General features: G+C 35.8%; 17 protein-coding genes, 1 non-coding gene and 1 pseudogene across 42 annotated transcripts; 10 read left to right on the top strand and 9 right to left on the bottom strand.

The window, feature by feature from the left end:
* Positions 1–27,419: 27,419 nt before the first annotated feature.
* On the bottom strand, positions 27,420–82,613 carry LOC138331950 (uncharacterized). 2 transcript variants are annotated; one of them, XM_069279846.1, is made up of 2 exons: positions 82,516–82,613; positions 27,420–33,550 (listed from the first exon to the last, which is right to left on the bottom strand). In XM_069279846.1, the coding sequence occupies exon 2, from the start codon at positions 33,406–33,408 to the stop codon at positions 30,799–30,801; it is 2,610 nt and encodes an 869-aa protein (XP_069135947.1). In that variant the 5' UTR covers positions 33,409–33,550; positions 82,516–82,613; the 3' UTR covers positions 27,420–30,798. The 2 variants fall into 2 exon arrangements, with proteins under 2 accessions (XP_069135947.1, XP_069135946.1); XM_069279845.1 differs by lacking the exon at positions 82,516–82,613 and adding an exon at positions 44,634–44,738.
* Positions 44,759–55,491, top strand: LOC138331952 (protein CUSTOS-like). Its single transcript, XM_069279848.1, has 6 exons — positions 44,759–44,917; positions 45,967–46,021; positions 46,146–46,244; positions 46,786–46,847; positions 54,658–54,775; positions 55,211–55,491. The coding sequence occupies exons 1-6, from the start codon at positions 44,794–44,796 to the stop codon at positions 55,473–55,475; spliced, it is 723 nt and encodes a 240-aa protein (XP_069135949.1). The 5' UTR covers positions 44,759–44,793; the 3' UTR covers positions 55,476–55,491.
* On the bottom strand, positions 61,066–62,084 carry LOC138330684 (small ribosomal subunit protein bS6-like). The gene is made up of 2 exons (XM_069278226.1): positions 61,992–62,084; positions 61,066–61,587 (listed from the first exon to the last, which is right to left on the bottom strand). Exons 1-2 carry the CDS (start codon positions 62,082–62,084, stop codon positions 61,066–61,068), a joined length of 615 nt encoding a protein of 204 aa, XP_069134327.1.
* Positions 61,705–75,570, bottom strand: LOC138331946 (transmembrane protein 248-like). The gene is made up of 8 exons (XM_069279841.1): positions 75,429–75,570; positions 67,907–68,087; positions 66,133–66,320; positions 65,478–65,593; positions 64,634–64,781; positions 64,027–64,207; positions 63,468–63,599; positions 61,705–62,727 (listed from the first exon to the last, which is right to left on the bottom strand). The coding sequence occupies exons 2-8, from the start codon at positions 68,066–68,068 to the stop codon at positions 62,710–62,712; spliced, it is 945 nt and encodes a 314-aa protein (XP_069135942.1). The 5' UTR covers positions 68,069–68,087; positions 75,429–75,570; the 3' UTR covers positions 61,705–62,709.
* A 29-nt stretch (positions 82,614–82,642) lies between the features above and the next one.
* Positions 82,643–87,779, top strand: LOC138331951 (protein CUSTOS-like; annotated as a pseudogene).
* Positions 87,780–94,047: 6,268 nt separating this feature from the next.
* LOC138331948 (transmembrane protein 248-like) lies at positions 94,048–109,800 on the bottom strand. Its single transcript, XM_069279843.1, has 8 exons — positions 109,516–109,800; positions 100,011–100,191; positions 98,408–98,595; positions 97,753–97,868; positions 96,909–97,056; positions 96,302–96,482; positions 95,743–95,874; positions 94,048–95,002 (listed from the first exon to the last, which is right to left on the bottom strand). The coding sequence occupies exons 2-8, from the start codon at positions 100,170–100,172 to the stop codon at positions 94,985–94,987; spliced, it is 945 nt and encodes a 314-aa protein (XP_069135944.1). The 5' UTR covers positions 100,173–100,191; positions 109,516–109,800; the 3' UTR covers positions 94,048–94,984.
* A 157-nt stretch (positions 109,801–109,957) lies between these two features.
* On the top strand, positions 109,958–126,067 carry LOC138331947 (max-binding protein MNT-like). Its single transcript, XM_069279842.1, has 8 exons — positions 109,958–110,205; positions 110,494–110,626; positions 110,811–110,852; positions 112,067–112,178; positions 118,870–119,056; positions 120,190–120,261; positions 121,825–122,127; positions 122,564–126,067. Exons 1-8 carry the CDS (start codon positions 110,139–110,141, stop codon positions 123,418–123,420), a joined length of 1,773 nt encoding a protein of 590 aa, XP_069135943.1. The 5' UTR covers positions 109,958–110,138; the 3' UTR covers positions 123,421–126,067.
* A 1,964-nt stretch (positions 126,068–128,031) lies between these two features.
* On the bottom strand, positions 128,032–133,803 carry LOC138331949 (ADP-ribosylation factor-like protein 6-interacting protein 4). Its single transcript, XM_069279844.1, is given in 6 exon segments — positions 128,032–128,466; positions 129,353–129,422; positions 129,954–130,053; positions 132,103–132,214; positions 132,216–132,324; positions 133,459–133,803. Coding segments are annotated over 6 exon segments (681 nt in total). The 5' UTR covers positions 133,689–133,803; the 3' UTR covers positions 128,032–128,406.
* Positions 133,804–134,042: 239 nt separating this feature from the next.
* On the top strand, positions 134,043–159,269 carry LOC138331943 (leucine-rich repeat-containing protein 43-like). Of its 6 annotated transcripts, none has more exons than XM_069279832.1 (17): positions 134,043–134,221; positions 136,674–136,752; positions 137,734–138,038; positions 138,499–138,632; positions 139,569–139,689; positions 140,174–140,291; positions 140,939–141,015; positions 141,619–141,789; positions 142,382–142,423; positions 143,393–143,410; positions 148,117–148,234; positions 148,699–148,931; positions 152,467–152,565; positions 154,005–154,214; positions 154,732–154,782; positions 156,529–156,598; positions 157,008–159,269. In XM_069279832.1, exons 1-17 carry the CDS (start codon positions 134,126–134,128, stop codon positions 157,232–157,234), a joined length of 2,169 nt encoding a protein of 722 aa, XP_069135933.1. In that variant the 5' UTR covers positions 134,043–134,125; the 3' UTR covers positions 157,235–159,269. The 6 variants fall into 6 exon arrangements, with proteins under 6 accessions (XP_069135933.1, XP_069135935.1, XP_069135936.1 ...); XM_069279834.1 differs by lacking the exon at positions 152,467–152,565 and adding an exon at positions 151,095–151,169; XM_069279835.1 differs by lacking the exon at positions 142,382–142,423.
* Positions 159,270–159,721: 452 nt separating this feature from the next.
* Positions 159,722–163,767, bottom strand: LOC138331944 (3-oxoacyl-[acyl-carrier-protein] synthase, mitochondrial-like). Its single transcript, XM_069279838.1, is given in 6 exon segments — positions 159,722–160,600; positions 161,197–161,354; positions 162,102–162,215; positions 162,218–162,301; positions 163,383–163,410; positions 163,413–163,767. Coding segments are annotated over 6 exon segments (1,398 nt in total). The 5' UTR covers positions 163,620–163,767; the 3' UTR covers positions 159,722–159,793.
* A 203-nt stretch (positions 163,768–163,970) lies between these two features.
* On the top strand, positions 163,971–169,098 carry LOC138331945 (SRR1-like protein). Its single transcript, XM_069279839.1, has 7 exons — positions 163,971–164,141; positions 165,583–165,623; positions 166,190–166,344; positions 166,597–166,695; positions 167,794–167,951; positions 168,450–168,495; positions 168,901–169,098. The coding sequence occupies exons 1-7, from the start codon at positions 163,996–163,998 to the stop codon at positions 169,090–169,092; spliced, it is 837 nt and encodes a 278-aa protein (XP_069135940.1). The 5' UTR covers positions 163,971–163,995; the 3' UTR covers positions 169,093–169,098.
* Positions 169,099–174,022: 4,924 nt separating this feature from the next.
* LOC138331942 (calmodulin-4-like) lies at positions 174,023–181,900 on the top strand. The gene is made up of 4 exons (XM_069279830.1): positions 174,023–174,219; positions 175,944–176,082; positions 180,332–180,426; positions 181,095–181,900. Exons 1-4 carry the CDS (start codon positions 174,194–174,196, stop codon positions 181,312–181,314), a joined length of 480 nt encoding a protein of 159 aa, XP_069135931.1. The 5' UTR covers positions 174,023–174,193; the 3' UTR covers positions 181,315–181,900.
* Positions 181,901–183,792: 1,892 nt separating this feature from the next.
* Positions 183,793–282,373, bottom strand: LOC138331939 (unconventional myosin-XVIIIa-like). Of its 6 annotated transcripts, none has more exons than XM_069279811.1 (39): positions 280,883–282,373; positions 229,851–230,048; positions 228,598–228,774; positions 227,942–228,152; positions 227,485–227,627; positions 226,946–227,046; positions 226,308–226,368; positions 225,910–226,054; positions 225,597–225,738; positions 225,145–225,264; positions 224,739–224,931; positions 224,360–224,446; positions 222,721–222,864; positions 220,201–220,342; positions 217,257–217,419; positions 216,577–216,760; positions 215,889–216,099; positions 214,998–215,095; positions 213,699–213,764; positions 208,908–209,036; positions 208,339–208,482; positions 206,563–206,652; positions 205,544–205,663; positions 204,786–204,897; positions 203,482–203,615; positions 193,220–193,374; positions 192,801–192,924; positions 192,335–192,436; positions 191,676–191,777; positions 191,247–191,357; positions 189,699–189,822; positions 189,418–189,545; positions 189,116–189,229; positions 188,682–188,798; positions 188,440–188,523; positions 188,076–188,213; positions 187,458–187,786; positions 186,790–186,953; positions 183,793–186,399 (listed from the first exon to the last, which is right to left on the bottom strand). In XM_069279811.1, exons 1-39 carry the CDS (start codon positions 281,906–281,908, stop codon positions 186,389–186,391), a joined length of 6,144 nt encoding a protein of 2,047 aa, XP_069135912.1. In that variant the 5' UTR covers positions 281,909–282,373; the 3' UTR covers positions 183,793–186,388. The 6 variants fall into 6 exon arrangements, with proteins under 6 accessions (XP_069135912.1, XP_069135913.1, XP_069135916.1 ...); XM_069279812.1 differs by lacking the exon at positions 222,721–222,864 and adding an exon at positions 223,596–223,607 and having other exon boundaries at positions 280,883–282,372; XM_069279815.1 differs by lacking the exon at positions 280,883–282,373 and adding an exon at positions 253,637–255,850.
* Positions 282,374–282,787: 414 nt separating this feature from the next.
* On the top strand, positions 282,788–294,055 carry LOC138331941 (nicotinate-nucleotide pyrophosphorylase [carboxylating]-like). The gene is made up of 3 exons (XM_069279829.1): positions 282,788–283,499; positions 289,140–289,271; positions 289,876–294,055. Exons 1-3 carry the CDS (start codon positions 282,921–282,923, stop codon positions 290,095–290,097), a joined length of 933 nt encoding a protein of 310 aa, XP_069135930.1. The 5' UTR covers positions 282,788–282,920; the 3' UTR covers positions 290,098–294,055.
* Positions 294,056–295,442: 1,387 nt separating this feature from the next.
* LOC138331940 (ataxin-2-like) lies at positions 295,443–327,929 on the bottom strand. Of its 11 annotated transcripts, none has more exons than XM_069279817.1 (23): positions 327,649–327,929; positions 324,894–324,927; positions 321,171–321,221; positions 320,665–320,721; positions 318,062–318,133; positions 315,955–316,138; positions 315,163–315,290; positions 314,489–314,577; positions 313,488–313,679; positions 312,124–312,335; positions 309,251–309,412; positions 308,827–308,876; positions 308,380–308,525; positions 307,835–307,883; positions 307,355–307,547; positions 306,926–306,943; positions 305,335–305,486; positions 305,005–305,188; positions 302,352–302,909; positions 301,714–301,815; positions 301,263–301,304; positions 298,605–298,693; positions 295,443–295,868 (listed from the first exon to the last, which is right to left on the bottom strand). In XM_069279817.1, exons 1-22 carry the CDS (start codon positions 327,699–327,701, stop codon positions 298,638–298,640), a joined length of 2,784 nt encoding a protein of 927 aa, XP_069135918.1. In that variant the 5' UTR covers positions 327,702–327,929; the 3' UTR covers positions 295,443–295,868; positions 298,605–298,637. The 11 variants fall into 11 exon arrangements, with proteins under 11 accessions (XP_069135918.1, XP_069135925.1, XP_069135919.1 ...); XM_069279824.1 differs by having other exon boundaries at positions 305,044–305,188; XM_069279818.1 differs by having other exon boundaries at positions 312,124–312,323.
* Positions 327,930–328,172: 243 nt separating this feature from the next.
* LOC138331938 (TBC1 domain family member 10A-like) lies at positions 328,173–363,314 on the top strand. The gene is made up of 9 exons (XM_069279809.1): positions 328,173–328,943; positions 330,351–330,450; positions 330,813–330,920; positions 352,734–352,833; positions 353,251–353,432; positions 354,006–354,080; positions 354,282–354,396; positions 355,172–355,326; positions 355,927–363,314. The coding sequence occupies exons 1-9, from the start codon at positions 328,747–328,749 to the stop codon at positions 356,056–356,058; spliced, it is 1,164 nt and encodes a 387-aa protein (XP_069135910.1). The 5' UTR covers positions 328,173–328,746; the 3' UTR covers positions 356,059–363,314.
* A 1,453-nt stretch (positions 363,315–364,767) lies between these two features.
* Positions 364,768–423,479, bottom strand: LOC138331937 (probable E3 ubiquitin-protein ligase HECTD4). 3 transcript variants are annotated; one of them, XM_069279806.1, is made up of 62 exons: positions 422,411–423,466; positions 419,839–420,065; positions 417,185–417,293; positions 416,785–416,929; positions 414,909–415,076; positions 414,526–414,709; positions 412,589–412,765; positions 411,892–412,005; positions 411,481–411,624; positions 411,015–411,241; positions 408,256–408,323; positions 407,138–407,304; positions 406,579–406,805; positions 405,684–405,806; positions 405,100–405,156; positions 404,442–404,663; positions 403,839–403,948; positions 402,802–403,003; positions 402,299–402,418; positions 401,541–401,809; positions 401,051–401,215; positions 400,159–400,345; positions 399,563–399,664; positions 395,860–395,948; positions 395,302–395,489; positions 394,131–394,257; positions 393,642–393,777; positions 393,245–393,411; positions 392,654–392,800; positions 392,093–392,280; positions 391,539–391,770; positions 390,598–390,806; positions 390,088–390,268; positions 389,515–389,593; positions 389,094–389,144; positions 388,917–389,056; positions 388,355–388,490; positions 387,654–387,824; positions 387,215–387,382; positions 386,461–386,794; positions 386,021–386,124; positions 385,404–385,565; positions 384,775–384,923; positions 383,981–384,221; positions 383,259–383,517; positions 382,181–382,450; positions 381,651–381,916; positions 380,342–380,920; positions 379,884–380,014; positions 377,595–379,574; positions 377,139–377,225; positions 376,519–376,618; positions 375,989–376,122; positions 373,829–374,019; positions 372,277–372,543; positions 371,509–371,664; positions 369,517–369,680; positions 368,910–369,062; positions 368,412–368,530; positions 367,796–367,991; positions 367,143–367,362; positions 364,768–366,688 (listed from the first exon to the last, which is right to left on the bottom strand). In XM_069279806.1, the coding sequence occupies exons 1-62, from the start codon at positions 423,079–423,081 to the stop codon at positions 366,552–366,554; spliced, it is 12,993 nt and encodes a 4,330-aa protein (XP_069135907.1). In that variant the 5' UTR covers positions 423,082–423,466; the 3' UTR covers positions 364,768–366,551. The 3 variants fall into 3 exon arrangements, with proteins under 3 accessions (XP_069135907.1, XP_069135908.1, XP_069135909.1); XM_069279807.1 differs by lacking the exons at positions 364,768–366,688; positions 367,143–367,362; positions 367,796–367,991; ... (1 more) ...; positions 368,910–369,062; positions 369,517–369,680 and having other exon boundaries at positions 371,381–371,664; positions 386,461–386,551; positions 386,597–386,794; positions 393,642–393,780; positions 422,411–423,475; XM_069279808.1 differs by lacking the exons at positions 364,768–366,688; positions 367,143–367,362; positions 367,796–367,991; ... (3 more) ...; positions 371,509–371,664; positions 372,277–372,543 and adding an exon at positions 372,550–372,854 and having other exon boundaries at positions 386,461–386,551; positions 386,597–386,794; positions 393,642–393,780; positions 422,411–423,479.
* On the top strand, positions 423,460–423,531 carry Trnae-cuc (transfer RNA glutamic acid (anticodon CUC)). The gene has a single exon. It is a non-coding gene; the product is annotated as a tRNA-Glu (tRNA).
* Positions 423,532–458,933: 35,402 nt separating this feature from the next.
* LOC138331936 (potassium channel subfamily K member 18-like) lies at positions 458,934–520,307 on the top strand. Of its 2 annotated transcripts, none has more exons than XM_069279804.1 (3): positions 458,934–459,308; positions 501,130–502,106; positions 519,018–520,307. In XM_069279804.1, exons 2-3 carry the CDS (start codon positions 501,314–501,316, stop codon positions 519,680–519,682), a joined length of 1,458 nt encoding a protein of 485 aa, XP_069135905.1. In that variant the 5' UTR covers positions 458,934–459,308; positions 501,130–501,313; the 3' UTR covers positions 519,683–520,307. The 2 variants fall into 2 exon arrangements, with proteins under 2 accessions (XP_069135905.1, XP_069135906.1); XM_069279805.1 differs by lacking the exon at positions 458,934–459,308 and adding an exon at positions 490,534–491,519.
* The last annotated feature ends 1,536 nt before the right edge of the window (positions 520,308–521,843 follow it).

Below are 521,843 nucleotides of genomic sequence, written 5' to 3'. Positions count from 1 at the left end.
TGACGTCGTTCAGAACGACGTCATAATACATGTTAAACATATCATCACTACACCAACGGGAATTTTAGGAGAATTATAATCTCATTAATTCCCTTTTTATTTTGTATATATAGTTTTAGTCCCGAGCAAATGAAAATATTAATTTCACCTTACAATAATGGATACTAATATATAATTACTGATTTCAACTTACAATAATGGATACGTACTGATTTCACCTTACAATAATGGATAGTTACTGATTTCACCTTACAATAACAGATACGTACTGATTTCACCTTACCGTAAAGGATACTTACTGATTTCACCTAACAATAATGGATACTTACTGATTTCACCTTACAAAAATGGATACTTACTGATTTCACCTTACAATAATGGATATTTACTGATTTCACCTTACAATAATGGATACTTACTGATTTCACATTTACTGATTTCACCTTACAATAATGGATACTTACTGATTTCACATTTACTGATTTCACCTTACAATAATGGATACTTACTGATTTCACATTTACTGATTTCACCTTACAATAATGGATACTTACTGATTTCACCTTACAATAACGGATACTTACTGATTTCACCTTACAAAATGGATACTTACTGATTTCACCTTACAATAATGGATATTTACTGATTTCACATTTACTGATTTCACCTTACAATAATGGGTACTTATTGATTTCACCTTACAATAATGGATACTTACTGATTTCTCCTTACAATAACGGATACTTACTGATTTCACCTTACAATAATGTATACGTACTGATTTCACCTTACAAAAATAGATTCTTACTAATATTTAAAGATGCTCCACCGCCGACAAATGGTATTTTTGTACTGTCAAAAACAGGAGAGGACGATTTAGTATTTTTCTTCATTTACAAAAGTTACTTACTTTACACCATTACCAACATTGAAAAGTATGAGACATTAATGGATTCTCACTAATATTTAAGGTGTTATGTTAATCAACATTAATATGAACTAATGACGTAAAACTTTACACAGGTAGGTGGCCGTTGCCGTTGGTTACCATACTTGCGTTATGGAGAGCCCAGCAATCGTTTGCAGTCATGGTTCAATGTCACAAGACTTTTGGAGGGCTGTTACTTCATTAGGCATCATTCATTTGCTCTGATTATTATATTTTAGAGAAAAAAACTTGAGTACACGAGAGAATAAAACATAATTCAGAACTCTTCAGTCTATAAGTAACAGCAACAAACGGCAGCAACGAATATTATTGAAACCGACTGGATTATATTCACCACAAATGGCCAACGACACCATCAACTCGTCGCTGTATTTTAAGTCTGATAATACTGGATTTTCCTATGAGGGTCTCCTGTTTGTACCCGTTTTACTGGGAACGATCATTGGTGTTCCAGGAAATATGGTGTCTGCACGTTTCCATGGAAAAAATATCAAGAAGAGCATAACCTCGTCGGCGTTGTTCCTCACGGGACTATCTGCGTTAAATACAGTAATTCTTATTATGAACGTCCCATCCGTTACAATGTTTCTCAAGCTGTGTTATATCGACGAGTGCTTAAACCAAGGTTTTGGTCCAACACTACGCTACTGTTGGCTGCGACTGAACGAGTCCTCTGTGTGCCATTTCCGCACAAGACAAGGAGTATTTGCACCCGGCGTTTCGGTATTGTGAGTATAGCACTCATTATCATAATTGGACCCGTCATTCTTTCTACTGTTCTATTTAGCATGCCGCTTGTCTTTGTTCCTTCAAACGATACCGTAACATATTTGAAAATGAAAAGACACACTTTGCTTGATCCAGACGTGTTTGCAGTTTTAACAGCGGGAGTATCTGCATTTCATTTGGGTATTCCAGTAACCGGAATCTCAGTTTTAATGTTCGCTTCGCCAGTGTGATGTTACCAACAATACTCCGACACCATTACAGATGAAGGAATTACGCGCAACAAAACTCGTGATGACTATAACAGTAATATTCATCGTGTGTAATAGTCCCTTGGCTGTAGTGTATTACCTCTTAGCAGGCAAGTACATACCTGTTTCAATGCGACTATTCTTGGTAACCATGCCGCTGTGTCAAATACTGGAGACTCTAAATTACTCGATGGATTTTTTTCGTGTACTACTATGGGAGCAGAAAATTTCAATTGAAAGCTCAGAAAATGTTTCACCAGCTGCGTGACTGTTGTAGACCGACGAAGATAAATCCTGGAGTTACAATGACAACATTATGACTCGAAATCAGAATAGTCTTTTTGTATGTATGATTTAAAAATTATCGCATTTTAGCAATCATCGAAGAAAAAGAAAAGCTATGGCCAGAAAACCATGGTTATCATGTTAAGTGCAGTGTTGTTACGTGTCAATTTGGAACAAAGTCCTAATTTTTAACAACATGATTTTATGTTATAGAAGGGTATTTCGGCATAATCTGAGGCTGATTATTGCTAATTCAATGGTTTTATTACATTTCGATTCAATATTCAACAGAAAAATACATTTTCCGATTGGTTACAATTTGGGACGCGACCAATAGGTTGTCAACGAACAACGTGTGTGCCATCTATTTCGGTATATCGTTCAACAGCACGGGTACCGTAGAATATAAATCCACTGATGATGCCAGATCTTCCAAATCCAGTCAGTATGACACGCATACTTTGGCAGATAAAATGGGCCGGTAACTTGGACGAGAGGTTCAGTGATCCGTCACCAAAAATGGAAAAAAACGTTGTGCAATCAACTGTGAGCCTCCTCCTCCGACGATACATGGTACAAAATAAACGAGAATGGTCTAGGAGGAAGTAAATGATACATATTTTTGGTTACGACCGAATGTTGTAAAGTTTAATGGTGCAATTTGATAAAAATAAAATGCCATTCCTCACATATTGTACTAGCAACTCGTTGTACATATTTGTTTTTAATATAGGCCAGATTTTTGCCTTTGTCTATGAGCTCAGGTAACTCTACCAATGTGCATTCAATTATGGAAAATCCAACATAGACAACGGCAACATAGAATTACCTTTGCCTGTGTTATATGTGATATAGCATTCTTGAACGGAATGCATTAAGCATGCTTTTGGGTTGGACAATCGCTATATGTAAATTTATTTTCACCATGTCCACCGACAGTGATGGAGGGATATTACTTTCTCAATTTAAGCGATATAATAAGTAAATGTTTATTGTATGGCTCAATAAGTCCCGAGTGACGAGAAATCATACAATAACTGACTTACTGCATGCTTAACTTGACTTGGCCATGAAAGTGTCGATTCAGCCCCTTTCATGGCAATGTTATCCTGATTGACCATGAAAGGGGATTATGTGTGGACTCCACTTTGGTGTTAAGATATTTAATGGCCACACTTTTCCTTTGTGATAGGTTGGAAGTATGCAGTAAGGTGACAGGCAATTGTACTGTGAAATCATTTATTTTCGTTTGGCTCAATTTTCGTGGATTCTAAAATATTACAATTTCGTTGGCACTTGAATTCGTGGAGAAGACCTTACACATTACCGTTAAAATATACACAGTCGACACTATCACCTGTATTGTTTGATCTTTCAAGCGGAACTAAGCTCTACCACACAACACAGTTACAATCACAATCTAGAGTCGGTACTCAGCCAGTATTTTTACAGATGTGTCCAACAAACAATTATCGTGTCACATTGATAGAGTCATGATATATTCAATCAATTATATGTTGGTACATGTAGATGAAGTCTATGCAATTCATTCTGAAAACTATCTTTGTTTGAACAATATTTTCCAACTTAGAACTTGTCATGCTTGTCCCCGAAATAGATCTTATGTAGTGAGGTTATAATCATCCTACAATGTATGAACGCATTAACTTACATGGCATTGGTATAGGTATATATATTTTCGTGGGGATGTAAATTCGTTGATTTTGTTAAAAAAAACCGAAAAATTAATGATTTCCGAAAAATTAATGATTTCACAGTATCACCATTTCTGACGTGGTAAAGAAATGACATAAAACTAGACCAATTCAGGCGTTTGATAGAAAGGGTCATGCCAAAGTGATCGCGCGTATATAAAACAGTGATTTCCAGGTCTGTTCAAAACAGTCGATGGCCCAGAACTTCCATCTAAATTGGAGATTTTGAAATTTTCGACCTTTCTAGGGACCATATAGTGATCATCTTGGATTTATCGAGAAAAAAAAAAATAAAAAAAAAAAAAATATTAAAAAAAAAAACATAAAAAAAACCATCATGCATACATGTATCTTCATACCATGTGCATTTTCATTCAAAAATAAGGCATACAGATGCTCCATCGCCGACAGAGCATTAAAACTATTCATCATTTGGACAATAATATTATAAATGGTGTTTTAATCGTGTACGTTTATAATCAACACAAAATTACGTATGAAATATTTTGTTTTGCTTTAAATGTTTGCGCAATCAGTTACTCGTTCCATATAGGACATACATGTAGTTCCATGCATTGTTTTCGGAATGTAGATACCTTAAATACATCAGATGACTCCAATGCTGGCCGGTACCCTCATCAGGTGGATCCTCCTTCCTTAGACATTTCGGCGCTTTCCACGACGTCCTCCAGAGGTGCGCCGGCTGGGTTGACGCCCAACCAGGGACCGGTCCGCTATCGCATCGCTTGATATTATTGCAGGAAGTTGTCTTATTTCTGCCTGTTCATCGCCACGGACAGCGATGTCCGTCTTTCAGCTATTCGTCACCTTGTGGCTAGCACTGTTGCTGGTGACCAATCCACTTCTCCTCCCTCTTCCTCCAGATCCAACTGGAAGCAACTTCTGCCTGCCTGCTAACTGCTGCTATCAGGTTCCTCCGGTCTGCTCCGGTTACCCCTAATAGGCGTAGGGCTCTCCATAATGATTGGCCGGGGAAACCCCTGCATCCGACCTCTATCGGTAAGCACCATGTCTTCCATCCTCGATGTTGGCATTCTTCCACCAGCTGCTGGTATTTCTGCTGCTTTCGTTCGTTGGCCTCCTCAATCCTATCTTCCCATGGTACTGTTAGTTCCACCAAGACTACCTGCTACACAACATCGGCGCTGAAAAGAATTAATAATGCAAAAAAAGTTAAAAAGTAACAAATACATGTATGTCTTTAGGGTTACCCGACCGACCCTATTTTTTATACCCCCAGCTCGCTCACAAAAAAAAATCCATGCCTATCGACCCTATTTTTTTCACCAATGTTACCTTAAAGATGCTCCATCACTGAAAAATGGTATTTTTTCACTATCAAAAACAGGAGCAGACGATTTAGTATTTTTCTTCAGTTACACAAGTTACTTACTTTACACCATTACCGTCGTTGAAAAGTTTGAGTTTCTAATTTTACTTCAAGTTAAAAATATTAAAAATTAATTAATTGCATCCCGAAAAAATTCCGTGGCACTATATCCTATATGGAATGAAGTACTGATTGCGCATGACCCAAAGGCAAAATAAATTATTTCATATTATTTTTTGTGTTCATTAGACTTATGTATACACGATTAAACACTAATTATTGTTCAAATGATGAATATCATTTAAGCTCTGTCGGCGGTGGAGCATCTTTAAACATACATATTTTTGGCCTAACATGTATTTTAAACACTTTTATTTTGAAGTAAAATACTTGAAACTTTTCAACGATGTTAATAGTGTAAAGAAGCAACTTTTGTCTGCTTCTAATGTATAAAACGCATTGACAACTATAAGAGGTAATTGCACTTGTTTATTCACTAAAATCTTCTACAGTGTAAATGTATCCGATCAATACGTCATCTACATGGAAAAGTACATGTATTGCGTATTGTTATGTAAAATGAAAACTACAGGGTAGAAGTATTAGAAAAAAATAACATTTAAAATAGTGAAACGGCATGTGTATACTAGCGTACATGTATAAAGTATAGATTTAAAAAGATTTACTCACAAACAACATTATAAAAACCAGGAGTGTATACATATGCTTGTATAACGGCATTAATGTGGAAACAAGTCCCATTAGGGCAGAAAGATATCTCAATATAATTTTTCAATTAGAATAGTATCCATTTTGCACCAGAACAAAGTTGGTGATCGTGAAAAAAATAATCAGCTTTAACAAGGATGACTTGTGTAATGATTGTTTTAAAATATCACATTTGACTTTGAACTATGGCTTTCTTACATGACATGTAGCTTAAAAGTTTCTTTTGATACGTGATGTTTCCTATTTTGAACTTGAAAGCGAATATAACGAAGTCCAATTCTTCATCTAAACCCACTTTCTTTCGCGGCTATTAAATTTCGTAATTTTCATTTCCATACAAGTATTGAAATGTTAACATTCCCTATCAGTATCAATGATGAAGGTGCTAATTCGAGGTGATAAAATTTCGCACATTTACTTGGGTCGCGAATTTCGCGAAAGTAACTACACGGTATTTTACAGCTTGAAGGCTACTGAATCATGCAAGTTTCATTTTCGTGAGATTAAATTACATTAACTAGGTTGTATGAACACATGTACTATTGGAGATACTATTGGAGAGGAGTTCTTAGGTCCAGACATAACCTTTACATTCTTTACGAACATAGTCGCGTTTGTGGTATCCGAATTCTATAACATATTATGCGTGTACAAGTACGTTCCTTTAGTCAACGTTAAAACAATACCCTTTGTCTATATAAAACCTAGCCGTGTTCATCTTACTCTTACATCAATTAGTTGCTGCAGTCATGCAGTTTGTACAAACATTTGAGATTCATACAAAACTAGATGCGGTCCTGAGGATCATACAAATTTGGATGCGGTCCTGTATACAAAACTAGATGCGGTCCTGTTAACAAAACTAGATGCGGTCCTGTGGACCATATAAAATTAGATGCGGTTCTGTATATAAAACTAGATGCGGTTCTGTGAACAATATAAAACTAAATACGGTTCTGTGAACAATATAAAACTAAATATGACCCGGTGGACGATATAAAATTAGATGTGGTTCTATGGACGATACGAAAGTAGATACGGTCTAGCTGCGATGACGTAGCTCTGAACGACGGACGGACGATTTCTGACAGATGGTCGTCGTCAGAGCTACGATTCCGTCCCATTGAACATCCAGCGGTGAAAATGTTACATTTCGTGTGTGTCATGTAATTTTATAATGAAATTCAACAATATCAAACATTTTTTAACATAAAATGATTATTTATTTACCCACCTCCTAAAAAATTCGACCTTTCTAAGGACCATATAGTGACCATCTTGGATTTACCGGGAAAATAAAAAATCATCATGCATACATGTATTTTCATACCATGTGCATCTTCCTTCAACAACATGCCATAAAGATGCTCCACCGTCGACAGAGCATTAAAAATATTCATCATTTGGACAATATTATAATTGTTGTTTAATCGTGTATGTGTGTAATCAATACAAAAATACATATGAAATATTTTGTTTTGCTTTTGATGTTTGCGCAATCAGTATAAATGACATAAGGGAAGTAACTCTTGGATGTATAAGTGCTACTCGAGCGCACCTTTGTTTCATTTCGCATGCGCACATTATCGCAGATGAAAAATTTCCATACTAGAAAATCAACATTTACTGAGGATAAAACAGCTCTGAACTATGAAACTACCAAGTAACTGACAACTAAATTGATTAAATTTGTGTTCTAGACATAGTTTATACCATTTCCACACTTTTTAGAGCAGACTATTGAGCGAAAAGTGGAAAACTAGAGTCATCGCACGGGGCAATATTTACCGTAACACTTGATTTCAGGTATTTTCTCAAGTTTATAGCTGAACAAAATCCCTCCTAGCTATGGTCATGTGGAAATATCACCATTAAAGAATTTCATGATGATCAGGGAATAATTATAGCAACAGCTAAAAGAAAATTTCCAAAGTGAATTAAAACGGAAGCAATATTATCGAAAAGTGTGCCATTTTGGGTAGCGTGCCAATTTGGGTAACATGACGTTAATATAATTTTAGGCAAAGCCTATCTGAGAGCGCAGCAGTTAGTCCATTCTTTCGTTTTTGCCAGGTAGATCTAAATAAAGGATTTCCAACGGCGAAAGAGTACTCTCCCCTGACCCATCAGTCTTATCGATGTTGACATGTGTTTTGTTTTTATAGCTTATTGGGTGCGCTGAATAACTGTACTGCTAGAAAACCATTTATAGAATTATTAATTATTGGAATAATAGCTTTGCTGAATTACTGGCATTGAGTTTATAACAAGAAAAACAATATTGAACAAAGATTACTTCTACTTTCACTTTCTGCAAAAATACGTGACAGCGGCTACAAATTATATCTCAACGTCATTTAGACTGGTTCCCTTCCCTTAGTTCTCTACTCTCCGCCAGGCTGCGCTCCGCTCACTAGGGACCGGTAGCGAGTAACCATGATGATTTTTTTGATTGGTCAATCTACATATCCGGTTCGCTGGCATCACTTTTTTTAGGCGTGGGAAAACCCTTTACGCACGAAGCGACGGATCTTAAAGTAAAGAATAAATAATTTATTTGAACGATATATAAACAAAAGTAAATAATATCTTAAGTTTTGAAATCATTTCGTGCTAACAGAGTTTAGAGTGTTCATAGGAACGACGTTAATGACGTTATTTTCGTCTTAACGGAAGTAGCCGTCTCCATGATGACATATCATGCGCAGAAATGATGCGCACTAAAATGGCTACCCGAAGCGTACGCAAGGCTGAGGCGGAACCAGTCTAAACGTCATTCGTTGCTTTTAAGCTCACGTAAAACTCAGAAAAAAAAAATGTAATTGTTAGATACAGGTAAGAATAAATTGGAAGGTTTATATTTCACTAATGTTTTCATTTTGATTTTTTCGAAGCGTTACTTGTTTGTAATCACACGAGAGTGTGATTTTGTAATCACGCGAGAGTGTGACTTTGGATACTGTCTTGCGCGATGCTGGATCTTGTGTTGACTTCCTGTTTCCGGTTTGTGAGAAAGTTTTCCAACTCTACATATATTGGATGATTTACATAGAATAACGTTAGTGAGACACCTCTATCACAAGAGTTCGCTTCGCGCTCTCTAGTACCCTTAGTCGCACGAATGCTCGAAAATATCATCCCCATGAAAATATTCAGGTATACGGCAAGTCGGTTACTGATTTATCAATTTTCAGCCATGCGATATAATGCTGATTTCGCCTTACAATAATGGATACTTAACTGATTTCACCTTACATAATGGAAACTTTGGTAGCAGAAAACAGTAGATTTGGACAATCTATGAAATTAAGGCGCATGCCTTAGAAATATAGATATAGTCATTTAACTGTAAAAAATACCTGTACAAAAGTATATATATAATTAATCAGCACAACTTTTGCAATTACAATTTGATATTTTGACACAGATTTGGCCATATTCTGTGCTTATTCATGCATGTGAATACCATGGTAACAACAAAAAAATACCTGAAAAATTGCAAAATATCATGATTTTTAGCCCAAAATTGCAGAAAATTGTACTCAATTTTTTTCTTAAGACCTACCTTAAATTGAGCACTTCTATCACAATGGCAAAATAAGCCAATTTATTTCATAGGTCGATTAGGTGGATTTTTCAATATTTTTGCCTAAACCCGCGCCATGGATTTTCCTTCAAGTAAAGCTAGCATTTCCGGTCAAGACGCACTTCCGGAGGAGCCCAGAATTGTAATCTCTAACCCATTTTTGTTATGTTTATTTTTGAAAAAAATGAAACTTATATCAAACCCTCCATATTGGATGTACCAATTTCAGAATATATTTTATTTTTAATTGTTTATGCATGGCTCAAAACAGGGGCTCCCCACTTAATAAAAATATAGACCGTGGCCAGGCTGTTCTTCTCTGGTTTGCTACCTTATACACCAAGTTATAACTTTCTAAGCTTCTCGAAAACCCAAATATTGTCTTGAACATGATGCGACGAACAAAATGACATATCCGGTTAACGCGTATCTTTAATAGTCACCGAGTACTGCCAATTTCCCTGAATGGTACATTTTGATTGATTTTCCTCTCAAACAAGCAACAAGGGGAGGTAATTTTAAAAATTAAAAGTCCTATAACTCTGTCATTTACTGAAATAAAATGGATTTGAATATTGAATGTGTTATTTTGAGATTCTCTCTATGACATGCAGTGGAAAAAACAAGGATTTCATCAATATTGACCCTGCTGTATGACGTCATAATTACTATGACGTCATCAGTAACCATGACATTATCAGTGTGTATCTATGACGTCATAAATATTCAATGACGTCACAAATAAGGTCAGAAACCCTACTTATACTGTTGCTCTGCAACAGATACACTGATTCTGATGTCTAAATTATGACATGACATCAAGGATTTGGAAATTTCATGAATATGACATTATGGTTTTGTATTCTTACCCTGGAAATAAGCATTTTCATGAATAATCTGTAAAAGTCTCCGCCACCCCTATTTTATCAAAAATAGACTCTTTTTTTCCTCATATAATTAAGAAATTGGTAATAATAGACAATACCGGCCTTGCCGCACACTCAATTTCTGACAAATACATGCATTTTTGAGATCAAGACAAGTTAAATAGTGTTTTTACAGAGAAAATCACAAAATAACACTATTGCTCTAAGTTTCCATGGATACCGGGCAATAAATCAAGTTGAAATAATCAGAATTCATGCAATATGGGTTGTATAACATCCAATAAGTTATAATGAGTTAGTTTTCAAACAAATGAAAGCAAAATGAATTTTAGCCAAATTATTTAACAATAAGCATGTATACATGCCATGAAAATGAGCAAATAAGCCAATTACCTCCCCTTACCCATCCCATGTGAAAATCATGATTTCTCCCCTGTCTATGACCTGTTTTCTTGAGGTTCCCAGCTATAATGAACAGAGGCGCTGCTTATTTACAACCGACAATGCACTTCCTTCGAAAACCTCTTTTTCCATGCAGTATAAGGTAGCAGAAAACAGTAGATTTGGACAATCTATGAAATTAAGGCGCATGCTTTAGAAATATAGATATAGTCATTTAACTGTAAAAAATACCTGTACAAAAGTATATATATAATTAATCAGCACAACTTTTGCAATTACAATTTGATATTTTGACACAGATTTGGCCATATTCTGTGCTTATTCATGCATGTGAATACCATGGTAACAACAAAAAAATACCTGAAAAATTGCAAAATATCATGATTTTTAGCCCAAAATTGCAGAAAATTGTACTCAATTTTTTTCTTAAGACCTACCTTAAATTGAGCACTTCTATCACAATGGCAAAATAAGCCAATTTATTTCATAGGTCGATTAGGTGGATTTTTCAATATTTTTGCCTAAACCCGCGCCATGGATTTTCCTTCAAGTAAAGCTAGCATTTCCGGTCAAGACGCACTTCCGGAGGAGCCCAGAATTGTAATCTCTAACCCATTTTTGTTATGTTTATTTTTGAAAAAAATGAAACTTATATCAAACCCTCCATATTGGATGTACCAATTTCAGAATATATTTTATTTTTAATTGTTTATGCATGGCTCAAAACAGGGGCTCCCCACTTAATAAAAATATAGACCGTGGCCAGGCTGTTCTTCTCTGGTTTGCTACCTTTCTTATTTCACCTTACAATTAAGTGCGTTATTCAATTTGTCTACAATCCTGGGAGAATTATAGGACCATAAATCCCCCAGGAAGGCAATTTAATGCTTATATTTCCGTTTTCTGTTATTTTTAACCAACCTGTAATATACACTGTTATCGCTATTGCCAAATCAAGGTCCCGCTGCCTCCGTCAGTGGAGCTTCTTCTTGTATCGTCATAAGTACCTCCGACGTCAGAAGAATCCCCGACGTCATTTGCAATAAAACATAAGTCCATGGAAATAAACATAAAATCATCTGTACACATCAGACATTTTAATGAATATGACCCATCTTTAGGATATTCAACATTTTAAAATCATAACTACAAATACTGTTGCAAATAATATAGAACAATTGGGGTTTTCCATTCTAGGTAACATGCAAGTACGCACAAAAAATGCGCAATTGCATCATTACGTCATGACGTCGTTCAGAACGACGTCATAATACATGTTAAACATATCATCACTACACCAACGGGAATTTTAGGAGAATTATAATCTCATTAATTCCCTTTTTATTTTGTATATATAGTTTTAGTCCCGAGCAAATGAAAATATTAATTTCACCTTACAATAATGGATACTAATATATAATTACTGATTTCAACTTACAATAATGGATACGTACTGATTTCACCTTACAATAATGGATAGTTACTGATTTCACCTTACAATAACAGATACGTACTGATTTCACCTTACCGTAAAGGATACTTACTGATTTCACCTAACAATAATGGATACTTACTGATTTCACCTTACAAAAATGGATACTTACTGATTTCACCTTACAATAATGGATATTTACTGATTTCACCTTACAATAATGGATATTTACTGATTTCACCTTACAATAATGGATATTTACTGATTTCACATTTACTGATTTCACCTTACAATAATGGATATTTACTGATTTCACATTTACTGATTTCTCCTTACATTAATGGATACTTACTGATTTCACCTTACAATAACGGATACTTACTGATTTCACCTTACAAAATGGATACTTACTGATTTCACCTTACAATAATGGATATTTACTGATTTCACATTTACTGATTTCACCTTACAATAATGGGTACTTATTGATTTCACCTTACAATAATGGATACTTACTGATTTCACCTTACAATAACGGATACTTACTGATTTCACCTTACAATAATGGATACGTACTGATTTCACCTTACAATAATGGATACTTACTAATATTTAAAGATGCTCCACCTCCGACAAATGGTATTTTTTTTGTACTGTCAAAAACAGGAGAGGACGATTTAGTATTTTTCTTCATTTACAAAAGTTACTTACTTTACACCATTACCAACATTGAAAAGTATGAGACATTAATGGATTCTCACTAATATTTAAGGTGTTATGTTAATCAACATTAATATGAACTAATGACGTAAAACTTTACACAGGTAGGTGGCATGTTGCCGTTGGTTACCATACTTGCGTTATGGAGAGCCTAGCAATCGTTTGCAGTCATGGTTCAATGTCACAAGACTTTTGGAGGGCTGTTACTTCATTAGGCATCATTCATTTGCTCTGATTATTATATTTTAGAGAAAAAAACTTGAGTACACGAGAGAATAAAACATAATTCAGAACTCTTCAGTCTATAAGTAACAGCAACAAACGGCAGCAACGAATATTATTGAAACCGACTGGATTATATTCACCACAAATGGCCAACGACACCATCAACTCGTCGCTGTATTTTAAGTCTGATAATACTGGATTTTCCTATGAGGGTCTCCTGTTTGTACCCGTTTTACTGGGAACGATCATTGGTGTTCCAGGAAATATGGTGTCTGCACGTTTCCATGGAAAAAATATAAAGAAGAGCATAACCTCGTCGGCGTTGTTCCTCACGGGACTATCTGCGTTAAATACAGTAATTCTTATTATGAACGTCCCATCCGTTACAATGTTTCTCAAGCTGTGTTATATCGACGAGTGCTTAAACCAAGGTTTTGGTCCAACACTACGCTACTGTTGGCTGCGACTGAACGAGTCCTCTGTGTGCCATTTCCGCACAAGACAAGGAGTATTTGCACCCGGCGTTTCGGTATTGTGAGTATAGCACTCATTATCATAATTGGACCCGTCATTCTTTCTACTGTTCTATTTAGCATGCCGCTTGTCTTTGTTCCTTCAAACGATACCGTAACATATTTGAAAATGAAAAGACACACTTTGCTTGATCCAGACGTGTTTGCAGTTTTAACAGCGGGAGTATCTGCATTTCATTTGGGTATTCCAGTAACCGGAATCTCAGTTTTAATGTTCGCTTCGCCAGTGTGATGTTACCAACAATACTCCGACACCATTACAGATGAAGGAATTACGCGCAACAAAACTCGTGATGACTATAACAGTAATATTCATCGTGTGTAATAGTCCCTTGGCTGTAGTGTATTACCTCTTAGCAGGCAAGTACATACCTGTTTCAATGCGACTATTCTTGGTAATCATGCCGCTGTGTCAAATACTGGAGACTCTAAATTACTCGATGGATTTTTTTCGTGTACTACTATGGGAGCAGAAAATTTCAATTGAAAGCTCAGAAAATGTTTCACCAGCTGCGTGACTGTTGTAGACCGACGAAGATAAATCCTGGAGTTACAATGACAACATTATGACTCGAAATCAGAATAGTCTTTTTGTATGTATGATTTAAAAATTATCGCATTTTAGCAATCATCGAAGAAAAAGAAAAGCTATGGCCAGAAAACCATGGTTATCATGTTAAGTGCAGTGTTGTTACGTGTCAATTTGGAACAAAGTCCTAATTTTTAACAACATGATTTTATGTTATAGAAGGGTATTTCGGCATAATCTGAGGCTGATTATTGCTAATTCAATGGTTTTATTACATTTCGATTCAATATTCAACCGAAAAATACATTTTCCGATTGGTTACAATTTGGGACGCGACCAATAGGTTGTCAACGAACAACGTGTGTGCCATCTATTTCGGTATATCGTTCAACAGCACGGGTACCGTAGAATATAAATCCACTGATGATGCCAGATCTTCCAAATCCAGTCAGTATGACACGCATACTTTGGCAGATAAAATGGGCCGGTAACTTGGACGAGAGATTCAGTGATCCGTCACCCAAAATGGACAAAACGTTGTGCAATCAACTGTGAGCCTCCTCCTCCGACGATATATAGTGCAAAATAGACGAGAATGGTCTAGGAGGAAGTAAATGATACATATTTTTGGTTACGACCGAATGTTGTAAAGTTTAATGGTGCAATTTGATAAAAATAAAATGCCATTCCTCACATATTGTACTAGCAACTCGTTGTACATATTTATTTTTAATATAGGCCAGATTTTTGCCTTTGTCTATGAGCTCAGGTAACTCTACCAATGTGCATTCAATTATGGAAAATCCAACATAGACAACGGCAACATAGAATTACCTTTGCCTGTGTTATATGTGATATAGCATTCTTGAACGGAATGCATTAAGCATGCTTTTGGGTTGGACAATCGCTATATGTAAATTTATTTTCACCATGTCCACCGACAGTGATGGAGGGATATTACTTTCTCAATTTAAGCGATATAACAAGTAAATGTTTATTGTATGGCTCAATAAGTCCCGAGTGACGAGAAATCATACAATAACTGACTTACTGCATGCTTAACTTGACTTGGCCATGAAAGTGTCGATTCAGCCCCTTTCATGGCAATGTTATCCTGATTGACCATGAAAGGGGATTATGTGTGGACTCCACTTTGGTGTTAAGATATTTAATGGCCACACTTTTCCTTTGTGATAGGTTGGAAGTATGCAGTAAGGTGACAGGCAATTGTACTGTGAAATCATTTATTTTCGTTGGGCTCAATTTTCGTGGATTCTAAAATATTACAATTTCGTTGGCACTTGAATTCGTGGAGAAGACCTTACACATTACCGTTAAAATATACACAGTCGACACTATCACCTGTATTGTTTGATCTTTCAAGCGGAACTAAGCTCTACCACACAACACAGTTACAATCACAATCTAGAGTCGGTACTCAGCCAGTATTTTTACAGATGTGTGCAACAAACAATTATCGTGTCACATTGATAGAGTCATGATATACTCAATCAATTATATGTTGGTACATGTAGATGAAGTCTATGAAATTCTGAAAACTATCTTTTTTTGAACAATATTTTCCAACTTTGAACTTGTCATGCTTGTCCCCGAAATAGATCTTATGTAGTGAGGTTATAATCATCCTACAATGTATGAACGCATAAACTTACATGGCATTGGTATAGGTATATATATTTTCGTGGGGATGTAAATTCGTTGATTTTGTTCAAAAAACGAAAAATTAAACCCCCACGAAAATTAATGATTTCACAGTATCACCATTTCTGACGTGGTAAAGAAATGACATAAAACTAGACCAATTCAGGCGTTTGATAGAAAGGGTCATGCCAAAGTGATCGCGCGTATATAAAGCAGTGATTTCCAGGTCTGTTCAAAACAGTCGATGGCCCAGAACTTCCATCTAAATTGGAGATTTTGAAATTTTCGACCTTTCTAGGGACCATATAGTGATCATCTTGGATTTATCGAGAAAAATAATAATAATAAAAAAAAATAATAATAAAAAAAACATAAAAAAACCATCATGCATACATGTATCTTCATACCATGTGCATTTTCATTCAAAAATAAGGCATACAGATGCTCCATCGCCGACAGAGCATTAAAACTATTCATCATTTGGACAATAATATTATAATTGGTGTTTAATCGTGTACGTTTATAATCAACACAAAATTACGTATGAAATATTTTGTTTTGCTTTAAATGTTTGCGCAATCAGTTACTCGTTCCATATAGGACATACATGTAGTTCCATGCATTGTTTTCGGAATGTAGATACCTTAAATACATCAGATGACTCCAATGCTGGCCGGTACCCTCATCAGGTGGATCCTCCTTCCTTAGACATTTCGGCGCTTTCCACGACGTCCTCCAGAGGTGTGCCGGCTGGGTTGACGCCCAACCAGGGACCGGTCCGCTATCGCATCGCTTGATGTTATTGCGGGAAGTTGTCTTATTTCTGCCTGTTCATCGCCACGGACAGCGATGTCCGTCTTTCAGCTATTCGTCACCTTGTGGCTAGCACTGTTGCTGGTGACCAATCCACTTCTCCTCCCTCTTCCTCCAGATCCAACTGGAAGCAACTTCTGCCTGCCTGCTAACTGCTGCTATCAGGTTCCTCCGGTCTGCTCCGGTTACCCTAATAGGCGTAGGGCTCTCCATAATGATTGGCCGGAGAAACCCCTGCATCCGACCTCTATCGGTAAGCACCATGTCTTCCATCCTCGATGTTGGCATTCTTCCACCAGCTGCTGGTATTTCTGCTGCTTTCGTTCGTTGGCCTCCTCAATCCTATCTTCCCATGGTACTGTTAGTTCCACCAAGACTACCTGCTACACAACATCGGCGCTGAAAAGAATTAATAATGCAAAAAAAGTTAAAAGTAACAAATACATATATGTCATTAGGGTTACCCGACCGACCCTATTTTTTATACCCCCAGCTCGCTCACAAAAAAAATCCATGCCTATCGACCCTATTTTTTCACCAATGATACCTTAAACATACATATTTTTGGCCTAACATGTATTTTAAACACTTTTATTTTGAAGTAAAATACTTGAAACTTTTCAACGATGTTAATAGTGTAAAGAAAGCAACTTTTGTCTGCTTCTAGTTTATAAATATGACCATTAGTCGACGACGTAGCACCTTTAAACCATAACTTTGGTATTGTCTCGGCCAGGGGACATAATCTTCGTCACCAAATACTCAAATACACAACTTCTCCACGGTAACGCATTGACAACTATAAGAGGTAATTGCACTTGTTTATTCACTAAAATCTTCTACAGTGTAAATGTATCCGATCAATACGTCATCTACATGGGAAAGTAAATGTATTGCGTATTGTTATGTAAAATGAAAACTACAGGGTAGAAGTATTAGAAAAAATAACATTTAAAATAGTGAAACGGCATGTGTATACTAGCGTACATGTAAAAAGTATAGATTTAAAAAGATTTACTCACAAACAACATTATAAAAACCAGGAGATTCATAAAAAGAACGCTGAAAAACACAAATATCTAACACACACAAACATGAAAAGCAAAATAATTAATACAATAATAATTAGGAATATATACATACGCTTGTATAACGGCATTAATGTGGAAACAAGTCCCATTAGGGCAGAAAGATATCTCAATATCATTTTTCAATTAGAATAGTATCCATTTTGCACCAGAACAAAGTTGGTGATCGTGAAAAAATAATCAGCTTTAACAAGGATGACTTGTGTAATGTTTGTTTTAAATTATCACATTTGACTTTGAACTATGGCTTTCTTACATGACATGTAGCTTAAAAGTTTCTTTTGATACGTGATGTTTCCTATTTTGAACTTGAAAGCGAATATGACGAAGTCCAATTCTTCATCTAAACCCACTTTCTTTCGCGGCTATTAAATTTCGTAATTTTCATTTCCATACAAGTACGCAAATGTTAACATTCCCGGATTTAAAAATTGAATGAAATTTGCTATCAGTATCAATGATGAAGGTGCTAATTCGAGGTGATAAAATTTCGCACATTTACTTGGGTCGCGAATTTCGCGAAAGTAACTACACGGTATTTTACAGCTTGAAGGCTACTGAATCATGCAAGTTTCATTTTCGTGAGATTAAATTACATTAACTAGGTTGTATGAACACATGTACTATTGGAGAGGAGTTCTTAAATGCAATTAGCATTTTTTTGTGAAAAAGATGTAAACAAAGGAACGTTCCGCAGTCCAGACACAACCTTTACATTCTTTACGAACATAGTCGCGTTTGTGGTATCCGAATTCTATAACATATTATGCGTGTACAAGTACGTTCCTTTAGTCAACGTTAAAACAATACCCTTTGTCTATATAAAACCTAGCCGTGTTCATCTTACTCTTACATCAATTAGTTGCTGCAGTCATGCAGTTTGTACAAACATTTGAGATTCATACAAAACTAGATGCGGTCCTGAGGATCATACAAATCTGGATGCGGTCCTGTATACAAAACTAGATGCGGTCCTGTTAACAAAACTAGATGCGGTCCTGTGGACCATATAAAATTAGATGCGGTTCTGTATATAAAACTAGATGCGGTTCTGTGAACAATATAAAACTAAATATGACCCGATGGACGATATAAAATTAGATGTGGTTCTATGGACGATACGAAAGTAGATACGGTCTAGCTGCGATGACGTAGCTCTGAACGACGGACGGAAGATTTCTGACAGATGATTTGATTGATTTAAACATATTTTATTGCAAAATGTGCAATGGGATTGGGCACAAGTTATACAACTTATATAAAGTCCGTTCCCAAAAATAATAAAACATTCAAATTACAGACAAGATGGCATTTACAAGAGAATATATACATAATATATAAAGTTGTATTTGAGATAGAGAGAGAGGGAGAGAGTGAGGGAAGAGCGAGAAAGAGAGAGGTGGGGGAGGGGGAGAGCTATTGTATAACCAGTATGCTCCTCAAGTTTCAACTCGTAATATACTATTATTTTAAAATCTAAAATCTACCCCTCCGATAAAGACGACAGAAGTTCTAAACCACTTTTCTTAACTTTCGACTTCTCAATGTTCATATCATCCTATCTTCGGTTTGTCTTTCTCCTGGTCACTCTAGGCTTTCTTTGAATATTCGTTTCTCTTTTGTCGTCAGTATCGGAGGGTTATACAAATATAATTTAAGTGTAAATACAAAACCAGAAAGATGTTGGGGGTAAGGCAGATATGGGAATATTTGATATTAATAGAAGGACGAAGTTAAAATCTATGAGTATCTTTGATATATTGCTGAGTGTGCATGAAGATTAATTCGTTTTCTTGTGTACTTAAGTTCATATTTCCAAAAAGTAATAAATTGACAGAGAGTGGAATAAATGAGTTTAGCTGTCGAAATAGAATGATTCTTTGGTCACTATATGAATTACAATTAAAAAAGAAATGCTGTGGATCTTCAACTGGGAAACCGCAATGACATTTTTGATCTGTTACAATATTGGCTCTGAATAAATGGCTACGTAATGAACTTGAACGATTTCTTAAGTTTGTATGTATAATGTTTAATTTACGGTCTCCAAAATAAAAAAAGTTGGGTATTACAGGTACGTCTTTGTTCTGGATAGCATGTTTAAAATTAGAGAATGACTCGCTATGTCTTGTGTTTATAGGTAACTGGTTCCATAAACGAACGGTAGACGGGAAAAAAGATATATTTGAAGATTCAAGTCTATTATTAGGAAGTGTGTAATTTTCTGCATTACGAAGAAGGTGTTGGGTGTTATCAGCAACTATAGAAGGAAGGAGTGTTTGTAGATAGGTTGGGGTTAGCCCATGATGTATTTTATAAAAGAGTTGGAGTTTTCTGCGAGACCGTCTGTTAGATAAGGGCTCCCACCCAGTTTCACAGTATATAGAGTTTCTGCTTGAGAACGATGGTAATCCCGTAACAATGCGACCTGCCTCTAATTGTAATTTTTCTAAGATTTCAGCTTCAGCGACCGTACAACCGTCCCACAACTCACAACAATATTCCAATATAGGAAGAATAAAAGTTCTATAAATTTTGCTTAACGTTTGTCTAGAGAGAATGAATTTTAATTTCCGTAGAACACCTAATTGTTTCGTGACAGTTTTACTGATATGGTCTATATGTCTGCCCCACTTACACTCAGAATCAATATACACTCCAAGATGTCGGTGGCTATCAACAAAGTCGATATTTACATTATTAAAAACAATATCAATTACATAATTAAGGTCAATATTCGAAATGAGGATAGCCTGTGTTTTTACTGGATTAAATTTCACTAACCATTTATCGGCCCAAGATTGGATATTCGAAAGATCGTTATTTATTTTTTGTTCTATAACTTGTGGAGATTTGTCAGTGCATAGAAGAGAAGTATCATCAGCGAACAGCTTAGATAGGCTGTCTAAATTATCAGTAATATCATTAAAATAAAGAATAAATAAAAGGGGACCTAAGACAGACCCTTGAGGCACCCCTGCCTTAGTAATTTTAACATTAGATTTAGCATTCCCCAAACATACTTGTTGCGATCTATTCTTAACATAATCAGTTAACCATATCAGTAATTTCCCCGATATACCATAGCTAGTTAATTTTTTTTCCAATCCCTTGTGCCACACTCTGTCAAACGCCTTAGAGATATCACAGAACACTAAACAGGTTGGTTGTCTTTTTTCCAAATTATCACATATATTTTGAAAGATTTCTATGAGTTGATGAGTAGTAGAATGTCCAGGTTGAAAACCAGACTGATATTTATAAATAAGCGAATTATCTAACAAATAATTATGTAAGTACTTTGCGATTAGTCTCTCAAATACTTTACCAATTGTACATAATAATGAAATGGGTCTATAGTTTGAGGGATCTTGTTTTTCACCTTTTTTAAATATAGGAATAAGTAATGCACGTTTCCATTGTGTAGGAAAGGATCCAGTCTCTAATGAGGTACGAAAGATAATGGAAAGAGGGTAGGCTACTGCACTTGCAGTGTTTTTTTAGCATAATGTGACTAATTGAATCGTGTCCTACTGCTTTCCCACTTTTTAATGATTTGAGGATGTCAATTATGGCATTTACGGTAACTGGTACGTCAGATATTATAGAGTCAGTTCTAGGTTCAGCAATAGGAACTTCCACCCCCCTGTCATCAATATTGGATATTGATATAAAGTAGTCGTTTAAAATATTTGCCTTTGTATAGTCATCAATTTCAATAATTCCAGTCGCACTCCGCAAAGGAGGTATACAGTTAGATACATCAGAATTTTTAATAAGTCTGCGGACAAGTTTCCAAAAATTTCTGGGATTTGAATTACTAAAGTTATCGAGGAGACCATTAATGTCCGCATAAAACAATTCTTTTTTTCTTTTCTTTTGATTGTTAACTTTATTGCGCTGTTTTCTAAAGTTATTTAAATTTAACGGAGGCGATTAGATTTATATTTATGAAGTAGTCTATCTCGTTTCCTAATTTCTCGTCTGATGTCCGAGTCAAACCATGGTTTATCATTTGGCCTAATGGTTACTATTTTGGAAGGAATGCACGTGTCTGCTATGCCTAAATATTTATCTGAAAAAACTTGACACATGTCATCTACATTACCTGTTTGAGAAAAAAGTTCAGTCCAGTCAGTCGTCTCTAATTTATTGTTAAAAAGATCAAAATTTGCATCATTATAACACCAAATTTTACGCTTAAAGTTTTTAGTTATCGTTGTGCCTACAGTCAATTCGACACAAGTCGCCTGATGATCAGAGATATCACGATCTATATCAATAGTGTCCGCAAAGGTGTGACTACACGTGTCAGATAGAAGAATAACGTCAAGGAGTGTGTCGCACGTGCGCCCGATTCTAGTCGGTCTGTCTATTACATTGGTGAGGTGGAAGTGATTTATTATGCTTATGAAAGGATGATTTCTGTCTGCTGTAAGAAGGTCAACATTGATATCGCCTACAATGAGTATATGAGAAGTTTCGTTAAATGCTGATTCAAGGGAGAACCGGAAGGAATTCCAAAAAGCGTGTATGCAATTTGGAGGTCTGTATACTGTGCAGAGAAGGTATTTTTTATTTGGAAACTGGATCTCAGTCCACACAACTTCACCTATGTGGAATTCTAAGTCGGCTCTACGACTAGTGCACAGGACATTGGAAGTATATACAATAATCCCCCACCCGAAGCCCCACGGTCTTTACGGAACATATCATACCTATCTAGAAGCATGTCGTCGTCTGCTATCGATATATCGAGGTGAGTCTCAGTAACACATATTATATCACAATCAGATGCTAAATTCTCTAGATATGCTAGCTTATTTCTAAGACTCCGAATGTTAAGATGAAATAAAGATATATCGTTAAAATGTGGGATGGGGCCTGGATTTGGATGAACATCGTTACAGGTGATCAACAATATCTGTATAATCAAGAAGAAGCATGGATTGTCGACAAGGGCAGATAAAGATAACTGAACCATAAGTGTTAATTTGATAACATAGTACTTTAAATTAGAACATATTCCACTTAATAATCTATAAAGATTCATATGTAAAAGGTACTGACTATGTGTTAAAACATAATGTGTACACATGTAAAAACAACCAATCGCCGCTCGGTATGACTCTAGATCATTACCCATTATCAAAAACAAACACAGTTATATGTTGTGAGCGGCGAAAGGTCATGTTATATAAAATATACAAAAATAATATGATTAATACACACTCAGCAGGCAAAGTAGCTACATATAAATGGAAAGGAGAGAGAGAGAAGGGGAGAGAGAGGAGAGAGAGAAGGAGAGAGAGGGGTATAGAAAATGGTAGATAACTGGGTATTTGAGGTTGAGTAAGAGATGGAAGGTGCAATTGCGAAGGGTTTTAACATTAAATGATACAGGTAATATGATAAATAATGTGATATCTATATTGTGTGAATAACACATAATAGCCAATTTCCATATTATACATATTGGCATGAACACAAACACAACATATATCAACATATATTATTGCTTATAGCTCATTACAAGCAGTGAAACTGTGCACATCTTATAAATGATTAAGTAGAATTTCATCTACTAAATTATAAATAATTGATATGCTAAGAAATATTAATATAATATACAAGGAATTTAAAATGTCTACTTTGTTTATAAATGCAGCTCATGTTTACAGTTTTCATATACTTTTTAAATGCTATCTTATCTACAAAAAGAGATTCATAAAAAAAAACAAAAAAAACCTTTAATTTGAATGCAATGAATACCAGTAGACATGGAGTCTATATTTAAACAGATACATGTACATATATTCAACACATTGGACTACATTTTGTGTTCACAATTAATATATAGTCTGCATGTAGAATACCAGTTATTGATTTTGTACTTGAAATATATATATTTTCTATGGTTGAAGTTAAATTTGCTGGTGTTTACACATAAACAACACCTCATTTACCTGTTCTGAGTTTTACATACATATTCATCAATAAGTATTTACATCTGGCACATACATAGCACAAAGCCAAAGTCACTTTGAATCTTCATTAAATATCTTAGTATACTTGAACACTTGCAGATAACTTTGAATTTAATGTATACAAAACATTTTTAGCTTGGATCAACTTATATAATTGTAAGGCAAAATTACTTACACACATTACAGGTGTTTTTCTATAATACAATGTGTAAACACTAATATAAACTACATGTAATGTTAATGATAGGGAAAATATTGTATTAGGAACTTTTATAATATTAAACATGGACAAAGTACTTATGTTGTGAACAGCACATTGTTGATTTGCTGAACAATTTCTTATAAGATTACATTGTAGCTATAGTACAATAATTTTTCGATATAAAAAAAAAAAATATTCAACAACAACTTACAACTCTAAATTCAAATGTAAATGTAGATCATATCTGCTATTTTAAATCAGAGTCTTCAAGTTCATGTTAAGTTCATTTAAGTATATCTTCAAATTCTAACTTAAATGCCTAAATTTGGGTAAAAGGTGCAAATATGAAACATATCAAGCATTTCCTGAAGAAAATGATCACAAGTAACATTGCATATCATCTTAATCATAAACAACTGAGTGTAAGCAATTTTTATAACCATAATTTTGTGAAAATTGTGGGTTACGTGTACAATTTTTTAATAAGAAACTACAATTCTAAATTCTACAAATTTCAAAGTTGGAGTTCTGATCCAAGCTTTAAACGTATACATTGGATGTTTACATAGTATTACAATTGTGAAGGGATGAGTGAATGTACTTGTATAGACTTATAATTGTCTTTTCATACCAATCCTTATAGATACTATTGTACATGTAGTATTACCTTAATATGTGGAGTTCAATGCAAATAACTCCAAATTTAACAAACAGTAAGCTATCAAATTTAATTTGAGTATCTTAATTGGATAAAAATAAAAACATATTTTTACATTCTATACTTGTATATATATATAAATGCCTTTTTTTAACTCTTAAGATTGCAATATTTACATAATTTACACACTAATAAAGGGTAATGACCAAAGATAAATAATAACTTCTTGAAATCTTATTTATCAATTTTCTTTGATTAAATATGATATAAATATACCAATTTTAATCCTATAACTTTGAGAATTCGAACTAATTTCAAATTCAAACTTTAGATTTTCAAGTCGAGATTTATTTTTCCTTTTTATTTATTTTTGATAGAAGAGAGAAAAATATTTATGAATATATACATTGTACATAGTACATGTATGTTTGTATAATTGCATGAACCATTTACAGTACATGTTCTGATAATATATATACACTTTTACAGGGGGTGGGGGTGGGGGGTAATGGAAGTACTTTTGAACATGTAGTCCTTCACTTTTTGGTTTTAATACTACATACAATATAGTTTTTAATTACAATTGGTGAAAAATAATTACATGTACAATTATACACGTATAGCTTATGTATTTCATGTGTTTAGACTAAGTCAGAATAGATTTATTTGTACACATTCCTGAGACAGTTATGGTTCCATAGTATATTTATGAATTCAATATTTGTGCGATTTAAATGAAGTACATTATACACTGAAGGAGACAGTGTACACACTCACTTCAAGTTCGTGGTTTGGATTCAGTTCACAACACTAACTACACATCTGGGCATAGGGATGGGATTACATCATACATGTGACCTCGTGATTTGAGGAGGATTTTCCGTTCCTCGCTGCCTCGTTTGATGAAGATTCTTCCATCACTCGACCAATAGGAAATGATGTCACCTGATGATTTTGCTACTGAGAGGTCTTTCATAATAGCTTGCCTAACTCGCGTGAGATCTTCAGTGATAAATATACGATCTGGATTATCTTTCAGTTGTCTTTTACTTCTGAAGATCTTGTCTTTGATTTTCCAGTTTTTGAACCTGCATATGATTTGGTATTTGTTGTTTCTGGGTGTACCAATAATATGAGAGCGAAATATGTCATCTTCGTCAATATTGACCTTCAGGTGAGTTTTGCAAATATTAACAATAGCTGGATCAGTGTTGGAAATTCCCTCCCCTTCAAGATTCACATTATGAAACCGGAGTGAATTTCTCCTACCATATTGCTCCAATTGCTCAATCTGCCCCTCTAGGTTTCCAACCACATTTTCTAAGTAGTCACACCTATTGGTAAGAGTTTCATTATTTTTCTGAAGTTGTTCTATTTTGTTACATTGCTGTTCAACAGTATCTTTGAGGGGAGCAACGAGATCCTCAACGATTTTCCGAAAGGAATCTTGTAATAGAGGAGTTAAGGCCTTCGCTAAAGGTGAGGCTAAGGCAGGGGCCACGGAATCAGCGAAATCTGGGTTTATAAGAGTACTTTTAATAAGGGTGTTCAAGTCCACTTGTTTACCCTTACCAAGATGGAGTTGGAAAGTGGACGTACATGTAGACTCCGGGTCAGCCATGTCGGGCACAGATTGTCGACGTCTATGGGAAGGACGATTATCACTAGGACTTGGGGTATTGTTATCTGGCTGTAATCTTTTCCTAGAAGGGGTCTCTTCAGATCTGACAGATGGTCGTCTTCAGAGCTACGATTCCGTCCCATTGAACATCCAGCGGTGAAAATGTTACATTTCGTGTGTGTCATGTAATTTTATAATGAAATTCAACAATATCAAACATTTTTTAACATAAAATGATTATTTATTTACCCACCTCCTAAAAAAAATCGACCTTTCTAGGGACCATATAGTGACCATCTTGGATTTACCGGGAAAATAAAAAATCATCATGCATACATGTATTTTCATACCATGTGCATCTTCCTTCAACAATAGGCCATAAAGATGCTCCACCGTCGACAGAGCATTAAAAATATTCATCATTTGGACAATATTATAATTGTTGTTTAATCGTGTATGTGTGTAATTAATACAAAAATACATATGAAATATTTTGTTTTGCTTATAATGTTTGCGCAATCAGTTCCTCGTTCCATATGGGGCGTAGTGCCATTAATTGTTTTCGGAATGCAATTAATTACATGTATTGTAAACACTTTTATTTTGAAGTAAAAAGAAATAGTGTACATCACGTGACAAAATACTTGATTCTGATTGGCTACACACATGGGTACTACATTGTATTTGCAATAGTGCCCGGGGAAGCGGGCGCGGGCACCATTGAATTGTAGCGAAAGTTAACGTAAATCTATTGTGACTACTCCATTACATGACGTCATTTTAACGTTGCACTTCGACCAAGACATGATGATGGCGGACAGGCTGTTGTGTGCGGGTGTGGAAGCAAATGCTGCTTTTCTACAGAAGACTGCTCACTCATGTTGATCTGCTTTTGAATTTTCAGGAAACTGACCATGATTCTCGTATTTCAATCTACTGTACATGTATTTTATATTATCAAGAGTCTAAAAAATTAATTATAAGCATTGAGTAACTACTTTTTAACTTCATCGGGTGATGAAATAATCTTCATCACCAAAAACGCATTGACAACTATAAAATGTAAATTTTACTTGTTTATTCAATAAAGTCATTTACAGTGTAAACGTAACCGATAAATACGCCATCTACATATGGGAAAGCATTGCGTATTGTCAATGTAAAATGATAATCACTGGGTAGAAGTATTAAAACAATAACATTTAAAAAAGTAAAACGGCATGTGTAAATGTACATGTATAAAGTATAGATTTAAAAAGATTTACACACAAACAACAATATAAAACCCTGGAGATTCATAATAATAACGCTGAAAAACAATACCTAGCACACATAAAACATCAATAGCAAATCAAATAATAATTAGGAATATATACATATATATGTATAACAACATAAATGAAGAAACAAATCTCATTTAAGCAGAAAGATATCTCAATATTATTTTCAATTCGAATAGTATCCATTTTGCACCAGAACAAAGTTCGTAATCGTGAAAAAAATATTCAGCTTTAACAAGGATGACCTGTGTAATGTATGTTTTAAAATATCACATTTGCTATTGAACTATCACCTTTCCTACATGACACGTAATGTTTCCTCTTTTGAACTTGAACGTGAATATAACGAAATCCATACTCCATCTAAACCCACTTTCTTTCGCGGCTAATAAATTTCGAATTTCCATTTCCATACAAGTTCGCGAAAATTAACATTCGCGGATTTAAAAATTGAATATAATTTTCTAGCAGTATAAATGATAAAGGTACTAATTCGAGGAGATAAAATTTCGCGCATTTACTTGGGTAACTACACGGTATTTTACAGCTTGAAGGCTACTGAATCATGAAATATCTATTTCCACTTCGTGAGATTAAATTATGTCAACTAGGTTACATAACACTGTGTATACAGAAACATGTAGTGATGGAGAGAAGTTCTTTTTATAATGTAGCAAGCGTTTTTGCCACAAATATATAAATAAAGGCACGTTCCGCAGTCCAAAGAAAACCTTTACATACTTTACGAACCTAGTCGCTTTTCTGGTATCCGAATTCTATAACATTATGTATGTACATGTACGTTCCTTTATTCAACGTTAAAACAATGTCCTTTGTCTGTACAAAACCTTGCCATGTTACTCTGACTCTTACATAAATTAGTTGCTGCAGTCATGCAGTTTTTACAAACATTTGAGATTCATGCAAAACTAGAACAAAATGTAATGTCCGCAATTGCAAGAGGCACAACTAGGGCACTTGTCTGATGTATACAGAAGTTTTCAAGGAGTTGCATTGAACGGTTTTTGATTATAGTCCGGAAAATAATCTCGGGCGGACGTAGCCCAATTTAATATCCCCCGCAAATGAATTTCGCGGGGATGACTAGATGCGGTCCTATGGCTCATACAAAACTAGATGCGGTTCTGTGGACCAAATAAAACTAGATGCGGTCCTATGACCCATATATAAAACTAGATGCGGTCCGGTGGGCCATACAAAACTAGATACGGTCCTATGGCTCATACAAACCTAGATCCGGTCCTATGGCTCATACAAAACTAGACGCGGTCCTGTGGACCATATTGAACTAGATGCGGTCCTGTGGATCATACAAACCTAGATGCGGTCCTGTGGATCATATAAACCTATATGCGAACCTATGACCAATATATATATAAATAGATGCGGTCCTGCGGGCCATACAAAACTAGATAGGTCCTTTGGCTCATACAAACCTAGATGCGGTCCTGTGGACCATATAAACCTAGATGCGGTCCAATGGTGCATACAAAACTAGACGCGGTCCTGTGGACCATATTGAACTAGATGCGGTCCTATGGCTCATACAGCATTAGATGCGGTCCTGTGGACCAAATAAAACTAGATGCGGTCCTGTGGACCAAATAAAACTAGATGCGGCCTGTGGACCATATAAAACCATATAGGTCCTGTGGGTCATATAAAACTAGATGCGGTCCTGTGGACCATATAAAACTAAGATGTGGTCCTATGGACCATATAAAACTAGATGCGGTCCTGTGGACCAAATAAAACTAGATAGGTCCTTTGGACCAAATAAAACTAGATGCGGTCCTGTGGACCATATAAAACTAGATAGATCCTATGGCTCATACAACATTAGATGCGGTCCTATGACTCATACAACACTAGATGCAGTCCTGTGGACCAAATAAAAATAGATGCGGTCCTATGGCTCTTACAACATTAGATGCGGTCCTATGACTCATACAACACTAGATGCAGTCTTGTGGACCAAATAAAGCTATATGCGGTCCTATGACAAATATTTATAAAACTAGATGCGGTCCTGCGGACCATACAAAACTAGATAGGTCCTATGGCTCATACAAACCAAGATGCGGTCCTATGGCTAATACAAAATTAGATGCGGTCCTATGGCTCATACAAAACTAGACGCGGTCCTGTGGACCATATAAAACTAGATGCGGTCCTGTGGACCAAATAAAACTAGATGCGGTCCTGTGGACCATATAAAACTAGATGCGGTCCTGTGGATCATACAAAACTAGATGCGGTCCTGTGGACCATATAAAACTAGTTGTAGTCCTGTGGACCAAATAACACTATATGCGGTCCTGTGGACCATATAAAACTAGATGCGGTCCTGTGGACCATATAAAACTAGATGCAGTCCTGTGGCGTGGACCATATAAAACTAGATGCGGTCCTGTGGATCATACAAAACTAGATAGGTCCTATGGCTCATACAATCCTAGATGCGGTCCTGTGGACCATATAAAACTAGCTGCGGTCCTAAGGCTCATATAAAACTAGATGCGGTCCTGTGGATCATACAAAACTAGATAGGTCCTATGACTCATACAAACCTAGATGCAGTCCTGTGGACCATATAAACCTAGATACGGTCCAATGGTGCATACAAAACTAGATGCGGTCCTATGGACCATATAAAACTAGATACGGTCCTATGGCTCATACAAAACTAGATGCGGTCCTGTGGACCATATAAAACTAGCTGCGGTCCTAAGGCTCATATAAAACTAGATGCGGTCCTGTGGACCATATAAAACTAGATGCGGTCCTGTTGACCATATAAAAACTAGATGCGGTCCTATGGATCATATAAAACTAGATGCGGTCCTGTGGACCATATAAAAACTAGGTGGACCATATAAAACTAGATGCGGTCCTGTGGATCATAAAAAACTAGCTAGGTCCTGTGGATCATATAAAACTAGATGCGGTCCTGTGGACCATATAAAACTAGATGCGGTCCTGTGGACCATATAAAACTAGATGCGGTCCTAAGGCTCATACAAAACTGGATTTGGTCCTGTGGACCATATAAAACAAGGTGTGGTCCTGTGGCTCATACAAAACTTGATGCGGTCCTGCATGTGGGTATGTAAACGACAGAAGCGTTCCTGTGGTTCATATCAAACTTAATTCCGTTCCTGCGGCCCATACAGCAGTCGTTTGAGTAGGTTGAGCTTGCCATCCATTCTCATCTCTCTGTCCCCAGGGTCACGTTGATGATAATCCCCACGAGTGATCGTCGTCGGAACACTTTCCTTCACAATGCTATGATTCACCAACTGAAACAGGATATGACGCATCTTGTCGGTACTCGGGTCGGGTTTGAATGTGTGCAATAAATTTTGACTGGGCATGAAAGCACTTGGGAGATTTCCATTCTCGTATGATTCATGGATTGATCTAAATGTAGTTCGAACCCATTTCGTAACCAGTGACCGTTCTTCTTCAGCTGAACATGATAATGGCAAGGGATAGTCTTCCATTACCTTCATCAAAAAACACTGTTTGATAAAGTAAGAATTAATATTGTGTTTACCAATTATTTTTGCCCTGCTCTTATGTAGAGAGCCATAGTCGAAAAGTATGTGGAGAGGAATGCTTGCATCTCTTTTGACAAGGTGTTTGGCAATCATGTAGCTTTTCCTTATGTATTCTGGAACGGCATTGAAGAGTGCTTTTTCAGCTCTTGAAAACGTTATGCGAAGAAAGTGGCGTGGTACTCCAAACTGCGCATGCTGATAATATGGCACGTCTGCAGGTTTGATGATCATGTGACACCCTGAATTTCTGACGTCGTTATGTAGACGTATCATGTCATCCCGTATCCAACATGGCTGCCAATTCCTGAAATACAACGCAGGAAGGAAATCAATCGCCAACGTTATGACCTTGTCCGGATGTCGCTGCGTGCACGATATTGTTAGAGCAGGACGACCCTTCCACTTTATGAAAAGCCGGGGCAAGTAGTCGAGTCCACTTGATTCCCAGATACTAGGATCGTGCATGATCTCCACAACGATCTGACTGAAGCTGGACATAATCTTTTCGCATTTGATAATTCCTTCGGAGTCAAAAAGGTCGTCATAATTGCCAAGATCTACTCCGGGAATTCGAGCTACCTTTGTGTAGCCAGGTGGGCCATTACCTGTCTCATTGGGGCGACAGACACTGCTAAGGCCATCGAGTTGCAAAAGGAAATCGTATTCATCAGCATCCCCAATCTTCGTTCCTTCGTACGAACTCCCGTTCCCGATCAACTGCCCCGAAAATCTGTCATCTTGTTTCTGCATCATACTAACTACCTTCTCCATGAAGGTCTCTACCACGGCTTTCGATTCGTTAAACATCTTGAGGTTTTTAGTTGGTGACGATCCAGCTTCCCAAATATCCATCAAAAACGTATCAGCGTCTTCTATTGGACGTAACGTTTCGGGAAGCACATCATCAAACGTATCTACCACAATCGGAGACAGAAGTCCCCTAAGCTTTTCTTCATCGCCAAAGACATGGTTTTCTGCAGCAACATCGTCAACTCTGACTTCTCCAGTGGCGCCGTATTTCTTTAATATTTCTTTCGTCTCAACGTGACCTTTCTTCGCTGCATAGTCGAAAGCTGTGAGCCCAAACGAATCGGATAACCCAATTTTATCGAATGTCTCCAGCTTGAGTATTTTCTCAAGTTGGGAAGTTTTCTTCCAGAGTATGACACTATAATGTAAAATGGATCGGCTGAAACAGTCGAACTCATTTGCAAGAAATGGATATTTCGACATGATAGCATCTTCTTCGTCATTCCCATATATGCAGCACAAGTGTAGCAGGTTTCGTCCCATAGAGTCATGTGCATAAACATCCGCTCCCAGATCGATCAAATGGCGTACTAGATACTTGTCATCGGCCACACTTCTGCGACACGCTAAATGGATAGGATGCTCCCCGTACTTTTTAGAAAAGGTCAATATTTCAGGAGCGGCTTTGACAAGTCTGTTTACAATCTCCAACGGAATTGTCGCCAATGCTATCTCCTCTCCCTGGAGGAGAGCATGTAGTGCTGTGTTACCATCGATGTCAGTTATGGAAGGGTCTGCACCATCCTTAAGTAACATATTTATACCAGGTTCGCCCACACCAAGAGCCTGTTGTGCGCATGCTAGCGACAGCGGAGTTTTCAGGAAGGCTGTTTGCCTGTTAACGTCGGCTCCGGCTTGGAGTAATGCTTCCACAATCTGTACCGGCTCTTCTTCTTTATCCCACACACTACATGCATAGTGTAACGGAGTGCCCAAGTCTTCGTCTTCGGCATTTACCAAGGCTTTGTGCTGAAGTAGACATTTCACACGGTCTAGGGGCCGATGTAAAACGGCTTCATGCAATGGAGTCCTCCCTTCTTTGGTTCGCATATTGACAATGTCGCATATTTCGTCTTGGAATCTTGCCTGACATAAAATAAGTTCAGTTACTTCAGCAGATTGAGTCAGATGCAATGCAGTATACCAACCGACATCATGGTGCCTGATGTCCGCGCCTTTTTCAAGAAGCAGACGACAGGAATCTGCATTGTTTGCAAGGGACGCTGATAAGAGTGCAGTCTGCCCTACCTCGTTCTGGGCATTCACATCTGCGCCAGTCTTCAGTAAAGTACGTAACTGCGTGGTGTCTGGCAAAGTTGCTGCCAAGAGTAACTGATCGACAGATGAGGTCTGGTCATATCGACCCTCACTCATTCCCGCCAACATCACGGGTAAGTTTAGGTTACCTTGTCATTAAGTCAAAGACGTGTATTGGTCAGATTACCAAGGCATTAGATTTCCTGATCAGCTTCAAATTGTCGGTTATTTTCGAACTGCGTACCTAGAGGGCGCTTCCTTGTCCGTCATTCTGAAATAGAGAGCATATGTTTTAATGGCTTAAGAAAAGCATATGCTTTGAGGAGACAATCTTTAATAATACCATATATATATATTTATGAAAATCAAAAATCATTACCCCAGACGTAACTACTTCATTTCCACTAATTTTTTTTTTAAATATTTAACTTATACTATAAACGCGTCAGTGCATTCTAACGTTGAGAAGACGGAAGATTATGTCCAATTAGTTATGATGCATGTGATATTTACGCGCCTATATATTTGTGATTAATTTGAATAAATTAACGTATTTTTATACTCATCTATACGATTATGATTTTGGTGATCTTATTAGCTAAACAAGCTACAGTTGGTAGTAGACTAAAGGTTATACCCTTGTGCACACGGAGTGCACAAGATTTAGACTACATGTAGACACGGAGTGCACAAGATTTAGACTACAGGTAGACACGGAGTGCATTACGTGTGAACACGGTGTCCACTACAGGGTCTTCCCCGAACACCAACTCTGGGTAGGGTGGGGTGTTTTCATAGGGGTTAAGGTGTGTTGATAGGGAGTTATAGTCTATCTCAGAATTGTTCTAAGATCACAGGTAAATCTCAGGTAAATCAACTCACCTGGTATGTGATCAGAAAATCAGTAACTGTTCATTATTGTCAACATGCTGCAGAATGGTGAATAAAAACCCGTTACTGTGGCATACTTCAGAAAAAAACTTGCCATGATATTTGAATTGAACGTTAAATTATCAATATTTGAATTGAACGTTAAATTATCAACTTGACTTGTTTTTGTAGACTTTATATACACAAGGACGTATATGAGTCTCACTTATAAATCCTTGATATACACTTGTATATCATTCTTTTCCTTTTTTAAGTTCTTAAAATATTGTACGTAAAAATAGCTTAATTATCCCCTATTAAAACTGATTGCTTATAAAAGATCATGCAGAATTAAATCCACTTCAAACTATATATGTGACGTCTTCAACTTATTGCAGGCTAGTTTTCATTTTCAACTTATTGCAGGCTAGTTTTCATTTTTTTATTACCGGTAAACACAATATGTTGATGATCCCAACCCCGCAAGTTACCTTGACCGTATATTGCGCCATGGTCCAATAATTATAACTTGTCAAACATACAGGTAAGCCACAGTATCCAGCTAACAGGTACCTCAAGGTGACCATCGATAAATGGCCAGAGGGCAGAATGGTTGTCTTCTGTATTTCACGGCCTTTCGAGAATTGACGGATCGCCAGCTGTCAATCAAACCGCACGTAACTTTGTATTTTGTATTGTGTGTGCTACGATGTTTGCCCTGACATTGAATAGAAACACGTGCGTTTGTGAGCACGAGGCGTTTTTTTTTATATTTTAATGTTAGGTATACCCTGATCACAAAAACCGCATGAAAATAATATGTCACCGGGTTAATTTTTCTTCCATGGTTGCTTAAAGATATGTATTAACGACTTAGTATTCCGGATTTTAAGGATTTTTGAATAAATAATATTTCCTCCTTGTAACATCACTCAAGGATTTATAAGTGAGATATATACGTCCCTGCATCACTTAACATATAAAGAATATGCTCGTAACATCTTCATACCTTCAGTAGGTGATATATAATTCATAACTATATCAAATAAGCTGGGTTTTCCACAATAAAACAAAATATCGTTATTTTAAAGTAATTCCGGACCCAATTTTAGTGAAAAATTACATCAAAATAGTCATGTTTTCTTTTTTTCTGGAAAAATGATCTCATGAAAAATCGATTTTTTAGAATTTCCATGAAGATTGGCCTATTTGCAATAAGAAAAGCCAATAAAAACTATACCTCACCGAATTATTTTTCAAAATATGACCGATTTACTTTCTAATACCCTTAAAATTTTAGCCTGAAAACGTTAAAAATAGGCGAATCCGTAGCACTTTTCAACGTTTTTGTATTCATTTACCTTTGTTAGTTTTATATATTCATTATATTATTGTAGTATACAAAATAACATTATAATTGCATATCTTACATATGATTTTATACATCTATTATGTAAAATATAATAAACCAGTTTGCAAGCTACATGTAGGCCTAACCTCAAACTTTCAAAAAGACTCTAATACAGCAGGAAATATATAAGCTTTTTTCTGAGACAAATATTTTGCTCTGTGATATACTGTGTATTAAAACGGATTATTTTCCGTAATAGCATCTTTCAAATCATAAGTAAAGATTTTAACAAAAAATAAAATGAAAATATGTTCCAGCGATTTTAATTCCGTATATTGTTTATCCGTTTCCGGATGAAAATTAGTATACCGGTATGTTACGATTCGTATCTATCGAAGCTCAAAACTCGAATGTTTGCATTTAAAACATCGCTGACTTCCTTCAGCATTGATATATTGTGGGAATTAAGATATATCCTGTAGAAACATAGGTACATAGAATGACGGTCATTCTGATGTTCAGTTACTACTGTAGGCGTAACTGATGCGAAGTTTTTCGTTTTGGGTCCCCGTCAATCCCATGTATTCCATGTGATTGTTTAGCGACCATTATGAGTCTTGAAATTGATTTCATGCACGAATCTTCAAAATTATACTATATTTATCGATTAGCACACAGTTCACACCTTTAGATCGGTAATTACACGTCAAGTAAATCAGAAGTGAGTTATAATAGGTGGGTACGGAGAAATAAAATATGTTTGCCAGGATCCGGAAAGCGACGTTACAAACGTATGACGTCACAGAAGGGACGGTCTACGTTAAGTGTACAATATACTGTACATGTACAGTAGTCGATCAAAATATTTCATTACATATACTACATCTTAGTATATCCATGTATTGATAACACATTTTCAGCTGATTTTGTTACCACGTAACACTCGCGGTTTGTAATAGAAGGTCAGAATCGGATGTTGTTAAATTATCAGAGTTTCTAAAATAAAAATAATTGCGACAAATACAGAATCTAATCAACAACTATTTATGTATCTACAGTTTCAATTGGTAGATGTTGGATATATTTTGACTCTGTCTGATTAATTTATTACCAGGCATGTGACCTGGCATTTAAGCGATCGATCCTTTGATCAGTGTTGATGCTCGCGAGCAACCACATGTCCGATACTAAATTATTTCTTGCTTAAACCAGTGCTTAGAGGTTCCTCAATCGGTTGACAAAATAAAATGTAATTTCTAATGCCGACCTTTAAAGATGCTCCACCGCCGACAGAGCATAAATGATGTTAATCATTTGAACGATAATTGGTGTTTAATCGTGTATATATATGCCTAATTAACACAAAAAAATAATATATAATAATTTATTTCGCTTTTGGTGCATGCGCAATCAGTACTTCATTCCATATAGGATATAGTGCCACGGAATTTTTTCGGGATGCAATTACATTTATGTATTATTTTTCATATTTTTAACTTGAAGTAAAATTAGAAGCTAAAACTTTTCAATGGTGGTTATGGTGTAAAGTAAGTAACTTTTGTAACTGGAGAAAAATACTAAATCGTCTGCTCCTGTTTTTTAATAGTGAAAAAATACCATTTGTCAGCGGTGGAGCATCTTTAAGGTCTATCGACGATTTCTCAAAATTCCGATGCTTTGCAACGCGCCGTGTTCCATGTAGCTAAAGTATACATTTGACAGGGCTTAAAGTGTACACGGAACGGAAAATTATATTTTGATATGTTATTCTGTGTGATCTCCTGACAAGAATGTTGAAAACCGCATCAAAATCGGCCGCTTCAGTACCGAGATACCGCCCTCCGAAGTGCTTGATTTTTACCTGTATATCGACTGCTAATCAGGGTATCGGCTGCTCACCCTGATTTGGGAAATGACAGGATGTGATGTCACGAGGACAACGGCAGTATGAGCTGTGTATGTTTGGTAGTGGGGTTATAGCACAAAGGTGGACATATATATATTCCTGAAATGGGGCTACGATAATTTGACAAATATATATTCAGTTATGATGACGATTTGATCATATAATATGAGGAAATATTGCAACTGAAATAAGGCTAAAATACATATTTAGAATAAGTCTAAAGGCATCACCTTGTGTAAACTTTTATACATGCACGACTCGGTACATTTTTACTAGAGATCTAATCTCTGTTTCAACAAATTACTAAATTATCAAACTTCGGGAATATTCAATTTTCACTATGTAATCTTAAAAGAGACAATTCGGAAAATGATTGTCATATAATTATCCATTTGAATATGTTTCTGTATAAATAAAAATCCACTGCTATGAATTTCAAGAACCAACATAACAAAAAAGAAAATGTGTTGAATGTATTTTATAGTTCAATACACGTAGCCATCATAGACATAAATTGGGGGGGGGGGGGGGGGGGGGGGGGGGGGGGGGGGGAAACAATAAAACCAAATTTTTAGATGGTTTTGAAGTTTCAAAATTAAAGGATACAGAATCTTTAAGTTTGGAAGGGCTAATAACATATGAGGAGGCATCAGTAACTCTTAAAAATATGAAACATAATAAAAGTCCCGGGTCAGACGGGTACACATCAGAGTTTTTCAAATGTTTCTGGAAAAAATTAGGATTTTTTGTTGTCAGATCTATTAATCATGGTTACTTAAATGGTCAGCTTTCAATTACACAACGTCAGGGCATTATTACCTGCATTCCAAAGCCAAACAAATAAAAATATTTCATTAAAAACTGGCGTCCCATTTCTTTATTAAATATTGTTTATAAAATTGCCTCTGGAACAATAGCTAACAGATTTAAAAATATTTTGGATAAAATTATAAATTCAGATCAGACTGGTTTTATTTCTGGCAGATATTTAGGGGAAAACACTAGATTAGTTTATGACATCATGCAATACACTGAGGAATTTGATATCCCTGGAATGCTGTTAATTCTTGATTTTGAAAAAGCTTTTGACTCAGTGTCCTGGAAATTTATAGATGAAACTCTTAAATATTTTAATTTTGGAAACAGTATTAGGAATTGGATAAAAGTTTTACATTGTAATGCTAGCTCTGCAATTAATCAGGGAGGTAATTTGTCTTCTTTTTTTAATATTATGCGCGGTTGTCGTCAAGGCGATCCAATTGCCCCTTATATATTTATTATCTGTGCAGAAGTTTTAGCCATTCGTATTAGAAATAACAGAGATATTGTTGGTATAAATGTAGAAAATTGTAATATTTTAAATTCTCAATATGCTGATGATACATCCTTAATACTTGATGGTACCGAAAATTCATTAAGGGCTGCAGTTATGGAATTAAATAATTATGCAAAAATTTCAGGACTTAAAATTAATACAGGAAAATCTCAGGTTATTTGGATTGGTAGTAAAAAGTATAGCAGTGATACACTAATGCCAGGCTTGAACTTGCAATGGGGGGTTACTAAATTTACACTTCTAGGTATTGAATTTCATGTCGATCTTCACAAAATACCAAAATTGAACTATGATAAAAAAATAATTAAACTCAAAAATCTATTGCAGACATGGAACAGAAGGAAAATTTCACCAATTGGTAGAATCTGTATTATAAAATCTCTTTTGATCTCGCAATTAAATCATCTTTTTATCTCGCTTCCAAATCCGGATGAAGGTTTTGTAAAACAGCTCAACAGTATTCTTTTTAACTATCTATGGAATAGTGGTTCAGATAAAGTTAAGAGAGATGTAATTATACAAAGTTATATGGATGGAGGCTTAAAAATGATCAATCTCACAGCTTTTATAGATTCATTAAAAATTGGGTGGATAAGGAGAATATTTAGATCTAATGGTAAATGGCGTATGATTCTAAACTCTAAAGTTAATTTTCATCATTTGGCGAATTTTGGAAGTGAATACCTTAGTAAGATTTTGACAAATTGTAGAAATGCTTTCTGGAAAGATGTTTTTACAGCATGGTACAAATTAAGATCAAAGGGGAACCAGTTAAAAGCAGAAGAATACTCTGTATTCAAAATTCCAATTTGGTACAACAAAAATATTATTGTTGGAAACAAAACTGTTTGTTACATATCTTGGTTTAGAAAGGGAATCATAACCATACAAGACTTATTAAAAAGTGTTTCTCCATATTCTTTCTTTACATATGATGAATTCTGTAATATATATTATTGTGCGATAAGTAATTATCTTCAGTATCATGGACTTATATCTAGCATTAAAAAGTATCTGAAAAATGTACATGTACCAAATGAAAAATTATTTTACCCAATTATTCCTTTTAGCCTTGAATTAATATTGAAAAATAACCGTGGAGTCCAAGATTTTTACAGAGTTCTAGTTAAAAATGATACGGCTATAACTGGCCAGCATAAATGGAGAACCTCTTTTGACTATGCTCAAGAAATGTGGAAACAAATATACAATATACCCTTCATGTCTACTAATAATACTAAACTTCAATGGCTTCAGTTCAGAATTTCCCATCATATTCTAACAACTAATACATATCTTTGTAAAATTGGTCTTTCAAATAATCCTCACTGTATGTTATGTGCATTAGAAAGGGAGACAATCATACATCTTTTTTGGGAATGCTCTGAAGTTCAGAACTTTTTAGCCAATTTTGAAAACCTTTTGGATATTCTTTTTATTCCTTTTGCTATTAATAAAGAAACTATGCTTTTTGGGAAACTAGATCAAAATTGTATATATCATAGGATTGATAATGAAATTGTTCTTTATATTAAACATTATATTTACAAAACTAGATGCTTACATGGTTCATTAAATGTGACAGCTTTTTTAAACTCTATTAAAGAGTATTACTATATTCAAAAATATATAGCTTTTGGTAAAGGAGAAAAAGAAATTAATAGATTCAATAAAGATTGGCAAAAATGGTTAAAACTAGTGGAACTTGCAAACCCCTGACAGTTTGTCCATATTTTAAATTGAATTAAAATAGTTATTTATACATGTTTTTCCATGTGTCATGCTTGCACTATGTATATATTTGTATAGAGCTGTGAAGTGATATCCATTCTCTGTCCTTTCCCCCCCCCTTTTTTTTTTACTCTCTATCTCTTATGTTAATTGTTTATTTATTAGTTTATATACCATCCCTCTTCATACCTTTATCCCCCTTTACCTTCTTCCCATCTCCCCATCTGTTTTTTTTTCTTACCCCCTGCCCCTTTTTCATAAATAATAATAAAAAACAATGTAAACAATAATAATGTGTATGAGAGAAAAATGCCAGAATGGATGGAAATGGAAGTAATATGTATATATATGTATGTGGCAAATGTAGTCTTTGTTAAAACATTGTTTGGAAAATAAAAAATTAAAAAAAACCAAAACCAAATTTGAGAGTTTTAATTTATCATATAAAATTCATTTATAGCTATAACGTGTTTCTCTTCTCTTTTAAGCTATGTCGACATGTGTTATTTAAAACAATCTTCAAACAGTACATTTATTGATCATATAGATTGTAATTTTTGGTATCATTATAATGATCGATATTGACCAAAATTCACAAAGAATTGGATATCCGAAATCTAGTAACTATAAGATATTTCAAAAATTCTGACATTGTGCATTTATATTTGCATTGTTCTTTCTCGACATGCCATTTGTAATTAATTTTACAGTTTTTGTTATAAAAATACAGATGTACAAATGTATACATGGGTGTTTCTGAAGTATATACATGTAGTGGTTGATACACTTGTTATATGTTACGTACAAACGGTATATTTTACTTTTATTTTTAAACCAAAAATTTATAAGTGTTTACAAATATGACATTCTACAACAATAACATGATGGCCTATCGCTAACTTACCTGTGGACTGATATTTGACACGTGACGTGTGCTAATCAACAAAGCGTGACAGGTCACTAAACACCTTTCTTACGTAATCCCCTCATTAGCCAGGGTTGGTCACGCGTTTCAGTTGCTGCAGTATACAGGTATAGAGATTAACACGGCTAGACATTGAAAATATTCTGATTTTGAAACTTGATATCTGATATTTGGATTAGACATAGACATCTTTAGTTCGTCTGACCCGTGCATGATTTATTGTTCTAGTAAAGACACTATTGAATGAACTTGAGCGAAATATCAACAAGTGTCGTCGGACGTACTGTATTACGACTTTATATGAAAGCTGAATATATTTCGTCAAAAAACAATTAGATCGGAAAATATTACTCCATCTAAATTCTAAATATGTGTTACGGTTATCAAAACTTGATATATAGAATTAAATCACCAACTCACAGTAGAATTAAATGACAAACATATTTCTGGTAATTAAACAATGGTATTAAATGTGTATTAAGTCACACAATCGATTTCAGACATAACACAATTAGTAGATGCATTTGCATATATGCAAAAAAATCTGTTTAGAATCACACCTTAAGTCGTATTCGGGCAGGTTTAATGAAAAAGTCAGAATTTTGTAAAGTCGATTCAAGGATTTATTTGACCAGTAGACATTATACGACCCGGGTTGGGTTTTGAGAACATATACGTCCTTGATATAATATTCATGTATATATGGACCCAAACACCGCGGATATACAACGTACATGGATTATTATGTACATTTTATTGTGTATAATCATTTATCTACGACAGGTACATCAATGTATTTATGGCATAAATCCCTATTTCCATGCATATCCAAAACTCATATCTGTGATTGAGGATAATATTAAATAGGTATCTGACATGTACACAGGTATTTGTGTCTTCAAAATCGATTTTTACAAACGGATGGTTCATATTAGATGGCAGACACCGAATATCGCCACTCTAACTTATGCGAGTAGAGTCGATCCCGTTGTCCTCGTGACGTCACAGGTCAGGGGTCCTGAATCGGGGTCAGTGGCTTGGGGTTTCAGGTGTGTTCTAGAGAAACGGCGCATGATCTCTAATACCGTAATCGCTATGAAACTCGTACTTTCGCCATTCTAAATTTTATCCAATGACGCATTTATCAAGCCTTATATACCAAACCATTCCGTATACACTATTTCACGCACCTTGCCGTTTTGAAAACTATATTCCATACATACATAGTTATCTCTTGGGCGACGATTTGCCATCACTGAAAATCTCTGACTTCACGTAAGTTCATTACTTTATGTGTTCGAATAAGAATTTCATCTATGTCCTGGGTTCAAACTATCCAAAGTAAGATTTATTAGATAAAAAAAATCAATGTTTTAACTGTATAACATAAGCTAAGAAAAACAGTTTTTTACTGGGAAAATGCGGGTTGATGAGACATAACAGCAGTGGTTTACCGTAAGGACCTGTACGCAGTTAATTTGCTTTTATATTAAAGGGGCAATTCAGTCTAAGAAAACATTAAAATTTGTACATATATAAAAAAAAACCCAGTTCTAATGGTAATTAGATCAGTCGGTTTTACTGTGATATGCCTGAAAAGCCCATGGTGGTGACATGTGTGTGAAATGTTCCAACTCTCTCGCTGTCCGCCATTACACACTGTGGTCAAATTTCTTGTATGCCGAACCCTATCCCGTGCTCGTAGAGTAATGCAACTTTTGTCTAGAACTGCTCTAATCGCTCTGACAGTAGTGTGTTTACCTTATTATGTGAATTGTCTTGCCAAAAAATCATTTAGTGGTTATGTAGTTCATTTGTTTAACGTGCGTGACTTTGGCTCGGGTATGGGTACAGCGTCCATATAGTACCTGCTTAATCGTATTGAACAACGATTTGATATTTCAACGATATTAATTAAAATACTTAACAATGTTGAGGAATTTGTCAATGTTTTACGTTATATGTTTCATAAGAAATGTAGAACAATACATTTATGCTATATTTGGCTTCTTGGTTATGTAAAATAATTAGCTTGAGTTAATTGTCTCTTTAACTGTAACTTCTATTAAATGTCCCCTTTTATAAATTAAATTGTATGATAATGTACTGATACATTTTACTTTATATGTATCAATTCGAATAAACATTACAGTGCGAATGATTTCCAGTTATTAACGGCACTTTCATGTGTAGAATATTACGTTTCTGATCGCAATAAATACTAGTATCTGTCAAAGTCTATATAGACTACAGAATAAATATATCTTTTCTCATATCTTCTAACACATCTATCTAGTCTTTCTGTGGTCTGAATGTACTGGATATATTACCTGTACACGATGTCCACCTGCAGTGGACACACGATGTCCACCTGTAGTCTAAATCTTGTGCACTCCGTGTCTACCTGTAGTCTAAACCTCGTGCACTCCGTGTCCACTCGTAGTTCACACCGTGTGCACAATGTGTAACCTTTAGTCTACTACCAACCGTATTCGTGTAACATAATTATTTTACACGTATTATTCTTTTTCAAAATCTTCTCTTACGTTTTTACATTTACCTACCCGCTGAAAATTCTGCAAACAACTTTGAGATCATTGTAAAGATGCTCCACCGCCGACAGAGCATAAATGATATTCATCATTTGAACAGTAATTGGTGTTTAATCGTGTGTATGTATGTCTAATTAGCACAAAAAATGTAATGAAATAATTTATTTTGCCTTTGGTGCATAAGCAATCAGTATTTCATTCCATATAGGATATAGTGACATGGAATTTTTTCGGGATGCAATTAATTATTTTTTATATTTTAACTTAAAGTAAAATTAGAAGCTTAAACTTTTCAATGGTGGTAATGGTGTAAAGTAAGTAACTTTTTTAACTGAAGAAAAATACTAAATCGTCTGCTCATATTTTTGATAGTGAAAAAATACCATTTGTCAGCGGTGGAGCATCTTTAAACTCATGTAGTGATTGAATAAGTCTAAATATAACCACTTTGTTTTTGAACCGCGCACCTCTCGTAAATGAATACACATGTACACAGTTTCATGTGTTATCCAATACGATTTAATCATTTATTGACTTGAAATCAACCATTGGAACGAAGCAGAATTAAATATGCTATTTTTAGATTAAACCATTCTACAATTACCAAAGGTTTTGACGTTCTCCACCAATGCCATGCTTTTAATCGTAATTTGAAACAAATAGCAAAATCACATCAGACTTACGCTAAATTTCTTACGGGATCGATTTCGTATACAGGAGCCCATCTTTGAACTGTCACAAACGGCGTCAAAAGGCATCTGGATACTGTACGTTTATGTCGATACGTTCCGCATTATTAATGACCGGAAGTTCAATCCGAAAGTTTTAAAAATCATTACAAACATGGCCTCCGATTCCGAATCCGACAGCTCGGTTGAGGATGAAAATCAGCGCCAACGTTTGTTAGATGCTGCCGTAGACGTAACAACTATCGTTAAACCAACAAAGTCGAAAGAGGAACCTACCGGTAACTTACTTTTCACTGTCATTGTCGCAGTATTTTATGGAACAGTAGAAGACAGTAGAGACTAAGAACAGCAAGTTACAGCATGGGGCACAAGCATTTATTCGTGTTCTTCTTCTTCATGAAAATTATATGTACATGCTTATACGACTTTTAAAGTACCATAGTATAAATCGTATTCTGTACTGTATGAAGGTTGTAGGCATATATGATTTTACTGCTGGAATACACATAAGTTGTTTTTTATACGAGTTACCTCCCGTCGAACATTTAACTGTAATAAGGTCCCTCTAAAGTACTGAAATATTTTTCTGCAATAATAGACTTTTCGCTTGATTAATGCGTGTGATGCCAGTGAATTTTTGAAATGACCAATATATTTACCACTGTCCTGAATTTTGACCTTTGACCCATATTTAAAAAAAAAAACTTACTCTTTAAAGATGCTCCACCGCCGACAGAGTAGAAATGATATTCATCATTTGAACAATATTTGGTGTTTAATCGTGTAGAAATATGCCAAATTAACACACAAAAAATAATGTAAAATAATTTATTTCGCCTGTGGTGGCGTGCATGTGCAATCAGTACTTCATTCCATTTAGAATATAGTGCCACAGAATTTTTTCGGGATGCAATTTATTATTTTCATGTTTTTAACTTGAAGTAAAAATAGAAGCTCAAACTTTTCATGGGTTGTTATCGTGTAAAGTAAGTAACTTTTGTAACTGAAGAAAAATACTAAATCGTCTGCTCCTGTTTTTGATAGTGAAAAAATACCATTTGTCAGCGGTGGAGCATCTTTAACCATTTCCAACATTTCATGGCTCTTGTCATTGAAACATATTCATTAACCAGTTTCCTTACTTGAATTAATTTCTGTCATTTCAAGTAAAGTGGTATTCATCCCAAGCTTCTCTGTTCTGAAGGCCTCAACAAAAAATTAGTAAATGAAAATATTTATTAAATTAAAACTGAAGATATCAATACTTTATAGTTCTCTATTGTATTTCTTTTACATAACAAAAAAAGTTTGTTTTTTTCTGTTTTAGGCATTCAGTCAGCTAAGCACAGGGAACGGCCCATACCAAATTTACCATCAAAGAGGTAAACTGACTATCCTTGTGGAATTGTTTTGTTTGTTTGAAACCACAAAAAAAAAAAAAACTCGAAATTAACAGGAAAAACATATATATGTTACATATATTAATATAAGACAGGTTTGTTGTAGACCATCTCAGACAGCAGAGCATGAAGAGAAAAATGACCTGAATACAACACCAGAGTTCAAAGCATTTGTAGCCAAGAAATTATCCCAGATGTTGGACCAGTAGGTATCAATATTTCAACAGCCAACAAAGTCTTAAGTAATTTTTCACGTTTCGGTTAGCATACTAATAATAATGTATTGATATGCTGGCAAGGCATGTAAAGTTTCAAAACTTTGCAAAATTGATATCATATCATATGATGTCTTTAAGGACTTTCTCAATGTGATTTAATTTTGCGATTTAGAGTCGCATACAATGTATGTATAATTGTATCGTACATTTGCTTTGGACAACCGCATTGTTAAATAATTAATTAATTCATTTTCATGAAGGCTTGATATCGTTTACTAAAATTTCATTTACACTTCACAGTCAAACCTGCATTAAGACCACCTCTCTGTCTTTCTGTCTATCTTCTTTTGAAATAAGATCACTTTCTCATGAACTCAGATAGTCCATTTCAACAATTTAACCTTTGTGTAAAAAGTTCATGACTATAGAGACCATTTTTGGTCCCTTGGGCAGTCTTTACAGATAGGTTTGACTGTAATTTACATTCACAAGAATTATTCTTGTAATATTCTTTCAATTTATTTGCAGTGAGGTAGAAGAACACCAATCAGAAAATGCAAACTTGAAACCTGTGAGCTATGAGGACACTGGTATGGTTTTATAATCTAACCCTTATTTCTCATCCTCGATACACCAGGGATTACTATCACTGACATTATATCCACCCCTGGACTATCTCATAGTAAAACTGGAGATAACAATGTCGACATAGGTAATTTTTAGTATCCTTGACTTTGATGTACATCAAATCTATTGTATAACGGAACTGTGGTTAACTTTGTTGCTTTGAAGTCGACTGGCACTCTCTCTGTAATTTTCAAAGGAAGTCTCTGCAGGTCCGTGTTTGGTCAATTTTTTAGCCCACCATCATCAGATGGTGGGCTATTCAAATTGCTTTTCGTCCATGGTCGTCCGTCCTTCCGTCCGTTAACAATTCTTGCCATCTCCATTTCTCAGAAAGTACTGAAGGGATCATTCTCAAATTTCATGTGTAGGTTCCCCTAGGGCCCTAGATGTGCATATTGCGTTTTGGAAGGGATTGCCTTTTGGAAGTGATTGGTCAACAAGATGGCTGCCAAGCCGCCATCTTGGATTTTGATAGTGAAAATTTGTCATTGCTATTTCTCAGAAAGTACTGAAGGGATCATTCCTAAATTTCATATGTAGATTCCCCTAGGGCCCTAGTTGTGCATATTGATATTTAGGACTGATTGATCAATAAGATGGCTGACAGACAGCCATCTTGGATTTCGATAGTTGAAGTTTGTTATCACTATTTCTCAGACAGTACTCAAGGGATCATTCTCAAATTTGATATGCAGGTTCCCTTAGGGGCCTAGATGTGCATATTGGATTTTGGGACCGATCGGTCAACAAAATGGCCACCAAGCCACCATCTTGGATTTTGATAGTTAAAGTTTGTCATCACAATTTCTCAGAAACTACTAAAGGAATCATTCTCAAATTTCATATGTAGGTTCCCCTAGGGGCCTAGTTGTACATATTGCGTTTTGGAAGTGATTGGTCAGCAAGATGTCTGACAGGTCGCCATCTTGGATTTTGATAGTTGAAGTTTGTTACCACTATTTCACAAAAAGTACTGAAGAGATCTCTCTCTAATTTCATATCTAGGTTCCCCTAGGGCCTTAGTTTTGCATATTACATTTTGGGACCGAACGGTGACCAAGATGGCCGACATCTTGGGTTTTTGGCGAGGATCACCTCGCCATTGTGATCGTGGTTGCAAAATTCTCTTTCAGTCAATTTCCTCAATATGATTGGCTTAGAACTTGCTCGCAGATACTAGCGCTCCTAACGGCAGTGTATTCAACAACTTTGATTTTACCGGGAATTTTAAATAGCAAATTTTGAATATGAAAGTTACTGAAATAAGCGTATCTGTAATGTTGAAATAGGAGAAGTAGATAACTGCTTTCATATCCTTACCATATACACTATCCAAATGATCTTAGGTTGGAAAATTTTCACTTGAATTGTTTACAATGTATCTCGACTTTCCGTCCCGAAAATGTTGTTAACAATGCATGAAGACGTTTCGTCCCGAAAATGCTTCGCTTCGCCCCACGCGTTTTGTACCTATTAGTGACAATTATCCCGCAACGGAAAAATGAAATCAATGTTTCACCTCAAACATCAAAATTTTTACAATAATGATTTTTGTAATTTGAATCATATTAGTTCGGGAGCAAATAAATCTCAGGACGAAATGGAGATTTGTTTATCACGGCTGCGTTATGCCACATGTACGTGTAAATCCACAATGGAAGAAAGACAACTCTAAGAAAATTTAGGATAAACCTTTTAAACTGATCAAATAGCGCGTGAGAGACGATGAACATTTTCTAAATGTCCAAGCTGGCGTAATTTCCAACTTACGGCAGTTAATAAGGTATGAATATTTACCACATCCATAATTATCGATAATTTTATAAGCACATGTATACATTATCAGATTATATATACATATTAAAGCACGTATAGAGGTTGTCACTAAAAACATTTTAGCCACTTTCATCACATGTAGGCCCACAGGAGCTTGACGTTCTGATAATATATATAAACGTATTCAGTAAACTACGTAATGAACGAAGTATTTTTGGTCCGAATGACAAAAATCATACATAAAATGTTCGTATAACTCGAACTGAGATTTTTTTGGACTACTTCATTTGTAGATCGATGAAAATGCCGATTTCTTCTTCATAATTCTTCCGTAGAACGGCACTTAAAAAGCTGTTTCAATCTACAACAAACGTGGAGAAAACGGTTAAATGTTTAGCAATTATCCTGAGTTATATTTTATCAACAATCATCAGAGATTAGTAATTAAAACTTACATAAACATACTCCCGATTTTCACTTGCATTGTGTGATCACTCGAGCGGAACTAATCTCTACCACCTGGCACAGTCTTACAAAGGGGTGTTCTCTTAACGCCAACATATTTATCAACAACAGGTAGGTGTTGTTTTAGGAAACAATAGGAAGGCAATTATATACTGTTTCATATAAGCTGTCTTTATTTTCACCTGTAAAGTCACTTGAGATTTACCTGTATTTCAATCAGTATCATAGGTAACATTGGTGGGTTTTGGATAAAAATTCCTTCAATATATTCCGTATTATATACAACGTAAATTATTAATCAAAGATAATCAGTGCTTTAATATGCTAAGAATTAATATGGAGCTACATGTGGATTATTAAGAACGATGCATTTTGAGTTCCAGGTGAAATATTTTTTTACAAATCATATCTCAATTTTATCAGAAAAACAGGTTTCTTGATCAGTGTATATTCTAATGTAACAGTATTCTGTTTTGACATAGGAGTTCCAGTAGGGCTACATTCTTAGCCAACTTTCATTTCTTGTGACCGTGCATAGTTGCGCATGATTTCTCTTATCGCATAGACGTACACCGTGAAGTATTTGGTTAGAAAATGAGTGGAGAAAAAACAATATCACAAAAGTTTAAATTAATATTGTCGGAAATTTTGACCTGTTGATTATAGTTTAAGTTGGTAATCTATTGAAGCCGACACAAACACACATATATGATGTTTTATAAACATTGGTAATAATATATCATTGGGGTTTAATGCTCTATATGTATTTTTGATACAAAATATATTTTTAGAAGTCACTTAATAATGTAAAAATACTAAATGAAATGAGATTGAAGACTGTTACTTAGGGTCTTAACTATATTCATTTTAATACACATTATAGATGTTAATGTTGCAATACTGGCAAAATTATTTCAAGTCCATATGTTGAAGGTCTTGTAATTCTCAAAATGTTGCAAACTTTTAGTGCTCAGAATACCAAATTAACAGTTTTCTAATTTTTTCTGTTTAAAGATTATAGTACATATACCAATTTGTATCTAGTAACAATGTTTGACCGAAATTCAACCATAGGAAAGAAATTTATATGTTATTTCTAACATGCACAAAAATATATAATTTTACTGCGCTGTTAACGGACAACAGTTTAATTATTGGTTGCTCTTTTGCTATAATGATATACAAATGAACATGTACATTTACATTATAATGTAACATCACGCTGATCTAGAAATACCATCTTAGGATAAGAAAGCAGGAAAATTATATAATTATGATAAATGATGCATCCTAATGCAACTTTCAAAATATATTGTATGTTCTGTTAACTTAAAAAGGTCAGTCAAGTACAAGTAAAATTTGGAAATCATATTTGACATAAATTCACTTACTCTTTGGTAGGTTATTTACGCAGATGTTACATGTACATGTACTATATATGTATATAAGGTCACTTAACAGACATAAATGGAAGACCTTGTGGAAATATATCACGTTTCAACAGGCAAAAGTATTATATTATTTCAAACTTTTAATCAAATTGGTGTTACACTAAGTTGAAATTGGATAATTCCTTTTTGGATTTTTTCTTTGATATTACTGAATGGTAAAGTTACTTCCATGTGAAATAAGTTTCAAAGAATTTTGCTTGATTTTAGTATCAATCTATTGAAAATCTAATGAGATTTATACCGGAGATTTTAGATATATCAAGGAAATCTTTAAAATTCTTGAAATAAAATCATTGTGAATTTAATTTAATTTCATTCATAGATTCTATTATTATATTTTCATAGATATTAACAGAAACATATATTATGTATATATGTATCTGATATTAAATATGAACACTTATTGAAATGAAAATTAATCAATATACACTTAGATAAGTATCAATACAGGTAACTTTTATAGGTAAATTTACCTGTGGCATTGGGTCTGCCTTTAGGAAAAAGACTATAACCACTGTCACAACAAACTACCCTACAGCTAAATCAAAAATGTTGGCGTTCAGAGATACACCCCTTACAAATGCAATCACACAAAAGCCTACACGATCACTGTTTTTAGTGCGATTACATCTTTGAGTATGAACAATACTAGTTCTTTGAACTTTTTACTCGGCAAAATAAATTTATCACCGTGCCCATGCACACATGCATATGCATATACTTATACTTCTGTGTGCACATTATCAGATACATTATATGACAACTGCTGTATTACAATCAATTTATGAAGGACAAAACTCTAAAGAACAGGAGGACTAAAGAACAACAGAAAATAAATTTCAATAATATTTACTCTAAACTGGTATTGTTATTTATATATAAAAAAAAGTTTAATTATATGATATTAGCCTTTTCGGTAATTTCTCTGTTAATACATTTATTGTTTTCTTATGTTTTACAGAATGTCTACATGCAAGTATCATTTCAATTGGAACCAGTCCAGGAGAAAAAATGTGTGAACAAAATGAAAGAAATCATTTTCAACTGTGGTAGCTTAATACTGTAATAGGTTTTGATATGAAAATAATTACTATCATCATATTCAAATTCCATATATATAATACATTTAATGTTGTAAACATTTTTGATCCAAATAATTACCATCATCATCTTCATTCCATATATACAATACACATTAGTGTTGTGATTTGTGAATTTTACTTTAATATGCATATACTTGGTATTTGTTTATTTTCTATGACATCTACATGCTTGAAATAAAAAGAATAAATAAAACATTAAATTTATAACACAATATGACATTAGTTGTTCATATTTTTAGAAAACATATTAAGATTATTGTTAATAGTACACTAATCATCATCTTCGGCATACTTTATTCAAAATAAATTAGATATTAATTTGCATAACACAGGTTGTCTTATGTTTTCCCTCCTTGACTATCAATCTTCTCTGATCACTCTGAAAATGGTGATTTTACCTTTTTCGGTCGCCACATGAAACTGCCTTAAATCAATTATATCCAATGCAATGAGACAACTGCATTTATTATAACGCTGTAAGGCAATTCTGCAAGATCAGCTTACATTGTTAATTTACATTGAAAATATACATGCACAGTATGGTACCTTATTTATATCTCCTTTCCTATTTTCAATATACCTTGATGACTTGGAATCTTATCTGGCGGAAAAAGAATGTTAATTGTCTGACAACTATTGACAAATTATTTACAGATAATATTGAAATGTATCCCAAACTTTTATCATTTTATATGGCGATGACACTGTTCTACAACAAATGTTAAACGGATTTGAATAATATTGCATTACATTATTGCATTACATGGAAATTATAATCTAATATATCAGAAAGATAAAAGTTGTAATATTCTCAAAACGTAAATTGGCCCAACAACAAGAAGGGTATACATATCTATGTATATTTTTTAACATTAATGGTAGCGTTTTTAAAGAAAAGGAAAAAAAACTGCTGAACAAACAATTAAATCAGTGTCTACTATTTTTAAGAAACAAAAGAATGTATCCCTTCCTGTTGATTTTAAACTGAAAATATTTTAGTCACTTGTAATGCCAGTTTTATTATGCTCATCAGAAGTATGGGGATTTGAAAATACAAATATTGTAGAAAAACTCATTTGTAATTTCCTCAAGTTAAAAAAGTGCATAAAACAATTCATGGTTTATGGCGAGCTAACAAGATACCCAATTGATATTGGAATAAAATGTAGAAGATTACTTTTTGGCATAATGTATACTTAACATGAAAATAGACCAGACGATTTTAGCTCGCCTATTCGAAGAATAGGGGGAGCTAATGTTGTCACCCCGGCGTCGGCGTCAGCGTTGGCGTCCCATTTCACGTTAAAGTTTTTGAGCAAGCTTCTGTTTCGTCAATTGTTTAAGCTTAAGTCATCATAAATGTTTCTGATTTTATTTTCCTAATGTGTATGGATGCTGAATGTGATAATACAACCAATTTTGGGCCCTTTAGGGGTTTTTTGAGTCTGTTAATTTGTCATATTTCACGTTAAAGTTTTTGAGCAAGTTTCTATTTTGTCTATTGTTTAAGCTTAAGTCATCATACATGTTTATGATTTTATTTTCCTAATGTGTATGGATGCTGAACGTGATAATACAACCAATTTGGGGCCCTTTAGGTTTTTTTAGTCTGTTAATCTGTCATATTTCCATGTTTAAATAGTAAATACTTGAACAACAACTTCTTCTGAATAGGCGAGCTTTGCTGTTCTCCGACAGCTCTTGTTTAAATGGCTATAAGATGTTTAAGATATTTTATCAGAGCTAGTTTAAATCATGTTTGGATATATCAATCAACTTGCTGTTTTACAAAAGACTAATTACAAAAACTTGTTAAAAGTAGACCAATTGACCAGTTTATTCAGAAATGGTATGACTATATTGATAAGTCTTCTTGAGGACTGACATATTCTATATTTAAGACATTTTGGCATAGAAAAATATGCCTCTTGTCTGTCTCTGCTGCAAAACAATACTTGTTAACTGATACTTTGGTCCCAGGAACTTAATGAGAATAGCAATTCAGAATGGATATTTTAATTGACATCAAATTAACAAGGAAAAGGTTAAAGATGCTATAAAGTCATTTGGCATATAACACCATAGGAAATATTAGAATGGGCTCCTAAGAGTTTAGTATATGCTTCTTATTTAACACCTTGGTGTCCAAGGAATCCTCAAAAGTCCAAACTGGAAGGAACACTAGCAAACTTTATTTCTTATTGTCCAAAAAATGTTGACTTTAGAAATATATCCTCCAATCATTGAGACCGAGCCATTTAGTACTTTCAGTACTTTGATTATTATTGAAGTTTGTTACAGTTATGTCTTCGAAAGCACTGAAGGGATCTGTCTCAAATTTCATGTGCAGGTTCCCCTAGGGCCCTAGCTGTGCATAATGCATTTTGGGACACATCAGTGAAGAAGATGGCCATCTTGTATTATGATAGTTGGAATTTGTAAACACTTTTTCTAAAAAAGTACTGAAGTGATCTGTCTCAAATTTTATATGTAGTATGTTTGAAAAAAGTTTGAAAAGCAGAGAAAAGATCCCTCTTTCCATTGTCAGACATAGATCATTCTTTGGTGGGCGCCAAGATCCCTCTGGGATCTCTTGTTTTCTCTTGGACTGCCTCATTGAGATAACCTAGGGATGGATATGATGTAATTGATATAACCCCGGGAGTATCGAGGATGTTATTTCTCCATCAATTTCTGAAGTAAAAATGGACATATTAGTCATAGATTTTAATATAACTTACATGAGGCGATAAATGAAGTTTTGTGTGATACTTTGTTAGGAGAAATCAGGCTAAAAACACAGCAAGTTTTAAGAGCATATGTAAGAGTCTGCTTTTCTTCTGAATTGGTTGGAAATACTGTCAGTGATACTTACCAATATAATTGAAGAAATTAATTAATAGAGATTTAACTAAAAACATACTCTACCAACTGTAACTTTAAGAAGCTGTCTATTTCTACACCGTTTGGTATAATAGGCATAAGGCTGTGTGTGGGGTCAAGTCATCGTTTAAAGACAGATTGTAATCCAGAAGATATTCCAATACAAAGGAAGCAAGTCCAAAAGAAAAGAGCCCCTGAGAGCAGTAGTGACTGGTGAGTTAACCTTAGAACGGATATATGTATCGGCCCACTATACTTTTCTGCCTGGTGTAAAATAGAATCTGTGGGTCCTAGTGGAGCACTGCCACAGTGAATCTTTTAGGTTTTCAATTACTTCATGCATTTTATTTATTTTTGTAAAATACAATACAGCTGTACAATGTTATTAAGTATTTGCAAGAAGGGACTACAGTAAAATGCAATTATTTATTACAGGAATGTCTTGAAATATGGTTTGCACTTTACACGTAGATTTCACATAAATTGTTCATGGTATATAGATTCAGAGCAGCATATTGCGAGTATATTGAGTTACCTCCCTTTTCATGATTGATAGGTAGTCTTTGAGATTATATTACATGTAATTATTAATTATTAACTCAAATTAATAATGGGACCAATAGTAATTGATGGTGTTCTCTACTTCAGTTCATCAGAAGACGAAAGATTGGCTGCTGCTGCAGTGTCACATGATTTTATAATCAAACAAAGCAAGGTTTCCATTGGTTCCCAGGACAACCAATCAACTGTTATAAAAGCTACAACAGTGAACATTCTACAAAATGGAAAAGATTTGGAGTCAAATTTAGAGGCTAAAGTTTGCGATCAAACAGCTTCTAAGGGCTGTATACAAGAAAGTGTGTCAAAAAGTAAACATAAGAAAAAGAAGAAAAAGAAAAAAGCAGAAAATTAAAGAAAACTGCTAAAAATTTGTTTGCTTGTTTTCATTTTAAGTTCCCTGCTGGTGACATTGGAAGGGACATCTTCATCTGTCTGTACATATAAGGTTTGTCAGAGCTCTGATGGTTCCATATTTTCATCAATTACCATTAAACTAGACATGTATTTTCAGGTTTACAAGGTCAAGTTCACTGTAACTATATTTAGAACAACATACTCGACAATCTCACAGCTTTATTTTTCATGAAATTTATATCTATATACATTTGTTCATAGAGAGAATTAAAATGTCTTTGGCAAGTTCAAGTGCAGGGTCTTCAAGTCAAAGACCACTTACTATCACTTACTCAGCACTTTAAGTATGATTTCTTCATGGATGTTAATTAAACTTTACATATGAATACAGCATCAACATATTTTTGCAAGAGTTTCTGAGTTATGGGGTTAAAGTAAAGGTTAATGTTATTATACTTAGAAAAACATTTTCAGCATTCTCTTTACTTTATGTTTTCATGGATTGTCATAAAAATTCACATATATACAGTGAGAAACTTTGGTTTTCAGTGTTATTGGGTTGAGGTCAAAGTCATTGTCACTATAGAAAAAAATAAAACATTGGCAACACTATAATCCCTTCATTTTATTGGAATGTTTTCAAACTTCATATGTATAGAGAATCAAAATATCTTGGACAAGGTCGAGTTGTAGGGTGATCAGGTCAAGGTCATTGCATGCCTAGTACCTAGCATCTGCCCAAAGTAGCTCACAACCAGAGATAAAGGGCTTGTGGTGATGTGTCTGAACGAGTGAACTAGTTGGCCACTGAGATCCCATACTAGATCCTTGGTATGGAATATGCTAACAACAAAGTACACAACACAGGACAGTGTTTTCCTGTTAACTTTTATTTGTAATTTGAGTCATCACACATTACTGCATATTGTAACAAAGACATCATCAACAGAATTACAGTAGCAATTCTTATCAACATCAATATCAACCTGAAAATGTACCATGTGGACCAAAATAAGCAAAATATATTCCTTTTGTGTTAGAAACTGACCAACACTTTAACTTAGTTGTATATCAGTACAATATCGTTACAGTGTATATCAAATGGATTGGCGTTCAATACTTGTCAAGCATTCTTGCCGTTGATAGAGAACATTCAAGCGAGAACAAGGAACAATAACTCTATGTAGAGATGATGAACTTCACCAACATGCATTCATAACACAATGAACCTACCAGGTTCAATTCTGGTTCATATGAATTTGAACTGATACGAACATACAATTAATGGTACATTTATGATAAATGCATATTATGTTAAACTTAATTAAGTAGTTGACGATATCTTGACATATATTGGCCAACATAAAATCAAACTAAGAAAAACAAGAGTTGTTCGAGCAGCTTAATCTTTAAATCAATGCCGACGTTGATGCCAAAGTGATTCCATAAGCTGCCCCTCTCTCTTTCATAGACGAGCTGATAAAATGAACAGTAGTGGTACTAACTTTGAAATTTACATTTTTACAAATTACCTGTAATACTACAAATTGTCAGTAACAAAAAGAAAATATAGGCCAGTATAATTCACGCTGCCAAAGTTATTTGAATTAAAATGGTTGAGACCGTGATTGTGTATTTAATATGGATTTCTAATAGTCTTGCCAATACATTGAGTAAAATATTGGGAGGTTTATAATGCAAACTGATAATATCACAATTAATATACTTGCCTATAAATAAACAAATCTAGACTGGAATGTATTCACTACAATAAACTGTACCTACAGTTATGAAATTCTGCGCTGTTTCTGCTTCAAATTTCAATACCATTTCAAAGAACATGTAATATTTTGATGACATATTACATCATCATATGATACTATAATATCCTATGTTTTCTTATTTTGAATATTGGGGCTGCGGTGGCCGAGTGGTTAAGTTGTCTCGACCTATTACCACAAGCCCTCAACCTCTGGGATGTGGGTTTGAATCCCGTGTGGAGCAGTTGCCAGATACTGACCGCTGGTCGGTGGTTTTTCTCCTGGTACTCCGGCTTTCCTCCACCAACAAACATGGCACGTCCTTACATGACCCTGGCTGTTAATAGGACGTTAAACTAATAAAACCAAATTTTGAATATATTTACACAGACTTTGTATTCTGGTATGATATACTTGTAGATGGTTTGTCTGGTTTAATGTGTTGTTAACAGCCACTCTCATTTAATGACATAAGTAGCAGGTTTAGAAGGTGGAAGAGAGGACACCCCCCCCCCCTCCCAAAAAAAAAATAAAAAATATACAAAACACGGACCTGTAATCTTATTGTACAGAAATCTTAAATCAGCAGTATACCAAAATAACATTAGAATCACAAAAGTATATTAACTTCACCGAGATCTGGCTGGAAAACTTATCAGTCATAGTCTTAAATACTATTAATGATATTGGGGCCAGGATTATCTTCAGCTATATGGATTAACAAAATGGTATAACAAAGATCTAGAATACTAAGAACACAACAAAAAGAAAAACTATCATCAATCTATAGCACAACAAAACATTTCATTGAACAAAATAACAAATTTCAAGATGATATCAGATTAGTTACAATTATAAATACACATTTCAACATAGAAGGTTCAAAATTATTGCTGATGTTGATTATACACAAAACATGTGGTAGCGTTACAGAACATTCTTTTTTAAATCTCTTCATTGAAAGGCTTTTGTTTAGGTAAGGAGGTGGATTTAATTTCTATGATGTTACAAAATTATTTATTCAATTTTTAAAAACTTCACTTTAATTTTCAAGACTATTGAACCTTTTAAATTTTGGTACTGACAACCTGATAAGCCAGTTTTACTGGACAAATAATTTACATTCATTTGTATTTACCGGTACATTTATACCTTTTATAAATAACAAGTGCTATCTACTTTATGTTTACATTAAATACAGACAAAATATTCACACATATAAAAAAGATGAAGTCAAAAACATGCTCTTCCTCTGGTACTTTTTAACACCCATGCTCTCCAACAATATAAATACACAAACTTTCCTACGTCTACACATTAACACTTTTTACCAGTCTGTTACATAAAATAATTACAGTGTATTGGAATTGAAGTTGGATGGTCCTGTTAGCTATCAAGAGTTGATAAGTCTTTACCTGGATATATCTGTTTTGTCTACCAGCCAGTGTCATTTTCAGGTTTAAAAGGAAGTCATATATAGGTATATATTAAAGCATAATGCCAATATTACTGAACAGAAATGACATAATACATTTTTAGTGTAAGTTTATCCCCTTCTGATGTATATAGATTTGTTTTGCAAATATTTTAACAAAATTATCTCCCCCTGTATGGGACTGAATTTCCCAGCTTTAGCCAGCTTAATTATTTCCCCCTGTTTGGTACAGAACTTCACAGCATTGACCAACAAAATTATCTCCCCCTGTTTGGTACAGAACTTCCTGGCATTGACCAACAAAATTATGTCCCCATTGTTTGGTACAGAACTTCCTGGCATTGACCAACAAAATTATCTCCCCCTGTTTGGTACAGAATTTCCCAGCATTGACCAACAAAATTATCTCCCCCTGTTTGGTACAGAATTTTCCAGCTAAACTATTTACTCCTGAATTAGAGTAAATTTCACTGTAAGAGTATATATCTCTCCCTAGCTGGAAAAGAAAGCTTATATAAACCTAATTTTTTTTATGATAATTCTAATGTATTAGAAACTCAACATGACACACATTCATATAACAAACATTACTTATTTCCATACATTTCACTATAAAATAATTCTAAAATACAATAACTTACATGGAACATTTAACAGTACATTTCACAATATACATGTGTACCGGTACGAATAATTTCACAATTTTTCAGCAAAATGAGCAACTAGTTATAATGTATGTAATACACAAACAATAATTCGACAAACTGTCTAACATTAACACACATGAAATGCAAGCAAAACAATTTCATTTATAAAACACAAAATTTGTTTATGTGACAATATTATCAGGTCACGAACATAAGTTGCTAATAACTGAATATATCTGTGGAATTAAAGCATCAGAAAAAGTATTTAGAATCAATATTACAATATTGTGAGCTATGGAGACGTCAATATTCAGCATGTCAGATCAAACTTTAAACTTGCTTCCATACAACATAACCTGTATCAACAATGTGCTACAAAGCATGGCAATATCCCTCTCAATAGTACACCTACTACATGCATTCAATGCTTAGACACAGATTGGTGTTGTCCTAGATCAGATTTGAATGTGTTTCTGTAGAAACAGAGAAACTATTGAAAATGGGAGGTCCCCAAAAATAAAAGGCACAAGTATGGCACTAGCCTCATATACATGGACAGAAAGCTTCATGGAGCTAACTTTAATGGTTTCGAGTTATAGCCCGGAAACAAAAGGAAATTGTAATTTTGTACTTTTGACTAAGTTTTCATGATAACAGAAAAACTATTGAAAATGGAAGGTACACTGTTCTAGCTAAGTCATAGCTAGGACACTAGCCCAATATATACATTAAGTTTCAAGCAGCTACATTGCATGGTTTTGGAGTTATAGCCTGAAAAATCATCTCAGATTGTCGACGGAAAGGTCCAAATAGAATTTCCTCCACAAAGATGTTTGAGGGGGATATCACTCTGTGGAGTTAAGGCTCCTGTTGGGTCCATCTAAGTTTATTTATACATCATCATATGATGTGTAAGGTGGGTAAAGCTGTACTGATTCATGTGTCAGTTTAATAAGCAGAACACTGCATAGCAGCTTGCATTTTAGAAGCAAAATAACAATTTTGTGATTTAGCAGGACATAGCATGGTTACAAAAATAACAAGAAGAAATTGGTTAATATGTATCCTCTACATATAGCTACACAGCTATATTAGAATGGGGGTAGTACATGTACAGTTGGTCCTTAATCACAAATAAATCGAATAAGATGTGTGACATATGGTTCATATCAAACCTTATGTGGATCAAATAGGAAGTCTTTTGGTCCTAAAGTGTATACGATTGAATATGATATTGACAAAATAACCCTATGTGCATAGTATAATGTTGTTCGTTACTCCAATGTGGGTCCTCTAGTATATGTGGATTGAAAAGGACGAGTGACATTGATCCTTCGGAATATATGTATACATGTAGATGATATAAGGATATCTGTACCCATATGATTTAAACACAGAACTGTAACACTTACATGTAGACCATGATGTGACCGGTGTATAAATGTACAAGGGATGTATGATTACACTACAATAGCATTTCTTCATTTACCAGGTTCATACTAATCTCCATTTTTACACCCACTACTACTAATACTCACTATCTAGAAACACTACAATATGTTGTACTCAATATTGCTGGTTAGTGAAATAATAATGCCTTAAGAAAATTTCCGAAAAATAGCACTATAAATTGCACGTATCTCCTCGAGATTCACTCAGGCAGTTGTCCAGGTCTTTTCAGAATAATTTCCAACAATAACAATATACATAGTGTTAATATAACACAGATTCATGTCAAGGTTTATCTTATCTCTGCTCAGCATAAGGAATATCGTTACTCCGCTGAGCATAAGGAATATACTTACTCTGCTGAGAATTAGAAATATCTTTACTCCACTCAGCATTAGGAATATCCTTACTCCACTCAGCATTAGGAATATCCTTACTCCGCTGAGAATTAGGAATATCTTTACTCCGCACAGCATTAGGAATATCCTTACTCCGCTGAGCATTAGGAATATCCTTACTCCGCTGAGCATAAGGAATATCCTTACTCCGCTGAGCATAAGGAATATCCTTACTCCACTCAGCATAAGGAATATCCTTACTCCGCTGAGCATAAGGAATATACTTACTCTGCTGAGAATTAGAAATATCTTTACTCCACTCAGCATTAGGAATATCCTTACTCCGCTGAGAATTAGGAATATCTTTACTCCGCACAGCATTAGGAATATCCTTACTCTGCTGAGCATAAGGAATATCCTTACTCCGCTGAGCATAAGGAATATCCTTACTTAGCTGAGCATAAGGAATATCCTTACTCTGCTAAGCATAAGGAATATCTTTACTCAGCACAGCATAAGGAATATCCTTACTCTGCTAAGCATAAGGAATATCCTTGCTCACCTCAGCATAAGGAATATCCTTACTCCTCTCAGCATAAGGAATATCCTTACTCTGCTAAGCATAAGGAATATCCTTACTCCGCTGAGCATAAGGAATATCCTTACTCCTCTCAGCATAAGAAATATCCTTAATCTGCTAAGCATAAGGAATATCCTTACTCTGCTAAGCATAATGCATATCCTTACTCTGCTGAGCATATATAAAAGGAATATCCTTACTGCGCTCAGCATAAGGAATATCCTTACTTTTATATTTAGTTTGTTTGAAATTGGACTGGGCCTCAAACATGAGATGTCCATGTTTAAGCGTTGAGTGTAACACACGTCAGCACTGTAAGCTGGTCCATCACACAGATCCTGATACTGGTATTCAAATGTTGCAACAAGTATCTTTATAAAAGTGTCTGTACGTAGCATTGCCAAGAAAAGTTCAAACGAAGGGGATCAGTAACACTACTGAAGGTGGCTGATTACAAGAAATCAGCCTTTGCACTGGATATATATCCAAGTTAAGGTGATGCATCACATATTTAAATCAAGAAGTCAGTTTCACAATCAGCCCAAGGTTACCTTAGACAATCGTTGTTCCTTTATAGAGGCCGGTAACACATTGAAACAAAACCCAGAACAAAAGATTTCTAAATCTATGTGACTGGTTCATTAAATATCAAATAAATTCAGGTCAAAGTTTGACATGCATCCCGAGCTTTGCTCAAAGGGAATTTTTTCCTCCAGATTAATGTTTTTATGTCTCACAAGGAGTATTGGAGTATTTCTATTGGTAGGTGTCTGATGTATATTCCACTTTAATGTGAGTATCTGTGGTGTTGGGTTTTACACTACGAGGATGCCAATCATATGGCCAGAAGTCTTCATCACAGACATATTTGTTTAACATTAAATTGAAGCCTTACACAGAACACACCCACACATGTCGATGTCAGCTGTATGTATCACAACAATCAGACCTGGAAGGTTGTTAAATACAGAAGTCACAGTACAGAGGACGACTGCTATCAATCTCTGCTAGCTTCTCAGCTTTTCAGGCATAAGAATTCACCTACAATGTAAAAAGAACGTGGCAATTTCTTGGGAAAAAAAAAAAACTTTTTCTAAAATCAATAGGAAATCATGCCTGTTGGTCTTTAATAAAATGTAACAATGCTTGTCATGGTAAAAATGAAAGAAACTAGAAAGAATAAAACAAAATCCTAATTGATCTTTATTCTTTTTTAACTACATGTACCAGTAGTTACTGAGTTGATTTACATACTGCATGACTAAACAAATAAGACTCTCTATTGGAGGTTTTCTGTAATCATATTATCAATTATCTCAAAATAAATCAGCATTTCTAACAAAATATGAACATTTTCCTACCTTATCAACATATCATTTCAACATTTTATTGTTCCAATGTTTTCCCATGTGTTTTAGCCAAAACTATTTTATCCCATACAATTTTTTGTATAAAATCAAAATGTACAATCTGCGCTTTAGTTCCTACTTGTCTATGTCTTATCCTGATCTATTAGATGTATTCATTATCTATCTTCTATCTGGAGCTTTCAAACTAATGCATGACTTGTAGATTGGCCCTCAGTTGTCGATGGGCCGTCAAAACTCAAACAAACAAACAATAAACAAAATAGTAAACATTTATCTGACATTCCCCAATGTATTGGACGTAGGTCCTTACTCTTACACAGTAACTCTTTTCTCTCTTCACACACCAAACCCTGAATTATCTTTAGAAGATCACTTAGACACTCCCCGACACATCAACGCTCTGTGATATACCTCTGAGTAGTTGTGGGTTTTGATCTTGCTTGTCCGCCCCTTGATGATCGCGTAACAGAAGAGCGTGATAAACATCACAAACAGGAAGTAGCTTGTGTGCATCAGGTGAAGATTGATGACGGATCGGTCCTCCTGATGGGTTTAAAGTATTAACAATTACAGACTGCAGGGATTACATGGAATCCATGATACAGGTATCTAAATCAGAAAAACTATAATTCCTTTGGTGCTGACCTGAATACAAGCATCAGACTACTGAACAGCAGAGTAGTTGAAATTTCCATTGTAGAACATAGACATCAATGTTCTTATCATTCAGTCATTATCAAATACAGTAAGCAAACTTATTTTTGCATGCGATTAATATTTTGTATATTTTTTGCAGACAATTAATTTACGAAAAATTGTGACAAAAAATCTGAAATGAAGATCATTCTGAACTCCTACTACAGGGTCTTATTAAGCTTATTGACTGTATGACAGAAGTTTAATGTGCATTGTTTACAAAATTCTTTCTATATATTTATTCATGTCCCTTCCTAATGATATAGTTACTTACCAAAGTAAGCATCATTGTAAACCTGGGGTCCACTTTGTGCTTGACCTTGATGACCGGTGTGTCCAGACACTGTGAGGCTATTGTTGGTAACAAGGTGAACTGGTTGCCCTGGTAACTCTGCATTTTTGTATGCACTTCATTACTGGAGTCATTTGCGTAACTGTAGCATGTGCCAACTTGTCTGTAGATAAAGGAGGTATGAACTGTTTGTTAGAAGATAGGTTATACATGTACAACATGTTCTTGAGACCAGTAATTATAACAGAGTAGCAGAGTTTTGGGAGGCTGCAGTATGTTTTTAATTTTTATGTGTGTAAGCACCAAAGGAATGCCACAGTAGAGTACAATCTCACTGAAGTATACTACTGAAAACTTCCACAAGGCTATCATACATATGGCGCACAAACAGGGCGTTTGGCTTTATAAATATGAAATTTTAACATAGATACTCATCAAGAAATCTACCCATGCGTAACATCATCTGGTTTTCTTTTTTAGACAGTTTTCAGACTAATCTGGCTTTTGGGTTCTTACATGCACCTTAATATACTGAGTTAACCAAAAATGGCAACAAATATATATAACTGAGGACATGTACCAGACTTACCGTGTGCTTGGGAAAAAGGCAGCAGGGGCCTGTAGATTAATACAGGTTAGGATATGTACAGTAGGACAGACACTCCCAGAACACTCAGTGTTGTTCCAGTCAAACGGGAAATTCATGGTCACATTCATCTCCATGTCTGCTGCTGCACCTAGAAAATCAACAAGAAAATACATTGACAAGGTCATCAAAAGGTCACAGAAAGGTCAAAGAAAGTTTAGGACAATAACTTCATGGTTATTACTTAAAAAACATAGTAGGAGAGTTGTATTGTATTTAAAATGTCTGCCTAAAACATCTAACAAATGGTTATGTAATTAGAAATTGTTCGATCACAAAGTCTCATATTCATTAATTCTATTAAAATGTCCCATCATGTATAATTAACTTGCAGCCTTTCCATTACTTCTCAAAGATTCAATATTAAAAGTTGTCCTATATATCAGTTTCATGAAAATTATGTGGTGTGTTGTGGTGCCCAACCATGTATCTTTATCTATCATGTTAGTGCTGAAAAACTTTTCTATTTCAATACAAAGATATACCCAATGTTGACTTCTGACTTTTGGTTCAAAGCTGGTTACTGTAGAATATTTCTGCCTGATTCAGCTTTATTACAGGCTTCAACATAACATCTTTACACTAATTGTGATAGAATAATGTAATAGCAAGGCCATATCCTTCTAATCTGACCTGGAAGTTAATGTCACAGCGTACTGCACACAGGATTTATGGTACATGTATGTGATGTGAATTTTTAAGAGATGCATCCATATATTTTTGGTTATAACTAGCTAGTTTTTGATAGAAACATTTTCAGCAGAGAGCTTAACATATATCTGTATACCTGAAAGTCCAATCTGGCTGCCGGTTACCGTTGACAACAGGAATGTTACATTTTGTGTGATCTCGTTGAAATGTGGAGTTGGTCTCATTTCTACCATCATGGTTAGGGATGTATTACTGAAATGAAGGGATAACATATTCAGCTTTAAATGTTTATAAAGTCAAAGCAAAAAGATATTACCGTATTTGCTGTAATTAACGCCCTTCTGGAGGAGTTGACGTTATATAAATGCCCCCCTCCCATCCCATGGATTTAACCATGTTTTACAACTGTATATATTACATGGAATATAGAAAGAGTTTGGCTGACTTTTTGTAGACTTACATTTTTCGTTACCTAGTAAGCTCCCCTCACCCCCTTGTTAATTTTTTAAGCTGCATAGGCGCTAATTACCACGAATACAGTAAATACTCATTACAAAATTTTGCAAAAAAACAAACAAAACAAAACATTCCAACCTCAATCTAATCAATTCAGGTTGTTTAAGTTTATCTGATCATGCACCATGCTTAACACTTATATTACATCGGTAAATTTTATTCATTGATAAATCATCAATAAAAATATTTACATAGTGGTACACAAAGTTATGCTGATCCATTCCAGTTGTAGTTTAAATTTTCTAAGTGCTTATCTATAATGATACGAGACTTACACAACATTATCCCCTGTCTGCGGTGACCTTTCGGTGGTAGTTGGTGACCCCACCAGCCGGTTACTGATCACATCCAGTTTGTCCGTTAACTTGGAGGATCCAGACGGCACATCATCAGGATATGTAGTAGAGTTTCCGATCATACAAAATTCCAGCTCCGAAAAATTATCAAGAAAACGATTCCAATCCTATTATATAAAAAAAACAATTGATTGAATTATCTTGTTGGCTAATTTCCATTTTTTTAATATAATAATTCCAATCCCATGACAAAAGATAATAACAATTGATTGAATTGTCTTGTTGGCTAAATTTCCAATTTTTTTTTTATAATAATATGGTTTCAATCCTGTGACATAAGATAACAACAATAGATTAAATTATCTCATTGGCTAGATTTCCATTTTTTTTTTATAATAATATGATTTCAATCCTGTAACATAAGATAACATCAGTAGCTTGAATTATCTCATTGGCTAGATTTCCATTTTTTTTTTATAATAATATGATTTCAATCCTGTAACATAAGATAACAACAGTAGCTTGAATTATCTCATTGGCTAGATTTCCATTTTTTTTTTATAATAATATGATTCCAATCCTGTAACATAAGATAACATCAGTAGCTTGAATTATCTCATTGGCTAGATTTCCATTTTTTTTTAATAATAATATGATTCCAATCCTGTGGCATAAGATAACAACAGTAGATTGAATTATTTTGTTGGCTAGATTTTAGAGTTTGAGTTTTGTATGACTGCCTAATATAACCTAGTAATATAATGTGAATATTTGAAAACAATTTAGATAAAAGCTTTTGGAATAACTGTACAAACTAGTTTCCGTATTTGACCAAATAAGTGCCTCCATCCCCCCAACTATTTTGAAGTCTCAATTTCGAATTCATTCACCTCAAATTAAATGAAGACATATGAAAATATGAAAACTAAACTGGTTTCTTTATTTTATTTCTTTTGTAAATTGATTGATTTCTTACTTTCTGCTCTAATATTAGGGTAGTTCAAATTTGGCTCTTTTAAACTCCCCTAATTTTTCCCGATTACTTTTAAAAGTGCCATGGACACAGGTCAAATACAGTAATAACATATAAAACATTACAAAGGAATCGTAAGTCTGAGATATGAGCCTTAAAGAACTCTAACCTAACAGTCAACAGCATGCAATGATCTATATAATGTAATGAACATGAATTTTCAGTAGTGTTGTGTATAAACGACTAAACTTTATAATTGATCATTGGTTAGTATCCAATGACTTATTTAATTTAATTATTGGTTAAGATAATTGATTGAATTTTCTTGTCATTTATGGAAAAGATTTACCGGTAGGAAATGAATAGAATGCAGAAAAAAAATAACCCTTTCTCACCATCATATATTTTGACAAGATATTGAGGGAATAATTAAGTTGGGATATAAATGATTCAATCAGACAATACATAAAATTGGGTTGCACACTATACGCAGGTACATGCCATGACCATGCCACACTCTAGGTCATTATCACGGCAGGCCCTAGTGTGCAGTAACATACATTTTGTACATGTTGTCATGACAGGATATATATAAAGGGTTATGATAAAATACTTGGTTCTTTGACTCAATGCATAATTCAATATAAAATCAAAACATCACTTGAAATTCTATCTTTTTGTCTTGAAAGTCTGTTTGGGAAGCACATGTGTTCATGACCGCTTAATGCCATTATAAGACTTAAATTAATTATTTCTAATACAGTTCACTGGAACACTTACCTTTGTTAAATCAGGATTAATAAGCTGGTCATTGACCTTCACAATATAGGCCAAGGTCAGCAGAACCACTGCACAGCCACCGAGACATATCATGAAAATGACGAGAGGAGGTTTGCTGTATACAAATCCCTTCACGTTTTCAACCAAAGGAGGCGTCATCATGGCATGTGTGAAGTGCAGCCTACAACACAATCATGACATTAGGGATCAATGTATTAATTATTAATGACCCTTGACTATGTCAATTTATAATGATAGGTTAATTTACATCATCTCACATCACAAAAAATCAATCTAGTATCTATTAGCAAACCGCTGCATGTTTAATAAGGTTTGTTTTTGTCCCAAGTCCAGAGAAACACTACCAATCTATTACCAGTACCTGGCAACCCTCTCTGTGGGATTTGAACCCGAAACCCAGATGTTGATTACTAGTGGCATGGTAATATAGCCTTGACCTAAATTGGTTCGGGTTTAAAAGTGACAATGTTTGTCACAGTGACCTAATTTGGTACAGGACAGACCATCATTGATACACGTACATCTTGTCGGACCTAATTTTGGTACAGGACAGGACCTTATTCTCATACAGTACAGGACCTAATTTTGGTACAGGACAGGACCTAATTTTGGTACAGGACAGGACCTTATTTTACGACTCCATACAGTACAGGACCTAATTTTGGTACAGTACAGGACCTAATTTTAGTACAGGACAGGACCTAATTTTGGTACAGGACAGGACCTAATTTTGGTACAGGACAGGACCTAATTTTGGTACAGGACATAGGAAAGGACCTATTTTGGTACAGGACAGGACCTAATTTTGGTACAGGACATGACCCTTATTTTGGTACAGGACAGAACCTTATTTTGGTACAGGACAGGACCTAATTTTGGTACAGGACATGACCTATTTTGGTACAGGACCTAATTTTGTACAGACATGACCGTTATTTTGTACAGGACATGACCTATTTCGCTAGTAAGGCCTTTTGATACACACAGGACCTTTGTCTAAGTGACAGACCTATTTTGTACAGAACTTATTTTGATGAACATTTTGGTACAGACATAATTTTGGTACAAGACGTCGTTGATACTACTTGTCTAAGTGAACCTCTGATGAATAGAAATAGACAGCACCCCTAAGTTACCATACTGATGGTGAATAAGGAAACATTAATAGGATCAGAGTCTATTCTGTAGAGCATTTTGGGCCCCATTCCTCATTGAAAATGGCAATATTGTTTATAAATTGATATCTGAATTATCCAAATTGATACTTCAGATTTGCAGTTTTGATTTTATTTGAACTTTTAACATGTTTATTAGATTTACAATTTCAATTTTTATGACTAGAAATGACTAATTCAAAAGTCCCTGGCCCCCTTTTCAAGCTAAAGAATATAGGCTCCGTGGAGCAATGTGTATCCAAGAGATCTATAACAACATGGACAGGATTGTAGATGATAACAATTTGACATCTCATGCCTTTAAGGGGCTACCTAGTGGTTTAACTGTTCAGATATATTACCGGTACCACTACCTTGACCTCTGGGTTGCAAGGCCAAAAACTGCTGACCTCAGGTCAGTGGTGGGATCTTTCTCTGGGTACTCTGACTTTTCTCTACCTTCAGATCCTGACACATCCTTAAATCACCCTCGCTGTTAATATGACATAGAATAAAATAATTCCAATCACCCCATTCCCATATATCTGTAAGTACATATGCAAGTTATTGTGAGACAACTTGTTTGAGGTTTGTTTAAGTCAGAAAATTTCTAGTCTACTGCCTTACATGTTCATCAAGCAGTGGTGTGTAAAATTTGACCTCATTAGCAAATCAATACTTACCTGGTACTCTAGATCTACGTAGCTGAGAACATTATTCATCAATAATCAATAAGATATTGACACAATGAATTCTGAACATGTATATTTATAGGGTAATACTGTATATACACTGATATACTGAGACAGAATTTTTTTCTAGTATATGTATACATTTATATTCTTCAAGAACCAACTTAAAACTATTACGTACAAACAGCAGAGTTAATTGCTTAAAGTGGTTATATATGTATATATAATGCTGGGCAGATTTATACTCTTTTTTTTTTTTTTTTTTTAAATATTTCAAATAGTACGTAATTGGTTGATTCAGACTATTGATTTAAGATGCTCCACCGCCGACAGAGCATAAAAGATACTTATCCTTTGAACTATAATTGGTATATAATTATGTAAATATAACATATTTTACTTTTGGTGGATGCACAACAATTATTTCATCCATAAAGAGCATAGTGACATAGACTTTTCCAGGACGCAATTAATTATTTTTAATATCTTGAATTTAAATAAGAAGCTCAGACTTTTCAATGGTGGTAATGGTATAAAGTAATTCTTGTAACTGAGGAAAAATTCTAATTTGTCTGATCCTGTTTATGATAGAGGAAAAACACAACTTGTCGGCGGTTAGCATCATTAAGACTACAGGTATTAATCAAATATGAAGGGGAGATAACTACTTAACATATACTGTCTAAGGTCAAAGAGTATATGGTTCGGGTGTTTTGTATTATAGACCTGCAGTGGAGTGATACTTCTGCAATACCCTTCAAGGAAATATGATCCAGGGTTTGCACTGGGTGTTCCATAAATGGGGTTCAATTCTTTGATCATAAAGTGGGGTTCATTGGTATAACTGGCATCGGCTTTCAGAAAAAATGTGGTGTCCTTTTCAATTTCTTTGGTTAAAAATGATATGGGGATTGTGTATGTTATCTGTTAATTACCCTGGCAACTGATATTACAAAATAAACCAAACTAACCACAGATAATTAACTGTCAAAATTTTACAGCAATCAACACAGTAAGTCTCACCTTCCTCCAAAGTTATTGTGATCCAGACCCATCCATTCTTTCACTTTTTTTACCTGATACTGATAAATTGATCGTGAACAGGTAAAATGTTATGAGAGTCAATTTGAAAGTGTTTTAGAATAGCCAATTCACACACAATTATATTAAGCACATATATTAGCCTATGAAACACATCTCCATACATATAGAGCAATATGTATGAATTATTAAATACTGACTAGACAAGCATTGGGTATTACAAAGAGTTCATTGGCGTTGGTGTATAGTGGTTGATATGAACCTATTACATTGTAAAAATACCGAACAGATAGAATACCATATGAAATTTTTTACTGTATATTTTGGAAAGGTGAATCTGACATTTGTAGCAACTGTAAAAGTAAGGCAACTAAAACAATGTATTTTCACCCCAACTGGCCACCAGAATTTACAGCTTCTATTACAGATAATATATGTATTGGCTATGATGCACCACAACACCACCACTACCACCTTTCCCCTATCCACCCCCCCCCCCCCCCCCCCCCCCCCCCCCCCCCCTTGGAGCAGGGTCAGTGATCAGAAGTGTATGCATGGTTTAAAAGACTGCAATATAGTTCAGTATTTATCCTAATATATACATAAATACCATAAATCTTTTGGGATAACAAGAACTATTGTAGTGTTATCTTATGTACTGCATCATATACTGTTTAAGCCATCACAGTTCAGGGGAGATAATCCATTAAAAATATATATATATATTTTAAAAACTTTTTTCCTATATTAATTTAAAGTATATCATAGTGTCATGGAAATGAATTTTTAGAAGTTTTTATTGCTTATTTATAAATGTTCTCAGAAATACAGCAATCTTACTTAAGAATATGATTTAACATTAAAACACTAGCTGTTATAGAAGATTTTAATTCACAACTGTTAATGTGTTTATTGTTCAAGCATGGTCATTGTTTTATTATTCTTTTGAAGCATATGTCATCAAATCTACCTGAGCATAAATTTTCCACTAAATTGAGATATTGTGCAGCAGAATCATTGGACAGGGTCGATCATCGGTGAACATGCAGATAGGGCAATATTGGTAGAGAATCTGACTGGTGTTCTGAGGTCACAAGCAGGTTCAAATCCCAGTCTGGTCACTACAACCTCCTCTCCTGTTACAAACTTGGCACCCAAGTAAAATACCCACAGTGGTGGTATATTAAAGGGTCTCATATATATCTTTGAGGGTGAAGACTTTGAAAAAAAGAGGGATGATCAAGAATATCAGGATTGGACTAGGTTTATCATCTGTGACCAAGTAGAACAGTAGAACATCCAGCTAGTGTTGGTCTGGACACTACATTTACTCCTCTTACATTTGCAAAAAAACACATTTTGTGTGTTACTCACAGGGGGCCAGTTCAATGAAACTGGATGTTGTCATAGATATTTTGTATTTGGTGGATGAACTGATGAATATACCTAACAGTCATGTGATTTTTTCAGAAAATAAATCCGAATACCTCTGACTACACCGATTAAATTATAATTACATTTTAGGGGAAGTCACTCTAATCGCTCTCCACTAGGATGTTGCTTTAGATGTCACAAGTCAGAAAGCGCCGGTAATTTGGGATTAAAATATTGCATTTAACTATATAGACATTGTTTATAAGGGCACAGCCCCTTCCTAGGAAGTGCAAAGCACTTCTAAGGTAACCGATACATGAAAATATAAGAAAAAACACAATCTTCAAAATTCAATCCTACACACTGACAGCTTCAGTTTGCGGCCGCCATTTTTTCATACATTTGGGGAGGTTGTGCGTTGCTCCGGTACTGCTCTCCCCAGTAAATATATATTTAACTAATGCAAATGCATAACAGGAGTGATTAAACATTTTTTTATTATTTTTTAAATAAAAATAATAACACTTTGAAAATTAAAAGCTATAGAATGCAATCAAAATATCCACTAAGGCGAAGACGAGCACAAGGAATCATGACGTCACATAACGTCAACAAATGGCGTTTATTTCTACATTATGTCTTCTACATGAAATAGAAAATAAAATAAACAAGAAGAGCTTTGCTCTTCCTATGCTGTGCATGATTCATATTAAAACATCTGTATGCCACCTTTAAGGCCTAATTACCTTCAGTCATATTATGCTTTTGCATGGCATGTGTGTGATTATGGATTATCGGAAGATTAACGCGTGACTATGACTCTAGGAAAGGTATACTACTTTGAAAAAAATAACTTTAATTGAGGCAGGGGTAAAATTCCTATATATGCGACTGTCGTTCCTTTCTCTGCTTTATAGTAAATATCCCGACGTTTTAATTATTTAACAAATCTCTTATTTTCTGAAAAAAATCACATGACTGTTACGTATATCAGTCCATCCACCAAATACAAAATATACAACATCCAGTTTCATCATGGTTCGTACAGATTTTCAAACCAAAATTCCAGCACTTTTCAAGCACTTTTCCAGCACCTTTTCTAGATTTTCAAGCACTTCTTTTTTCTTCTACATTGGACTCGAAATCAGAATTTTCAGAAAACATGCCTACAATTTTGCAAGCAATTTGTTGGTACAATTTTGTCAGAGTAATTAGATTCAATTACACATTCTTATCAAACAACAAAGTCATCCCAAGTAATGTCTGATTACTGAAATTATGTTAAATTGATTGACAACAGAGCTTTTGTCAGTGTTCTGGGAGCATGAAGTTTCAATTTCCAGCACTTTTCAAGGATTTAAAGAAAAAATTCCAGCACTTTTCCAGCACTGACCCAAAATTCAAGCACTTTTCCAGCACTGACCCCAAATTCCAGCACTTTTCATCTTCTGTACGAACCATGTTCATTGAATCGCTGAATCGCTGAAATGACATCTTTGGTAAGCTTCTGGGCTTGTTTGATGTACGTTGATGCTTTCTTCAACTGGTATAGTACTATACATGCGCGTACTATTTGTTTAAAACTTTCGTTTGCGTTAAAAGGTGTCTATATTTGACACTTAGTAATCGTTCGTTAGTTCCTGTAATATTGATTTTGTACATGTACGGTACATCATGGTGACCCTATTGGGTGTTAAAAATAACCTTTCCATTTAAAATGTTATTGGTTGTTTAACAGTTCATACTACCACTACACAGTTCAGTTGACTAACTCACTAGTTGAAATTTGGTTGGGTGGTTGACCAACAATTTGTTCAGTCTGGATTTGAAGCAATTAAGCGTTGGAGATGTAACCACTTCCTCTGAGAGCGAGTTCCATGTCTTAATTACTCGATTACTGAAGAAATTTTCGGTTGAGTTTAGCCTAAATCGTTTTTTAAAGAGTTTTTTCGAGTGTCCTCTAGTTGCTATACCTGTTAGTTCTCTGAACATAGTTGTTTGATCCAGAATGTCTATTTTGTTTAAAATCTTGTAGACTTGAATCACATCTGCCCTGTTTCTTCTATATTCTAAACTTAGCCTGAGTTTCTTGATACGCTCTGAATACAACAAGTTTTGAATTGATGGTATCCTTTTAGTTGCTCTTCGTTGTACGTTTTCCAGTGTAATTTAATCACCAGATTGACCAGATTGTGGTTGCGTATTCCAAATGGGGACGAATTAAAGTTTTGTATATATATATGTATAGAGTAATAAACATGGACGGACTCATATAGGTGAAGGTGCGGAACACTATTCCCAACATCCTATTCGCTTTTAAGGCTGCTGCATTACATTGTGCTGTGAATTTGAGTTGGTTGTCTATAGTGACTCCAAGATCCTTTTCCATGGTTACTCGAGAGATAGTAGTCGTGTTGCCTTGTGTTGTAAGGGTATAATTATGGTTTCCCAGATTGTTTCCAATTTCCAAGAATTTACATTTGTCTGTGTTTAGGCTCATTAACCATGTCGACGTCCAGTCACACATTTTGTTGATATTTTCTTGCAGTTTTAGAACGGTCATCATCTGATGTGATTTTTGCTGATAGTTTAGTGTCATCTGCAAATAGCTTTATTGTGCAGTCCAGCATATCTGGCATATCGTTAATGTAAATTAGGAATAGGATTGGTCCCAGCACACACCCATGTGGTACGCCACTGGTGACGGGTAGTTCTGTTGATAGTTGACCATTGACTGACACTTTGAACGTTGTTGGCCAGGAATGCAGTTATCCAACTTAGAATTTTTCCCTCCAATATTGTAGCTTCTCAATTTGTGGATAAGAAATCTGTGTGAAACCTTGTCAAACGCTTTACTAAAGTCTAAATATATCACGTCGATGTTACTTCCTGAGTCTAGTCCACTTGCCCCCTGTGGTGTTACTTATTAAATGTAAGTTCAAATGTTTGATTGCTCTAACATCACAAAATTTCTCCCAGCTATTCTATGAACTAAAATATATTTTTCCAATGCATCCATTTGTGACAGGTAAAATATTTAAGATGGAATCTAAAATTCTACCAGGAAGCTGAAAATCAGGTGTACACCTGAATCCAGTAAGCACACTAACTACATATCAGCAACGTGTACAGGGCTGTCATGTCATGATGTTGGTTGGCGATTCCAGGATGAATATACAAGTTGACATGATAGGAACAGAATCACAAGGAGATGTTAAAACTCTAGGACCATATACTCACCAAATTCCAAGTGATGTTGAACGTGCGTTTTGTTACATGTTTCTCCTTTTATATCTTGACATTTTCCACGTAGTAAGAAATCACTGTTGACGCCATTTTTGTAATTGTCTCACGATTTCTCGCGGTAACCTCCGCGATTTCGATGAATGTATGTCATCATCACCAGGGGAAACACCCACTTGGCTATTTACAACAAACACGCACTTGTTTGAAGAAAAATTGTCACGTAATCATCGATTATTTGAAAGGCAAGCCATTTACTTTAATTGCTTATAAATATTTTTCAATATAAGAATATTATTCGCTTCGACTGTGAGCTCTGATATCACATGCAAAGTTATTAACATTGCCAAAACAAAAACCATGTGATTTCCAACGTGGGTAGCATCATGACGTCAAAATCCGCTGTTTTGATTGGTCGAAATTTGACAGGTGCCAATCAAAAACCACGTGGTACTGCAATTATTTCTCGGGGCCAAGTGTTTTGGTCTAGCCACCGCCATCTTATGTTGGTGGCTCGTCAAAACATTGAATGTTCAAAAAATACTGAGGTTGACGATAAAGAAAACGTTCTGTTAGGGTGATTAAGGAACAATCCTGACATCGTTTAGAGCAGATCGGCAAAGGATATGAGCCTGGAAACGCTGTTAGAAGCGGGCCGAATTTTTGGAATGGCGTAACCATTCGAGAACACGTGGTAAGATTAAGCACATGGCCTATTTTTGATGGAAATTCATGTTTTTGACGTTTATTATACCTGTCTAATTTTGTTCTTGTAGCAACGTTTTCCTTTAATGTTTTGTTTAAAAATCATGTTTGCATCAATTTATTTGATAATATGTGGATTATGTGCATTATTCGATAATGTATACACATTTGCTGTCGGGTCTCTCTTTGGAGATAATGCTAATTTGCATATTTATGAGCTAGTTCTACGTGCCGGGAACGCTGTGGCAAACTTGTATTTTGTTTGTTTCTGTTTTCAGTTGACTCTAGTCCTCGAGATCCACATGGTTATTCTGTATTATCTACCAACGTATATCAAACTACTACTTGTATATGTTATTTCCTTTTTAGCTCACCTATGCCCAAAGGGCCAGTGAGCTTATGTCCGTCCATCCATCTGTCGTCCGTCCATCAACATTTCATTTAAATTGCTAATAGTCATTAAGTACTACATGGCCCAGACCCCCTGGGGGCAGGAGGGGCGGGCCCAATAGGGAAATAGAGGTAAATCCTTTAAATCACTATGGTGTGGTGTACTTGTCATACACTGTTTTGCATGGATTGTAACCAAATTTGGCCAGAAACATTCTCTGGTATTTGTATAAATTTTGGCTCTAACCCCCTGGAACAGTATGAACAAAGCCAAATAGGAAAATTAGAGGTAAATACTTTTTTAATTTTCTTCAGGATAGATTCAATGACCTGTATTCAGAACATTTCATAGCTTTACAAACCAGGTAAGTGGTACAGGCCCTCTGGGCCTCTTGTTTTCAAATACATGTATTGAACATTATCAATATACATTTACACAAATGATGGAGGCAAGAAAGGCCCGGGGAATGAATGTGTGTATATATATGTGTGTGTATGAGGGAGTGTGTGCGATTGTGTGTGTTGTGATTTTGAGCATGTACCTTTAGGTGTGAGGGTGTGTTTGTGTGAGCATGCAGTTTAATAAAATTAAAATCACATATTTAGCTGTTATATTTATACCACCACAGAGAATATTTACATGTATATGTTATCTCATACACATATATGTGTGTGTTTACATGTATAATAAAATTGTTCAATGTTCAAATTTCATGTTTTTGTTGATTCAAAACCAGCTGCAGAAAGAAATAAGAGGTACTGTACATGTAAATTTGCATTTCCTTGTACATTTGTTTTTCCTAACTTGCAAACTCTTATTTCATTAATATTGGTGTCAAATTATGTCTTTGGTAAAAATACCAGGGTATTAATTTGTAAAAAAAAATGAATATGTCTTGCAGAAAAAAAATCCTGAAAAAGCATAGTGGAAAATACACTGGAACACCAAAAGACAAATACCAAAAGTAAACACATGTAACAAAAAAGGCCTACAAAAATGTATATATGTACAGTTGGTAGTAGACTAAAGGCCCCCTCAATTACATTGGCATGACAGGCAGCCGTGAAGTGGAGCTAAAATTTCTAAAATTAAAATAATAATGAAAAAAATAAGAATTTAATCAACAACTATATATCTACAGTTTAAATGGGCAGAAGTTGGATTCATTTTGACTCTGTCTGTTTAATTTATTATCAGGCATATGTGACCTAAATTTTAGCGATCGGTCCATTGATCAGTGTTGATGCTCGCAAGCAGCCACATGCCCGATACTAAATTATTGCTTTCTTAGTCAGTGCTTACAGATTCCTCAATCGGTTGACACAATAAAATGTAATTTCTAATGCCGACTTTTAACGTCTATGGATGAATTTTCATATGCAACCCGCCAGGTTCCATGAAGCAAATGCATTACGTATATATATACATTTGACAGGGCTTAACAAATATTTCGCGCACCTTGCCGTTTTGAAAACTTTATTCCATGTAGACATAGTTAAACATTTTATGAAGGACTTCATCTGTTTATGTTTATATGTCCTTGATATTATTATGCCCATCAATATATCCTTTTTTAATCAAAATATTTAGCTGATCAAAATATCTCTTAGGCGACCATTTGCGAACACTGAAAATCTTACTTTGAACGTAAGGTTCGAATTCATCACTTTATGTTTTCTAACAAGAATTTCATCTACGTCCTTGGATCGAACTATCCAAAGTAAGATTGATAAAAAGTCAATGTTTAAACTATATATATATCACTAGCTAAGAAAAATAGGTTTTTTTACTGGGGAAATGCGGACTTTAACTATTTGATGAGACATAACCAGTACGTGATTAACGTAACAACCTGTACGCAGTTAATTTGCTTTTATAACTTCTACTAAACGTCCTTAAATAAAACAAATTGTATGATAATATGTATTGATACATTTTACTTTATATGTATCAATACAAATAAACATTACAGTACGAATGAATTCCAGTAATTAACGGCAATTTTATGTTGCAATAAATATTATGTTTCTGATCGCAATAAATATTTCCATCTGTCAAAGTCCATATTGACTACAGAATAAATATATCTTTTCTCATATCTCTTGTAACACATTATCTAGTCTGTCTGTGGTCTGAATGTAGTGGACATATTACCTGGACACGATGTCCACCTGTAGTGGACACCGTGTCCACATGTAGTGCACTCCGTGTCTACCTGTAGTCTAAATCTTGTGCTTTCCGTGTCTAAACCTCGTGCACTCCGTGTCTACCTGTAGTCTAAATCTCGTGCACTCCGTGTCCACTCGTAGTTCACACCGTGTGCACAATGTGCAACCTTCGTTTAGTCTACTATACCAACTGTACAGCATGCACAATGTATTCATATTCAATAAAATGAAAAGGGAAAAAATGTAATTTGTTGTTAATCACTTATTGTGAAACATCATGCTGTATTGTAGAATTTGTCTATGTGTGAAAAATTATTAGAAAGCTTAAGTGAAAATTGTTTAATAGTGCATTATATTCATAGACGTGTACATTTGTTATGGTGGGCGTGTACCTTTTAAGGTTGTCGGATTTCCGAGCGATAGATTAGTGATAACTGACAAGTCAAATGTATCCCATTTTTCAACATAATACATTAATTATTGTCTCTGGCCGAAATTCTACTGTATGATTGCATCGTAATATATAAGTATATCGCCTAATAGAAAGTCCGGTCCATTCAGGTTTCATTCATTTCATTAGTACCTCCCATCGTCAGATGACCTAGACCTCTGACGTCACCAATAAACACATGTACAGCGTCTCATAACGCGATGTCAAGCTGACAGGAATACTACTTTGCTTTTAGATGGTGTTTCAAGTTCAACTTACCAGCGATTTTATAAAAAAGCTTTTTAGTGTCGTCTGCCTGTAGGCCTGTTGGCATATATACATAATGTCTGGCCATCTCCGCAAGTTGTTTACAAACAACGGTCAAACATCTGTAGACCGATACCGAGGATAGATATTCAAATGTGTCTGCTACAAGGGAGCAAAAGCCACCTGTCGCGAGAAACCTCAATGTGGCGAGGAGTTGAAGAAGCGGAGGAAGGGGATTGCTCCTTCTCGTCTGCCTTTCTAACCTTAGTGTTCCCAAAATGAATAAAATAGTGTCTGCCCTAAAGCGAAATCGGGAAAAAATTCCCTCTTCAGATAAATCTTCCAAAGGGTTAGACCTGTCTGGAATGTCTCTCCCTCTCACTAAATCTTGATGGCGACGACGTTGATGCCTTCTTCGTTGTCTCGCTCTTCTTCTTCGGCCTCCCGCCATATTTACTGAGGTGAGACTAAGTTGTTTTTTTTACTTAAGTTACGTTCCAAGTAGACTTAAGTTTTTTACGTACTTATGATGGTTGTATGACTTAAGTTTTTTCGAGAAATGCAGTTACGGAAACTTAAGTTTAAAAAACGACTTAAGTTTGAATTTAGACTTACTTAAGTTTGTTTCGAGAAATCGGGGCCAACAAGGAAAATAATATAAAGCTAAAAGAGAGTTACTTCCCTTATTCATTTTAACATAGGAAATCTCCATCAAAGTTTAACAAAATATAATAAATAATGATAATAAAGTAAAATAGCATTTTTTTTCTTGTCTTAGATAGATGCTTATAATGAAAGAATAAATACCAGAAGATATGCCGATACCAACATACAAGGCCACTTAATGACCTTGAGATACCAGGTTTTCTGTGCAATTTGACATGTAGATTTACATGTGTATGTACTTATCGGCTTGCCGCTGATAATATCTGTGTATGGTATTCAATATCTCTATTATCTATCATCCTGATGTAAATAGCTGACGATTTACTGTTGCTTCTTTTTGACGACAAAGTTAACATTAATACAAACACAACGCACAAATGAAATTGATAATTTTTGGAGCTACAGGTCCTACTGGCCAGTTTGTCGTAAAACAGGCACTGGGCAAAGGTCACCACGTAGAAAGCTTTTTAGTGTATAAAGGTTGAGTATAATTGTAGTTTTAAGTAGTTTTAATTTGTTAGTCTCTATGATAGGTAGATTAGATCACTAGGATCATTAATTTGGTGTAACAATTAGCATGTCCAATTAGTTTGTAGTTATTGGGTCAGCAGACCAGCAGGGGTTAAATAGAGATGGCGGTTATGGTCAACGCCAGCTGTAAACCGAGCCATTTGTAGACTAGAAAGGGCTGTGGTCAGTCTGAGAGCGCTAATGATGTAGTAATGGTGGTGAGAACATTAGGGCACTGTAGTGGAGATGATATGTAAATAAAGGGGTCAGTAATTGTGTATCTATAGAGCCTAACTAATAAGCTGTCTGTAGTAAGGGTCAGTCATTGAGCTAAGAATGGATAGGGGATTTCCTTGTCTTAGTTTTGGAGTTATTTATATACTTATGCTCTCTGGTGATTCCAATGCCTATCTTTAGCAGAGGATGGAGTTGTGCTGCATGGGTCAGTCTTTAATTTGCATATTCAGTATTGTTCTATCTTTAGTTATGGTATCTAGGTGCTATGTCTAATTTTGGCCAGGGTCACAAAGAGTTCAGGGGCCATCCTATTTTAGGCATGCATGTGTATTCATAGCCATCCTATAAATATATATCCTTAGTTTAGATTGTTTAGTTAAGAATAGCATTTTATAAATATGTATCCTTAGAATAGAGTATCTAGCTAATAATAGTAGTCTAAGAATAGAGATGTAAATTAGAGTCAGTAAAAGGGAAGGAGACACTTGGAGTTGGGCAGTTAGGTTGGAGTTAGCCGAGAGGTATAGCTGTAGTTCTTTGGAGTTCTTTGGAGGTTTGCCGAGCAGTTAGTTGGGAGTTAGCCGAGAGGTATAGCTGTAGTTCTTTGGAGTTCTTTGGAGTTTTGCCGAGCAGCTAGTTGGCAGTTAGTTGAGAGTCAGCCAAGAGATACAGCTGGAGTCATTGGACAGTCAGATGATAGTAGTTAGTGATTAGTTTGTAGTGCGTTTAGATAAATCGGACAGTTGGTTAAAAGGATTAGTTTACGTATGTAGATGTTGCTGTTGAGTGAAAACCCTGAACTTTAGTTTGATTTGATACAACTTGAATAAATGGAAACATATCTCATAAAAGGACTTTGTTTAATATTTTTCGGCGGTGCCTGACAACCTGAACTTGAACTTTATTTATATTTTGGTTACACTAAGAGAGAGAAACGTAACAACTGGTGTCAGAAGTGGGATACTTCTTCAAATTAAAACAAAGAGAGCAAAAACGCAACAATTGGTGTCAGAAGTGGGATACTTCTTCAGGATAAAACAAAGAGCGCAAAAAAAACGTCACAAGTGGGATAAAGCATAGACGCATAACGTAACAAGTGGTGTCAGAAGTGGGATACTTCTTCAAATTAAAACAAAGAGAGCAAAAAACGTAACAACTGGTGTCAGAAGTGGGATACTTCTCCTGAATAAAGCAAAGGGCGCAAAAAACGTAACAAGTGGTGTCAGAAGTGGGATACTTCTTCAGAATAAAACAAAGAGAGCAAGAACGTTACATTTTTTATATTTTTAACTTAAAGTAAAATTAGAAGCTTAAACTTTTCAATGGTGGTAATGGTGTAAAGTAAGTAACTTTTTTAACAGAAGAAAAATACTAAATCGTCTGCTCATATTTTTGATAGTGAAAAAATACCATTTGTCAGCGGTGGAGCATCTTTAAACTCATGTAGTGATTGAATAAGTCTAAATATAACCACTTTGTTTTTGAACCGCGCACCTCTCGTAAATGAATACACATGTACACAGTTTCATGTGTTATCCAATACGATTTAATCATTTATTGACTTGAAATCAACCATTGGAACGAAGCAGAATTAAATATGCTATTTTTAGATTAAACCATTCTACAATTACCAAAGGTTTTGACGTTCTCCACCAATGCCATGCTTTTAATCGTAATTTGAAACAAATAGCAAAATCACATCAGACTTACGCTAAATTTCTTACGGGATCGATTTCGTATACAGGAGCCCATCTTTGAACTGTCACTAACGGCGTCAAAAGGCATCTGGAACTACTGTACGTTTATGTCGATACGTTCCGCATTATTAATGACCGGAAGTTCAATCCGAAAGTTTTAAAAATCATTACAAACATGGCCTCCGATTCCGAATCCGACAGCTCGGTTGAGGATGAAAATCAGCGCCAACGTTTGTTAGATGCTGCCGTAGACGTAACAACTATCGTTAAACCAACAAAGTCGAAAGAGGAACCTACCGGTAACTTACTTTTCACTGTCATTGTCGCAGTATTTTATGGAACAGTAGAAGACAGTAGAGACTAAGAACAGCAAGTTACAGCATGGGACACAAGCATTTATTCGTGTTCTTCTTCTTCATGAAAATTATATGTACATGCTTATACGACTTTTAAAGTACCATAGTATAAATCGTATTCTGTACTGTATGAAGGTTGTAGGCATATATGATTTTACTGCTGGAATACACATAAGTTGTTTTTTATACGAGTTACCTCCCGTCGAACATTTAACTGTAATAAGGTCCCTCTAAAGTACTGAAATATTTTTCTGCAATAATAGACTTTTCGCTTGATAAATGCGTGTGATGCCAGTGAATTTTTGAAATGACCAATATATTTACCACTGTCCTGAATTTTGACCTTTGACCCATATTTAAAAAAAAAAAACTTACTCTTTAAAGATGCTCCACCGCCGACAGAGTAGAAATGATATTCATCATTTGAACAATATTTGGTGTTTAATCGTGTAGAAATATGCCAAATTAACACAAAAAATAATGTAAAAAATTTATTTCGCCTGTGGTGCATGTGCAATCAGTACTTCATTCCATTTAGAATATAGTGCCACAGAAATTTTTTCGGGATGCAATTAATTATTTTTCATGTTTTTAAACTTGAAGTAAAAATAGAAGCTCCAACTTTTCATGGGTTGTTATCGTGTAAAGTAAGTAACTTTTGTAACTGAAGAAATATACTAAATCGTCTGCTCCTGTTTTTGATAGTGAAAAAATACCATTTGTCAGCGGTGGAGCATCTTTAACCATTTCCAACATTTCATGGCTCTTGTCATTGAAACATATTCATTAACCAGTTTCCTTACTTGAATTAATTTCTGTCATTTCAAGTAAAGTGGTATTCATCCCAAGCTTCTCTGTTCTGAAGGCCTCAACAAAAAATTAGTAAATGAAAATATTTATTAAATTAAAACTGAAGATATCAATACTTTATAGTTCTCTATTGTATTTCTTTTACATAACAAAAAAAGTTTGTTTTTTTTCTGTTTTAGGCATTCAGTCAGCTAAGCACAGGGAACGGCCCATACCAAATTTACCATCAAAGAGGTAAACTGACTATCCTTGTGGAATTGTTTTGTTTGTTTGAAACCACAAAAAAAAACCTCGAAATTAACAGGAAAAACATATATATGTTACATATATTAATATAAGACAGGTTTGTTGTAGACCATCTCAGACAGCAGAGCATGAAGAGAAAAAATGACCTGAATACAACACCAGAGTTCAAAGCATTTGTAGCCAAGAAATTATCCCAGATGTTGGACCAGTAGGTATCAATATTTCAACAGCCAACAAAGTCTTAAGTAATTTTCACGTTTCGGTTAACATTCTAATAATAATGTATTGATATGCTGGCAAGGCATGTAAAGTTTTAAAACTTTGCAAAATTGATATCATATGATGTCTTTAAGGACTTTCTCAATGTGATTTAATTTTGCGATTTAGAGTCGCATACAATGTATGTATAATTGTACTGTACATTTGCTTTGGACAACCAACATTGTTAAATAATTAATTAATTCATTTTCATTAAAGGGACAATTCGGTCTAAGAGTACATTTAAACTTGCAACATATTTCGGAAACAAACTAGTTCTAAGGGAAATTAGATTAGTTTGTTTAACTGTGATATGTCAGAAAAGCCCCATGTAGTCAAATGTACGTGAAAAGTTCAATCGCCATTATACATAGCCTTGTATGCCGAACCCTGACCCTTGCCTGTGTAGTAAAGAATTTTTTAGTCTAGAACTACTCAAATCGCTCTACAGTTGTGTTAACATTATTAGATGCATGTTCTTGTCTAAAAATAATAATTTCATCAACTTCAGTGGTTATGTATTGCATTTGTTTAACGTGCGTGAAATTTGACTCGGGTAAGGCTTGATATCATTTACTAAAAATTTCATTTACACTTCACAGTCAAACCTGCATTAAGACCACCTCTCTGTCTTTCTGTCTATCTTCTTTTGAAATAAGAGATCACTTTCTCATGAACTCAGATAGTCCATTTCAACAATTTAACCTTTGTGTAAAAAGTTCATGACTATAGAGACCATTTTTGGTCCCTTGGGCAGTCTTTACAGATAGGTTTGACTGTAATTTACATTCACAAGAATTATTCTTGTAATATTCTTTCAATTTATTTGCAGTGAGGTAGAAGAACACCAATCAGAAAATGCAAACTTGAAACCTGTGAGCTATGAGGACACTGGTATGGTTTTATAATCTAACCCTTATTTCTCATCCTCGATACACCAGGGATTACGATCACTGACATTATATCCACCCCTGGACTATCTCATAGTAAAACTGGAGATAACAATGTCGACATAGGTAATTTTTAGTATCCTTGACTTTGATGTACATCAAATCTATTGTATAACGGAACTGTGGTTAACTTTGTTGCTTTGAAGTCGACTGGCACTCTCTCTGTAATTTTCAAAGGAAGTCTCTGCAGGTCCGTGTTTGGTCAATTTTTTAGCCCACCATCATCAGATGGTGGGCTATTCAAATTGCTTTTCGTCCATGGTCGTCCGTCCTTCCGTCCGTTAACAATTCTTGCCATCTCCATTTCTCAGAAACTACTGAAGGGATCATTCTCAAATTTCATGTGTAGGTTCCCCTAGAGCCCTAGATGTGCATATTGCATTTTGGAAGGGATTGCGTTTTGGAAGTGATTGGTCAACAAGATGGCCGCCAAGCCGCCATCTTGGATTTTGATAGTGAAAGTTTGTCATTGCTATTTCTCAGAAAGTACTGAAGGGATTTTGATAGTGAAAGTTTGTCATTGCTATTTCTCAGAAAGTACTGAAGGGATCATTCCTAAATTTCATATGTAGATTCCCCTAGGGCCCTAGTTGTGCATATTGATATTTAGGACTGATTGATCAATAAGATGGCTGACAGACAGCCATCTTGGATTTCGATAGTTGAAGTTTGTTATCACTATTTCTCAGACAGTACTCAAGGGATCATTCTCAAATTTGATATGCAGGTTCCCTTAGGGGCCTAGATGTGCATATTGGATTTTGGGACCGATCGGTCAACAAAATGGCCACCAAGCCACCATCTTGGATTTTGATAGTTAAAGTTTGTCATCACAATTTCTCAGAAACTACTGAAGGAATCATTCTCAAATTTCATATGTAGGTTCCCCTAGGGGCCTAGTTGTACATATTGCGTTTTGGAAGTGATTGGTCAGCAAGATGTCTGACAGGTCGCCATCTTGGATTTTGATAGTTGAAGTTTGTTACCACTATTTCACAAAAAGTACTGAAGAGATCTCTCTCTAATTTCATATCTAGGTTCCCCTAGGGCCTTAGTTTTGCATATTTACATTTTTGGGACCCGAACGGTGGCCAAGATGGCCGACAGGCCGCCATCTTGGATTTTGATTATTGAAGTTTGTTACAGTTATTTCTTAGAAAGCACTGAAGGGATCTGTCTCAAATTTCATGTGCAGGTTCCCCTAGGGCCCTAGCTGTGCATAATGCATTTTGGGACACATCAGTGAAGAAGATGGCCATCTTGTATTATGATAGTTGGAATTTGTAAACACTTTTTCTAAAAAAGTACTGAAGTGATCTGTCTCAAATTTTATATGTAGTATGTTTGAAAAAAGTTTGAAAAGCAGAGAAAAGATCCCTCTTTCCATTGTCAGACATAGATCATTCTTTGGTGGGCGCCAAGATCCCTCTGGGATCTCTTGTTTTCTCTTGGACTGCCTCATTGAGATAACCTAGGGATGGATATGATGTAATTGATATAACCCCGGGAGTATCGAGGATGTTATTTCTCCATCAATTTCTGAAGTAAAAATGGACATATTAGTCATAGATTTTAATATAACTTACATGAGGCGATAAATGAAGTTTTGTGTGATACTTTGTTAGGAGAAATCAGGCTAAAAACACAGCAAGTTTTAAGAGCATATGTAAGAGTCTGCTTTTCTTCTGAATTGGTTGGAAATACTGTCAGTGATACTTACCAATATAATTGAAGAAATTAATTAATAGAGATTTAACTAAAAACATACTCTACCAACTGTAACTTTAAGAAGCTGTCTATTTCTACACCGTTTGGTATAATAGGCATAAGGCTGTGTGTGGGGTCAAGTCATCGTTTAAAGACAGATTGTAATCCAGAAGATATTCCAATACAAAGGAAGCAAGTCCAAAAGAAAAGAGCCCCTGAGAGCAGTAGTGACTGGTGAGTTAACCTTAGAACGGATATATGTATCGGCCCACTATACTTTTCTGCCTGGTGTAAAATAGAATCTGTGGGTCCTAGTGGAGCACTGCCACAGTGAATCTTTTAGGTTTTCAATTACTTCATGCATTTTATTTATTTTTGTAAAATACAATACAGCTGTACAATGTTATTAAGTATTTGCAAGAAGGGACTACAGTAAAATGCAATTATTTATTACAGGAATGTCTTGAAATATGGTTTGCACTTTACACGTAGATTTCACATAAATTGTTCATGGTATATAGATTCAGAGCAGCATATTGCGAGTATATTGAGTTACCTCCCTTTTCATGATTGATAGGTAGTCTTTGAGATTATATTACATGTAATTATTAATTATTAACTCAAATTAATAATGGGACCAATAGTAATTGATGGTGTTCTCTACTTCAGTTCATCAGAAGACGAAAGATTGGCTGCTGCTGCAGTGTCACATGATTTTATAATCAAACAAAGCAAGGTTTCCATTGGTTCCCAGGACAACCAATCAACTGTTATAAAAGCTACAACAGTGAACATTCTACAAAATGGAAAAGATTTGGAGTCAAATTTAGAGGCTAAAGTTTGCGATCAAACAGCTTCTAAGGGCTGTATACAAGAAAGTGTGTCAAAAAGTAAACATAAGAAAAAGAAGAAAAAGAAAAAAGCAGAAAATTAAAGAAAACTGCTAAAAATTTGTTTGCTTGTTTTCATTTTAAGTTCCCTGCTGGTGACATTGGAAGGGACATCTTCATCTGTCTGTACATATAAGGTTTGTCAGAGCTCTGATGGTTCCATATTTTCATCAATTACCATTAAACTAGACATGTATTTTCAGGTTTACAAGGTCAAGTTCACTGTAACTATATTTAGAACAACATACTCGACAATCTCACAGCTTTATTTTTCATGAAATTTATATGTATATACATTTGTTCATAGAGAGAATTAAAATGTCTTTGGCAAGTTCAAGTGCAGGGTCTTCAAGTCAAAGATCACTTACTCAGCACTTTAAGTATGATTTCTTCATGGATGTTCATTAAACTTTACATATGAATACAGCATCAACATATTTTTGCAAGAGTTTCTGAGTTATGGGGTTAAAGTAAAGGTTAATGTTATTATACTTAGAAAAACATTTTCAGCATTCTCTTTACTTTATTTTTTCATGGATTGTCATAAAAATTCACATATATACAGTGAGAAACTTTGGTTTTCAGTGTTATTGGGTTGAGGTCAAAGTCATTGTCACTATAGAAAAAAATAAAACATTGGTAACACTATAATCCCTTCATTTTATTGGAATGTTTTCAAACTTCATATGTATAGAGAATCAAAATATCTTGGACAAGGTCGAGTTGTAGGGTGATCAGGTCAAGGTCATTGCATGCCTAGTACCTAGCATCTGCCCAAAGTAGCTCACAACCAGAGATAAAGGGCTTGTGGTGATGTGTCTGAACAAGTGAACTAGTTGGCCACTGAGATCCCATACTAGATCCTTGGTATGGAATATGCTAACAACAAAGTAGACACAACACAGGACAGTGTTTTCTGTTAACTTTTATTTGTAATTTGAGTCATCACACAATACTGCATATTGTAACAAAGACATCATCAACAGAATTACAGTAGCAATTCTTATCAACATCAATATCAACCTGAAAATGTAACATGTGGACCAAAATAAGCAAAATATATTCCTTTTGTGTTAGAAACTGACCAACACTTTCACTTAGTTGTATATCAGTACAATATCGTTACAGTGTATATCAAATGGATTGGCGTTCAATACTTGTCAAGCATTCTTGCCGTTGATAGAGAACATTCAAGCGAGAACAAGAAACAATAACTCTAGGTAGAGATGATGAACTTCACCAACATGCATTCATAACACAATGAACCTACCAGGTTCAATTCTGGTTCATATGAATTTGAACTGAAACGAACATACAATTAATGGTACATTTATGATAAATGCATATTATGTTAAACTTAATTAAGTAGTTGACGATATCTTGACATATATTGGCCAACATAAAATCAAACTAAGAAAAACAAGAGTTGTTCGAGCAGCTTAATCTTTAAATCAATGCCGACGTTGATGCCAAAGTGATTCCATAAGCTGCCCCTCTCTCTTTCATAGACGAGCTGATAAAATGAACAGTAGTGGTACTAACTTTGAAATTTACATTTTTACAAATTACCTGTAATACTACAAATTGTCAGGTCAGATGACCTAAATATAGGCCAGTATAATTCACGCTGCCAAAGTTATTTGAATTAAAATGGTTGAGACCGTGATTGTGTATTTAATATGGATTTCTAATAGTCTTGCCATTACATTGAGTAAAATATTGGGAGGTTTATAATGCAAACTGATAATATCACAATTAATATACTTGCCTATAAATAAACAAATCTAGACTGGAATGTATTCACTACAATAAACTGTACCTACAGTTATGAAATTCTGCGCTGTTTCTGCTTCAAATTTCAATACCATTTCAAAGAACATGTAATATTTTGATGACATATTACATCATCATATGATACTATAATATCCTATGTTTTCTTATTTTGAATATTGGGGCTGCGGTGGCCGAGTGGTTAAGTTGTCTCGACCTATTACCACAAGCCCTCAACCTCTGGGATGTGGGTTTGAATCCCGTGTGGAGCAGTTGCCAGATACTGACCGCTGGTCGGTGGTTTTTCTCCTGGTACTCCGGCTTTCCTCCACCAACAAACATGGCACGTCCTTACATGACCCTGGCTGTTAATAGGACGTTAAACTAATAAAACCAAATTTTGAATATATTTACACAGACTTTGTATTCTGGTATGATATACTTGTAGATGGTTTGTCTGGTTTAATGTGTTGTTAACAGCCACTCTCATTTAATGACATAAGTAGCAGGTTTAGAAGGTGGAAGAGAGGACACCCCCCCCCCCTCCCAAAAAAAAAATAAAAAATATACAAAACACGGACCTGTAATCTTATTGTACAGAAATCTTAAATCAGCAGTATACCAAAATAACATTAGAATCACAAAAGTATATTAACTTCACCGAGATCTGGCTGGAAAACTTATCAGTCATAGTCTTAAATACTATTAATGATATTGGGGCCAGGATTATCTTCAGCTATATGGATTAACAAAATGGTATAACAAAGATCTAGAATACTAAGAACACAACAAAAAGAAAAACTATCATCAATCTATAGCACAACAAAACATTTCATTGAACAAAATAACAAATTTCAAGATGATATCAGATTAGTTACAATTATAAATACACATTTCAACATAGAAGGTTCAAAATTATTGCTGATGTTGATTATACACAAAACATGTGGTAGCGTTACAGAACATTCTTTTTTAAATCTCTTCATTGAAAGGCTTTTGTTTAGGTAAGGAGGTGGATTTAATTTCTATGATGTTACAAAATTATTTATTCAATTTTTAAAAACTTCACTTTAATTTTCAAGACTATTGAACCTTTTAAATTTTGGTACTGACAACCTGATAAGCCAGTTTTACTGGACAAATAATTTACATTCATTTGTATTTACCGGTACATTTATACCTTTTATAAATAACAAGTGCTATCTACTTTATGTTTACATTAAATACAGACAAAATATTCACACATAAAAAAAGATGAAGTCAAAAACATGCTCTTCCTCTGGTACTTTTTAACACCCATGCTCTCCAACAATATAAATACACAAACTTTCCTACGTCTACACATTAACACTTTTTACCAGTCTGTTACATAAAATAATTACAGTGTATTGGAATTGAAGTTGGATGGTCCTGTTAGCTATCAAGAGTTGATAAGTCTTTACCTGGATATATTTGTTTTGTCTATCAGCCAGTGTCATTTTCAGGTTTAAAAGGAAGTCATATATAGGTATATATTAAAGCATAATGCCAATATTACTGAACAGAAATGACATAATACATTTTTAGTGTAAGTTTATCCCCTTCTGATGTATATAGATTTGTTTTGCAAATATTTTAACAAAATTATCTCCCCCTGTATGGGACTGAATTTCCCAGCTTTAGCCAGCTTAATTATTTCCCCCTGTTTGGTACAGAACTTCACAGCATTGACCAACAAAATTATCTCCCCCTGTTTGGTACAGAACTTCCTGGCATTGACCAACAAAATTATGTCCCCATTGTTTGGTACAGAACTTCCTGGCATTGACCAACAAAATTATCTCCCCCTATTTGGTACAGAATTTCCCAGCATTGACCAACAAAATTATCTCCCCCTGTTTGGTACAGAATTTTCCAGCTAAACTATTTACTCCTGAATTAGAGTAAATTTCACTGTAAGAGTATATATCTCTCCCTAGCTGGAAAAGAAAGCTTATATAAACCTAATTTTTTTTATGATAATTCTAATGTATTAGAAACTCAACATGACACACATTCATATAACAAACATTACTTATTTCCATACATTTCACTATAAAATAATTCTAAAATACAATAACTTACATGGAACATTTAAGAGTACATTTCACAATATACATGTGTACCGGTACGAATAATTTCACAATTTTTCAGCAAAATGAGCAACTAGTTATAATGTATGTAATACACAAACAATAATTCGACAAACTGTCTAACATTAACACACATGAAATGCAAGCAAAACAATTTCATTTATAAAACACAAAATTTGTTTATGTGACAATATTATCAGGTCACGAACATAAGTTGCTAATAACTGAATATATCTGTGGAATTAAAGCATCAGAAAAAGTATTTAGAATCAATATTACAATATTGTGAGCTATGGAGACGTCAATATTCAGCATGTCAGATCAAACTTTAAACTTGCTTCCATACAACATAACCTGTATCAACAATGTGCTACAAAGCATGGCAATATCCCTCTCAATAGTACACCTACTACATGCATTCAATGCTTAGACACAGATTGGTGTTGTCCTAGATCAGATTTGAATGTGTTTCTGTAGAAACAGAGAAACTATTGAAAATGGGAGGTCCCCAAAAATAAAAGGCACAAGTATGGCACTAGCCTCATATACATGGACAGAAAGCTTCATGGAGCTAACTTTAATGGTTTCGAGTTATAGCCCGGAAACAAAAGGAAATTGTAATTTTGTACTTTTGACTAAGTTTTCATGATAACAGAAAAACTATTGAAAATGGAAGGTACACTGTTCTAGCTAAGTCATAGCTAGGACACTAGCCCAATATATACATTAAGTTTCAAGCAGCTACATTGCATGGTTTTGGAGTTATAGCCTGAAAAATCATCTCAGATTGTCGACGGAAAGGTCCAAATAGAATTTCCTCCACAAAGATGTTTGAGGGGGATATCACTCTGTGGAGTTAAGGCTCCTGTTGGGTCCATCTAAGTTTATTTATACATCATCATATGATGTGTAAGGTGGGTAAAGCTGTACTGATTCATGTGTCAGTTTAATCAGCAGAACACTGCATAGCAGCTTGCATTTTAGAAGATAACAATTTTGTGATTTAGCAGGGCATAGCATGATTACAAAAATAACAAGAAGAAATTGGTTAATATGTATCCTCTACATATAGCTACACAGCTATATTAGAATTGGGGTAGTACATGTACAGTTGGTCCTTAATCACAAATAAATCGAATAAGATGTGTGACATATGGTTCATATCAAACCTTATGTGGATCAAATAGGAAGTCTTTTGGTCCTAAAGTGTATACGATTGAATATGATATTGACAAAATAACCCTATGTGTATAGTATAATGTTGTTCATTACTCCAATGTGGGTCCTCTAGTGTATGTGGATTGAAAAGGACGAGTGACATTGATCCTTCGGAATATATGTATACATGTAGATGATATAAGGATATCTGTACCCATATGATTTAAACACAGAACTGTAACACTTACATGTAGACCATGATGTGACCGGTGTATAAATGTACAAGGGATGTATGATTACACTACAATAGCATTTCTTCATTTACCAGGTTCATACTAATCTCCATTTTTACACCCACTACTACTAATACTCACTATCTAGAAACACTACAATATGTTGTACTCAATATTGCTGGTTAGTGAAATAATAATGCCTTAAGAAAATTTCCGAAAAATAGCACTATAAATTGCACGTATCTCCTCGAGATTCACTCAGGCAGTTGTCCAGGTCTTTTCAGAATAATTTCCAACAATAACAATATACATAGTGTTAATATAACACAGATTCATGTCAAGGTTTATCTTATCTCTGCTCAGCTTAAGGAATATCGTTACTCCGCTGAGCATAAGGAATATACTTATTCTGCTGAGCAAAAGGAATATCCTTACTCTGCTGAGAATTAGAAATATCTTTACTCCACTCAGCATTAGGAATATCCTTACTCCGCTGAGAATTAGGAATATCTTTACTCCGCACAGCATTAGGAATATCCTTACTTAGCTGAGCATTAGGAATATCTTTACTCCGCTCAGCATTAGGAATATCCTTACTCTGCTGAGCATAAGGAATATCCTTACTTCACTCAGCATAAGGAATATCCTTACTCTGCTGAGCATAAGGAATATCCTTACTCTGCTGAGAATTAGAAATATCTTTACTCCACTCAGCATTAGGAATATCCTTACTTAGCTGAGCATTAGGAATATCTTTACTCCGCTCAGCATTAGGAATATCCTTACTCTGCTGAGCATAAGGAATATCCTTACTTCACTCAGCATAAGGAATATCCTTGCTTAGCTGAGCATAAGGAATATCCTTACTTCACTCAGCATAAGGAATATCCTTACTTAGCTGAGCATAAGGAATATCCTTACTCTGCTGAGCATAAGGAATATCCTTACTCTGCTAAGCATAAGGAATATCTTTACTCAGCACAGCATTAGGAATATCCTTACTCTGCTGAGCATAAAGAATATCCTTACTCACCTGAGCATAAGGAATATCCTTACTCCTCTCAGCATAAGGAATATCCTTAATCTGCTGAGCATAAGGAATATCCTTACTCTGCTAAGCATAATGAATATCCTTACTCTGCTGAGCATATATAAAAGGAATATCCTTACTGCGCTCAGCATAAGGAATATCCTTACTTTTATATTTAGTTTGTTTGAAATTGGACTGGGCCTCAAACATGAGATGTCCATGTTTAAGCGTTGAGTGTAACACACGTCAGCACTGTAAGCTGGTCCATCACACAGATCCTGATACTGGTATTCAAATGTTGCAACAAGTATCTTTATAAAAGTGTCTGTACGTAGCATTGCCAAGAAAAGTTCAAACGAAGGGGATCAGTAACACTACTGAAGGTGGCTGATTACAAGAAATCAGCCTTTGCACTGGATATATATCCAAGTTAAGGTGATGCATCACATATTTAAATCAAGAAGTCAGTTTCACAATCAGCCCAAGGTTACCTTAGACAATCGTTGTTCCTTTATAGAGGCCGGTAACACATTGAAACAAAACCCAGAACAAAAGATTTCTAAATCTATGTGACTGGTTCATTAAATATCAAATAAATTCAGGTCAAAGTTTGACATGCATCCCGAGCTTTGCTCAAAGGGAATTTTTTCCTCCAGATTAATGTTTTTATGTCTCACAAGGAGTATTGGAGTATTTCTATTGGTAGGTGTCTGATGTATATTCCACTTTAATGTGAGTATCTGTGGTGTTGGGTTTTACACTACGAGGATGCCAATCATATGGCCAGAAGTCTTCATCACAGACATATTTGTTTAACATTAAATTGAAGCCTTACACAGAACACACCCACACATGTCGATGTCAGCTGTATGTATCACAACAATCAGACCTGGAAGGTTGTTAAATACAGAAGTCACAGTACAGAGGACGACTGCTATCAATCTCTGCTAGCTTCTCAGCTTTTCAGGCATAAGAATTCACCTACAATGTAAAAAGAACGTGGCAATTTCTTGGGAAAAAAAAAAAACTTTTTCTAAAATCAATAGGAAATCATGCCTGTTGGTCTTTAATAAAATGTAACAATGCTTGTCATGGTAAAAATGAAAGAAACTAGAAAGAATAAAACAAAATCCTAATTGATCTTTATTCTTTTTTAACTACATGTACCAGTAGTTACTGAGTTGATTTACATACTGCATGACTAAACAAATAAGACTCTCTATTGGAGGTTTTCTGTAATCATATTATCAATTATCTCAAAATAAATCAGCATTTCTAACAAAATATGAACATTTTCCTACCTTATCAACATATCATTTCAACATTTTATTGTTCCAATGTTTTCCCATGTGTTTTAGCCAAAACTATTTTATCCCATACAATTTTTTGTATAAAATCAAAATGTACAATCTGCGCTTTAGTTCCTACTTGTCTATGTCTTATCCTGATCTATTAGATGTATTCATTATCTATCTTCTATCTGGAGCTTTCAAACTAATGCATGACTTGTAGATTGGCCCTCAGTTGTCGATGGGCCGTCAAAACTCAAACAAACAAACAATAAACAAAATAGTAAACATTTATCTGACATTCCCCAATGTATTGGACGTAGGTCCTTACTCTTACACAGTAACTCTTTTCTCTCTTCACACACCAAACCCTGAATTATCTTTAGAAGATCACTTAGACACTCCCCGACACATCAACGCTCTGTGATATACCTCTGAGTAGTTGTGGGTTTTGATCTTGCTTGTCCGCCCCTTGATGATCGCGTAACAGAAGAGCGTGATAAACATCACAAACAGGAAGTAGCTTGTGTGCATCAGGTGAAGATTGATGACGGATCGGTCCTCCTGATGGGTTTAAAGTATTAACAATTACAGACTGCAGGGATTACATGGAATCCATGATACAGGTATCTAAATCAGAAAAACTATAATTCCTTTGGTGCTGACCTGAATACAAGCATCAGACTACTGAACAGCAGAGTAGTTGAAATTTCCATTGTAGAACATAGACATCAATGTTCTTATCATTCAGTCATTATCAAATACAGTAAGCAAACTTATTTTTGCATGCGATTAATATTTTGTATATTTTTTGCAGACAATTAATTTACGAAAAATTGTGACAAAAAATCTGAAATGAAGATCATTCTGAACTCCTACTACAGGGTCTTATTAAGCTTATTGACTGTATGACAGAAGTTTAATGTGCATTGTTTACAAAATTCTTTCTATATATTTATTCATGTCCCTTCCTAATGATATAGTTACTTACCAAAGTAAGCATCATTGTAAACCTGGGGTCCACTTTGTGCTTGACCTTGATGACCGGTGTGTCCAGACACTGTGAGGCTATTGTTGGTAACAAGGTGAACTGGTTGCCCTGGTAACTCTGCATTTTTGTATGCACTTCATTACTGGAGTCATTTGCGTAACTGTAGCATGTGCCAACTTGTCTGTAGATAAAGGAGGTATGAACTGTTTGTTAGAAGATAGGTTATACATGTACAACATGTTCTTGAGACCAGTAATTATAACAGAGTAGCAGAGTTTTGGGAGGCTGCAGTATGTTTTTAATTTTTATGTGTGTAAGCACCAAAGCAATGCCACGGTAGAGTACAATCTCACTGAAGTATACTACTGAAAACTTCCACAAGGCTATCATACATATGGCGCACAAACAGGGCGTTTGGCTTTATAAATATGAAATTTAAACATAGATACTCATCAAGAAATCTACCCATGCGTAACATCACCTGGTTTCCTTTTTTAGACAGTGGTCAGACTAATCTGGCTTTTGGGTTCTTACATGCACCTTAATATACTGAGTTAACCAAAAATGGCAACAAATATATATAACTGAGGACATGTACCAGACTTACCGTGTGCTTGGGAAAAAGGCAGCAGGGGCCTGTAGATTAATACAGGTTAGGATATGTACAGTAGGACAGACACTCCCAGAACACTCAGTGTTGTTCCAGTCAAACGGGAAATTCATGGTCACATTCATCTCCATGTCTGCTGCTGCACCTAGAAAATCAACAAGAAAATACATTGACAAGGTCATCAAAAGGTCACAGAAAGGTCAAAGAAAGTTTAGGACAATAACTTCATGGTTATTACTTAAAAAACATAGTAGGAGAGTTGTATTGTATTTAAAATGTCTGCCTAAAACATCTAACAAATGGTTATGTAATTAGAAATTGTTCGATCACAAAGTCTCATATTCATTAATTCTATTAAAATGTCCCATCATGTATAATTAACTTGCAGCCTTTCCATTACTTCTCAAAGATTCAATATTAAAAGTTGTCCTATATATCAGTTTCATGAAAATTATGTGGTGTGTTGTGGTGCCCAACCATGTATCTTTATCTATCATGTTAGTGCTGAAAAACTTTTCTATTTCAATACAATGATATACCCAATGTTGACTTCTGACTTTTGGTTCAAAGCTGGTTACTGTAGAATATTTCTGCCTGATTCAGCTTTATTACAGGTTTCAACATAACATCTTTACACTAATTGTGATAGAATAATGTAATAGCAAGGCCATATCCTTCTAATCTGACCTGGAAGTTAATGTCACAGCGTACTGCACACAGGATTTATGGTACATGTATGTGATGTGAATTTTTAAGAGATGCATCCATATATTTTTGGTTATAACTAGCTAGTTTTTGATAGAAACATTTTCAGCAGAGAGCTTAACATATATCTGTATACCTGAAAGTCCAATCTGGCTGCCGGTTACCGTTGACAACAGGAATGTTACATTTTGTGTTATCTCGTTGAAATGTGGAGTTGGTCTCATTTCTACCATCATGGTTAGGGATGTATTACTGAAATGAAGGGATAACATATTCAGCTTTAAATGTTTATAAAGTCAAAGCAAAAAGATATTACCGTATTTGCTGTAATTAACGCCCTTCTGGAGGAGTTGACGTTATATAAATGCCCCCCTCCCATCCCATGGATTTAACCATGTTTTACAACTGTATATATTACATGGAATATAGAAAGAGTTTGGCTGACTTTTTGTAGACTTACATTTTTCGTTACCTAGTAAGCTCCCCTCACCCCCTTGTTAATTTTTTAAGCTGCATAGGCGCTAATTACCACGAATACAGTAAATACTCATTACAAAATTTTGCAAAAAAACAAACAAAACAAAACATTCCAACCTCAATCTAATCAATTCAGGTTGTTTAAGTTTATCTGATCATGCGCCATGCTTAACACTTATATTACATCGGTAAATTTTATTCATTGATAAATCATCAATAAAAATATTTACATAGTGGTACACAAAGTTATGCTGATCTATTCCAGTTGTATTTTAAATTTTCTAAGTGCTTATCTATAATGATACGAGACTTACACAACATTATCCCCTGTCTGCGGTGACCTTTCGGTGGTAGTTGGTGACCCCACCAGCCGGTTACTGATCACATCCAGTTTGTCCGTTAACTTGGAGGATCCAGACGGCACATCATCAGGATATGTAGTAGAGTTTCCGATCATACAAAATTCCAGCTCCGAAAAATTATCAAGAAAACGATTCCAATCCTATTATATAAAAAAAACAATTGATTGAATTATCTTGTTGGCTAATTTCCATTTTTTTAATATAATAATTCCAATCCCATGACAAAAGATAATAACAATTGATTGAATTGTCTTGTTGGCTAAATTTCCAATTTTTTTTTTTATAATAATATGGTTTCAATCCTGTGACATAAGATAACAACAATAGATTAAATTATCTCATTGGCTAGATTTCCATTTTTTTTTTATAATAATATGATTTCAATCCTGTGACATAAGATAACAACAGTAGACTGAATTATCTCATTGGCTAGATTTCCATTTTTATTATAATAATATGATTCCAATCCTGTAACATAAGATAGCAGTAGATTGAATTATTTTGTTGACTAGATTTTAGAGTTTGGGTTTTGTATGACGGCCTAATATAACCTAGTAATATAATGTGAATATTTGAAAACAATTTAGATAAAAGCTTTTGGAATAACTGTACAAACTAGTTTCCGTATTTGACCAAATAAGTGCCTCCATCCCCCCAACTATTTTGAAGTCTCAATTTCGAATTCATTCACCTCAAATTAAATGAAGACATATGAAAATATGAAAACTAAACTGGTTTCTTTATTTGATTTCTTTTGTAAATTGATTGATTTCTTACTTTCTGCTCTAATATTAGGGTAGTTCAAATTTGGCTCTTTTAAACTCCCCTAATTTTTCCCGATTACTTTTAAAAGTGCCATGGACACAGGTCAAATACAGTAATAACATATAAAACATTACAAAGGAATCGTAAGTCTGAGATATGAGCCTTAAAGAACTCTAACCTAACAGTCAACAGCATGCAATGATCTATATAATGTAATGAACATGAATTTTCAGTAGTGTTGTGTATAAACGACTAAACTTTATAATTGATCATTGGTTAGTATCCAATGACTTATTTAATTTAATTATTGGTTAAGATAATTGATTGAATTTTCTTGTCATTTATGGAAAAGATTTACCGGTAGGAAATGAATAGAATGTAGAAAAAAAATAACCCTTTCTCACCATCATATATTTTGACAAGATATTGAGGGAATAATTAAGTTGGGATATAAATGATTCAATCAGACAATACATAAAATTGGGTTGCACACTATACGCAGGTACATGCCATGACCATGCCACACTCTAGGTCATTATCACGGCAGGCCCTAGTGTGCAGTAACATACATTTTGTACATGTTGTCATGACAGGATATATATAAAGGGTTATGATAAAATACTTGGTTCTTTGACTCAATGCATAATTCAATATAAAATCAAAACATCACTTGAAATTCTATCTTTTTGTCTTGAAAGTCTGTTTGGGAAGCACATGTGTTCATGACCGCTTAATGCCATTATAAGACGTTAAATTAATTATTTCTAATACAGTTCAGTTGAACACTTACCTTTGTTAAATCAGGATTAATAAGCTGGTCATTGACCTTCACAATATAGGCCAAGGTCAGCAGAACCACTGCACAGCCACCGAGACATATCATGAAAATGACGAGAGGAGGTTTGCTGTATACAAATCCCTTCACGTTCTCAACCAAAGGAGGCGTCATCATGGCATGTGTGAAGTGCAGCCTACAACACAATCATGACATTGGAAATCAACGTATAAATCATTAATGATCCTTGACTATGTCAATTTACAATGATAGGTTAATTTACATCATATCACATCACAAAAAATCAATCTAGTAACTATTAGCAAACCGCTGCATGTTTGATAAGGTTTGTTTTTATCCTAAGTCCAGAGAAACACTACCAATCTATTACCAGTACCTGGCAACCCTCTCTGTGGGATTTGAACCCGAAACCCAGATGTTGATTACTAGTGGCATGGTAATATAGCCTTGACCTAAATTGGTTCGGGTTTAAAATGACAATGTTTGTCACAGTGACCTAATTTTGATACAGGACAGACCGTCATTGACACACGTACATCTTGTCGGACCTAATTTTGGTACAGGACATGACCTTATTTTGGTACAGGACATGACCTTATTTTGGTACAGGACATGACCTAATTTTGGTACAGGACAGGACCTTATTTTGGTACAGGACAGGACCTTATTTTGGTACAGGACATGACTTTATTTTGGTACAGGACATGTACAGGACCTTATTTTGGTACAGGACATGACCTTATTTTGGTACAGGATATGACCTTATTTTGGTACAGGACATGACCTAATTTTGGTACAGGACAGGACCTAATTTTGGTACAGGACATGACCTTATTTTGGTACAGGACATGACCTTATTTTGGTACAGGACATGACCTTATTTTGGTACAGGACATGACCTTATTTTGGTACAGGACATGACTTTATTTTGGTACAGGACATGACCTAATTTTGGTACAGGACATGACCTAATTTTGGTACAGGACAGACCTTATTTTGGTACAGGACATGACGTTATTTTGGTACAGGACATGACTTTATTTTGGTACAGGACATGACTTTATTTTGGTACAGGACAGGACCTTATTTTGGTACAGGACATGACCTTATTTGTACAGAATGACCTTATTTTGGTACAGGACATGACCTTATTTTGGTACAGGACAGGACCTTATTTTGGTACAGGACATGACTTTATTTTGGTACAGGACAGGACCTTATTTTGGTACAGGACAGGACCTAATTTTGGTACAGGACATGGACATGACCTTATTTTGGTACAGGACATGACTTTATTTTGGTACAGGACATGACCTAATTTTGGTACAGGACATGACCTTATTTTGGTACAGGACATGACCTTATTTTGGTACAGGACAGGACCTTATTTTGGTACAGGACAGGACCTTATTTTGGTACAGGACAATGTACAGGACCTTATTTTGGCACAGGACATGACCTTATTTTGGTACAGGACATGACCTTATTTTGGTACAGGACATGACCTTATTTTGGAACAGGACATGACCTTATTTTGGTACAGGACATGACCTAATTTTGGTACAGGATATGACCTTATTTTGGTACAGGACATGACCTTATTTTGGTACAGGACAGGACCTTATTTTGGTACAGGACATGTACATGACCTTATTTTGGTACAGGACAGGATCTTATTATGGTACAGGACATGTACATGACCTTATTTTGGTACAGGACAGGACCTTATTTTGGTACAGGACATGACCTTATTTTGGTACAGGACAGGACCTTATTTTGGTACAGGACAGGACCTTATTTTGGTACAGGACAGTACCTTATTTTGGTACAGGCCAACCCTTGTTGATACATACTTTGTCTAAGTGAACCTCTGATGAACAGACAGACATAAACAAAGAAATAGACAGCACCCCTTAGTTACCATACCGATGGTGAATAAGGAAACATAAATAGGATCAGAGTCTATTCTGTAGAGCATTTTGGGCCCCATTCCTCATTGAAAATGGCCATATTGTTTTTAAATTGATATCTGAATTATCCAAATTGATACTTCAGATTTGCAGTTTTGATTTTATTTGAAAAATAATGAACTTTTAACATGTTTATTAGATTTACAATTTCAATTTTTATGATTAGAAATGACTAATTCAAAAGTCCCTGGCCCACTTTTCAAGCTAAAGAATATAGGCTCCGTGGAGCAATGTGTATCCAAGAGATCTATAACAACATGGACAGGATTGTAGATGATAACAATTTGACATCTCATGCCTTTAAGGGGCTACCTAGTGGTTTAACTGTTCAGATATATTACCGGTACCACTACCTTGACCTCTGGGTTGCAAGGCCAAAAACTACTGACCTCAGGTCAGTGGTGGGATCTTTCTCTGGGTACTCTGACTTTTCTCTACCTTCAGATCCTGACACATCTTTAAATCACCCTCGCTGTTAATATGACATAGAATAAAATAATTCCAATAACCCCATTCCCATATATCTGTAAGTACATATGCAAGTTATTGTGAGACAACTTGTTTGAGGTGGCCGAGTGGTTAAGATTAGGGCTGTGGATTGTCTAACATGTGGCGATCCGATCCGATCCACGATTCAGGGTTGACGATTCACAGATCGGACCACGAATCACCAGTTAGATACAAGCAAAAGATTCAATTGCAGTAAAACTGTTTTTATTGATAAATCAATAATGGTCTTATATATTGATAAATGTTTGATTGATAATAAAACCAATTTTAGCAGTTTTACATTCCTTATCATTAAGCAATAGAGTTACAGGTGAAGTACAGTAGGATTCAGTCACTGTAACTGTAAAAAAATCAAATCATTTGAATTTTGAAATAACGTTATCTCAAAAATACTACTGCACATCAATTACGGCATGAATCAAAGTCAAACCATCTGTGAACAGGTACACTGTATATACATTATCATGGTAAGTCATAAATCACCATATCAAAACATTTCATTGTTACTTTTATTTTGGTCAAATACAGAAAAACATTGAAATTAAGAAAAAAAAATTCAAATCTATAAGAGTAGTTACAATTTACTTTAGTTCTAGGCATAAAGTTTTTATTTCTAATCAGGTGATTTATGATTTTGACTCATAATTAGCCTACCTTTCGTTTTTGACATGGGGTTCACATCTACAGTACTCAGTTGCCTAATATAATATATTCGTATTTTTACATATTTCCGACCCGTAATGAAAACAAAATCGATAATAATCTTTTACATCTCTAAAAGTCAATAATTATGTTTTATCATTATTATTTTATGAAGAATTCACAACATTGCATCGAAGCGTGGGTACGAAAATAACATGTTGCTAGCTTTACTTCACGCAGCTCATGTGTACTTCCGGTCTACTTCAAAGTGAAAACATCGATGATATTCAGATTTTAGTGTACATTCCTTCATATTTTTGAGCTATGACAGCATTAAAGAAGGTACTATGTTTTTGCTTTTGAAAGATCGCGATCCACAAATATCAGGAGTAACGAATATTTGTATCCGATCTTTCTCAATAATTCGTGAATACTCGAGTACTCGGATACTCGTTACAGCCCTAGTTAAGATGTACCGACATATTACCACATGCCCTCCACCTCTGGGTCGCGAGTTCAAATCCCATGTGGGGCAGTTGCCAGGTACTGACCGCTGGTCGGTGGTTTTTCTCCGGGTACTCCGGCTTTCCTCCACCAACAAACCTGGCACGTCCTTAAATGACCCTGGCTGTTAATAGGACGTTAAACTAATCAAACCAAAAAAGTTTGTTTAAGTCAGAAAATTTCTAGTCCACTGCCTTACATGTTCATCAAGCAGTGGTGTGTAAAATTTGACCTCATTAGCAAATCAATACTTACCTGGTACTCTAGATCTACGTAGCTGAGAACATTATTCATTAATAATCAATAAGATATTGACACAATGAATTCTGAACATGTATATTTATAGGGTAATACTGTATATACACTGATATACTGAGACAGAATTTTTTTCTAGTATATGTATACATGTATATTCTTCAAGAACCAACTTAAAACTATTACGTATAAACAGCAGAGTTAATTGCTTAAAGTGGTTATATATGTATATATAATGCTGGGCAGATTTTTTTTTTTTTTTTTTAAATATTTCAAATAGTACGTAATTGGTTGATTCAGACTATTGATTTAAGATGCTCCACTGACGACAGAGCATAAAAGATACTTATCCTTTGAACTATAATTGGTGTATAATTATGTAAATATAACATGTTTTACTTTTGGTGGATGCACAATAATTATTTCATCCATAAAGAGCATAGTGACATGGACTTTTCCAGGACGCAATTAATTATTTTTAATATCTTGAATTTAAATAAGAAGCTCAGACTTTTCAATGGTGGTAATGGTATAAAGTCATTCTTGTAACAGAGGAAAATTTCTAATTTGTCTGATCCTGTTTATGATAGAGGAAAAACACAACTTGTCAGTGGTTAGCATCTTCAAGACTACAGGTATTAATCAAATATGAAGGGGAGATAACTACTTAACATATACTGTCTAAGGTCAAAGAGTATATGGTTCGGGTGATTTGTATTATAGACCTGCAGTGGAGTGATACTTCTGCAATACCCTTCAAAGAAATATGATCCAGGATTTGCACTGGGTGTTCCATAAATGGGGTTCAATTCTTTGATCATACAGTGGGGTTCATTGGTATAACTGGCATCGGCTTTCAGAAAAAATGTGGTGTCCTTTTCAATTTCTTTGGTTAAAAATGATATGGGGATTGTGTATGTTATCTGTTAATTACCCTGGCAACTGATATTACAAAATAAACCAAACTAACCACAGATAATTAACTGTCAAAATTTTACAGCAATCAACACAGTAAGTCTCACCTTCCTCCAAAGTTATTGTAATCCAGACCCATCCATTCTTTCACTTTTTTTTACCTGATACTGATAAACTGATCGTGAACAGGTAAAATGTTATGAGAGTCAATTTGAAAGTGTTTTAGAATAGCCAATTTACACACAATTATATTTAGCACATATATTAGCCTATGAAACACATCTCCATACATATAGAGCAATATGTATGAATTATTAAATACTGACTAGACAAGCATTGGGTATTACAAAGAGTTCATTGGCGTTGGTGTATAGTGGTTGATATGAACCTATTACATTGTAAAAATACCGAACAGATAGAATACCATATGAAATTTTTACTGTATATTTTGGAAAGGTGAATCTGACATTTGTAGCAACTGTAAAAGTAAGGCAACTAAAACAATGTATTTTCACCCCAACTGGCCACCAGAATTTACAGCTTCTATTACAGATAATATATGTATTGGCTATGACGCACCACAACACCACCACTACCACCTTTCCCCTATCCACCCCCCCCCCCCTTGGAGCAGGGTCAGTGATCAGAAGTGTATGCATGGTTTAAAAGACTGCAATATAGTTCAGTATTTATCATAATATATACATAAATACCATAAATCTTTTGGAATACCAAGAACTATTGTAGTGTTATCTTATGTACTGCATCATATACTGTTTAAGCCATCACAGTTCAGGGGAGATAATCCATTAAAAATATATATATATTTTAAAAACTTTTTTCCTATATTAATTTAAAGTATATCATAGTGTCATGGAAATGAATTTTTAGAAGTTTTTATTGCTTATTTATAAATGTTCTCAGAAATACAGCAATCTTACTTAAGAATATGATTTAACATTAAAACACTAGCTGTTATAGAAGATTTTAATTCACAACTGTTAATGTGTTTATTGTTCAAGCATGGTCATTGTTTTATTATTCTTTTGAAGCATATGTCATCAAATCTACCTGAGCATAAATTTTCCACTAAATTGAGATATTGTGCAGCAGAATCATTGGACAGGGTCGATCATCGGTGAACATGCAGATAGGGCAATATTGGTAGAGAATCTGACTGGTGTTCTGAGGTCACAAGCAGGTTCAAATCCCAGTCTGGTCACTACAACCTCCTCTCCTGTTACAAACTTGGCACCCAAGTAAAATACCCACAGTGGTGGTATATTAAAGGGTCTCATATATATCTTTGAGGGTGAAGACTTTGAAAAAAGAGGGATGATCAAGAATATCAGGATTGGACTAGGTTTATCATCTGTGACCAAGTAGAACAGTAGAACATCCAGCTAGTGTTGGTCTGGACACTACATTTACTCCTCTTACATTTGCAAAAACACATTTTGTGTGTTACTCACAGGGGGCCAGTTCAATGAAACTGGATGTTGTCATAGATATTTTGTATTTGGTGGATGAACTGATGAATATACCTAACAGTCATGTGATTTTTTCAGAAAATAAATCCGAATACCTCTGACTACACCGATTAAATTATAATTACATTTTAGGGGAAGTCACTCTAATCGCTCTCCACTAGGATGTTGCTTTAGATGTCACAAGTCAGAAAGCGCCGGTAATTTGGGATTAAAATATTGCATTTAACTATATAGACATTGTTTATAAGGGCACAGCCCCTTCCTAGGAAGTGCAAAGCACTTCTAAGGTAACCAATACATGAAAGTATAAGAAAAAACACAATCTTCAAAATTCAATCCTACACACTGACAGCTTCAGTTTGCGGCTGCCATTTTTTCATACATTTGGGGAGGTTGTGCGTTGCTCCGGTACTGCTCTCCCCAGTAAATATATATTTAACTAATGCAAATGCATAACAGGAGTGATTAAACATTTTTTTATTATTTTTTAAATAAAAATAATAACACTTTGAAAATTAAAAGCTATAGAATGCAATCAAAATATCCTGTAAGGCGAAGACGAGCACAAGGAATCATGACGTCACATAACGTCAACAAATGGCGTTTATTTCTACATTATGTCTTCTACATGAAATAGAAAATAAAATAAACAAGAAGAGCTTTGCTCTTCCTATGCTGTGCATGATTCATATTAAAACATCTGTATGCCACCTTTAAGGCCTAATTACCTTCAGTCATATTATGCTTTTGCATGGCATGTGTGTGATTATGGATTATTGGAGGATTGACGCGTGACTATGACTCTAGATAACGTATACTATTGTGAAAAAAATAACTTTAATTGCGGCAGGGGTAAAATTCCTATATATGCGACTGTCGTTCCTTTCTCTGCTTTATAGTAAATATCCCGACGTTTTAATTATTTAACAAATCTCTTATTTTCTGAAAAAAATCACATGACTGTTACGTATATCAGTCCATCCACCAAATACAAAATATACATCCAGTTTCATCATGGTTCGTACAGATTTTCAAACCAAAATTCCAGCACTTTTCAAGCACTTTTCCAGCACCTTTTCTAGATTTTCAAGCACTTCTTTTTTCTTCTACATTGGACTCGAAATCAGAATTTTCAGAAAACATGCCTACAATTTTGCAAGCAATTTGTTGGTACAATTTTGTCAGAGTAATTAGATTCAATTACACATTCTTATCAAACAACAAAGTCATCCCAAGTAATGTCTGATTACTGAAATTATGATAAATTGATTGACAACAGAGCTTTTGTCAGTGTTCTGGAAGCATGAAGTTTCAATTCCAGCACTTTTCAAGGATTTAAAGAAAAATTCCAGCACTTTTCCAGCACTGACCCAAAATTCAAGCACTTTTCCAGCACTGACCCCAAATTCCAGCACTTTTCATCTTCTGTACGAACCATGTTCATTGAATCGCTGAATCGCTGAAATGACATCTTTGGTAAGCTTCTGGGCTTGTTTGATGTACGTTGATGCTTTCTTCAACTGGTATAGTACTATACATGCGCGTACTATTTGTTTAAAACTTTCGTTTGCGTTAAAAGGTGTCTATATTTGACACTTAGTAATCGTTCGTTAGTTCCTGTAATATTGATTTTGTACATGTACGGTACATCATGGTGACCCTATTGGGTGTTAAAAATAACCTTTCCATTTAAAATGTTATTGGTTGTTTAACAGTTCATACTACCACTACACAGTTCAGTTGACTAACTCACTAGTTGAAATTTGGTTGGGTGGTTGACCAACAATTTGTTCAGTCTGGATTTGAAGCAATTAAGCGTTGGAGATGTAACCACTTCCTCTGAGAGCGAGTTCCATGTCTTAATTACTCGATTACTGAAGAAATTTTCGGTTGAGTTTAGCCTAAATCGTTTTTTAAAGAGTTTTTTCGAGTGTCCTCTAGTTGCTATACCTGTTAGTTCTCTGAACATAGTTGTTTGATCCAGAATGTCTGTTTTGTTTAAAATCTTGTAGACTTGAATCACATCTGCCCTGTTTCTTCTATATTCTAAACTTAGCCTGAGTTTCTTGATACGCTCTGAATACAACAAGTTTTGAATTGATGGTATCCTTTTAGTTGCTCTTCGTTGTACGTTTTCCAGTGTAATTTAATCACCAGATTGACCAGATTGTGGTTGCGTATTCCAAATGGGGACGAATTAAAGTTTTGTATATATATATGTATAGAGTAATAAACATGGACGGACTCATATAGGTGAAGGTGCGGAACACTATTCCCAACATCCTATTCGCTTTTAAGGCTGCTGCATTACATTGTGCTGTGAATTTGAGTTGGTTGTCTATAGTGACTCCAAGATCCTTTTCCATGGTTACTCGAGAGATAGTAGTCGTGTTGCCTTGTGTTGTAAGGGTGTAATTGTGGTTTCCCAGATTGTTTCCAATTTCCAAGAATTTACATTTGTCTGTGTTTAGGCTCATTAACCATGTCGACGTCCAGTCACACATTTTGTTGATATTTTCTTGCAGTTTAGAACGGTCATCATCTGATGTGATTTTTGCTGATAGTTTAGTGTCATCTGCAAATAGCTTTATTGTGCAGTCCAGCATATCTGGCATATCGTTAACGTAAATTAGGAATAGGATTGGTCCCAGCACACTCCCTTGTGGTACGCCACTGGTGACGGGTAGTTCTGTTGATAGTTGACCATTGACTGTGACACTTTGAACGTTGTTGGCCAGGAATGCAGTTATCCAACTTAGAATTTTCCCTCCAATATTGTAGCTTCTCAATTTGTGGATAAGAAATCTGTGTGAAACCTTGTCAAACGCTTTACTAAAGTCTAAATATATCACGTCGATGTTACTTCCTGAGTCTAGTCCACTTGCCCCCTGTGGTGTTACTTATTAAATTAAGTTCAAATGTTTGATTGCTCTAATATCACAAATTTCTCCCAGCTATTCTATGAACTAAAATATATTTTTCCAATGCATCCATCGTGGCAGGTAAAATATTTAAGATGGAATCTAAAATTCTACCAGGAAGCTGAAAATCAGGTGTACACCTGAATCCAGTAAGCACACTCACTACATATCAGCAACGTGTACAGGGCTGTCATGTCATGATGTTGGGTGGCGATTCCAGGATGAATATACAAGTTGACATGATAGGAACAGAATCACAAGGAGATGTTAAACTCTAGGACCATATACTCACCAAATTCCAAGTGATGTTGAACGTGCGTTTTGTTACATGTTTCTCCTTTATATCTTGACATTTTCCACGTAGTAAGAAATCACTGTTGACGCCATTTTTGTAATTATCTCACGATTTCTCGCGGTAACCTCCGCGATTTCGATGAATGTATGTCATCATCACCAGGGGAAACACCCACTTGGCTATTTACAACAAACACGCACTTGTTTGAAGAAAAATTGTCACGTAATCATCGATTATTTGAAAGCAAGCCATTTACTTTAATTGCTTATAAATATTTTTCAATATAAGAATATTATTCGCTTCGACTGTGAGCTCTGATATCACATGCAAAGTTATTAACATTGCCAAAACAAACCATGTGATTTCCAACGTGGTAGCATCATGACGTCAAAATCCGCTGTTTTGATTGGTCGAAATTTGACAGGTGCCAATCAAAAACCACGTGGTACTGCAATTATTTCTCGGGGCCAAGTGTTTTGGTCTAGCCACCGCCATCTTATGTTGGTGGCTCGTCAAAACATTGAATGTTCAAAAATACTGAGGTTGACGATAAAGAAAACGTTCTGTTAGGGTGATTAAGGAACAATCCTGACATCGTTTAGAGCAGATCGGCAAAGGATATGAGCCTGGAAACGCTGTTAGAAGCGGCCGAATTTTTGGAATGGCGTAACCATTCGAGAACACGTGGTAAGATTAAGCACATGGCCTATTTTTGATGGAAATTCATGTTTTTGACGTTTATTATACCTGTCTAATTTTGTTCTTGTAGCAACGTTTTCCTTTAATGTTTTGTTTAAAATCATGTTTGCATCAATTTATTTGATAATATGTGGATTATGTGCATTATTCGATAATGTATACACATTTGCTGTCGGGTCTCTCTTTGGAGATAATGCTAATTTGCATATTTATGAGCTAGTTCTACGTGCCGGGAACGCTGTGGCAAACTTGTATTTTGTTTGTTTCTGTTTTCAGTTGACTCTAGTCCTCGAGATCCACATGGTTATTCTGTATTATCTACCAACGATTCAGATGGATCTCCCGAATCTAGCAACTCCGGGAAGCTATCGGGGAATGAGGACGGTAAAGACAAGCGTCGATCGGGAGGGTGAGTAAACATGACCGACCTTCAATTTTCACGTGTTCTGTGACGAAACTGAGTCACGTGTTGTTCAACACCGTGTCATGTCGTGGTTTTGTTGTTTTTTGTGATATTGCCTAAAAAAATCACTTTTGCTTTTAACTGCATCTGAGTTCTGTTTTATTTTGAATTGCAATATTTATTTTTGCAGTGCTGGAACGCGTGAAGTCCATAATAAGTTGGAAAAGAACAGGTAATTAATATCATAAAATATAAATAATAAAAATTGCTGGGCATATCTAAGATGTTTTATGTACCTAACTATTTTGAGGGAAATTTCCAACATTTCACTAAAAATAATTTTCAAGAGAAATACTCGTGCCTGTAGGACATTACACCAGTTTTGTCATGATATATTGCGTTTTAATATCATATTGATATTGTAATCTATTTGTGTAACGTAATTATTTTTATTGCATGATTCTTTATTTTTTATTGTCAAAAAATGAAGTTTTGTCAAAGTCTGTTAGTTAAATTATCTTGACCTACTTAGAACAGAATTTTTGTCTACTTAGAACAGAATTTTTGTCTGTAGGTGAAATAATATATTTTCTGGAGAAATATGAAAATTATACAATTACACTGTGTAAAGCTCCATGAGAAGAATATTACCTTATTGGCAGTAATAAGGGCCCAGAGTGCTGAATGATTGTAATGGAAAGGGGGGGGGGGGGGGTGTGTGTCTTATTAGGGAACCAAATTGTAAGATGCAGTGGATGAAAATTAACTCATTCTGTACTCATGGCACATTACTCTGTCGCTAGTAAATATTGATATGCCTTCTCTTCCTTCAATCCTTTTAGATATAATCAAATAAAGGGACATAACTCTTTGTTGTAATATATTTAAGCTTATACAGAGGTTCTGAGATCCTAAATGATGTGAGCGAAGTACATTTTCCAGTCGATTAGTCCAACCTTACGATGATTATTACGTCACAATAATTATTTCAAAATATGACGTCACAATCACCGGAATGTGTTACTAAACTACAGTAAATTGTATTGTACCCACATCATTTTGGTTTCTCAAAAATCCCTAATTAGTTGTTTATATGGAAGTGAGGTAAATCACATTTCGACCTTCAATTTCTTCTTCAGTTTACTTCTCTTGTTAAAAATGTATCATTCCTTGCTGTTATTGCTTATTACCCAGCCTGAACTTTGATTTTGTTTGATTTTCATCTACTTTAATCTCGTTAAATGGACAGTTTTAGTTTGAAAGAACAAATTTATATAAAGGTTCTGGTATATTCTGGACAGTTAAAGTAAAGATGTCACTGTTTTATAAAGCTAAACATAGAAGATCTTCATTATAATATTTCCTGTAAGCCCATGCCGCCAATACATAGCTAGCTGAATGTAATGTTGATGGATCCTCTGTATAATTTTGATTGTTTACTTTCAGGAGAGCTCACTTGAAGGAATGCTTCGAGTTCCTGAAAAATCAAATCCCAACACTTGAAGACAAACGAACCTCCAATTTGAGTATTCTTCGAGGCTCACTTCGTTACATACAGGTAGGAATCACCAGTTGGTTATAATTGATTGGAGTAGGTTTGCCTCTGTTAGAGCTTTTTAATTTCAATTTATTGATTCTGAATTTGTCAAGCCCATGTATGTATAATACTTCTATAAAACAGTTGTTACAGACTTGCAGAAGATTATAATTGACTTCTGTGTAAATAGGTTAAAATCAAAGCATTACTCCTAATATGACACAATAATGACATTTATATATGTATGTTACTATATAGGTGTTTTCTCTCATATCATGCTATGTTATAAAGTAGGGGTGACTATTGCCTACAATTTTAACTATTGCAATACTATTGCTATCGCGGGGAAACACTATTGCGATAGTTAACTATAGTTAACTATCACAGAATACAATTGCAATAGTATTGTGATAGTATTGCACTATGAATTCCATTACAATCCGATCGATGAATTAGTCGCCATGACGTACATCTAGTACAGTGTTGGTTTAGAGTTACTTCCCTTACCTGCTAGCGTCAGTACCAACTCAAACGCAATTAAGATCATGATTGAGAACATTGGCCGTGTTTGCGTTTGGATTGAAAAGCATGAAAAAGTGACTTTTATCGTGACTGTTAGCGTGTTGCTGTATGAAATCTCTGTGAGTACATGATTTTAGTCCAAGTTACAAAAAAATATCTGCCTATTGAAACTATTGATAGTTTAGCATTTGGCGATTGTTATCCACTTTTTGAAATTACCATAGATTGATTGAGTTGAGAAGCATACAATCACAGTATATCAATAGTCCGATGTATTGTTACACCCATATTATATAGTTTGCCCATGGAAGGTAGCTATGTAAGATTAATAGAATCTTACATAGGTCTGTCAAGTGGACAGATCCATGTTTTATTTTTTTCTCTCTCATACTTAGTAGGGAAAATATAAAATTCTCGTTGCTTTCCAGCTTTTTCATAGCGCCAATATCACATGAAAGTAGTTATACGTCAAAATTGATGACGTCATTGACAATGCATAATGTGGTTATGACGCATGTATTGATGACGTCATGTTATTGTCTAGCGCCAGTGAGCTGTCTTACACTCCCCCCCCTGTATAAGATAGAGGTATATTTTCTCAAGCAACCATGTGATATCCCTAATATTGGAGAAAAATCTATTTTACATGGCATTTCACACGCATGGATTAATTTGTGTTAACATGAAGACAATGGTTCAAGCCATCTAGGCCTACCTGTTATGCTGTTAATATAATATTTTGAACATGTATCAGTACCATAAATCATATCCTTTTAGGATATGATATACATTTATATAGTAAAGAAATGTTGATAGTATATATATTGTGAATGTAATTACACGTACGGTTAGTCCAAAATGACCAATCATATCCTGTACTATAGCCTCCAAGTTTCTGTTAACTTACTGATAACAAAACACACAATCACTGATGATTATAGAACTTTGATTGATAGACACAAATTTATGATTTCAAACATACTGTCTAACATGAAAACAACATCAATAGTTAATGTATGGTAACCTACCATCTGAGCGAGAATAGTCTTCTAAACAAGAATCACGTTTAATACGTACAATCCTGTATCACAACAAAGGTCGGACACTTTTCTCGAAATCATGTTCGCTGGATCCCATATAAACAACGGTGAAATAAATGTTGATATAACAAAACAAGCTTCAGAATCAAAACATTGTCTGATCAAGGTGATCGAGAGCAACTCGGATTAACCTTGAGCGACAATAAATGAATGGAATTCTGACGAAAGTCGTGACATCATGTATGAGGCAGTGCTTAGTGCAAACAGTAAAATTTACAGCTACATTTCTTCAAAATGTCAACAATGTTATTCCGTCTTTGCATATAACAGAGTAAGCTCCCTTGCGGGTAGGTATCGATTGTTACGTCATTATTAACAACTCGTATCTTATTATGAACAAAAACAATCTTTTTATATGATAAGCACATGCAATAATTAAATCAAAATGTCCAAGACTACTGCTCCTTCCGCTCCCGAATGTCCCGGCTGCAATTTGTCCTCCCTGAGGTAACAACATGGAGTCAATGGCTAATGAAAATATTGGCAATCAGCGTATTGCAAGCTTTCTCATGACACCCACTTTTTCTTAGATCAATGACTTTAACTTCCACAGATACGTAATTTAAATATATCTCACATCATTTGTCAAGTTCAAAATGTGTACATAATGGCTTCCTTAGAAATCCATGATCTGTTAACGTGTTTAGTCAGCTTACAATGCACTTTCTATGTATGTTACAATTAACAATTAATAAAATCTTTAATTGATAATCAGCGATTAGTTTCATTAATCTAATAGCCTCTGATTATACGACTTATCGTTTTAGCCCTATGCAAAACCTTAGATTTTATAAAGTAAAGTTGCTTAAAGTTATCCAAAACATTGGATGAACTAGTGAAGTAGTCTACACTGGAAAGAAATTCTGTTATCCTATATAGGTAATCTTATGATTTATTCAGTATTTTAATTATTTTTTACAATTTTGTTTCTCTCTCACATTCATAATATTCATTTCTCATAAGTCACACCCTATTCCTGAAGTAGTGGAAAAAAAGCAACAAGAAAATGCCATTGATAATTATGAAATAGCTGTAATTGTGTAAAGTTTGTTAAAACTAGAACTCGAGATGTATACATGAGTGAAACATGCGGAAATAATGTATAGAAAGAGTGTATTGGTCAGAAAGAAGATTTCCCGTGATTCTGTAAAGCAATTTTGCTGTATTTCCAAGAAAATATTTAAGACCAATTCCGGTTAATTCAAGATAAAATAACAAAGGTATAAGCATTACACTGTACTGGAATTCATAATTTAAATAATTCATCAATTCTTTTGAACTGTAGGCTACTTACCCCTGAAAGTTTAAATCTGTTTAAAAAAAAACCCAAAATAAATGTTTATTTTATAATAATCATGCTCCATGGTCAATTATCTGCACGCTACATCTTTATTAGGTCAAATACAGTATTTGATGCATGTTAATAGCTCCTATTATGTATATAATTATACTTTTGTATTTATTATGTCTACTTGTAAAAAGATATATATATCCATTTACATTGTACTGAAATTACCTGGAAGGAGCTTTTAAAATTTATTTTAAATATAATTAAAACAGAAAGAGGAAGTACTGTGACTGCGTTGGTATTATCAGCCACTCGCATGACATTGCGTGGGCAGTGTGAGAATGACTATTAACTCATTCACCCCTGATTTTTCATAATAAACAGGTCGAGTCTTAGATTTGGGAGAGCCTAAATGTGCCTTTATGGGTGAATGAATTGATGTTATAGCTGTAACAGTCTCTCTTAGGCTTTCAACCCAGTCCCAACCCAGGACACACTATCCCAACCCAAGGAGCTTAGAGTTTCAATCCATTCTAACCCCAGGACACACTATCCCAACCTAGGGATTTTAGGTTTTCATTCCATTCCAACCCCAGGACACACTATGCCAACCCAGGGAGCTCAGGATTTCAGTTCAGTCCCACCCCAGGACACACTATCCCAACCCAGGGAGCTCAGGCTTGCTATTCAGTCCCACCCCAGGACACACTATCCCAACCCAGGGAGCTCAGGCTTTCAGTTCAGTCCCACCCCAGGACACACTATCCCAACCCAGGGAGCTCAGGCTTTCAGTTCAGTCCCACCCCAGGACACACTATCCCAACCCAGGGAGCTCAGGCTTTCAGTTCAGTCCCACCCCAGGACACACTATCCCAACCCAGGGAGCTCAGGCTTTCAGTTCAGTCCCACCCCAGGACACACTATCCCAACCCAGGGAGCTCAGACTTGCTATTCAGTCCCAATCATAGAAAACACTGTTCCTTTTGAGGAGCTTTTGTTCTATCCAAAAGAGCACTGTCCAATCCCAGAAAACACTGTCTCACCTCTGTGAGTACCTTCCCATCCCATGTGTCACTGTCCTGTCTCAGAGAGTGCTGTCCTGCCTCCAGGAGCTCTATTCCATTCCAGGGAGCACTGTTGTGTCAAGAGAGCACTTTTCCATCCAGTGAAAATGTAAAACACTTTCCCAACTCAGGAAGCAATGTTCCATCCCAGGGAAGTCTGTCCCATCTCGGGGACAGAATTTTTTTTTTTTTAAAAACTTTATCATGAAACTTGTTGTCATGATTTTAAGCTGTTTGCATACATTAGTCTTAACTGATATCTTAAGACTTTTTGGATGCATGGGTCCAAATTGTATCATACTATTATGTATGTAATTGTGCAAAATTTATAATGAATTTAAATATCTGCCACTGCCAGGGATCAAACTCAGGACCTCTGGATTACTAGTCTGACACTCAAACTTAAGAGAAGATCTCTTTTGCTGAGTGGTATATGTGACGGCTAGTATTGACCAGGGTTAGATGTATCCGAATGCAAGTGACCATTACAGCTCCTGAATAACAGACTATTGTTTAAATTAAAGCTTTTGGATCTGGGTTCTATATTGCACTTACCTTTTTGGAAATATTTGTTTAAAATTATAACTTCCTTATTCTAATATTTGGAGAATCTAATCTTCAAGTGATAGATAAGGATATAACTAAGATATAAAAACAGATCTGATTTATCTGGCAATTTTTGCTTTTATACCTTCCTCATAGCATTTAAAGGTACAATTCAGTCTAAGAGAACATTAAAATTTGTACATTTACCGGAAAACCAGTTCTAATGGAAATTTGATCAGTCGGTTTTACTGTGATATGCCAGAAAAGCCCATAGTGGTGAAATGCGTGTGAAATGTTCAAACTCACTCGTTGTCAGCCATTACACATTGTGGTCGAACATCTTGTATGCCGAACCCTGTCCCTAGCTTGCTCGTAGAGTAATGCTACTTTTGTCTAGAACTGCTCAAATCACACTGACAGTAGTGTGTTTACCTTATTAGGTGAATTGTCTTGTCTAAAAAATCATTATATTACCTCCACAGTGGTTATATGTAGTTCATTTGTTTAACGTGTGTGACTTTGGCTCGGTTATAGGTACAGCTTACATATTGTACCTGCTTAATCGTATTGATCAACGATTTGTGATTGCAACAGTATCAATTAAAATACTTGACAATGACGTGAAATTTGTGAATATTTCATGTTATGTTTCATAAGAAATGTTGAACTATACATTTATGCCATATTTTGCTTCTTGGTTATGTAAAAGAATTAGCCTGAGTGAATTGTCCCTTTAAGCAAGGAACATGGAGATTGAGGGGCCCCATTTTTATGAACATGACTGAATGTAATGAATTATGGTACAGAAAATTACATTTAACACTGTTAAAATTCTATCCAACATCAAAAGTGTGAAAAATGAAAAAAAAAAAAAAAAATGAAATTCATCAAAATTCCATCCAACCTGAAAAGTGAAAAAAATGAAGTTCTTTACGTAAGGCTATATACATTATATTGAATCTGAGGTAACAATACATGATATCCTGTGTGAAAACCTGCAGAGTCCATTGGGGTCTCTGACAGGTTAATACACTGTAATCAGATCTAAAATGCTATTGATTATTAAAGAAACCATCAAATTTCAGGAAATACAGTTCATATTGCACTACCACAGTGTAAAATTTAACAAGTGGTTTTGATTTCAGGACCTCGACCATGTTTCACATCGGCAGTTGTCACTACTTGTATTGTGTGTATAGATATGTGCCGGTGTAAATATAACTGTGTGGGCGGAGCTTACAGCCGTCATACTTGGTAGACTGGTATTTAGGTCATGCATTATCATAATCATACTACACACGATCTGATTTGTACCAGACTGGCACATGGTTGAATCTGATTGGCTGTCTTCAAATGTATATGTCATGTGACCTCAACACATGTTATATACATGATTGTATATATAAATAGGAACACACCATGTTAAGCAAATAAATAAAAGTTGGACAGTGGTATTGAGTGTAATTTTTATTGAGCTTGTTTATGTAAGATAATAGTGTGCAAATGTAAACATGTGTGTATGTATCTGCTTCTTATCAATCTGTTTAGCAATAATAAATATCTATATCTATAGGGATCAAATAACTACAGGAGGGAATTAAAACATAAAAGTATATAAAACATATATATAAAGTAAACAGTCAAACCTGTCTAATAAACACAACCAAAGGGACCATGAAAATGTCTTGATATAACCATGCAAGTGGTATACCTTTACACACTGGTCAAATTATGTTGAAACTGAACATGTGGGACAGAGAGTATATGGTCTTATAAGTAGGTTGTCTTTATATTGGAAAGGTTGCTAAGACAGGTTTGACTGTTTTAAATATATATATACATGGAATATGCAAGTTTTTCCTCAATCTAAATTAGCAAAAGTATTTGATACCATGTCAAAATATTTAATACTGTATGATAATTCAGACTCATAAAAGATTTTTCAAAGGGTAAAGAAACTGTATGTACTTTATTTTGTGTTTTAAATCTTATAGACAATGAAAATTTCCTTGCAAAATAGTGATACTAATTTCATTTATTAGATCATTTATGTAACCATGGAAATTTAGTTCACACACAGCTATGCTCAAGTGTTAGCAGTAGAATGGAACTATAGAGATCATCTTTACCTGTAAATACATTTAAGTTGCATTTTGCTGAGTTTTCCTTATGGCTGTTTTTATTTATTGTAGGCTCTGCGCAGGAAAGAGAAAGAGTATGAGATGGAGATGCAGCGTCTGGCCCGGGAAAAGATCAGTCTGCAGGAGAGGATGAGCATGCTCAAGTCAGAGCTGGTCAGGATGAATATAGAGGTAGACATCAACCAATGGGCAACTATCCCCGATGACCAAGAGAGTAACTCAACGTCTACAGCTACAGGTAAGTCTAGATCTGTTGTCATGGTAACAGTGACCAAATCTTGACCGTATATATGTACAGGTGTACATGTATCAATATACCAAATGCTGTAATCGGCCATTTATAAAAAATGTTGTCATAGTTACCAAATATATTAGCCTCAGCGGCAGGTATGTCTGTTGTCATGGTCACCAATTATCAGCTTCATCAGTAGGTAAGGTTTTTGTCATGGTTCCCGAATCATGTAGTAGTATAAGTATATACCAAATTTGTCATCAGCTACTGGTAGTAGTCATAGTAATCCAATCTTTTCCAAATTTTCTTTGAATAGGAACAATTGTTGTTACTTTGCTAGGAATATTTGTCATGGTTACATCATTTGCTGGCAAAACTGTTGTCATGGTGAATATTGTATTGGTAGCAAAATCATGGCCTTAGTGACGGATAGAAATTTTGTCTTTGTTATCAAATCTTTTTCTTACTCTTGATAACGAAAGCATATCCTCAGAAAGCGAGCAGACTTTTGCCTTTGAAACAAAATCTTGTCCTCATCAACAGATGAGACCATTGTCATGGTTACCTAATCTAGTTTTCAGCCACAGGTAAGAAGTATGATATCAGTCTTGTCCTAATTTGTCATATTTCCTAACTTTGTGTACATTGAACCTGACATTGTCCTCAACCCCTCAACCCAATATTTTTTAAATGTCATGGTAACGTGTGTAACGAAAAAATGATCAAATGAGACTTTGGTAAATATACAATGTTGATAAGTAAGTATGTTTTTTTTATCTGGTACACATTTCAGGGCCCCGTGGTATTGTGTTTGGTGATCAAATTATACCAGTACACATTTCAGGGCCCCGTGGTATTGTGTTTGGTGATCAATTTATACCAGTACACATTTCAGGGCCCCGTGGTATTGTGTTTGGTGATCAAATTATACCAGTACACATTTCAGGTCCCTGTGGTATTGTGTTTGGTGATCAAATTATACTTTACATATTTCAGGTCCCTGTGGTAGTGTGTTTGGTGATCAACTTATACTGGTACACATTTCAGGTCCCTTTGGTATTATGTATGGTGATCAAATTATACTGGTACATATTTCAGGTGCCTACGGTAGTGTGTTAAATCCTATCTCTGTATTTCAGAGCAAGGTAGTCCAATTTGCAGTGAAGATGAATTTGAAGCTGATGAGGAAGTGGCTCGATCACTTATTAGTGGTGAGTATAAAATCAATCTTACCCTTTGACCTCGACCTTGAACCCAGGTGGCCCGAGGCTAAGGGACTAATGCTCTTTGATTTATCCATTCTTCCATATTTATCATCTTGTTTGGGCTGTATTTTCTATTGTAACCATATTTATCATTTGGCCTTCCATAGGTCTTGTCACTGAGTCCCAAATTTTCCTAGATTTGATGACATATTAAATACCACTAAGACCAACATTCTAACCTTAGAGCTACAGTGGACCCGCGATAATCCGGACGCCGGTAGTCCGGAAAACTCACAATCCGAACAGAAATGTCAGGGAACGTATTTCCGTAACCTTATTTATACTCACTAGTCTGGAATTTCGTATTCCGAATCCGGAACTCCATTTTGGGAACGGAATGTCATTTTCGTTAATAAATTCCCGCAATAATCCGGACAATTTGTTGTCGCCACGTGCCGAGAAAATCCAAGGCCAGCTACAGTGTGTACAATACACACAATCACTTGACCTGAACACCTTTCACACGGGTATATGCAGTCATGTTACGGTTCATTGGTTTTCATAGGAGATCAAACTTCAGTGTTGTTATTGAGATACGCAATATATGTTTAGCCTAACGCTTTTAATCATGCAGTTTGAGCTTGGGTACGGGTACGCATGCTGTAGATACCTTACTTGTTTAGCATGCAGAATATATTGCTATGAGTATCGGATACAATAAAGTGAGATAATACTCACAAAATTAATAAGAATTTTAAATGTATGTGAATATATTCGAAGTATAAGAAATAAAGGCTACGGCACATGCCATTTACACGTGTGTGACATTGTGCACGAAGTTGGACGTGAATGGGCGCGTGGTTGTTACACACGTCTGTAAGTCAGAAAGCAAAGACTTGTAGAAATGGTCATTAAAAACTCACATTATACAAAATAACAATTATATGAGTTCATAAAATGTTCACGACTATTTGTTATCATAGTTTTTTATGCCAAGAACGTAGATGATATTGATTCTTTGTTAGGCAATGTGCCGTACGACAGATCAAGAGTGGAATACGTAGCTATACATAGTACACAATTAACAATGGCTTAATTATATATAAGGTTTCGTATTTTGGAAAAGAAATACGTTTATTCAATATTGTTAACGTAATGATATAAAAATACCTATAAAACATAACAAAAGAAGTATTAATTATGATACAAGTATATTACATAAAAGCCTATCATCGATTACAAGGTCAAGGTGAGTAACTTGTACGTGAAAATTTAATTGACTAAGAACACGGAATTCGGCAGTCCAGAAAACTCGTAATCTGGACAGTTTAGGCTGGGAACGAAGGTGTCAGGATTATCGAGGGTCCACTGTATATCAAAGAAAAAACTTGCCAAGGGCCGTGTGTCAAAAGTAGGTCATATTGACCTACATTCACCAACATTCTGTTCTACATAAAACCAGCAGAATTTCCGGTTTTGTTTTATATATATAATTAACAAATTACTTACTCAAAGTGGACAATGTCATGACATACCTTTGAAAGTGCTATTTATGACATTTAATTATAGTTCATGAGGTGAAGATCAACAAGACTGTCCATAAATCACTGCCACATCCAGTTGTGAGCCAACCCTCGATGACGGTTCTTAAGGTCTCCAATCCAAACCCGGTTCCTCCTCGTACCCTTGGCAATAACACAACCAGCAAAGTTCCCATGACAACCTCGTCTGTCTCCGTGGCAACCATTCAGACAACTGGTAGTGTGATCCAACAGACTCTTGCTGCAGCTGTACGCCCTCCAGTCACCCAGATCCTGGCCAGGCAGCTGCTTCAGCGACAACAGAGTGGTACATCCCAAGGGGCAGTGCATGGTAAGGTCATAGGTCAAAGTCAAGTTACAAGTTACCTAATTTTGCGTGTAGTGGTAAATGAGCACATGACACCTATGGCTAAATGAGCATTATTCTTTAATTGTTTACAAATCAAAATGGTCAAGATGAAACATAGAACAAATAATTTCACTCTGTACCCATCAGGGTATAAAGTCTGTCCCATTGCTGATAGTGTTTCAAGCCTTGATGGGATTCACATAGGGCAGTTTGAGCTTCATAAAAAAAATTTTTGGATAATATCCACCTGTGAATCTATTGTTCTGACAGCTGTGATCAATATTCAATTCACAAAGCTACCAATTATAATATTTCGTTTTAAAACTATTAATTTTTTTTTTTTCATCTTTTTTAACATTTAAAAAAAATGTGTGAGTTATTTTCCATTAAACTAATGAAGTTTTCTACTTGTTCGTAGTATCTTCAACTGCAACCACAAGTGCTACCAGTGCAGCCAAGCTTCACCCACAACAGATGAAATCCATTAGCCACATGAGGGCGCCACTTACTCTCGGTTCCTTTGGAGGTCCTGCTAATGCTGCACAGCTAGCTGCCCTGAACAAATTAGCAGGAACAGCAGCATTGTCTATACCCATGACAAGTGCTTCACCCAACCTCACTAAAGCCCTGAACCAGCCCATACTGATGTCACCAAGTTTACAACTCACCACCCCCATGGTGACATCCGTTACCACAGCTTCTTCGCAGATCTCCTCTGCCACCACCATAACTACTGCATCTGCTTCCCTCATGTCATTGGCCATGCAGAATGGCCTAGCAACCTCAGTAGTGACTCCAGTCACGCAATCGACTGTCAACGCAGCCGCCATGAACAGCATTCGCCCGACCATCATCGGAGCAGGACCACATCACACCATCATGACCACGCCGCTGGCAGCGTTGGTGCCCCAGACAGTGCCTAGGACCACCATTAGTGGCCTGTCGGGTATAAGTAACATGGTGGGCCACACATCCATGCAGCAACTCATATCGCTGGCCCAGATGGGGCAGGCTGGTGGGGCCATGCTTTCACCAATGGTCATGTCCCCTAGTGTCCAGCTAGCAGCACCCAACTCAGGACTGTCGCAATCACAGATCAATATGTTGGCCTCACAGCCACTACTACAACAAATCCCCATCTTCTCCCCAGGCCTCCTAAAAGGGGGACAGATGATTGGCCAGCCGGTCGTCAAGCCCTTTGTGGTTGTCACAGTACCAAGTGTCGTGGCAACCACATCAGCTGCCAGTATTCCAGTAACAACAACTAATTCTTAGGCATTTATGAATTGATTTGTATGTCAAGGTGATATTTCAGCAGTATTTGTATTAAGTTTGCTTCATTTTACAGTTTTAAAGTGCTAAAAAGAATAAAACAGAAAATATGCATTGATGGAGATTAGTCTGATTATATTCCTTCATTGCATATCATAGAGTTGTCTGCCCTTGTGGAAAGCTATCGGTTGTGACGTCATCATTGTGTGAACAAAACATTCATTGTTTCCCTGGAAAATGTAAACTTATTCTCACAAACACAGGATGTAACAATGAATACCTACCCTCAAGGACAGATAAGTCTGTCATATGCAAATGTGAAAAAGGCAAAGTTCCTTAACCCAAACTCTGTATATCTATGAAAATGTGACACTAGATGATAACTTACTACCAAAGTGAGATTTTTGTCTACTCTATAGTTCTTAACTTATCTAAACCTTTGTTTCCTAAAAAGCTGAGAAACAGTTGCTTCTGTTTCTTTGTATAGATCAGTTTGACTTCTATTGATGTCTGATGATGTACTCTTTTTGGAATAATTTTGTTGGATGAATTTATTTCTTTATCAGTCTTAAATTTATTTCACTTTTATATATAAATCCCACTGGTTCATTGAGAGTGTATTTATAGGCTATAAGGATTTCAATTTATGTTTTTATCAGAAGGATTTCCACTGTCTTTTTCTGTAAAATGTGTACCATGCTTAAGTTCAAATATTGCTGAAGTATTATTCTCTTTAATTGTCTGTGATGCTTTTTCTCTCAGTAATGTAGGAGAGATTAAATGGTGAATCCACCTGAGGAAACAAGTGTTTTAATGCAGTGCTATTATAGTTAAGTAACAAATATATCATGTAGGCCACTTGTTCATTTGTAGAAATATAAATATATTCTTGTAGAATGACTGGATGTTAGCGGTTGTTTGATTGGATAATATGATTCATTGGATGTTAGTTGGTGTTTAATTGGATGATGGTTTCATTGTATGTTAGCTATTGTTTGATTGGATGGTATGTGCCGATGGATGTTAGCAGTGATGTGATTGGATATGTTTAAGTTTAAAGAACAAATTAAGATTGTTAGATATAATGTTGAAGAGTGTATTATTAGAAATTAAGTGACTGGACCAACTGAATATACAAAGGGTAAAGTAAACAGTGGACATATAAAATTTAATTTTTCCTCTTCTGTCTTTCGTTATACCACATCTGTTAATATAAACTAGTAGAACTCTCCTTAATGATGTTTAGAAAAGAGTAAGATCATTAGAGGCAGAGAAGTCTTTAATGAGTTTTGATACAGATGAATTAATAATATGATTCCTATTCTTACCTAGATATTTACAGTTTAGTAGTAGTAAGTTTGTATTCAATTCAGATGTGGTCATTATTATAGATCAGCCTTAGAGATAAAGGCCAGAATTCCTGGAGAATAAAATTCTGACATTCATTCTGACAGTAAACTTGTAAACATACATAGGGCTATTCTGTATTAGTAACTTTGTTATAACTTTTCAAACTCGAAAAATTAGGTTACCTTTATTTCTTTCAACATTCACTGATATATCATTAGTTTTACCCTAGGGTATGACAGATTGCTTGTGGTAACCTTTTGAAGCAGAAGTTCTGGCAACACACTTATGTGACAACATGAATTCATGCCATGTAACCGTGGGGTGTACTGTCAATGACGTCATCAGTATTGACGTGCAGACGGACCCATGTGCATGCTTCTTTTGAGACTATTATCTCATCCTTTTCTTTTGTATAGTGAAGAAAAATCATTCCTATACCTTAAGATGTGACAAAATCACAACACCTGAATCTTGAACCCTTGACTGGTTTGGCATAGATGAATTAGCCCATAGGTTGTTATTTTGTTGTCTTACTATTAAAGTAGGGAAAGATTCTATTCATCTTTCTAAATATGATAATCTGCAAGCATTACAAAAATGTCTGAATGGTTATCACGTTTTCAAAACTTGAGGTGAAAAAATCAAACTTAATATTAAAGGTTTTTTGGAAGTCAGATTGAATTGGCAGATGTGGCTATTTGCCAGTGAAGGGTAGGTCTTTCAACGCCTTACTTTAAGTGTGAATGCTTGTAAGGAAGTTGTTCACAAGTGTAATTTTTTTCAGTATCCTAATAATTGTACATGTCTAAAACTGTGTAAAAAATGCATGTAATTGTGAAGTTAAAAAATATGTGCTATATGTACAAACCTGTTACAGGGATGGTTTTAGTGTAACAGTACTTCATTTCTCTGTAAAGAAAATTACTGTATGTAGTATTTACCAAGATGTTGCCATGAACAGTGTTGGATATAAAGTAAAACATGTTTATAAATAAGTTTACAACACATTCATGGTTATAATGCAGTGATTTCCATTCCCCATCAAGATTCCTGTAATAATTACGTTGTTTGTAATACCTGTATGTGTATAACAAACAACTTATGATGACATGATTTTGTTGGTTCATTATAACCTTATTTTACTTAATACAATAATGATAGTTCTTGTTACTTTGCTGATACAAATTTTAAATGCTAGTTTAATAAGATAAGTACATACTTGCACACTTTGAAATGCCAAATAAAGAAGATACAGTTTCAATTTTTCCAAAGCATGGTTGTGAGGTTTTAGATATATTTATTTAAAAACAGGCAAACTTCTCATCAATTTAATCTAAAAATCAGTTTTCTGGAAGAGAATCACTAATTCTGTACTGTTAGCATTTTTGTTGAGATTATTAAAATTGTTGACATTAATTTTGATGTTATAATCATTCGTTAATCATTTGCATTTGATACCGGTGAGGAATAACCTCTGGTTTTGAATCTTATGTGCTATCCTCTATGATGGATTAAACTAAAACCTGATAGGTGGTTTGACTTTAACTTTGATCCTTACTTTATTTCATTAATTTTTTTTTAACAAATCTATAACTAAGCTAACCCTAGCAGACTAAGAGAAAGGCAAATTGCTATAACCATTTGGCTCTTAGTACCAGTATGATCCATTTGATTACCAGTATCCTTAATTTGTTACATTGAGGATCTGATAACATCCAATAATAGGAAGTTAATTTGGTATGCAAATATGTTTTTAATACTTTACAAGAAAAATATCAAATAATAAGATCAGTTATTGTTACAAAGTATATTGCTTCTTGTCTGACTAACTCCTGTTGGAGAATAGCTTATTCTCTTACTGATAATTAACTCATGTTAAAGAATAGCTTATTCTCTTACAGATAATTAACTCCAGTTATAGAAAACTTATTCTCTTACAGATAATTAACTCATGTTAAAGAATAACTTATTCTCTTACAGATAATTAACTCCAGTTAAAGAATACTTATTCTCTTACAAATAATTAAAGATGCTCCACCGCCGACATAGCATAAATGACATTCATCATTTGAACAATAATTTGTGTTTTATCGTGTATATATATGTCTAATTAACACACAAAAAAATAATAAAAATAATAATTTATTTTTCCTTTGGTGTATGTGCAATCAGTGCATCATTCCATATAGGATATATTGCTACGGAATTTTTTCAGGATGCAATTAATTATTTTTCATAATTTCATCTTCGTGTAAAATTAGAAGCTCAAACTTTTCAACGGTGGTAATGGTGTAAAGTAAGTGAAGAAAAATGCTAAATCGTCTGCTCCTGTTTTTGATAGTGAAAAAATACCATTTGTCTGCGATGGAGCATCTTTAACCCAGGTTAAAGAATAACTTATGCTCCTACAGATAACTAACTTATGTTAAAGAATAGCTTATACTCCTTCAGATAATTAACTCTTGTTATTGAATAGCTTATTCTCTTACATATAATTTACTCCTGTCAAAGGATAGCTTATTCTCCTACAGATAAGAACCTCCTGTTGTAGAATGGCTTATTCTCTTACAGATAATAACTCCAGTTAAAGAATAGCTTCTTCTCAGACATACATGATATAACTAACTAATGTTAAGGAATAGCTTATTGTCTGACAGATTAGTGAGATTACACCTGTTAAAAAGAATTACTACTCGTAAATTTGACTATTGTTTAAACAAAGTCTCTAACTTTTTGTTAAAGCATTGCTTATTCTTCGACAGATAACTCGGTAATGTTATATATTTGTTACTTCTCCAGTAGTTGTAGTATCTGTAATTTATTAATTTATTAAATTGTTTTATCTCCGTAATTATCATTGCATAGTTGTTGAGAGAGAAAAATACATTTTTTGATATCAGTTCATGTCCGACATGATTGCTGTATTAGAATTATATAGAATTTATTACCAAAGATGAGATATGATTTGTTTTTGTAAATTAAGTCTTTGTGAATAAAATTTCCTACTTTATGTCAGTGTAGTGTTTTCATTACATATTGACAATTAAAGATTTCATGGGATTAATATTTTATCAATAAGCCACAGAACCCCTAAAAAATAAATGACTTGTGATATTCTGATTTAACCATGGCCAAATTATAGATTGATCAAATATCAAAATCAGCAAAATTGAAATGTAGGTTCATACTAAACATGGTTCATGGTTTTCAATTTTGGATACTACCATTCCTGACTATATACAGAAAAAAAACCAATACTTGTACTTGGGTTAAGGATTAAATTTATTTTACTGATTACATTCTATAAATAGCCAACATCATTCAAGGAGGTGAAGAGAAGATGGAAGTGTCAGAAAAAAAAACACCGACCTCTGGTTGATGCCTGGCAACTGACCCATGTGAGTTTTTGACTCACAACCAAAAAGTAGAAGGCTTATGGTACCATTTAGCCACCTTGACCCCATAAAAACAATACACTCAAATAAATAGTCTGTATAATGCTACTAGAAGCTGTTCTAGTAGAAGTGTCTATGTATTCTTACAACACAAAGTCTGTCATAAATTTCATCGTCTATCGTGGAATATTTGAATTCCAATGTTGCAGTGGAATTCGGACAAGGAATGTATAGACAAGATTAATCACTTTGGAAGTAATCCCATTTTGGACTGGAAGAACAAGCCATCTCCCCTTGTGGATTGCTGAAAAATACAAAAATATGTTTTTGAGAGATCTAGTTTAAGAGCACAGAAGAAATGAGAATTTTGTATAGGTTTGTATGCTAGCATTTGTAAATCAGGACAGAGAGAGAGAGTATGGTATAGAGATAGTGAGAAGGATTAGCTATTTATATAACCTAGTAAAAGTGAAATGACTGATAGTGGGAAATACAATGACATGTTATTGTTTAAAGATTTTGGCCTATTTGACCCATGTGATCTTGAATGAAGGTCATTTGAAAATCTTAACAGCCTTTTATCTAAGCATGCTGCCGACACAATATGGGGTTCACGACCACTTGCTTAATATCAAGTCATTGTTAAGATTTTAGCCTATTTGACCCCTGTTACCTTTGATGAAGTTCAAGGTCATTAATTTTAAAAACTTTAGCACAATATGGGATCTCAGGGTCACTTGCTTGATAGCAAGTCTCATTTTAAAAAAGATTTTAGCCTATTTGACCCCTGTTACCTTTGATGAAGTTCAAGGTCATTAATTTTAAAAACTTTAGCACAATATGGGATCTCAGGGTCACTTACTTGATAGCAAGTCTCATTTTAAAAAAGATTTTAGCCTATTTGGCCCCTGTTACCTTCTATGCAGGTTAAGATCATTCCATTGAACAATCTTTGTAGCCATTATGAGGTACGTGCATCAGGGCTTTTAACTTGATGCTTATTAGTCCTTCTTTTAAGGTAACAAGGTAAACCTATTGGTCCAATCATAATGACTTAAGGTGACCAATAAGATATCATTTACCTGGTACCAGCATATGACTTCACCAATTTATCATGGACTGCCCCTAAATGTCTTTTCCATTACCGGGTATTATCCAGTAATCTATTTGAAGTTTTGATAGTAATTTACCTGATTAATCTCTTTATGACGTTCCCTGCTGACAATTTCCTCTATCACTTCACCATCTCCTTTAATTAACCTGTATAAAAGATGGAAAAAGTGTTGGAAGAGTTCCAGAGTTATAAAACACAATCATAAGGTAGGTATAATGTTGTCATATGAACTAGACTATGTTATACCAAAACTGAAGACTCTTTTTACATCAACAGATGAGCAGATAATTTGGTTTTCTGACATACACTGAAAGAATCCAATAACCATACACTGTATGGCTTTGACGTCACTCTCTGTAAATGTTTATAGGAAGTCTCTGCAGACCTATGTATGGGTTTTTTTTCCTGAAATGCCTTCAGTTTTGTTATGACATAGTCATACATTCACAAATATTTTTAATGAAAGACCAGTTTCAGTCGAGTTATTTTCATTGACAAAAGAAACAATAGCCTACTCACCTGTCATCATCAATTGTAAAGGATATGAACCATAGAATATGACGAATGTGACAATCCATTGTCAATATGTTCACAACTTTTATCTTCATGTATGTATCATTTTCGAAAGAACAGACACCAGCTTGATTTTTAACAAATGTGATTCCATTCACTATTACCTATTTCTGCCCGTCTCTGGATCGTAAACCCGACGAACAACACTCTGCTGTTTTTCCCACTCTTCCTTTGTCATGGGCTTCAGTATCCTCGGGGCAGGGCCTGTCGTGTAGAGTTTGAAGTTCAAAACAAATGGATATATCACAGTTTTCAACCTATAGAAGTTTAGGAAATCGAGTCGGGATAATTAACCTCCTTTAATATTCCTGCTTTGCCTATAACAGAGCTATCTGTGAAGGTACGGATGACATTGAGAACAATTTCCAATTGGTTTGGTGGTCTGATGAATGGATAAACTGTTTTTATTTTGTTAAATGTAATTAATAAGTTACAACAACATATGGTGAAGGAGATTGTGCAATGAGCAAATCACAAGACACTTATCACTAAACTACAGCCCCACCCTGGTAAAAGTGAAGGACTTAAAATTATGTTAATCATATGAATGATCTCCTATGGTAATTTTTCACTTCATTGGGAATGGTACCCTTCATCCCTGGATTTGGGAAAACGTACGACAAGATTTGTGAAAAATGATAAAAACACGATTTGACATCAGTTATTGTTCAAATGATAGGTATTGTTTATGTTCTGTCAGCAGTGGAGCAAATATCAGAATAAGATACAGTGGAACTTGGTTGATACGAACTCGGATAATTCGACAACCCTGCTTAATATGAAGTACGTAGATGGTCCCGGCCGAATTCTCTCTTTATCTTTGTTTAGAGAACTCGGATAATTCGAATTCAGAAAACTCGAAAAACTCGGATAATACAAAGTAAATTTGGGGTCAGAATGACAAAAATCACACATTAAATGCTCTTATAACTCGAAATGAGATGTTTTGGACAACGACATCGCCGAAAATGCTGATTACTTTTTCATAAATCTGCTGTAGAATGGCATTTCAAAATATATATCTAGGTTTTCTTTTTATAAAGTTGCAACTACCATCGGCGATTTTAACATTTCTCTTGTTCACATCGTTTTATGACATGGAACTAGTCTATATATTCAAAGTAAAGAGATAGTCAGTAGACATGAGAACTCGCTTAATTCGAACACTCGGATAACTCCAAGTTTTAATCTCGGTCCCTTCGAGTTCGTATTAACCGAGTTCCACTGTAATTCATTTCCAGTTCAGCCATCTGTTGCTATTTCCTGGTAGGCTGTCGCTACACTCTCGTTATCTTGGTCACAGCGTTGGTCATGTTACCTCGGCGGTGCCGACAGGAGGCGCTGTTACATCATACACACATGCGTAAGTCTACATAGGTATTTCATTATAGCTGCAGCGACAAGCGACAACGATTACAAATGTTTTTAACGAAATGTAAACTCCTAGCAATATTACTGAAGTAATTTACATATTGTAAGATTACGTTCAGTATGTACAGTAATTACTGTAGTCAAATCGGACATCAGTGTGGATTAGTTTTTGGCAAGCGTTGAAAAATTATCATGGAGAAATCGAAGACTGAAATGTAACCCAAAAAATACCAAACGTATAATAAGGAAACTGGACTAAACGTACAGAAGCTAAAGGTACTTTACTTTTACCATTTCTGTGAGTTGGCTTTCGGTGATTTTTTAAACAAATAAAATATCATTTAATCTCAAAATGATGAAAAAAAAAATTGGAAGGGTAGGAATGTTGTTTTTTTTCGTGAAAACCATGCTCATTTATCTACAGGAGTTGGTCTACATACTGTTTTGTCAAAGTACGACCGTCTGTATTGCTTGCGACACATTGTACTTCCATACCACACTTCCGAGATGAAACATGTGTAACTAAACTAGATTGTGCTGCAGACAACTTTAGGTGATATCCGGCTGTAATAAAAATGTTTCCTGCAACATGTGACGTAAGAGCGCCACCTGCCGGCACCGTCAAGGTAATATGACCAACACCTGTGACCAAAATATCTAGAGTGTAGCGACAGCCTCCCAGGAAATAGCAACAGATGGCTGATGTAGTGATGAACCGAAACCGTTCACACTATCATTGCGTCGACAGTAAAGCCTTAATTTGACTTTTAAGTTACTTCATTTTTTGTTCCAATTTAAAGCTCAATGAATAGAGGAAAAAAAAGAGAGGTTTTGCCACTGGTAATAAGGACAAAATCGCTCATTAAAGATATGCATTTGTACCTGAACCTGATGGTGTTTTTCCATCGTCTTCTTTATTCTTGTTATCGGCATTACTAGTTATTGTTGAAGATCCTTGGATTTGATTACTATGGATTTCTTGTGTTTTCTTTCTTTGCTTCTTTCATTTTTTTCTTTGCTTTCTTTTTCTTTCTTTTCTTCTTCTTTTTCTTTTCTTTTCTCCTTTTCTTTCTATCTTGTGATGAGGAATCTGATGAACTATCTCTACAAAATAAGTCGGTACATAATAAACACATCATATGCATGCAAATAAGACAATGTAACATATCAAACAATTTAGAATATCAAATGGTTAAGATAAAATTAAGAAATGACTTCAACAACCAGGTACTCTTACTCTAACAGGTGTGTCGGCATGACTTATACATATATAAGTGTTGGTTCAGTCAGTATAAGGTCATTGGTCTATCACTCTATATAGATACTAGTTTAGAATTCATGGTTGGGGTACTAAATTGACAGGATATCCTTTATATTCCAGGGATTATTATTACTGTGTATTATACACCCTTTCACTATGCCATGGCAAATCTGAAGGCTCTGTGTGACAACAGATTGGATTGGATTGTTCATTAATACCTATAAAAGTTTAGCAAAATTTGGTCAACCACCTGTGACCAGGTAGCTCAATCTGTTGAGCATCTGGCTAATGTACAGAGGTCCTGTGTTCGAGTCCTGGTCTGGCTGCTATATATGTCTCTTCTTCTGTTACAAATATATCCCTAACAAATTACTCACGGTGGTGGTATAAAAAATCTGATTAAAATACAGATCCTTATAACCACTCCGTTCAATAGAGAATCTGACAACATCCCATAAGGGTTCATGTTCGGATGATCTTTTACCATGTGTGTTTCAGATCAAAGACATTTTCTAGGCCTACACATTGCTACGTCAATCGATAATGCCATTTCGTCCCAGTATACATATACATATACATTTAGCTAGGTTGTGCACTTTTGGCGAGATGACTATTGACTACGTACATGAAAATAATTCGGACAGCTTTTTCAATTAATTTCGTCCCAGCCAAGATTCTGGCCATTTCTAAAGGTCATCTTGACTTGACCCCTAATGGGATGTTGTCAGATCCTCTTATCAAACGTAGTGATAATAAGGATCTGTATTTTAATCAGATTTGTGGTACATGGGTCTTGTTTGTATCTTTGAGAGTGATAAAGGAGGGGGGTATAAGGGGGGGGGGGGTTGTTGTTACTGATTCAATCATTGGGGACCAGGTAGCTCAATCAGTAGAGATCTGGCTAGTGTTCGGCTGTCCCGGGTTCCAGTCCCGAAAATATTAAAAAATTTGAAAAGTTGTTCTCAGCAAAACAGTACCTTTTCGGACTAGATCTTTTCTTTTTTAACTTTCTCTTCTTTCGACGACTTCTATTATCATCACTCGATGATGACTCTGTACTTGAACTTGAAGTATCGGATGATGAACTAGACGATTCTGAGCTGTCATATCTTGATTTGTGTCTTTTTTTACTTGAAGTTGAACGTTTTCTGTGTTTTCTGGGAGGAGAACTTGAGTGATTTCTTGAGCGCTTTTTAATCACTTCCATTATATTTAGTTACTGAGATCACAATGTATGACAGCAAAGTATATGGACACTAGGTCTAACAATCAATAACATTGCCACGAATCTCAAGAGGGGTGTCCGATGGGCGCAGACATATTGGTTTACACAAAAATCACAGTATAATCAAGCGAAACGCAATCGACGATTTTGTAGAGCGAACTTTGGCATTTAAATGACAGATATAATAACAAGAAATATAATTTGAATTTAAAAAAATATTTAAACATTTGATATGATGATTTTACTCCATGTATCATACAAAAGTTGCAAAAAGTATTGCCTTCGTTCCGTGCGTTTTGCTGAGAAATCTTATTTTTATACTTACGTTGTATCGAAGAGAAACTGTACAGCGTCAAAATGGCGGCCGTGTTGCCAAAACATTCATTTCAGCGAACGTAAAAATGAAAATAAGTTAAAACATGATGGAGGTAGAAACTTTTCCGGCTTATGCTGCCTTTCAAAAGCAATTAAGAACTCTTTGTTTAAAGGAATTCCCATGTGGAGCTGGAAATTGGGTAACTTTACATTTATTTTCGTTAAAAAAAAGCCACAACAGCACGAGCAACTTTCATTCAGAAGAATCAGCATACCAATACAACTACATTATACATTAAAACCGTAACTAATCTACTACTTGTACATGTCTTCAAAATCAGTGAACCAGATAAAGATATTTCAATATTGAAAATAAATATTATTTATATGGTCAATTGCTCTAAATTCGTCAGGGACCAGTTTTCGTCATGTTTACAATTTTGCTTATATCTCATGAACTAATGGATGATTTCATACAGAGTGTCGTCTTCCAAAGCAGATTTGATCAAGGAAGATTTGTCATGCTTAAAAAAGATTGTGAGCTATAGCCAAGTGATTTTATAATAACAATGTAGCAATATACCCAAAAATGAAGGTATTTTCTTAAGTCCATTTTAAATGAAACTTTAAAACACTACTGTCAGCGTTAGACTGTCCACGTGCATTGATCAGCAGTATGTCAACAAAGCAACGGAAGTCACTTGTCTGATTATGTGATTCATAGACCAGATTTTGGTTTATTACAAATTATTTTGGCGATTCAACTTACCCGAAATTTTGGTACGGTACTGTTGAAAACAACGTTTTTCTATGTATACAGAAGTGTTCGCCAATTTCCATGACCAAGAGGTTTAAAGACTTTAAATCGACGTAACAACAAGTAATTTTACAACACTACCGTCAGCGTTATTCCCGGTTCATAGGCGTCTCGCATGGTGTTTAGTAATGTAAAGAGACAGTCACAAATTCTTCTTACATGTAAATCCTTGGACTAATATAGCAATATCAGGAGTCGAATCACAATTTTTCAGAAATCTGAAGTGTCAAAACATATGGCAGATAGGCATTGCTTCAAACTCAAGAGTCAAATTTGATATTTGGCAGTCATAAACATACTTTCAGGGTTCTACTGAATGACCTGTACGCCATCAAAGACATACAAGACCCTTATACTACAATTGTGGGTATTTTAGTTGGGAGCCAATTTTGGAACAGTCCACGTGCATTGATCAGCAGTATGTCAACAAAGCAACGGAAGTCACTTGTCTGATTATGTGATTCATAGACCAGATTTTGGTTTATTACAAATTATTTTGGCGATTCAACTTACCCGAAATTTTGGTACGGTACTGTTGAAAACAACGTTTTTCTATGTATACAGAAGTGTTCGCCAATTTCCATGACCAAGAGGTTTAAAGACTTTAAATCGACGTAACAACAAGTAATTTTACAACACTACCGTCAGCGTTATTCCCGGTTCATAGACGTCTCGCATGGTGTTTAGTAATGTAAAGAGACAGTCACAAATTCTTCTTACATGTAAATCCTTGGACTAATATAGCAATATCAGGAGTCGAATCACAATTTTTCAGAAATCTGAAGTGTCAAAACATATGGCAGATAGGCATTGCTTCAAACTCAAGAGTCAAATTTGATATTTGGCAGTCATAAACATACTTTCAGGGTTCTACTGAATGACCTGTACGCCATCAAAGACATACAAGACCCTTATACTACAATTGTGGGTATTTTAGTTGGGAGCCAATTTTGGAACAGTCCACGTGCATTGATCAGCAGTATGTCAACAAAGCAACGGAAGTCACTTGTCTGATTATGTGATTCATAGACCAGATTTTGGTTTATTACAAATTATTTTGGCGATTCAACTTACCCGAAATTTTGGTACGGTACTGTTGAAAACAACGTTTTTCTATGTATACAGAAGTGTTCGCCACTTTCCATGACCAAGAGGTTTAAAGACTTTAAATCGACGTAACAACAAGTAATTTTACAACACTACCGTCAGCGTTATTCCCGGTTCATAGGCGTCTCGCATGGTGTTTAGTAATGTAAAGAGACAGTCACAAATTCTTCTTACATGTAAATCCTTGGACTAATATAGCAATATCAGGAGTCGAATCACAATTTTTCAGAAATCTGAAGTGTCAAAACATATGGCAGATAGGCATTGCTTCAAACTCAAGAGTCAAATTTGATATTTGGCAGTCATAAACATACTTTCAGGGTTCTACTGAATGACCTGTACGCCATCAAAGACATACAAGACCCTTATACTACAATTGTGGGTATTTTAGTTGGGAGCCAATTTTGGAACAGGAGAGGAGAAAATGTAGTTGGCAGACCCTGATTTGAACTTGGGCCCTTTGAACAGTTGCTGAAAAAAAGGGACCCTTTAAAAGGAAGACTCAAAGATGGATGCCTTCTTTTTATTGAACTGTCTAATTCATTGGTCAACCTATTGCTCCTCCTGCAAAAATTTTACAGTTATTATTTATCTTGCTTGACCTAAAAAAGCGGAAACAAGATTATAATGTCAAAAATAGATGTAACAGCTTATAGAATAAATTGCTTTGGCTAGCAGAACGATATGATATATATTTACCATTGATATCTTTATTATGTTTTTTTCAGAGGGAAACAAAGGCAAAAAGTATTCAGCAGCTGAAAGCAAGTGAAAATGTAGATTCCAAATATTCTATTACGCTGAAAGGTACATAATAAAAAATGTTACAATGGCATGGCGCTAGAATATTTTGTATGTAGTAGCCTGTATCAATTTTCTGTTAGATTATCAAATTTTGATTAAATCATCACAAATCCTTTAAGAATAAAATGAGCATAAAAAGTGGCAAGTCAAAATGAAATTTGTCACAATAAATTCAAATACATAGATAGTCTCATATTTATTAGATATACCGTAAATTGGGACATTTTGGCAGCGGGGAAAATTTGGCGTTTTTTTTATCAAAATAGGGTGGTAAAATTTTGATGCATTAAAATCTAGCGTTTCCCTATGTGATGTAAATTTTGGGGACATAACTTGATTTGATCAAAAGCAAATAAATCTGAAGACTTACTTTATCTATACACATAGATCTTGCAACAATTAAAAAACTGATTAGTTTTGAAGCCTTATTGATTATAAAGACAACCTTCTGAAATATTTTTTTTTTAATGAAAGTGATTAATAATGACATATCTAATTATATTTGCACAAAAAAAGACTTGCACAGGTAACTTTTTTCCGGTTGACAGTACATACCTAAAATGTGTTTATGTAACATGATTAAGTAATTTACCCGAAAGTATATATTCATGTACCTAATAAATGACATGTTGATGTATCGATAGTTATATACAGACAAATAAATACATAGCCAGATTTTGGTGTGTTAAAATTTGGCGCTTCCATGCCAAACACCAAATAAGCCAAAATATGACCACATCCAAAATATCCCAATTTACGGTAGATAATTTCCAGTACATGATATAATAGTTCTTCTTCACTGGACTCAGTAAATCAATTAATTAGTTGAGAAACGTTCATATTTCACATATTTATACTATATCTTTCCAAGTTTCATCAAATCTATTTTTGAAATGGTTTATGTTGGATGCTGATACGTACTACATACATCTGAAAGAATGTGTAAGAATTGTAGTACAAATAATTACAAAATCAAACTTACAGATTATGGTGCTCAACATGAGAAGACAGAGACTCTGGAGGAGTATGTCGGCTCTAAATATTCCCCATGGCACCTGGACTACAGCTGGAGTTCGGAGGCGAAAGGCTTACGTGAAATAGCTGTGAAGTCACCATGGCTTCTGGATGATAACTTCATCATGAACCATTTTCAGACATTAAGAATTGTAGATAAAGGTGTGACAGAAGTTGATGGTGACTTGCTACGCTTTAGGAATCTTAACGAGCTGACACTTAGTGCTAACCACCTCGTTACTGTTAACACTAAATATTTACCATCAAATCTCAAGGTAAGAGGATCTTTTTTATCTCAAACATCTGATAATACTGATTTAACCAATTTATATGTAGATCAAACCTATGTATCATCTACTTTCAGACATTATTTTATCATTATCAGTTGAAAATTACACAAATAAATATTACTTAATTGATAGTTTTTACCAGTTTTGCTGAAGGACAATTTTTAGTATAACATTCTTATTTCAAATTCGCCATATTTGATTAAAAAATTTGATTAAAAATTCAGTGTCCCTCAAATACAAACTGGAAATATAAATTAAAATTTGTGGCTTTGTGCAAAAAGTTTACGAAAGGTCTAATTTTGTCACATAACATTTTCAATCGTATTTAAGTACCCTGGAAGCATGTAGGTTGTACTGTAAGTTAAAACACATGATATATATATTTATATTCAGTTCATGTTACATAAATCCTTCTACGCCTCATTTATAACTTTCTCACCGCTAGGTATTGGAGTTGTGTGCCAATAAGATCAGTGATTTGTCTGCTCTCTGTGTACGGCCTCCTCCGTCAATGATACACTTGGGTCTCGGCTTCAACAAAATATCCTTTATGGGAGACTACCTTACCGGAGATTACTGGTAAGTCAATAAATCATCCACCAAGGAAGATAACCTTACCGGAGATTACTGGGCCGTTTTCGTTTATTCAGAACAACCGGTTGGACCGTTTGTTAAAGTCATTATTTCAAGTATAAATCTTGACGGACCTGCAGTTTTTAATACAGGCCTGTGAGGGCTTTGTCAAGGCTCGTCTGAAAACAATATCAAATCATCAGGTCCGTCTTTAAGTCATAAACGAATAATTTGGTCCAACCAATCAAACCGTATAATTGAAAACGGCCCTGGTAAGTCAATAAACTATCCACTAAGTTAGATAACTTATTACGGTTTGACTGGTTGGTCCTAGTTGTTTGTCTTTGAATCAATGATCTCTACTTGATCAACATAATATAGAGTGACTCTTTTCAATTCAGACTAAGCATGGTGTTGATAGATGTATGGGGATATATAGTTCTGCCACTTTCAACTACCATCTCGTCATTAATGCTCAATAATATAGTTTAATCTGTTGTTATGATTACATAGCCAAAGAAGACACTTGAATTCTACAATATCTACAAGGCTCTGTCACCTCTACATTTTAACGTTTATCCATATTCTTGACAAAGCGCACGTGTCACCAGAATTTCAGTGGTGTAGGGAGGGCAGCAAGATTATGGAGCTGTATTGATGCCTCTCCACAAGTCTTCAGAGTTACAATGAGGTCAACAACCTATGAATAATGACTGATCTGGTGATTTTATATTGTTTTCAGAAGAGCCATGACGAAGTCCCCATATGGTCCATATGGTCCATCAGGATTTATGCTTAAAATAATAAACGGTCCAACCTGTCAACTGTATGAACAAAACCTGGCTGGAAATAACCTCTTTGGCTGTCTGGCTTAAAAAAATCAGTTATTATGATTTATAAATATTTGTTTTATTTCTTGTTTGACACATTTGTTGTTTTTAGGCCTCAGCTGTTGTCCCTAGATTTGAGTCATAATAATCTCACTGACCTTCTAGATGTAGTTAGGAAACTCGGGACACTACCAAAGTTACGGAACCTCATACTGCAGGGAAACCCTCTGTCGGTAAGTGTAACTTCAAATTCAATTTTGTTTATCAGGAACTTTTTCTATGGCTTGAAAATTTAGTTTATGAGCCCATAAGGGAAAATTGGTGTTGTTGTTTGTAACAGCATAATTGAATTTCATTAGAAAAAAAATGTTTCTCTACACACACAATTTTGTGTTAAATTCCATAACATAAAAAAAAAATCTATTCAAGTTAATCCTTAAATATAGACATGCTCCTGATAATACACTAAAAATGTTACGCAGCAGAGAGATTGTACAAAAAATGTATGAAACACATATGACATATTTTACCTTTCTTCATTGCTTAGGTTTAATACACATGTATAGGTACCCATATTTATTTCTTTAATCTACCAGCCTTGATGCTGTCGGTAGGTGCATTTGTTATTTATATAAACCAATACCATTTTAACTATAGGGACAATAAACAAACAATCTATAAATCTAAATGTAAAGCCTTTGTACTGTTGTTAAACAGCTGATTGCTGGTTACCGTGGTTACACAATCGACAGTATGAGGAAATTGAGTGTTCTTGATGACATCATGATATCAGCTGACGAACGCCATCACTACAAAGGCTTGGCTAAGAGGAGAGGTATAGTGTGGAGCTCTATTATCTTGATAACAACTAATATTTTTGCATATAAGAGTTATATGCCATTGAAGTAGGTATTGATTGTGATTGAATAGGGCGTTAGAATTGTACCTGCTGCCAGCCTGCCCTATTGTATCATCATAAAAGGTGACTAAATTTAGGATCTTATCATTTCTCTTCTTCCTAACTGACTTTATCCTTCCTAATGCCTCCCTTGGCACTGTTTCACTTTTGGCCTTGAGTTCAGCATTTCCCCCTGTGAGGAAGGCTCTGGGTTCTACCCCCTGGCCCAGACACACCAAAGTCTTTAAAAGTGGTAGTTTCTGCACCTTCTTAGCGCTCAGCATAATGGGAGTGGAACGACTGGTTCGCCCGTTGTCAGTATAATGTGACCGGGTGGGGTGTGTTGCTTGGTGTCTTCGGCGGCATGCTTCAGTAACAGTTCCACTATACAAGAAGACACAACACGAACATACCCCCAAAACACGCACTTCCCACATACATGCAACACGCAGCATACATGGGAGGCCGTCCTTACATGACCATAGCTGTTAATAGGACGTTAATTAATCAAACAAACAAACAAAAAGTGATTGGATATTTTGTGAGTGAATTTTACAATTTTATTATTATTTTTTATATTGAAGAATACATTCTGGACGAAGCCAAGGTCACACTTCAGGTCAGCTACATCAAAGGTCTGCCTGTCCCTGAGGAGGTCAAGGTCAGTATACAGTGGGAGGTCATGCTATAGACTTAGAAAAGGTCAAGGTCGGTATACTGTGGGAGGTCATGTTATAGACTTAGAAAAAGGCCAAGGTCAGTATACAGTGGGAGGTCATGTTATAGACTTTCTAAAGGTCAAGGTCATTAGATAGTGGAAGGTCATGTTATAGACTTAGTAAAGGTTAAGGTCAGTAGATGGAGGGAGGTCATATTATAGACTTATTAAAGGTCAAGATCAAAATAAAGTGCCAGTTTTGGGAGGCCATCTGGTCATAAATCAAAAGGTCAAGGTCAGTAGATAGTGGGAGTGTATCATGTTATTAGTCTTAGAAAAGCTCCAAGACAAATGATCTGATCGTTTATCTAATATTTTGTTTGATATTAGTTGGACATTTGTTCCTGTTATGGTTGTCAATTCAAATATATAGTTACATTTATTTTGGAGCTAAGACATAGCACTCTAAAAGATAATCATTTACTCCTGCTAATGTCAATCATACATTGAACAAGCTGCTCTCTGATCAATAATATTATTTTATGATATTGTACATAGAAATTTGTTTAAATCACATGATACCTTGATGACATTCTTTCTTTACAGAACCCAGATGAACAGCCTGAATTCCCAATCATCGAGAGGAAATACTATGTGCAATTTATGTTCTTGCATGATACTGCAGGCAAAGGAGATGTACTGGAAGTCTCCCACGATGACCTGGGAGAGTTATCTCCCCTTCCTGGCGAGGAACAATCTGTCTATTCAGAAGAAGCGGTGAGTGATAAGATAATGATTTCCAGTATATATATACAATATGAGGTGTGATGCATGTATCACACCAATTTGATAGACAGCTGGCGAGACGTAGATTCTTTCTTGTATTTCTTGATTGTACAATACATTAGTCTAAAATTTCTGTTTTTGTCTTTGTTTAAAGCATTCTTAAACTGTTTAAAACTTTCCTAATAAATCATTTTTATTTTGTATGTTGATAGAAATATAAAACTATAATGGCAAATGTTTCTCCAATTAGAATGATCAGAAATGGATTCTGCTTAACACTGAACAATTTTTTTTTTCTGCATCAACAAATGATATTGATGATGATCAATGCGAATGTAATGTGATTTGGACACAATTCCAACCCAATCAACTAAACTCATATTACCGTATTTCATGTTGATATGTATCATAAGACAAGGTATCTTAAAATCATCTAAACTCACATTATTATTTCATGTTTTCATATGTATCATGAGACAAGGTATGATAAAGCATTTTACAAATTTCGGATTGTTTAAAACTTTCCAATTTGATTGTATTATAAACCTCCGACATAGTTCTATAATCACACATTGTTAACTAGGTATGGAGGAGTCCTGATCCAGATAATTTTTTCTCTGATGAGGTTGGTTTGGAAATTTCTCTTGAGTCTGAGATGGTGAACAAAGAAAACTAAAAGCTTTTTAACCAGAAACTTTTAATGCTTAATTTAAAGAACTTACTGAATGGAGAATGTTATCTTCTGTGTTTTTTATCAATTGAAGATTAACACGTCAGAAAACTGTATTAACTCTCCATGTTAATGTGGAATTAATTACCGTGTACTCTTAGATAACATGTTAGTAATTAACAGTATGAAAAAAAAGTTTTGTCTGTTTTGTTAGGGTTAACTTTGATAAGTCTCACAGCTTAAACTGTGATGAATTAATCAACACTTATCTCTGAAATTTGTCATGCTTGATACATTTGATGGATATATTCGCTCTGGTATTATCTTGTTTTTGATGATACCGCTAGGTAAACATTATATTTTCAGTAGAGTTATACCTTCGTATACATTTCTGTTTGGATAATTTGAATTTTGATCGAATAACAGTCCACAAAACAACTTGAAATTGGTAGTGAACCAAAAAAGTTGATTTTGATAAAAACTTAGAAATAAAACTGTACTGAGGTGATATATTGGCTAAGCATTTTTATATTAAATCTATCATTAACAAGTCCTACATCTTGGCCATGAGCTTTGAGAATCATGTAAGTCATAGCTTGTTGATTTTCTCTTGGAAACCATGATTCGTTCGTCACCAAAACCAGGCACAGCTGTAGATTACCAATTAGAAATCAAAGACTAACAACCAAAATTTAGAAACAAAAAGTCTAGGATTTGCTTTTGTTCTTCACTCATACACCCCTGTAGACACCTTTGAGCTCTTCTGATTCAAAGACTGGAATAGTTCATTATGAATTTTCAGGGTGAATGGGTTATTGTGAGTGCCGGGATTTTGAAGACTAATGACTGTGTTGTATGACATGTGTGTGAAGTTTTTTTTATTGTTGGTTGTCGTTGATATCTGTTGATGGATTTGCTTTGTAGACAAAAGCTCGCCAAAGGGTAACATTTTCTCCCTTTTTGTTGAGTGTTTCTTTCTCTTCCTGTGTGGTGTTTTTTTATAATTTAAGAAACATGATCGTTATTGAATATTGATCTTTGAAATTTAAATCTTGTTTTTGCTATTGTTTTCTCAATTAAATAAAAAACGTATTAAAACAAATAAAAAACATGATAAATTTGATTTCAATAAGTAATAAACTGTTAACTGGATGTAAAATGAAATATTGAAATAAAAACAGAAATTTACCATAGATGTACGTTCCTCCTCTGCTGATGACTCACTTTATTCACTTAAATCATGCACAAAGTCACGTTTTTTTTGTGAATTTTATTTCAGGGGAAAAAATTGGTAATCACCCTATTTCACTGTTTGAATTCTCTTTCACAATATTTTTAATGTGTTTTTTTTTTTTTAATATTTCATTTGTTGTCATAATTTTCTGATTTTTCTCAACACAATATAGTTTTTTAGTATATTACTATTGATATTTTTCAAACTTAGCTTTATTATGCTATCTGCTGTCTGTGATCTTTTTTGATAGTTTTGTAGATGTATTGATGTAGGTACCTTTTTAGGGTATACCATATAGATACTTCTGAGACAGTAATTCAATGGTTGTTATAGTAGAACAGGGTGAAACTGTTTAAATAAGCTACCTACACTTCAGCACACTTTCTCTCTACACAGGGGTTCAAATCGACTTAGTGGGTTAGGTTTAAATTCTCTCTACACAGGGGTTCAAATCGACTTAGTGGTTTAGGTTTAAATTCTCTCTACACAGGGGTTCAAATCGACTTAGTGGGTTAGGTTTAAATTCTCTCTACACAGGGGTTCAAATCGACTTAGTGGGTTAGGTTTAAATTCTCTCTACACAGGGGTTCAAATCGACTTAGTGGGTTAGGTTTAAATTCTCTCTACACAGGGGTTCAAATCGACTTAGTGGGTTAGGTTTAAATTCTCTCTACACAGGGGTTCAAATCGACTTAGTGGGTTAGGTTTAAATTCTCTCTACACAGGGGTTCAAATCGACTTAGTGGGTTAGGTTTAAATTCTCTCTACACAGGGGTTCAAATCGACTTAGTGGGTTAGGTTTAAATTCTCTCTACACAGGGGTTCAAATCGACTTAGTGGGTTAGGTTTAAATTCTCTCTACACAGGGGTTCAAATCGACTTAGTGGGTTAGGTTTTAATTCTCTCTACACATGGGTTCAAATCGACTTAGTGGGTTAGGTTTAAATTCTCTCTACACAGGGGTTCAAATCGACTTAGTGGGTTAGGTTTAAATTCTCTCTACACAGGGGTTCAAATCGACTTAGTGGGTTAGGTTTAAATTCTCTCTACACAGGGGTTCAAATCGACTTAGTGGGTTAGGTTTAGTATTAGTGGGTTAGGTTTAAATTCTCTCTAGACGGGTTCAAATTGACTTAGTGGGTTAGGTTTAAATTCTCTCTACACAGGGGTTCAAATCGACTTAGGGGGTTAGGTTTAAATTCTCTCTACACAGGGGTTCAAATCGACTTAGTGGGTTAGGTTTAAATTCTCTCTACACAGGGGTTCAAATCGACTTAGTGGGTTTAGGTTTAAATTCTCTCTCTACACAGGGGTTCAAATCGACTTAGTGGGTTAGGTTTAAATTCTCTCTACACAGGGGTTCAAATCGACTTAGTGGGTTAGGTTTAAATTCTCTCTACACAGGGGTTCAAATCGACTTAGTGGGTTAGGTTTAAATTCTCTCTACACAGGGGTTCAAATCGACTTAGTGGGTTAGGTTTAAATTCTCTCTACACAGGGGTTCAAATCGACTTAGTGGGTTAGGTTTAAATTCTCTCTACACAGGGTTCAAATCGACTTAGTGGGTTAGGTTTAAATTCTCTCTACACAGGGTTCAAATCGACTTAGTGGGTTAGGTTTAAATTCTCTCTACACAGGTTCAAATCGACTTAGTGGGTTAGGTTTAAATTCTCTCTACACAGGGGTTCAAATCGACTTAGTGGGTTAGGTTTAAATTCTCTCTACACAGGGGTTCAAATCTTCTACACAGGGTTCAAATAGTGTGGGTTAGGTTTAAATTCTCTCTACACAGGGGTTTAAATCACTTAGTGGGTTAGTGTTTTTAAATTCTCTCTACACAGGGGTTCAAATCGACTTAGTGGGTTAGGTTTAAATTCTCTCTACACAGGGGTTCAAATCGACTTAGTGGGTTAGGTTTAAATTCTCTCTACACAGGGGTTCAAATCGACTTAGTGGGTTAGGTTTAAATTCTCTCTACACAGGGGTTCAAATCGACTTAGTGGGTTAGGTTTAAATTCTCTCTACACAGGGGTTCAAATCGACTTAGTGGTTAGTTTAATTCTCCACACAGGTTCAAATCGACTTAGTGGGTTAGTTTAAATTCTCTCTACACAGGGTTCAAATCGACTTAGTGGGTTAGGTTTAAATTCTCTCTACACAGGGGTTCAAATCGACTTAGTGGGTTAGGTTTAAATTCTCTCTACACAGGGGTCATCGACTTAGTGGGTTAGGTTTAATTCTCTCACACAGGGGTTCAAATCGACTTAGTGGGTTTAGGTTTAAATTCTCTCTACACAGGGGTTCAAATCGACTTAGTGGGTTAGGTTTAAATTCTCTCTACACAGGGGTTCAAATCGACTTAGTGGGTTAGGTTTAAATTCTCTCTACACACAGGGGTTCAAATCGACTTAGTGGGTTAGGTTTAAATTCTCTCTACACAGGGGTTCAAATCGACTTAGTGGGTTAGGTTTAGATTCTCTCTACACAAGGGTTCAAATCGACTTAGTGGGTTAGGTTTAAATTCTCTCTACACAAGGGGTTCAAATCAACTTAGTGGGTTAGGTTTTAAATTCTCTCTACACACAGGGTTCAAATCGACTTAGTGGGTTAGGTTTAAATTCTCTCTACACAGGGTTCAAATCACTTAGTGGGTTAGGTTTAAATTCTCTCACAATTCAAATCGACTTAGTGGGTTAGGTTTAAATTCTCTCTACACAGGGGTTCAAATCGACTTAGTGGGTTAGGTTTCTTCTACACAGGGGTTCAAATCGATTAGTGGTTAGTTTAATTCTCTCTACACAGGGGTTCAAATCGACTTAGTGGGTTAGGTTTAATTCTCTCTACACAGGGTTCAAATCGACTTAGTGGGTTAGGTTTAAATTCTCTCTACACAGGGGTTCAAATCGACTTTGGTTAGGTTTAATTCTTTACAGGGTTCAATGAGGTTTAAATTCTCTCTACACAGGGGTTCAAATCGACTTAGTGGGTTAGGTTTAGGTCAAATCGACTCTCTCTACACAGGGTTCAAATCGACTTAGTGGGTTAGTTTAGATTCTCTCTACACAAGGGTTCAAATCGACTTAGTGGGTTAGGTTAATTCTTCTAACACAACGTACACAAAAATCACTTATGGGTTAGGCTTAGACAAACCGTACAAAAATTCCTCACCTCTGGACTACAGTGGCTAAGTGGTTAGGGTGTCTGATGTTATGTCACTAACTCTTGGTCATAAGGCTGAATGAAGTCTGGCAGCCCTACCTCTGCCATCAAAACCTGACACTGGTTTTAACTGACCGTATAACACAAAAAAAGTAAATAGATAAATCTGTGCATCAGCTGTTTCGGGGATGTCAATGTATATCATTTTAGGAGCCACAGTGGCAGAGTGATTAAGGTGTCCTGATACAATACCACCATCCCTCCACCCTTTTTGTAACATCATCTTTGATTGGCTAAGTCTAAACTTAAGACAGACATAAGATTGTTTCATGATCCTAGAACCAAGTGTGGTGGCAGAATTAGGAATGTGCACCAATGTCAGGTATGTCATTGACATCATCACCCAGCTGTATCATACAATGACAGACATTTTCATCATCTTAATCAATAACATGATGTCTAATTCGTTAACATTTGCTGGTGTAGATATTACTGCTAGTCGTGGATATGTAAGTATTGATGTCCCCACATATGTAGATTACATTTTAAACAATAGTTTTAGCACGTCTCAGTGTTAATGATTGATATTGCAGACTTGCTGACAAGGTGCAGAAATATTGCTGATGCTGAAATTTGACAATATCCTATCTTTACAATTAGAGTAATATTTTCTGTATACTAGTTGCCATTCTTTTTTTTCTTTTTTTTTTTTTTTGCTTACATTTTTTCATTGTTCTTTTTTTTGTTATGTTTAATCATTGTATTGATGACATTAATTCGAGAATAAAAGCATAGCTAATTTGTAAATAGGAAACTAAGTCGTAATAAAAACTATGTTGTAAAAATGACATAACAAAGTCGTTAATTGAGATATTAGGTCTTAATAACATTATAGCTAAGTCTTTAGTACTAGATACTAAATCGTTAAAGCAACATTTTTCTTCAATGTCACCGTAGCATTATTTCAAGTTTTGATATGGTCCCACCGTCCCGCCGACTAATGAGTTTTTAGGTACATGACATTGTTCATGACCTACATGACTTGGGTACATGACTCTTTAGGTACATGTACATGTATATGATATTTTCATAGTAATATGCCCTGATAACATGATAGTTAGATATTAGTATCTACAGCATGTCATATACTACATGTAGATCTTCAGTACCTTGTGTCTGTGTTTTCATTAATTAGGTAGTATGCTGTCTGGTATTTGTAAAATGTTAATATGATTATATTCACAACTAATTACAGATCAGTGCTCTTATGTCAGATGATCCAGAGGAAAACTCGACTCCAGCTGAGGCAGCTAAAAATGTTAACTTCACAGCTGAACCTGAGGTTGTCATAGCAAGAGATCCCACAGAGACAGGTGATTGGATATTATATCAAGGTTATAGGTCAAAGCTAGGGTTCACAGGTTAGAGCGGTCAGTAATTTATAGGTCGAAAGAGTTCACAGGTTATTGGTCAAGTGGGCAGTAGATGGAAGATCACATTGAATTGATAGTTTAGAGAGAGAATATATATGAGAGGTCAGCACCACAGGGGTCAATAAACTATTTGTCTCACAGAACTAGGCCAGTAAAATATAGGTCAAAATTAATAATTGGTCACAGGTATTTGTAGTTCAGAGGCCTCAAAAAATTGGTTGAGTACATATAAGGTCACACGGCTGGTAAGTTAACGATCATAAGGCCTGTGGGTTGTAAGTCATAGGGTCTGTATTTCAGAGGCTAATTTATTTTAAAGTTTAAAAACCATGGTTTCGGTCACTAGAGTTATTGGGGCTGAACTGTATTACCCCCCTTTAATTTGCTTCTGTATGACTTTGTAGCTACGGAACAGGAGAAGGAGTCACCGGCCAAATCGTCCACGCCGAAGTGTGAGGAGCAGGAAAAGGCAGAGGAGGAGACTCAGGAACTACAGCTAGAAGCCATTAAACTAGGGGGCGCCACTTGGGCTGAGGAGGTGGAGATTGATGCGTCACAGCTTGTTGTCCGAGATGAACTTCTCGATCTCCGTAATTTCTTTAAGCAAGGCATGCAGTTTTCTGTCGTGGAAGAAATGGTAAGTCACATGGGTCCTGTTTAATGATTTAAGTACAAAATACAACATACGTGATGTACTATGAATAGTAGGGACTTTGTTGTTGCTTAGGCCAAAAAAAAATAATATGTCTGTTTAGGGTTACCCGATCGACCCTAAGTTGTTACCCTCGACTCTAATTATTTTTCTCACTTTTCTACGAAAAAAAAAATTAAAAGTCAGAATTTTGATCTCAGTTTCCGGTTCCGGCCGTTATTCTAGAGTGAAAGATACTAAAAAAAAAAAAAAATCCTCCCGACCTACTGACTTTATTTTCTCCAATGTAACCCTAAACTGACCTTTTTTTTTTGCCTTATAATTAATAACCATATGGCTAGTAATTTTCTTTGGGTATGATAATTTCACAATTTTGTTGTTGGACATTGTTTTTGGTCAAAAAATCTGATTGATAACAAGCCATAGCTAATAAAAGTAGATAATGTACTAGCTTCTGATTAGACAGATTTTGAAATTTTGATTCATTAATAAAATCTAATTTCTGCATTTTTATGTTAAAATTGCAAGATTTCCAACCCATAAAAATAACTGGCTATTCGGTATATGGTAAAAAGTGTTGCTTGTCTATGGTAAAATTTGATAGCTTCTGTGTTCACAGGTTGCTTGATATATTATATGTCATTTGCTTATTGTAAACTGCAGTATTTTCTGTGTATCAAAGTCAAATTATAATATACAATGTAAATGTCTTTCATATTTTGTTAATCAATAATAACAATAAAATTATAGAAATTCACTCGCTTATTGTAAGCTGGTTATATTTGTAAAACAACGGTACTTGTAATGATGTGGAATTCACCTGCTTATTGTAAATGTATTGTTCCACCAGTTAAAACTGTAATGTGTTGTCAGTGTTTTATGGTAAATTACCTTGCAGACCTTACTAGAACCAGTTCAGTCCCCTAATTTTCCCGGGTCAGCATCGTCCCGAGGGTCACGAAGCTCTCGGAACTCCCGGGGGTCGCGACCTTCGCTCCAATCCTCTGGCAGCAGAAAGGTTCATGTTTTGCTGTGTGGCTCACCTAGATTGTATATAGATTATGGCTCACAGTTATATAGATTTACCGTAGAAATATTCTAGTATTTTGTGTGCTCGAATTCACTTGTAAAAGTGAGTTTGTGTTTTGTTACAGTAGTCAAAATTATCTTTGTTTGTCTATTAAATTCAATTTGTTTGGTTCAAGTGTGGTTATTTCAAAAGTCCCCAATATTATTAGTTTATCGTGAATACTTTACCGATCACCACTTCGAAAATAATATCAAATTATAGCATTACATGGTAAGCTTATAAGTTTGCGATTCTACAAAATTATCAATCTTGTTTTAAATTTTCATTTTGAAAAAAAAAAAAAAAAAACGTTTCCAAAAGGTAGTGGGCCTTTAATGTTTTACCAATCTTTTTATTAATGCATCATTGCTAACCAAAGTTCACTGTCGCTCAAGCGTAGTTCATCAATTTATTTACATATATTAGTTATACTACTTTTACTTGTGTTTATACAAATTACGGTGAGCTATCCAATCCCATGCATGGTCTGCTAGTTTGTTTAAATATTATACATTTGTTTTGTTTTTCAGATTTACTTTTCGTTTTTGTGTCTGGCTGTAGGAAAGTTTTATCTTTAAATCTTGACTAAAGTGTTCCCTTGAAGATTTATTGCTTAAAACCTTATGTCTAATGTTTTACTTTTTGCTGGCATTGACCAACCAATAATGAAACTGATTTTGGTTTTATTTTTTCATTTTTGGTTTTATTTTTTCATTTTTTTTTAGTAAGTCAGATCATGATGATGACATCATTAAAATGTTTTATTTCTGGTCCATCGCTTCATAGACAACAAAGTGCAACCAATGTAAATTGAGTTATAACAAGAATTAAATTATATTGTATTACCTTGATTTAGATTTGTATGAGGGATGTCATATATAGATGATGTAAAAGATGTTCACTCTACTGGAACCCCTGGTTCCATTATCCTAGTCCTATGTTGGTGTGTCCATGTAACTCTTTGATACAGCTGAATTTCCTTTTGTCATGTTTGATGTACATTTCCTGTGTGACACTGTTATTTATTGTGTCAGATTGTGTACCTAGTTGAACAAAGAATTCTGTATTGTACCTTACAGACAGAACTTTTCCCACAATCCCCTGTGGGCACTCCCGTCTCCCAGTCACAGAAATCAACATCATCTGCTAAAAAGGTTCTGTTTCCACAGAGATCTCGCTTTACTTTTGTGATGGAGTTGTGTGGACAATTTTGTTGCTTTATTTTTTGTGTAGATGGTCTCTTTGTGATGTTGTTTTGGTGTAGAGGTGGACATTTTCTGTGGTAGTTTTGGACTGCTTAACAGACGACAGTTTGATCATTAATATGATGTGTTCTTTATTTTAGATGTTGCTTATTTTGCTTGTATTAATTAATCTGCCTCTGTGCTGATCTATATCTAGATTTGGTTTTAGATTATACATTTAGTTAGTATCAACAAACATCTGTTGTTTTGTTCATTTTAAAGGGAAAGAATGTTTTGGTTTTTTAAAATTCTGGATGACATAAAATTTGAATTACTTGAGGAGATTAAAAATATCCTTATATTTAGGCTAAATAATTTTCTATCTTTTTGGCATTTTCTGAGAAGTTAAATGCATGTACATTGTATCCTTTTAAAAAAATCCAATGGACTTTTGGTGATATTTTTTTCAAAATGGGTTTAATTCTTTCCTACTTAAAGTGATGTTGAAACTTTTATACAGTAGTTGGTTGATTTTAGCTCCTTATACCAATTTTCAAATATTCCAAACATTCCTGTCCAATGTTTTAAGACATTTGCAGATGAATGTTATGAACAATTATTAAATTTTATCTTATTTTATCTGTTTACTGGCTTTTCAATACCATATTCCCTGTTCAAGTCACATTTAGAACATACATTTGTTCACACACATATCTCTTCACATGCGATGTTTATAATCAACCAATAGAGCCTATAAGAGGAGTTTTTCAGATCAAAACTTGAAGCTAAAGAAAAATGTATACTTACTAAGCATTCATTGAGAAACAGGCTACCATATTCATCATAATTAGCGCACCTTTCCCTATAAGGGCCCCTTCACTAAAAAGGAGCTGAAATTATATAATCACCCCACTCCCATAGGTTTAGCAATGTTTTACATAATGCCTATTACATCAACATCATATCACATTAAATTGTGAGTCTTTCACACATGAATCACAACGTAGTAGTGTGTCTCAATGGATACAGTGACAGATTCATGTGCAATGAGTTAAAATATGGTTGACCTTTTAGAGGTTTTCTGTGCACAAGTTACATTTTGGATGTCTTATAAGCGTCCCCCTTTGTCATTTAAGATCCTTGGAAGCTAATTACGACAAATACAGTAAATAAATTGACAGAATATCTGTGACCTGAACAGGGTGAAGGGTGAAGGTCGTTGAGGCTAAGGTGTGGAGTGAGCTAGCTAACATTCTGCTAATTACAGGTGATGTGTTTCCCTAAAGAAGATTCACAGTGTAGCACACCAACCAAAAAGGAAAAAGAAAAAGACAAGAAAAAGGACAAAAAAGATGACAAAGCTAAAGTAAGACAGGGGTCAAAGGTCATTTACAAGGTTTAGGAGACTGCAGTTATAAATCAATCAATCAACTGTATATATACAATAATTAGAGTATAATATTCATCACATTTGTATAAGGATCTGCTGAATATCTTGTAACGAGTTGAATATTCTATTGATCATGGCAGATCTGGTAAATCTATTTAAAGTGGAAACACCTTGAGTTATATTAAAGATTACAAGTATTTTGACTTGAAGCTGCAGAGAGGTAAGTATATATGTATACAGTATGTGATATTGATATTTGGTGATTGGTTTTACTTACATTTTTTTACTCTGTGCATGTGTTATAAATACTGAATATATACATTATTACATAATAAGTTATATCTTATTGTTGTATAGGTCAATTTCAGATGATAATTATAACAGTTAGATAATTGTTAATAATGGATGTTTATATGAAAAAAGTCATAGAATATTGTCATGTTTTCAGGCTGTTGCACAATTAAAAAAATATTATAAAAGGTTTTGCAGATATATTGAAAGAACTTGATGAAAACTATAAACGATTGAAGTTATAATGCGTACATTAGACCATCTGTATTTCTGACATTCTAAATGTCCAGATAGCAAATTTTCCTGACTGTCGATTTCCAAATTCTGGCTACCTAAATAGTCAATAATAAGACATTTCTATTTGTTTTCAGGATAATCAGATCAGATCATTGCTAGTCCACTGTATAGTATTTATCTAAAATGATCAATATATCAAACTTGTGTTTACATGTTATTGTTTTAATATTACAGCTACTGTATCATGTAATCTGTAATGTATAGTATACTGCAAACCCACTTATTTAAGTATGAAATTAAATTGTCCAAGACAATAGAAATCCCTGACAATTGCACTTATGAAATGTTATAAACAATTATAGTAGGGCACATGTGAATTTCTGTTTGTAAGTCTGTAAAATAATGAAATTAAATCATATTGAAAAAAAGTTATTACCATATTCAACCTTAAGTGCACCCTATCCCTTTTGTAGCCTCAATTTCACTAACTTTGAATTTTTATTTTTATTGAATACAGACTGAACCATAAATACCATATATTGTATTTTTTTTTTTTAAGGATTAACATGAATAGATTTTTTATGTTATGGAGATATAACACAAAAATCAGAGTTTACTCTAAAAAAAACCCCGCAAAACGGTTTTCATTTTGGGACTCTTTTGTCTATGAAATTATTACGCCGCCATCTCAGCCAATCAGAAGTAACGTTACAAACGGTGACGTCATTTTTTCCTTTATGGGCTGATAAAGTAAATTTTTAAGCCAATGAAAATGCTCGTAATAAGCAAAATTGAATTATTCACTTATGTGATGGCCTACTTTCTGCAACAACTTTGTGAAAGCTGGTCTAAATTTTCTGGTTAATATAAAAGATTTTCATCATCAGGGAGGTGGTGGAAAAGATGACAAAAAGAAAAAAGGGAAGAAGGAGCCAGAGGTGGAAATGAAACGTATGCCACCGACCTATACCACCCTGGCCACGTGGCATCAGCCACTGGAGGAGTTTCTGGAGGGAGAGTACCAGATGACCGCTGTCTATACACAGGGAGGTGTTGAACCAGCGTCCACTATCAAAAGTGTCGACACAGACAAAAAGGTGGGTTACCTCATCAGCCTACAAATCATTAAGTCTGAAAGCAAATCGGAATTATAGTAACTAGATAATAGAATATGAACATGGTTAGAGTCGTATATTAATTACAATATCAGTTTAAGCCAATGGAACTTCTGAAATGTGAATAATTATTTGTGTTTGAAATTTTTTTTTGAAGTTTTGAAGCATATCAATGTACTAAAATCTTTATGTGTATATTGGAGAACTTAAAAGATCTCCCAGGGAAATCTAAACATTCCGACGGTAAGTCTATTATTATTGTCTACAGTTTTTTTGTGTAGTAAAAGTTCTTTCTGATTTGTATTTATATGATAATTATGACACGGTTAACTTTATTTGAAATACATTGTTAGACAACAATACAAGGTAAGTGTTTTATACGCTTCCAGATATCTTACATTAATTCATGACAAACAAAACTCATGATAAAAAACTATAAGCCATTATCTGGTTTTACGTATCAGATGTGATGATTCTGTTTTGCGTTACCACTTTAAAGGAAGATGAGGAGGAAGAAGAGGAGATTGATGAATCGATGAGTGATGATGAAGTATGATCTATATAACTGTGTAATCCCATTAGATACGGCGCTAACACCAACAGCTTAGACTACTGTGTGACTGTATACTGCATGATCACCATACTGTACAACATTATAAACATTCCGAGTGTCGAGCCAATATATATAATGTCACCAGTTGTATTGAAGATTTTGCTGGACACGTCTTTGCTTATGTCAGTATACTTATTATAGTATACTGACGTTTTATTATTGTACATTTATTGTGTGGATGTATCATTTTTGTGTGAATTTGGCACAGTATATCTTCAATATGTATACAAAAAAGGTCTCTTTTTCCAAAGTTTCGGCTCCCTAGCTTTTTGGAGGAAATTTTTTGCAGTTTTGGCAAGTGATTTAAATATATCTGTGATTTTCACAGCTCCAATGTATATGATATAAGTAAGAGATTCTGTTTTATTTCAAATAACAAGAATTGGACAAAGCTATACATGAATTCAATATTTCAATCCACACTCTTTCTGGAAAAGGTTAGAAATATACTCATAATTCCTGATAGCAAGATTTACCTGTTTGATATTTAGAATCTAGTTAACTTTATTTACCGAGGGTAGGTAGGTGATTTTTCTACCAGGCTACAAATATATTTCTATGATTAAGTAATAACTCAATTAATTTCAAAATATCATCATTAATATCCCACTTTAAGGATGTGAATGGTCAGTAAGTCTGCTACTAGCTTTTCTACTATTTGTTACACACAGGGTATTACTATAAAGGATGTTGGTTAGCACTGTATATTCATTTCAAACTCAAAGATTCATTGATCAGAAAATAAAATATAGGGACATTTAATTGATATAAATGAAAACCTTTAAAGAAAAGCCTAACATTAAAAACAATACAGACTCTAATAATAATTTAAAAGCACTAAATAAATTGTTGTATGCATGCAGACATGTGTAGGGTGCATGAAAATTATCAGATTGTTGAAAATACCTGCTAATATCTGGATTAATATTACTTCTAGCTTTCTTAAAATACTATCAAAGCAACACTAAATTTGACACCATATTGTAATATTTCATGAGCATTGTACTTTAATCAAAGAGTCATTGTACCAGGTATTATAATCAAAGAGTATGAAGTACATTTTAGGGTTTACACTGGGTGTTCCATCAATGGGGTTTTTCTTGGATAAAATGGGGTCCTCTAATATAATTGGAAGGCTTCCAGAAAAAGGTGGGGTCTTTTTCATTTTCTATGCTTAAAAAGGATATGGGGACAGCTTCAACGCAAACCCTGCTGATTTACAATGTAAAGTGGCCTCCACCAATTGTAGGTCTCTTGACCACAAATTTTCATTTATATAGAACTCATGAAATGTTATAATTAATCTAAAATGTCCCTGGCTTCAGTACAGGATTATTTTCACTCATAGGGTATTATATAGCTCATCAGATAAGTATATTGTTTACAGTTACAATTTAACTTATGCAATGTTTTGTTCAACAATAAAAGTTGAGACATGTATGTAATATAAGCAAAACTGAGGTTGGGTGTTGCTCTATGTAATCTTCAACGGATGTCTCTGATGGCCTGTAAGTGGTAATTTTTCTTCTCCTGAAATATTTCTTCAGGTTGACTATAACCAAGTCCAGGGTTGGATATAACGATGGTGATAGTAACCCCTGGAGTATCGGGGATGGGTGTTGGGTAATCATAGTTTAAGGATTACTAGTAGGTCTATTGTAATTAGATTCTTTCTCTCTCCAGGCTGGTAAAAAGGATGACAAGAAGAAACCGAATTCTCCAAGGAAAAAAGACGAAGGCAAGGGAGGGAAAGGTAAAAAGAATTCAAATATATCATAGAATTATCTGCCCTTGGCATTAAATATTGCTTATTACACATCCATTTATTTAGATGTGAAAAACGTTTTTTTTTTTTTAACTCAATCTAATAAACAAATTACCATACAATGAATATACCTACCTACAAGGGCTGATAATTCAAAATAATGAAAAATAAGAACAGGGCTGTGACCTGGTATTAATTTCTTGATTTTGAAAGATAAACTTCGATATTTTACACAAAGTCTGGAAAAATTAACATACATAAAATAAAGTTTGTGGAAAAATTTTGCAGCTGTGTTCCAAACTTTTAGCAATAATTTCATCCTTGTGGAGATTTCCATGCCTCTAGTTAAGCTATGACAAACAACTTATCAATGACGACTATTTTCTCACCTTGACAGAGAGTAGGAAAAGCAGTGCAGCCAAGGGGGGTAAAGACGATAAGAAAGGGGGTAAGGGAGCTAAGGGAGCCCCTACTACAGTGGACGAGGAGGGAGATGAACCAGCCCCTCCTCCACCCCTTGAGGTAGAGATTACAGTCAAACTTCATCACTGGAAGACAGCACACGACTCGCTCAAGGACGAAGAGGAGAAAAACAGAGCTCTTCAACAACAGCAACAGGTGTAAATAAATACCCAGGGACTCAAACAATAACAGGTGTAAATAAATACCCAGGGACTCAGTAAATAAATACCCAGGAGCTCAAAAAAACAACAGGTGTAAATAAATACCCAGGGACCCAAGCAACAACAGCAACAGGTGTAATTAAATACCCAGGGACTCAAACAACAACAGCAACAGGTGCAAATAAATACCCAGGGACTCAAACAACAACAACAGGTGTAAATAAATACCCAGGGACTTAAAAACAGCAGCAGACGTAACTAACCACCCCTAGAGCTCAAACAACAAGTGTAACTATCTGTCCCAGGGACTACAACAACAGCAGTTACACCTGGTGCAAATAAACACTCGCAGAGAATATAATCTCTAGCAGTGAAAGTTAGTGCCAGCAATGTACAAAAGAAGCACAGAAGATTAGTTATCTTTGTGAAAATTGTGATTTGTTACTTCTTGTTACTTCTTTTTGGTCAAAGGAGAAATTCTAAAGATGTACCAGTTACATGTGAACTGCAAAGGATGAAGTTGGATGTGGATTAATTTTAACATTTATCTCCTAGACTGGACATCTTCACTGTGTTTCATGTTCTATAGTTACAGTTAAGGTTGAAGATATTGTGTTTCTATCTCCTTTTAAACATAGAAAGGGTTTATTTAAGGAAAAGGAAATAAACGTCGGAGCTAATATATTTATATATTGTTAACTTGATACTATTTATACAAACCAATGTGATAATACTATATGTTTTGATATTGGCCTAATTTGTGTCGTACCATTATGTACGTGTGTGTTGCATGAGTAAAGTCAATGTAGACGTACATTCTTGTAAGTTCTGCTCTATCTATTAGTCGTTTGTTCTACAGTATTGAACAAATTTTAAGGTGCGATTGTTATTGAGCAAAGGTTCAATTTGTTTCCCTTGAAACTATGATCTTATATACATCTGTACAAGTGTATTCAGATCAAAGTTTACATAACTGGCTGTGTTTTCACTCGAATTGTTTATTCGGTCAGGTACTGACTTTCAGAGCTCTTGGTATCTGTAGTATTCTTTGTTTCTGTGATAGAGAATGTAACAGTAACAAACAGACATACAAATGTTATTTCCTGAACAAAACAAACAGTCTAACCATGTTAAGGCAAGGTTGGCGTTACCATGGTAACTTTTTGAGCTGTCCAAGTACACATGAATTAAGTTTACTTGTTAAAAGCTTTGTCAGACCAATATAATACTTTGAATTAAACACAAACCTTTTTTAGTTATACAAGTTCACTTTAACAAGTTCATCTGTGTTTGTTTTCTTGTATAATTATATTTTTAGAACTTTACAAACTGAATTCCTTCAGAGGCAATTTTCTCAAGTCATTTCAACAGAATACTACAAGCGAACTTATATTCTCGCTTGATATTTTTACCTCATTTCTCACAACAATGAGATTTAAAAGTAGCTAAGAAGCCGTTTTATTCACACTAGCCATTTAACATTACGGTCAAACGTCCAGCAGTGCAATGTGGTCAAATAAAGTAAAACCTGCTCGTTAGCAACCATCTCTGTATAAAGACCACCTGGTACCGATTTCTCGAAACAAAAGTGTAAATTTAAGTCAAATTAGTTTTTCTCCTTATGCAACTTAAATAAAAACTTAAGACTTAAGTCAGGTTTGTTTTGAGAAATTGGGGCCTGGTTATTAATTAACAAAACTTTTTTCGGGTCCCAAATGACAAATTCCAACACAATACAACCTGTGTGTAAGGATCACCTGGCTATAGGAACAATCTATTCCGTCCCTGGGGTGATCTTTATAGACAGGTTTGACTGTACATGTATTTCAAAATTATATAAAGCAGAAAATAAAATTGCCACAAACATAAGTTGGTTTACAGAATTTCAATGTGAAGTTTTTTTTCTTAATGTGATATATATAAAGATCTGTGATACACTGCTTATATTGAGGCTTTTAATAGATTAACTTTTTACAATCATATTGATGCCAAATAACTTTTTGTATCCATGGAAATAAACTGTGACATTAATCATATTACCGATAAGTGTTTGTTCTTTCTTGATTCCAAGTCTTTGTTTTAGAATTACTGTTGAGTATTTAGTGGACATATTAAAGTGACAAAACCAAACAAATTTATATTATTAAACAGTCCTTTTTTTGCAAAAAGCAAAGTAATCTTGAAGCTGTTTAAGACCAAAAGTTGTTCATAATCTCAACGATCAGTATTTCAAATAATCTCCAAATACTGTGAACATACCTATTTTAGTGGAATCAAATTTTAGCGGAAATGTGAATATCAGTGAATTATGATTTATTAGCGTGGTATAAATTAGCACTATTTATACCGGAAATACCCTTTTACCGAATTTAGCACTGTACATGAATAAGCACTCCAAGGACAACACAGAAAGTGCTAAAATCAAACTACATACAAAAGAAATAGGTTTACAGTATAGTTTAGCACTTTTGAAGAAATAAACTATTGCTGAATTTTGTTTCCAATTTATTACAAACTAATATATTTGAACACTCCATGCATTAAGTCCAATCTGAAATTGTTAACATGAGTCTTGGTTAAAGCTTCCTATACATAAACTACCATTTGTACCTCCAAATCCAAAAGAGTTTGTTACAGCAAAACGTCTGTCTGACCCTGATGGCCAGTCCACTGAGTTCTGACTTACGTACTTCAGAGGAAGATCAATGTCCGATTCACACAGATTCAATGTGGCTGGTATTTTACCACTAAAGCATGACATCACAGCAAATAAAGCTTCCACACTTCCTGCACTGCCTAACAAATGTCCAGTTGCACCTTTCGTGGAAGAGACCAAAACTTCTGGATTTTTCTCTCCGAAAAGCCGCCAGATGGCGCGACTCTCTGCCAGATCCCCCAATGGTGTAGAGGTAGCATGAGCATTAATGTATCCTATGTCAGTCTCGGAGAGCTCTGCATCATTCAGCGCGGCCTTCATACACCTGTAAGCCCCGGAACCATCCTCCTGTGGAGCAGTCATGTGATTTGCATCACCGGACAAACCGTACCCTAAAATTTCTGCGTAAATGTCTGCACCTCTTGCTAATGCATGTTCAAGCTCCTCTAGCACCAAGATCCCCGATCCTTCGGACATTACAAACCCATCTCTGTCTTTGTCAAAAGGCCTGGAGGCCTTCTGTGGATTGTCGTTATATTTTGTACTCAGTGCCCTCATCCTTGAGAAGCCAGCCACAGATATCTGGTTGGGACTCTCCTCTGATCCACCAGCTACCATAACTTTGGCGTCTCCTCGCTGAATAAACCTGAACGCATCTCCTACAGCATGTAATCCAGTGGTACAGGCCGTGGACACAGCATGGTTAGGACCCTGAGGAAGACAAAATAGGGAGAACATAATGTAGAAAAAGCACTTTTAAAAGGAAGCATCACTGCAAAGAGATTTAAACAGAAATTAATATTGTAGCTGTATTCCGGTTTTCTTTAGCAGTCAAATGAATTAAAACCATGGCAAATGTTACTTTTATTCCCTGCTAGTATCTTCTCAATACAGCATAACATTAAAGTTTTGATTTGTAGAAACTTTCGTTGAATAAAACCAGCAAATTTATTTTACATGTCATTATTGTAATTACCCACAGATTTTTGCAATATGTAACATTGAATTTTGTAAATTATTAAGTTAAAATAAATTTAATTTAAATAAATACAACTGTATCTTTACTAGGAATCAAATCCATGCAAGTTTACTATTTACTAGTATTTATATTCAACAGATAAAGTTAAAGAACTTTCTCTAGTATGTGAAAAGTATATTTGTATCTGGTATTTGATAAGATTACACATATGACACATGACCACAATTAACTGTCACAAGACTAAAAACAAGATGACCACCAAGGACATACTGCATGCCATCATCACAAACGAGCAGTGACTCGTGCGTTTCCGAAGATGATTGCCTACCTGTAAGCCATACTTGACACTGACATTTCCTGCCGTCATGTTGATGAGGATTTTTGGCATGAAGTAGGGACTGACTCGAGAATAGCCTCGATCTCGTAGTGCTAGACCAGTATTGTATACCTCCTCCATACCAACCATTCCCATCCCTATGGCAACGCCTGAAAACATAATTAACATTTGAATATTAAATTATAAAATATGCCAGATGAAATAAAATTTCTTAAAAACAAAAGTTAAACAAAAGTACAATATCGGGAGGGGAAGGGAATCACCCTTGTCTGCCTGAATATCTTTCATAGCAAATCTTATTCAGACAACTCTTCTTCACTGAGAATTAAATTAAGAGTTTAAATAAAGCATGATCAATACAATGGTTATACTTTGAAAACGGCAAATGTCATTTGGTTGTCATTATAGTAACTATAAATAGAAATTTAATAATTAGTATGCATGTCACTGGTTGTGAGGGATGACATAGACAATGGTCCAATTTTTCAAAATTATGAAGGTCTTTTGGTCCATGCCATGGTTTCAAACAAGAGACCCACACACTATACTGGTAGTTAGCCATTGACTTAACATGTTCACAGCCTATTATATCATAGACAAGGTAATTTTAAATAGTACAGTACTTATTTTTTTGTTTGGTTTTCTGTGATTTTTTTATCATTATATCGTCATATAGCTACATATAATTTCAGTAAACCAACTTGGTTTTTTTTTTTGCATTTGATTAAATTTCATGGGTTATCACAAAAAATAACTCACTTCCAATATAATTTTAAAAGGCACATAAAGTCATATAACTCTAAATTACACAAATAAATCACTGTTAAAACTGGCCATGAAAGCTTAATAAGTCTCCACAAGAACAAGTTGGTTTACACACAGTAAGTTAAGTGTACCAGTGGAATTCTTCTCCTCCTCAGTCTTTGGTTTCCACCCGGCGTCTGTTAATGCCTCCTCTACTGCCACAAGAGCGTATGCACATCCCTGGGACAGGATCCGCTGTTCTGAGCAGACATGTAATCTTTAAGGTTCAACTCCCCTGGGTTTTCTCCCCTTGGAACAAATCCTGCTATTTTACAAGGAATACCGTCATATCCTAAACAAAGGAAAGTCAGTTTTAGGTGTACTTTTGGTATCACACTTTCAGTAAAGGGGCTTGTTCCACATGGATTATCTCCCCTTAAGCTTTTTCTATGCTTTGAGTAACTTGATAATTTATGGACTAATAAATGATAAGCTTTAAATCTGCCTTGAATAAATCAAGTTATTCTAGCATGTATTATATTGAACCACACTCTTTGTTTGAAACTACTAAAGGCAGTTGCCCAAAGTATTTTACTGCAGGTCAGCGTTTTTTCTCTGGCATTCTTGCTTCCCTCTACATCCTAAACCTTAAATGTCCCTGGCTGTTAACAAGATGTTAAAAAAGATGAACCCACATTTATGATTAATGTAATCATAGGATGCTAAAACCTGGACCATTCATGTACCAACAAAAGTATACTTGATAAAAATAGTTTTATGTTGTTAGGATGGAAAGGAGGGCAATTTTTACAATGGTTATATCCTGCTGACCATGTATTAATACATCCGCTTATGGGCAGGTGTCATCACAAAAGTAGCCATTTAATCATGCGTACATTTTACACACACCTAAATCCATTGGAATAGGGTAAGAAACTCTTATTTAAAGATGTTCTACTGCCGACAAAGAAATGAGACTATCATTTGAACAATAATTGGTGTTTAATCGTGTACATAGATATTTAATTAGCACAAAAAATAATGCAAAATAATTTATTTTGCTTTTGGTGCATGTGCAATCAATCAGTACATGTACTTCATTCAATATAGATACATTAGTCAGTGCAACAGAATTTTTTCGGCATGCAATTAATTATTTTAAATAGTTTTATCTTGAAGTAAAATTAAAAGCTCAAATTTTTCAATGGTGGTAATGGTGTTTAGTAACCTTTGTATCTGAAGAAATATTTACTTAAAGAATCTGCTCTGTTTTTGAAAGTGAAAAAATACCAACGTGTAAGCGGTGACAGATGAAATATATCATTAAAGAAATAGACTTTTCTGATAAGCAAAAGTAAAATTCCATTCACATACGAAATCAATGAATTATTCATTTTTCAATTTATCAAAATTTATTGAAGGTCGACATGTACCTTGTCCGTTAATTGTACCGATTCCACACACTGGCCTTTGATGATTCTGTCCCACACATGTCTGGTGCCAACACCTAGACATGACACGAGCCCCAAACCAGTCACAACAACCCGTCTTAACTTGACGGTCCGGATATGGTCAGAATTTAGACACTTTTCAGTTGTGTGAAAATTGACTTTGTGAATTTTTGATAGTTTTTGGCTTAGTTTTGTTAGTTTAAGACAAATTGAATTCATTGTTGTCTTAAATTCGTATATTTATCAGGTTTACTTTTGGTTGTCACGATTCACAAATAAAGGAAACACTAATTATCCCAATGCCTTCGTTTCATCGCGTTTTGCACCACGGAGGCTGACATCTTGAAAATTTTACTAAAATTAAAAACGAAAAACGGATAGGAAATGAAGAGGATATCCGGATACGTAATTTTCATCACCAATAACTATTACCCATAAATTATTTATCTCTTATTTTGTAGTAATATTACTGTGAATAAGCAAATTATTCTTATTAGGTTTTTGTCCACATAAGATGCGTGGATTATTTTTTTATTCGTTTCCGGATTTATTTTGACAACCTTCCGCTTCAGTTTTTAGTTTGAGGAAGGAAAAAATGACAGACGACTTTACTGTTGTGAAATCAAAGAGGTCCAGAAAATTAAAGTCAAGGAAAATTACTGGTGTATGTTCGGATCCAGATGTACAGTCACATGAAGGGATAGACATCGCATACACTATGCGGAAAATCACTGAATCAAGGTAAATAGGGAATTAAATTCTGTGAACATGATTTGATCTCGTGAATCAACTAACTTATGCACAGGCGTCGGCTTCTAGTTTGATGAAAATATAATAACATACCCCTACTATTGTTCATATAGTAAGGGTAAGTTATAATATTTTTATCAAACCAGAAGCAAACGCCTGTGATATATGTCATCAATATATAGATATCCCTTTATACTAGATGAACCCTATTTTAAAGTTAGGCGTAGGCACATTGAGGATAAAAATATTTAAAAAAAAAGGTAAATGTTGGCCTATATGTAGATCAACCCATTTGATGCTGTTCTTTTTAAATAAAGGTAGTTTAAAAGAGTATCTTATCTTTAAAAAAACTGTCATTTTATGATTTTAACAAACATATTTAGATACACGTATGTGCATCTAATTTTAGAAGGAAATTATGCTGTAATGTATCTAATGTATTTTAAAGAAATGGAGTATATGTATCTGTATATGATAATATATTTGTATTGAATAAAAAGCATACACATATTATATATAAAATTACTTAAAGATGCTCCACCGACGACAGAGCATAAATGATATTCATCATTTGAACAATAATTGGTGCTTAATCGTGTATATATATGCCTTATTAAAACAAAAAATAACATAACATAATTTTGGTGCATGCGCAGTAATTGCTTCATTCCATATAGGGTATTGTGCAAAGGAATTTTTTCGGGATGCAATTAATTATTTTTCATATTTTTAACTTAAGTAAAATTAGAAGCTCAAACTTTTCAATAGTGGTAATGGTGTAAAGTAAGTAACTTTTGTAACTGAAGAAAAAACTAAATCGGCTGCTCCTGTTTTTGATGGTGAAAAGTGACCATTTGTCATCGGTGGAGCATCTTTAACTAGGAAAATTTACCTTCTATTTCTTGTTTAGTTATACATATTGTTCAAATAGAGTGGCAAAGCCAACTGAACAGCTAGGGTAGTTTTTAGGAGTAATAGATGCATGGCAATGTACAGTCAAACCTGTCTATAAAGATCACCCAAGGGAGCGGGAAAAATGGTCTTTATACACAGGTCAGATCGTGTTAAATTTAACCATTTAGGACCCTGCTAAAATGGTCTTATTAAGCAGGTGGTCTTTATACAGAGGTGGTTGTTAAGGCAGGTTTCACTGAATATCGTGTTACTAGGATATTATGTTTATAGTGTATGATATTTTATAGTGCGATCTCTAGAGATGTTTAAATTTCATATTTCATATTGAGAAGTAAGAACTATCGATGAATATTCAAATATCCTTTCACATTAATATTTATTATCACAGGCTGGGAAATTACATGTATGATAATTTCATGATCACTCTGATCATCATCTGATCTTGATCTCCATCTTGATCTCCATTGAAGATCAAGATATGATTTGTTTTAATGTCTTATTTTTTTTTACTTTCTAGGAATGAGTTGACAAGCTCTGACTTTTATTCATCTGTAAAAGGTAAGTGGTTCTGTGATATTTCAATGTCAGTTATTTGTCATATGAGTCAATAACTCATGATGTAGTCTAAACTTAATTTACCCGGTAGATGAATCTAAATGTGTCTCAGTGGTAAATGAGTTAAGGATCAAATGACATTCTGTATAATGCACATTGTATGTCCAAGATATTTACAATGGATTGGAACCTCTAGAACGGCACTCTAGCAATTGAGATGCCTGGTCATAATTAAGCAATCAACCTGGTCTCCCAATCCTTTTCAAATTTTTGTTGTTGTAATCCACACAATACAGCCTGGTTATAATACCAAATATATTATGAGTAACCCATAAAGCAAAGAAATTTGAATAAAGAAACCATTGGTTTGGATGTTTTTTATCTTTATTTAATTCAAGGTAAGTAAAGTGGGGGCTTCAAGATAGGGGAAGGGGGTAGCTTAGGGACAGGGGTATATATTGGGTTGAATACAGTATAATATTATGTATTATCTTTTGCTCTTCTTGCATATTCATTTTGTCTGGCTGTCTGAAAAGAGTAGAAGATATATAGCAGATTGTTTTTTTTAGATTTGATTGAAAAAGTCTTTCAAAGTGATGGAGAAAAAGATGGTACCAAAGAGCTACCACACCAGGCAGTCTGCTATGGCCTGGGGAATTTCTCAGAATGCATTATAGCAAGATACCAACTCTGTCTTCTGATGGCAATGAGGGAACACCTCAAGGTATGTGGACTTCTCAAAATTGAAAAGAGTTCAGCAAGATTTTACCAGCGTTCAATTCACCAAGAAGATCTGATTTCAAACAAACATATTTATTTTATAAACATTCTACATTCAAAAAAAATAATTTGAAGGGATATAACTCCACCACTAAGAGTTTTGAATCTGGTTATTGCTGCTAGGAAATTATGGTGTTATTAAGATATTTCCAGAAGTGTTATGTGAATATCACCGATATATTTGTGTAATCAACAGATTGATGCAAGGGAGTGCCTACTGTATGATCCAAAGTTCCGGAATGCAGAAATTGAGATCCTAGGGGAACTTGGTTTCAAAGTGATTGACAAAAATGAAGTAAGTTGATGTTCAATGATTACTGATTGATCAGTTTCTTTCTGACACTATGCTCTGATTGGTCAGTTTCTTTCTGACACTATGCTCTGATTGGTCAGTTTCTTTCTGACACTATGCTCTGATTGGTCAGTTTCTTTCTGACACTATGCTCTGATTGGTCAGTTTCTTTCTGACACTATGCTCTGATTGGTCAGTTTCTTTCTGACACTATGCTCTGATTGGTCAGTTTCTTTCTGACACTATGCTCTGATTGGTCAGTTTCTTTCTGACACTATGCTCTGATTGGTCAGTTTCTTTCTGACACTATGCTCTCATTGGTCAGTTTCTTTCTGACACTATGCTCTGATTGATCAGTTTCTTTCCGACACTATGCTCTGATTGGTCAGTTTCTTTCTGACACTATGCTTTGATTGGTCAGTTTCTTTCTGACACTATGCTCTGATTGGTCAGTTTCTTTCTGACACTATGCTTTGATTAGTCAGTTTCTTTCTGACGCTATGCTCTGATTGGTCAGTTTCTTTCTGACACTATGCTCTGATTAGTCAGTCTCTTTCTGACACTATGCTCTGATTGGTCAGTATCTTTGATATGTTTCCATTGGCTATTGTCTTGTTGGTAAGTTCCACTCGTCATCGGTGCAGCACACAGTCACATTTTGATATAGACATTCTGATGACATCATGAAATTGTAATATGATAACTCCGTCTCTATGTTTTTGATTGCATTTTGATAGCTTTACATTTTGTGACAATTATCTTCATCAGGCTTTTGACAGGAAATGATAGGCCAAGAGCCTTGAAAATATGTTTTACTTGCTGAAAGTTGTTTGGCTATGAACCTATTGCATGTACATATAAAACTTGTGTTCACAGGAAGGTGATTGGCCCTGAACCATGTATTTTGTTATATTTTCAAAGAAAGTTGATTGGTCCTAAATTATAAATTTAATATTATGTTTACAGGAAGGTAATTCACCCTGAACCATGTATTTTGTAATATGTTTACAGGAAGGCGATTGGCCCTGAACCATGTATTTAATTATATGTTCACAGTAACTTGATTGGCCCTGAACCATGTATATCATATTACGTTCACAGGAAGGTAAGCGGCCATGTTCCCTGGATACTAGGACGCTGTTTTATATGCCTCACTGTGGAAAAAGTTTATGTAATAATCTTCTATGGGCCAACTGGAGAAAAGAACACTTATCCAACGTGGTTATCATTGGGAATAGTTTCACCAGCATTACTGACAAGTAAGATACTTCTGTTAAATAAACCAAAAAATTTGAAACACACCCCAACTTCATTAATTCCAGGACGGTGATATCTGTTCAAGTTATCTGAGAAGTCAAGTTAATTATTTAAATAGGGACCGAAAAGTTAACTCAGGACCTACAAAATACTTTGAATTAAATGGGATATTTAAATGAAATGAGATTGCGTTACAAGGTTCAACTACCTACAATGGAATAAGCATATTTGTATTCTCTTTATTCCTTCTTTCTATTTGAATGTAGTTTTGAAAGAGCATGATCATACCAAAATAATTAATTGTATTTTTCTTTGTTTTCATATCAAATCTGTCTTTCTGATTTGCCCTTATTTTTTTTGCATACCACTATGAAAAAAATCTGTGAATGGCGCGAAACCCCGATTCTGAAAAAGAATCCCTTGAAAAATCACTAGAATGGTACATTTTATCAAATAGATTATAAAATTAATAATAAGCTTTTTGTGTTCTTTCCTTTAAGCACTCCCAGCAGACTTCTTACGAAAACTGGAGGTTATATTCAGCGTGTATCCTTTCACATTTACCTGGCTAGTTTATTTAGGGATACTTTATTATATTATCTCATCATTGCATATTGCCGAGTTATATGCTCTTGTGACAAGGTATTCAGCACTATTATGTCATATGTCCAAGAACTATGTATTTTTCACAGAAAAGTAAAATGTTTGCCCACAAAAACATGATGCAGCAATCAGCACCTAACCACAAGAGCAGATAATTCTCAGATACAGTATATTCTCTGTGGCCTTGTGCTGAAAAAGTACTAAAATAAAATTGGAATATAGTTTCTAGACTGTACTAAATTTGTTTGGGTAACTTCCAGCTGTTCCAACGAGATTTGTGCCCCCAGAGTGAACAAGTAAACATGTCACTTTTGAACTTGGATGATTTATATCCTTCACTGCTAACAGATATATCCCTATTGTACAGAAGTGCCTTTGCCAACGACTTTTAGATTTACTGACATTTTCAACGATACAGCCATTCATAGTTTCCCAGCCAACCAACTGGAAAATGTTCCTGAGGGATTCTGGGAGAGCCCTCCAGAGCCTTGCTATGAAGAAGAAGATGTAGAATTCATAGCCAATAAAAACCTACTATAACATAAATTGTATGTATATTGTGTTTTCATTAAAGTGTTTGGGAACTACACATGGCTCACGTTTGTCATTACACACTGAGTAAGCGTTACATCAACATGTCAGCAAAGAAGAGAGCAGTTTCAGGCTTTTCAGGTTATCTAGAACATACAAGTGTCCTAAAGCTGATAATTTCACAGCGCTGATAGAGGTGACTTTATAGTTGTTAAAGATTTGGTTTTACCTATGCAAATCGGGGAATCCCACACAAGCTGAGAGATAGCATTGCAGCATTACCAGATCATTGAACACATTGCCAGCATTGTGGAGGAGTCATTTGATGGTAACAGCCTGGCAGGGTTCGTAGAAAGAGCATCGTAACTGATTAAACAGTATCACTTTTTCCTTTGATGATGGAGATGAAGATAAGCATTAAAGCTGCTGAAAGAGTCAAGAGGTCTTAAGATGACCACAGGTGTCTCTCAACCATCAAACATGTTTTATGGATGACCTGACCGTGGACCGTCACAATAACTACCCATGGACAAGTACGATGGGTGCTATCCGTTTGCCCTCATCAGAGTCCAAGAGGAGTAGATCCCATCTATTGTCGGGTCAAGCTAGCGACTGTATGGAAGGATTGACAAGTCGGAATGACCTTGGGAAACCAATAATTGTTTGAATCAGCATGGCGTACGTCTATATTGTTTTGGACTCCTAGTTCTATGAACTTCCATTAACAACTATTGGATTACTGGAGAGAAGCGACAGAGATGAGTATTTATGGCTGGGCGTACAGCTGCCCCTCCAAACTTCACAACAGTAGACCTGTACAGCAAAACATCTTTGTGAGAAATGAATGCAAGGTATAGACTTGTAACATGATTTTGAGGGACAGCAAAGTACAGACAGCCGAATTGGTACAAAAACAGACCAGATATGGTCAGATAGTGCCACTGTAAGCAAACCAGAGAACACATTGGGGCTTCGGGACCTTGTTGGGAACATCAGTGTAAATAGGATGAGGATTGGAAGTCGACCATTTTCACCAGTCGAGCAAAGTAGAAGGCCGAGATAGAAGGAAAAGAGTAATAGGAATGGATTGATCAGAGGGGGAACAACAGCACAAAAGAAGAACAGCCGAGTTCGGCCAAGAAGAATCATATTCTCGCTGTAACTTTATAGAACATATGATCACATGGAACGGCCTGTGTAAGACGGAACCCGTGAAGATCCCTTTCATTCTCAGACCAGTGTATCACATATTGCCATCTACAGCCAATTCGTGTTGATAAGGTCTTGTTGAAAATTAGGTTTGTATCCTGTGCGGCTGCGAAGACCTTGCTAGCACTTATCCTCCCTGGCTCAGAGTGTGTAACTCTCCAACAGAGAAGATACCGTCAGCGAGATCAGATTATGCAAGATCAGATTTAATTGGTATCTTGGAGAAAGAGGTACGGCAGAAGAGGCCAGCAACTCTACAACGGAAACTCATCCACATGCAGTACAGTTTGTTTGAGAGAATAGTCAACCACCTCTACTACCGGTCACTCAAACAACCCCAACCCCAATGGGAGATGAGTGCAAACTTAAACAATTGCTTTGCACTTCCGGATATAGCGCACACCTCAATTATACCACACGTACACAATTATAATGTAATATAATGTGATGGAAATGATGAAATTGATTGCCATGGGAAGAAGAATGTGAGGAGACCATAGGTTTCTGGTCGAGGTTGATGTCGAAGGGTTTCCAGGTCAATCGGCGTGGCGACTGTTACAAAAGGACGGATAAACAGATACTAGGAGCTATGAAAGCAGCTACAATTTAGACCATATCGGACAAGGCAGAAAGGACATCGTGTTGGTTATGGTGCTGACAAGATGAGCAGAACTAGGGACCAAATAAAGCAAGCAGTGACTTTTCACTACTGATGACCCGCCAATCGTCGAATAAGGTTCGAAACGGCCGATCAGTGTTGGAATAAAAGAGTTTCCAGATCTTCATGTCGTGGTTACTTAACGGAAGTAGCAGTTAGGTTCCATCAACAGCTGTGAAATCGGTGAGTTTTCATCATTATTCATTAGCTTAAAAGATGCTACATCGCCGACGAATGGTGTAAGAACAAGAGCAGACAATTAGTATTTTTCTTCAGTAACAAAAGTTGCATACCTTACACTATTATCACCATTGTAAAAATTGAGCTTCTTGTTTTACTTTATGATATAGGTCTATAATATAAGACTCTTTCAAATGTGTATATGATATTCTACCAGAGGGTCACAAAATTTTGTAAATAATTTCTCATACCGACACGTGTAATACTGGCTAGTCTAGGGCAATACACTCATGCCGTCTGAAGCTGTATTTCATTGCTACCCATGCAGTAAAGCCTCGTGACGTCACAGCGTCATCAAACTACTACTTTCTCGGTACAATTTTAACATTTTTTTCAGAAACTATGTTGTATTTACTTTAAAAGATACAAACAACAGGACTTGCGTTGAAAATATCACGCAATTGTTATTTATGGAGAACTTATTTGCAATCACGATTTTTTCGAATTCATTTCAAAATGGCGTAAAGTCGTAGTTGTAAAATTGCACTTAAACGTCGAAGTATAAGAGAAAATACTCTTTCATACGTGGATATGAAGGATAGGGATATTCTACCCTCGCGATCACAAAATGTTGTAAAACCCGAGGCTTGCCGACCCTCGGGTAGAATATCCCTAATCTTCATATCCACATATGAAAGAGTCTTATATAATTACATCCCGAAAACAATCTATGGCACTATGTCCTGTATGGAATGAGGTTCATTATGTACTGATTGCGCAGACAACAAAATTGTATTTAGACATACATATACAATGTACATAGATTATTGTCCAAGTAATAAAAAATATTTATGCTCTGTCGGCGGTGGAGCATCTTTAAGGAAATTCTTTAAATTAAAATTGTCCACGTAAGCATTTCGAATGACGCCATTTTTTCATTAAATACGGATGGTATTTAAAGTAAAAAGATTACCCTTAAGGTCAAAATTATTCATAAATAGTGTAAATAACCTTAAAATATATACAGTGTGTATATTGTATATACATTGTAATGGCAAAAACAGTTTTGCCCTTAAGGTTAAAATATACGACTGGTACGATAATGACAAAAATAAACAATATGATAATATGTGAACTTTATAACAATCCAGACAAATAGTTTCAAAATATTTGACCTGAAGATTAAATCTTTGTCCTAAGGTAAAAACTATGTTGAATGTCATTATGTGACGTCAGATTGGTATACCTCTTGCAGGAAAATGAAATCGACCAATTGATTGGACAACATTAAAACTTGAACGGCTTTTAAGGTGAATAAATGGGTTTTGCCATGTCAGTTGTCATTGTCTTGGAAGTAAGCCTTACTATTTTCCAACGCTAAAACATTTCATCACATTTTAAATAATAATTTCAAATAATAGGAATAGCCCGGGAAAATCGTTGCATACTGTAGAATTGTTATAGATTCTTGATTTCATTTGACTTTCATATGACCGCTAATGATGTTACATTAAATATCAGTTTTCTCGTCTTTCCGTGAAAATCGCGATTCCTTTACCCTCCACCCTCGAAAATTACTGGCTATATGTAGCATATCGCAAAATAATGCACATCAATAAAATGGGTCAGAGATTAATTTTTTAGGGTCCCATTGGAAGTGCGCCTTCACCAGAAAATGCCAGCTTTACTTGAAACAAAATTAATGGCGCGTAAACCTACAAAATGGCTTATTCTTATTTGAATAGAAATCTTCACGTTATGGTAGGGTTAAAGACAGAGAATGTTAACAAGTTTTTGAAATATTGGGCCAAAATAATATTTTTGAATTTTTCAGGTAATTTGTTGTTGTTACCATAGTTTTCACACGAATGAAGAATAAGCGCAGAAGCTAAACAAATCCTTATCCATCATATTGAAATTGCAAATGTAATTCAGGTTAATTATATAATTATATATATTATTTATACTTTTTGTATAGGTAACTGTGATGTTTGGTTAAAGATGCTCCACCGCCGACAAAGCATAAATGATACTCTTCATTTGAACAATAATTGGTGTTTAATCAAATATCTATGTGTCTAATTAACACAAACAGAAAAATAATATTAAATAATTTGTTTTGCTTTTGGTGCATGCGCAATCAGTACTTCATTTCATATAGAACATAGTGCCACGGAATTTTTTCGGGATGCAATTCATCGTTTTTGATTTTGTTATCTTGAAATAAAATTAGAAGCTCACACATTTTATTTGTGGTAATGGTGTAAAATAAGTAACTTTTGTAACTGAAGAAAAATATTAATTCGTCAGTTCCCGTTTTGATAGAGACAAATACTATTTGTCAGCGGTGGAGCATCTTTAAATAAAGATATTTGCATTTCAATTTTCACATAGTATACAACTCTATTGTGAGCTAGCTACTTGCATGATTTTATTTCTGAAAACATATATTCTTTCACGGGTAAAGTACATCAGTAAATCAAACTTAGTGACATCTTTCTTTATACCGTTATTTGATTTTTTTTCTTTCATTATAATATTATCAAGGCTGACAAACACATTTCCCCTAAAACCGTCTGATAAACATCATGTATATAAGTCTATTCAGTGATTATTGATAAGTTTTGTATGTAAATAAATATCAATTAGTTTTAGAGAATTTACCTTGACCTACTTAACAAGCGTAAGACATGCTATACACATCATTGATTACATGTACACAATACAAGCAACATCTGTGCTTTAGTTTCTAAATTGATTTAAAATCTGCTTTATTTTCACAACAGAATATAGACAGATACTTTGACAGGCGAGGTTAAAAATAGGTGAGCTGAGAAGTTGATAATACAGATCTATGTGAGTAGTTGATAGTCTACAGCGGTCATCTGTGTGTATCGTTCGAATACACAGTACTCATCGCATGAATGAATATTCATAAAAAAACGAAATTGTAATATCTATATGAGTGTGTGCTCGGAGGGTGAACCCTCAGTTTTGGATGGGCTCCAGCTAGAGTGCAGTGTATTGAGACCTTGGAGAAGAAGAGAGGTACTTGTATAAACGATGGGGAATATACTACCCAGAAATCAGTAAGTATCATTCTAATGTACAAGTCACACTGTTGTGTGAAAGGATGGTAGTGTATATACAATGTAGGTCATGTTTTCGTGGAGTTTGTAGGGTCAGTCCAGGTTATGTTTACAATGTATACCGTTGCTCTTCATCGTAAACAACGTCCATGTTTATGTACGGCAGTGAGTGGCGGGTGGTGCTTCCTCTGGTCCTAACATCTTTATGTACTACGACATTCTGACGGATAAGCGTAATGATATACATAATGTATTTATCTGTGTTTAAGTCGGGTATATGGGTCAGCTGAAATTCAGGCTCGAGAGCAACGAATTACATTATGTGTTTATATAATGGCACATGGATTATATTAGTTTCTATAGTAGTATGCAACTGGTACATGTACATGTGACTCGCACTGATGATGCAAGACACACGAGTCAGACGAGAACATTCAGTAATCCCAAATGTTATTTGATGTTGACATTGTTTGAAATTGTGAAAAACATTTTCCATATTGTTTTGCCATTTTCCAACGAGACCATTGGTATTTTAATGTTACACTATCAACATGTAATTAACATTTCTGACGAGTCCTAAGCGGCTGGAACAGCTGCATGGTGCGGTTATGCACTCTCAAGAATTATGTAATCACGTGTAGTTTATTAGTTCTAGATAATTTACTTCAGTAAAGAGGCATGCAAACCAGCGCCTAATGTTGGCAATATGTCGATTTTGAGGACTAAATCACACTGATACCTGGTAATTTCAGATAGTATTTCAATTTACGGGACTTTGATTCAAACAAAATATATTTCCATCAGAAGAAGAAATAAAATTATATCAACCTAATATGTAATTCTATTTATTTTCTTGTGTTGTGATAAAGGGGCAGATCGCCTCCAAAATTCTGCAACACTGTTAGAATTACTCATTTGACACATGTTTACTACTTCAAGTAATTCGTATACGTTTGTATGGATCCAATGTTATATGGAATACAACCATTGACATTACTTCTTTCACTCTAATATAAAAGATACTTTTTTTATAAGGATATGCTGATGCACATCACGTTTATATATATATACATATTGCAAAATCTTAAACCATCATGATTAAATTAACCTAATATTTGAGTTACATATATCATCGTTCTTTTTTTGACGGAAGATAAGTTCTTGTGTCTACTCCCTTTGGTAATTGTGCAAGTAAAATAGGTTTGAATTAAAACAAAAATATAATGTGATCCAAAGGCTTGAATTAAAACAAAACTATAATGTGATCCAAAGGTTTGAATTAAAACAAAACTATAATGTGATCCAAAGGTTTGAATTAAAACAAAACTATAATGTGATCCAAAGGTTTGAATTAAAACAAAACTATAATGTGATCCAAAGGTTTGAATTAAAACAAAACTATAATGTGATCCAAAGGTTTGAATTAAAACAAAACTATAATGTGATCCAAAGGTTTGAATTAAAACAAAACTATAATGTGATCCAAAGGTTTGAATTAAAACAAAACTATAATGTGATCCAAAGGTTTGAATTAAAACAAAACTATAATGTGATCCAAAGGTTTGAATTAAAACAAAACTATAATGTGATCCAAAGGTTTGAATTAAAACAAAACTATAATGTGACTATAATGTGATCCAAAGGTTTGAATTAAAACAAAACTATACTGTGATCATTTGAGAACTTAAAAGTCATTATTAACCTGATAATCTGATCTGTTACAGAGGTTGGGAAGGCGACGATCGTTACCTACAGGTCGAGTTTAGACTTATGGACACTGACAAGGACGGGTTGTTGTCAACCGGAGAATTGATTAAACTACTTCTGGCTCTCGGGTTTGGGGGCGACGAGGAAAAGACCGAGGTATATTAACGTACTTATCATGTTATTGGCACGTCTCGTGTATATATCACTTAATTAGTGTCTACGTGTACACGAAGCTTAATTGGTGCAGATATCGTACGTAGCAATGTTGTCAGGGTAAAATTGGATATCTACGAACACTATCTTAATTGGTGTAGATATCGTACGTAGTCATGTTGTCAGGGTAAAATTGGATATCTACGAACACTATCTTAATTGGTGTATATATCGTACGAAGTAATGATGTCGGTGTAAAATTGGAAATCTGAATTGGTGTAGATATCGTTCGTAGTAATGTTGTCGGGGTAAAATTGGATATCTACGAACACAATCCTAGTTGGTGTAGATATCGTTCGTAGTAATGTTGTTAGGGTAAAATTGGATATCTACGAACACAGTCTTAATTGGTGTAGATATCGAACGTAGTCATGTTGTCAGGGCAAAGTTGGATATCTACGAACACAATCTTAATTGGTGTAGATATCGTACGTAGTAATGTTGTCAGGGTAAAGTTGGATATCTACGAACACAATCTTAATTGGTGTAGATATCGCACGGTTGTCAGGGTAAAGTTGGATATCTACGAACACAAATTTAATTGATGTAGATATCGTACCCAGTAATGTTGTCAGGGTAAAGTTGCATATCTACGAACACAGTCTTAATTGGTGTAGATACCATACGTAGTAATGTTGTCAGGGTAAAGTTGGATATCTACGATTACAATCTTAAGGTGAATAGTCGGGCAAAGAAAACCAGTCTAAATGCGTTCATTGGCCTTCCAAAAGTTCTCACATATTAATACGACGGTCAAGTTCTGCTTAGTTTCCCAGTTCTGACCATTAAAGTAAAGAAAAGATGAAAGCATTGAAAGCGAGGCTGCGTGGAAATGTAACCACGGACATAGTGAGCCGGGAGGACGTTTTAGAATTCCCATACTTTAAATTAATTTCTTCGTACGCAGACAGATTTTGACGAGATTTTATTTTTCCATTTCATAAGAAATTAAACTGGATACATTCACACCATTTTTACCGACTTTAGCCATCCTTGCCCGACTGTTCACTTTAATTGGTGTAGATATCGTACTTAGTAATGTTGTCAGGGTAAAGTTGGATATCTACGATTACAATCTTAATTGGCGTAGATATCGTACCCAGTAATGTTGTCAGGGTAAAGTTGCATATCTACGAACACAGTCTTAATTGGTGTAGATATCGTACGTAGTAATGTTGTCAGGGTAAAGTTGGATATCTACGATTACAATCTTAATTGGTGTAGATATCGTACGTAGTAATGTTGTCAGGGTAAAGTTGGATATCTACGAACACAGTCTTAATTGGTGTAGATATCGTACGTAGTCATGTTGTCAGGGTAAAGTTGGATATCTACGAACACAATCTTAATTGGTGTAGATATCGTACGTAGTAATGTTGTCAGGGTAAAGTTGGATATCTACGAACACAATCTTAATTGGTGTAGATATCGTACGTAGTAATGTTGTCAGGGCAAAGTTGATATCTGCGAACACAATCTTAATGTGTTCGTAGATATCGTGGTGTCAGGGTAAAGTTGGATATCTACGAACACAATCTTAATTGGTATAGATATCGTACGTAGTAATGTTGTCAGAGTAAAATTGGATATTGCGAACACATTCTGCGATAGCAAACACAAAATAGAAGAAAAAAATTAAGAAAAACATCCAAAAAAATAACTAATTAACTAACATGTCTACAACCTGTACAATGTCATTTAACAAATAGACAAAAATACCACCATAAGATATGTCTCAAGATATCACGGAAAACATCTTTCACACATTTCTGTACACATATTGCACGAGTTCCCGTGAAAACCAAGCAGTCTTTAGTATATAACTTAACAAAGTTCTACATATAATTCACGTACGAGTTCCACGCTACCTTGTTAGATGCACATTTACTGATATTTTCTGCATTGCTGGCCTAGTTTTGTACACTTTTCGAGGTTTTCTGTATGTGAATGTGTTAAATTGGCATTAACACTAGTTTATAATGCGTTGTAGTGGGATACACACTAGTGTTTCCTGATTGGTGCGTCTTGTGACTTATATTCCTGTACGCCTCTACGAATTCATCACTATCTTGTTCATCTTTCACATTTCCAATATTTCTGTTTGGTTTGGCTTATTCCACTCATCACTGAATAATTTGAATTATTCCATGTACCAGTATTTCTTATTTAACATTGACATTTTCTGCTCATCTCTGTACATCGTATGATCCACCCAATTCATACTGAAAATCCCCTTATTCTACGCGTTACAACGTTCAAATATTCCTGTACAACACTTGCATTCATTCTTTTTCAACCCATGTCACAAGTTCCCGTAAAAAAATCAATTAGAAATATTTCAATATACAACTTCATTACATATTCCTGTACCATTTTCATTCTATCTTGTTCGATGAGATGAGATAGAATCGAAGGACACAAAGTTTTCTACAAACGAAAATAAAACGAACTGAAAATGTAGTGGGCTCAAAAGAAAAGAATTTTCGTGAAACTACGCCCTGGTTGTGTTATTATCATAGGAAATCATGACATTAAATAACAATAATCACAAAACTACATATTAAAACAAGTATGTATATTACGTCAGTCGAAGACGTGGATACAAATAAGACGAGTACTTAACTGATAACAAAGAAACACAACACCAATTGACGCAGTATTATCTTAAGGTCTAGATATATCGCACGTAGCCATGTTGTCAGGGTACGTAAGATTTGATTTATTATATTTACGTCCTATTAATAGCCAGAATCATTTAAAGACCATCTACCTTAATTATAAGCTGGTACATTGTGTCTTGCTTGTGTGAAGTACGAGATGCGCTATTCGTACTGAAGCATGCCGCCCAAGACACCAATTGCAAGCAACACACCCCACCCGGTCACATTATACTGACAACGAGGGAACCGCGTAGCTAAAAACATGTATAGCAAACAATTGAAAATTGAAAAATTGAGCTAACATTCCATCACTGTCCACGGGAACACATTTACAGACATTACAAAGTTATTGAAATAAAATATATTGACAAAATATATCGTTTCATATATTGCTATGATATTTAGTGATGTAGGACATTACTCTTTTTGAAGATCGTTATGTATACTGTTCCTCATGCATATGACTATCCTCGATACTCCAGGGCTTCCGATCACTTACGATCTCTACAGTCGTAAGTGATCGGAAGCCCTAGAGTATCGAGGATGGCATATGACTTCATCATTTCTATCTATAGAACAAACATTGCCCATTGGGTACATTAAAACCCTATTAAAGCTGTTTTAATTGGATGTTTATATGGAAAGTTTCATTGACTTTTTTACATATATCATGAGGATTAGTTAGTCACAGGATACTAATTATAGAACAAGTTAAAGGTTTATATCTATAGGAACCAGTCATCGTCTATCACGTGAACCACCACATGATTATGAACATTTTCCACGTGTTTATGACAGTTGTGGGTTAGTTGAAGTGGAAAGCAAATACATTTAAATTATAAATTTATCAATTGAATGGATTTGAAATCTCAAACAATAAAATTCAAAATAAGATGACAAAGAAAAGAGTAGTGAAATGGCGGGAAATAAGTTTGGTTTGGTTGTTTAAACGTCCTTATTTACAGCCAGGGTCATTCAGGATATCGCGATGTGTCTGGCTTAAGAGGTAGAGAAAAGACGTAGTACTCGGAGAAAAACCACAGATCTCTGATCAGTTTATGTCCCACATTAATTCCACGAACTTGCCACTCAAAGGTGGAGTGATATTGTAAATAAGGATATCCTAACTAACTGATCGGCCCGTGAATACATGGATGAATCCATGGATTTCTTTTAGAAATTATGTTACTCAGAGAAGATTGTTCTTTTTATACATTTGTATAAGTGGAACGTTCCTCATTTTAGTGGCGACTTGTCATGATTACATTTACGTGCACTTGTTACAAATCACAAAGTTATTATAAATTTTGTTTATGCTGAAACGGGTATACCTACCTTTTTACTTTTCATAAATGATCAAACATGTCCTAGCATTTGACAAGGCATAAGTGAATGTACATGTATTTTGTTTCTCTTTTAATTTGAATAACCGAAATGAATGAGATTTCATATAATGAGTACACGTATACTACAACAGACCTTTTTAATAATTATCAAGAATCTAGAAAATAACCTTATACTTTTATTTTAAGTTACTGCTGAAAGAAATGAATAAAGAAAGAGACGACACAATCTCGGAAGATGAATATGTTGAAGCTGTGAAATCCAACGAAGAAATCCTTATCAAGTGAGTACCGAAAGACTTGATCATAAACATCAATTGAGCGAAGATAAAAGTATTTAGTATCTTTGTGAAAAGACTAATAAAATGTTACAGTACGTTTATTCTTTAAAGTAAATATCAATGTTTCTTCTCGAGTGAACGATTTTCGCTGGACAGCACGGAGTTTGCAGAGTGCTGAACAGCCAATACCCTTCTCAAAGGGAGTTATCACTATCTACAGAGAGATCAACATTTTATTATTATTCTCAGTTACTTACGTGTAACATGTGAAAGTGTCTTATCTTGTGTAAGCTAAGAGAAATATTTTCCTTAGCAAATATAGGATATCATAAGCAGACATTTTGCTTTTCACAACTATTGCTGATATGTATAACCTTGTGGAAAGTTATGCAAGGAAATACATGAGGACTTGTCTGAATTTCAAACGGTTGGTCTATCATATGAGCACACCATTGGTTGTACAGTTCCCCGTTCAATTAATTATATTAAACGTTATACGTAAAACGAATTGAAATGATGTTTCATGATTGAGATTATATAACAAAAGTCAAATTTAACAAGTGAATTCCATACAAATTAAATACAAGTCTAAATTTGGTACTTTTGACATGATGCTCGTGTGACTAGTTAACGCTGTATTGCCTTCGACTTCATTTTTTTTATTCCCACAGAACAAGCAAACTACGGGCTATTTTCGGAAGCTTTGACGACACAAACGATGGAAAAGTTTCGAAATCAAAGATTAAAAAGGGACTCCGTGTTATGGAGTATGATGTTGACGAAGCCATGGAGAAGGCAATAGAAGAAACGGACTCTGATAAAGACGGATTTGTTACCTATGACGAGTTCCTCGGAAAACACCTCAAAAACAAAGGATTCATCCCGAAATGATCAGAAGTGCGAAGGTCATCATTCCTTTTACTATATTTTCTAAATGTAATAAGTAACTAATAACAGTTAAATGTTTTTCGAATACAAAACATAATCGAGCGGCGAATTTTCTCTCAGATAAACTTTTCTTAATGTCGTTTCCAACATATTAATTTTGGTATGTTTTGTCGTTTACAATGTGATAAACACGTGCAATTCCCATTGATATTGAATTCATATTCAGATTAACAAAAGGAGGACCGACAAAAAATCTTGTTGGGATGTGGGTTACTATAAATGTATTTGTTTTGGCGCAAAAGCAATCTTGGACAATAAATTACAATGACGATTTCACGAAATGTCCGTAATTGCGATATAAACAATTCAATTATGTTATTACCTTGATCTGTTATTACATTGAGACTATATCTTCAGATTTTCGTTACCTTTATATACGATTCTATTTTGATTTTATACCATTGTAAGCCACAATGTGTCTTATTGTCCTTCATCTAATATATGATTGCTATTTTTATGTAATTTATATCACCATATTATTCATTTCATTATACGTATGTGCATGATCTAATAAAATTTATTGATTGTTTGTTTTCGTTTCATTTCATCCCAAAACTGTATTTTCGAAATCTGTTGCATTGCATGAGTAACCATGTAGTATACACTCAGTCTGGACGTGTGCATTGTATGGGATTATAACCAGTACCACATCTGTAGGTAGGCCTATAAGAGAAGTATGTACCGTTAACGTGAAAATTACGCAAGGTAGAAATTTACGCTTATAACGCGAATGCCTTTTTAGCGCGAAAATTTCTCCTTCGCGTAAGATTTTGTGTCTTTACAAAACTATGTTGTAAAAGTTAAGTCATTTTTATCGCGAAAATAACAACGTCACGAAATGTTTACACATACAAATCGCGAAAATAACAACGTCACGAAATGTTTACACATACAAAAAAATCGCGAAAATATCAATGTCACGAAATGTTAACACATACAAATCGCGAAAATAACAACGTCACGAAATGTTTACACATACAAATCGCGAAAATAACAACGTCACGAAATGTTTACACATACAAATCGCAGAAATAACAACGTCACGAAATGTTTACACATACAAACCGCGAAAATAACAACGTCACGAAATGTTTACACATACAAATCGCGAATCTAAACACTTGAAAATATATCCCCGTTTACAGTATCTCAACAGAAACGTAACTGGTGAACAAGATTCCTGTTACAAGACCAATAGATCAATGAAATTGATATCCAGGAAACGTACTACATATGTATGTAGTTATGATATTAACCACTGAATCCGCACACATCGTATGATAGCTGCAATATTGTAGCTCAAAAGACTTTTTGACAGAAAATGGTGTCGTCTTAGGCTGAGTACGTATATTCGTTCTAATCGTATGACTATACATGTACGATCAGGATCAGTAAGAAAACGTCCGATTAAATTAAGTAAATTGAATTATTGTTGTATTATCGATAAGTGAATACGTATCACATTGTATCTAGAAACGTTAAAGTATTATATAACCCTCTCAGTATAAATACTGAGTGCACTTAACAAAACCACTTAATCGAAGTTCCAAATCATCATCTCGTGAAGAAATGTTCAACACAATGTGACTTGCTTGGCCATAAAGTCTGTTTTGTCATTGTCCTTTTGGGTGGTCTGAGTAATTTTCTGTCGTATTTTTATAATCTGTATTTATATTCATTTTTTATTGCTGTTGTTGTGCCTATTGTATTTTCCTTTTGTTTGGTAAATATCATGGCTGAAATTCTAAGTTAAGGCCACTAAGCATTTCCAGTTCTACCTTAAACAACCAAAGCGTAGTCAAAAGAGGTAGAAATATCAATCGTTTTGATAAGTATGAGGAATTTACGTTGATACATACATACAAACATATTTACATAGGGCATTCTAGAAGGCTCAATATTAATCATTGGTCTCATTTCTTCAATCCAACATGATTATCTAATGAAATACAAGAAGGTTACTAGCTAAATATGTATGCGCCAGCATGGAAACACTAATTAGTTTGCAATATGAACGAGGCAGAAACGTTTATCAGCGGTTCAGCGTGGCTTCAAATGATGTCAAAAATGACGTCTTTTTAACTTTGAATATTGTATAAATGTTATATATACTGATAATCATGTACATGTACGACAATTTCTGGAACATCTGTAAACAGATGGTCGCTCTAAAAAGGAAATACATTGGATGTGTTTTACTTGGACATCGCCAAAATTATCTTTAAATTGTCCGTCATTATAATAACTTCCCAGCTGGTTATTTTCCTATTCCAGGACAGATGCAGATCATACATCAAAGGATCTGAAGCATTTCCAGAAAAAACTCCCAACAATCTGGAAGGTATATTCCTCCGATTTCCATAGACAAAACTCAACTTACAGGTATTCCTCTGATTTACATAGACAAAACTTAACACCAGATTTATAGTATTTTCCTGTTTTATTCAAATGCATATCAAATAATTAACTTTTAAAAGATTTTACACCTGCTAACTAGATGAAGATAATGATATTTAAATAGAATCTATGACTGTAAAGTCCGTTTTAAATGTGTGAAAATGAATGAAATGATATATCTATAATGTATAACACGTTGTGTCCATAACTGTGATGATCAAGTTTGTTACAAGTAATATAACAAGTACAGTATATAATTAACCACCAATCAAAAATATCCTTATCTCAGCTAGGAAACAGACTGAAAAGAAAGGATGTGTTTGATTGGCTGATTTCTTATTCAACTTTAAATGGAATTTATGGTATTTGTTATACAATAATGTATTGTTAAGATAACACAAACCTAGCTTAAATTCTTAAGTATGAGATTTTAGACTTATTCAGATAATGAAACAATACCCATAATTTATAAAACAAATATATATATATATAAACTTCATAATAGCAAATACCCCATTACGTATTGGAAGTCAAAACATAATATATTGTCTCTACGGACCAATTAAAGAATTCAAATTATTTATTCCACTATTTCAATAGATTGGAATTAAATTAGATTGATAAATATTATCAGCATAATCTCATATATATTTATTACTTTATAGTAGCTATAAACCAGCGGATGTAATCGTAATATAAAGCTAGAACATGTAATCAAACCTGAACGATAACAAAGCCTTGACATTTGAACAGTCCAACAAAACATTAATATCGAAAAAAAAGTTTGATAAAATTCTGTTTTCTTTTTACAACAATATATTTCAATTAAAATTAGTTACATTTTTGTGATTAGATGATAAGCAATTATGGAATAGAATAAAACATTTTACTTTCTACTAAAATATATTAATCTTTATAGAAGCTCTGGTTAAATTTGAAAATTATTACAAGCATAAGATCATTTTATCCTCATTAAGTAAATCAAATCTGGCAGCAATGTAAGCATTTCGTCTAAGACTTCAGAATGAGAGAAGTCATGTGAAAGTATCGTCTGAAAGACCAGGAAGACAGCTGACTTGAATGTGTGTAATCAATGAGAAGCCATTCTATTATGTTCCAAATTGGCTTATAATGTGCATGGTTAACTTTGTGATGTATGAAATTGACGTGAAGGTCTATATTCTGTTAATTTGTTTAGAAATAGTAGGCTAGTGTTGATCATGGCAGTAGAAAGTTGGTTCTGACGGAGACAAGCGGTACTAAGATACATGTAACTACATGGTAATTTATATGACGGAGACAAGCGGTACCAAGATACATGTAACTACATGGTAATTTATATGACGGAGACAAGCGGTACTACATACATGTAACTACATGGTAATTTATATATAACTAGACTGGATTTATTATGTTCATAATCACCACATAGTTATTTATTATAAATTATTACAAAAATAATTTGCTCATTTTATACTACAGTTGATTCTTTTATTGTATTGGACCTACATACATGTGTGAATGTACATGTTGGAACATTTATAAATTAACTTGAATGTCTGGTTGAAAGTGGAACATTGAACTATCTAACTAAAACATGCAACAGATGAGAGGCCTAGGAAACAGATTGGTCCCAACTCACCTACAACCTAAATCTACACATAGCACTTATTGACACAGTGAGACTCTTGGAGTCCGGAAATCGTGATTACTAAACACACTATGACAGAGATCAATGTAAAACATGATAATCCGTACGGTGAATCCCAGGAGATGGTGAATCCCAGGGTAGACAATCTCCCAGGTAAACTTTTGACATGTAAGGTAAACTCCCAGATATCTATTTTGTTTGTCTTTGCATCCTTTGTTCGTCTCTGTTTCTTGACGTTGTCACATCCAAAGTTTGCAGGAAAATTCTTATATTCATGTTCAGATTCATGATTGAACTCACACATCCACATGCTATAACAATCTATACTTGAATTGAAGACATGATTTAGATCTACTGGATTAAACTGCCATTTATGGTTTATCAAATATGATTATCCTTTGTAATCATACAATTCATTGAAGTCTTTGTCACTTTTGGCAGTGTTAGAAATATTTTTGATATTAAAACACAACAAATCACATATAGCTTGATTTTAAAGCATAACACGGAATTCTGTCAAGATTGGATGCGTTTGTCCTGTTCAACTCCATGTCCAGTTGATTTGCTGCCACACCAGGATACCAAGGATCGTCACTCCAATTGGAACTTGATCTGATTCAGGAGACATTCTCCTGATCAGACATTAAAATACTCCCCTGAAATGATATCTCGGGACACTGTTACTCATTGGTCAAGAAGCTGGCAAGGAGAACCAATCACAGAATATTGTCTGTACCACATGACCTCCAGTCCAGTGAATATCCAGAGCACTTACAAAGGTAAGATCACCATCTCTTTATCACAGTTAAGTAGCCATTTCCTATGTCAAGGTCAGAAAAAGATACTTCCTGGAGGAGACCTTGAGGATGTTGACCTCCGACCTCTATGCTGACCTTTGACATTTCCCAGTTCACACAAGCTGCGTTGAAGCTGGTAGGTTTGCACATAGCCCTCTGATATTAGTTAGTGTCACGCATGACCTGGAAACAAATAATTAGATATATCAAATTAGCTTCAAAAGATAGGTCTGTTCCAAATTCATACATGACACTGGTTTATATATAATGCTGATATGATCTACATTCAAAATATTCTGTTTCACTTTACAATATTAAGTCTTATTGAAAGATCTTTGTGGTTCTAATGTCAGTATATTTTACAAATTGTTTCTTCTTTTAATCAATTATAGTCTGGATTACTATATTTTTCCGACATTGATAGTAGTTTTTTTCCAATTTCATAAAGGAAGCGTTCTACAGATTGAAAGGGAAAAATCATAATTTTTTTTCCACTTATGAAAGCAAGCTTGTCCAGTGATCTGCTGTATAACTAAACACTTCAGTTCATCAACATGACCGTTAAAGACTTACTTGATGACTCTGACACACTAGGTGAGCGGGGACTTCCTATACTACTGGCCGCGGAATGAGAACTGGAGCGTGGACTGCCAATACCATGGTGACGTATTAATGAGGGAGGCCTGTGATTGGTTAAATACATGGAATCCATATCTGAGTCAGCATCCGAGTCGTCTCTGTAAACAGATAATTTTTTTATCAAAAACGGTTGGATATCTAACCACATCTCCTTGACAAAAAGAGACGCTATCCTCATATTGCTCAGTATTTTAGTTATGATCAAACTGCAATGTAGGTATCTTTTTGAATATCTATGACTGAAATTTCCTTCAAATTACATCCATTCAATTTTTTTAAAGACTTCTATAATAAACATCTCAACAAACTTTGAGTCCTGGAATTGGACAGATATTTCAGTGCATTCTTCCGTAGCAAAGAAACCCTTGCAAGGTCAAAGTTCAGTTCAAACACATGGGTTCCTCTACAACAGGGAATAGTACAGATCAAATTGGACCATTCATGTTTTGAGTGTGCCTTATGGCCCCTGGGAGACTTCATCTATAGATTGTTGATCATGGCAATTAACTGGGTTAGTAGTCTCCCGTCGGCCTTTGAAAATATCCCCCTAACTTAAGTCTCCCGTCGGCCTGTGAAAATATCCCCCTAACTTAATTACTTACTCCTCATCAGAGCCCAGTAAACTATCTCCACTATCCAGGTCCTCCTCTAGTGCAGCTTGTAGGTCAGATATCCTCTTGAAAGCTAATTTTAAGTCCGACTGATTTTGTTCATAATCAGATTCTAACTCTGACACCTTATTCTCCAGTTCTTTGCTCTTTTGTGTACTTTCCATTTCACGTTTCTGTGCGTCAGAGAATTCCTCTCGCTGATCTCGAAGCTGACGTTGAGTTCTTTTTAGTGTTTCGTCTAATTGTTGTTTGGTGACGGTTGTGGTTCGTTTGTCTTCATTTGCCTTTTCCAAAGATTCTTTTGTACGGTTTAGCTGTACCTGAAGGTCAAGGTCATGTTATCTAATGAAACATTAAATACATATTACATCAAGTTTCAAACTTGGAAGATTTCAAGACAAAAGACCAGATAGAAATTTCCTTTCCTTAGAAATACCGACAACAACTGTTGCAATACATTATGTTTACACTTTAAAGAAATATCTTTGAAGTTGAAGGACTATTTTTTGGATCAGTAAATTAATTTTGTTAAATATTTGTTTTGAAATCCCACAGCTTTGTATGCTTATTCTCAAGTAATTTATTTGCTGTTGAAATGACGATACTTACCTCCACTCTGTGTTTAGTGGTCTGCTCAAGGTCAAGTCGATTTTCAAGGTCACGAATCTTGCTCTCCAGACGTTGTACTGTGTTTTTATCCACACTAGTCTCCTCTAGACCTTGGACTTTCATCTGAAGTTCTGATACCTAAGGATTGTATAAAATAGCTATAATATGTAATAATCAACAAAATCTCTAAGTAACATTGTGTCACATGACACAAGAATCTTATCAAGTGACATCAAATACCAGTCACGTAAGCAAAATACTGATTATTTTGCTTTTCCTGTTTTGCAAGATTAAATTTATCAAGAGATGACATTTTACATCAACATGGTCTCAGGCTGATCAAAGGGAAAAAACTCAGACTTACCTCCTGGCGTAATTTATCTTTTTCTGTGGTCAGTTCATCTATCTGTTGGATTTGGTCTGATAATGTAACTTGGTCCACAGATTGCTGAAAACATAACGATATATATAAATCTACAACACACAACTACAGACACATAAATATGAACCAAATGTGACCGAAATGATGATAAGATATCAACAGAACATCTTATTATGAAAGTCCTATCATAACTCTAAGGTAGAATATGAACTCAGTCACCTTACCTGGTGAACAACAGCCTTGTATTTTTTCATGATCTCAGTCATGTCTTCCTCGTTCTCCTCCAGTTGACTCTGTAAGTCTGACTTTTCGCGCATTAGCACCATCGCTTTGTTGTCTCCCTACAAACAAAGGTAATTACTATAAAAAAGTATACCAATCTGGTAATCAAAGGCCCTTTGATAATATTTAGAGTAATCTGACATTGTAGATATTTGATGTTTAAAAATTTGTTCTAATTTTTGATTTATTGGAAAATATCGCTCTTGCTCAACCTTAAAATTGACATTGAGGTGATTGCTCAATAAAATGTTGCTAATGCAATTTTCTTTTTATTCATAGAAGTAGCGAATAAAAAGTTTTCTAAATCATCATTGTGCTAAATATTTATCATTTGAATGCGTTTGAAAAGAACCAACAACACCAGGTAAATACGCACCTCCGTTTTTGATTTAAAAAGGTCGTCTAGCTGTTGTTGGAGATCCTGTATCTCTAGTTCCATGGTCTTCTTGGCTTTAATGGCTGTTGCGGCAGAAAACTCTGAATCTTCAAGCTGTGAATAATACATATATTCTGTTTATCTATTCGAGGAAAATATTGAATTAGAAATTTCGAATAGATTCTTTCTAGGCATAATAATATCATCAGCAAAAGTGAATTTAATTCACAAGAAAGTTAAGACTAAATGTAAACACCTATGTTTATAGTTGTTGCCATAGATACCGTAGCTCCAGTACTAACCCTATTCCTGAGTTGTTTGATGATGGCCTTTGTGCCTTCGGAGCCTCTCATCTTCTGGAGGACGGTCTCAGCGTCACGCAGCAAGGCCTTAGTTTTCCTCAGCTCTAGTCTCAACCGTTTCTCTCCATCTACAAGCCAAGACAGACAAAATAAATTTTCTTAAGAAAACAATGAAGATAGGGTTGGATTAATGTCATGTAACTTCTGACCTTTTGACCACACAATCTATGTTTGCCGAAGTGTTCTTTACATTTGACCTTTAATCCTATATGAACTCTGACCTTTGTCCCGATGAGACTTCTCTGCGTTGATCTCCTGTAGCTGTCTCTCAATGTCCCGTTTTTCTGCCTGCAGTCGTTTCTTGTCTTCATATTCTTCCTCCATCTGGTTCTCCATGTGTTTTAACTGTGGTGGTAAAGTAAAACTGGTAAAACATTTGATACAAACATATACTGTAGTTCTAACTGATTGATCCATAAGTTGAATTGACTGATCCGTGAGTTGATCAATCAAGGCCAATGCTGATCATTAAAACAAACATGGCAACCTTTAATTAAGCACACACTCTGTTTGCCTACTTGCTTTTTAGATAAAAGTTAAATGAAAGTAAAGTTGACAAGATTCCGCATCATGACATCAACTTATGTGACATTTTAGAATGTAATGTACAACACTAAATAAAGTGTGACATTTTAGAATGTAATGTACAACACTAAATAAAGTGTGACATTTTAGAATGTAATGTACAACAATAAATAAACTGTGACATTTTAGAATGTAATGTACAACAATAAATAAACTGTGACATTTTAGAATGTAATGTACAACACTAAATAAACTGTGACATTTTAGAATGTAATGTACAACAATAAATACACTGTGACATTTTAGAATGTAATGTACAACAATAAATACACTGTGACATTTTAGAATGTAATGTACAACAATAAATAAACTGTGACATTTTAGAATGTAATGTACAACAATAAATAAACTGTGACATTTTAGAATGTAATGTACAACACTAAATAAACTGTGACATTTTAGAATGTAATGTACAACACTAAATAAACTGTGACATTTTAGAATGTAATGTACAACAATAAATACACTGTGACATTTTAGAATGTAATGTACAACAATAAATACACTGTGACATTTTAGAATGTAATGTACAACAATAAATAAACTGTGACATTTTAGAATGTAATGTACAACAATAAATAAACTGTGACATTTTAGAATGTAATGTACAACAATAAATAAACTGTGACATTTTAGAATGTAATGTACAACAATAAATAAACTGCGACATTTTAGAATGTAATGTACAACAATAAATAAACTGTGACATTTTAGAATGTAATGTACAACAATAAATAAACTGTGACATTTTAGAATGTAATGTACAACAATAAATAAACTGTGACATTTTAGAATGTAATGTACAACAATAAATAAACTGTGACATTTTAGAATGTAATGTACAACAATAAATAAACTGTGACATTTTAGAATGTAATGTACAACAATAAATAAACAGTCCTATACAATGTATGAACATTATCCTCCCCTGATTTTCACCATTCAGTTCAAATATCCATAAGAATGAAAAGACAAACTCAGTGTAATGACCACTTCATGTTCTCTTGTCTATTCTGTAAATATTAGAGTTATCTGCTCTTGTCAGCAGGTATCTGTTGTAGCATCATATAGTTTGTTGCAGGAGACAAGCTACAAGACACATGACATCCCAATCCATACTTAATCACAAGGGCAGATAACTCTGTAAGAAGTAAATATAGAATTCATCATCTCCTTTTTATTACCTTTTTCTGAGTGGCGTATCTGTTTTCTTGCATTTCTTCTTCCTTCTCTTCAAGTTCTTTTATGTGTGTCTGCCGTAATCGTTCCAGATTCATCTCAAGTCGTGTCTTTGTCTGTAATGGTAACAAAACCTCTGTGTTAAAGCTTTGCAAACCAATACTTATATGATTACTGATTTTCCATTTTTCAATCAAAATTTCCACAAGATATTAACATTTTATTCCTCAAATACTGAGGAATAAAAGTCATGTTTATGAAAACACAAAGCGACCATTATATTGAAACTTGAAATGTCTGTAAACTTCCATATATCAAAGAGGACAACCAGGATAAGTGAGGACGTGATGGGACAGACATTGGCAACACTTACTGCTAGCCCATTTCATAGTTAATGTACAATTCAAAATTGATATTTCTGTTACTATGGTTACCTGTTCCAGTTGCTGTATCTGTCCTGCCTGGTCGTCTAGCTCTTCCTCTTGGTCCTTTACCTTCATCTCCAGCTCATGTTTCACTTTCTTCAGGGTCATCACCTTTAACAGAACCAATATCATGACAATCACAAAGGCTATATGGCAATCAAGTTTCACATGACAAGCTTCACATTGACAAGTTTCACATGACAATCAAGTTTCACATAATAAGCTTCACATTTTAAGATTCACATATTGCATTTCACATTGAAAATTATGTTTCACATGACAATCAAGTTTCACATAACTAGTTTCACATGACAAGCTTCACATTTTAAGATTTACATATTGAGTTTCACATGATAATTAAGTTTCCCATGACAATTACCAATAAGTTTTACTTGACAAGATTCACATGACAATCAAGTTTCACATGAAAATCAAGTTTCACATATCAAGTTTCACACAACAAGTTTCACATGAAAATCAAGTTTCACATATCAAGTTTCACATTACCAATTAAGTTTCACATGACGAAGTTTCACATAACAAGCTTCACATGACAAGTTTCACATGACAAGTTTCATATGACAATCAAGTTTTACATAACAGGTTTGACATGTTGATATTCACATGTTGTGTTTCATATTCTAGATGATTTACCAATCAGTACTAACCTCTTTATCTGTGCCCTTTGTACTGGTAAGACTCATGTCCATCAATTCACGGTCCAAACGAGTTGCCTTTTGTGTCTGTGTATCAAGCTCGAGTTTGATTCTCTGTAAAACCAATCAATACAACATTGATGTTTTCTTCTAATTTTGATAATAAGATCTTTACAACTGATTTTTTCTAACTTTCAAGCTTACTTTAAGCTCTTAGCAGTCTGATATTGGTGTATTGTTTTTTATTGTCAGTAATCTATTAATATCAATGTCTGATCAAAGATTTTCAAAAACCAGTATTCTTATAAATTGATCAGTAAAAGAGATTTTTAATAATGTCTAATGAGAAGAGAAGCAATATTATTTGAAACATACCATGCAATGACCATGAAAAGGTCTGTTTAAGGTCAGTGAATTACACAAAACTCTTTTTCCAAATATTTAACCCTTTATTGTCTAAGGTTACACATTGACTGACCTCTATTTCCTGGTCCTTTGTGTACAGTTCTGTAGTTAGTTGGTCTTTCTCCCGCTGTAATTTCTCCCGACTTGTTCGTTCATCTTTTCCTTCGTCGCTGGCTTTGCTCAGTTCTGAGTCAAACCTGTGATACACACAATAAATAACAACTTTTCAGGTTGTACAAAAATATATAGTTATTTCATTACACTGTCAAACTTTTCTATTGCAACAAGAGAGGAGAAAATGTGAAACCCAGACCAGGATTTGAACCTGGGACCTCTGAACACAAGCCAAATGCTCTATCGCTGAGCTCCATGGCCACCAATGATTGACCCTGTCTATTCCTGCTACATTATAAATATCAACTAAGTGACATATACAAATGGTCCTTTAACATCATATGTACTTAAGCCTATCTGTATTTCTCGTAATCTTACCTGCGCTGTTTGCGCTCCAGTTCATTGTTCCTGGTGATCTGTTCTTCAAGGTGAAGTTTGATGTCTTGCATCTCCGTGGCCAGTCTTGAGGATTTTTTCTTGGCTGCTGTGAGCTGTCGCCTCAGATCTTCTCCATCTTCTAGAGCCTCGTGGATCTGTCAGGAGAGGAAACACAAATAATATTTGAGATGAATCAACGAGCTGTGGAATTAGGAGTAACGATGCATTTCTACAAACGTTTGAAGCCAGCAAGGAAAGGCAAATGATATGGTTCGATGTTGAGTGAACATGCATTAAAAGATGCACAAGAATCCATTAGTAGGACTGATCGTTACAAATGTGGGTAAAGATTATAGCTATATAAACATATCAAAACCAAACAACCATAAAGACAGTTCCCTCACATACCAAGGACTAATAAGTTGGTTTCACTTACTTTTCATTTTACCTGATCCGAACTAAACAGTTTAAGCATGTTATCATGTTAGAAACTATGGTCTAATTGAATATGGAGATCATGAAGGAAAATATAAGCCCATAAATAGGAAAAATAAAATTATCTCTATTTCAATGAATAAAAATACATTTCCAAGAGTGCTTTAAAAGCCTTACTTGTCTCTCAACTCCTAATTAATTTTTTTATTGAAAAATGTCTTTAAATGAAAACTGCATCTGTTTTTTGAAAAGTCAGCACTTCTGTACTCTTTCCTAATATAACTTACAACAAATGTCATAACCTGACATATATACACACACACATGTATGTGACATTCTAATGTTCACCCCAACCAACACAAAAAAATCAACGCATAACATTGCCCAACAGTTACATAGCCATAATATTTATCCCTTGTCCCGTGGGTGATTTTTATAGACATGTTTGTACCTATATCTTTACTTCTACACAGGTATAGTAAAGTACAGTAACTTGATTATCACCAGTTAGCAGATGTCCTTCTCAACATAGATAGTCCTGGTATGTACATCATGAAGGTATATATACTTTCAGGGCTTAAATGTAGAATTACAGACAAATCATCAAATTGGCAACTGCATTTGTTGCAAGGAAAGTGATAGAATGTACAACACATTAACCACTCAACCACCATTGCAGTAATCAGCACCCTGCATACCACTGAGGTTGTAAAACATACTAGTACTAAAGTGAACCCACTAGTCTACCAGTGTAATCTGTAAACAATAGAGTATTTCTATACAAGTGCAGCATCAATAAGCAGATGAAACTAGATAAAAGCTTTGGGCTTAGCGTGACTGTTTAATCTCACTATGAGCAAAGGTAGAGGGTAACTAATTTCCATGCTACATGGAGTTGAGAATTGTTAAATCTTGTTTAGTATTGATGTTTCTGATTCATCTGTACAGTTTGTTGATGTGTGCATCAGTGTAATTATACAAACTTTTGTTTACATGTTCGTCCTATGATCTTTAATGTACCCAAGACGTTGGTTCTAGTCAGATGAAAACATCTTAGTTTTAAAACATCTTAGTTTTACGATTTTTAATCAACCAAGACCAAAGCTGTATGGTTTTGCCATGACAACTTTTGTTTATATATTATCCTAGTGAACTTCAATTCATCCCAGTTGTACACAACCATAACCTTTTGAGCCTATGGGTATAATGATGGATTCCTTTCACCTCTTCTAACCTCTCCAGTCAGTGGGTACCTTTCAGTTTACCAAGCACTTTCATTGCTATAGGCTACACATAATACAATAATCATCCTACTAAACACCCATGTTTCCATATAAGCACCCCCTCAATGTATTTCTTTTTATTTATGGCTTGTATGTGATACTCCAACGTAATGCATTTTCATGTTAGTTCAAAGACTTATAAGGTATTTCAAGAAATATTACGTTTTAAACATATACTTTGACATATTGGATACAGCATTCTCCTAGACATATATCTACACTTCTGGAGAGGGTAAGACATCTTTTGTATCTTACAAACAATATCCTATTAGCTCTTGTAAGTTGTCCAAAACTCTTAAATAGATTAGTTTATAACATCTTTTTCACACTGGTAATAAGTGCAAGAGTTGCGCTGCTTTTATTTTGACAACTAAGATCGACATTTAAACTGTAACTTGTTTAAGCTTCATCGCATCAACTGGAGATGATTGTGTTTTTACACAAACAGGTAAGTATTCTAATTGTATATAAATTGGTCATAATTTGAAGCAAAACTGAACACAAAATTGTCCGTAATGGTCTCTAAGTGCCAAACAAATATTGCTGTAAATTTTTTTAAAACATCCGGCCGGCTGTAAAACAAGCTTCATTTATAAATTATGAACAACTACTCGGTAATTGACCACTTACTGAACTTTTCTCATGGTCACAAACTTGTTGGTTCACTTTGTACAGAATAGTGTACCACAAAACGAGGTTAAATGGGGAGTGAAAAGTTTAGGATCTGTACCTATAAAAGTGAGATGAAGTATTAAATCACACTTGACCGATGTTGGTCACATCAATTTGAGATGCTTGTTGAGTTGGAACACTTTAGTCTGTCTTAATGTCTTATGGAGACCATGGCTATAAACTTTGTCCTCAACTTTGGAAAAGTGACTTGATTTTCTGCAATCTTTAATTCTCCATCATAATCACTCCCCAATCTCTGCGTCCATCTGTTCATCTCCAAGCCCACCCATATCCTCGCCCCAACCCCAACCCCTGTGCCCATCCCAGCCTCTTCTATAAAGGTATCAAGTTTGGCAATCACAAATGTATATATTCCAAGAACATTTAAAGAAACAAATTAATCATCTTACAATAAAGTAACTTTAGCTCCTAATAAAAACAAAAACAAAAAAACCCCCATCTTTTTACTAGTTACTTTCCTTATGTTAACCTGAAGAGGTTTGAGACAATCTTCATGCATATGAGCACTCTAATTACAGCAAAAACGGTAGGTATACTTTATTGTGATACCAATCTGTAAAGATGTTTTCAATAATTTTCAATATCAGTTGAAGTGTTTTGTTTCTATGAGCATGAGTAAATCAATATACAACATCAACATGTAACTTCTCTTCACTATGGGAGCATTAAGACCTGCATGAACTCCTTGTGTATTGTTAACCTCTTCATTACCAGACGAGTTAGACATGTGTACAGTCTCCCTCAAGTGTTTATAGCCTGACTCAGGCTGGTTCTAATTAATGGGACACAGTTAAATAAATCTTAATTGTACAGAGTGTACATGTCAGATTAGAACATAATTTTCAGGTATGCCTCCGGTCTGTCGTGGAGGATACATTAGACATTGTGGTAAACAGAACTAAATCATCAGTAACTGTTCCGTTCAGGCTCTTCCACTTCCTGGCTCCCCCCTTCCCCCTTCTTCAACTTCCTGATTTTCACACACTTTCCTTTCCCATACATACATCCACATACCACCCCTATCCTTTGCCAAGATAATTTTTATTTCATCTGAATCAAAACATTATGATTCTCTAATTTTAAAGATAGTTTGATATGATTTAAATTTATATCATTCACCTTAAGGTTGCATTGCACATTGTCTTTGGGTGATTCAGGTAAACATCATTGAAAATTTCATACTAGTTTGACCTTCAACTTAAGGCCAATGTCAAAATGAGGAAATGATAGTACATGTGCACGACAACTTTGTAAAAATATGTTAATGCTGCAGTATCAAGGAAGCCATAATCACAGTCCCCCTTTTGGATCCCCCTCCCTCTGTCCCCAGGGGTCTGACCATTTATTACCACGACTAGCCCTCCTAAACTTGCATCACCATGCCAGCCCTCAATCAATGACCATAACCCCATGCCCATTTAAACTCTGCCTTTGAAGCGTTTTTATTTTCCCAAGCTGACAGCCTCCTGATTGAACTTTCACTTCTTCCCTATATATCTGAAACCTTACCGACTAGTGAGATATACCAATCGAGCTGTCCCATTAGCAAGCTAAATTCCCTTCAATTTCAGTGTGAGATTATCAGAGCTAGTTAAGGACATATTTATTTCTATAGTATATAGATTAGGGAGCTCCTTAATCACAGAGTGTATATAAGGCCTGTATGTGATAGCTATGTAACAGCTGTACCTATCTATATATATAATTACCATAGCCATGTATAGTTCAATTATACATGTGATAAATATTACAGAGCTTAATAGGATATCAACAACATTCCCAACCTTTTACTACAGTGATTATCTCAATGGCCTGTAAAAGTAATTGATAAAACTTCTGATTACTTACAGAGTGAAAAATCTTATAATTAGAACTGAGTTAATTATTACAAATACCTAGTTAATTGTTATTGGAAAAATTTGAACCCCAATATTGCCTCCCCCGAAAAAACTTTTCTTTGAAATTCCTTACTGATATTTTTTAACTAAAAATGTTAATCAATATCTCAAACATCAGCTTTATAAATATATAGAATTTTGAGCAAAATGAAAAACTGAAAAATTGCTTTTTTACTGCACACAAGAATCATTTTGGTTTGTGCATTATGTTTGAATTAAAGTTATGTCATTTTGAAGAATATTGTCAGGTTTTGTTGCTAAAGGAAAGCCAGAGTTCCAGAGACAAACCACCAACCTACGGAGAATTAAAATACCTGGGAACTATTATATAGTCTGTGGGCTTTGAATTCTAGACTCACATATAGAGGACTATAAGTGCTAAATATATCAGAAACCTCAACCAGGCCCTTGTCTCTAAGGCGGTCTCACTATAAGGCCCAAATAAGGTATTCTTAATTAACATTTAAATACTTGTTCTCTTATTCATATGGCCATAATTAAACTGAAATAACTAACGATAAATCAAATTGTAGAACTGCAAGGATGACATTTGAATATTCCAATTTTCGTAAAAACTCCTGTAGACAAGGCATCGTAAGTGCTATCAGGTTCTATAGGTAAGGGACAGATGGGTTGTGTATTTACTGAATTGGTTTTGTATAAATACCTATATCAATATATAGGTATTCCACACCTTATATAAATAAGTCAGCACTTACAGCTCGGCTGGGTATGTCCTTTTGGGGCTCACGTAATCTTGTCTTTCAATGTAACAATGGACATGTAAATATTCAGGTCTTATATAGGCAGCTAGGCCAATCTCTAGTGAAAATATACATCCTAAAAGTCAGGTATTAAATTAACAATTCCTTGTAAAGTAAAATAGTGATAGAAAATGTATAACCATGGGTATTATTTTAGAGGTCTAGCTTTCCCAATGAAAAGTATCTGTATCAAAATTATAGAATACAAATTAAATAACACCAGCAGACATTTTTAATATAAGTATCGCCCAAAAGCTAAAAGGAATAATGCTTCTGGGCTAAATCATTGATGAATCAGTGAATGAATAATACCCAATAAAATTGGAAGAAAAATGAAGATTTAAACAAGCAACATCAAGGTACCTGTTTTTGAACAGAATGAAAATGTTGTCTGAAATAAAAATCTTATGTTAAAAGATGTTAACTTAGGTACCTGTTTAGTTTATACAAGAATGAAATATTTATCTTATCTTAGTTAGATGTTACATTTCATGTGTAAAAAAATATTGAAGGAAGACATCAATTAAGAAGTCAATTTGAACAGGAAATAGGAAAAAAAATACCAAGACATATATAAGTTAGCAGTGTTACAGTGGGGTCTCACATAATTAAATTTCCCTCTATAATGATGTCAAATGTTGAAACAAATCCCAGACAACCAGATGACAGAGAATGTCTTTGGTAATAATGACATCGACCCATTGGTACTTAAAATACCTGTTTCTCATGCTTAACTTCGTCCTTCATCTTTGACAGTTATAATCCTTTACTGTTCACACAAGTTGCTTTCCTTTTCAATAAGTACATCCAACCAGACCTAGCGCTCTATCACTAGTGGCATAAAGTCAGGTACAACACTGGGGCCCACATAGGGGAAAATCCATGTAGCAGTCAGGGGGTTTATATTCTTATTACATTTCATAATATTAATTCACTGACAAAGGTTACGCTATAATCTCATTATATTTCAATAGATTTTAAAAAAAGTTTTTAACTATTTCTTTTGTTTGTGAAAATTTTCTGTATAACAAATGCAGCCAAATACAACCAATTTTTAATTATTAATTCATTAATTAATTTTGATGGAATTACCCCTAGCTGGCCCCAGCACATTCTGTCAGTGGTGACATAAGAAGACAGCCTGAAGGAGACTGCACATCTTTTGATTACTTAATTCTTCACTCTCTCTCCTGAGACACCTAGTACTTATGTACGTAACTGTCAGTAAACATCCCCAGGACACACCTGTCCACATCTCATTAGGTCAGGTACACCTGTGCAATTAGTGCACCTGAGGTCAGATGGACACGCCAAGCAAGCTTATATTCTGGGCAAAAGATCTTATCAACTCTGGTTTTTTTACCTGTGTAATATTTTAAGCATATTATCAAATACCAGATCTGAAAGCATCAAGCTAAGCTTGTTGAAGATTTTGGCAATGGTTCATTCTCAACATTATAGATAGATATAAAGCATTTTAGAATCATCATAACATGTATCCTTATCAGTATGTAGCGATATATCATTTTTGGTAACTTTTGTTTTACTATAAAATTCTCACTGCAGGTGTTTCTAATCAGACCACACTCACTACAGTAGATGATGATGATAGGGAGGGGGCGGACATAATTACTTCCTCTCCTGAATAGCTGATTGATTTATAGAACGAACTCATCTCTGATACATCAGTTTCACAAATCAGAGAGACACATCACTATACCCCTAGTTACTGATTTGATCAGCAAGTGACTTGTAGACATTAATATTTCACTGAATAACACTTTAGGGTGAACAGACATTGAATGAACTGGTATATCTGAGGAAGCATCCATATCTAGGCAAACACTATTGACTGAACAAACATGCTTGAGTGAACTGACACAGTTTACTGAACAAGCTAGCCTGACACACTTGTTCATAATGAACCAACACGCAACCTGGGTCGCGATGAACCGACCTGGGTGAACCAGCTAACTAAGTGAATTATCATACATATAAGTGAACCAACACACTAACTAGAGTGAACAGTTACACTTGAGTAAACAGATACACATGACTGAACCCCACCGGTGACGATAGATTGATAACAAAATGAATTTAGATGACTTGTGACCTTTAAGTTTATAAAGTAGTTCCTGTTTCTATACATAAATACAGTGTGTGGTCAGCTCTAGGGAATACACAGAACTCCTATTGTAGAGATGATACTGATACAGTGACATTCATTAGAACAATCAGCATTAATTATCTAATCAGCGGGAGTCGTTAGGTACAGCTTTCTCTATATCTGATTAAAGTCAGCAATGGAACCCAATGCCCACACAAACACAGGTAAAAAAATAAACTTTGGTTTAGAGTTCATTTCATGTACTGCTGATTAAAATGTTAAGGTTGACCAGTACAAACCGTTTACTTTTGAATATTTTTTAAACAGAGTGACCTTAGCTACTCGACATAAGACTCTGTAAAGCATCTATATACAGATAAACTCTAGTGCATACTTAGCAGAAGTTAAGTGTGTTAAATTGAATCATTCACTAGGGCATATTACTAAACTGATCACAGCAATACATAAGGCTATATTAAGCAAATGTGTCTATCTATAGCAGTTTCATTTAATGTCTATTTTTTTTATCAATTTTTATCATTTATTGTCCAAAATAGCCAGACTGTGTTGGCCAAATGGATAAGGTATCTGAAAGTTTACCATGAGCCCTCCACCTCTGGGTCATGATTTCAAAACCTACTAACAACGAACAAGTACATACCGAAGTTGGAGGTTGGTGGCAGATGAAAACTGGAGTTCCCAGAATAAAGCCAAAGATCTTTGGTCAATTACTGATAACTGGCCCATGTGGGTCTCAGACTTGGAACCCAGAGGTAGGGAGGCTAATAGTAGGCTGTCAGACAGATACCCTAACTGTTGCACCATCAAATCCCTTTTTGTATATTTTGATTTAGGATAAAAGACAGACACCCTAACTGTTACGCCATCACATTTCTCTTTGTATATTATCATTTCGGATGTCATACAGACACCCTAACCATTACGCCATCACATCTCTCTTTGTATATCACCCTAACTGTTACGCCATCACATCTCTCTTTGTATATTATCAATAAGGATGTCAGACAAACACTCTAACCATTATGTTATGACATCACATCTTTCTTTGTATATTATCATTTAGGATGTCAGACAGACACTCTAACCATTATGTTATGACATCACATATTTCTTTGTATATTATCATTTAGGATGTCAGACAGACACTCTAACCATTACGTCATCAAATCCTTTTTTGTATATTTTCATTCAACTGCTGCTATCTGACACTATGCTGTGTTGCACAACATACCAGTGAGTGAAATCAGACTTTTACAGCTTTAAATTCATGTTTTCTTACTGTAAGTGTGGGAAATGATATAACTAGAAATTCAGATGGTAAAAGAATGTTGAAACAAAGAGCTAATATATATTTTATGTACAGAGTTGAAAACCTCAATGATGTAATACGTCACTTTGAATGAGAAAACAGACATCCCTCGCTCAAAGTCACTTCCTCCAGTTAATTACCTACATGTCAAAAATTTGAAAAAACAAAAAATGTGAGATATCAGCATCCTATCCACATTAATCAGTAAATGATTGAATTTCATTTTCAGTTCAACAAGAAAAAGATGAAATTATGAAAAATATAAACTTTATGCCTACAGTTTTGAAAGTATACAGCACATCAACACAAAAGACCCAAATAGCCTGTTTATCCCCTACTACTTGTAATGGATTAAGCAATCATCCCCTGCTAGCCAACAGAGTGATATATTAGTTCAGCCCATACAGCATGCAGCACACAGATCGTAAACATAGTGACACCTCTACAGAGACATCTAAACATAAAACTGTTGAAGGACAACAAACAACCTTTTACAAGTACCAGACCCACATATATAATACAACACAAACCACAGGACAAACCAAACTTGTCGACTGATGACAACTTTCACCCCTGAATATACATTTGAGCTGTTCTAACACTAAGGCTGGAACAGTTCATTATATGATTATAGGTGTGGACAAACCATATGATTTACAGAACATAAGCAGTCTACAGTTCCATGCATTGTGTGCCACCACTAAACCCTATATGTAGCCTGCGAGTGATGCCACCTCGATGCCAGGCATGGTCACTGATATATTTGACCTTTGTGTATTTGCATGATTTGGCAGCGACACCTTGTGACCATGTGGAGAACTACTGTTTTACAGATTAAAACTCACCTGAACTGACTACAACAGGTATAAAGGATGGGTAAAATATCAGGACTGTAACTCGATGATAATCAGGAGTCAATTCTAAGTAAATGTTAAACTCTCCCATGACTTTAGTCATGATATATCTTTGTGAGGAATGCGTTTATGTAACCTTGAAACTTAATGTTGGTTTGAAAAAAAGTTTTCTCCAAAAATGGTGTGAAAGTCCTATATTATAAACAGCCTTTGTCATTTAAAGATGTGTTAGCATTAGAAGACGGGAAAAGCTGGAATACTGAAGATAAATCAGCAACCTACAATCAATATCTGGCAAGTGCCCTACTAGGATTCAAACTTCAAACCCAGAGGTGGAGGGCTACTGGTAAGTTGTTGGGAATATCTTAACCACCTGGCCACAGCAGCTCTTTGACCTCTGACCTTCTAAGTTAAGGAGGTATATTACCTTCCTTAGTTAAGGAGGTATGTTACCTTTGACCTTTTGGGTTAAGGAGGTATGTTACAGTTTACCTTTTGGCAGTTAAGGAGGTATGCTACCAATTTAATACTACAGTATTAGTTTCATGCTTTTAACTGATGCTGACGAGGAAGGTAATCTGTTTCATTAGCTTTAATGATTTTGAATACACACTAATCTGTTTCATTAGCTTTAACATATGATTACCATGACAACACACTAATCTGTTTCATTAGCTTTAACATATGATTACCATGACAACACACTAATCTGTTTCATTAGCTTTAACATATGATTTCCATGACATTGCTTTATTTGTAGCGTTTACTAGACTTCTACAACTTCACAAAATACCTCAAGCACACATAGGAATGACCTTGACCTTAGTTCCTTCCTCTGAGTGACCTGGACTCACATGCTTCAGCCCCTTTACAGTTTGTATTCCTAAGTACAACTCACCCTCTTTTCCAGGGCCTTCCTTGCGTTGTGTTCCAACTCCATCTCATCTTCGTGTTCTTTACTCATACGTTTTTTGGTAAAGTTGAGTTCGCGGACGATTCTCTCGTATCTCTCTTTGTAGATTGATCCATCACCTTAACAGAAATTAGGGATACACTTAATGGAGAGTAAACTTAACATTATTTTTAACTTCAAATAAGCCTTTATAAGCATTATCTATGAGTAGATATTGTATATGTAGGCCCTAAACAGACATCCAGTCCTTTGCAAGAACCAAACCCTACAGTTCTGCTAGTACTAACGCTATGTTAGACAACAGTTTGTTAAGGTCAAAGATACCAATCCCCTCTTCAGCCCCCCTCAGGAACAGACTACATCACAGACGCCCTTCCCCTGTCACTCATCCAGGAACTGTGCCTGTAACTATTACCATACTTCCTGGAACTTCTAACTGCTCCCTTTCCAGAACTTACCCAGGGATATTCACCATCCCCATTAAGAGGACAGATGACCAACCAACCCTGCCCCTGCCACATCCCCAGCCTCAAATACTAACCTTATCTCCAATACAAGCTAAGCCTGACACCTATCCTTAACACTTCTATCCAAGCCCCAGATACTCATCATCCTTGTCCCCATCTACAGACTAAGCCTGACACCCCCTACCCCTGACACCATTACCCCCACCCCTACCCATTCCCAGCCCCAGATACTCCCCATCCTCATTCCCGTCCATAGACTGGGCCTGCCATCCCTACCCCTGACACCTCTACCCGCCCCACCTCTAACATCCCTCCCCAGTCCCAGATATTCACCATCCTTGCCTATTCAGAGACTGGGTCAGACATCCCTACCCTACCCCCATCCCCGACATCCTTACCCCACCCCAGCCCAAGATACTCACCATCCTTGCCCCATTCAGAGACTGGGTCTGACATCCCTACCCTACCCCCATCCCCGACACCCTTACCCCTCCCCAGCCCACCCCAGAGATACTCACCATCCTTGCCCCATTCAGAGACTGGGTCTGACATCCCTACCCTACCCCCATCCCCGACACCCTTACCCCTCCCCAGCCCCTGCTACTCACCATCCTGATCCCTGTCCAAAGACTGGACCTGCCACCCCTACCCCACTGCTGACACCCCTACCCCACCCTGACACCCCTACCCCCACCCCTGACACCCCATACCCCACTCTGACACCCCTACCCCCACCCCTGACACCCCTACCCCGCCCTGACACCCCTACCCCCACCCCTGACACCCCTACCCCTACAATGCTCCCCAGCCCCTGATACTCACCATCCTCGTCCCCATCCATTTCCCCGTCCAGTGACTGAGCCTGCCACAGATGGACCTGGGTGAGTTCCATCTCAATCTTTTCTCCATGCCGTTTAAGCACTGTATACTTGGACTATAAGTAGAAATATTGCAGTGACTCACTGGTCTTCTATTTTAAAGCAGATCTCCAGCTATTGTTTATATTCAACATCATCACAGGAAGGCTAAGCTAAGATGATTAATCTTTGTATATTTATACAGGTAAATACTTACACATGTTATTTTTACCTAAAAGACTTTGAGTTTATATATGCCTATATATATGTAGATATTTACAACTTATGACATACCTGTACAAATGTAACACACCTGTACACATTTGACATATTGTACAAATCTAACACAACAGTACACATGTAACACACTTGTACATAATTGTCACACCTGTGCAAACCTAACATACATTTACACATTTGACATACTTGTACAAATCTATTGGGGAATACTGTACCTGAACAAATGTAACACAACTGTACACATTAAGACCACAAAAGTACTACTCAACCCATCTTATATATAGACCACTAGGGAAATGAAAATATTGCCCTACTGCAGCCTAGTGGTCCTTACACACAGGTAAAATTTCATTGAAATTGGCCAATTGTGATGCCACTGGAAAATGGTCTTACTAAACAGATGGTCTTTATACAGAGGTTGATTTTAACACAAGTTTTGTTATACCTGTTTACACACAATAATATCATACTAATACAACTTACCTGCAGATCTTTGAGGTCTTTCTCCAGCCTCATCCTCTCGGATGTTTCCGCTTCCAACATTTCCGAGGACTGTGTAGACGCGGAGTGTTCCTCAGCTAAGTCTGCTGTGGCCTCCGCCAGCTACAGAAAGACAGAAATAGGGGATGGTCACCAGGGGCTGGGGAAACTTGGTACTAATGTGGGAGAGCCTTTCTACTAGGAGGATAAAGACTTGGGAAACAGTTGATGGTCATTCATGGTTGAGAAAAGTTTGACACAAAATTAGGATTTTGTAGAAGTTTTTCTGTCAGGAGGATATCCAATAAGGATTAACAAATTGACTGGACAAATCAAAATTGAAGAAAAATTTGCTGATAGAATAATAATGTATCTGGGTTAAATTGATACATAGGGGCAAGACATACAACATAAACAACAATGAAGTCCCTGTGAATGTATGAAGAAATGAAGGATACATTAACCTCTATAGTGTTTGTACCTGCAGCATCTGGCCGACATCAGAGGTAAACAATTAATACATCTGGTGTGTGATCGGGGGAATTGCTGTTTAGTGCACATGGCAGTACATATACACTATACATGGAATTTCACTATCAAGTCAGGATACACAAGTTCCTCTAAACATTTTATACAAAGCTGTGAAACTTTAACTTATGCATGCATGGCAGGAAACAGATTTGCTTTTGATAGTTTCTGTTTCTCAAATGAATCATTAAACTAGAGAGAGCTATGTTATGTTACAACAGGAATGTCATTACGGCAAAATTTATCATTAGGCTCTTTAAGATAGTCATAAAGATGTTTACTTTGGGTTGAGTGTTTTTTTCTTTTCTTAACATGTCATTTGCAGATACATAGTTTTTTTTTAGGATGGAAATGACAGCAAAAATCTTGAGTTCCTGAAAAAATACACCAACCTATAATCAAGTTAAGAATGGTAGAAATAGAAATTTAACCATATTCTCCTAGTATTTCTACAAATTTTACTATTTGTAACACACAGAATTTTAGATACTCACCCTGTTTTCAAGTTTCTCGCTCTGTTGCTTGTATTCATTTCTCTCGCGTTCAATTCTTTCTAGCTTCGTCTTCATTTGCTCCAGTTCAAACTGGAAAACACACGAACAACGGCGATTAGGAAACACAAATATAGCCATGGTACATGGTTAGTCTACAGATTCTTTGCATGGATGGCCATCATCAAAAATAGTCTACTATAATCTACTAATCCAAAATGAAGGCCTCAGCATGGAGCATAGCCATAGAAGTATCCATCTTCGAAAAAAAGTCCGCTACAGTCAACCTTAAATCTGTACAATATCTTGTCAGTCGACCATGAAGAAATACAATGTTTTTGTACCTATGTTTGATGTATGTGTATTGGTGTATTGGTGATGTGTAGATAAGAGGAAGTCACTTCCTACTCGTCTCCTGGTTGTTACTTGTAGTCTTCCTGATCTATAATCAACAGTTACTTTTCATTCAATCCTAGCTGTCACTCTTCCCGATTCTATAGCCAACTTTACTTGTACAATCCAAACAAGACCACAGACAATTAAGGATTTCCACACGTTAAACACCATTTTTAAGCCTGAACCTTTCATTCCTTCCTAAACCATCGGTTCCTTTACATATTATGCACTCTTTGAAGTTCCTGGAACATTCCTTTTAATCAACATTTCTCAAAATCAGATGGTTTCTAAACATTACCATCCATCTATCTAAAGCATTTCTTAACTCATTTCCTTTAACACTATATAATCATATTATATTTTCTTACAATCCTGTCCATAGTAACCAATCATTACAAGACATACTACAACACTACAAATTCCTGCCCAATACCTACCCTGCATCCAGTTTGTAAAATTCAGTCACTTTCTTGAAAAGATTATCATATATTTGTATCCTCTACGTAAGATTTTGCACAATCAATTCTGTACCAGACTCTCAAGAAGTGTTCTGACACACACATGTTTAACCATAGATTACAAAATGTTAAAAAAGTTTCTTATGTGAATTGGTTCTCACAAAAATTTTAAAAAGAGTCCTGTAATATTGTAGGTGATTGGTGTTGACGTCTGCACTAACTGTCACTCTCCCTGCAATGTAACATATTCTAACCTCACACAGCTGTCACAAACTATAAAGCCTGGTCCTGATTCACATCACCTTAACTGTTACCGAGAATGTAAAAACCAAAGTAAACAAAACCTGCATCCCCTAATAAACATTTCCACAACATTACAGTAAATGTCTCAAAGCATTTAGGTATAGACATATTTTCACTGCATCTACATACTGACAAATCTATCCAAGGTCATATTCTTTACACTGTACTTTGAGAAATACTACAACAGTGGATAGGCATTATCAAATTCAACAGAACATTTCAGCAAATTACAGTCCCCTACTAATTATAGTGTAAAAAATAAGAGCCTGGCAAAACTTTTCATAAATAGGGACAAAGTAGACCACCCAGACCTATTTTTTGGTAAAAGCTCATCACCTTATGTATTTGAACCTCTAGAACAGATATATATTTTATGAAGATCAAGGTTGAGTAGTCTATGAGATAGAATATTGGTATAACTTTTTTTTTTCATTTAAGAAGGACAATGATCCAAATGTAGGTCAAAGTGACCTATTTTTGAAACACAACACAATCTGGTCGCTCACCTACTTGCACCAGTACGAAAATTATGAAAGTCTCGTCCCTAGTATTACTAGAAATAAAGCCCAGACAAGATAATGTGTGAAATAATGGAAGGATGTATAAGATATTTGAGACTTACCTCCCTTGATTTGAGCTCTTCCTCTGTTCTGTGAACATCCAATAAAGGTTTGACTTTGGTATATAACCTCCACCACGGCCAATCACGGATCAGCATTAACTTTCGAATATTCTTCTGTATACAGCTGATAGCTATGTGTTTTACCTATCAAAGAAGGGGTTTTGTATTCAACTGAAAAATATCTTAATCTGAAATTAATCCTTTAAAATCTCTATCCGCAGTTTAAAGATGGAATAAATATGAATTTATCTTCATAGAAGCTCATAAAGCAACCAATTTTCTTAAGTTATTTCATTTGTGTAATTAAAAGACAAACAAAAACGAAAAAATATTGTTGCATACAGCAATAATTATTAATTGCATTTAGTTTATTTTTACAACATATATAACCCCCAAAAAATGAAGATTGAATAATGTTTTAATTGAAATCAATATCAATGACATTTCAAGAAATAGTTAAGTGGAATGTATCAGTATAGGAAGTAGGAGATTAGCTTATTACAACAATACATGTACAATTACTATACAGAAGACAGAAAACTAAATAATGTATGGCTTTAATTACTTACCCGTAACTTTTCTAAGTACTTCCTGCCAAGGTATCCACGACAACAAGCCTGTAGCCCAATCACAGTCCCTGTAATCTTCTCATCCCGTGCAGCCTCTAACTGACTCAGAGCACCTGCCCGGAAGAACACCTGTAATTTAAAACAATGATACTCGTTACTATTGACCATTCGAGTCTAAAGGGAAAGTCCTCGTACCTCATCAGCGGCTAGACTGTTGGCTGTAACAGTTCAAAAATCAATTTATTGACTGCATAAATATGAAGTCTTTTCTTATAGCTACAATGACTTGTGTTTACTGGGCTAACTCAAACATCTAACTGTTGTGTTATCAATAATGTAGCAGTTTTAATGCCTTGAGTCACAAATCACCATTGTATGTAGGTACTGTATAACACTATGTAACATGCCATATGTGACCTCCCTAGTAGACCCAGCACTTAGAACAAATGAAACCGATATGGTATACTCTGATCTTTTGAAGTTTTTGTGTCCTGGGATGTCGAGGTTCCTGGTAATGTAAGGTCTGGTTTCATTGGTTTAACATCCAGGGTGAGTTGAATAACTTCTGCATGATATTTACATTTTGACTGTTCACTACTATACGTTACCTTACAGCCAAGGTCATTTAAGGACATGGGGGGGGGGGGGGGGTTGTGTTATGAGTTATGAGAAGACAGATAGCTAGAGTACCCGGATTAAAAACCACCGACCAGCGGTCAGTAGCTGGCAACTGCCCCACATGGGATTCAAACTTACATCACACAGGTGGAGGGCTTGTGGTAATATATCAACCACTCTGCAAACATCAGTAACATTTGACTGACGGAATGTCAGACACTGAAACTACTAAGCCCCCAGTGTGATGAGACAGAGGTTATAAAGAAGGCAGATTGAAGACCTCCTGAGGAGTTAGAAATCACCAACCTGACACCATAATTGTCTCTAAAGTTAACCAGTTCACAAGATTTGGCAGACCTTACGCTACTTCAAGCTTTTCTATGCTCTAGTGTCAGGCTGACGGGGTTTCCCCCTCAACTTTTAGTGCGTCTGCCCTGATTGCCCAATTTATACTTTTGGTAGCTTCTTCGGTTTTATTGTTTTAAAAAAGGTCTGGCAAAAATCACCCATCTTTGAAGCTTTGAGATGTTTACTTTTCATAAAATATGGACAAAAATGGACAATTTTCTTCACAGAGAAAACAATATTTGATCTCCATGGTCTTGAAATGATAAAGCAGTATTGTTGATTTAAGGGGAAGTCGTAAAACTGACAGAAGATCACAAACGAACAGCTGTATCATAAAAACTAATAATAGACTCATCACAATAACACTAAGAATAAAACCAATAAAGAAATGAATACTAAAGTCAAAGACAAATATTGATTTGAAAATTAAATGTTTGAATCTACTGTCTGGATTGTAATCCTACAAAGTATGTAGGCTGGTGGAATATTGCTGTAACAGCATTAAAAGGTTACCTATATAACCATTAAGGATACAAATACAGACGGGATAAAATTACATCAATACAAGATCTTACAATAGGTAGACTCATGAAAGTGGTAAATTTTAAATCATTACCTAAAGCTGACAAGACAGAATATAGTAATAGGCAGTTCATGTAAATTGTAAAATTTGAACCTAACAAGTCAGAAATATCTAGCCATCTTAATACATATTCACAGGGTTTATGGGGTAGGGGAACGACTGAGAGGTTGATGTTTTTAACTTGTAGCTTACTCTTTATAGTTTTTAGGGTGATCGGGCCCCGGTTTCTCGAAACAAAAGTGCAGACTTAAGTCAAAACTTAAGTTTTTCTCCTTATGTAGCTTATATGAAAATTTATGACTTAAATCAGTTTTTGACTTAAGTTTGTTTCGAGTAATCGGGACTGGGTGGTGTATTGGTTAAGACACTCGTCTTTCACCTAGCCGGCTGAGGTTCGAACCCCGGCAAGGTTTTTACAGTCCGGTTTCCTACCACCCTAAGATCTCTCGTGCGCTTTCATCGGGCCATTGAAAGTGATTTGTATAAGTTGTATAACTTGTTTCACAATCGATGTGAAATAAATAAAGTTTATATCTATTATAATCTAGTTACAAAAGTGGAAAAGTTTTGTCTAAAATCTTACACACACAAAAAAAAAATCAACAAAAGATGTATTCATATCTTTTTGCATTATGATAAAGTAAATAATCTTACAGATGTTTCTATACTGTACCGATCAGAGCAGCGTTTGTTTCCTGTACTTATCTAGACATGTATACGTTATATAAATGGTTTTTAAATGAATTTATCAAAGTCTTACACTAACAAAGAAACAGTGAATTACAGAAACACACAGGAAAGAAAGATCATTTTTAGATCAAAGCGGTTTTACATTGCTCTTGGGAAATCAAACAGGTTCTATGATTAATGGTAATGTTTTAAAGCGGTGTAGAATGTAGAATTATTATATACACCCTAGGATAAAAGAGTTCCACTTCCTAAACAGAGGCGTTTGTTTGAATGCCATAGATAAACTCATCTCACAGCCTATTGTACATGATACAGTGGCCAATATTGCCAGGTTTATTATCAGATCTACACTGTGAACCATACAATGATTAAACCCAGAAACATAAACATGATAATTAATAAGTCTATCTAGAATAAACACAATCGTTTACCAATAAGTCTTTCTATTGTAACCTGCTCTATATTATACATAAACTGAAGCAAACAGACCATACGAGTCTCCTCCTTATACCATATTTGACCCAATAAATGCCCAATTTAACGGTACAGGTAGAAATTTAATGGCATACAAGTAGAAATTTACAGAAAGACAGCTAATGATATACAGGTGAAAATTAAAGAAAAGAAGTGTAATGGCATGCATGGAGAAATTTAAATGCACAGATAGAAATTTGATATAATATATTAAGAAATTTAAATGCACAGGTAGAAATTTGATATAATAAAGGTAGAAATCTAATGGCCAGCCTTACTACCTTACCTGCTACAAAGATGCGGAGAGTACACTGTATAGGAACTCCAAAAGGAATATTACGTCTGATGTGGAGAATGGTGAGGAAACTGATCTACCACAGACTACCTACACCAGGCTAGGAATTTATTACTTATATATACAGTTATGGTCAATTAGTAAAGGGGGTCACCGGAGCCCTATATAACACAGCAATACTTTATATATAGTAGTACCAATATGGGTAGAGGAGGTATACATCTCTATAACAAATGGTCCTAGTTACCTTCGAAATATACAGTCCTATCTGTCTATAAAAACCACCCAATGAACAATGAAAAAAGTGTTTTTATCGCCAAATTAAGTAGTCTTTATAAACAGGTCAAATTGTGTTATAAATGGCCAATACGGACCCAGCAAGAAGTGGTCTTTATGCAGAGGTGGTCTTTATACATATGTGGTCTTATTAAGCAGGTGGTCTTTATACAGAGGTGGTCACTAAGGCAGGTTTCACTGTATACGATGTCAAATATTACAAAGTGGAAACCAAACTTACTATCACTAGTGATATAGCAGATGTCAAAATCAACATACTACCTTATTACTCTATTGCAAAAATGTTATGTACAACTTTTTACTCTATGTGTTCATAGGACGAACAGGAATCGCTTGAGATTTGATTTCAGTATAAAGCACAAATAATGTCTGAAGTAAGAAGTCTATACATAGGAGATTGATGAAGTTTTAACTTCAGGTGCTTGAGTTTTACAAGTTTTTGAGAGGTATCTGTAGACTTGGTATGTGTGGTATGTATGGAATGCAGGTGATGAAATGAACAACAGACAGAGAATCTTTGTACTATTAGGATAAATTGTTGGTACAGACGTGAATATCTGTAAATTGGCTGGACAAGGTGACCAAACAGGATGTTAAAGTATATATAGATGGTATTGGTCTGTAAAGTGTCTGGACAAGGTGACCAAACAGGATGTTAAAGTATATATAGATGGTATTGGTCTGTAAAGTGGCTGGACATGGTGACCAAACAAGACTCTATAGTATAGAAGATGCTGATGTATTATGGGGGCTGGATGTTGTGACAAGGAATAGAGGGTCAAATCCTCTTCTGACAAGGTAAGATTTTACTTAATCGTAATTCTTATAATAACCAGTCTGATTAGCTTTACCAGTATCATACTACCTTCAAGGTACCTTTACGACAAGTCTTATGTTTAAGTAACTAATAAATTATTTTACCTGGCTAAACTGACAAGGTAAAACTTCATATGTGACTAAATTGACAAGGTTAAATCCTTACCTGGCTAAACTGACAAGGTTAAACTTCTCACTTGGCTAAACTGATAAGGTAAAACTTCTTACATGGCTAAACTGACAAGGTAAAACTTCTTACATGGCTATACTGACAAGGTGTAAATTCTTACCTAGTGGCTAAATTGACAATGGGGAACTTCTTACCTGGCTAAACTGACCAGGTAAAACTTCTTGCCTGGCTAAATTGACAAGGTAGAAATCATTACCTGGCTAAAATGACATGGTTAAACTTGATACCTGGTTATATTGACAAGGTAAAACATGTTACCTGGCTAAACTGACAAGGTAAAACTTACTTACCTGATTAAACTCACAATACACAAAGAAAAAGATCTTACCTGACTAAACTGACAACACACAAAGAGAAACATCTTACCTGGCTAAACTGACAACACACAAAGAGAAACATCTTACCTGGCTAAACTGACAACACACAAAGAAAAAGATCTTACCTGACTAAACTGACAACACACAAAGAGAAACATCTTACCTGACTAAGACCAATTCTGTAGTTAAGCTTCTCTATTTCCAGATGATCCAAAATAGTATTCACAGCCTGTAAAAAGATAAAATGGTAAAATATATTTACTTGTCGTTAAGATTCATGATCAAACATAGCATTCACTTTTATTTCAATCTGCTAATACAAAATATCAATAACAAATTTTTAAATTCTTATAAAAAGTCAAGTCATTATCCATGAGACACTGAAACAGCATTTTTGTATACATATAACACATTAAATCAATATATGACAGACTTACCTAGCCCTGCTTATGTGAAAAATAAGACAATTTTCAAAATCTAAATGAAATTTTGTGCAGTAAGTGAAGGAGGAAGCCTATAGGTGGAAAACATCTTCCCCAAAAAATAGCTATATTTGACGTCATACTCTGAACATTCACCATGATAAGCAGCACAATTATCTGTATTTTTAAAGATAATTTTATAAAATTCTACCTGCCATGAATATTTGTGTAAAAAGAAGAGAGAGAAAAAGGGAGAAAAACCCTGGCACTTAACTATCCCATTTACCCATAAGAACACATTTGTACTCCTCTAATTCTAAGATGGAACGGTCCGTTATAAACCATGCCTTCTGTAAGAAGTTTAATTATCAGGCTGCAGAATTAAAATTTCTACTTGATTTAATCAGCTGCTGACATACTGGCATGCAGGTTGGTTCTGTTTCTACTGATAACTCTAATCTACTGTATAGCAGATAAAAATTAGGTCAAGCTATAAAAAACATTAATTTAATATTCAAGATGGAAAATTGGTAAACATGCATAACTGCTTATCAGTTTAATAAAAAAATCAGCAAAAGATTAAAATTGATCTAAATTATAAAATATTAAAGAAATTAAGATTTTTGTGTAATAGATAAAGGTCAAACAAGCTGGTTGGTGATTCTGATTTACACCCTATTTTCAGCCAACGTCATTTAAGGATGGCAATACATGAATGCCATATGCTGCTTGTGAATTTTGGAAGACTGCAGTATGCTCATGTTGTGTCTCCTTGTAATAGTGGAAACACTTGCCCTTGTTATAGTGCTATATCACTGAAGTATGTCACCAAAGACACCCGACAGCACACCCCACCTTGTCACATTATACTGACAAAAGACAAAACAGTCGTCCCACTCCCTTCATACTGAACACTAACCAGGTATAATGAGAGGAGAGTCTATGCAATGACTAATAAAAGTTATCCTGTTTTATTCAGTAAAATCTAGTGTTTCTATGGCATGTCTACACTTTTTGGCTGTTTTTTTAGCAATACTTACTAATTTCTCCTCCATGTCGGGTGCTGGGCGACTTGTCGGGTTGAGGAGACCTTCAAATCTGTGACGGAACTCTATCATCCTCATAGAGTCAGGGAATCCTGGAATAGCACAACCAACCATATATATATATAACAAAAAGCCTTGATTTACAGATAATTATCTTAAAATGTATCGCTATCATTACTGTCTCCACTATAATGTCCATTACCAATTCTCTTCTATTTATGTGATCTTACAACATTTGACGTATGACCTAGACATTGTCATCTTTTTCTAACTTTTTCTTTTGAAAGGCAATGCTCTCTATATTTTTCAATTTTATTGTGGTTGCTGTGTACAAACTTCACTTTGACTGCCATGAAATACATGAAGAAATTTCTCATTAAGGAAAACCTCCTTTAGCAGGTACCTCTATATAATATAAAATACACATATACAAGTCACTTTTGATGGCCCGAATGAAAGTATGCAAGGGGTCTTTGAGTGGGAGGATACTGGAATGCCCAGAAGTAACCAACTTGATCAGGCAGGTGACCCATAACCTTTTCACGTCCGGGTCTCCGCCGGCTAGGTGAAAGGTGAGTGGCTTAACCACTACACCACCTGACCACTGTGTAAAGTGACCAACTGCTTAATATGATAATTCTTTTAGGCCCCAACTTATCAACTGCAACAAAATTTGACCTCTTGCTCATAAAGCTTTTTTTTCCTGTGCCTTTTATATGTTTTTTTTTCAGACAGGTCTGACAGTAGCTAATACCTTAATGCTTATAAATCAATATTCCCAATACTAAAGTATGTGATTTTACCTTGACATATAATCCCTTATATGACCTTTTTATCCTGACAAACACTTTACTGACACTGATCTGATGCCATGTAACCCCTTACCTTGTCTATATATCCTGACGGAGTCAAGCACTTCACTGCCCCTGATCTGACTCCGTACTAGAGGTACATTCATGAGTATCTCGTCTGGCGTGCCTGGTTTATCTGTGGGTGAGGGGAGTGGCTTTAACTCCCACAGACCGGCGTTGTGTTGGGGTAGGATGTTATGGACAAAGTGACATTTGGTTTTTCTAATCGTCTCAATGATGGAGTCCTGTCAACAGAAAAGATGTCAGTTATAAGCTGATGGGCAGTTTTAAATTTCTAAATTACTTTGTTTGCGACTTTAGTTAAAGTTGATCACTGTGAAACAGTGAGGACTTCTCATTAATACTATCTCATGTTTGGTTTATTGACTAGCACATCTATAAAAGATGACAACCTTCATTTGGAAAAGAAATCTTTTATCATCTTTACTGTTCTTCTTCTCCCACTTTTCTTTTAATTTATATTTTCAATACCAGTATAATTGGTTTTTTCCTTTTCCTTCCTTTCCCCCCTGTCTTTTAAGCAATTTTGACATGGTCATAGGATTGGCATATTCATTTAAATATTGTATAAGTAATTATTATCACTTTTTGTGATGTTGAAGTTCAGAAAGCTTGAAATCACAAAACATTTTACAGAACAAAACTATCAATATTATGCTGTTCAGTAGAGAAATCCATCCTCACCCCCCTCTCGTACTCACCACTTGGAATTTGACCTGGAGACACAGCGAGCGTTTTTTAATCCCCGCCGTACCAGACATGAATGTCCTCCTCATACTGCCGACACGCCGTAATGATGTGGTACCTTCCATTCCTACGATAGATCCACTGACCATACCAGCCACTGGGGCCTTCACATTGTTAAATAACTGGTTTATACTTTGTCTGAAAATACATTAGAATCCACCATGAGTATCTATAAAGTTATATAGGATACCAGAACTGTAGTTACCTCCCCTTATTTATGTACAAACCCATTCTTTGTAAAGCAAGGCATTTTAGCACATTATTCCTACAATTATTTGTCTGTACATCTTAGGTCAAAATATATGTCACAGTGACCGTACATGACACACTCTTAAGCCCATTGAACCCAGGGCCCAAATCTGAAGTTCTAGTGAGAAGTTGTGAAGAAAACAGCTTGATCTTTGATGTAGGGTAAAGGTAAGAATGTAAGTTATGGTTGGTTGGATGATATTGCTCAACATTCTACAGATTATCTAAAGATGACTGTAGACTAACTTTACAAAACTTCAATCACAGGTTATGATATGTTGTAAAACACATAACAAATATTGTACAAAATAAGGATAAAATGGAAACCTTTCATGCCCTTCCCTTCCCCCCCATATTGAAACATGATGGGACATTTGTGACCTACTTTTTAGAATCCTGTAGAACCTGGGTGGCCACCTTGATCTGTGGGTTTTCGCGACAGACCTTGAGCCAGCCACTAGCGTTGTACTGTACTGGGTTGGTGCCCTGGAAATGGTTCAGTATGAAGGTGTTTCCGAGTGATGACGCTTTCCTCAGAAGGCTGTCCCCTATAAACACACAAACATGTGGTTACTTCTTTTTGGCTAAATTCAGATACTAGAAATGATTTTATGACAAAAAACAAGAGGCCTAAAGGGCCTTAACGGTCATCCGACTACCTTGGCAATAGTAAAATAAATAATATCAGGTGTCACTTTGTCAGGACCATGTCAGGATCCTTTTCAATTTCTTTCAACAAATCTTATTTCAAACAAGAGGCCCAAGGGCCTTAACATATAGGAAATTAATTAGATATAGTGTCATGGTAGCCATCTTCGATTTGGGATCAACCAAAGATGTAACAATACTTTGTCAGGACCATGTCAGGATCATTTCATGCAGGTTTTATCCAGAGCTTGAGAAGAAGCTCAAAATGTGCTTTCAAGATGGCGGCTGTGGTGGCCATCTTGGATTTTGGATCGACCCGAAAAATAACAACACTTTGTCGGGACCATGTCAAGATCATTTCAGGCAAGTTTCAGCCAAATCGCACTGGTAGAACTTGAGAAGAAGTTCAAAATGTGTTTTCAAGATGGCGGCTGTGGCGGCCATCTTGGATTTCAGATCTACCCGAAAAATAAGAACACCTTGTCAGGACCATGTCAGGATCATTTCATGTATGTTTCAGCTAAATCGCACTGGTAGAACTTGAGAAGAAGTTCAAAATGTGAAAAGTTAATGCACAGCGGATGACGACGGACAGAACATGACGACTATAGGTCATCCTGACCCTTCGGGTCAGATGACCTAATAATGCACTTTTTTATGAAATCAGGGTGTGATGGAGCTGATATGAACAATACTATATGCTCACAACCCTCAGCTATTTCATGGCATTAACTCAATCACCCCTCCAATGTTATAACGTAATGGTCTTGTCTTTGATTTAGAAGAGTCTAAATGTGTCTTCAGTGTGAATGAGTTAAAAGGTTGTGGAGGAAAGCTACCATTAGCAAGACTAACAGCTAATATTTCATGACTATGACCCAGGGGATGAGAGCTACTGGTCAGACACATTAACCACTTGGCTTCTTAGAAAGAAATACGTCACCACAATTTTGCAAAACAACAAGAGGCCCAGAGGGCCTGTATCGCTCACCTGGTTTGTAATGCCTAGTAATGTTCTGAATACAGGTTCACTGTTTCTTTTCTGAAGGAATTTGAATATTTACCTCTAATTCCCCTATTGGGCCCCACTCTTTCTGCTCCATCGGGTCAGAGCCAAAATTTATATGAATTCTGTTAACCCCAAGGATGTTTCAGGGCCAAATTTGGTTAAAATCCAAGCAGAACTATATGACTAGTAGCGATTTATAGAATTTACCGCTTTTTCCCATATTGGGCCCTGCCCCTCCTGCCCCCGGGTGTCAGAGCCAAAATTTATACAAACTATATTCCCCTTCCCCCAAGGATGTTTCTGGCCAAATTTGGTTACAATCCATGCAGAACTCTAGGACAAGTAGCGATTTATAGGATTTACCTCTATTTCCCCTATTGGGCCCCGCCCCTCCTGCCCCCAGGGGAATAGAGCCAAAATTTATACAAGTTCTGTTCCCCTTCCCCCAAGGATGTTTCTGGTTAAATTTGGTTACAATCCATGTAGAACTCTATGATTAGTAGCGATTTATAAGATTACCTCTATTTCCCCTATTGGGCCCTGCCCCTCCTGCCCCCGGAGGGTCAGAGCCAAAATTTATACAAGTTCTGTTCCCCTTTAGCCAAGGATGTTTGTGGCCAAATTTGGTTACAATCCATGCAGAACTCTAGGTCAAGTAGCGATTTATAGGATTTACCTCTATTTCCCCTATTGGGCCCCGCCCCTCCTGCCCCCGGGGGACCAGAGCCAAAATTTATACAAGTTCTGTTCCCTTTCCCCAAAGGATGTTTGTGGCCAAATTTGGTTACATTCCATTCAGAGCTCTATGACAAGTAGCGATTTAAAGGATTTACCTCTATTACCCCTATTGGGCCCCGCCCCTCCTGCCCCCGGGGGGTCAGAGCCAAAATTTATACAAGTTCTGTTCCCCTTCCCCCAAGGATGTTTGTGGCCGAATTTGGTTACAATCCATGCAGAACTCTATGACTAGTAGCGATTTAAAGGATTTACCTCTATTTCCCCTATTGGGCCCCGCCCCTCCTGCCCCTGGGGGACCAGAGCCAAAATTTATACAAGTTCTGTTCCCCTTCCCCCAAGGATGTTTGTGGCCAAATTTGGTTACATTCCATTCAGAACTCTATGACTAGTAGCGATTTAAAGGATTTACCTCTATTTCCCCTATTGGGCCCCGCATCTCCTGCCCCCGGGGGGTCAGAGCCAAAATTTATACAAGTTCTGTTCCCCCTCCCCCAAGGATGTTTGTGGCCAAATTTGGTTACAATCCATGCAGAACTCTATGACTAGTAGCGATTTAAAGGAAATGTTGACGGACAGACGGACGACGGACGCCGCGCCATGACATAAGCTCACCGGCCCTTCGGGCCAGGTGAGCTAAAAACCTGACCTGGCATATAAAGACTAAAATTACAATAATAAATTTGATCAATATAACTGATACATTAAACAATTAACAAAAGGGAATCATTATTTTAGAGACACCATACCAAAGTTGACTAATACTATAATTATTTTATCTATGTACACCAGACCAACTGATTTTTGTTTTGCTTTAGAACAAGCCTTATAAGGCCTTCAGCTGCAGATATGTAGGTCTTTCAAGATTTAATCCTAAAAGTCACATTTGATACAGATGAGCAGACCTTTTGTAAAGAAAAAGAAAAGGATCTCTTACTTCTGACTTTTTGCTCGCCATGATTTTTGAAGAATCTGTCCATAAAGGAATCTTCTGTTGCCCCTGGGAAAATGGCTTCTTCATCGAGTATCCATAGTAACCCTTTCTTGTCAGCATCTTTAAGATCTTGTGAGGATGTTCGCTGTAACAGGAAGAGGAGTAAAGGGAGGTAATTCAAGCTCAAAATTAGTTACAATTTCTGTTATAAAGTAATAATAATTCAAGTACAGTATGAAATATGTAAGAAAACATTGAAAGTGAAGTTACAAAAGGCAACACAAATTCTAAATGACAAAGTGGAACAACAACCATTCAAAATAAATAGTCTACTTTAAATCATTCTTATATTTATGACATATGGATTCGTTGAAAAATATATATACTATGCATATAGAAAGATCGAAGTTCAAAGTTTCCATGCAGAAAATTTCTTCTAGCAAATGAAATATACCAACACTAAGTTATTTAGCCGTAGAATGGAAAGCAAACAAAAGCCATTTCTACTAAATAGATCTAGGAAGCACACTGGGATAGAAAGTCGGATAGATCCATGTATTCCTTCCACTGTATAATTACATCTTTATCCAGCTCATATATGTTGCCACACACAGGTCGATGAGAGACAACACAACAATATATGTCAACTACACTTCTATTCATTACACCACTTTAAGTCTTAAGACAAAAACAACTCTACAACACAATTACCCCCTAACTCAACATCCTCCATTAATTTCATGCAAAATATCAGTTTTAGGTCATTTTGTTCAAAGTCTTTTAATAGAAAACAATATTAAAACACAACACACACACTCAAACCCCTCCCCCTACCCTCAAACCCCTCCCTCAATCCTCAACCCTCTTAATAAAACAGCATCATTCACACATTTTTCAACATCAAACAAAAGACACAACAAACACTCAGAACCCCTCGTACAAACAATATTTATATTGTCTTATCGTATTTGGCAGGTGATTAGAATTTGCAAATATAAGTAGCTACAAGTACAATAGAGTCTTTTACCAGTTAATTGCGAAACTGAATCACCGTGAAAATGAAGTTGGGCATGAAACCGAGAAAACCATTTGGTTTATAGCATAATTTACAAACGTACTGTTACAACATCTCAAGTTTAAAATCATCAAATACCCTAATTGTCCCTTTGTTCGTCTACTTATAGTATTTGTTAACCTATCCAATGCCATATGGATTAACAAAACTCAAATTTACTAATTTTCCTTTTTGACCATAACCGTAGGATATTTCCATCACAGATCAAATCACTACCCACAATAATTGGCCACCAAAAGCCTGGACAAACTCAATATACACCAAGGATGAACAGGAACATCATAAACAATGGACACAGTCTTATAAACACAGTTAACCATCACCATGGAAACCGCATCAAAGCTATAACCTTAGTTTTAGGTCACCTTCCGAGTTTTTCCATTTTATATAAAGCAGCAACTGGTGAAGTGTGAAAAGTGTCAAAAAGTTTTGGGTGAAAATTTGAAAGAAAAAAATCTAGTTTTGAGTGTTGTAAAGAATCGTTAAAACATGCTAATTGATTACTCTGAGAAAACACACTGAGGTGAAGCTACAACTAATGGTGGAAACCAATGTGGACTGGGAGATAAAATGACTTTCCACACCTCCCCCCAAAGACACATGACATCCATATTTAAACGTATCCTGATGTTAATATCCTTGGCTTTAAATCTGTGCCATTTCCAGAATCCTGACTCATTTTATTCCACACATTTACTTCATTTTTAATTTCTTATTTGAAGCTTTAAAAGCTTTAACTAAACTGAAACCTAATATTTTCTGTTCTTGTGAGTAGGAAAGACATCAAATCAGTAGGAAAAGCAAACTATTGATAGATCTTTGTATGAAGATTGCATAGAATGAATCAGGATTGCCAGTGATTTCTGAACAGTTGTGTTAGCAGCCATGTACATTTGCATCGTTTGATAATAATAATGCAAAGTTATCTATTGTCTGAGTTTTTCATTTGCTTGTGTGTTAAAATCACATCATTTTCTCACAAATTTCTGACCTTACTCGCAGATATAATTAATGTAACAAAAATATTTCCAAAAAGATCATGTAAATCTACGTTACAATAAGCAATATACAGAATAATACAAATCTATCATTTTCCTCTGAGAATTGCATGAATCAATTTTTCATGTTAAGAAGGAATAATCATAAAAGATATGATATATTTATGCTTGCTAGTATATCATAAAATTTTGCACCAAAATAATTTCTAAGCATAAATGGATTGTTTTAAATAGCAAGGCTGGACAGAGAGTGATAGTAGTTAAAACATCCAGTTATAAAGAAGCATTTCCAACATAATAATGGCCAAAGACAAAATTTTAAATTCTTATGGTTAAAAATAGGAAAATAGTAAAAAACTTAAAAATACCATTTTGACAAACTGGACAGGGCTACAACAACACAACTACAAAGCAAATCAAAAACCTTAACCAAGAAATCACCATGGATACCTCGTCCGTGGCTGAGTGAGCGTGCTCAGCTTTACTGACGTCGGTGCCACCGTGATGGCCACCACTATGATGTGTGGTGCCACCGTGGTGGTGGTGGTGGTGATGGCCGGTACCACTGTGGTGCTTAGTGGCACTGGGACGTGGCTTTAGGACAAATACAAAGAAGTACAGATACAAAATGTGTCTCAAAAATTTACACAAGCTCTAACTTGTAGTATACCGATACAAAAATGTTCAATCATAAATAAGGACATAGAAAGTTAATAGATACAAACATTTTGGAACATTTTATTATTATAACTTTTGCTCACATAGATTTAAACCACAGCATATCTAAAGTGTCTAACTCTCTCCATTTGGTTTATACCGGTAGCTAAAGACTAAAAGAGTTCATAGCATTAAAAAATTTAACATCAGGTGAATGAAAATTCAAGCATCAAATTTTCCTTCATTGTCTCTAATTTGATTTTACACCTCAAGTCAATTAACCTGCTTTCTTTGACATAATTCTATTTCCCGCTTGATTTTTCCTGTTATTTGCAAGGGGAGATAACTAAGAATTAATTGTTGAGTGGCAGGCACATTAAAGCAAGTCATGTATACATATATATACAGATTTATGTTTTCTCAAAGGGTACTGTAAATTACATGGAGTGAGTTAGATGTTAAGATAATAATTTAATTAAAAGAATTTCATAATATGGAGAGAATTATATCTTGTTATAATAGAATATATATCAGTTACAAGAATCTGCATATCATTGTAAATCGTCGAAACAAGATTTAAAAAGAAAAGCTTGCTGTCTTGCATGTTTATAAAGTATGAAAAAGAAATCATTTCCAGCAAAGCAAAGTTATCAATAAAAAATGTATACCCAATTCGCTTTCTGAAAAGTTTTCATAAAGCATTGATGTAATTAAAATTTTTAACAACAAAAAAATGTCTAGAAATGGACTCTGTCCTAGATTCACTCTAAAACGCGTCTGAATATGTTATATTACCCCAATCTTCTACATAAATACAGTTTTAAAAGGTAGTGACCACACAATTGCATGAAAGAGTATAGTGTTTTGATGACAAGGTTTAAAGCAGACAACATCTACAGAAAGAAATATCAAGTAATTAAAGCAGATAGAAAATGATTAAAAATGTTCATAAGTGAACTTTTATATCCCTGGCAACAAATGATCTACATATGTAAACAATCACATCAGTTTCCGTGACAACAGGACATTTATGGAGTAAACTATCTATATAAGTTTCCATAGGTACAAGTCAAGAGTAAATATTCACTAACAGAACAACGTCTGAAATGCCAATATAAAAGCAATCACATAACTTTTACCATGGAATCACAAATACTAAGGTAATATATAGTTGTTACCATGGAAATATCCAACTAAAGTATCAAGTAAAATTATAGGATAGAGTCTACAGTGTTGATGAAGTGACTATGATATAGCTGGGAAATTATATGCATATAATATGATATATATCAAAAGTTCATATTTTACAAACTTTATGTCAAAGAAAAACAAATTTATCTTGCTGACCTCCACTTTCTCAGTAGCTAACAATCTGTCAGATCTACACCCCCATTCCCTCCTTCCCATTCCCCTTCCATGTAGGTGTACTCACCAGTAACTGTTGGGCCTGTTTATCTATGAGGGATACCATGGCTGCAGGACTGGTTGTCACAAACTCAAAATCACAGTCAATGTTTTCCTGTAGTTAAAAAAATAGATAAAGAAACATTTATTGAAACTACAAGATAAACCATATGTTCAAACAATAGGTAAATTCTAGCAATCTACAAGATAGTGTTAGAATAATGTGAAAATCAGGCATCTATACTAGATTACCTAAAAAAACACATGTCTTACCTGTACAAGATCACCTTTTACACCTGTCTTACCTGTACTATATTACCTAATTAACACCTGTCTTACCTGTACCAGATTGCCTAACTTACCCCTGTCTTATCCGTACCAGATTGCCTAACTTACACCTGTCTTACCTGACTATACCGGTCCTGCTGTATTGTAAAGGTGAGATCATGGAACAGCAGCTGAAGTCGTTCTTGTGTATAATTGTGACAGAGATCTTCAAAAGTAGCCCCAGACTGACGCCCACACGTGGTGGGATTCTGGAACCCAGGCGTGTCCACCAAAGTAATGGACGCCGTCGTCCGATACGTCGACGACAGAGATCTGGTGACAAACACATATACAGGTAATCAAGATATGACATTAAGCTATAAAGGAACAAAATCTTACCCAAAGACCTACCTATTTATAAGAGATACAAAGACCTACCTATTTATAAGAGACACAAAGACCTACCTATTTATAAGAGACACGAAGACCTACCTATTTATAAGAGACACAAAGACCTACCTATTTATAAGAGACACAAAGACCTACCTATTTATTAGAGACACAAGTGCGTTGAACACATCCGAGTATAGACCGATGACAAAGCCTTCGAGGGAGTCCATAGCACTCTGGTGGGCCTCGCTGGCTCCTTTGTCTGCTGGACTGTTTCTGTAAAGTTTATAAAGATCAGTGTGATCATAGTAAATTGCAATAGAATCTTCTTAATACTCATATAGTTCACTATAAGCTCATATGAATTTGTTTGATGATCTTATTGAACCTAAAAATTGAAAGTTTGACCTTTCTTTGAAAATTTGACCTTGACCTTATATTTTGAATCTCTTGAATCACTTATAACACAACGACTTCATAGCCTTGTCCACTGTTTAACATTGTGATCTATATGTCACCTTGATATTAACTTATCCTCACACTTCAAAATTATTACTTTAAGTTAAGAGAAGTTCATCATTCACAAAATGAAGATAATATTGACCTACCTTACAGAAGAGTTTCGTGTCAGCGTCCCAGATCCAGCGCTGGCAAAGATTTGTCTAGATAGCTCCTCTACTGGTAACCCTAGCAATGAAGCTGCCTTCTGGGCAGCGGCTGGTCGGGCAAATTGAGGTTTGTTGTTCTGGCCTAAAACAAAACGTGACACTGACATGACCGATGACAAAAATAGTCTTGTACATGTAAGCAATGCTTTATCAAAGCAAAGCTAAATAATGTGTATGTAAAAATTTATAGTACTGATCACATGAAAGGTTTTTCCCCACAAAAATACTTTGTATGTATAAAATGTAGACATACCCCTCACTGCCCCTGCTACACCCAGATGGTATATAGCGGCCAGTACAAAACATAGGGCCTTCCTCTCCTCATCACTGATACCAACTAGGTCCATGGCGTTGTAGATCTTAGCCCACGCACTTGACGCCCGCTGTCGGTCCTCAGACTGTTTTACAACATATTTCTAATATATTCACAATTTCATTTCATAGTTGTAACATACAGTTTACTTAAACCTCTATTCAAACTTTCAGACTTTTGTTAAATCTATGTAAATATGCAATAGACCCTAACACAAATAGTTTCTGTGAATACTTACATTAGTAGAAAGTATACTAATGATATATTTAGTATCTTGAAACAAGATTAAAATAGTAAAAATTGAATTTTGAATTCAATATATATATATTTTAATTTACCCTCTGTAATGGTGTCATGAACAGGTTGGGTTCATTTAGGGAGTTCAAATGAAGCTCATTCCTGTAAAGTAAAACAGACAATTTAGACTTATCTCCCCTTAATCCTATACAACTCGGTTGAATTTAGAAATTCGTAGAAATATAGGGCATGTCATGTTATATTTACTGCACAATTCTTTTAAACATACCTAAGATTTTTGTTTTTGTTTTGACGGATTTTGTCAAAGTTTGGTAAAACACTAAAATGTCACTGTCATGAATACCAGTTTTTTTTAAATGATTTTTCAGCCTAACTTTTTCTTTTTTACTACTATAAGAGCTGCATGAGTTCAGCAAAGCTCACTTCTAACAACCTTTTCTAACATCTACTCGAACACCATGTACATTTTGGTTGATTAGGCCTCTTAAAAATTCTCAAAGCCCTTCATTTTCTCCCTAACAATGATTGCCAAAACCTAAACACTAGATTGCTGCAGAAATGAGTTGGTTCCAATAACATCAATTGAACACTTGTTCTAAAACCTTAACCAATGCAAGTGTTGGAGTGATTTCTTAAGCCTGTCCTGTCTTTGAGTAGACAGCTTAAAACATTTATAGTTTTTAATTTTGCATAAACCGTATCCTTGTGATGTCTTTACCTCAGTGTGGAGTCTATCCCTGCCAACATCTGGTAGAACACATGGAAACTGGGCTCTCCCTCAGGACGACGTACAACCCGCGTCTTCTCAAACAAAAATATCTGAAAATAAAACCAAGATCAATAAGAACCCTAAAATATCATCAAAAGTGCCTAGATTGTGCTGTTCTCAATTATGTCAAAATGTTGTTGATGTATTTTCTTGAGTTCTGAGCTCAACACGATTTGCGCTCTACTAATAACAGAAGTCTTCTCAGAAGATTTTCCAGCCTATAGACGGAAGAGTTTCCAGAAGCAGAAGAGCTACAAATCCAGTGAACAGAAGTTATATTCTAAAAGTAGAAGAGTTCGGCTCTGAGTTTTTATTTTGATTTTTTTTTTTACTTAAATAATAGAAGCAAAAGCTTGCTCACAATGTTGAATCAAACCTTACTTTGAAGCTAGATAAAATGAAAACATAATTCTTTATATAAAAAATAAGAAACCATACAACGTTATACAGTATAACAATATAATATTAAGTTTGAAATCTACCCTCACCTGTACAGAACCTGAGGTGATCTGGCCGGAATGGTCAAAGTCTAGAGTGGTCAGCTGGGCAAACCGACTGGCATTAGTGTTAAGTATGGTCCTACTGTTACCGAAGGCTTCCAGCAGGGTGGACACAGCATGTAATTTATCCACTGGCAACAAAGAAAGCATAATGTGATTTTTTTTATGAAACAATTTACACATATTATACTCATCTCTTAACTTGGCCCTGTGGCCATTGTGCTATAAGTGGTCATTTGGCTATAAAGACCTTATTTTCTATGTCGATTAGGTGGCCATCATAAACAGATTTGGCTGCAGTTTACATGTAAATAAATAAATTGGCTTGATGCTCAATATATATATAGGCCAAAATCACTTTAGATGAAGATCAAACATTGACTATCTTGCCTATGTTTGTAAATTTTAGTATCCAATGAGTTAGCTCCCTTTGCCTATCCCTTACCTGTGAGAATATTATTGACACTGCCCGCGGAGGCCACTAAGTAGTGAAGCACGTGTCTACCATTGGTGGTTTTACCACTACCACTTCGTCCCATGAACACAATCGACTGGTCGTTACGAGAGTTCAACATCTCACGGTAAGCGATTTGTCCCGTGGCGTAGATATGGGGAGGCATATCTTCTTGTTTACAGCCACGGAATACTTGTATTACCTGTTAACGAGAACAAATGATAATTATAGCCACAGTGTACCTTAAATTACCTGTTAACAAAGATAAACAAATTCAACAAAATATACTGTAAACCAACATTATTTTTTGAAATTCGCGATTCAAGCAGATTCGCAAAAGTTTATTTCCAGGAATGAACACCATCAACTTTTAAATTGATAGCAATCTCCATTCATTAGCTTTTTTTTTCTTAAATCTGTGAATGTTAATCATGCGAATTTGTTTTGAAATGGAAATCACAAAATTTAGTAGTCATGAAAGAAAGTTGCTTACAGTACTTCACTTTTGTTTTCTAAAAAAAAATTTTTTGCTTTCAATTCATAGCTCTTAATATTTTTGAAGTGCTGTTAGTTTTTAGTCTATAAAGTAAGCAATATTCTTTCATCATTTACAGAGGGATAGTTGTACGCCAGAACCTCTCACTCACCTTCTCAGAGTAGATGGCCATAGGATGCATGGGGTTCACTACTATCATACACTGACCGGCGTACGTATGGATAAGGTTTCCTCCATACCGCTGACGGAAGGAGTGTAGAGCACTGGACTCGTTCAGGTACCGTAAAGAAGCAAGGTCCTCAGCTCGGTCAAATTGTGGGGGGTTTGCCTGAAATGGTCAAGGACAGGTCACAATGCATAAATCAATAAGCATCAGCAAAATTAAAGTAAAAATATCAAGAATTTGAATTCTCAGATTAATGTACGAAAGTCCAACATGATAACTAACTTCCATTCCATCTGTACACAATATTGTGTAACTCTGGTAACAGTTTTTAAATCTTAATTGACAACAATTCTCGGTATTGCATGTGAATATGTTATAGATGACTCAAACCTCGTTAACATTGACCAGGTGATTGATACAGGTGTGTATTGATTGACACAGACAGGTAAATACCATCACTGTCATAAGGTCAAGGGGATGGTCAAGACAACTGACCATTGGGGTGATAGTTTCAGCCATCTATTTGACAAGTTGCTGACTTGGTAAGTTATAGGTTGATTATAGATACGAATAAAACACACTTCGGAGATATACATCAATATAGATAGGTAAGTAGTCAATATTAATACCATATCTTCTATCGTCTTACTCTCCCTGGCAGTACAAAGTGTTTTGTAAACTTAAATGATTGTATCCTATTTGTTTGTCTTACATATTATGAACAGCCAAAGTCATTCAAAGATATGTTGTGTTAAGGAAATGGAAAAAAAACCCAGAGTACCTAAAGAAAAAAAACATTGACCTAAAATCAGTAACTTGCAACTGTCCTACATGAGATTCGAACCCGAAACACAAGAGCTTGCTGCCTAGTGGTAATAGGTGGGAACACTCACTCTCCATTTCATGGTAGGGGTATAACAATCTAAAAGTTACAGCATGGACAAGAGTAATTGGGGAATGTACAATTAACTATATAGCCAAATATTTACGCAGTGCAATTTTTTCGTGATTTATCAAAAGATAATAATCATATTAAATTTAAGTGGTTTGATGTGGCTTTGAAGGTGTATAAGACTCAATCATTTTGCTGATCAAATTTTCGCGATCATAGCAATGTTCCGTGAAATTGCAAAAAGGATCATACCCGCGAAAATAACCGGTTATACAATATGTGACTTTAGGTCTTCGGGTGAAAGAAACAGTACATATAATTGATTAAGAGAATTCAGTAGACAAACCTTTTCAACATCATCCTCATCTACTTCAAGGATGTCTCCGCCATGATCTAACTTGATTCGGACTCTGCCCTCTGGGAGGGTGGACATGCCGTTGGCGCGTAGTACACAGGCCGAGGCAAATCCTCCCTTGTGGACAAGCCATACTTTCTCTGCCTCCAGCCATGCCTTCTCAGACTGGACCTCAGTTTCTGACCGTGCCTGCAAAACAAAGCGTTGAAATGAATAATTTTGGACACACAAAAAATTCAATCATTTTTTTATTTGTACATAAATTTTACTACTACTGGACTCATTTTAAACAGTTGACCAGCAACCTGTCACTGAATTTGGAAAAGAACAAATGTATCCCTAATATTTCAGAAATGACCTGTTCCAGTCTTAGAATCAGAAGAGTTTAAATGTGTATTTGTGGGGGGAATGATTTAAACTGTTGATCATTAATATATAAAATTAAAATCTTAATTTATTTTACATTGATTATGAAACAAGTTATACAACTTATGCAAATCACTCTCGATGGCCCGGATGTAAGCGCGCGAGGGATCTTAGTGTGGGAGGAAACATGATTGACAAGAGAAAACCCACGTGATCGGGCAGGTGACCCCTAACCTTTTCCCATCCATGCTGGAGATCGAACCCTGGCCGACTAGGTGAAAGGCGAGCGACTTAACCACTACACCACCCGATTGATCATTAAATTTCATACCAAACTAAAATTCTTCGTGCCTAACTAAAATCATGTGATACAATTGTTCAACTCATACTTTTTAAGTTTTTTTTTATGACAGTTGATGACATTTTAGAATGGAAATAATTACCTGTGATTTGATGACTTATCTGATAAGCTCATGAGATCTTGTGTGTGTACATGTGAGAAATATTCAAGTGACCTACACCTGTATTTAGTTTAAACTCATTCCTCCCTGAAATTCCAAAATGGACTATTCCAGACTTAGAACTGGAAGAATCTATTATGCATTTTCAGGGGTGAATGGGTTTAAACACAGGATTTCTACAGAAAGATGGATATCATTGGATCTATAAATACAATTTAACTTTATCCACTGTTGTAATTGATGTTCATTACAATTTTGGATATTTCCCAACTCACAATCCAACCCAGCACAGAACAAACACTTTTGTACAATTTTACTTTTGTATGACTTCGAAAACTGGTCTTTAATGCTTTAAAGTCACGTAATAATCTCACCAATCATGTGTTTTTGGCAAAGCTATTTAAAACGTTGTTTGATTGTTCCATATTACTGGACTTTGATATCCAAAAGGATAAAATCTAAAGTTAGTAGTAAACAGTGTAAATTACAAGGGAAATTATATACCCATTACACAACAAATAGCTTACCTTATTTTGATAAATTATTTTTTTTAAATTTGATCATATCTTGTTTCGACCACTCAAATCCTCAATCAATATGCTGTAAAGTAACTTGAATAATCATAACATTATGTAATCCAACAATTTCAGATGTCAAAGACTATTTTACAGAAAATATACCACGTATCAATTTTATCAAAGATTCTGAGCTTTAGGAATCTCCTTAATTCACACAGAAGTTAAGGAACCTTGAACCTTAGCTATTGCTATGCTTTCTTATGGAGAATTACCAGGTAACGTTTATGACTTTCCTTAAGTTGTGGAATATTTACTAATTAATATAACCCTGACTTCTTAAAACAAACTTACATCAAAAACGGGATTAAATAAAAAAAAATTGACTAAATTATGTAAGGAGAAAACTTAAATTTTAATTGACTTAGTTGATGATTATTGTTTCGAGAAATTGGAGCAAGATCTTATTTTTCTTGTCAAAAATAAGCCCCCAAGGGACTGTTGTACCTTGGTTGTGTACAATCCCTGGTGGGTGGTTTGTATGGATAGGTATCTGTAGACCGTCTGACAGAGTTCCTGGCAGGCCAATACACATTACCCTTCACTAAACACAACCTAAGTATGTATTGGATTGTTTACCCTGGGTCCGTTACAGTGGTCTGGTTATCAGGCTCTCACTTGTAATTACCTGCCTACCTCTCGTTACCGTTATATCATACCTGTAGTAACAGCCTACCTATCTAATACATGGTTATACAATCGTAGTTATCTCCCCTGCTGGTTGGAATGGCGAACGGGTAGTGGGAGGGATTAAATAGCTACTCTGTCCGGCTATCAGGTGAAATTGACATGTTTGATAAAAGACAACTCAATTGAGATGAGAGGAGATAGAGTCCCTCATTTATATCAAGTGGTTTCTCGTGTAAATTTAGAAGTCTGACACCTGTGCAGCTCAAGCTATAAAGTTTTATCTATTTTTATCTGGCGCTTTTAAGCAACGATTTTATAGGGCATTTTGACCAGAAATGTCTTAAAATCTCAAATTGAGACCTACATGTTTCCTTGATATTTCCTAAATATCTCATTAGAAACCACATCTTAAAGGAGGAACACTGGTATAGGACAATGTGACTAAAGAGTTGCTAAATTTGATTCAAAGCATCCAAAAGAATAGCAATATTTCCCAATCCTTGATGATTTTTTTTAATTCAATTGTTTTATTGTCTATTTTCTATCAATATGTAAAATGACAGTGCACTATATGTAATATGCTTATTGAACCTAAATGGCAGCTCCTACAAAATGCCTAACTTTCTGCTGATGTTTGAAATAACAGTGCACAATATGTAAAGGCTCATTGGACCTAAATGGCAGCTCCTGCAGAATGTAATATTATATCCCTGTGTATGATCAGGTATAACCAAACTATATTACAATTGTTAGGCAGTGAAGGTATTCGTTATACCACACATACCTCAGGGCTTTCCTAATTCAATTCCTATCACGGTGATCAACAGTTTATATACAATTAATAGGTACAGATCGACTAAGGAGTTAATGTGTATATCTATTGTTACTAATGGGACTTATCCCATGGGGATCAGGTGAGAATTTTACAGGTAGACGTAAATGCAACTACTGTAAATGACAATGGGAACATAGGTTACATGGATATTATTGTAAACAAAGTCTTTTAGAGGTAAATAAAGGGCAGTGGGGTTAGAAGATACATGGATACCAACTCAGCTAAGATACATAGACATCCAAGTATACCTTACACACTAAGGTGAAAATTAAAACCTTTAAAAGGTGATGAATGTAGTTTATATATGCAACAATGAATAGCTTCGTCATGTATAATTCATATCAATATCTTACTTATCTTATTTTTAAGATCAGTAAATATCATCGTAGTTAAAATATCTCCCCGTAGTGATACTTTTACGATCAGTAAATATCATCGTAGTTAAAATATCTCACCGTGGTTATCACAATCTAAACTTTTCCGTCTGAATGAAAAGTGAATTTCTTGAAGCGAGAACATTGTACATAAGATCACAAAACACCTTTCAATAGCTGATTTACATAGAACTCTCGTCAACCTGTTGAGGTTCACCAGTTTAAGGTATATCTGACACACAATGTCATACAGACCTATACCTTACAATAAATGTCAGGCAGAAAGTATTGACACTAATCTTATTGTCGAAATTACTCTGCAGATTTCACTTTCAAGCCAAATAATGTAGCTGAGATGTAATCTTGTTATTTTCAAACCCTGTACAATGTTTGTTTGTATTTTAAATACTATAAACAGCTCAGATTTAAATTCATAACTGAAGAGCTAAGTCTATGTTTTTATTACCTGCAAAGATACATTTTTTGCCAGTTGCATCAATTTATCACTCTCAAGATCACAACATTATTTTGATAGTGGCATCTTTTTATCACTTTCAAGAGCACAATACTATTTTGATAGTGGCATCTTTTTATCACTCTCAAGAGCACAATACTATTTTGATAGTGGCATCTTTTTATTACCCTCAAGAGCACAATACTATTTTGATAGTGGCATTTTTTATCACTCTCAAGAGCACAATACTATTTTGATAGTGGCATCTTTTTATTACCCTCAAGAGCACAATACTATTTTGATAGTGGCATTTTTTATCACTTTCAAGAGCACAATACTATTTTGATAGTGGCATCTTTTTATTACCCTCAAGAGCACAATACTATTTTGATAGTGGCCTCTTTTTATCACTCTCAAGAGCACAATACTATTTTGATAGTGGCATCTTTTTATCACTCTCAAGAGCACAATACTATTTTGATAGTGGCATCTTTTTATTACCCTCAAGAGCACAATACTATTTTGATAGTGGCATCTTTTTTATCACTTTCAAGAGCACTATACTATTTTGATAGTGGTATCTTTTTATTACCCTCAAGAGCACAATACTATTTTGATAGTGGCATCTTTTTATTACTCTCAAGAGCACAACAACTATTTTGATAGTGGCATCTTTTTATCACTTGCACAACGCTATTTTGATAGTAATAGCTATTGTTTGTCAATCTAGCTCCTAAATGACGTTACACACTTCAGTTTACACAGTATATCGATATGGTAGAAAACTGTATACATAATACCTGCCATCAGAGATTGTGGTGATTTACCACAAAAATAAACAGCTATCTATAAATCATTGAGAGAAAAGTATGATAACATCTTTCTCCTTTATAGTAGTACATAAAGAAATGAAGAGTCACCCCGAAAGTCTTAATACCCCTACTGTAAGTAATACACACAACATAAATACCAAACCCACAGAAAACTGAGATCTACTTCTACAAATGAGATGTCTGGATAATAAGTACGAGCCACAAACTTATAGTGATTAGGTGCCTTAGATTGTAAGTTTGAGTCTCAGATAGGACATATTGCATGAATGCATTGATAAAATTCGCAATTATTTCTTATAGGTAAAATACTGTAATCCAAATTTCTTTTGCATGCGATTTGTTTTTGCGATCAATGTAAATTCATCAAAGTCTCTAGGTGGAAGGTTTTCGGTAAAATGTTGGACACTTTTAATCAACAGTGAATGTATCTAGAAGGACAGGTAAACATTATTTGAAGCTAAGCTGTCAAATGTTAGAGCCAATCATCCATGAATGGACATCATTTTTTCAATATATCCGAATATACTGGTCAAGTTTTTATTTGACGTTCTTGGATAATCTGAAGAACATGAGGCAGGAAATGACCGTTTTGACCCAATTAATGTTAAGGCTGATAACTGACCAGATAGGGTCAGACAGGTGGACACACCTGTTGATGGATTGGTCATTATAGTCCCTATCAGGCCAGTCACTGGACAGTGGTCATCTCCAGGCTATAAATGACTTAATTCACTCAGGTAGACACCAATACACATCCACCATTTCTCTCTCCTTCTTTTATTGTTTATATTTATATAAACTACTGGTCAAATCTGCCCTACTGTATCTACCATCAGATCAGATAAGTTTCCCCTGTTTAAGGACCAATGTCTATACTACCAATAAACCTACCAATTAAGTATTTCTGTGGACAATATACTTAAGCCTGCAGGTCAGAGTTTATTTACAAACTTAGTCAGATTATCTGATATAAGTATTACACCTTTTGAATAAAATCATCAAAGTAACTTGGGGGAAACCCTTTTATAAGGAAAACTTGATGTAAAATTAGACGTTACTTAATTTGAGTCTGATTTTCCTCTTATTTAACATCTAATCCTGCTGTGGTCATTTAGATTTAGGACAGGAAAAATGGTCACTGGCTCACTGAGTCAATATAAGTATTACTGAGCTTTCTGGTACAACTATCACTCAAATTATTTCAATTTCCAAATTCTTATTGACAAGAAGTGTTAAAATGCAATAGGATTGGACATCAAGCATAGTCTATCTTAGTCCTCTGCTTAAACACTATACGTTCACCCAGATTTCAGTTGAATGATAAGGACATATTCTATTTAATGTATACAGGTATACATTTCATACCTACATGTCAGATCTATTTATAGTGATGCAGACAGGTGCACAGGTGACATGTCAGGTATTGCATTAACTAGTCAGATTATACAGCCTACAGGTAACAATGTAACAGGATGCATTCACCTCATACACAAGATATACAATTATAGTACATACTATTATAAACAGGTTGAGAATCTACATGGAGCAAAAAATGTCACTCAAGAAAGTGCATGTTATATAACATTAAATTACTAATTCATGGCTTTGATTAATTGATGTATTTTAGAATACACATTGATTCATTATCAGTGTTGAATCATATAAAGTGGTCCAATACAGTTTGGTATATTGCCTTCCTTGTCTTAAAACTATCCAGTCAGTTCCTGGTTATTTAGCCATGCAAGCATTTCTTTTTATTCTCATAACTTTTAGAATAATTACAACAGTTTAAACCATTTATGATTATGTGGGTTGGCTATATTTTGATTTCTTTTATAAATATAGATAATTCTAATTTTTTAATAATTTGTGTCATGTACAAGTAAAGTGAAAGTAGAGATATTAACCTCTACCATCATAAATCATACTACTATAATATATCATGCATGTAAAGTGAAAGTAGGACCTTAGACAAATTTTTGTGTGTAATGGTATGACCCTAGTTCAAATCTGGAGTATAAATCAACTGAGAACAGGTTGTGATACAAAACATTTGAAGAATGTTGTCCAACTTGCACAGAAAATCCATTTATTTAAAACAAATATTGATTTTAACCTACTTCTGTGAAGAAAGAATTCAATGTGTACTTAAGAACCCCTATGTATGGTGCCACCTTCGACCTGACATATCCGGGGGCTACTGTATATAGGCTTGGCTCGATACATTGTATCACCGATCTAACCACTAATACTGATATATCAGATTCACAACCATTTGTCTGGGCTGACTTATATGTCTTTGTATAATCATATCTATCTCAAAAGAGTTGATTTGTGTACTGAATTCCAGATTTAGGATAGCCTGACACCGCGATTCAGTAAAATATGTGTTGGTGATCCGGGACTTAAGAGATTCCGCGTGGAATACTTTAGCTCATACCACAGCATAGTAAAACCTTATTCTGGTAATATATGATATACTTAAAGCGACTCTCATGGTTGAATATCCTACAACCGACAATTCAAAATATCCCTGTATACCTGTGTAAACCACATCGCTTTGGCAGATTGCCTTCCTTGAGTAAATATAACGTTGTAGAATGGTCATACATGTACAATCGGCACAATTAGTCAAACCTTGCTGTATTAAAATATCTAATGTTATTTATCAGGGGCTCAGAAAAGTTGCTGACTTTTGATTTCACGGCTATAGACTCTCATCTGTAGTGTAATAACAAATTACCTGTAATATTTCATACCTGGGAGGACAGCACATTGGAGCTTTGACCTTTACTTAAAGTCTATGTAATGACAATACTTGATGTATTTCTTTACAAATAAATTCAAATTAAGATTTTCTTTTTCAAAACTAGTCCAATTTTGAACATGACTACATCCAATTTGGTTGTTAAGTTTACCTATTATTGCGGGTACAGGTGAAATTTGATTCGAAATTTACCTGTGCACATCAGGTGTGAAATGATTATAATTGACTGTAGGTAGAGTTATACTCAGTAACATACAGGTGTAACTGGATTTGGAACCAACCTGGTTTTTATCATTAAAACCTAGACAGGTAAACTTTGGTCAGAACGGTACAGGTGTGATTAAGAACATACCTGATTTTATACAGGTGTAATTTTGATAGAACCTACCTGGTTCTTACGGAATGAAATGTGTTTGATTGGCCGATGTTGGCGCTGGGTATGTCCATGTGACATGTCCGGAGCCGATAATCCAAAGTCTAATCCAAATACAACAATTACACTAATTATAACGTCCAATTACTGGTTAGGCACCAGTACAATGGGCCTTCTACACTGGACATTGAGGATTATCTGGTCGTAATCCGTTAATGGCCATTTACTGAACAAGCACTTTTTACCAGTGTATTATTGGTGTGCACTCGACACGTCTCCGTACGGGACAAACAACTACAATTATATGTTAACACAGGCAGACATAACTATGGAATTTCTGCCAAATGTTTTGCACGGATTGTCTCTCAATCTCCGGGTGACAACAATGTGATACACAATAGCCTGAACAGCGATTTAATTTTTGGTAACAATGAATGAACGGCTATCGGCCATCTTCACACATACACAACGTACCATACAGAGATATGTCGTAGGTGCCACACGACATACAGGGGCCACACAACATGCTATCATATAATATAGGTGCCACATAAACATGCAGGGGCCACACAACATGTTATGGTATAATATAGGTGCCAAGTTAACATGTAGGGGCCACAAACATGTATGTATAATATAGGTGCCAAGTTAACATTAGGAGGGGCCACACAACATGTTATGGTATAATATAGGTGCCAAGTTAACATGTAGGGGCCACACAACATGTTATGGTATAATATAGGTGCCAAGTTAACATGTAGGGGCCACACAACATGTTATGGTATAATATAGGTGCCAAGTTAACATGTAGGGGCCACACAACATGTTATGTGTAGGGGCCACACAACATGTTATGGTATAATATAGGTGCCAAGTTAACATGTAGGGGCCACACAACATGTTATGGTATAATATAGGTGCCAAGTTAACATGTAGGGGCCACACAACATGTTATGGTATAATATAGGTGCCAAGTTAACATGTAGGGGCCACACAACATGTTATGGTATAATATAGGTGCCAAGTTAACATGTAGGGGCCACACAATCTATCTTCAGTATAAGAAGATCACCTTGGTAGCCACATTTCATGTTATTGGCAGTAAGACACAGCTAAGGCCATTTTAGTGGGGATTCTGTGTAGTAGCTGGTAGCTACCTCATTGTACAACACAGAGGAGGCCTTATCTTGTCCTACATAGAACTAAACTTTACCGGTAGGCCTGTAATGTAGAAGTGATCTATTTTTAACCAAACGACCTTACACCAGGCTTGTTTCATCCAGGAACAAATATTTCCCTATAAAGAATGTCATTTCCTAAGAAAAATATATGCAAACCTTCTAATGTAGGTTCATATTAAGGCAGATATTTCCTTAATGTACCAACGTTAGTGTCTACGTAACAGGGCCAATTATAATATCACAGATAATCGTTGTGTTATATTACATCAGAGTGATTCATGTACTAAATAAACGTGACTCAGGATGTTAACTGAGTGCTTCATCTCACCGACGCTCTAAACTTTTACAATTTACATTGTATTCTAATGAACATTAAAAACAATGTCTTAATGAATCATTTAACAGAAGAATTTTTTAATGTATCAGGATTAAACTGTAAAACTTTGAAAGAGCTATATAACTATCATAATGGTCATGCATCAAAATGGCAGGACACTTTCCTGTTATAGATGCAACAGGTCCTAGCCTCATGTATTTTTCTTATTTAACTATTATATTTGATGAGCTTAAGTGATAATTAAGCTAGAGAATTGTCTTATAAAATCGTCCAAACTAGCAGCTGTGGACCAGCTCAGGTGCAGGTACAACCGTTGTAGGTAACAAACGTCGTTATCCATGGACATCTACGACCAGGTATAACAATGTAAGGACTGTGCCCCTATCTTAGATCACACTTTTCTAAACCACAAAGATTTCATTTAGTATTTTTCTGTGACCTACAAAGTCCCCCGTGTGTGATGTCCATAACAATGTGGATCCTCCATACTCTCTAACTGTAACGACAGACAAGTACCTGGTCGTACAACACATAATGACAGCCACATTCAGAACTAAACAGGTAACGAACCCACTGACCCATCAGATCTCCGTGGAATGTAGAGAGAAAGTACAGGTGTCACTGTAGCCCACTACATCATTAGAATTCATGGTAAAAAAACAAGAGTTTATACTTATTATAATGATTAAATACTAGAGTCTATAGTATTGTTCTGTATAAACTACTAACAGTCATCATCACCATCATGTAAAACCTGCTTTAGTGACCACCTCTGTATAAAGACCACCTGCTTAATAAGACCACTTCTTTGGGGCCCAAATAACCAATTGTAACACAATATGACCTGTGAGTAAAGACCACTCGACAATAATGACCATTTTGCTCTTTTACTTTTGTTGTATTTCTTGTACATTTTGATACTTTATGCAAATTCATGTACCCGTATTGTAAGCATTTGAAAGAAATGATAGACAACATTTTCGAATGTGTTGCTAAGTACTGTATTCAAATGGCATGATGTCTCTTTTTCTGAAAAGAAGAGAAATTGTAAAACTAAACTTTCACTAATTTCAAAAATATCTAAACCATACTTCTGATATAACCTACCAAAATCTAGTCTCCAAGTCAAGTTATCGATCATGTGAAATAAGTCACAAGCAATTTTCACTCTGACATTACCTGTTGTAGGTCCAAACTGTCCTCTATTTTCGTTATTTCTATGACACGTTCCAACTCGAGAGCACTGCCTCGTCTTGCCAGAGTCTGCGAGTTTAATGGTTTTTCTCCTGAAGAGTTTCGTTTCCGTTGAAGTTTTCGAATGTCTGTTCCAGACTCACGTTCTGTCCTAACTTTCTGTGTAGTCTTCAACTCTGCATTACTTCCTCGTCTCTTAAGACCTGCTGTCTGAGAATTTCTACGATGATTATCAGAACCTGTTTTATCGTCAACACTAGAACGTCGCCTGCCAAACCTGGCCTGAGGGATAGAGGTACCACCTCTAGGAGACGACCGTTCTCCTTCCATGTTTAATTTACTCAGGTATACTCCTGCTGTTTTAGAACCAACATGCACAGTCACAAAGTGAACCTGTGTGGTTCTGAAGGCCTAATACAGACGACAATGTGCAGTAGTGTTTCTTTAACTACAATCTACCATTCTCCATCTACATTACACACACGAAACACAATCATTTATAACCTCCATGGCCCAACCAATCACCCACCAACACTTTCACTTCTAACACTATATATTCCATTCTGGTAATCCCGGGGCAGGTAAAAACTCTCCAGGTAAGATAATCCTTTGCGTTAAGAGGACTCCACAGACTGATAATCTGTTACGGTATTATAATACTCCAAGGTAATGATAGTCTATCCATCTCCACAAATTAACATCCACAGGTATATTATTTACCTGGCCGTACACAATACTCGTTACAGGTAGAACTGGCAGGTGTCTATCTTAAACTGACAGGTAGGTTTGTTGATATCACTGATAGTAGCAGCATCTTACCGAGCTATCTGGCCACTAACGACATCAAACCATGTCCTGTAATTAAAAACCTATGTAAATAAGCTACAGGTGAGCCACCAAAATTGTGCATGAATATGCAGGTATGTATTCCGTGTTGTTTTACCTGCCGGCCAAGGCCCTACCCTACATGTGAATTACAGGGGCTGTGTACATAAACTCTCCGCTTGGATTAATGGTAAATAAAAACCACTTCCAAAATCTGGCAACACCAAACTTGTCGATGAAATCGTCTAAACATCCACTCCAGTTTACGTTGGCCGATGATCGAACAGAAGTGACAATCTGAATGTCTCTCTGACCCAACCAGTAGCTTGCAGAGCAATCTGATAGTTTTATCTATACCTGTATACAATAGTAAGATTTTCACCTGTCCCACGGGTCAGGTGTTACTAGCTATGTCCTCCCCTGTATGGGGGACATACGATACTCTACCTAACTATCAATACCACACCAGGCCAGTCATTGTCCCTATCAATTGAAACGTTTACCTAACATAGATTCTTTGCGGTCGGGAGCAAGGTCACTGTTTTTACATGTGCTTAAGTTTGTAAGCCTCTCTGCCAACACGAGAGACCCTCTACCAACACACGCCCCCCTCTGAGGATGACAAGGTCTCCACGCACCCTCCTGAGGTAGGTCAGTCATCCCTTTTCTGCCCACTGTCCAGCAGGCTTGGTCATTGTCTCAGGCCACTATAAGTTTGGTATTTTCTGGGACTGACCACACAGGAATGGGTCAGTAAGGGTAACTTAATAAAGTGACAAAACACTTGACTATAACACACCCCTCTCGTAAATTTTACCGGTGGATTTACAGCTTGGTAAAAACTTGATTATAGGGGGCCTATACCCACGTACATCGTTATATTGACTTTAAACACCAATCTAGCCTGCTGGATGTATTTGTCCTTGGTCTTTAAGTAGATTCAGAAAATTTGTAATTGAAGGACATCAGGACATTAAAAATCAGAAAATTACATTAATATCTTATAAATAGATAGTATAGAAATAGATGGGCCTTCCATATGACATCAAATGATTTCTAAAAATTGTATGTCATTCTCATTTGAATCGGTGTCTTTTTTTTCTTTCTTTCTTTTTGAAACAGAAGATAATCAAGGTTAAAGAAAGTGATGTGGGAATTGCTATGGTTGTACATCACCCTATGAAGCACTCTATCATTTTATGAGGGCAGACCGACCTCTGGGTTGCATGATGTAATTGGAAAAAGTGCTTAGAGTATAGCCAAAACAGCATTGACCAGTACATTTCTCGTATTTCCATGAGACACTATACTCCATACACAATAATGTAATACACAATTTGATTTATTAGCATTTTTATTAACTAATGGCAAATATTTCAGCTTCCAGGTCGCGTAATAATCCTGATATATTAAGCCAAATGTCAACAACATAAAAACTTTGTGTTTCTTAATTTGGAGAGAGAAATGTTTTTAAAAGTTTTAATGTTGAGGAACTAAGTCAATGAGGCTTCCGCTTGCAAAATAGTGTTCCTTGCATCAACTTTTCAGAACTTTTATAAAATTTCTGACCATTCCCGTTGTCGTTTGAATACTTTTTGAACACCTGTATAAGTAAAATTTTACACCTGTCGAGGAAAATCCCTAAAGTTTGCCTGTGTGTGGTGATAAATCATCATTCACCTGACGTTTGTGTTTATTGTGAAGAAGACAAAACTCCTCCATATCATTTTACTGGTGGTTATTGATGGCAGATTAACTTTTCGGGACTTACATTCCTTATACATCAGGAGCCCACTGGGTCAAGCGTTTAACTCATTCATCCCCCGATGACACATTTAGACTTTTCTAAACAAAGACTAGATCTGTCCATTATGAACTTTCAGGTGTGATTGAGTAAAACAGTCCTAATGTTATAGGTCACAGTGGTCCTGATCCCTTTACATCATGGCTGTCAAAACAGTACGACCTGGAAACATTACTTGCAGATCTACATAACTTTTCTGGTTTTCATAAAGCAAAAACAGTTCTGAAAATGTATGTATTTCATACAGAAGTGTAAAAAGCCCCCTGAAAAATATTTGTTACTGTCACAAAAATGTTTCAAATATGCCTAGCTTGAAAATGCCCAATGGTAAGATATTGCTATTTCAAACTGTTCATAGGTTTTAAAGGTGGAGGAAAGTCGGAATGCCTAAAGAAAAACCACACATCATCAGTACCTTGTAATTGCCCTACGTGGGTTTCGGCATCACAAGCCAAAACAAAAAGTTTAAAGTATACTAGGTAACTTGAAAAACAAAAAGACAATACTGTATCAGAATACTATATATTTGACCTGAGAAGATCTAATTTAATCGTCAACTGAACGACATGCCAACAGAATTAGAACTAGGTATGTTAGGTTACAAGGTGCCCTATCAACACACATCAAGTTCACACAGACCAAGGCAAAGGTATATTACAAGTCCTTAATCTTTATTTTACAACTCTGTAACAAAGATCTACCACCAGGCTAATCTATGGCTAGGTTAAAAAGTTGAATCTCATTAAAGATTATCAGCTGTGCCACTACAGGTACATTCAATTAAGATAACAAAACAATTTATTAAAATATGCTAATTAAGCCGACCCACGAGATAATTTCGTCATAGATCACGACATGGTTTTGTATAACAATGGACTCGAGCTAATGAACCTAATGTTCTGAAATATGCTGAAAAGGCAACCCGCAATCATCCAAACTACAAAAGTCGATCCCAAAATCTCATATTACAGTAATACATACAAACACACACAATGACCAAGAAAACATTTATCTTTTAAACTTATGCACTTATATTTTGAATCAAAGTACTGTAAGGAGGAGTTATTCAAAATCATGTAAAAGACATGTAATTTTTACAATTTCAAAACTATATGGTATTTTGTTAATTAAGATAAAGCATAGAACAGCTTCCTCAAAGTACATGCACATACCGGTATTCTCCAATGATCTTATCCCAAAGGAAGTGTTCAATGCTGCAAATTATGGCAAACATTGCATCAGGTTTCTTAAGTTAACTGTCATGCTTTATATTTTCTAGACGTAATGTTTGAAATAAATTCCATGACAAAATATCTATCAGCAACAGTTTGCCTTTTACTAATACTGCACTAGGCTTTCCCGTCGGTTGTTTTATACTTGAAATACTTCACCAGTCATATATACTGACCTTTTCTACCATCTGTTTTCATAACCATGCCCTTTTAAGTCTTTCGCTAAACTCCTTGGATGTTTCTATACCTTTGTTATTTTTATATATACATTACAAAGATTCATTGTGATTGAAAGAAAATACAATGGTTCAATAGAACGCATTGGTCACTTGCTACCTGGTATTTTCGATCTATTAATGCTACCATCTAAGTATAAGATCCAAAGGACAATGGTCAATATACTGTATAAAAAGTCATGAATATAAAAATACATGTACTAGTTTTTTTTTTTAATTCATACAAGGTCACATATAAGGACAAAGTTGGATTCACTTAAAGAGACATGAACCTAAATAAATTGTAAAATTGAGTAAAATATATATTTAAGACGCATCAGATACCTTACGAAGTAAAATGTATCAAATAATTATAATGGAAATTCCATCTTTCTGTATTTTGAACCGGCCCGGTCGAATTTTGCAGACTGCAGTGTGATAAAAAAAGTAGTGTTGAACTTTAGTGACCTCCCAAATGCACTGCATAAATTAAATGAACGTAAACAAAATGGTGGGTCGAAAACGTGGGTGAAGCTAACACAAACGAATTTCGATAGAAAACAGAGTATATTAAGAAACAGTAACGTGCGCGATTGGGAAAGTAGGTACATATAAATGGATCGCTGTAATGCAAGAGACAGAAGCAACTTTCCAGTTAATACTTGCGTGATGTACATATATGTGCAATTAAGTCAAGAACCTCCCCGTCATATGAAAAGTCTCGTTTGAATTCTGACTTATCATTGAAGTACGCTAAATACAAATTGTTTTATTACTAATATTAACAAATATGGCTTCTACTTCATATGTCAACGATCGTAAATTAGAAAATCGATCAACTTAAAATGTGGAAAACTAATATTCATTATCGTGTCAGCAAGTTTGTTGTTCATTATAATCTCGCTTTCGACCAGCTTTCGTTTTTGTGTTCCCAAAATAGAATATGACTGTCTATTTTTATCATTTTTGGGGTAGGTATTCCCCACATTTTCCTGTCGTTTTAGATTACCAATCATTGTAATAAAATATTCAAGAAACATCTGAAAACCATATCTGAGCATACAGAACAACTTATTTTAGGTTCATGTCCCTTTAATACCAGTCCTCTTAGCTATAATATTGACAGGAAGTTGTTACAAATAGCTTATTTGAACCCCGTGACTTTGACCCCGTGACTTTGAATATAGGTCAATGCATTTGATTCAATTTTTGGACATACTTTAAAGCCCCATTCTTTGTATTAAATTTTACAGTTCTAATAATGTATAAGATCATCTGCACTAATGACAAGAAGTCAGTTCAAAGTATTTGGCTATTTTATTCATGTAACCTTTAGGTAAAGTTTATTCATTATTGTTAAATATCAAAATCAACACAAAGTCATATAATTGGTAAATATATATATATGTAATAATGATACTAATAATCACTGTATTAGTATCCACATGCAAGGTATATCTTTCTCTTCATGATTTTTTTAAATGGCTGTTAAATAGTTGCACTTCTCCAGTAATATTTTGAAAAATATTAAACAATGACTTAATATATCAATCTTAATATTGAATCATGATTCATCAGATGTAAACGGAATAAATTAATAAAATAAACTACCTTTTTTCATTTCATTTTAAGAAACTATTATTTACATTTTACTGACTATCGTTAAAATACAAATCATAAATATCTTTCATCTAGTCGAATTGATGGAAAAAATAATATTATTTCATGTAAGCCAACATTGTGTTTTATATTTCATTTTATTCCATATTTTCTTCTATTTTTTATGTCCAAGAGATAAATACATATACGCTCGTATCTATTCTGTTTTACATTGATTTATTGTACTGTATTTAACTTTTTTATTGGCCATTTGTATTTTTTAAAGTTACCTCCCTTACAATACTGCATGCGTTTCACGGTGATGTTTTTCTTGCTTTCTTGCAGAGCGCTCGATTTTTCTTGATAAGAAATATAAATCACTGATTAATTATCACTCATTGTAATGAAAATTTTTATCAATAAAACATGTATCTGCTTGAACAAGAACGTAGTTACAAATCCTTGGCTTGACTCGGTACACTGTCAAAAGATCGTGGCCATTTCCTCTCAAAATTCGTTCTTTAAGGCCTATGGAAGCTATGATATCTATTTACAATAAGCTAGGTGACTATAGTGTATCACGTTAAATCATATAAATGATTTGGTTTTGTAATCGCAAGGATACATACTGCGGAAGTTAGGATTGTGTTTACTTCATCTCGCACTTCAGCTGAAGAAATATAAACAACCTGATAGAACAGTTACCGTAATGTAAGCTACCGTGATGTAAACGTTGACTATAACTGTTACAAAATAAGTGTAGATATTTAATTTTGGAAAAAATATTGCAGTTTTTCCTCAGTCATGGTTGCAGAAACTGTCGCCGCGCATGCGTCAAGTAGAATGAATACCGGCGATATAAAAACACATTTAGGGTACTGATGAGGTGAATCGGATTGCTTTTGCTAATAATCAAGTTTATTATTTACAATCAGATTCAAATGTTATAAGCAAATAGACTACAATACTAGATCTAGCACTACGCTTGTACTAGACACTGGCCGGTTCACTGTTATAAGTCAGAAGTCAAATATTTATATAATACCGTATTTCCCGGAGAATAAGTTGCGACTTTCCCCCCTTAAATTCGGGATCGCTACCTATACACCAGTGAGACTTATCTGTGGACGAAAACCAAAATCTGACGATGTTTTTGAATTATTTCTACGTCATGATCCACACGTGAAAATCGTAAGTTTTACTCGCCGCTTTAGTAAAGTTATACATCATAAAAAAATCGCCGTAAAAGTGTTTAAAAGATATAATATGTAATGAAAATATAATAAAGATGACAATAATTACGTACCAAATGCATGTTCAATCGTACAATTGTTTAATTCACGGAAAATCGGCCAACTGAAGCGTGGTTGTTTACTATCACAACACAATGGCGGACTGAACTCGCTATCGATTTACTGTGGGTTTGTTATCGAGATAATAATATTTAAACGTCAAAAATGATCAAATATCAAATTAAAGGTTTAATATATTATTTAAATATTATGTTTGGACAAGAAATGTTCGCAGACACCAAGAAAATGGTCTTCTAAATGACTGCTAACTTGCACACGTCTTACACAGTTATATGTCAACAGGTGTATTTCCCGGAATCCTGTCGTCGTGATATCAATGAAATAATCAGCAATCAAGTTATACATGTAAATAACATGTAATATAGAACATAATATCAATTTTATAAGCATCCCACTGTCGTAAAAAGCATCTTTTAATCGATCTCTGCAGCGTCAAACCCCACGAGGTCATATCCGGAAGTTTACAAAAATAAAAGCTTGGGTATTGCATTATGGATCAGCTTACACTCTAAACAAAGTCGATAATACAGTAACTCTTTACACAAAGACATATTTTATACACATGATATATCAAAATAAAGATATAATACACTTCTATGCGAACTGAAGACAGTATCTTAAACCGGCGTATTGAAATGTTAGCGAGAGTAAGCATGAATTCGAACTTGCAAATGTATTACACATGTGTCTTTCCCGGAATCCTGTCCCCGTGATTTTAATGAAATACTCCAATCAACTTTATAAACGGAAATAACGTGTAATATTAAATATAATATCGACAATATAGACATCACACAGTCGTATAAAAATCATTTAATCGATCTCTGCAGTGACAAACACCACGAGGTCATATCCCGAAGTTTGCAAAAATAAGGCTACGGTAATGCATAATGCGATAGGCCTACGCCTTCACGGTCTAAACGAAGTCAAATTTAGGTTACGATGCTAATCTTGATAATACATTAAACTATTACACAACCATATGTTTGATACACAAACTATATCAAAATAGTGATACAATACAATCCTATTCATAATGAAGACTGTATTTTAACCGGCTTACTGACATACGAACGAGAGTAAGCGTGGATTCGTACGGCCGCCATGTTTGTTTACACACAAGTAGGCTTACGTAATGGCAGAGTAAACAACAAACAGCAACATGATCAAATCCATTTTTACTCAAGATATTCACATCATTGTGAGTGTTATTTGTTATTTATTTCTATTAAATTTACAGACAGTTTTAGTTAGTCTAATCAATCGATAATCATTACCGTATACGTACTTCATCAGAGATCCGTCAGAGATCGATCATACAAATGTATGTACTCAAACGTGGGTAACATGAATATTGGGGGAAAATAAATTGATGATCCTGTTGATACATAAAACTAGATAAACCAAATAAAAAAAGTATGTGTAGCAAATGTGAAGCATGCGAGAACAGGCAATCCCTGACAGTTCTTGACCTCTGTGCAATACACAACGTTACAATACACAGTGTAAAAGTTATCTCCCGTAGTTACGAAGATTGCCGATAGGATTACCAAGGTATAGTGTTCCGGTTATATTGAGAAACCTGAGTGATTTTATAATGGAAGGTGTATACACACCTCCATAAAAATCCTTAAAAATTTCATTGAAGCAAAGAAGTCAGTAATTAAATGTATCTTCAAATTATCATAGTGATTCTCATATGAAAATCTCATATGAAAATCTCTTGTCCAATATTTTTACACTGTAAACAAACACTGAGAAGACCTCTATCATCCTTATCACAAAGACTCTTGTAAATGTAGTGGAGCCCTTGTTATCCGAACCATCTAGCCTTTAAGCTGATGAGAAGCCATCCATAGTACTTGTGCACCCTTGTGTGCCATCAGATACAGAGCTGAAGGAGAACCTGTTCAAGTCGAGGTGTTACTACTAACAACCCTTGTGTGCCATCTTATACAGAACTGAAGGAGAACCTGTTCAAGTCGAGGTGTTACTACCAAAAACCTACAAACCAGTTTCACTTTAAAAGTTTTTATCTTGACACCCCTATAACATATGCACTCTTGAGAGTTTCAAACATACTGTTTTGAAATAAAACACTGGTTTTCTTTCTTGTCTCTTGATTCATCCACTTTCATCTAGAAATTGGTTTGGTTTGTTTTGTTTAACATCCTTAACAGCCAGGGTCATTAAGGACATGACTGAGATTAGAACTGCCCCCCCAACCTCCCCTTACACACAAAAAATTTTGAGCTTGCGACCCAGAGAAAGAGCTGGGTTTTTGTCTTTAATAAATCATAGAAAATATTACATTTAATGTAATTTCAGCAGATTCTTGAAGTCAATCCAATCTTTGACCTTATGAACCCACAGTGTCTACTGAATAGGTAAACATACCAATCATGAAACCAAGCTAATGCAATATAATTAGTTAATGACAAATATACTGCAACATAATGATAATATTGGAAATGCTAGTTTCGTATAATAAGAGTCGTTATTAAACCTAATCAATCAGCCTGATGCTAATTTTATATAATTGAGGGTACCTATACTGTATTCTTCACAAATACTACCATACATAAATTAATACAAGAGTCATAACAAGTTAATAACAAGAAAATACTGACAAACATCTTTATTAAGCTTATATATAGATACCAAACATTGCCTTACAGCATACCGATGCTGGCCACCCACGACACTAGTGCTATCAGGGCACCTGCTGCTCTCTAATACCTGTCGTCAATTAACTAATTACTAAACAAGAGGCCCAGAGGGCCTGTATCGCTCACCTGGTTTTTTTGTTAGTAATTATCACAATACTCTGACAATTAGAAAAATAAGCAAAATTGACTCCCAAAGTTTAATTTTGAATCACAACCATACAATGATGCTATTGATACCATACAAATATGCTATCCAATACATAGGTTCAGAGACAAAGTAATTTATATGAAAATAATAGCCTAATTAACCTTTTTGACCTCGCATCTATTGCCGTTTAAGGCCCCGGGTGTCAGCCCTATCATTTGTACAATTTCAAATCCCAACCCTATTAGGATGCTACCATTGCATTATAAGTGCTTTTCCATTCTTAGTTGCAGAGAAGAAGTCGTTTATATGGAAATAGCCAAATTGACCCCTTTTGACCCCACCCTTCAGGCCCCGGGGGGTCAGCCCCATCATTTGCAAAATTTTGAATCCAAACCCTATAAGGATGTAACCATTGCATTATGAGCGCAATCCCATGTTAAGTTGCAGAGAAAAAGTCATTTATATGGAAATTGACCACTTTTGACCCCGCCCCTCAGGCCCCCGGGGGTCAGCCCTATCATTTGCTCAATTTGGAATCCCCAGCCTACAAGGATGCTACCATTGCATTATGGGTGCTATACCATGCTTAGTTGCAGAGAAGAAGTCATTTATATGGAAATAGCCAAAATGACCCCTTTTGACCCCGCCCCTCAGGCCCCCGGGGGGTCAGCCCTATCATTTGCACAATTTTGAATCCCCAGCCTACAAGGATGCTACCAGTGCATTATGGGTGCTATACCATGCTTAGTTTCAGAGAAGAAGTCGTTTATATGGAAATAGCCAAATTGACCCCTTTTGACCCCGCCCCTCAGGGCCGCCGGGGGGTCAACCCCATCATTTGCTCAATTTGGAATCCCCACCCTATAAGGATGCTACCATTGCATAATGGGTGCTATACCACGCTTAGGTGCAGAGAGGAAGTCATTTATATGAAAATAGCCAAATTAACCCCTTTTGACCCCGCCGCTCAGGCCCCCGGGGGGTCAGCCCTATCATTTGCATAATTTTGAATCCCACCCTATAAGGATGCTACCATTGCATTATGGGTGCTATACCATGCTTAGTTTCAGAGAAGTCGTCGTTTATATGGAAATAGCCAAATTGGCCCCTTTTGACCCTGCCCCTCAGGCCCCCGGGGGGTCAGCCCCATTATTTGTACAATTTTGAATCCCCACCCTATAAGGATGCTACCATTGCATTATGGGTGCTATACCATGCTTAGTTTCAGAGAAGTCGTCGTTTATATGGAAATAGCCAAATTGACCCCTTTTGACCCCGCCCCTCAGGCCCCCCGGGGGTCAGCCCCATCATTTGTACAATTTTGAATCCCCACCCTATAATGATACTACAATTGCATTATGAGTGCTATCTCATGCTTAGTTTCAGAGAAGAAGTCGTTTATATGGAAATAGCCAAATTGACCCCATTTGACCCCGCCCCTCAGGCCCCCTGGGGGTCAGCCCCATCATTTGTACAATTTTGAATCCCCACCCTATAAGGATGCTACCATTGCATTATGGGTGCTATCCCATGCTTGGTTTCAGAGAAGAAGTCGTTTATATGGAAATAGCCAAATTGACCCCTTTTGGCCCCGCCCCTCAGGCCCCCGGGGGGTCAGCCCCATCATTTGTACAATTTTCAGTTAGTAGCCCATAAGGATGCTACCAGTCAAATTTTGTTAAAATCCGACCAGCGGTTATGGAGAAGAAGTCGATTGTTGACGGACGCGGACGGACGACGGACGCCGGACGACGGACGCTGCGGTATCCCATAAGCTCACCTCGGTCCTTTGGACCAGGTGAGCTAATTACTAAACAAGTAGATTAACTAATTACTAAACTGTAGGTAAAACAGCTCCAGAGATCTACTTTCCAAGTTTTAGTTTTATTAGTTGAACATCATATTAACAGTCAAGGTAATTTAAGAATATGCCAGATTTACATGGTGGAGGTAAGCCAGAGTACCCAGAGAAAAATCACTGACCAGCAGTCAGTACCAGGCAACTGTCCCACATGGAATAAAAATTCACGACCTAAAGGTGGAGGATATGCTGCATAATGCCTGACACCTTAACAAATCAATCACTATAACCTAAATATGGAAGGCTAGTGATAGAATATCAGACACCTTAACCACTCAGACACTTTAACCACTCAGCCACTGTGACCAAGAGGTGGAAGGCTAGTGATAGAATATCAGACACCTTAACCACTCAGCCACTGTGACCAAGAGGTGGAAGGCTAGTGATAAAATATCAGACACCTTAACCGCTCAGCCACTGTGACCTAGATGTGGTGGGCTAGTTGTACAATGTCGGACACTTTAACCACTCAGCCACTATGACCTAGATGAGGAAGGTTAGCGATGGAATGTCAGACACTTTATTCACTCAGCCACGTGCACTATGACCTAGATATATAGGGCTAGTGGTAAAATGTCAGACACTTTAACCACTCAGCCTTTATGACCTAGATGTGGAGGGCTAGTGGTAAAATATCAAACACTTTAACCACTCAGTCACTGTAACCTAGATGTGTAAGGCTAGAGGTAAAATGTCAGACACGTTAACCACTCAGCCACTGTGACATATAGGTGCTGTGCTAGTGGTAGAATGTCAGACACTTTAACCACTCAGACACTGTGACATATAGGTGGAGGGCTAATGGTAGATTGTCAGACACCTTAACCACTCAGCCACTGTGACATATACAGATGAGGGCTAGTGGTAGAATGTCCTACACCTTAACCACTCAGCCACTGTGACATATACAGATGGAGGGCTAGTGGTAGAATGTCCTACACCTGAACCATTTGGCTATCCTCTCACTCCAACCCCACTCCCAATGAAGAACCCTATTGATAAGTAACATAAGACTTCCTGAGAAGTGTGGATTATATCACTATTACTTCAGAAACAGCATGTACAAACATTTACACATACCATTTGTTATTGTACAAATGCCTGTCATAACTAGCTTTTGTTAAAAAGGTAGCAACGAAAGGCAACACATTTTAGTGCATTAGTTAAGTTTGCAGGTTGTTTTTGTTCCTCACATCCAAACCAACGATTTGCTAAAACCTTACCGCCAGAAAATGATAATTTTTGTTTTAATTCAACGGCAATTTAAAATGTAAAGGTTTATTTGTTTGAATTGACTTATTGGCCATGCTATAGATGATTGAGTATAAAAGCTCTGATCCATTAAGCAAATCTAACAATAAAATATCTTTGTGATTGACATATATTCAAAGCTGACAATGCTGCAAAATATTGGTAAAATATCTATTATACCTAGGTAATAGGTTTTAAACCATATAATATATCTATTGTATTGTATTGCTATGGCTATAATTATTAATTAGCCTTACAAATAATATGTTGCACTGTTAATCTGCCTTATAGTTCGTCCCTAACTATGTTAACATATATATATGAGAACTATAAAACAATGCTGCACCATTACCTGCACATCACACCTGTGCCCCAGGTATAACGACCCAGGTGTAACTGTCCAGGTATGGTGATAGGATACATTAATTGTGTCAGTGATGATGAGGTCAAGTTTAGTCTGACCTTTGACAAATTACTTACCCGCCGTAACCGCTTCGTGTGATTCAAATTCGTTGGATTAGTCTTATGCCGAGGGCTGAATTTACGAGTGATAGTTGTCGACATGGCCAGATTCACTTCACGTAACGCATTCCTCAATTCTCTTTAGTTAGAATTCAGATCAAATTCATAAAACAATAGGTGTAGGAAAGTGTAACATCAAGTGATAGTTGTCGACATGGTCAGTTTCACTTCAGTGAATTCGTGATTCCTTTTAGGTGGAATTCATTTTGAATTTATAAAAACAATTTGTGTATGGCAGTGTAACACATTAATTATTCTAGGTGTTCCCAGGGGCTACCTACTAAAGCTGTGTTGTTTCCGTCACAACGTACGTACCATCCCAGCACTCATTATAAATACACTACAACTATACATCCTTATGAAAGTAAAACACATTTTTATGAAAACGGGTTTTCAATACTATCATCACTGAAAAGCTTTGATATAGCTGGTGTATGCAGAATAGACTCCACAGATAAAATTTGGTTTGTGATTACGACAAAAAAAATATTTCCACAAGTGATCACATTTCATAAATACACATCCAGCGAATAAAAAGATAAACTTCCATGGGCGAATAAATATTCCAGATTTCAAATTTCGTTTCACACTACTAATCGTGATTTTGAAATCAGTTTGTTGCGAGCTTATACAAACAAACTGACATCCGAAACGTACTTCGAAAACGAAAAATCTCCAGACTGATGTTTTAAACTTTCATTACCAATAGGCCTGTTTATCTGCGTGTCGATCAGTAGCTGCAGATGCTGTATTGAAACCTTCCACTTCCATCTGTGTGTAAGTTATACCGACTCATTAAACAAGAAAACCTCTCAAATTGGGCACACTATCAACATACAAGTCAGAAGTGTGGAAGTCTCTCATCACATACCTTACCTGACAGCAAGTTAATGCTCTGTATTAAGTCAGAACAAATTGTTTCCTCACTGTCAAGACTTTAAAAGTGTTTCGTTTTATGTTGTATCACACTTTTCACAGTTTTTATTTCACAAAAATAATGATTAGTCTTCTCCAAATCCAATTTTACAAAAAATTTTACTTTAAAACTCTAAGTTTCCTGAATGACACAACAAATTTTAAACAACTTTTTCACAACTCAAAAGTTTTCCTGACGATACAAGTATGGCTGGTCCTGACCTTATTACAAAAGTAAAATCCCTCTTGTTAAGATGAGCAGATAGATAAGATTTCTGGATACCTCTGTGCACAAAAAGATCTTTAACACCGTTTTAACATCTCAAGTTCCCACGGAAGACTATTCTGTATGGTACAGACTGACCAACACAGATTTCAGAGTAAATACACACTTGAAGATTAGTTTGTTGAACGAGGCTATATCACATAATACCAACAAAAACATTCCGGTTGATCAGGTGTCGTGAAGAAAACTCGCTTCCATCCGAGGGCTTAGGACTATTAGGCACTATGTATAATGAATCCACATCACCGGTTGCCGACTCGGGTGCCCTGGTTTGGGACAATGGTCTCAGTTATTGAGGATAATCTGGACGATATGTGGCCTGAATTCTACACTGGACGTCCTCTAGATGAAATGTCTATGGTATATATGAGGCCTAATTAAATGTAACCGTATCTCCAGGTACCCCTAGTACCTTACCTGCCAGATAATCGTCCTCCAATGAATATTTATATATTTAACTTCTTTTAAATGCACCCTGTATAATTACTTCTGGGGTCCCTGCAGTAGATCTTCCAGTAAGAAATTAACATTCACTGTAAAGCATATGGAAATTTATCATTCTCACCGTACCTTTTTACTGTCCTTCAAATGAAATTTTCAACAACTTTGTCTAGAATCACTGTTCTCAGTTTTCTCTATGTTTTTACAGTTGTAAATTGTCTTTCAAGTGATACTGTTAACAACTATGTCCAGAATCATGTCCAGAACCATTATTGTCACTGCTGTTTACTGTCCTAAACTTCCCAATAAGTTTGTCCAGATTCACCTGCTTTTGATAATAGTAACCAATCCGAGATACAACAGTAAAAATTACAGGTGTGAACAGGTAATAAACAGCTGATTCAAATTCCTGTATTCCTGTATCCAAACAGATCACTGTCCTGTATTCCTGTAACATATGTTAGGAGTCACAGAGAAGTGTCTAGTCACCTAACTCTGGACCAGGACAGGTTCTGACCACTGGGAGTGTAGCAGTGGTCAGAGGAACGGATCTGTATCTGTCACACGACACCTCCACACTACCACACTACCGTGTGTATATACCTGTATGGCAGACTTCACAGCTCACCGCCTCATCATTGTGTTCACCCATCCTGGTCTCCCCTATCAAAGCTATAAATTCCATTCTAAACACAGCCTTTTTTCATGTTATCACTGCCCCATGGCAAATATATACAACATCTATAAAACTTATACAGAGATATATACGGTAAATATTCAAAATATCGCACACATCTATCTCAAGGTATAGCCAAGTCCATTTTTTTTTTAACATAAACCATCACGCTGATGCATGTAAATGATTATTCCTCCAAGGTTTTAAGGAAATAACAGCTGAAACGTACTCCTTTACAGTTGGTACAGGTATATTCCAACACACATAAGTGATTTCATACAGTTTTAACCAGGTTGAGTAAGAACGTCACACATGGAGTTTGTGAATAATGAAGAATTTGAAAACGAAAACCAGGCACCTTCTGTTTACAGGGCGATAGATGTTTAACCTAGAATTAATTGTGTGACTGGATTGTTACGTTTGTGTAAGATAGGTTTTCTCTGTTCCTGATATGCTATTTGTAAGACAGGCCAGAGTTTTCTGTATTCCTTTTTCGATATTTGTATGTCTGTTTAACATATTGTATTTCACCATTGATTTCAATTCTGTCTAAGATTTTATACAAATAACATTATAGGCTTCAATACATTGTTCAATGATCAGAAACAGACCAATACAAAACAGGTTCTCTTTTCTAATGAAGAAAAACATTTCATAGATTTGCTTTTAGACGTAATAACAGCTCTACATTTTTCAGGTAAGTATTTAATACCTATCACAATGAGACACTGTTATGTTTGACCTTGTCTCTGACCTTGACCAAAATTTTCACATTAACCAGTGACCTAATTGAGGACCTTAATGCGTGGATTTTTCAAATGTGGAAATAGTTTATATTCTATATAAGAGATTTATCACCAATGTCTCCAATATCTAGCAAAGTGAACAGAAGGCCTTCAATCTAGACAGACACACTTTGATCATTAAAATCAAATGTAGAGGTTTATTTTTTAATTTTATTGTACCAAAACCAGCCAAGATTGATTGGATAAACTCCTTGTAGGCTTTTAATACCTGGCTATCTTACAGAGCAACAAAGTTATATCAGCACAGACCAGTTCATTTCTCAGTTTCTAAAAGAAACACACAATTCAGTGAACAAAGTACCTCTCCCCTCTGACTTTTAACTTTGCACTATCATCAGTACTCCACTGGTACTCTTACAGATTTTTGTTTATTTATTTCGCCCTTTTTCTTGTATTATGGGGATGGGGTGGCAGGATGAAGTGAAAAGTATCTTGAAAATACAAAATGGTGACTATCTTGTAGACTTTAGGACACAAAACATGATTACATTGTGTGTACCTGGTGCAGCATGTTGTTTGTGAAATATGAGATTTGTATAGCATTTGAGTTAATATCTATAATCTTGTAACATTTCCAACACTTTGATGTCTCTCTATATATAATACAACATTGTCGATGAGAGTATCCAAGTGCAAATGAAAACACAGAAACCGGGGAAATTTGATCCGTCCTGTTTAGGAAACTCTATAGACTGCCAGTCCAGAAGTCAAACCTGTTTGAGAAAATAATCTGAATGTTGCATGTCAAACGCTTTCAAACTTAGGACCTAGCTATGGAGTGTAAATCAAAGATTTCCTGGTGTGTGTTAAGAATTTGTGTCACTCCCCATTCTCACAGAGGAAACACAAAGATGGCCCTTATTAAGGAATTATGGAAACCTTTTAAATACTTCCCACACAATAGTGGATAAGAAGAATGGCGGTGGTGGTATTCAATGGGCCCAATAGTGTACTATCAGTCATATGTAAGGGTTTAATTATATACATAGCCACTTACACAGGCTATTTAAAGTTTCTTCACCATAAATACATAAGAATGAGATAATTTGGCAGCCAGATCAGGTCTGTATTCAATATTTCTCTCAACTCAAGGGTATCAACACAAACACCAAACTCATTCTGATCAATTACAGTACACTTATCATCCAACCTGTACACACCGTTCTCCCCTTAATCTTATCATTAAGCTCTTCTGCCATTCATCATGGACAGGTCCAATGAAATGAAAGGGGAAACAGGTCAACCAACATTACATTTTCCAAATATATATAAGATATTCTAATGTATATAAGACATTCTAAAAACCGGTTACTTAATTGTGTTTGTATAGTTAAGTCAAATATCTAATCAACAAACTTTGACCTCTGAAATTTATGCAACAATACCTAAATCAACTATTTTTACAGCAACATTGCGGTTATGTATACAGAATTTCCTGTTTACAAAAAACCTAAGGGAAACCAAATAAACTTTTTAAACAGAATAGTTCATCAGTTTGATATTCTACATAGATCTATGTTTGTAAAGTAACTGATAAGATTTCTCTTGCTGTTACATCTTCAAACAAACTTACCATATGGATAGCAATGACATTCACATAATCATTAAATGACTTTGATTTTTTTACCTTTTAAACTAATTTAATTAAGAGTTATTTAACACATCTAGCACAGGCTAATAAAGATTTTGTTTATCAATCTGAGTTAAATGACAAAACAACGATAACCTACCCTTTGTCTTCGACTGTACATTCTGGTATCTATAGCTACCATCACATCCCTGTACAAAGGAGGACCTTAGTTATGTGATCTGCATTTAATTTATCAATAAATTCATTACATATAAAATAGGTCAGCATTATGATTGAGAGCTCTTCAATCATCGAAGGTAAATTTCATCAGTTTAGCTGTTCACATTAACCTGTCATGTTAATGGTGAGAAACGTCTTGCTTCTCTAATCAAAGACTCTGATTCATAAGAAATAAATCATCGGATGTTGTATTTATACCACTATGAATAACATACCAGACTCAACCACATATATAATTAAACACTAAAGCTTTATGCTAATTAAATGTCAAGCTAACAAAGTGTGCATAATTTGCATATTAATGTTTTTTGGAGACCCTGACTGTTGATGTACAGGTAAACTTGAACATCACACAATGTGAGATAATGTCACACTGGTGACTACAGTGTGTAGTTGTTACTTAAAGTATTTAATCATTTCGGTGTCTTCATCTCTAAATCATTTTTACAGCGACTTCATGTGGCCTTTAATGTCTAAGGATTTATCAGAACTATTAAACATGATAATGTTATTAACATTATTAAAAGTTTTGCTGTTCCTTGGATATATGCTTTAAAAAAAACACCCAAAAAACATAGTTTTCATGAATTTGAATCCCCATGTAAATATGTAAAATTAATTACCAACATAGCAATATAAATTAAGATTACTGCTATGCCTTTTACTTCATTTCAAAATTCTAGGAATTCAGTCATAATGATAAAGCACCAGTCCCCAGCATTGTTCCAAACAATTGTCTTAAAGGACTTCTGAGTAGCTAAATAATTCAATGACAGAAGATGGCAAAATCAGGTTATAGGAATAAAATATACTTGGAAGAAATAATTTCCATTTTATTAATTCAAGACAAATACCTGGGAACTGATATCAATGTGTTTGCAATATCAAAAGAAAACAGAAAAGACAGGTATATTACAGTCAGATGAAGACATGCAGGGTTGTCTCCCCTTACAGTTGATGCAGAGTTGTGATAGATATAAAGGAGTTATCCCCCTTATGTTGGTATTTTTACCAAGAGTGCAAAGAGCTTTCATACTACACAGAATGGTACTAAATTCAAATAAAACAATTGACTTTGTGTGTGTTGTCCTAGCAACCTATGGTTATACAAGGATTTCCAGACTTAGCGACTGAAGGGAAGTTGGAGTTCCAAGAGAAAATCACCAACGTACAGTCAGTATTACCCATCACTCCCAGTTGAGATTCAATGTAGAAGCAAACATCGTAAGATAATCAGATACACAATACAAATTGCAAAATATGGAGTTTGACAGATAGCTGGCGAACTGGATAATGGTAGAGTGTTTGATACCTGAACTTCTACCCCACAAAAAGTCAAAAATAAAAGCAATCTATGGCCTTAAAATGTAATCTTAATTGTTTTAATCAACAAGCACTATGCAATTTTGAACATATGAATAAGTTTTTGAGACAACCCCTTAACACCTCTCAACATTGTAATGAACAGAATATCACTGTTCAAAGACCTGTTCAAGTGATCATGTTGGAACTGTGCACTGAGGGTAAGGTGTAGTCTCCTGCCAGGCTCGACCTCTGACCTCATCCACTGATCTACCTACAGTCGTTATAGATGTTTCCTCTGAACAAGGAAACTAATTAATCATTCAGTCACAATGGTCTCTAGTTCAACGGTATCAGCACTTGGGAGGTAAAGCTACAACATCTCAAGATTTGTCTGTTTGATTTGTACTTTTATATTTCAATCACAATTTCCATGCTGTGAGAATTACTTTTGATATCAATTGTAGGCTTACAACACCTGAAGTTTTGTCTGTTTGATTTGCACTTTTATATCTTAATCATAGTTTCATGCTGTTACTTTTGATATCTATAAATTGTAGTTTTATTCACAAACAAATGTTTATCATCAAAAGTTTGTATCAATATCATTTTCTACATAAAGAGGTTCTTGGGCCCAGATTTTGTCTGATCTGTATACTTTTAAGAGTACACATCATTACAGAGGTTAACATGTGGTTTTTAATTCTTTTTTTTTTATGCCCACTAAAAGCATAACTTAAAGCACAACAGCATTCACCACAAATATAAATTCAAGCTAGAATTACTTAATGTGTAAAGAAATTAAAGCTGAGGGAGGGGTGTAAACAAACACCATTAGATTAAATAAAATCTTGTTCCTGTAACAAACTACTACCCATTTTTTTAATTGTGTGTATCTATAATTCAGTTAATCCTCCTTCATGAATATTCTTGAGAAATTCCAATAGCGTAACTAATACCTCCCACACATACACTTCATCTTCCTATTAAATTATATGTAGTATTATTTGTAGATGAATTGTGATAGCCATATGGAGTATTTCACCAAATCTTCAGAGCTGCAGACATTTCCTCGTCTGAACTCCAGCCAAAATAAATCATCTTCCTTACACTACTGGCTTAACGACCTTGACTATACGACCTCTTCAGTTCCATGTTGTATCTGCTAAATGTGTTACAGTGCACTATTGTTATTTTAACAGACCCTTCTGTACTAGAACCCAGAGTCCTAACTCTAGTGAACACATCATCATTTGTGTGTGTTATTTATGAGGAGGAACTCTTCATTCAGTAGACATTAAAATCTATTTTTACCCGTGTGGATGGGAGATAATAAATAGGCCACTTTCTGCTATCCTGCTCCCCCTGTGTAACCTGGCATAAAGCGTGATAACACAGCAATCACTACCACAGTAAAATCTAGTGTTTTTAACCACAATCTATTTCCATCCAAAATCAGAAGCCCAGTAAAAGTTCAACAGGGGAGACAACTGTGTATTATATTACATGTTTTGTTTATTTCTGTTAAAGCTAAAGTCTATATATAAGTTCATTAAAAGTTCAACAGCGGAGATAACTATGTATTATATCACAGGTTTTGTTTGTTTTTGTCAAAGCTGAAGTCTATATAAATTCATTAAAAGTTCATGTTTTATTTTTGTTTGAAATCTATAAATTCCCTGTAAGTTCAACTTTAAAACTACATGCCTATTATATTGCATATGCTTGTCAAAGAGAAGCTTCTGTTCATCATTAGTTTGACTTCGGTAGACAACCATTTTTTACCTATATCTAGTTCAGACTATTAGGTAACTGAATATCATTTTATTATGTTTTTACTTCTGATATCAATCTGTGAAAATAAGACTGTAAGATAAATTTCACCACAGGAGAAAGGAAAAGATCATCATCTCCTACATCAATTACAACAAGATTTTACTTCAATGTTGTGCTAAAATCACGTGAGCATTGTCAAGGTCATAAAGACTTCTTACTCTGGCTTCTTCTAACATGTTTAGTTGATAGAAAATTCCTGTAGAGTTAAATCTTCTAAAACCAGTTAACTGTACATAAAATGTAAAATAGTGGATTTTTTTTATCCTACCCAAGTATCCTGTTTCAGCAAATTTTGCTATATACAACAATGCATCATTGCATTACAGGCAATGTATGTAATGGAAATTCTGTGTATTATCAACTAAATTAAAAAAAAATTCTATAAAACCTCGTCATACAGCAGTATTATGACAAGGTGATTTAATGACTCTGTAATTATGTCTAGAGATTTCCATTATACACACCTGACTGGGTTTTAATACACAATGTAATAACGTAGATTCAGCCAGGTACTTTAATTCTGCTTACTATCCTTATAGAGAATGATATTGTTGCTTGGGGAACAAATAATTGTCCTAATACATTTTCTGTGCATAATCAAGCACCCCTGTGATTTCTTAATGAACTGCTCCCGTCTTCAGAATTAGAAAAGTCCATATGTGTTTTCAGGGGTGCATGTTAATAGGTATCAATCTGAACTTGAATTACTTAAACAACAACAATATCCACTACAAAATAAGTGTGCATCAAGGCACACTAGGTATTATACATTTCAATCAGGATTTACTATATTTATAAAAGTTTATTTCTCGAAATAAACTTACCGTAAGTCAAAAACTGACTTGAGTCAGAATTTTTCACATAAGTTGAAGAAGGAGAAAAACTTAAGTTTTGACTCAAGTCTGCATTTTTGTTTCCAGAAACTGGAACCAGGTGATACACAAATATAGCTCCCCCTACAGCATCATAAAACTGAATGAAAATAACATTCTGTAATTGCAGATTATACAATTATGTTCACAATGGTAATGCATGTTTTTTTTGTTGATCTTTAAACCACTTTATTTACAAAACAATTTTGATGTTGATCACAAAATCCTTACACAACATCAGAAGACATACAGATACGAGAATACAGAACACTGTAGCTGACAAGACCAGATAAGGATGTTCAGTATATGTGACAGTGATAGGTTCAAGTACCTTACAATTACACCACTGTGTTAGCTAATGACCTTGAGTAAATGACCTTCATTTACATTAGGTGTACTTGAGTTCTCTTATAAAAGTGAAGTGACTAACCGAGTTTTTTTTATGAAGTTTTACTGTATTCATGTATATGTATATCATAAAACAACTTTTCTGAAAGCTATAATTAAAATTATCTACGTAATGATTATCGTCCCATAGGTTCCTTAGATCAAATGAAAGCATTACTATGAAATTATGATAGATGGCCTTCAAGACATTAATTCTATAAAACTATTTGAAATTAGTGGCTTTTGTTTTTGAGAAGCAAATAAGAGCGAAAGCTTAAATAGTGAAAGTTAAAGTTTATCTGGTGGTGTTTTTTTTTCCAGTTGTCTAAATTAACTCATTCATCCATGAAATTTTATAATGAACTGTTCCAGCTTTAGTTTTTGGAGATTCCAAATGAGTCTTTCGGTGTAAGTGAGTTTATTGAAAACCGAGTAAATCTTTAACATCATCTTTGACCTATGACATCATTGTGTGTAGAACAATTTGAATTTTTTCATACATCATTCAAGTTGAGACATCTGGTATGAATGAACAAATTACAGAAATCTTCGAGTTAAAATAACCATGAAATTTGGTGAAGTTTACCAATAAAACCACAAATATGTAGTTCAGGACTGCTGACAATTGTCAACACAAATTTAACCAAAATTGCTCTCCATCTGAATTTTGATCTAGCCAAATCTAATGAAAACATAAACAGTCTACTGTCTTTTTTTATACTGCTTAGTGATGAAACTAAATCAAAGACACTTTCAGGTGAATACAAAGTGCAGAATAATCAAATTTATGAATACCTAAAGAACGCTTTAAAATGAAGTCGTTACTGCACAGCGAGCATGCTGTGCAAAAAGGATGATAACTCGGTCAAAACAGTTTAGATCCTGAGTCATTATATAACCTGATAAATGTGTAAGGATGGTAAAGTACGAGCTTCATTTATAAACTATTTGAGAATCTGAGCAAGAATTAAGACATAAGTGCAATCTAACAGAAATTTTCAGCAGAATTTTCATACTAGGTTACCTCCCCCTAGTTTGAAGTCGGAATCAGATTTATCATAGAGTAAGAATTAATAAAAAGTAATTTTCTAATAATTTTAACAATCCAGAGACTGGACGGCTGATTAACATTGATAGGAAGAGCATGTCTGACAGAACATTTACTCAGAAAGTGTGTGATACCTACTCAACTGTATTGATTTATTTACATAAAAGCTTTCATTTTTAATACTCAGATGACCGGAAATAACATGATAAATATACAAATTACTTTGTCATCCTCAGCTTCCAATGGGGAAATGGTTGATTTATGTCTTTTAACCTCACAATGATGAAGTGTGAAAAATAAACCTTGTGAATTCAATTCAAGGTTGAACAAAATCTCATAAATAGCCACATTAGGCCAGAAATATATGTCCTAGTTATAGACCAGTCAATCTAGCCATAAAAAATAGCTGAACCTCAAACTAATTGCAACAGAAGCAACTATGCATTTTTCTTACTCCCTGATATGTAGTAAATGATGTATTAAAATTCCCAAATAATCCCAAAAGGGGAAAATTGAAAAATATCAGCTTTTCTAAGACCTATATAGCCTCGCAGATAAGCACTGTAGATTAAGGGGGTAGGGTAATAAAATTATTCTTTCATGGAAAGTATTTATATGTATACAGTATATACTTGCAATATTACAATAAAGATAGATTAAACTTTGTTATGATATTTGTTTCTGTAAAAATCATTTTATTATGAAGGTCAAATAAAGGTCAAAACTGACGAATTGGTGAAAAAATGATGAAAAACCAGCAGTGCTTTCAGATTTACTCTCTTGTAGGTTTATAATGCATTTATATCACTTATACCATTTTCATCTTTGCACAAAAAAAATAAATTCAAACACACTACAAAATATAACCATGGCAACTATATAATGTCCCATTACATTGTTAGCACGCTACTCGGAGTTTACGGAATCACTTTGGTGTCAGTGTCGGCGTCGGTGTTAGAAATCCCATGTTAAGGTTTTGGTTATGTGTTGTAATATATACTGCTATTTTTAACAACTGACATTAATTTCTACAATATACTTGGATTAAAATTGTTATGATAAGTATGGACAAGCATTTAAAGAAGGACAATGCTGGATTTGGATAATTTCAAGAGGCCCAATTGGCCGAAGTAGGCAGGTTAAGGTTTTGGTGCAAGTGATGTAATACTGTCATATGTCAGAACTGACATTTATTTCTGCAATAATTTTGGTTTATAATTGTGGTATATGGACAATGACTTAAAGAGGGAAATGCTGGATTTTGTTAATTTCAAAAGGCTCAATGGACCAAAAGGTTAAATTACATAATGACATTGCTATAATTTTATACTTTGGACAAAGGCATTTCGTTGATGAATGTAGTCTAATACCAAGGTTGTATCTTTCCCAGCCTTTCGCACATAAACTTCGAACATCTTTGTGTTGTCATTGTTTATATAATTGACCTCAGTGGCGTGATAACTAAAATCACATAAAAATGAACATCAACTACAGAATATCTATTTATTAATGACCATATCCACTGTAATTAGCGCCCATTTTTACTCTTTCCACACTCATGGCACATTAATCTGTCACAGTAAACATACATACGCCTTCTTTCCTTTGATTACGCATTAGTACGTAATGATTCACATGTGGAAAACTCGCAAGTTCATGGAATACGATGCCTGTAAGCATCACACAGTTGTACAGTGAACTGCGTTCAAGCGTCCAGAATTGCTTTTTGGATCGTTCAAACTACCAATCACATCGTTAAATTCATTGGATGATGGGGGCATTTATATTAACTTCAGCATTAAGGGAGTGGGACGACTGGTTCACCCGTCAGTATAATGTCTTCGGCGGAATGCTTCAGTGATATAGCACTATAAAAAGGCCAAGACTTCCACTATACAACACGAATATACAACAGTCTCCCAAAGCAATCTAATTAAAATTAGACTTGTAATTCCGCTCCCACTACGATACTCTACGTTACGCTTCAATACAAGATCTAACGATACCCCGTTCGGGGTCACCTCAGCATGACCCCTGGCCTAGATTTGAAGTCCAATGAAAAATTGGCAATGACGTCATACTTCGATTTATGTATTGAAGCGTAACGTAGAGTATCGTAGTGGAAACGGAATTTACAAGTCTAATTTTTTGTCTCCCAAAGCTGCCACCATGCTCTTCATACACACAACACACAGCATACATGGGAGGTCATCCCTACATGATCTTAGCTGTTAATAGGACGTTAATTTAATAAAACAAACAAGCAAGCAAACAAACAAACAGACAAACAAATCAATTCCTCCAGAAGAGGGGAGGGGGCGCCAATTACGGCGAATACAGCATGTATATAAAGAACTAAAATGATTAAGAAGTGGAACCTATATATGACGTCAAATTGTTTAAAATGTAATTAGCGGAGTGATGTGGCAGTATTGTCCTTGTACCAATAGCTTACCTTCAAATAATACAGCCTCATATATGCATGTATATTATGGTTTGTGTCATGGGGATTGGTTGTGGTCTACAACATTACGTTGACGTTGTATAAAGTGATATTCTAAAAAAAAATAAGAACAGTTTATATTTTTGGCGGGAACCCACTGGTTACATTATACGTTGACTTCCATATATACATGTGTGTAGAAAAGCGAAGTTCAATTTTCATCTATACTTTAAAATAAACTTTAATCAAATCTTATTACAATCAGACTTGGGACCAGAGGAAATAATTCGTTATAACAAAAATTTGATATAGAGTTTCTGAAACTATAAGTTAGTTAAAGTCATAGGCCGATTGCACCCCGGATCAACATAGTTATCAAGCTAACTCACTAATTCCGAAGCCAGCAACAATGTCTTCTTTGACAGATTTTCCATTATCGACAATTAATTGTACACTTGTTTGATCGTATTTGATTTTCTATAAATTAACTCCCTCTTTAAACCCCAAGTTTCACTTTAAACAATGCTACATCCAACACTTTCTGGGAAAAAATTGTTATAGAGCAAACATTTTCTTGAAGGGACCACGATATCACTCCTATCAAAAGATAATTCGTTATAAGGAAATCCGCTATACATTTCTCAAAGAAGTATAAATAAAGAGGAGCCATAAACCCAAGATTTGAATTTACTCCGTAATAAATAAAAATGCGTATCAAGCAAATTCGTCTCAGTTAAGGAAGTTTTACTGTATATTGACTTTATTCATCACTGTGTGTATTTGCTACTTATTCAGAGCTACATTTATATGCCCTTTGACATTTGTTTGTTACAATATTTATTTCATTTGCTTGATATTGTTGTTTCTGTTATTAATAAGAAGGTGTAAAAGTCTATAACATGATGACTAGTTTTCACTGTAAAGTCATTTTTCAATATGTATCCATAAAGAACATGTAGAAGTTGATTATCATATACATAGATTAATTGGAAACATACATGTACATCCCCAACCCGGCAAGTTCACTTTTTAATTCTGCTTCTTCCAGTTTCATTTCTAAATATTTCCTCAAATATATAAATGCTCTGATTGGACATTGTTTTACCGTCTTTGTGAATTTGGTAACCGAACTCCGCTAAAAGAGTTTATACAAAAGTTTTACCATACAAATTAATATTTAATTGTGGTTTAAAGGAGCCCCATAGGTCCATTAAATGTCGCAGATTTTAATAAAGCTTAATTAGAGCTTTATGCTCCGTTAACTTTAATGGACGTTTGTGCAACATCATATTTTCTGGAAATGACGTCATCAAGTTAATGACGGTTCAATGAAGGTTTAATCCTCGATTAACTTTTAATAGACGTTTGAACAACTGGCCCCAGATAAATAAATACATGGAACTAACTGACCATTAGTATCTGTTATATGTAGAGCTATGACACGTATTAAGAAATGAAATGGCAATAAAGTAAAATAATTACAAAAATAAAAGAAAATAGTACATATAAAATACACAGTTCAAAACAAAAACAATAATGAGGTCACAAAAATCCAAACCACTCTTCGGAATAAGTATGAAATATTGAATTTTATCGGAAATACAAAATGTATGTGTAAAATGGAAATTTTGATCAATATCGCGCTAGTACAAACAGGCTTCCATACTTTTTTCGTCAATGAAACAGGGTTATCAAAACTGGCAAACTTTTAAAACTTAAATACATCGTAATGACAGAACCATTACTCATTAAAGATAAATTAAAGCATACACTGACAAAAATATCGAAATTCAGATATGTTTTATTTAACATAAATACAATATTATGTCGTCGTCAAATTGTACTTCCGTCGGGTAGGTTACCGTCACCGATCGCTAACCATTTCAACACTTATAGACATCTGTGAAGTACATGGTACTATGTATAATACTACTTAAAATAATCATGAACTTAGCTCACACTATCATAAATCTGCTAATGATGCACGATTGTCAATAATCAGCGCTTTTGTTTATGTGAATTGTCCACTCATGCCAACATTGTAGCTCTTTTCCGCCTCCTTTGTGGAACTCTTCCTATCTACGGCGGCCCATACGGGACACATTTACCGGCGGTGTAGATGGCTTTATAAATAGGTAAAATTAACCACTTTCCCCTTATGGGATTTTTTGGGAATTTTTACCAGTTACTTATAGTCGAAATCTAAAAACATTCCAACAAAAATAATTTCTGTTGCAATTAGTTTGACGTTGAAACCTAGTTTGACTGGTCTAGTTAATCTTTTGACTATCAAAGTCACAAAGACCTGTAGATGACATCTAAATTCTTTTCGGTCAAAGGACCATAAATCAGAAAATCATTCAGGTCAACTAGTTATTTGTTCCACCATATTAGCTAATGACTTATGAGGGACAAAGGGAGATAATCCAGCGTGATATGCTGCTCACCTGGGTGTGACCTCGTTGTACCATTGGGCATGTTACTGTGTTTGTTTACAATGGGACACAATGTAAACAGTCTGTAAACATGTATTGTTACATACTGGTATGTGATTCCATTACACACCTGTACAGAATTTTTGACATTGTCTATAATAATTTGTACTATATATGTTACATTTTGAACACTGCAAAACAATTGATTTTTTAAAGCAGGCTTTAGCAATCCTATTTTTTTGGTACAAATACAATCATAAAAGAATACCTCAAGGTGAATATGACTTATGTCTATATTTTTGTCGACGTCGCTAATTTCGTCTGGACACTTGAAATGGTTGATCTGCCATCAATATCAAAGCAGGAAGAGATGGAATAGGATGGCGTGGTATATTTAACACAATATACCCCCGCCCCTCAACTAAGGGGAATAATTTTCATAAAACTAGGATTTTAACCTGACCTTCTGAACTAGAGACCGAAAAAAAACCTTAAAGTTTGGCAACTTACATTTATCTAACCCATATTCCAGTGCCAGTCAATTAGATATAAATAAATAAATTTTATAAAAATTAAGGAAAAATAAAATCCTACAAATGTTCTAAACTTCCTGAAATAAAATCTTCCACTTTTAATCTATTCTTTCCTTTCAAAGATAAAACATTAATAGCCAGTATGTCTAGAAGGAAACTAGAGAACTCCAGCTCATGTGACTGTTTTCTCTTTTGTGTCTGGTATAACAAAATAAGAATTTGACTTTACAAAAAATATCCTCACAAATCAACTTCCCTGTAATTCAATGAGGTAAACATGTTGTATATCTTTACCAATTCATTGTTGGGGTAGGTGGGGTGTACTATGTAAATGTGTATTTGTATTCACTTTTCTAAACATTTTAAGAAATACAGAACTTAATAATGTGATCTCAACTGTACATTTGACACCACAAAAAATTTCCATGAATTCGGTATGTCTTTAAAGACCTCCAGGTACTGAGGAGAACTTCAGTTTGTCACCTAGTACATATCAAATGTTGAGTACATTTTTATCAATTTACATGTATACCTGTGATCCATGTAACGCTTGATGAGTTACATGTCTACCACCTATATGACTCTGTCGATTTCAGGATTTTGTTAACACTTAAAACTAAGGTAATGGATTATTGTATGATTATTCACTATCAATTGGAATTTACCAGTTTTAAGTTTTCGCATAATTTTGCAAGAGAACTTGAATGCCAATTCAAATGTATGATGAATAATTGCATCAAACATAAATGCATGGTTGTCATCATTAGTCGCAAACGTCATTAGTCGCAAATTTATGTTTTCATGGTAATGTTGAAAAGATTAGGAAAAAAGTAGTTCACAGTTGGCACATGATGAAATTCCATACCATTTAATTTTCATCTAGCCTTAGGTGTAAAGAAATAGTGCTGGAATGGAGGGATGGCAATATGAATCTGTCAACACTCAAAAATAGAGAGCCTCTGTATAAATCATTAACTTAGTCTGTAGAGATGAATATGATTTTTAACCTTTTAAATCTGTATCCTAGATTAACACATGAAACTTTACCAAGTAGGCTGGTATAATTTGTCTCACTGAACATCGGCACAGTGTGTGAAGTCAAGTGTGACATCACCATGAAAGGAATGTTTACGTACATCTTCATCATCACCCTAATTTTTGACCAACAGGTAGCAGGAAGTTGGTCACGCTTGTCTTAATTTGTAATTCAACCACTTACATTCACTTTTTTGTTTGCAATGAAAACACTTAACGAACAATTTGAAGGGTGAAGTATTTGAGTATGTTCTTATCATGAACTTCAATTCCACTAGTGTTTCAAGTATTTCAAGTTTGTTTTTGAGACGGCCCCTTTATGTAATGTATCTATCATACACCTGAGTGACCATGATCTAAACATCCGATACTTCACTGAAAACATTCTTCTAAGTTACATTGTACATTGATGTAAGCTGTAACTAACATTGAAAGAAATTTCTTTCTTCTACATAAAAGAAAGATGAATGAATACAATTTAGCACATTTAAAAAGTTGTAACTGTTGCACATTCAACATACCAGACAAGTATTTTATAATTACCACCCAGGAATTACGACCTGTAGCCTGGTGTTTTACAGATAGGGTCATACATGAAATAATAGTTTTATCTAAAAACAGATTTGATTTTTGCGAGATTATGCCACCTGCAATTATCAATATATAAGCTGAAAATGGAACTTTCTGACATTTCACTTCTCTATCAACTGTTCTTCAAATAATTGCATAACTTTGTATCTGTGTTGAAAAAGCTATATAGAACGGTTGGTTCATAACATTTATGGCTTTATAAGGCTAGGAATCTGAGGTTCTTCGTTTGATTAAGATTTGTTTACATCCTGTTACGGTAATATCTGCATGTAGTCAATAACAAATGTGCTCAGTTTTTTAGGAAATCTTCAACCAAAGACCATTTAGTATCAGTGACAACTCCCTCCCATACAATCAATGGAATGTTGACCGTCTAACCAGTTGTTCAAATGTGTGCCTAAATTTACCTGGTAAATTGATTAAAATCCACCATAAAATTTTGCCCTCATTTGAAAACCTCCCCAAATTGGTAGCTACTTCATTAACCTTCCTAACTTGTCCTTGACATTCTTAAGAAAATATTCAGAGATGTAGCTACCTCTAACCACCTGTGTTAGTATTTATTGCCCTATACCACAACATTATCATATCTCTCCCCCATAAACAAAGGGCTCTTATCTCCCACACATCTATCACCACAGTCACAAACTTCCAATACAGAGGCATCAACATATCACAACTATCTCAAACTTCAAATCCAGATAAAATGACAGCCAGGACATATAATAACTGTTTTTCCACCATTAAACATCTTTCTGTTACTAAGGTTGAAGTTTTCAATGTACAGTACAAATTGAGAGCCATTACACTAGATTTACACATTTTTTATCAGTTCCTGTCTATCGCCACGGTTACAGTAACTACTGGATGTTTGATGAGATAAACAGGTGATGACACAGAAATAGATGTGATAAAGATGTGTAAGATGGAGACCTGTCAGTAGGCTGTGATCATACAGCAGGGAGCAGGGAGGCTGGACAGTGGTGGAATGAAGATTGATATACTGAAGGTCTGAAATGGAGATTGATGAAGGTCTCAGATGAAGACTAAATAAAGGCAGGTCTTAATTTATGGCTTTTTACTTGCTATTTGCAAGTTTTACACATGCCTCAGACACAATTAATTTCACTACATGTTATTTGAAAGAAAAATGAAAATTACATATTTTTTTCAAATTTTGCAAAAAATTTGATGCTGAAGTAGAAGTGAGTCAGAAAGTGTCCCTGAGATGACTGATGAAGGACTGAGATGGAGACAAATGAAGGTCCCATCAATACCAAGGAAACCTTTACAATTACAGATTTATTTATAACTGTAGCATTATCCCTATAGAGAAGCATATAGTCTGAGGAGAGGTCCTTTCCATCTGTTCCTACAATACACTGGGCCTGACAGGACCATATCTGTGAGGAATGTTGAGGGGAGCAGGCCTATAGAAATGGGATGTAATGTTTTATCAGCTAGCCTTTATTTATCTGTTTGAAGGAGTATGGTTTATCTGTATAGAGATTCCAGATTTCAGTGTTAGGTGATAAGGTAGGTGATACATAAAGTCTGGTTCACTGTCCTGTAACACACAAACTCCTGTACACACAAACATCTGGAGTTATCTCCTCCTGGTTCACTGTCCTGTAACACACAAACATCTGGAGTTATCTCCTCCTGCTAAACTCCTGTACTGCACAAACATCTGGAGTTATCTCCTCCTGTAAAACTCCTGTACCACACAAACATCTGGAGTTATCTCCTCCTGTAAAACTCCTGTACCACACAAACATCTGGAGTTATCTCCTACTGTTAAACTCCTGTACCACACAAAAATCTGGAGTTATCTTCTCCTGTTAAACTGCTGTAACACACAACCATCCAGAGTTATCTCCTCTTGTTCAACCTCTTCCAGAGACTCCACAAGAGTATTACACCATTTCTCTCTACACCTTCCAAGAGTAATAACTACATGGAACAATTGTGCAGCAGTAGAAAATTATTCAAAATAAGGCCTTAATGTTTGTACAGTTCTCTCTCGAATGGCTTAAATATTGTAAACCTCTAGCTACTTGCATGATTACAAAATTGTACAATTACTGTAACATAACTGTATTATAGTGAAGTTGTTACTACAGGGGTGTAAAAATTTATTTCAAACCACTAGCCCAGGGCTAGTAGACACCCAAAATTTCACTAGCCCGGCCTAAATATCTACTAGCCCAGCTAAAAAAAAAAAACGAAAAAATTTATAATATTGAAATTCAAATATTTTTAATTGAGTGGGTTTTTTTTTTATTATTTGCATCTACTCTTTTTTTTTTTTAATTCAAATAATCATTAAGATAATCTTTAATCTGTGTTTATTTTAGAACACAATTTTAAGATATTTTTTTTAATCCTGAATCCGGATTCTGGATTCCTGACCTTTGACCCGGATATTAGAATAACCATAACAAATATGGCTGCCTGCTGCAGGCATTGCTTTGCTGCCGACTTTTTGAGGAATAGACTCCAGTTCTTTAACATCATTTTTGTAACTATTAAAATTTACTGATCTGATAGCTGAGATGACTTATTTGATGGTTTGTATATTATTTTTCTAGAACTTGTATTGCAAATTACGTCACTTTCACATGAAATGCTATGCATCACTATTCACTGTGGTGATCGGGAGGCCTACTGTACCTGTCTACAGTCGTCAATAAATTAGACAACATGACTCCAGATTAAGATCTAAAGTTAGATACGAATATTAGATAGAATTGCAATGTTTTAAAGTGTTATTATGACTTAATTTTGATGTTTTTCGAAAAAGTCACTAGCCCCGGCTAGTATGGCTAAAATTTCCACTAGCCCAAGCTGAAAATTTGGTAGCCCCGGGCGTCGGGCTAGTGGATTTTTACACCCCTGTACTATAGACTGAAGACCCTATATAAAGTGACCAGACTTGGATTTCTGTTCAAAATATCTCAACAATCTAGATCAGGTTTCACTTTTCATTTCATTGGTATTTGTCTTTGAATACTATAAGCATTATAATTATAACTGAAAGACTTAAGCAATCTCCAATCATAATCAGTTATACTGTCAATGATTCAACAACACTTTAGTGATATTTAATCAAATTCTATGAAATCTACAATGTAACAATGGTGAAAACATTACATCATCCTAATCTCAAATCTAATCTGTTTTTATCATTGACTTGACCCAGGTTATGAACTGTACCAAATCCTAGTTACAAAGAATTTCTAGTTTCCTACCTCCAATGAACGAAGAGTTCCATGCAAGACTTCTGACTCATGTTATGTATGTACAGAAACTGTGAGAAATTCTAATACTACAGCTATCATGTTGTTCATATTATAAAAAAAAAGATTTAGTGATCAATAATTTTATAAAATCAACATTAAAATGTTGCACTAAATGCGAAAAACCTACACAAGTATTAGGAGTTTAAGGATTGGCTGATGTGAATCATCCCGATAAACTGTAGTGGCACATTTCTGTGTATTTACACTGGACTCTATAGGGGACAGTCAGGACACAGATATCAGTTGTAGTATTTATTATGAATAGTGGACTATTATTCTACATTATATCCAATAGCAGATGGCTAAAATGGCTTATATATCACAGAGAACATGACATACATCCATAGGGGAAAAGGCTTGTCTCAATGCTCAAGAAATAGGAATAAAGAATTGGTCAGCAAAATTAAAACTGATTTTAACCGATTGTAAGTGATTATGTACAATAGATTTATTTCTAGTTTCTTCTGTAACAATTGTTTGTATTACTGTTTGGTTTCATCTAAAATTTCTTTTTAAAATGAAATTTCAACTTCACATGATTAAGATTTTGTGAAGCATACTCCATTTACCAGGATATGTCATAATGTGATTTGGATTGGCTTGGTTTGGTATACTTTCCTTAGTATTAATCAACAGCTAGAGCGCAGAAGTTATCTCCCTTTATAGTACCCTTTCTGTGCATGATTGGTGATCATAGCAAGGCTATTAATTGTCAATTATTGATTTTAATTGGTCCAACACTACATTGTACCAATGCAAGACAAAACTACAAATATAAAGAAAGTAAGGACATTTTTTGATTGAGCATACAATCCTAATACCGATTTGAACAAGGGTTGATTATTGAACATATAAAACATATCAAAGGACTGGAAAACAGCTATAGCTTTCCGTAGGACACGAGTTAATCAATATTAGATTACGAAAATAAAATTTCTAGGTCAGCTGATAATTATCCCTCCTGGTTATACAACAGTTTATGATAAAACATGTGTCATATTGCCTTGTCAACCATATGTACACATTAGTAACGCTGCATATTGGTAATTTATCTCGTGTTGACAGGCAGGTCGCAGTGACCCGGGTCATCTGAGGCGAATGTCTGGAGTATACACGCCATTAGTCTACAGGCCGTCAGCTGTTAATAGCTAATTAGTATGATTGGCAGTTAACTTGTGGTCCTGATGTACCTGTAATTACTGCTGTATAATTACCATGTGTTTTGGATGTTGTTCTGATAGGGTCGGTATGTTCTAGGGCATGCTGAATTAGCAGATAGTCTCTCGATAGTTTATTGTATTTATTGTTCCATGAACACCAATGGTATATAGTCCTATGGTGTAGTAGCTAATGGCTATCTCACCCCTAAAGACACATTTGGATTCTTATAATTTAAAAGATGGGACTGCTCTTGAAGTAATATCAGGGATGACAAGTTCATGTATTTCAGAACAAAAAATATATGGAAGCATTGGAAGGTCATAATAGGTCATCTTAAAAACAGTTAAGACAGAGCACAAGCCTTACATAGTATAAGCCTACCAACAAATAAGAATAGGTTTATTGACAAAACAAACGTATTTTATCCCAAATAAGCTCTGAATTCCGTTCCTGTATCATCTTCTGTAACATCGTTTAAATCAAGTCTGCTAACCCGCTGTTTTGACGTGACCTTCACACGTACGACTAATCAACCAAATCTGGATCGCCAGGGAGCGACATGGCCAAATTTTCGTCAATGAACTTTTTTATTTCCGTGATCAAAAAAAATAAAATAAATCAACAACTCTTATCTTCAATTAGAATATGAATAAAAACATTCTTTTTATATGATAAACACATGCAATAGTAAAATTTAAATGTTCAAGATTACTGCTCCTTCCGCTCCCGAGCGTCCCGGCGGCGATTAGGCCTCCGTGACGTAACAACATGGAGTCGATCGCTAGTGAAAATTGGCGAACAGCGTGTTGCAAGCTTTCTCATGACATCCAGTTTTTCATTGATTAATGACTTTATCTTAAAAACAGTTAAGCTGAAAAGATGTATTGCCCTAAGATTTGATAAATAACAACAGTACAGACCGGTTTATTTCTCAAATGTCCAGACTATGATGAATGAGGACCACCCATCTATGATCTAAGACAGCAATACAACTCAATGACAAAATGAATCATCAATCAAGCTGTAACTTTAACATTTTACTGACTGCAGTCCATTGATATCTCTCTCCTTGGTCTTCAGCATAACTGACAGAGGCCATTGCTAAAGTTACCATGCACAAGCCCTCTGCCTCTCAGGCTCTGGGTCAAGTTTCTGACCCATATATATAGGACAGTTGTCAAGTACTGACCACTGGTCTGTAGATTTTTTCTGAGTACTCCAGCTTTTCTACACCTCATAAACCTGGTCGTGCCAGCCTTTAAATGACCATGGCTGTACATATGTATTCAAGCAAACAAACCATAACTGACAGTACATTGTGTGTAATTACCATTATTCACACTAGGGATGCCAGCCAACATGCTGTAACAATTTGAAGGATATTTTTGTTTTTCATTGGATGAGAAACAAATTAGAAGTGAGTCACCATGCCAAACTAGCCTTATTATACCTAAGTACAACTCTGAGAGTGCCCTATATAGCTACACACTAGTTCAAACTTAACATGCTTAACACATCTCTCTATTGAAAGTAATGCAAGCTGATTGTCTTGGCCCAGATTTTATAAGATAATCTGCAGATGTTCCCAAATGTACATATATAAACCAGAACTTATTTCTCTGCCAGTTGCTGACAAGTTGAAATCTAGATATATATAGAGCTGTCTGGTTTTGACACCATCGTCCTATAAATAGATCATCAAAGATCCCCCAAGCTATCCTCCAAACGCAGATGCACATCTAGGGTTATGCTACACTTAGTTCAAAACGCTCATTAAATTGATCTTGTTTTAAGTGTGTGGTGTGGGAGTCAGTCTGTCATTATACACTATAATTGTAGATCAGACATCGCAAACATAGACTCGCTATGTTTTAAGTGTCCCGTTTTATTACAGCACCCTCGGGCTAGACTCGCCAGCTCAACTGTCAAACCGTAGACAATTACCTCTCGCCAAGGTGACAGAGTACATGTTCCAAGGTGTAGTGGTAGGAGATCATAACAAAATCTAGGTTTCTTCTGTATATAATGTAATACTGAGTAACTTATTAGTTATTACCTCCCTTTGATGTAGTAAACAATATGGTTATCTCCCTTTAACACAAGTTAGCTCCCTTTAATAATATTCCATTACCATATGAACATGATTAATTATTTTGCCTTTTTAATTTTGATTAAAAATTCTGTCTATATTTGTCTTATCCTTAGAGTTATAGGATACCATTTCTAAATTTATATTTACTGGTATACATTTAAAAACTATTTCTGAGCATGGACGCATGACTGAGTATAATCACCACAATGGAACTATCATTTACGGATATAGCATTACCTGGTTGTAAATAACGATGCGAGCCTTGACCATGTTACAGGTATCGGGACGATACCCAAAGGCCGAAATCACTATCTAGGGTACTCAAGGGTAGTCATTCATGAAAATGACCACATCGCTAATGACTGATCAACTAAGCTAGAGACAGACCCAGAGGGCTGTAATAGCAAATGTGTGAAAAATACTGTCACTGATCGTATGGGGTTGATACTGGATAGATCTATCTATAGAGTTAATGTATACATATATATAGAGGTGAAATTGAGCCAATAAAGGAACATTTCGTGATCTAGGCAGGAGACAAAATCTTACTAATATCAATTTGTCAATATTCCTGTTATACCTAAATTACAAATAAACTTTAATGGTAAATAGTTATCACTCAACAGGTACTAGGAAAAATACCCGAAGTCCAATAACCTGAATCATGTATTACTACTATGTAGTACATACCGACCCCTACATTCCAATAACATATAGACCAATAATGCCACAGACCAATAACAGTGACCGCTATATTTGAACAGATTTAACACATATTGTGTATAAGTATGTATCAATTTAAAGGATGTTTTCATTAAGGATAAACTTCCAACAGTCACTTGAATCTATTTAATCTACAGCTCAGTGGGATTGTCCTCGTAAAGTGTAACGATAAAAATTTAACAGTCTAGTCGCTTTAAAAAGAAATACAAACAAATGTGAAAATTTGTTAAACATGTCTACTGTAAAGAAGATTTTAACAAAATTAGATGTTAATTATTCATAACTAAAGGGGAAAGAGATCCACAACCACAAAGATTGGAATTTTAAAGAATTTTCATAACTAATTAGTTAATTATGCATTAAACTAAATAAGATAAAGTAAACTCATAATATATATATATATTCTTCTGGTATTACATAATAGTCATAATTAGCCATATCAATTAATTTTAACAAAATGCTGGGTCATTGATAAAAACGGTTTAGTATATACCTCCTAAAATTAATACATAGTGATATTTTCTTAATTGCATAATAACATCAATGTTTCTTGATTTCAAAGAGAAATAGCTGGGTTTTTTTCTTATTTTTTTAAAAACTTTTTCTTATGCCTTGCAGTACCTGGATGGTTGATGATCATGATTCCTCTTTGAGAGTATAACGATAGATTTTACATAAGAGAATGCTTATGTTTCTGGAGCTCCTGGGTATTTTCCCTTGTTTTTATTTTGTGTGTAATCAAACGGTTGTTCACCTTAATTAATTTCATCAAATCTTATTCAATTTTGATTATTCTTTCATTATCAAGTCTTCTTTTCTATTACATATGTTATTACAGATTTTTCTTTCCTTCGTCAGATCTTATATACTCCCCCCCCCCCCCCAATACACCTACCAACCCCTTCAAGAAAATATTTGGTTTATATATTCCACACCAAATTCAATAAACATTTCTATTTTTATCACTGGTCCAGGAGTTGTGATGAGAATTCTGTTGAAATGCAGAGTGCCTGTTTTAATCTGTTGCCCTAATGATATGCCAACATCCCAAATATATATCAGTCACATAAATATCAGATATATATCATAAACTTGGCGTCTATGTACACACACCCAAACTAACCCTGAACTTCAATGATAATAAAGAGGATTTCATGAGGTTGTATATAAATTCCTTATCAACTTTGGTACATGTGTACCGGGTATAAAGTTTTAAGCTCTTACAAGGTTGATAAACTATTGCATTACGGTCGTTCCCCATAAAGCACAGCTATAGGCAGTCGCACTATACTTTAAAAAAATGTTTTCCATAAAACTTCAATCTTTGCTGTTCATTTAAGTGGCATTCTTATTTTGGCAATTTTTACAGACACTGTAGACAAGTTGCTACTTCCAAACAATAAAATTTGCTCTAAAACGAATTATTTCATGAAAAGCAGTCAACAGATTTGTGAAGAAAAAACAGAGAAAAAATCTTTGAAAAATGGCTATCCTAGGCTGTTTTATATTTGGCCTAAAGCAGTAGTTTCTTTCCGATAACACTGATATTGAGGAACAAAAGATATGACAAATAAAGTAAATACTGTATGAGTCAATATATCAATGATAATAACTTCCTGGCTAAAGTGTCCACAACAGTTTAGTGTTTAGAGCTAAACCTGTTCTGCTGCTAAGTATGCATGTTAACACGATAACTCTGAAAGCTTTTAAACTAATTCAGCAGTACGTTATTTAATTCATTAAAGCTACATTTATCACTAATGGTGTGCACAGGTAGCACACACGATAACATAGGCTATGATAGGCCAGTGTTATAGAATACGGTGTAATACTGTCTGTACCTTGTCCACGACTTGTAACACCTTGTCTACAGGTACGTTGTCCAAGGCTTGTAACACCTGGTGGTACATGTATTACAATCAATACGGTTTTGTTTTGTAGGTTGGTCTATGTTTATATACTGTATCTTACAGCGACATTGATCTCATCTGATCATGACTAATGTTATTTCTGTGATGTCACTCTCAATCTGAACTGTTATCATGTATGGAAAAAGAAAAGCATTGAAAACCTTGTCCTTGAAAATGTTTTGTGAAATTACAAGCTTTACATGGTTCTTTTTTTTCCAGCAATATGGCACATGTATGCGAAAATGTTGTATCAAATTATTCCAGCACAATTATAAAGTACAGTACACTGGATATTTCATAAATGGGATCTTCTCAGATAAAAAAGGGTCCCTCTGTGTAATTTGAATGGATTTTCATAATCAAAATGTGGGGTCTTTTTCATTTTTTTTAAAGGATATGTGGACAACGTTAATACAAACCCTGGCCAAGATCAACATCAAGTGATCTGTTGATTGTCACAGATTGTGTAGCATTTTTGAAACTCATGATAACAAATCCATTTTCAATATTTTAACATAATGAATATAAATTATTGTTGGAACTCGTTGGCTTTGTTGAATCCCAACGCTAAAAAGATTTAAACGAATGCTTGACACTCACCCCTTTCTTGTGTCGAAAGCTCCCACTTCTCTTCAGCGTTCCTCCTTTAACCACCTCGTCCTGTACCTCAATCGTCCCACCGTCGGGTGCGGGACGGACGCTCAGCTCGATCAGCTCCTGGATTGGTTGGACCTTCACAGACAGAGAATCTCCCGATGATCTGATTAATTCCACGATTTCTTCTCGGCTGGTATCTTCGACGTTAACGCCATTGACCTCAATGAGTTTGTCTCCCGGAATGAGTCCAGTTTGTAAGTTACGAACACCACTTCCCGGCTCTGCGAAAATGACGGTGTGCCTGGTTTCTGCATTGTCCCCACCTCCTTTATCTACCAACACAGCTTTCCTTAGAGTAAATCCGAAATCTCCAGCAGGTTGGCGCTTAAGAATTAGCTCCCGTATTCTCGGGGGCTGAGGAGGGACAATAGAAGGCAGCCTTAGTTTTGATTTATAGGACTTCTCGGGTTCTTTAGGGGGCTCCTGGACCGGTACATTTTCGTACGTCTGCTCATTGCCATTGTTTACAATATGTGCTGTCATTTGATTCAATCTTGTATTTTCTTTCAATATAATGGAGCTATCGATGTCCTCTGCAATAGGTCCTGAATGTTTAGGCTTTAAGATGCTCCTTGGTTTCGGTGAAGGCTTAGGTTTGTCTGCTGAACCTTTACTTGGTACACGCTCTGGTTTATGCAAATCAAACTTTCTATCTGTAGGTGGCATCTCTCGTACCGGACTCGGCCTTCCTGAGCTTAGACTACTGTCACTACTATCTCTCGGCACACCATCAGGGGAAGTAGCCCCCTTCATACTACCAGCTTTCTTTGAACGATCTCGGTCACTAAATCTCCGGAAAACCCCTTTCTTAACTTCGTCAAGTCGTTTCAAATCATCTTGTGTCATCGGCTCTCGTTCTTTAGCTTTCTTCTCCTTATCCTTTTTATCTTTCTTTTCCTTTTTCTTGTCATCTTTCTCCCTTTTCTTGTCATCTTTATGCTCTTTATCTTTTTTCATAAAACTGAACATATTTGAGTTTTATGCTTGACAGTTGAAATGGGATGTTTTTATTTATAGCTCAGTTTCAAATTACAGCCACTATAAATTTGTCAGCTGTGAATATTAAGTACGTTCACTTCTTATTTTATGTATATTAATATCAAGGCTAACCGGAAATATCAATACACAAGTGTAGTTATCACTGTCTTTAGCAAAGATCTTCTGTCACAAAATTTTACAATATCACAAAGTGACCGCTGCGATAGAAGATCGAGACGGGAGCGGACCCCGCCTTCTCAAACCTACTTTCGTTTCAACAATGAACAATGCTTCCAGGCTTAGCAAATCCAAAATGAACACATATAGCACGAGGAATCAAATTAAGTCGTTGTCAACAATAATCCTTGTCCCATTTAAATGTCCATATCGTGGCTTGCCCTCTTCCTGTTTCCATCGACCAGCCGCACACCATCCAAAATGGTGACTATTCAGGAAATAACCTCGAGCTGCTTCCGGTTAAAATTCGAGGGGGCATCTCAAAACCAATTTAGATGCACGTGTAACACATACTGCATAGATCTGTACATGTAAACTTGTACAGTTTGGAGTTAGGCCTAGCTATGCTAATGTTGTGTTTGCTTTGGGCAGTTTTCAGTTGTTGTTATTTGATAGAAAGGCAGCCTGAGTAAATATAATGTAATTTCATTTTTTTCAATGTCAAACTTGTAAATTATGTAAAAATAAATCAGAATGAATTCAATTTCTAAAAGAGGCGTTACATAATAGCAAACAATCTTCTGTAGAGCTCTAGTTAAATAAAATATTAAATTATCATTTTGGAGGTCTCTTCGTTTCGTATTTTTTTTGTCAGAAAAGTTCTCTATCAGTATCAGTACATATTGGACCCAAAGGAAACTCCCGAGACATTCCGAGTACCTAAAATTTGGTAAACATCACTTTCCCTGCTCGGTTGCTAACTGTCCGTGAATTATATAACTGTTACTTAAATGGTGATTTGGGTATTTTAGGATCATTCGGTACCATGTCAGCTGCAGATTCCATTTTAAATGGAATCTACAGACCAAACTTGGCTCACATTCTCCACCCGGTAACCTTGCAGCACATGGTCCGGGAATGGCTGAAGGAAGACACCCCAAATTTTGACTACGGTGGATTTGTGGTCGGTGAAAAGGAAGAGACGGCAGTGTTGTTAGTGAAGAGCGCCGGAGTCTTGGCTGGTAAACCTTTCTTTGATGCACTGTTTAAGGAGCTTGACTGCTCTGTTACATGGAGCTGTCAAGAGGGGGATTATGTAGAGCCAGTCAGCAGAGTTGCTACTGTAACGGGCAAAGTGAGACAACTCTTGTTGGGAGAAAGAGTGGCCCTTAACTGTCTTTCCAGAGCCAGTGGTATTGCTAGCGCTGCAAGGCGAATGCGTAAAATTGCTGAGACTGCGGGATGGTCAGGAGAAATCGCAGGAACTCGTAAGACAACGCCGGGTTTTCGACTTGTGGAAAAATATTCTCTGCTAGTCGGCGGAGTGTCCACTCATCGATATGATTTATCGTCAATGATAATGCTGAAAGACAACCATATCTGGACTGCAGGAAATATAACCAAGGTAGACCTTATTATTATATTTTTGCAGTGAAATGTAAGGTTTTACAGTGAGCATAAAAGTGATATACTTCACTTCAGTATCAATTTTGATATTTTCACTCGCTTTTGACCAAATGGAATGCATCTTTGACAGTGAAAATATCATTTTGATTGTTACCTCATCAGTTTATGCGCAACAATGATGTCATATTTTTATGTAGAAATATGACATTATGCTCACAAAAATACAACATGATAACCGCAAGGGCAAATAACTCTGTAAGATACAATGGCAGAATAACCTCCAGAGAAACTAGTAGTAATGGTTTAATTATCTTTCAGGAGAGGCGGTACAATTGCAATTTCAGGGGGTACTTTTCGATACCATCTGTATGCTATCAAATGTAATTTAGCCCAAATCAGGCGGTACCACAGCCAGGTTCAAGCGGCAAAAAGTACCGGGTACCGCCTGTTATTGAAACCCCTGCAGTAAATGGTCTTCAGTAAATGGAAGTGAGAAAAAATGTAATGAATAGAATATTCCTTGTTTCCTGCATCTTCACATGTCAAGACAAGATAATCCATTACACTCCTTGCTGGCCTTGACAGAATGCGCCGTTTTTACAGTGCTTTACTACTGCTGCCATGTGGTGGCAAAAATTTTTCCTACAGTCCTGTTACTGGTCAATGAGGTAAATTCTGACCAATCAGAGCGATCATTTCTTTTTAGAAGCTCTCTTATTTTAGGACTATTTCGCTTCCAGACATCCACGCCAATCAGTGCGAGGGTTTCCCAGGCACCGGAAAAACGGGTCAAGAGGCCAAGGAATCATCGACATATGTCGTTATGGCTTGGTAGGCGAAGGTGCGTATCCTGATGAAGACCAGTAATATTTCATCTCATGAGGTGGAAACTTTAATATTTTTCACTCGTGCTTTGCTTGTATGAAAAAATCAAAGTTTCCAACAGCTCAATCGATGAAATATAACTGAAATTCATCAAGAAACAAGGAATATCCTCTATTTATAATGCCTAGATTATTGTTACATCATTAATATCATAACCAGCATGCTGCTATCGCATTTGTCTGTGGTTCGTGGTCTATATATTCCGCGAACAATTCTAATTATCGCTACCAGTATTTCTCAGAAAGCATTGAAGGTATCTTTGTGTTGGCTTTGCTGCTAAGCCATTGTCCTCATCACTTGTCAGCCAGGTCCATCCATTATGGAGGGTTTCAATCCTGATCCTGCAACCGGATGGGTGATTGATTATTATCTATACTCTCCGATAATTGGTTTCTAATTTTTTTTTCATTTCTGTGCCTCCTCTCTCTGCCTTCTTCCCCACCTTTCCAACGGCAGTCTTCCTTGTCATCTCTGTGATGCCAAGGGTATTCTCTTGACACTTTTGGAGTCTTCGATCACCATGACAAGTCTTGCTTTCTTTGTCTTGAACTTCCCCACAAAAGATGTTAGTGAGAACTGACTTATAGTACTGAGATTTAGTGAGATATAGAGGAGATGAGAAGTATTGAGGAACCCAGAGTCACCTTCGGAGGTGTTTATTTATTCTCTCAAGTCCCTGGACTGTTGGTACTTGGGAAATCTTGTATAACATTAATGGCCAAGGAAGCTGTGAAAGTAGTGTCAAGTCCTTGTTGGAATATCTGCCTTGAACATTCTTGGTAGACCTATCTTGTCGGTGGTCCTTAGTCCTTCACAAAATTTTTGCTCTACCTTGTTGGAGTCCTACAAGCTGTCATCATACTACTTACTAGGAATTGGCACTTTATTAGAGGATTGATCTCATCAATATTGATGGAGTTTCCTCTTCCTGAATGAGAAGACAAAATTGTCTTGACACTTATGCTTCTTTAGGATCCAGCTAAATTTGGCTGACTTAAATTTCATTCTTGGCCAGGATACCCCCCAATGTTTTCAGGATGCACCTAGACTTTGTTGGACAGGGTAATTTCCATGATCTCCAGATCATTTATGAACTCCCTGCTTGGTGGTTGTCTGATGTTGGTTCTAAATTGTGGACCTTGCGTCTCCCTTTTCCCGGCCTCAGGGATCGTGTTCATAGCCATATAATAAACGATAATACAGAAATTGTACAGTCTGTCACAATGCCTTTATCCAATTTCAGCCTTGACAGGCAATCACAGATGAAATCCATGGAAGAAGCTTTAGGTGATTTCTTTCATCTCTGGAATGTAGTGCTGGTCCAGAGCCATCTTCATTATTCTTTGCGGGATGCTACCAATTATGCATATGCCAGGTCAAGTCATACTGATGTCAAGTCTCAATGATTCGCCTTCGCTTCCCTGATCAGTTAACTTAGTCACACATACAGAATGTTCATGTTCAGCAATGATATTTTCCAGAACTACCCTAACCCCTTGATATTTTCCTCCTTTGGAACAAAGAATCCTTCATCAAGTTTCCAGCATGGTCGTATACTCCTTTCCTCCAGACCAATTTCATTTAATACCAAAGTCTGTGTAAAAGCTTTGGACATTTCTTGTACACTTTGTAGGGAATGCCATTTGGCTCAGGTACTGATGCTGCCCTTGCTTTCTTCATCACTTCTGTAAATCTCTTTCAATATTGGATCCCTTACATCCAATCAGCCATATCAACTCTCTCATTTGGTCCTTAAGGCTCATTCTTGCTCTTGTCCCCATGTGTAACCTTCAAATGTTTCTCTACATCTTTATTCTGGCATTAGAGTCTTGTCTTTCAGAATTCTTCTACTTACCTCAGCTCCTTTAGCCGATCCCTTAGACAGTCCCTGAAATGATTAATCTCTTCCTCAGGGGACCATCTGTATCTCCTTTTTAAAGTTAGCAGTTTTCTTTGAACAGATGTTATAACTGCAGTACTTTCTCCAAATCATTGCATCTCGATGGTATACATTAGTCTTTGTCATTGGAACTAGTTTCCACTCCACACTACCAGTGATGTTTCCAGTATCTGCTCTTCTATTCTCATCTAGTGAACTCCATTCCTTGCTGTCCATGGCGGGCCACTTTACCTTGTTCAGTCGTCTTTCTAAAAGAGGATCTTGCTGTGTGGACATTGCTTTGTACAACGCTTGATAAGTTGTGTCATCAAGCTGCTCCCCAGGAGCTGTGAGGTCCTCAGCACTTTGGTGTGCCTCCTGACCGAGATCCTTCTGTGTTTCATCTCCCTTTTTACAAGTGTTGGGAATCGGTTGCAATTTTATGATCAATCATCAGTTTTGTGTAACCAATTGATGATCGATTAAAATCGATTAATATTTCTTTGGTCTCACTCAAGACCGTGTACGTTTTCCAGGAAAATCGTACAAACTTTCTTCTACACGTGTTGCCATAATCTCAGGTCGCTTATGTTTTAACAAATAAAATTATACTCCCCTGAACATTTACATTACTACGTATGCGTATGTGCTCTTCAATTCATTTAGACGCTTAATATTTGAAATGATATGAGGGAAAACACACACAAGCAATTGATTACGACAAGTTTTCTATGACATCTTGCGTGTTTTACTGATCGGCTAATTATACACTTTCGTTTACCATGATGTTGGACAATTCCGACGAAACTCGATTACAGATTTCTTATTTGATTGATTGGTTAAACACCCCAAACCAACGATACCTGATGAACTTGATTAATCGGAACACCACTACTTTTTACGCTTCATGATTGCTTGATGAATTTACAGTCCCTTTATATTCTTCCAACTCTGCCATTTTAATCCTTCTGCTGTTTGGACAAGCCTGATCGTTTCCATTGTATCCGTCTTGTTAGGTCATTCATTTTCTTCCCTCCTTCTCAGAAGACCTCAATTGTGGTTTTATCTAGATTAGAAAAGGTTTTGCCACTATGTTGATTTTATGTAAGGTAGTTTTCCTGTGTGTATTAAATGCTTGAAAGGAAGAGGGAAAGAAAGGAAAGACAGAGAAAAGATACCTCTTTCCAGAATCAAGTCACAGTGACCTATATTTTACCTTTGACCTCCCGTTGAAGAAAAAGCTTGTCTGGCTTTCTCCCCATTATTTTTTAGGCATTGGATCATCATACAGTGTGGTTGGAATATGTAGCAGGATTTACAATAAATTTAATACCTGCCTCTGCTAGGAATCGAACTCGCGACCTCTGGATAACTAGTCTGATGCTCAACCGATCGAGCTAAAGAGAAGTTCTCCCTAGCCGATCAATATATTGCGGCTAGTGTTGACCAGGTTTGAACATTTTTATTATATCATCATGGCCATGCATGATAAACTAGTGTTCCCCTACAAAGTCCTATCTCATATGGGTCAGCAGAATGGTTTCAATTATACACTGTATAGAATTGATTTATATATTTTTAGCCCACCATCATCAGATGGTGGGCTATTCAAATCGCCCTGCGTCCGTGGTCCGTCGTCCGGCGTCCGTGGTCCGTCGTCCAGCGTCCGGCGTCCGTCCGTAAACAATGCTTGTTATCACTATTTTTTAAAAACTGCTGCAGGGATTTTGTTCAAACTTCACATGGAGGGTCCCCTTGGTCCATATTTGTGCCATACAGATTTTGAGGCTGATCGGAAAAACAAGATGGCCGTCAGGCAGCCATCTTTGATTTTGGCAGTTGAAGTTTGTTATCGATATTTCTTGAGAACTACTGAAGGGATTTTGTTCAAACTTCACATGGAGGTTACCCTTGGTCCCTAGTTGTGCCATACAGATTTTGAGGCTGATCCGAAAAACAAGATGGCCGCCAGGCAGCCATCTTTGATTTTGGCAGTTGAAGTTTGTTATCGATATTTCTTGAGAACTACTGAAGGAATTTTGTTCAAACTTCACATGGAAGTTACCCTTGGTCCCTATTTGTGCCATACAGATTTTGAGGCTGAAAGGAAAAACAAGATGGCCACCTGGCGGCCATCTTGGATTTGATAGTTAAGGTTTGATATCCCTATTTCTCAAAAAGCGCTGAAGGGATCTTTCTCAAATTTAATATGTAGGTTCCCCTAGGGCCCTTGTTTTGCATATTGCATTTTGCATCAATCAGTGAACAAGATGGCCGCCAGGCCGCCATCTTGGATTTTGATAGTTAAAGTTTGTTATCCCTATTTCTCAAAAAGTGCTGAAGGGATCTTTCTCAAATTTAGTATGTAGGTTCCCCTAGGGCCCTTGTTTTGCATATTGCATTTTGGGACCAATCAGTGAACAAGATGGCCGCCAGGCCGCCATCTTGGATTTTTATAGTCAAAGTTTGTTATCGCTATTTCTCAGAAAGTATTGAAGGGATCTGTCTCAAATTTCATATGTAGGTTCCCCTAGGGCCCTAGTTGTGCATATTGTGATTTGGGACCGATTGATCAACAAGATGGCCACCAAGGAGTCATCTTGGATTTTGATAGTTGAAGTTTGTTAACGCTATTTCTCAAAAGGTACTGAAGCGATCTGTCTCAAATTTTATATGTAGTATGTTTAAAAAAGTTTAAAAAGTAGAGAAAAGATCCATCTTTCCTTTGTCAGATATAGATCATTCTTTGGTGGGCGCCAAGATCCCTCTGGGATCTCTTGTTGTTTTAGGTGGTGAGTGACGCTCATGATCTGCAGAGTGGGTTCAATTATACACTGTATTGAACTGATTTACATTTATATATTTTTGTTTTAGGCGGTGAGTGACGCTCGTGTTGTCGGAGGATTCTCTACAAAAGTGGAAGTGGAGTGTCGGTCTGTCAAAGACGGGCTAGAGGCTGCAGAGGCAGGATGTGATGTTGTGATGCTTGATAACTTCTCTCCTGAGGTAGGGATTCCATTTTATAGGCTTGCCTTAAAACAAGCAAATCTGAAGAGGTTCATTGGTCTTAACGTTCACCCGACTATTTGTATATATACATCACATTAGAATTAACAGGTAAAATGCGAATAAATATTTGAATAAAATTCAGAGGACCAAATGGGCTGAAAGTGCTCACTGAATCTTTGTCTTTCCATTAAGAGGAATGGTTCTTCAGCAGAATTAATTGAAATTGACCCCTGTGACTTTGAATGAAGCTGTAAGTTATTTATTTGAACATACTTGCAATTGGTAGTCCTTCATCTGACATACTATACAGGCCCAATTTCTGTAACCTGGGCATTTCCTTCATAGAGTAGAAGATGTTTGGAAGAAAAGTTTATAGAAAAGACACATGCCCCACTCAGGTGGACAACAACTGGAGTATCACAAAGAAGGTACCGTTTTGGGTGATCTGACCCAAAATAGTTCCTTCATGTGTTCAGGAATAGTGTACATGTACCAATATTTTATGAGATGGCATGATATGTAAAAAAAACTCTGTCATATTATTTTACCAGTTCTTGCTACCTTATAAATATTTTAACATAATATACTATTTTTGTTGAAGGCTCTTCCTGTCGCTGCCAAGGAGCTGAAAGAGAAATATCCCAACCTAATAGTGGAGGCTAGTGGAGGGATAACAGAGACAACACTGTTATCTTACCTCGATAAACATGTGGACGTCGTGTCCCTTAGTCGGCTTACACAGGGCTACGACACCGTCGACTTCTCACTCAAGATTTTAAAAGATGGAGTCGATCCGAGAAACTTACAGGTGGAGACTGCTTGATCTAAACTGGAATAATAAATTGACATTTCATCTCCTTGATCAAGACCTCCTTATGATAAAGTTGTTATACTACTGTCGGAGATCCATGGTTGATTGAACTATGCTATGATGTACTTTGTCATCAAGTGATAAGTGCAGGGTAGTGTATTTGTTTTTAGCCAACCATCTGATGATGGTGGGCTATTCAAATCGCCTTTCGTACGTGGTTCGTCGTCCGTCTTCCAGACGGCCATCTTGGATTTTGATAATTAAAGAGTAGTTTGATTTGTTACCACTATTTCTCAGAATGTACTGAAGGGATCTTTCTCAAATTTTAGATTTACTATTTAGGTTCCCCTAGGGCTCTAATTGTGCATATTACATTATGGGACTGATCAATTAATAAGAAGGCTGGGTGGGTGCTAAGATACCTCTGGGATCTCTTGTTAGATACACATGTATATGTATATCTAAAATTATCAAGTCATTTAGTTGTTATCACGGAAATGGATCAGGTGCTAATTCTCGTTTAAATGTTCATCAAACTTGAAATATCTGTTAACAATTTTAATTTGTATATGGTTTTTTAAATTTATATTTACTTGTCAAGCAAATGATTGCTAGTCCTCGAATTATAGTATTAATTAGATTTTGAATATTTGATTATAACCAGATCTTTGATTACACTCCGATACTCTACGTTCCAGTATTTGAAAATCTGGGTCGTTTTCATTTATATGGTTTGTAAAAGTAATTGTTTCAGGTGTAAATCCTGACAAATCTTCACTTTTTGATACAGGCCTGTGAGGGCTTTGTCAAGACTCGTCTGAAAAGAATATAAAATCACCAGGTCCGTCTTTAATTCATGAACGAATAACAAGGTCCAACTAGTCAAACTGTATACTAGTAATGGAAAACAGAACTAGTTTTAATCCGATTGTTCCACACCAAAAGGATCTTGGAGAACCTCATTCTTTGATTTGCTATTAAACATGGGTTTCAAATGTTCTGATTGCCATATTTAGTAGTTTTGATTACTATGCATATCAAACAATTCTCACTAAAATGGACCAGGTGTTGTTTCTTTTGAAGCAATTTTCATCAGTATTTTTATCTGACAGACTTGTATGAGAAATGTGAACTGGTCCATGAACATTGAAATTATTGAAGAATATTTAAATTTAATAGACCCATGACTTTGTTAATATACTCAGGGCTACAACAACAGTAATGACTCTGTGATATTGAATATTGTTTTGTTTGCAATTTCTTCAACCTTCTTCTGCTACCAAGGTTTCTGGAGATTTTCTCAGAAACTACCGAGGTTTAAAGGGATGCTGAACAGCATGCCGACATATTGAAAAAAAATTGGTTGCTATGGTAACAAGACATAGGTATGAATAAGATATATACATACCAGAACATATCACCAAGTGCACTTTTTCCATGTAAATACATTCATTTTATCCAAGAAGTAGAGCCAACGTCGTGGTTACTTAACTGGTGGATTGATGGGTCCTCCGCTGTCCAACTCTGATTTGTAGTTTAGTTCCTTATAGTCTACCCGTCGATCTTCCTCTGATGGGTTTGGAGAAGATGCCGAACTGTCAGAATCGCTCAGTGCTAGGTCCTGTTTTAGCTGATCTAAACTACAAATCAGAGTCAACATCCACGTTGTGCCTTGATGAACATGAACAATACTTTTTTTTTTTTTTTTATGTTTTTAAAAAAAGTATAACGTGAAGGACAATTTAGATACTGATATAACTGATAATTTTAGTAGGAAGAGACTATCACATACGTTAGAGTTAATGTTCTTTGTACATTAGAGTTTACCGGCAAGTTCTTGGATGTATTGTACATTACATCATAAGTGTCCGCATTTTGTGTACTTTAGTACCGGTAAGTTAATTTTGATGGCATGGTGTCCTGATGAAGCCCAAACATGGGCGAAACTGGTAGACCACTACCTTCATAAATCTCAAAATCACTCGCCTCCTGCCTATTGAGATTGTCTCTTCCTGAATATACATTCATTTTAGATGTGCAGCATGAAAATTGGCACACTATACACAAATTAAAAGCTGACGAAGTGGAAAAATTCCACACATAAAAATATCCACATTTATAATATTTCAACCATATCTTGATCTACCTACCTATTTTCTATTACTTTGCAGAAACATTTTACGCCTCTATGTGTTACAGATGTTGGTTGTGAATTTTAACTGAAGACGCAATTATTATTCCCATTTTTCTTTGAAATGATACATGTATAAGCAATATCTTGTTCTCGTAGTCTTCAAAACAGTATTGTAATAAGATATAAGCAACAGATGCTTTTTTTTTTTGCCAAAATTACCGGTATCTCCTTTTTAGCCGTTTACAGTGTGTTGTCATTTTGAATTGTGGTTAATCATTCATAAGGTAACTTTTAATTATTTAATTAGTGAAAATTTTATTTCTTTCAATACTACAAATGATGTCCATGTTTTTTACTCAAAATAGGCACAAGCAGACCTTTATTTTTAAAGTTGATGAAAATTTTGTCATTTTTTGATACTGTAAAAACTTGTGTATGGTAACTTGTGCACAGTGTACTTTGCGCAAGTATTTTTTTTTAGCTGAAAATGCTGAAAAAAATCTACTATCAGTTTATTTTATGCAAAAAATTTTTTTGGCAAAAACAATGTCCAGGGAGCCACAAATTGTTTACTCTAATCACTTTTTAAACAAGTGAAAGCTGGAGACTGTTGGCTCAGATTCCCCACAATTAATTAACGTGAGCAAAACTCTTAATTCCTCATAGGCCAGCATAACAGAAGTTAAGAAGATTTGTATACCATAATTTTCTCAACAGCTATCTTGCTTTAAAGAGATTTTGTGTGTGTATGTTCAAGAATTCCTGAAAGTTAAGGCACAATCATTAATTAACTCATGAAACTTATTAAGTTATCAAGGTGTCTTAGTTGAGGTTAAACTGTAAATATGGTAGTGTAGATGTTGAAGATAGTAGAGAACTGACAGCAATAGGGCATCTATAAACAGGTTTATTTGTACAGCATTTGACTTCCCTTTCAATCCACAGGTTTTGTGTCCAATATACAGACACATCCAATATATTATTGTGGATATGAAAACCTGAGGTCCATCCAACCCAGAGATTTTTCCAACACTTTGATATGCAAATGGAAGCTCTTGTTAGTAACACCTGTACATTGTATATACATTGTATGGATAATGATTCAGGCAATTATATGGAAGGTATACTTTAAAATGAAACTGCATGATCAAAATTGGAGACCTAGCCCATGTGTAGGTTTGGGATCTATGATTCCCCTGTCTCGTCTCACAAGGAAAGGAAAGGAGTCTGTAAATAATCCATCTCCTCCAATCACCATCCTTCTGTGTCTAATGACTCATCTTCTTAGTTCCATCAATTGATAATGTCTGTTAATGTTCATCATGGGCAGATGAAAGCGCCTCCTGAACTAATGAGTATTTCGCAGGATCTATTCCCCAAGGAGTTCCATAATTGAGCATTTAAGCTGTGCATGGTCTCCTGTGTTGAAAACACATTCCACTTCTGAAAACTTTTAAAATCAGTGTATAGGCTTTAATTCCGTCTTTGCATATCACAGGTATCTCCCTTGCAAGGGTATCAGTTGTGATGTCATTATATTTTACGAGCAATATTTCTTCAAAAAAATATGATGTTACACTCTCAAACACATGACTTGTATGTTACAAACAGAATCTACCTGCAAGGACAGATAACTCTGTTATATGTAAAGATGGAATAGTGTTATGAAAATGCTTTTGTTTTGCATTTCTGCGAGTTATATATATATATTAGGTATGTATATCCATATTATGGTATATTTTTTTTTATTAATCTTATATGCAATATTATGCAATAGAAACAAGTACTTCTGTTATATATTTTTTAAAGAAATAAATACATTATATTCACAAGTAATTTATGGAGTTGTGTAATTTGTTCTGGAAAAAATGTATGGTGTCTCGCTGCCATCTATACAAACCTGGTACTGTAAACCAACACATTTTTGATAATACCTTACATACTGTTACCTAACAATTTTTTTCCACAGCATTTTAATTTCGTGATTTAGAGTCGTTTGGCTCTGCTTTATATACTTAATCATCAGACAAGGGTTTCATTATCTTTCAGGAGAGGCGGTACAATTGCAATTTCTGGGGTTACTTTCCTATACTATCTGTATGCTATCTAATGTTATATACATGGTAGCCCAAATCAGGCGGTACCACAGCCAGGTTCATACTTTCAATTGACTTTCACAGTATTTTATCTCGCAAAATACGAGAAACTAAATTAAAGCGAAAATTAGTTCATTTACAGTAATTTCAGTGCAATATTTCTGCTATTGAAAATGAAAATTCACATACATTGTAATTTAGATTATTTCATCAAATCTTCAGTTAAACCAAAGTTTGAAAACAAAAACAGTAATATCAAAATGGTTGCTGTGAACCGTCTTTCTTTTGTGCAATTGACATTGGCGAATTTCCAAATCCAAGTAAATTTTTATAAGTTTATTTTGGCAAATTAAAAGCTGTTACATCATATTGAAAAGAATTCCCATCTTTTGCTTTAGCGTGCGAACGAAACTGGCGAAATAAATTTGCGAAAGTTCACATCCACAAATTAATATCAACTACAATGTACATTATATTGATAAGAATTTCCATTCAATTTTTAAATCCATGACTGTTAATCTTAGCAAAATTTATTTGAAATGGAAATTGCAAAATTTAGAAACACAAGAAAATTGGTTTACAGTAAATTGGTTATTATAGAACTATTTCTGTAAAGTTTACCAAACTAAAGCACTTTGAAAGCAGTTTAATTTAATGAGAATATTGATAGCTGATATTCAAGAATGTCATCTTTCTCTAGTACCCTTGTTTGGTTATCCTCTACCAGAATAATCCTAGTTTGCAGTTACAGAAGATTCTGTGTACCTAGTACGATGGAATATCATTTGTACTAGGGAGTTTCATCTTGATCACAGAATCTGTATGTTTTGAAATTGAACACCATATTTCCAAATGTAAACGGCTAAATTAGAATTTTCTACAAATGAAATCCATCACTTTACAATTTTTCTTCATGTTAATACATTGTATTTCTATCTAACTTCAGCTAGCCACATACCTAATTCACCTAGAACTTTTTAATTTTCATATGCTCCACTAGATGAGAAATTTCATAGACATCAACACATTCTAAGGTTTTCATATTCAACAAATAAAACTCCAAATTCTACAGCACAAGACATTATCTTTTTTAAGTTGCTCGACAAAAAATTCAAACACATTCAAGATAGGTTTCTTTTTTTTATTATTTTTTTTAAGTCTTTTTTTTTGGTCTTTTTTTTTAAAGTTTTTTTTTTTCCTTTAGTTTTTTAAGTTTTTTTATTGCCTACAAAAAGTCACTTCTGATTCCTTTTAAAATTTACTTTCTGCAATAGGCAGTTTTTCTTATCTTCCACAGGTTTAACTCGATCCGTGTATCCTTTAGAATTTCCCACAGCTGACCAGCTGTGTACCGCGCTGTATAACCATGATCTGGCTCTGTCGGCCCGCTATCATTGTAGTCTTTATGCTCCATCACAATGCTCGGAGCTGTACAGCCACTTCGTTCATGGCTTTATATATATCTATCTTGTGTACGCTACTGGCTTTACGATGTGGTCAGTCCGTCCTAGGGGGCGCTGGATCACATTACAGCCGTGTCAACGTCGTCACACCTACAACACACAAGTCAGGATTATCGTAAGTTCATTTGTATCTAATGATGTCAAACACTTGACAAAAATACACAGAAGGATATGCTGTTTATGATATATGTTTAAAGATATTTCAATTTTTATTTATATAGGGCTTACTAAGAAGTTTATTTAGTGAAAATACTGTAAAACTGAAAAGTTATCTCCCCTGTAGTAACGCGAAATTCTGGCTCCCATGGTAATAATTAGATTCAGCTACAATTAATTGTAGTGTAAAGATGTCCGATAAAGTGAGTTTACAACAACAAAAAATTTAATTGCTATCTACATGAAAACAACATGCATATATTACAAAAACATACAACAATCCCTTAACAATATTCTTCACTCATTTACCCCTGGGCTAGATTTTGAGCTCTTCTAATTCTACTACTCGGAACAGTCCACAATGAAATTACAGGGGGTGATGATTAAACAGGTCTCAATGTCTAGTTCTTAATGCAATTTATTATTAAAATTATTGGAATTAAATGTTTTCAGTGCAGAATTTTTTCTCAGACTGTTGAGATAAAACTATCAATCTACAGGTTCTGATGGTAAAAATGACCCCTATCTTGTATGAAGATATTGTAGCTTTGTAACTGACTTGGTATTGCTTTTGATTATTATCATTAAGGCTATTTTGGTAAATTCTCCACTAATGTGAAATTCTCAAAGATAGTAATAATCAAAATGTATGAAATACAGTTGCTACCAAATGATGTGTTAATGATTTTGAACAAAATGATACTAAATGATTTTTACTGAAACTAATACACATAAATGGTTACTACAAGGAAATTTGTTACAAAACACAAACTCACATTTATTACAAAAGTTATTTCCCTAGATCACATTTATTACAAAAGTTGTTTCCTTAGATCACATTTATTAAAAAAGTTATTTCCCTAGATCACATTTATTACAAAAGTTATTTCCCTAGATCACATTTATTACAAAAGTTGTTTCCTTAGATCACATTTATTAAAAAAGTTATTTCCCTAGATCACATTTATTACAAAAGTTATTTCCCTAGATCACATTTATTAAAAAAGTTATTTCCCTAGATCACATTTATTACAAAAGTTATTTCCCTAGATCACATTTATTACAAAAGTTGTTTCCTTAGATCACATTTATTACAAAAGTTATTTCCCTAGATCACATTTATTACAAAAGTTATTTCCCTAGATCACATTTATTACAAAAGTTATTTCCCTAGATCACATTTATTACAAAAGTTATTTCCCTAGATCACATTTATTACAAAAGTTTTTCCTAGATCACATTTATTACAAAAGTTATTTCCCTAGATCACATTTATTACAAAAGTTATTTCCCTTAGATCACATTTATTACAAAAGTTATTTCCCTAGATCACATTTATTACAAAAGTTATTTCCCTAGATCACATTTATTACAAAAGTTGTTTCCTTAGATCACATTTATTACAAAAGTTATTTCCCTAGATCACATTTATTACAAAAGTTATTTCCCTAGATCACATTTATTACAAAAGTTATTTCCCTAGATCACATTTATTACAAAAGTTATTTCCCTAGATCACATTTATTACAAAAGTTATTTCCCTAGATCACATTTATTACAAAAGTTATTTCCCTAGATCACATTTATTACAAAAGTTATTTCCCTAGATCACATTTATTACAAAAGTTATTTCCCTAGATCACATTTATTACAAAATTTATTGCCTTAGATCTAGTGTTAAACCAATACTAACTTGTCATTCAGAAAAAATTATCAAAACACAACACTAATGATGCGATACTATAAATCTACAAAGAGCTAAAATACAACAAACAACAACTAAACACTTTCTAGAGTATCCATTTCAGTTAATAGATGATGTAAGGTTTAATAAGCTATCTATTTTAACCAATTTTCAATCAATCTAAATAACAGTCACACAATATTACATCTATCAAGGATGTTCATAATATACTATATTCTGTAATTAGTGCCCTTCTCCCTTTAGGCACTCGTCTTATCTTCTGGAGAAGGCTGAAAAGGCCCCCCATCCCATGAATTAAATGATGTTTTACAACTTGTGATGCTTGTAACATCTGCATTGTATCCCAGGTTACATGAACTAATGAGTCCCGCATTTGAATCAAAATGTAATAATGTGTCTCAAAGGAAAGAAGGCAGTTTAAGAGTTTTATTGACCCCCCCCCCCCCCCACACACACACACCCTTCAGCTCTTTGGTTAGAATTTTTCTAAGCACCCTGGGCGCTAATTACGGCAAACACAGTCCACTGTGTTGTTGTACAATACATCAAATATGTTATTCTGTTTTGGCATATTACAGAATTATCTCCCCTGTGGGTAGGTATCAATTGTGACATATTAATAAAAATTTTGTGAGCCGTAAAATATGATGTTACACTCACTAAAAGACATCACAATTAATACCTACCTGCAAGGGTAGACAACTCTTAAAACGACAAGACAGAATAGGGTTTTATTAATCACTATTAGTTACACATTCACCCCATAATGTAATTGTAAACTGTTCCAGTCTATGGATTGGAAGAGTTTCATTATTTATAAATTTACATTCAAAGGTGAACAATTAAATATAATTTTAATAATAAAGAACTGTTGCAGCAATGAGGTTCCTAGAGACTACTATGAGCACATCACGACAATGACAACAAGCACAAGCCATTCGGGCATGCGGTTACTGGGTACTTACACACAAATTAACACACTATTAAACGGCCCTGTTTTAATGGGTTTGTGGGTAGGACTGTACAGGACCCGGAGGGCCTCCCTGTGAATGAACTGCAAAACAAAGGAAGCAGGCATAGAAACAGGCAAGAAACAATATTCTCAGCTTACATGGGCTACTAAATGCCCTGGTCAGCCCCGAGTAAAATGGGCAGAATGAAAACTCCACAGAAACTCTGATCTCACAGAAAGTTTGTATTCATTTGTTTCTATCAGAAAGTGAACAATATACTGTATTCATTTGTTTCTATCAGAAAGTGAACAATATACTGTATTCTTAAAATTGTTCTTCACATTTGATCAAACCATAGCCATGTTGAAAAGAATGTGCATTTACACTTTTCGACATGATCACCCATGGTCTTTTCTTAGTCGGATCAAGTTATGTCAAGTGAATCTCATGAACAAGCAAATTTGTTTCTTGGGTTCTGCTAGAACTGGAGAATGAAACAAATTGATTTCTTTAACGTAAGATATACCAATGATCTTCATGATACTATCGTGACATTACTAGAAGCACAGTTGTACTGTTATCCAAAAGATGAAATTTGAAAGATGGAGACAAAACTTTTAAAGTGAATAGTCGGGCAAAGAAAACCAGTCTAAATGCGTTCATTGGCCTTCCAAAAGTTCTCACATATTAATACGACGGTCAAGTTCTGTTTAGTTTCCCAGTTCTGACCATTAAAGTAAAGAAAAGTTGAAAGCATTGAAAGCGAGGCTGCGTGGGAATGTAACCACGGACATAGTGAGCCGGGAGGACATTTTAGAATTTCCATACTTTAAATTAATTTCTTCGTACGCAGACAGATTTTGACGAGAGATTTTATTTTTCCATTTCATAAGAAGTTATACTGGATACATTCACACCATTTTTACCGACTTTAGCCATCCTTGCCCGACTGTTCACTTTAAAGACCAAAATTAATGAACAGGAAAAATGGAAATCCATGTTTCATTCCTGGACATGTTTGAAGTTAAGATGTTTTGACAAGACCTTTCTTGATATCAAAGCACAACACGTTGATAAACAATTGGAGAGAGATCAGAGCGATTCTGTGGAGTAAGTAAATTCAAGAAAAGCTGCCATGTGAACGAAACTATCATCAGAATAAAAACAAAATAATTTTATAGCATTATATATATTTAACAACAATTAATTTTCACTCAAGAAATATATAAGAAAGCAATAAACAATAATAGCAGTTATCTTATGCAGATTTAAAACATCACTGATCAAAAAAAAATCTTTTAGCCAAGCAGAAATGGAGTTGACCTCAGAAAAGTGTTAACTTTTGTATATGTTCCATATAACATGTAGCCTACAACATGCATGGAAGAAGCATGTTTTTGTTCACCATGCAAATTAAAATCAACTGTACAAATACTGCAGTTTAATTTTTATACTGAATGATACTGAGAAAGCAAATTACACAAGGTAACTATATATACTATGTGACCTACTACAGCATATTTCATCATCTTCATAGTATCAAGGTAGAGTTATCCCCCTTGAAGTTTACAATATTATTTGTAACTTCTCTTCGGAAAAAAATCAATTTATTAGGCCTTATGAAAACAAGTTAAGAAAAAGATGATATTTACCAATTGCAAGATACTTTGAGGAATCCGATTACAGTAAAAACTAGCACAATCATGTTAAAACAAAAGAGTTTGTTCTAGAAAAGTTCAAAGGCAATCAAGTAAAGTCAAATTCAGTCTTTGTTTGATTTTGAAAAAAGTTATGTTTCATTTTAAATAAAATTAAATGAAATACTACAATGCCTTTTTCATCTTAGAAAGACAGCTTAACAACTATAAATGAATAAAGATAACATACAATTTTCTATAGATATCAAATACATTTTACAAACGTATGAGCAGAGTAAATACCACTCTTTTAATTTCATGCAACAATTTGACCTGATAGTGCAGGTCAACAAGCATGCAGTAACTTGCAGAACTTGGTGATAACGAGTCGGACGACTACTGATTGTGGGGAGCATGCTGGTTCAAAGTTTCACACAAGGACCTCTATCAGTTTGTCACTGACATTGGGGCAAAATACACCAGATAGTCTATCCAAATAAGTATCAAATCTTCTAAACAAAAGGCTGCCGTATTGCTTTGTATCCATTTTACTCAGCAAAAGAACAAAAGCCTGTATGGTTCACATAAATCTTATAAACAATTTAACAAAAGAAGCCTGCATTGCTTCATATATATATATGTACATCATTACAAAAAACGTCCAACATTTGACAAACAAACTAAAGAACATTTGAGAACATAATCTGTTCAAAAGGATTTAGATTCAAATACATTTTTACCATCCAAAATATAAAGATACTTAAAGAGCAAATAAAGAACATAATAAATTCAACAGCTAAGCCAACGCTAAATAAATCCCTTACTTTGTAGTCTATGAAAATAACACACACGAACCCCTAAATTGGCATCAGTCAGCCGTAACACAGCACAACGCCTTGTATTAGTAAGAGAACATTCGGAGGGAGAAACAGCGTGTCCAAACGGGGTCAACAATGAAAAGTATGGAAGTGTTTTCATGGCAGTACAGATTTCCATACATTTCATGATAAATGACGATGCAGTAACAATTTACCGGTTTTGTATATCCATGCCTTTCTTGCCAGGTGTACTGGTACTACAATTTATTTCAAAAACAGCGATGATATTAAATACAGCGTGTCAACGGGCCTGACGTCAAAACTCATAGAGGTCCTCAGTGTACTTCTAGTGTTAATCTTACTACTCAACATGTTATATCTTTTCTCTGCTAACCTTAAAGCATTCAATCTCATTTACACTGTATGAACATTTTTCAGAAATACATTCCCTAAAAATTTCTTCCTTTTTGTTGAATGGTTTCTTGATTCTGTCCTTGTCCAAATTCTAACTTTATGATCATGACATGCAACTTTTCCTTTACAGCCAATAAATACTTCATATCACAAAAACCTATCAGGAAGCTTAATAGTGTAACTAAAATTTTTTTTGTTTTTCTAGATCTTCTTAGACCCCTGAAATCCCTGAATGTAATTATTGACTCTTACCTTGAGGGACAAAGGGCGGCATCTGTTGATGTATGTTGGTATGGTTATTGGCCTGCATGGCTGGCATCCCTGTCGTTTGATAATTCATATGTCCTGCTTGTCCTGATCACAACAAGTATACAAATAAACTCATTTCAATTAAAAATAAAATAATAATAGAAAAAAATAACCATTTTCCTAAGAAATCTGGACAGGATAGGCCAGACATTGGTATCACTATAATATGAGGTCTCTTCTGAAGGAAGAGGCATAACATTTTCATTATTGATGGGTTTTTTTATATCTTTTAAGAAAAGTACAACTTTTATAATAAGAATTTACATGCAGATTATCACAACATTTGGTTTGATGAACCTCATTGATCAGAAAATATATTACATGTATTTCTTACGGAGAAACTAGAACTGTCATCAGAGTAGAAGATTAATACCAAATGCTTTACAAATTTAGTTATAACTCCATTGATAGGGGACATTGCAGAACCCTATATAGTTTAATCGTCTCCACTTTATGTCAGGGTTCTGTGTACCAAATTTTATCAAAATCTGTCAAGTAGCTAGGACGAGTTCACCGGACAAAGCTATGTCTACAGACAGATGAACAGATAGACCAACAACTTGATGGCCCTTTGAACTGACCTGCCATGGGATGAGGAACTGCATGCTGCTGGAACTGGTGGCTGTGGGCCTGTTGCTGAGCCTGCTGTGAGTTCTGTTGTACTTGTGGGTTTGGCATCATCACGATCTGGGCCTGACTGTGCATGTGAGGGGACTGGCCGGGCATGTTATGAGAAGAATTACCGGAGTTATGGCCCTGGTTTAGTCCATATGGCTGGTTGTTCTGCTGGGCATGTGCGTTGGCTGTGTGGGTGTAGTGGTAGGGTGGCATCGTGTGCATGGTCTGAGGAGAGGTGGGATTGTGTGGGCTCGCCTGTAGTGGAGGGTGCTGGAGTCCCATCTGTGGATAGTTAGGGTGAGGTTGTGGTGTGCCCGAGGATGGAGGATGTCCTTGGTTGTGTGACTGGCCCGTAGGACCCTGTTGTTGGACCGGGCTGGGCGCAGGATGATGGGCGTTGGACTGAGGGTTCATCTGATTGCCAGGCTGGTTTTGCTGCGGCCCCATGTGTGCAGGCTGTGGATGCTGTGTGTGTGAAAACTGATGAATGTGTGCTGGCACTGGCCCTGTGGGTGGGTTCACTGAAACGATAGTGGTACAATTATAACAACAACAAACACAGAACAAATGCTTCATCAATTACATGGATACAATAAATAGTTAATTATGAGAAAAAAACTATACATAAACATATCAGTTTGTTAACCAATTTTTCTTTCCATTTCATATGTTCATGGAAATTTAATTTATTCAATATACTGTGCAAAATCTGTAAATTACATTAAAAATTAAAATAACATCTATTTTGTGAATGTTATTGTTTTAGTAAAGAGTTTTGGCCATTACTTATAACACATTGAACTAACACCCCAATATGCCTGTATCGCTCATCTGCTTTCAGGATCAATCAAATAAACTCTACCCTTCATTTAGTCTTAATGACATTTGAAGACATTTAAAGGCACATACCTTAACTGAATTTTTAAACAGACAAATTATATGTTTAACTTTTTATAAGTAGTTTGTCTAATGCTTCCTGTCGTCACACTAATTACTGTACCATAGTTGACTATTACTATGATACACAGCAGAACAGCGAAATAAACCTTTATGGATTAACATATATCTATACAGGAAATCTTGCATTAATTTGGTGTTTTAACTTCATTTTAAACCACAAATACAGGTGTTCAATATCATAAACGAAATATTATTGATAAATTTTTTATTTTTTTGTTTTTTTGGGAAACATAGTGAGCCTTTATACCCGATACTCCACATGTTCTTCATCCAGGATTCCCCCTTAGCCTCTAGCCTGGTAAGACTAGTAGACAACAGACGTTTCACCAAGGAATCAATAATAAATACATAATGGGGTGGTATACTGGTAAATCTAGCTTACGATGCATATACTGTCAAGCGTTTTTCCTTCATTGGGCAAGTAAGTGAAAAACTCTAAAGTAGACAACAATTGGGGTTTCTTTTGACACAGTATGTGTTCTACATTTATCCAAACAACTTTGTATACATTTTTTTACTAATCTGCTTGGAATACAGATCCACATATTCTCACTCCAATAACTTGAGCTCTCGTATGTTTAGAACAAATAATATACGTACCCGACCTACTATACCTTTCGGCCGGGTACGAATTGGTCCCTATGTGTCCTAGTGGAGCACTGCCTCCGAAAATCATTGGGCACAGTTTTCAATACTTTGTTGTAGGTTTCCAATTATTTTATGTGTAGACATGCATTTACAGACATGCAACAAACATAACTACCATTCCTAATATCTACCGTACCGCTCACAAGACGTCAAATTCACAACAAGACCTTCATATGTATTATGTAAAAAATAATACCTCAATGAGAATTTCATATTTTATGAGGTTCAGTTTTATTGCCTAGTAGGTATGCGATATCAAACAAGTACCATTAAATGCAAAGAAACGTTTTATAATGGTTTGCATAATCATTACTTTGCTCCATTAGCAGTAATAGGCACCAATTGTAGCTCTAAAGACAACACCATTTTCTGTCTTAAAGTCTTTTGAGCTACAATATTGCAGCCATCATATGTTCTGATGGTTATTTTTAGATTGACCAATCAAATTACCAAAGCTTGAATCTGCGAAAATGACTTTTGTCTCTAAATCTATCTCGATTCATTTCGTTCCAAGCAGTATTAACTGCAGAGTGAAATTGATTCATTTCATTCCAAGCTGTATTAACTGCAGAGTGAAAAGATGACTTGGTGCAAGCGACATCTTAAACTAGATGATTTGCAATGAAAATGAGACAACAGGGCCAAGTTTCATGAACATTCCTTAACTTTAAGACTTAAAATTCTCCATAGGAGAGCATTACGGAAGTTAAGGAAAACCATTAAAGTTAAGGAAGGCTCTGATGCTTTTTCCTTAACTTCCTAAATGCTTTCCTATGAAGAATTTAAGAAATTCTTTAAGGTTAAGTTAAGGAATGTTCATGAACTGGGCCCAAATGGTGTAAATCTCATCAGAAATATGAGAGGTGAGAATAGGGATCTATATTTCAACCTTACTGGGTTTTTCCCCCCTTATTTCACTAAATCTGTAATGATATCAACCAAACTATCCACCAACCAACAGTACCGTTGCCACTTGACAGTATAAGCTCCACCCTGACTTTGACTTACTATAGATATGGCCTCCACTCTGCCCCGAGTGAGACTTACTAAATATGTGCCCCCCTCCAACACCTGAATGGGACACATTGTTTTGGTCGATGGCCCCCGGGTGGGACGTAGGCACCATGGGTAATGACGTGGGCGTCACCATACGTGGAGGTGCAGCTGATGTGGTGGAAGGCATCTGCATCACCTACAAGGAACAAACATGTCTTAATAACAAGATACACCGAAATGTAGCAAAAAGCAGTATTCTGTCTTTGCATGTTACAAAGTTACCTCCCTTTTTTATTTATCTTGTATCATAAAGACTGACCTAGTTGTGATTTCTTTACTGACCTGACTAATGGGGTAGCCTCCGTGTTGTGTTATCATACTTGGTGGCATCTGTAGGATGATTTGTGGGGGGTGTGTATGGTGTGCCAATAGTGGTTGTCCTGTTGCTTGGGCCGCAGAAATATCTGGTCTGTGACCTTGGATTGACACAACAGCTGGAAAAAGAAAACAAAACAGTTCATTCTAAGTTTCAGATTGATATTCTCTCAAAGTGTATCCTTACTATGCCTTATGTTATACAAAGGCATCAACTGCAGAGAGCATGTGAATGTGTAGCCACTTTCTTGTATGGAAAATCAAAATATGTTTGCAGAACATGCTCATTATACAATATCATTATAGGGTAACTAGATGTCCAAAGATATATTGATTTCAATGAAACAGAAAAAGATGCAAGGTTTCAGTGCAAAGTCAGAATAGTTCAGGTTTTGACTTTGTCTGTTTTTAAAGCAGGACAGAAGAAATCGACTCGCATCGATTTGCAGGGTGGAAGCTTGAGGGTTAATTTTTCTATGTAAAATTGTTGTGACTATATGCATTCCAGAAATAATGTTTTGCTGAACTTTACCGTAAACCAACTCATTTACAAGATGTTTTCATGTCCATCATAATTTCATTATTTGCAATTTAAAATCTCTTGAATTTGTTGCTATTTTTTTTTTTTTTAAACAATGATTTATAAATTTCAATAGCCTGCACATTTCAATAGCCTTTGTACAATCACATGGGAAAATAAGTTGGTTCTTATTATAAAACTATATGCAGGACCTACACTGAAATGAAAGTAACAAGACTCTCCTCATCCAAGAATAATTGCTAAAGTGTTCATATCAACATTAACTTTACTTGATCTGAGTGAAAACATGGAAAGAAAGAAAATAATATTAAAGAAAATATTGAAAATTTATTCAATCTATATTGCATGTAGGTTTCATATAAAAGAAAGCAAAGCCTTCAAATGTTGTGTAAATCCCCTGTATGTTGTTGTCTATTGGTCTTGAAAACCAACATATGATCATTATATATCAAACAAAATGGAAGTGTAAGCCTACTATTCCTTTACAATATTTGTCAAACACAAAATCAAACATCACAATATAATAGACGAGTTTGATATCTTGTTATACAACATCATCAAAGATGTATCGTAAGTCACTGAAGATTGAAAAAGATGTCTGTGAAAAAATTCATAACTGTGAAACAGACTAGAATATAATATTTATTAGAGTTAAAACTGTTTAAACTGATGATAAGAGCCTGAGCAGAGAATATAATCACAAATGTTAGGAAACTTACTACTAGCTCTAAGGCACAGAAAATCAGTTTATAATTGAAGTGCGATATTTGCTGTGTAATTTAATAGATATGAGATATCTGTGTAATACTTAGCAGAGACAGGATGAAAACTGGAACTTAACACTCCAAATAGTATGTATCTATTTTGTGGGAGGGTTATAGCTGTGGCTGGTAGAATTGGGCTCGAAACTCAGAATTTAATCGCTTCTAGTAGAGATTCAAACCACACATTAGGAAATTAGGCACTCTCTTATACAATATCAATCACGCCAAAAACACAAGTGTCTCTTAAGCTCACCTGGAGGTATGTCTCGTCCTGAAATAGCAACGTTTTCTGAAAATTCACTTGGGCACTATAATTCCAACAATTCTCACCCTTAACTTGAAAACCATGGGCGATGGATCACAAATTCAGAGAGAATTTGTAAGTAATTGAATGATGCGTTGAGGTGTATATTGTGTGATATATTTGTCTGCAATCACAGTTTCCATGCAAGCAAGGCATGAACTGTAGTTAACAAATTATTCTATGTAAAATTTCACAAAATTATTATCACAGATCTTTATAGACAAACAATGAGACGAGTCTAGACAGGAAACTTTGTTAGTTTGACAATATAATCGTCAAGACATATATAAATGAATGAGAAACATTGCAGAATATTTTAACAACAGGCTGACCACCAACATGCCAAGGCCACGATGCTTCTACCCGATTACAACGTACCTCGTTTTGCAGGTCGAAGCTGTGGTGATGACGTCGGAACTTGTGTTGGCACCACTGCTGGTGGCAACATGAATGTTGGCTGCTGTTGTTGATGGAACATTCCAGTATGGGCAGTCTGCATGGCAGCTGGCATAGCCATCGGGCTTTGGGTATGAGGCCGAGGTGGCGTTGGGATCTGTTGACGGATCTGTTTCTGTTAAAAAATAATACATGTTCATAGAGACATATACTTCATTGTCTTGTATCTCAACACACTTAATAATTCCTGGCAAAATTCTGTAGTAACATATAAAGATTTTAAGGTAAGACATGCTAACCATGATGTAACAAGTTGCTTTAAGTTCTTATAATGCCTAAAAATGATATATAATGCACTGACTGTCATATTTATTATTTTCCAAACCTCATTTCCAGTACTCATCAAAGGTAATTTCAACATCTAGATTTTACTGAAATCTGCAGTTAAATTCTTATACTTACTGGTTGGAAAACTTGAGCTAGTGGATTGAGTTCTGACTTTTTCACAAGACTACAAAGTTAAACAAGAGCATCTCAATAAAACAGATTTTTGTTCAACAAGTCAATTATTATATTATTATGTAACACCTTGACAATTTAGCAAATTTACACATGATGACTTACACTGATTTACTCATGATGTATTACAAAACTATACTCATCCATGATTCAGCAAGCATAACTCAATTAGTAAAAGTTCAATTAATAATTTCAGAAGTAAAACATGTCTATATCATCAAACTGCACTAATGATGTATAGATGTATTGATAATATGTAATGATGTATGACACATTGGATAAAACAATGATATTCTTCAACAACATTTCATGGGATAGATTAGGTGTTGTAAGAATGCATGATTTTACATTAACATATCTCTTTCAGGGATCAAACCTAGGACCTCTGGATAACTAGTCTGTCACTCAACCGATCCAGCTAAAGAAAAGCCGAGAGGTATCTTGCAGCTATTATTTACCAGGATTATAAAATTATGTTTGATACTAACTCTGAAGATATTTCACTATTCTCTTTCTTTTTCTCTTCTGGTTTGTCCGGTTCATGCGTCGAGGTATCTTCTATTTTTTCTGTAGCCACCTCCGTTGAAACCTCCTGGTTTTCCTTCACATCTTCTCTATCTTTAGATTCTTCTAACTGTTTTGTGGTATAAGTTATCAATCAGAATAATTGTCACTTAATTTTATTCTTTAAGATCCTGTTTTGTGGTAAAAGTCATTAATTAGAATAATTGTTACTTATTCCTAATTTGATCTTCGCTTCATTTGCAGTTATAACTGTAATTATCACTGTAGGTTAATATTATTTCTTGTTTGAAATTGTCATCAAAATATGATCACATAAAATATTCATACCTAATTTCCAAATGACATCTTTGGATTTACAGGAACTTCATATGTATTTTTAATAATACCCAGTACTCCACAATATTACTCACCTTAAATTGTTTCTTAAAACCTTTTAATTCTTCAATTATGGCATCTCTTGCTACAAACATAAAGAATAATAGAGATAAAGTCATGAAATATTCAACACAACCATTCTTCAAATAAAACAGTTCCATCCCAAAAGAAGTGATTTTAAATTTTAGAAAAGGTTTGCTGAAGTAAACCATAGCATAAATTTTGCATTTAGATAAAAAAGGAATTAGCCCCTCAAAAAGTTTCTATAAAACTATACAAGTTTTGTGAACAAAAACTAATAGAAAGTTTGTGCCTAGCACTGAAAACATATCATTTCTTTAGAAATCCAATCTATTAAATTTAAAACATAGATAAACTTGAAAGTCATTATATGTTATGAGGTTTATTTGGCCCTGGTTAACAAACAGCCAAATCTATCATTTAGTACCAATGACTTACCTTTAGGAGTGGAGTTCCTTCTGTCCACTTTGTTTGATACAGGTGACGTATGTACAGGTGGTGGGGGCTGTGCTTGTTGTTGTTGTTTATCTACAGACTCTGGGACTGGACTAGCTTTTGCAGACTGTTCTGAATTTTCGCCCCATTTATTTTCTTCTTTTTCTATGTGCAAAAGACATGTAACATGCATTACTGGTCCCAATGTAACGACACAAAAAGTAGTAGTTAAAATCAAAACTTAAGTCACCTTTGTAACTTTTTGTAATTTTGACTTTGGTCCATTTTTCACTTATGCATTTATATCAAGAAATCACAAAACAAACAAGCTTTTGTATGTAACAAAAAAAGCTGCTCGGAATTCCAGACAAATTTGACCCATGAACATGTTATTGAGCAGTCTTATAAAGAATGCATCAACTTTGTCCAAAACGAAGGTGAAGGCAAAATGAACAAACATATGATACAACAGGCTCAAGCAAGTACAATCAAGCTATCAAAAAGTCATGAAATGATTGTAGTCTAAATAATCAAAGTGACATTAGTCAAGTTCATTGATTTGAATAAGTTTTAGAGTCCTTTATGCCTACACAGAAAGGTCTCAGCACAGTATGGTTATTGCAAACATGTTCATTAAAATGCAAGTCTGTTTGACCCGGACATTCGTTAGCTTGAGTATAGGCAAAGTGCCATGTAACTTTGATGAAATTTAAGGCTAATGATTTGAACAAACTACATAGCAAGTTGTAGTAGTCTAATATTGGTCTCTGGGACTTTAATTTTTTCAAAAGAAATTAAAGTAATTGAAAATTTACTGTTGAACAGCCACTTAATTCCATGGTATTGAACAGTCTATGTTGGGAGTGTGACAGCTGTCAATAAATACCAGTCAGTGATTACCTATATGGTTATGTTTATGTCGATGATTACCTATATGATTATGTTTATGTCGATGATTACCTATATTATTATGTTCATGTCAGTAATTACCTATATGGCTATGTTTATGTCGATGATTACCTATATGGTTATGTTTATGTCAATGATTACCTGTATGATAATGTTTATGTCAATGATTACCTATATGATTATGTTTATGTCAATGATTACCTATATGATTATGTTTATGTCAGTGATTACCTATATGATTATGTTTATGTCAATGATTACCTATATGGTTAGGTTTATGTCAATGATTACCTATATGGTTATGTTTATGTCAATGATTATCTATATGATAATGTTTATGTCAATGATTACCTATATTATTATGTTTATGTCGATGATTACCTGTATGATTATGTTTATGTCAGTGATTACCTATATGGTTATGTTTATGTCGATGATTACCTATATGATTATGTTTATGTCAATTATTACCTATATGACTATGTTCATGTCAATGATTACCTATATGATTATGTTCATGTCAATGATTATCTATATTATTATGTTTATGTCGATGATTACCTATATGGTTATGTTTATGTCGATGATTACCTATATGATTATGTTTATGTCAATGATTACCTATATGACTATGTTCATGTCAATGATTACCTATATGATTATATTCATGTCAATGATTATCTATATTATTATGTTTATGTCGATGATTACCTATATGGTTATGTTTATGTCAATGATTACCTATATGTTTATGGTTATGTCAATGATTACCTATATGGTTATGTCAATGATTACCTATATGACTATGTTCATGTCAATGATTATCTATATTATTATGTTTATGTCGATGATTACCTATATGGTTATGTCAATGATTACCTATATGACTATGTTCATGTCAATGATTATCTATATTATTATGTTTATGTCGATGATTACCTATATGGTTATGTTTATGTCGATGATTACCTATATTATTATGTTTATGTCGATGATTACCTATATGATTATGTTTATGTCAATGATTACCTATATGATTATGTTTATGTCAATGATTACCTATATATGTTTATGTCGATGATTACCTATATGATTATGTTTATGTCGATGATTACCTATATGATTATGTTTATGTCAATGATTACCTATATGATTATGTTTATGTCAATGATTACCTATATGATTATGTTCATGTCGATGATTACCTATATGATTATGGTTATGTCAATGATTACCTATATGATTATGTTTATGTCAATGATTACCTATATGACTATGTTCATGTCAATGATTACCTATATGATTATGTTCATGTCAATGATTATCTATATTATTATGTTTATGTCGATGATTACCTATATGGTTATGTTTATGTCAATGATTACCTATATGATTATGTTCATGTCAATGATTACCTATATGACTATGTTCATGTCAATGATTATCTATATTATTATGTTTATGTCGATGATTACCTATATGGTTATGTTTATGTCAATGATTACCTATATGTTTATGGTTATGTCAATGATTACCTATATGGTTATGTCAATGATTACCTATATGACTATGTTCATGTCAATGATTATCTATAATATTATGTTTATGTCAATGATTATCTATATGATTATGTTTATGTCGATGATTACCTATATGGTTATGTTTATGTCGATGATTACCTATATTATTATGTTTATGTCGATGATTACCTATATGATTATGTTTATGTCAATGATTACCTATATGATTATGGTTATGTCAATGATTACCTATATGTTTATGTCGATGATTACCTATATGATAATGTTTATGTCGATGATTACCTATATGATTATGTTTATGTCAATGATTACCTATATGATTATGGTTATGTCAATGATTACCTATATGTTTATGTCGATGATTACCTATATGATAATGTTCATGTCGATGATTACCTATATGATTATGGTTATGTCAATGATTACCTATATGATTATGTTTAGTTTCTTCTATCACTGGAGGAGGAGGAGGATTATGCACAGGTTGAGGAGGAGATGTAATCCGCTGTGGTAGAGGGCCCCCCCGGTTTGGCAAGCTGTGGTATTGGTGATTCTGTACTGTTCCTCTTGGTATAGTCCTGTTAGGCTGGTGTGGGTGTTGACTTCGTTTGTTTGGAGGTATATATCTGTAAGGAACGCTTTGTTATAAACACACAACCATTAGATCAATGATAATATAGACAGTTATTCATACATAAATGAAAAGCACACTATAAAATTGTATTTCAAGCACTGAAATTGAAACATAGAATAATAAATTTGACATATACTGAAAGAGGAGCCATAAGTTATAATATACTATCAATCTCATTATCTCAATGTTGATAGCAATCATGATTGGTACAATTGTAAATCATAGTTGCGTATACTTGGCCCAGTTTCACCAACATTCCTTCACTTTAAGGAATTTCCTAAATTAAAATTCCCCATAGAAAGGAATTACAGAAATAAGGACAAAATCTTACGTTACAGAACCTTCCATTTGTAATGCTACCCTTTGGAGAATTTTATTTTAAGGAATTCTTTGAAGTTTGAAACTAGGCCCTGACCCCAGGGTACCGGTTATGGGACTAATTCGCGTACCATGTGATAACTGATAATGTTTGTGCGGATCTATTTTTTCTATTGGTTATGGGACTAATTCGCGTACCATGTGATAACTGATAATGTTTGTGCGGATCTATTTTTTCCATTGGTTATGGGACTAATTCGCGTACCATGTGATAACTGATAATGTTTGTGCGGATCTATTTTTTCTATTGGTGATGGAATGACGTTAAAAGACGATATCAAGTACGAAGATAATTTCACCCGGAAGATTACAAAGAGTTACGTTCCATCATCACTGGAAATACTAGACCCACACAAAATGTCATCAAGTATCATGTGGTACATGAATTAGTCCCATTGGATATAAAAACTGAAGTAATATGAACATTGTACAATATGAACTTGTCTAAAAAATTCAGTGTGAATGTTTTTAACATGAAATACCTCAAGAGTAACAAAATTGCTTGGAATTAGATATTCTTCATATGACATCACATCAAAATAATGAGATTAAATTCAACATAACAATATTAAACTGTTATAGCTGAAACTGTTAATTAATGATCATCAATAACACTCTTTATGATAAACAAATTAAAGATATAAAATTTCCTGCTTGTGTACGAGCTGTTTAAATCAAGTAAATCCAAATGCCAGAATATCCTCACAGAACATGATCACAAAACTACACAGGGCTTCATATATAAACACAGTGCAACCAGCTTTCTGTGGTTACTCACTTTCCTGACTGACAGTTATTCTCTTGTGTCCGTTTCACTGAACTAAATTTATCCTCCTCATTCATTTCATCACCATTTTCTAATGCACTTCTAATCTTGTACTGATCACTTTTTTCAATCTCGAGTGCTATTTTTGCTGCTTTTTCTTCCCTCGCTTTGTACTCTGAAGAATCTGTCTTTTCTAGTTGGGTCCTGAAACAGAATTATAGTACACATGTTAGGATTGGCTTTTCTAGTAAGTCCTGATATTGATTTATACATATGTTAGATGAAATCATACACAAATTATTTCTGTGAAGTTATATACTGTATAGGCGGTTCATTTAGTGGGTAAAAAATTTTGCGATTAATTTTTAGCGGTTTTCAAATTTTCGCTATTTGGCTTTAAGGGTATACATAGTTAATTAATTTCTAATTTTTTTGGGGATCAAATTTTTGCAATCCAGGCAAATTCAATCGTGAAAATATCAAAAGTGCGAAAATATTCGCATATACAGTAATCCCGATGTAATTTTGCGATTAAATTTATGTTTGGTTATGTTCATTTCATATGAAATTTTAAGACAATTACTTCAAGGTTTAAACTTTTGTTGACCAAGGTCTGCAAAAACAAGACTTCAAGGACTTACTCCTGGGCCCAGTTTACAAACATTCCTTAACTTTAAGGAATTCCCTACCTTCAACTAACCCATAGGAAAGCTTTACAAAAGTTAAGTACATAATCTCAAGTTAAGGGGCCTTCCTCAAAATCTGTAATGCTTTCTTATGGAGAATTTTAAGTCAGAAAAAATTCTTAAAGTTAAGGAATGTTTGTAAAACTAGGCTAAGAAACATCATGAAATAAACTTGTTTAATATGATCCTGAACTAATTGGATCAATTTCCAATTTCTCAGGGCCATGGTAGACATTAACGATAGATTCTGGAAACATACAACGTCTTTTCCATTTACTTTAAATATTACAACCATTTAATTTGAACAAATCATTTCCTATTACTTACGTGTATAATTTTAATGAATCATCATAAGTTGACTTGCAATGAAACTTCTCTTCATTAGTTCTAAACATTTCATTTGGATCCCAACCATTCTGTAATATAATTAACAGGGAATTCATACAGATGTAAATATACCAAACATGTAAAAGAAGCATGTCAGACATACATTATGGAACAAACTCTATACGATTCGATTGATGTAGTCATCCCACTGGATTCTAACAACATACAAGAATAATATTATTGATCTTAGTGCACACAAGATTTAACGTCTAGACCCAAATTCAGAATCGAGAGAATATTTTCCTTCAATTTTTCATTCATAGCACACACATTATTACATGAATCCATTTGGCACAGACTAAAGGTCAAAATGTAGATCATCAGAGTAACTAGAAAAAGTTTTGTGCATAACAAACTACCTCACAAAAATTAATATTTGATCAAATGAGGAAAATCTGTCAGATACCAGACTAAACTGTAGTCAAACAGTAGTGTTGTAAATTCAGCAGTGCTGAAATCAGTATATTTATGCTGCCTGGTCATTTCTCTGGTGATGGTGACAGTGTACACATCATAAAAGTCATGGAAACGTCACATAAAATATTCATTGGATGTGTAACAATATCCTTACATAAATGTAGTCATAATTGTTTTAGATCACCAAATCAACTTACTGTTGGGTCTCCACCTTCTAGACCCCCTACATCGTCACCATCCCCACCCTCCCACGGCTGTAGCTCACGTAAAGGACTTTCTCCTGACTGTCCGTTGTGTTTACTAATGGCACTGTCTGTAAATGCATCTGTAATATAAAATAAGGATCAGAAATAAAATATGCAATGATTTGTGTTATTATATAGCATTTGATATATATACGCTGAGTCAATATTTTCGGTTTCCTTTATTAAGCATATCTGCGAAGGTTGAATTTTGCTGTTCAATAATTCCCATAATTCTTTGAACTATTATGTACATAAATTAATTTCTGAATATAATGCTTTTGTTTAGAATTTGCAGATTTCAGTGACAGCACCAATAAAGCGAAAATAAACACTTTCAAAACTTAACCGCTGAATAGAAATATCACAGTTTAATATGTCCTAACGATCTACAAGTTTAAGTGAAAAGTCTTATTTTAATAAGATCATGCCGGTTACCACATATTTTCACTTTATATAATTTTCCACCTAAATTAAGTATGGTATACATTGATTCAATACATAATTGAACTTCCACTTCCTCCTTACTGTAAATTCTAAGTGTTGTTAGAAACCTTTCAGGTTCGGATAAATCACAAAGATTATATAATTATACATTAAAATCCAAGATTATTGACTCATTCTTTGAAAATGAGATGGCAGATTTAATATCCGATGGCAGATGATTAAAAGAAATGTTGAAGCCATTTTAAAAAGACTAGTACACCAAAGGTGATAGGACAAACTAGAAGCCAACTAGATTGTCACCTTGGTTGGTACCTTTCACGGAATAGTCCATATCCACATCCATAGCACAAATAGTTAAAATGTCTCCCACACTAAAAAGTATTTTCTCTATAAGTCGTTCCCGCGAGGGTACACTAGATACAGCATTCTGATTATTATTTCCGAGGTCTTCACACTTGTGGGCCATCTCCAGCACGACATCCATCTAAAAGTGAAAACATTACATGAGCAATGGGTGAGCATCAAATCAAACACTACTATCACTCTAGCTAGCAGGTTTCTCTCCAAACTCCAAACACTACTATCACTCTAGCTAGCCAGTTTCTCTCCAAACTTCAAACACTGCTATCACTCTAGCTAGCAGGTTTCTCTCCAAACTCAAAACACTACTATCACTCTAGCTAGCGGGTTTCTCTCCAAACTCTCACATCATTAAAACTTATTCATGCTATGTTTATTTCTTTTGAAAGATGATATTAAATGTAATCCATTTAAGTTTTGATACACATTTTCCTCAGTTCTGGGATTTTTTTATTGTGGCAATTGATAAGCTGATAATAGCAATATATACATACATACTAAGCCAAAAGTATGGAAATGTCATATTTCTTTTCAATTGGATCCAGTGCTTTTTCACATATTTTTTATTTTGATAAGATATGCCATGAATTACAATTAACGTTCTATAGTTTATTTTTGTAATAGATAAATATTTTCCTGTTATCTGGTTGCAAAGACGCCATTCTTTAAAGATGGTAGTTACATTTTGTTGTCATGATTTTGTCATAACAATTTGAGTGTATATATATTCTTATGAAGTTTGAAAACTGAAACACACGACAAAAATGTTTTTATGTCAAAGGAAAATTCAGACTGTTTTCTAGACCAGGTAAATGTCTTTGTTATTGAATGAAAAATCGCAATTAAAATGAAATTTTCAAAAAAGGTGAAAAAGTACTGAATTCAATAGGGAAAATGATATTTCCATACTTATGTCACACTACCTCAGTAGATTAGTAGCTGAGAGTTTAGCAGTGAGAACAATACGATGGTCTATACTGTGACAAATCACTCGCTACTCCTGACAGTGTATCAAGGCTCTAGTAACACTACTGTCCAGATGTCACACAACATTAATGGCTTTCTCACCTAACACATCTCCAAGGATTAACAAATCCAAATTATCACATATACTTGTATACAATCTAACAGGTTGGTACACGTCCATTATATTCTATTTTCTGCCATGACACTTTGCACTATTTTAAAATAAACACATTTTAGACAGATGTTGTATCAGAAGACTTTGTCTTTAATTATAATTATGACCCTGTTAGTCATTTTATAAACTAAGTTGTTAAAATAGCATTTTTTTTTTCAAATGTCAACTTAACCATAAATAACTGATACAAATAGAAATAATTACATCATACAACTTTATGTAGTAAAGGAGTGCTGGGTGATGCTAGAGGTCAAACAACAATAGACATTTCAGTCAATATATATTAGTAACATAGACTTTTATGTCAGAGATTTTCCTTCTAATATCCAGGATCGATGATCTTACAGCATAACAAAAGATCAATATCAAAGCAGTTGGTGAGCTTTATCAACTATAATTCAAAAGTAGCAATGAAAATCAATTACTAAAACCAAGCACATTTGTTCTACATCATGAATATTTATACAAAATTAATGAAATATACCATTAAATAGACTATGAAATTATATGGGTTTTTTTTTCTTCTTTTATCACTGAATCCCATGACAGCTACGTAATATTACTTTCAACCACCGATACAATTACTCTCGTTGAAATACAAGAGAGAACCACAGAGCTACACAGCTACATGTGAAGGTACTAGAGAGAGAGATGCTCTGTTATGTGGAGCATGATAATTAGTTAGCTCCACATGTTGTTGGAGAACCAGGCGCACATTAACTGTACATTATGTATGTAAACATTACACATACCACTACCACATTAAATGATAAACACTTAATGAAATCATTATACACCGATGCATGGTATATTGCACAAATGTCTCAACTTACATCTCTACCAGTAACTGTCTTATATAATTTCTACAATAGAGTTCAGACTTCAACAAATAAATATTGTACTTACCTTAGGACTAAAAGTTTTCAGAATGCCTTCATAAATGCCTCCATTTTTCACTTGTAACCGTACAACACAACCCTGCGATAGAGATAAACTTTTTATAATCATTCCTGTACACATAGGCTGGTAAACATTACTGTCAACGGCTGGGCATACTTATAACTGTAGATATAACAGAAACCACTGATCCCCCAATAAAATCTGGGTGTAGACTCAAAACGTTTTTACCAGTAAGTAGCTGTAAAAATTTATAATACTGTCTCTAAGTTTATAATAGAACAGGTTTGAAAACTCGAATGATAGCATCCAAGTCAGCCAATATTACATATATCACAATTAGTCCTGGACATGAGCCAGATCCAAAATGGCCTGCCAATTAACTTCCTCCCATTTTGAAGTAACTAGGACTTTGGGTTGTATATATATGTTGTGATGGCGGTAGGAGATTTTGTCTGGATAGAGTGTCTATAAGGCTTGTGTAGATAAAAGTTAAACAGTGTGTTCTATATAGTCCCATGGACCAGACAGACCAGGGGGATTTCCCCACTTACAGTCAGTACACCCAGTCTGTATCATCCCATCCCCACAACTGTTTGTGAGCCTAACAGGATCAGGTTTTATGGCTGTAACATCAGTATCTAGACAATGGCTATCAATCAAACCAATCATTTCTTAGAAGACATCTGTCCTCATCATTACCTTCTCAGACCTTTGAAGCCTTACTAGATACATAAGTTCAATACCATCACTAAGCCCTTTGTGGTTTTTATAAGCATGTTTGTGCACAATGGATCAAAACAGATCCCTTTCATGCATTCTGCATCATAACTTTAATTTTTTTATGGATAATACAAGGATTATTTAAGAATTTGAAAATTAAACACTCATCTTTTTTCTTCTTTCCTTATTGATTAAACATATGCATGGTATTTCTGATGGTTGTTGTTTTGATCGACAAAAAAGATTGCTCCTAAAAACTGCACATGATATGGCAAAAACATCTATGAATGTGAGCATGTTTTTGTTTTCTGTAGAACGGGTGCAGAACATGTACTTAAGTCAACTCCACCTCCTATATAAGCAGCCAGGACTGGATGTAATTAGCAATACACAAGTAAGAGATGTCTATAAAACTACACAAATACAGCTACTGGATTTTCTTGTTCATTATCTGTACCTAGACATTCTCTATAACACATGTCTGCATCCGGAAGTAAGGTCATCACATGTTATCATAAATCAATAGAAACCAAGCTCTCAACCACAAGCAGAGTTGTTCAACTTCAAATCTTTATCTCAAGAGGGAAAAATCATCATAAAATTTCACACTTACTTCGTTCATTCATCAATTGTAGTGCCCATATACTAAAGACCTTAAAAGGTTCTTTTTCTTTTTCTTTAAAGTTCTTTAAATACCTCCTATTCCCATTCTTCATAAAACATTTCTATATACCAAGCTAATATAATTTATAAAAATATTTTCTCTTTATTCTTTTTTCTTTTTTAATTTCGTCTTAGCACATTATTTCATTTATTTATTATTATTATCTTCTTTTTTTTGTTTTACATGAAATTATTTCTGGTATGCAATATTGAGAAAATAAAAGTCAAATTTAACAATACAGTCCATCTTACTTTCTGATACCAATAACCACTTTAAATACAAAGAAATGACACTATTGTACCATATCTGGCTTACAAGCAACAGCCTGAGAGGAGGAAGGTTGAGGTGGGTACACCTGTTGTACAACAGATGTGTGAGCCCTTACTACACCATCTATATACTCCCATAAACTCCCAGATCAATGCTAGCTCTACACACAGCCATACTACATGTCTTCATCAACATAACACAATATGGATTTTTCCTATCACAATATTGTACTGCCGGCGCTGGTACTGCTTGGTAAAGCGCTATATTGGTTTTTGTTCAATGGATAGACAAAGACCAATTAAGATTAAAAGTCTGGGCGTTTTTGTAGGACTTTCTAAAGATGGAATGAGGAACAGTCAAAGACATGGTGAATATTTGAAAATTATTATCGAAGTCAGTCATTATTATATCAGATCATTATTATAACAGATATTCCTTCAGACTAAAAGATTTTTAAAAATCTAATTAGATGGGAAATTGATTTGAATGGATGAAGAGGAATTTTGCATAGTACTCAACACCATATACACACTGTTCACAGTCAACAAATGGTGGAAATTCTTCAGTTCTTTTACTAATTGTTTTTTTACACAAACATCATTCCTTTATTTGTAATATTGACAGCTCATTAAATCCAAAATTTTCTCAACTTCAGTAGATTTTAATATGTTTGTTTTGCTCCAGTCAAGTTTGCCTGGTTAGAAAATTACATCTATTTTTAGATGACAAAGGCTGCATATTATCTTCGGATCAATAAAGACTAGAATTTCTGCAGAGGTACCATTATATATAGTAGAGAGTAGAGACGATGTTTTATCTAGCTGAAGGTCGGATGTAGTGTGCTGCTGAAGTGTTGCGAGCCCTTTAGGTTAGAAATTGTCGTCTTCACTGAATCACATCAGAAAGACGAACAGGTGTTAACAGAAAACGGTGATAATCAGAGGAGAATACTTACAATTAATGATGTTGTAAGATGGGTAAATCTAGGGTTGGCAAAAACGCCTTCATTCGTCTGAAAAGAAAGGGAGATATATCAACAGAGTGATTACATGCGTCCTCCTTCTGTGTTTGATGTGATGCTGGCTTGTCACTGGCATGTAGAGCATGTCAGCTCAGCATCACAGCAAATCATACAAAAAACATCATTATAGTCCTTCATGTCAGACAAACACACAAAAGTACACATAATCATCCACAGATCATCATATTTAAACAATATGTTTTCTTTTTTCACAATTTACTGAAACAATTTGCTTATCTTTTCCACCATTTCCAATTACCGAAACATTTAAAAGTAAATTCTTTTCATGTTATTTGCAAAACAAAATTCTTAACGGTTGTTGAAAGATAACATTAATTTCTATGGCAGTGAAAGCCCAATATCTCAAGTTTTCTTAATCTGACATGAAGAACGTGAACACATCCAAGCGTATACAAATCACAAGTTACAAGAATCATTACCTCATCCACTTGTTTTCCTCTGGTCATTGTTCGTGACACAGGCTCCCTGACCTAAGATAACAAAATCAACTTTTTGGCTACTTTCATCCGTTTTCTGTGTATATAGCATGATATATATAATAGTCTTGTCACAACTCAATGCATTTAAAATGTATTCAAGCAGATCTCCCCAGTCTGGCCTGATACAGACTTGACAGTTTGCCAGCAATGGCTGTCAAGCCTGCATGCACAGATCTTGAGCAACTCTACCAGTAACCATAATAACACAATTGCTTAATACTGCAAATATCATTCTGATGTTTTATTAAATATTTCAAATTCTACCAACTGCATATATATCTACACTTTTACTGGCCGTTCACAAAAGTGCTAAAATCAATAATTAGATTAGATATTTTTATTCAATATAAATATTCTCGATGGGCAGTGTTAAGCTAATGTGTACTGGCATGTCTACCGATCATAAAACAGAAAATACACAGGAAAATGAATAATGTTCAGTAAAACTACTGCATGCTGATATGTGAATTGAAGAAGTTTGAAGCTAAGACAACATCTAAATCATGCATATCTGCAACAACAACACCCTAAAATAAGTTTGTTTATAACGATACAGGTGATTACTGTACTATAACCACTACTGCTTCCAAAAATAGTACAAAGCATGTGGTGTTGTCTTTGGGTAGTCAACATCGGGATAGCAACATTCATCTTTGTATACAGACTTGGGCAAAGTGCAAATTCTGCTGATGTCAGCTATCTCGACTTCTTCTACTACTAAGGTATACACAACATAAACAAAGAAAATATCAATACAATAAAGTAGACCTTTCGGGGGATTAGTAGGCCTCTACTATCTTAGATCAGTTACCTTTTATTTTAACAGCCTTATCTCTACAATGTATTCTGTTTGTTTTAGACACCTTTTACAATGATATAACCAGAAATTGTGCACATGACAAATGACATGATATCCTGTCAGTGTCTTAATTTTTTTTTATTTTGAATTTTAGTAAACACAAAATCAAATTTCATAATACATGAACTTTATTCCATGAAAAGTCATTATTATAAATGACAGAAATTAGAGTGTTACAGCCTGCCAACACTGGTTTTTATATGATTTGATGGATAGTGGGTTCTTGGCCCCTCTGTTGGATATCTTAAAGAGAAACGTCAAGTAAAACTTTAATTCCTATCTGCACAATTTCAATAAATTAAAAGAGTGATAAAAGTTTATTAGATTTGAATTGAAAGATTTAATCTCAGCCAGAATAAAGCTTATATCTTATAAATAATCTAGACTTGTGATAAGTTTAATTAAGGCAACATGAATTCAGAAAGAGTACCTGTTTTACATCTATTTTTAGACTAAGCAGGACTTCAGCCAGGAAGTTCAAGTTATCTTTTTTCATTATCATTATCATTTAAATCATTTGATCAACATGTAATTAAGAAACACATATATATAATACCATACTTGTAGCTTATAATTTACTCCAGCATTCATCTCGTAATGCTCATATTGCAGCAACACAAGAATAAACTATCAATAACATACACTCTGCATGGTTTTTTGTTGTTATTGGTTTTTTTAGAGTCAGTATATATCAATTGTTATTTCTATATTGAACTCATATTAGATTATGGTACTATTATAGTTTTACTTTTTCTCTTTTAATATTACAACATTATTTCTTCATAAACAGTAATATACTTATAACAACCTATAATATGTTTAGATAAATTACTTTTCTTTTCTAATTTTCACATATATCATAATTGTCATTTTTTAAGTCTGGCACATAATTGAATGATAATAGATAAGAAAAGAACATTCCTGTTTAAATTCCGGCTTTACTATGATATGATAACATACAGTGGCATTCCCAAAACATCAAGATTTGACTTGATAGCATGTCAGAAGGGACTTGTGGAATATCATGGCAACTTGACAATCATTGATTTTTGTTCATATACAATCAACTGTCCTTAGACTGCACATGGTGGCTGTGGCCCCATGTCTGACACACTATCACATGGGTCCACATCTCTGCACAGTACTCGCTGATCAATACACACACTCAACATTAACTTACACACTGCACTTCACAAACATCATTTGCCTGCTTTTATCATATGAGGTAAATTTCAGTTATGCAAATTTTCACCAAACAATGACTTTGCAAATACAGCAGAGTTTATTTAATGTATTTATTTACATAACCAATTATAATGACTACTACAATTTTTTTACAAAACCTGATCGCTAACATTTTCCCCACAGTGACTGACCAAGGTTGCTGGTCACTATATGTTATTGTTGGCATTGCAGTATACATATATATATATATATATGTACGTTTATGACCCATATCCATTTTGGCCCATCAACCTGCCACTGTGAGGTCATTACTCCTCTACTTAGGGTGACTGACCAGCTAAAAATGACCCTCAAGTAGAAACAAAGAGGGTTCTGACTCTTCAGTGAGATGGTTATCAGATCGGGAGATATGTCAACCCAATTTTTGTACTCGCTGCACTAACAAGAATGCACTTCATACCTTCACTTACAAGAGTCTGATTCATGTAGGAGTGCCCAATTTCTACAGGAATTTTTAACTATCTACAGACACAGATAATAAGTTTATTACCAGTACAGGATCATAAGATCATCTACACCGGACTCAAATATTAAACTTGGTAATTTTTTGGATAAAAGTAACTGTACATGACAGATCCGAATATAAGATATATCGATTTATAATTATAGAATAGATCTTGATCCGCCCAGTGTTTGTCCAGCCTGTTCTTTAATGAATTTAGTGATGTTGCTGAGTGATCACGATATCACAGTGAATTTAGTGTTGCTGTTGAGTGATGATGATGATATCACATTTTTGGTGAGGTAATGATCTTAATAATCTTTTATTATATCGCCCAGTTAAAGAAATCTCCTGACATTCTTGACTGAAGTTAATTGTATTTTATAGAACTTCATCTATGGGTGTGGTTGTAATTTCAATTTCTAATACATGTCAAAATTAAATTTAATGCATTATTTTCTCAAAAAGAATTACACTCAGACTTCTTATTTTCACTATATAAAAGAAAGGTAATTTATTCCATCCCTTTTTCAGTATATCACTATAATTTTTCAGTGTTAGCTTGCTGCATGTAAATGATATTAAATTTCAATTTTTTTCAAACTTTACATTTTGATTATGAAAAAATATTATTGTGTCATCTGTAAAATCCTGTTGATATTACTTCTTTGACTCTTATTATTTCTGTTATATATTCATAAAATATGTTGTAATATCAATACAAGTGAGATTATAAATATTCTCATTTAAATTAATGTTGAAGTGCAATATATAGACATGCAATAATTAAAAGTGTAGCCAGATAAAGGGATAACAAACAGCAAAATATGTAACTGTATGTGACCTTGACATATGAATCAATTTGCATTTAAATATGCACATTTTGCGAGTCATATCTGTATGTTTGAAAAACAAATTAGATTTCTCTAAAGTGTGCGATAACAAAATTCCAAAAGAGAATGATTATAGACAAGTCATAATCAACATGATTTGTTATAGTCAATATGTCACTCATAGAATAGTGTATGCATGGTCACATAAAGATTTAAACTAAGTCTAATTAACCTGTTTTAAAATGTGCAATAAATGCATGCTTTAAGCAAGGAAAAACACTTACAATGTTCTTATCAAATCCTCTTTGTCTTCCACCCCTGCAAAATGCAAAAATACAGTTTAAAATCATTCTTTGGTTTAATCTCATTATTTTATTAGTATCCTAACAACATCACTGTTAATTGATGGATTGTCTCCCTCTATGCCATATATATTGCCTTTGGTGAATGCATTTGATTTTGAGTCTTTCGAAGATAGCAGAATGTGTGTGCTTTGTCTCCTTTTGAAGAGGAAATTCTTGCCAATTTTATAATGCACATTGATCTGACAAAAAATGTGGAACAGCACATTTTGGTCATGTTATTGTAACAACAGACAAACCCATCAGCCCATTCTTCCAGGAGTTGTAGAACCTGTTTCCGGTTTTAACACAACGGTAAACTGACCCATCTTTCCAAACAAAAGTTGAACCCTGGCATTAATGGCAAGAAGACTGTCCTATAGTTAGTATGATGATGTTCAAGCCCAAATCACTGCAGAAAGAATCAAGAGGTTTGGACATGACTTATTTCGTTTACACTTAACATAAAATTAACAGGAAGGACAATGTACATTTATATTATCATTAACTTGGAAGATGGAGGAAATCTGAATTGAAAATCCCAGTCCTATATATGGGGAGTTGACTTCAGTACAGGAGTTACAAACTTTTTGACTCAATGTATTAATTCTGGCCAAAGATACATATGTAAATAATAGGACTATTGTGTCACAGGTAGCTATGACATAATCAATATATGACATTGCAAGAGTGTCTCATGATCAGTGGATGGAAATGTCACATGCGATAAATAGAATCTGACACTAATGTGGCTAGTTTACATAATATGAAATTTATTATACTCATGATATGCCAAAGCTAATTTGAATTTTAACTAACTAAACCCTCAGTCAGTTGAGAGTCAGACCAGTAAATCTGAGGTCAGGGTTTAATCCGTGGTGATGGCACACTCGTCAGAAATCAATCCATGCCTTGTCACATTTCGCGTCATAGACCACTCTTATTGCAAGCTAGAGATGGAGAAGCTTCATTGGAGAGATAGAACCTTGATTGGAGTGTCTTTAGGGGCGGCACATTCAAAAGGTGGAGGGGGAGGGCTATTGTAGTAGGTTTTAATATTGTATATACTTGTAGCAGGTTTCAATTTTTATATATTGATATGGTTGCCTTCTAGCTTCCCTTTAGCTCAGTCGATAGAGCGGTGGACCAGTAAATTCGGGGTCGCAGGTTCGAGTCCGACTGGCGGCACATGTACACTCCAAGTGGAAGTATTGGGGCTTTCTTGGAGAGAGAACACAAGTTGGTTTGTATTGGGTGGCAAACACCTTTGAAAGAGGGGAATAGTGCAGTCATCGTGAAAGTTGTCGGTCCGATGGACATGTCCAGCAAAATTTGATTCGGACCGACCGTCCGGCAGTCATTGAGTACCAGAAGTCGGTGGAAATGGCGTCTGTGAAGTATTATGTATGGCGTCTGTGAAGTATTATGTAGGTGCCAAACCTGGCAAAAATGTAAGCTGCATAAGATAATCATGAAAACATCTGTCTGGATACTAATAGCAGATAGTTCTGTTCTTCAAAAATTCACATTGATGTTCGGTCCGGCAAAATTTTGTTCAGTCCGGCTTACTCACAGTCCTTGCCGGTCCGAATGTCAGGCCATTTTTTTTCAACTTTCGCGATGTGATGTCTGGTAGTGTAGCAGGTTTTAGTGATAAGGTTGCCTTCTAGCTTCACGTAAGCAGAAATTTCCCTTAAGCTCAGTCGGTAGAATGGCGAATCAGTATGTCTGGAGTCGCGGGTTCGAACCCAGCTGGCAGCATACTACTCTCATCTGGTTACATACTGTACAAAGAGTACATGCAGTCACTTTCTAGCTTTATTCTAGGTGGATTTCCTCTTTAGCTCAGCTAGTAAACTAATGACTATTATGGAGTTGCAGGTTCAGTCCTAGCTGGTGTCACACTACTCTCGCCATGTTACACATTCAAACAATGCTCAGCTTCAGCATGGTAAGAGGACATGATAATCCCGAAATTCCTCCTTTTGACTTCAATTATATTTGGATACGGATATATCTCTTGTCAAACACGATTTTTTTCGTAATATCAAACCAAAAGTCAACTAAGATTTAACACATAAAGTTAATGTGAAGTTCGAGATAAAATTCAAGCAATAATTTATTACCAAGACTATAAATATTTACTGTTGATCATGATCATAAGCAAGCATTAATAGCGTAAGACAGTAATTGATGCATGCATCCTCCCAAACTTATGTGACTAACACCAAACTTTATAACTGACTTTAAAATAAATTTGCTTAATGTCATCAGACTTTCATACAGAATTCAGGATCCCTTAAAAGTAAAACTGATGCAGCAAAAAATGACATAAGCTAAATCAGGTTCATGGAGTCCGAACATTTTTTTTTTTTACTCCAACTGACTTGCCAATTGAATATCAATAATTCAATGCGTAATAAAGTTTAAACTTGTGGGACAAACTTTATACCTTAAATGTTAAATTAAGATCATGCTTGATAGATACCAGCTTCATAAGCCTCCTAGATTTTGGAACCCCATCATGGTGCATCATCTTATTGACCCCGATCTAAAAATTCACCTGGAATGAACTCCCGAGAAGTGAGTCTAAACATGTTCGATCAACCTCGTGAGCATTTTCGACAATGGCAAAAGTTTGCATTCGCTTTAAATAATACGCAGATATCATTTCATGTAACAATTGTTATCTACAAACCTTGCTGCACCAGGGGTTTGCCCTCGCTTATTTTTCTTCTGTGTACTCATCATGTAGCCCTTGGAGGACAGGCTGTCAAGAATGTTTGAGAGTGAATAAAGTTGATCAGGTGCGGGTCATACTGACACCGTAACGGTAAACGTTTTGTTTCCTATCTGATGATTGTCCTGAACAACAAAATTATTGTTATATTCACTCGAATGATGGTTAAAACGTCGATTTTACAATATTCACGATCCTACTTCAGAATGTAGAAGGCGCTATGATATCCTGCCAGAGGAGACGGGGACTATTTTTTCACACAGGAAATGGGTTTCTTTTCATTCATTAAAGATTATTATTTTGCCAAATATTAACCCAATAGTGATATTCTAAATTTCTTATTATATTAGCATTTAATAAGTAAATGTAAAACATGTTATAATGTAATATTCATGTACTACTTTCTGTAGCGTGACGTTAATTTGTCATGCGATGTAATTTGGTTCGTGGTCATCACAGGAACCTGCCGCAACACAGCAAACGTGTTATAAGAAAATTCGAAACAAGAAAAATAAATGTGTATATCCCGTTAGGTTTTCGATCATTTAATGATTTTTTTGAACAAATTTAGATGCAAGCTGATGATTAATTATGTAATTTTGACGTAAAATCCGATGGTTTCATATTACTGAGCATGCGCCAGCAAAAAATGGTAAACTTCCGGAATCTAGACTCCCTTCTTCCGGAAAAGAAGTAGAACCTCCCAGGAAATCTGTCAGAAATGGATAATGTGAAACGATATGTAAAACATCATACGATTGATATATATGTTTACTCTGACGATTGTTTGCGAAGGTGGTTGACCATGTAATTATATTTTACGACATATCTTTTTCTCAACATTCCCCTGGATATCAACAAACTTTAGTCCATTGAACTGAGAAAATGACAAATTGTGGTAAAGATAACAGTGATGTTATTTTTCGGTTATGTTGAAAGTGAAAATCACTTGTGATGATGAAAATGGTTTTTAAGTATAGAACTGCCGTTTATGTCTTCAACTTTTAATGTCAATGGTGTACATTTTTTACTTGAATAAGTTTTTAAATCGGAGTTATGGCAAATGCTGACCCGGACCGTGATTTCTCTGAGGATGAAGATGAAGAGGTTGCCATGAATCACCAGGCTACAGCTCCTGTGGAAGAAAATCATGTCCAGCCCAGTCCTGGCTCCAGTAAACAAAATGGAAATGCCATGTCACATGTCGATCGATATGGTTTCATCGGTGGTTCTCAATACACGGACCCTGATGAGTATGTTTATTGTAGAATTCGAAATTTATTTAACAATAGGCGGGAATAAGGCCTAATGCTGCGACTTTGATATACATTGGAGTTATCCTGAACATTATCATTTAGTGAAATAAGCAGTTAATAAATAGAATAATTAGTTAACAACAATAGCATTGAATTTGTATCGACACAATCATCATATTTCAATTCCAATTCAGTGGGTTGCAATGATATTTTTACCTTAAAGATTCACAGTTATTAGAAAATTCTAAAGAAACCCATTGGTAAAACAATGTGTGATTCTTAATAATTTGCAATTAACATTGTCTACTTTTGAAAAACAGAATAATTGTTCTGTAAACAAAAAGTAAGGGGAAATAAACATATACCTAACAAATCACTTAGGTTTTCCATTTAAAACTTTCTGTGTAAAGTGTATTAGTAAATGAAAACCTAAATCTACAATAACTTGTAACACTAATGCTTACAACACTAATAGATATTCATAATTGGGATTTGAGCTTTGCAGAGGATACATTTTCATACTTTATGTGATCTATTGAATATAGACATTGCATAAATATATTGCAAAACTCATGGTTTGAAATTGCTCTAAATGCAATGCAAAATTTAGCTTTATACATTAGATTTGCTATAGACATGCCAATTACCTTGAACACAAATTTTAACTCTAATTTACCAATATCCATAGATTATATACAGTGATTTTTCTCCATATATAATTGGGGTCGGTAAATGACCCCATTCCCAATGACAACCCCCTTATTTTTTCCCAATTACAAAGAAAAACTCCTAAGTCAAATTGCTGAAAAACAAATAAAACTCGGAAATCTCTCCCCTCGTTGTTTAATCTAAAAACAAACTACTCTGAAACTGTTGTGATGGTCGTCACCTTTTGATAAATTGACACAGTTTACTGTTTTACTAAATCTAATCACCATTAATACTATGTTCAGTAATGGGTTACTTTTTCCCAAAAACTGCTCTTTTTGCGATTAAAAATTCCCAATTTGTTACCAAAAAATTTTTCCCAAAACACCATGAAAAATCACTGATATATATAGTATACTAAGACAGGACTGGATTAATGACCAGGTAGCTCATGAAGAACCTATAGATCTGTTTGGAAGGATAAAAAAGTTGAATAAATAAGTAAATTATCATGTTTCTCAGTCTGCGACTTTAAGCACTAGTCTGTTGCCCATGACTTTATGACTTGTAATTTTACAGCCATACTAGTTCCAAATGTAATGAACTAGTCCGATTGGACTAGTGTTTCCTAAACCACTTGAAATTGGTAAATACTATATTTACAAGAGCGTTGGTCAATTGGAATTTTCAACATATTTTGAGTGGATTCTTTATGTGATTATTTCTGTTCTATATAATGAACATTAATAATTTTAGTGAAAGGAGGCTGCCACCAGAAATCTTAAGAAAACGAGAACTGAAATGGTTAGATATGTTTGACGATTGGGAAAAATGGATGAGTAAGCGGTTTAAAAAGGTATGTACTTATAAATTCTACATTCAATTATACAATTATTTCTGACGTCACATTTCCTTAGAAAGTGGACTTTTGAAAATAGAACTTTTGGTGTAGAATATATGGTCTTAAGAGAATGAAAAAAATTGAGGTTTTGTGAAAATATTTGTGATAACTGTGATAAAACTTTAAATTTACACTGATTATGAAACTAGAATTGCAGTACATGTACTTATTATATTCTTATTAGCTCTAAGTTAAAATATTCTTTTTAGCTCTAAGTTGAAATATTCTAGTTACATCCGGTATAATAGAATGGAGCCTTGCTAGTCTAAATTAAAGCTACCGGTAGTCTTCACTAATCCATTATTTTTGTTTTGCAGATAAAAGAGAGATGTCGAAAAGGTATCCCGCCATCTCTACGATCCCGAGCCTGGCAGTACCTGTGTGGTAGTAGGTTTCTTATGGAGAACAATAAAGGCAGGTTTGAGGTAAGAAAACACCTTCTGTTTATCCTAAAATGGCACAAAGAGGGCGGGGATAATCTCAGGAACTATAGAAATTAGTGTACAATTATTTTTAAGGCAAGTCCAGAACACTAATTTTCAAATTTTGATGGATCCCAGTACAAAGAGGTAAAGAGGGTGCTCAAAATTTTGGTGAGTCCCTCAGAGTCCAGGGCTTGTCTGGGTGAGTTTATTTTAAAAACAGTTGAACTACCATTTAAATTTCACCAAAATATTGTATAGTCGGTTATTTTAGTGTGTCAAAATATTTACAATTTAGGCCTAAAACTAGAAAATTGAATTTTAGCAAATCTAAATTCCATAATTTGGCTTTAATTATATAATATAATTCAACCAATTCTTTGTATTTCATTAATAAAAATTTCGTGACCATAGCATGCAAAAATTGCAAAAACAACGGGCTATACATTGTATACAGTAATAAATAGTGAGGTGTCTAGCTCATTTAACTTGCTTGTTATGTTGTGGGCCAGGACAATAGTCCTGATGCTGACTGTGGGGTTTGATGTTTTTCTATCATTTTACATTATAACCTCTTCAATAGTTAAACCAAATCCCAGATACATGTACCTTCTGATTTTGGGCTTGTTGGATGAAGGCCTTAAGGGTGTACAATATTTGATCAAATAATGATCTTGAAATTAAAGGTTCAAGTAGTTAAATCTTGTATTACAAGGTACAGTAAGTGTAGAGATATGATTTATATATGTATCATAATATTTGAGTCGTAATACAATAAATTATCACAATATAGAAGGTATCACAAATTATCAACCCAGACATGTTTCTGAGGCAGCTGACCACACATACCATAACACTGACAGGTCATGTCCATTGGTATAACATTGGCCAAAGATGATAATGTCACTAGCTTATGTCTCCCCATACATTTCAAGAGTACACATACATCAGAATATTAGTTTGAAAGCTTGTGCCCAATTCCGTAGTATATATTATATATATACAAATAAAAGTATGTTTAAATAGAAACAATTCTAGGATGAATAAGAGATGTCTATATTGCAAGCCATATTCAATGTTCTAGGGGTTGCTACCACTCGTAAAATATCCACCCCTGGATAATGTCATATATATAGTATAACTGAAGGCAGTTCAGGAGAGAAAAAAACAACTGACCAATCACAGGCCTGCAGAGACTTCCTTGAAGATTATATTGCAGAGAATGACATCCAAGTTCAAAGTCCCAGAGTGTACCGTTGTTCAATTCTTTTGATGTACATATCAAAATGACTTAACTCTACCTGGTAATCTGTTGCCGCACACAGATTTGTTATGACATATATAATCCAGGGGTGGATATTACAACAGTGAAAGTAACCCCCGGAATATCGAGGATGATTGCAAACATAGAATTTCAGCTGCTGCTGTAATATTACTTTCACAGAAATAGTTACACTATTTCAGACTGCAATTGAAATAGTATTTTAATATTATTTGCATTCTGTTGAGTGTCGGCAGCAATTCAAACACACTGATGATCATAATTTCAGAACAAAATTGGTTCTGTTATCGCACCACCTTAATAGTGATAAGACTGAATTATCAATGTTTATTATTTATCGAATGAACCGACATTTAACAGCAAATGTTACTCTGCTACTATATGTAACCTCTGTGACCTCTATGAGCACTTCATTTTAGTCCAAATAATAGCAAGTATCTGACTATCCAAACTATCAATAGTTTAATTGGCATACTATCGGCAAATGTCACCGACTTGTTGAATTTCTTAATGCTTGATCGTGATCATATTGGTAGACATACCATCATAATATTACAGTGTAATGAAGTGTTACACTCTTAGATCCAATACATTGATTCATTATTGAACAGTAACATCACTTTTAAATAGACAGAAATCATAACAAATTACCTCAACTGAAAATGCTAAGTTCTTTTATTGGGTCTAAATACAAAAGGCAAAATGAACATCTCATTAGAAGATGCAGAATAAAACACCAAAAAACAAGAAATAGCAATCTGAAAGCTTCTTTTATTACAGGAAGTTGCTTTTTCAGACAATATCATGTATCGGGAAAGGTAAATACGCTATTGTAAGAGCAATTTTAGTAGTTAAATATAGATGGAACTGTTGTCTCTTTAAATGATATCTCATTGAAAAAGGCAAAATGAAAAAGGCAAAACCTATTGCATGACATCTTAATTAACACATTGCTAGGAAATCACATATTATAATATTTTTAGCATTCTAGATTTAAAAATTGTCTGTTGGAATGACCTGGACTGTTTTTCAAGGTCATAGTTGGCATCAACAAGGTCTTTGAATAACTTTTTGATAGTAATATAGGCCCTTTGAGCGACTTTGTTAGATGATTGGTATTGATATCAGTATGAGTATACTGAGATGCAGGACTACAGAAATTGATTCACTTAGTCTTCTGGTAGTGGACTTGAATATTAATTGAATGTGAATTCAATAAATATCATTCAAATTATTTAGTTTTGAGTCTACATTTATCACTAATAAATTGAAATAATTTACATGTACTTAATGCAATTTTGACCAGGTAATTAAATAAAGGTGAAATATTCAAGCCAACTGTGCCACTTGCGGAATAGAAAATTGTATACATGTACAGTAACACGTAACTGGTAGAAGATGAGTAATCTACAGGCCCTATGGGCCTTTGATATTTGGTAGGTTTATTCATGTCAGAATATTAATTTACTGCATACACTTTCTGTCTCATTTTGATAACTAGTTCCATTTGACAGTATTGTGTTACCAAAACCAGCATTAATTGATATAATGAGGGTGACTAATGTGTTTTAATTTTAACTCTTTCACCCCTGAAATTTCATAATCGACTGGTCTAGTATTTGATTTAGAAGAGACTAAATATGTCATGAGGGGTGATTTATCTGTACAACTGTGAGCCTCAGCTTGTGGTTTTATCTTTGGTAAAGCTATTTGATTTCTGCATGTGTGAAGGGTAAATGAAATGTGTATTTTAGAATGGCAGTGTAGGTATATACAGTTATCATATACCTATAATATATGCTACATAGCATCATAAGCAAATGTAGATCCAACAAGCTGATAAAAGGAAATCGTTTAGTTATTCTGCAGGCTGGTTTATTTTCTGTTTGTAAATATAGAATTCAGGTGTATATATTTAGATATGTAAGGTTTGATACAGCCAGGTACAAACATTATCAAAGTTCAGGGCACCGTCTTCAAGGAGCTAGTAGAATGGATGGTATAATGGTCAAATTATAGAGTATGATAGACTCTGTTTTGTACCATTTCATTCAACTAAGTTTGAAACAATTTGTTTTTGATTATTGAACTGATCTTAATGCATGATCATAGGCCTCTTAATACCTTATCTTTTCTCTTTTTCCCAATTAGTTTCTTTTTTCTTCACTTTGCTACTTTGTTTCCACTGCCTCGTATGAGGAAGTTTTTAGGTCCTGTCTCCTGGCAGTTGAGACATACCTTTGTCCAACATAAAGGGAGTAATAGATTGACTGGTTTGGCCTATGCTATTATAAACTAATAGGATGAGTTTTGCTGTTCACTACCTTTTGCATTATACTTCAGCAAGATAGCACTAGAAAATGGGTGTGAAACCCTACTATTTTAGCAAGATAGCACTAGAAAATGGGTGTGAAACCCTACTATTTTAGCAAGATAGCACTAGAAAATGGGTGTGAAACCCTACTATTTTAAGGAGATAAAACGCTTCAACATACAGCAGGCTCCCAAAACACAAAAACTCATTATCATTACCCAGAGTAGGAGACGCCATCATTAACTCTTTCACCCCTAGAGACACACTTTAACCCTTCTAATTCAAAGGCTGGGACAGTTCATTGTGGATTTTCAGGGATGAATGTGTTAAATGAACAGAAAGGGTTATTTAACTTATTCATCCCTGAATTCACATTTAGGCTCTTTTTAATCAAAGACTAGCCAGTCCATTAAGAAATTTCAGGGGTGAATGAGTTGAGGATATGTAAGGTTAAGTAGTTACTTAATACCACTGACCTACAAACTTATAACCCAGAGATGGAGGACTCGAGATGGAGGGCTCCAGATGGAGGGCTCGAAGTAAAGTGTTAGATCACCTTAATCACACAGTCATCACCATACCAATAAAAAAGGAGTTTAGATGGCAGGATATTTAGCTCATTAAGTAATTTTATTGGTCAGTATGAGAGTGAAGGTACTGTATGTATGCATATAATTCTCTCATATCTACATGTGTCAGATATACCTAGCTATAGGCATGTCGAAGGCAACATATTTACTGCACAAGCACCTAGATAAGAAAGCCTAATTAGTGATGTCAAAATGATAACAAGATGGTTGATGTAGTCTGGCCTTGACACTCATGGTTTTGAACATGGTATACATATAACAAAACTGTGCTTTCCATCCTGAATTTGATATATGAAAATACATGGTTTTTATCATAGAAACATCAGCAATATTCATGGATATAGAGAACTGCGATTAGATGAGTTATTGTGAAAGTCATGTCATCAATGTCTTTTCCCCGATGACAACAACAGAAACATATTGGTAACCTTGATTCCAAACTTACTGCTGTTTAATAAAATCAATAGATTAAAAAAAAAGCCATTATACATCTTGTACAGCATTGGGATCCAAAGTTTTGTTTGATGGCATTTCTCCAAGCCAATGATAACACCTCTAGTTTGTAGTGTGACTGTAGCATTACTCACTACAATCCGGGTCATTGACTGTGGGGAGAAGGAACCAGGGCTGTTAATTTGTTGAAATATTAAATTACCGGTTCTATTAAGATAATTATATGTGTAAGTCCTGAAAATTTTAGAAACAAGATTAATATCTGATGTCACTGACCTTCAAAGTCAAGGTCGTCATTATATTAGGCTAGACAAGAAATCATTAACACCTAATAAGCTATAACGATCAAGATGTTCTTAAAATTATCACAGTATTTTGTTATTGTTGTTTTTGATATGTTCTGTCTACTGCCAAGAATACACTTATATGGTAAAGATCGTTTCAAAATTAACAATGCTTGAGTTGTGTTTAGATTAATTTTTGATATGATGTCGTGAGTGGCTATATATATCTATTGATCAGCTAAATAAAATTATAGACTCACGTACATTAGTCCTAACCGACAAGAGCCTGATTGATGAAATATGGGCCAAATACAATGTAGTGTTTTTTCGTTGTTGTTTCATTCTGTATCAGAACTCGGGTGACTGCTAACTTGCTAAGGCTGATGAGTCTATTATGGTTGGTTTTTTTGGGGTTTTTTTTTAAAAATGTTTTTAAGTTTTTACCCCGATTCACTAAATGAGACATTGGCTCTTATCATGTTCGGTGTGTTTTGTTTTGCTGGATCACAGGTTTACGACGTGCAAAAAAAAAATACTAAAAATACTGAATTTTAGTATTTATTTATTCTTTTTTTTGACGCGTCGTAATCCTGTGGCTGGATCTTTGTACTTATATATTTTCACTCATGACATAAGATTTATATATTTCATAGTTTCAAAAATTTCTTTTAAAACAGATGTTAGAATGTATAGATTTTTCATTAATCTGTAGAGGAAAGAGATATGTTTTTTTTTATATTTGTATGAGCCACCTGTTTTACCAATGCAGTCGACACGTTGCTGAACTACTTTGATATTTGATATTATATACATATGTGGTATAAGATGACCCAAGTCACATCTCAGATTTACACAAACTCAGATCACCTGTGTAAGCCTGTGACTCACTCTATAGATCAGTATGAAGTGTTAGTGACTCGGTGTTACACCACTCTGGCTTCTGTTGGACAACACAGATGTATAACCTACACTGATGAATAAACATTTTAATTATTGAATTTGTCTCCCAGTAAATGGCTTCTGAAATGTTCCATTTGATCAAGGTGTAGCGACCATTTATTCTCAATGTCAAAGCATGTATTTAATAACTGAAAATTCTATGCTAAACTTAATTGCATGTACTAAAGCTATTATAAGTCACAATACACCTAGGTGTCTATTTGCCTTGCAGATCAACAGCCCAGCGCCGTGTGCCCCTCAATACATGGTGACATGACTCTCCATTCCTAGATAAGATTATGAAACCCTGTTACATTATATGCAGCACAAATCTGTCCCTCGAGACCTGGGTATCTAAATATTACATGTAGGGAATGTTTTAGTAGTGATGTTAGGTTTAGACCGATGAAATCAATGGAAAAGTCCATACCATGAATAGTTATATCAGGTTTTTATACCAATCATTAAGTTGTAATTCGTCCATTTGGTGATAGTATATGACATACCGGTAGTATATCATCCATTTTGTGATAGTATATGACATACCAGTAGTATATCGTCCATTTGGTGATAGTATATGACATACCGGTAGTATATTGTCCATTTGGTGATAGTATATGACATACCGGTAGTATATTGTCCATTTGGTGATAGTATATGACATACCGGTAGTATATCGTCCATTTTGTGATAGTATATGACATACCGGTAGTATATCATCCATTTGGTGATAGTATATGACATACCGGTAGTATATCGTCCATTTGGTGATAGTATATGACATACCGGTAGTATATCGTCCATTTGGTGATAGTATATGACATACCGGTAGTATATTGTCCATTTGGAGATAGTATATGACATACCGTAGTATATCGTCCATTTGGTGATAGTATATGACATACCGGTAGTATATTGTCCATTTTGTGATAGTATATGACATACCGGTAGTATATCGTCCATTTGGTGATAGTATATGACATACCGGTAGTATATCGTCCATTTTGTGATAGTATATGACATACCGGTAGTATATCGTCCATTTTGTGATAGTAGTATATGACATACCGGTAGTATATCGTCCATTTTGTGATAGTATATGACATACCGGTAGTATATCGTCCATTTGGTGATAGTATATGACATACCGGTAGTATATTGTCCATTTGGTGATAGTATATGACATACCGGTAGTATATCGTCCATTTTGTGATAGTATATGACATACCGGTAGTATATCGTCCATTTGGTGATAGTATATGACATACCGGTAGTATATCGTCCATTTGTGATAGTATATGACATACCGATAGTATATTGTCCATTTTGTGATAGTATATGACATACCGGTAGTATATCGTCCATTTTGTGATAGTATATGACATACCGATAGTATATTGTCCATTTTGTGATAGTATATGACATACCGGTAGTATATTGTCCATTTGGTATAGTATATATGACATACCTGTAGTATATTGTCCATTTTTGATAGTATATGACATACCGGTAGTATGTCGTCCATTTGGTGATAGTATATGACATACCGGTAGTATATCGTCCATTTGGAGATAGTATATGACATACCGGTAGTATATCGTCCATTTGGTGATAGTATATGACATACCGTAGTATTCGTCCATTTGTAGTAGTTATGACATACTAGTATATTCCATTTGGTGATAGTATATGACATACGGTAGTATATCGTCCATTTGGAGATAGTATATGACATACCGGTAGTATATCGTTCCATTTGGTGATAGTATATGACATACCGGTAGTATATCGTCCATTTGGTGATAGTATATGACATACCGGTAGTATATCGTCCATTTGGTGATAGTATATGACATACCGGTAGTATATCGTCCATTTGGTGATAGTATATGACATACCGGTAGTATATCGTCCATTTTGTGATAGTATATGACATACCGGTAGTATATTGTCCATTTGGTGATAGTATATGACATACCGGTAGTATATCGTCCATTTGGTGATAGTATATGACATACCGGTAGTATATCGTCCATTTGGTGATAGTATATGACATACCGGTAGTATATCGTCCATTTGGTGATAGTATATGACATACCGGTAGTATATCGTCCATTTGGTGATAGTATATGACATACCGGTAGTATATCGTCCATTTGGTGATAGTATATGACATACCGGTAGTATATCGTCCATTTGGAGATAGTATATGACATACCGGTAGTATATCGTCCATTTGGTGATAGTATATGACATACCGGTAGTATATCGTCCATTTTGTGATAGTATATGACATACCGGTAGTATATCGTCCATTTGGTGATAGTATATGACATACCGGTAGTATATCGTCCATTTGGAGATAGTATATGACATACCGGTAGTATATCGTCCATTTGGTGATAGTATATGACATACCGGTAGTATATCGTCCATTTGGTGATAGTATATGACATACCGGTAGTATATCGTCCATTTGGTGATAGTATATGACATACCGGTAGTATATTGTCCATTTGGTGATAGTATATGACATACCGGTAGTATATCGTCCATTTGGTGATAGTATATGACATACCAGTAGTATATCGTCCATTTGGTGATAGTATATGACATACCTGTAGTATATCGTCCATTTGGTGATAGTATATGACATACCGGTAGTATATATGTCCATTTGGTGATAGTATATGACATACCGGTAGTATATCGTCCATTTGGTGATAGTATATGACATACCGGTAGTATATCGTCCATTTGGTGATAGTATATGACATACCGTAGTATATCGTCCATTTGGTGATAGTATATGACATACCGGTAGTATATCTGTCCATTTGGTGATAGTATATGACATACCGGTAGTATATCGTCCATTTGGTGATAGTATATGACATACCCGTAGTATATTCGTCCATTTGTGATAGTATATGACATACCGGTAGTATATCGTCCATTTGGTGATAGTATATGACATACCGGTAGTATATCGTCCATTTGGTGATAGTATATGACATACCGGTAGTATATCGTCCATTTGGTGATAGTATATGACATACCGGTATATATGTCCATTTGGTAGTATATGACATACCGGTAGTTATGTCCATTTGGTGATAGTATATGACATACCGGTAGTATATCGTCCATTTGGTGATAGTATATGACATACCGGTAGTATATCGTCCATTTGGAGATAGTATATGACATACCGGTAGTATATCTGTCCATTTGGTGATAGTATATGACATACCGTAGTATATCGTCCATTTGGAGATAGTATATGACATACCGGTAGTATATCGTCCATTTGGTGATAGTATATATGACATACCGGTAGTATATCGTCCATTTGGAGATAGTATATGACATACCGTAGTATATCGTCCATTTGGTGATAGTATATGACATACCGGTAGTATATCGTCCATTTGGAGATAGTATATGACATACCGGTAGTATATCGTCCATTTGGATAGTATATATATGACATACCGGTAGTATATCGTCCATTTGGTGAGTAGTATATGACATACCGTAGTATATCGTCCATTTGGTGATAGTATATGACATACCGGTAGTATATCGTCCATTTGGTGATAGTATATGACATACCGGTAGTATATCGTCCATTTGGTGATAGTATATGACATACCGGTAGTATATCGTCCATTTGGTGATAGTATATGACATACCGGTAGTATATTGTCCATTTGGAGATAGTATATGACATACCGGTAGTATATCGTCCATTTGGTGATAGTATATGACATACCGGTAGTATAATTGTCCATTTGTGATAGTATATGACATACCGGTAGTATATTGTCCATTTGGAGATAGTATATGACATACCGGTAGTATATATCGTCCATTTGGTGATAGTATATGACATACCGGTAGTATATCGTCCATTTTGTGATAGTATATGACATACCGGTAGTATATCGTCCATTTGGTGATAGTATATGACATACCGGTAGTATATCGTCCATTTGGAGTATATATGTCCATTTGGTGATAGTATATGACATACCGGTAGTATATCGTCCATTTGGTGATATTTATGACATACCTGTAGTATATGACATACCGTACAGATAGTTTATTACTGTGACCATATGACTGACAGTTTTTTTTGCTGGACCATATACTGACAGTGTTACTGGACATATATGACAGTTGTTACTGTGGACCATATTACAGGACAGTTGTCACTGTGACCATATACTGACAGTTGTTACTGGACCATATACTGACAGTTGTTACTGGACCATATACTGACAGTTGTTACTGGACCATTATACTGACAGTTGTTACTGGACCATATACTGACAGTTGTTACTGGACCATATACACAGTTGTTAGGACCATATACATGACAGTTGTTTACTGGACCATATACTGACAGTTGTTACTGGACCATATAAAGACAGTTGTTACTGGACCATATACTGACAGTTGTTACTGGACCATATACTGACAGTTGTTCACTGGACCATATACCAGACAGTTGTTACTGGACCATATACTGACAGTTGTCACTGGACCATATACAGACAGTTGTCACTACTGGACCATATACAGACAGTTGTTACTGGACCATATACTGACAGTTTGTTACTGGACCATATACAGACAGTTGTTACTGGACCATATACCTGACAGTTGTTACTGGACCATATACCAGACAGTTGTTACTGGGACCATATACTGACAGTTGTTACTGGACCATATACTGACAGTTGTTACTGGACCATATACAGACAGTTGTTACTGGACCCATATACAGACAGTTGTCACTGGACCATATACAGACAGTTGTTACTGGACCATGACAGTTGTTTACCATATACTGACAGTTGTCACTGGACCATATACAGACAGTTGTTACTGGACCATATACTGACAGTTGTTACTGGACCATATACAGACAGTTGTCACTGGACCATATACAGACAGTTGTCACTGGACCAATATACAGACAGTTGTTACTGGACCATATTACTGACCATATACTGGACCATATACAGACAGTTGTCCACTACGGGACCATGACTAGTTTGTTACTGGACCAAATACAGACAGTTGTTACTGGACCATATACTGACAGTTAACTGACTTGTATGTGGACCATATACTGGACAGTTGTCACTGGACACTTATACCGACAGTTGTCACTGGACCATATACAGACAGTTGTCAACTGGACCATATGTCTTCTTGACAGTAATGCACCATACTACTGACAGTTGTTACTGGACCATTACTGTACTGACAGTTGTTACTGACCATATACTGACAGTTGTTACTGGACCATATACAGACAGTTGTCACTGGACCATATACAGGACAGTTGTCACTGGACATTATACAGACAGACAGTTGTTGTACTGGGACCATATACTGACAGTTGTTTACTGGACCATATACTGACAGTTGTTACTGGACCATATACAGACAGTTGTCACTGGACCATATACGACAGTTGTCACTGGATAATGGAATAGACAGTTGTACTACTGGTCCCATATACTGACACAGTTTGTTTTTGTCACTAGGACCATATACAGACAGTTGTCACTGGACCATATACAGACAGTTTGTCACTCGGTACCATGGACTGGACTAAGACCATATACAGACAGTTGTTACTGTAGACCATATACTGACAGTTGTTTTACTGGACCATAATACTGACAGTTGTTACTCTGGACCATAATTACTGAACAGATATGTTACTGAGGACCATATACAGGACAGTTGTTACTGGACCATTTACAGACGTATTCTCAGTACCAGTTTGTCCGAAAGTTGTACAACTGGACCTATATTACATGACCAGTTGTTACTGACTATATACCATATACGCAAATACAAGACAGTTGTTACTCGGACCATTTACTGACAGTTGTTACTGTGACCCTATACATAATGACAGTTGTATACACCATAAACTGACAGTTGTCACACCTGACTATATACTGACAGTTGTCACGACAGAAACGCGACCGTTGACTGGAACGCATATACTGACAGTTGTCTCTGACCCATACACTGTCAGTTTTGGTCACTGGACCATATACTGACAGTTGTTACTGGACCTGAACCATTGTCAAAAATATTCTGACAAATGTTGTTGTTTGGATTCAAAAGTGGACTAATACTGACAGTTGTTGAAGGGTTACCATGGACCATTAAAGGGTTGTCAATTTAACTGATTTCTATATAACGTTGTTACTGGACCATATAATATACTGACAGTTGTTTGACAGTTGACTCATGATCACATACAGTAGTTGTCACTGGATATACAGGACAGTTATCACTGACAGACTGGACCATATACTGACAGTTGTCACTGGGAGTTGTTACTGGACCATATACCGACAGTTGTGACACTTACTGGACCATATACAAGGACCCATATACAGTTGTTATGGGACCATATACTGACAGTTGTCTCTGGACCATATATACAGTTGTTACTGGACCATATACTGGACCATATACTGACAGTTGTTACTGGACCATATACTGACAGTTGTTACTGGACCATATACAGACAGTTGTCACTGGACCATATACAGACAGTTGTTACTGGACCATATACCGACAGTTGTCACTGGACCATATACCGACAGTTGTCACTGGACCATATACAGACAGTTGTTACTGGACCATATACCGACAGTTCTTTCGGACCATATACCAACAGTTGTTACTGGACCATATACAGACAGTTGTTACTGGACCATATACCAGACAGTTGTCACTGGACCATATACAGACAGTTGTCAATTGGCTATATACAGGCAGTTGTCACTTGACCATATACCGACAGTTGTCACTGGACCATATACAGACAGTTGTCACTGGACCATATACAGACAGTTGTCACTGGACCATATACCGACAGTTGTTACTGGACCATATACAGACAGTTGTCACTGGACCATATACAGACAGTTGTCACTGGACCATATACAGACAGTTGTCACTGGACCATATACAGACAGTTGTCACTGGACCATATACAGACAGTTGTCACTGGACCATATACAGACAGTTGTCACTGGACCATATACAGACAGTTGTCACTGGACCATATACCGACAGTTGTCACTGGACCATATACAGACAGTTGTCACTGGACCATATACAGACAGTTGTCACTGGACCATATACAGACAGTTGTCACTGGACCATATACAGACAGTTGTCTCTGGACCATATACAGACAGTTGTCACTGGACCATATACAGACAGTTGTCACTGGTACCCATATACAGACAGTTGTCACTGAGGACCATATACAGAAGTTGTCACGTGGACCATATACAGACAGTTGTCACTTGCCCATATACAGACAGTTGTCACTGGACCTTATACATACAATTATTATTCGGTGCTTTATAGAAACATTTTGACAGGCAGACATCTTTGGTTTTAATCTTTTTGAAAACAGTTTGACATCTGATCTTGATAATAGACAGGTAGATAATTTATCATGATATGGAATAGCTGATAATGATGAGAACAACAACGTAAAGAGGACCAGCATTCCTTTAGTGTCTAGTCAACACAATCACTATGTGAACATTTTATATAACATGATTTTGACAAAAGCATTCAGGTACTGGTTCTTTAATGTGACTAACTTACATTCACAGACAGTACATTCAGACCAACTCTTCCATGTCTATTCACAGACCTTATCATGATCAGTGAAACGTTTGATTCAGCTGTCTGTCTGTGTCCGGGGTCTTGTGACCTTAACTAATTTACATATTTCCATGAATTCTGTATGACGGTAGTGATAGGGTTTGTCAGTAAATACATTTTATCAATAGTTTTATTCTCCATTGATATAGTTACCAAAAATTCAGGAAGTTTCTATGTAACAGCTAAAATTGTAAACTTGATACTTATGAAGGAAACTTCTAGTCACCTACTCCTATTTATTATAATACCATGTAATTAATAAAGAACTGCAATTATATAAGATACCGTATTGGACTCAATGAGCACCTATGGTGTTAAAAAAAAAAGAGAAAAAAAGAAAAGGTGCTTAATAAGACCAAATTATTGCAAACCTGTACAGTTCAATAGTTATGATCTTTATTTATATCCAGGCAATTGAAATTGAAGTCTGAAAAAGGCGGAGGGGCCAGATGCTTATAGGGACATGGGCGCTTATCAGTAATGTAAGAAATTATACACTGGCATGGCTATTTTAGCTTAAGAAATTTACTGTTTTCTGTTATAGCTGATATGAAGTTTGTGGTAATAAAACAAGGAAATTCTGGTGGGGTGTGAAAAATTACTAATAAAAACAATATGGTTTAAGAATTCACTGATTTGACACTAGAATTCACTGGAATTCACTGATTTGACTCTAGACTAGAATTCATTGGAATTCACTGATTTGACACTAGAATTCACTGATTTGACTCTAGACTAGAATTCATTGGAATTCACTGATTTGACATTAGAATTCACTGGAATTCACTGATTTAACACTAGAATTCACTGGAATTCACTGATTTGACACTAGAATTCACTGGAATTCACTGATTTGACACTAGAATTCACTGGAATTCACTGATTTGACTCTAGACTAGAATTCATTGGAATTCACTGATTTGACACTAGAATTCACTGGAATTCACTGATTTGACTTTAGACTAGAATTCATTGGAATTCACTGATTTGACACTAGAATTCACTAAACTAGAATTCACTGATATGGTTGAAGAAATTCAGTCGTATTCACTATATTATTGAATTGTCATATACCTGATAGTAGAGAATTATTTCAATTTTTTGGTTGTGATCTACCATATATATAGCTCAGGAAATGACTTGTATGCACTGCTTACTTGTATTCACTATAACAGTGATCTACCATATGGGTGGACAATTACAGTTGAATTTTAAAGGCGTTATACCGTATATATAACTCAGGAAATGACTCCTATGCATTGCTCAGTCTATTTATACATGGATGTAATAAATCTAAAAATATATAAAATAGATGATTAATAGAAAAGCATACCTAAGAATTTGAGACACTGTATCTCATGTCATGAAATTAATAACTTAGAAACAAGTATTGATGTTTTAATGATTTTATAGCCAAAAATAATATTACTGACATTTCACTTGTGAAAATAAAATGTTATACCACATGAAATATGTAGCGTTCAAAATTGATTATGGCCATAAATTCAGGTAATAATATTTTTCTTTCATTTTATTCTCTTTGAAAAGAAATTTTCTATTAGTTAGCTTCCCACATTGTCTGAAATGGAAACACATGTAGTTGCCATTATTCTGTACCGGAAATATAGGTTGGTTAAATTGGTGTTTGTGTCCTTGTACACGGGGCTATAGTCTGGCTGATTGGTTAAGGTGTTCTATCACTAAGAGCCCTCCACCTGTGGGTTGTGAATTTGAGGCTTATAAGTGTATTATAAAGAACAAGTCATTGGTTGTTGATTTTTCTTGGGGATCTTTCTTTTTCCTCTACCAAATTTTGGCATATACATAATCAAATCTGTCATGAAGGTCGCCAAAGATATACAGAAATAATGTTCTTTACAAACACGTGTCCTTTATACAGACGTCAATTATATAGTAAATGGTGACCCCTATAGACAGGTGTCCTTTATACAGAGGTCAATTTATATAGTAAATGGTGACCCTTATAGACAGGTGTCCTTTTATACAGAGGTCAATTATATAGTAAATGGTGACCCTTATAGACAGGTGTCCTTTATACAGAGGTCATTTATATAGTAAATGGTGACCCTCTTATAGGACAGGTGTCCTTTTATACAGAGGTCATTTATATAGTAAATGGTGACCCTTATAGACAGGTGTCCTTTATACAGAGGTCAGTTATATAGTAAATGGTGACCCCTATAGACAGGTGTCCTTTATACAGAGGTCAGTTTATATAGTAAATGGTGACCCCTATAGACAGGTGTCCTTTATACAGAGGTCATTTATATAGTAAATGGTGACCCTTATAGACAGGTGTCCTTTATACAGAGGTCATTTATATAGTAAATGGTGACCCTTATAGACAGGTGTCCTTTATACAGAGGTCATTTATATAGTAAATGGTGACCCTTATAGACAGGTGTCCTTTATACAGAGGTCAATTATATAGTAAATGGTGACCCTTATAGACAGGTGTCCTTTATACAGAGGTCAGTTATATAGTAAATGGTGACCCTTATAGACAGGTGTCCTTTATACAGAGGTCAGTTATATAGTAAATGGTGACCTTATAGACAGGTGTCCTTTATACAGAGGTCAATTATATATAGTAAATGGTGACCCTTATAGACAGGTGTCCTTTATACAGAGGTCAGTTATATAGTAAATGGTGACAAGTCTTATAGACAGGTGTCCCTTTATACAGAGGTCAGTTATATAGTAAATGGTGACCCTTATAGACAGGTGTCCTTTATACAGAGGTCATTTATATAGTAAATGGTGACCCTTATAGACAGGTGTCCTTTATACAGAGGTCATTTAATATAGTAAATGGTGACCCTTATAGACAGGTGTCCTTTATACAGAGGTCATTTATATAGTAGGTTCCTTATACAGAGTCATTTATATAGTAAATGGTGACCCTTATAGACAGGTGTCCTTTATACAGAGGTCAGTTATATAGTAAATGGTGACCCTTATAGACAGGTGTCCTTTATACAGAGGTCATTTATATAGTAAATGGTGACCCTTATAGACAGGTGTCCTTTATACAGAGGTCATTTATATAGTAAATGGTGACCCTTATAGACAGGTGTCCTTTATACAGAGGTCAGTTATATAGTAAATGGTGACCCTTATAGACAGGTGTCCTTTATACAGAGGTCAGTTATATAGTAAATGGTGACCCTTATAGACAGGTGTCCTTTATACAGAGGTCATTTATATAGTAAATGGTGACCCTTATAGACAGGTGTCCTTTATACAGAGGTCAGTTATATAGTAAATGGTGACCCCTATAGACAGGTGTCCTTTATACAGAGGTCATTTATATAGTAAATGGTGACCCCTATAGACAGGTGTCCTTTATACAGAGGTCAATTATATAGTAAATGGTGACCACTATAGAAAAGTGTCCTTTATACAGAGGTCAATTATATAGTATATGGTGACCCCTATAGACAGGTGTCCTTTATACAGAGGTTAATTATATAGTTAACTGCACCAAATGAGGTTGATCAGTCCGTACATTATAGAAAGTGTCCTTCATACAGAGTACAATTACCGGTATATCTTTTATATTTACTATGTTTCTGACACTTTGTGAGTAGTGATACGCAAACATTTCAAAATGACTGTGAATAATGGGATTTAGCATTCTTTTATCAAACAAATAAATTAAAGAGGTAAAACTAATCATTATAACTGCTGTGGTAAATCAGCTTTAATGTGCCAGAATTGCAGTTGATTTTTCATTCCAAAGATAAATTCTTAGTTAAAGCTGCTGAGTCTATATATAAATATAGAGGCTTAAAAAGATAGTGTAAAATTAGATGCGGTTTTCTGTCGTATATATACTTCTACATATGTGTGATCACACCTTGACGACCTGTATACAATTTGAAGCTCATTACTGCATGGACTATCATACGAGATGGGGTGTATAAATGTTCCCACAGTCACGCTTGATTGAGACAGGTATATACCCTAGTAACTCTATACAGGTGTGTCAGGTGGGGAGGGGTACCTCCAGTCTCGCATTGGTACTTATACCATACCTGTAATGTGTATGTCGTTTAGGAAATCTACAGTGTTGAGTTGTTGCACCAGAAACTTACAAAATCTCTTCAATGTAAATGCACAAAATTAACTTATACTGGTGATATCGAGTGATTCTGCATTAATGCATTTCGAAAATGCTGGCCTGCAGGCAAGGTGTACGATTTTTGCCAATATGATCATGAAAGATTCTGTACTTTGAAACCTCTCTCTTCCTTAATTTTGATACATTTTTGTTTTCAATGTCTGAGTTCTTGACACGCCTGACCTTGAATTGAGCATCAATGCTCCTCAGAAGACAATAGGTACTGTGCCCTGGCCAAGACACACCCTAGTCCATATCAATGCTAGTTCCTGCTCCTGCTAAGAGGAATAAAGATTCGCCCAATGTCGGTAAACAATTGACATGATGATATGTTACATATGTGTATATATATGTAGTGTTTTCAACATTATACCGCAGCAAGATGCAATGAAGTAGATAATAGATCTGTGCTATCACAAAGAAGCAGCACCAAAGTGTAGAGTGTCTACCAGAAAATGCACACCCATCCTGTACATGCATACACTGTATACATAACATGCTCAATCAGTCCTTCAATGACATCAGAATTGTCTGTTCCTACTTAGCATTCAGGAAGTGGGACAACTTGTTCACCAGGTGTCATTATTGGATGATATATTTCTCTGTGACCTGAGCACTATACGATTCAGTGAGATAGCACTATAATGAAGGTCAAAGGTCACACTATCGCAAGGCAAGGAGACACAACACAAACTTACTACACACGTTCCCTTCACACTCCACACACTCACCGCACATGCACCAAACATCCGTTTAAACATCAAATGGATGTCATCCTTGAATGACTGTATATATGTTATACATGTAATTAATAACAGAATGTTCAGCCAAAGAAAAGTAACCTAGACATTTTTTAAATTGAACCATCTACCTCAGCAATATTTATACCAATGCTGTATATAATCATCTTAAAGTGTCGAGTTTACTACATATCTAATTACTTTTATATGTGAGTTATGATATTTTGCTGCACTGTGCAGTCAAGTTAATGTCAGTGAAGTAAGAATGAAAGATAAGAAAGAGAGTCTTCAGGTTTGCAGTGGGTGTTCCATAAATGAGGTCCTTCCCGGATAAAATGGGGTCCCCTATAGTAATTCAAATGGATTATCAGAAAAAAGTGTGGTCGTTTAGATTTTCTATGCTGAAAAAGGATATGGGGGATGGTGTTAATGCAAACACTGTTAAATACATATATATTTACAGTTTGCACTGACATGGGCTCAATAACCATGCTTTCTAGTATTATCATTATCAGTGTATAATGATAGTACAACACATGTACATGCGATGATTTTATTGTTACGGGAATAGTCGATGGCATAGCAACGTTGGGTCATGGGTCAAGAAATTTGTTGACGATGATGGGTGAGAAAAAAATACCCGTATTTTAATAAAAGATTGATATGAAACTGTCATGAGAATAAATAATAATCATTTACATGAAAAACTGTAAACAGAAGGAATAGATTTTTATTTTGTTGAGGTTATGAGGGTAAAATGATTATGGAGCCTGTGTAAATTTCATTTAACCCCAGTTTCCTTAAAGAAATACTTGTATCTCTTATTACTGATATACAGTGACTCTTAACATTTTCCCTCACAAATTAGTATCATAGTGGACAATGTGTGTCCTGTCATACAGTATTGGATAGGGGTTTAACGGTACATCAGAGTATCGATATCTTGTGATTGTATGCCTCTCAACTCGATCAATCGATGGCAAATTCGCAATCGTCGATAGTAAGCCAAGCAATTAATAGTTTCCATAGTCAGATATATTTCTGTAGCATGAACAAAACTGGTGTACTCACTTAGATTTGATACAGTAAGACACAATAAAATATCACTTTTTCCATGCTATCAAGCAAACACCGACATTGTTCTCGATCACGATCATCAGTGTGTTTGAGTTGCTACTGACACTAGTAAGTAAAGGGAAGTAACTCTAAACCAACACTAGATGTACAACATTTAATAGAATTCAAGATGCAATACTGTCACTGGCAATTGTAGTCTGCAATAGTTAAACTATTAATATAATGTTCTTCTCGATAGCAAATATATTATCGCAATGGGTAATAATGTGGGCAATGGTCACCCCTAGTATTAGACCCTAAAGATATTTATTGTCTAATGCAAGTAATGTAATACAGCAATATTACATCAATCTATCAAGCCTACAGTGATGTGTTTTGTATGTCCACAGTGATGTGTTTTGTATGTCCACAGTGATGTGATTTGTATGTCCACAGTGATGTGTTTTGTATGTCCACAGTGATGTGATTTGTATGTCCACAGTGATGTGTTTTGTATGTCCACAGTGATGTGTTTTGTATGTCCACAGTGATGTGTATTGTGTGTCCACAGTGATGTGTTTTGTATGTCCACAGTGATGTGATTTGTATGTCCACAGTGATGTGTTTTGTTTGTCCACAGTGATGTGTTTTGTATGTCCACAGTGATTTGTTTTGTATGTCCAAAGTGATGTGTTTTGTGTGTCCACAGTGATGTGTTTTGTATGTCCACAGTGATGTGTTTTGTATGTCCATAGTGATGTGTTTTGTGTGTCCTCAGTGATGTGTTTTGTATGTCCACAGTGATGTGTTTTGTATGTCCACAGTGATGTGTTTTGTATGTCCACAGTGATGTGTTTTGTATGTCCACAGTGATGTGTTTTGTATGTCCACAGTGATGTGTTTTGTATGTCCACAGTGATGTGTTTTGTATGTCCACAGTGATGTATTTTGTATGTCCACAGTGATGTGATTTGTATGTCCACAGTGATGTGCTTTGTTTGTCCACAATGATGTGTTTTGTATGTCCACAGTGATGTGTTTTGTATGTCCACAGTGATGTGTTTTGTATGTCCACAGTGATGTGTTTTGTATGTCCACAGTGATGTGTTTTGTATGTCCACAGTGATGTGTTTTGTATGTCCACAGTGATGTGTTTTGTATGTCCACAGTGATGTGTTTTGTATGTCCACAGTGATGTGTTTTGTATGTCCACAGTGATGTGTTTTGTGTGTCCACAGTGATGTGTTTTGTATGTCCACAGTGATGTGTTTTGTATGTCCACAGTGATGTGTTTTGTATGTCCACAGTGATGTGTTTTGTGTGTCCACAGTGATGTGTTTTGTGTGTCCACAGTGATGTGTTTTTTATGTCCACAGTGATGTGTTTTGTATGTCCACAGTGATAAGTTTTGTATGTCTACAGTGATGTGTTTTGTATGTCCACAGTGATGTGTTTTGTTTGTCCACAGTGATGTGTTTTGTATGTCCACAGTGATGTGTTTTGTATGTCCACAGTGATGTGTTTTGTATGTCCATAGTGATGTGTTTTTATGTCCACAGTGATATGTTTTTATGTCCACAGTGATGTGTTTTGTATGTCCACAGTGATGTGTTTTGTATGTCCGCAGTGATGTGTTTTGTATGTCCACAGTGATGTGTTTTGTATGTCCACAGTGATGTGTTTTGTATGTCCACAGTGATGTGTTTTGTTTGTCCACAGTGATGTGTTTTGTATGTCCACAGTGATTTGTTTTGTATGTCCACAGTGATATGTTTTGTTTGTCCACAGTGATGTGTTTTGTATGTCCACAGTGATGTGTTTTGTATGTCCACAGTGATGTGTTTTGTATGTCCACAGTGATGTGTTTTGTATGTCCACAGTGATGTGTTTTGTTTGTCCACAGTGATGTGTTTTGTATGTCCACAGTGATGTGTTTTTATGTCCACAGTGATGTGTTTTGTATGTCCACAGTGATGTGTTTTGTATGTCCACAGTGATGTGATTTTATGTCCACAGTGATGTGTTTTGTATGTCCACAGTGATGTGTTTGTATGTCCACAGTGACGTGATTTGTATGTCCACAGTGATGTGTTTTGTATGTCCACAGTGATGTGTTTTGTATGTCCACAGTGATGTGTTTTGTATGTCCACAGTGATGTGTTTTTATGTCCACAGTGATGTGTTTTGTATGTCCACAGTGATGTGTTTTGTATGTCCACATTGACGTGTTTGTATGTCCACAGTGATGTGTTTTGTATGTCCACAGTGATGTGTTTTGTATGTCCACAGAATTACCTACAACAGTCAGGTGACCCCAAATGGATGGATGATATCCAGAAAGACCTTCACCGACAGTTTCCTTTACACGAGATTGCTCACCTCGGTTGGGAAGATTATGTTACAAAATCTTAGCCCTCGACTGAGATAACCCGGCTCGATCACCTCGGTTGGGAGTTAAAAAGATTGTTAGCCCTCGACTGAGATTAACCCGATCTCGATCACTTAATTTTTATTAATCTATCTGAGACTGTATCAACGATTGGGATAAGATGGGGCCTTATATATTCCTTGTAGTTGTTGTCAGGTACAAATCTTTGTTTTTCATGTTCTTGCCTTGTCCTGGTTTTTTTATCATTATTTGATTAGTCAAATGAATTATGACTGTGATGACAAATGCAAAAAATTAAATAGACGAATATGTAAGATCGCATAGCAGGGATGAATACATGTTCAGCAGTATGTCGTGTCATAATGATGATAAATGAAGCAGTATCACTGTATGTATCAATGTTACTTTGTCTCCACAGCCAGGAGGATTTGTTTAAGATCCTGAAGGCATACACCATCCACAACCCTAAAGATGGCTACTGCCAGGCCCAGGCCCCAATCGCCGCAGTTCTGTTGATGCACATGCCTGCTGAACAGGCGTTTTGGTGTCTCGTGTCCATCTGTGAGAAATACCTCCCTGGTTACTTCAGCCCGGGACTGGTACGTACTCAGTAATGTACTACCCTGGTATAAACTGTGTCATTTTCTGTGACAAATGTTATGTTACACTTTTAAATACTGACGTCACAATCAATACGTACCTGCAAGAGCAGATAACTCTGTAATATGATACCAGTAATGGTGAATAGCCACCTGTAACTCAATAATGCAATATCAACACTTCCATGTTATCTAAATATTGATAGATTTCTGCAGAATTTTCTAGTTGATGTCAAGTTTAAAGTCACAATATACATAACTAGCTGCATAGAGTTATAACAGATTGCACTAACCGTAACATTTATAAATGAAATGAATAAGCACACAACAACTATTTATTTTGTCCGGCATTTTCGCGAAAACTTCCGAGAGCGAGACTAATAACTACTTCTGGTCAGAATCCAGAGAGAATACAAAGTAAGAAAAGAGTTAATATTACTACAGCAGTTGTTGAAACTCGATACTTGTAAACATGCCTTCATTTTAAACTGGTCGCCATATAAGTTACGATCATTGCCGGACATATGAAGGAAATATTAACAGATATCAAATCGGATTATTATCACTTTACAGGAGGCTGTACAAGTTGATGGGGATGTGTTGTTTGGACTTGTGAAGAAGACATCTCCGGCGATATATAAACATTTAGTAAGTATTGTCAAGTTACCGAGATTAGTGTGGCTAATGAAACTATTGAGATGCAAGTTAAATAAGAATGTAATACAAAAGTGAGTTGTGATAAAGAATTTAATTTTTGTCCTCATTAAGCTAAACTTTGGAAATATTTTGTATTTGTTTTTAAAGATGTATGAATTAATGCTTTAACATGTTTTGTTTGCTTTATAACAGAAAAAACAGGATGTGATACCAATCCTATATATGACTGAGTGGTTTATGTGTGTGTTCACCCGAACACTTCCCTGGTCCAGTGTACTCCGGGTGTGGGACGTGTTCTTCTGTGAAGGTGAGTCTATGAGTCAAGGTGAGCGAGTATGACATGACAGAATATGACATTTTGTTCACAAACACATGACATAGGTATTGATTGTTGTGTCATGTGTTTGTGAGCATAATGTCATATTTTGCAGAGAAAACAAAATAGTTTGCACTACAAAATTAAAGACGTCCCAATCAATATCTACTATATATCTAGGAATTATAAGCAAAGACAGAATAGACCTGAAGGAAGTTTATAATGTCACATACAGATCACAGTGTTGCTTATTTCACATAGAAATGGTACATTTTAATTGTTATCAGAACAGATTCTTGGTATGTCTTTCAATATGTGAAATATAAAGAAAAGTATATAATACTGGATAAAAATTGAAAAACACTTTCTCTCATCAGACTAATATAAACCATTACTAATTATATAACAATGTCACTTTCAACATGCAAAAAGAAGCCCAAATGAATTACTTAATTGAGAGAGAAAGATAGAGAAAGATTAAGCAAAAAAGAATTCATACATTTATATGTGTAAATAATTTTTATCTGGCATGCTACAATGCTCAGTGCCAAATTTTTCTACCATAACCATGCATTATTGTGACTGACACTAAGTGTTCAAGGGTTAGTAGTGGCTAAGTGGTTAGTTGTCCCTGCTGTCTATCACTGGTTCTCCACCTCTGGGGCACAAATTTTAGATCAAATTGTTTACTTGTCTAGACCAGTAATGACTTTTGTTACACACGCTTTGTTCAGTTTTAAATTAAGTTCTTGCATTTACTATACAGGTGTGAAGGTGTTGTTCCGTGTAGCGTTAGTATTAATCCGGATTTCCCTCGGAGAACCAGGAACACTGTCTAAGTGTCCTTCACTCTATGAAACATTGGAGGCGCTCCGTAGACTTCCACTGCACCAACTGGAGGAGGAGGGATTAATACAGGAAGTAAGTAAAGAGATTGTTATAAAGGGAGGTAACTTTTACAGGGAAAGGCCCAACATGGAAATTATACTTATTGTAATGTATATCAGAATGTATATCTGAAACTAAAAGATTTTTTTTAGATTTTTCTACTGTGATAGGTTGGGAAGATACACTAATAATAATATTCATTCATAATGTAATGTTAAATGTTAAAATATTTTGTTGATAATTGTACTATACCGGATTTGTTTGGAGATGACTAATATAGGCTTTGACTGTTGCCAAATCCATTTGCATATTATTTGCAATAAAATTTGTTGAAATGAAAATGGAAAGGATTCAGGGAGGGGGATTCATATAGACGTTGGCAAAAAAACCTTCTCTTTTCTTCAAGCTACTTTTGACTTCATTATTTCTTTTTATACAAATTGATACCAAAGTGTAATGGGTTTGTGCATTTAAAAAGTGGTTTTGCCATTATGGTGACATATAAAAAGATAAACAGTGGAGTATTGTTAACTCAAGCCTGTCCTATTGTAATTCAAAGTGTTTTTTAATTATTGGTCCTATGTTATATATAATACCATAAGATGTTGAGTTATTCCGTTCTCTCTTTTTTAGACACTAAGATTAAACATTAGTGAGAGAGACATGGAGAAGGAGCACCAAAAACAGATTCAGAGACGCAGAGCTAAGGACAAATCTAAGGACTCGGGCCGCAGCAAATCTAAATCTAGGAAGACAAAGACGTGATAGTGGCTTGTCTCACTCATTCACATCCTCAAACTTCACCACAAGAGGGCAGTGTATTCTGTACCACCAGGGGGCAGTGTTGAAGCTGACACCAGGGGGCAGTGTTGACTTTACCACGAGTGGGCTATACATCACCACCAGGCGGTAGTGTGTTCTGTACCAGCAGGGGGCAGTGTGTACTGTTCCACCAAAAGTTGTATTTTGTTCATAACCAGGAGGCAGTATGATTTTAGGTTCTGGTACAATTGTACACCAATGACACCTGTGAGAGTCCACACGTCTCCTGAGTGATAATCTATGTGTCTCCTGAGTGATAATCTGTGCAAAGTTTAGGGTGGTGATTGGAGTCGCTGCTGACGTTTTATATGACGAGGTCATTCCTCTCAGGAAACAGTTACACAGAGCCATCGGCAGAAAGCTCTCATTTTTGTCTTTATTCTGTGATCATTGTTGCTATTAATGATGAAACTAGCATTTCAAATGACTTGAATGCCATTTTAATTATTCAACTAAAAGGTGAACTTTTACTTTTCAGACAACATGGAAAATTTCTTTGTGGTGCATTTACAATTATGATTTTGAGATACAGCCCATTTGTCATTCCAAATTACATCTGTCATCAAAGCTAAAAAGTATTTGTTATATGATTTTTCCATCGATTTCTATTTTACCATTTTATTTTGTGATTTGATAATGAAACTATTGGACTTGGGGTTATCTTCACAATTTTGTAACACATACTTAAACTTTAGCATCAATTATCACATCTTCAATACATAATTTACCCAGTGTTAACTTTAATAAGATCGGGGAATCAAAAAGCTAATAAAGATAAGTTATCATTTTGTGATAAAAGAGATACTGACACCTCTATGAAACTTTGTTATATGTTTTTTTACTGAACACAGAAAGCAACAATTGCATGTCATTTTAAGAGAAACACATTTTTGGAATGAAGCATTTAGATATCTTGTCAATTTTAAATCACCTGAGGTTTAATGTTTAATAATGATATTTGAACATTCCATGAACAAAAATTGATCATTCTCTATAGAAAAAAAAGTTCAATTGTTTGTCACTATAATTTATATAATTACAGATTTCCCTTCCATCCCGGTTAATTTCCAAACTCATTGTTGTGCTTTGTTGCCTTGATGTGCAGAGTTGTAAATCTGAAACCAGCCAATAAAAACATTTATTCTATGGAGTAACTCAAACAATGTAACAAGGACATTAATTGGTTGATTCAAACTTCAAGCAAAGGTCCTGATTGGTTGGATTTGGTTAAGGTATTCTAGAGGATGTGAATGTTGCTTGTAGGTGCTATATTGTTTGCCTGTTGTTGTAAACGTATTGGTTTTAGCTGATAATGTTAAGGACACCAATACATGTGATTTTAAGTATTTTATTGTGTGAATCATGAAAAATGAATTATTGTATATTTTTATGTCATATCACATGATACATTGATATCTTCTGAAGAAAGCTGACTTTATTTTTGTGATTTTGTAATGAATCATGTGTTTCTGTATGACATCTAATGTAATTGCATTATTTGTGATTGATTTCCATCGTGTCGGTGATCTCTGTGACCTTCAATGACCTTCAGTGACATTTCAAGTTTTGTAACTTACCTTGGTATGTGCGATATATCAAACTAAGTAAACATCAAAATTTTTAAAAGCTTCTTTTTCTATGATTTGATAAATATTGTCAAAATAGTTCAATCAAAATGCCAAATTTCATTTTAGAAAAAAAAAAATCTTTGATAATATTGATTTAATAATAGTTTCATTGAAAAATTCAAATATTCTCATTTCAACCATAAATGATAACAACATTGATTTATATTTACTGTAATGATTGTCTGCTATTCATATTTTCACCAAACTAAGTATAGACCGGTTAGTTAGTTACTGGTTTATTGCCTACATGACTCAGTATAGACTGGATATGAAAGTACATTGTATTCTAGTAAAGGACTTGCTGTCACATTTCACATATCCCTCACCATATCTATTGTTATCTCCCCTTGTTTTTCACATATCACGAGGATGCCTAACCCCTTAACCCCAACGCAACATAAATAATAAAGTGAAATGCTGTAGGCATATACGTTATATTTTCATTAGCAATGATTTTAATGCTTTTCATACCAAAACATAATGCTAAATGCTAATAATTCTAACATTATTGCGAATATTAGTGCCAAATTTAGGATTGTGTTTATATGTTTGATTCCATCTTTATGTTATGATCTTCTAAGCGTGATGTAGTGATTGTTGCTGGATGCATTTATGGGAGAAATGCAAGCAATGTAATGAAAGCAATATAAGCTAATTGGGTAACATTTTAGGTCTGTGCACATTACAGAGTTATCTTTCTTTGCTGGAAGGTATCGATTGTGACATCATTACTTTGTGAGCAAAGCTCTCATTGTTTTCACTGAAAAATATGATGTTATGCTTGTAAACACATGATGTCGCAATCAATATCTACCCACAAGGCCTGATAAGTCTTTAAAATACAAAGAATATTGATGATTTAGGGAGAGCATTGTATGAAGATGGAATAACACACAAAAGGCATTCGTCAAAATAGGTGTAACTTAGTAGATATGGACAGACTTAGGGCCAGTTTCAAGACCATTCATTAACTATAAGGAATTTCTTATCTTAAAATGTTCCATAGGAAAGCATAGCAGAAGTTCAAATTTTTGTCTTAACTTCTCTGATGCTTTCCTATGAAAAATTTCACGTTTTGGAATTCCTTTAAGAATGTGAGTGACACTGGCCCCAGGTGAAATGTACCAGGTATATTGCTACATACTTACATATTCATTGTTATTATCCTTATTTTACTTTAAATTGACAGTTCTTCAGTGAGAAACTGTCGGTGCGTGATAAAATGTATGCTTAGCCTAATACTAACCCTGATTTTGAATTTGCATAATTTAAGTTCAATATGCCAAAAATGATTTCTGTTTTTGTTGTTGATTTTTTTCTGATATCTTTCAGTAATTATTTCAAATCTTCAAAAAAAAATAAGCAAGTTCCTATTAAACAAGATTGCTTTTCTTTCACTCAAGAGGAAATGAATAAATGTAGGTCACAGTGACCTTGGTTCTCTGTCCTTAGAATATAGTACACTGTACATTGTATACATGTTAATTGCTTGGAAACAAGAATTAACTTCAGTAAGTGAGTTGTCTCCAGATTTTAATGATGTTAGAGTGCAATAAGGAGAAAATAATGAAACTTGTTGTGGTGCTTATTTATTCTGTGGAGAAGCACATAGAAGGGAGACTATAGCCCTACTTTTATTGGTTGTGTTACTAGACTGGTCTAACTCTGTCTCACAGAAATGGAAAATTCTGAAAATTCCATGCAAAATGAAGGAAAGACTTATCATAATATACTGTAAGTGTACTTATGTTGGTGCAAACAAAAGCACAGTTCAGTGACCTTTAACAAGTTAGCACAATGCTGAATTAATTAGTGCAATCAACATAGACAATATACAGTAATTCTCATTAGTGTAATCATATTTTTGTGCAACATTTCTTGCACAATTAGCGCTAAGATAAATTAACACTAAAAAACAAATCTGTTTACAATAAACTGATCTCAGTTGTGCTAGTTACTATATTATCTCTAAATAATTACCAAAGATAAAAACAAATGTACTAGAGACGACTTATATTATGTTCTTATTCTAGTATTATAATGTATTTACCGGTAATATTTTATTTGAAATAATTAATAGACTGTCTAAATTGCTTTGATGATTTCCTGGTTGATGAAGGTAGATGTTAAGTACAGTCAAACCTGCATTTGTGACCACCTCTGTATAAAGATCACCTGTTTAATATGGCCACTTTCTCAGGGTCATAAATAGTAAATTTCAAAAGCATTTTGCGCTGAGTATATAGACCACTTAGCTATAAAAACCATTTTTGCTTGGTACCTTGGGTGGTCTTTATAGACAGGTTTTACTCTATCTAGTAAATAGACATGAATGATCATACTTTGCCGATAATCATACTTTGCCTGTAAAATATTTTTTTGGGGGAAAATAAAAACTGTTCCATCATAGAAAAAATATCTAAGTAATACAATGTCATGATTGAAACTTAATCAACTCATTGGTCCTTTCAAGATGATATTTGTCTTACTGCGGCCACTGTCCGGCATGTGTCCTTTGCATCCTGTTATGAATTGACACTAGGCTAGTCTTACATTAATTAACCTATCAAATAAAAGACATTAGCAGCTCTTGTCTTTCAGCTAAAAACACAACTGATATCTGCAAAATAGAGCAGTATAAGCATACTACCGGTAGATAAAAAATTTCTTGTTTGCAAATAGGGCATATTGATATTTGCTGGCTTACTGGTGCTTAGTGGCGGTTCACATGCGATTTAGTGTTCTTAATGTGTAATGTGAATATTGATGTGGTGCTTTATTTTTCATTAAAAGTAGCTTTCATTATTGATATTTTAGCATATGAATCATAGTCTTACCTTCATTTTGATCAATTAAAGGAATACCATATATGGTAATAATACAGACAATTTTATGATAATTAGTCAGTAATTCAATGAAGACGATATTACTTTTTTTAAAAACAGCTTGATATTCACAATAAAGCTGATGAATATCTTAATTGTTAAATTACAGGTAAATTAATTAACATTTATTGTTTTCAATCTGCTGCTGCTTTGAGCTTCAAGGTTTACTGAACAAAAAAATTGTAGAGATATAGAATGTAACTCCTTACTACAAACCTATTATTTATTTATTATTATTGTATATATTTTTGTTCTGATAATGTAAACATGGAATTTTACATGAGGGCATAATTTTTGCTTATTACGCAAAGGTCGCTTGATTGTGGAAATTTTCCTAGTGCATTATATATTTTGCACATGTATAAACTTTGTTGTTAAAAGTATGAAAGTGTATCTATAGCGAAAATGATAACACCGTGAAAGTTTTATGCAAGGAAATTTAGAAATGAAGCTCTCGCGAAAATATCCATGTTTACAGCAGTTTTAATACAAAAACTCACGAATAAATTACCGGTTTAAGAGTAAAATATACACTGTTACAGGTGTATTAAACGAATGCTGTTAAAAACTGCCACAGTACAAAGAGTAGATGTGACTGGTGTTTTAATTACATTGTTAAAACTGTTACATCTGATATCTGAAGTATGTGTGTAATACTGTTGAAAGATACAATGTATTACATGTACAATGTATGGGTTGATGTTATACAATGTATAATGTAGTTGTTACCGCAGTATTGTAAGTATCTATAGCTTTATGTATTATTGTTTGTAAATACCAAGTTGTAATATATTATATACATTGTAATTTGTAATGTTCATGTAATGTACAAATTTTGAATTGATATGTAAATTACTGTACTAACATCATGAATCATTTGAACTCGCATTTCTGAATTACAACTTTTCTGAATTACAACTATGAATGTAATTTATATTACAATCATTTAGATGTAACTGATTCATGACATAAGTCATTCATCCCTGAAAACACATATGAACTCTCCTAATATATAGGCCGGAACAGTTTATTACAAAATGTCAGGGGTGATTGAGGGTATCTGATCCATATTGTCACTTCTTTAAATAGAGGATCTGACAACATCCCTCTACTTCGTTTATGATACCAAGTGTCTCAGCAATGTCACTCACAGCAATCAATTTGTCCAAACATGAAGTAGGGAGAAAATTATTACGACATGTTAGATGATGCATTACAAATCATTTTACACATTCTGAGTTTACCTTCACAAGATTTTCATGTGAAACAATCTCAAAAGGCCACCTATTTAATTTCAACAAATTTTATTGCAAAAATTAAATGGATTTGGCATCAGGCAAAGCCTATTTTAGCCATCTCTAAACCTTCGAACCCTAGGGGGATGTTGTCAGCTATGTCCCCTATTTACCAGTAGCATAGTGAGAATAAGGACAAGGCATCCAGTTGACTCTTGACTTTTGGCAGTTTCAGAAATAACCATTTCTCAGAAATCTGGAGAGTCAAGCCACATGAGTCAAATATGATTTTTGGGAATAAAAAACATGGGTCTACTGGATGCTATTTTAGTGATCTCTAAAACCTATGGAGATGTTGTCGTCAAGGTCCTTTATCTACTAGTAATATAGTTAGAATAAGAATATGTATTTCAATCAAATTGACACATCGCATTTCTAGTTGGCCTGGATAGCATTGCACACATGGCCTTCTTACTGCATTTTCAAAACATTTGACATTATTATAGATGAGTGGTATTTGTGCTGTAATACTGCTGCTGCTGTTGTTATCGTATAATACTGTGATATTTTGTTCCGCTGTAACAGGTTTGTTATACTACACTCTGCATCAGGATTTCTACACAATGATTAAGCTTGGTCACGAAGTACACATTAATATAGCACTATGTATCTCATCCACCCCGAAGGCACATTAAGACTCTTCTAAATCAAAGACTAGACCAGTTCATAATGAAATTTCAGGGGTGAATGAGGTAAATAGTGCAAAAAATAATATGTTATCTTTTATTTTTCAAACAAGATACAAAACTGTCATGAAGAACTACTTTGCCACAAATCTGAGACAGTTAAAGATTGATTGTGCCTTTATTTCATGATTTTCGTGATGCATACAAATATCTTGTATCTTTAGTTTAGTAAGATAATGATTTTCAAGTTCTTGTCAGAATACAACATAATTGAAATGTTTTTAACATTACATTTATATCCACTAGTAAAAATGTTAAAATGAAACAAAATTAGAATGTTTTCAACATTACATTTACATCTGCTAGTACATCAGTCTGTACAGCCATATATAATGGAGCATGTTATTTGTTTTTGAGAGTGTTGTTGTAAAGGGCGTGGAAGGATTGTAATTTTCTCACCATGTCATAGCAACATTTGTGGTATAGGTTTTGTTTATGATGATATGCACTGTTAAACATGTGTCACCACATTTATAGCACTCTGTATACTGACCCTCCAGTATGTCTATCACCCTATTTTCTCGTCCGTGGTTTTCACACGAAGACCAGAGAGACATCGTTGTTGTACTAAATCCCTGTTACACCAAATCTGGACCAATTTCCACCATCATTCCTGTTTTAGTAGACGACGGGACCCATCACGGTTAATCTTCTATCTGATGACGTCACTCTGTACTTTCATATGATTAAATTACCTCAAATCAGTCTTATGGTTTTGTTTTTATTATGAAATTATGTATCAAGGTTGCAGGTCAGTAATACCTGGAGTTCTCATTGATTTGAATACCCTCTTTAATTCAAAGTGTTTTGTTGGTCCCAACTAAACTTTTACTACTATTATATATATATAATTCATAAATGTTGAATACCCTTGTGATGGAATTTAAATAGAAAAAAACAAAACTAAAACAAATCTGCGATCAATCTCCGATCTTGATCGCAGATTTGTTTTTAATTTTTTTTTTCCTATATATATATTGAACTATATTTATACCCCCCGCAATGAAGTTGGGGTATACTGGAATCGGGTTATCCGTCTGTCTGTCTGTAGACACAACTTTGTCTGGCAAACTCCTCCTAAATTACTAGACAGATTCTGATAACATTTGGTACACTGAACCTTGACATAAAGGGGAGTTGAGTTAACTTTATAGGGTTCTGCAATGTTCCCTATTAATGGAGTCATTACAGCAGGGGTATTAGCCATCCACTCTGGCGACAGTTCTAGTTGACACAGAAATGGCACTCAATTTCACTGAAAGCCAACTATCCCTTTCCGAGATTAAGTTTCGCGAATTCAAAATTGAATAGAAAAACATTTGAATTTAATTGTGCAAGAGTTGTGGGAAATATTAGTTCTTGGAGATAAACTTTTACAAATTTTTTTGGATTACTAAATAATTAATCACATGTGAAAGTTGGTTTACAGTGCTTCAATTAAATGTAGACCGAAAAGACGATAACCAGCAGTTTTTTGATATGATTTTCTTTGCAAATTGATTTATTGCTTACTTTGTGCAATAGTTTTCATAAAAGGGTAATTAATTTGGTCCTATTAAATGCCCCCTTAATTATTTAAGAGTCCTGGATGCTTATTGGGTTCACTGAATTGTCATTCACCACAGTGGATAGGTTATTACCTATATACGTATGTTGAAAAGGTCAGAAAAGTATGCTATTATTCAAACCATTCCAGGACAACTTGCATTGTAGAAACATGGTAGATCATGCACTGAAATTTACTCTGACATATCACAGATTCGCATGTCTCAACAGGGTTAAGGTAACCTCTGCTAGCTTTGTTCAAATCAACCACCTTGATCAACAATCAAGGTCCACTACACCTAAGATGAGGTTACAACACCAATAAGAAATGCAAGATTTCCTGCCTAATCTTTCTTAACAGTAAAGATTAATGTTTTGCCGTTAGGCACAGTGAGGATGACAGCGGGAAACATAAGATGACCCATGTTATGAAAATAACATTTGATCTATTTTAATTAAGAATTGTTCAGAAGGTGTAGTATGAAGTGTAAGTTAAATCACTTTTGTGACTACAAAATTATCAATCTTGTTTTACATTCATATTTTAAAAAATTAAAGTCATTTCGGAAAGGTAGTGGGCCTTTAAAGTAAGAATGAAAACAAAAAACAAACATAAAGTTGCAAGATATTTAATACCTTTGATAATGGCAATGCATTACAATGACAACAATGATTTGGGAGATAAATGCTTTAAAATTGTAAACTAAATAGTAGAGGTAAGAAAGAGTAAATGCATCCTCCAAGATTACGAAAATCTTATATCTATAATTACCATCCAGAGATGCCAACAAAGAAAAGGTTTCCATATCAAACTCCCAGAATATCAGAAATGTTATTGAAACTACCTCCCCTGATATCAGTAATTACCTCCCCTTAGTAAAAATATGTATCTAGTTATCTCCACAGATATCTGTAAATAAAACAGTAATATTAAACAAGAACTGATACAAGTTAAAAATACATATTTGTAGTTATCTCCCCTGATACCTGTATGAAATATTCTCATCATGAGGTGACCACCTCTTAATTCAGATGAAAAAAAGGTGAAAATTTAAAGTGAAAATAGAAAACTATCACACCAAATATCAAATTAAAAAGTGCAAATAGCAGATTAGATAATTGCCTCTAAAATAGAAGTCCCATCTCATTGTTACCTGTCACAGCAATGCTAAGGAGGTCGTGTAAACAAGTTAATCATGTGAATAATGTAATATAAATAGAGTGATCTCCCTTCACTATATATTTGTTATACAAATAAATTAATTCTAACGCATCAGTATTATTCTAGTCAATTCACAACTGCTATACAAAGTGTGAACACAAAACATGTTTTAATATACTACATACTCGGGTGTCTAATCAACCATGTCGCACTATCATGTTACGGTTAACGAACCACAGCTCTTGGCCCAGGAGTAAACCTTATACATAGCACAAGGTGTAGGATATATAGGTCGTTGGAGTATTAGCCCCATAAATAGCACAGAAAATATTCTTTCAACCGACTGGAATATTTACTTAACATTCCACAATTGCTTACTAGTCTAGAATAATAAAGTCAAACAAAGCAAGAACAAACAATAATTTATAACAAACAGCAGTCATAAGCATAATAAAAGAAATATTAATAGAACTATTTAACACCATAAATACCAGTGACTCAAGTCATGCTTTTCAAATGCCTCCACTTTGAGTGGTCTAGTTTATTCTCACTGTTAGATCTCCATCACACTTCATTTTTAGAACCCATTTTGTAAGAGATGAACAATGTCTCATAAACTCTCTTTAAATGCAGATCTTGTCATACTCTCTGCACACACATACCATCTCCATCACTTTCTTCATACAGCAAAAATCGTCTTGTCATCACTTTCTTCTCACACAAGAATTGATATGTCATCTCTTTCGTCCTACACAACAATCAATTTGTCATCACTTTCTTCATACACAGAATAAATTATCACTTATTTTAAGGATTGTTCACCACTTTGATTCTTCACAGGAACCCAAAATCCTGTTAGCACTAAAATATTTTTCCCTTCCACAGAACATATTGATAACTCTCCTAAAATATGTATCACAACATTTCTCAGGAAACAGATATACACACTTTTATAATATAAAACATCTATACAGCTATTAAAACTCATTCTACTGAACAATGAATACTAGATATCAGCACGCACAGACCGGGTGGGCAGGGTTAGCCACTGAGAGGATCCTGGTGACAATTTATCGTGTACAACAGTCGAAATTGATTGGAAAAGATTAACCATTGTGGTTATCACGACAGTCTGCTGTAAACAACAGTATGACTGAGTGGGCATGTAGGGTTAACCGCTGAGAGTGTCCTCACGATAAATGATTTCATACAACAGTCGAACTGGGTGGGGAGGGCTAACCACTCAGAGGATCCTCGCGACAGTTGATGGCATACAGCAATCTCTGTGTCATTATTTCCTGTGAGGAATACTGTGGTAGTTTGATCATGAACATACAGGTCTCCACACGTATGTAACGCGAGTCTGGTGAACCTACAACAAAAGAGATAAATAAGAAAGTGGCAGATTTCAGTTGTGGAAACGAGCCATGTGCTAGGGTTTTGTAGAATAAGCCATGTGCTAGCATTTTGTGGAAACAAGTCATGTGCTTGGGTTTTGTGAAAAAGAAAGTTCCCATCAACTAAAATTTCATAATTTTCCATATAAGGGTGAAAATAATCAAACATGAGTCTGTCAAAGAGGTAGGGATATTCTACCTCTCATGAAAGATTATAGCAGGTCAGGACTCGGCAAGCCTCATGCTGTCCAGCCAAAATCTTTGATTGGTTGAGATATCCCTATCTACTTGACAGACCCATAAAGGATTCTATTAATTATAAGAGTAACCCCCTAAATACATTCTATCTAATACTTGTGAACAGCTCAGTCCTTTCTACACGCGGATTTGTCTGTATGACTGGCTGTTGTAACATAACATTACACCTACCTGCGCCATCAGGAGGAGCGATCTTCATCGGGTAGGGAGGTACGTGTGTAGAGTCTGCCCCTCCCTCCTTACACGGACAGGTCTGGGGAATCCTCTCCTGGTTACAGGCAAACTTGATGAAGCGACACAGATCGTCAGGACTTAGACCCTCCAGTGTGTTCCAGAAGTACTCTATATGGGTGTCGGTCTCCATTAGTCCGACCTGATACATGGTATGGGCCTTTGGAGAATAAAATGTTAACACATTAAAATGTTGCTTACTGGGTACATTATTACATATTGGGGTGATATATTCAGTGATAATGTATGATTTGCAGCCAAAAGAAAGTCAGAGTGTTGGACAGATAAAGAATATAAGTTTAGGGATTGAGGTACAGCATCGGACCAGAAGGAGTGGTGATCTATTTATACTTACTCTATTTACCATCATTTACATGTGATATTTGACTTTTCTTTGCAAACTCAGAGCAATATGCAATAATTGAAAGTTTCATAACATCTTAATTCAAATTCTGAAATGTTCGATTTCTAAATTACAAGAGAAAAGCTTACCAGACTAACTCTTACTCCATGTCAATGGAAAGACCAAAAAAGAGTCTATAGCAAGGAAAATGTAAAGCGTTTTATTAAAATATTTGAGACAATAGTTTTACCTTAAGGAAGTCAAGGTCGACGGCTGGGATGCCACAGGTACGTATTTCCATGTCTAGTGGGGACAGGAGAGAAAGGAGCTGTATAGGGATAAGGGAGGCCAGACCACAGTGTAGGGCGAGGACCCTCTCATCACATTCTAACTCCTGCATCCTCAGGTATCTGATCGCATCTATGTATTCCTGACGATTCTCCCAACTACATGGGCAATAGAAAACACATGTCATTATAAAGGAAACATACAGGTAAATCTCTTATGGAATTCTTTTTTATCATTACAAGTATGATGTATACTGATATTGATATAAGATTTGGAAATCATTATTTAAATTGACATGTCTAAACATCTATCCTACCCTAATTTTAGATAAATTTCAAATGCTCAAGTACCGTATTTTCCGGACAATAAACCGCACCTGTGTATAAGCCGCAGAGGCCTTTTTTAAGCCGCATTGATGTATAAGCCGCACTACCGATTTTCAGGTAAAAAAGTAGCGGCTTATACTCCGGAAAATACAGTAAGATATCATCAAAAAAGAGTTGAATTTTCACTTCAAATTTTACTGCAAGTGATTGATCGTTTTAAGCTACTTTGAAATGTAATTAAATGGGACTTACCATACTACGATGTTGTTGCCCCTAGATACTAGCTCCACCTCCTCACCGGTAAGAGAGTTAAACACAAACCTCGGGTACACATCGGCACATAGAGTCTGTAGTTCCGCTTCAGACTCACACTACAAATAGATCCGCAGAAATTATCAAATAATAAAACTTTTCTCCTTCTCTACTCTAGAAGAAGATTTTGGCTGGTCAGCATAAAGCTTGCTGAGTGCTAAACAGCGGAAATAATTCATGAGAGATTTGGCTTCTCATAATACATCGGCTGACAATATGTAGAACTTTTGATAACTGTAGAAAGTTTGATCAACAAGATCAAATTCTGATAAGTACAGTTGTATATTCTCGGAACAAATTCAAACATTAATTTCTCGCACCAATACAGAATTCATTTTGTTTTCTCTCTGATTATTTTCACAGTCTTGAATGTCTTGATACCTTAACCATTTGTTAGAATGCCTTATAAACTTTGTTGGTAATTATAGTTGACCTCACCATTTCAATTTTCTTGATATAGTTGTAGGTGATTTGGTCAGCTTCCTGGAGGTCAGTGACGGGGTCAAGGTTCACGCCCACTAATACCTTCCAGAAACCGGTCAGCAAGTCCATCCCTAGTGGGATGTCGGCCCTCATAGTAATTCCCAGTAACTGTAATACAAATGTAGAGATAAGAGAAAACATAATCGTAAAACATCCATAAAAGCATATTGGTCCTTATTAAAATTCCCAGTGACTGTTATTACATCTGCTTGGCCTGACACACTGAAATGACAATAAATACTTAAGGCTCCCAATGATTTATAAATATATGATGCATATAATTTTACCCAACCTGGAGACTACCCAGACCACTACTCAAGTCATAAAGGTTTTTATCATTTATACAGATTTACTGGTTGGACCTAGTTGTGAGTTTGTGAATTAAAGACGGACCTAGTGATTCTATATTGTTTTCAGACGAGCCTTGCCAAAGCCGTCATTGGCCTGTATCAAAACCGTCAGGATTTAGAATCAAAATAATTACTTTTACAAACAGTCCAACAGGTCCAACCATATAAATAAAAACAGCCTAGGTTTAGCTGTATATATGAGACATTGGTACCTGTCCGAAGAACTGTAGAAGTCTCTCCTCTGGGAAGGTCATGGGGCCCGGTTTGAGGATGTGTTTACCCATGTTGTTACAGCTACTACACGGTACCAACATCCTCACCAGGGATCCTTGTAACTCCTTAGCTACCTGGGACAGGAACTGACGGAACGACCCACCTGTACAAACAATTCAGTCTTGTAACTGCATTTTACTTTACAGCAATATATCAACAACTACCATACAGAAAACAATTTTCATTATCAAGTTTTGTCTATTGGGCCTTCTCAATAATAAAAGTTAGACTTACTTGTAACATGGACCTCTTCCCCAGTGAGCCTCACATTGAAGGAGTAGGTGGGGTCTCCTCCAGAGGCGAGTCGTAGAACTGACTCAAGGATAAAAGTTAGACTTACTTGTAGCATGGACCTCTTCCCCAGTGAGCCTCACATTGAAGGAGTAGGTGGGGTCTCCTCCAGAGGCGAGTCGTAGAACTGACTCAAGGATAAAAGTTAGACTTACTTGTACCATAGACCTCCTCTCCAGTGAGCCTCACATTGAAGGAGTAGGTGGGGTCTCCTCCAGAGGCGAGTCGTACACAGAACTGACTCAAGGATAAAAGTTAGACTTACTTGTACCATGGACCTCTTCCCCAGTGAGCCTCACATTGAAGGAGTAGGTGGGGTCTCCTCCAGAGGCGAGTCATTCACAGAACTGACTCGAAGGTAAAATTTAGACTTACTTGTACCATGGACCTCCTCTCCAGTGAGCCTCACATTGAAGGAGTAGGTGGGGTCTCCTCCAGAGACGAGTCGTAGAACTGACTCAAGATAAAGTTAGACTTAGAACTGTGACTCATTTAGGAGTAGTGGGGTCTCCTCAGAGCGAGTAACAGAACTGACTTAAAAGTTAGACTTACTTGTACCATGGACCTCCTCTCCAGTGAGCCTCACATTGAAGGAGTAGGTGGGGTCTCCTCCAGAGGCGAGTCGTTCACAGAACTGACTCGAGGATAAAAGTTGGACTTACTTGTACCATGGACCTCCTCTCCAGTGAGCCTCACATTGAAGGTAGTGTGGGTCTCCTCCAGAAGGAGTCGCACACAGAACTGACTCGAAGGTAAAATTTAGACTTACTTGTACCATAGACCTCCTCTCCAGTGAGCCTCACATTGAAGGAGTAGGTGGGGTCTCCTCCAGAGGCGAGTCGTAGAACTGACTCAAGAATAAAAGTTAGACTTACTTGTAGCATGGACCTATTCCCCAGTGAGCCTCACATTGAAGGAGTAGGTGGGGTCTCCTCCAGAGGCGAGTCATTCACAGAACTGACTCGAAGGTAAAATTTAGACTTACTTGTACCATGGACCTCCTCTCCAGTGAGCCTCACATTGAAGGAGTAGGTGGGGTCTCCTCCAGAGGCGAGTCATTCACAGAACTGACTCGAAGGTAAAATTTAGACTTACTTGTACCATGGACCTCCTCTCCAGTGAGCCTCACATTGAAGGAGTAGGTGGGGTCTCCTCCAGAGGCGAGTCGTACACAGAACTGACTCGAGGATAAAAGTTAGACTTACTTGTACCATGGACCTCCTCTCCAGTGAGCCTCACATTGAAGGAGTAGGTGGGGTCTCCTCCAGAGGCGAGTCGTAGAACTGACTCAAGAATAAAAGTTAGACTTACTTGTAGCATGGACCTCTTCCCCAGTGAGCCTCACATTGAAGGAGTAGGTGGGGTCTCCTCCAGAGGCGAGTCGCACACAGAACTGACTCGAGGATAAAAGTTAGACTTACTTGTACCATGGACCTCCTCTCCAGTGAGCCTCACATTGAAGGAGTAGGTGGGGTCTCCTCCAGAGGCGAGTCGCACACAGAACTGACTCGAAGGTAAAATTTAGACTTACTTGTACCATAGACCTCCTCTCCAGTGAGCCTCACATTGAAGGAGTAGGTGGGGTCTCCTCCAGAGGCGAGTCGCACACAGAACTGACTCGAGGATAAAAGTAGACTTACTTGTACCATGGACCTCCTCTCCAGTGAGCCTCACATTGAAGGAGTAGGTGGGGTCTCCTCCAGAGGCGAGTCGTACACAGAACTGACTCGAGGGTACAGAAGAGAGTTGCCTGAAGGCCTGACACAACCATGTGGACAGGGACGTCTTCTCCTCACCTGTTATCACAAAAACTCCATGAAACTCTATTTCCATACAGAACAATATCAAGGAATATGTGGTTAATATTCACCCTTCCCATGGATACAATGTTTTACAACTGTGTGATGCTTATAACATCGGCATTGTAATCCATATTATATGAACTTGCGAGTCTTATCATATGTGAATCATGATGTAATAATGCCGATCAAAAAGGTTTTTGTCCACTAACTTAGATTTTCATTAACTAATAAGCACCCTCTTAATTACAATTTTTAAGCACCTTATTACGACCAATACCGACTTATTTAGCAATAAATGGTTTAAATAATTACTTAACTGTTGAAAGGTGTAGCCAATTACAAATGTACTAGATTATGATTCCGGAAGAAAAAAATGGAACAATCTTCTTATGACTTTTATGAAGAAAGAACTTCTTACTTCTTGCCCTATCCAACTAAAGAGTTGTGTAAAACTAGTATCATGATCAAATGATTGAACTGTTTGTTTTATCTTTTCTCATTGAATAAAAATTAACTCTAAACCAATAGCACTTTAAGTTGCAAAAAGTTTTAGATAGTACTTGTATAATTTTCTGTATCACTTCTGTCACCTCTATCCATCCTTACCACTGAATGTTTCTAGAGGGTCCAAAACAATCTCCGGTGCAGCCTGATCAGGTTTCCTTTGTGTCGTGGCATTTAGGACACGGTTGATGAGGTTGACCTTGGAGTCATAAAATATCAGATGTCTGACCTTGGAGAGAAGTGCGGCAGTACTGCGATTACAGGTGTTAGCAGGTCGAAGGTCAACCAAAGGTAGGAAGAATGTCTCCAGTGTGTTGTTAAGGGATTGTAGTAAAGCAAACCGGAGACGAATACTCTCTATAGGTACACCTGCAATATAGAAGAGACAAATACTCTCTATAGGTACACCTGCATATAGAAGAGATGAATACTCTCTATAGGTACACCTGCAATATAGAAGAGACAAATACTCTCTATAGGTTCACCTGCAATATAGAAGAGACGAATACTCTCTATAGGTACACCTGCAATATAGAAGAGATGAATACTCTCTATAGGTACACCTGCAATATAGAAGAGACGAATACTCTCTATAGGTACACCTGCAATATAGAAGAGACGAATACTCTCTATAGGTACACCTGCAATATAGAAGAGACGAATACTCTCTATAGGTACACCTGCAATATAGAAATGTTAATGCTTGAGAAATGCTGTAATTTGGTTATCATTGTAAAAATCTCTGATCACCAGCAATTACTTACAGTTGTAGAAATGTTCAGAAAAACTGTGATTTACAATGAAATTGTTAATTTAAGCATTACTATCATTTAACTTTAAGCATTTAACTTCATAGGTGTATGAAAGAAATTTTGTTTGCAAACTGTGTGAATCCGCGTAGCAGATTCTCACAAAAGTTTGCAAACACAATTTTTCAGACTACTTGATAACATAAAGTATGTTTAAATGTACGATTCTTTTGATTTTCCAATGGATTATTTTTTCTAAATCAATTCTTCATATTATATGACGAAAAAGAATTTGCCAATCAAAGAGTTGGATTTAGTATGAAAACAAATAAAAAAATAATTATATTTAACTATGTCTATTGTTTCATAACTAGAAACATCAAAATTCTGTAAGATGTCAATAGCCAGCCTCTAAATGAAATCAGGACAAGACAAACTAGGGCTTCACTACTGTGTAGTTGCTAATATTCATGAGGTTTTTAATATACTAAATTTGAGGATTCATCCAAATTTGCAAAAATCAAAATCTTGGGAAGTTGATTAGTCAATTAAATGACAATTTCAAAGGCTATTAATATGATTTAAAAATTTTACAACTGTACAGTATACAAGGCTATAGAAAATTATTACGATATAATTTCATATAATTTGACTTACCCTGGAAACAGTCTTACAGACCACTACTGAGATCAGACTCTGATAACTGGACTTCATGAGGGTGTAGACGAGAGGGGGCTACAGACAGTTTCCTACAGAAGGCGTAGGATATAATTTGACTTACCCTGGAGACAGCCTTACAGACCACTACTGAGATCAGACTCTGATAACTGGACTTCGTGAGGATGTAGACCGGAGGGGGCTACAGACAGTTTCCTACAGAAGGCGTAGGATATAATTTGACTTACCCTGGAGACAGCCGTACAGACCACTACTGAGATCAGACTCTGATAACTGGACTTCGTGAGGATGTAGACGGGAGGGGGCTACCGACAGTTTCCTACAGAAGGCGTTGATGTACTGTACCAAGGACGTGTCCATCTCCAGTGACCACTGGGACGCCATCTGCTGGGCCTGACTGACATCTAGACACGCACACCTGGAACAACATCAATCATCTGAGCTTAAATATCTGTCTTTACACAAATATGCTGTAGATAATTCTGTGTGTGGATTTTGTTGCTTTTTCCGCTTTCAAACTGTGCATCTATGATCAAATTAATCACATGTGAAATATGCACGTGTTAATATGTTGACACGTGGATTATATATCCATAGAGAAACAAATAAGTCACCTTTTACTCTTTGTTAACATGGATTCATTTAAGGATGTGCCAATTTTCCAGAAAACCAACCTACGTATGACCAGATTCATACAAACTGCCCTAATTCTGTCTAAAACTTGTGGTCCAGAGCTGAAGTTGAACATACACAAACACAGTCCCTAAACAAAAATTTAACAAGAGGCCCAGAGGGCCTGTATCGCTCACCTGGTTTGTAATGCCAAGTAATGTTCTGAATATAAGTTCATTGTTTCTTTTCTGAAGGAATTTGGATATTTACTTCTAATTCCCCTATTGGGCCCCACTCTTTCTGCTCCAGGGGCTCAAAGCCAAAATTTATACGAATTCTGTTAACCCCAAGGATGTTTTTGGCCAAATTTGGTTACAATCCATGCAGAACTCTAGAACAAGTAGCAATTTTTAGGATTTACCTCTATTTCCCTTATTGGGCCCCACCCTTCCTGCCCCCGGGGGGTCTGAGCCAAAATTTATACGAATTCTGTTAACCCCAAGGATGTTTTTGGCCAAATTTGATTACAATCCATGCAGAACTCTAGAACAAGTAGCAATTTTTAGGATTTACCTCTATTTCCCTTATTGGGCCCCGCCCTTCCTGCCCCCGGGGGGTCTGAGCCAAAATTTTATACAAGTTCTGTTCCCCTTTCCCCAAGGATGTTTCTGGCCAAATTTGGTTACAATCCATGCAGAACTCTAGGACAAGTAGCAATTTATAGGATTTACCTCTATTACCCCTATTGGGCCCCGCCCCTCCTGCCCCCGGGGGGTCAGAGCCAAAATTTATACAAGTTCTGTTCCCCTTCCCCCAAGGATGTTTCTGGCCAAATTTGGTTACAATCCACGCAGAACTCTAGGACAAGTAGCGATTTATATGTTTTACCTCTATTACACCTAGTGGGCCCCGCCCCTCCTGCCCCGGGGGTTCAGAGCCAAAATTTATACAAGTTCTGTTCCCCTTCCCCCAAGGATGTTTCTGGCCAAATTTGGTTAAAATCCACGCAGAACTCTATGACAAGAAGCGATTTATATGTTTTACCTCTATTACCCCTATTGGGCCCCGCCCCTCCTGCCCCCGGGGGGGTCAGAGCCAAAATTTATACAAGGTCTGTTCCCCTTCCCCCAAGGATGTTTCTGCCCAAATTTGGTTACAATCCACGCAGAACTGTAGGACAAGTAGCGATTTATATGTTTTACCTCTATTACCCCTATTGGGCCCCGCCCCTCCTGCCCCCGGGGGGTCAGAGCCAAAATTTATACAAGTTCTGTTCCCCTTCCCCCAAGGATGTTTCTGGCCAAATTTGGTTACAATCCACGCAGAACTCTAGGACAAGTAGCGATTTATATGTTTTACCTCTATTACCCTTATTGGGCCCCGCCCCTCCTGCCCCCGGGTGGTCAGAGCCAAAATTTATACAAGTTCTGTTCCCCTTCCCCCAAGGATGTTTCTGGCCAAATTTGGTTACAATCCACGCAGAACTCTAGGACAAGTAGCGATTTATATGTTTTTACCTCTATTACCCTTATTGGGCCCCGCCCTTCCTGCCCCCGGGGGTTCAGAGCCAAAATTTATACAAGTTCCGCTCCCCTTCCCCCAAGGATGTTTCTGGCCAAATTTGGTTAAAATCCATCCAGAACTTTATGACAAGAAGCGATTTAAAGGAAATGTTGACGGACGGACGACGGACGGACGGACGCCGGACGCCGCGCGCCATGACATAAGCTCACCGGCCCTTCGGGCCAGGTGAGCAAAAATAAAAATTTATTTACCTTTCAAAGTTGAGATCAAATCCACAAGACAAGAATGCCCTCCAGACCGCCCGGATATCCTGCTTGGCCATCTCTAGGACGTACTGGAGGAAGCCGTCCAGTGTCAGGTACTTAGAGTCATCATGTAACCATGGCTACAATACAAAACATGACAAGTATAGGCAAATATTTCAAATTCTAATCAATTCTGTAAGTTGTTTTTTCTTATATTAATACTATGTAATTTTCATAAGGATTTTCACCATTTCGCAGGTCATGACTTTGGTTGTGAAATTTTAAGCCATGTAATTATGAATATTTTAGTGCAATAGGTAAATCACATGTACTCCTATAGCCAGAATGTATGAAATTTTGATTTGCTAACATTAGTATTTCTCCTCAAAATCGTGAAATGTTTGACACATGTAAAGAACTGACCATACAGAATCTTATACTCTATAATGTAAGATTTTGTTTTACTTTGGATTAACAATTAAATAATATAGATCTAAATAAAGAAATCTGAAGTGTGATTGAAGTGATGTACAGACCTTGCTACCCCGGGCAGTAGAGTCTGATGACCCAGCATCCTTGGTGGATTTCTCTGGTCCGTCTTTACCTTTACTCTTCTTATCCTTGTGGTGACTTGTTCTGAAATGTTATTGGTTGCACGTTGATTTGAGCAAACATTTAAACAGTCAAACCTGTCTATAAAGTCATAGTTTGAATGTTGAATAGAGCAAACAAAACATCGAAATGGTTCAGATTTATTGGTACAAAAATCAGTAAAATTTTAAACTAGATATTAGGTAGCAGAAAAATCTATTCAAAAAGAGTTGGAAGCAGTTTTAGGGACTAGTTCAACTTCAAATTTCCAATTCCAATGTTTATAGGGTATAAATGTACTAGAAGTAGTAAGATCAGCAATATCGTCTGTAAGAAATTACCGATATGTATACAGTATATCAAAGTCAGGCAGGACAGGACATCATACAAAGTGACAGGATGCGGTGGACATGGGTAAAAACACGATAACACAGAAACCAATTGTAGATGAACAAACAGACACAATGATTACTATAGGGCTCCCGCAACACAGATACGATACAGGCCCCCGGGCCCTAGTAACAAATTAAACTAAAGCAATATACTATATATATGTTATGCCTACTTTTCCGGGACTCCCATCACCAGCTTTTCTTTAGAAGATCGAGGGGATTTCTTGGCTGACTTTCCTTTCCCATTTTTATCTGGAGACCTGTAAAACATCATCATGATTCTAGAGAATGTGGTTAGAAAAGTTAAAACTTGACAAGTAACAGATAAAGCAGTATTTATTAAATATGTTTGGATTTTTTTAAAATCATTTTCAGCAATGAAGATTAAAAAAATATTCTCTTCATATATGCTAAGAAAGTTGTTTTTTTTCTTTCATAATTCTTCATGTAAAAATGTGAAATCTGATCACACATAAAACTAAATTTGTCTACAGTAAGTGGCTCATGTTCACAACCAAGAAAGAAAATCTCAATGGTAACTTTCAGCAAGGTCTTGTGTCTCTAGCGAACAAAATAAAATAAAAAATTTCAATGATATTTTTCAAAGATTATTATCATTGTACACTTACATTTCCTTATCAGGAGATTTCATCATGCCATAACGACGTAGCACCTGCATCACCTGTTCAGGGAGGGATTTCTTTGGTGGTTTGATGTGATTGAAGAAGACACAGAGCAGATTCTCCGGCATGTTCTGTAGAATCTGGTCCTTACCCAGACAGATAAAGCCCGACTCCTGTTTATACTCCCCGGTACCATGTTTTTGTTCCATGATAAAACAGCTGTGAAAGATCTCGATCAGAGCCAGAGTAGCAGCATCAGAAATCTCCTTCTGGTCTTCGCTGTTAAAGAACATGTTCTGAAGGTAGTGTTCCAAGGCATCGTTGCCGTCGCGCTCGGCCAGGAGGGAGGCATTAACAGTATCTACTGAAAGAATCTCCTCAGGTATATCCTGTACCTCCTCCTGATCTGTTAGTGTAGCCACGACCAGAGATTTACACTTCAGTAGAGCTTTCTGAACCACCTCTACCTTGGCACGAGATAAAACACTTATCACAGCATACCCGCGTACCTGGTCTGGTTTTACACCGCTCACCTCCTTTACCGACATCTCTGGCTTTTCAACGTTATCGTCCTTCTGGTTTGAGGAATCACTAGCACTAGGTAGAGATTCTGCATCAGGCATCTTCCTACCAGGTTGACCCTTTGGTAAGAAAATCTCATCCTTATAAATACCGCCACTAGGTTTACTCGCTCGACGTATAGCACACTTTATCACCTCAGCATCCACTTCACTGTTGATGCCCGTGATGACAAGCAGACGGTTGTGGGCCGAGGGAGAGTTGAGGACCTGAGCAGCATCAGACACTGCTGCCGCTAAGGCCCCTTCACCATGGTTTTCCCTGAAGGCTAGACAACGGAGGATCTGAGAGACAGTCAGAGCTCGATGGAACCATAACATGTCTTCGGGTTTCGTGACCGACTGACTACCTCCGCTGGGACTGGATGTGACGGAAGCAGAACTTGTAGCAGAGGATGACGAATCTGCTGTAGACAGAGAGGACCCACTGGTACTGGAGCAGGAAACTTCACTCTCACTCACTCGAGGACTTCCTCCCGTCCTCTTAGGTACAGCACCGCCTCTTTCCTTGTCACGTTTAGCCTTCAGCTTCTTCTTCTTTGCTGATGAAGTGGGACTACCCAATGAGTGTAATGAACTAGCTCCAGCCTCTGTTGTTAATGATGAGGCACCGAACGCTGACCTTGGATTGTCTTTGTGTTTGACCTCTGCTATGGCAAGATTGACCTCTAGTAATCCCTGGAAGTAGGTGGAGAAGCGACCTTTGTCACTTACACCAATCCCAATACCCTGCCCACTGGAGTGTGTGGCGGAGGGCCAGCCTTTCGTTTCCTCCTCGTACAATCGCTGAAGTTCTGCCTGAAGCTGCACCAGTACCCCTTGGGAGGGGTTCAGGTGAGGGTGGGGTGTCGGGAGGGGGCAGCCATTCGTGCCCTCGCTGTAGTGAAGTATACGAAGAGACTGGGCCAGTAGGTGGAACATGTACTCCTTGATGAGAGCTGGGATGTTACTAGTCCAGAGGTGTCGACACACAAGCTCTATGATATGTCTGAATACCGTCGGAGTAATCACAATGTTATCCACACTCCACATACTCTCATGCATGTCTTTGCCTGCCAGAGATTTGTTACTGACCTCTGAGGCTTTACTGTCCTGTGGCCCACAGCTCTGTGTACCACAACCATACCGGTCTGATATCAGGGTCTCTATATAGGCCACCGCCAGTAGGAACTGTGGGGGCAGGGCATGGATGGTGAGTAGTACCCCCGGGGGTGGGGATACTCCCACTCTGAGATGTATACGATCACATGGTACTATCGCGGGCGTATATTGTTCATTTTGATTGCTAGTGGACGAGGTATCCCTTGGGTAACTGACCACTTCCTGTTTGGTTGCTTGACCAGTCTTCTTGACCCGATGACCGGTATAGGAGAACACTCTCGCCCATGGAGATTTGTAAAGAGATGTACTGAAAAAAGTTTTTAAAAAAATATGTCTGAATATTATACTCAACAAATACAGATATATTCAAATATAATAAAAAATAATCTATTTACATTTTTAAACATAATACTGAATAAAAGAATAAAATACCAGATAAAGAATTAGCTAACCCTCCCCCTCCCCTTTGAAATAATCTTGAGAGTGGGGAGAATCGTCCAGCTAGCCTATTTTTTCCTCGGAGGAAGAAATCAGCTAGCCGCCAATTCTTTTACTGGAAAAACTTTCAGAGGGGGATAGAAATCGCTTCTACACCATCAATTCAACCTGTACTTACTCTTTTTTGGTTGCTTTGAGATCAGTTTTACAGGACACAACCAGACAGGCCGCCCCAGGAAAGTCAATATCTGTGTTAACTTTAACCTCCGTGACAGGGAATTCTTCATACGGAAACATCTCTGGGGACGTCTGCAAAAGTGAATTTATGTATCATCAAGTTCTAACATGGAAAATTAAAACTGGAAAAATCTACACAAAATAGAGAAGCGAAATTAATTCTTTTTCAACCCCTCCCCTTGCTCATATTGTTATGAAATAATGTGGTATCTTTTGAATGGGAAAACAACAAAAAGGTAATACATCAAATTGTAGAAAAAAACACATCATACCAACTTTCAATTATAAAATCATGATGAGAGTCACAATGTCATATGTTAAATTTTTACTTCATAAAATTTATACTAATCACTGTAGACTTAACATATTACAAAAATGTAATTAATAATCATAACTGACCTGTAGACACAAACACAGCTGATTAGTCAGTTCAGTGAGATAATCTTCCCCCTGATTAGCTGCGCGGGCGATGGCCACAGCGAGCTCCCGTTTGAGTTTATCCTCGTCCTGATAGAGAAGTCGCGTTAACAGACATGACTGACTGGACAGACACTGCTGGAGTGACGAGGCCATAGTTAAGGAGGATGCCTTGATAGTACCGTGGGGCTGAGGAGCACACAACAATTCATTAGATAACAGCTGAAGGTTCTCTATATCCAGCTGCTGTAGGAGAGCCGCACTGGCCGCCATCCCCGACCCCAGACTGGCCGAGCAGGACCCTAGCTCCATGGCGGGGGAGTTGCAATGGTCAATGAGTTTGAGGAGAGCAGTCCTACAATACATGCGTACCAGGACTGACTCGCTCCGTAACAGTTCTCTGTGGATGTGAACATTACTGGTGTCCATGATTTGGCCTCCGGTGATCGTAGAGCGCCGCAGCCCCTGGGCGGGACGTTCTAGCATGTCTATTGGGTACCAGAAACGTACAAGCACTCCTTCACTTCTCAGGTAAGTTTCTACCTGTACAAGTTCATTAGACTGAAATAAATATAAAATGAAGATTAGGAGGTTAATTATTTACAATGTTCTGTATACACTTTCACCTGAATTATACACAACATCATATCCATTAAAGATGCTCCACCGCCGACAGAGCATAAATGATATTCATTATTTGAACAATAATTGATGTTTAATCGTGTACATATATGTCTAATTAACACAGAAAATAATATAAAAATAATTTATTTTGCTTTTGGTGCATTCGCAATCAGTACTTTATTCCTTATAGGACATAGTGCCAAGGATTTTTTTCGGGTTGCAAGCCAAGGATTTTTTTCGGGTTGCAATTTATTATTTTTCATATTTTCAACTGGAAGTAAAATTAGAAGCTCAAACTATTCAATGGTGGTAATGGTGTAAATAAGTAACATTTCTAACTGAAGAAAAATTTACTAAAACATCTGCTCCTGTTTTTGACAGTGAAAAAATATCATTTGTCGGCATGGAGACATTTTAAAATTAAATACTGTAACAACAACAAAAAAAAAAAAGATTTCGAATTAGTTTATATTGTAGAGATATACACAAATTTGAATTAAATGTTAGATTAAATAAGTTGTTTTGTGAGGGATTCAACAAACAACTTAAAAACAGAGGAATGATGCTCATATCATGACCATTCTAAATTTTTCTTTCCCTTTTTTACTTGATATTTTCAGATTGATTTTTTTTCTTCATTTTCAACAAACAACTTAATATGACTTACATTATCTACATCTAACACTGTGCCAGTGAGACCAAACGTCCTCAGCATGCTCCTCACAGCAAACTTAGGTAACACAGTAGTCCCCGCTGTACTCGTCTCGGCCGTGTTACGGATCACAACTGCTGTGCCCTTCTTCACTCGCTCTATAGTAAACTTAGCAAGGTCCTCTTTGATATCATCAATGGTTGGTAGGTGTAGGTCCCGTGGGATTCCTCCATTCTCCTCGTACAGAAACTCTACAGTCTGTCGTGCTATGTCGGTCATTCCTGTATATGTACAATGACAACGTTACTTTTTGCCTGACGATATGGTGTTGTGCACGATTGGTTGATTGATTGCTCATTTAAGGACAATCTTCTGTGTGTGCAATGTGATTCATGAGTGAAATATTTGTGTTTTGAAAGACTGTCAAAGTTTATGTTGTGTCTCGTTGTAAAAGAGTAAACTCTTGTCCATTTAATAGTGTTCTCTGAAACCTGTTACCTAAAATACAGAACACCCCACCCAGTCACATATCATTGATAACATACCTAATTGTAGAGCACCTCTGATTTGCTCCAATCCGTCTTTACGTTCAGCCTCATTCCTGAAGCGCCGTCGTATGACAGGGAATACTTTTTGCTCCCATGCCTTGACAAGGAGAGCATAGTGATCCTCTGATCCCTGATCGTCTTCTACAACATCGTCGTCCGACTCATCGTCCTGAGGGGCGGGGTTAGCTCTTTGGTCCGGACCCGTCGTCACAAAGTTATCATAACTACTAAATAACTTGTACTGCAGACAGCCTTCAGCTTCATACTCTACAACACAAACATATTTTTTTTTATCTTATTGATCTTTGGTCCGGACCCGTCGTCACAAAGTTATCATAACTACTAAATAACTTGTACTGCAGACAGCCTTCAGCTTCATACTCTACAACACAAACATATATTTTTTTTTATCTTATTACATAGTCATCATTCTCATACTTATTCATCTCTCATTCAATACTATTATCATTTTAGAAGCATTTTGTCATGTAAATATCTTTAATTCAACATAATATCGCACTGATATTTCCATAATAATAATTAGTTAGATTTTTTTTAACATCACTTCTTCCTTTCATTGTACACATATCTCTTTAATTTTTAATATCATATCTCCCTGTGCCAGTTAGGCCTATCCAAGGCAATTAACTTCTGTATGGTACACAATGTACATGTTTATTATATGTCAGACAATAGGGTAAGAAAGTCTATAGTGACATCACAATGGTTACATAATATCTGATTCAGTGTACATGTCATGTCATTAAAAATGCTGTCCAAAGTTTAATTTGAAACTGGTAATCATTTCATCAAAGTCAATCTCTTTGAATAGGTTTAACACCTCATATAAATTGAACAGTTTTCAATGCAACATTTATTGAACATTTTGTTTTGGAAGTCAGTAATTAAACTGACATCACCATATATTCCTTGATGAAAAACATAAAGCTAAAAATATCAATAAAACATTTCGAAGTTTCCTCCTTTTATATGAAAATCTAAACAAGACAGGACAGAAAAGGACAGACATAATTAATCTTTAACTTTATATGACTAATGAAGGATTCTGTTATACCTTTCTGTGGTTTAGGTACGACGGCCATCTTGGATGGAGGTCCTGTTGGTGATTTGACGACCTCTGCTGTGGTGGCCTCAGGTGTGTTAGGCAGGCTGCTGTCACTCTCGCTGTCAGAGGTGGGGTGGAACGGCAAGTATCCAAAGCTCTCCCTCATCTCCCTTGTTAAATCATCGGCAGCATCTGCTGCATCCCTGTGCTGCTGGCCCTCAGCAAAGGCAAATGGACGTGCTCCAAAGTTAGCACGAATTCTGGTATTCTGTAAGTAATAATTGACAACATTAAAAATGTTATGTGTTTAAATCAAAGGTAAAAACTTCTCTTTCCAAAATGTTCAGTTTACATAGCACATACATACAGGTAGGCATGCCTCGTGCTCACAAATGCACATGTACCTATTCAATGTTGAAGCAAACATTGTAGTATACACAGTACAAAGTCATGTGCAGTACCAGGTTTAACTGACAGCTGGTGTCCTGTGTCAAGAGTTTAAATCGCAGTTGCCAGGTACTGACCGGTGGTTTTTCTCCAGGTACTCCGGCGTTCCTCCATCACCTAAACATGACACCTTCTTAAATGACCCTTGATGTCAAACCAATGAAATTATGGTTTAAAAGTGCATTCCTTGATGACATAATCTGACATTTTTTTTTACCTCTAAACTTTCAGTCGGCAATGTTTAGAGATTATCAATGTATCAAGAAAAATAAGATAATACTAACCTTTTTCTGTATATGAACAACAGGATACATCGCCCCTGATACATCATCCATGAAAGCAGACAGACGCTGACCATTGTGTGTGAAGTAAACTCGGCCCCGGGGTGTCTGCCCGTGGGCAGGGGCATCACCAGTTCTCTCCCAGCCGATTCCTGCTATGTCCCCAGCGTTGAGGAACACGTCCAGTCGAACACTTCGCCACTGAAGGAGGCTGGCACCGTTGTAGTGTACAGCTTTGCCATTACTGGGGAAAAAGTGGTGAAATTGATACAAAGGAACCTATTGATACAATAATTGGGGAAATACACATTACATTTTGTTCTTTGTCGGTTTTTTGTTGTTGTTTTTTTTAGTTTCTAATATCATAAACTTCACTAAGGAATATTGTTGTTTGATGACTGAATTTTGACATTTATAAGACCCATTGACCTACAGTCAGAACCTAACAACAGTGCCTCACATTGGCCTTAAACTTGTGACTTTGACAAAGAAAGGTCAGTGATAGGCACTTCAATCACTTGGTCACTGTGACCCCGGAGAAGGAAGGCTAGTGGTAAAATAAAGGAAGGCTATGGTAAATATCTAACTTCTTATTCATTTCGCAACATTGGCCATTTTCTATTGCTTCTCTTAGCAAAGTGGCAATTTTTTTTTTAATAAACGTTATGGATTATTCACTTTGACAAAATAGTCTATACAAAAAGACTGTCAAAGCCAATATCTAAAGCTGAATGCTGAAAATATTGAAATATATTTTAGTAGCTGAAGCAGATCTAACATAACATGTTGTGACTTACTTAAGACAGAGACAGGTACCAACAGGATTGGTCCAAGCACCGTCTTTCTTTTCCGCAGAAGGAGCAAATCCAAATGATATGATAGCACCTCCTTCTTCCTGGCTGTCTCCAAAGGAACAAACTTCCAACTCCCAGTAAAAAGCTGGTGCCTAGGTAACACAATTCAATGATACAGTTATACAATTCAACCTGCCTTAATGAACCACTTAACCACTGGCTTAATGAGACCACATGACTTTAAAGATCATTTTTCCTTTGTGGTGGTGTTTATAAACAGGTTTGATTGTATGACTTTTTGTGTAATCCTCTATGCCTTGGGTGTCTTTATCAATGTAGCAGAATTGAACTTGGTCGATCATCAGTGACCAGTTAACTCAATCGGTAGACCATCCGGCTAGTGTTTGGAGGCCCCAGGTTTGAGTCCAGGCTTCGATTTCTCGAAACAAAAGTACAGACTTAAGTCAAAACTTAGTTTTTCTCCATATGTAACTTATGTTGATAAAATTGACTGAAGTCAAATTTTGTTGTGCTATTCCATGTATATTTTGAATTAAATATCATTATTTGATTATACTATAAGCAGGGATAATGAACCAATATGTGCCGATGTCACTATATAAGGTTATTACCTGTAGGGGGATTGGTAGGTTGGCGTACAGTAATGTGCCCCGGGGTAGTCCACTGCCAGTGTTAGGGTCACCCAGGAAGGTGATACCGGTCATCCCTGAGGAGAAGACGCATGCTCGGACAGGAGGGTATGTCCTCACGGCATCCCACATCATCTCCTTGTTCTGTGAAAGAAAAGAGTGTTAATTTCAGTAATTCCTATATGCAATGTCTTCAAAACAAGTTCCGTAACGTTAATACAGTAACTGGTTGAATTATCAAAGATAATGACTGCTCCTTATTACTAAGTATTGAAAACTCCCTAAACTAGATATAGTTATTACACGTGGTCAATACACTGTTCAGCAATTTGCTGTATGTTATTTGACCTTGAAGTGATGACACGTAAGGCAAGAATGCTTCTATTTCAATATGCGACAAGTAATTTTGAAGTTGAAGTTTTCAGAATGTTGCATTAACTTTGTATCAAAATGAAATGAAATACAAATGTACTGAAACACTGTTTCAAATAAAAAGTGCTACAACACAAATTTTGTGTGTGATTTTTTTGTAAATTGCAAAGTTTAGAAGTAAACATCTAACAATACAATCTGTTACTGAAATTATGTTATATACTTACTGTCCTAGTGTCCACTTTACTTGGTGGTGGTGGAGGTTTAGCACAGTCACGATACAGAAGTCTCAGACGGGTACAGTGGGACTCTATCACTGGAAGTCGATCACCTTAATAACACAATGTTCATATGGGAAATAGATAATATTGAATCAATTCATACAGGCCAGGTTATGTTTCTCAATTGGAAACACTGAATAAAAAAAGTCAATCACCTGCAGCAGATATGTTCTATATAGCTGTCATTTTCATGATTTCATAGGACATAGCTAGATCTCAAAAATTTGTTCTGCGAATGATTGGCAAAAAGTCCTATCATCTCCATACCAGTTTGTATAAGGCAAGTAAATTTATTCTTGTCAGTGTTGTTTGAATCTTGAGTGTAGAAAGCTCTGTTTTTTTAAAGTTGTAATTTAAAGAAACCTGAGAGAGACCAAAGTCCTCACCTGTACTACAATCCTTGGCGAGAGATTTCAGTACGTCTATGGTGGAGCCACAATGCTGGATGAACTCCTTCGTAAAGTCAATATCTTGTAGGTAGGAAGCCAGCACCATACATGCCCGCGTCTGTAGCTCTTGTAGGTAGGAAGCCAGCACCATACATGCCCGCGTCTGTAGCTCGGCGACAACGCGGCAGGTCTCGTTGTTTAGACTGTTGCCGTCCCCGTTGATTGGTAGGGACTGCTGCATCAGTGATTGGCTGTCGTCCTGGGGTAGTAAAATGGCCTTGATCGCCATGACAACTGCTTCTGTTACTGGGACTTGGTGGGAAGTGTAGATCTGGTAAATATCAAAAACATCACCATAATTATAGAACTTAGAAAATACTAACATATCATGCTCATGTGATTTTGCTTGGTGATTCATATAATTGTCTGTTATTGACTAACTGTCTACTATCTATTCCCTAGTGTTCCCCATGTTTTGTGTATAAATCCCAATAAAAAAATTAAGTCATCCCGAATCAGTCTAGAGTGATACAATCCTTTTGTATATTGGGTCTCATGTTGTTCATAACTAGCTAACTGGCTGTAGTCAAACTACAGAAAAATTTTATATCAATCCTGATTGAATCGAGCAAAAAGACATTTCGATATTCTTATCTCATTTGCTGAAGCTGAATGACAATGACTTTGTGATGTTCATACCTCGTTTCTGATTGGCTGAAGTCTAGTGACAGAGAGTATTTGATATTCTTACCTCATTTCTGATTGGTTGAAGTCGAGTGACAGGGACCTGTATTGTGTCACTGTAGCGTGGTGAATACATCAGGTTAGGGTCGGTGTCCAGCTGTAGTGTAGCCATACCGGTCTGTTCTGATACACTCAGTACTGTACCAGTGGTGTTGTGGATACCAGCCCCGACCACCTGCAGTGAGAAATAAAAACTGTAATGATCATCAACAAAACAAGACTGGTAGCATCCTTCATACCCGTGTTTATTTTCTGAAAACACAAAATGCATTTTTGCATTCGCTTTGAAATCTGAATAAAAAATGTGATATAATACTCAAAATTAGAGCTTACGGGTACATCAAATATGTTGTTTCATCGCCTTGCAATAGGTATGGATACGGAAAGGTATGCATGGCGATGAAATCAAGAGTCTAGAAATCAGAAGTTCTTGGATTATATGTCACCTTTGCATTACATCCTGGTTTGATGATCTCCTTGAAGCCACCGAGAGCACACAGAGCCGCGTTGGCTAGTTTGGCCATAGACATGAGTTGTTTACAGCCGGTCCGAGGAGAGCCCAGGCCGTCCAGACCCGAGTACAACAGAGGCAGACATGTCAGAGAGTTGTTCAACACCTGGTGTAAAAAGGTACCAATTTATCAGAAAATAGGCTCATATTTCATCTTTTCTAAAGCAAAAGGTTTCAGTTAGTTAGGGATAAAAGTAAATTTTGAATCTAAACATTACAACTACCTCTAAACTTAACAATTTTTCAAATTGGTGTCAACCATCTGGTATCTTTCAGATCAATGTCACACATATACATACATATGTCCAGTGCTTTATTAAGGCTTAAGACTAATTGGTTGATGAACAAATAACAGATCTAGTGACTTATGTTGGGTTACAATAAACCTTGGTATTCATTTTTTTTAACATTATAATAACTCTTTGACAAATATGTGTTACCAAATAGACTTCAGGATACAATGAATAGTTCAAGTTAAGTTCTGTTATTTTCTGTAAGTACAGCTTTACAATGTAACTCTATGTTGCTTTACAACAAGCATTTGTATTATTTTTTTAGTATGACAACCTTTTCAGATTTTTTTTTCTATCTTAAAGTCTTCCATTTAACCTCTGTGTGACCTTCAGTAGTACCTACCCTCTGTACAGCCTCTGCCCAGGACTGGGCCGTGTTGGTCTCCGGGGCGGTCAGCAGGCCATGTAGGAGGGCGATCACTTCCGCGGCCATACTATTGGCCACATGTCCACTGATGAACGGTCTCACTGGGTCAGTTCTGGAACAATCGTCAGGAATAAGAAAAAAAAATTTCCATTAAATCATTTTTTCATCTTGTTACTATGAAAAAGAAAACTGTTTGATATTCAACATAATGTCAAAGAAACACATTACCATATAGCCAGTTAATTTTGTGAGTGAACATTTTCACCATTTTGACTTTAGATGAGAAAAATAAACTGAAACAAATTTAAAATTTAAAGATCACGCATAAAGATTACATATGATTTACTCATCCCTTACTGTTCTATGATCACAACATCTCCATAGAAATTGTGAAAATATCAACCCAGCAAAATTTACCAGCTCTCATGTTATTTGTCATGTTAGTTAAAGCACCTTTCAACTTTGGGTTTAAACTAAGATCTGTAGCTGTCTTACAATACCTTAAATAAAACACTGATGAAATTCCACCAATACATACCTTGCTAGCTCTGAATTCCTCTCCCTACACACCACCTCAAACGCTGTCTTTTTCTTGTCCCCCGTAGGAGGCTCTGGTTGTTGCGTGTCTATCGGTGGCCCTGTAGACACTACTAGTCCCATCTGGGCCCACTTGGCTGCCTTCTTTAGGGCACTAGCAGCATCTTCTGTCGGCTGCCTTCTTTAGGGCACTAGCAGCATCTTCTGTCGTCACCTCTGCCTTACCATACTACAAAGTCACAATGATCAGCGATATGTTTGGTATAAATGGATTTAATCAACATTGCCAAATAATGTCAAAGAGAGAAAACAAGATATCAAAATGAATGACTATTTTATCTCGTTGTCTTTCTTAACCTCTTCCTAAACATTAATTATTAATACAAATGAAATATATAAAGCTTTGAATTACTAATTTCACAGGAACCTACTGACATATCAAGAAAATTTGAGAAAGATTTCTTCATTACTATTTTGATAAATAACACTAACAAAATTCTACTACGAGAATTTAAGATAGCTGCATGTTTAAGAAGATATCTGATCCACAGGACCTGTTTGTAGCCAAGTGATTAACAGATGTTGCTGTATAGACCTACCTTAGTCATTTCTCTGTCCATCCGTACAACTCGCTCCATGTTGGCTGTACCACCAATCCTGAACGGTCGATTGTCAGAGCTGAAAGTGATACCATAAGGTTAAACAATGATGTTCATACTTTTTATAACTAATGCTAGATGCTAATTAAAATGACAGCTGTTGCCTGGTATACATATGTCTCCAGATTTAAGCCACTTCACTATCCAGCCACTTTTACTTGCAAATGAAGGTGGCTGGATTAACGAGGTGTTACTGTATTCAATGAATCTAATGAATTATCACGAATTTTCAGTATAGTTAAGGCTGGGGAGAAAACCTATGACTTTGTCCTCCTACAGCATAAAATGGATACCTTTCATGAAGGCCTTGAGATTTCATGCCATGATCTACCTCAAAATTGAATGTATGAACTTTACCTACTAGAAATGAAGCTATAGAGTCGTGACCTACCTGAGAAGTGGTTGTATGACCTAGACCTATACTAATAATGTTTCTATAGAGTCGTGACTTACCTGAGAAGTGGTTGTATGACCTTGACCTACTAATAATGTTTCTGTAAAGTCGTGACTTACCTGAGAAGTGGTTGTATGACCTCGTGAGACAACTGGTCCTCCCGTTTGTGTATAAATACTGACAGTCTGCCAGCCTGTATGTCACTATCCTCTACTTTGTCCTTGTCCAGACCACCATTGGATGTTCCACGATGAAGATTATCGGTGGACGGCCGACGACTACAGATAGTGGCATGGTCACCTGATCAACAAAACATGCAGAAAAGAATTTTAATTGCATGCATTGATTCTAAAACACATATTTGCGAAGTAATAGCTGCACACATGGATCAATCTAGCTAGGTTTTGGTGTAAATTACCTTTTTCAAAAAAGGGGAAGAAAGATAAATACTATCATCTTTATTGAGTCTTTTACAGTTATAAGTTGAAAGATAGTCAATAACAAATGATATCACATAGTTAGACAAAAACATCAGTCTAAGACTGTGCTATCAATCCTAACAAAGTCTGGTTTTAGTGGCAACAGACCAATAAAATTATTATTTCTGATCTTCTACTGTTTTATTTTACCTGGGACAAGAAAATCTCCGAGCTTGGCCAGTAGAAGACTGACGATCTTGGCCGGAGGGTCGGAGATGGACTTGGCCGTACTCCAGTGACTAGAGTAGAGATGTTGACCCCAGGCTGGCAGTTCTACTGTCTCACAGTCCAGTGTACTCATCAGGGGTAGGGCCACACGGCAAAGCTGTAGAATAATCAGGACAAGCTTGGGCGACGGTCTGAAACAAACATCCACAAAATAATATCATCACCAACAATGTAGACCTTCAGTAGTACCTACCCTCTGTACGGCCTCTGTGTGACCTTCAGCTTGAGCAACGGTCTTAAACAAACATCCACAACTTATCAGTATTACAAAATACATTTATTTTATCACAATATCAAATGTTCTGTATTAGGAGAGCATCATCATCTTATAATTCAATATTCTTCATTAACATGAACATCCGTCATCATACTCACTGTAGTACAAAATTTAATTTACTTATTTGTATATTATGATGATAGTTTTTAAAAGTTTTATAATCATTCTCATAACAAAATAATTACAATATACTGTTATGCATCCATCTTAGAATCTTATCACAAAATTTATATGAATATTGATTTTTTAAACAAATAGTCTGAATTCTAGATTTACAGAATATCTGAACTGGAAGTAGAGATTTTTTGTTACAATAAACAACAGCTTGATGATAAACTTCAGTATCTTAATTTGTTGTTTTAACAAGGTACCCATTCAAAATACATGTACAGTCAAATTTAATAACCTCAAACTTGGTGTGACCTGAGCAACACTTGAGTTATTTGAGTACCAAATAACAGGTAATTGAGCAGTGAAAAGTTTAAATACCAGTATCAACAAAATACTTCCAATTATATAAAGTATTCAAACTATAAGAGTTAAAATAAACAAGATTCAACTGATTGTGTGTCTCTAGTAGCCTTACCTCTGGTCGAGTAACAGGGAGAGAAGTTTGGAGACACATGCTGGCTGACTGAGGATGGCCCGCCCCATACGACTACGAGACAGACTGTTGAGGAGACTGAGTACGTCCTGTAGAGCCTCCGTGCCCGCCGCCTCGTTACCTATACACTCTGTGGCACGGGCCAGGTGGTTGGTGAGCAACACGGAGACCTGGCGAGCCAGACCAGAGTGCTCTAACTGTTCCAGGTGTAGACCTATACAAACACAAAATTTTAAATTGTGTCATTACGGAACAAAATATTGTCAAAATTCAGTATCTGAAAGTCAAAATTTCAAGATAATCAAGAAATTGCATGCTCATCATTTGGTTTTGCATGCTGCTACATAAACACACAAAAATACATGCAAAAAGTGTACCAAATCTACCATGGCCATATTAATAGGAATTTCCATTCTATTTTTTATCTATGAATGTCAATCTTCACAAACTTATCTTGAAATATATTAGCCATGAAAGAAATTGGTTTACAGTAGCCCATATCTCTATGTATCTATGTTACCCGTTATAACACTTACCATCTTCTGTCTCCCACATCACACAGCGATTGGCAAGGACCTGAAATCCTGCCCAGGCCATGGCAGAAACTTTCTGATTGGTCGACTGTGTTTCTGTGTTGGAGCTATCTGTCCTGTGATTGGCTAAACTACACAACTTGTCTAACAAATGAACCAAACCAGATCGTACCAAACATTTCTCCTCAGCCCTGGAATGACATTAGTTGACGTATTGTAAAATTGTGGAATTATTTCTGGCGATGAAATTTTCACTTATTTCATATTCTAAAACATTGATTGCTAATTCAACTGTCACTGCTATTGGTTGGAATGCTAGCAATCAAGATTATTTTTTTACTTTTGTAAGATTATTCTGTTTTTGTTTTGAATTATCTACACTAATTCAAAAGTAAGCTTATAAAAAACATTTTCAACTTTGAAACTTTCTAAAATCCTGGTTCAAATTTTTAAACTTATTGTTTACTATGATGTCATTGTATTAAAATCATAAATATTCAGATCTCCCTATAACATCAACAAATTCTTCAATATAGTTTTTATATATACATATAAGTTACATACCTGGTGTAGGGTATGATACACAGCAGACCGATACTGTTACAGCAGGCTATCGGGTAGCGTGCGGCCAGTTGTACGACCGATGTCATGGTCTCAGAGAACGCCTCCCTCACCTGGTTCACCATCCCACCACAAGTTAGCTCCTCAACACTGTCAACAAACATCTTTCTCATGTGAGTGGGTTTTTTTTGTTTGTTTTTTTTTTTTTTGACATTTTATTTTTATTGATTGTTATTATGCTGTATTGTCAAACAACTATTTTTCATGTGCAATATGGGAAGTTTCAAGATACTAAAAGAATGTCCATAAAGTATGATTGATTTACCGTTAAATAGTCCCACATTCCGGTAACTGTGACATCACAAAAATCATTTTTATATATGGCGTCAACTTCACCGAACGGTGGGACTATATGCTGATAAATCATACTTCAACAAATTGTATGTATTAAATTTCCAGTCACAGTGATAAGATTTTGCAAAAATAAACAACCTTGAAAATGTTTTAATTACAAGCCATTAAATTGTAATATTATATTTGTGTGAAAAAGTCTTGAAAGTCATAAAAATGTAAAACCAAGTCGCGTAGACTAACCATGGGCCTCGTTGTAAAACCGCTGTAACAGCAGCTACCAGATGTGTGGCCCCGCCGACCCGCGAGGCTGCGGTCAATAGCTCCTTCATGTGTACCAAGGCCTGTTTACGTGTGTTACCACGGCGCCAGCGAGTCTGAGCAGCAGATAGGAAGTCCTTACTGGAAATCTGTAAATACAAAATCAGGATTATCCATTCACATTCAGAAATATCCTGGCTACTGTATAGTGGCTATATTTCGCGGAGGGAAGAAATAGGCATTAATTTGACATAAGAAAATTTATAATAAAAGAAATCCAACAAAATATCAGTTTTTGAAGCACTATGATTTCATTTGTCTATGTTTTATCAAAGCTTACAGACCCTCGAAAAACTGATATAAATAAACAGATACTGACCGCCTTCTCTGGGTCACTGCCTATAAAGGAGAAGAGCTGATCCACTAGCACCACATGTGGAGGGGTATCCTTGTTATCATCCTCCACTAGTTCCTGTAGTACAGACGCCGGTCCTTTCCTCTGGCCATGTCGCTTCCTACTGAAACAAACGTTGAATCATAGGTTACAGGGCCCAGTTTCATAAATATTTCTTAACTTTAAGGAGTTCCTTAATTTCAATTTCCAAAAGTTTACAAAAGTTAAGTAAAAATCTTTTAAGTTAAGGAGCTTTCTTTAAATCTGTAATGCTTTCATATTGAGAATTTTAAGTTAAGGGATTCCTTAAATTTAAAAAAATGTTGGTGAAACTGGGCCCAAATTTACTTTTATCCCCCCTTCCAATTTCATGGTGAAGGTATATGAATATTTAAAAAGAAATATGTTTCTAAAAGGGAAAGTGTAGTTTTAGAGAAATGAATTATTCCTTTCTACTAATTAATAGGCACTTACCTGCGTATCTTGAGTATATCCAGTACAGATTCATCATATATACTCTCTACGCCAGTGGGGGCGGACATACTCCGTGACAACACATGGGCAGGCTGTACCATATCAGTATCAGATCTCACAACACCTCCTGAAACCACAAATTGGTAAATGACGTCGTGTCTTCTATAAGAATAATACCAGTGACAAATGGCAGGTGGAAGAATGTCAGACAAATTTGCTACCAGTCTGATCAATAGGTTTAGAATGTCAAATATATTGATCACTTGACAAGGGATGTTGTTAAGAGTAGCAAAGCTCGTGGTAACCACCTAGCCATTAGGTAAGGATGGGCCCTCAGAGTGGCAATACAAGTAGATTACCATACATATATACATATACACTTGGTCAAAATAGGCCTAGTAGAAAGGCTAGTTGTAGAATATCATACACATTTTATACTTGATCAGATTAAGCTTTCAGAGTTGAAAGACCTTATAACCTTTGCCAGAGTTTAACTCAATTTGAACTCATCTCAACAGAACTTCTAGCTTATAGACAGGGGATCTTCCAGCCTATAGACACAAGATCTTCCAGCTTATAGACAGGAGATCTTCAAGCTTAGAGACACAAGATCTTCCAGCCTATAGACAGAAGGTCTTCCAGCTTATAGATAGAAGATCTTCCAGCCTATAGACAGATGATCTTCCAGCCTATAGACAGATGATCTTCCAGCCTATAGACAGAAGATCTTCCAGCTTATAGATAGAAGATCTTCCAGCCTATAGACAGAAGATCTTCCAGCCTATAGACAGAAGATCTTCCAGCCTATAGACAGAAGATCTTCCAGCCTATAGACAGATGATCTTCCAGCCTATAGAGAGAAGATCTTCCAGCTTATAGACAGAAGATCTTCCAGCCTATAGACAGAAGATCATCCAGCTTATAGACAGGAGATCTTCCAGCCTATAGACAGAAGATCTTCCAGCTTATAGACAGAAGATCTTCCAGCCTAAAGACAGATGATCTTTCAGCCTATAGACAGATGATCTTCCAGCCTATAGACAGATGATCTTCCAGCCTTTAGACAGACGATCGTCCAGCTTATAAAGAGAAGATCTTCCAGCTTATAGACAGAAGATCTTCCCAAGCAGACACTTCGTCACACCTCTATCTGTAATATGAACAGTCAAACCTGTCTGAGGCAGCTCGGAGTAGTGGGAGACCGTCCTCGTCATCATTTCACTGTAGTGTGGTGTAATGGTCACTTGTAGCAGTAGGTCTAGCCGGGAGAGAATTCCCTTTACAATGTGCTTGGTTCGAACCATACACAACTCTTTAGCGACCACCTCATTTGATCTTACATCATCATCAAATTTGGATCTATGAACAAACATTAATTGGATAATCATTTGATGTTTAGGATCAAATAATGTTGAGTCTTCATTCATTGAATAAAATTTTAATTGATCACTACTCTACTCAAAAACACCATAATACTGAAAATGCTAATCATTTATCTTTTACAAAATAATTTGTTTCCCCACTGGTTTGGGACAGTGCCTTATCAACCTTAAATTGGTAAGAAATATTGTCAAATTAAGAAGGAACTCATTATGAGTAAACTGTAAATTTGAGTAATTTTGATAATTTTTGATAAGTAGTGAATAGGAATGGAGTTCCACATACCCTCAAAAAGACCCTTTAATACAGAAAATTCTTAATACAGCCGCCGTCCCTAGCTCAGACTTACCGTAACACTTTCATGGCCTCCTCTACCTCAGCCGGGTCTAACTGGACGTCCTTGATGAAACACAACATGTTCAGCTCCTTCATGTTACCCTGTAAATAACATCAGATAACTACCCTGTAAATAACATCAGATAACTACCCTGTAAATAACATCAGATAACTACCCTGTAAATAACATCAGATAACTACCCTGTAAATAACATCAGATAACTACCCTGTAAATAACATCAGATAACTACCCTGTAAATAACATCAGATAACTACCCTGTAAATAACATCAGATAACTACCCTGTAAATAACATCAGATAACTACCCCTGTAAATAACATCAGATAACTACCCTGTAAATAACATCAGATAACTACCCTGTAAATAACATCAGATAACTACCCTGTAAATAACATCAGTAAGATTTTGATGTAGCAGCTGATAAATTTCCTCTGTTTAAAGTTGATCGAGCTTGTGCTTCACCTCCTCACAACTTTACTTTTTTCTCTCTACTTACCTCCTGTAGATAATAGTCGTGGACGAATGAAGGAGCCTGCTGACTCTCTACTTACCTCCTGTAGATAATAGTCGTGGACGAATGGAGGAGTCTGCTGACTCTCTACTTACCTCCTGTAGATGATAGACGTGGATGAATGGAGGAGTCTGCTGACTCTCTACTTACCTCCTGTAGATGATAGACGTGGATGAATGAGAGTCTGCTGACTCTACTACTTACCTCCTGTAGATGATAGACGTGGAAGAATGGAGGAGTCTGCTGACTCTCTACTTACCTCCTGTAGATGATAGTCGTGGAAGAATGGAGTAGTCTGCTGACTCTCTACTTACCTCCTGTAGATGATAGTCGTGGACGAATGGAGGAGTCTGCTGACTCTCTACTTACCTCCTGTAGATGATAGTCGTGGAAGAATGGAGGAGCCTGCTGACTCTTACCTCCTGTAGATGATAGTCTACTTACCTCCTGTAGATGATAGTCGTGGAAGAATGGAGGAGCCTGCTGACTCTCTACTTACCTCCTGTAGATGATAGTCGATGGAAGAATGGAGGAGCCTGCTGAGTCTCTCTACTTACCTCCTGTAGATGATAGTCGTGGAAGAATGGAGGAGCCTGCTGACTCTCTACTTACCTCCTGTAGATGATAGTGGTGGACGAATGGAGGAGCCTGCTGACTCTCTACTTACCTCCTGTAGATGATAGTCGTGGAAGAATGGAGGATTCTGCTGACTTGGAAGAATGGAGTAGTCTGCTGACTCTCTACTTACCTCCTGTAGATGATAGTCGTGGAAGAATGGAGGAGTCTGCTGACTCTCTACTTACCTCCTGTAGATGATAATCGTGGAAGAATGGAGTAGTCTGCTGACTCTCTACTTACCTCCTGTAGATGATAGTCCTGGAAGAATGGAGGAGTCTGCTGACTCTCTACTTACCTCCTGTAGATGATAGTCGTGGACGAATGGAGTAGTCTGCTGACTCTCTACTTACCTCCTGTAGATGATAGTCGTGGAAGAATGGAGGAGTCTGCTGACTCTCTACTTACCTCCTGTAGATGATAGTCGTGGAAGAATGGAGGAGTCTGCTGACTCTCTACTTACCTCCTGTAGATGATAGTCCTGGAAGAATGGAGGAGTGACTATACTATACCTCCTGTAGCATGAGTCTTGGACTCTGCTGACTCTCTACTTACCTCCTGTAGATGATAGTCGTGGAAGAATGGAGGAGTCTGCTGACTCTCTACTTACCTCCTGTAGATGATAGTCCTGGAAGAATGGAGGAGTCTGCTGACTCTCTACTTACCTCCTGTAGATGATAGTCCGTGGAAGAATGGAGTAGTCTGCTGACTCCCTACTTACCTCCTGTACGATGATAATCGATGGGACGAATGTAGGAATCTGCTGACTCCCTACTTAACTCTCCTGAAGATGATAGTCGTGGAAGAATGGAGGAGTCTGCTGACTCTCTACTTACCTCCTGTAGATGATAGTCGTGGAAGAATGGAGTAGTCTGCTGACTCTCTACTTACCTCCTGTAGATGATAGTCGTGGAAGAATGGAGTAGTCTGCTGACTCTCTACTTACCTCCTGTAGATGATAGTCGTGGAAGAATGGAGGAGTCTGCTGACTCCCTACTTACCTCCTGTAGATGATAGTCGTGGAAGAATGGAGGAGTCTGCTGACTCTCTACTTACCTCCTGTAGATGATAGTCGTGGAAGAATGGAGAGTCTGCTGACTCCCTACTACCTCCTGTTAGATGATAGTCTGGAAGAATGGAGTAGTCTGCCTGACTCCCTACTTACCCCTGTAGATGATAATCACGGAAGAATGGAGAGTCCTGCTGACTCCCTACTTACCTCCTTAGATGAAGTCCTGCCTGACTCTCTACTTACCTCCTGTATGATAGTCGTGGAAGAATGGAGTAGTCTGCTGACTCTCTACTTACCTCCTGTAGATGATAAGTCGTGGAAGAATGGAGGAGTCTGCTGACTCTCTACTTACCTTACCTGTAGATGATAGTCGTGGAAGAATGGAGGAGTCTGCTGACTCTCTACTTACCTCCTGTAGATGATAGTCGTGGAAGAATGGAGGAGTCTGCTGACTCTCTACTTACCTCCTGTAGATGATAGTCGTGGAAGAATGGAGGAGTCTGCTGACTCTCTACTTACCTCCTGTAGATGATAGTCGTGGAAGAATGGAGGAGTCTGCTGACTCTCTACTTACCTCCTGTAGATGATAGTCGTGGAAGAATGGAGGAGTCTGCTGACTCTCTACTTACCTCCTGTAGATGATAGTCGTGGAAGAATGGAGTAGTCTGCTGACTCTCTACTTACCTCCTGTAGAGATAGTCGTGGAAGAATGAGGAGTCTGCTGACTCTCTACTTACCTCCTGTAGATGATAGTCGTGGAAGAATGGAGGAGTCCTGCTGACTCTCTACTTACCTCTGTAGATGATAGTCGTGGAGAATGGAGGAGTCTGCTGACTCTCTACTTACCTCCTGTAGATGATAGTCGTGGACTGGAGGAGTCTGCTCTCTCTACTTACCTCCTGTAGATGATAGTCCTGGAAGAATGGAGTAGTCTGCTGACTCTCTACTTACCTCCTGTAGATGATAGTCGTGGAAGAATGGAGGAGTCTGCTGACTTTCTACTTACCTCCTGTAGATGATAGTCGTGGAAGAATGGAGGAGTCTGCTGACTCTCTACTTACCTCCTGTAGATGATAGTCGTGGAAGAATGGAGAGTCTACTGACTCTCTACTTACTCCTGTAGATGATAGTCGTGGAAGAATGGAGGAGTCTACTGACTCTCTACTTACCTCCTGTAGATGATAGTCGTGGAAAAAATGGAGGAGACTGCTGACTCTCTACTTACCTCCTGTAGATGATAGTCGCATGGAAGAATGGAGGAGTCTGCTGACTCTCTACTTACCTCCTGTAGATGATAGTCGTGGAAGAATGGAGGAGCCTGCTGACTCTTTACTTACCTCCTGTAGATGATAGTGGTGGAAGAATGGAGGAGCCTGCTGACTCTCTACTTACCTCCTGTAGATGATAGTCGTGGAAGAATGGAGGAGCCTGCTGACTCTCTACTTACCTCCTGTAGATGATAGTCGTGGAAGAATGGAGGAGCCTGCTGACTCTCTACTTACCTCCTGTAGATGATAGTCGTGGAAGAATGGAGGAGCCTGCTGACTCTCTACTTACCTCCTGTAGATGATAATCGTGGAAGAATGGAGGATTCTGCTGACTGTCAGCTTTGTGTTCTTGGACTTCATTATACCATCGCTGTTCTAAGTCAGCCAGACCCTGAAATGATTAACAAATAAGATAATATAAACCAGAAACCCAACAATATATAGTAGAACTGAAGTATGCAGTAAGACAGAAAAGATTGTAGCCTATTGATCCCTGTGACCTTAAATGAAGGTCATTCATATTGAATAAACCTGGTAGCCCTTCATCCCAGCATGCTATAGGCCTATCATCAGTTTCTTAGGGTTTTTAAATATTGACAAGTACTTAAACTATCTTAGCCTATTTAACCCCAGTGACCTTGAATGTAGGCCAATGTCATCCATTTGAACAAACTTGGAAGCCCTTCATTCAAGCATGCTACAGGCCCATTATAAGTACCCTTGGTCATTCATTATAGAGAGAAGTCATTTGAATGAAAAGTTTATGCATAGGAACGGCCTTAAAACATTTCATCCCCATATTCTGTCACTAAATCTCACCTGTAACTGCCTAACGAGTGTGTTAAATCTCACCTGTAACTGCCTAACGAGTGTGTTAAATCTCACCTGTAACTGTCTGACGAGTGTGTTAAATCTACGATACACTTCCTCCACTACCACACAAAGAAGTGCGAACTCGTCGGAGTGTTCCTGTTCCTCTGACATCAGATGGTGGACAGTATCCTCCAGAGACAGGTGTTTTATCACAGTTGAAACAATCCTCTCCTCAAGTTCATCTGCCTGAAGGATCTCTCTGTGAAATACAGTGTTTCAATTAGTGATACTAACCATTTACCTAATATATATTGTACAGTTTATTATTGATGTGGGTCAAAATTTTCTTGATTTTTTTTTTTTTTATTTTCATTTTTTAAAATTTTTTACAATATGACTTTCAGGGTATATATGAGTAAGCCATTTCTGGGTGATCAGGTGGTGTAGTGGTAAAGCCACTTGCCTTTCACTTAGCCAGCCGGAATTCGATCCCCAGCACAAACATGGAAAGGTTAGGGGTCACCTACCCGATCACCTGGGTTTTCTCTGAACACTATGATTTCCTCTCACACTAAGACCCCTAGCACGCTTACATCCAGGCCATCGAAAGTGATTTACATAAGTTGTATAACTTGTTTCGCAATCAATGTGAAATAAATAAAGTTTATATTTTTCAGCCACTTCTAAATATTTCACAATCATAGCAATGATTGCTGAATTTGCAAAAAAAATCATCCCCATAAAAATAAACGGCTAAATGGGAATTGTAACAATGTGAAACAGCTATACAGCTAAACTCCCTTTTTACTCAGTTTAATGACTCAAAACATTCAATCAATAATAATTCATTATGTAATACAATACTTTGGCAAGTCCTGTGTTTCATCACAATTAAAGAGTAATATCCTTTTAAATACTCTTCATACCTACATATGAAATAGACTTGTTATATTGAATAGCCTACCTTATACTTTGTCGTAGTGGAACTTTCTGACGCTTGGAGAGTTTACGGAGATTTTGTAGTACCTCTGAGGGAAGCCTGACCCTTGGGAGTGGGGACTGAGTGTCCACCTCCTTGGGGGAGCTGGAGGGGGACTGGGTCACAACGGAGGGTGATCTCCACACACACCTGTAATAAGGGTATATACAGGTAAGTACAAAACTGGTAAATGTTACACAGGTAAGATAGTTTAAACCAGACATTATCATATAAAATTTGGTAAAAAAATGTCTCATATCGCAAGAATATCTCTTTCAATTTTTTAATAAGAAAAATAAACAATAAAGTATTTAAATATTCTCTTCTTACAAGCAATTACATTTCCATTGACAATCATAATAAAATGTTGAATAACAAAGAGACTAATTAAGCCAATTAACAGTTTCAAACACTTGAACATTAAACAGCAATCAATTTTAAAGTGAATGATAGATTAGATATGATAGAAACAGACCTCTGTAGAAATTTGGATTTGAGTAGATGAGCACAGCTTCCCTCCTCCCGAGACATCTCTGGTCCATGGTACAGTAGCTGGAGCATGGTACAGGCCAGGACAGACAGACCGAGGGCAAGATCAGCAAGGAAGGGGAGACCACTCGATACTTCCTCCGTCGACTCCTGGGCCCGAACCGTCACATGGAACCCCCACATAGCTTTGTCTGGGGTGTTATGTTCACGGCCGCTACGCATCTCAAACGAAAACGTAACACTGTCACCATCAACCTAAATAACAACAATACGTTATTGGTTATGAATAAAAAATATAATATGCATGTAACAGCTTGATTGTGATTATGGTTTGGTTCATTGTACAGACAACAAATAAGTGCTATACACAATAATATTTTAAGGCACAGTTTCAACTTTTCTTATTTACCATCTTTTCAAAAGTATCAACAAAATCAAACAATACATTTAAACATGATTAATTTTTTTTTTTTTAAATATATACATTGGACCGTCTATAATCCAAACATATACTTCAAAATCCAAAACTATACAGACTGTGAATTGTCCAGACTTCCGGATTCTGTTACTAAGTCAATAACCAAATTTGTTACCTGACATTTCCGTCCAGATTGTGAGCTTTCCCAACTACTGGATTTGGATTATCAAAACTTCACTCTATTTTTAAATAAATGTAAATCAGAACATGTAATTGCAGTCAAAAAATGATTCTTGGAAATAATTTGTATATCAAAACCTTTCTACCTTAACAAGGTCTTTAGGCCAGCCTGATCCCAGTACACTTCTGCTACCAAAGCCAAACGTGTTCCCTCCATACTCTGCCACCTTCTTAGAACTGGTCGTTGACCCGGCATACAGCACAAGCTAATTAAAGAAAATCTATTAGCTGTGGCTTTTCAATAGTTACACATCTATTACAGTAGAAACATATTATTATAACACGAATAAATCCAAAATTAAACACATTTTCTTATTTCAGCTGAATTCCTACATTTTTTATCTAAAAATTTCCAAAGTCTAAGCATGAAAGTCCAAATATAGCTTTATTGTAACACTTTTCATTACCTATAGAACAAATATTGCCTTAGAATTTAACCCACCAAGTATGCACTATGCATTTTCAACAGAAATTTTGTTTTTTTTGCAATGATAATCACAAGTATATTTACTGAAATATTGCTTTTTGCTAAAACTTCATAAAAAATTTATAATTCACTTTTTTCATGGGTACCAGTATATCATTTTACCTTGTCATAATCGTATTGTGACGAGCATCGTGGATCAAATCTGAGGTACAGACAGCGAGCCCCAGGGATGTGTACAGTCTCCTTAAACTTGTAGTTATCCCGTACAGGGTGGATACTCTCTAGAGCTTTGCCCGAGGCCCAGGGGGCAGGGATCTTAAGGCCAGCCAAGAAACCCTGTTCTTCTTTGTCCTTTAGATCATTCCTGTGTACAGAGTAGAAACATTCAAAAACATTTCAGAATAAAATTAAACAATGATACTCACATATTGAAAACAATAACAACAAAAAGGCTCAAAAATAGTTTTAATTGATAAGCAATGAAAATGTTCTGAATACTGAGAGGTTGACCAATCAGAATAACTTCAACAATGATATTTATAAGTTGACCAAACAGAATTACTTATACAGTATACAGTGACAGTAACCAATCAGAATGATTTATACAAAATTATAATTACCAACCAAAATGACTTTCACAGTGATATTTATTAGTTGACTAACCATAATGACTTACTCAGTGATATTGACCAATCAGAATGACTTAGTGATATTTATAGGTTGACCTATCAATATGACTTACACATTTATATTGACCAATCAGAATGACTTAGACATTGATATCTATAGGTTGACCAATCAGAATGACTAACACAGTGATTTTTAATAGTTGACCTATCAGAATGACTTACACATTTATATTGACCAATCAGAATGACTTACACAGTGATATTTATTAGTTGACTAACCATAATGACTTACTCAGTGATATTGACCAATCAGAATGACTTACAGTGATATTTATAGGTTGACCTATCAATATGACTTACACATTTAGGTTGACCTATCAATATGACTTACACATTTATACTGACCAATCAGAATGACTTAGACATTGATATCTATAGGTTGACCAATCAGAATGACTAACACAGTGATTTTTAATGGTTGACCTATCAGAATGACTTACACATTTATATTGACCAATCAGAATGACTTACACAGTGATATTTATTGGTTGACCAATCAGAATGACTTACACAGTGATATTTATTGGTTGACCAATCAGATCGATGACTTCTAAGTCAGCCTCCATATACATCTCCTCTTGTATAACAGCCTGCACCTGACTTTTCAACAGAAGGGCCGCCTGAAAGGCAGATTATAAAGTCATAAATCTTCAAACTTACAATTTAGTCTCTTACAGTTTATATATCTATGTTTGATAACAATGTTGACACCATTATGACCTTAAAATCTAAGAACTTGGATTTGGACATTAAAAGTACCATTTAAAGTTTTTATCAAAATTAATATTTAATAAAACAGAAGGAGTCATTCTTTCAAGAATGGTTCATCTCAATACTAGTGCATCAGCTTTTGAAATTCTGTTGCAAAACTTTTTTGCCTAAGTGTAACTACTTTTGGCCAAAAAAAATTACCAAAATCATAGTGTTTTTGCCAATGAAATACATATGACAACTGGTATGAACCATGGGTTTATTTTGTTTAACATCATCTTATCACCCACAGTCATACAAGCACAGCAGGTGAAGGAAAGCCAGAGTACCAAGAGATAAATCACTGACCTACATTCAATATATGGCAACTTTCCCACGTAAGTTTCCTGTACATGTATTTACCTGACTGGTCAGTACAACCAGATGAACAAGCTTGGGCATGAGTGTGTCACCCAGAGACAGCCAGCGTAAGTTAGAGTGTGTCATCGTGGTAAGGAGCACTGGCAGTAAGTGTCCGAGGATGGTCGCCTTGGAGATACGTTCCAGTCCCTGGAGTCGACACTCTAAGTCGTCCTTGTACTGAGTGATGATGGAGTTACAGGTGTCCAGTAGTACCTCTAACACCTGTACAGGTGATAAATTACAGGTAAAATACAGGTAACACCTTAACAGTCAGTTACATTAAATCATAGGAACAGCAAAACATGTTTATAACAAACACACTAACAATGAATTAATGGTTATAACATGATAATTTCCATTCCCCGTCAAGGTTCCTATAAAATATCTGCATTATGTGTATAACAAACTATATTACCCCGTCAAGGTTCCTATAAAATATCTGCATTATGGCATTATAGGCAATGTAAACACAGATAGATCCCCATAGATTGGGAAATTATCTGCTTCTTATTTCATTGAAAAGTTTTACAATCTTAAAGTAATCTTTTTATCACAATTGATTTTCCTTCGTAAACTGATATGTTATTTACATTATGTCCTTTCGGTGTACTTTTTCAGTCAGAAACACATTCAGTCGAATGTTAGGTTATACTCTTACCTGACATGATCCATCAAAAATGTTAGATGCCAGAGTAATTATCATCCTCTGTAACTCCTGTAAATAATAACAAATCATTAGAATATATAATGTAAATACATCAATTTGTCATAAAGTGTTGGTCTGCGTGACTTAAAAAGATAGTGTTAATATAAACACTGTCTATGTTATTCAACTGATGGAACATGCTTCTATGAGTCAGCTGGTAGACATGGATTTTCACTCAAGTGACCCATCAATATATATCAGTATTTTCAGCACCAGAAATTATCACTATAATATTGAAGCATCAATTGCATTGGTAATGTTGCTAATATAATACAACAATTACTTTAAATGTGTGAATTTAATGTTGCGTTAAAAATCCACTTAAATTGTACCAAAATAAGTCTGTTGACAGTAACAAGGTATGATCACTGTAACAAGATAGTAAGTATAATCTAATGTTATGATACCATGGGAACAAAATCTGCGGACAGTTACTCATAATTAGTTCACAATGAGACAGGATGGGACAGGACAGACAATGGGAACACTGAAAACCTGCCCATCACCAGCTAATAATAGCCTGTATGTACACGTACCGTAAGTTCTGTCTCGTATTCAGTCTGACTCTCCTCCCCGTTATCGGGAGGCTTCAGGAGGACGACCTCACGGAGAAGGTGAGACTGTAGAGCCATCATAAAACGCAGACAAGATGAAGCGTGCTACAAGAAAAGCAAACATTCATGATGAAGATTTTGACAAAATTGTTTGATCACTTACAATTGAGGATACTAAAATATTTTGCATAGAAATGAAATTAAGAGGGAAGAAAAGTGTGACATGAAGTCATAAAGAAAAAGCAAATGCTTGAAAGACATAAATCTTTGTCAAAGGATAATGATTACATAAATGACCAATCAGGGCCCAGTTTCATGAACATTCCCTAATTTCAAGGAATTCCTTAACTTAAATTTCTCCATAGGAAAGCATTACAGATTTTAATGAAGGCTCCTTATTTTAATGGGTTTTCCTTAACTTCCGTAATGCTTTCCTATGGAGAATTTTAATTTAAGAAATTCCTAACTGGGCCTAGAAAGGTTACTATTTATTCCGCATGTAAAAAAACTACTTCAATTCAAATGGATAGATAAAATAAGGAAGTATAAAGTAACCACAGGGTTCTCGCTAAGTTTTTTAAAAGGTGGTTGAAAATTAATGATAGGTGGTTGTTGGCCACAGGCCCCTGTTGTGGCCAATATTTATTTCTAAGAAAAATAGCTGGTTGTAAACAAGGAAATAGACGGCTGTTTTTGCGGTCAACCAGCTTTTAAATGAACCTTGAACCAGCATCTTCTAAGTTAATAAATGCCTCTCGCACAATAAAACAAAGCAGGACATTTAGGGAGAGATGTACATGGGTAAAACACTATGCCTCTCTCCCTTTAAATTATATGGCAAGGCATAATGATGGTTCCTTTGTTATATTGGACTCACTGGGACTGCAGCCTGTAGGACCTCAAACTGGGCCTTGTCCAGTGTGACGGAGTCCTGTAACAGTACACACGATTCCTTGACCGCTGTCTTCAGGATGTAGTTGACCAGGTCATCTTTGAGTCGTACATACTTCATCTCGTCCCGGGACAGAGACTGAGCACGCAGTTTTTCTGATAGGTCAATCAGGATCATATTCCTCAGCTTTTCCAGTGATGGATTCTTACCACCTGAACATGTCAAGTGATTAGAACCATTAATTCCATTTGCACAAATATAGATGATTGATCTAACACATCAAGCTTTTTTTTCTTCTTGTTAAAAGCAGGTACTTTGCAATAACCAATTAATTCCGTTACATGTGGAACCAATCTTGTTACATGTGAATTATACTTTAACTGTAAACATAAAATAGGGAGTAGAGAGGTCCAATGTCCTGAAGCTGCTGGTCAGTGAAGGTTCCATGGAGGAATCTGTGGTGAATAGACTTTAGTAAATTATTTGTTATTTAATTATAAACATGATTCTACCAATCACCATCCATAACTGAAGTTACAATTACCATCAGAGAGTAGCTGGAAGAGGAGTTTGTTTTTATCTTCAGGTTCTGGGTAAAGCACATGTAATCCGGACGTCAGCACCTGACAGGCTTCATTCCGGACAGCGGTCATTCTTTGGTCATCTGGACATAACTGTGGATAGTCAGTCAGTAGATGCCATACCAGAGAGCTGTAACACATATATTCAGCATCAGAGGTTTTTTTTAATTATTTTGGGGCATTTTTCCCCAAGAAATGGGACATTATGCTGGTATTAATCACTTTTTCAATCAAAATATATAATTGTCTGTCCAAAACCATTCAAGGGATAATTCACTCAGGCTAATTCTTTTACATAGCCAAGAAGCAAAATATGGCATAAATGTATTGTTCTACATTTCTTATGAAACATATGACATAAATTATTGACAAATACCACGTCAATGTGTAGAATTTTTATTGATACCATTGTAATTACAAATCGTTGATCAATACGATTAAGCAAGTACATATGTACGCTGTACCTACATCTGAGCCAAAATCATGCACGTTAAACAAATGAACTACATACCCCTTGTCGAGGTGATAAAATGATTTTTAGGCAAGACAATTCACCTAATAAGGTAAACACACTACTGTGACAGCGATTTCAGCAGTTCTAGACGAAAGTAGCATTACTCTACCAGCAAGGGACAGGGTTTGGCATACAAAATGTTTGACCACAATTAGAATGGCAGACAGCCAGCGAGTTTGAACATTTCACACGCATTTCCCCACCGTGGGCTTTTCTGGCATATCACAGTAAAACCGACTGATCTAATTTCCATTAGAACTGTGTTTTTTCTGATATATGTACAAATTTGAATGTTCTCTTAGACTGAATTGTCCCTTTAATATGCGAAAAGTTCAAAGCAAAAAATAGCAATTTTATTCAATTGAATTTAGACATCAATCTGAAAAACACTTGACTAATACATGAAAATAACCCTAAATAAATGTTTATAAGGCATGAATCACCACATAGAATATGACTAGAATTTGACAGGATGGACAGTATATATGAGGGTGTTAGGAATGGGTCTCACTACGACATTCATTTTCTGGTTACAACATAATCTTGGAATTAATCCCTAACACATACCTGGCTTTCTGTAATAGCTGTACCTCTCCTTCTCTTTCTCTCTTGAACATGCTGATCTTGAATATTAACTGCAAAATAAAACCCAGAAAACAACTTTAACTTATAGATACATTTTTTAATCAATCTTTATGTTCTGATACTGGTTACCATTACCTGTAGAATGATAGGGTACAGATGATGACCTAGCTGACCATTACCTGTAGAATGATGAGGAACAGATGATGACCTAGCTGACCATTACCTGTAGAACATGAGTGAGTGTAATGATGAGGACAGATGAGACTAGCTGACCATTACCTGTAGAATGTTGGGTACAGATGATGACCTAGCTGACCATTACCTGTAGAATGTGAGGTACAGATGATGACCTAGCTGACCATTACCTGTAGAATGTTGAGGGTACAGATGATGACCTAGCTGACCATTACCTGTAGAATGTTGAGGGTACAGATGATGACCTAGCTGACCATTACCTGTAGAATGATGAGGGTACAGATGATGACCTAGCTGACCATTACCTGTAGAATGATGAGGGAACAGATGATGACCTAGCTGACCATTACCTGTAGAATGATGAGGGTACAGATGATGACCTAGCTGACCATTACCTGTAGAATGATGAGGGTACAGATGATGACCTAGCTGACCATTACCTGTAGAATGTTGAGGGTACAGATGATGACCTAGCTGACCATTACCTGTAGAATGATGAGGGTACGGATGATGACTTAGCTGACCATTACCTGTAGAATGTTGAGGGTACAGATGATGACCTAGCTGACCATTACCTGTAGAATGATGAGGGTACAGATGATGACCTAGCTGACCATTACCTGTAGAATGTTGAGGGTACAGATGATGACCTAGCTGACCATTACCTGTAGAATGATGAGGGTACAGATGATGACCTAGCTGACCATTACCTGTAGAATGTTGAGGGTACAGATGATGACCTAGCTGACCATTACCTGTAGAATGATGAGGGTACAGATGATGACCTAGCTGACCATTACCTGTAGAATGATGAGGGTACAGATGATGACCTAGCTGACCATTACCTGTAGAATGTTGAGGGTACAGATGATGACCTAGCTGACCATTACCTGTAGAATGATGAGGGTACAGATGATGACCTAGCTGACCATTACCTGTAGAATGATGAGGGTACAGATGATGACCTAGCTGACCATTACCTGTAGAACATTGAGGGTACAGATGATGACCTAGCTGACCATTACCTGTAGAACGTTGAGGGTACAGATGATGACCTAGCTGACCATTACCTGTAGAATGTTGAGGGTACAGATGATGACCTAGCTGACCATTACCTGTAGAATGTTGAGGGTACAGATGATGACCTAGCTGACCATTACCTGTAGAATGATGAGGGTACAGATGATGACCTAGCTGACCATTACCTGTAGAATGTTGAGGGTACAGATGATGACCTAGCTGACCATTACCTGTAGAATGATGAGGGTACAGATGATGACCTAGCTGACCATTACCTGTAGAACATTGAGGGTACAGATGATGACCTAGCTGACCATTACCTGTAGAATGTTGAGGGTACAGATGATGACCTAGCTGACCATTACCTGTAGAATGATGAGGGTACAGATGATGACCTAGCTGACCATTACCTGTAGAATGATGAGGGTACAGATGATGACCTAGCTGACCATTACCTGTAGAATGATGAGGGTACAGATGATGACCTAGCTGACCATTACCTGTAGAATGATGAGGGTACAGATGATGACCTAGCTGACCATTCTCTCTAGAATGTTGAGGGTACAGATGATGACCTAGCTGACCATTACCTGTAGAATGTTGAGGGTACAGATGATGACCTAGCTGACCATTACCTGTAGAATGTTGAGGGTACAGATGATGACCTAGCTGACCATTACCTGTAGAATGATGAGGGTACAGATGATGACCTAGCTGACCATTACCTGTAGAATGTTGAGGGTACAGATGATGACCTAGCTGACCATTACCTGTAGAATGTTGAGGGTACAGATGATGACCTAGCTGACCATTACCTGTAGAATGTTGAGGGTACAGATGATGACCTAGCTGACCATTACTGTAGAATGTTGAGGGTACAGTAGCTGCAATATTGTAGCTCAAAAGACTTATAGACAGAAAATTGTGTCGTCTTTAGAGCTACAATTGGTGCCTATAACTGCTAATGGAGCAAAGAAATGATTATGAAAACCGTTTTAAAACGTTTCTTTGCATTTTATCGTACTTGTTTGATATCGCTTACCTACTAGGAAATAAAACTGAACCACATAAAATATGAAATTCTCATCGAAGGATTATTTTTTTACATAATACACATGAAGGTCTTTCTGAAACGAATTTATATGGCAAGTCCACAAATTGTGAATTTGACGTCTTGTGAGCGGTACGGTAGATATTAAGAATGTTAGTTATGTTTGTTTTGGACAAAAATAATATGTAAATGCATGTGTATATGCATAAAAATGATTGGAAACCTACCAAAAAGTATAGAAAACTGTGCCCGAGTGATTTTCGGAGGCAGTGCTCCACTACGACAAATAGGGACCGATTCGTACCCGGCCGAAAGGTATAAGCTTAGTAGGCCGGGTACGTATATTTGTTCTAAGGGTACAGATGATGACCTAGCTGACCATTACCTGTAGAATGATGAGGGTACAGATGATGACCTAGCTGACCATTACCTGTAGAATGTTGAGGGTACAGATGATGACCTAGCTGACCATTACCTGTAGAATGATGAGGGTACAGATGATGACTTGACTGTCCCGTCTCTCTATCGCCCGCTGTAGGATGTGACAGATCCTGGTCATGTGTGTCAGGTCTGCCGGGTGCTGCTGGAGGATGTAGGAGCCGAGAGGTGTGTGGAGAAGGTCGTTGTTGATCTGGTGGAGACACATACTCCCCACGTGGTGCAGGATATGTTTGATCACCACTTCTGTCTGGATGTTGTTTCCTGTAAAGGACATTCATAACCGATAGCCTGATAATATTCCAGGTTAAAAATTTGAACATTAAATCACAATGGCATGGTACGTGAGGTTATTAAGACCACGAATGACTGAACAGATGCAACACCAGATATACTGAGACGGCATTTATAGGGTCAGGAAGAATAACTTAACAATCCACGGGATGGGCGCTGTAGGAAACTACTTTAGATAGGAACTTAAAAGTTTGATGAGAATAACTTACCGTCCGACTGGAGTGGACCGGGAGGAGATATTTTGAGACGTCTATTAATGTGATGAGGTGCCTGATGACCATGGTTGTAGAACTGGTCAACCCAGTCGTTACTGGACATCCATATAGAGTTGTTAGTGACATCGAAACAAAGGCCTACAAAAAATTATAATTTGAAAATAAATTTGATTTTTAATATATACTGATGTATAAACTGCAATGTTACAATCAACAAAATAAGCATTAAACATACATTATGGATCTTAAATACTCTGATAACTTGGTTTCACATCACAGATTAGCATCATGTTTTTTTGTTGTTTTATTTTGCAGACAAGTAGAATACTTCTTGTAGACTTGTGGGTACATTATCTGAAGCTTTTGGACAGAACAAATCCATCTCCGTTAGCGATGACTAATTACCTAGGCCAGCCAGTGGGGCGCCTCTCCCTAGGGAGCAGGTTGGAGCATCTGTTAGATCTATCCTGGTGTTAAACTGTCCATCCTTCACATTGAAACACATGTTACTCGCCAACACTACAAGTAGAGGACAACTCAACTAACAGTCAAATCTATATATCACAGAGAAATTTTTTATTACACTAGTGTACAAATCATGTTAAAATTGGCCATTATGCCATATGGATGTTAAACAGAGATGGTTGCTAAAGCAAGTTTTTCTGTATACAACAAAAGTATTCTTCATCCATATCCAGAATTGCCATCAGACCCAAATCTTTTACAAACTGTTGAGAACTGTCATACATGTTTTGAATGAGGTTACAATAATTACATCTTTAAGCATTGCATTTCAGCATTAATAAGATATTGAATGATATGGAAGCAAACAATTTTTCTGCTAATTGATTTAAAACTGACTATATCATTTTGTATTAAAGCAAATGAATATATATACATGTATACAAAGATATAGTGATATATGAATGAGTTTAAATTGACCAATCGCCAGGCAGTATGTAGCCACGCCTCATGCTCATAAATCTATGTAACTACTCAATGTCCTAACAAATATCATAGCATACACAAAACAAAATGCAAAGTCACATGCAGTACCTGGCTGGTTTGATTGACAGCTGGTGATCCGTCAATTAATACTTACGCCTGAATCCTGAGAGATTGCCACCTGTACCAAACAGGGAGCGCGAGGCAGAACTGTTGCTACTCGACCCTGACATGGGCGTCAGTATCACCAAGGTGCTACCATCACAGTAGACTGGGGCCTTCACTAGTGTCTTCATAGACACACCACAAGACGTACTCCCAACCATCAGGGTAGCTACATAATGTAAAATATAAACATCACAGTCACTACACATTAGACAGAGGCCTTCATAGTCACACCACAGGACGTACTCCCAACCATCAGGGTAGCTACACAATAAATGTAAAATATAAACATCACAGTGACTACACAGTAGACCGAGGCCTTCATAGTCACACCACAGGACGTACTCCCAACCATCAGGGTAGCTACACAATGTAAAATATAAACATCACAGTGACTACACAGTAGACCGAGGCCTTCATAGTCACACCACAGGACGTACTCCCAACCATCAGGGTAGCTACACAATGTAAAATATAAACATCACAGTGACTACACAGTAGACCGAGGCCTTCATAGTCACACCACAGGACGTACTCCCAACCATCAGGGTAGCTACACAATAAATGTAAAATATAAACATCACAGTGACTACACAGTAGACCGAGGCCTTCATAGTCACACCACAGGACGTACTCCCAACCATCAGGGTAGCTACACAATGTAAAATATAAACATCATAAACATCACAGTGACTACACATTTGACAGAGGCCTTCAAATAATACATAATAGTCCCTCATAAACATCTACTTAAAAAACTAAAGGGTTAGGGTATCACTGGAAAAGTACTGAAGTGGATAGAAGACTTCTTATCCAATCTACAGCAACGAGTTGTTATTCATGGTGAAACTTCTGGACTAGTAGATGTGACTAGTGGTGTACCACAAGGTAGTGTCTTAGGTCCTGTTCTATTTCTGATATATATCAATGACCTGCCCGAAGTAGTCCAACATAGCACAATAAAATTATTTGCTGACGACTCTAAAATTTTTAGAAACAATAACAACCCCACCGAGTCTCAAGAACTTCAAGCAGACATAGACAGTGTAGTCACTTGGACTAGAGACTGGAAAATGGCCTTGAACACTAAAAAAATGCAAACACCTCAAAATATAGGCAATCTAGAACAAGACACGCATTATTCCTTCCCACAAAGTGAACAAATCGAGAAGGTACAGTGTGAGAAAGATTTAGGTGTACTTTTCGACAACAAACTTAAATTTAGTCAGCATGTTAGTCAAGCAGTTAACAAAGGAAATCGCATACTGGGTCTAATATTCAGGACATTTGTCTATATAGATATAACTATGTTCTTAACCCTGTACAAAAGCCTAATTAGACCTAACTTAGAATATGCAACCCAGGTATGGTCTCCACTGCTAAAAAAAGATCAGATCGCTCTTGAAAACGTCCAACGTAGAGCCACTAAAAGAGTTCACTCTATTGAAAATTTACCATACCATTCAAGACTTAAAAAGTTGGGACTTCCCACCTTAGAATATAGACATAAAAGGAACGATGCGATTGAAGTCTATAAAATTCTGAATGGTATAGATAAACTAGATAAAGATAAGCTATTTACAATGTCTTCAGCTAATACTAGAGGTAATAGTTTAAAACTCTTTAAGAAACAGAGCAGGACTAAAGTCACACAAAGTATATTTAGTCGGCGAGTGGTAGATTCGTGGAACTCCCTTCCCAACTTCGTAGTAGAAGCCCCTACTCTGAACTCGTTTAAAAACCGACTGAACACTCACTGGAATTCAGTACCATGCAAGTTTTACCCCAGTTTTTATATGGCACAACCGGACAACTATTTAGTAAATGAACAAAACGCGCCACAACTAGCTGGAACCAGCTAACAACGGTGTCTAAGAAGAGGTAACAGGTAACAGGTAACACTTAAAATTCAAAGTATTTGACACTTACAATCATCTTTCCGTCCGGGTGTAGAATCGCCTCCTGTAAGAGCTACAAGTGTGGCTGCTGAAGAGTTCCCTCTAAAGGGACGTAATCTGGATAGTAATGTCTCGTTAATGGATTTCGCACTGCTCTCGTCCTTCTTTAGTAGAGTCACTCGTGCCTGTAGAGGTTTGATGGTGTCTTCCTCTGACTGTAAACAGGTTTATTTGTTTCATCACTGACCATTAACAGGCTTGGTTTTGACAGAGAAGGGACGCCAGAGTACAATTCTGAATTATTCTCCCATTTTATTGTCTTTTTACACAGGCCTTGAGCTATGGAAGTCTGAAATCTTGATATGATTCTTATCTAACATAACTAACCAACATAACTGGAACACATGTACCTACCTGGTGTGAGAAGACATCTAGATATACGTTGAGTCCTTTCACACTTTTATCTGAGGCAAGGCCTGGACACCATAGCCAGTAGAAGTAGGTCGTGTCACTACAAAAGGCTATCGTGGTCTGCGGGCCCTCGTGGAGATACTCCTCTGGTTTAGGTATCGTCTTTATACACTGGTAAACAACATTATATAATCTGTTTAATAAATGACAATCAATGAAACATAAGAAATACTTTCATCATGAAAGACAACAGTGCGTCTTTTCATATCAAAGTATTATCTGCCCATTTGGTTAGGTAAAAATTGTGACGTCATAAGTGTTGGTGCAAAAATTATGTCATTTTCTTTGAAAAATATGGTGTCCACCAAAGAATGATCCATATGTATCTGACAATGGAAAGAGGATATTTTTTTCTGCTTTTCTCTTCTTTTCCCTCTCCTTTTCAAATATTGAATAGACATTGGGTATCTCACTTAACGTTTGCTCACATTTGTTCCAAAATGTATATGCAGACCAAGAAAACCCTACAAGTTTAATTTGAGGAAGCTAGACCTCTTCAGTACATTTTGACAAAAGTGACAAAATCTAAGATGGCTGCTAATCAGTCATGTTGTTTCCTTTTCATATAAAAAATGCAATTGACAATCTATAAGGAGAGAAAGACAAAAAGAGAAACATACATATGAAATTTAAGCATGACCCTTAAAGCATTTTTTAAGAATTGGCAGTAACAAACTCCTACGATCAAAATCCAAAAAGGCTACCTTTTGGCCATTTTGTAGTCCAATTGTTCCAAAATTGCAAGATGCACTACCAGTGTCCAAGAGTAACAATTCTCAGATTTAAACATGACCATAAAAATCCAAGATGGCTGCATATACCAAAATGCAATATGCACAGCTATGGTCCTAGGGGAAACTACATATGAAATTTGACAAAGGTTTCTTTTGTATTTTCTGAAAAAATTGTGGGATTTGTTAACGGAGGGAAGGATGGACAAAAAGGCAATTTGAACAGCCCATGGCCATCATGTGATGATGGTGGGCTAACAATTCTGGAGTACCCAGAGAAAAACATTGACAAGTTGACGACTGGCCCCGCATGGGTTTCAAAAGTGGCAATAAATCAGAGCACCTTAATCATTTGCAGCCCCTAACCTGTACGATATTAATAATATTTACCTGTAACGTGTTGATGTCCATCATTACCAATATATTTACCTGGAACGTGTTGATGTCCATCATTACCAATATATTTACCTGTAACGTGTTGATGTCCATCATTACCAATATATTTACCTGTAAGGTGTTGATGTCCATCATTACCAATATATTTACCTGGAACGTGTTGATGTCCATCATTACCAATATATTTACCTGTAACGTGTTGATGTCTATATTAACCATATTATTACCTGTAAGGTGTTGATGTCCATCATTACCAATATATTTACCTGGAACGTGTTGATGTCCATCATTACCAATATATTTACCTGTAACGTGTTGATGTCTATATTAACCATATTATTACCTGTAAGGTGTTGATGTCCATCATTACCAATATATTTACCTGTAACGTGTTGATGTCCATCATTACCAATATATTTACCTGTAACATGTTGATGTCTATATTAACCATATTATTACCTGTAAGGTGTTGATGTCCATCATTACCAATATATTTACCTGGAACGTGTTGATGTCCATCATTACCAATATATTTACCTGTAAGGTGTTGATGTCCATCATTACCAATATATTTACCTGTAACGTGTTGATGTCCATCATTACCAATATATTTACCTGTAACGTGTTGATGTCTATATTAACCATATTATTACCTGTAAGGTGTTGATGTCCATCATTACCAATATATTTACCTGCAACGTGTTGATGTCTATTAACTGACACATGTTAGTGAGGTTTGCCTCCTGGTCGTATGTCTGAGGTCTGTAGAGTAGTGTACCATTACCAAAGGCAACCTTCCCAGGCCCCAAGTCAGCATTTCTAGCATACACGTATCCCCTACAAATTAAAATGGAGTCAGCATTTACAAATTTTACAAATTATAATGGTAGAATACATCTATATTTAATGCTGATAGCCATATAAGGTAGATTCATATCTATTTAATGAAGCACTTTGTCACACTGGAATAGTTCATAACTATGGGACAAAATGGTTATGAATGAATAGATAAATCATGATCAGCGTTCCTTATTACTAGCTCGTCCTCATTTCAAACAATATTGTTCCTCCCAAACTCTGGATTATAAATACCTCAGTGAGCCATGAAGGCCTGTTCCCATTTTAGCCAGTCCTTTGCCCTGTGAATTTGTTGTGTATAGAAACACTCCATCACAAGTAATGCTACGGCCAACATCACTGTCTGTAATGATAGAAGATAAGTAATGCTTTATGCTAGTAGTAACTATAATTAATATTATAATAGATTTCATTAAAAATATGACTTGCATTAGCTGTTAGTATGTCGTAAACAAGTGTAATACACTCTCTTTTCACCCATGAAAAGAGTTTTGTGTTTATTCGTTTAAAGTGAATAGTCGGGCAAAGAAAACCAGTCTAAATGCGTTAATTGGCCTTCCAAAAGTTCTCACTTATTAATACAAAGGTCAAGTTCTGCTAACGTTGCCCAGTTCTGATCATTGAAATAAAGAAAAATTGAAAGCATTGAAAGCGAGGCTGCATGGAAATGTAACCACGGACATAGTCAGCCGGGAGGACGTTTTAGCATTCATATACTTTAAATTAATTTCTACGTACGCAGATAGATTTTGACGAGAAAGTTTATTTTTCTATTCCATAAGAAATTATACTGGATAGTCCGATACATTCACACCATTTTTATCGACTTTAGCCATCCTTGCCCGACTATTCACTTAAACATCCTATTAAACGCAAGTTGTTAATGGTGTGCAGATAATAATGATGCGTGGTCTGGTAGCACAATTTTAATGCAATTCTCCTTTCACCCATGAAAAAGTAAGGTTGAATGTTTCTGATTCTTACTATTGAAGGAAGAGATATTTATGTTTGTTTTCTCCTTGTAGGCTGGTCATATAGACAACAGTTCTATTTAATTTTATTCAATTATCTTATGATCTATACAAAATAAGCTTAAGAAATACTGATAAATCTGCATTAGCATGCAACCACCTCTATGATTTATAAATCAATGACTACCTGCTTAATACCCAAATGACCCCCATTTCAACACAATTTGATCAGTACTACGTATACATAGATCACTTGTACCTTGATGTAGTAAGGGAACTTAAGCATAACGTATAAAATTGTGTGAAAATATTTTAAATGAAACAAGAGGCCCAGAGGGCCTGTATCGCTCACCTGGTTTTTTGTTAGTAATTATCACAAGAATCTGACAATTAGAAAAATAAGCAAAATTGACTCCCAAAGTTTAATTTTGAATCACAACCATACAATGATGCTATTGATACCATACAAATATGCTATCCAATACATAGGTTCAGAGACAAAGTAATTTATATGAAAATAGTAGCCTAATTGACCTTTTTGACCTCGCATCTATTACCGTTTAAGGCCCCGGGGGTCAGACCTATCATTTGTACAATTTCAAATCCCAACCCTATAAGGATGCTACCATTGCATTATAAGTGCTCTTCCATTCTTAGTTGCAGAGAAGAAGTCGTTTATATGGAAATAGCTAAATTGACCCCTTTTGACCCCACCCTTAAGGCTCCTGGGGGGTCAGCCCCATCATTTGCAAAATTTTGAATCAAACCCTTTAAGGATGTAACCATTGCATTATGAGCGCAATCCCATGTTAAGTTGCAGAGAAAAAGTCATTTATATGGAAATTGACCATTTTTGACCCCGCCCCTCAGGCCCCCGGGGGTCAGCCCTATCATTTGCTCAATTTGGAATCCCCAGCCTACAAGGATGCTACCATTGCATTTGGGGGCTATACCATACTTAGTTGCAGAGAAGAAGTCGTTTATATGGAAATAGCCAAATTGACCCCTTTTGACCCCGCCCCTCAGGCCCCCGGGGGGGGGGGGGGGGGGGGGGTCAGCCCTATCATTTGCACAATTTTGAATCCCCACCCTATAAGGATGCTACCACCATTGCAGTATGGGTGCTATACCATACTTAGTTTCAGAGAAGAAGTCGTTTATATGAAAATAGTCAAATTGGCCCCTTTTGACCCAGCCTCTCAGGCCCCCGGGGGGTCAGCCCCATTATTTGTACAATTTTTGAATCCCCACCCTATAAGGATGATATCATTGCATTATGGGTGCTATCCCATGCTTGGTTTCAGAGAAGAAGTCGTTTATATGGAAATAGCCAAATTGACCCCTTTTGACCCCGCCCCTCAGGCCCCCGGGGGGTCAGCCCCATCATTTGTACAATTTTTAATCCCTACCCTATAACGATACTACCATTGCATTATGAGTGCTATCTCATGCTTAGTTTCAGAGAAGAAGTCGTTTATATGGAAATAGCCAAATTGACCCCATTTGACCCCGCCCCTCAGGCCCCCGGGGGGTCAGCCCCATCATTTGTACAATTTTGAATCCCCACCCTATAAGGATGCTACCATTGCATTATGGGTGCTATCCCATGCTTGGTTTCAGAGAAGAAGTCGTTTATATGGAAATAGCCAAATTGACCCCTTTTGGCCCCGCCCCTCAGGCCCCCGGGGGGTCAGCCCCATCATTTGTACAATTTTCAGTTAGTAGCCCATAAGGATGCTACCAGTCAAATTTTATTGAAATCCGACCAGCGGTTATGGAGAAGAAGTCGATTGTTGACGGACGCCGGACGACGGACGACGGACGACGGACGACGGACGCCGGACGCTGCGGTATCCCATAAGCTCACCTCGGTCCTTTGGACCAGGTGAGCTATCATAAATGTTTTGTGTAACAGACCTTTAGCATCCTTGTTGCCATTAGTGGTAGTCTCCTTATCTGCCCCTCCCAGTAAATCCTCGAATCCCCAACATAAAACGTGTTTAGATCCGAGGATGGCTGTAGGTTGTGTCTGACCGCCCTCTGTGTCCAGCAGTCGGGTAAGAATGTCCACCACAGGTAGACTGTCCAGGTCTGATAACGACTGTAGTAGGTGTACAGTGTGTATAAATGTCTTCAGGTGTCCCCTGCATTATCAAATAAATAAAACTTAATAATATATAAATTATGACATACTAAGTGATGTAATGGAAAATCTTACAACATGCTAATTTATACTATATAGCAAATACATGTACACATTATATACAAATTTGGAATCACTTATTATAATATTATATTCATTTCTTGATGATACTAACATGGAAAAGAAAATTTATGATATTTTAACACAATCATTTAAAATTTACAAGCTTTATGATTTTTTGTGCAAATAGGCCTAGGCCTAGGGCACCCATCTTGCTCCTCTGTTTTTAGCAAAATCAAATGTCAAACCAATATATTTTCTCACAAATCTGACAGCTAATTCAAAGGCAAACCATACATTAAAAGACATTCCTTTTAAAATCCAACATTAAACATGAGTATTGATTGATCAGTCTAATAAATGGAGTAAAGGATTAATATTGTCTTGATACCTATATATGGAAATTAATTTTGATTGCGTATGATGATCATCACAACTGTATGAATTTTTTTTTCATTAAATAACTTTTGCAATTTGTTTTGTCATTAATAATACATTACATAGATGGACAGAAAAAATATAGGGAACACAAAATATTTTGGCACAGGAAAACCAAAACACATCAGTTTCAGTTGATATTTGTTCAGTATTCACATATATAAGTGACATCATTCATACAGCTACATGTGTATATAGCTAGCTGACAAAGATGTATTGTTTCTTCAACAATTAATACTGTACGTATCCTGACACGTACTTACAATAGTTACAGGTATGTCTAGTAATTATATAACTAGAGTAAACTTCTTTGTACATTAGAGCAGATGTACAGGTATGTCTTTGTACATTAGAGCAGATGTACAGGTATGTCTAGTAATTATATAACTGCAGTAAACTTCTTTGTACATTAGAGCAGATGTGGCGACTACTAAACCGGTCCTAGGCAGTCAACCTTGTCACAAACCATGCCGACTATGTCCCCATATGATAATGTGTAAGGAAGCTACCAGCAACACCAACGGGAAGAAAATTAAAATACACGGCAGCATCAATTACAACACTAAAAGTGCCATCTATCTAATACAGTGCCGTAGATGCACAATGCAATATGTTGGCCAAACTTCCAACAGCATCAGGGAACGTTTCAATGCACATTTTGCGGATATCAGGCAGGGAAATAAATTCAAACCAGTATCACGTTACTTTACCATTGGAGATCACAGCCCAAATGACATCACCATTACAGGTCTTACACAAACGGAAACCAACATCAACATCAGTGTCATCAGGCTCCATACCGAGGAATCTTACATTGCTTTCTTAGACACCACAGAACCTTCTGGTCTAGACATTCGAAACTAACAATATGCGCTAATACATAACTTGTCTTCCATGTACAAGGTTTTATCGATAGGACATAATATCCGTGCCTACACGCACAACAGGATTCGTCCTTTATTTCATATTGATATGAACTGACAATTTTATTAGAATGTCATCTTTAGTGGCTTTTTCACATTGCCACTTTGTTTATCTCTTCACTATTGTATTATTTTTTTCTATGTTTCTACACAAAATTAATCATATTAGTTAGCTTATATCTCTTAGATAAAGTTTCTGGTCTTTTTCAGTACTTAGCGGTATTTTTATAAAATGATTAAGGATTAATATTTAGAATATATCTAATTGTACTATTCTATTATATAAAACTGTTTACCAGTACATCTAGATCATTGCCTAGATTTTGTGTACTCTCTATGACGTCAACAATTTCTGTTGTTTACACGCGTATCCATGACGTTACAATTGATTGATTGTTGTACATGTTCTGAGGACGACTCGCTTAGAGTCGAAACATGTCAACAACTATCTAATTAAAAAATCAGCTTACTGGAAGGAACTACCGTGTTGGACTTACTCTTTTATATATTCTTTGTACATTGTGATTTAGTATATGTAGAAGAACAGGGAAAATACACATTCCTGTCGAGTGCCCCGACCAGGAATCGAACCCGGGTCTCCGGCGTGGAAATCTACGGCTGTACCAACTGAGCCAAAGAAGCATGCTCCGTCAGTTGAGTGACAGAGACCGTATTTAACACTATGTACAAGTCACACCGACCTGCTCCTTTTACATATAGATCTGTTAGTTACAATTTATATAAAGATTGCATTATTAACTGAGCTGAGATGACCTAGCTAGCACTCCACTATGTTTGTACTTATCATACCCTCCTGCTTATAATTAAGTGACAATAATCTTTACTATAATTCCTTACTGCAGATCAGTTCAAGCTTTAGTTATATTATATATAACATAAATATTCTCTTTTTAATTTCACATACCTTGCACATGCAAGTGCAACGAGTGCTGCAGCAGTATTTTTACGCTGCATAGCATCTTTAACCAACTGTTTATTGTCAACATCATCATTGTCTTCTCCTAGCCAAGTGCAGAGCAGATTTTCAAGACCTCTCAAGCAATCCCCTGGTTCCTTAAATAAAGTTAGAGGGGCACAGTCTCTGAGGCAATTTAACAGTAGCTCAGCTGTGACTCCACATAAATTCGGATCAACTTTACTTTGAGATTGTAAAAGAGGGATAACTAAGAGGACGCTAATTCGTGTAGAAAACGATGCCTGTTCAGGATCTTTGAAAATGCCTTGTTTCTTCAGAAGAGCTATTGTTTCCTCATGTGTGGAGCTGTCTCGGTCCTGTTGTTCGTCAACCAACACTTGTCTTTGTGCGTTCCAGTATCCCCTCAGAGCATTCAATCGGTATTCCAACAATCTAGAGTATGCATTATTCTGTGTCCCACATACAGCTAGCAATCTATCACTTAATTCCTTTGGTGTTTTCAAATCAAATGTAACAACTTCGTTGTCGCCTTCCGAGGAACTATTTACATCACGAGGAAGTTCGACCAAATCTGTGACCCTGATCAGTCCGTCGTGCAGAAACAGCGTTTCTTCTGTGACGGAAAGCCACTGACAATTGTCCTGAAATATACCCGACATTGTTATTTCAATGTCTTGGTACAATTACATGCCATTTCTACATTTCCTTGATTAGAAATGATCTCACTTTCGACTTTGAAAATATTCTGCTGTCATCTGCGACCATAATGAAAATAAACGTCTGTATCATTAGAAAGCTTAATATATGCCTCGCTTTCAAGCATCACGACGACCTATAGAAAATGCTTAAAATACGAAATACTAAATTTGATGCTTAAACGTAATTATCAACTTTATATTAAAAACATATACGATAAATCGATAAAACATTATTTATTTATATTTCACAGAAAGAGATAATTATGAAATGCTATAGGCTATCTAGTCAAACATGGTTTTACTACTATAAATATTATTTATTTACCCATTATTGACATGTCCCAAGTGGTCTAGTGGTTAGGATTCCGCGCTCTCACCGCGGCGGCCGGGGTTCGATTCCCCGCTTGGGAATGTAATTTTTTTAAAATATTTTTTTTAGTAAATAAATTAGAAAGATGTCACAAAGACGTTTCATGAATAAATAATATATCAATAAATTTTTTTGTTAATTACAGTATTATTTTGTATGAATTTATGAAACTGCATGGTAAAAATTAAATTCTAAAAGAATCGTCTGAAACTGAAAAGGAAACTGACTATGATAGCGATGTCACGTATTTCAATTATGAATGACTCAATTAAAAAAAAAGTTTTTCAAACATGGCTTTTTGTTTCTTGCTTCTCTAATATGTCGAAACCATACACATACTAGAATTAATCGGACATATTTACATGTATAATAAATATATATAATAAATCAATTTGTATTAAATCATGAGTAGAATTTTGAGCACAATACCAGGATGGTGGCAAAAATTTGTCTCTTTAGCTGACTTACCATTTTTTCCTCTTCACGGTTACTTCTCTTCGACCAGCACAGAGAGTGTTGCATTCATATAGTAAGTGTAATTCCGCAGTTAACCGTACGTCCGTTATAAAAGTAATGAAATTTTATTTTTATTTCTGCTTCGTTGAGAATGTGAAATGAGACGGATAATTTTGTATAGACACAAAAAGTATTAGCTTAACGTTAATAATACATTTATCATCACCTTCTGAACAATTCAAATAGATTAAATTTTGATATTCAAAACGCGGGTCGTATCATATTATTATTTTTGTGAGAATAAACTCCGTCTGCATGATTGCATGAACCAGATGGCATTTGTAAAAGACAATGAGCTAGATATGACCTTCATGAGAACTAATAAAGTCTTTATGTGAATAAACCATCTGACCTTTTCAGAAAAGAACAATGCATGACCAATATGGGAATACAACAAGGGAATGTGTGGGAATCAACTAGAAGACCTATGTAAGAATAAAACATCCCAGGGGAACAAAATAATGGTTTTGTGGGAATGAACCGGGTGACTTTTGTGTCAATAAAAACAACAAGGCTCACCAGTATATGTTGAAGCCCATATAAAGTATTTCCCTTAGACCAATACATGGCCTGAGACTTTCATACCGTCGATGTTTTTGGGAATTATCCGAATGACGTTTGTGGGAATAGTCCGGGTGACCTTAGTGGTTATGATCCGGGTTATATTTTGGGGAATAATCCGATGATCGTTGAGGAAATAGTCAGGTGATCTTTGAAGGAATGATCCGATGATCGTTGAGGAAATAGTCAGGTGATCTTTGAAGGAATGATCCGATGTTCGTTGAGGAAATAGTCAGGTGATCTTTGAAGGAATGATCCGATGATCGTTGAGGAAATAGTCAGGTGATCTTTGAAGGAATGATCCGATGATCGTTGAGGAAATAGTCAGGTGATCTTTGAAGGAATGATCCGATGATCGTTGAGGAAATAATCAGGTGATCTTAGAGGGAATCATTCGGGTGACCTTTGAGGGAATGACCCGGGTGACCTTTGAGGCAATGATCCGGATGACCTTTGCGGGAATGACCCGGTGACCTTTGAGGGAATGACCCGGGTGACCTTTGAGGACTTATCCTGCTGACCTTTGGGAAAATTAACCGGGTGACCTTTGAGGAAATGATACGGGTTACCTTTGAGGAAATTATACAGGTGACCTTCGACCTTCAAGGGAATTATTCGGATGACCTTTGAGGGAATTATCCGGATACATGCAATTTTTGAGGGAGTTATCCGTATGAACTTTGAGGGAATTATCCGCGTGACCTCTGAGGAAATGATCTGGGTGACCTTTGTGGGAATGAACCGGATGATCTTTGTGGGAATGAACCGTGTGCGGGAACGAAAACATAGAGAAAACCTGATGATTTTTGTAAGATTGAATCCACTTACTTTTACTGTGCGAATGGGCAATCTAACCAATGTCTAAATGGATCGTTTGACCTTGAGCTTGACATGCCAGAATTATCGTTAAAATTCGGTCGTTGATAAAAGTAGCCGTTTCACTTATTGATGCAGGTTTATTATCTAAATATAAACTGTTATCACGACTGGACCATGTGTACACACTTTTCTTAATGATATTTTGATGTACAAACGCATGATCTGCATCTTGGATGGTCAGATAAGATTTAGTGTTTATTTATAAATTTGACCATTTCGGCCATTTATAGCCGGTTGTAAATCAAGCGAGATAGAGAAAACTGGACTATATTTCCGGATTTATTGACCAATCAGTGACCAGATTCGTCTATCTCATGAGGATGTTTTTGTCTGGTCACGATTTATGACCATCACACGGGTATAAACAGAATCCGATGTTTAACATGCTAAAAGATTTACACCACTGTTTCAGAAGAAACCAGACATATTCAGCAAGAGAAAAACAGGTACCTAAGCAGCATTCTAAATTCTAAGGGAAAAAATAACCATGTTCTTTTAGTCTATAGTTCTTTAAGCCCTGCATATAGTTCTTCACAAGAATGTGATCGAACATCTCCCTCTAGCTACCGTATGGTAAAAAACAAACAATGGAGGTCAGTTTCGTGATGATATAATATTTCAGAAACTGGCCAGTCTAACGCCAAGAATGTTTCATTACACAACATATGTGACATATTTTAAAACAAAACACCACAATCTCCCAGACAAAGAGAGATTGATGTGTTAGCCTAATTTGAACAATTTGTTTGTGATGGTAATTAATTCGAAAGTCACATAAATGTTGACAGACACTTATATCGGATTAAGAAGTTCATGGGAAATAGTTTATGATTCGTTTGTAATAAAATAAAGATTTTTTTTATGAAATAAAAATGAAACTTTTTATCAAAACAGTATACTTTTGTAGTCTTTTATATAGTACAGACAGAATAAAATTACGATAATGTATATACTAAATTCGATGCCAGCTTTTAGTTAGAACTCAATTTTGAAATCTTTAGCCAAGAATATGATCTTCAAATGTGGTATTAATTAGTGAAGGATATCATTAGTGCTTAACTTCCAGTATCCGGTATCTCAGTAATGACCACTATAGGTCAGCCTTCCTAGAGATGGGACGGACATTTGACCCTCATCAATTACTGACCAATCGGACTCCATAAATCATACCCCCATTACTTCCTCTCCCGGCGGACTTGATACTGCCATTAAATCGGGATATATATAGAAAACGTTTGGGTTGAAACCGCACCCTTATCAATGGACATGGATGTATTGGCCTTGGATTTATTTCTGTATTTCATTTATCCGATATCATCGGATGTATGCTTTTAAAAAAGACGCTGTATCTTTAAGTTCAACTTAATTATTGAAATTGTTTGCGAGTTAGAAAGTTATTTTTTCTATCCATTTATTTTAGGGATAGTTTGAATTCAGTTAAGAATAAGGTCTATATTGTTTCAGCTAAATTGATTGATTATAACTTAGTGTGTGATTTTAGGGTGGTGTTGCTTGTGTGATTTGGGAGATTGCGGGGTGTTTGTGTCTCCTTAAGATAGCAGCCCTACAACCTCTAGCTATAACACATCTAGTGCACAGGAATATGTGTTTTAGTTACAGCTTATATAATTATGGACCCACCAGAGTGCACAAAGACTAATTTTAGGCGCTTTAATAGGTGTATAGATAAAACAAAAATGGTTAAAAGTAAAGTTATCTCAGATCCATGTGGTTTGGTGTTATTCATTAAAAGCATGTACTACAAAGACAGACAACACTACCAATGGCATCGGACAAACATGTCGTTAAAACCCACTCCTTTTATGCTGAACATTAAACCAAATCGAGCTACTTTGTTACCATCTTCGATACTCCAGGGGTTACTATTACTGACGTGGATATACAACGTCAGTGCTAGTAACCCATGGAGTATCGAAGATGGTAACAAAGTAGCTCAGTAATATTGAAGATAATCTGATTAAAATACAGCATTCCATTTCATAAAGATCTGACATCAACTCAAATATGGTAACGTTCTGGTGACCTTTCCAATTGGCCAATCGAATTCCTACTTCCAGAACCTTGGAATGAATTTGAGGGGACGATATAGACTACAAGAGCTGCCAGAATAATTTTCGCGTATTAAGACATCTCGCCCAAAGACCGCAACATAGCTAAATGTTTATATGAGCTGGGACGAAATGTCGTTTCCAGTTGATGTAGCTAGGTGGAGAACATTGAACTGGTACATGTACAGGCAGTGCATAGGTTACCAAAACGTTACCCCTAATGGGATTTTGACAGATCCTCTATGCACCGTAGGATAACCCTAAAGGATCTGTTGTATTCAGTATTTTTTTAGGATGATGCAATGGGTTATCATCAATTTGGGGACGTGGAGTAAATACTGTACCTATTGCTGCATTGATATCGTACCAAATTTGTTACAACCAAACTATAAAAATGGTTGAATCATGGGGAAGTGTTGATGTACCTTAGATCTCACGATCGAAGAACTGGAACGGTACGCATGGTTATAACACACATGCACTAGTAGTGTTACATGTAGTGTATATTTAAATTTCACGTAAATTCATGGGTGAAGTCGCGAAAATCAATCGTCACAAACGTAATAAAAAGTTTGTAAAAGTAAACGGCGAAAATAAATTATCATCAAAATTCATTAGGCGATGAAGCGCCAAATTCAACTGCCATGAAGATAAGTTAAAGCATTACATTTTGTATGTACGATTGGCCAACAAAGCGACTCACCTACAAAATGCTGACATAACATCACCGGGGTACCAATCAACGTCATCAGTTGGCTGTATTTTGGATGGCCCGAATTCCGCCATTTTGTATTGCCTCGCCGTTAAGTGTCATCTGTGTTATAACTATTATCTTTTAATTACGATCCTTAGTGTGAAAAAACATATTTCACACGATGTCTTATTTGTTAGATAACCCAGTCCATACGTCATACTCGTGGCCGCTATTCAGAGGTTTAATCACCTATGTGATAGGGAGCAGGTAACAAACCTTTGTTTGTTTGTTAATTTACGTCCTATTAACAGCCAGGGTCATGTAAGGACGGCCTCCCATGCATGTGGTGTGTTGCGTGTATGAAGTGCGCGGTGCGTGTTTTGGGAGATTGCGGTATATTCGTGTTATGTCTTCTTGTATAGTGGAACTCTTGCCCTTTTTATAGTGCTATATCACTGAAGCATGCCGCCGAAGACGCCAAGCAACATACTCCACCCGGTCACTTTATACTGACAAGGGGCCAACCAGTCGTCCAACTACCTGTATGCTGAGCGCGAATTATAAGCAGGAGCAGAAACTACCACTTTTATAGACTTTGGTGTGTGTCGGCCAGGGGACAGTACCCAGAGCCTTCCCCCACTGGGGCGAGCGCACAACAAAAGGCCAAATGTGAGGTGGTGTCAAGGAAGACAATTTCTGTAAAAGGGATAAAACAACAGGCTTACCCTATGCAGGTTCTCTCCCTGGGAAGACATTAGGAAGAAGAAAGTAAGGTATGAAGAAAGAGGCGATAATATCCTAAATTTAGTCGCCTTTTACGATCATGCAATAGCGGCAGCAGGTACAATTCTAACGCCCTACCTGCAGGGCTAGGTAACAAGCCTGGTATTGAACTCGTTCTTTTACACACCGATGGTGGATAAAGATGATAATATATGACACATTTACCGACGAAGCGATACAAAATGGCGGACTTTCATCCAAAATACAACCGATTGATGACCTTGCATCACGTGCTGTACACAGATATTTTCTTCGGCTCCATTGGTCTATACCGAACTTTTTTATGTTACAAGATCACTGATTGGATGAAACAGTTGTCAAATCCATCACATGCCATTGATGCGGCCCATCATTTGAAAGAGACGGACAGAATGTACAGAAACATAGGCATATCTTTATATGACCGCCTCAAATCCCACAACGCGCATATTTGACATACATTCAGAATATTATGCACACCAGGCATAATTCGGTTAAAGAGATAATCATAGATAGAAGAATGTTTGGAGTGGACGGTGCACGTCACTAGTTAGTGAGCGTTCATGTGATGATGAGGTGCTGATGATGTGAGTACAGCGACACCTAGGGGAATGCTCAATGCAAACATGTAAAATTGCCAACCATAGGGAATGAATCAATTGGACATATTACTTTAGTCGCATAGTTAGACGACTAGCTGATATTGACGAGTGGCCGCTGATTAAATTGCCTTTATATACAATGTAGGTAATAAACCCGTTTTAATGAAAGTTGGAGCAGTTGATAATCACTGTGACCCGCATGTAAATGTGATCAGTGTGTGTATATAGGGGAGAATATATATAGCTTTATGCATTTAATTCTTTGTTTTAAAGGGACAATTCACTCAGGCTAATTATAACCAAGAAGCAAAATATGGCATAAATGATTTACATTTCTTATGAAACATATCACATAAAATATTGACAAATTCCACGTCATTGTCTAGTATTTTAAATGATAGCGTTGTAATTACAAATCGTTGATCAATACGATTAAGCAGGTACAATATGTACGCTGTACCCATATCCGAGCCAAAGTCACGCTCGTTAAATATTGATTTAGAGTGAAATCGGCCCAGAGTGAAATCGGCCCATAAGGTTATATGTGTATCACCATGTGTCTTGTTTTGAGTATTGACTAACATAAGCAATACTTTTACTAATAAATACGTATTTTGAATATATATACAATGTATATTAAAGAGTACAAAAACCAATTTTATGTCTCAGTGTTGTTTTTTACGAAGAAATTTCTTGTGAACAAAACGGTAAAATTTTAATGTTATGCACCGTGCAGGAAATATTCAGTCTCAATATTAATACCAATTCAATTTCAATATTAATGTACATAAAATTTAGAAATTACCCACACTTTCAGATAACAGTATTGTTGTACAGTTTTATATATCTAATTAACTATAATTACCATTATGAAAACACAGTATATGGCCAAGTTCACAACTTATAAGAAACCACAACCACTGTGGAGGTGATAAAATGATTTTTTTAGGCAAGACAATTCACCTAATAAGGTAAACACACTACTGTCAGAGTAATTTGAGCAGTTCTAGACAAAAGTAGCATTACTCTACGAACAAGGGACAGGGTTCGGCATACAAGATGTTCGCACACAATGTGTAATGGCGGACAGCAAGCGAGTTTGAACATTTCACACGCATTTCACCAAACGGTGTCGGCTTATTCCAGGTTTTCGAGTACTACTGCGCTCTGGCCCAAAACCAGACATCTCTCTGTCATAATGTCTAAGTCTGGTGTCAGGACCAGAGTATCTCGGGCTATTCACCACCATGGGCTTTTCTGGCATATCAAAGTAAAACCGACTGATCTAATTTCCATTAGAACTGGGGGTTTCGATATATGTAAAAATTTAAATGTTTTCTTAGACTGAATTGTCCCTTTAATGCACGCCAGTCATAACTTGGTTACAGTTGTGGTTTAGACCTACAAAAACCTCAACCAAATTTTTCATATACTTTTTATGACGGAATGCTTGATCGAAGTAATATTTGTATTTTTGTCCATCTTGATAAAACAGACGATTGCTTAATTCTTTGTTTCCGTAAATAATTCAAAGGATGGGAATTTTTCTAACATTTTACTGATTCTTACCGACAAATGCACTTATCGTATCTAAATCGGCGCTTCCGATACAGTCGTTTTAAGCTATTGTTTACGTCAAATTTCCACAATTCCATTTTTACTGCCATAAACCATTAGATATCGATCGCCTTGTGCAGCAGAAAACTAATTTGATTTTTGATCGAGGATCAACATCCATATTTAATCGAGTTTTGCGTAACTGTATATGTATCTTGTTTCATTTAGACCTGAAGGTTTGTCTGTCTGTTTGATAATTTTTTCTGAGAGGTCTTTGAAGAAAAAGACAATTCTCCATATAACGTAATGAACAACGTCCGCTGTCTGAGCGAAAGTGGCCAAAACTAGTAAATAGTTCTATATCTGAAATAGGCATCTATGCCTACAGGCCTGGAGGACCAAAGTACAGGTTAAACTAACCGATAAACCCAGAACGGACCTTTAGCGCACGTGACTATGATCTACAGATACGAAACTAACCCATCGTAAAGTACTCAAAAAGTTACAACGATTAAATTCTTGTACGGATACGGGTATTGTGAGATGAAATGAGACAGATAAAATCGGCGATGTCTATAAGACAGGCCATTGTTACTAAAAATTGTTTCTGGGTTTTTTCTTCCGTGATTCCAAGGTCTTTGTCCACCTGGAAGCTAACTGTTCTTCTTCCAACGAAAGAATCTTTTATATTAATTAATTACTCTCTAAGCTAAATTCTTCATTTTGAAAACGTTCTGTTGGCTACATGCTTATGTGACCACTTGATTTGTCAAAACAGGACTTTTAACAATATGTTTATTTTATCCCAATTTGGCAAAATCTAGAGGAAGATCTACCGAGAAACCCGTTGTTATTATCAATGGAGAAAAGCTACCCAACCCAATGGCATCCCGGTCACTACTGGCAGTCAACTCAAGCGCATGCTCTATGTTAAAATGGTCAGTATACCCAGAAATTTCAGCACACATTGTCTTGTAATTATTCGCTGTTAAATTATCAGGCTTTTACTTTCCATATCCTAAGATATCTAAAATCTTTATGTAAAAGATATTAGTAATTGATCCATATTAATTGGTTTTCTATGTAGCGGATTTTGTTTTATGCAGACCAATTAGACCACAAACTCTAAATCTTCTTCCATACCTAATGTTTTGGATATTTCCCGCCTTTAATTGAAGCACATTACCCTTTTCGTCCCGCCCCCACCGGGACTAAGACATCGCGCTCGTTTCCTTTCGCTATGACAACGGAAATGAGCAGTCATTTTCTCCGCGCCCCAATAGAACACACCCCGTGCGTTCCATTTGCGGGTTCGTACCAGTTGTACCAAAGTGATTCGGCACCGCCTAATGGAGCGCGTTTGGATGTTTCTATGATGGCGGCACCCATATGAAAGATACGCTTCGAACATAAAAGCCAAGTATTTTCTGTGTTAACAAGAAAATTTATATATAAAATGAATACCTAAACAGTTTCGGCATACATTGAAACAATTAATCCATGTCATTTTATAGGATTAAATACTCTCTGTCTTGTTTTCAACAAAGAAAACTTTTCAATGACAAATGAAAAAAATATTAATTCCGCCATCTTGGATCCAAGTGGTACACTTCTGAAAACGAACCACTTGTACCGGCAATCTCTCCCAAAGTTCAAGCGGTCACCACATTCATATATTGTGGGGACCGCAATGAACCATGGGAGAGATTGTTGTACCGGTACAGATCTGCTGGTACGACGCGTTCCATTTGATTAATAGCAGATTTGTATCGATACAACAATTACGAATCTGCAAATGGAACGCACAGACCGGGTCTGTGTAGGCATTCCACACCGCAGTCAACCTTCTACAGCAACGATGACTGAGCAAAGGTAGGACAAAGGGTTTTAGGGAAACATTTATATGTCGATCATTTTAAGAATCACACTCGTTTTTTAGTTAAGCAAGTCTATGAATATATATCTTAAATGTCGATAGAGTGCTAACCAATACGAACCAAATTATTGACTATAAACATTTATATTATATACATTTACGTTTGTTTGAAAATTATTTTAATAAGAAGCGTGTGAACACGAGCAATGGAAAATTCTGATGGTTAGTCATTTGAATCTCTTTTTAAGTTCTTCCCAAAACTGAGAACAAACACTGATCTCCAAATCTACAACGAAATGTAATGTATTCTATCGATACTCGATACTCACTGTATTTGCCAGCATCAAATCAAATTTTATTCAATCAGCATTCAAATAAAAATTTCACTCACATTCAAAAAAAAATACAGTATTGTAATTAATTCGTTCAGCGTTCAAGCAAAGTACATTAACATTCAGAATATAAGTCCTTACGTTCATCCTAGTAGACTTTCACAATCACACGATCGGAGCAAGGACATTTCAATTGTTAACTATAAAAAGCTACCCCACTCACACCTCAGCTTGCGTTACAATACTATAGTTCAGCTACACTAAAATTATGATCCGAGACGAGATCGTATTTTCATGGCTCCAGATATAAATTTAAATTAATTAAATACGAAGATCATTATATGTTATCATAACATAACAATTGCATTAAATTTTACATAGATATATTACGCCAATAAAAAGATTTAAAATACCTCTCAATTGCAGTATGATGATGACTACAAATTCAAATACAGTGGTATTCATCTTCCTTATCAAGGAAGTATTAATTAATCATTTTTTGTTTACAAAACGTTTGAAATACAGTAAATCCAAAGACATCATAACTTATACAACTTAAGAAAAATGCCCCTCCCCCACTCACAAAAAAAAGAAGAAGAAGAAAAGGAAAATCTTCGTGTTCATCAATCTTCTTTTATCAAGGATGTAAAGACCCGGGGCATTTTAACATTATATAGTTTGAAATTCTATTATGATTTAGCGATGAGATAGTCCACTTGTTTTCAAAAGTAATTTGATCATATTGAGTTTTATCATAAATATTGATACAATCTAATAAAATATTGGTATCATTTGAAAACTATATTTCGATTTTGTGGTCCATTTTTGATTTAAGTAATTAAATTTCGACTTGTATATTGTCTTTTCAAAATTTAATATGACAAATGGATTTCCTAATTCCTATCAAGAATGCGAGTGGGATGATTTATGAAGGTAAAATATCTTTTTAATGAAGTTATGAATGATGGTTGTTACCCAAGGGATCTGCTAGGTACAATCTAATTAAAATTAGACTTGTAATTCCGCTCCACTACGATGCTTTGCGATACGTTTCAGTACAAGATCCCTCTATTATCGGTAGGTATGACGTCACATATAAAGTCTTCCAGCGCACTTTGCCATTGGCTGAAGCACTGAGCGCGTGATTAGATTTTGAAGGACCGAGTAACATCATTTATATTTTAGTCATGTTTTCCATATCGTACAAATCGTCTGTGATGATATTAAACTCTAGTTACTGATATCAGATGACAGAAAAATAAATTGATATTAAAAAGACCGAAAAAATCTGCGATTGAAACTTTTTATCAATTGCTCAGAAACATCACGCAGCCAAATAGCAAAGATGTACTACTAGCCATTCCTCAATCGGATCACCTCGTTATTTACTCGAGATTTTGAACTACTTTCCGTCATATGACTCAAAAGATGGCGGCGCCAACGGTAACACGTTTCCACGTAATCAGTTAATATCGCCCAGGGTGCATTGCGATGACCACGCAATGAACCTTGGGAGAGATTGGTAACAGTGAACATTAGAGGTGTTTCTTTGTCTGATATACACCAATATCTACTACGGTAAATGGAATATAGGTAAGGTTTGATTGTTGGGTATTCAGTCTCCGAGAAATTTAGTTGGGTATTCAGTCTCCGAGAAATTTAGTTCACATCATAACTGTACCTTCGACTATATACAGGACAATGCAACAGGGACTTCAGAATCAGCTACGACAGTTTACTAAACTGGCCAACTGACTATAAATGATAAGAATTTGATAGATTATCTTCCTTTACCTTAAAACTTAAACTCGTACATGTCAGTTACAAATATGGCTATAGATGATTCTCAGGACCCTGTGACCAACGTTTCCTGAAAAGAAAAGTCCAAATCCATATAGCAATTGATTAAATATAGACCGATATGACGGCAATAGTACACGGAACATTGCGAACGATATCGACGTAATGTTTCACGCATACAATTTATCAAATGTCTACATTTAGAAGCATATAACTCATTTTAACAATATTTTACATCCAATCTAAATATCGTGTCGAGGAAGGTCGCCTTAACTCCGGACTCTTTCCCGTAAGTCAATTATCCCAACTCAACAACCAAACACGTGACGTCATTCGTAATTTGGCATCGCGTCAGAATACCATTGCAAAAACACTAAATTGGTGACCAGTGGACGAGACATCATCCATTTTGTGGACATTTTAGTCAATTCACAGCATCATAGTTCTCTTGTTGTTTTCTATTATTGCATGTTCGACGTAATATATGATGATATGATATCCGCGAAAATAAATCTGAAAAAAAACCCAACAACTACAATGTATATTGAAAAATGTGTAAACGCATGATGTTCGTCCATCGTTTCTAAAGTCCTATTGGAAATAATGGTGTACGGAAGCCTGTTGGTGTCACCTGGAGTAAAACAAAATATGTCGAAATTACGACATAATTCTCTCTTAATTACGACCTAGTATTTCGTAATTACGATTTAGCTGTCGCGCATTTACGTCGTAGTATGTCGCCTTTGTATATGGTAATTTCCACTTGAATATCTCGTAATTACGACTGACTTCTCATACTTAGATATAGTTATCTCGTAATTACGACGAAATGTTGCACAGAAAGGAGATACTTCGAGTATTTTGAAAACATCGACGAAAACATGGAAAATATGGCGAGAACTGGTCGCCAGCCAGTAACATATTTCCGTAACGTAGTCATCGAATAATACAATAGTTATTTCCATATTATTGAAAATTCAGGATTTTTTCGTCCATTTTTTGTCGATTCGATTTTATGACTACCCTTAATTGTGCTCATATATTTGCCGCCAAAGTCATTTGTGTCTTGAATCGCTTGAAATTAAAAGCAAACCCCCATGTTTTACTAACAGACTTCCGTAATGTAGTCATCGAATAATACGTCAGTTATTTCCATATATTATTTAAAATTCAAGATTTTTCGTTGATTTTTTTGTTGATTAGATTTTATGACTTCCGTTAATTTTGCTCATTATTTGCCGCCAAAAGTCTTGAATCGTTTGTCGATAACCGGATGCGGTTCTATGTTACTGGAGGCGAGAAAGTCAGACAAACCGTAGCCATGGAAATATTATGGAGTCATTGGCACCACACGGCATCAGGTCAGGAGTAAAAATTAATGTTAAATCTCGTTTACGTTATATTGCAAGTATACTATCGACAGTCTACTATACCACCACACATCGCTCATTATTGGTTTTAATAGATCCGCAAAACATTGTTCCAAGGGAATTTGATAATCTTTTTCATGTGGGTTAATAAAAAACTTTCTATCATTTGATATTTCGTGATAGAGACACGTTGTCGTCTACGTTCTTTATCCATAACTAGACATGGTCGGCCGGAGAGTGCTTTGGCGCGGAAAGCAGGACGAACCTAAAACACACCACTTCCCTAGTGTGAACTGGGATAAAGGAAATCCTGATGGAGTTCAAGTCTTACTGACATGGCTACTACACAAGCTGTGTAATGGGCAATATCTTTGAAGACTGTTTTTTGTTTTCTACCGAATTCTATATTTAGGAACCATTTTCAGTATGCAGCGTCCTATGGTTAACATGTTCGATCAGGTCTTACACGTGAACGAGAGATCATTTGAAAAACAGTAGGTCTACGACGGGTATTTTGACCAAGGGGGGGGGGGGGTTCGAATTAGAGAAAATCTTGTTAAATGAAAAAAATATGGGGTATACAATATCGATACCCCAAAATTTAATTTATTTCATAAGATGTTCTTGCAATCCAGCCTATGTGATAAAATATGAAGAATCAAGACGCGTTTCACATACAAGCGTAAGAGACGACAAAGTATGTAAGACAACCCTCACTCGGTCATCAAAAAAGACGCCTAATTTGAGCGATTCCAAAGTTCTGACAGCTTGTCGATAGATTTTCTTCGGATTCATTCGCTGAATTTCCTTCATTTCCTGCAGATTGACGTTGATCACATGTTTATTCATGGCTAAATGAGGATTTAATTCACATACACCGAAAATTATGACGTGCTTTGAAAATTCTTCATAAAAAATTGACTATGAGAAGCTTCCGAAATGTAATAAATTCTTAATTAATTATCTGCATGGTTATATAATCTGCACGCAAGTCTTTTCTGCGAGAAACGTCATCATTCACTTTGGTATTTCAGCGGTTCGACTTCGCAGTCAACATCGTCTAACGTTGTCTATTTATGTTGAAATCTGTTTCTGTATCACTTGAAACAGAAAGAAGCCAGCGAGAAAGGCAAAATCCGGAAATGACGGTGTGTGATGTCACTTTCGAGGGGCTATGATAAATATCCCTTTTAAGGGGGTGATATTACGTTGACTGATATCAACTTACTTTGTGATTTATTGCGTATAGCAACAGTAACCATTTGATAAATGGTAAAACAACAAAGTGTAAAATTACATCGTACTCTTTGAGAGTAAAATCATAACCTTCATACATCTATACAACATAAACATATAATACCATTTTTTCGCTTTTTCTTATCGACACTAAAGTATATGCACGTCTATCGCGGAATAAATAGGTGTGCCCCATTAATAATTGTATTATCGCAGGTTCCGGGACTTTTTCAATTTTATGGTTAGTTTTACATTGGCAAAGTAAGATTTTGATGCATAGCAATCGATATTCTCATTGTCATTGGGCCATGCCACGTTCTCGTAAACTCTTGCGAAGAACCAGTTTAGTCTTATCACAGAAAAACGGCGGATGTGATCTATTTTTTGATGTGGATAAATATAACCACATCACTGCAATCTAGTGACTAAATGTAATAATGCGCAATGGTCTAGACGGATACGATGACTGTTATTTCATTTAATTTCTTAAATCTTTAGAGTTAAAGTTTTGTGTTGGGCAACGTACAGTATGTCATACATATGTTTTCAAACTAAGTTATTGAAGCTCGTTTTCCTCGACTGAGTACCAATGAAGAAGTTTCAAACTAAGCCATTGTATCTCGTTTTCCTCGACTGAGTACCAATGAAGAATTTCTATCTAAGTTATTTCATCTCGTTTTCCTCGATTGAGTACCTAATTGAATGAAGAATTTCGAACTAAGCCATCGTATCTCGTTTTCCGCGATTGAGTACCAATGAAGAATTTCAAACTAAGCTATTGTTTTTTGTTTTCCTTGATTGAGTACAAACGAAGAAATTCAACTTAAGCTATTGTTTCTCGTATTTCTCGATTGAGTATCAATGAAGAATTTCAAACTAAACTATTGTGTTTCGTTTTCCTGAATTGAGTACCAATGAAGAATTTCAAACTAAACTATTTTTTCTCGTTTTCCTCGATTGAGTACCAACGAAGAACTTCAAACTAGGCTATTGTTTCTCGTATTCTTTGATTGAGTACCAATGAAGAATTTCAAACTAAGCTATTGTATCTCGTTTTCCTCGATTGAGTACCAATGACGAATTTTAAACTTAACTTTTGTGTTTCTTTTTCCTGAATTGAGTACCAATGAAGAATTCCAAACTAAACTATCGTGCTTCGTTTTCCTGAATTGAGAACCAATGAAAAACTTCAATCTAAGCTATTGTTTCTCGTTGTCCTCGATTGAGTACCTATGAAGAATTTCAAGTTAAGCAGTTGTATCTCGTTTTGCGCGATTGAGTACTATTGAAGAATTTCAAACTAAACTATTGTATTTCGTTTTCCTATATCGAGTACCGTTGAAGCATTTCAATATAAGCTATAGCATCTAGTTCTGCTTGATTGAGTACTATTGAAAAATTTCAAACTGAACTATTGTATCTCGTTTTCCTCGATCGAGTACCAATGAAGAATTTCAAACATAGCTATTGTTCCTCGTTTTCCTGAATTGAGTACTTATGAAGAATTTTAAACTAAACTATTGTGTTTCGTTTTCCTGAATTGAGTACCAAAGTACCAATGAAGAATTCAAACTAAGTTTTTGTATATTGTTTTCCTCGATTGAGTACCAATGAAATTTTTTTAGGCTAAGCAGTTGTATCTTGTTTTCCTCGATTGAGTACCAATGAAAAAAATTAGGCTAAGCAATTGTATCTCGTTTTGCTAGATTGAGTACCAATAAAGAATTTCAAACTAAACTATTGTGTTTCGATTTCCTGAATTGAATACAAATAATGAATTTCAAACTAAACTATTGTGTTTCGTTTTCCTGAATTGAGTATCAATGAAGAATTTCAAACTAAGCTATTGTTTCTTGTTTTTCTCGATTGAGTACTAACGAAGAATTTCAAGCATAGCAATTGTGTCTCGTTTTCATGAATTGAGAACCAATGAAGAATTTCAAACAAACCTATAGTATGTCGTTTTCCGCGATTGAGTACCAATGAAGAATTTCAAAATTAGTTATTGTATCTCATGTTTTTAGATCGAGTGCCAATTAAGAATTTCAAACTAAGCTATTGTATTTCGTTTTCCGCGATTAAGTTTCAAAGTTAGCTATTTTATCTCGTTTTCCTCGATTGAGTACCAATAAAGAGCTTCAAACTAAGCTATTAAATCTCGTTTTCCTCGATTGAGTATCAATGGAGAATTTCAAACTAAGTTAAATTGTATCTCGTTTTCCTCGATCGAGTATCAATGAAAAATTTCAAACTAAGTTATTGAATCTCGTTTTCCTCGATTAAGTATCAATAAAGTATTTCAAACTAAGTTATTGAATTTCGTTTTCCTCGATTGAGTATCAATGAAGAATTTCAAACTAAGCTTTTGTATTTCGTTTTCCTCGATTGAGTACCAATGAAGAATTTCAAACTAAGCTTTTGTATTTCATTTTCCACGATTGAGTACCAATGAAGAATTTCAAACTAAGCTTTTGTATGTCGTTTTCCTCGATTGAGTACCAATAAAAAAAATCAAACATAGCATTTGTGCCTCGTTTTCCTCGATTGATTACCAATGAATAATTTCAAACTGAACTTTTGTATCTCGTTTTTTCCGATTGAGTTTCTAACTAAGCTTTTGCGTCTTGTTTTCCTCGATTGAGTATCATTGATAAATTTTCAAATTAAGGTAAAAAAATATATCCCAAACTTTATAGGCGTTGATTTTAGTTTCAAAATAAACACTGTTCTAATTTTAAGATAAAAAAAATGTAGTTTTTTATCTGATTCTGAATTAAAGCACAAAATAACAGAATTATATATAGGTATAAAACACTGATCAAATTGATTTTCAAACAAACGCGGCTTCGCTTTCGGGGTTTCAACTTTGGTTTTTAGTCGTTTGTAGTAATTTAATTCTTATCCAGACACTTCACCATCAATAAAATAGCCATGCAGTGTTTTATTTTCAGACTACATGGGCGTCATAATTGATTGGGATGGTTTGCACCAGAGAGTGACGTCAAATTCAATAACTGGATGATACGTAGTTGAAGCGATTTGATGGACGAGATTCAAATTATTACATTTCATTTACAAACGCCACTGAATTTAAGTCCGTTGTAACTTTTCCAGGCTCCTGGCCAACACGGAAGTGATCTGGTCTTAAATAAAAAACACCGGCATCCCATAATAGTTTCAACTGTCAGAGCCAATAACATATATCATTAACTAAAAGGCAGGTTAAATATAATTTTGTTTCTAATTGGTTAATAGTTCGGGTAATTCGGTATTACAAACGACTCGCTAGTATTACATTTGACGTCACATTCTGGTGCACACCATCTCAATCAAATATGGCGTCCACGTAAATATGATTTTATGGGGAGGTGTGCATTTTTTTTTTCATTTTTAGAATTTTAAATGAAATGGACCTCCGTAGGTTTTCTATCAGTTAAGAGGGTAACGATATCGTTGCCATCAGTAAAATACACAAAATCACACATTTTATCCCCAATATTGTTTAGGAAGAAATACTATATTTCGGGATTTCTCTGTTGATAAATGAAACCGGTTGCCTCTGTAAATGTGATCGACGGAGACCCGCGGGTGTTTGTAGCGTATACGTAGCATGGTGCAATCACCCGTAGGTCCCGGATCTCACGATGTGAAAATATGTGATACGAAGTTCTTTCTCTTGAACTCGACACCTGATTGAATAGTTAACTTTTACTAGGGAGTTCTGTAGCTCCTTAATAATACCTAAGGAATTTAAAAATAAATACAGAACAAAAATAAAATGAATAAATCGTCAATTTTTTTTGAAATCAGGCATGATATTCACGTTACTCTCTTCTGATTCTCCCTTCTCCACAGGGTTCTGGCCGTCAGTGGCTAACACAGGGGTCCCGGAGTGTCATTTGGATCCTGCGGGGCCAAAATATCTGCTTAGACTTGCGCCGTTTTATTCATTGATTCGGAATGTTCAGAATATGACAGAATCGGGAACATACTTTTAGTACACTATAAGTCAGCAACTTTAGTGCCACTTATGATAATAATCCGGACCTACATCATTACACTATATCATATCATGTTAATGTCAGGCGTACAAAAATAAACAAAGATAGAAAAAATAGAACTTAAGAAGAAAAATATTTTTGCAGGACCCCGAAATTTCCCCGTTAAGCCTACATATAAATAAAAGAATCATATATCATGACCCCAACACAGAATCTACACACAAATAAATGGTTATATATAATCCAAGATTAAGTATAAACAAAGTAAGTAGCACGCGCAGGGTGGGCGGCATGGCGCGCGCGTGCGTTTACCTACGTCACGTGGTTACATACACAGACCGTGATTTATAGGCCGTATAGTTGCACCATCTGTTTGTCATGATCAACTTTCCTTATTCCTTATCAGTCCAAATCTTCAGGTTTTGCATCTAATGTAAATAAACGAAGTGGATTGTTACAGGTAGAGGTTTGTGTGGGTCAAAGCATTTCGTTATTGACCTTCTGCGCACGTACATTGTAGGAGGGTGATCTTTATTCTTTCAAAAATAAAGAAAATGTCTCGCTTAAGTTTGTTTTGTTTCTGCCATGCTACAGGAAGAAACTTCTGTGCAAATTCCTGAAAAGTAATTTCTATGTCAACAAAATGCGTCATACTTTTGGTGGTTTTTTTATTTTTTTTTTTTTTGGGGGGGGGGGGGGTCAAAAACCAGGGTTTTGGAGTTTATTTTATGTTAACTCTGGGATGTGATATCTCTGTCCCAACCTCTAGAACGAGATATCTTTATCAACCTATCGGGTGTTATTTCTCTGTCAACTCTAGGATTTTATTAGTTGATGTCTCTGTCAACCCTAGGATTTGATCAGTTGATATCGGTGTCACAACCTCTTTATCAACCTATCGGGTGCTATTCCTTTGTCATTCCAAGGATTTGACCAGTTGATATCGCTGTCACAACTTCTAGAACGAGATAGCTCTGTCAGAACCTATCAGGGGTTATTCCTCCATAAGATTTGATCAGGTGATATCTCTGTCTCAACCTTAACGAGATATCTTTATCAACCTATCGGGTGCTATTTCTCTGTCAATCCTATGATTGGACCAGTTGATATCGGTGTCACAACTTCTAGAACGAGATTGCTCTGTCAGAACCTATCAGGGGTTTATAAGATTTGATCAGGTGATATCTCTGTCTCGACCTTAACGAGATATCTTTATCAACCTATCGGGTGCTACTTCTCTGTCAATCCTAGGATTGGACCAGTTGATATCGGTGTGAACATTAGGTCGCTGTCGACTTCTATAAAGAGAATCCTTCACCAACTCATTAAATGTGATATTTCTATGTCAAGCCAATATGATATTAATTCAAGGAGCAATGTCGATCACGAATTTCAATGCATGCATATAAGATATCTTGAATACTATATAAAATTTTAGGTTTGAATTTTCCACTTACCCATGCCATTATGCATACTGATCCGGAGTTTGACTGACATTAATTACAATGTCAACTGAAAGTTTACGAATAAAAACAAAAATGGAAGAATTTGGATGACATGATAGAGAGATATCTGACCATGGAGGTCTTTGTCGCATTCTGAACGCAGAGAAATATTATATTCAATCGACTTTCCATCTCTTTTTCATTCTATAAGTAGAAATTGTGTATGAAACACGGGACCTTGAAATTCCTTTCATAAAATGCAGAAGTCAATAATGTAATCATATTACATATATTTATAATTCAATAAATGAAAATCTTTGATTATTTTCTTTATCACAATAGCAATACATGCTGTGGTAAACTTTAAGTATATTTATATAATTACCAAGAGTTTCAATGAAAATAAAGCCTACTGCACAAGAACCAATATATCTCTATCCGCTTTCTTACAGCTTCTTCTTAACACTGCAATGTCTGTATGGTGCAATTTCCAAACACGTCAATTATTGATTGGAAGAGCAATACAATGCCGATAGTGCAATTCTAGTGAGATTGTCCCGAGATGTAATCGGATCTATACCATATATACAACTCCATAATGCCAGAAAAAGCTATAGTGTCGTAAATACTTGTGGTCAATATATCCCGAATCTTGGCGCAGTCTACTGATCTGAAGTGGAATTGAACAAGTTATATGTTATGTCGACGAGTGGAAGTGCAATATCTTTATATAGACCTAACAAAGTCGTTTACCTCGCAATCTTTTCTTCGCTGGCGCTTTAGTTTTAAAATAACGAGACACGATCAAAGTAAATAAAATAAAGTAAATGACGCTTTTGTGCTGGCTTTGTTTTACGACGGGTAATTGAGCTGTGCTGTGTATTTCACGTAATGTTTACAAACATTACAATCACATTAAAGCAATCATTACTTTAATGCAGTACGCACAATTGTTTATAAATGTTTGCTTTAAGGTTGGAATGTATATTCTTAACAACGACATCTGCTTCACCACATCCTCGATACTACAGGGATTAATATCACTGACGTTATATCCACGTCAGTGATAGTAACCACTGGAATATCATCGAGGATGGCTTCACCAATGACAAATAGTTATATAATGAAATATCTATATGTACAGCTTTGCGTGGTTTTGGACACCCTTTTCATGATCATTGCAGTTAACAAATGTGTCGATAGAAAATGCAACACTGTGAAGGAAAATAATCATGAAATAATGCGCTACACGACGCTCCACTTATCACCCGTGGGACAGCTCAATCTCAGAGCACTGCTTTCGTCAAGTGTCATCTGATTGGCCACGACAGATTTTCTTGCCGGTTTTTTAGCCAATGAGATTGGAGGTAACATACGCTTCACAGAAGCTGTACATTTTCCCTGAAAACTGAAGAGTTCTCATTTTAAAAGAGTAAAGTTGATTGGTTTCTATTTATAGAGTGATGCCATTGAAGCGGTGCTGTCCCACGGGTGATAAGTGCAGTACCGTGGGTCACCGACGATGTCGGATAACTAGCCTTACGATATGTTTAGAGTTATCTGATATGCAGTGTAGCTGTTTGGTGGTATTCATCGTTCCAAACACAAGTCATCCATGAATAACATTCAACAAAGTTGCTTTAGACGATTGCGTGTGGCAGAACAAGTGAGAGGACAAAGAATCATTGTAGTTATAGGCCCGATTGTTAGGAAGGAACGTGACAGAATGAAATCTAAACCAAAGAAATTCGTCCTCGTGTGGTAGTATACGGTAGGTCTGTAAACCGGACATTTGAGGGGCCAGCACGTGCTTTGCCTCCAGTGTAATGGAACTTTAATGTAACCCTCCCCAAGACCAGTACGTCAATAGATGGATAATACATATTACAATACTTAATTTCCTTATAGCCCCAATGAATGCGAACCGTCTCCAAGTTACATGTAGCGCTTGTAGTAACGAGTAAGACTCTCTTATGCATATGATTGCAAATTGGCGTAAACATGCATTAAATGTCATTACTTGTATTTTTGCATTAATCATTAATATTTTTGAATAATTATTTTTATTCATTAATATGCTTTAGCACGCAAGATTCGCGATTTAACTGCCATGGGAAAGCAGCAGTTTTAACCTCCAGAAAATGTCAATTTATTAAAAACTAATTTACTAAGTCCATTAGGTTTTCGGAGTATTTGTTTACAAATTCATCGCACCAAGTTGCTTATTGATAGAATTTATTTCCTAACGACGATATCAGGTATTTTAAATGAAAAATGTAATTATTAATCTGGTTTGTAATTAACACAGGAGAATACCCTGGAAATCGTCTGTTATTAATGCATTGAAAATGCTACATCATTCAAAATACGTTCAAGATTCGTGAAGAAAACCCATTAAATGCTATTCACACGAAACAATAAATCATATTGTTTGCACTAAAGTTGCTTTATTTTCCTAAATGCTTGGATTCATTGAAAACGTTGAAATACGGATACTGCCAATTAGACATACAAACTATCGTACTTTATAAAATAATCGGGCTTGTTTTGCCAAACAAGACGTGATAGGAATTGTAACTTTCGTCTTGCTGAAGTGAATTAGATGTATAATTTTAAGCCTTCTAGAGGGTTCAAAGACTACATGTTTGTTTAGACTTCACTTGAATGGACACGGGTTCATAGATTGTTAAATATCCAGATGAAGATTATAGCCCATGCTGCTAGGTCGCCGAACGTCCCTGTGATAGTGTCAATGTAATCCCTACCCGGCAAAGACGGACTGTCCTCTCACCGTGAAATCTTTCCGCGCCGTATCACGCGGACATGTCACGCGGAAGGAGATTATCCCCTGATTTGTCCCGGTAAGACAAAATGTTAGTTGATTTCTGTATGCGAGCTCGCCATGTGGATTGGTTTTGTGACACGATACTTGATATGCATGCTCTCATATGAAATTGTGGCTTTACAGATTTCTTAAATAGTCCTGCAGGTGGAGCGTTTAGAACGACCTTCTGTCCTCATTGATTGTAAAAAGCTGATTAGATTTAGAATATGTTATTTTCTAATGGTGAGGTGTGTTGCTTGGTGTCTTCCAAAAAAGTCTCCCAAAACACGCACCTCGCTCTTCAAACACGCTACACTCCACATACATGTGAGGCCGTCCTTACATGACCTTGGCTGTTAATAGGACTTTAATTAATCAAACAAACAAACAAACAAACAAATTTTCCTAACTTTATAACGTCTTATGCTGGCGATTGCTCCTGCGAGGAAGACATTTTGTTCTGTCCAGACGCACTAAAGTTTGACTCTAAAGCGGTAGTAAACGACAATTGGCTATAACAGGGAAACATTGTTGGTCAACTCATTTTCACTATAATTAAATCAAAAGTTCAATGTAATTGTATTTGGGATTTGTCATTAAAATTTTTCACATCAATCGAGGAGTAAAATGTTTAAGGAGATTAACATATTGTATATATAGAATGCATGAGTTAGGAAAATATGTTCCTACTCAATTCTCAGCAAAATGGGAGTCGGACGACGGGCTTGCTCGTTGTAGTTGTAATGTGACTGATTGGGATATGCTGTTCAGTGAGATAACACTAAAAACCTTTTACAAGGAAATACAACATGAGCATATGTTTATCATCGGTGAAGCATAGGACGCTTGCTTTTCAGAACCACTTGGTTCTCTATTACTTTATGGATAAACCGGTATCAGTTGTATAACGTCTTTGTGTAATACCACACTGTCCATTCGTAAAGCATGCTAGTTGGATATGAAAGTGTTTTGGTTTAGAGGAGTATTTTATGCTCCGACACGTTAAAGCATGCATCGCGTTTCTGGGTCTTTGCGCACTCATTGTTATGATGTGCAGTTAGAAATTGAGAGTAACAAGTTTCGAAAAAAAGAACTTTCTGATTAATTTCATTCATTGATTTAACACGAAAGAAACAAGTTACCTTCATTTCGTTTCATAAAAAAATATTTTTCTTTGATTCAAGGCAAACTACACCCCACTTTTATGTGTGTGTTTCACGCATGACATTTAATCATGAGACCGGAAGTGGAGATTCTTTGATAGCAGGTTTGCATCATGTGATAAGACCAGTAGAGTACCATTGTTACGTAACTTGTTGATGTCGGTATCTATTTCTAGTTACCAATTAAAATCTCATTACCAGTTAAAGTGCGGACTGGGAGCTTCCTAGATCTTGACAATTAACAAGAGGAACGAAAAACGATATATTGGTTTTAAATATCAGTAAAACTAATGCTCGGCTTCATCCGTTTTTATTTTTGAAGTAAGTGGTTATGTTTGGTTTTATGGAGGAAATCTAAGTTATGGAGGAAACTTCCTTTCAGATCTAACGTTCGAATCGAGACTGTTAATTGATGTATTTCTGATGTTCCCGTTACATGTGATAAACGTTAGATATCCGTCATAAAGAGAAGGAACATCGATCTTGCTGTAACCAAAACACATCAGTCTCGATATCAAATAGTTTATTCTGAATAAAACAGCAATGTATAGAATTGTCACTACAGCTACCGTTATCAAACACAACAACCATCTATTGTCTTTGGTGATGTCATCGTCTATACTACAGCCACCGTTATCAAACACAACAACCATCTATTGTCTTTGGTGGAGTCATCGTCTATACTACAGCCACCGTTATCAAACACAACAACCATCTATTGTCTTTGGTGGTGTCATCGTCTATACTACAGCCACCGTTATCAAACACATTGACAACAATCATCTATTGTCTTTGGTGGTGTCATCGTCTATACTACAGCCACCGTTATCAAACACAACAACCATCTATTGTCTTTGGTGGTGTCATCGTCTATACTACAGCCACCGTTATCAAACACAACAACCATCTATTGTCTTTGGTGGTGTCATCGTCTATACTACAGCCACCGTTATCAAACACAACAACCATCTATTGTCTTTGGTGGTGTCATCGTCTATACTACAGCCACCGTTATCAAACACAACAACCATCTATTGTCTTTGGTGGTGTCATCGTCTATACTACAGCCACCGTTATCAAACACAACAACCATCTATTGTCTTTGGTGGTGTCATCGTCTATACTACAGCCACCGTTATCAAACACAACAACCATCTATTGTCTTTGGTGGTGTCATCGTCTATACTACAGCCACCGTTATCAAACACAACAACCATCTATTGTCTTTGGTGGTGTCATCGTCTATACTACAGCCACCGTTATCAAACACAACAACCATCTATTGTCTTTGGTGGTGTCATCGTCTATACTACAGCCACCGTTATCAAACACAACACAACCATCTATTGTCTTTGGTGGTGTCATCGTCTATACTACAGCCACCGTTATCAAACACAACAACCATCTATTGTCTTTGGTGGTGTCATCGTCTATACTACAGCCACCGTTATCAAACACAACAACCATCTATTGTCTTTGGTGGTGTCATCGTCTATACTACAGCCACCGTTATCAAACACAACAACCATCTATTGTCTTTGGTGGTGTCATCGTCTATACTACAGCCACCGTTATCAAACACAACAACCATCTATTGTCTTTGGTGGTGTCATCGTCTATACTACAGCCACCGTTATCAAACACAACAACCATCTATTGTCTTTGGTGGTGTCATCGTCTATACTACAGCCACCGTTATCAAACACAACAACCAACTATTGTCTTTGGTGGTGTCATCGTCTATACTACAGCCACCGTTATCAAACACAACAACCATCTATTGTCTTTGGTGGTGTCATCGTCTATACTACAGCCACCGTTATCAAACACAACAACCATCTATTGTCTTTGGTGGTGTCATCGTCTATACTACAGCCACCGTTATCAAACACAACAACCATCTATTGTCTTTGGTGGTGTCATCGTCTATACTACAGCCACCGTTATCAAACACAACAACCATCTATTGTCTTTGGTGGTGTCATCGTCTATACTACAGCCACCGTTATCAAACACATTGACAACAATCATCTATTGTCTTTGGTGGTGTCATCGTCTATACTACAGCCACCGTTATCAAACACAACAACCATCTATTGTCTTTGGTGGTGTCATCGTCTATACTACAGCCACCGTTATCAAACACAACAACCATCTATTGTCTTTGGTGGTGTCATCGTCTATACTACAGCCACCGTTATCAAACACAACAACCATCTATTGTCTTTGGTGGTGTCATCGTCTATACTACAGCCACCGTTATCAAACACAACAACCATCTATTGTCTTTGGTGGTGTCATCGTCTATACTACAGCCACCGTTATCAAACACAACAACCATCTATTGTCTTTGGTGGTGTCATCGTCTATACTACAGCCACCGTTATCAAACACAACAACCATCTATTGTCTTTGGTGGTGTCATCGTCTATACTACAGCCACCGTTATCAAACACAACAACCATCTATTGTCTTTGTGGTGGTGTCATCGTCTATACTACAGCCACCGTTATCAAACACAACAACCATCTATTGTGTTTGGTGGTGTCATCGTCTATACTACAGCCACCGTTATCAAACACAACAACCATAAATTGTCTTTGGTGGTGTCATCGTCTATACTACAGCCACCGTTATCAAACACATTGACACAATCATCTATTGTCTTTGGTGGTGTCATCGTCTATACTACAGCCACCGTTATCAAACACAACAACCATCTATTGTCTTTGGTGGTGTCATCGTCTATACTACAGCCACCGTTATCAAACACAACAACCATCTATTGTCTTTGGTGGTGTCATCGTCTATACTACAGCCACCGTTATCAAACACAACAACCATAAATTGTCTTTGGTGGTGTCATCGTCTATACTACAGCCACCGTTATCAAACACATTGACACAATCATCTATTGTCTTTGGTGGTGTCATCGTCTATACTACAGCCACCGTTATCAAACACAACAACCATCTATTGTCTTTGGTGGTGTCATCGTCTATACTACAGCCACCGTTATCAAACACAACAACCATCTATTGTCTTTGGTGGTGTCATCGTCTATACTACAGCCACCGTTATCAAACACAACAACCATCTATTGTCTTTGGTGGTGTCATCGTCTATACTACAGCCACCGTTATCAAACACAACAACCATCTATTGTCTTTGGTGGTGTCATCGTCTATACTACAGCCACCGTTATCAAACACATTGACAACAATCATCTATTGTCTTTGGTGGTGTCATCGTCTATACTACAGCCACCGTTATCAAACACAACAACCATCTATTGTCTTTGGTGGTGTCATCGTCTATACTACAGCCACCGTTATCAAACACAACAACCATCTATTGTCTTTGGTGGTGTCATCGTCTATACTACAGCCACCGTTATCAAACACAACAACCATCTATTGTCTTTGGTGGTGTCATCGTCTATACTACAGCCACCGTTATCAAACACAACAACCATCTATTGTCTTTGGTGGTGTCATCGTCTATACTACAGCCACCGTTATCAAACAACAACCATCTATTGTCTTTGGTGGTGTCATCGTCTATACTACAGCCACCGTTATCAAACACATTGACAACAATCATCTATTGTCTTTGGTGGTGTCATCGTCTATACTACAGCCACCGTTATCAAACACAACAACCATCTATTGTCTTGGTGGTCTCTAACACAGCCAATCAACACCTCTATTGTCTTTGGTGGTGTCATCGTCTATACTACAGCCACCGTTATCAAACACAACAACCATCTATTGTCTTTGGTGGTGTCATCGTCTATACTACAGCCACCGTTATCAAACACATTGACAACAATCATCTATTGTCTTTGGTGGTGTCATCGTCTATACTACAGCCACCGTTATCAAACACAACAACCATCTATTGTCTTTGGTGGTGTCATCGTCTATACTACAGCCACCGTTATCAAACACAACAACCATCTATTGTCTTTGGTGGTGTCATCGTCTATACTACAGCCACCGTTATCAAACACAACAACCATCTATTGTCTTTGGTGGTGTCATCGTCTATACTACAGCCACCGTTATCAAACACAACAACCATCTATTGTCTTTGGTGGTGTCATCGTCTATACTACAGCCACCGTTATCAAACACAACAACCATCTATTGTCTTTGGTGGTGTCATCGTCTATACTACAGCCACCGTTATCAAACACAACAACCATCTATTGTCTTTGGTGGTGTCATCGTCTATACTACAGCCACCGTTATCAAACACAACAACCATCTATTGTCTTTGGTGGTGTCATCGTCTATACTACAGCCACCGTTATCAAACACAACAACCATCTATTGTCTTTGGTGGTGTCATCGTCTATACTACAGCCACCGTTATCAAACACAACAACCATCTATTGTCTTTGGTGGTGTCATCGTCTATACTACAGCCACCGTTATCAAACACAACAACCATCTATTGTCTTTGGTGGTGTCATCGTCTATACTACAGCCACCGTTATCAAACACAACAACCATCTATTGTCTTTGGTGGTGTCATCGTCTATACTACAGCCACCGTTATCAAACACAACAACCATCTATTGTCTTTGGTGGTGTCATCGTCTATACTACAGCCACCGTTATCAAACACAACAACCATCTATTGTCTTTGGTGGTGTCATCGTCTATACTACAGCCACCGTTATCAAACACATTGACAACAATCATCTATTGTCTTTGGTGGTGTCATCGTCTATACTACAGCCACCGTTATCAAACACAACAACCAACTCTCTATTGTCTTTGGTGGTGTCATCGTCTATACTACAGCCACCGTTATCAAACACAACAACCATCTATTGTCTTTGGTGGTGTCATCGTCTATACTACAGCCACCGTTATCAAACACAACAACCATCTATTGTCTTTGGTGGTGTCATCGTCTATACTACAGCCACCGTTATCAAACACAACAACCATCTATTGTCTTTGGTGGTGTCATCGTCTATACTACAGCCACCGTTATCAAACACAACAACCATCTATTGTCTTTGGTGGTGTCATCGTCTATACTACAGCCACCGTTATCAAACACAACAACCATCTATTGTCTTTGGTGGTGTCATCGTCTATACTACAGCCACCGTTATCAAACACAACAACCATCTATTGTCTTTGGTGGTGTCATCGTCTATACTACAGCCACCGTTATCAAACACAACAACCATCTATTGTCTTTGGTGGTGTCATCGTCTATACTACAGCCACCGTTATCAAACACAACAACCATCTATTGTCTTTGGTGGTGTCATCGTCTATACTACAGCCACCGTTATCAAACACAACAACCATCTATTGTCTTTGGTGGTGTCATCGTCTATACTACAGCCACCGTTATCAAACACAACAACCATCTATTGTCTTTGGTGGTGTCATCGTCTATACTACAGCCACCGTTATCAAACACAACAACCATCTATTGTCTTTGGTGGTGTCATCGTCTATACTACAGCCACCGTTATCAAACACAACAACCATCTATTGTCTTTGGTGGTGTCATCGTCTATACTACAGCCACCGTTATCAAACACAACAACCATCTATTGTCTTTGGTGGTGTCATCGTCTATACTACAGCCACCGTTATCAAACACATTGACAACAATCATCTATTGTCTTTGGTGGTGTCATCGTCTATACTACAGCCACCGTTATCAAACACAACAACCATCTATTGTCTTTGGTGGTGTCATCGTCTATACTACAGCCACCGTTATCAAACACAACAACCATCTATTGTCTTTGGTGGTGTCATCGTCTATACTACAGCCACCGTTATCAAACACAACAACCATCTATTGTCTTTGGTGGTGTCATCGTCTATACTACAGCCACCGTTATCAAACAAACAACAACATCTATTGTCTTTGGTGGTGTCATCGTCTATACTACAGCCACCGTTATCAAACACAACAACCATCTATTGTCTTTGGTGGTGTCATCGTCTATACTACAGCCACCGTTATCAAACACAACAACCATCTATTGTCTTTGGTGGTGTCATCGTCTATACTACAGCCACCGTTATCAAACACAACAACCATCTATTGTCTTTGGTGGTGTCATCGTCTATACTACAGCCACCGTTATCAAACACAACAACCATCTATTGTCTTTGGTGGTGTCATCGTCTATACTACAGCCACCGTTATCAAACACAACAACAACATCATCTATTGTCTTTGGTGGTGTCATCGTCTATACTACAGCCACCGTTATCAAACACAACAACCATCTATTGTCTTTGGTGGTGTCATCGTCTATACTACAGCCACCGTTATCAAACACAACAACCATCTATTGTCTTTGGTGGTGTCATCGTCTATACTACAGCCACCGTTATCAAACACAACAACCATCTATTGTCTTTGGTGGTGTCATCGTCTATACTACAGCCACCGTTATCAAACACAACAACCATCTATTGTCTTTGGTGGTGTTATCGTCTATACTACAGCCACCGTTATCAAACACAACAACCATCTATTGTCTTTGGTGGTGTCATCGTCTATACTACAGCCACCGTTATCAAACACAACAACCATCAATTGTCTTTGGTGGTGTCATCGTCTATACTACAGCCACCGTTATCAAACACAACAACCATCTATTGTCTTTGGTGGTGTCATCGTCTATACTACAGCCACCGTTATCAAACACAACAACCATCTATTGTCTTTGGTGGTGTCATCGTCTATACTACAGCCACCGTTATCAAACACATTGACAACAATCATCTATTGTCTTTGGTGGTGTCATCGTCTATACTACAGCCACCGTTATCAAACACATTGACAACAATCATCTATTGTCTTTGGTGGTGTCATCGTCTATACTACAGCCACCGTTATCAAACACAACAACCATCTATTGTCTTTGGTGGTGTCATCGTCGTCTATACTACAGCCACCGTTATCAAACACAACAACCATCTATTGTCTTTGGTGGTGTCATCGTCTATACTACAGCCACCGTTATCAAACACAACAACCATCTATTGTCTTTGGTGGTGTCATCGTCTATACTACAGCCACCGTTATCAAACACAACAACCATCTATTGTCTTTGGTGGTGTCATCGTCTATACTACAGCCACCGTTATCAAACACAACAACCATCTATTGTCTTTGGTGGTGTCATCGTCTATACTACAGCCACCGTTATCAAACACAACAACCATCTATTGTCTTTGGTGGTGTCATCGTCTATACTACAGCCACCGTTATCAAACACAACAACCATCTATTGTCTTTGGTGGTGTCATCGTCTATACTACAGCCACCGTTATCAAACACAACAACCATCTATTGTCTTTGGTGGTGTCATCGTCTATACTACAGCCACCGTTATCAAACACAACAACCATCTATTGTCTTTGGTGGTGTCATCGTCTATACTACAGCCACCGTTATCAAACACAACAACCATCTATTGTTTTGGTGGTGTCATCGTCTATACTACAGCCACCGTTATCAAACACAACAACCATCTATTGTCTTTGGTGGTGTCATCGTCTATACTACAGCCACCGTTATCAAACACAACAACCATCTATTGTCTTTGGTGGTGTCATCGTCTATACTACAGCCACCGTTATCAAACACAACAACCATCTATTGTCTTTGGTGGTGTCATCGTCTATACTACAGCCACCGTTATCAAACACAACAACCATCTATTGTCTTTGGTGGTGTCATCGTCTCTATACTACAGCCACCGTTATCAAACACAACAACCATCTATTGTCTTTGGTGGTGTCATCGTCTATACTACAGCCACCGTTATCAAACACAACAACCCATCTATTGTCTTTGGTGGTGTCATCGTCTATACTACAGCCACCGTTATCAAACACAACAACCATCTATTGTCTTTGGTGGTGTCATCGTCTATACTACAGCCACCGTTATCAAACACATTGACAACAATCATCTATTGTCTTTGGTGGTGTCATCGTCTATACTACAGCCACCGTTATCAAACACAACAACCATCTATTGTCTTTGGTGGTGTCATCGTCTATACTACAGCCACCGTTATCAAACACATTGACAACAACATCTATTGTCTTTGGTGGAGTCATCGTCTATACTACAGCCACCGTTATCAAACACAACAACCATCTATTGTCTTTGGTGGTGTCATCGTCTATACTACAGCCACCGTTATCAAACACAACAACCATCTATTGTCTTTGGTGGTGTCATCGTCTATACTACAGCCACCGTTATCAAACACAACAACCATCTATTGTCTTTGGTGGTGTCATCGTCTATACTACAGCCACCGTTATCAAACAACAACAACCATCTATTGTCTTTGGTGGTGTCATCGTCTATACTACAGCCACCGTTATCAAACACAACAACCATCTATTGTCTTTGGTGGTGTCATCGTCTATACTACAGCCACCGTTATCAAACACAACAACCATCTATTGTCTTTGGTGGTGTCATCGTCTATACTACAGCCACCGTTATCAAACACAACAACCATCTATTGTCTTTGGTGGTGTCATCGTCTATACTACAGCCACCGTTATCAAACACAACAACCATCTATTGTCTTTGGTGGTGTCATCGTCTATACTACAGCCACCGTTATCAAACACAACAACCATCTATTGTCTTTGGTGGTGTCATCGTCTATACTACAGCCACCGTTATCAAACACAACAACCATCTATTGTCTTTGGTGGTGTCATCGTCTATACTACAGCCACCGTTATCAAACACAACAACCATCTATTGTCTTTGGTGGTGTCATCGTCTATACTACAGCCACCGTTATCAAACAACAACAACCATCTATTGTCTTTGGTGGTGTCATCGTCTATACTACAGCCACCGTTATCAAACACAACAACAACCATCTATTGTCTTTGGTGGAGTCATCGTCTATACTACAGCCACCGTTATCAAACACAACAACCATCTATTGTCTTTGGTGGTGTCATCGTCTATATACTACAGCCACCGTTATCAAACACAACAACCATCTATTGTCTTTGGTGGTGTCATCGTCTATACTACAGCCACCGTTATCAAACACAGTAACAATCTATGTCTTTGGTGGTGTCATCGTCTATACTACAACCATCAGTAACAATTCTATGAACATATACCACCACACCACCCATCACACCTCGACACTTCTGTCGTCACAACAACGATATACAGAAAGGGTGTGCATCTTTTTTTGATTCACAATAGAACTCTATATCATTTTACATCACCAAGCCGGAGTTTGTTTTTATCAAAGCATATTCATTCTCTAGAGTAAAAAAAGTCAGTTACATTTTAGTTGTGTTATACTCCTCTCATTGGAAGAAATTATGACATAATATCACAATAAACGAGACTCACACAAGATAAAATTAAAACATTATCATTGATAGACGAGAAACAGTAGGAAAAGCAAATCCTTTTAGCGAACTAGTATTTTATCTTTGGTAATAAACTTAATCATAATTAATGTACCTGCTGATTTTTAACCCCACATTTAGGGCACAGGTTTATGAGAAACAAATTAGGATTTAGCGTTTACGTCCCGACCCTGTCCACTTACAAAGCTTAGTTCTACTTATCTCGATATCAAACTGTCAAACTATCTGATTACGTTCTTAACTGACGTGTAAATATAGATACCAGCTCGCGCTCTTCTCGTGCCCTGCTCATGCCCTGCGCACGTCTCTCTGTGCTCGTATTTAACGCTGGATTAAGGCGCCCTCTCTAGATTGACCCTTCCCAGCATTTTTATTGCCGAACTGGATAGTTTGTAGATCATGTTATTAACATATGGTGATATTCGATACAAATACTTACTTTAATGTCATATGCCACAGTAAAGTCCGGTTCAAGTGAAGAAGATTTCACAACAAACTCGAAAACTGGCCATATCAGATGTTTTCGTGTTACCAACGTAACGCACGCACTAATTACGTTTACGTCTCGCTAATATGATCATGTTATCGCGAGAACACAAATGTCCAGACATATTACACAGTCACACAGAGAAATAGTACCGATACCATTGCATGAACTGTTATCGTAAGACAAATGGATATGACAAACGCTCGTTCATTATCTGTATCTGCCGTCATAAGCAATTTTCGGGAACAATATCCCTGGCCTGATTCGCGGGTCTATCATATAGGCTACATCTCTATCAGATGACAATTTATACAAATATATAGGTCTATCTCACCTGACTAATATAAAATGTCATGTTCCTGTGATCAGGAACAATGATACTGTATACGATGTACATGTATTTCCCTTATCACTCGGATCAGATACACTAAATAACACGTGTACATGCACATGCATTACGCCGTAACAATAAATATATTGGGCCGGCTCGATTCCTTGATGACAGACGATGCTCTTTGGACCTGCTCTATTTCTACTTCTTCATGTTCGCCTTGATATTTTTGGTCATGTTCGATTTCTTTATAGTGACAGTAAAATGTTTTTCTGAACGATATTTGGGCCTGCTCGATTAGTACCGTGTTTGTCATGATATCTTTGGTCATCCACGATTTCTTCACTATGTTTGCCTTGATGTTTTAGGCCTGCTCGATTCATTCACGGTGATAATACAATGCTTGTCTGAGTATGCCTGATTCCTTTCTGCAAAGAAAAGTTAAACCGTTCTAACTCATAAACGATATTTAATGTGATATTTTGTGCCTCTTTTATGATAGATGATTTATGCATCACATCTAAATAATATATATATATATTTGACACGTGAAAGGATTATATTGCTGTAACCAATGCATGACTACCAAGTCACATGTGGCCTAACTCACGTGCGATCACAGTGAAAAACAAATCCCGTTTTACCGGTTCATCTAATATTGAAAGTATAATGTGACCAATAGGGGTTTGCTGTTTTTTGTCTCTATCAGTATGGTCCAGTGAGGTAGGGCTATAAAGTCAGTAAGAGTTTCTTCTATCACAAGAAGACACTGCAACTATATACCGCAGCCTCCCGAAACACTAATGCATTCACTGCTCGTGATATAGTTCATATCGCTTAACATATGTAACCAGATGTAAAACTCAGTTTGTGAGTTTGGTGCCAGAATATGCGATTGTATATACACGTAGTTTGAACGATGGACACAATATGTGAGGTGAATGAATAAACGTTTCGGGGCACGAGTGTATATGTGGATGTATTACGAAACTGTATGATGTTGTATAGAAATCTGTCTATCGATAAAGCCATGCTCTGGTATACATATATGTTCAGCGTTGAGATGATCATAGAATGTACCATTGCTTTATAGTGGTGTAGATGTATATAACAAGTGTAGCATAAGTATACAAGTGAGTTACGACTATAGGATAAAGTTTAATGCAGCACAGAAAGTGTTATAAATGCCTGCTTTCAACGGAAAATTATAGTAGTTTCCTGTATATTATTATTACTATTGTAGCGTAAATCTGCAATTATACTCGAGATCCCACAAAATTATCCAGATTTCTGACAATATTCAGATATATCAATTAGCTAGAGGTATTAGGCGAGTCCATCTCCCACAGATTCGAGCGCCGATTGGTTGACCACGTGCACGGTTCCGGAGCTTGGCGCTCACAGATCAATTGCTGAGGCTGATACGTCACACTTGGGTGGTCACGGCAATTGCAGCCGCTGTCAATCCTCACTTAAAGCACTTATCGATCAAACTTAGAATGAGAAGCGGACTGTGTGTGGCTCAGTCTGTCGTAACGTTCGCTTGTGCATGTCCAACAGTTTAACGTGTAGTGTCCAAAACGCGTCAAGTGTCCACCAGTGCACGTGCAGTGTCAGCAATTTACGGTTGTAGTGTGAAGAGTTACAAGTGAAGAGTCAACAAGGCCCCACGTGCAGTGTTTACTGTTGCACGTGCAGTGTCCACGGACATACCTGTACTGATTACAGTTATGCGTACACTGTTCTAAGTCTACACGTGCAGTGTCCATACTACTCAGACTCACCCTCTGACTCGGAGTAACGGACGATATTTCCGGACGGATTTTACAGTTGTATTGAAAGTCTGGGATAATAGCGGTGTTTATGGATGAGCTGCCATTCTATCACGGTAAGTACTAATATATAGGGTGCATCTTCACACATACTCAGAGGAAATCTGTATAGTCGTACGGTCATTCCACATACCTGTATACCCAAATGCACTAGATTCTACCACACTAGTCTCTTGGTCGAAAGTTTGACACCCAAGTTATCGAGAGGTCGTTGGTATGTGATTTTTATCCGGGAACTCCTCTGTCATGTCCAAAAACAATCAAGTTTGCATCAGGCACAAGTATTTAATTACGAAATCATCTTCCGAAATGTTTGCCACTGAAAGGTAATATCCGAATGCTATTAGATCGTCAAACGGAGTAAAATCAGAGAAATCGAATATTTTGTATTGATGAATACGCACGAATCTAGAATGTGACATTTTGTTGTGTTATTTAATAGAAACAGATAACCTCGGTATGCATTTGCATAACACGCAGTGTAACAATATAATGCATGCTTTTTGTTTGTTTGATTTTTGTTTTAGTGGAGCAGCGTATTATATAGGTGTGATTATTGATAAGTGATATGCATCCACACACTTAATCATGGATATTACTGATTTTTCACTTTTAAAAGTTGATAGTTTGACTATTAATGTGAAATATCAGTGAGTACGTTAAGTAACGTTTATATTCCCGCGTTAATTTGTGTGAAATCCAAATTCATTGCGATTAGATTTTAGAGCCCCCCCCCCCCCCCCCCCCCCCTCTTGTCATTACTAGTACCTTTATGAATTCGCATATTAAGGTCTGGACATGTAACCTCGTAAAGTAACTTTCAGAGGACTCCTGTTATTTGCATACGGTTATTTGAATAGTTCGTTTATTTGCATAAACTTGTTTGGTCCCGATTTTTGTCTGTATACAGTAAAACGTGTGTAAAGCACTGTCAAACGTAAGTGGGTCTATCACGGTAGCCAGAGTAGTACAATCATACAGCGATGTACTATTTCAACAGAGCACCCATATAAATACGCCCCTGCTCAAGTTTACTTTATCTCCAACGTTGAAGATTTTTTTTTATTTGTACTTAAAATGCACCCATTCTCAAACTTAGTTTTGAAATACCAGTAGTGTAAGTGTATGTCGAAGGGGAAAATATGCACTTTTATCTAATCGTTTTTTACTCTTGGCAATGTTGGTACATGTATATTAGATTGGAGATGCATTTCCGCAATAACTTTTGAAAAATAATATTTTCGTGTATGTATAACTTTTATAACTTATTACAAAATTATCGTATCCATTCCCAAACTGTGTCTAAAATGTGTTTGTTCTATTCTGTAATATAACTTTTATGTATTGATATTTTTCGCAGTGAGTTAACTTCTTACAATTTGACGATATTCTCGAAGCAAATTAAATTTCGCTACATGTAAGGACCATTGAAACTTTTTTTTAACCGAGATATTGTTTGCGAATTTCGCAAACATTGCACATGAAATTATTTTACAGTATTTTCCCCTTTATATGAACTTGTCCTTTTTATCTAATAACTTTAATTTATGTATCTTAACAACGCTTCAAATATTATATATTTTGCTTGAAGCAACATAATCAAATGAAACGGCTATCGTTCATACATAAATGCAGTATTAATAAAATGAAGATCTATAGATATGTGTATCTGAGCGTCATGTATAGGTGTACAGAGATATAAAGAATATGGAGATCGTTATAACGTTGTTACAAGCATCAATACATTCATCCCATTAAGTCATATACCATTTTATGGGACACTAAATTGTCATACATGTAGAATTTTCTGATAATCAATTCGATTATCCATTGGATCGTTTCGGCCTTCACTGATGCACACGGAAAAAATCTTCATTATGTAGCTGCAATATTGTGTTGCTTTTTTGTTGTTTTTCGACGGATATTGTTAATAGTAGGCCAGGTAAGTATATATACATGTACGTCATAGAAAAAATCCAGCGATATCGTTTTGTTATTTATCTTCCTTTTAAGAAATATTAATTACATTTACATGTACCAGTATATATAACAAATGTATTAATACGTTTGATGGGAAACCGTGTCATTTGAAAAATCCTGTTGATATTACTGCTTTGACCCCAATGAATAGCTTGCGGAATTAATTAACATGTAGGTCAATTAATTTTAATTACTATAACCCAATTTGAATGTTCTGATGCTGTATGTATATATATATAAAGAGCTATTTTGTGTTTGCTCATTTATTTGTTTGCTGTTCCTGTTAACAGCTGGCAGAAAAACCTCCCAGTGATGTGTGTATCAACAACAAACATCGATATACATCAATAATATATATCTGTACTTAAGACACTACGATGCGTGACATATTGGTGCCATCTGTTTATTATCGAGTGAAAAAGATCATCATACCTATGTCATGTAAAGTCAAAGTGGCAGTGCTACCTAGATATTACCTATAAAATGTCAAGTTTTCTAGGTATTACCTATAAATATAACGTTTTCTAGCTATACCTACAAAATGTCAAGTTTTCTGTATATAACCTACAAAATGTAACGTTTTTAGCTAATATACCTATATATATGTACCTACAAAATGTCAAGTTTTCTAGATATTACCTACAAATAAGGTGTCATTGAAAATTAAAATTTTTTGCAAATAAGGAATTCAAAGTTATGTTTTTATGTTGCCTAGACACTTTATTTAATATGTATATATAAGCAACTAATGCTATTGTAATGGAAACTCAAGACACAAACGCATGAATATAAGGTCGAATTCCACGCGAAGGTGTTGCCGTGTGTAGGTTGTTAATTTTTCTACGGTTAATACAACTTCCTTTAACCTTCAAACAATTGCACCTTTTTAAATTATGTACATATATATATGCTAATTGAACGAACAACAAGAAGTTCTCCAAACCCAGGACCCTTTTTTCAGAACATTCCTTAAATTAAAATTTCCCATAAGAAAACGTTACAGATGTAATTATAGCTGCAATATTGTAGCTCAAAAGACTTTTAGACAGAAAATGATGTCGTCTTTAGAGCTACAATTGGTGCCTATTACTGCTAATGGAGCAAAGTAATGATTATGCAAACCATTACAAAACGTCTGTTTGCATTATATCGTACTTGTTTGATATCGCTTACCTACTCGGCAATAAAACTGAACCACATAAAATATCAAATTCTCATCGAGGCATTTTTTTTTACATAATACATATGAAGGTCTTTCTGAAGGGAATTTATACGCCAAGTCCACAAATTGTGAATCTACGTCTTGTGAGCGGTATGGTAGATATAAAAATGGTAGTTATGTTTGTTTTGGACAAAAATATTATGTGAATGCTTGTATACGCATAAAATAATCGGAAACCTACAAAAAAGTATAGAAAACTGTGCCCGAGTGATTTTCGGGGGCAGTGCTCCACTACGACACATAGGACCAATTCGTACCCGGCCGAAAAGTATAGTAGGCCGGGTACGTATATTCGTTCTAATGTAATTAAGGCAAAATCTGAAGTAAAAGAGCCTTCCTTAATATCTATACTACTTTCCAATGGGGAATTTTAGGTTAAGAAATTCCATAAGTTAAAGATGTTGTAAAACAGGGCCCTGTTTTATCACTTTATCGTGTTCATTATAGCTTACATAATTATAGCAATAATCATATCTTACACAAATGCGTTTTATTTCATGTTGGAAAATCTACGCTGATTAAAATTGCGATTGAACAGTTCGCCAACTGTCAATGAAACTGCATGTGACTTTACATTTTGTATTGTGTATTACGTATTGTCTGGCGATCGGTCAAATTGTAGTTTATATCGTTTATTTTCAAAACACACGAATTCATCTTTGCACTAACTTGTCAGTAATCGATTTTGCACGAAAATGTTGGGTTTTTTTGTTGTTGATAAAAACAAGTACGTTTACAACTGCAGACCTAAGAGTATACTGCAAACAGTATTGTAATTCTTGTGGTCTAGTTAAACTGGACAGTCGTTTTGTGAAAATACCTGACGACTGTATGATAATGCTATAGGTATACACTTTATTTTATTTCATAAAAAACCCCGTTAATTACGAATAATTAAATGAAAACGTTTGGCTTCACTTGCTGTGCCACATTAACGTTGAGGAATCTGCCACGCAGGTATGTACAAATACTTTGAATAATGTATATACTGTTATCAACTTAATCTGTACGTCTGTCTGGCAGAATGTTCTGACTGCGCAATAAAATCTCAAACACACAGACATGTTTTGACGGGAGGTACTGTACACGTGAAAGTCATTAATTTTTAATTTTTTAATTTACTACATCTTGTATGACCGAGTTATACCTTATATAGCTTTTGATTGTGGATTTTCTAATTTTGCAGTAAGCTGGGTATGTTTTATATTTGATTTCTCTGTTACGTTAATTGTTGAATTGAAATGCACATCTACTTTGTTCACGAATGAGAAAGTCTGAAATACCAATCACCTTTCCTCTTGGAATGTTCGAATGGTCCCTTTTGTTGTAAAGGCCCTGACTCTGGATCCCTCTACACATTAATTTGGCCCACAGGCGTTTGACTCAATAGATGTCAATCTTTCTTTATATGACACAGTATTACACATTGTATACAGAGGATATAGAGGTGCCCGTATAATCTTTACAGCCAAAAGCCTGTATTTGGCCCCAAAACTAGATCCCCTCACCCTAAATCACTTAATATATACCGTGTAAACAACCCTATGTGTTAATGTTTTATGAATTATTTACATGACTATACAGAAAGCCGTCCTTTGATAGTTCCACTCCGCTCCGGACGGATACTGTATACCATGTATACACTTATTCAATAATGTAACAATGGTCTATATTATGTACATATAAAACACCTATCAATATAATAGACACATTATTTCATTAGTTGTGGCGTTACTATTCCATAGGGTAAGTTATATCTATATTATATCTTCATTAATATACATAACTGTCCCTAACCTCCATATTGTGTTACGTGACACACTACTTTATACATTGTATTATTCTCTATTGTTCCCTAGCCCTGTACTTGTGTTACGTGACACACTACTTTATACATTGTATTATTCTCTATTGTTCCCTAGCCCTGTACTTGTGTTACGTGATACACTACTTTATACATTGTATTATTCTCTATTGTTCCCTAGCCCTGTACTTGTGTTATGTGATACACTACTTTATACATTGTATTATTCTCTATTGTTCCCTAGCCCTGTACTTGTGTTACGTGATACACTACTTTATACATTGTATTATTCTCTATTGTTCCCTAGCCCTGTACTTGTGTTACGTGATACACTACTTTATACATTGTATTATTCTCTATTGTTCCCTAGCCCTGTACTTGTGTTACGTGATACACTACTTTATACATTGTATTATTCTCTATTGTTCCCTAGCCTTGTACTTGTGTTATGTAATACACTACTTTATACATTGTATTATTTCTATTGTTCCCTAGCCCTGTACTTGTGTTACGTGATACACTACTTTATACATTGTATTATTCTCTATTGTTCCCTAGCCCTGTACTTGTGTTACGTGATACACTACTTTATACATTGTATTATTCTCTATTGTTCCCTAGCCTTGTACTTGTGTTACGTGATACACTACTTTATACATTGTATTATTCTCTATTGTTCCCTAGCCCTGTACTTGTGTTACGTGACACACTACTTTATACATTGTATTATTCTCTATTGTTCCCTAGCCCTGTACTTGTGTTACGTGACACACTACTTTATACATTGTATTATTCTCTATTGTTCCCTAGCCCTGTACTTGTGTTACGTGATACACTACTTTATACATTGTATTATTCTCTATTGTTCCCTAGCCCTGTACTTGTGTTACGTGATACACTACTTTATACATTGTATTATTCTCTATTGTTCCCTAGCCTTGTACTTGTGTTACGTGATACACTACTTTATACATTGTATTATTCTCTATTGTTCCCTAGCCCTGTACTTGTGTTACGTGATACACTACTTTATACATTGTATTATTCTCTATTGTTCCCTAGCCCTGTACTTGTGTTACGTGATACACTACTTTATACATTGTATTATTCTCTATTGTTCCCTAGCCCTGTACTTGTGTTATGTGATACACTACTTTATACATTTTTATTATTCTCTATTGTTCCCTAGCCCTGTACTTGTGTTACGTGATACACTACTTTATACATTGTATTATTCTCTATTGTTCCCTAGCCCTGTACTTGTGTTACGTGATACACTACTTTATACATTGTATTATTCTCTATTGTTCCCTAGCCCTGTACTTGTGTTACGTGATACACTACTTTATACATTGTATTATTCTCTATTGTTCCCTAGCCCTGTACTTGTGTTACGTGATACACTACTTTATACATTGTATTATTCTCTATTGTTCCCTAGCCCTGTACTTGTGTTACGTGATACACTACTTTATACATTGTATTATTCTCTATTGTTCCCTAGCCCTGTACTTGTGTTACGTGATACACTACTTTATACATTGTATTATTCTCTATTGTTCCCTAGCCCTGTACTTGTGTTACGTGATACACTACTTTATACATTGTATTATTCTCTATTGTTCCCTAGCCCTGTACTTGTGTTACGTGATACACTACTTTATACATTGTATTATTCTCTATTGTTCCCTAGCCCTGTACTTGTGTTATGTGATACACTACTTTATACATTGTATTATTCTCTATTGTTCCCTAGCCCTGTACTTGTGTTACGTGATACACTACTTTATACATTGTATTATTCTCTATTGTTCCCTAGCCTTGTACTTGTGTTACGTGATACACTACTTTATACATTGTATTATTCTCTATTGTTCCCTAGCCCTGTACTTGTGTTACGTGATACACTACTTTATACATTGTATTATTCTCTATTGTTCCCTAGCCCTGTACTTGTGTTACGTGATACACTACTTTATACATTGTATTATTCTCTATTGTTCCCTAGCCTTGTACTTGTGTTACGTGATACACTACTTTTTTACATTGTATTATTCTCTATTGTTCCCTAGCCTTGTACTTGTGTTACGTGATACACTACTTTATACATTGTATTATTCTCTATTGTTCCCTAGCCCTGTACTTGTGTTATGTGATACACTACTTTATACATTGTATTATTCTCTATTGTTCCCTAGCCTGTACTTGTGTTACGTGATACACTACTTTATACATTGTATTATTCTCTATTGTTCCCTAGCCCTGTACTTGTGTTACGTGATACACTACTTTATACATTGTATTATTCTCTATTGTTCCCTAGCCTGTACTTGTGTTATGTGATACACTACTTTATACATTGTATTATTCTCTATTGTTCCCTAGCCTTGTACTTGTGTTAGTGATACACTACTTTATACATTGTATTATTCTCTATTGTTCCCTAGCCCTGTACTTGTGTTACGTGATACACTACTTTATACATTGTATTATTCTCTATTGTTCCCTAGCCCTGTACTTGTGTTATGTGATACACTACTTTATACATTGTATTATTCTCTATTGTTCCCTAGCCTTGTACTTGTGTTAGTGATACACTACTTTATACATTGTATTATTCTCTATTGTTCCCTAGCCTTGTACTTGTGTTACGTGATACACTACTTTATACATTGTATTATTCTCTATTGTTCCCTAGCCCTGTACTTGTGTTATGTGATACACTACTTTATACATTGTATTATTCTCTATTGTTCCCTAGCCCTGTACTTGTGTTATGTGATACACTACTTTATACATTGTATTATTCTCTATTGTTCCCTAGCCCTGTACTTGTGTTACGTGATACACTACTTTATACATTGTATTATTCTCTATTGTTCCCTAGCCCTGTACTTGTGTTACGTGATACACTACTTTATACATTGTATTATTCTCTATTGTTCCCTAGCCCTGTACTTGTGTTATGTGATACACTACTTTATACATTGTATTATTCTCTATTGTTCCCTAGCCTTGTACTTGTGTTACGTGATACACTACTTTATACATTGTATTATTCTCTATTGTTCCCTAGCCCTGTACTTGTGTTACGTGATACACTACTTTATACATTGTATTATTCTCTATTGTTCCCTAGCCCTGTACTTGTGTTACTGATACACTACTTTATACATTGTATTATTCTCTATTGTTCCCTAGCCCTGTACTTGTGTTATGTGATACACTACTTTATACATTGTATTATTCTCTATTGTTCCCTAGCCTTGTACTTGTGTTATGTGATACACTACTTTATACATTGTATTATTCTCTATTGTTCCCTAGCCTTGTACTTGTGTTATGTGATACACTACTTTATACATTGTATTATTCTCTATTGTTCCCTAGCCTTGTACTTGTGTTATGTGATACACTACTTTATACATTGTATTATTCTCTATTGTTCCCTAGCCCTGTACTTGTGTTACGTGATACACTACTTTATACATTGTATTATTCTCTATTGTTCCCTAGCCCTGTACTTGTGTTACGTGATACACTACTTTATACATTGTATTATTCTCTATTGTTCCCTAGCCTTGTACTTGTGTTATGTGATACACTACTTTATACATTGTATTATTCTCTATTGTTCCCTAGCCTTGTACTTGTGTTACGTGATACACTTACATTTTACATTGTATTATTCTCTATTGTTCCCTAGCCCTGTACTTGTGTTATGTGATACACTACTTTATACATTGTATTATTCTCTATTGTTCCCTAGCCCTGTACTTGTGTTACGTGATACACTACTTTATACATTGTATTATTCTCTATTGTTCCCTAGCCCTGTACTTGTGTTACGTGATACACTACTTTATACATTGTATTATTCTCTATTGTTCCCTAGCCCTGTACTTGTGTTACGTGATACACTACTTTATACATTGTATTATTCTCTATTGTTCCCTAGCCCTGTACTTGTGTTACGTGATACACTACTTTATACATTGTATTATTCTCTATTGTTCCCTAGCCCTGTACTTGTGTTACGTGATACACTACTTTATACATTGTATTATTCTCTATTGTTCCCTAGCCCTGGTACTTGTGTTACGTGATACACTACTTTATACATTGTATTATTCTCTATTGTTCCCTAGCCCTGTACTTGTGTTACGTGATACACTACTTTATACATTGTATTATTCTCTATTGTTCCCTAGCCCTGTACTTGTGTTACGTGATACACTACTTTATACATTGTATTATTCTCTATTGTTCCCTAGCCCTGTACTTGTGTTACGTGATACACTACTTTATACATTGTATTATTCTCTATTGTTCCCTAGCCCTGTACTTGTGTTACGTGATACACTACTTTATACATTGTATTATTCTCTATTGTTCCCTAGCCCTGTACTTGTGTTATGTGATACACTACTTTATACATTGTATTATTCTCTATTGTTCCCTAGCCCTGTACTTGTGTTACGTGATACACTACTTTATACATTGTATTATTCTCTATTGTTCCCTAGCCCTGTACTTGTGTTACGTGATACACTACTTTATACATTGTATTATTCTCTATTGTTCCCTAGCCCTGTACTTGTGTTACGTGATACACTCTTTATACATTGTATTATCTCTATTGTTCCCTAGCCCTGTACTTGTGTTACGTGATACACTACTTTATACATTGTATTATTCTCTATTGTTCCCTAGCCCTGTACTTGTGTTACGTGATACACTACTTTATACATTGTATTATTCTCTATTGTTCCCTAGCCCTGTACTTGTGTTACGTGATACACTACTTTATACATTGTATTATTCTCTATTGTTCCCTAGCCCTGTACTTGTGTTATGTGATACACTACTTTATACATTGTATTATTCTCTATTGTTCCCTAGCCCTGTACTTGTGTTACGTGATACACTACTTTATACATTGTATTATTCTCTATTGTTCCCTAGCCTTGTACTTGTGTTATGTGATACACTACTTTATACATTGTATTATTCTCTATTGTTCCCTAGCCCTGTACTTGTGTTATGTGATACACTACTTTATACATTGTATTATTCTCTATTGTTCCCTAGCCCTGTACTTGTGTTACGTGATACACTACTTTATACATTGTATTATTCTCTATTGTTCCCTAGCCCTGTACTTGTGTTACGTGATACACTACTTTATACATTGTATTATTCTCTATTGTTCCCTAGCCCTGTACTTGTGTTACGTGATACACTACTTTATACATTGTATTATTCTCTATTGTTCCCTAGCCCTGTACTTGTGTTACGTGATACACTACTTTATACATTGTATTATTCTCTATTGTTCCCTAGCCCTGTACTTGTGTTACGTGATACACTACTTTATACATTGTATTATTCTCTATTGTTCCCTAGCCCTGTACTTGTGTTACGTGATACACTACTTTATACATTGTATTATTCTCTATTGTTCCCTAGCCCTGTACTTGTGTTACGTGATACACTACTTTATACATTGTATTATTCTCTATTGTTCCCTAGCCCTGTACTTGTGTTACGTGATACACTACTTTATACATTGTATTATTCTCTATTGTTCCCTAGCCTTGTACTTGTGTTACGTGATACACTACTTTATACATTGTATTATTCTCTATTGTTCCCTAGCCCTGTACTTGTGTTATGTGATACACTACTTTATACATTGTATTATTCTCTATTGTTCCCTAGCCTTGTACTTGTGTTATGTGATACACTACTTTATACATTGTATTATTCTCTATTGTTCCCTAGCCCTGTACTTGTGTTACGTGATACACTACTTTATACATTGTATTATTCTCTATTGTTCCCTAGCCCTGTACTTGTGTTACGTGATACACTACTTTATACATTGTATTATTCTCTATTGTTCCCTAGCCCTGTACTTGTGTTACGTGATACACTACTTTTTTACATTGTATTATTCTCTATTGTTCCCTAGCCTTGTACTTGTGTTACGTGATACACTACTTTATACATTGTATTATTCTCTATTGTCCCTAGCCCTGTACTTGTGTTACGTGATACACTACTTTATACATTGTATTATTCTCTATTGTTCCCTAGCCCTGTACTTGTGTTACGTGATACACTACTTTATACATTGTATTATTCTCTATTGTTCCCTAGCCTGTACTTGTGTTAGTGATACACTACTTTATACATTGTATTATTCTCTATTGTTCCCTAGCCCTGTACTTGTGTTACGTGATACACTACTTTATACATTGTATTATTCTCTATTGTTCCCTAGCCCTGTACTTGTGTTATGTGATACACTACTTTTTTACATTGTATTATTCTCTATTGTTCCCTAGCCCTGTACTTGTGTTACGTGATACACTACTTTATACATTGTATTATTCTCTATTGTTCCCTAGCCTTGTACTTGTGTTATGTGATACACTACTTTATACATTGTATTATTCTCTATTGTTCCCTAGCCCTGTACTTGTGTTATGTGATACACTACTTTATACATTGTATTATTCTCTATTGTTCCCTAGCCCTGTACTTGTGTTACGTGATACACTACTTTATACATTGTATTATTCTCTATTGTTCCCTAGCCCTTGTACTTGTGTTATTCGTGACACACTACTTTATACATTGTATTATTCTCTATTGTTCCCTAGCCCTGTACTTGTGTTACGTGATACACTACTTTATACATTGTATTATTCTCTATTGTTCCCTAGCCCTGTACTTGTGTTACGTGATACACTACTTTATACATTGTATTATTCTCTATTGTTCCCTAGCCCTGTACTTGTGTTACGTGATACACTACTTTATACATTGTATTATTCTCTATTGTTCCCTAGCCTTGTACTTGTGTTATGTGATACACTACTTTATACATTGTATTATTCTCTATTGTTCCCTAGCCCTGTACTTGTGTTACGTGATACACTACTTTATACATTGTATTATTCTCTATTGTTCCCTAGCCCTGTACTTGTGTTACGTGATACACTACTTTATACATTGTACTCTATTGTTCCTAGCCTGTATTGTGTTATGAACACTACTTTATTTGTATTATTCTCTATTGTTCCCTAGCCCTGTACTTGTGTTACGTGATACACTACTTTATACATTGTATTATTCTCTATTGTTCCCTAGCCCTGTACTTGTGTTACGTGATACACTACTTTATACATTGTATTATTCTCTATTGTTCCCTAGCCCTGTACTTGTGTTACGTGATACACTACTTTATACATTGTATTATTCTCTATTGTTCCCTAGCCCTGTACTTGTGTTATTGATACACTACTTTATACATTGTATTATTCTCTATTGTTCCCTAGCCCTGTACTTGTGTTACGTGATACACTACTTTATACATTGTATTATTCTCTATTGTTCCCTAGCCCTGTACTTGTGTTACGTGATACACTACTTTATACATTGTATTATTCTCTATTGTTCCCTAGCCCTGTACTTGTGTTACGTGATACACTACTTTATACATTGTATTATTCTCTATTGTTCCCTAGCCTTGTACTTGTGTTACGTGATACACTACTTTATACATTGTATTATTCTCTATTGTTCCCTAGCCCTGTACTTGTGTTATGTGATACACTACTTTATACATTGTATTATTCTCTATTGTTCCCTAGCCCTGTACTTGTGTTACGTGATACACTACTTTATACATTGTATTATTCTCTATTGTTCCCTAGCCCTGTACTTGTGTTACGTGATACACTACTTTATACATTGTATTATTCTCTAATTGTATTATTCCTATGTTCCCTAGCCCTGTACTTGTGTTACGTGATACACTACTTTATACATTGTATTATTCTCTATTGTTCCCTAGCCCTGTACTTGTGTTACGTGATACACTACTTTATACATTGTATTATTCTCTATTGTTCCCTAGCCTTGTACTTGTGTTACGTGATACACTACTTTATACATTGTATTATTCTCTATTGTTCCCTAGCCCTGTACTTGTGTTACGTGATACACTACTTTATACATTGTATTATTCTCTATTGTTCCCTAGCCCTGTACTTGTGTTACGTGATACACTACTTTATACATTGTATTATTCTCTATTGTTCCCTAACCCTGTACTTGTGTTATGTGAACACTACTTTATACATTGTGTTACTTATAACTTATTCCCTATTGTTTCCTAACCCTTTAGTTGTGTTGTGTGATACACTTCTTTATACATTGTATTACTTATTCCCTGGTGTTTCCTAACACCCTCATTGTGTTATGAACTACTTTATACATTGTATTACTTATTTCTAATGTTTCCTAACCCCCTTATCATGTTGTGTTATGAACTACTTTATACATTGTATTACTTATTCCCTGATGTTTCCTAACCCTCTTATCGTGTTATGTTATGAACTACTTTATACATTGTATTACTTATTCCCTGGTGTTTCCTAACACCCTCATTGTGTTATGAACTACTTTATACATTGTATTACTTATTTCTAATGTTTCCTAACCCCCTTATCATGTTGTGTTATGAACTACTTTATACATTGTATTACTTATTCCCTTTGTTTCCTAACCCTTTACTTGTGTTGTGTGATACACTACTTTATACATTGTATTTTCATCAACAGTCAATATATGTACACATACATGTCAATACAACGTGCTAAGTTTCTTTGCATAAAAGGTATGAATGTGATGCTACTTTACAAGGATAAACGCAATACGCTTAAGCAGGTTGTTTTGGCTGAGCTGACTCACCAGTGATAAATACAGCGTAGCGTAAACGTAATACGATAAACCGCATGATCAACAACTTTTATCTGCGAAATAAATTACTGGCATGGTACAAAAGGACTTAAATTTTCATTTTTTGTTTACTCTTTTTATTCCATAATAATTGTAATTCAAGTTGAAAATGATAACACTTTTGACAAGCTATGATGGAAATAAATTTTCGACTTTGGTAACTGTTGCATATCATTATTTTAGTTTTAATTTGAATTCAGTACTTTATCAAACAAAGAATAGCCATCAGTAACATATTACCACGATCGCGACTTTTATTTTGATGAAGGGTTGATTCTCCGGATATCATTTAAAACAAAACAGAATGTCTGGTAAATTGTTGCGTTAATCTTGGAATCTCTAACTTCACAAAGCTAATATTAATTGGCATTTATCTGTAGGTTCTCTGTATCAGATGGTTTGGTACAGACCATAGAAGTTGACACCCCGCCATTTCATGACTCGATGGCGACGGGCGACATTCTACGTGCTCAATTACCGAACGTCTCTTACCCCTATATTATCTCTATTTCAGTCGCTATCTGTTATCGGTAATAAAAATGTTACACAGTTGTACAAAGCTCGGCTTTTTACCAGGAGTAAGAACAGGCGATGTATCTGGGATATATGGAGTATTGGGGGTCTCTGATGTGTCATATCGGTGGTGTTTCATTGATTTCAAAAATAGCTTTCAAATTATTTTTCTTTTCTTTTGAAATTTGGTTGTATAGATATGGAAGTCATCGTTGTTCAGCTACGGTGCCAAGGGAGACGTTAATATGAAAGGAGAGGATAAGATCTTGTATATTTCTAACGCCTTACCTGCAGAGGTCAAAGAAAGGTCACAGGTAGTATGATCTTCCATTGCGTGAACCCGATATCGCACTCAAGCGATTGGTCAAAGTTTAAACGCTGACACACAAGAAAAAAATGCATGTTATAAACTAAGGTTTCGTAGCATTCTGAGGGATGCCGATTTATAATTATAGATATCGCCTCTAGGTTCCTGGAAAACAACTAAAACATTCATCAAAACTTTACGACCAGCTGTGAAAATGGTCTGCTAATTCCTTTTAGGACTGCGTACAAGAAGACTAGTCAGACATGTGCCCGTGGGGAGATAACTACGTCATTGACATGCTGTTTCCATGGACGCTGCTGGCGAAACCGGAAGTTGTGTCGCTTGATGTATCCATTCAGAGACCGTTATATTGCACACAATGTAAACGATGGTTTATAGTTTTCTTTGACTTTGCGGAATACTATTTCGTTGGTGATGCTTCTTTTTGACAGTGTTTCTGGTACAAAACCATTTCACCCGTTTGACCTGGGATGTGCTTTTTATTCCATGATAATTAAACTTATCTGAGGTTCACGAAATGGTACGCTGTTCTAATACTGAAGTACACAAAGACTATTTTATTTCTACTGTGTTGGTATAAACGACATCACAAGAACCGCGGCATAGATGAGCATAGTTATAATAGTGTAGCATTAAAGACTTCATGACAGAAAATGAGGTCATCTTTTGACCTAACAGTACACTAGACCGGCCGGATGGTATATATATATATATTCGTTTGGCCATTCTATAGCGGTCAGTTCTGTTTGTACGACAGAAAACATAACAGCCTCATCACAAAGGAGAACTACAGCTTGGGACGCCGAATGGTGAAATTACTTTATATATTCTAGGCCTACATATCTCGCGAGTTCGAGACTCATATAGAAGGGGCTAGATGAAGGTCAATGCTTTTTCTTCGGGTACTATGGGTTTCCACCAGCCATCCATTACATCCATATAAATACGGCATTTATTGAAGAAAGCAAGGTAATGCTGACCGTCTTACGATTCCCAAGGTCGTCATACATACCTTGTAGTAAAAGAGCGAGATCGTTAAAATTGCACCTGTTGTCAACATTGTATGGAAGGCGATTGACTTTGGGAATTTACTTTTTCCGTTCTCACTGGTGACCTTTCGTCTTTTTAACGTCTCCATTGACACCGTCTCATTTTTGGCCTCATTGAGCGTTCGCCCATGTGAAGAAGGCTCTGAGGTTTGTCTCCTGTTCACGAGATACACCATAGTCTGAAAAAGGGGTAGTTTTCTGCTTTGTCCGTTGTCAGCCCGAGTCCATGCGGAATGTGTTGTTTTAGGTATTTGGCGGCATGCTTAAGTGGGACAGCAATATGAAAATGACAACAACCTCGCTATCACAAGGAGTCACATCATAAATACACGTATACCGCAGCCTCTCAAAACAAACAGGTGTTCACACGCACATTGCATAAGGAGAGGTCGTCCTTAAATGACATTGGTCGTTAATAGGACGTTAGTACCTTATTAATTCAACAATCAATGAAGACCTGTTTTACACCGGGAATCTTGTATTTACCTGTATCTGGTGTTGTGACTTCATCCTACAAAATAATATAGATGTTCTGACGTTATTATCTATAAAATCATATATATATTTTTTATGTTTGTAGTAGATAGTAAGTCACAGGTCTATAGCTTTTTTCTGTTCAAATAAAACACATCTAACCGAAATACTTGAACATATATTTTTTCATGTTAAGGAAGTATAAAACAACAATATGATAATTATCTTATTATTTAATTTACTAAAGATATATCTTAATAAATTTTAAAAATTTTAGGACTCATTTTTTCTATGAAATCATTACACGGTTATCTCAGCCAATCAGAAACAACATTGCAAAAGGCAGGCCGATAAAGTAAAATTTGAAGCCAATGAAAATGCCCGTTACAAGCAAATTAGAATTATAAAAAGTATACATAGTGTATTGGGATCACAGTCAGCTTTAGTCTCGACATGCTTTCATATAAATAATACATGTCAGTCAGAAAGTCATTCTCTGGTACACATCTATACCGGGTGACTGGAGCTGAATTCAGGTGGGTGAGAAAATCTTTCCGCAAACGAAAACGAATGTTATCTAATTGTCTTCTCTTTAGATTTGTTTGTACAAATACATTTTTTCTGTAGTGTTTACTGCTGTGGTCATAATTATTGATATAATTTAATAAGGCTATACCCCGAGGAAATGAACAAATCCATTGATCCATGGCACATATCGATCATGTGTATTCCATGTCTCTTAGCACGCACCATTTAAAAACACATAACAATTGCTAAATGTATATAGGTCTTTCAACACGTCTAATAAAAGAATCTCTGAATGGGCGCCAGTGTGGCGTGCCGAGCACGCGCTGCGCATGTTAACACCATACAAGTAAGGATACATATATAATTTTAATGGAAACAGAACCATTATGGGAGTTACAACCTTCAATATGCATCACAAATGTATAAAATATCCTTTACAATTTAACACCGCTATCGTACACACTAAAACGTAAAATATCAGCCTTGGATGTGAAAGAAACTATTGAAATGGGAAAGAGACACAACTTGAAATGAGAAACACAGTATACAGCGAAGAGTATATATAATTTCGTATTTTGAAACAAAACCTTAATCCAGTATTTTACATACCTTTTAAGAATTTTTAAATAATGGTTCCTTTTTCATTTAAGCACCATATCCAAAAGGATATTGCTGTGTCTACCAGAATATTGCCAGTAAAGACAAGAAGTGATTATGCCGAAATTAAGAAGAGTATTTGGGGTTGTAAGCTTTGAAAATTCATGCTATGGTAGGTTTGGTCCAGTTTAGATTATGCGATCCTAGTTTCGAGGACCATTTAAAAGTTCTATGTAGAAAGATTAACATGGAAATTTCATGTGAAGTCGACGTTGTGAGGAAAAGAAGAAATTGTTCATCATAAAAAATGAACGTTATCCAACTATGGCAAGTTAAGACGGCTCCCAGTGAGTTCCAGATAAGTTAAAAGCATATGTGCCGGAAGAGTTTTTTTCTGCTTCATCGATGTCACTTACAACACAATATAGGTCACAGAGATACACACAATACAAATCTAGGTCACAGCGACATCCACAATACAAATCTAGGTCACAGCGTCACACACAATGCAAATCTAGGTCACTTCGACAACACACACAATACAAATCTAGGTCACAGCGATACCCTTAATATAAATATAGGTCATAACGACCATATCAATTTTAATCTATTTTTTCCCTAATGTAAACAGCATATAGGATCAATATGCATATGGTAACATATTACATGTACAATGGCACAAGATGGCGGGGAACACAGCTTATGAAATACAACACAAGTATAATACATTTCATTAAAGCATGTGTTAATAATTCTGCCATGACAACAAAAATATGTATCTTATAATAACAGTTTAATACGATTGAAGTTTTTAAACTATATGAATTAATAACACAGAAAAGACAAAAGGTAATGGTAATAAAAACTTTAATTTGCTACGTTAGAGTTGTGTTAAATACATGTATAAAATATACTATTAAAACTATTAAATAATAAATTTATTCTGGCCGTTGCTTGAATTAAATATTTTCCAAATATTTCTTAAAATGTTTTACATTTGTACTACAAAACGATACAGTCATTTTGAAAACAGATGATCGGCGATAAAAATATGGTTTTAGATATTTTATCCTTCAATCGGATTTTCTTTGACAAAACAAATAAAATGGACTTCACTTTTTAACAACCGAAATCGACTTTAAAACCAACAAATGCAGTCTCTCAATCAGTGTTTATAGCCCCAGTCTTCTCAAGCATAATTCAAAATACAAGACTGTACGTAAGTATAAAAGAAGTTTTGTAATTTTATTTGATATAAGGTTTTTCGTTTCATGATTAAATATAAGATTTTTTTTCGGCATTTTATAGCAATGCTGTATAGTGCTATCGTAAACGTAAGTTGTATTAAAAACTAAACCTAAATACCAAAACTCAATGCCAATCTACACCATCATATTTCTTATTTTTCTAATACTACAATTATGATTTTAGCTATATTCGCGGACAAATTCCATCGATCGGAATATCTTTTCAGGAAGTCAAGAATATGTTGGGCATCTGTATTTGATAACTTTTACAATTAGATTCAATAAATTCTCATTCCATATCATGTACAAAAAAGATTCATCTTTTAATAAATCGACACTCTTTATACAAATTTACATCACAATGACACTCACATGATAAAAATCTACATTACAACAATACCCTTAATACAAATACGGGTCACAACAATACCCTTAATACATATCTAGGTCACAACGACACACACCATAAAAATCTTACACCCTTCATACAAATCTAAGTCACAACAATACTCTTAATACATATCTAGGTCACAACGACACACACCATAAAAATCTTACACCCTTCATACAAATCTAGGTCACAACAATACTCTTAATACATATCTAGGTCACAACGACACACACCATAAAAATCTTACACACGTCATACAACTCTAGATCACAACAATACCCTTAATACATATCTAGGTCACAACGACACACACCATAAAAATCTTACACCCTTCATACAAATCTGGGTCACAACAATACTCTTAATACATATCTAGGTCACAACGACACACACCATAAAAATCTTACACCCTTCATACAAATCTAGGTCACAACAATACTCTTAATACATATCTAGGTCACAACGACACACACACTAACCAAAAAACATCTTACACCCTTCATACAAATCTGGGTCACAACAATACTTTTATACATATCTAGGTCACAACGACACACACCATAAAAACCTTACACCCTTCATACAAATCTGGGTCACAACAATACTCTTAATACATATCTAGGTCACAACGACACACACCATAAAAATCTTACCACCCTTCATACAAATCTAGGTCACAACAATACTCTTAATACATATCTAGGTCACAACGACACACACCATAAAAATCTTACACCCTTCATACAAATCTGGGTCACAACAATACTCTTAATACATACATGTATCTAGGTCACAACGACACACACCATAAAAATCTTACACACGTCATACAACTCTAGATCACAACAATACTCTTAATACATATCTAGGTCACAACGACACACACCATAAAAATCTTACACCCTTCATACAAATCTAGGTCACAACAATACTCTTAATACATATCTAGGTCACAACGACACACACCATAAAAATCTTACACCCTTCATACAAATCTAGGTCACAACAATACTCTTAATACATATCTAGGTCACAACGACACACACCATAAAAACCTTACACCCTTCATACAAATATAGGTCACAACAATACTCTTAATACAAATCTAGGTCACAACGTCACACGCACTAACCAAAAAACATCTAGGCCAGAGCGGCACTCACAATACAACTACAGGTCTAATGTTGGTCAATTCATAACATCTAATAAGAATTAAGAGACAACAAAAGAACTACTATGCATAACGTAACCTCATATGTCCACTCTCGGTAAAAGCGTACACCTTGACGCTTCCTTCTTTATAGCATACTTTATCAATCAAATCATTGGTTCAGATTAGGATAACGTGGCTGAGATTATCTACGCGTTAATGATTTATAAAAGTGTATTATATATAGGTATAATCTTATTTCCGTCCGGGGAAAGTGTGATATCGATTTTGAAGAAAAGTATTATCCACTGGGGCGGTATTTCTTTCAGTAATTTTGAAGAAAAAAGTTATAATCATCATTATTGTATCGTATCGGAATTGTAATGATGCTATTTTACGTCTGCGCGTTGATATTTACGCTTGAAATGTTTGTCTCCTAAGTCTGATTGTATCATTTGAACACATCCAAGAACTATTCAGATGTAAACAGGGGGATACCAGCTGATTATCGTCTGCTGGTCTAGATCGATACCTCTCAGCCACGACAGAACAGCAAGGCTTGCAGTTTTTTTTCAGTGATAGAAATGTGACTTGACAGAAAAACTTAAGTCTCTGATTAGTGAATGGTCCAATACACAGAGACGGTCCCAGTAGACTCAAACACTGGTACGTAAGTGTGAGTTGTTTATACTTATTCACGTATACTTCGGTCGTGTTATTTTGTCTTATGGCTGAATGGCTTCCTGGAAGCAAATTCACACACCCTAGACATTTAGCAGCATAAAACGTTGGTTGTAATGAGAATGGGTACATTCCTCATTATAGGAATGAATTTGGGTATTGTGTTGATAAATCATCGTATCACCCTCAATATACATACAGGTCTATAATTGTAAAATCGAAAGTGAAGTTAACTTCATTAAAGGGTGGGTTTTAGTAACGTCATGATGCTAGGAAGTTTATATGGTAAAAAAGAACTGATGGAAATATTAACAAGGATCTGTGTTTATAAAGACGTTTTCCTTTTGCTAAAAGGATGGGAGGTATTTATGAATTCATAATGCTAATTGGTCACGCTGGCTTGCATATGAAGCATATTTAGAAAAAAGAGGACACATATTACTTGAGAAGCACTCATAACATAAGAGCGAGTGCTAGCCCTATAAAAGATAACGTTGTGGTAAAAGCGAACAACATGTGGCCTTGGGAAGCTGATGTAACGCTTATTGTGAGGAATCGTCTTTTAAAAGGCATTTGATACAAAAGGATCAAACATACCCTAATACATGTAACTTAGGTTTTCTGTCGTTGTTTCTTTTCATCCGCTTGTCGTTCCGAAGTAATACCAAATGGAAAGTCGTTGTTAATACTATGGTAAACATAAAAAATCTCGTCACAATGAATGTCCTCCAAGCTACCATTTGATGGCGCTGGTCTGCTTTCAGTTCGTATTTGAACAAAGGAGGCTAGCAAAACAATTATTTTAGATCATTTGTTTTATAGCATCTAGATAGTTTAAGTGCACCCCAAATTAATACATCAAACCACATTTGCTGGAGAGATTTCTAATAAAACATTGAAGCATAGAATCCGAAGATTTGATGACGCAGCCATATTGAAATTATTTCATGCACTGTTAACCAATGAAAAACTAAACTAAACTATCGATAAGCCTCGTTTATACCGTAAGTAATACAATAATTTTGGTTCATAGACTCGTACAGATTCCGAATATAGAACTTTTTTAAAACAATAATATTTACAGAGACGGAAAGCATGGTATTCGTGTGCCTTCTGGACCTGTTCTGTTTATCTGCAAACGGCACACTTGTTTATCTGACAGCGTGGTGCTGGTCTTGTCAATCACAAATCAATGACCGATAATTGATGTCCAATACGTGAAAATATACGATAATAACTTTCTCTATTAGCTCACCTGCCGGGAGGACATGTTGAACTCGCGCGTCCTCCATCGGTCGACCGAATTCTAAAAGAGGCACCGAACTCAACCCGACATCCCAACAAATGAATGTATTATGACCTTATTTGGCGTGTAACTTTTCTTTACACGGGCAAAACGTCATTTATAAAGTCGAACGTTCTCAATAAGATGAAGGTCAATTTCCTTCACCAGTCGAGCGAAACTCGAATGGCGTTGCCTGCAATGTCTTACGCATGAACAAATGTATACACTCAGATCAAAATTAGTGTGGAGCGTTCCTAGACACATTATGCAAAACACTGTTTACAGAATCCAACGAACGTTATAACTTGGCACATTTATAGAATGGTTCTTACCGAAGCAGCAGTGATAATGTTCTCATGTGATATAGGAGTCAATAGCTTGTTTTTGCTCGTTGGTTAGTGATAGACGGGTGGCACAGTGGCTGATTTTCGGCTACACGCATTGAGTTCGAATCGTCGGTATTAGATTATAACATTGGTTCTGATCTCTTCTCATAGCAAATCCCTCAAGCATTGCTACTTGGTTTTCAAACTGTTTCGTTAGATTTTTTTTTTACAATTATTTCTTTTATATTTCAATGACAATTTTGTTATGCTACTATATCCCCCCTATCAGACACTATAAACGTACTTGCTTTGGCGCGATCAAAATGTCGAACAAAAACTTTCTTGAACAGGTTAGCACTTTTATAAATCGCGCAATTATCTTAATGGCTATATGCACATTACACGTAAAATGCAATTAGCGCAGTATTTCTGGCGCGAAAAGCGTTTTCATCTATTGTTCTTTCTGGCGCGAAAAGCGTTTTCATCTATTGTCAAAATGGTAACAATTGTGTTTAAGATAACAACATATAAAATAGTGTAACTGTTGATATTTGTCTAGCCTAAACATTAGTAATAAAACAAAGTACTTTTTATCAACGAACGCAATTGATATAACATTTACATCTTTTACATTACTGGAAAAGTAATTGCCATAGCACTTTTTGTGTTAGACAAATGTTGATTTCGAATCAGGTGTGACGTGTCATTATAACTCTGGTTGACAATAACTTAATGCACTTTCTAGTATTTCGTCGTTAAGTAGTCACAATACTAGACTGCTTAATTGGTTCGAATACACCCAGTCTTACATACAGGGTACACTTCATGGACATTGGCCGGGCTTAAATAGATCCAACTGTAGATGGATGTTGAGCAAATTTGATACCAACCATATAACAAATCATCAAAATGAATTATCTAGGGGTTTTATGACAATTTACATAGCAAATTTGGTCAAAAACAGTCAAACTCTGTTATATTGAAATACTCTAGGCAATAATATAACATTAATTTCGTAAAATTCTTCCAAATATAAAGCTTAAATTCATTTATATCAGAACATATTTCACAAGGAGTTCAGAAATAAACTAGACTAATTCAGAAATTCTAATCTGCATTGTTATGTACGTATCATCACCCAATTTGACATTGTAACTTGACACAGATCTGACCTTGATTTGTAAGCCGTGTCTTCAATGAAGCAGAAAACGCTCAGTCATTCGGGACACCTGGTTCGTCCTTTATTAAAACAGCATATAGAAACTTTATTTTAATATTGTTTTATCGTCTTGACCTCTTTCTCTCTGACTGCAGGTTTCGAGTTATGTTTTGAAATATTTACATTACCGTTTTTCTTTGCTATATTACCATAGCAACCAGGATATTGTTTACATTTGCGCAAACGCAGTGGTTTTTGCGCAAGAATACGCATAGCTGTCTTGGTCAGGGCCCTTTGGTCAAGTCAACTTAAATGACTCAGGTGAATTGACACAGGATGGGCAAGGAACCATTTCGGCATTATACTAAAAAAACCTTGTAGCAATAAGAGACGAAGACAGGTTATATATTTTGTTTATTTCTAGCTGTCAGATATTGTTATATCTTTCGTGTGTGTAATGGTACAGATGGTTTGTATGATTTTCCCAAACTCCAGGTAATTTCACCAGAGACGCGGCCTGTATTTCGACGTCAGACAATACTACACGCGATTTGTAAGTTACTGTGCTTACAAAACATTTATCATTTCAATAAGTACAACTTTGCTTTATAATATATCTCAATATCTAACTTAGTTTTTTTTGTGACAGAAGATTCATACTTGATATTTTAAATATTTTGTTATGATAAACAGACTAAAAAGAAAAAAAAATAATAACTGCCAACAATTCTATACATTTGAATTTGATTGATTTAAACATTTTATTGTTTAAAATATAAACAACATGGAGTCAATGCCTTTTTGTTTCTATACTAGTTCATCATACTACCACCGTCAATCGCACTTTGTTTCTAACCAATTCTTTCTCTCAACAGTCATTTGATTAAAAGATTTTTTTTCAAAAGTTTATGATTTTTTTGTTTAACACGTGAATCATAAATCGGGATGTTATCGTGTTGGTTGCTTAAAAACCGCTCTGTGATTTAAATTCTAATAAATTAGGAATTCACAAAGCATAACAATACAACCATTTAGACTCATTTAAAAGTTAAAACAGTAATCTATAACATGCTACAGAGAATGGAGTCAATAAATAAATCACTGCCATCTGATAATCCTACCTGATTATCTCCTGTCTGGTAACTACTGTAGCTTTTGTGTGTCGATGCAAATCATGTTAATGGAGATAAAACCAATTCCGATTTTGAATTTCGGTTTGTCTCAAAGCTCATTCATTTAAAAAAAATCCCTGGATGAAATAACATAAAAACCTCCAAATCGAATTTTATTGGCAATTGCATATTTTTCTCTGTTTTTTGCGATTTATACAACGCTTTGTTGATTGTGCTTCAGATGAATTACAATGCACATATTGAATGGCAGACATAAAGAACATACACGTGGGTGGGATCGTTTACAAAAGGTTCAGCTATTGTTCGCGTGACTGCATTACTATAGTTACCACAAAGCAATGCACGCATCTGCTCCGCGGACGACATACCGCGTAATACAACAACTATTGACATTTATTTTATTGAACTTTTATGACAATAGAAATTGATAGTTTCGTAATAACGGTATTGACTCATCAAGTAATCGTATATCTCCGAGGCTGTTTTCCAATCTACACCATTTCATAAGCAACGGTACCAATAATGTCCTTATTTTTCGTCTTGAGCAAGTGAAATCTGTAGGGAAATTAAACTCCGGCAGCAGGTTAGAAAAGTTGATGAATTTTTGTCTTATCTCGTCCCAGATCCATTTCTCGAGAGATTAGCGTCCATCTTTGACTGCTATTGATGGATCACATGACAGGTGATTTACACGATCGCCATACCGCCGATGATAAATCGTGCGGACACATGCATGTTCATCTTTACTGCTATACCATGTCTAGTTCAGGTTTGGTATGAGTTTGCAGCAGACCAGTACAGGTTCTTTGACAGACCTCCCGCCACATCCAAGTAAAACTTTAAGTGAGAGTGTTCTGTGATGCCGTTTTATCATTTCTAATCTCGACATACTTTGATAGCCTTCTACGAATCTTGGTATCGCTTACATCTGCTTATTGACTCCGAGTGAGGTGAGATATACACGACTCCGTATTACAGACTACACAGATCTTGTCTCTTGTTCCTACAGTCAAAATGTTTGCATCACCCTTTCAATATTCCACTCCCGTGATAAGACAGGGCAAGTTCTCTTCAACGTTTAAGATAATAACATATCCCTTTTGTACACATCCTGATTTCGTATCACTACAAGGAATGCTCCCTTCATACTGTTGATTTCTGACTTCCGACAGTGGCTCTCTATCTTCTTGACATTGTCATCAATACCGAAGTTTTGACGTATTTTTAGTACTCTTACATTAGATGACGAATAAAAAATGCATCTTTTCATAACGCAAGTTTTGTTAAATAACGCATCAGATGTAAGTCCAGTCAAAATTCCAGAACGATTGATAAATCATTCACAAATCTGATAAATAAACTGAAATCTAGTGGTCTACATGTATGTATAGAGTGACTGTCATGGCGCTCCGTTAGAGAATAGAGCCAGTTAGGTATCAACATGAAAACTATAAATGTTTTATAACGTCTACAAAGAATCCTGCTATGTAGAGGACATTGAGAAAATATCTTGATTTTAGTCTTTCTCACAAATTACAACGATATTACATATCTGGTATTTGTCAAAGCTATGTGAAACAGGTAAATAAGTAGTAACATATCAAGGACAGAAAGGATGAACCAGTGAAATATATGCTTTAACTGATTTTGCTCGAAGATCTCCCTGCAAACGCTTTGGGAACTAGTACGTCCTTGAAAGTGATGGCTGTTCTGGCCAAGAGTTCCTGTTTGAAGTGATATATGAAAAAGGCACAGCTTTTTAATTGGGTGCGTTATTTAGACAAAACATTGATTTATATGATGATAAATATCATATCTTCAAAACTCTACCTCTGTTTTGGACAAATATACAGAAGTATGATTCTGAATTGTTTTTTTTTTATATCTCAATATGTTTTTTTATCTCCGTTTTACTACACATTTGGTGTATCATCTAAACCTGCAAGGCAGTGTTGTTTACATCATATGTACGTATTGGAAGGTCACAGAATCGAATACGAGTATTTAAATGAATTACCCGTAGATATGACAAAGGGACTTATATAAGTATATTTCTACTGTAACTCTTTCGTAATTAGGTGCTCTCTGTTTTATGCCAAACTTTGAGAATTGATGGTTCACTTGTCGATAAAGGTCAATCAATTTAGCATCAAGTGCCTAATAACAGTTACATGGATATTAGGTCGATGGGACGACAATATATTAAGTGATCATTCGCTATCTTTATTGACCTTAGTGTGTCCTTTAGTTTCGTTACCAGAGTAACATCGTGATTGGCCTACATATGTAAACCAAACCAATATGTCATCAGAACAAAGTCAGTCAGTTAGCTATTTAACTTATAACATATGGATGATCATCAAAGCGATGAAAATGTAGATGCATATTTAAAAGATGAATTTGGTGATATATTATCACTTTCTGTTTACAGTGAAATGTCAGCCATCACAGACTACATATAAGTGCATCGTAATCATATCCCCTTGATATCTTTGATACGAATATTTAAATTTACACTACCCCGTAAGTTCCCTTTGCGGATTCGTACCTGTTACTGGTCGGAAACTGTTGTATCTGTAATGGAACACTGACCGAACTGGTACAAGTGGTCCTTTTCTTGAAGCGTGCCACTTTGATCCAATATGACGGACGACGTTGAAAACAAGACGTATTAGATGTATATTCGTTGAAATTTCATTTGATTGTGTTTCAATGCATTTTGAAACTTTAAGGTATTGTTTTATAACATAATGCTCTTAAGATGGGTGTCGCCATATTGGAAAAACCCAAACGCGTTCCATAGGGAGGTGCCATATCAATATTCAGAACAACTGGTACGAACCAGCAAAATGAAGGCACGGTTTGTCATCCATAAACTTTCACCTTCTGGAACCAAGCACTCTCGTCGACCATTCCAATTATTCCAGAGATATATGTATAATGATCTAAACTGACATTTTGTATGTGATTGGGTTTCGGGAGGCAGAAAAAGCTATTGACATAGGTTTATACATTCAATGCATTTGACATCTGATACCTTGTTATAAATATTTCACATTTATGCTGTGGAGTATTTTGTTTTTGAGATTTGTAATGTATAACAAAAATCATAAAATGGATCGAGCCTCGAGGGCGTATTCATGCTGAGGTGTTGTTATGTTTTCTGTAATTCAAATGTTGGTTCTGAGCAGGGAATAAGAGATAGCTCCAGGGAAATTGAGACTAGTGATTTAAACACGGAATACAACAGTATTTAAACTTTCTCTTTGATGTATTTTTCATTGGAAAGAATCAAAGACCAGAAATCAGATCGGTCTGTAAATTGTGTCGGATAATTGTAATGGGAATTGAAAGTCATGTGTCGTAAAAACAACAAATTTTGGACCATTGATGAACGAAACCAATTGCCTGTTTCATAATTGATTATGATTCGTCATTTATTTGCGTATGCTTAAGTAGTAATGTTTTTAAATACCCTAAGCGGCACCATGAATAAATACATTTCCGTTTGTCTTCTTTGGTAGTGTTGTAACAGCTCGTAAAAGGCATATTGACAGAAACGAAAACATAGAAAGGCATTAAATATTCCAAAACAGGAATAATACCATGAACCACCACAATAAGAATGTTTCCTTTTTATAAATGAAATAACTATATTACGGTCGACTCAAATGTCATTTTAGTATGTGCACACTAAGCTTGTTTTTGCAAGGCTTATATCGACGAATAACCCACAGGCAATCTGCACGTGCGAGCTGTCTAGAGTTTGTTTTGCAAAACCATGCACAATGTCTGATTTTGTGTGTTTGCGGGCTATACCCAGTGTGGCTAATACACAGAACCACAAAAATCTAGCTTTGTCATTCGGTATCGAAAGTTAAACAGTGTAACGCACTGAGGCTATACCTATACATTGTGAGTGTTGAAATGCCACTCTGTTAGTCTATGATCACATAGGTCTATATTTACCAGGAAATGCACGTGATTGACGTCTGTTGCATTGTTTATGTCACGTGTGGTTACGCATGCGGCGCGTGCGCCGTATCAAGCATGCACGATTCGAACGAGCCCTGATTGTAAGTGTCGTAGCTACTCGATAAAGACAGAAACCACGAGTATTAGACATGGCAGACGACAAGTGTTTTACACGTTTACACATGTTCTGTCTATGGTACGCTATCAAGAATCTCAGGTGAAGGTTAACCAAGGTCAAACTCTCGTAACCACATCATTCTCGCACCACAAAAACCACACTTGTGTTTGTTTCTTGTAAAACAAATCAAAATGGAATTCGTGCGATCGAGTCATGGTCAAGGTACAATTCAAATTTAAATTTGGTCGTTAATATTTTTCTTTCATTATAAACGCTGTCTTTAATTAATCTTGGGATACTGTTTTCTACAAAACAAATCTACCGGATAAAGGTTGATTTCCATAGTGGTGTTTAATTAGGATTTTAAAATAGGGATTAAGTTGCACTATTTTTTGTTATTAAGCGATAGTGGTGACCATAGCGCGGCTTCATGATAAACACCATCAGTTTGCAGCAGAAATAAATCCACAAAAAATCTCAAGTTTTGTAATTCAATGAATCGAATTCTCATGTTTATTCATTATTTAATCAACCCAATTCTATCAAACGATTGTGGAGTTAAAGAAACCATGGACGCATTAAATACTGCATGCACCCCCGTGTTAGATGATAGATGTGGGATAGATAGCTCATCCAATCAAAACAAAAAATATCTTATAAGCCGTAGATAAAGACATTATGCTGGTGTCCATGTCTTTGTCAGAAGGTTGTGATCAAAGGATCATTTTACTTTCAAGGGAGCAGACCAACCTGCAATTTTACATATCGCAATTTACAATCTTGACAAGCACACCTAATTGAAAAAAAATCTTCAAACGACTTGGTTTCCCGTTTTCACTTTAATTTGTATTAATGAAGGATTATAAAATTTCTTTAAAAAAGTTTTTCGTGCTGCATGTTCTTTCCGCCATTGATTTGTGTTGTATTTCGTGATCGCGCGGTAGTAAACTGAAGTCAGCCACACGGCTTGATAACCGAGACATGACATGCTTTCTAGTTCTGCTGCTAGAGTTTACGGCTGGCATACTGAAACATAAATACATAGCCAGAAAAGAATAAGTTGTTTATAGCTATAAATTAGGGATTATCATATTATGCAATGCATCGTTTTGTTAAGCGTTGTTATCGCTTCTAGATCAGTGCATTGGAATTGACACATTATAATTTTCAAACTTAAGCAGACAAATAAGTTCCTAGCATATGAATGTCAAAAACTCAAAATTTACTAAAATGACTTAATACAATCTCCGTTGTATTTCATCAAATCACAATATATCAAATATCAACCAGTTAGCGTGGGTGGTGTTTTGCCTGACATAAATAAACATATATAATTTAATGTAGTGAAATATACAAAGTAATGCAAATAAAGTAAGAACACTTGGTAAAACAGTTATTTACTTGTTTTCATGTTAATACGATGATTTATTAATTCTCCCAATTTCGAAAAATAACACTTTTATTGGGAAAATAAAACATGATATTAACCTTACTTACGTTTAACTATTGTATAACATAAGCATAACATACTACTGCTTTTTAACTTTAATAATTTGAGGTATCCTTGTATTTCTGACACCCTAGTGTCATTAAACGTAAATTATTAATTATCCATCGAATCTTTTATTCCTTTGATAAAACTGATTTCATACAGGTAAAAAATGCAGACAATAGATTATCGATAAATATTTGTTTCATTGTTTTCACGAAAATCATACATTTGTAAGTATTTCAAAAGGGATTAACGAAAAACCCAACATATGCGACCGTTTAACACACGGAGTGAGCGTTTTGACATTTAAAAGACACGCTTAAATATATACAAATGGGATTCATACTCTCATACGATAAGAAAAAAGAGATATTTTATCTCATTTTGTTCTGTAATCTGTATCATCTACTGATATATCTGATTTAAAGCGTGATGTAACAGTCACTACTACAAGAACAATAGCATGCTCTATGTGAGAGCCACAAACGCCAATCGCTGTATCATCGCCAGCTAGTAGAGGTTTCCATGCCAATCTCAATTTCACAAAACAATGATCACGTCAAAAAAAATTTCACTTTTTTTTAAGTAATTTAGAAAAAATAGCATCACCATAGAAATACAATTCACTATACAATGGTTATTAAACACAGTACACACCGCGGACCTTACTGGTACCTTCATATTTTACATACATGTACAAAGTAACTATAGCAAGAAGCGATAGATTTATTTTGGTACTTACACGTTTATATTTACTCTCAGTGTAAATTGTCGTCACAGAAACGTCTTCCTGTACACTTACAAGGAAAGTGTTAAATAATTGTTACCACTGCATATGTAAAGAAAGGACACAATATTAACTTAATATTAGATATTTAACGTCTCATGAGTGGTTAACTTTCAGCTGATTAATCTAATGCGATGATTCTGATCTACCAGAGTTCACTTTATTTCACTCCGTCAGACTGGACTGAGTTAGATAAAGGGAAATTACTCTGGTAGATAAAAAATATATTTTCAAAAGAAGAAACCAAAATAAACCAAGACACTTAGGTGCAGAAAGGCGTTACAATTGCAATGTTAGAGCTTGCTTTTATCCATAAATAAACTATAGATAAACTATATTACGTGTGATTCGGGATTCGGCCAAAACAGCTTATGTAAACGTTACGTGTACACATACAAATGTACTTACGTATGCTTTGTGAAACGGTCGGTACCACGTTCATCTGAAACGGTACCTCGTTCTTGTCATTGGAGAGGCTAGCTAACAGACACAAGCTTTGAAGACATACTGTACTCGACTCTCTGTCCCTTTAAGGGTCAACAGGGACGTGTTTTGCATGTGTAGATGCAATCGTCTAAATATATGGACGCGTTCTGTCCTAAATGTCATGTGTTACAAGGAAAGTTCAAATTGTCTATGAATCAAGTGTAGAAATGTAGTACTCGCTACAAGTGTGATGGTTTCAGGACAAGAATTTTACGTTCCTCTCCCTCTCTTAAGTTACCGGGCAATATGTCTCAATAAAATCCAACTAATGGTAGCGTATGGGGGTCTGTATGTATATAAACATTTATGTGATGCCAAAACTCTAACGAAACAGGGGCCATATTGCTTTCTGTTCATGTCGCCCTGTTATAACTTGCCCGATGCAAGAGTTCAAATGATACAGATCAAGCGTTTCTGGAGTTCGTTTGGTACACGTGCACTCACGAAGGGAGGGGAGAAAAACAACAAACTTTTTAGAAATAAACAAAACAATTTTACATCCTCGATTTCTGTAGTATAATTAATGTTATTATGACGCATTTCGATCGTTTTATTTTGTTAACTCTTTTGTACTTTTAAAGTGCTGTTTCTATATCCATTTATAAGACCTGTAGTGACAGTTCACTTCACTTTGTCGATAATATTGACTTAGAACAAACACGTAATTACGACAGTCTCACAGGCCGACATACAGTGTGTGGACGGATTACTGAAGACAAGTGACTGATGAAGTAAGTAAAAGTAATAATCCAGATAAGGTGATGTAAAAATGTTTTGTTGTCGTTAAAGGCCCGCTATGTTCCCGAAATGGATTTTAATTTTTGAATTTTAACTGTTAAACTGTTTTGATAATTTTGTATCGAGTTCCATGAGGTTTTTTTTTTAGCTTACTGTTAATTAGAACACTTATCGTCTAGCGCCCCTCCCCCTTTTTAGGCTTCAATTTCACTTACTTCGAATTAAATCCAATATGAAAACTGTTGGTTTCCTTACTGATTTTTTTGCAAATTGATTTATGCATGGCTTACTTTGTAGAATAATTTTATGAAAGGCAAGTCCAAAATTGTTTCTATAAAGCACCCCCTTATTTGCTTCAATTTTTAAACGCCATTATTGGCGCTAATTGGGTCGAATACGGTATTTTTGAATCAATTAAAAGGCTTTCACTACACCGTGTGGTAAACCAGTAAAATGAATTTCTCTTCTGTTAACATAGATTTACACTGGAAATCCTATATTTGTTTGGTTTAATACTCTAACGTAATCAATTCACTTTTTAAAAAAAAGCTTTGTTTCGAAAACGTTAAGGTATTTAAACAATGTTAAATGGCACGTGATCTAGAAGCCAATGATGTTGATTTCCAATACATGACCAAAACTTACACAAACCTAGTTAATATTAGTGAAATCAGTATTATTGTAGGTATCATAATGGGAGGACACGTATTTATGACACCAGTCTATAGAAGTAGTTAAAATAAAGTTGTTTGTCGGAACTGACTTATCTTGTCGACATAATAATTTAAAACTTTAAGTTGTACTCTTTATGAACTTCACAGGCACTTTTAGGGGTATTAATAAATGTTTTGTTCAGCCTTGTATAGACTAAGCCACCTGTGCCTAAATCATGGTAATGCACACACGGTTATAACCATGAAGAAAATAGCATGCTGAGTGATCGCTGTGGTAACTGTACTCTGATTTACATTACATGTAAACAGGTGATTTAACGTAGGTTGTATCGAGGTTAAATAGGATTTAATTTAGATTGCCTCAAACACAAATTAACAAGACATGCTAATTAATTGATGTTTGACGTCACACTGTATGACATAATACATTACGTAAACTAGGAAAAAAAACCTTTTAAAATCTAAATGTCATTATTTTGGGATTGCTGACGGTAATTTGTAGGATCGTCTAATCTTATATGGGTCAAATCGTGTGCTGCCGCGCAGACAAAAACTACCGAGTTACGATATTCTTACAAGTACATTTTATATAGCGTCATAATACTCGAATGGAAATTTATTTATTTTCAGATATCTTAAAATTCAAACATGAATACTAAAGTTAATTTAAGTTATTATATAATGTGCATTGTTCACGGAACTGTACATTCATTACACACTGAGAGCATCGTGCTATTCAATTGAATAGTGATATAAGCTTGAAGCTTGTTTACCGATTTTTAGACGACGAATTAAAATTAAAAAAAAATATTCAAACTAAACGAACTAGCATTTGCTTTTATTTTTGGGTTCTTTTACGCTAAATTCTGAACAAATGATACATCACTCTAAAAAATAGATTGACAGTTTAATAAAGGAATAACAAATACTCGTAGAAGGGTATGTTCATTTCAAGAGAAAAGTGTGGCGGAAAACATCGGCTATATACTTCACCTTCGCCTCCCAAGCGATTCATCTTGTCTTGAAATGTGAAGATGGCTATACTTGTATGAAAATAGGAATTTGATCATTTTAATGATCGTGACATTGTTCTAAAACTTTATTACCGTTTTCTATTTAAAAACTTCATGATTTTTGCCAATATGTCATTTAAAACGAAGAAAAGTGAATCGGAAAAATTAGAACCATCGGCTATACATTACCTTCGCCTACCAAGCGATACCGACAACTAAAGAAGGAGTGCAATGTACCATCTTGCCATGACAAGTGAAGATGGCTATACTTGTCAGAAAATTGAACTTTGATAACTTTAAAGGGACAATTCAGTCTAAGAGAAAATTAAAATTTGTACATATATCGGGGAAAAACCAGTTCTAATAGAAATTAGATCAGTCGGTTTTACTGTGATATGCCTGAAAAGCCTACGGTGGCAACATGTGTGTGAAATGTTCAAACTCGCTCTCTGTCCGCCATTACACAATGTGGTCAAACTTCTTGTATGCCGAACCCTGTCCCTTGTTCGTGATGTAATGCAACTTTTGTCTAGAACTGCTCAAATTGCTCTGACAGTAGTGTGTTTACCTTATTAGGTGCATTGTCTTGCCTAAAAATCATTTTATCACCTCCTCAATGGTTATGTAGTTCATTTGTTTAACGTGCGTGACTTTGGCTAAGGTATGGGTACAGCGTCCATATTGTACCTGCTTAATCGTATTGATCAACGATTTGATATTTCAACGATATTAATTAAAATACTTAAAAATGTCGTGGAATTTGTCAATGTTTTACGTTATATGTTTCATAAGAAATGTAGAACAATACATTTATGCTACATTTTGCTTCTTGGTTATGTAAAATAATCAGCCTGAGTGAATTGTCTCTTTAATGATCGTGACATTGCTCTAAAACTTTATTATCGTAATGTTTGCTATTTATTAATAACTTTATGTTTTTGCCGAATGTATTATTTAAAACGATAGAATATCTCAATCAATGTGCGAATAAATTGTTAATTGCAGGTAGGAGATGAATCAATGTAATTAAGTGACAATTAGACATCTTGTATCACACAACGACCACCCTTATGAGTCCATATGTCCGCCCGTGGGCCTGTTACGTGAGATAATGTAACATATAGATAGCTGATCAGGAAATATGTTGCTCTGCGGGAAATCCCGTCCAATCACAACTCTGGAACACTTCCGGAACTTTGTTTACGACTAAGGGATAATCGACAAGAGTTTGTCCGCCCGGTTTAAATAATCGATACTGTCATTGTACGAACAAGAATGATTGTAATTAGCTAGTAAACGTATGCTCATTTCCAATACACACTATGAGATTTCCAATACACACTATGAGCTGATTTATCAGAGTTTCTTCCGTCAGTAGGCATTGCTTGTCTGGGTTCCATGATCTCGGTTTTGTTCACACCAACGCTCGTTAAGGATGAATATGATATCTTACCGGCGAGAAGATACAAAATGGCGGACTTTCCATCCAAAATACTGTACAGACGATTGATATAACTGTTATAACTTGATGACGTATTACAATACATCATACCTTTCTTCTAAAATTTGATTGCCAATTGATCCCCAAAGGGACAACTGACAAAGAAAGGTTGTTGGTCGATTGCGTTTCTCCGATTACTCCAATTTTTCACATAACTAATATCTGCTACATCCTTAATTGAAAATTTCTGTCGATATATGGGGTTTAAAACATTTGAACATACGAAATAGACGACTCTGAAATATAAATAAAATAATTCAGATTATCAAGAACAATGAAATTGTGCTGGAATATAATTTAACTTTGGCAAGCCAGCCGAACTTGTGACGTAATCATTTCAGGTCATTGATAAGTGGAGTCATTTTAGATAGGTGATGCAGATGTAGGAAACAACAGGCTGTATTGTATTATATAGATTAAGAAAAAATGGAAAAAGTAGAATAAATGAATTAAATCTTATTTAGAGTTTCTAACTTTCAAAAATCGATATCCCTGTTTGTAATTATCTCTTGTATTAAGAAATTAAGTGCGTTTGCTTGCGTCACGTTTGTTAATGGTGTAACACAGGGCGGTGATGCATTCCATCACATAAAAATTCAACAATTATTCACTGTTGCATAAAAACATTATCAGAAACATAATTGCCGATTTTCTCTTCATGTAAAAGCCAAATTGTTTTATATAACAATCATACAGCATTCGCTTCCAATCAATAACTGAAGCGATAGATGCCATTAACGCAGTCGGTAATGTGAATGATTAAGTAGTGCCTGTCGCCGTTTTATTTCCGTTCTGTTGCTTATAAAAACATATTAGGAATGTTATCAGCGGCAGCCAAAGACGCGAACAAGCCGTGAGACAGAGCTTGTCAGAACTGACGATTAACTTCAAAACATTGTTGTCATCATTCCATAAACATCCGGGCACTGGCAGTGATAATTCACATCCGGGCATCTCCACCACGAGTAAGTTACCAATCGTTATAAAAGACGGATTGAGAAATAGGAAACATCAATAGTTTTAATTAAATTAAAAATAATTCAATTTTGTACGTAACGAGCATTTTCATTGGCTTAAAAATTTACTTTATTAGCCCATAAAGGGAAAAATGGCGTCGCCGTTTGTAACGTCGATTCTGGTTGGCTGAGATAACGACGTAATGATTTCATAGCAAAAATAGATTGGCTGTAGTAAATTGAATTATAAGGATAAGGATAAGATAATCCTTAAACAATATCCCAATTTCATTAAAGATTTCGTGTTTGAAAAAATTACTTGTACTAATGGGCAATATTCGCTTAGAAATTAATTGATCGACCAACCGAAAGCGACGTTAAAAAACGTCATTTTAGGCTGTTGCGTGTTTAACCAGATAAAACGTTTATTGGAAGCAAAAAAAATAAAGTAACGTTCTTCAATTTTGCATATTCTACATAACCATCTCTGAAATGTTGTCAAGTTCAGGAAGTAAACAAAATATAGTTGCACAATAACATTTTTTTTTCATTCCATTGATGCAATATTTCTCAAATATTTTATTTTCTGAAATATAACCTAAGACATTAATTACATTCAAATTGTTTACTTGAAGTATTGAAAATACAGAAATAATATACAGTCCAAATATGATGCGCATTGACTTGACTTGGTGTATGTATTCTTGTGAGCACGACAACCGACTGCGTTTACACAAGTGTATTTAGCAACGGAAAAACGGAAATGTAAATATATGTTTATAAATTCTTTCAAGATGTTTTTGGGAAATAGATGTTTGTGGGAAATGTGCAGTACATTTTCGCATTAACCAAACAATTTCCCGTGAATGATGTATCATGGCGGGGTTATTTCTTGTTGAATCTACTACGACCCGGTACTATATAACTCCCCACTCTCGATCACATTCCGGATCATATCGGGACAACATCCGTATAGATATAACCTTACGATAGAGTTCTGTATAATCCCCATCGAAGAATGGCCACCTTTCGTCTTATTTACAGCTATTGAGTACGTCCCGTCGGTATATCATTGTCAGTCCGCCGCCACAGGTTACAGATGCTGGGCGTATTACCGCGTCTACACGTGTAAGTCACTTTATTATGAAAAAACAAACTCGATAGTGTAAAGATAAAATCTATAACTTTATAGTACGTCGCCTTGAATGCATTAAACCTATCATTGTTAACCCACAACATGTGTCATATAACGAAGGTCGAGGTTCTATAGAGCATGTAATATTTGTCATGTATATGAAAAATATAGTTTATGTGTATTGAGTTACAGGATCTGTAAATCGATCACCTTAAAATATAATACCACGGTACACTGTGATGCTATCCAATACAATATTTACCATATCTGAATTATGTATTGTCAATATATCCTTAATGACATTACATGTTTACATTGTTCCTGGTGAACCAGGTTCTAATGGAGAATTAAAGTTTGTCTTCCCGTCCGAAAATCACTTAACTTTGACTTGCAATGCCATGCCGCGCAACATATATTTTAGGATAGTGTGATTACTGTACGCCAGGTATCGTGTATGTTTGTCAGAGTGAATAAATAATTTAAACCTTATAACTTCGTGTAATGGCCAGCCTATACCCATTCTACGAACGATTTATCGACGACTAGGTACTACAATCTACGACCAAACAGTAGCATTACAGTGTATATTATAGAAAAATGTTAATATTTTGAAAGGCATGTGTTGTAAGAGTCAATTAAGCGTTTAATTTTTGTTACACCTTGTATCTTGCGAACCGTGTAACTGCACGTGCACCGCACGAGATCGTGTTGTCATGTTATCTTTATTACAAGACATAAACTATTGATATAGCGGATATAACCGAGTAACAAAAATCTTGTTAACGCTGTCTGTTTTGTGAAAGAATCACCAGAGAGCCTTCAAGTCTGATTACGTTTGAACTTTGAAGTTACGTCGTCGTAACTGTTTTGTTTGTAGCTTTAGGACAAAATAAACAATACATTATCATTCAGAAATGTCGATGAGTTAAAAAACTAACATTCGGAGAAAACAGAACTTGTTAAGAGCTTAAAAAAAGGTCCTTTGTGCATCGAATTGGCTTCGCTGTATGATGATTGATCTGCATCGCTAGAACGTTTGCATTGCATGGTGCGTTTAACGCTGTCGGTACAATAAATCCAGCATAGCGAGACGGAAAACACAAGCGTTCAAATGAAGTTGTATTTTACATCATTCACTGGCAAATTTGATCTAAATAGCTTCTGAATCAAATGTTTTGTATTAGAAATGGAGATAAGGAGAAAATGTTCAGAAACAATTTGTGCACGTGTTGAATACAATTAGTTGAAACGAGACCCAGCGGTGACTGCTATTGACTACATGAGCTTTCTACACGGGTATGCTCTTTTATTAATCATGTTTATTTGAACCAACAGCCGCAGGTGTTTGTTGTTATTTGTCAGAATTTTTCTTCGTACCCAACAAAATATTTTTATTAATTTGTTAACGACGGGGTTATTGCTTATTATTACCAGCGTGCCTGTTTTAGGAACGTTCCTTTGTTGGTTTTAAATGGAAACAGGTTTACAAAAGAATTAACGAATATCAGGGAATGAAAACTTCGTATGAAATGTTGAGTTCGGCAAAATCTATATACATAAATTATTTTTGTAGAGATGTAAACTCATTTATGAATTCTAACATTGGGTCACTGAGGTTTCATGCGGCGAGGCACTAACTCTCTCTACTCAATAATAAAGTAAATGTATTGGAAAGTGAAACCAAAACATTTTGTTGTGTGCACTACGGATAGAAAAATAATACGAATGAACTAATATACATTCGTAACGAAAAGAATGAAAATTGATATATGAATCTTATTGTTAACTTTTTTCTTTTGTGACAAACAAAAACAAAAGAAAAAAAAAAAAAAAATGCGCGAAATGTTACTTTTTCTGAACGAGTCTGATAAAATCAAACTACATGTACATATTGTAAATTAAACTATCCCATGTCATCCATGACCAATTCTAATAAATCGGTTGCGAATTGAGGTACGATTTAAATGTCGATCGGCATACTCCCTGATGTAACGATCGCTGACAGCGTTCTGGCTATCACATGCTTGGAGACGCGCCATTTTGTGCATTTATATGCTATAAATAAGTACCATGATGGATACTGATCCTGGAATGGTGTAGTGAAGCCAGATAAGTCTGATTGCTCGCGCTATTTCCTATACCTCCCACACCACAACTCGCATAAATCCACGCGATAGTAGTCAATGAAATACACTCATTATCCGGAAGCTGTTGCCAGGACTTTTTTCTAGTGTAGTGAAATGTAATTTTATTTAGTGTATAATGGTTGTTGGGAATTTAGATTATGTCACCACAGCGGGATCAAATCACATGGCTGATAAATGACGTCACATATTAGTAAACTGTGGTTCTGGGAGAACTCGATTCTTGGCAGCGTTTTTTGTTCGTACCACCTGTGTTAGCCGTGAACTGCCGCGTTTGCCGCCCGAGTATTCCCGGAAGTTACATAATTGGCATGCTCCTTCCGCTATCAGTTCTCTTCTCATCAGAAAGAGTTTTGTCAGCTGGTCTATAGCGTTCGCGTTTCATATTTAATGATAGATATCTTAATAGGCAAATAACTATGATGTATGGAGTTATTTATCTGTTTTTGTTTTATTTCGGTCCAGCTATCTGTCTGCACTTGCACTCATCAAATCCCTGTGAAGTTTTGTCTGGCTTGTTGTTTATATTTACAAACTGTTACACTGATATGCAAGTGTAGACAAAACGACACAAACTAGAAGTAAATCTGATCTATGCCTTCTTTTCATTTATGTCACAAAAATACGTTTAGAATTCCTTTGCCGTGATTCACTTTTTTATGAAACCAAAAAAGATCGTGTGAAACGTTTACTAAATAATGTATGACTCTTTCTGCTTTTCCTTTTCCCAAACTTAATCAAATCATTGTAAGCCCATGACGACTGTTGGCTGTACATAATCTAACTGGCGAAGTGTTATGTTGGGTATATATTAGGCAGTATGCTATGACAGTGAGACAACGCTGTATTACAGAGACAGGAGCGCCACTATCAAAAGGCATCATCGATATTCCAGGGGTTCCGATCACTAACGATCTCTGCACCCCTGGACTATCTCATAGTAAAACTGGAGGCAACAGAATAGAACAGGTAATTTAGTCAATTGATGTACATCAAAAGAGCCGTGTAACGGTACACTGTGGTTGACTGTGTGGCTTTGATGTTAGGCGTCGCTCTCTCTGTAGTCTTCAAAGGAAATCTTTGCTAGCCTGTGATTGGTCAAATGTTTTCCACTGAGCTGCCTTCAATTTCACTATGAGATAGTCTAGGGGTGTAGAGATCGTAAGTGATCGGAACCGCTGGAGTATCGAGGATGATCAAAAGGAGACACAACACATTATACCGCAGCGTTCCTAAAACATTTAATATGGTCACCCGCACGCACATTTATGTTCGCGAGAGAGAGGCTTTTTCTAAATGACATAAATGATCCATAGACTTTATAAGCAATTTTGAAGACAAACCAGATTTTAAAACGGCCTTTTATTAATAAGACTTACAGCTAAAACCAAACAAAACAAACGTGAATCGTGTAGATATGATGTTCTCGTTATTGGTCTCTAGATGTCTTATTCTGTGACTAAACCATCGGTCACGGGGTTTGATCCCACCAGTAATCTACAAGTAATTCATTCAACATACTATAACCTCTGTTCATATCTTGGGCATAGAGATACTGTAATATTCTATCCTTCCTGATAAAACGGCGTGTGATGTCTTTTCGTCACACAGAAAATGCAGTACGGCGTGATGTACAACTCGCCTCAGCATATAGGCCTAATCGTTTGGGTAGCCAGGCCAGTGTATGGGGTGTCTATGTAACGTTTGACATTTGTATTGTGTATATAGGCAGAAACATATGTTTCTGATATAGGTTTAGGGTACATGTAACCAAGGGTTACAATGTGCGTACTGAATAAAAGTGTTACACATACACTATGAAACTTATCATTAACATGTTTGATAAGTATTAAAACTCGAGCGATGGTCTATCTTCGCGTCGAAAATTTTAATATTCTTTTTTTTTATAATTAATTATAATATTAGGTGTTAGTTTTACAAGCTTTACATACAATGTCACGTATATACCATTTGACAACACCATATAATATTACAAAAGTTTATAATAACCGATGTTTCTTCATTCCGTAAGAAAGCAATACGTACAAATGTATGCGATGCACGTACTGACATGTTGAACAAACGACATAAAATTTTGTCCTCTATATATAATAATGTAGATTCGGTAAATTGATAACTGCATTTGTCCATACTTCAAACTTCTTTTTTTTACATTGCAGGGCGTGATGGAGATTTATAATACCAGAGCACACTGCCCCATGTCTGATCAGGGACCATACGAGGAATGAACAAAGATGGCTGCCATAGTTCGTTTGTTGGACTTCCGGTTTACGTTGATGATAACTTACTGATATCGGTATAGAACGGTGTAGCTGAAGCGAGGTCAAGGCTGTTTTTCTAGAGATGGATTCTCCAACCGTTAAAGAACATGTGTCTGATTACGATACCGGAAGTGATGAGGAGATCGAAAGAATTCTATCCAAGGCCGATACCGAAGTTGTAAATGATGGCGACGATGACGTGCAAATCGATGACGTGCATTTGCACGTGAGTAGGGTTAGTGGAATAAGTAGCAGACGAGAAGAAGAAATACAAGAAAACATCTCGTTTACAGCTGCTGAAAACGGTATTTGTAACGAGGACGTCGATCCATACTACGTACCCAAAGAACGGAAGTCGGGGTGTTGTGTATGTTGTTTTTGTGGCAAATCAAGGAAGCACAAAAATCACGAGGTGTATCCGAAATCTTCAACACATTCAAAGAAACTCGGCAAAAAAACTCAAACTGGTGCAAAATCTCAAAACCGCAGAAGAAAACGTTGTATGAAATGCTGTAAGCGATTTGTAGCTTTTCTTTTCTCTCACATAGGGATGTGTTCCCTTGTGGTGGCCTATTCCATTCTCGGGGGATTCATTTTTAAGGAATTAGAGGCACCATATGAGGAGACTGCACGTGCGAACGTGGCCGCCCACCGGAAGGTGCAGGTGGACAGACTGTGGAATATCACCTTCCTATATAATGTATTCCACACTGCCAACTGGACCGTGGCAGCAGACGGTATTCTGAAGGATTTCCAGACACTTATCTACAAGGCCACAAAGGAAGAGGGCTGGGACGGCAAAGATGGCGACGGGGAGGTTCAGTGGTCCTTCGCAGGGGCATTACTTTATTCCATTACCGTCATCACAACGATAGGTGAGTGTTCATTATCTCCGTTATACCGTCATAACAACGATAGGTGAGTGTTCATTATCTCCGTTATACCGTCATCACAACGATAGGTGAGTGTTCATTATCTCCGTTATACCGTCATCACAACGATAGGTGAGTGTTCATTATCTCCGTTATACCGTCATAACAACGATAGGTAAGTGTTCATTATCTCCGTTATACCGTCATCACAACGATAGGTAAGTGTTCATTATCTCCGTTATACCGTCATCACAACGATAGGTGAGTGTTCATTATCTCCGTTATACCGTCATCACAACGATAGGTGAGTGTTCATTATCTCCGTTATACCGTCATCACAACGATAGGTAAGTGTTCATTATCTCCGTTATATCGTCATCACAACGATAGGTGAGTGTTCATTATCTCCGTTATACCGTCATCACAACGATAGGTGAGTGTTCATTATCTCCGTTATACCGTCATCACAACGATAGGTGAGTGTTCATTATCTCCGTTATACCGTCATCACAACGATAGGTAAGTGTTCATTATCTCCGTTATACCGTCATCACAACGATAGGTGAGTGTTCATTATCTCCGTTATACCGTCATAACAACGATAGGTGAGTGTCATTATCTCCGTCATCACAACGATAGGTGAGTGTTCATTATCTCCGTTATACCGTCATCACAACGATAGGTAAGTGTTCATTATCTCCGTTATACCGTCATCATAACGATAGGTGAGTGTTCATTATCTCCGTTATACCGTCATCACAACGATAGGTGAGTGTTCATTATCTCCAGGTGAGTTTTCATTATCTCCGTTATACCGTCATCACAACGATAGGTGAGTTTTCATTATCTCCGTTATATCGTCATCACAACGATAGGTGAGTTTTCATTATCTCCGTTATACCGTCATCACAACGATAGGTGAGTGTTCATTATCTCCGTTATACCGTCATCACAACGATAGGTAAGTGTTCATTATCTCCGTTATACCGTCATCACAACGATAGGTGAGTGTTCATTATCTCCGTTATACCGTCATCACAACGATAGGTGAGTGTTCATTATCTCCGTTATACCGTCATCACAACGATAGGTAAGTGTTCATTATCTCCGTTATACCGTCATCACAACGATAGGTGAGTGTTCATTATCTCCGTTATATCGTCATCACAACGATAGGTGAGTGTTCATTATCTCCGTTATATCGTCATCACAACGATAGGTGAGTGTTCATTATCTCCGTCATCACAACGATAGGTAAGTGTTCATTATCTCCGTTATACCGTCATCACAACGATAGGTGAGTGTTCATTATCTCCGTTATACCGTCATCACAACGATAGGTGAGTGTTCATTATCTCCGTTATACCGTCATCACAACGATAGGTGAGTGTTCATTATCTCCGTTATACCGTCATCACAACGATAGGTAAGTGTTCATTATCTCCGTTATACCGTCATCACAACGATAGGTGAGTGTTCATTATCTCCGTTATACCGTCATCACAACGATAGGTAAGTGTTCATTATCTCCGTTATACCGTCATCACAACGATAGGTGAGTGTTCATTATCTCCGTTATACCGTCATCACAACGATAGGTGAGTGTTCATTATCTCCGTTATACCGTCATCACAACGATAGGTGAGTGTTCATTATCTCCGTTATACCGTCATCACAACGATAGTAGTGTAAGTGTCATTATCTCCGTTATACCGTCATCACAACGATAGGTAAGTGTTCATTATCTCCGTTATACCGTCATCACAACGATAGGTGAGTGTTCATTATCTCCGTTATACCGTCATCACAACGATAGGTAAGTGTTCATTATCTCCGTTATACCGTCATCACAACGATAGGTAAGTGTTCATTATCTCCGTTATACCGTCATCACAACGATAGGTGAGTGTTCATTATCTCCGTTATACCGTCATCACAACGATAGGTGAGTGTTCATTATCTCCGTTATACCGTCATCACAACGATAGGTAAGTGTTCATTATCTCCGTTATACCGTCATCAACAACGATAGGTAAGTGTTCATTATCTCCGTTATACCGTCATCACAACGATAGGTGAGTGTTCATTATCTCCGTTATACCGTCATCACAACGATAGGTAAGTGTTCATTATCTCCGTTATATCGTCATCACAACGATAGGTGAGTGTTCATTATCTCCGTTATACCGTCATCACAACGATAGGTGAGTGTTCATTATCTCCGTTATACGTCATCACAACGATAGGTAAGTGTTCATTATCTCCGTTATACCGTCATCACAACGATAGGTGAGTGTTCATTATCTCCGTTATATTATCTCCGTCATACCGTATCACAACGATAGGTGAGTGTTCATTATCTCCGTTATACCGTCATCACAACGATAGGTGAGTGTTCATTATCTCCGTTATACCGTCATCACAACGATAGGTGAGTGTTCATTATCTCCGTTATACCGTCATCACAACGATAGGTGAGTGTTCATTATCTCCGTTATACCGTCATCACAACGATAGGTGAGTGTTCATTATCTCCGTTATATACCGTCATCACAACGATAGGTAAGTGTTCATTATCTCCGTTATACCGTCATCACAACGATAGGTAGTGTTCATTATCTCCGTTATACCGTCATCACAACGATAGGTAGTGTTCATTATCTCCGTTATACCGTCATCACAACGATAGGTAATGTTCATTATCTCCGTTATACCGTCATCACAACGATAGGTAAGTGTTCATTATCTCCGTTATACCGTCATCACAACGATAGGTGAGTGTTCATTATCTCCGTTATACCGTCATCACAACGATAGGTGAGTGTTCATTATCTCCGTTATACCGTCATCACAACGATAGGTGAGTGTTCATTATCTCCGTTATACCGTCATCACAACGATAGGTGAGTGTTCATTATCTCCGTTATACCGTCATCACAACGATAGGTGAGTGTTCATTATCTCCGTTATACCGTCATCACAACGATAGGTGAGTGTTCATTATCTCCGTTATACCGTCATCACAACGATAGGTAAGTGTTCATTATCTCCGTTATACCGTCATCACAACGATAGGTGAGTGTTCATTATCTCCGTTATACCGTCATCACAACGATAGGTAAGTGTTCATTATCTCCGTTATACCGTCATCACAACGATAGGTGAGTGTTCATTATCTCCGTTATACCGTCATCACAACGATAGGTAAGTGTTCATTATCTCCGTTATACCGTCATCACAACGATAGGTGAGTGTTCATTATCTCCGTTATACCGTCATCACAACGATAGGTGAGTGTTCATTATCTCCGTTATACCGTCATCACAACGATAGGTGAGTGTTCATTATCTCCGTTATACCGTCATCACAACGATAGGTGAGTGTTCATTATCTCCGTTATATCGTCATCACAACGATAGGTGAGTGTTCATTATCTCCGTTATACCGTCATCACAACGATAGGTGAGTGTTCATTATCTCCGTTATACCGTCATCACAACGATATTATCTCCGTTATACCGTCATCACAACGATAGTAAGTGTTCATTATCTCCGTTATACCGTCATCACAACGATAGGTGAGTGTTCATTATCTCCGTTATACCGTCATCACAACGATAGGTGAGTGTTCATTATCTCCGTTATTATCACAACGATAGGTAAGTGTTCATTATCTCCGTTATAGTCATCACAACGATAGGTGAGTGTTCATTATCTCCTCCGTTATACCGTCATCACAACGATAGTAGTGTTCATTATCTCCGTTATACCGTCATCACAACGATAGGTGAGTGTTCATTATCTCCGTTATACCGTCATCACAAACGATAGGTGAGTGTTCATTATCTCCGTTATACCGTCATCACAACGATAGGTGAGTGTTCATTATCTCCGTTATACCGTCATCACAACGATAGGTGAGTGTTCATTATCTCCGTTATACCGTCATCACAACGATAGGTAAGTGTTCATTATCTCCGTTATACCGTCATCACAACGATAGGTGAGTGTTCATTATCTCCGTTATATCGTCATCACAACGATAGGTGAGTGTTCATTATCTCCGTTATACCGTCATCACAACGATAGGTGAGTGTTCATTATCTCCGTTATACCGTCATCATAACGATAGGTGAGTGTTCATTATCTCCGTTATACCGTCATCACAACGATAGGTGAGTGTTCATTATCTCCGTTATACCGTCATCACAACGATAGGTGAGTGTTCATTATCTCCGTTATACCGTCATCACAACGATAGGTGAGTGTTCATTATCTCCGTTATATCGTCATCACAACGATAGGTGAGTTTTCATTATCTCCGTTATACCGTCATCACAACGATAGGTGAGTGTTCATTATCTCCGTTATACCGTCATCACAACGATAGGTGAGTGTTCATTATCTCCGTTATACCGTCATCACAACGATAGGTGAGTGTTCATTATCTCCGTTATATACCGTCATCACAACGATAGGTAAGTGTTCATTATCTCCGTTATACCGTCATCACAACGATAGGTAAGTGTTCATTATCTCCGTTATACCGTCATCATAACGATAGGTGAGTGTTCATTATCTCCGTTATACCGTCATCACAACGATAGGTGAGTGTTCATTATCTCCGTTATACCGTCATCACAACGATAGGTGTGAGTGTTCATTATCTCCGTTATACCGTCATCACAACGATAGGTAAGTTTTCTATTATCTCCGTTATACTGTCATCACAACGATAGGTGAGTGTTCATTATCTCCGTTATACGTCATCACAACGATAGGTGAGTGTTCATTATCTCCGTTATACCGTCATCACAACGATAGGTGAGTGTTCATTATCTCCGTTATACCGTCATCACAACGATAGGTGAGTTTTCATTATCTCCGTTATATCGTCATCACAACGATAGGTGAGTTTTCATTATCTCCGTTATACCGTCATCACAACGATAGGTGAGTTTTCATTATCTCCGTTATACCGTCATCACAACGATAGGTGAGTGTTCATTATCTCCGTTATACCGTCATCACAACGATAGGTGAGTGTTTCATTATCTCCGTTATACCGTCATCACAACGATAGGTGAGTGTTCATTATCTCCGTTATACCGTCATCACAACGATAGGTGAGTGTTCATTATCTCCGTTATATCGTCATCACAACGATTAGGTGATTTTACATTATCTCCGTTATACGTCATCAAACGATAGGTAGTGTCATTATCTCCGTTATACGTCATCACAACGATAGGTGAGTGTTCATTATCTCCGTTATACCGTCATCACAACGATAGGTGAGTGTTCATTATCTCCGTTATACCGTCATCACAACGATAGGTAAGTGTTCATTTCTCCGTTAACGTCATCACAACGATAGGTAGTGTTCATTATCTCCGTTATACGTCATCACAACGATAGGTGAGTTTTCATTATCTCCGTTATACCGTCATCACAACGATAGGTGAGTGTTCATTATCTCCGTTATACCGTCATCACAACGATAGGTGAGTGTTCATTATCTCCGTTATACCGTCATCACAACGATAGGTGAGTGTTTCATTATCTCCGTTATACCGTCATCACAACGATAGGTAAGTGTTCATTATCTCCGTTATACCGTCATCACAACGATAGGTGAGTGTTCATTATCTCCGTTATATCGTCATCACAACGATAGGTGAGTGTTCATTATCTCCGTTATACCGTCATCACAACGATAGGTGAGTGTCCATTATCTCCGTTATACCGTCATCACAACGATAGGTAAGTGTTCATTATCTCCGTTATACCGTCATCACAACGATAGGTGAGTGTTCATTATCTCCGTTATACCGTCATCACAACGATAGGTGAGTGTTCATTATCTCCGTTATACCGTCATCACAACGATAGGTAAGTGTTCATTATCTCCGTTATACGTCATCACAACGATATGTTATCATAGTATAACAAACAGAGTATTTCATTATCTCCGTTTTATATCGTTTCATACACAACGATAGGTGAGTGTCATTATCTCCGTTATACGTCATCACAACGATAGGTAAGTGTCATTATCTCCGTTATTACCGTCATCACAAACGATAGGTAAGTGTTCATAATCTCCGTTTATATCGTCATTACAACGATAGGTGAGTGTTCATTATCATACGTCTCATAGGTGGTGAGATGTTCATTACTCTCCGTTATACCGTCATCATCACAACGATTACCGTTTCATCTCAACGATAGGTGAGTGTTCATTATCTCGTTATACCGTCATTAGTTATACGTCATAACACGATATGGTAAGCGTATCTCCGTTATATCGTCATCACAACGATAGAGTAAGTGTTCATTATCTCCGTTATACCGTCATCACAACGATAGGTAAGTGTTCATTATCTCCGTTATACCGTCATCACACAACGATAGGTGAGTGTTCATTATCTCCGTTATACCGTCATCACAACGATAGGTGAGTGTTCATTATCTCCGTTATATCGTCATCACAACGATAGGTGAGTGTTCATTATCTCCGTTATACCGTCATCACAACGATAGGTGAGTGTTCATTATCTCCGTTATACCGTCATCACAACGATAGGTAAGTGTTCATTATCTCCGTTATACCGTCATCACAACGATAGGTAAGTGTTCATTATCTCCGTTATACGTCATCACAACGATAGGTAAGTGTTCATTATCTCCGTTATACCGTCATCACAACGATAGGTGAGTGTTCATTATCTCCGTTATACCGTCATCACAACGATAGGTAAGTGTTCATTATCTCCGTTATACCGTCATCACAACGATAGGTAAGTGTTCATTATCTCCGTTATACCGTCATCACAACGATAGGTAAGTGTTCATTATCTCCGTTATACCGTCATCACAACGATAGGTAAGTGTTCATTATCTCCGTTATATCGTCATCACAACGATAGGTAAGTGTTCATTATCTCCGTTATATCGTCATCACAACGATAGGTGAGTGTCATTATCTCCGATATACCGTCATCACAACGATAGATAAATGTTCATTATCTCCGTTATACCGTCATCACAACGATAGATAAATGTTCATTATCTCCGTTATACCGTCATCACAACGATAGGTAAGTGTTCATTATCTCCGTTATACCGTCATCACAACGATAGGTAAGTGTTCATTATCTCCGTTATATCGTCATCACAACGATAGGTGAGTGTTCATTATCTCCGTTATATCGTCATCACAACGATAGGTAAGTGTTCATTATCTCCGTTATATCGTCATCACAACGATAGGTAAGTGTTCATTATCTCCGTTATATCGTCATCACAACGATAGGTAAGTGTTCATTATCTCCGTTATATCGTCATCACAACGATAGGTAAGTGTTCATTATCTCCGTTATACCGTCATAACAACGATAGGTAAGTGTTCATTATCTCCGTTATACCGTCATCACAACGATAGGTGAGTGTTCATTATCTCCGTTATACCGTCATCACAACGATAGGTAAGTGTTCATTATCTCCGTTATACAGTCATCACAACGATAGGTGAGTGTTCATTATCTCCGTTATACCGTCATCACAACGATAGGTAAGTGTTCATTATCTCCGTTATACCGTCATCACAACGATAGGTGAGTGTTCATTATCTCCGTTATACCGTCATCACAACGATAGGTAAGTGTTCATTATCTCCGTTATACCGTCATCACAACGATAGGTGAGTGTTCATTATCTCCGTTATATCGTCATCACAACGATAGGTGAGTGTCATTATCTCCGATATACCGTCATCACAACGATAGGTAAGTGTTCATTGTCTCCGTTATATCGTCATCACAACGATAGGTAAGTGTTCATTATCTCCGATTTATCGTCATCACAACGATAGGTGAGTGTTCATTATCTCCGTTATACCGTCATCACAACGATAGGTGAGTGTTCATTATCTCCGTTATACCGTCATCAAAACGATAGGTGAGTGTTCAATATCTCAACGAGAATATAATTTTCTTTTAAGTGAAAATTCGACTTCTAAAATTTCCCCTCGTATGTGATTTTACGTATGTCTTCATCGTAGAACATTTATAAGGACAATGTGTACATCAATATTACGGAAATAATCTCAAGCTGTTTTATTATACAATACATATCGGGAAATTTACGTCTCGCGAAGTAAGCACGTTTACAGTAACTAGGTTGGAGAAATGTTATGTTGTTATAAGAAAGGAGTGCTGTCGTTATTTACGGAAACTCTTGAAGATTTTCACCTGGTGTCTGTTTCAAGAATAATCGTGATGATAGGTGTTAGTAAACACACTTCGTAACTTCAGATAAGATCATTCAGCACGGGTCGCTATCGCGTGCTTCTGATGAAAAGTTTTTCTAACAAAATAAAATTGGGTGGGGGAGCTTAAATCTGGCTGTTTGAGAAATATGGTCACCACATGTTGAACTCCTAATTAAAAATAGTTATAACCAGTCTGATAATAACATGTCCATTAATACCACAGTCTCCCAAAACACGTACGCAGCACACCGAGTTCAAGGGAGACCGACCTTATATGATCCTTCAACTTAACGTTACAATCAACAACACAGTAATTGAACGATGAAAAAAAATAATGAAAATTCGCCTACGACGGATAGAAGTCTACCGATAATATGTTGCTGGTTTGCTTTAAATACATTTTAGTAATGAACAAACACAGTTGTTAGTTAAAAGTGAAGACGTAGACATAACGAATCATGACAATACTTCGTACTCGTGCATGTTGATTTTGAAGTGATACAATAACGCAAAATTATATCATTATATGCCGGAAATAATTACGTTTGATGGTTATATAGGTAAAGTAATTAATCTTATATTTAATGCTTTGTGTTTGATTAACGAAATAAAGTTTGTTTAGTAGATTGGAATAATTACCGCAAAGAAAATTTATGACAACCGATAAACATGTGCACTTCAAGTTTATAAAACAAATCAAATTTATTCACTATTTTTTTAATCCTACTATTAAAAATAAGAAAAATTTCGATCAGACGTAGTAAAGATGCCTTTTCATTATATGTTTCGCTAGAGATATTTATACTAATCAAAATAACAAATAATTATCCCGAAAACTGGCATTTGTAAAATAACCATTTGTCATACTAGCGTAATTTGTAACGGGTTATCGCAAAATTCAATTACATTTATATGGAAATGGCCTACCAGTCTATGACCGTACTATAAACATACAAATTACTGAAATATCGAATTATACGGCAATTTGATTTCTAGTTAGCGCTTTTTGTTATCATAAATTCGAAACGTCGCCGGAACATTTTAGTGTAAGTGTAGTGTGTTGAAATTGATCACGATAGACAATTACTTTATATAATGATAATAAATCGGGAAATACCAACATTAATTATGTAGTGTTTTGTGAGTATTTTATAGTGGGTAAACAATTGTAAATGATTAATTAGACAAACATGCTGATTACACAATAAATGATAGATGGGTATTTCCGTGACTGGCTGACATTACATATGTTTGTATTCAGCTCTCGTGTGACTTGACTAAGCCTCCACCTACGAGTTGTTCAATGTATCATACATATCTGTCGTAATATGCTTGTATTACAAATTGGAGCTGTTGGTGGTATACGTAAGGTATAATCGAACCAACACGGCGTAGAGCTGAACGAGGGGAGAATCGTTTATCATAAAGATATAAAAATGACACGAAGGAAATATACATTTAGCTACAGCCAGGGTGATTTGGTCATACTTCACAAGAACCTCTATATTAGGTCCCGTTACGTGTATATATGGTAAATAAAACACGGCTATCGAGTTATAAATCAGACCAATATATCACTGGAATAAATAATGCAGTGTGCTTGCGCCCTATTTGGGCTACAATGTCGAGACCCTGTCGAGGCAACCATGCCTTGAATTAAATAACAATTCTTTCATCTAAAAAAAATCGTTTATTTTTCATATTTCATACATTTGTGTTCTAAATGTGTTTTTGATTCGTTATAATATGTATTCCAAATCAATACGTCTGGTCAGCCCGCCGGTTCCAATAGGAATTGTTTGGCTAATGCTATCTTCCAGGCGCCGCTCTGGTAACTCGCCCTGTAATATGTCTGCAGTCATCTTCATCCATATAGCTATTAATAGTATCAAAAACCGAAATCGGATATTGTAAAGCTAATCTTCGTGTATCAAAAAACGAAATCACATATTGCATAGCTAATCTTCATGTATCAGAAACCGAAATCGGCTAATGCAAAACTTATCATCGTATATCAGAAATCAGCACTTGCTAGTTATCTTGTATCGGAGATTAAAGCTAGCCATCGAGTACCGGAGGCCAAAAGAAGTTATTTTGTACTGGACACCAAAAGTGGCTCTCGTATACGAAAGAATAAAATAGGTGTCTTTACCGGAGGCTAAAAGAAGCTATATTGTACCGGAGGCCAAAAATAGCTATCTTGTACTGGAGGCCAAAATAGTTAATTTGTACCGGAAGCCAAAAGTAGCTATCTTGTACTGGAGGCCTCAAAATAGCTATCTTGTACCGGAGGCAAAATTGCTATCTTGTACTGGAGGCCTACAAATAGCTATCTTGTACCGGAGGCAAAATTGCTATCTTGTACCGGAGGCAAAATTGCTATCTTGTACCGGAGGCAAAAAATAGCTATCTTGTAACGGAGGCTAAAAGTAGCTACCTTGTACCGGAGACCAAAAATATCTATCTTTTCCTGGCGGCCAAAAAAGCTATCTTTTATTGGAGGTCAAAAAAGCGCTACCAGAGGCCAAAAGTAGCTATCTTATACCGGAGGGTGAAAATAGCTATCTTGCACCGGAGGCCAAGAGTAGCTTTCTTGTACCGGAGACTGAAAGTAGCTATCTTGTACCGGAGACCGAAAAATAGATATATTGTACCGGAGACAAAAAAACCCAGGTTATTTGGACCGGAGACCAAAAGTATCTTGTACCGGAGACAAAAAAATAGATATCCTGTACCTAAGACTTAAAATAGCTATCTTGTACCAGAAACCAAAAATAGCTATCTCGTACATAGGACAAAAGTAGCTTTCTTATACTGGAGGCCAAAAGTAGCTATCTTGTAGCGGAGACCAAAAGTAGCTTTCTTTTACCGGAGGCTAAATGTAGCTATCTTGTACCGGAGACTAAAAATAGCTATCTTGTACATAGGACAAAAGTAGCTATCTTGTACCAGAGGCTAAAAATAGCTATCTTGTACATAGGACAAAAGTATAGCTATCGTGTACTGGAGGCCAACAGTAGCTATTTTGTACATAAGGCTAAGGATAGCTATCTTATACCGGAAGCTAAAAGCAGCTATCTGTAATTCTTAGCAGCAATCCTGTACCGGAGGCTAAAAGCAGCTATCTTTACAAATTGCGACCGTGCCATTGTAGGTATTTGAACATTTTACTTTCGAGAACACTATTCGTGATAGTATGAGAGAGATCAAATCGAGTCCTTGCACATTTGACATTCAGTATAATACATGTATTATCTTTACCAAGGATTTATAAGTGAGAAGGATTCGTGACTGTCTCTTTACACTACTAAACACCACACGAGACGCCTATGAACCGGGAATAAAAACCGTTTTTCTCAACAAATACTTGTCTTATCAAGTCAAACGAAACACCAATGTAAAGTTTATTAAATTTTACAACGTTTATTACTTGCTTTAAGGACGGAAAATTTAGAAAATATGTCTTAAATTTTCGTTAAAAAGTACGACAGCTCATGAAATGACGGCCCCGCTTCAGAAAGTAAGACGGTAACCCTCGCACCCGCAAGCTACATCAAAGGCTGCGCCGGCAGATATCAAAGGAAAACGGTCGTCGCCCAACGTCACGGTCAGTGCACAAACACAAAAGCTCCTACGTTGTACTCCCCCAAAACCCATTTGACATTCAGTATAATTTGACATTCATATAATATTATCTTTACTTAGCAACCTACATATGAACATGCGCTTTTGAAGTTTGTGGTTGACTTTCCTTATTCGGTCTCATTCGGTACTTTTGGGTTAAATTCACTGTGGACTATTAAAGTCCAATTAGTCTCCCTGATGTCCGTAAGATAAAACACACGGCCATACAGCCCAACACTTGTAAGTATCTTATTCCATAGATACCCACCAGTAACATCAATGACACGATGATGGTATTTGTTTATACGCCGTGGGGGATTACGTCCGCATGACCACGTTTGAACTCAGACTGTTGTCGGCAGTACGGACAGTCCTAGTGAATACGAATCGTTTTCATCCCATGGAAACATATAGGATGTAGTCGATCTATGTAACAAGCATCAAGGACCCGCATCAGTAAGCTCGTATAAGTCGCAATGTTTACTTTTCCATTAAACAATTATTCCGCGTTTCGAAACAAATCCAGAATCCATTAAGATGTATACGCTATTCTGTACTTGCAATAAAATAGGAATCAGAGAATTTAGTTACAGTTGATATTTATTTGAACTTATCCGTGTGTCCACAGAACTGACGGACTAAAACAAAGGGAAGTAACTCAATGCCATAAACCATTATTGGCGTTTTAGCATTTGCACGCAACCGTTTCTAAGAGTCGTTAGAAATATTATATTTCGTCGATAAAGCTAGATTTGGTTTATTTTTCGTCACGGTGAACTTTCCTCCCTTCTGTTAGTATCCATCATATGTAGAGTACGATATTCACCAGTTTTTTTTTATCTAGACACCTTAAACGACTGAAATTGTCTTTCATGTATATGAGTAGATATTTATCAATAAAATATGTTTTATTTATTCCAGATATGTATGATCTTTGGGTACTCTAGTATGTCCAAATATAAATTAATTGATATTTATCAATAATATATGTTTCATTTATTCATTCCAAATATATCCTGTAACTAATTGCCATATGCATGTGGAAAATACAGTTAGGTTCTAGTGTTTGTTAACGAATTTCATTGTAAAACCAATATCTCTTAAAATTATGAAAATATCTATTTGAACTTTACGTCAAAGTCAATCGATCCGTATCGATGTCTGGAGAAGTCATGTGTTACTTAAGCCTGACCCGGGAGGCTGGGACGCCTCATCCGCCGTGTTATAGAATCATCCACACAAATACTTCTAACAGGATCAGTGACAATAGCTTGTTTGGACGTCATATATCCATCACTAGATTGATTCAGTGGGATACGCCTGAGGTTAGCCAAATGTCCATTACTACTTACTCGGTACATTGACCCGGTTAAAGCGCCACATTGCCGTCGCATTTCACATTTTTGTCAATTTCCCAAAGGTGCCTTTTGTCTTCATTAGCGAAGTATATATTATACGCTGAAATGTTACATTTCAACATTGCGTCCCAATTTATTTTATAGTTCGGATCCTTGAAGACGATGATGTTCGCACAAAGGGGTTCAATAGTTTTAGAACACAAATTTAAAGTTCATATAGGATTATCTACCAAATACATCTCGTATCTTTGACTGTATTTGTCCCAGCCGTCCGAGCGGCAATGTACCTCCGTGGAATAGATGACAAACAGCGAGTGACAGCGAACTCAGACGATCTCGCTCGTCATCCTAGACTTGGGAATCGTGAATGATTGAATCAAATCTAGATTTATCCGGATTTGTTTACGTAGGATGGAGCAAAGATTAAATTATAGACAAGTTCAGGACCTGTGATGTCAGAGTGCGACACTAAGTCTGACACTTATAGATTGATAAATACACCATGATAACAGTAATTCAGCCATTGACAGATGTACCTAACCGATTTCTGCGGAAAACACCGGAAGTTGCGACGGAGTACAATTTTGATCAAGATGAACTGCATGAATCGCAATAGGGCGTGCGTATTATCTTTTCTCTCATACTTACACGTGTAATACTGGCTGGTCCAGGGCAATACACTCATGTCGGCTGAGACTGTATTGCATGGCTACCCATGCAATAAAGCCTCGTGACGTAACAGCGTCAACAAAATTACTAATTTCTCGGTACAATTTTAACCTTTTAACCTTTAAAAGATACAAACAATAGAATCTGCGTTGAAAATATCAAATAATTGATATTTGAATTCACTGATTTTTTTTTCATTTCAAAATGGCGGAAAGTCGTAGTAGTAAAGTTGCAATTAAACGTTGATGTATGAGAGAAAAATACGGTTTTATAAGTGGATATGAAGGATAAGAATAATTTACCCTCGGGATCACAAAATGTTGTAAAACCCTCGGCAAGTCTCGGGTTTTGCAACATTTTGTGACCCTCGGGTAGAATATCCCTATCCTTCATATCAACATATGTAAGATTCTTGTAGTCTCACGACGTAACTGACGCAACAAACAAAAGTTTTTTGCCATTATTTGCAGTATTATTTATGACAGACGGTCGTTATCAGATGTTTATATGTTCACTAATATAGCCAATTCATATACTTGGTTCATCAAGAATCCTTACGAATTGTCAAATATCATACGATTTCAAGGTGTAAAATTTCAGCTTAAAATTTAAAAGAAATCAGTTTGATGTGCTAGAAAAATAACACATGCACATAATTGTAAAATGTGAATTTGGAATGATATTGCAGGTGTAGGAATCACAATACACACTGTATAGGCACGCGCGCTTTCATGAGAAAACAATTGTTCTCCTGTGGATACTTTAGTAATGAGATACGATTGGTATCAAACGTATGTATACATTGTAGATCAACATTGTCAGCATCATTCTAGCGTTGTAATGGCATTTCCATAACTCGCATTACTCAAGACTCGTGGTGAAGCTGATCGTCTTACAAATTTGCATAACAGTCATCGTTATTTGTTACAATATCGCTGGCTCCCTGCCATACAAACATTTTGTTGATGTCATCAAATTCTGACGACCTTTCCCTACAAGCGACCCCTGGTGACAATGATAAATGTTTTGGTGGGGACATTAGTGTAAAAGGTTTATATACGCCCAACTGGGATCGCCTTCACGACATAATGTCGCTAGAATTGACATACGGCAATTATTTGTTCAATATTCAAATAAATATGCTCAGAAAAACAATATACAAATTATGCGATAACAGCATATGAAAATTATCTGTAGTTGAACTCTTTGCTAGTGTGATAATAGTATGATGCCAGAGTAACTGCGTATACTAAGACTATTTTTATGGTATAGAAGATTTTTTCTTGTGAAGTCTAGTTAAAGATGCTCCACCGCCGACAGAGCATAAATGATATTCATCACTTGAACAATAATTGGTGTTTAATCGTGTATAAAACGATTTTTAATTTTAACTTGAAGTAAAATAATAAGCTCAAACTTCCCAATGGTGGTAATGGTGTAAAGTAAGTAACTTTTGTAACTGAAGAAAAATACTAAATCGTCTGCTCCTGTTTTTGATAGTGAAAAAATTTAAATGATGTTTGTAAATACTCTGCTTCTTAAACTTAAAGATGGCATGAGATTGCGCATGCACCAAATGCAAAATAAATTATTTTATATAATTTTTTGTGTTAATTATATATACACGATTAAACACCAATTATTGTTCAAATGATAAATATCATTTATGCTCTGTCGGCGGTGGAGAATCTTTAAAGACCCTAATATGGTGGCCGATATCGGCTATGTCGCATGCACTGTCGCATTGGCGACCATGCCACGCGACAGTGCGACACAGCGCCATGCGAAGAGCGACAATGGTCCAAGTGAAAGGACGGTGCGCCAAGTGAACGAGCGACGATGCACCATGCGATGAGCGACATGCACTGTCGACATTGCCGAAACCAACCATCATACTCCAAGGTTGCAAGAGATATTTAAAATCCGTATTCCTCAGACACAGTATACCTCTAATTCCTTTGATGAATTTACATGTAATGCAAGATATTACTTGTCACTGCATTGCATCATATAAAAAATTAAAGGAGAATTGATCAGTTCGAACAGCGAACTGGATGAACTTTTTATGTTTCTAGGCTTAGCGAAAGTGCATGCAATTCAGATTGAACATGAATGATAAAACAAAACCCCATGTCAATTTCATGCCATTGATGTTGAATCTTTCGGTCACTAGGGACGCCGTGACGACGGAAGTGCAAAATCTCGTAAACTTATGAACACGCGAGATTTACGCATAGTTAGCGACACTCCAACAGCTAATGCTACATAATCGGATATTTCAACGTAATACTTCACTTGTCATTGACTTCATAAAATAAACACTTTTAATTTGTGTATTTAAATATTTCCGACATCAGCGTCCGAGGATTAATCAAATAAGCATCGAAATTTGCATTTAGAATCAATATAAACATGCACGTATTGGTTTTTTGGTATTTACAGAAGCTCGTTATTTATGTGAGAACGGTTATGTAAATGGAAGGTTGGTGTCAGGCCTTTATAATCTTGGGATGAGGTAAATCGAGATGCATCTAATTGATTATAGATAGGAACCGGTAGGCGGAAAGATGGATCCGGATATTGAATTATGACACGGGAGAATTGACATGCATCGCAGGCACTTTAAGTGTCACCTGTATCATGTTGCCTAGTAAATGGAGGAATTCGATTCAATAACATACAAAGATAAATTCAGTATTTGTCGGTTCGTCAGGTTAATGGTAACTTTTATTACCCCAATATGTTCCCGGGCAATAATGACGTAAAATATTATTAATTGGTAATTGGAGGTATGTTCATTGCTTGTGATATTCGTTCTATTTGTAGTCATGTCTATTTTGGCCATGTCAGGTTAAGAGGATAGAAGTATGCGGAGTGCCTGGAGAAAAACAAAACCCAACAATGATTGGTCGATAAATCTTGGCCATTAATAATACACGTATGATATAAGTATAAACAATTGATGAAACCAAATTATTTTTTTTGTTACAGGTTACGGACATATAGCACCAAAAACAGCCAACGGACGAATGGTCACCGTTGTTTACGCTCTCTTCGGAATTCCTTTGACTTTATTATGTCTGGCCAATATGGGGTCGTTTCTCGCCAACTGCTTCCGGTTCCTGTACAAACATGTGTGTCTCGCTGTGATATGGTTGTGCTGTCCGTCTCAAGCAAAATGGCACAAACAATCAGACGGACGCATCAAGTCGCCAACGAAAGAGGAAGCGGACGTCATCCGGTCGTCAAAGAAAGGAGAGTTACACGATGACGTCACAATTGTCATAGGAGACAAAAACTCCAAGACAAATCCTAAGAACGAAAAAGTGCGCGTTCCGATTTTAGTAAGTCTAATGTTAATAGCCGCGTATATATTCGGTGGTGCGACGCTGTTCGCCATGTGGGAAGGATGGGACTATCTCGTGGGGTCCTACTTTTGTTTTATCACCCTCAGCACGGTGGGGTTCGGGGATTTTGTCCCGGGGGCAGGGTTATATTCATTCTCAAATCAACAAAAACTCATTATATGTGCTTTCTATCTTATATTTGGTCTGTCGTTGATAGCCATGTGCTTCGAGCTGATGCAGGAAGAAGTGAGAGCCAAGTTTAGGTGGCTTGGTACTAAATGTGGGATTATCGATGACGAACGGAAATGACCAAGGGACGCAACTCTATGTATAGAGTTTTAAGTTTGTCATTTCATAAGGACTCATTCAACATGTCATTAATCTCTTTTCGTATTTTTCATTCAATAAAAGAAATATGTGTCTAGCGTCTATGATTCTGTAGATTTTGATACCTATACGTCACCACAGGGTATACGTACCTGATGAAGTAGTGATAGGACTGGTTTTATACAGGATAAAAAAAAACCCTGTCACAGTCATATAGAAAAGTGTATACTACGTTTACACAAATATAAAATTGATAAATATGTAAATGCTGCAAAAACTCCTTAGATAAATACAATGTACACGTTCTGTATGCATGTATAACATACAAATTCAGAGTGTATATATTTGGATTATCCATTTATGTTTTACACTTTTCATTCAAAACTTCGCTCAGGTGATAATTTATCGCGTAACAGTCAAAACATTCTTTTGTCCATTTTCTGTATATCGCCCATATTTCAACACTATTCTCAAAAATTGATATTGTGAAAACAAATTAGATGTTTATATTAGTAAGAATTGTTGTTTAGGTGTAAACGTATACAATTTGATTTTTTTAATCCACTTTGTGATTTTCTGGTTAGTCGCCTGCCACCTATATTCGGTGTACGGTGCCACCAGTAACTAACTAATTACCACGTATATCTCATGGGTAGAAATCAGGTTTTCTAAAATGTTTTCAATGAGGAATTACATCATGTTGATGTTTTAATCACACAAAAAAAAAAATAAAAAAAAAAAAATAAAAAAAATTGTAATTTAATTTTAATGGCAAATTTGAGATATCTTTTAAAAATCTCTTGGTTCATAGATTTGGTCTTAATTTTCAGGATATACGTAATTGTTTTGATTTGACACGAACTTTTTAAAGTTCAATTCATGAAAAAAATATGTATATTACGAAATTATTATTGCATTTGCAAATCAAGATTTCTGGGATTTTGACCTTCACACGAATATTGAAAACTCAATTGAGTCATTAATATCAAGGATTTATAAGTGAGAAGGATTCGTGACTGTCTTTGCGAGACGCCTATGAACCGGGGATAAAAACCGTTTTTCTCAACAAATACTTGTTTTATCGAGTAAAACGAAACGCCAAGGTAAAGTTTATTAAATTTCACAACTTTACTTACTTGCTTTAAGAACGGAATATTAAGAGGATATGTCTTAAATTTGCGTTTAAAAGATACGAAAGCTCATGAAATGACGGCCCGCTTCAGAAAGTAAGACGGTGACCTGCGAACCCGCAAGCTACATCAAAGGCTGCGCCGGCGGATATCAAAGGAAAATCAGTCGTTGCCCAACGTCACACAGGGACCTGGCACGACTTTTTTTAAACTAACAGTATACATATATATATATTATAGTATCAAGGGTATGAACTCGGCGGTCGAGAAAAACGGACCTATTTTTTTAAAACCGTGATTATTTTAATAAATGGGTTCTACACAACATCGACGGATATCTTACCTTAGAGAGAAATAATTTATCTTTCCATTGAGTGCTTGATGAACAAAATTGGCCAAGTATTGATGAAGGTATGGCTTGATGAATCGGGAAATTTACGAAAAATATGCTAGGTAGACATTTCCCTGTCCAGTCGAAATGTCGTCTCGGCTCTAATGAGCACCTCAAAAACCAAGCCAAAATCACAAAATCTAGGCTTGTGGTGGTAAACAGTACCCATAACTGTGTTCATCCACAAATTCCTTTGGAGGTGTCATGACCCGTACTTTGTAGAAACTCCATTTAAACATCGTGTAGCTCACTTACTTTAACCGTGACCGCCATGTTCATTTGTTCTTCGGAACGCTTCTCGAGTTTACACATAAGCACAACATAACATAATTTGCATAATGTAGTCACGATATGTAAAGTCGAGAAGCGTTCCGAGAGAAAAATGAACATGGCGGTGACGGTTAAAGTAAGTGAGCTACACGATGTTTAAATGGAGTTTCTACAAAGTACGGGTCATGACACCTCCAAAGGAGATTGTGGATGAACACAGTTATGGGTACTGTTTACCACCACAAGCGTAGATTTTGTGATTTTGTTTTGGTTTTTGAGGTACCCATTAGAGCCGAGACGACATTTCGACCGGACAGGGAAATGTCTACCTAGCATATTTTTCGTAAATTTC

Source organism: Argopecten irradians, chromosome 9 (genome assembly GCF_041381155.1).
Source record: "Argopecten irradians isolate NY chromosome 9, Ai_NY, whole genome shotgun sequence".
In the NCBI taxonomy this organism is placed as follows: Eukaryota; Metazoa; Mollusca; class Bivalvia; order Pectinida; family Pectinidae; genus Argopecten; species Argopecten irradians.
The sequence above is the reverse complement of the archived record's forward strand: the minus strand, read 5'-3'. Positions and strand labels throughout refer to the sequence as shown.

Bases quoted from the DNA above. Each gene is read 5' to 3' on its own strand.
- LOC138331950 (XM_069279846.1), bottom strand. From the start codon at position 33,408: ATGTTGGCGGGAATGAGTGAGGGTCGATATGACCAGACCTCATCTGTC.
- LOC138331952 (XM_069279848.1), top strand. From the start codon at position 44,794: ATGGCCTCCGATTCCGAATCCGACAGCTCGGTTGAGGATGAAAATCAG. The intron at 46,022-46,145 runs GTAAACTGACTA...GGTTTGTTGTAG, and splicing joins CCAAATTTACCATCAAAGAG to ACCATCTCAGACAGCAGAGC. The intron at 46,245-46,785 runs GTAGGTATCAAT...ATTTATTTGCAG, and splicing joins TTATCCCAGATGTTGGACCA to TGAGGTAGAAGAACACCAAT.
- LOC138330684 (XM_069278226.1), bottom strand. From the start codon at position 62,084: ATGCTACGTACAGACACTTTTATAAAGATACTTGTTGCAACATTTGAA. The intron at 61,588-61,991 runs GTGTGTTACACT...CCTTATGCTTAG, and splicing joins GACCAGCTTACAGTGCTGAC to CAGAGTAAGGATATTCCTTA.
- LOC138331946 (XM_069279841.1), bottom strand. From the start codon at position 68,068: ATGATGACGCCTCCTTTGGTTGAAAACGTGAAGGGATTTGTATACAGC. The intron at 65,594-66,132 runs GTAAGTCTCGTA...CCTTCATTTCAG, and splicing joins CAGACAGGGGATAATGTTGT to TAATACATCCCTAACCATGA. The intron at 63,600-64,026 runs GTAAGTAACTAT...TAAACCCATCAG, and splicing joins TTACAATGATGCTTACTTTG to GAGGACCGATCCGTCATCAA.
- LOC138331948 (XM_069279843.1), bottom strand. From the start codon at position 100,172: ATGATGACGCCTCCTTTGGTTGAGAACGTGAAGGGATTTGTATACAGC. The intron at 98,596-100,010 runs GTAAGTGTTCAA...TTTATATAATAG, and splicing joins TTAATCCTGATTTAACAAAG to GATTGGAATCGTTTTCTTGA. The intron at 96,483-96,908 runs GTAAGTCTGGTA...CTTTATCTACAG, and splicing joins GCCTTTTTCCCAAGCACACG to ACAAGTTGGCACATGCTACA.
- LOC138331947 (XM_069279842.1), top strand. From the start codon at position 110,139: ATGAGCCTGGAAACGCTGTTAGAAGCGGCCGAATTTTTGGAATGGCGT. The intron at 110,627-110,810 runs GTGAGTAAACAT...TTATTTTTGCAG, and splicing joins GACAAGCGTCGATCGGGAGG to TGCTGGAACGCGTGAAGTCC. The intron at 110,853-112,066 runs GTAATTAATATC...GTTTACTTTCAG, and splicing joins AATAAGTTGGAAAAGAACAG to GAGAGCTCACTTGAAGGAAT.
- LOC138331943 (XM_069279832.1), top strand. From the start codon at position 134,126: ATGATGGAGGTAGAAACTTTTCCGGCTTATGCTGCCTTTCAAAAGCAA. The intron at 136,753-137,733 runs GTACATAATAAA...TCAAACTTACAG, and splicing joins ATATTCTATTACGCTGAAAG to ATTATGGTGCTCAACATGAG. The intron at 141,016-141,618 runs GTCAGTATACAG...CTTTCTTTACAG, and splicing joins CTGTCCCTGAGGAGGTCAAG to AACCCAGATGAACAGCCTGA.
- LOC138331945 (XM_069279839.1), top strand. From the start codon at position 163,996: ATGACAGACGACTTTACTGTTGTGAAATCAAAGAGGTCCAGAAAATTA. The intron at 165,624-166,189 runs GTAAGTGGTTCT...TGTTTTTTTTAG, and splicing joins CTTTTATTCATCTGTAAAAG to ATTTGATTGAAAAAGTCTTT. The intron at 166,345-166,596 runs GTATGTGGACTT...TGTAATCAACAG, and splicing joins CAATGAGGGAACACCTCAAG to ATTGATGCAAGGGAGTGCCT.
- LOC138331942 (XM_069279830.1), top strand. From the start codon at position 174,194: ATGGGGAATATACTACCCAGAAATCA. The intron at 176,083-180,331 runs GTATATTAACGT...TTTTATTTTAAG, and splicing joins GCGACGAGGAAAAGACCGAG to TTACTGCTGAAAGAAATGAA. The intron at 180,427-181,094 runs GTGAGTACCGAA...TTATTCCCACAG, and splicing joins AACGAAGAAATCCTTATCAA to AACAAGCAAACTACGGGCTA.
- LOC138331939 (XM_069279811.1), bottom strand. From the start codon at position 281,908: ATGTTCAGTTTTATGAAAAAAGATAAAGAGCATAAAGATGACAAGAAA. The intron at 216,761-217,256 runs GTAGGTCACAAA...ATGTATTTTCAG, and splicing joins GTTCTACAGGATTCTAAAAA to ACAAAGTATAAACCAGTTAT. The intron at 188,799-189,115 runs GTGCGTATTTAC...CTTTGTTTGTAG, and splicing joins TTTTTAAATCAAAAACGGAG to GGAGACAACAAAGCGATGGT.
- LOC138331941 (XM_069279829.1), top strand. From the start codon at position 282,921: ATGTCAGCTGCAGATTCCATTTTAAATGGAATCTACAGACCAAACTTG. The intron at 283,500-289,139 runs GTAGACCTTATT...TTTTTGTTTTAG, and splicing joins CTGCAGGAAATATAACCAAG to GCGGTGAGTGACGCTCGTGT. The intron at 289,272-289,875 runs GTAGGGATTCCA...TTTTTGTTGAAG, and splicing joins TTGATAACTTCTCTCCTGAG to GCTCTTCCTGTCGCTGCCAA.
- LOC138331940 (XM_069279817.1), bottom strand. From the start codon at position 327,701: ATGATGAGTACACAGAAGAAAAATAAGCGAGGGCAAACCCCTGGTGCA. The intron at 315,291-315,954 runs GTGACAATCTAG...TTTATATTACAG, and splicing joins CGTGAAAGGTACCAACCAAG to ATGCATTTACAGACAGTGCC. The intron at 314,578-315,162 runs GTAAGTTGATTT...ATTATATTACAG, and splicing joins TAGAAGGTGGAGACCCAACA to AATGGTTGGGATCCAAATGA.
- LOC138331938 (XM_069279809.1), top strand. From the start codon at position 328,747: ATGGCAAATGCTGACCCGGACCGTGATTTCTCTGAGGATGAAGATGAA. The intron at 330,451-330,812 runs GTATGTACTTAT...TTTGTTTTGCAG, and splicing joins TGAGTAAGCGGTTTAAAAAG to ATAAAAGAGAGATGTCGAAA. The intron at 354,397-355,171 runs GTGAGTCTATGA...TTTACTATACAG, and splicing joins GGACGTGTTCTTCTGTGAAG to GTGTGAAGGTGTTGTTCCGT.
- LOC138331937 (XM_069279806.1), bottom strand. From the start codon at position 423,081: ATGTCGGGTATATTTCAGGACAATTGTCAGTGGCTTTCCGTCACAGAA. The intron at 414,710-414,908 runs GTAGGTACATGT...ACCTGTTTACAG, and splicing joins TAGATGTCTTCTCACACCAG to TCAGAGGAAGACACCATCAA. The intron at 392,801-393,244 runs GTTAGTCTACGC...GTTTGTTGACAG, and splicing joins GTTTTACAACGAGGCCCATG to TGTTGAGGAGCTAACTTGTG.
- LOC138331936 (XM_069279804.1), top strand. From the start codon at position 501,314: ATGGATTCTCCAACCGTTAAAGAACATGTGTCTGATTACGATACCGGA. The intron at 502,107-519,017 runs GTGAGTGTTCAT...TTTTTGTTACAG, and splicing joins TACCGTCATCACAACGATAG to GTTACGGACATATAGCACCA.